Raw genomic sequence first — 576,716 nt, 5'->3', positions numbered from 1 at the left:
CCGGCCTCGGACGTTCAGCGGCAGCCATTACTACATAAACAGGCTGGTTTCCCTACCACAAAACCGAAACCGAAAGCTGCTCAGGTTCCACCGAAACCGAAACTGAAAGTAGCGCTGGTCGGATCGAGGCCTTCGACGCCAGCGCACCGCGTCGGCACCGACCGCACCAAGAGGGACTTCGGTGCCGAACTTGAAGCGGGCGACGTTGGAGTCGACAAACGGAAAAAAGCCATCGGCACCGACAAACCTGCTCGGCTACCGGCACCGACGACACCAAGGGCCGTACCGCCTGCTGTGTCTCACATCGCTCCCTCGACGACACCTAAGCCTCAGGTATCGAAGACTTCGACGGTGATCTCTTCACCCCGACTCGATGACCCGCCGGCACCGAAAAAATCTACGGCCGCCTCTACGAGCCTGGCCGGTGCCAAAGCCTCGAAGGCGCCCCAAGTACGACCTGGTGTGACGCAAGGCAGCAAAACCACACCTGTCCTCCAGGACACGTCGGGCTCCGGTTCGGTCGGAGCTCCCGCAGCCTCTTCGGTGCCGACCAACATTACCTTCGGCTTGCCTCCGTCAACAATCCCAAAAATGTTCCAACTCAGGACACGGGTCACCCAACCTACGGTCACACCTGCTGAGACGTCTCCGGCACGTATCATCGACGCCGGCACTGGCAGGATGATTCTCCAGGACCGAAGGATAACTTCGGAGCCGCCATTGGACCCTTTCAGGATCCCACTAAAAAGGAAGTTGCCTGCAGAATCGGAACCTCTCCTTTATGAACCCTTCCATTCATCCTACCAGGATCCACACCGGTTCTCCCCCACACGCTCCGATACAGACGCATTGGAGGACTACATGGCTGACCAAGTCCCCTACCATGTAGACACGGACCCTGATGACCAGCAGGACCCTGATCAAACTTGGGGCGACCCTGCAGACCCCAGTGCACCTCTCGATGCACAGGATCCACAACTCTATGGGGCAAAGACATCTCCTACGGAGGATACTGCGGCGTTCAATGCTCTTATCGAACGTGCTGCCAATAACCATGGGGTGCAGCTTCACTCTGATACCATCGAAGATGACTTTCTAATGGACACCTTTGCATCCTCAGAAAGACATGTAAAGACTCTGCCAATGTTGAAGGGGGTCCTCAAACCAGCCAAGGACATTTTCAAAGAGCCCACCAGGGCACGAGTGATAAACCCCAGGATTGATAAAAAATACAGATCAGCACCTGGGGATCCTACTTACATCAGAGGACAATTACCACTCGACTCCATCGTCGTAGCGAATGCACGCAAGAGGGCACACTCGCAAACAACAGGTGACGCTCCTCCCCCGGACAAAGAGTCCAAGGTGTTAGAAACCTCTGGCAAGCGAGTTGCCGCCCAAGCTGCCAACATATGGCGCATAGCCAACACTCAGGCGCTCCTTGCTCGCTATGATAGAGCGCACTATGACACACTTGAGCAAATATTCCAACATCTCCCTGACCAGTTCAAGGAAGGCGCAGAAATGCTCATCAGAGAAGGACAGCTACTAACGAACGCTTTCATCAAATGCGCACTAGATGCTGCAGACACGGCTGCCAGAGCCATAAACACAAGCGTCATGTTGCGACGACATGCCTGGCTACGGATCTCAGGATTCAAGCCTGAGGTACAAAACAATATACTGAACCAGCCCGTCAACCCCGACTATTTATTCGGGCCAGAGGTTGACACCACCCTCGAAAAGATAAAAAAGGATACGGACACTGCAAAGTCCATGGGCGCACTACAAACTCAGTCCTTTCGGAGCGGCTCCTTTCGTCGCCCCGGAAACAAGGGAGCAGGTAGAGGACAGGGGTCACAACAAACATATAGCAAAGGCAATACACAGACCACCTATGATAAAAACACCCGAGGTGGATATCGTGGCTCCAGCACAAAGGGCAGAGGACGCGGCTACGGCAACACCAGGTCCTCCCCCAAGAACAAGCAGTGACGCCCTCTCCCTTCCTCCCGACCACATAACACCTGTCGGGGGAAGGCTACAAAGGTTCCTGTCCACGTGGAATTCCATCACCACGGACAGGTGGGTCAAAGATATTATAAAATACGGTTACTGTCTGGAGTTAACCTCCACTCCACCCACAATACCACCAAGAAGCCGTCCTATGTCCTCAGAGCACTTAACGCTCTTACAGCAAGAAGTGCAAAGTATGCTTCTAAAAGGCGCTATAGAGGTCGTACCCATCCACGAGCAGGGTGCGGGAGTGTACTCCCTCTACTTCTTAATTCCAAAAAAGGACGGGTCGCTCAGACCTATATTGGACCTGAGACCCCTGAACCAGTACATTCTTTCAGAGCACTTTCATATGCTCACTCTACAGCAAGTCCTTCCGCTTCTCAAGCAGGGAGACTTCCTAGCCACACTGGACCTCAAGGATGCGTACTTTCACATACCCATCCACCCCTCACACAAAAAATACCTCAGGTTCACTGTTCAGGGGCAGCACTATCAGTTCAAAGTCCTTCCCTTCGGCGTGACAACAGCGCCCAGGGTTTTCACGAAGTGCCTAGCTACGGTGGCAGCACATCTACGGAGGCAGCATATACACGTCTACCCCTACCTAGACGACTGGCTCGTTCAAGCGAAGTCAGCCCAGCAATGTGCAAGCCACATGTCCCGCACCATTCACCTTCTTCACAGTCTGGGATTCTCACTGAATTATCCAAAGTCCCATCTCCAGCCCGCACACGTACAACAGTACCTAGGTGCGACTATAGACACTCTGGCGGCCACAGCTCAGCCAAATTTAGTGAGGATCAACAGCATACAACTGCTGATCTCCAAATTCAAACCCAATCACTCACTTCCAGCGCGAGTGTTTATGCAGTTGATAGGCATGATGGCCTCCTGCATCTTCATAGTCCCGCACGCGAGATTACATATGCGCCCACTTCAGGAGTGCCTAGCACGTCAGTGGAATCAGGCTCAAGGACAGTTAAAGGACCTAGTGTTGGTGAGCGGTCGGGCATACAACTCTCTGCATTGGTGGAATCCACAAAACCTTTGCAAGGGCCGACCGTTCCAAGAGCCTGTCCCACAAATAGTACTGAATAGTACTGACAGCGGACGCGTCTCTCCAGGGATGGGGAGCTCATGTACTCCACTACACAGTGCAAGGACTATGGACAACACAACAAAAGAAGTTGCACATCAACCTTCTGGAATTGATGGCAATCTTCCTAGCCATGAAGGCATTCAAAGTACATCTATGCAACAAGGTCGTGTTGATCCGGACGGACAACATGACCGCAATGTACTACATACAGAAACAGGGAGGCACACACTCTCCACAGTTGTCTCATCTGGCTCAGAGCATGTGGAAGTGGGCCATTCAAAGGAACATGTTCCTCATGGCGGAACACCTCCCTGGCAAGGACAACCAGATGGCGGATCTGCTCAGCAGACACAGCCACCAAATGCACGAGTGGGAGTTACACCCATCAGTACTCCAACCGTACTTTCAGCAGTGGGGTCATCCGGAGATAGACCTATTTGCGACAAGCGAAAACGCAAAATGCCCAAGCTTCGCCGCCAGATTCCCACATCCGCAGTCGCAGGGCAATGCGATATGGATGAACTGGTCCGGCAGATTTGCGTACGCTTTTCCCCCAGCGCCATTGATACCGCTAGTGGCCCGCAAACTCCGACAACACTCCCTGACACTCGTCCTAGTTGCTCCCACGTGGGCACGCCAGCCGTGGTACACCACCTTCCTCGAACTTTCCGTGGTGCCGCATCAAAGGCTGCGGATCAAACCCGCGCATTTGACGCAGAACCATGGAGAGGTTCAGCACCCAGATCCGCAACAGCTGAATCTGGCGATCTGGCTCCTGAAGTCCTAGAGTTTGGCTATCTCAACCTGCCACCTGACTGTATGGACATCATCAAGGAGGCCAGGAGACCCACTACCAGAGCTTGCTATGCAGCCAAATGGAAAAGGTTCGTCATTTATTGCGGTAATAATGACATCAACCCGCTGGACGCATCCATCCAAAACATCATCTGTTATCTCTTACACCTATATCGATGCAATCTGGCGTACACCTCTATACGTGTCCATTTGACCGCAATATCAGCCTATCTGCAAACCAGGCAGCACCTCTCTCTATTCAGAGTGCCTGCCATCAAAGCATTCTTGGAAGGGCTCAAACGAGTCATTCCACCTAGTCACCCACCGGCTCCAATGTGGAACCTCAACTTGGTCCTCACACGCCTGATGGGTCCACCCTTTGAACCTCTACACTCATGCGAGATTCAATTCCTTACCTGGAAAGTGGCCTTCCTAGTAGCGATCACTTCCCTCAGAAGAGTTAGTGAACTCCAGGCACTAACCGTTCAAGAGCCATTTATTCAGGTTCACGCCAACAGGGTCGTACTACGTACCAACCCCAAGTTCATGCCCAAGGTAATATCGCAGTTCCACATGAACCAGACTATTGAACTGCCCGTTTTCTTCCAAAACCCACAAACTGTTGCAGAAAGGGCACTACATACACTAGATGTACAGAGGGCCCTCATGTACTACATCGACAGGACTAAACCATTCAGGAAGACAAAACAACTGTTCGTTGCCTTTGCCCCACACCACAAAGGTAACGCCATCTCCAAAGCAGGGATAGCCAGATGGATAGTTAAGTGTATTCAAATCTGTTATCAAAAGGCAAAACGCACATTAACTATTCCACCACGAGCCCACTCAACACGTAAGTTGGGGGCTTCCATGGCCTTCCTAGGAAATATTCCCCTGCATGATATATGCAGAGCAGCCACATGGTCCACTACACACACATTTACAAAACACTATTGCGTAGATGTGCAGTCAAAACAGCAGGCAGCTGTAGGACAGGCTGTTCTCAAAACACTTTTTCAGACCGCTGCAGCTGGCACGGGTAGCCGCCGCTAATAGAGGGCACTGCTATGTATTCTATGCACAGATATGAATTCAGCAGCCCACATGCCTCGAACTGAATATGCTACTTACCAGTATGCATCTGTTCTTGGCATGTAGGGCTGCTGACATTCATATCGCCCTCCCTCCTCCCCGGCGCCTGTCGCAGCTGCAGCTCTCAGAATTACTGCAAGCATGGTCATCACTTTCTGTATCTACTCCATCACTGCCACAATGGCGAAAAACAATCTGAGGATGGAGAGGATGCCCATGCGCACTGTAGTCCAGGGGAGGAGTCACCTATCCAAGGATACTTCGAAGACTCTTCCAGGACAACAACGTGCAAACATCCGGACCCAACACTAGGCGGCGATCTATGCACAGATATGAATGTCAGCAGCCCTACATGCCAAGAACAGATGCATACTGGTAAGTAGCATATTCAATTGTGCCCAAAGCAGAACCCTGCTGGGCCAGAGAAATCTCAAATAGGAGAATTTGGGTTAAGGGTTCAGGAAGTCAATGTTTCTGGTTACACACCATGCCACAAATTTTTCTCAACAGCAGGTGTATACCGTCTCGGTCGACGGACGCTTGGTTGCCGAAATAACATTAAAGACGTTGGGGAGAAGATCAGAAGTTGTAGACGTTGGGGAGAAGGTCAGAAGTTGTTGAATGTCGCCGCTCAATCTCCATGCATGAAGGTGGGGGGGATGCGCAGATTCGGGTGCACAACCCTCTCCTATTGCTGCAATAGAAGATCCTCTCAAAGGGGCAGCCTGGTTGGAAGACCAATGCTCATACTCAGAAGCTAGGGATACAAAACTCTCCTTGCCTACTCCGGCGCCACAAGAATAACTTGGGCCTCCTCATTCCAGATATTCTTGAGTACTCTGGGCAGGAGTGATATTGATGGAAAGGCTTACAGGAGGACGGAGTTCCACTCAAGCGCCTCTGAGTAAAAAACACCTTGGAAAATCCATCATGCAACATTGCTGACATTGTTCATTCTCAGCGGTGGTGAACAGATCTAACCAAAGCTCTCCCCACTCAAGAAAGAGACCTTGCACCACCTGCGGATGGAGGCGCCATTCATGATGCACTGAGTTTGTCTTCCCTGGCGTTCAAATAGCCTGCCAGGTGTTGAACCTCTAGGGAAATGCCCTGAAGTTCCTGCCATGTCCAGAGATGCGCAGGGTCTCTTGAAAAAGGGTGCAAGTCCCCACCCGCCCTGTTTGTTGCAGTACCAACTGCACTAGTCTTCCCTTGATTGAAGGAAGAAAGGCTTCCAATGCCAATCGGATCGCCCGGAACTCCAGCAGATTTTTGTGGAACGCGGACTCTGCCGGAGACCAGAGTCCTCTGATCTGCACCTCTTCCAGATGGCCGCCTCAGCCCAGGAGTGACACATCTGTCATTATGGTATACTCTAGTTGGGGTAGGGAGAGAGGTCTGCCACTGACCCAATCACGGTTCGTAAACGACCACTGCAGTTCTTTTGCAGTTCCCTCTGAGACCTGGAGCAGGTCGGAGAGATTTCCCTGATGCTGTGCCCACTGGAACTTCAGGTCCCACTGCAGAGCCATCATATGCATGTGTCACAAGGAGGATACAGGAGGCCATGAGGCCTGATAGCCTCAGAGTCCGTTTCACCTAAATCCAAGATAGAGGCTGAAAAATCGGAATCATAGCCTGAATATCCTTGACTCACCGTTCCGGAGGATAGACCCGAAACTGCCTGTGTCCAGAATGGCCCGACAAAAGGGAGCGTCTGAGAGGTGGGTGAGGTGCGACTTCGGCATGTTGATAGTGAACCACAGTGAATGCAAGAGGTCTACCATGGTCTTGAGGTAGGAGATGACTGCTTGTGGCGAGCCCGCTTTCAACAGCCAATCATTATGGGAAGGGAAGACTAGAACCCCTGAGCTCTGCAGATGTGCTGCAACCAACGCCATCACTTTCATAAATACCTGAGGGGCACTGGTGACGGCAAAAGAGAGCAAGGCAAACTGAAAGTGCTCTTGGCCTCCCGTGAACAGATAGCGCATGTGGCTGGTAGTCTCAACTGATCTGTGGGAGCCGCACCCACGGCCACGAAAGGGCTGAGAACTTTGGTGGCTGGCAGGGAAAGGATGTGGTTGGTAGCCCCTACTGTAGCCACAGCAGGGGCGCAAGACAGATCTGATAGAGACATCTAGCCACAGATTCCTTAACTTAGAATATCCCCAGGCGTCAGACTGGCTCTGGAAAACTTTCCGCAGCAGCACCTCTGCGCGCCGGTGGGCGGTGCCGCACGGCTCCGCCCTGACGTCGTCCACAGACGTGACGTCAGCGGAGTCATATAAGCCCCTCCCGGCATGCTGACGTCCGTTTTCTTATTTTCCGCGTCCCAACGCTGGTCCAGGAAAACCAGCAGTTCCTTGGCCTGTTTTTCGGGCCTTCTCGACGCCTTCGGCATCACAGAACAGTGTGTGATGCCTTTGGGCTTTAAGGCGTGTGAGATCTGTACGCGGCAAAAGTCTGTCACGGACCCGCACGCCATATGTATGTGGTGCCTGGGAGTGCACCACGACTCCGAAGAGTGCGACGCCTGTCTGCAGATGAAACCAAAGTTCCTAAGGGAGCGTCGTATGAAGCTGCTGGCCACCCGGATGTCCGGTCCTGCTCCTTCATGCCGCCGATCTCCCTCTCGGGATTGGGCCTGCTCATTGGGTCATTCCCGCGAACGTCGTTCGGAGACAGGAAAGCACAAGCATAAGTCTCAGATGTCGTCCTCCCGTAAACGTGATGCTGGGGCCCGCTGCTCTCCGGTCTTTGCCAGGCACAGACGCCCAGCAGTCGTCTCCCCCATACCCACCCTTCGTCTCCCCCATACCCACCCATCTCGGTGTCAGAGCGACAATGACCCAAATGGAAGCCTATTCAAAAGCTCTCCAGTTTTTCTTTGGGTCACCCCCTCTCCCTGGTGCGCCTTCGGGTCCCACAGAGGAGGAAGGCACTCATGTCGGGTCTTCGCCGGCGGATTCGTCCTCGCGCCGGCTGCGTGCATTGACTCCGGTTCTGAAGTCGATACGACGTCGACGGGACACTGCCCGGAGGGAGGGGCATCCCAGTCATCCGTCCAGCCCACCCGTCCAGTCGCTGCATAGCCCTGTGCGGCTTCCTGCTCTGTCGTCGGCTGCGGCATCGAGTTTGACGCCCTGTTGACCTCTCTCCTCCTTGCAGGTGGAGGTCGAGTCGCCGTCGGCCTGCGCCCAGACCGAGTCCCCTCTGGATGTTCTCGACGTTGATACGACGCCGTCTCGGCATTGGTCGATGCCGGCGCCTACGGCTCCTCTGTGACAGGAGGATGACATCCCTCTGGTCTGGGCTCCCCATGCCTAGGGTCGTTGGTGCAGGTGCCTAGCGTTCAATGGCCTTTGGATCAATCTCAGGCTGCTCCACCTTTACTTTCTAGTGGACGAGTAAGCCTCCAACCGTCTCCCACAGATGGTTTGTTGTCGCCTCCCAGAATGGCGACCGAGGCTAGTGCGGCTTACGCGAGGGCTGCAGATATTCTTCACTGCCCCCTGCCCTCTGATCCTTTACTGGATCTCCTCCACATGAAATCTGTGGACGTGGAGCCTTTGCTGCTCCTTGGTGGGTCTTTGTTTGACATCCTCCTTGGTACCTGGGCACGGCCCTCCTCTGGTGACCCTGCTGATTGGGCCATTGCTCGCCAGCATTGCCCGGCCCCAAATTATCCTGTCTGCTTGTCCCTTCACCCTAGAGCTCAGGGTCTGGTTGTCCAGGCGGCTTTTGACTTGCAGCCTTCTTTCGCTCTGCCGTTGCTACCTCCCACTAGGGAGTCTCAGTGGCTGGAGACACGTGGTCACCACATTTTTGCCTCCGCCAGTGCGGGCATCCGTGCCTTGAACACGTCTTGCATGTTAGCACGTGCTTCCTTTGCCCTTTGGGACTTGGTTGAGCTCCTTCTTTCTTCTCTCCCAGAAGGGCCCCGGGCTGACTTGCATCACCTTCTTCTTGATGGCCGGGGAAGGGCTCAATTTTCCCTTCGATCGGCCTTGGACGCTACTGACTATGGGTAGGGCAATGGCCCGGTCGGTTGCTTTGCGCCGACATGCATGGCTGCACAATAGTCGTTTTGCCGATTCAATGGCGGGGACCTTTTTGACTGTCACGCTGATTCAGCAGTCTCCCGCCTCATGTCTGGTCTCCCGTGATTTTCTGACCCTTGCGGCCTGGCTTTCTCCTCCTTGTGACCTATCTTTTTCATACGCTGTATGACTTTGTGTTGCTTTTTCTTGTGCATAGGCAGTGTTGCCTTGTGTGATTTGGACCCTAGGTTCAAGACGTAATACCCAGATGGTTTAGGCTGCTACTCCGCCAGGTTTGCCTTTGTTCAGTACAGCTGGTCAGCTGGTTCTGCCTTCCTTTCAGTCCTCTGTCTGTGAGCTTGTCTCCAGATGTTCCCCTTGCCGGGGTTAAGAATTACCCTATGTGGGGTATTTGCTGACTATTGTGTAGCTGCCTTTCTACAAGAAAGGCTTGGTACGCTCCTGTGGAGTCTTCCTCACAGAGATTCTTCTGTGGTTCAGCCTGTTCTCTCTTTCTGCTGTTATGCGAACCACAGGTTGGGGTCGCTCTATTGCACTTTCAGTTAGGGTTGGGGTCTACGGTTGTCCGTAGTACTTTGAAGCATCGGTAGAGGTTCCCTACCGTGAGGTTTCTGCTTCGCCTGCCTTTCCCAAGGGGCGTTTTTCAGCTTTGCTGTGCTCCTCTTTGTCCATGTTGGCTGCTCTTCTTTTCGCCAGCCACTGTCCCTTGGGACCCCTTGTTCTGTTCCGGCACAGTTCTTCCGCGGCTGACGCCCTACCATCATATGGCGCCAGGGCGGAACCACTGCGCGGCACTCTTTTTTAGTGTTTGCACATATCGTGGGTGCACCCTGGTATGTTCGCTTTCATGAGGTGCCTGCGTTTTTCCACTTCTGCGGTCACTGGTTCTGCCACTCAACTCTCCGGGATTGGTAATGCTTTCTCGTACTTCAGCCCTGTCTGGCCTTGTCTATAGGCGGTGGCATCTTCGCCACGTACGTCTATGCTGTACACTGCCTGGTGCCCTCATTTTCTGGGCACTTCCCAAACCGGAGTTTTTACTATTTCCCTGCTGCATTCCGCGCAGGTGTTTTCCACGCTTCTGCTTTGGGTTCCTGCTGTAACACTCTCAGGGGAAGTGTTCTCTTCAGGATACTCGCTTTCTTGGGTGGTCTTGTCTGTACATCCCTAGGCCATTATGTTGGTCCTGACTGTTTCCAGCTCCATCTCCTCATCTGTCTAGCAGGGGACATTGGCTCCTCCTGGACAGGTGGCTGATGTCGCCTACAGATCTGGACATTGTCCGGTCCATCTCTGCTTCAACATGACTGTTGGTACTTATGGCGTAGATGTGTATCTTTCTTCCTATATTTCTGCTCTGTGCTCTTCCCACAGTGGGGTCGCGCAGGCCACGTTCCTCGCTGAGGAGTCCATGGTCCTCGCCCCAGTCTGATCAAGGTGCAAGCTCTGGTGTGTGTGTCCAGCTTGCCGGAGCTCACTTTTTGCCGGTTGCCTATCCGGTGATGCGTCCTTCACATCTGGGCGGCTCGCGCTACCCTACAGGGGGATTTCCCTATACTTGGTGTGGTTCTGCTGTCCTCACTGTATGCTTATGTGTATTCCTGTCTTCCACATCAATACCAGTCTTACTGTGGTCCTGTTCTGGGTGCTTCTGCTTGTTGCCGTATGCCCTCTCACATGTCTTCGTGAAGGAGCAAATGCGTACTGGAGTATCTTGTGTTCCTGGTAATGCCACACTTTGTGGCCATGGGTTGGCATCCTGCCAATACTGCCCCAAGTATCTTAGCTGGTGCAGGTTCAACAGTACTTTTATTCACTGTTGTGCATACTTCACCGGCATGCGCTGACTCTGTCATACCATCTTGTCCTCTCTCTGGGTCTTGCTTCCTGTCGACACATCGGATCCTGCGGATCCATCGGACCCTAGGCTCAGTTCATCTTCTTTCACGAAGCCATATACTCTCACTTCCGCACCGGCCTTGCTGACTCTGTGCTTTCTTTCTTTCAACCCGGTATACACACGGGGGTTTTCGTGCTGTTCTTTGATGGCTTGTGGTGCCTTTGCCTCCCATTGTTTTCCACTCTTTTCAGAGCTTTGTAGTCCGTTGTTGGCTGCGCTGGCATTGCTGTCCCAACTGTGTTTCATCACTTTGTTGACGGCTAAGTTCTCTCTGGAACTTGGTGGGGTTCGGTCGCAGACCCACCTCCTCTATGGGTATGGCTTTGGTATCTATTCTAAGTTAAGGAATCTGCGGCTGGTAGAGACACAGTCTAGCTGCAGATTCCTTAACGCCCGCCCATCCTCCCCGTTCTGCGAGGACCTTTTCAAGATGGGTTTCTGCATTCGCCTCCCTCCGGGTGGCTTTGTCTTTCTGTGGGGTGACATCTTCACTTCACTCCTCCATGGGGTGCTTCATTCTGTTTTGCTTGCTCTACTCCACCCATTCTCGTGATTGGGCGGTATGCTAATGTTGCATGTGTCCCTTTACTCCCCTACGCCCTGGGTCATCCAGTGTGGAATCTACTTATGTTTCACCCCCCTCCCCCCACCACCTTTCTCAATTGCCTTGGGGTCGCTTTCCTCCCCTGCAGTTCATTACTTTGAAGTCTATTGGCTCTGCCTCAGTCTATAGGTCTCTTACAGGGGATACGCCGTCCCTTCTGGTGCCGACTTGTGGTGGATTATCATTGCTCGGGTGTTCAGGACTTGTTGCCCTTCACACTTATATATTATGATTGCAGACTTTCTGTCGTCTGCCATGATGTTTTTTCACATCATCTTCTGCATCCGGGGAGGGTTTAGCCTTCGCTTTTAAGGGGTTGTTTCTCAGAGCAGTGTTCTGCTTTTTCCCTTCACTATTTTTCAGTATACAGTGCCTGTTCGGTTGGCATAGTACAGGCCAGCGCCGGATACACCCATCATGTTCCGTATCAGATTCAGGTTTAACTATGGGGCAGCGCCACAACTGCACTAGAGCTTGCACAGCGGAATGTCGCTATCTCGTGAGCAGTGCCGCTCCTGATTCGGCAGCAGATCCAAGGAGCCCGACTGGCGCCAAGGGCAGACCTGCTGACAGAGAACCAGTAGGGGTCCCTACCGTACTCGTGGAACTCTAGAGGTAGGCCCACCCAAATACAAGGTGCATAGCCTCATAAAACTCATTGAGTCGTGTGGAGTTCGCTCCAGCTCTGGAAAACTCTGACAGGCCCGGAGCCGACCCTGGGACAAGGTCCACTGCAGAGCGAGGCCTTGCGTGGCAACGCTTCCGTGTCAGGTCGATGAGCTGGACTTTCACGGAGAAGTTGAAGAACAGTTCGACTTCTTTTTCTTGTGAGACTTACCCAATGACTTGGATCGAGATGACAATCATCAGAAGCAGTTCCGCGAGCATTCCCAGGAACCTCTGTGAGACCAGGATCAAGAACGTTGCGGGGTCGTCTGCCGTTGGGCGGCAAGGAGCTTGAGAGACGGTAAGTAGAAAGAAACCTACAAACATCAGTGCGCTGGAGTGGTGCCTATATAGGCACTGCGTATTTCTCAACCGGCGCAGACGATGCCAACACAAAGCCAAACAGTGGCACCCACTGGCACACAGGGTTGTACTGCTTGAGAATGTCCAGTTTCAGGCTTACGCCTGGGGAATATTTAATTCAAGGAATCTGTGTCTAAAAATCTCAATTAAATTGCTGTCTTCATTCCTGTCATTTGACCCTTAAACCACATACCAACTAAACACTTGTCTTGTCCATTTCTTGTCCACATCAAGTCTCTATCAAGTTGGTGTATATTGTGTTCATGATGTGTAGATACCTGTGTCACACGAACTTCAACATTACACCCATGTGAAACACATAATATGTTCAACAGGTTGTTGAAAGTTACAATAACCTTCTCTCTTCTAAACTATGAAAATGCAATCTTGAAAATAATGTGCAGACAGCAACATTCGGCCGTGTCAATTAACTCTTAATCCACCAGACGTGTATTACTTTCTTGTCATTTGTATCTTAAACCACATACCAACTAAACACTTGTCTTGTCCACATCTTGTCCGCATCTTACTTGGCTCTTATTCTTTCACCAAATGAAAGTTTCCCTGCCAGCGATAGTCCTTCCATTTAAGTGACCCAAAACAACTCCTTTTGTTACTGCTTGCCTGCTAAAACCCCTTACAAAAGTCCTTGCAGGTCACGGACCAGATGTACTATGCTTTTCGGCATTATCAAAGGGTCTGATTCGCATACTTGGGCAATTTGTGACCTAAAAATGACTTTTTGGTATGTAGAAAACACTAACTGTGATTCAGTAACACTTTACCAAATTGCAATTTTGATTTGTGGCTACATACCAAATGCGTATCTGGAAACAGGCATGTTTAGGGCTCCCCTTCCCAATACTGATTCTGAATGGGTTATATTAAAGTTACCGACTACACAAAGGTTCCTATGTCAAAAATATTTTTAACAGTGGGTAGTGTTCTCAAGGATCACTGCCTTGGTTTGTTAAACTTTTTTTTAATTGTTTTTTTTTAAGAGCCTCCTGGTTTTCCTATAAGGACTACCATCCCTATGATGGCAGTGTAGTGTTGTAGGTCATCTCTGCTGTGAAACTAGTATACCAGTCTCCAGCAAGCTCCAAAAGACAGCATTTACACAACTGCTGCAGCAGTACCTATTGCTGAACATCCCTTTCCTGTTAGTCAACTTAATTTTCTCTCATTATAAGGTGATGAAACCTTGTGCTTCAATATCTTTAGTGAAATTCTACAGATTCTCAGCTCAGATGGCTTAATTGATCATAGTCCTCAACGCCTCTGCCACATTTATTAACATTGATCATGTTGTTCTGCTCCGGGCCCTAAATAACCCAAAGAGGATGGCAGAAGTGCCAAGCCTGTTCATACTTTCCTGCCATAAATAAACTTCAAAATGATATCGCCTTCATCCCAAAAATTCCCTAGGGCCTGTAGACTGTCCTGTGGTCCCCTCCTCTCTCTCCTTCTCTTCAGTGCTCTTGTGTCTCACCGGAAGCTGCTATTAGGGCGAATGACCTCCCAGTCACCATGTACGCAAACAACAATCAATTATGTTTTTGAAGGTATGGGTAATGCAGGAGATGGACATCTGTCTAAATGCCACACACAATTTCGATGTCAGCGTGCTGGTCCTTTCTAAACTATCCAAGCCAAAATCTCTTACTAATCAACTCCAAACATAAACTGCTGAAGGCCAAGACCCTTTTTCAATACCTGCACCCTTTCCACACGCACCGGAAGCTCACAAGCCAAATCACTCTAAGGTCTCTTAACTTTACTCCTTTTACATGACTTCACTGCTTTAGGTTGCTGTAGTTACTGAGCAAACGTCTATGTCCAAGAAATCTCGTCCCCAATGACGTTCTCATTGTTAGCCAGCTCATCTCTTTTCCTGTGCCTATGAGAAGTAGAGAGTCACTCTGGATTAATTCAGAGCACAGCCACAAACCTGTAGTCATCCTTAACCCTCTTCCAACCTCGTTTCTGTGACTGGATTAGCTGTCTGTTGTGTATAAAGATCTTTAGTTACCTGAGAGGTACACCAAGCATAACTTTCTGGGGTTCAGATCTATGTTCTCAAGGCAAAGGCAGTAAATATGTAGGGTATCCCAATACAAATTACTCTCATGTCCTTGATGCACGTTCGTCCCTTACATCTTGAAATTTGTTGATCTAAATGAACATCAAGTCAATGTATCTTTTATTGAAGCAATAAAGAAAGATTATGTACTCATCAAAGCAGTCTTGCCAGCTTGTGTGGACATATTCAGTTCTGTTTTTATGAGATATATTCAGGAATGAATTTTGTCATGTAGGAGTGTCAGGGAGTGAGGGGCTCAATGCAAAACAGTTGCTATTTTATATCTATAACAATATTTAATGTCTGAACTTTGAAAGAATTTCAAGAGACAGTTTTTTAATCATAAGTTCGAATGATTTGCAGGCCTTCAGGAATTCTGAATTGAACATTGTCATGCCACTTTTGAAAGTTCAATCCCATCATATTTGAGTGCTGTGGAATATTTGTGTTGAATGTTATTTTATACAACTAAGATGCTACAGGAAGTGATATATTATCTATATATTTTTCTTCTAGTGTTAAATAGCTTTCATTATACTACTTAGTGTTAATAACTTGTTGCCACCATTTTGAAATATTTTGATGTGATGGAATTATTTTATTATTCCTCAATTTGTGATTCCTAATAGTTTGTGGCAGTTTCATCTACTGTTTAGACGGTGCACCACACTCCAGGATTCCTCCTCAGGAATTACAGCCTGTGATTCAGATAATCTTTCTTGTTGTTGCTGGCAATTCCCAGTTGTAATAATTGATGAACTTATGAAAGGTATTATGGGTGCCCGGGATGAGAATGAAATTATTTCCGCGCAATGCAATATAAAGTTCAGGTATTTAGAAACCAACACTCTATGTTAACCATGCTTGCTCTGCTCTTATTCACTAAAGGTCCTCTTGTTCCCTGAACCTGAATTTCAAGGCATTGCTCAAGTATTTGAGGACAATGTCAATGAAATAGAGGAGTCCTTCGTCGCCAGGTCGTGTAGAGTTTTGGCCGGCAGGTAAGCATTAATTGTTAATTTAAATATAAATGGAACAGAATAATATGAAAATGAGTACTGTCTGAATGCACAATGCTGAGCTTACCCTGCTTCCTAAAGAACAGGCGATAACTGTTCAACTGTTTATTATGCCATGTGACATCAAATTGTTGAATTGTACAAAGTTCCACACAGACCCACGTCTTATTTAGGCTAATTTTCAAATCCGGACAAATGCGACAATTGAGAAAGCAGTCCACGGTATGCAGATTCTAATTTAAGTGTACCTATAAATTGATAGCAAATCTGCAGTAGATATAATGAGGAGCAGGCAATCCGAATTATCCTCTTCCCTGTGGTATTTCAAGTCCCTGCAGTATAGGTTACATTGGCAGAGCAGAGCACGTGAAATTGTTCTGGCATTTCTTCAAAAGACATAGCTTTGTAGATCTTCATAATTGGGCGAAAAGTTGGCTTCTTTGCAGATATTAGGAGAGATACAAATTTTCTGATGCAGCACTTATCCATCACTTGAACAAAGTAAATATGACTTATATTTGTTGTATTCATTTATCCATGTGTCTAGAATTTTTTGGAACGATATTGCCAAAGTCTCACCATATTAAGAAATAAACAAAAAACATAATTTCTCCAGTATTGAGGAATCTTTCATAGATTCACATGCTTGAATTATTCCCCGTCGTCGGAGTGGGAGTCCCACGGTACATAAAAATAGCAATAAATATGCATAGAATAACCATATCATAGGTAAATAGAACCAGGAAGTAAAATATCTAGAAGTTAATAGGAAAAAATCTTCCACTTTCATGATTCGTCCAAGTCCTTATATATAGTCCAAACTACAGCCAATCAGGCGACAGCAACTCCAGAAGGTTCTCCCCAGAGGCTCAGGCTCTCAGATTTTCTACCGCATGTCGTGTGAAGGGAGTCTCCCTGAGCTCTGCTCAGTAGTTCTCAGGTTTTCTTCAGAATTCTTCTTTTTGTGATGTCTTCTTCTAAGAAATCTCTTTTTAGACCTTGTGGGAAGCTCTGCCTGTTTTCTGAAGACCCCCACAAGAAGTGCATTTACTGCCTGTACCCGGACCACCAGGTGAGAGATTGCAAAATTTGCAGAACTTTCCCTCAAAAGACCTTGAGGGACAGAGAGGGACGTTTACTTCTGTGGCTACAGAAGATTAAGGATCAAGACAACCCCTTGTCTGAAGTTGGAAGTGTTTCCTCTGTCAGGACTGCTTCCTCTAGGAAGAGGGCCAAAGACACAGATTTGACTTCTCCTGGGGCTAAGGTGTTGAAAAAACAGCTCTAAAAGTGCTGAGTTGCCTCCCACTTCAAAAAAGGCTCCTCCACCTAGTAAGGGTAAAACTCTGCCCTCTACACCCCCGAGAAAGACTGTGAAATCTCAGACTTCTAAACCCAATTCTGACAGAGATTTACCTCAGAAACGGGGTCCCTCGTCGACGAGCTCGACGACGATGTCTTCGTCGACGAAGCCTGCCACCGCCGCGACGACATCAACTGCAACTTTTCTCGTCTCCAAAGCCTCAAATGTTTCTGTCGTCGGCTTCCTCACCGTCAACGTTGGTGTCCGTCTCCGTGAGACCAACTGCTTTAGTCACATCCTTCTCCTTGTCGTCGACGAAGAAGTTGAAGTCTGTAGTCGACGTCCCTTCGTCTACGAACAATAAATCAGCCTTGTCGACGATTGCCTCATCGACGGCCGCCTCGTCGACGGCTGCCTCGTCGACGCTGCTATCTTCATGCACTGATCTTCAGGTTTGGTCTTCGTCTACGGCCACAGCATCCTCAAGGTCATCTATGGTACCGTCTACACAATTGCCACCATCGACAGCAGCACCTTCTTTGCTTCAAAGACGCAAATCTTCCTTGGAGGTCCTCTCTCCAGTTCACACCTCCCCTAGTAGAGTTCCTCTTGCGTTGCCCGAGCAGTTAATTGGATTATGGGGCCGATGAGGACGAATCTGATGAGGACGATAGATTTCGTACTGCCAGGAACCCTTCAGAGCTCTTTATTAAATATCATGATGGAGAGCAAGACGATGACTACTACCCTGAGACTGCGCCATCAGCTCCAGAGTCAAACCCTTCTGCACAAATGCCTCTATCTCTTCTAAACAATTTGCAGAACATGTTGGACGACTACTATCGCCGATTTCCTCCATCTGAATCGGTTTCTTCTGTCCCACCAACACCAGTTCCTCAGTCTTCATCAGTGCTGAGGTCGCCCAGACCAGTTTCTCTGGTGGCTTTGGTGTCCCATCACCCTCAGGAAGCTCACACCACGGACGATGACAAGGAAGAAGGAGAATTGGATGACAGATCACTGCTTACGGAATGGGATGACTATCAAATACAAACGCCATCTCCTTCTACTCCTGCTCCTGTGTACTCACCTCCAGTTGACATCGGAGGCTTTCATGTTCTGATGGAGAGGGCGGCACAACGATTCCTCCTTCCTATGGAAACCAAGAAGGATGATTGTTTCCTTTATGATTTTAAAGACCAGCCGAGGAAACAAGTACGAACAATTCCTATTACTGACTTTATTTGGCAGGAAGGTCTGAAGGTTATGAAGACTCCTGCTTCCATTCCTGCAGTCCTGCCTCGTCTCGAAAAGAAATACAAGGCACCGGATAATTCACCGGCATGTCTAATAGGTCAGCCTAAGGCAGATTCCGTTATCTCTCAAGCAGCACAACGCCGAGCACGGAATCCCTCCTCTCCATTGTCTGCTCCCCCTGATCGGGATGGGAGACATCTAGACTTCATTGGGAAAAAAAATTCGACCATGGCGGCCAGTACTGTCTGTGCAGCTAACTCGCTGGCCATCTTAGGCCGCTATGATAGACCGATGTGGTCGGACATCTCTCCCTACATCGAGATGTTACCTGAGCCCTCCAAGTCAGAAGCGCTCAAAATCCTCCAGGAGGGAGAACGAATCTCGGCTGAGATTATCGATTCTGCTGTGGATGTTGCGTCTACAGGTTTTCGGCAACTGGCAGGTGCTGCATTCCTGCAGCGGCAGGGCTGGTTGAAATCCACCTCATTTCGTCAGGAAGTTCAGACGAAAATAATTGACATGCCTTTTGACGGCGAGTCTCTTTTTGGCCAGCATGTTGATGATGCCCTCCAAGCCATTTAAAAAAGATACTGAGACAGCAAGATCTCTTGGTACTCTTCAGTTTCGGAAACCGCCTTTTTGAGGCGCTAGAGGTCGTGGATCCTTCTCCGGTCGAGGAGGCTATAACCAGTCGAGACAATACCAGTCCTATCAAGGTAACCAACGTTACTCTTCTCAAAGACAACAATCCTCCAGGCAACAACCAACTACATCATATCCACAGAACAGGAGGAAGTCCTCCTACCATTGACGTGACACGTCTAAGAAGCAGTGACAATTGCCACCTGCTCTACCGCTCATTCTTACCAAAGTTGGAGGAAGGATCTCCCGTTTTTACTCAAATTGGTCTGCTATAACCACAGACAAATGGGTCTAGGACATTGTGGCCAGAGGCCACGTTCTAGAGTTTGTCAAACTTCCTCCGACTTCTCCTCCCAAAGGCCCGCCTCCAGCTCATCTCACAGAGCTTTTCTCCCAAATAAATTTGATGTTAAGGAAGGGAGCGATCGAAGCGGTTCCAAGATTACAAAGAGGCACCAGGTTCTATTCCAGATTTTTTCTAATAAAAAAGAAATCGGGAGAATGGCGCCCCATTCTGGATCTTCGTTCCCTAAACAAATATCTCAAAAAGCAATCCTTCCGGATGTTGACTCTCCAAGAAGTCCTTCAACTCCTCACTGCGGAAGATCACATGACCACCCTCGACCTCCAAGATGCTTATTTTCATGTCCCGATTTTACCCAGACACAGAAAGTTCTTGAGGTTCAGAGTGGCTGGCAGGGACTTCCAGTTCAACGTCCTTCCTTTCGGACTACGTTCCGCTCCCCGGATCTTCACCAAGGTCTTGGCACTGGTGGCTGTACCCCTTCGACTAGAAGGGATTCAAATGTTTCCTTATTTAGACGACTGCCTTATCAAAGCGAATTCTTTCACAGTCGCAAACGCCCATACTAGAGATGTCTGTCACTTTTCCAATCTCTGGGTCTCTCTATCAATCTAGACAAGTCTCAACTCATCCCCTCGCAAACAAGAACGTTCTTAGGAGCCACCGTAGACACTCTAAGGACACAAGCCTTTGTCTCCAACGAAAGACAACAAAAGCTGTGCAAGCTTGCCCAACTACTGTGATCAAGAAGTTGCGTTTCTGTCCGACAGTTCAAATCACTTCTGGGGATGCTCTCATCCTGCATTCCCCTAGTCCCCAACTGTCGTCTCAAGATGAGACCCTTGCAAGATGAGCTCAACAAACAATGGCTACAAGTTTCAGGGTCCTTCGACGATCTCTTCCGCATCACTCCTCAGATCCGGAATGCATTGCTCTGGTGGACTTGCAAAAGGAACGTTGCAGCAGGCCTCTCATTCTTAGTGGATGTTCCAAGTTTCGTCATCACCACGGACGCCTCCCTCGAAGGGTGGGGAGCGCACCTTCAAGGGCTCAGTCAACGGCAAATGGAATGCTTTACAAAGGACTTGGCATATCAACCTTTTGGAGTTGCTAACGATCTTCCTGGCTCTAAAATCTTTTCGCACAATCATTCTCGGAGCATCAGTGTTGATCCGGACGGACAACACAACAAGTATGCACTACCTAAACAAACAAGGAGGTACAAGATCCACTTTGCTGTCCCAGCAAATCTGGGATTGGGCGATCCGACATCGAATATCTCTGGCAGCGGTCCATGTCCCGGGAGTATCCAACATCCTTGCAGACTCCCTCAGCAGGTCGACAGCGTCCAACCACGAGTGGGAACTCCATCAACCAACGTTGGATCGTATATTTCAGAAGTGGGGTCGACCCGATTTGGACTTGTTCGTGACCAGTCTGAACCACAAATGCGCGTTCTCTGCAAGTTGGCTTCCCCATCAAGACTCGTGCGGGAATGCGTTTTTGATGAACTGGTCGCAGATCTATGCCTATGCTTTTCCACCGATACCGTAGGTTCCCAGGGTTCTCCGGAAAATGAGGAAAGAGCCTTGTCGCCTAATTCTCTTAGCTCCCAGGTGGCCTCGCCTGTTCTGGTTTACCGAACTCCTTCTATCCGAATGCGATCCCATTCAGTTGCAACCAATACCGAATCTCCTATCCATCCACAACGGGCAGATCTGCCATCCGGATCCTGCATCTCTACGCTTAGCGGCCTGGCACCTGAACACCTTGAACTTGCTCACTTAGACATTCCTTCAGAATGTAGGGAGGTCTTCGCTAACATTAGAGCGCCCTCCACAATCAAAACCTACATGCTCAAATGGAAGCGATTTTGCCTGTGGTGTCAAGCCGCCAACATTCACCCAATCCATGCAAAACCAGAACAACTTTTGCCTTTCTTTTTACATCTGGCAAGGTCAGGCCTTTCCCATGCTACTCTTAAGGTATTCTTAGCGGCTATCTCAAGATTCCGACAGGATGGTTCACACTCTCTGTACTCCTCTAGGATCATTCAACAATTCTTCAAAGGATTGTTTCGTATGTTTCCTCCCATCTGCCGCCCACCTCCACCCTGGCATCTTAACATTGTTCTGTCACAACTCATGCGACACCCCTTTGAACCTATTCATAGGGCTGATTTGAAGTTTGTTTCGTGGAAGATGTCTCTGCTGTTGGCTCTCACATCAGCCAGGCGTGTCAGTGACATTCAAGCCTTCACTATTAAACCACTGTTCCTTCAATTCACCAGAGACTCGGTAGTGCTCCGCACTAACCCCATTTTTATGCCTAAAGTACCTTCTGATTTCCATTTCAATGAACCGGTCATTTTATAGACTTTCTTTCCTAATCCTCAATCACCTGCGGAAAGGACTTTACATACTTTTGATATCAAATGATGTCTAAAATTTTATTTACAAAGGACATCCTCAATACGAAAATCTTTTCATAGCCTATGGAAAAAAGCGTAAAGGTCACCCAATATCCAAACAGTCCATTGCTAGTTGGATTTCTGCTGCAATCTCTTTCTGTCATCAGCAAGCGGGTAGACCTCTACAGACCACTCCGAGGGCACATTCTACTAGAGTAATCTCTTCTTCTACTGCTCTCTTTGCTGGTGTGCCTCTTCATCAAATCTGCAGAGCTGCAACATGGTCCAGCAGGCACACCTTTACCAAGCACTACTGTCTGGAGGCTGCCAGCAATGCAGACACGTCTGTGGGACAAGCGGTTCTCCGTAATCTTTTTACATAAGGTGAGCCTCTGTTCTTCCCTCCTCCTCTTTGATGTATTCTTATGTACATATCTTTTATATATATATTTATATATTATTGCAGATATGTATATATATATGTGTATTTTATATTTATATATATATATATTCACTGAAAAAACCATAGGTTTCACACATGTTATAGTTAGCTGTACATTTCACTCGTAAAAAAACCAATGAAATTCCACGTTATAGTTAGATCAGGTACCTATAACTTGCGCTCCCACAATAAACTGCTGATGACGTCACATATTACATCACTCATGACATGGTCAGTGACATCACTCATGACATCAATGATGACCTCTGAAATTACACATTGTGCATTGCGGTCGCGCAAGTTATAGTTACCTGATTTAACTATAACGTGGAATTTCATTGTTTTTTTTACGAGTGAAATGTACAGCTAACTATAACATGTGTGAAACCTATGGTTTTTTAAGTGAATTTGCAAGGTTTTGTAAATGATAATTCCTAACTATAACGTGTGTGAAACCTATGGTTTTTTCAGTGAATTTGTACGGTTTTTTAAATGCTAAGTTATGTATTTATTTTTTTTATTTTTTTTCTGGTTTTTCACTGTGCGCACACCCTGCGCGCACGGTGCGCTTCACGCACCGTGCGCGCGCTGTGGGCGCTCGGTGCGCTTCGCGCACCGAGCACCCACGTTGCGCAGTCCATGCCGTGCGCGTCTCGACTTTTTTTACACAGTAACATTTATTTTTTCTCCCTTGTGGGTCCTTTAATTTATTTAATAAATGTGATTGTTACTTCTTTTTTTTTTTTTCCCGTAAGCTTACCGTACGCGCACTCCGCGTTTTTTTTTTTTTTAAATTATTAAATGTATTTTTCGTACTTTTGGGTCCTTCTTGGACCCCCTGACAAACACTAGGGGGTCTGCAACTCTCTTCGTTGCCCCCTTTTCACGTTCCCCACCTTTGTTTCTCAGTGCGAGAGACAGAAAATGGCGGCCGACACTTCCTGATTTCGACCGATTCGAATGTTTACAGTCATGTAACCACCAATCAGAATTGAGCTCGCGCACGGCACCGTACGCGTACGGTAAGCTTACGGTAAGCGCACGGAGCGCGCTTACAGATATATATATTGATTTAAATGCTATTTTCTCAGGACTTACTGAACAGATTTACACCAGACCTACAAAAGGCACATCCTTGACCTGAGGACTACCTCTCTGCCAAATTTCAAGTAGTTCTGTTCAGCCGTTCGGGCTGTAGCTCGGACTAAAGGTCCTATGGGAAAATGCATGGGGAAAACGCGTTTTGGGACCCCCCTTTTTTCTCCGCCCCCGCTTGACGAATCCCCCCGAGACTTTCAGGGTAGGAGCGGAGCGTAGCGCCCCATTAGTTTTGACATTTTCGCGAGGATTCGTCGACCGGCGCCAAAGTTATTCCAAATAGAATGTTGCGGATTTCCTATGGAAACACGGTCCTAACTATAACTATCTACTGGCGACCGCCAGTAGATAAAATATATATATATATATATATATATATATATATATATCAGAAAGCAAGCTTTGTTGAAAACAAAGACGCCGCACTCTTCCTGAGTATTTGAAGTTTTAGTTTTATTTACTCTTCACCTACGCGTTTCGAACTATTGCAGTCCTTGGTCACGGTAGTATACAAGAGTCCCTTCTCACTTTCCTTATTTATACCAATTCACCACTGTTGCCCGCAATGAGGCATTGTGGGTATGGTAGTTCTTTTAACACAAAATGTATAAATACATTGAGGATTATACGTCGAGTCTGAGTGACTGCGTGGGCATTTTATGTCAAAGGTTAAATGTAGTGCCTGAGTGGCAAAGATGTCTATTAGGCAAAATGACAACTAAAGATACTTCTAGTAAATATCTGAATTTATCCACATTCGGTATGTGTCAAAGTTGCTAAAGAATATGAATTAGACATGGTGGCTAAGTGCCTTTGCTGAGCTTCTATTTCCTTATTATGACAGAGGATGACCACACGGTACATCTGACATCGACAGTAATCCTCTAATATATACAAAAATTATAATCTTAGTGAACTAATTTGCATTTAAATTACACTCTATCAATACAAAAATGTTACCAAGGGTGCTCTTTTTGTCTGAAATGTGATCTCAAATGTTCATAAAGTTTTTTACAGTTTTTACAGATGTACATAAAGTTCATCATCTCCGTTCAATCCTCCAGGGATTCTTGTTTTAAAACGGATGATTAGTTTTGATTCTAATCGTCTCAATTTTTGAGTTCTGTTACCACCTATTTCATGTTCTTTGATACATGCAATGCCAGAGTATTTGATATCTTGCCAGGTCTTTCCACTGTGACTCTGTAGATGTTTGGTCATTGCATATGTCATGTCATTGTTTTGGATTGCACGTATATGTTCAAGGATATGCTTCTTCAGCGGACATATGGTTGATCCAATGTATCTTTTTCCACAAAAGCATTCAATCAAATAGACCACAAATTGAGTGTCACAGGTGATCTTGTCTTGAATTGTGAATGTTCGATCTCGAGGGTCTTTAATAGATTTTAGATCTCTGCCTATTTTGCATGCTTTGCATGTCATGCATTTTGTAAATCCTTGTTGTCTTACTTCAAGCCAAGATTTCGTAGTTCTGTTTTCAAAATGGCTGTTCACCAGTGTGTCTTGAAGTGACGGTGCCTTCCTGTACGATATTAATGGATGACTTCCGATTGTTGGTCCAATGTCAGGATTCTTTTTGATGACGTTCCAATATTTTAGCAAGATTTTTCTAATGTTGTAGCTCTCTTTTGAGTATGTTAGAATCAGTCGAGGTCTTTCTTCAGTTGTTTCTTTTACTTTCTTTTTTACTGTGAGAGTTTGTGCTCTCGTTTTTTGTCTGGCTTTGTTTTCTCCACGTGTGATGTCACTGTGTTTATATCCTCGTGAGGCAAATCTTTGTGTGGTATCCAGAAATTTTCTCTCCATCTCCTCTGGCTCAGAACAGTTCCTCTTCATCCGTAGGAACTCACCATACGGGATACTTTGCTTTAAGGATTGTGGATGGAAACTAGATCCATGAAGGACACTGTTTGTAGATGTTGCTTTTCAAAAGACTGTTGACTGAATCTTGTTCGATTTGATGTAGATTTTTGTGTCCAAAAATTCTATCTCTGTTGATTGTATATTGAAAGTAAATTGCAGGCCTACCTCATTGTGATTTAATATTGTGATGAATTCCACCAATTTTTCTTTCTTCCCCTTCCATATTAGGAAGAGGTCATCAACGAAGCGTAGCCATAATACTACGTCCGTAGTATATGGTTCATTCTCCTCCCTCCAAGCTATGTGTTTCTCCCACCAACCCATGGTGAGATTCGCATAGCTTGGAGAAAAAGAAACTCCCATGGCTGTACCGCACTTTTGAGAGTACATCTTTTTGTCGAACAGGAAGACATTGTTTCGTAGGCAAAGTTGGATCATTTCCATTAACATGTTGCTGTGTTGCAGTTCCCCGATGGGTCTTTGTTTCAAGAAATAGGCTGTAGCTGTCAATCCTATCTCATGATTAATGGAGGTATATAATGAGACAACATCAATTGTCACCAGTAGGTACTCAGGTTGCCATTCTGTTTCCATTAAAATTCTCAAGAAGTCACCGGTATCTCTGATGTACGAGTTTAAGGTTGGAACAATTGGCAATAAGAAATGGTCGACATAATCAGCTATCTTTTCGTATAGTGACCCACAGCTAGATATTATGGGTCGGCCTGGAGGTTTGTGCAGGGTCTTATGGACTTTCGGTAAAAAGTATATCGTAGGTGTTACTGGATTGGTTACCGTCAGAAAGTTTTTTTCTTCTGCACTTAATAGGCCATCTTCATACCACTCATTTAATCGAGTGTGTATGTGTGTAGTCATCGTTGGAATAGGATTGGAGGATAAAGGTGTGTAGTTATTTTCATTGTTTAGTTGACGATTGGCTTCCTCTATGTATGCTTTTTTGTCTAGGATAACAATGTTCCCACCTTTATCCGCAGGCTTTATTTCTATAGCATTGTTGGTTTTTAATGCCTGTAATGCTTGACGTTCTTCTCGGGATAGATTCTCTTTTTTAGAGTTAGTTGTGTTTTCCAAGGCTTCTAGCTCTGCCACAACTAGATCTTGGAATATGTCAATTCGGTTCCCCGGATGTAGCGATGGACAGAATTTTGATTTATTCTTAAAATCAGTCCGTGGATGATCGTCTGTACTTATGCCAATTTCTTGTAATGCTTGGATATCTGTTGTTTCTAATTGAGTAGTTTCATGGGCAAGGTCATAGGCAGTTCTTAAGGCTGATGCTTCAGCAATAATGTATCCCTCTTGTGGTTCAATTAAAGTTGGATTTGTTTCCAATTCACAAGTTTTGAGTTGTTTAGGCATTTTTGCAAAGAATTTCTTTAATTTTAATTTTCGAATATACTTGTACATATCGATTCGGGTTTCAATCGCATCTTGGTGTTTCTCAGGACAGAATGTTAGGCCTTTGTTCAATAATGTACGTTCTGCTTGCGTCAAATTGTAATTTGAAAGGTTGATTATTAAGTTGGGATCTGTTGGTTTGTTTATTTTCTTATCACTGTTCGGTTTCGTAGGTGATATTTTTGTTTTTCTGCCTCTTCTTGTTTTTCGCCGTTGTTTGGTTTTCCGTATTGGCTCCTTCCTCGTCCCCTTGTACGTCCTCTGCCTTGTCCTCTTCCTCTGGTTCTCGGATTTTGCTGTTCCTGATATAGTAATTTCATTTCTTCTAAAAAAGAAAACTTTCTGGTGACTGTTGATTGCTGTTCTCCTTCACTTAGGTCTGATTCTGTTTCACTAGGTGTAGTGCATGGTGATTCCGACACATTAGCTTTTTTGCTTTCTGTTTGTTGTTTTAAGATTTCAAATCGTTTAGCAAATGTGAAAATGGTGCCATTTTCATAATCGCACTCATCTCTCCTAAATTTTCTTTGTTTTCTTTCTTGGATTTCATTCTCATGTTTGTCCAAGATTTTATCCATTTGCATTCTTAGTTTTTTTATGATTTCTTCATCTTGCCCTTGTATTTTAATCTGTTGCTCGATTTCCTCTATTTTGATGTGCAATTCGTCAACATTCTTTTTGGCGTATTTAATGATGATGAGCATCATTGTACGGGAACAATCCATGTTGTTTTTCCCCCATTCATCAAGCATTTCAGGGCTTGTGTCCGGATGATTTGGAAGTGTGAATATACGTAATCCACGGGGCACTCTTCCAACTTCCACATACTTTTCGAGTGTGATTATTTCCCAACTGCGTGAAATCTCTTTCCTAAGTAGTTTTTCCATTTGTAAGAATAGTTGTTTCAATGACATTGTAGCGGTGTTTGGCTCTGTTGTTTTGGTGTTTGAAGTTGAGGCGGTAGGTGTTTGTTTGGTAAACATGCTTTCAGCTTTCTCCATTCGTTTAGCCGCCCTTTGTTCCATTGTTGCATCGATTCTGAGTTGAATTGTTGTTTTAAATGCTGTTGGTTCAGTGAAAATTTCTTTTTATCCAATTCACTGTAGCTTGTTAGTGAGGGTTTCTTATGCTACTGTTTGTGAAGAGATAAGGATAAATTCTGACGTTTTTATCCCAGATCGCTGCTTCTATCAGGAAAGTGTGTCTGTTAACACGTTTGTTATCTGCTCCGTAATTTCAGTAATTATGGCAAGCAAACACACTCGCTACAGCACGAAGCACTACATTTAACCTTTGACATAAAATGCCCACGCAGTCACTCAGACTCGACGTATAATCCTCAATGTATTTATACATTTTGTGTTAAAAGAACTACCATACCCACAATGCCTCATTGCGGGCAACAGTGGTGAATTGGTATAAATAAGGAAAGTGAGAAGGGACTCTTGTATACTACCGTGACCAAGGACTGCAATAGTTCGAAACGCGTAGGTGAAGAGTAAATAAAACTAAAACTTCAAATACTCAGGAAGAGTGCGGCGTCTTTGTTTTCAACAAAGCTTGCTTTCTGATACTTATGCGAGGCTGTCCTTACCTCGCCGCCGGCACCAGCTATACAGTGCTCCTCCCGCAGGGACAATTTGTTGGCTTTATATATATATATAACGGAGAAACCAGGAGAGGTGGCCAGACCCAAAAGAGGAAGAGGAAGAACAAAACAAAATTAAAACCACAAGATCTCAATTTAATTGTCAATCTTTCCAACAAAATCCTCACTAAAGCACAAACCTCACTGCTAAACAAAGGTTTATCCTTCTGTCCTAACAAAGAGATGGACTTAGCTAACATACGGATTGATTTGTACAAATTTTGCCGTAAAATCAAACTTAACAAATATTTTGAAGAGAAACCTTCAGAATTATCTTCTGCATCTTTACCAAGCTCTACTATTCAAACCTTGAGCATCAAAGATATTCCAGCATTAAGAACAGCCACCTTATTACAAACCGAATCATCCACACAAGCTGGTACCAGCGATCACTCTTCTATGTCTGATTTAGAATATTGTCAGGACATAGGCATTGAGACTAACAGAGGAGGTGACAGTGGTTCAAAAAATCGATCGACGTTTTGTCCACAATTCCCTCTTGGTAATAAAATTGATCTCTTCCAAGAAATCATGGTTGAGGAGATCAATAAAATGTCCACCAATTGTCCCATGTCATCCATCAAACAGGGTAAAGTTATTACCAAACACAAGAAGAAGAGCAAAATATGGAACCTCACTTTTGAAGAACACAATGCTTTAAAAGAATTACGTAATGATCACAACATCATTATCAAAGCCTCTGACAAAGGCGGTAACATAGTAATTCAGAACTGTGAGGATTACATTACAGAAGCTGCCAGACAACTTGATAACAAGGATCACTATGAAAGGCTCAATAAGAATCCAACTAAAGACTGGACAGATGAATATCATTTGAAACTCAAGACTTGGAAAGAGAGAGAACTCATTGATTTGGAAGAATACTTATATCTTAAAACTAATCATCCCATCACGGCAACAATTTATTTCTTACCAAAGATTCACAAATCTATAATCAACCCACCAGGAAGACCCATTGTCAGCTCCATCGGCTCTTTGTTGGAATCCACATCTCGTTTCATTGATATCTTTTTAATGAATTATGTTACAGCTCTCCCATCATACTTAAGGGATACAATGGATTTTCTGCAAACAATTGATCAATTACAGTGGAAAGAAAATTACATCATGGCCACTATTGATGTTTCTTCACTTTACACTTCCATTCGTCATATTGATGGAATCACAGCAGTAAAAGAATTCCTCAATACCAGAGCAATTTGCTTTTTGGAACACTCTGCAATGTTGATTGAAATGTTGACTTATTGTTTGACACATAATGTCTTCTTGTTCAGAGGCGAAGTGGTCTTACAAAAACAAGGGACCGCGATGGGTACATCTTTTGCCCCAACATATGCCAATCTTCTGATGGCAACATGGGAAACTGAGGTCCTAAAAGACGATCACGCAAAGAACATCAAATTTTGGTCAAGATATATTGATGACCTGTTCATCATCTGGGAAGGTGACTCTGAGCTCCTTAGGAATTTTCTGGATTCTCTCAACACCAACAGATATCAATTGACTTTTACTTTTACCATCAGCACTTCCAACATCATATTCTTGGATGTCGAAGTATATATACTTAACGGCAGATTTTGCACCAAAATGCATAGAAAACCTACGGCCAGTAATAGCATACTTCATGCTAACAGTGGGCATCCAGCAAATCTGAAATGGAGTATCCCCTATGGGGAAATGTTGAGAGCCAGAAGAAATTGCTCAGAGATGTCAGACTTCAATCTACAAATTGAGGAGATGAGTCAACGTTTCTTACAACGTGGTTACCCCCTGGAAGTGATTCAAACAGCAGTAAATAGAGTCCAGAACAAAAATAGAGCAGAATTACTCCAAGTGGGTCGGCACAAAGATGATACTGCTAATATCACGAGACTCATTATTGATTTTAACAATCAAAGCAATGCACTACAAAAAATGATCTCTAAACATTGGGGAGTATTACTGCTTGATGAAACCTTAAAGAAAATCTTGCCTCCCACACCCAGAATTACCTATCGGAAGACAGCCTCTTTGGGAGATATACTAACACAAAGCCACTTTGAAGTTAAATTACCAATCACCAAGTCCTGGTTAACCACACCTGGATTTTGGAAATGCCCAAAATGCAAGGCATGTGAACATGGCAAGAACATCACTTCTTATCAACTACAGAATGGCCATTATGAAATGATCAAAGACCATATCACTTGTGAATCAAAATACGTAGTCTACAGACTGGAATGCCCTTGCCAGAAATATTATATAGGTAGCACGATCAATAAACTCAAACTTCGCATCCTACAGCATCTGCGTGCGATCAAGAATAAGGACTTTACATACCCTATGGCAAAACATTTCTATGACTTCCACTCGGGTGATAACAGTCAGCTTAAATATTCTGGCATCAAAATTGTCAAGTTGAAGGAAAGGGGTGGAAATCGCATGCTTGCCTTGAGAAGAGCAGAGTCAAGAATGATACTACTAATGGGTACTGAAAACCCATTGGGACATAACTTGGATGCTGAGTTATATGTGCACCTTTAATGGCTCTCAAACTGATAATTCATGTGGGGCATTTTTCAGTCTCTCCTTGGTCTCTTTTTTGCCTTTTTGCACTTGTACATATTTCCACGCTTGATCAATAATTGTCAGTTGTCCATTATTCTCATTGCATCTCTTCCAAAACCATCTACTTTTTGTTGGCATATGAAACTTACCTTAAATTAATTCAGTATAATCTCTTCTTGATTCAAGATTGGGAACGTAATGAACTTTGACAACAATGCGTACTTTATTCATGAATTTACATACTTGATGTAAATGTCTACCTCCAATGGTACTTTACCTTGATTGTCATTCATCAATTTACAACTCCCTGAGATTAATTGTAATGAATTTTGTAAAACTTTATTCATTTCAACAAATAACCACCATGGTGGCTTGAACTACTGTGATTCTAAATTGATTTATAATTTTATTTACTTGTAATTTAGATATTTCGATTGACTTTGCGATGCATGTCTAGTATGTCTTCAGTTTTTACTACTTAATTTGAAAATGTTGCTTTAAAAGAGACATTCTGGACATTAGGACTCTATGGTCCAGTTGAAGGCTGAGTGCCGAAACGCGTCGACCGTCCTTTTTTGCGTGTCCTTGAAGATTTTGATTGAATAAATACTTAAGGTGAACTCTCTGTGGTGCCGTGCTTTCCTTTGCTGCGACGAACCCTGGGACTCGGGGTGAAGCCTGAGAGAAGTTTCTGTTCCATATATATATATATATATATATATATATATATATATATATATATATATATATATATATATATATATATATATATTTTCTTTGATGATCTCACAAGCATTATTATGGAATTACTGCTTTCTACTCTGATTCAAGCATGTGAATCTATGAAAGATATCCCAATACTGGAGAACCACAGTTTACTTACAGTAACTTTTGTTCATATCGGATGGCTTGAAAAAGACTGAGAGGAAATATTTTTGCTGCACAGGTTTACCCTAAGAAATGCTTACTTCGACCAATATTATACATGCTTTTTGTAACAAGTATAACAAGATACCAACAAGCTATATAACAAAATTCTGCCAAGATGACACCAGTGTATACACAGTTTTTGTGTCCCAGCTTCCACTGGAGTGCTCTTGCCCTCCCCATCCTCTCGTGGCTTTGCAGCACCCCAAAGCATTTTCACTGATGGCTGTTCTTCTGCAACTTCACACACTTCTGCACACACTGCTTCTGTTGGAAATACTGTTCTGTGAATTTAGGCTATGTTTTAACCTGGGATCTGGATTTGGTCATGTGAACCCAGATCTTAAGATGCAGGAGTCCAGTCAATTCCCAGTTCCCCAGCAGGCACTCCCGCAGATCTGGCCATAGCCACTTATGTTTAGATGGCACTTAAAAATTGATATGGTATCAAACAATGGTGCAATTAGTGTTTTTATAAGAATTGTAAACATGCACTATCAATTTTGTGTTCATTATGGAAAATTAAAAAGTCTAGTGACACAGCCAATCAAAATTCAAGTTGAAAAAAGTAGCTTCCCTACCCTGTTACAAATTGGATAGCGCAGTTTAAAACAATATACTTTTATAGTTAGATCCTTTTTAATAAGTAAGTTGCAACCCTATCTTGGTTTTTCGCTTCAACATTAGCTCAGAAGAACTATATTCTTACTAGGAACACACTGTTTACCGACACAAACAGTGACTGGATCCAGGAAAGGTCAAACCGTTGACCAGTGGAAATGCCTTCTTTGAATGTAGGCATGCAGAATTTGGACAATATTCTCTTTGTCTGCCAAGGCTTAGAACTACACAGCAATGCACGTTCCTACTTCCTAGCTTCATGAAATGGGCAGTAAATTATCTGAGTGAAATCTGGGCACTTTCACCTTCTCCCCCAACAAACAGGTCTTTTATGAATTTGTAAGTATTCAAGTTTCTTAATTTGTATTTATTACATAATATCTTTTTAGGTCTCGCCTGGCGTTAGCAGCGAGTAGGCGCTGCTCTCGCCATGCGAGGGCTTCTTGGAAACAATACGGTTCCAGAAATCGTGTCTCTGCTCCGCCTGCGCTTTTTATTTGTGCGCGTCGTTTTGCGTCATTTATTATGCACAACACAGTGTAATGATTGCACCGGAGGCCTTTTAATCCCTCCTAGTTGTCACTGTGTCCGCTTTTGGCCCCGCCCACCGGGATTGGATCATTTACTTGCGAAGGGAGACAGTAATTAGCCGCTAAGCACTTTTCTTTTGCTATTACCACGTTTATCTGCCACTATGGCTGACGTGCCTTTCATTTCTCTGGCGCGTCTTGTTTATTGTTTTTATCGGATTGTAATTCCTATCGAAATTTGAGGCATGCGGCGACGGTATTTCGAGGACGAACGTGACATTCTCGTTATCGTGCATAATTTAAAACATCGCAAACGTGTCTAGTGTGAAATATATTCTTAAGAACAATAACCTAGAACAAATTGATCATCTTTGCTTATCTTTTTTTTAATCTGCTGCTGTTTAATGTTATTAAGACGTTAGCCTCCGTCGCACCATTTAACCGTATTGTTTAAATTCACTTGTTCCTCCTTGAGGCAACACCCAGCAAGTGCTCTCTGCCCCTTCCGCGAGGCTGGGTGTGCCTTGTGTTCGCAGGCTCCCATCGGGGTCCGGCTCTCTTAGGCAGGCAGTTATGGGCTTCTCTGTGCAATTTTTTAAACTAACAGTGGGCACAGCCGATCCTACAGTTTGGTACTTTTGTCGTTTTCCATTTGACATACTGTGTTGCTGTTCCACAGCGCTTGATTCTTTTCGTTCGGGCTGATTAAAATATGCTTTTATCGCACCCACCTTGCCAAAAATATGTTAAAGACAACTGCCCAGAAATGCTTAGACATCTTTCAAAAAGGGGTTCCCCACCCCCACCTCGATCTTTAAAGGGCTGCATGGCCAGAAAGTCATCGTTCTGCCCCTACAGACCGCTCCTTCCTATTCTGCTCACGGATGCCCTTTGTGTGTTTTTATTGTAGATTCCCGTGAGATTTCTGGGGTGTTCCTTTGGAAAGGGGGTGGTGGCAGGGTTTATTCTATCCCTAGGTGAATGTCTTTCTGAAAAGGGGGCTGTGGTGCTCAGCTCGATGGAATGTGGGGGTGCCCGAAGTACTGCCTTCCGTGGCTGCTATTAGGGCTGCAGCGAATTCTTTGTGTGATTGGTGAATCTTGGAAGGGTGGGTGAAAAGTTAGATGTGGGGTGCTAATATTTGGGGGGGGGCTGTTGAGAGACTGTTTCAGAGGTGAGGAGGCATCTGTTTAAGGGGGCAGCACAGAATGTTGGAATCATTGTGGGGTGCTGATTATAGGGTCATTCGCCATTGGAGGAGCAGACGGCTGTCGTGCTGTGGTGCCGTGTCAGGCAGCGGTCATCCCCAGCCATATGGGGGTTGTAGTAACCGCTCTCGTACTGTGCTAACAATTGCGATGTCATAGTACCAGTGCATTGGCAGCACTCGACGGGTCCCGCCAGTGGTAAAGACCAGATCAATAGCAACGAACCCTCCACCCCATCCTTGATTTCTGGGCTGACAACCCACTACCCCGCCTGCTCTAAGTACTGGGCAGTAACAATCCTGCATTCCTGGTGATGCCTTGTGTCATGCCACTCCTCCGATTCCCAGTGCTTCGATGTTGCAACCCTAAAGCGCAGGACTGTACCAACCACAACTACGCCAATGCCCGAAGTGAAAAGGTAACAGCCCTGACTGTGTAGTGCGGGGCTGGCTGTAATAACACTCCACCCTTGGGTATGAAATGCTCTGATCCCCACCCCCAACCTTCAGCAAAACGGTTCCACCCGGCACTCTTCCCATCTTGAAAGGCTGGCACGAGTACCCCTCCCCCACCGTCAAGCATTGAAAATGCAATAGGTCTCGCCTTTGATTAAGTTAAAGCCATTTGCTTTGCTAATGGTATTGTATAGCAAAGCAAATGGCTTTAACTTAATGAAAGGCGAGACCTATTGCATTTTTAATGCTTGTTTCTTTGTGCTCTGTATTTAAGTTTTATGAAATGTTTCCTATTTTCATGTTAATGTATAAAAATGTAATTCTGTTTTGTTGACCTCTGTCAAGGTCTATACAAGGGGTCCTTAACTTGTTGTCCATGGTCCCCCAGGGGTCTATGACGCCTACTGATGGGGTTTGCAGTTATTTACAAAATTTGATAACATTAGTAGATTAATAAAGTGTATATGCATAAAATACAGAAATGAAAATTTGCAATTTTAAAACTCTATGTAAATATGAAGGAATTTGACATTCCTGGGGTTAAAAATGTAGTTGGTACCCTTACCTGGATTTTTGGGAGCAGCTCAAGTATTGCAACTAGAGGTATGGACAATCCATGGGTTCAAAGAAGCACTTTTATGTGCTGACAAAAAGAATGCTTTCAGAACGAAAAAGTCAGTGATATGCTCAGCATATCGCTTTGTCCTTTAGAAATAAAACTACATTTTGAAAAGCTGATACCGTCCCATTTTATTTTTGTGTGTGTGAATTAAGGAAAATATTTCATGATTTGTGTATTTATGTATTCTGTAGTTTTCCTTATATTTTGAGGTTCAAATCATAGAAATTGGTTAGCCTGGGGTCCTTGCCTTCCCATAGTGATTCGCTTTGTACCCACATAAGTCAAAAAGTCAACAACCACTGGCCAATGCAAATAGCATTTGTCTTGTCTCTGCACATTTTCACGAAGTTTCAAAGTACCCTTCCACGGTGACTGGCCCTTTTACTTCAGTTGTTACACGGGACCTGGTCTTTAGTCTGTAGGCACTATTTACTTTGAGTTTCACTTACTGCAGGCCGGACATCCGCTGCCTCAGCTGAAACCGCGTACGTTTTTTTAAGCAGCATGGCCGCACCCTAACACGGGCGCCTGCTTTCAATCACTTTAACCTGGCATTATCTCGTATCTGTTTCAACCCCCCGCAGTAAAATGGATTTAGAAATGATTAGCGAATTACGTCATGTGAATTCCAGATAGCACATAATCATGTGCTAATGGGCTAAAGCTGACAACAGCACATCTTTGTTACATGTCATCTGTACTAAAGCCACCTGATGGGTTGTTTTCAAAAGCCTGTTTTATTAACAACACCACCACCATCAATACCACCACCACCAATACCACCATCACCACCGCCAATACCACCATCACCACCATCAATACCACCACTTCCACCAAACCACCACCGCCACCACCTGTACCACCACCACCAATACCACCAACACCACCACCATCAACACCACCAATACCACTATCACCACAACCAATACCACTACCACCACCAATATCACCACCTCCACCAATACCAATATCACCACCACCAATACCAGTACCACCAATACCAGTACCACCACCACCAATGCTACCAATACCAGTACCACCACCACCAATACCACTACCACCACCACCAATACCACCACCGTCACATCCAATAACACCACCACCAATGCCAACACCAATACCACCACCTCCAATACCACCACCTCAGCGCCTCTCGCTCACTAGTAATAGCAGGGGCACTGTACGAGGCTGGAGCTGCAGCCAAGACCATCCCTCCCTACATGCCTGCCTTACAGCACAGCCCGCCCTGCACCAGGAGGTGAAGCCAGGGCCCTACTACAGCTGGAGTGTTTTTTACTTGGCCAAAGATAGCAATGCCACACTGCACACTCAAATCACAGGAAATAAACGCTACCCCCCCCCCCCCCCGCTCTTCCTCCTGAGCGTCGACCGTGTAATCACAAAGCGAAAGGTGCTGGAGCACTTTGTTAGTGTTTATAGATCGGATCATATGTAACTCTAACTTCTCACCTTTTGTCTGTGTAATTTACAACACTTACACATCTTCTTCACAGCACTATTTATCACTACTTTGAAGACGTCGCAGGCCGGTCTCTTCCTCTGATATTTACAATCTAACGAGCGGTCGAGAAGCCCCTATATTGCAATGCAATAGGTCTCGCATTTGTGAGAGTTTAAGCTATTTGTATTGAAAATGACAATGCCTTTTATTTATGTTTTAAAACCCAAAACATAAATAAAAGGCTTTGTCACTTACAATACCAATAGCTCAAATTTGTGTGAATGCAAGACCTATTGCTTTGCAAATGTTTGTTTTAGAATAGCTGTTACTCTGTTGTACCCTGCACTGAATGCTGAAGCCAGGTTGAAACGCATCCTTGAGGTCATTCCTAGTTATGTAAAGTTTAAGTGCAGCCTCTACACTGCTTTCAGGGATGTTTAAAAGGATCGTTTAGTTGGAAACCGTAAGAATATTGTTGAGATCACCAGGTCCCACTCCTGTGGTGGGGTGTGGGGGTCGTTTTGTTGTTTTTTTTAACTGGAAGGCTTGCTTTATTTTTAGGCAGCCAAATCATCTAAATCTACCTTTTATCTGCCTGCCAGGAGTTCGCAATGGGATTTCTGGCAGACATGAACTCATTTAAAAGAGTGAATTTCTCCATCACAGGCATGGACAAAATGGCACTCAAAAATCACACTTCACCCAGGGGTGGGAAGTGGGCTTTCTAAGGGATACCCTTGCCCTGGATGTTTGGGAACGTCCTTAAATAGGCCGTCAGCATTTCCAAACTCTTTTCTGACCCCTTTCCACCCTGGAAAGGGTCAGAGATTTACCCCAGCAAAGGTCTGCAGTAACTTCCCTTGCAGCACTGTCCAAACGTGGAGAACTCTGCACAGCGGAAATAGAAGCATGCCGTAAATGCCAATAGACCTCTGCTTCCAGACACAGGCTTACTACAGGGAATATTGGTGAATAACACAAGTCGGAAGTGTATGTTCTGTTGGTGGCAGAGATCTCAGGTTGTACTTTTTTCAACTTTTTTTTTATTGAATACGAACCTGCCTCCTTTCTAGAGAGAAAAACGTGAAGCAGTAGTTTTTCTTCCAAGAAGCTAGTTTACCATTGAGGTTTAATTAGTTTTGTGTCCACAAAGGGATACGTAAATCCAGATAATATTCCAAGATACCTGCATCTCCACTCCCTGTTTTTAACGAGAAAAAAGAAAAGCAGAAAGTACCTAGTTTGATAAGGAATTCGGAACAGCATTTCCGGAAGCGCAGCGTCTCAGCCTCTGTGTTTTGCTAACCCTGTAGTGATATACCACAAACGTATATGTCACAGGGAACCTCGAGGTATCGGTCCATGTTAGGAACCTCGCAAACAATATCAAAGCTGCTGACGTGGACCAGTTTCTAGCTAAATCCGGGTTGCACAGGTGTCAGTGGGAGTCAGACCTTTTGCTGAGTTCAGGAGAGCCCCACAATAACTTCAGTGTGAGCAAAAGGTCATTTATTCACATATCCCTGGTCAGTTGTCATTAGGCCAGGGTGGATGAGTGTATGCATGAATTCCCTAGATATGTGTGTTCACAGGGCCCATATTTTCCTCTGGTCACTTTTTTCAAGTGACAAGGACCTTTTCTCCACCTACAAAGGGCTCCTATTATCTAGCAGATGTTGTTTATATCTGCATACCTTGTAACAAACTGTACTATCTTCCAAAGAATGGATTCAGTATTTGGTTATGAGTCCTTTTTTTCTGCACATACTATTTGAAAGCACTGTTATGTAAGCTAGACCCACAAAGTTATAAGGTACTTTTCTTTAGCTGTGTTGTGAGGGCATAGAGGCACTCACATTCTGATCCCCACATTCAGGTATATAGAGTTGGAGTCTCTTTGCCTATCCTTAAATTTGTATCCTATTGTGTCTTCTGGTGGGGAAGTGAACTCCGCCCATCCTTGTGGCTAGCATTGGTATTGAGGGCTACCCATACAGCTCTATTGCTGTTGGACATTTCTAACCAAGAGTTGGAATGTGAATGCAGACCGGATAAGAAATTCTGTGTTTTGTGGATTCAGTTTTGGGTAGTTCTAATCCGTTATAAATGGGAATTACAGATGGGTATTCTGAATGTATTGGTGATGGCTTATGCCCAGACTATCCTTCATGGCACCTAGAAGCATGGGTGGGACTCATCAAAGTATTGGAGCGGATGACGAGTTATACGTTTTAGCTTGCTGTGTACTAAAAAAAAAAAAATGGTGAACTGATAAAGCAAGTGCAACCTATGCTTTGTTAGATTGTTGAGGGGGTGGGGGGTTTTCAGTAAATTTGTGTCAAAGGGTGTTGATATCTTGAGTACGACTTTGAGGCATGCACCAGGATTGTCCATAACGCGGTATGTGTTGTCAACTACCAATGGTGTGGCTGTTTCTGTACTACAAACTGGCTGTGGCCTGGACAGGCATTCCACAAACTGGAGGGTTGTTTTCACTAACAATGCTTCTTAATTGGGGTGCAGAAACCAAAGTTTTTGTTGCTTAGTTCATCATGACTGCTCGCTCTAAGACTTAAGCTAGCAAATAACGCCCATATTTATGTTGAAAGCATGACCCCTTAGATTTAAGAAGACTAAAAACAAAGCAGGTTCTTGCCAAGTTTAATGTTTGCTAAGGTCTACAACAGACAGCATTTCGTGTTGACTTAGAATTTGGAATATAGCTGATTTTCAGAACCTACACCGTAGAATATATTTGCTGTGTGTGTATGTGGTTTGCTCTTCAGGGAAGAGTGCTTGTCTCGGAAAGCAGCAATGCAAAGGTTCCAACTTCGATTCATTGTGTTATTTCATGGTCTCTACAAATAGTTTGATCTGTCTGAAATGGATTTTTGCAATTCATTGTTGCCTTCTTCTAAAACAAAATTTGTAACATTGATTTGAAGCCTGATGTAAAAGAAACACCTTTTAAGTGTGTTTTTAAAGTACTCCGAAGTGGTGCACTTACACAGTAAACCATGTTCTACGTTTTCTAGTAGGAGTTCTACGCTGTTTCAAAAAGCATAAATTACAGCCGTGGACAGTGGTTTAACTCCAAAGTTATTGCGATCATTCTGGGTTTCATGGTTGATATATTTTTTGGGTGAAACAAATCAAAATGTTAAAAGAAGATTTGATTTGAGCAATAGTTTGAGTTAATCTTTACAGTGTTGCTGATAGTATGCTTTCATTTATGTTCTACCATTCATGCAGGTGGGTAGCATTTGATGGCGTGGATTTCAATGGACACCAGTATGTTTTAGAAGAAGGAACATATCCAGATTTATGTTCAATGGGATGCCAAGAAAACACAAGCTTTAGATCACTGCACATCATCGACTACGTGAGTATAGTATTTGAAATACTAAAAATGTTCAAAACAGTACTACAAATGTAATCCGCTTCCTGACTTTGGGACATTGTTCAGTAGGATGTTGGGAGAGATCTCTATAATTGGCATTTTTGGGCACTGTCAGTGCTGCAGGTTTGTTTTTTTATTTTGTTTTTCAATTGAGGATAATGTTATAATATCTTTGTGGAAGTACGCTTAAAGTTATTTTTTGTTGTGCTTTTTTTATTAGTATTTTCAGGTGCAATACGAACATTCATACAAAAATGACAGCTTTTTGGTACCACATACAGCATACACATCATGCGAGAGCGACGGTTACAGAGAGCTCATTAATACAATCTCATTAGAACTGCCGAGCCCTCGAGAAAGCCTGGAGAAGGGAGCCAACACCGGACAACATGACCACCCTCAAGCTCGCCACCCGGAAGCACCATCAACTAATCCACGCCACCAAGAAAACTGCATTCAAGGACCGGCTGGACAACAACGCACACAACTGCAAGGAACTCTTCAACATCGTGAAAGAGCTCTCCAACCCCAACGCCGGAAACAACGACATCACCCCATCGCAAGACCTCTGCAACTCCCTCGCCTCCTACTTCCACAACAAGATCGCTGACATACACAACAGCTTCACCCCACAAACAACGCCCCCCACGACCGCACCAACGCCCCCCACCACCACCCTCAGCGCCTGGACCCCGATCAACACAGAAGACACCATCCACACGATGAACTCTATCCACTCCGGATCTCCGACCGACCCCTGCCCTCACCACGTATTCAACAAGGCCGACGCTGTCATCGCACCCCACCTGCGAGACATCATCAACACCTCCTTCGACACGGCCACCTTCCCTGAGAGCTGGAAGCACGCCGAACTCAGCGCTCTACTAAAGAAACCAACAGCGGACCCCACCGAACTCAAGAATTACCGCCCCATCTCGCTCCTCCCGTTTCCAGCCAAAGTCATCGAGAAGACCGTCAACAAGCAGCTGGCCGCCTTCCTCGAGACGAATGGATCCCTCGACCCTTCACAGTCTGGCTTCCGAGCCAACCACAGCACCGAGACCGCCCTCATCGCTGCCACCGATGACATCCGAGCCCTGCTGGACAACGGAGAAACAGCGGCCCTCATCCTCCTAGACCTCTCCGCGGCATTCGACACTGTCTGCCACCGCACCCTAGTGCAGCGCCTCAGCAACGTCGGAATCCAGGAGAAGGCACTGGAATGGATCATCTCCTTCCTCGACGGAAGGACACAGAGAGTCCGCCTACCACCGTACAAGTCAGAGGCCACCGAAGTCATCTGCGGCGTCCCCCAAGGATCCTCACTCAGCCCCACCCTCTTCAACGTCTACATGAGCCCCCTTGCGGCCATCGCACGCCAACACAACCTCAACATCATCTCCTACGCCGACGACACACAGCTGATCCTCTCCCTGACCAACGACCCCGCCACCGCCAAAGCCAACCTCCACGAAGGGATGAAAGACGTAGCCGAGTGGATGATGACCAGCCGCCTGAAACTGAACTCAGACAAGACGGAAGTCCTCATCCTGGGCTCCTCGCCCTCCGCCTGGGACGACTCCTGGTGGCCCCCCGCCCTGGGCACCGCACCCAAACCGACAGACCACGCACGAAACCTGGGCTTCATCCTGGACTCCTCCCTCTCCATGACCAGACAAGTCAACGCCGTCTCCTCGTCCTGTTTCAACATCCTGCGCATGCTACGGAAGATCTTCCGGTGGATCCCCACAGAGACCAGGAAGACGGTCACCCAGGCCCTTGTCACCAGCCGACTGGACTACGGCAACGCCCTCTACGCCGGAACCACCGCCAAGCTCCAGAAGAGACTCCAGCGGATACAGAACGCCTCAGCCAGACTCATCCTCGACATCCCCCGAAGCAGCCACATCTCCGGACATCTGAGAGACCTGCACTGGCTCCCCGTCAACAAGAGAATCACCTTCCGCCTCCTCACCCACGCACACAAAGCCCTACACGACCAAGGCCCGAGCTACCTCAACAACCGCCTCAACTTCTACGCTCCCAAACGCCATCTCCGATCAGCCAGCCACGCCCTCGCCGCCGTCCCCCGCATCCGAAGAGCGACAACAGGAGGAAGGTCCTTCTCCTACCTGGCCGCCAAGTCCTGGAACTCCCTCCCTCCCGACCTGCGCCTGACCCAAGACCACCTCTCCTTCAGGAAGAAGCTCAAGACCTGGCTGTTCGAGCAGTAGCGGCACCCTCCCCCCCCCCCCCCCAGCGCCTTGAGACCCTCCGGGTGAGTAGTGCGCTTTATAAATGGCTTGATTGATTGATTGATTAGAAGTCTATCTGGTCACATCAGGTCTTGGTCAGTATACACACCAATTACCTCCCCCTCCCTTCTGCTTCCCCCAACTGCAGAAGGCTAAACCCTTCCCCCCGCTAAACCCATTAAGAGGAGCAGGAAAAGAAAAAAAGAACACGCTCTGGAACATATTTGGTGACAATAACAACAGAGTTATCAGTAAGTACAAGCAAATAATATTCAGCCATCATTTTCAATCAAAGGACCAGGACCCTTACTCAGCTGGATGTACAGTGGTTTCCATTTCACTTCAAAACGTAGCTGTGTTCCGTGCATGTTACTCATCAGTTGCTCCATGGCAAGGAGATTCTGCAATCTGTGATACCATTGTGAGTGCGCCGGCAGTCCTGTTTCCAATTGTGGGCTGTTGTCAGTTTCACGTCTCCAAGGTTCACGTCTCCAAGGTATTGGAGGCACATCTGCCACTCATCATATCATTCGTAAGAGCTGGGGTTTGAGGCCCAGAAGCATCACCTTTGGAGTAGCTGGGAGTGTATAGTTCAATGCTTTTTGTAATAACTTAGAGATTTCCTCCCAGAAGTGTCAGATCACTGGGAACCCCCGCCATATATGCAGTGTTGCCTCTTGTGCCCCACACCATCTCCAACATCTTGGGGATGCATTGTGGTACAAGAGATGGTTTGTGGGTGGTGTAAGGCCATCCATACCAAGCCTTGTAGTGTATTCCCATCCTTTGATGGAGGTGGTTGAGGAATGTATGTCCCTGTATCTGTCTCACCATTTGGCCTCTACTCTACAGCGTGTTCCCATTCCTTGTTGTGACACCAATTCTGTGGAGTGTCATAATATCTGTGCAGTGCCATATGTTGGTAGGAGTGTGTAGAAGCTCAATATTGTGCCTTGGATACCTTTCAGTTTAGGGAACAGAGTTTCAAAAGACGTCTTGGCCTTGCAGACTCCAGCTTGGATTGTAGGGTGCGTTACCAAGTGCTGAATCTGGGCATAGCAGAGTCTCAGGGCTCCTGTAGGCTAAATGATCCTTTGCATTGCAGAAACGTCTTGAAGGTTGCGGCCTCATACATGTCAGAGATCATCTTACAGCCTTCCTACCTCTATGCGTGTAAGCCCTCCCCCCCCACCCCCTCCGGGCTGGAGTAAACGCTGGGTTTCTGTGGATGGGTGTATAAGGCATGAACAGATACTCGGATAAGAGTTAGAGGGTCAATGGCACCTGTTAAGCCATACCAGATCCCAGAGAGGTCTCTGCACTACGACATGGTCCATTCCACGTCTTTCGTATTCCGAACCCAATGTGGACGGTTCCATTACTTGCAGTTGTGATGCTGCATCAGAATGAAGGATTTTGAGAACTGCCAAGCCTCTTTTTTCCCCACTAGTTTCTGAGAGATCTTTGGGGCACCTCCTCTCCAAACTCAAGACATAAGCCAATGTTGGATGTGCCATAGATAGGAGGGGTCAAGCCATAGCGGGGGGCTTGAAAAAGATAAAGAAGTTGTGGTAGGATGTTCATTTTTATAGCATTAATACTGCCCAGCCTGGAGAGCATCAAATTGCCCCAGGAGTGAAGATTGCCGTTAACAGGGAAGGGTAGTTGGCGTCAAAGTGTTCTCTCACAGTCTCTGCGAGCCAAACTCCCAAGTATTTAATGGAAGATTTATTCCACCTGAAAGGGAACAGTCTAGTGCCCTCATATGTTTCTAATGTCAGATTGAATACCTCGGATTTGACGAAGTTGATTTTATAGCCCAAGGCTGATTGTTCAGCTCGGAGTAAGTTTACAATAGCTAGAAGAGATGTGCAAAGAGATCCTCTTGTATTAGTACATAGGTCGATTTGCAAAATACTGTTCGATTTGCTAAAAGTCAGTGCACAGATTGAAATCACTTTGAATGAATCCAATGTACGTAAATCTAGATCCAAGTCTTTTAGTCACCTATACACAACCACCTGATTTTGTTTTTCTACCTAGTAGTTCCATGATGAACTGATCTGCTTTCTCGCCCCTCTCTGTTTTATTGATTGCTCTTCAAATGTTTTCTTTTTCATTAATACTTTAATGAAAAAACAAGGGGCCAGATGTACTAAGATTGGGAATAGTGATTTCCAAATTGTAATTTTCACACAATTAGGAAATCGCTATTCCGGATGTATGAAAGTTTTAATTTTAAATTAGCGATTCCTAGAGGTCGTAAATCAACCTACCTCAATGAATATTAATGCAGTAGGTTGCAATTTGTGACCCACTAGGAATTGCACCCTCACCGGGATGGTAGCCTGCTTAGGTCAATAGACCACCGTTCTGTAATTGCTTTTTAATAATGCAGACTTTGTTTTTTTACTTGACGCAGTCTGTTTCCCTTTCTTTATTTGTTTTTTGTTTGTTTTGTTTTTGTTGTTTGTTTAACCCCTTCGACGCTCATGACGGAACCGTTCCGTCATGACCACGCCCGCGCAGGTAACGGTCAGCACAGCCGGGGAATCCGCCCCGCATGGAAGGGGTTAAGAAGACAGTAGACTACTGCTTCCTCTTTAATAACCTTTTTTTTTTCCATTCAGTAAGGGTCCTCGGGGGACTCCTTCCCATTTGCGAATAGGTTACCTCTACATGCTTGTAATTGGTAATGTTTTGCAATCAGAATTAGGTCGCAAAACATGAATGCATACTATTCCGTTTTGGTGTTTAGAAGGGACACAGGAACATATTTCAGAATCACAATTTAATGTTTGTTCACGTGATAAGGTATTTTTGCAAGCAGAATCAGGCCATTTACGATTGCAAAAATACTTAGTATATTTGACCCAAGTTACTTTATTGTTCGTTAGTTATGGAAATTGTCCTTTTTTTCTCGCAAGTCCCTCCTTCTGCATTAGATAAAATTTCACATTTAAATTTGTTTTTATTTTTATTTATTCTCCTCTGTTTCTTGTCTGCTATTAGTATTCCATGCGATTGTCAAACAGTTTAGTCCTTGCATCATGAAGGTGCGGAATATTTCTGCTGGTGGCCTTGACTGACCATGCATGGCTTTATTTAGAAACTTGCAGTTCGATGTCATGCGTGGCTGTAGATACACATGCTCTGCATACTCCTGCCATCTAGTGTTGGGTTTGGAGTTGTATATGTTGTTTTTCTTCAAAGAAATTTTTTGAGTCAAGAGGCAGAGTGATAATGTGCATGGGCCTCGACTCCTTTGTTAAATTGTTTTCTCTCTGCTGTCTGGTTCAGAGGTGTGTGCCTCTGCTCTGTTTCGACTCCATTCGGTACGATTCTTCAGTTCTTAACTGTCTTTAACAGTATTGTTTTGGATTGTGCTTTTTCACTTCTGCACTGCTCTTGAATTTCGTTGGTTCGGCCTTCAACTGACCACCCTTTGGGGCGATGCCCATCTTGGGCCTACTCCCGCGTACACTCGCTTCCATCGAAAATGCCTTTCTGATTGAACGAATACCCTTCAGATTTTGCCCACGTTGCCACTCAAAATACCCGCAAACCGATCAACACCTTGTGTGCAATTGTGCCTTTTGCCTGACCATCATGAAGCCGAATGCAACACGTGCAAGTCATTTCGGTCCAAGAAAACTCTATGGGATCGAAGGGCTCGTCGGTTGGAAATGTCTCACAGAAGCGGAGATGACACTCCCCACATTTTCGTCAAGGAGCATTCCCGGGAGGAGCCAGCTGCAGAAAATGAAGGGGGGGAGGGGGGGTTTCTCCCCTGAGGAAAGCTCCAACATGGAGGTGGATATGAAGATGCGTAGCCTTCCACCCGGCAAGCGCATGAGCACTGTGGCCCCACACCACGCTCCAATACTCAAGCAGACCTTAAAACATTCGACCTTCCCGCTCTTAGAGGTTGCCAGATCACCACTGCCTTCTGGCCATGGTTGGAACCAAAAGATGCCCCGCCCTATGGGCCGCGACCAAAAATTGATGGCAAGCCTTCAACATCAATTTCTTTGGACCAAGAGAATGCAGCCTGATCTTCTGGATAGTGCTGGCAGCCGACCCAATCAACCTTGGTGTCGAACAAAAAAACCTATTTCCTCACCAAAAGCTTCGGTACTGAAAATTAGAGTCGAAAGCCTCTAAACCTTTATCGTCTTCCATGTCTCCGGTCGAGCCCATTCGCGAAAAAATGGGCATTCACCAAAGAATTAAAATCCAAGAAGGTACAGGGTGGATACTTGCTTCTCCACCACCAAAGAGGAGGCTAACCTTCCAAGAGGCACTGGTGGACAGTCCTGTTCCTAAAAAGGGAAGAGGAAAGGTAATGCCACCAGTCCTACACACCGGTCTGCACCTCCATCACCACCACCCCGCCTACATCTTCACCTCCTAACCCACTTGATGCTTCACCTCCAGGGTCACCAGGTACAGATGATGGGGAGATACAATGGCCAGTAGGGTCTCCTGACCTATGGGATGCATGCAACACTGATCTCATTACCCCCAATAATCCGGATCTCTATCCCGCTCGCCCCTCCTAACCAGAAGATGCCACTTCTTTTCAGCAAGTTATTGCTAGAGCATCAGCTTTCCATAGGGCCGAGCTGCACAGAGTCCCTAGAATAGTGCTTTTTGTTTGACACCCTCTCTTCCACACGCAGGGACACCCAGTATTAGCCTATGCTTCCCGGCATGAGGAGACACGTTGAGGATATTTTTAGAGAGCCAGTCCGTGCCCAAATCATCCCATGGATGGACAAAAAATATAAGGCAGCTCCTTCTGACCCACTCTTTATCAGGAGTCAAGTTCCACCTTACTCCATCGTTGCAACTACTGCTCGTAAGAGGGCTAACAGCCCGGCTACTGGGGATACTCCATCTCCTCAGAAGGAAAGTAAGCGCATAGATGCAGCTGGGAAAAGGGTCAAAGCACAGTCAGCTAATCATTGGCATATTGCCTATTCACAAGCCCTTTGGGCCTGCTATGATAGATAGAGCCCATTGAGATTAGATGGAGGAACTCTTACGGTGGGTCAGTCTATTAACAACAAATCCATCTGATGCACACCAGACACAGCGGATACGGCTGCTAAGGGTGTTAATACCAGCCTGCTTCTTATACCCTGACCACTGCAAATACCTCAGATTTGTCATAGCAGCAAACACTACCAATTCAAGGTTCTTCCATTCAAGTTGATTACAGCACCTCGAGTTTTCACAAAATGTTGGGCAGTGATCGCAGCACATCTGCGAAGACCAAACGTTCACATATTCCCATACCTGGCCGACTGGCTTATCAAAGCCAGTACCCACCTACAGTGTCAACAGGACACTCAATTGACAGTGGATCTACTTCACAGACTAGGTTTAACTATAAGTATCCCCAAGTCTCACCTTCAACCTCTTCAAATTAAACCTTACTTAGGAGCAGTCCTCAACACACAGTTAGGATTAGCTTGTCCCAATCCTGCTTGAGTTCAGAACTTTCAGGTAACTCTACCACAGTTTCAACCAAGCAAAACTCTCACAGTAGGGACTGTAATGTGTCTGCTAGGAATGATGGCCTTTTGCATTGTCATAGTTTCCGAAGTAAGGCTACACATGTGTCCCCTACAGCAATGTCTAGCTCACCAGTGGTCTCAATCACAGGGTCACCTCAAAGATCTAGTGTTGATAGACTGCCCCACTCCCCATCTCTGCAATGGTGGAACACAAACAACCTGTTCTAGTGGCATCCTTTTCTGGACCCTGTTCCTCACCTTGCTCTCACCACAGACACATCAGAGACTTGTTGGGATGTCCATCTACAAAAATTCACAGTACAAGGTCGGTGGGATGCCAGACATTAGTCCCTACACATCAAGTACGTGGAGCTTCAGGCAGTCATCCTAACACTAAAAGCTTTCCTTCCAACCCTATAAGACAAGGTTGTCCTAGTTTGCATGGACAATATAACAGCCATGTAATATCTACAGAAACGGGGGGAAAGACAGTCTTCTCAACTTTCACGCCTGTCTCAGACCAAATTGAACTGGGCTCTTCAACATCACGTTCATCTGTTGGCAGAATATCTTCCGGGCTAAACAGTTTTGCAGACCAACTCAGTAGGATGCAGCAACATACCCATGAGTGGGAACTCAACCCACAAGTGCTTTTTCCCTACTTTCAAAAATGGGGGGTTTCCTCAAATTGACCTGATCTCCACAGCCGAAAGCACAAAATGCTAAGACTTCGCCTCCAGGTATCCACACCCACTATTCAGGGGCAACACACTATGGATGAGTTGGTCAGGGATATTTGCCTACACTTTTCCACTTCTCCCTCTCATTTCATTTCCGGTTAGGCAAACTTCTCTCACCATGATCTTGTAGCTCCCACTTGGGTGCGTCAGCCCTGGTTCACAACACTACTAGATCTCTCAGTGATTCGACACAAGGATTTCCCTAACAGGTCGGATCTTCTCACTCAGAATCAAGGACAAACCTAGCAGTTTGATTCCTGAGGTCATAGAGTTTGGCTATCTTAACTTACTTCAAGAATGTATGAACATTCTCAAGCAAGCACGCAGACCCAGTAAGAGCCTGTTATGCTGCAAAATGGAAGCGTTTTGTTTGCTACTTCTAACTCCAACAAAATGATCCTATGAAAGCCACGATGTTAGACTTATCTGCTACCTACTTCGTTTACAAAAGGCTAATTTAGCCTACACTTCCATTAGGTTACACCTTGGTGCAATGGCTGCCTATCTCCTAAATAGAAAACATCTCTTCACTATTTCGAAATCCCAGTCATGAAGGCATTCATGGAAGGTCTTATGAGTCATTCCTCCTTGGGTTCCTCCAGCACCTCAACATTGTTCTTACTAGACTCATGGGTCTCCCTTTTGAGCCTCTTCACTCATGCCCATTTCAATTTCTTTAATGGGAATCGTCATTCTTAGCTGCCATTACCTCACTTAGGCGTGTTAGTGAGCTCCAGGCTTTAACCTTAGAAGAACCCTTTTTCCAAAATTAATAGAAACAAACTGGTTCTTCATAGCAATCCTAAATTCCCACCGAAGGTAATCTCACAGTTTCACCTCAATCAGGCCATTGAGCTCCCAGTTTTGTCCCCACACCCAGATTCTGTTTGCGGAAAGGACTCTTCACACCCTAGACATTAAAAGAGCACTCATGTTATACATAGAACTAAAGTTTTCAGAAAAACAAAGCAACCTTTGTAGCTTTCTCTCCATCTCATAAATGCAACCCCATATCCAAATCAGGCATAGCCAGATGGATAGCCAAATGAATTCAAATTTGCTGCATTAAGCCAAAAGACATTGACCTATTACTCACAGAGCACACTGTACTCATAAAAAGGGAGCCACTATGGCTTTTCTCTGAAATATTCCTATAGCTGACATCTGTAAGGCAGCTACATGGTCTATACCACATACATTCACCAAGCAGTATTGTGTGGATGTTTTAGCTCGCCAAACAAAGTCAGGCAGTGCTATGTACCCTTTTTCAAACTACTGCAACTCACACAGGCTAGCCACTGCTTCTCAGGAGGGACTGCTTACAGTCTATGCAGAGCATGTGTATCTACAGCCACACATGCCATCAAACTGATTATGTTACTTACCCTGTAAGCATCTGTTTGTGGCATGTAGTGCTGTAGATGCACATGCGCCCACCCTCCTCACTGGACGCCTGTGGCCATTGTAGTTACATTATATTTGCATTTATCATGGATATCACATTTCTGACGCATTCCTTACTCTTTTCTCACCTGCCCGCGGGAAAACAATCTAACAAAGGTGTTGATGCCCACGCACATTATCACCAAGAGGAGGAGGCCCTGTTCCTTGTGACTCAAAAAACTTCTTCGAAGAAAAACAACTTGTACAACTCCGAACCCAACACTAGATGGCAGGAGTATGCAGAGCATGTGAATCTACAGCACTACATGCCATGAACAGATGCTTACAGGGAAAATAACATAATCCTTCTGCTGCCATCTGTTGAGTCCTTAATTCATTTGCACAATCATCCTGCGTCATAAGAGTGAATCTGCAAGTGACAGTCTGTTTCGTAGTCAATTGAGGCAGATCAGGCATAGACAAATCCAGTTTGCAGATTACTGCCGTAGTCATGAACTCCCAAACATGAAGCGCTACTGCTCAGCTTATACACATGTCAATATTTTCTCACACATGAATTTTAATTCTGAGGTTATGAATTTGACAAACCTAATGCTATGCTGGCTCCAGGCAGTCTCCCAGACCTTAGTTATGTTTGCCATGAGTCGTTACATGGTCATTCAGGTTTGAGCTAAATCCTGTGAAAGGGCTGAGAATAACAAGAAGTGCACAAGATCAAAAGGAAGAAAGGTAAAACAAACAAAAAAAATGGTAGCAAGCTCAGTAGTGGATTCTTGCCTATCCAGCTGTTACAGGTTTCAAAGAAGAAAATGTTCTTAGGAACCTGAAGCATTCTCATTTGGTGCACTATATAATCCCCACCCCGAGCAATTTTGCCTGCCAAAGTACTTTAAAGTTGATTTTAAGTAGGCTGTACTTGGTTTAGCTGTATTATATCTTTTTCCCTTTGTGCTTTAATTTTTTGGTGCCAGAGTAAGCAAAAATGTGTAGCATTCTTTTTTGCTTAGATTTGCATGCGATTGATGTTGCAACGTTTTACTTTTACACTGGCTGGTTGGATTTGCTTCTGTTTCTTTTTTCCTTCTCTCTTGTCTTTTCTTGTTTTTCTGTTTTCTGAGACCCATGCAGTTTATGTACAGGTCTATTTTCTTGGGTCTGGGCTTACTGGTTGTGAACAAACAAGTTGATTGCGTTATACCATCAAAAATATATTTGACTTTTTGCCCATTTGGACTACCACAGAGGAATGTTAACCTGCAAGTCTGCACAAGCTAAAAAAAATGTAAGAAGTGTTAGATGATAGGATAAGCTACACCATTATTAGCATAGAAGGAAGGGAAGGACTATTAGACTGATTTAGAGGTTTCTCTCCTCGGCAAAGGCGTTTGTCCCAAATCTCTCATGTTGTAATCTCTCTGCCAGCTCAGCAAATGTTTTTGCCACCAAAGCCACTGCCTGTGGCATTGGGGGAGGTTTTTGAGGTTAAAAGTGCCTGGCAGAATATCTGCCATTACCCATCACGGTTGGCAGAATAGTTGTCCTCATGTGTGGTCGCTGTAAAGGTACCGCCAAAGTGGGGTTACATTGTTGAGTGCCCACATACATAGTCTTTCTATAGTGTTGTATGTTGGCTGCCTGGCTTACACTTAACAGGGCTGTTATACTGTTCTAGATGCAGAAGGGGATTCCTTTCTTTTTTTTTTTTATGGCTACCCTCTTTCAAATGAGGCTGTGTGTTTCCAGGTATAGTTCAATATAACGAAGATGAAAACTCAGCACCAGTGGTGCATGCTGGCTAGAAAAAAATAATTACTTAAGTCACTGGATGGTACAGACCTGGGCCTGTGTTATACATAGGGTGCACTGTGCCAGTTTGCACCACCGATGCAGACCAGGATAGAGCACCTTAAATTCATAAATGTGCTGCCCCGCGCAGCGATGAACTCGCGCCTGCCCTAGGGGTAAACAAAGCAAACACAAGGAGATGATGGACGGAGCGCTGAAACATTTCAGACACTCACCCCCCAGTCACAGATCTGGGTTTAATCCATCATCATTATTTAGCTCCCTTCGCCACCCCAGTTCAGACCCAGCCATATGCAAATCTGTCTTGACCCTGTGCCTCATGGCAACAGTCCAGCCTGAACTGCCAAGCCTGGTCTTCTCTGGACCGGAAATAAGCATCCTGGGACCATGACTGGGGGTGAATGTTTTGATTTGTTCTTTATTCCGTCCATCAATTGTGTTTTGCCCTAGGAGCAGGGCATTCAGTGAAAGATGAAGCTGCTACTTACAAGCCACACCATATTTCACAGTGCAGCCGCTGGCTTTTGAAAGGAAGGCAAGAGATCCCCCTACAGACAGGTACAGTGAGTGACTGCACTCGTCTGCAGGGTAATATCTGGTGGGGATCCATGTGACTCAATTTCCCTCCTTCAGAGGGCTGCCCTCAGAGGGCGCACTGATTGTGGCCCACTTCTTTGTTACGTACTCTCAGTGCGCCTCCTAAGGGCATGTTTACCTCTGCATTCGCATCCATAATAGTGTGTGGGCGCAGAGGCAAAGTGATTCCCTCATTTGCATTAGCTGCGTTCGTTGCGGAGTGGCGAACATAGGAATCGCCAACAGCCCCCGCCCCACCCCCCTTACCGATGCCCGCCGCTGTCAGGCAGCAAAAGCAGTTACCTCCACAGGTGGCAAAAGGTGTAGCTATGCCACTGAACCCAACCTACCATACTCAGTCTTTTTTGATGCCCTCGTAACAGTACCCATAGGGCATCTTGCAGCCCTACCCAGCTAGTACAGCATACAGATCATAGAATCCATGTATGTGGAACCTGTGACATTACATAAGAGTATTGTGTGAGGACACCTACCCCTGTTAACCACTGATGGAGACAGGGTATATGTTTCTGGAAGGCCCTCTGTCCTCTGTCTATCAGACCACTGCTAGCTGCGCAAATCTAGCTGCCATCTCCAGCAAGCATTTGCTTGACTTTCGAACATGATGAATTGTCAGAACATGCATTCTTGTGATTGTACATGTATCCACACACTGTGCCCAATACTTCATTCAATGTACTGACAGGCAAAGAAAATGGCCCCTGTACTCTGAACCCTTTGAGAATGATCTACAGCTATGCCCAGTAGTCACATAGGGCAGGGCATTCATCCATGTGCTAATTCCCATACCACAGTTCAATAACCTTCTTGTCAGAGGATGTGGCTTCTGACCACACCCTTTGCCTAGTCCCCATTCCCTCAGATTCCCTGTCCTTTGCCCAGTAGTCATGCTTATAGGCTAAGACTCTCTCCTTTTTTTAAATTATTTTTTTTACTCTTCTATTGCTCCCTAGTTGGAAGTGATCTGACCTGAGTGAGTTAAAAACTGTACTTTTATTCCGACTTTTAAGAGTCAGCAAATGGTTTCTTATTCACCACTATTAAAAAGGGATGACAACAAATCGGCAGATGAACCCACAAGTCTCCAACATATTATATATATTTTTTTTTAATGGTTTTCCAATAGGGGGCCTATTTAACTTTCCCTTTACATTGTGGCGGTTAGTGTGCCCACTGTGCTCCACGTGGCTGTACATTTATTTGATCTTCTAGACCTGTTGAATTGATGATTCTACATTTAAAATCTGACTCTGACTCATGAGCCAAACAATCTGATGTCAATTCTTGTTTGTTTTTTCTTTATGATAGCAGGTCCTTTAGTTTTTGTCATAAACTTATGGATAAGTTACCTCCACGTTAAAGAGAGATTATTACTTGCATACTTTTATTGGAGAGTTTTGTGCAGAAATATCCGTCACAGAGTTCAATCAAAAGACACTTTTCCTGAAGGAACCAACAATTTAAAAATCATTGCAGAAGCCTAAAGCTGATTTTTTTGACATACAGATCAGAGTCAGAAATAGTTATGTTCCTTCCTTTGTTTTTTTCACTAATACCCTACACATCAGAAAGTCTGTGAATTTCCAATTAGCATCTGGGGATTAGTATAAAAAGTGCACTGACTTCGATCTAATGTTGCTACTCTATCTTCTAGATCTGGTATGATCTTTAAGTAAGTTGTCACAGCTTTCAGGTCTGCTGCAGGGGCAAAATGAAATCTGTGAAGGAATGTAATAAAATACCTATTCAATTCTCAGGCAGGATGATGTCAATTTTTTTTGTTTTTAGACATATTTTATTGGTCAATTTGCATATATTGCGCAGGGCTCTGCACTCCAGAGTCATCTGCCAAAGCAAACCAAAGACAAGCATTACAGCAAACGACCCCCCCCCCCCCTCCATGAACAACAATACAAAACATAGTAGCATTTGATGATTTTGCACTACACCCCCAACTCCCTCCACCCACTCCCCCCAAAGTTTGCAATGGTCAATACCCCCCCAACTGCAGCATCAAAGAAACAATCCACAGGTCCTAACCCAGGCTCGCCAAACCTCCCTGCTCCTACCCTCTCCTCCCCCTATGCTGGATCCCGGACTTAAACCGATATCGAAGGCTCCTCCATTACTGGAGGTTCCAGCCAGAGGCCCCGGTACTCCGCCCATCTCTTCCATATTTTATAGTGTTTGCGCGAGCACCCCCTGGCCACAAAGTTGGGCTGCTTCAGACCCATGCAGAAGTCTAGGCCATTTTTCCAGGTTGCCACGGAGGGAGCCCTCGTCACCTTCCAGGCCTTGGCAATATCTCGTTTCGCCAAAGTTAGGTCCAGGAGCAGGAGGTGTCGTTTATATACATGTACCCCCACCATAACATGTAGCAGCGCCAGCTTTGGTGTTCGGATAAGCTCCCATCCCAGAACCTCTGAAAGACAGGCGAAGACCCCCCTCCAGAAGCGGTCTAACGCCGTGCATTGCCAAACTGTGTGTATAAATGTACCCTCCGCCCGTCCACAGCGAAGACAGTCCGGGGATGCGATCATCCCCGCCCGCCACAATCGTGTCCTGGTGAAATAAACTCTGTGTAGGTATTTGAATTGGACTAGACGTAAGCATATTGCTATGGCCGCCACCCGCGGGGCTGCCAGGGCCTCCGTCCAATCCTCCTCCTCCAGCCCATCCACATCTGCCTCCCAGTCCCCCCGGAGTTACTGTAGTGTAGGGGAGCAGTGTATGACCAGGGACCGATAGATACGCGAAATCTTTTTGTCTAGTAAGACCCCCATAAAAACCTTCGCTTTAACAGGGCTAAATTCGGGTATGGACTCCAGGCCCTGCAGACTAGGGGACAACGCATGGCGCAGCTGCAGATAACGATAAAATTGAGCCTGAGGCATATCGAACTCCTCCTGAAGATCACAAAAGGATTTCAGAGTCGTGCCCCTCAGGACATCACCCAGGGTGGAAATACCGATGGCATCCCATCCCCGAAACACCGGAAGAGCCGCCAATTGGGGCAAACGCCCATTATCCCACAAAGGAGTCTCACGGGTCAGGACTTTCCACCAGCCCATGCGCCGCAGCGCCTGCCTCCAAACCATGAACACCACTCGAGTGGCTGATGGCAGCGCACTCTGCAGCCGTGCCGAGTATAAAATTGTATGCGGGTGTGGTTCCCCATGAGATAACGTTCCAGGGCGTACGCCGGGTCCCCCCTCTCCCCATACCACCACTCGTTAAGGACCAGCAGGTGCGAGGCCTGATAATACGAGAAGAGGTCCGGGAATGCCAGTCCCCCACTATAGGTAGATAAGAAGCATATTCGTATGGCCACTAGCACTGCCTCCCCTTCCCATAGAAACTGTTCCAATAAAGAATTCACCTCCCGGAACCATCGAGGCGGAATCGGCTATGGGTGATTCTGTATCTGATAGAGAAGTCGGGGGAGCGCCACCATCTTGAAGATTGCAGATCGACCAAACAGTGTCAGGGGCATGCGGGACCAGGACTTAAGGTCCGCCAGAACGCGATCCCACACAGGTGTCAAATTACGCTCCCATGCCACCGCTGGTACATCCGACAGTACCACCCCCAAATATTTCAAGCCACTTGCAGCCGACTGGACCTTGGTCGCCCACGGGCCCACCCCTGTCTGGCCTCCCAACACCCACAGTGTGGATTTGCTGGGATTCATATATAGACCCGACGTTTCCCCAAAGATCCGCGTTATCTGCAGAAGCCGTGGCCCCATCCTGTCAAGTGCCGTCAAGAGGACGTCGTCTGAGTATAACGCTATTCTATCAGATTGGTCCGTGCCCATTCAAATCCACGTACCTGGGCGTCTACCCGCACCCAGACCGCCAAGGGCTCCATGGCGAGAGCAAACAGATAAGGCGAAAGGGGGCATCCCTGCCGCGTTTCCCTCTGAATAGCAAAGATGGAGGAGGTGGCACCCGCTACCCGCACCAACGCCGTCAACCCCGTGTACAGTAGGAAAGAAACCGTGGACCCAGATTAAGTCTAGGAAGCAGAGCAAACAGGTAAACGCAACTCAAAGAATCAAACCCCCTGTCCATGTCTGCCAAAAGTATTGCCGCCAGTTCCCCCAACCGCTGGATCACCGCAATCGCCACCTGCGCCCTTCTAATATTGTGCCGGGTGGCCCGCTGAGGCATGAACCCCGCCTGATCAGGGTGCAAGACTGATGTGATATGAGGCAATAGTCAATTGGCCAGCGCCTTCGCCAGAACTTTGGGCTCCACATTTAAAAGAGATATGGGGCGGTAAGAGGCAAGAGGTTCCGGGGGACGCCCGGGCTTAGGGAACACCACCACTTCTGCGTGTCTCCAGTCTGGAGGAAGCAAGCCCCTGCCCCGGGCCTCCTCCACTACCGCACCGTAATGTTGAGCCAACTGCACGTGGTACCGACGGAAAAACTCACTCGGAAACCCGTTAGGTCCGGGAGCCTTCCCAGGGTTAAGTTCCCCCAGGGCCGCTCCCAGTTCTTCGTCTGACAAGGGGGCCTCCAGCCTATCCCGCAGCTCGTCCGATAGCGCCCTGGGAGGCAAATCTGTAATACATTTCTCAACCATATCAGCCGACAGACACTCCCTGAGGGCATAAAGGTCCGCAAAATATGTAGCAAAACTCTCTGCAATGGATGGAGGATCGGTAATCGGGTTCCCCGCAGTGTCTAAAATGCCTGGCAGGGCTTGAGCATGAAAGGTGCCCTGGCAAAGGCGATGCAACATCTTGCTCGATTTGTCCCCCCATTGGTACACTCTGATGCGTGTTGCCAGCCATACCTGCCGTGCCTCATCCATCAGCAGAGCTGCACACTCCCGTTGAGCCCACAGCAACCGTCGCACTCCCAGATCACTCCCCGACTCTCGGTTTTGTCGCTCAAGTATCTCTATGTTCGCCTCAGCGCGGGTCAGATTCTCCCTATGCTTCCTGTGAGCCGCTGTGCACCAAGAGATGTCCACCCCTTGCAGTGTGGGCTTCAACGCCTCCCACAAAGTGGCCGCACTAGAAACGGATCCCACATTTGCCGTCAGATACTGAGCTATGGCTTCGCCCATATGTGCTGCATATTCCGCTTCCTGGAGATTCCATACCATCAGGCGCCAAGGAAACGGCTGCCTTCCCCTGCCTGCTTCTAGTTTTAGGAGCACTGGGGAGTGATCCGAGAGCCCCCGGGGGAGAATCGTCGCCGCCGCCACCCTCCCAGCCATCGCCCGGGGAACAAAGATGTAGTCCATTCTAGAGATGGAATGGTGGACTGCCGATAAGTACGTATACTCCCGAACCGCGCCATGAGCCCGCCGCCATGTGTCCACCCAGTCCAGTCCCGTCACCAGAGAATGTAGTTTGGTTGGGAGATCTCTCCCACGACCCTCCACACCCCCTGTCCTGTCCACGCTTGTGTTCATAACATCATTCCAGTCCCCACCCACCACAAACATTCCATCCGGCATGTCGGCCCACAAAGATTGTAGCTGCTCAATTAAATTCCACTGCAACGGGGGAGGGGCATACACACTACCTAAGATCAAAGGATCCTCCCCGACCCTTCCCCGGATAAACAGGTAGCAACCCTGCCCATCAATCCACTGCTGCTCGTGCGTGTAGGGGATCCTACGATGTGTCAGAATAGCCACGCCACGAGACCCTCTCATAAAGCCTGCATGAAAGACCTGTTGGAACCCATAACGCTGCAAGCAAAGGGCCTTTGTGCCCATGAGGTGGGTCTCCTGCAACAGCAGAATATCTGCCTTCGCCCGCTTCGCGTGATAGAGTATGGCCCCCCGCTTAACCTTGTCTAGGACCCCTCGTACGTTCCAACTCAGGATACAGAGACCACCCTGCGTCCCCTGCCCACCATCAGACATTTCAACCATGGGGGGTTGCATCACTATCCCATACTATCATGGAGCCTCGGAGGCATGTGTACAACCTGCATTGGACCTGTAATGGACGTGCGACCTGAAACCAACAACAACCCTTCCCCAACAAACCCCCCACCCCATACCTCAAAAAAACCCTTGAAGTATCTGTCGCGGCTAGACTGGCCCCCACCCCCTAACGGGGGGATGTGAACCACCCCAACCAATGGATCCCCAAGTCACAGCCCATAACCTCCGTGCAGGGCTCCCGCCAGCTCCCATCCGACGATAGGTCAAGCCCAGTTCAGGACATCCCGGTTATCAGTAGTTGAAGTTTCACAGCGCAGCACCTACGTCCTCCGTTAAGGATTCAATGTCTGTCCCCAAGGGCTGGTCCCCCTCGGCCGACGGCACTACCAGACCACGAGCGCCGCCGGGACCTCGATCGTCTGTCCCCTTTCTGCATCAGGCCACAGGCCCCCCCCGCTGCATCCCCCGAAGACGAGTCTGATTCCCTACCCGGCGGCATGTGAGGCCTCACCCGCACCGTTTCGTCCGTCCATCGGAAGACCTCTTCTGGAATATCAAAGAAGTATGTACGGGAACAAAAGACCACTCGGAGACGGGCTGGAAAAAGCAGAGCGCAGGGAAGTTTAAGCTCTCTCAGCCGGGCCTTGGCGGCCATAAAGGACTGACGTTGCTGCAGGACCTGTCGCGTATAATCAGGGAATATCAGAATTCGTGAATTATTGAAAAGTAGGGGTTCTTTGGCCCTAGCCTGCTTCAGGATGGCATCTCTGTCCAAATAATTCAAGAATTTGGCGATGACAGGCCGCAGGCGGGCCCCCACCGGGGGCTTCTGCAGGAGAGCCCGATGAGCCAGCTCCGCCACAAAGCATCTGGACATCGCATCGGGGGGAGCCAGCCCTCCAGCCAAGTCGTGAGAAAGCGTTCCATGCTTCCCTCTTCACAGCCCTCCGGAAATCCACCGAATCGGAGATTGTTGCGTCGGGCCCGTCCTTCCGCATCTTCTGCTCGGAGCGTGAGGCCCTTTTGGACGGTCTCCATCGCTGCCACCTTTCGTTTCAGCTCCGCAACGTCATCCTCCACGCCAGAGATGCGCGTCTCAGCCTCCGTAATTCGGGACACTGCATTGCGTAGATCTTGCCGCAGCAGCGTAACGTCCACGCCGACTGCCCCTATTTTCGCATCCAGCATGTCTCTGGATTGGGTAATGGCGGCCATCAGGGCCGCGTTGTCCGGCACTGCTCCTGGTTGGCTGCCAGATGCTCCCGCCACAGCCCCTGGGCTGGTAAATTTATCGATAGGCCCCTGCCTGGTCAAGCCACCACTACCCTTGTCTCTGGTCATGTTGAATCCGTGTGCGTCTAGGGCTGGCCCGCCCCCGCCCGAGCGATGTACAAACCCAGGGAATAGCGGATCCCGCGGCCCGATCCAGCCGCCGATTGTGCTCTGGTCGACCTCGAATTCCACTCCTCCGACCCTCCGAGCACCCCATATGTGGGGGACAGCGGACCCCGCCTCACTAGCTCCCGCAGCGACCAGTCACCGGGCGGAGCTCACCCACTCGCACCGCCTAGTATTTTTGCGTAGGCGGCGACTGGCTCCCCCAGCAGCCCGTCCCTCACCCCTGCGGCTCAATCCAGACAGATGCCCTTTGTAAGACCTGAAGCGGGTGGCGGGGTGCCGACAAGCGACCCGATCCTCCCTCCCAGCCCCGCGACACAATAGTGCCGCCGAGTCCCGCTACTTATTCCCCTCCATGGGGTAACTTCGTGGGGTGCAGGATCCTCCCTCTGGCTTCCACACCAACGACCCAACAGGCCCAGGCAAACTCAACCATTTGCAATGGCAATTCTGTGGGACCATTGACCCCCGAAGCCGACCAGCTGCCCCTCCGCTCTCCCGCTGTGGCTAGCTATGCGGAGGAACGAGGGGTGCGCCACCGCACTGCATACAAGACCCCAAAGCGTCCAAGAGAGGGGCCCGAGATTACAGTTACAGAAGATCCTGCCACGCGGCCCAATCCAGCTGCCGATCCTCGTCTGTACCGCTGACAGTGGTGGGGGGGGGGGGTAAGAACCGGGGCTCAGCCACCGCTACCACCCCGGAGGAGGTGAGGCAGCCAACCAGACCCCCTGTAGCCCCCACGCGGCCCGACCGTGCCACCGGTCCCCCCGCTACACCAGAGTTATGGGGCACTGCAACACGTAGGCCCGCCGCCCTTGTCGCCAGACGCCTCCGCCCTCGAGCGCCTCAGACCCCACAAAGGCCCAGGATCGTCAGCCTCTCCCGCCGCAAACGCTCCTCCTCACTGCCGCGGCCCGGCCCGGCCGCCGGAACACTCCTACTCCCTCTCTCAGGGCTCCACTACTCAATCGGAGGTTGAGCTATCCACCGCAGGACCAGTCCGCTCTCCGCCGCCGGGTATTCCCGCCAGCCAGGCTGAGCTCCCCTGTCCGCCCTCCACCTTCAGCAGGGATGCAGCACGCCGCTCCCCGGGCCGCCTTCGCTCGGCTAGGCCTCTCCCTTGCTGCGGCGAAATTACAACTCTACCGCGGCTCCCTGTTCCCAGACTTCACCAATCAGGAGGGAACCTCAGCCACGTCTATGGCTGCCTTAAAGTGTTCCGGGATGCCAGGATTATCGTCGGATGTATGGCGGGCTGGACGGAGCCGGCCTAGAACACGTCCACCAAGTTGGCTTCCCAAGCCACGCCCCCGATGTCTATTTTTGATACTGAAAGTTGCTTGTTGCTCTAACGACTCTCGCAGAATTTTTGAACTTTTAATACATCTGTGTTCTTTGCCTGTTGTTGTGCTTACTTTGTACATGCTAATTTATTTCATATATGAATATTGCCATACATTTTGAACTTAATTGAAGGGTAGTTAAGTATTGACACATAATGCACACATTCCTGTTTTATGCCTCCGATGTTCTGTATCTGCAAAGAAAGGCAAAATATGTTATATTTATGGAGTTGTTTAAATTGAATTACACTCAAGGTTTTTCTTATAATAGAGTATATATGTGTTGCAGCATCAGGATAGGAAAATGTGGCACCCTATTAAATAAGAAGGCTCAGTTTCAAGGTCACTGTACTTTGAATTGGTATATCCCAATTCAACTAGAGTAAACCATGCAGAGGGTGCAAAGGGGAGATCGTGTCTACTCGTGGGCCTGTCTTTGTATAGCTCAGACCAATAGTACAGATGTTAGATTGATTGTAAAGGATTGTTGAATTTATTTATTTCAGTATTTGACCAGGTACGCTTCCCAGCCTGCTCACAATAAAGTAACAGTTTTAAAAACCTATAGTCCTTTTTCAGTTAATATCTATGTTCACCATGAATTGAAATCTATAGATGTTTGTAAGCCTGTCATTTTCAAAACCGTATTAGTCACTGCTGTATGTCCCAAGTGTTCCATTATAATCAAGAATTGTATTTCCTTTCACACAGGAATTTTCTGAACCAAACATAATGCTTTATGGGAAGCAACACTTTGAGGGGAAGAAAATGGAGTTTGCTTCAGAAACTGTAAATCTGCAGTGTTTGGGATATTCAGCTCGAGTAGCTTCAGTTGAAGTTCTTGGTGGAATGTAAGTAACATAACAAATATTTTTCTCTTTCTCATTCCTGTGACCTTGTTAGTAACAGAAATGTTGTTTGACAGACATTTGTTTAATGGGTCAATACTTGTGTTAATGAGCAAACCTGATCAAGAATATGGATTGTGTAGTTAACAAGCAACGTGCATTATAGAAGGTTAATGTTAGCTCAATTCCTCTTTTAGCTGCCTGTTGTTGAGGACCTAATGTGAACGATACCAGTACTTAAAAGTGGGCTTGGGGTCAGCCCCTTGCTGAGCATTGGTTGGCTTTCTTGTCTTTCTCATTTGCCTGCCTAGTATTTCATGGCATTCCTCTATTTCTTGTGTTGGTCACTCTCCTGGAGCATAGCTTCTTTACCATCTTTTTGATTGGATGGTTTGTATCCTTCCACAGCTCCACATCAAGGAACTACCCCACTCAGCTCCACCACTGCTCTCCCCAAACCACAATGCAGCTTCTGCCACTGGTCTGCGTGTTGTTTTCTCGCCTAGCCTGCTCCACTACTGTGACCATCTCACTGAGATTATTGTAGACAGTCTCAAGTGCTGCCTGCATACCTACAAATCATGTATTTCATGTGTGTTAGTCCAATTAGTTCAATGGAAGCAAAGCATGACTACAATACCCAGATTGCATTAAGCGATCACACAAAAGTTAAGGAATGGAAATGGGGTCCATAAAGACCTCAAAGAAGGAAGTCCCCCTACGATCCACTGATGCTCTATCTGTCTCACCTCCGGTTTCCATATTTTATTATTATTTTCAGTGAGTTTTTGGAAGGGCCTGGCAGCTCCAATTTGGTGTCAGACTGCTCCTTTCCTAAAAAAAAGAAATCTGTGCTTAAGCACACTCTTGGTTATTTTTTTAAATTTAAGACTCCAAGATGGTGGCCTGCCACCTTCGAAAAGTAAGTTACAACAACAAAATGACCATCAAATCATGACGCATATGCACACATACGTGATGATGTCATCACGCAGAAGCCGCCCTGTTGTCATGAAGCATACACACACATTTACCATTGTACTTCTTTGCTCTTCCTCATCTGCAAATAAACTTTTTTTTTCATTTTGCCAATGTAGAACAGCATGAGCACATAGCGTTGGCAAACCCAGAAGGTTTGGTAATGTCATTGATAGTCAAGAACTTGTGACTTTGCTAATTCTTGTTGAAAATGTCTGCATAATAAATAAAATGGTGTAGAAAAATGATTAGTTGTACCTTGGTTGTCAACATAGACTGAAAAAATTCTTCCATGACTTTTTCAAATTTCACATTCTGTTTTCTCTTGGGCCTTCTCTGTGGATCTGATTCCTAATCATATGTCAACACTTCATGGACTGGGCAACCGATTTCATTAGCTCTCAAATCTCACAATGATTGTTTGGCCAATTTTTCAGACCCGTTACCACTAGAGGACAGTCGGTTACTGCTGTCCCTGTAAATGCAGAACCCACACACAACTGCAAGTGTTTGATTGTTACAGATAGGCATTTTCTGATTCCAGTCGAAAGTATAGGATACTTGTTGGGCATCAGGCCATTCTGTATTATGGGTGGTGTGGCAGGACCTACTGAACCGGTATGACGTTTTAGCCAGGTCACTAAAGGTCCTTCCTGTGAATGCATATTGAAAGCCACTTGATTTTACATTGTTTTTAAAAAAGGAGGGGGGACGCAAAGGGATCAGAAACATGCTAGAAAAAGGAGAAAGGAACTTCTGCTTAATCCTAACCTTCCCTAGACCGTACAACCTTAGGGACCTCATGCATACAGAGATTTGGGTCTCACACCTCACATCTAACTATATGCGCAACAGGCAGCATTCTCTCTGGCGGATTGGGAGTTGTAGCTATGATTGGCTATACGTATTTACCATAAAGAGCCAGCATACATTCATCAAACTGGGGTGCAGGTAAAAGGCCTGCTCCCAGCTACTACGTTTAGCTGCCACCATCCATTAGTAGTGTCATAGCCTCTTTATGGGTATGATAGTCACACGTGCTAATAGCAATACTACTCTTGGTGGTTCCCAAAAACCCCAGCAGATTCTAGAACTCTGTCAGCAGTGAGGATCATCCTTCTATAATCAAGTAGACCTCTGCTCAGGAGACTTATGACATGGGTTGCCTGGACCAGAATACATCCTGTGTCTGCCAGAATGAGGAGCAGGATGCTATGGGAGCACTGCACCAAGAACCTATTAACCATGGTGGGCATGAGTGAAGTGAAGAACTTGATATCGTTTTTTATAAAGAGTATACAATGTTTAGACTTGCGCTGATTTGGAGCAGTGCGAAAAACACATGAATGATTTTTGCCCTCTTAGTTATATCTCATCTCCTGCTATGAACTGTGTTTCATTAGTAAAGGAAAAAGAACCAGGTTCTCTGTTCGACAGGACGTATACCCTTAGGATATTTGGCTGTCCCAAGAAATTATTGCTGCAGTGTTTTTCAGGTACTCCGTGTTTCTATCAGCAAAGATGAAAGTACTAACCATTGACGAGATTTCGTGGAATAATATGGCTAGTAACTTCCCCACTGGAGCCAGATCAAGTATTATCTTTTGCATTTGTTGTAACTACAGTTGAAGTCCTGCTGCCTGGATCTCAATATTCAAAAAGGAATGACTTTACCATACTTCGGCTAAAGAAAATTGCCTGTTTTTCTGGACAGAGACTCTTTACTCTGCTTTGACTCTGTCCCTACACACTATCTTCTCCAAGAATCATCTTAAAGGGCCTACTGCACTAGAAGGTGTTCATGTTTTTCCTGTTGCTGAGGTGTGCAACTCTCATTTGTTGCATTTTGCCCCATGATTCATTGCAGGTTTGGGCAAACACCAGAGGGAGGTTGTAATTGCACACAAGTTCAAATTCCAATTTAGGCACAAGTGTGAGTTTGTGAGCTGCTAGGAAATAGGGCCTCAATCAAACTTGTGTGCACATTTTTATTCAACATGAATGTTTGCATTCTGGTAACATGCCCAATTCCAGGGTTATCGAGTCAAAGCTCCACAAATATTTTAATATTTTCAAATTCAGGAATGATTATATTTTACTTCTAAAGTAAAAAGAGGAGCCACTATGAAATCGGGGGAAAAAGTAATGTATTTAAAATATTACTATATTATTTAACCTACGATCTTCATAGATGAACTGTACAATCATTATTTCTTTTAGATGGGTGATCTATGAATACAGCAATTACAGAGGGCGCCAGATACTTCTGTCACCAGATAAAATACCAGACTGGTACACAATAAGCGGGTGGCGTACAGTAGGATCGCTGAGACCTCTCATTCAGGTAAGGTAACAGTGTTTGTTCCTTTATGTTTAGTAAAAGCAAATAACTCTTCACTAGTTAAAAATAACAAAAGAAAAAAATATACTTCGGTGTACTGCATTGTTAAAGGGCTCCATATATTGATTTTAGTACTCTCCTGGCATCCAAGATCCGCACCAAGGTGTGAAAAGATCCACGTATGTTTTTTGATAAGGCGATCTTTAGAAATCAATGAGGAATTCACCCGAAATGAGCACAGGGCATAAAAATAGAAAATAGCAGTGTTAATATTCCTGGTTGGTGTCTGATTATGTGCGACAAACGTTAATGGGCAGATGTGTATGTTAGCACAGACTTTAATTATAACTCCGTTCTGGAGATGTCTCCAAATAGAAGGCCCATTCTATTATGGTACTCATTATATTCACCTACCAATTATCAAAAGTTAATTGAGCCTCGACGAGTTTTTGGACCTGTAACCTGCTGGTGGCCATAGAGTGTGCTCGCAGCCTACAAACCTAACATGCCAGCTGACTATACTTGTAGTAAAAGACTATTCTAGCCAATAGGTTTAACTATGGAACGAGGAAAACTTAAGTGGGCGTATGAAGATAACCCTTTTAGAGCTGGACTGCACTAAACATACCTAGGGCACTGGATGCAAGGGAAAGCCTTATGCACTGCCCTGCAAATTCTGACAGAAAGGTGTGAGCCCAAGCTCAGTAAAGGAAAAAAAAATATCCCAAATCCAGGATAGCATTCCTGAAAAGATTTAGAACTGGTATGTCATGACTATCTGTCATATGCCCAAAGCGCAGAAAAAGGTGTTTGATCATAGAAATCTGCGTACGATTTGTCTTCTGAAATTCTGGGTTGATTACTCTCCAGTAGTTTCTTTTATAAACAATAGTAGGGAATGACCACATATTAGAGATAATATCATGTAGGCTTGTCAAGGAAAGGTTAAGCTTAATTAAAGGTTAACTTTATTACAACACACCCCAGAAGAAACTGTGACACCCAGTTTTGCCTGAACTTACCTGTATCTGGTGTACAGACCTTCTACACACATCACACCCACCACACACCCATCCCGTCACTGCCAATGGTAGTCGTATGTCCACGTGATAAACGCTTCAGTCAAGTGCTGCAATTATAGGGTGTGATGTTGACTATAAGTGTGAGCAATTTATTATTTTTCATTCTACCTCAGTTGCATCAATAATGAATTGTTAGCAATTAGAAACTGGTTTTGTCAGCGAGAAGCATTTAGCGAAAATATCATTAACTGGACATACACAAGATATAGTTTGGTGGCTTATTTCGAAAATCTGATGGTGAAGGCCAAACAGTTACATTTGTTCACAGAAGTGTAGTCAAACAACATTTTCTAAAATCACTAACCTGTTTTTTCATTTTCTTTAGTCTTTCTGTTTAGTTTCTAGTTTTGAAGTATTTACATTCACATTTATGGTTGCTTAACTAGCATGCCATGGTTTAAAGAGCAAGAGTGTTACAGCAGTGATCTCAGGGTGAATGATGAACAAAACATTTTCCTCAAACAACTAGCAGTAGGATCCTGACTCAAACATAGGAGAAGAATCTCATCCTAGCACCCACAGTGATACTAAATTAACTACTAACTAGTGCATTCAGGAATGAAACGGATGTCGAAAACATGCTGAAACCGCAAGCTCTACTCAAGGTTTGAAACAATTGTCCCATTAAAAACTGTTATGCTCAACCTTAAGTTTTACTGCTTTCAGTGATTTACACCAGAACTCAAACATCAGAACTGTCAAAGGAAAAGGTTTGATGCAATCAAGCAGAGAACTAAGATCAGGCAGATAAAAGATAAATAGAGGTGCATGATTAAAGCGACTAAGACGACCATCTGCTCACAAACTAATTACATGCTTTAAATGCTTCATAGGATGGTTTTAACATTATTGAGAGATTGCCATGCAGAGGACCCAATTCATAATCTGTCTCCATCCAAAGACCTGGTAGATAATTGGTAAATTTGTTTGTAGAAAATTCTTAAGATATGAGTGCTCACCTATTTCTGTAGCAGCATATGAAACCCTGATAGACCACTGCACGCCTTCAAAGTCTATTAGAGAGCTTCCCACAGCTAAATTCCCAGGCCCAAAATGTAATGTTTAATGCTCCCTCTTGGTACAAAAGAAGAATGATGGTAATAGGTGTTGATGATTTGAGTAATTTGTTAGTGTGTGTTTTTCTCCATTCCTTTCCCTATTCTCAATAATATTGTGGGGGCTTGTTGGGGAACCAGTCTATACTTTAAATATTTCTACGTCTTGTATAGATATCATCGTAACAACGATGAGGTACTCTTCATGGGCATAATACAAATGCAAATGTGTAGATTTTTGTCGCTTGATGCTAGATAATTAAATAAATTGTCAAATTCCCTCTCAGTAAGTGGTTCACTAGACACATTTGTATACATAGAGGTATACTGTTATAGGCTAATGCCAGTTTGGTTTTGCCCCATCTTGTATACAATCACTTGCAACTTACTGTTAGTTTTAAGAAAAATGGCAACCATTTGTTCTAGCTATGTGTTCCTCTGACCCACATTTGTCCATAAACAGTCTGCCACCACAATTTGTGTACTTGCGTCTTGAATAGCCTACGGCAGTCCAGATGCAGGCACGTGTCCGTCAGACGCAAATTCTCCAAGTTGAATCTCTGTATACACATTGCTGCAGGCTTCATGATTATACTTCTCAGAATAGGACATTTGCTTATTTTTTCGACACTAAGATGGCAGCTGTAGCCTAAGCCTATATGTGTTTAAGGACATTTGTTGGACAGGTCTGTGGGTTATGGCACAAACCTTCTGCCGATATTAACTTTTAAATGAATAATCACATCGTGATGCTCGGATTAGCAAAGACTTTGTCAGGAATGTGTTTGCTTTAAGCCTGACTGTCTAGTGCTGCCCTTTCCGGTTCTCAATATTTCTTCACCATTTGATAATTTAATGGAAGTGAATGCAGGTAAAAAATGTGGGGGTTTCTGCACTCCTAGCTTATGCTCTTTCCTATTACCAGCAGCCGCGATCATGCTTGTTAGTCCAACTGATTGGCACATGTGCTGGTGTTGTGTGCATATACCAGGGTAAGCAGGGGTAGTACCAGCTACGTAGCCCTATGGTAAAAGCATAGGAAGTTGGTCTGTGCCATCAGTCTCTGACTTGGAGCAAGAGAGGTAGCCAGAATAGGGAGAATTAAAGGATAAAGAAGAAACCTGCAAGAGCAAAATAAAGAGATAGGAAGTTTACAGTGGTGGAAGAAAGCAGCATAAGATGTAAATAATTAATGAATTGTATTATTTATATAGAACACATACACCCTGGGGTTATCTCGGCACTGGGGGAACAGCTTGCATATCTGGAGAAAAGCGGGAAGTAACCTTAATAGAAAAGGTACATTTTGAGATTTTTTAAAAACAAATGTAGGTGATTGGAAAGGTTACAGAATGATAGGTACAGAGTTCCCAATTTTGGGTCCTAAGTAGTGAGGAGCACAGCCACTCATCCAGGATCGCTTCTACTGAGGCATAGGCATGTGGAAGAAACAGAGTGGTGGAGTGTAGTGATCATGTAGGTATATATTTCTGAAACTTTTCTTTCAGATGAGATTTGTCATTATTCTCATACATTTTGATCATGATTCCCAAGATTTTGAAATGCACCATGTGTTTCACAGGGAGCCAGTGCAACGTATTTTCTTCTATCAGAGACCGGTTGCAATTTCATAAGACCAGTAAGAAGTGTGAGCCACGTTTTGAATACGTTGAAGCTTGTTAAGGGCCAGATCATAGACTCCATGGTAAAGGCCACTACAGTAGCCCAGCATGACTACAATGGAATATAGTTATTTGCAAAGGAACAGGGAACAGTTTCTCAGCATACAAAGAGTTGGGCAGCAGTTGGAGGAAATAGTGCTGATCTGATGTCCAAAGAAGAGATTCTTGTAGATCCAAAAAATGTAGGATTAGTCAGCGTAGGTTTTCAGCAGCTTTGATTTTTGGCAGCTCTGGTGGTGAGCTTTTGAGAATATCTTTGGGCCTCAGAAGTTATTGTTAAGCATTAACCCCGCCATCCTAGTCATTATCTATCCACCAATGCTTTCATTGTCGCTCAAAAGTTAAGGACATGCACCAGATAGGCAAAGATTAGTGAGAATGTTGAAATTGAAGGGCTCTGTTAGTTTTATGGCAACAGCTAATGAAATTAGTCCTCGAGTCCCATAACAAGGTGGTGATGTTGCTCAATACGTACTGAGAAAGAGACTGCGAATTGTAAGAGGCGGTCTGCCTCCCTGTCGTTGTTCATGTCCCAATTGAACAAAATTGTATCTAAACCAAAAAATATGTAATAGAAACCGTTTTGTTTTCCAGAAACGAGTGTATTTTAAAATCCGAAACAAATCTACAGGATTGTTTGTCGCAACAAATGGAAATCTAGAAGATCTGAAGCTGCTACGATTGCAAGTTACAGAGGACGCAGGAGCAGAAGATCAAATATGGGCGTACCATGAAGGATTCCTGAAGTGCAGGGTGAGAGTATAATTTGTCTTTTGTAAAAGAGTAATGGCACTGATGCCTCTGTGGATCTTAATTAGATATGTTTTGATTTGTTCTCATCCAAAATCCTCTCCCTTAAAATTGTCTATTGATTCCCAGTATCTGAATTAGTCTTTTGTTTAGAATAGACAAATAGAATAGATGGTACAGTGCAAGAGCTTCTTTTCCCGGAATGTATAATAGAACTTATGGTTAGGCAATCCTATGAATACAGCCATGAGATGAGTCTTTGTAGAACTGTGTGAAACTGTTGGGATGGTCTAGGTAGTCTCATAACATCCTCGGATAATCCTACATTTATTTTCTTGGTAACGTTTTGCCAGCATTGAAGCTGTTGCTGGACGATATACATGAAATAGGTACCCCCTGTTTGCTTTTAGGTCTAAGAGGTGGGGGAAATAACAATAATTGTGAAACACCCTCTTATCTGACCTATTTCATTTTGACATTGGCAATTGCTCAAAACAACATTTCCCCATAGACACAGTCTTATCACATAGAATTTTTCTTATGATTTTATTATTTATCAAAACACTTATGTTTTTTCTTTTTTATATATATATAGTCTTTATATTTTTTGATGCTCATATAGTCATGAAAACATTTACAAATATTCACAAATTCATATACTTTTTTGTAGCGTTATATATTAAAAGATCAAATCTCTAAATTGTGGTAACCCCCACACTGAACCATCATACCTCTATTCTTACCTATCATTCTCTTCAATCATACTAGCAAGATAAGAGGTTGTTTCACAATTGCTGTTGCTGGACGAACCAGTACGGATTGTCCTGCATCTGACAGGTCCCAACTGGGACGAAGCTGGAATTATAAACTGTTCGGCCTGCTATAGAAATGATAGTACATGATGCAGCTACCCCTAGTAGCCTAGAAAATGTCTAGGCTGCTAGAAGTTTGCTTGAATTACAGCTTTTGTTCGCAATATTAACACAAGTATGGTATATAAGTGAACTTCTGAAAGAAATCTTTTAAGCATACCAGGTTTATTGTGGCACTTCTGGCCAACTTTTTCTGTGATTTATTTTCACTTGTAAAATGCCTTGTGACTGCTGGGAAGTATTGCATACTCTTTCCTAGAATAGGGCAGGGTTGGCATTCAATTTCCTAAATGTTATGTGCTTCCTTTTATATAGGAACACTAGATTCCTCCCCATGCCAGGGGCACCATCACTGTGTTTTAACATGCATCCAATTAGAGGTGATAAATTACTAGAAACTTCCAACAGTAACATAAAAAACCTTTCAAGAACGATGCAGTGCATGACAACTTTTTGACAGCCATGTTCTCGTTTATAGCATGTCATTCAGTATTCCGATTAAAGTGTAATCTGCGCAATAATGTGTTGTCAGTAAAAACACTAGCTTTTTATGGAAGGTCCCTCTGTTCTGTGGATTGGTTGATTAAATGTTAAAATTAAAAAATGATTTTCAGAGGAAAAAATAATTTTATTTCAGAGAAAATATCCTTTACAGGTAGTTGTTTTGGGGTCAAGTCTAAGCATTAGCCTTAAGTGTTTTACCTGTCAGGTTTCTTATTATCCGCTGAAGGGTAACCTAGTAGGACTTTTCTGTTAGTGGCACCTAATTTACCTAATTCATTGTTTAAGACTGAGGTAGAAAAATAAGTGTGTGGTCTATTTAACGACCACTAATCTGGGTTAAGCTAGCTGTGACTAACAGTAGAGTACGTACTTTCTTACATTTACGAGGATTACCAGCAGCTTTTTTGTAAGTGGACCTTATGAGCAGTGGCGTAGACCATTTCAGCAAATTGCATCATCTCTGCAAATGGGCATGAATGCCACGCATGACCGACAAGAGGATTAATTATCTCTCAATGTTTACATTTATGGATGGGTTTGTGTCCTCAAAGAAGGTAATTGGGGTTCTTGCAGTGCCTTTGTGTCATCTGGAAAGGGTGTGGGCATCTAGCCAATCAAGAAAATATTTCAGAATCAGTTCAATCAATTTTTCCACTGGATAAAGGACAACGGTCCATAACCGAATGGATCTCTAAAGGACAGGTAAAGACTCCAGGCTGGATAAAGACGTGAACACTATCCCCCCCCCCCCAACACACACACACCTACGTGAAGGTCATATTTTGCATTCCTCACCAAACAAAGTTTCACTGTGAATCCCAAAAACCTCTACTACATACCATTTAACTCCATTTGCACATCACAAGCACCTCAACTTCCTTTATAAACTATGCTCAGGCTGCAGTATTACATGCTGTTTGTATTTCACAACTGTCCCCAATCTCATATTTTAAGGAGAGCATATTGCATGAACAGGCCTCACACCTCAGCAACATGAAACAACCTCTAGTTATTGAAACCCACAGGTCACACTACTCACTGACCAGGCAGACAGAATAAGAGGAGGCCCCATAATCACCCAAAGGTTTTTGTGACACTGCAACTTCCAAGAATTCAAAACTCTTCAGCCACCTAGATATCCACCTTTTACTTAATATACAGACCCCCTAGAATTTTCTTAAAGAAAACGCCATCCTCTCAGCAGTACAAATGACTGTCCAACAAAGACAGTGAAAGAAACTTTCCCTGCCTCATCTCCCTTTTATTCAAACAACGTATCAATGAACTCACCTTTATCATGAGAAACATGCCATATCTAGCCATTTCAGACACTTCATTATTCAATTGCTATTCTCCAGTTATTGTAGGACTTGGCAGGTCATGTCATCATACCGTTCACACTAGGCATACATACACATTGCTACAAACCCAAACCTGTCAAGCAAATTTTCTGTGTCTTCAGGATCTTTCCCCGGGACTTCTTCCAGCTGCTACAGGCTATTCCACAGCTATTGTTAATAGGCTCCTGTGCTCTCTGGAAAAAAATAATGTTGAAAGTAGCACCACATGAAAACACAATCCTCCAAACTAAAGCCTTCTGCACCTTGGTTCTCCCAAAAAGATGCAACACTAACAATCCATCTTTCAAAGCAATCAAAATCAGTTGAAAATGCTGCTTTCAAAGGTATCTCACTACTTAAGCCAAAGCATGCTACTATGGATCAGCCATCATGGAAGCATCCAGCATCCGCAGAGCCCTCTGCAAGCAATCATGAAGCCTTCATTTCTACCAACCCATAAGCCCCTTAATCAACAAATGCAACATTATCACTCATTTCTCCACAACAGATTTACTGGATCAGGCATTACATTGTAGCACCCCACAGAATACCACACTGCCTCCCACCCCACCTTGCAGCTGCCCGAACTAAACCTTGTTAAACTACACCACAAATGACATTAAACATGCTCAGACCTAATACTGCCAATCCAATTGAAGCTGGATGGAATTTCGCTTTCCCTGAGGGAATGCATCGACTTTCTCACACTCACTATTGATACCAACATTTCCTTCAAGACATACATTGCAGAGAAAACACTATTTCCAGGAAATTAAGTCTTCCATCGCTGAGGGGAATTTCAGAATGATATTCCAAATCTAGGTTCTCGCCCACTTGAAACCTGGTAATGCCCTACTGAACTCTGCCCCAGCCTCTATCCTGCCACCAGTGAAAGATGTTCTATGTACAAAAGAGTCATCCTTTTAAGACAAAAGGGAGCAGGGTAAGAAAGTTTTTTAGGCATAGCCAGAAAGGGAAATTGTTTGACCAGTGAAAGATGCGCTGTTCACCACACCACTCTCCATTAAGGGACTGAAAAATGCAACCAACCTGGAGGGTATGCATTGGCTTTGACTCCAAGCCTACATCTCAAATCTGCTGCATTATATTCAGTGTGCAGAAATGAGCACACAAGCATACTTGTCAGAAAATGAATCTTTTCCAACGATCAATGCAACACAAGGAGCCAATAATTCACCAGGCTTGAAAGCAAAAAATACTTTCTTGGTATAAGCCATATATGCACAATATTTTGGGACTGGGGTGATGAGCCACCTGAGGCTTCGCCTCCCATACGTCATGGCCCCTCCCTACACTAAACAATGGTAATAAATGTCATATTGCACAACACATCTGCATTTATACATATACTTATATTTTTTAATGCTGATTTTTCTTTTCATGACACAGATAGCAGAAGACTGTTGTGTGGCTGTATCTGGAAGTATAGTGACTTCTGGCTCAAAGCTGAGTCTCACCTTGGACGAAGAGAAGACCGACAGCCAATATTGGAGTATTAGTCCCGAAGGCAAGATCCACAGCAGGCTGAAACCGAACCTTGTTTTAGATATTAAAGGTATGAGCGGCCATTTTATCTTCACAGATGTTAAATATGCTTACTGATTTTCTGGTTGCAATAAAAAGTAACATATATATATATATATATATATATATATATATATATATATATATATATATATATATATATATATATATATATATATATTACCTACTGGCGGTCGCCAGTAGGTAGTTATAGTTAGGACCCCTTTTCCATAGGAAAACCTCAACATTCTATTTTGAATAACTTTGGCGCCGGTCGATGAATCCTCGCGAATTTCTCAAAATAGGTGGGGCGCTACGCTCCGCTCCTACCCTGAAAGTCTCGGGGGGATTCGTCAAGCGGGGGCTGAGATAAAAGGGGGGTCCCAAAACGCGTTTTTCCCATGCATTTTTCCATAGGACCTTTAGAACGAGCTACAGCCCGAACGGCTGAACAGAATTACTAGAAATTTGGCAGAGAGGTAGTCCCTAGGTCAAGGAAGTGCCTTTTGTAGGTTTGGTGTAAATCTGTTCAGTAGATTCTGAGAAAATAGCCTTTAAATCAATATATATATCTGAGCCCGCTTACGGTACGCTTACCGTACGCTTACCGTAAGCGTACGGTGGCGTGCGCGAGCGCGATTCTGATTGGCTCTTAGATCTTAGTAAATATTCGAATCGGCCGAAACCAGGAAGCGGCGGCCGCCATTTTGTCTCTCGCACTGAGTGTTGTTTATCAAACAAGATGGCCAAAAACATGTTACGGGGCTGTTTTGACAACTCCCTCCCACATAGTCATGTTGAGGGAGTCCCCAAACATCCCCCAAGAGCAAAAACGGTTTTATTTTTTTTTCGGCAATTTCGCCGAGTACGCTTACCGTACGCTTACCGTAAGCGTACGGTAAAAAAAAAAACCAAAAAAAAACACTATCCACACTTACCCCACCCCCTGTGCTTTTGGTGGCCGTAGGCCACCAAATGTACAGGGCTTATTTAAAGGTAAAAAAAACTAAATTTTGGCAACATGAAATTATAAAATCGAAATAAAAAAAACACTATCCACATTGACCCCACCCCCTGTGCTTTTGGTGGCCGAAGGCCACCAAATGTACAGGGCTTATTAAAGTTGATAAAAACCGTGCACGGAAGGAACTGCGTTAAGTGGGCGCGCACGCCTCGAATGGCGTAAAGTAACTTAGCATATAAAAAACCGTACAAATTCACTGAAAAAACCATAGGTTTCACACACGTTATAGTTAGGAATTAGCATTTAAAAAACCTTGCAAATTCACTGAAAAAACCATAGGTTTCACACATGTTATAGTTAGCGGAAATTTTACTGATAAAAAACCAGTGAAATTGCCCCGTTATAGTTAGTGCTGGCAACTATAACTCACGCGACCGCAATCTTCTGCTGATGACATAGGTGTCTTTATGAAAAAAAAATATTTGTAATATATGTATAGCTAAAAATGTATGGAAGAAGACATGGGCAAATAAGTGTCTAAATACAGTATTAGCATCAGCAGAGGATTGCGGTCGCGTGAGTTATAGTTGCCAGCACTAACTATAACGGGGCAATTTCACTGGTTTTTTATCAGTAAAATTTCCGCTAACTATAACATGTGTGAAACCTATGGTTTTTTCAGTGAATTTGCAAGGTTTTTTAAATGCTAATTCCTAACTATAACGTGTGTGAAACCTATGGTTTTTTCAGTGAATATATATATATGTATGTATATGTGTGTGTATATATTATCTACTGGCGGTCGCCAGTAGATAGTTATAGTTAGGACCGTGTTACCATAGGAAATCTGAAAATTCTATTTTGAATAACTTTGGCGCCGGTTGACGAATCCTCGCGAAAGTTTCAAAACTAATGGGGCGCTCCGCTCAGCACCTACCCTGAAAGTCTCGGGGTGATTCGTCAAGCGGGAGCTGAGAAAACAGGGGGGTCCCAAAACACGTTTTCCCCATGCATTTTCCCATAGGACCTTTAGTCGAAGATACAGCCCGAACGGCTGAACCGAATTACTTGAAATTTGGCAAAGAGGTAGTCCTCAGGTCAGGCATGTGGCTTTTGCATATATGGTGTCAATCTGTTCAGTAGTTCCTGAGAAAATTGCAGTTAAAAGCACATAAATATCTATAGCCGCGCACGGTGCCGTGCGCGACCGTAATTCTGATTGGTGGATTCATGTCAGTCAACATTCGAATCGGTCGAAATCAGGAAGTGTCGACCGCCATTTTGTGTGTGACAGTGAAAAAGAAAGGTGGATAACGTGAAAAGGGGGCAGGGTACAGAGTTCCTGACCCCCTAGCTTTTGTCAGGGGGTCCCTGAAGGACCATGAAGGGTGAAAAAAACATATTTTTTTTTTTTTAAATCGCGGGGTGCGCGTACGGTGCGCGCACGGTACGCGCACCGTCGCACGGTGCGCGCACAGCGGAATCATAAAAAAAATAGAATTAAAAATCAAATTTAAGTTTTTAGATGTTAGGTGGCTCTAAAAAGAGCCGTTGTGTTAATTGAGGGACAGAGGAAAAAAAAGACATGGCAAAAATTATAGGGTGCCGCACGTGTGCTGCTGTATCTTGCTCTCTATTAGCGGAATGCTGGTGTCCGCATAAGAGAGAAGAGCATTGCACCGTATATGCACCCTCTTAAACAGAGGGTGTATATCCAGGGGAACCGAAGAAGGTGAAGCTGCCGCCGCAGATGATGTGCTCGGCTGAGCTGCCGATGATGTGCTCGGCTGAGCTGCTGCGGATGTGCTCGGCTGAGCTGCTGGAGGGTTTTCTCTAGCAGCTCGAGCATAAGCCACAGGATGTACATCTCTAACGTGCCTGATCATAGTGAAGATACTAAAAGAGTATTTCTTTTTAGGATCTCCTCTTGATAAGACACGATCACAAAGAGTGAATGTGACTTTTGGAGCATTCACCTTCTTCTGCCCCTGTGGAAATGTAAAAAATTGCCATATAAAAGAGTCTTTCTGTTTCCTCTGTCTCTGTCTCATAAGGGTCTCCTGCTCACTCCCAGAAGATGACTGCTGCTCTGCCATTCTCAAGTACTGGAGTACTGGAAAAGCTGCTCAGCTCCTTCTCCCAGGGAATCAGAAGTAATAATGAGGGGAGTGGGTGTGGTGTTGGAAGTATCTGGAACTGAAACTACTATAAACCAATGAAACGTGTTGTTTCTAAATCACATGACTTGCCGTGCGCGCACGGTGTGCGCATGGAGCACGCACGCGCGTACGGAGCACATGCGCATGCGCGCACGGAGCACGCACGCATGCGCGTACGGAGCACGCGCGCATGCGCATGCGCGCACGGAGCACGCACGCATGCGCGTACGGAGCACGCGCGCATGCGCACGTGGAGCACGTACGCATGCGCACACTGAGTACGTACGCATGCGTGCACCATGCGCGCGGACAAAGACCCTTAAAAAAAAAACTGAGCCATTCCATATCACAGGATAAAGTTAATCTATAACTATATATATAGGTAGCTTATTGTAAAATAAATATTTAAAAAATATAAAAATACATTCATAAATTAGCATTTAAAAAACCTTGCAAATTCACTTAAAAAACCATAGGTTTCACACACGTTGGAGTTAGGAATTAGCATTTAAAAAACCTTGCAAATTCACTGAAAAAACCATAGGTTTCACACATGTTATAGTTAGCTGGACATTTCACTCGTAAAAAAACAATGAAATTCCCCCGTTATAGTTAGTTCAGCTAACTATAACTCGCGCGCCCGCATTCCACTGCTGATGACGTCACATATTACATCACTCATGACATGGTCAGTGACATCACTCATGACATCTCAAATGACATCACTGATGACGTCATCCATGTGATAAATTACCACATCTTCTCACTCCCTAATATAACCTTTGATACACCGACTCAAAATTTAAGAGTTCCATTCTCAAAACCATACATACTGCAATACCAATAACTACATAGCCACTTATTAACTCTTAGGCCTACATACACCTCCACTCATTCACCTGTACAGTCACTCATACTTACAGTCACAACATACAAAACTATCATATGCATTTATACACCTATATAGACACTCACACACTACCAATCATCCATAGAGGTACTCTCACACCTACTCAGTCATGCAAATAATCACACTCCCATTTACTCACCTATGTGGTTATACACACTCAAGTTCACTTACTCATAAAAATAGTATCACATTCTTACGCTCTTATAGAATCATTGATGCAAGCACACACTCATCCATACAGTCACTCTCAAACACTCACATCTACCCACTTATATACTCTTACACGCACATATACTGCCTTTCACATATGTAGTTAGTCACAAATGTACCACTGAGATATACATTCAATCCCTAACACACCCATACATACACTCACTCAACCATACAGTCCATCACAGATGCACTCTTAAAACCATGCACCCATAGAATCACCCACTCACACATCTATGCATAGTCACACACACCCTACCCACACAAACACTCAGGAACCCATACAGATACTCAGACAAGCAATCAATAACTCATATAGACACTCATATAGGTATTCACAAAACCATGCAGCCACTTATACACTAACATACAGAAACATACAGACATTTACACAGTTTAGTCACTAGTCTGCAGTAAGATACATTTAATGACTCACTTATAGAGTTAGTTACGCACCACAGAAAATCATGCATTTACACACTTGTACACCCACTCATTCTTCAACAGGCCTTTGCCTATACATATTAAACATATTAAAATTGTTAAGAAACACATACTCAATGGATGATGTCATCAGTGATGTCATTTGAGATGTCACTGACCATGTCATGAGTGATGTAATATGTGACGTCATCAGCAGTGGATTGCGGGCGCGCGAGTTATAGTTAGCTGAACTAACTATAACGGGGGAATTTCATTGGTTTTTTACGAGTGAAATGTCCAGCTAACTATAACATGTGTGAAACCCATGTTTTTTCAGTGAATATATATATATATATATATATATATATATACATACATACATGTACATACATACACATTAGGTGCAGCATACCAGACAGCACAAGCTGGCTGGTTGCAAAAGACGTAGTGTGGGTCTACCAGGGCTGGCTGCTCACCCACTGCTTACCTTTGTTTGGCTTTATTTTCCCTCTCATTTTCTTGTTAACTGGTTTTCCTTGCCACAGCTTCTCTAACTTGTGTTTGGCCCTCACGTAAAGTATAGCCTCTTTACCATCTCTCTGATTGACTGGCTTCTATCCTACCACTACTCACTTTTAGGGACGTACTTTTCCTTATCTGCGTAAGGAGTCCATGAATGTGCATATATTTTCCAGCTCTCTTCTTTATGTACTTCACCTCCCCACCAAATAGCTGCCTCTTCGACCCCGTGCTGATATCTGCTACATGTTACAAGCTAGCTCCATTGCTCTTCCCCCACCCTAACTCCCTTCCTCCACCATTCTCTGTTAATTGTGTGCTTGTGTTCTTCTCCCCTCCACCCCAGTGTTGCTTCTCTAGTGTGCTGCTTTTCACCTGTCCTACCTGCTCCCTGTTGCTTCCCTCTCCCACTCCTCTATTGCCCACCACGCCCATCTTTTTTCTTATTTCCTTTAGCAGCAAATTGCTTCCAGACAATCTGCCTAAAAGAAAAAAGCGCTTTGATGCAACTTCTTTTTCCTTTTGTTTAGTGATTTATCTTGGATGTGTAAATATAATAACCTGCCAGTGTCATTTTGTAGCCACGCATATGTAATGACACATGCATGCATATGCCTTCATGCATTTGCGTGCCGAAATGATGTGGTTTAATAAGATCACCTTAAAAAAAAAAAATTTGACCATGCCACACAGCATCTTGCCGATGCTGTACACCATCACCAAAAGGCATTGGAAAGAAAAATAATTCCCAATAGAGAGAGCTGTTGTCTTTGCCAATGCTTGTTTTTTTTATATAGCATCTACAACTGTTTCGTCTTGCATCTGAATTTGGCTAACCAAGGAATTAAATCACAGGGAAATTAAATTCTGTTATATAATGGTATCAAGTAAAAAAGTTACAAGTATAACTTACCATGGCACAAGTGTGAACGGGCCACGACATCTCCCCACAGTTTGCCATTGAACGGGGCACCAGGCAGGGATGCCCCTTGTCAGCAATCCTATTTGCGTTCACTATGGAACCCTTGGCGTGCAGGCTGCGACAGAGGGTGTTGGACTGGGATATCCACGCAGACCGGCAGTGGCATATCATCTCGCTGTATGCAGATGACACCCTGGTTTACCTTCAAGGGGAAGTCACGGTGCTGCAGGATCTGATGGCACTCTTGGATATCCATGCGCAGGCCTCTGGCTTAAGGGTTAACTGGCCTAAGTCAGTGTTTTTTCCTATGAGAGCGATCCCGCCGGATCGGTGACAGGACATGCCTGTGACGCCGCTGGACTGGACATTTGATACCTTAAAGTATCGCTGTGTGCAGATCTACCACTGTCGCGTAGATGTCATAGATAAGAATCTGGGTAGGGCGCATGCGATGCTGCCGTTTTGGCGCGGTCTCCCCCTGTCTCCTATGGGAAGAGTGGCCATCGCTAAAATGCTACTTCTATCGAGGCTACTCTATTTCTTCACTGCCCTCCCTCACCGGCTGCCTCGAAGCATATTTAAGGACCTGGAAGTAATATTGGTGGCACTTATATAGGGTAGTTCTAGGGCTCGAGTGGCCCTTCGTACGTTATATCTGCCAATCACAGAGGGGGGACTGGGGTCACCAAATTATGAGAACTATTTGGCTGTAGCGCAGCTCCAGTGGCCAATGAGATGGTTGGCGAGTGGTCAGGTGACGGAGATGTCAAGCTGGGCATTGCCCTTAAGGTGCACAGCCATACTAGAATGGCTATCGGGTGCCACTACCCCGCGACAGAAAAAGCAAGGCAATTTACTAATGACGTGATGCCTAAAAAACGGGCACCTCCAAACGCACCCATGCTTCCCATGCTCGAACTTCTGCCAGGGACATTCACACGTCAGGACCGTTTGGGGTTGGAGGCCTGGGCGGAGGTGGGATTGGATACATGGGGCAATTTATTTGCGGATGCTCAATTGCAGAGCTTAGAGGGGCTGGTGGAAGACTTCGGTATAGCACCGGGTAATTTTATGCTTTATACACTACTAGCGAGGCCATGGAGGATCATGGCGGCCGCCAGCTAAACGGCCGCGGTCACGCTCCCTTGGGCGCCTTACCTGAGAGTCTGAAGCAGGGAACCGGATTAATTTTTTCTTCTATGTGAACCCCTTCTCGCACGTACTTTCGGAGGGGGTGATGTGCGGTGATTTTTACAGCCCGAGTATTAGCAAGATCCAAAGTAAGATTGGGAGTTTCATTTGGGGTGATAAAGGAGTAAGGTTATCGTGGAAGAAATTGAGGCATGGACTCACTAAAAGGGGGGGTTGGCCCTTCCAGACATCAGTTGGTATTCAGTCTGTATTCAGTCGTATTTCAATTTGAAGCTATACGGATGCTACTTTCTAAACCTGCAAAAACATCATGGGGATGATTGTTGGGCGAGATGGCGATGATCGAGGGCGTCGATGGCGGAGAAGGTTTCCTATATAAGTTTGGGGCCCCGAGTGCGTCTGAAGGTCCTTAAGGCTGCCTTGGAAACCTGGTACAAAATGAGAACTAGATGGGGAATTGGTTATTATTCAGATCTCGCCCCCATATGAGACTCCCCCGGGACACCACTTTGTCTTCAAGACTGTTTGGCTGGACCCATAAAGAGGGCAGGCATATCCATCTGGTCTGACTTGGTCGATGCAAACGGAATCCAACCATGGGAGTTATTAAGAGCTAATATAGGTCTTGGTTTTTTTAAGTTTAAGTATTTACAACTGAAATCTTGGTTTGATGCAGAAAAAGGGGGTATAAAAGGAGATTGGGATACAGAGATTCTTTTTCAATCAGTCCAGCCAATGAAGAAAGACATTTCTATCTGGTATAAGAAGCTTTTAAACGCAGAAGACATAGAAATTTCACCACAATCTTCGGTTTGGAACCAATCCCCCTTTGAGTCTACCATAGCAGTTTTCTTAGAACCATCAATAAAACTACTTTATAAATTCATCAAACCAGCTACCTTAAAGAAAAATCACTTTTTTTTACCAACCGCCTTTATTATACGCCTGCCGGGATCGCCAAGTTCGCCCCACTGCCTACTACAAAATGCCCTAGGTGTAAGACATTTAACGCCAATGATATTTATATCTTCTATGAGTGCCCTGAATTAAGAACTTTTTGGAAGGGGGTGGGTGACTCTGTGTGGCATTTTAAAAATAAACATCGAGGTTGACATATCATTGGTGTTCTTTGGGAACAATGGCTTATCCTTTTTTGACCTATCACAGATTCATTGTGGGTTGTTGTTATACTTGGTTTTGCTCGTACAAAGAGAAATTTGTATGAAGTGGAAAGATACCCTACCCACAAAATCTGAAGAATGGCTCAAATCCTCATTTGCTGTGGCCCGCCTAGACCAGGATGGAACTGGAGACAGACTTATAAACATCTGGCAGCCCCTTATGAGTTGGGGCCGTGATTTGAGATTAATAGAACTGCTGTTGGTCTAACTTACGGTCCTATGATTACACCAAGCCTTTATAAAAAGGGGCCGGTCGGATTGACCTAAGCAAGTGCAGCAAGCCAAGGGCAACTAGTTTGAGAACGACAGCTTTTTAAGATCTGCAGTAGCTTATTGGTGAGATGAGGGCAAAAAAAAAAAAAAAAACTACTACGAGGCAATTTCATCAAATATGGGGGAACGTCGAAACAGAACCAGAAACATCGCAAATATTTCAGACTTGGCTGACGCACGGAAAGGGCAGACATGCAGTGACAGCCTTATATATCTCCCTGAGGCCTGGTCCGGCCCCCTCATTGTTGAAACTTCACGAGTACTGGGACTCCGAGCTGTCGACCACAATGCGCGATAAACAGTGGGCGCAATATATAGAGTATCCTAAAAGCATTTCAACGAATGCCCATCTGAAATATGCGCAGTTTAATTACCTGCACTACACATACTTAACGCCACACAGACTGGCACGCATGAATCCTACATCGGTCGACGGGTGCCTTCGATGGGCCGGAGCAGATGCAAAGTGCCTTCATATGGTCTGGGCGTGCCCTTGCCTTTGGGCCTATTGGAGTGAAATGGCAGCAATGCTGGGGGAAGCCACTGGTACCACGATCCCGGCGCAAGCCCTTCACTTCCTGCTGGGGGGTCACCAAGCGATCCGCAGGGCGAAAAAAACCTTAATACATTCTTAGATTTGGCTCTGGTATTGGCAGAGCGCAGAATTGCCATGTCCTGGAAGTTAAGCACAGTCCCCAGCATATGAGTCTGGTTAATGGACCTCCGTAAGGCACTAGTTGCGGAACACATGTTCCAATCACTGAGGGCACCCCAAGACCCTCCACAGACTAACCCCATGCAGAGGCAGGAATACTTCACGTTTGTGGAGGACAAATTGAACGCAGCTAGCTCCTCACAGCGATGAATGAGTTCTTCAAGGGATGCAGTGCTAGTATTGGCAGCACACGCATTTGTGCAGGTGGCCCTTCTCTATCTCCTCCTTCTTGTTCTTTTTCTCACTTTTCCTTTTCCTCTGTCTCCCCCTCCTCCTCCCCCCTCCACTTTTCTCTCCCTCCCTGCCTCCCCTCCCTCCGCTGTCCCCGCTGCCCTCGCTGCCCTCTGTAGGGAGTATATGTAAGTGGTTACCCTGGCGCACGTAAACCCAAACACACATGGTATAATTAGGTTAGTTGTGATCACATGGTTTGTGTTTAATATAAATTGTCTGGTGTGACAGCAGGGCCATACAATGAACAGAAACGTCAGTTGTTGTTTTTCTTTAAATCGCTGAATAGAGAATGGACAATATAAGTGGACATGTATATGAAATTAGATATGGTTTTCTTCCATTGAATGACACCACATCTAGATAGACTGGTTCCCCACCAAGCATCAAATATGTAAATGTCACTGTACTGTTATATAATAAAGCTGGCAGATTGTATTATGTATGAGCCTATAAAAACACCAATTAAGACTATTAAAAAAAATAGTATAACTGTTACCATAGCCCTTTTTTTCTTTTCTGGATTTACTGAGCACTATTTCTTAACCGGCGTTGCACACAGCTGAAAATCCTTCTATTTATACATGGTCACCATTTTTAAGTTCATCTGCTGACATCTGACTAGCTCTTATGGCCTTTTTGTTCTGAAAGAAACACACAAAAGGTGTTGAGAGGTTCCTAGCAATAAGTCTAACGACTGGCAATTGCTCCTCTGTATATCAGTGGGGTGTTGATTGGTTCCAGTGTCACAGTGAGTATGGAACCCATGTCTGGGCATACTCTTGGCCACTTAGGGCATTGCATGAAACACATGAAAGGTGATGGTAGGATGCTTGAAATAAGTCTAACCACTGACAATTCGCTTGGGGTAGCATTCCAGCCCATCATTCTTTTTCCCACCATGCGCCACAGTTTGGACCCAGCAATATGCAAATCATGTGTGACCCTGCTTCACTAGGAACAGTCAAGCCTGAACTGCCAGGACAGGTCCTACCAGAACACAAGCAAACCAAGACAAGTTTCACACTGGTTGGGGCTCTTCAGTCAAGTGCAGCTTTTGTTGCTGCTCCCGTAGCTCAGTGATAAATTTAATTTTGGAAATGGACTTGACTCTAAAAATCTATACATTCTCAATTTCAGAGGTACAGGAAGGTAAAGGGATTTGCCCAGGATCATAGTGAAGGAAGTCATTATTGAAATCAGCTAAGGCGTGTCAAATGTTTTAATTGCGCTTGCTGAATTACTGTGGGCCCACAGGCTGATGTCACCAGCCCCTCTTTTATATCCTAGCAGAAGGAGGGATGGCTCACATTGAAACATAGTCAGTCCTGCCAAAGATTCTGCAGATTAGTGGTGGTATCTTCTCCACCTCCCTTAACGCAAGCAAGACTCCTGGACGAGTATATTTTATTATATATTAAGAACAGATTATATGTATCAAAATTGTAGCAAAAATAACAATATTTGTAGGTATAGCAAACATAACAATACAAAAAGTAATTATATGGGGGTGGCGTGTGTGTGTATATATATGTGTTTATATATATATATTCACTGAAAAAAACCCAAAGGTTGCAGAGACCTTATAGTTGGGCTCAGATTATACATGCACAAAACCATAGAAATTCAGCCGTTATAGTTACCTTAGCTAAGTATAACTTGCACCCCCGCAATGCGCTGCTTATGATCTCACATATTACATCACTCATAACCTGGTCAGTGACATCACTCATGACATCATCCACAGAACCACTAACACACCCATACAACCACTCACACACCCACCCACTCACCTGTACACCTACTCACACAGCAACTCACCCATACAGTTACTTTTCAGAGCCACTCTCACCTACTCACACACCCACTTATTCTCCCAAACTGCCATTCACACACCCACTCACCCATACAGCCTCTCAACACAGCCACTAACTCACCCAACCATTTTCTTACCTATTCACACATCCATATAAGCACTACTTACTTACCCATTCGCATATCCATACAGGCACTCTCATGTCCACTCACTAACCCATACAGCCGCTCACTCTCCAATACAGCTACTCACACTCACTCCGTTAACCAAGCACCCACTGACGTAGCCACTCAGTCACCCATACAGCCACTGACACACCCACCCATATAGTCACTCACACAGCCACTCATTCACCCACCCACTCACCAGAACAGCCACTCACTTGCCCATACAGCTTCTCACACACCCACTTATTCACCCATATAGCTACTCACATACCCACTTATTTATCTATACAGCCACTGATGCACCCACTCACACATGGATACAAACTTAGACACTCACACATCGACTTACAGACCCACTCAGAGACTTACACACCAGCTGAGAAACTCGCTCAGAGACTCACACATCCACTCACAGACCCACTCAGACATTTGTGCACCTAGTCACAGACCCACTCATGCACAGACTCGGGCATCCACTCACAGACCCACTCAGACACTCATGCACCCACTCACAGACTTACTCAGAGACTAGCACAACCACAGACAGACCCACTAAGACACTCATGCATCCCTCATATATCCACTCATACACTCACAGACCCACTCACATTCATGCTCCCCACTCACAGGCCTATTCAGAGACTCAAGCACCCACTCAGAGACCCAGTCAGACACTCACGTACCCACTTTCAGACCCTCTCACACTGAAGCATGCACTCTCAGACCCACTTACACACTCATGCACCCACTCACAGACCCATACAGCAACTCACACACCCACTCATAGAGCGACTTACACACCCACTTATAACCCATACCGCCACTCACACACCCACTTTCAAAGGTTACAGGTTACAGTTAGGAAATAAAATGTAAAAAAATATTTGAAGTTCACTGAAAAAAAACAAAGGGTCCAGGGACGTTATAGTTTGGAAATAGAATTTAAAAAACCTTAGAAATTCACTGAAAAAATCAAAGGTTGAGGGGAGTTCTAATTAGGCTCATATTTCACTTGTCAAATCATAGAAATTTCAGCAGTTCTAGTTCCCTGAGGTACCTATAACTTACGCCCCCGCAATGCACTGCTTTTGGCCTCACATATTACATCAATCATGACATGTTAATGACATCAGTAATGACATCTCAGAAAACATCACTGATTACATCATCTACAGAACCACTAATGCATCCATTCACACAACCACTCATACGCCCACTCACTCACCCATACAACCACTCACTCACCCATACAGTCACTCATACAGCCACTCGCTTACCCATACAGCTACTCACACAACCACTTATTCACCCATACAACCACTCACACACCCACTCACCCATACAGCCTCTCAACAGAGCCGCTCACTCACCCATTCACACACATAAAAGCACTCACACATGCACTCACTCACATAGACACTCACTCTCCAGTACAGCAACTCACAATGCCAACCAGTTAACCAAACACCCACTCACATAGCCACTAAGTCACCCATACAGTTGCCACTTACACACAGTCATTCACCCATACAGCCACTTAGTCTCTGATACAACCACTCACATATCCACTCACAGACACATACAGCCACTCATTCACCAATAAAGACACCCACTCACTCATCCATAGAGCCACTCACTCACCCATACAGCCTCTCACCATACAGTTACTCACATTTCCACGTATTCACCCATATAGGTACTCACACACTCACTTATTCATCCATACAGCCACTCACACACTCACTCACCAATACAGCTAGTCACACAGCCAATCCCACACCCATACAGGTACTCACGCACCTTATTCACCCGTACACCCACTCACACATTTATACAGATACACACAGTCACACAGCCACATACATAATATATGTTAGAAATAGTGGCACTCATTAGAAGTAAACAAAGTATAGTAATTTCACTTTTGTAGTACCTTGGTATATATGTTTAACACTCCTAACATTTTAGAAAACACTCACAATCACTGGATGATGTCATCAGTGATGTCATCAGTGATGTCATCAGTGATGTCATTTGAGATGTGATCAGCGATGTCATCAGTGATGTCACTGACCATGTCATGAGTGATGTAATATTTGAGGTCATAAGCAGTGCATTGCGAGGGCGTAATTTATAGTTAGCCAGAGCCGGCCTGGTAACCAAAACTGGCCCTGGCAAAGTGCTCGGCCCTCCCCGAGGGGGTTGGGGGTGCGGCAGAGCTGTTTGCCAGGGCCGATTGCAGCCGATTTTGTTACAGGGGGCAATATTGCATCTATGCTGCAAAAAACGGCTCTGCAACAAAAACAGCCCCCACCCTGGCAGACGACCGGGGAAATGCCCGGTGCCCGCAACGGTAAGTCCAGCTCTGTAGTTAGCTCAGGCAGCTATAACTGCTGAATTTCTATGGTGTTGTAGGAGTCACATGTAAGCCCATCTATAACATCCCTTTAACCTTTTGGGTTTTTTCAGGTTATATATATATATACATATATAGTTAGCTTTAGATCACATTACTAGAATCTTTGACAGCTCTTTTCATGATCAATTGGTAGAAGCTTTCTTTTGTCCCTGCTCAGGAGTCCTTGCTCATCACAGCTCTAAAAGACATATTTATATAGGCCTTCACTACACAGCTCTTCTGGAATCAGCTATACACTTCAGAGCTGAAAGCCTGCAAAAAGCTCTTTAGTTTCCTTTTAAAATCAGGTATGAATAAAATACTTGCATCTACTTTGATCCACTGTTCCCAGTGTAATCACGAGAGGTACTTACAAGCCCACCGAGCCCACAAACGCACTTCAAGGTTAGACAGGACCTTCTCTGACGGTTGATAGAAGCCAGGTTTCCTGGACCTGAAGCCAAATCCAGGTGTCCTTGACATGAGAGGTCTCGAAATAGGGATGATTTGCAACTATGGCACAACTTCATTTCCACAGTTTTTGGTCTTCAGAGGGGAGTGAGTTCCATACACAATAAAATGTAGTCTTTTTTTCTTTGACAGGTCGAGTAATGGGAAAAAAAAGTTCAAATTCCGCGTGTATACCTGGTTTGCAAAATGTTTGCACCAACAACGTCTGGCAGTTCTAGATTCAAATGAGATAAAACATATACAGTAGAAAACACACTATTATCATTTGTAGGAAGTCGTGCAAAAAAGCTGATCAGACATCTGAAAGTGTTCCTTTAATAGACTTGCTAATTAAATTGTTGGTTTGTCACTTCCCCTTACTATGTGTGCCTTTTAAAGTACTGTGATTATTTCTATGATAATCAACACTCTGCAACGTTTGCTCACTTATCTTGTTGCACTTTTGTGTTCAAACATATTTAAATGTTTTCTTTTGTTTCTAACATTACAGGAGGTACGCAGTATGACCAGAAACATATTATCCTCAACACCATATCCGCAGACAAAGAAACACAGTGTTGGGAATTGTTAGTCTTGTGAGCCCAAAAGTGGAGACATTTTGGTGAACAAATTAACTGCCCCTTCAGTGGTGCTTACTGAAGAATGCAACAGAGCTACAGTGTAAGGCATCTCCCAGAATCCTCCATTGTGTGGGCATGACTTTGCACCCGGAGCAATCAGGATTGGTCTGATGCGTGGATTTACGTTTGCAGCGCCGCCCAGCATCCTCTCCATGTTCTGTGACATCAAGTGGCCTCTTCTCTGTACTGGAGATCCAGCAAGCACTTTACCAGCCCAAATACATCAAAGTTGAGACGTACTTTAAATTATTTGTCAGAAACGTTATCTACCGTTTTTCATTCAGAGCACATATGTAAAAAAGAAATATTTTTAAATGAGTGGGGCTTCTACAAATGCTTAAAACATCCAGAAGCACATAGTTTTTTAGGAAATGAACAAGGTGGACATTTTGCCTTAAGTCTTGGAAGGTTGTGATGTGTATGATGGAAAATATGTTCCAAAAGCCTGCTAGTTTTCTTTGCAGCTGCTTTACATTTTTTATTATAAGTTGTCTACGGATATGTGTTTACTCCAAGAATTGTCGTTGATGTTAATGTTTTTGTCCATGGGGAGAAATGCAATATCTATGTGTATATATATATATATATAAATGGTACTTCGCTTTATCAACCATGGTAGCATGTTAAACATGTTATTGATTCTATGAGTCTTTTTTTGGACCGCAGCGTGCATCAGTAAAAAAGTTTGATGTATCCGGTGAGGATTTCCAAACTCCTAAGGAACTGCAGCACACATGTGTTATGCAATGGTGCAAATGACGCGTGGATGTTGAACATCTGTGGTGCTCTGGTGCCCATGCAAAGGGAGAGCATACAGCGTTAAGTAAGGGCAGCTCATCAGGAATGCTTTTACAGCATCATAGCCAGAAGTAAAATGGTTCATTTGTGGTGGTGTTTCGTCATCACAGCTCCAGAAAGGCACATTCACAACAGAGAAGAAAGCTTTGGGATGTATTATCTCAAAGCATCCTAAGCATTCGCCAAAGAATTCTGTCGGAAAACGGTGGAACGGTGTGACATTTTTTCAATTTTTTTAATGCAATTGGTACATGTGCTTTAAGACTGTGCCTAATGTTTTAAAATAATTTAACCATGGATATACCAATATACTTATGTGGTTAAGTATGACGCATCCCCTGCTTTTGACTGAGCAGTATTTGCGCCCAAAGGTCATACATTGAGTGTCAATTTGTGAATTATGCAACACAATAGAAACATTATGTTTGCCAGGGCTACAAAGGAGCTGGATGTCTCCTGCTCCCAAAGTTACCGACCTATGCCAAGGCTATACATTATTGTATATATTGGGCAGTACAAGGACTGGCGGCTCTGTGTTGTGTGCTGCCGGTCATCTTCGGATAGTACACAAATCATAAACAGGAGTAGGACTAGGGTTTGTTACACAGTTAAGTACCACCACTTTCTAACAGTTATTTCATTTCATAGTCTTATTGAGGAAGTACCATTCACAGGTCTTAGGTGGCGATGAATTCATCTGAGGTTTGTCTAGGAACCTGGCTCTGTTGATGCTAATATGTGTTATTTCATAGGAAATACAGCCCATGTTATTAAAACACTGTCAGTAACAGGCAAACTTGCACTGGCATAGCTTGACAGTGTTTGTCTTTTGTTAAATGAACACCCCCTCCCCCCATTAAAAAGTTAAGATAATCGAAAAGCATTTTGCTGTGTATTTTGCACAATTATGTGGCAGTCCTGCTAAATTTCTGATGTCTGGCAGCTGATGGGCTACATGTGTCACTGTTCCTCTTCCCGCCACGGTTAGCGACTATGCATCCTTTTCGCCTTCCAAACATTTGTGTGCCGGGGATGGCAGCACTTTATCCAACCTATTGGGTTTGTGTTTGTGTTTAGATTCAGCATGTTTGCGGTAAACAAAGAGTTGCTGGCTTGCTGTTTATTTACGAATACAAAGGAATGAAATACGTCATATGTCTATCGATGAAACCAAATGTTTCATCACTGGACTAGACACTAACACTGTTGACCGGTGGACAATATAATAACTAGGATGAGCTGGCAATAATAGCTTCAGGAAACTCACACCTTACTACATAGACCTAGAAGTGCCCAGAATATCTATATTGCTGTTTTTATTGCTTACAAAATAAGTCAAAGTTTTATATCATTAATATGGAAATAGAAGTTTGTCCCCTTTAAATGTTTTACTCCTCTGTAAACTGCACTGCAAAATAGAGTAACCAAAGTTTCTATCTTTCTCTTATATTTGTCTAGACTGTTTAAAAAAAACTTTTGTACAGAAACATGCTGCTCTTTTTTGTTTACGGAATGTGTTTTCCACGTACCCTGGTGTTTATAAATATTTTGTTGCTATTTTTCTAAGCCTCAACACTTTTTACCTACAGTTTCAGATTAAATCCTCTTTAACAATAAAATTTTGTTCTGGTAAACCTGTTGTGACTGCTTCTTTCTTTAACCCATCTTTTGTCTATCACTGCTTTACCTTAAATTCAGTCAGTTCTTGTTAGACACACCTGTCTAGATGATCTTTACTAGGTAGTGCACTGTGCCCACGATTATATGCTCACATTTCCTGGGGTTGTCATATTGCCAGCGTGCAGGTGCTAGTTTCTTCCTCTACGACAGCTTCAAATAAGCTTTGAGAAAATGAAGTCCCTGAAATAAGACCTTTCCACTTGGTGGCAAGATCCATTTTTTTATCTGCAGGCTTTATTCATTAAGTATGACGATATAGAAAATAATCAATTTATCTCACTGCAGAAATGAAAATAATATAAACTCAGCTTGCCACATTACAACTCTCCACTGCATTATTATGCCATCAATTCTCCCCACTCACTCGTAAGCTGGGAGAAAGAGGACCCACATTTCTGACTTTCTGTGGATCGAATGTTGCCCATGCACATGGCTCAATAAACCACTTCACAATATTGACTCCACCAACACACCTGCCGTCTCCAACACCAATAATTTTGCATCCTTGTTACATAACTCAGTTCCCCACTCACAGTGCTCTCGTACTTTGTCAGGCTCCGTCACCTTTTCCTGCGGTACCAGGACCAGTGTCCGAAAATGTGAAATCCATCTCTTACTAAGGTTCACTTATTTTTCCTTGGAGTAGTAGGTCAGCTAGCACCACTCCACCCAAAACTACCACTCAATGATTCTGGGTGACCTGCGCACAGTGTAAGTTATAGGAAAATCCTCAACAGCAATGCAAAGTGCATTTTTTAGGCATTCTTTAAGCTAAGCATAGTTGCACAAACCAATTTCTGACATGCATGTCCCTCATATCTAGTTGCAATGTTCCACATTCTGATTTAGAATAATTGAGAATGACATGGAGTGTCGGTCCATCAGTGCAACTTGTACTAGGCACAGTTTAAACTGTGCCTGCTGTTTTATACAACCTGGGTGGAAGATGCCCTCATGGAGCGCAAGTCTCATTTCAGTTGATAGTCTAGCACTCTACTGGATGATATAGTGTGGACAGCTCTCAATGAAGAGTATGACTCCCTTTCTAAGACTGGTGTTTTGTGCCTGGCTCTCCCATCAAAATCTTCTATCTCATCTTTACCCATCTAGTGTGATGTGATTGAGGTTGCCATGTATATCTAGCAAACCCTCCTCCATCCTTTGTCACCATTTTTTTGCATTTGTAAAGTGCTATTCTTGCTAAAGAGTTCCTCAGTGGCGGCTCCTCCGCTATGGCAGAGGAGCGTCGCCCCACTGCTTTCAAGCACTGCTAGAAGCAACAACATAAAATGATAACTTTCAGTTACTATCATTTTATGTTTCCTTTGTGGGTGGGCAGGGCTGCTCTGCTAACGGAGCAGGGCAGGGGAGGAGTGATTTGCCCACTCCTAAGTGCGCAATGACTGTTAGGTCGGCCCTCTCGGGCCGCCCAAACCAGTCATGCACACTTTCCCACTTCTCCATGCAGGCTGCATTACAGCCTGCATGGAGAACATGCCCACCCCTCCTGCCCTTGGCTGAGCACCGTGTCACGGTGCTCAGACCAATCACAACGCTGCATTGCAGCGTTGTAATTGGCTTAGTTGAGGGAGCCAGGCTTCCTGTTCCTGAAGTCGGAGCAGAGATGCGGGACCCGGTGGCAGCAAGGTAAGTGATTTTTATATATGTATTTTTTAATTGTGTTCCCTCCCGCAATCGCGATCCCCCCGCAACTTCCCAGTGCCCCCCCCCCCCTCAAGCCATGCAGGCCACAACTGGAGTTTCTTTGCACTTATTATTATATTAAAATTGTCAGGGCACGCACTAAGATACTATTTAGGTCATCAGTTGAGAGGGATTGACTAAAAACAAGTTATTAAACCTTTTGCAGAGGAAATTATAGTTTTTAAGACGTTTAAGCTTAGCCAGGTAGTTCCAATATACAGCTTTAAAAAAACTCTTGACGAGGGGGCCCAAAGAATGTGCAACAGCCTCCAGCATTTTCTTCAGCTGTGCGAAAGGCGAAGATTGTGATAGTGAATATGGCACAAGCAACCACCAGAATCTGAGTAAAACTTAAGTTCATAAATGAATAACCCATTTCAGCTACGAAAAACAAAGCAAACAAAGTGAGGACCTTTCTGTGCTGGCTGCAGAATAAGGAACATCCTTAACAATGCTGAAATCTGTACCCTTTTTCTCTGCACAATAAAATTTAAAAAAAAAAAAAAAAAACAATGCTGAAATCCATCAGGACCAGCATAACGCTGCTGCATTTTAGGAAAGTGTTGAAGACTCGCCTCTTTGAAGAGCACCACATCACAAGCAATAACCATCCACAACCGAGCTAACACGCCTATCTCTCATTGACTTTATGCTTATCTTTGATCCTGTACAGCGCTCGCTGCCTTTTGGGTAAGTCTGAGCCATAGAACTAGTATCTACATACATGAAAAAGGGGCTTATTTACAAGCCCCTTGCATTGCCGTTATATCATTTTTCCTATATTAAAAGTGACACACCAGCTGCGAAAAGGGCTTGTAAATAAGCCCCAAAGTGCCTTACAGATGTTGGGGTAGATTTACTAAAGTTTGACGCAATGGAGCGATGGAAGTTGCTGCATTGCATTAAAGGGAGAGAGGAGAAATGTGCCATATCTACTAAGATATGGTGCAGTTCTGCTCTCTCGTAGCACTGGTGCACTTCTGGCTGCCTAAATGAGGCAACCTTGTTAAGTGACTGAAAGGTGCTTGCGTTATGGCAAGAACAGTCTTTGTGTTGGAAGGTATCCTTCTATGCACTGCCTTGCATTACTTTTGGGATCCAACACAAAACCACACATCTTCATTTACGTGGCTTGGTAAATCAGAACACATATTTTGTGTTGGGCTGTGTGCCAAAAGTGGCGCAACCCAGACGCAAAATCTTAATAAATCTGGGCCTTTGTCATTGCTGTTTCTGTACTGAAGGTTTGGAGTGTAAAGTTTCCAATGAATACTCTTGTATATCTTGTCCTTTATCGAATAGAATTATTTCTATTCAGCAATGTCACATTGACTCCACTTGAATTCCTCTCTTGGGTTCTGCTTTGGCATCAGCCAGTGCTTTGGAGAACTACAGCACAGAGCGGGAGTGTCGTCTGATTATCCTGTTAGTAGGAGAAGCAATCGAATCCAATGCAGAAGTAATGAAAGAGGCAAACATGTCCTCTTTTCTGTCAGGTTAATAACTAAAATGGAGAGGAGGTATCTTAAGATTGTTTGCAAGAGATTTCTCTCTAAACTTGGTCCACAAATAACCTCAAGTGATGGGCTTAGCGCGGTAATTGGAGATGGACATTTGCAAAATGTAAGCGGTAATGCAACATGGTGAGACCAAATTAATGAGAACCAGCGTTGACCTCTTCAGGAGTACATTTTTCGTTCTCCCATATTGACCATTTTATCATTCCTATGACACATGCGCATAAGATGATACAACTAAAATACATGCTTGTGGGCTGTTAGACCACATCCCAATAAGTCTATACAAAGACGCTGAAAAGATTGGTAATGTGGAGACTAAATACCAGATGGCTTCTAAACCCCAATTTAAGGGGAAAATTGTAGTTGAAAACAGAATATTTAACCCCTTCGCTGCTAGAACTTTCCCCCCTGTGCTAAGCCTTTTTTTGGCTATTTGGGGTAGTTTGCGCTTAGGCCTTTGTAACTTTTTGACCACATAAGGTATCCACACCAAATTTGCGTCCTTTTATCCGCAACATCATGTGGATTCTAAAGGTACCCAGGGTTTGTGGATTCCCCTGGAGGGGACCCAGAAATTAGCTAAAATACAGCTAAATATTTTTCTTGGTGGAAAAATGGGGAAAAAAGGGCTACAGATAAAAGCGTCTGGTTTTTCCCCTGTAAATGGTATCAAAAAAGAGGTTGTGGTGCTGAAATCACCATCTTCCCAGCTTTCAGGGACGAGCAGACTTTTGTCAGAAAAACATTTTTTACACAGTGTTGGCATTTTTCTGGAACATAGCCTATTTTTGCTATTTTTTGTGCTTTCAACCTCCTTCCAGTTAATGGTAGCAATGGGTATGAAAGCAATAATGGATCCTGGAAAGCTATACATTTGAGTAAAGTAGACCACATTCTGAATCCAGCAAGGGGTCATTTGTGTAGATCCTTCAAGGATTCTTTATAGAAACTAACCGTTAAATATAGGAAAAATTGAAAATTAGTTGAAAAAAACAGCCATTTGTGCCAACGTTTTCACCTGTAACTTCTTTTAATTGTGACAGCTGTTTGATAGCAATATACCGTCACATCCGCTGGACCTTTCTGGTTGTGGGGATATATAGGACTTGTAGGTTCACCAAGAACCAGACGAACACAGAGCCAATAACTGAGCAGCGTCTTGGAATGGTTTTTCATTATGTACCGGGTATATAGTAATTCATTTGGGAAAATATATACATGGAAAAATCTGTATGAAAGACACCTATGTATTTCTGAAATTGGAACAAAATATAGAGTTTAGAAACAGTAGATATTTGCACATTTCCGAAATTGGGAGTACCCATACTAGCATGAGAATTAGAGGTCATTTTTCAAAATGACTTCTTTTTAACACATTGTCTTTCATTTGGAAGGCAGAAATGCATCAATAGGTAATAACAGTTGCTTTACAATTCTGTGTTACCCTAAGTCTCCCGACAAAAATGGTACCTCACTTGAGTGGGTGGGCCTAGTGCCCGCGACAGGAAACGGCCCAAAACACAACGTGGACACACTTTATTTTTACAGTGAAAACTGACCCTTTTTTTTTCAATATGCCTAGCTGCAGATTTTGAACCCTAGCTCTGCCGGCACCTAGAGAAACCTAGCAAACCTATACATTTTTGAAAACTAGACACCCAGGGGAATCCAGGATGGGGTCACTTGACTGGCTCTAACCAGGTTCTGTTACCCAGAATCCCTTGCAAACCTAAAACTTTGTCCAAAAAAACAAATTTTCCTCACATTTCTGTGGTGGAAAGTTCTGGAATCTGCGTGGATCCACAAAATTCCACCCACCTCACGTCCCCCAAAGTCTTCCAAGAAAAATGGTACCTCACTTGTGTGAGTAGGCCTAGTGCCCGCAACAGGAAATGGTCCAAAACGCAACATGGACACACCACATTTTCACAGTGAAAACGGACCCTTTTTTTGCAAAGTGCCAAGCTGTTGATTTTGAACCCTAGCTCTGCCGGCACCTAGGGAAACCTAGCAAACCTATACATTTTTGAAAACTAGACATCCAGGATGGGGTGACTTGACTGGCTCCCACCAGGTTCTGTTACCCAGAATCCTTTGCAAACCTAAAAACTTGTAAAACAAAAACTAAAAACCATATTTTCCTCAAATTTCTGTGGTGAAAAGTTCTGGAATTTGCGTGGATCCACAAAATTCCACCCACCCCGCGTCCCCAAAGTCTTCCGAGAAAAATGGTACCTCACTTGTGTGGGTAGGTCACGTACCCGCGAAAGGCAAGGGCCCAACACCTGTTGAGGCAACATCAAAATTACCTATCACAAAACAACCTGGTTTTGCAAGGGGGGGTCCCATGAGTTTTTGGTCCCGGGTTCGGGTCCATCTAGGGAAACCTACCAAACCCACACATTTCTGAAAACTAGACACCCTAATGAGTCCAGCGAGGTATGGCTTGCGTGGGTCCCCCAACATTTTCCTACCCAGAATCCCCTGCAAATTTCAAGTTTAGCTGAAAAATTCACTTTTTTCTCAAATTTCTGTGTGGGAAAGTTCTGGCATCTGCGTGGATCCACAAATTTCGTCCTACCCAGCGGTCCCCCAGGTCTCCAGATACAAATGGTACCTCACTCTGGTAGGTGGGTCAAGGACCCGTGACAGGCAAGGACCCAAAACCTATTGAAAACTAGACACCCGGGGTAGTCCAGCGAGGTATGGTTGGAGTGGGTCCCCCAACGTTTTCCTACCCGGAATCCCCTGCAAACCTCAAATTGCCTGCACCAGAGGGATTTCTTCTGCAATGGCGTCAGACTTGCGGGATCCGTCCGACGCATATGAGAACTTGGACGTCGGACGGCTTCTGTGCGTCCGATGCATGGAAGGGGTTAAGACTTAGTCAAGGGTCAGTGAGCTCTCCAAAGGTTTTCGGGAATGCCTTAATGCCTGTAGCCAGAGACAAAGTAGTATCCATGATTGCTGACCTCAAGAAGAATAAAGCTAGGAAACTTTGAAGTCAGAACAACCACTTTTGTGCCTCAAGAACAAATTAAAGAAAACAGTCACAGATGCAATATGATATGAACTTATCACAGCTAAAATAGAATATACGGTGTACTGTCCCAGCCCCTTTCTGCTGGGGTACTCAGCAGAGATGTCATCTATCGCTGCTACTGTTCGCACTTGCCATGGAACCTCTGGTGGATTGGGTGACGAGGCATGATTGTATCAGGGGCCTTGAGTGGGATGGTGACAAGATTGACAAAATCTCGTTATATGCTGATGTCCTTTTAGTATTCTTACAAGAGCTACATAAAGCTGCCCCAATGGGTTGAAGCCTCTCAATGTTTTTATTTACTTTTCAGGCCTACAGATTAATTGAGAGTAATCAAACCTTTACACTGATGCGGTGAAGCCTAAGATAAAAGTTGGCTGACACAATATTCCATACATGTTGCAGCAGGCCTCAAATACCTTGGCATATGCATATAAATAAATAAGGAATATGTTTGGAATAACAACATGGTCATACAGGTGGAGAGGAGAAGGAAGGACATTCAGTGTGGGATGTGATTCCTTATATCCATCCTGGGCAGAATAACTCTAATAAAATGGTCTACTTACCTAGCATGTTATATTTCTTGCAACAGATCCCTTGCATAATTCCAACATCCTGTTTAGGTCGAGCCTAGACAGTGCTTGCTTGGTCTCTTCAAGACACAATTTGTGGGCTTAGCTCGTCCATTGCTTTTCATTAGTTTCTTTCAGTGTCCTTTAAAAATTCTTGTTTACAAGTGGTTAATTATTCCTCTTTGTCCCTCCTTTTCATCGGTTGTTCACTCCCATGGAGCAGCACCCTATTACTTGTAGCCTTCCACTTGCCTTATTTTAGTTACTGCATCAGGAACTTTTTTTTATTCTGAAAGAGCACTTCACAAAAGTGTTCACGTTTTGAGTAGCTACTAGCATTTCTGTTAACAGGGCTGTTAATCGTGGTCTTAATCTCGTCACATTTGCTGTTCATTTAAAGACCGAGATCAAACATCAGAGACTGTTTCCACAAGTGCACCTGTTTCCTTTTGACTATCTTTTGACCATCTGCCCCGGTGTAATTACAGCATGTGATGCCATGGATTTTCATTGCACCAAACTGCGTACTATTAACAGGTTATATATAGGTTGTATGGATGGCTTCTGAAATGATTTTAACATCAGCAGTGTTTTGCTAATTTGCTTGTTAATTAATGACAGCTCCATCTCCTATTTTTGTAATCAAAAATATGGAATCCTTGAGGTTTTTTTTGTTTGTAGTAGTATTATTGATAAATTATTTCAAGCAATGGCGATCTAAAGATTTGCATCCAAATCAACATCGCACAGCGCCATTCAAAGGAACGTGAAAACACTAGTGCACACACATCAGTTGGAAAGCCTATCATGCAAATCTTAGGATGTGCAACTGTAAAAGGCTTCAGACACCAGGCCCTTAAAACCAGATGTAAGAGGCATGTTTCTGTTTGCAAATGGCCAGATTCACAGAATTTTCTGATGTACCAAACCCTTTTTGCGATTTGGTAACCTATTACTGAATCCCAAATAGGGTTTGCAAGTCGCTATAAGGAAGGGGCGTATTAAGGGCATTCCTTCCTAATAGCGAGTTGCACTGGTATGTAGGAATGCTTTACAACCAGAAATTCGGTCGCAAAACATTTACAGTTACCACCAACTTGAGGTTGCTGGTAACCCTTAGCAAATGTGAGAGGGTCCCCGAGGGACCCCTTCCATTTTGTGAATGGTAGTGCTAACATTTTTTCAGAGCAGGCAGTGGTCCCATGGACCACTGCCTACTCTTGAAAAATTATAAGAAAACTTCTAATGTTTATTTTTGTAACACAGCCCATTTTCCTTTAACCCCTCCCCTGCTCATGACGGAACCACTCCGTCATGAGCCAAGGTCGCCGTGTGCTCATGACGGAGTGGTTCCGTCATGCCGCGGCCGTTGGCGGCCGCACCGCCCACGCGGCGCTAATTCCCCGCCTGTGCGGGCGATTAGCGCAGTGGGCGGAGTCATGACGGAACCACTCCGTCATGAGCACAGCTCAACCGTGGCTCATGACGGAGTGGCTCCATCATGAGCACAGCGCCACCGCGCTGCCCCCAAACCCCCCCCAGCGCTGCGGCGGAATTCCCGCCGCAGCGAAGGGGTTAAGGAAACTGGGTTGCAGAAAAAAAATATTGCTTTATTTAAAAAGCAATAACCGACATGGTGGTCTGCTGACCCTAGCAGGCCACCATCCCTGTGATTGTAGCCATTCCCAATGGGTCGCAAATTGTGAGCTGCCCCATGAATATTGATGAGGCAGGTCCATTTGCGACCCATTGGGAATCGCAAATAGTGTCTGAGATACTGTTGTACATAGCTGATTGTGATTTCCTAATTGTGCATCACCAAAAATTTCAATTGGGAAATCGCAAACTGACTTTTTGGTACATCTGGCCCGAGTCGCTTATTTAGAAAGAAATATGTCACATTTTACGCAAGTAGCAGGTTTTCAACTCATAACCACTGATGGGGTACGGTGTCCCATTACCTGATGGCACTTTTCATGAAATATATTACTGTGTCATACAAGTGGATAGAAAAATAAAATAAAAAATTCTCCTGCGAAAAATACAGCTCTTTTCAAAAGAACATTTCTCTCATGCTGGCCAAACAAACTGTTAGCCAGCTGTATCGAGGGAGGCTCCCACCACCAGCATCTGCCAAAGCAAAGAGTGGTTCCCATCGTGCCCTTAAAGAAACAGAAAAAAGGAATTATTTCAACTCATAAGAGATTTTAATGAAATCCAATAGAACTGAAAATGAAAAATACTGCGCAATTAAAGGGACAGTTGTTGATTGCCCAAAAATGGAGTAAAAATGTCAGACCTTCATAAACACTACTTTGGATGCTCTATAATATATTGAGATTCAGTACTGCACCCGTAAGACTCTTGCGCAGATTTAGTAACATTTGACACAGTGCAACACAATAAGACAACTTGCTGCACTGCATCAAATGGAGAGGATAGGAATGCACCATATCTACTATGGTGCCTGCATTGCAGGCTGGATTGTTTTTGTGCAGGAATGAAACGAAGAGAAACACATTCTCCTTGTTGTGCCTCCCCTGGGAAGGCGTAACATTTTTACACATTCCCAGGTTTATTTTTTTTAGTGAATCTAGGAATGCGCCAAAAAAGGGATGGATGCCTTCCCAGAGAAGAGTAAACACAAGGCAGTAACTTGCGTTGCCTTGCACCAGATTTACTATGCCACGCTGAGCCACTTAAGGTGGCTCTGCGTGGCATAGTAAATCTCATTTAAGGGCTTGTGTTGCCCTTGCGTCACTTTGTGTGAAGCAAGGGCAAAGCAAGCCATTAGTAAACCTGGGCCTACATTCTTACTAGGTAATATTGTAATGTATCAGTGGTATCTGTTCATGTGTCTGAACAGGAAAAGTTAGGAATTCTCGTGAACCCACCCCGTTGTGCTTAATCACATAAAATTCCTGAGAAAATGTTGTGTTGTAAGTAACAATGGTTTGCTAATTCACAGATGTTTGCTTAAACAACTAATTTACACGTGGCATAGCATCCATATGAAATATTTCCTATTCAAATAAAACGGTCACTTTCATGTTTCCTAAGCCCTACAAATGCACAATTTGTATTGTGCATTTAAAGCATGCATAGCATTTTGAAATATTTTTTTTTTTCCTATTCCCTTCAAGAAAAGCAGCGTCCCATATAAGCCACACCTTCTACAGATATAGTGTGAATTTAAAATTGGTTGATGCACCTCATTCCCACTTTTAAACCAGCTTGCACCAGGACTAGTGGCTGTGAATGAGGTGTTCCCAAAACTTTTGGAAGTGCATTCCAATACCTTTGTTATTTTCTCAAGTCTTATACTACTTTCTTTTTATGATTTCATTGATACCTTATGTTTACATTACTTTCATCTATCACCCTTTAGTACATACATCCTAATAATGCATGTCATGCAACACTTACATAAATTATCCTCTGTACCTTCGATATTTGTAAGATTCTTCATGTACAACGCAGAGGTTTCTTTTTGAAGAAGGAGCAAGTAAACATGTGTAAAACTACTGTTTCCAGGTGTAAGAAATACATAGGGGCTGATTACGATGTCGGTCGGAAAGCCTCCGACCCTAGTCGGACAAGATTTCCGACCACGCTTTTCGACCAACACAGTCGGTTTGCAGTCGGACAGCCGAATTACGATGGTGGTTGGAGCGTAAATCCGCAGGTCATTCCGACGCGGTTCCGACCGGCTCTCGAAGTCTTCCGACCGGATGGAGCAGCATCGCAATCCCCTATGGAAGGCTTTTCCGCCGTCGGGATTACAATGTCGGTTTCCCACAGCCTTTCCGTGCCGGCCTTTCCAACACAGAAAGGCTGCTGGAAAGAGACTCATTTTGGGGGCCCCTAGCAGGGCCCACTTGCCTCAGTGGCCAACGGTTGTTGGCCATGGGGGTACCAAGGGTGTGCCCCCCTGTAAATCACTGCACTGTGTGGCAGGCACCATGGGCTGCCTGACACAGGGTGCAGGATTTTGCACACACTCATTTCTCAATGGTAGCCTGCATTACGGTCGGTTTATGGCCGTAACACCAAAAACAGCGTTCGGTCGCATCGTAATCAGGTAGTCGGAACCGCTGACCGGAGGTCGGTCCCGAGACGTGTCGGTCGGAGGTAACTCCGACCTACATCGTACGCTCCTTAGTCTGAGAAATCCTTCTTTGACTCTCTGCATAGTTTTTATCATGCAATTGATGTTTAGCATAGTTGAATACACCAGAATATATAATAAATAGCAGTCATTCCAATTGACAAAATTATGAAAAAAGAAATAATGGGACAATTATTGTTTGACTTCTTAGGTCTCTGAAGCTCAATGAATATAAATCCTCATAAATTATTGCCAGTCTCGGGTGTACTTCTCAGTTGTCAATATCAAAGGAGCAATATTAAATCTGCAATGCAATTCTTAGAAAGAACAAATGCTTATGAAATTAAACAGCAATGCTCCTAGACTTACACATTCTGTCATTACTTCATCATCAAGATGGAAGAGAACATCAACATCAGTATATACTCAAACATTTGGCTTTGAGAACTACTAAAAGCCACTATGCTTCCATTTTAAAGAGAAGGCAACGTAGTTGTAGGTGTTCTCAGCAAGATGCATGTAACTGAAGAATAGGTACAAAGGCACAGAGACATTGATATAGCAATAAACAAATCTAAGTGATTTTCAAAATATTTGTACCACATTTAATACCAAAGCGAGGACAGTGAAGAAAGACTGTACATAGTAATTTAAGTACATATTCTGAGCAACACAGAACTTCGCAATCTGTGAAGACCACTGTCAAGAAAAAACCAACAGAGATCTATTTTGGTTTTGCGAATGAAGTTCGATAAAACCAAACATCAGAAGCATCAAGCTAAATAGGTGATTTATAGTTGCATAGCTGTACTTAAACCAGTGAATTATCCTTTTATAAAAGTAACTGGATTAAAATATGCAAAACCTGTATGATAAATCAGGTTAAAAATGTACCACCTCTTGCAATCAGTGGAATTCCTAAGGTTTGGCTGAAGTAAATACATTGATTTTCACAGAGGGGAAAGCTATTTTGCTCCTAATGTGGATAAGTAGGCAACAGAAATGTCACTTTTATCTAGATACATGAAAGTTATGTATAGACGTCTATGTCAAAATATTTTTTATAAATGGACGTGGAATCATTTAATGGATAGTATCAATAGAATACGTGCAGTTACTACTATTTTTACCTTGGGTATGTTTCCCAATTTCCACTGAGATTTGGCCATATATAATTTTGAGTCAAAACAGCTTTGGTGTCATTTCAAAAGTAGTGATATTTCACTTATTTGTTGTCGTAATGTGAGTATGTTACTCTTACGTTAAACTGAATAATAGTTTGTTGACGGAACAAATACAGCAACCATCGAGAAATACACTCTGTTAGATATTGAGTTTCTGGTTTGCAGCAGTATGCACCCTGTCCAAGCAGAAGTCGCAACGCTAGTCAGAGTAAACTAAAAACACACTATCAGATAACCTGTGCCCACCCACTGCTAGTTTGGCACACAGCAGTCCAGCTTATCTAAAGAGGCAATGTGTAAAGTATTTGTGCAACACCCACATAGTAACACAATGAATACACCACAAAAAGACTCCACACAGGTTTATAAAAATAGGTTATTATATTATAAACAAAACAAGAAAAAAAATCAATGTATAGAAGTTGAGATATTGAATTTTAAAAGAATAAATGCAGTAAAACGCTCAGAAGCAAGTAGCGCTAAATGGTTACTTTGGGTTGCGCTGGACCCGGGCAATGTCAAAGTACAGGTCGACCTCCTGGAAGTGAAGGCTGGCTATAGGACCCACTCAGGGCCTGGTGATCAAAGTACCTTTCCCAGTCCCAAACAGTGAGATGCGTAGATTTTCTCCACACAGTGAAGGTGATGCGTCATTTCCAAAGACTGGTGTCGGAGTCGAGAGTTGTTGAGTGATGCCCCAGATTCTGTCACGCAGTCGAGGGGATGCGTCGATCTCACCAAGCTACAGTGGTGGCGATACTCTGTCTGAAGCGTCGATCTCTGGAGGCAAAGCACTGGTTCAGAAGCGATGCACCTATTTTACTCCTGCAACCAGGTCGATGCTCCTGTTCTGTTACAAACAGATGGGAGATGAGTCGAAATCCATGTTGCAAGAATCTGGGCAGTTTCCAGTGAGCCAGGCACCGGAGCAAATATAAAGACTTTGATATCCCTCAGTCTCAAGCAACAGGAGACAAGCCAACAAACCCTTGAAGATCACTTGGAGGGAAGGCAGAGTCCAGCTCTCCTTCAGCAGAGTCAGAGAATAGCAGTCAGCAGGGCAACAAACAGAAAAGCAAGCCTTCCAGATAAGCAGTCCAGTTGAGCCCTTTAAGCAACACAGCAGTCCTTCTGACAGATGTTCAGTTCACGATCCAGTGGTGTTTGATTTTAGGGGATCAGAGACCCAGTACCTATACCCAAAAGAGCCTTTGATGTGGGTGGTGACTTCAAAGCAGCTCTCTGAAGTGTATAGGTTCCCCTTTCAGTTCTATGTCACATGTAAATAAAGCAGAGAGAAGGCTCATCTTTACTGAAACAGTTTGCATAGAACTGCTTGACTCAAATTGGAGTCCGCTGCTGCTACTGACCTCCAGACAGTAGTGCTTGGTGAAAGTGTGCCTGTTTTTTCTACATAGCTTCACAACAGATATTCAAGAGAGTTACTCAGTTGTTGCTGCCATGCTTTTTATGGAATAGGCCTGTATTATTCTCTGAAGCAGACACTTAGCTTTACTGTGGCAAAAAATAATGCAGGTTGACAGCTGTGGGACAATGCTTGAGTAGCCAAACATGGCAAATAGCTACTCTCAAGTATGTATGTCTTTAGTTTTGTACATATAAAATCTTAAGCACCTGCATATATCGATCAAATGTAAGTTTCTTTCCCTTGACGTGGATGTCTTTCAAATTAAGGAGTGGGGATTTACAGGTTTCTTAAAATGAAAGGCAGAGGGCAACTTGTGCATGAACCTAGGGTTGGTACACAGGGTTACTTTATCTCTTGTATGGGCTATGGGTCAAAGGACAGCAACATCAGTTGACCAAGCATGGCATTGCAGAGTGTCTTATGGGCAGGAAAGCCAGAAAAAGGCCATTTATGAATTGCCTAATGATTCTCTGCAAAAACAGCGTCGCTGTCCTAAATCTCGATGATGTGGCCAAATTAATCTGACTGATACCAATAAGTGTTTAAGACTTTCTTGAGCAAGGTATAAGCCTGACGGCAACACCTGATGGGACTGAATCATTAAGGGATTGAGGGGCAGATTTACAAGCCCTCTTGCACCTGTCACGATTCACTCCCTGTTCTCTCGTGCCCACCACCAGGGGGATGAATTGTGGGGCTTTCCAGTGTTCTAATATGCTTCCAGACACTCCCCTGAATGCATATCCTGACTTCCAGGCATTTGGACACCATTTAGGAATTGAGATCCATTCCCAATCCATGTCGGGTTTTGTGGGAGCCAGTCTGCTCATGCTGGAAACTCCATTACCTATAATCCCCTGCTCACTGCTTTGTCTCCACCCCTGCAGGCCAAGTATGGGTGGAGGAATTCAGCTCACCTGTGGCTGGCTGCTGCTAGCCTGCTCACACCTGATGCATGTGATTACTGTGAACTTTTTTAAACCCCAGCTAGCTTCAGGCCAAGGTTGGTCATAATAGCTGTATACTGGTGAGACCGAGCCTTGTTTCCAGTGTTTCCTGAGCTTTTGATATCCTTGTTTCCAGTGTTTCCTGAGATTTAGCTATTCCTTGTGCCTGAATTAGCACTGCCTGCAGTGTTACCTTGTTTCCCGAGTTCCTGAGCTATAGCTATTCCTTGTACCTGGATTAGCACTGCCTGCAGTGCTACCTTGTTTCCTGAGTTCCTGAGCTATAGTTATTCTTCGTTCCTGTTCCTAGGCTTCAGCTATTTCTTGTTCCTGATTTGCACTGCTTGCAGTGCTCTCTTGACTCCTTGTTTCCTGAGCTGTAGCTATTTCCTGTTTCCTTCAACCAGCACTGCCTGCAGTTCTACCTTGACTCGTGAGTCTTAGCTCAATTCTTGTTCCTGCCCCAGCACTGCCTTTAATGGTACTTTCTTGATTCCTGTACCTGTACTATTCTAGTATACCTTTGTAGCTTCCCCTTCTGTATATCATCATCATCAAATAGCATTATTTTGATATAAATATCATAAAAGCATCAGACAATTCATCAATATAAGAAGGATAAAGATAGTCTATTAAAATTAATAAAATATAGCAATAAAATATTTTAAAACAATCGAAATTTGAAGCTATTTCCTCCTGATTTGAAGATTTTATTTCTAATTAGTGTGATAAAAACAATAAAACATAATTAAAAATGGAGTGTTTGATATTCCATATCGGGGACAGAGTATAGTGTTTCAAAATACATTTGTCCTCCCCATTGGTTCCACTGTACATGCTCACAGGGATTCTAGATCAAGATCAGCTCACCCTTTGTATAGCCCTGTGTCTGATTATACAGGCACGACCCAGGAACATGGCGACTCCGCAAACAAAGAGGGTTCTCGGATCAGATTTTAATATGTGTAAGGCAACTCGATGATCGAGAGTGCCTAGTTGTTTGCAGACTGGCACAAGCCACCTAGACCTAGTGCTAGCGTACACTGGGAAAGCAAACATAAGATGTGCAACACTCTCTTTAGAAGTCCCACAGGAAGGTCATTCTTCAGTAGTCTGATGAGGGGGGCGCCACTTCACGGAGAATTCATGGACTGGAAGTGAGTCAAATCTGAATTGGGTATATAATGCCCTATCCCTTGGGATCTGAATTATGTCGAAGTAAGGTTTGAGGCCTCTAGATTGTTTGTGCTGGAAGAATTCTTCCGTAAGCCTTCCCATGTTTGGGTTATTGAGGTCTCTGGCGTCTATCCAGTCCCATTAGATGCGTTTGAGTTCTACCTTACTTGGTGGATTTTTAGTGTCCCAGGATTCCTTAAGGCCAAGGGTAATCATTAGTGTCTTAACATTGGAAATCCATGTAATCCCCTTGTTGGTGTCCATGCTCATTACTTCTGTGAATGCCTCTGCATAGTTAGCGAGTTCCGGGGTACTCCTAAGGCGAGCCCAATAAAGCAGTGGGCGAAGTTTGGCCAGATCTTGTAAATGGCACCTGCCCAGGTCCTATATCAAAGGGGTTAGAGGGATGCCCTGAGGTAACATGATCAGGTCCCTAAAGAACTTGTATTCTGACCTACTAATCTCATCGAGATTATCAAAACCCCATAGCTCGGCTCCATACAAAGCCGAGCTAACTGCCTTGGCTCCATACACAGTGAGTGCCGAGGCAAAAGGTCTGCTAAATGATGAGCGATGTTCTTTGCTCTGTGCCCCGGTAGCTCGGTTACGATTCAGGAGCATTTTATCGAGATGGGGTCTCCACTGCACTTTTCTGAGATGCGTTTCCCAAGGTAATCAAAGGTGGTGACTCTCTAGGTGTGTCCCATCTAAAGTGATGTTATTCTGGACAGGGTGACCTTCGACCCTGCTCAAGGGCCGGGCCGCTCCCCCGCCGCCACAGCACCACCTGAGCGTGCTGTCCCCCGCTGCTGCCGCTCTGACTGGGGTTCGAGCCTCCTGTGCCCTGTTTAGCCTGCGGTTTGTGTTTATTTCGTAATTGTTCTTGACTGCTGTATTCCGCTTGTATTCCTTTTTTGCCTCGGTTTCCTTCGTGGTTCTCCTCAGCCCTCCATCCTCCCCCCCCACTCTTGCTTTCTGTGGCCAACTATTCCCGCCGCTTCTCCCGCGGCCACGCCCCCTCGCTCCCGCCTCCCAGCTGCTCCTCCCTCCTTCCTCGCCTCTTATGGCGACCACTGCCCGGACGCTCACAGCGGGCGCGCCAAAGGCAAACCCGTCTGTTCCCATCCGTGCCTGGACCGCGCCCAGCACCAGAACCCCTGGACCCCAGAGCCGCCACAACACCGGACTGCACTACGACGCCAGCACCCGTTACCGGGCCACCCCGAAGCGCACCCAAGGACCCTTCACCTGCCGGAACTGCAGCTTCACCAGCATCCGGCCCACCAAACCATCATCCCGAGAACCCAATCACCTCCGTTGCATACTCCTCAACACCCGCTCCGCTCGCAAGCATGCCATCGAACTCTGGGACCTCCTCGACTCAACCGCCCCCGACGTCGCCTTTCTGACGGAGACCTGGCTAAACACCACCTCGGCACCAGACATCGCCATAGCCATCCCAGAAGGCTACAAGATCTCCCGCAGAGACCGCACTAACGGAGTGGGAGGGGGAATCGCCATCATCCACAAGGACACCCTTAGAGTCTCGACCAACACCGACGACACCTTCACCGCTGCCGAGCACATGCACTTCCAGATCCACACCGACCCCAACACCACCCTCAGAGGAACACTCATCTACAGACCACCCGGACCCCGACCACAGTTCAGCGACACTATCGCCAACCTCATCAGCACCCACGCCCTCGCCTCCACGGACTACATCCTCCTCGGGGACCTGAACTTCTACCTCGAGAATAACAACGACGCCAACTCCACCGCCCTGATCGATAACCTCGCCAACCTCGGACTCAAACAGCTCGTGACTACTCCCACCCACGCCGCTGGACACACGCTGGACCCCATCTTCTCCGCAAGTCCCCACGTCTCCTTCAACCACACCACCGAACCCCACTGGACCGACCACAGATGCGTCCACTTCACCTTTAGGAAACCCACCACTCACCACCGCACCCAACAGATGCCACGCCGCTGCTGGGGCAAGGTCACCGAGGACCAACTGACCACCACCCTCGCCTTGAGACCACCCGCCGGCCCCACCGAACCCAACACCGCCGCCATCAACCTCAAACAGTGGATCAACAACTGCGCCGACACCCTCACCCCACTCAGGACACCCGCCACCAACCACACCAACAAGAAAGCCACATGGTTCACCGAAGACCTCCGGACCTCCAAGCGCGCCTGCCGGAAGCTGGAGAAGAGCTGGCTCCGCGACCAAACACCAGACAGCTACACAGCCCACAAGAGCGCCACCCGCAGACACCACTGACTCATCAGGACCGCCAAGAGGACTGCCTTCAAGGACCGCCTAGACAGCAACACACACAACAGCATAGAGCTCTTCAGCATTGTGGAAGAACTCTCCAACCCCAGCTCCAACACCAACGACATTCCCCCATCGCAAGACCTGTGCGACTCACTGGCCACCTTCTTTCACTGCAAGATCACCAACATCCACGACAGCTTCAACAATGCCACCTCCGCCGCCGAGACCACCACTCCTGCGACCACCAGCCGCCTGACCGCCTGGTCCAACGTCAGCGAGGAAAACACCGTCAAGTCCATGAACTCCATCCACTCCGGATCCCCATCTGACCCATGCCCACACCACGTTTTCAACAAAGCCAGCACAGCCATCGCACCTCATCTCCGGAAAACAATCAACATCTCCTTCGAGACAGCAACCTTCCCAGAGAGCTGGAAGCATGCAGAGATCAACGCCCTACTGAAGAAACCCAAGGCGGACCCTAAGGACCTCAAGATCTTCCGGCCCATCTCCCTGCTCCCTTTCCCGGCGAAAGTCACGGAGAAGATCGTCAACAGACAGCTGACCCGCTACCTCGAAGACAACAACATCCTGGACCCTTCCCAGTCCGGCTTCCGCAACAACCACAGCACCGAGACCGCCCTCATCGCAGCCACCGACGACATCAGGATCCTTATGGACAAAGGAGAAACAGCCGCCCTCATCCTTCTGGACCTATCCGCCGCCTTCGACACAGTCTGCCACCGCACCCTAACAGCACGCCTCCATGACGCCGGAATCCAAGAGAAGGCCCTGGCCTGGACCACATCCTTCCTCTCCGGCAGATCCCAGAGCGTTCACCTCCCACCCTTCCGCTCCAAGACCACCGAGATCATCTGCGGCGTTCCACAGAGATCATCCCTCAGCCCGACGCTGTTCAATATCTACATGGGACCACTCGCCCACGTCGCCCGACAGCACAGCCTCAACATCATCTCCTACGCCGACGACACCCAGCTGATCATCTCCCTCACCGAAGACCCCCGCACCGCCAAAACCAACCTCCACAGAGGAATGAAGGCCGTTGCCGAATGGATGAAGGACAGCAGACTGAAGCTGAACTCAGACAAGACGGAGGTCCTCATCCTCGGCTCCACCCCCTCAGCCTGGGACGACTCCTGGTGGCCAACATCGCTAGGAACAGCCCCAGAACCCACCGGCCACGCACGCAACCTGGGGATCATCCTCGACTCTGCCCTCACCATGACCAAGCAGGTCAACGCCGTCTCCGCTTCCTGCTTCAACACCCTCCGAATGCTCCGCAGGATCTTCAAGTGGATCCCCTCCGACACGAGAAAAACCGTCACCCAGGCCCTCGTCACCAGCAGACTGGACTACGGGAACACCCTCTACGCAGGAACAACAACCAAGCTCCTGAGACTGCTCCAACGCATCCAGAACGCCTTGGCACAACTGGTCCTCGACATCCCCCGACGCAACCACATCACACCCCTCCTGAGAGACCTGCATTGGCTCCCCGTCAACAAGAGGATCACCTTCAAACTCCTCATCCACGCACACAAAGCCCTACACAACGCCGGACCAGCATACCTCAACGGTCGACTGACTCAGCTTCTACACCCCCACCCGCAGCCTCCGCTCAGCCAACCTCGCCCTCGCCACAGTTCCACGCATCCGGAAAGCCACCGCCGGCGGCAGATCCTTCTCCTACCTCGCCGCCAAGACCTGGAACACTCTCCCCACCCACCTACGACAGACCCAGGACCTGCTGGCCTTCAGACGACTTCTCAAGACCTGGCTTTTTGGGTAGCAGCAGCACCTCCCCCCCCCCCCCCCAGCGCCTTGAGACCCTCACGGGTATGTAGCGCGCTCTACAAATGATTGATTGATTGATTGATTCCTGAACGATTTGTGGGGATTGAATGTCATAAGTTTTGTTTTAGATGTATTTAAAAAGTTAGAACCTGTTTAGGAGTTTTTACAGGCCTGCTGGGGTCTTAGAGATCAGTAATGTGTCATTAGCAAACACGAGAGTCAGGACCTTCTTACCTGACAGGGCCGGGGCATCAGCTGGTATTTCTTGCAAAAAGCTGACCACCCCGTTCACGTATAAGGAGAACAGGGTGGGGGGTGCCATCACACAGCCCTGCTGAACTCCCCTGTTTACTGGAATCTTTTCGGTAAGCTGTCCTTGGGACCCTCATCTTATCTGAGCATATTTACCCTTGTGAAGCCTTACGAAGAGGTTAAGGATTAATGGAGGGATGCCCATGTCTCGCTGTGTTTCCCATAACCTGTTCCCCGGGACCAGGTCAAAGGCAAAGACTGCCTCGATAAAAGCGAGATAAAGACTAACTTTGCCAATCACTACCACTTTCCAATAAATCAAGAGGAGCCTGAATACCTGGTCCACCGTTCCCATGTTGGTCCTGATTCCCACCTGTAATTGAGAGAGGATATCCTCCTCCTCAGCCCACAATTGAATTCTCTGCAATATGACCCTGCCAACTAACTTCTGCATTGCATCTATGAGACTGATTGGCCTATAGTTGGAAGGGTCCTCTCTAGCTCCCTTCTTATAGATTGGGACTACCTCCGCACCCTTCTACGATTCTGGAACTGGACATCCTCTAGAGTTGGAATTAATAAGAAGGAGGACATACTCTGCCCATTTTTTTTCCAGTCTGCACGGAACAGGTCTCCAGGGAGGCCATCTGGTCCCGGGCCCTTAGCAGGCACTATCCTACTTACAGCAGACTCGACTTCATTCAGTGTGAATGGGTCACTATCGCCATTCCCAAGATTAGTTGGGAGATGGCCGTATTGCCCATCCGCACTTGCGTCGTTAGACCCCCGAGTAGAGTTCACCAAAATGGTCATGCCAGACCTGAGATGGGATGTGGTTGGATATTTGATCTGCTTCCCCCTTATTTGTCCGTCTAACCAGTGTCCAGAAGAGGTTGGTGTCCCTTGCTAAACTGGTGTTTTTAAGATCTTGCCAACGGGTTTCATCCCAATCTAACTTTGCTTGGTGCTGGGCCTTTCTATATTCTTTCCTTATGGCTTTAATGGCTGGACCATTCTTAGCTCTGATAGCTACTACCAAGGCCTTCCTCTTGAGTCTGCACTCTTTGCCCTCTCCTTGGGTGTACTACAGACTTGATAGGCCTGTTAGGCACTTGAAAATTAGTGCTAATCTGTTCGATAGTACGTGTATGTATAATGAGAGCATTAGTAGGCCCAGCTATTATTCCTTCTCGTAGCTCGTTGGTGTTTTTGTGCAGTACTTGTCTAATCGCCTCTAGTTTTGCGTCCTGCAAGGCAACCTTGTGCCATTTCAGGGTTCTTCTAGAGCTTGAGGGGATCACCTCTTTAGTCACAGAGTGCATGTGGATGGTCGATGTAGGGCAAGGAAGTGCCCATGGAGACCTCATGGACATACAGAGAGGATTATGGTCACTATCAGTTGTGTTCCCCACCACCATATCTAAAGTATGCCCCCCAAACCCAACGTCTACTAAGATGTAATCAATACGAGATGGGCAAGTTGCTCTATTATAAGTGAAGGCTCCCTGGGCTTCTGACTTGGTCCTGCCATTCACTGCCCTCAAACCATATTCCACGGTGAGTGCATTTAGTTGGATAGCCATTTGTGACCATCTTTTTACCGGGGGTATAGTTAGTGGGGGAACACCCCATTTTCTATCTTCTTCCTCTATCTCTATTATGTCCTCTGTACTAAGAGGCTAAAAAGTGCTGTTAAAATCACCTGCAACTACTACTCTAGAATGGGACAAACAATTTGACAAGCCTTGTTCAAGTAGTGTAATGTAGGTGAGGCTTTGCCCCCAGCTGTTCCCCTTATATAGACATTGAACAAATCCATCATTTCCCCCCCTCTTGGGCCCCTAATTGTAAGCCTCGTAATGTCTGGGCTCAGAGTATGATGATTGGAAATTCTACAATTAAGGGCAATATTAACCCATACAATCAGCCCTCCCGAGGGGCGACCCTTCCCTATAGTGGTAGCTGGTATATGATAGAAGCTGTAGCCCGATTTATATAAAGGAGCCAGGCTCCACGTTTCCTGGAAAGTGCAGATGTCATAGCCCTCTACTAGATCGTTCCAATAGGGTACTGGTAGTTTGCTACTAAGGCCAACGACATTCCAGGAGATGATTTTTAGCTGATGGGGAAGGGTTAGATATTGGGTTGTAACTGTAGTGGGTTCATGAGTAGGGATTCGGTCATTTATAGGGATGTGGTCAATGACTGAGGGAAGAACCTGTGACGGTTGCACTACCCGGGTCTCATTTTGTAGTCAATCGTTAGATTCTAATGAAGACGAGCCTCTTATGGTCCCTGTCAAGTGCTCATCGCTTGAACTTTCTGAAGGTGGTGCTACTGGAACTCACCTAAGGTGTTTTGCTGAAGAATCAGGGGAGCAGGTGCGAAACTCAAGTAAGAGAAGGTTTTCTGTCAGGTCTGCGTTAGTCAGGGTAAGCTCAATGTGGTCCAATGATTGTGTGTGTGATGTACATCTCCTGGCCCTGACAATGTCCTCCCGTATGAGTGAACGACATCCCCTGACGTGACGAATCCAGTGTATTGACTTGTTAATTAGTGAATCCTCGCTTTCATAGCCAGCCACAGCGTCTAATTTGGGGACATTGACCATGAAAACTTTTTTTGCTTCTGGATAAGAGGTTTGCGGTGGATGATACCTCTTTAGAGGATTAGCAATCATTGGGCACGTTATTATTGGTGCACTTGGAGGGGTGGTACAGTGTGCAGGGACTTGCAAGGAAACTGGATTCCGGGGATGAGATTTTAAGGTCACAGGCTGTCCTGTGATAGGAAATGAAGATACTTTATTATGCGTTATTGGGGGGAGTGCAAGTGATCTACCACCTGTTTGGTTTCTTTAGTCCTGAGCGGAGGGATGGGTTCGCTGGGCCTGTGGGCGCTGTTTGACTGCAAGACATGAGGGCTGCTTGTGCTTGTGTGAGGTGTTATTCGGGGTTAGGATTTTAACCGTGTTAACAAGCTCATCGATCTTGGCTCTCATGACTCCAATATCCTGCCTGAGAGAAGCAACAAGCTGGTAGAGATCTTGCAATGATAGAACCACCTCCTCGCTGCTCTCGATTTGGGCTGGAGGCGATGGGAGTGTGATCTGAGCCACCAGTAATGTTTGCCAAGACTGCAACGCTATTCATGCAGAGAATGGAAAGGCCAGGTTGACTAGTTTTAGGTGGCGAAGTTGGAGGTTGGGAAAGTGTATCATGAGTGGAGAGATCTATCGTCTGTAACTCAGTGGGTTCCTGTGGTGTCTCATTACTGTGCTTCAATGCTTCCTTCCTAGGCTGCTTGCAGAACATTGAGGGGATGGTGGGTGTGTGTAATATGCTGGAACTTTGGAGTAATGATTGTATGTTAAGGTTAGGCGTTAGTGTTTCTGTGCCTTGAATGTGTTCGCACTCATGGATAAGGATGTCTATCCTATTCATCGCACAGTTATTAGCGGCACGTTTGTGTGACCTTTTTGCTTATTTCCGCTTCCCTACCCCCCCATGCAGGCCATTACTCGGCCCCACTACCTCCATTCATTTCCTTTTGCCCATTTTGTTGCCCCAGTTGAATTGGTGCGTCACACAGAAGACAATGCCTTACGGTGGGCCCCTAGAATGTTTTGCCCACAATACACAGGGTTAAATGTTCGACTGAGGTCAATTTTTCACGAGAAGTACCAGAGCCCTATACGAAGATTACGGAGTGATGTAAAAATGGACCCAGGTAGAGACAATGTCATGTAACACAGTACCTTTTGGTTTGTAAGTGGTGTGTGGCCCAGTCCGGCAGTTGGGTGAAAGGGTGGGTGGCCCTGCCTCTTCCTGGCAATGATGGGCAAGGACAGGCCCGGGCGCGGCCCACGCGCGTCCCGCTCCGCACGAGGGATGCTGCTCTTTATAAAGCGATGGGAACTCCTCCCCCTCACCTGTGGCAGCTGTGGCAATGGGGGTGGAGATGGTGTTGCCTTCCGTTGCACCCTGGGACTTGCAGTCCCACCAGGGTGGATAACGGCTCCAGTAGCTGCTGCAAGGTGAGTTTTTAGCTAAGAGTGGGTTGTAGCCATGGGCTTATGCTCCTGCCAGGGTGTCTGTGCCGGGGAACAAGAGACAGTGGGCAGCGAGTCCCCTTTTCTTTCCGTGCGTCCTTCTGTATATCCGTTTCCAATCCCTGGCTTTCTTCCTATTTCCTTGGTTCCAGTTCCTAGTTTGCCGTATTTCTATTCTGCTTACTTGCTTCTGTTGCCTTGTATGTTTGTTACCTGCTTTCTGCCAAGTGTGCACTGTGATTTCCTTCCTTTCCTGTTAAGCACTTCTCCTTGCTAGCTCCTTGTCTATTGTGCTTGTGTTTAGTTCTACCCCTTTGCTGTTACTGCCTTGCGTGTTCCTGTTTGAGCGCCAGGGTCCGTGGGCACAGCTGACTACCTAGGTGGTGTTTCTTGTTCACTGTGAGTATTGTCTTTGAGTTACGTTATGTTATTTTGTTTGCTTTTGTAAGGCGCACAGCTATCCAAGGGTTTCCCGGCGCCGCCTGAATGTACCCAAGAAGGGTAAATAAGACCTATTGATTGAATAACCAGGTTTTTAAAGTTCTGCGAAAATGAGCAAGACTGGTCTCATTTCAGTATTGGAGGAAGAGAATTCCACAAGGTGGGGCCCAAGTATGAAAAAGAGCGACCACCCACCCTGGCCAGTCTATGCCCCGGGACCGAAAATGTTGCTTGATTTGCTGACCGGAGAGAACGAGAAGGGACGTAAAGTTTGGCAATAGAATTCAAATATTGAACGCCTTGCCGGTTTTGATCTTAAACATATACGTTAGAGTTTTAAATTTAATGCGATTTTCCACTTTCTACCAGTGGAGTTCACGCAGGGAACTTGAGACCAGGGTTGTTTTAGGGATCCGGCAAAGCAGACGTGCAGCAGCGTTTTGCACAACCTGCAGTTTGCGAATAACATCCTTATTTGCTCCTAAAAAAAGGATGTTTCCGTAATCCAGGCGGGAGGTGACCAAGGCTTGGAATCACTCTTGTTTAAAAGAACCCTCACTCACCAACCTAGTTGGTGACATGCTTCATCATTGGGTTCCCACCAGAGAGGCCGAATGCCTCTCTGGTGAGCTACAATGCCTGAATTACAGCGGAGCAGGTATTCGTGGTGTGGTGTAAGTGTAGCAGTGAAGTAGTGCAAGTTAAAAGGTGCCTTGGTTTATTCCCAGAAGAATTTTAATGGTGTAAAACCAGGTATCATTAAAAGCAAGTGATGCAGATGTTTGTTAGCCTGCTAAATTGACCAGGCACATCTAATTTAGACTAAGTGTCAATGGTGGTCAACATGTTTCTGCTTCAGATGTGCAATTTAGCGAAGCATTCGTCAGGACCGATCCTCCACGGCAGTATGCGCACGCTAAGGCGCACCCTAACCTGTGGGAGATGTAGTGGATAAACTCACGGTTTTACCGTCGGGGCCTTCTGGAGTTCCAAAAAGCCGATAAATTGTGAAGTATAGACTGACTTCACGTCATGGGTCCAGGTGGGGGCTAGAGCCACTGTTAGGATTTCTAAAGTGTGCTCTCCTGCAAGCCACCTATCAGATCTGATCCATGGACCCGAATTCAGGGCCATGGATCAGACCCATGGATGATACCGGTCCCGAATTCGGGTCCATGGATGATACCTGGTTTTCCACCATTAAAATTCTTCTGGGAATAAACAAAGGCATATTTTAACTTGCACTACTTCACTGTTGCACTTACACCACACCACGAATACCTGCTCAGCTGTAATTCAAGCGTTGTAGCACACCAGAGAGGCATTTGGCCTCTCTGGTGGGAACCCAATGATGAAGCATGTCACCAACTAGGTTGGTGAGCGAGGGTTCTTTTAAACAAGAGTGATTCCTCTCGCTGACACCTCTCTGTCTTCTCACACTTTCGTTGTTGTTGATATTAAATAGGGGGGATAGGAGTGACTACCCCTCACTCTCTTGTTGTTATTACACTGTTGGTAGATGTTCCATGAAAATATTCACCGTGTTCACTATGTCCCAGCCTCATAGAATCTGCAACTCCTCTGACAGAAAACAATACCTCATGCCTCCTTATTTGGCAATGTAGTACATCAAGGACATGTTGCCTGTCCTGATTAAGAGGGCATAGCCTATCAATCTTGGCAGGAATGTTTAAAGACCTAGGGGGAGATTTCCAAAACTTTTGCGCTGGTTTTGCATCACAAAAGTGATGCTAACCAGCGCAATTTTTTTTTTGTTGCTATTTTCTTTCCAGCGCAAAACATGTTTTGTGCTGGAAAGAACTCTTTAAGTAGCGCAAAGCAGCGCGAAGCACTGCCTTGCATTACTTTTCACCGAGGGGGCGTTACATGGGTGGTACTTGGGCGTTCTCATGCAACCACCCATGCCTTTTGATGCAAAACCATATTTACAAATATTTGTGAACATAGTTTTGCGCCAAACATTAACACTCCTTCAAAGGAGGCGCTAACAGGAAAAATGCTTTCATTTCTCCATGCTTTTCCGACTTTCCATGCGTGCTGCACTGTGCAGCACGTATGCAAAGTGGGAAAAGTTTTGCATCGTGCCTTGCATAGTATTTTGTACAGGAAGGATATCCTTCCTGTACAAAACCTATGCTACACTAATGAACACACACTAGCGCTGCGGTGCTAAGGTGTGTGCATGGCACACGGCAGCTGAAATCAGTGCCGGCGCAAGGGAAAGGGGAGGAGAGAGCCATATCTCTGAAGATATGGCACTCTCCAGCGCCCTCCCTGTCGCGCAGCGCAGCTTCACGGGGGCTGGCCGCGTTGCGTGACTTTTGGGAAAATATCCCCTTTAGTTTGATGGTTTGTAGCTTTAAAATATTCTTCATGTGGCAAGACTATTCCTTGTCCAAACAGAGTCCTCTTGTGGATCGCTCCAACGGGTGAGTCCCCCGGCCTTCTAAGGAAGTATCTGTTGTCATAATCTTGTCTGTAGTAGGTAGGAGACTTGCACTGAGGTTATGAGCGAACCTCCACAAAAGCAGAGCAAGCTTGAAGTGTGAGGACACCACCACCGTAATCTTCCAAAATCCTGTTTACTGATGAAAACAGGCCAACAGCACCACCAAGTGGTAGACTCACAGAAAAAAGTGCAATTATTAAGATTCAAGTGCCGTTGATGTACACCAGCCAACAGAACCACAAATTAAGTACTGTATGTATCCATTCATCCACCCTCTGCATATTTCTTGCAGACACCCAAATGCACAACCATAGCAAAATGCACACAAACTCAACAAAATGTGGAAGACAAATTAAAAGCATAGAAATAGAAAAAATAAAACATTTTGACATTAAAGATGATGGGAATATGCCTGCAAAACATAGCTGTGCAACTTCCTGCACATAAACAATCAATTGCAATTTGCTGTTTCCATGTGTGCTGCATAACGCAGCCCACATTGAAACAGCAAAAATTAAACATTTCTCCTTGTTACGCCAGGGTAAGACCATATTTACGCCACCCTTGTAAATATAGGGCAGCTTCAAAATCAATGGGTGTTGCAGTGGAACGCGGTGAGCAGTCAAAATATCGAAAATTAAATATCGACCTACACTAATATCGAGTTGACAATATCGAAGGGACAGAATATCGATGTTAATAATATCTATGGACAGAATATCGACCCTAAGGTAAGTAATATCGATTTTTTTATATCGATGTTCGTAATATCGAAGTTAGTAATATCGAAATCAAATATATCGATGTTACTAATAGATATTTATATTATTGTTATGTATTTTAATATGTATTTAATATGTATGCGTTATATGTTTTTTGTTAAGTGTTCTACAGGTTTTAAAATAAATGTATACAATTTGTATATGTTAATAATGTTTTTTTAAGTCAATTTTGTGTTTTAGTACCGTAGCGGGTTGTGGGTTTATAGGGGAATAGGGTGGGAAGTAATTTAATTATATAAAATTAATTATACATTTTTAGGAATTATTAATTAATTTTAATTAATTTTTACGTTTAAGTTCTGTAGCGGGTTGTGGGTTTATAGGGGAATAGGGTGGGAAGTAATTTAATTGTAATTAAGTAATAATTTATGTTCATTTATTGGTATTGATAATTATGTTATTGTTAATTATTAATTGGTAATTAATTTGTATTATTTGGTAATTAGTTATTATTAATTGATAATTATGTAAAGTGTATTATTTTATTATTGGAGTGTGTCGTGTGTTTATAGGGGAATAGTGTTGGAAGTAATTGAAATCTAATTAAGTAATTATTAAATTTGTTGTTGGGTATTGATAATTAATTTATTGGACATTAATTATTAATTGGTAAATATTTTAAATTATAATATGTTGGTTATGAAAAATAATGTATTGCTTATTAATCATTAATTGGTAATTAAATATGATTAAATATTTCTAATTGATAAGTAATTATGAATTGGTAATTAATGTTTAATAATTAATCTTTTTTGGTATAAAAATATTTATTTATTTATTTGTTCAATATTTTTTAATTGGTAATTAATGTTTAATAATAATTATTTTTGGGTATAACAAATATTTAATTCAATATATTCTAATTGGTAATTATTTTTTAATAATTAATATGTTTTTTGTTATGAAAAATATTGTATTCAATATTTATTATTAATGTTTATTCATTATTATTTATTGGTATTTATTATTAATGTATTGCTAATTAATTATTCATTGGTAGTTGTGTTTGTAATAATTATTTATTGGTATTTGTAAATAATTTAGAGTTATTTAATAATTAAATCAATAATTATTTTATTTATAAGTATGTTATTTTTAACTTCTACGCTATCCTACACTTTCCCTACTGTTGCACTCTGGAGTTGGAATAGTAATTTTTACTCCTACGCTATCCAACACTTTCCCTACTGTTGCACTCTCTGGAGTTGGAATAGTAATTTTGACGCTTACGCTATCCAACACTTTCTCTACTGTTGCACTCTCTGGAGTTGGAATAGTAATTTTTACCCCTACGCTATCCAACACTTTCCCTACTGTTGCACTCTTTGGAATTGGAATAGTAATGTTTACCCCTACGCTATCCAACACTTTCCCTACTGTTGCACTCTCTGGAGTTGGAATAGTAATTTTTACCCCTACGCTATCCAACACTTTCCCTACTGTTGCACTGTCTGGAGTGGGAATAGTTATTTTTACCCCTACGCTATCCAACACTTTCCCTACTGTTGCACTCTCTGGAGTGAGAATAGTAATTTTTACCCTTACGCTATCCAACAATTTCCCTACTGTTGCACTCTCTAGAGTTGGAATAGTAATTTTTACCCCTACGCTATCCAACACTTTCCCTACTGTTGCACTCTTTGGAGTTGGAATAGTAATTTGTACCCCTACGCTATCCAACACTTTCTCTACTGTTGCACTCTCTGGAGTTGGAATAGTCATTTTTACCCCTACACTATCCAACACTTTCCCTACTGTTAAACTCCCTGGCGTGGAAATAGTAATTTTTAGCCCTACGCTATCCAACATTTTCCTTACTGTTGTTTTTGTTGGAGTTGGAGTAGTAGTTTTATTCTCTTTGATATTTATTATTTTTTGTATTATTTTAGCTAATGTAATATATAATTAATAATTAAAAATATTCAAATTAAATGTAATTTTTTTAATTTGTTATACGTAATTATTTTATTTATGTTATTGTTTTATGTGTATAGATGTATTGGTAATTTATAATATTTTGAATGATTTATAAGTTATTAAAATAATTATTAAAACTAATTATTAAGTAAGTATATATATTATATGTATATGTTTAATTAATGTTTTATTAAATTATATATATTAATTCTTAATTTTAAACATAAAATATATGTAATTGTTTTTTGTTTATAAGTATTATGTGGTTTATTTTACATATTTTTTTAAACTAAAGAAAAAACAATATTTGTTAATAACGATATTTTTGACATCGATATTTTATTTTCGATATTTTTTTACTCACCATGTTGTAGATAGGATGTCAATATTCTTGACATCGATATTTTTGCTCCGATATTTTTGTAGGTCGATTTTTTGACCTTCGATATTTTGTCAGTGATCCGTGGAACGCCCACCTTAACACCCATTGCCTTCCCCTATCGCCACCACAACATTGTGAAAAGTGACGTTGTGGTGGCGATAGGGGCTTGTAAATATCCCCCTGATTGTCTTGATGCTCCTCAAATTTAGTAGGGGTGGTGCAAATTTATGGCCGTCTGGGCAAAACCTGGGAATTTTCTTCCAGACAGGTTACGCTTTGAAAAATCCTTAACCATATTCCGGTGTCTTCCAAGACATGGCTTTATGGTCAGGCTATCCCCCTGTCTTTCCTGTGTTGGCCTGGCCGTGTTTCTTATTCTGTATTGGATTTTTTCTTTCAATAAGCTCCTAGATACCTTTGGTGGCTGTATGCTCAATAAATTGACTATATTATAAAATAAAAGGTCATATCAAACACAATAAACAATTACAGATCATATTTTTTAAACAATGTTCAGTGCTCTTATGAGTAAATGCTGCCACCTAGTGATGCTGTGTGAATATCACACCCAAAAAACAACATTAGAATGGCTTTTCGACGGTAGTATGGGGCATATTATCAAGAAGGGCGTTAAAAATTATCGCCGCTTTAGCGGCTGAAAACTGCTGCTAAAGCGGCGATAATGGGCTTGATAATATGCCCTTGTGAATTCCCAATATGGGTTTCTATTGGAATTCTCTGCGGCATATTATCAAGCCCATTATCGTCGCTTTAGCGGCAGTTTCCTGCCGGTAAAGCGGCGATAATTCTAACGCCGTCCTTGATAATATGCCCCTTAGTTCTTTAGAGACAAAGTAGAGAGAGATACTCATTGAATGTAATATTACCTGAGATGAGAAACCTAAAAAGTAAAACGTAAACTTGAAACCATTCAATATCTTTAACTTGCAGTCTCATGCCAAATTCCGTATCTGCTACAGGGACACAGACAGCTGGGAGTCAGCATTTCATGCTTCTTCGTTGCCTTAATCTCAAGAAAGATTTTGATCGAATCACTCCTCATGGACAAAAAGCCTCAAAATATACTGTGAATAGCTTTGATATTACAACATATGCTTTATCACCCACACGCGTTTGGCATTACAGAGCTGGAATAGGTTATACAGATTTAAAGATTGGTAAGTACCAAACACAGTTTATTTTTATTTTTACCTTAGATGTTCCAAGTTAAATCGGGAAGACCACAAGAAAGACGCTTAACTTGTGTATGATGTCACTTCGAACCGGAGGAGGAAGCTACCAGAGTACCAATGTGCACATTTTATGCTGTGATGCTCTCCCCCAAAACTGCAATAGCATCCCCTGTAGGATGATCCCATGGAGCAGCTGTGCAGAGAGATGTGAGCCATGAGGGGACCACACACAAAACCTCTCCCCAACCCACTTTAATCACCCTCAGGTTCTTTCCCATTTGCCCCCTTCCCACCAGCCCCAGCAGTTCCTCCAAAATAATAATAAAAGGACTGGATTGTTGATGCAGCTCTCCCTTGAATCTTGCTTAGCATTGTGGACCTTGTAATTAAGTATAAGAGAAAGGGAAGGGACTTTAAATCCATGATCTACACCAATAGGCGACTACTCCCACTTGATGTAATTTGTGTATTTTTTTTTCATTATGGTCGCTGCATTTCGTTACTCTGTTTGGGGGGCGTTCCATGGGTGGAATGTGGTTGTTCCCAGGCATCAACCCGTGGAGTTTGGTGCAATCCCAGATTTACTAGGAATAGTAAACCTGGTAATATGTCAAAATGGTACACAATCCCAATAGAGGCATAAGAAAGGGAAATATGTTTATTTCTCCTCATTATTTCCTCTGTCTACATGTGCTGCATTCTGCAGCACACTTGGAAAGAGGAAAAGGCCTCTGAGGATTGTTTTTGTACAGGAAGGTACAAACACAATACTGCTTGTAACGCAGGCACCCTTGCACCATAGCATAAGGGTGCCTGCGTTTGCGCTTGGCAGCACTCAGTGCGCCAGCACAGAGAAAGAAAGCAGGAATGTGCCATATCTTATTGACTGTGGACCATTCCTGCTCTCTCCATTTGGTGCAGCGCAGTGTAGCAAGTTGTCCTGCTGCGTTGAACAAAATATTAGTAAATCTGGGCCTCAGTGTTAGTTTACCATTTTGTAGAGCCCCATTCCAAGACCAGTGAGGGGCCTGTAAAGATGCTGGAAACCTCCTGAATCACTATGCAAGCTCAGCACCAACAACAAGAAGCTCCCATTCCCTGGTCCCATGAGGAAGAGCAGAAACCACCAGCATGGTAAGTCTGGACTCCATGCTGGCATTGTCACGGAATGGTTCATTTAAGGAATGCATGGGTGTGTGTGACTGTGTGCATGTCTCACACACATATAGTAGCACATATGTGTAGGTTAATGTGTGCATATCATCTAATATGATGGGCACCGCAAGCACAAAGTGCCCTTAATGTCATATAGCAAGTGTATCTGAAGCACATCATGGCACTGGCTGGCATTTGGAGAATACTCAGAGAACATCATAGTATAGCCTAGAATATTAGAAGAATGTCATTGTGTTTAGCTGGGATACCCCTACGATATCATACCATTGACAGGTGTATGGAGGAATGTCTGGGGTACAAAATGTCATTGTAAGAGAGGCTACCCGAGGTACATCACAGCATTGACTACTGCACAGAGTATCACACACATTCATCTGTGGTACAGTGATACCTGATACCATGCAGGAAAAGAAGGGCGGCCAGCTCCTGACTTAGAGGGAAGCGAATTACCACTCGACATAGAGAAACATGGAAGCAGACTGTACAACAGCACACCACACCATAAACTTACCGTTAGAAAATCTGAACGTAAATGGCGACACACAAAAAACGAAATAGACAGATAGCATTACAAAACAATGCATCGGCTCTATATGGAGCATATAGCCACGGCCAAAAATGTTTACCTGGGAAACAGAATAAATCAGGCCTCCAATTCCCATAAAGAACTGTACAAAATAGTAAAGGAATTCACCAATCCCTCCTCATGCCAACAACCGCTTGTTGCTTCCCAGGAGTGGGTTGATTCCCTTTCATCCTTTTTTGTAAACAAGATAAACGACATTTACAAACTGTTTCCCCCACCAGCCAACACACCACTCAATCTGGCTGGCAATAAAGTTCCTCCCTTGCACACAACCTCCCTCAAAGAATTTCACACTGTTACAGAGGAAGAAGTAGCCCTCACCCTAAATAAACTTAAATCCGGATCTCCAGCCGACATGGCCTCCGCCCAGATCCTATCCAAAATCACACCGGCTCTTATCCCTAATCTGACTAAAATTTTCAACCTCTCACTATCGCAACCCACCGTACCCACACACTGGAAGGAGGCCATAATCCGACCATTCCTAAAAAAAACGACAGCCGACCCAAAACAGCTTGCTAACTACTGACCAATCTTCCTTCTGCCCCTATTTGGCAAAGTCATGGAATCATTGGTCAACGGTCAGCTATATAAACATCTGGAAAGTAACAATCTGCTGGACCCATCGCAATCAGGGTTCCGGGCCTTTCACAGCACCAAAACGGCCCTACTCGAGATAGTTGACAACATCAGCCTTTTTCTTGACGCAATCAATCCACCATCCTGATTTTACTTGATCTGTCGGCTGCCTTCGACACCATCTCACATGACGGCCTCCTGGAGCGCCTATTGGAGTTTGGTGTCGAGGGCCCAGCATTAAGCTGGATCAAGAGCTACCTGACAGATCGGTCCTCCAAGGTTCAAATAGGAGATTTTTCATCTAAGAGCCAGATAATTGACAAGGGAGTCCCTCAGGGATCCATATTAAGCCCAACACTCTTTAACTTATATGTGTCCCCACTGGCAAAAATAATCCGAGCACATGGGTTAGAAACAGTCATACGCCGATGACACGCAGCTACTAATTACCCTTGGACCAGATCCCACCTATACCAAATTTAGATTTAAACAGTGCATGATGTCAATTAATGACTGGATGTCAAGCAACCACTTATTACTCAACGCAAGCAAAACTGAAATCATGCTCTTCAGTGACGCACAGAAATTGTGGACAGATGACTGGTGGCCGCCTTCTCTGGGATACTGCCCCTCACCAAAGTCCAGAGCCCGAAATCTGGGTGTAATAATAGACAATAAACTCTCCATGGCGAACCATATTAATAATGTGGTACGTACCAGCTACGGTCTAATGCGTATCCTCAGGAAAATCTTTAAGTGGATTCCCCTATTGCCCGCATGCCCCTAGTACAGGGACTAATCATTAGCCGTCTAGACTATGGAAATGCACTGCTGGCCTCCATAAATGAAGAGCAGTTGTCAAAACGTCAGATCCTACAGAACACTGCGGCCAGACTAGTCCTAAACCTCCCTCCCCGCTCCCCCTCGGCACCCAGTCTGAAAACCCTCCACTGGCTCCCCAATCAATTTTAAACTATGCTGTTTGGTCCACAAAACCCTTAATGGCAAAGGGCCAAAATATCTAGCCAAAAAATTGATAAAATGCCAACCAATCAGAACCTTGCGCTCCACCAGTAAACAGTGCCAAAAGTACATACAGTAAGGAATGGAGGCCGATCTTTCTCCAAAATTGGCCCTGAAATCTGGAACACCATGCCTCTACATATCCGACTGGAGCCCGATCATAAGAGGTTCCGCAAAACTCTTAAAACCTGGCTTTTCTAGCTCTGACGAGACATCTCTCCTGGATCTCTGAGTATCTGCTGGCGCTGTGAGACCTATGGGTGATACACGCGCTTAACAAATAGCAAAATACATACATACATACATACCAGGAGCATGTCCACATGAGGCCACGTGTGTTCCCGGTGGTAACTAGCAGCTGGTGTGGTTTCCTGTCTGGAGTTCGTGGCTGGGAGACCTTTGCCTTGTGGTCCTGCTTCTGGTGGTGTTGCAGCCACCGACGACATCCGAACCCTCCTCAACTTAGGATAAACAGCAGCTTTGATCCTCCTAGAACTCTCGGCAGCCTTCAACACTGTATTCCACCACACACTGATGGAAAGACTCCACCACATTGGCATCCATTTGGACGCACTCAGATGGATCACCTCCTTCCTCACTGGAACAACCCAGAGGAGCCACTTCCCACTTTTCACCTCTGAACCCAAAGAGATCACCTGCAGTGTTCCCCAGGGCTCATCCCCAATCCCCATGCTCTGCAATGCATATATGACCCGGCTGGCCAACATCGTCAGATCCCACGGCCTCAACATAATTTCCTACGCCGACAACACTCAACTCATCCACTCATTCACCTACAACCCCACCATCACCAGTACTAACTTCCACAGATGCATGACAAATGTCGCTGACTGGATGAAGAACAAATGCCTGCAGCTGAACACAGACAAGACGGATGTACTGATGTTTGGCAACAGCTGCAACACATGGAACAACTGCTGGTGGCCAACAGACCCAGGACCCGCATCCACTCTCTCCAACCACGTCAGAAACCTCAGAATCATCATGGAGAACAAGCCCACCATGAAACCACAGATAAACACCATCTCCGCCTGCTTCCTCACTTTGCGCATGCTACATAAGATTGTTAAGTGGCTACTCATACACACAAGACGCACCGTGACACAAGCCTTCATCACTAGACAACTGGATTACGACAATGCCCTCTACGTAGGAATTGCCGCACACATTCTACAGAGACTTCGGACCATACAGAAATCTGTAGTGAGACTCAAACTCGGCCTTCTCAGATCAACCTATATCACACCCCACCTCATGACACTATACTGGCTCCCCATACAGAAGAGATGCCAATTCCAGATGCTGACCCATGCACACAAGGCTCTACACAAACAAGGACCCGCCTACATTAACCATCACCTGAACTTCCACCAACCATTGAGAAGACTACGTTCTGCCTCCCTATCACTTGCTCATACTTACCGCATCTACCGAAGCAGAAATGGAGGACGCTCCTTCTCCCACATCACAGCAAAGACGTGGACCAGCCTCCCACGCACCTCTGGACCATCACCTCAATTTTGGTATTCCGAATGGCCCTGAAGACCTGGCTGTTTGAATAAGCCTCCGGGCCTGCAAGCGCCTGGATACCCTATTGGGTGATTAGCCACGCTTTATAAATCCTGATTGATTGATTTTGACCAGCATCCCTTTCCACACTTCACGCAGGGTGCCAAGATGGCCTCTTAGCCACAGTGAGTGCCTGAAGTTGATGAAGCAAGGGAAAATAGGTCTTGAAGCTGCCGAAGAGGTGTTTGGCTCACTCCTAGCTTGCAAAGCTATTCAACACCCAATGGAGCTTCTGTGAGCTGCTTCTGTCTTTAAGTGTGGTGGCTCTGATATAGGCTAATGCTGGACAAACTATCCACAATTATTTAGTCTGTCAAAAGAAAAAGATTTAAGGTGGCGATTTAACACCATACACTGCTCATATTGCTTCCCTGTAATAACAAAAATCCTCGGTTGTTGGTCATCTGTGAAATGTGAGTGACTGTGGTGAGGGGAAAAAAGGAGAGAGAGACCTCTCCAGCTGCTTGATAGTCCTATTCAATGACAGTGCTCCTCCAATAATCTACCCCGGAGACTCTTACTCCCCCATATAGAGTGCAGAGAAGGGGGTCTCCAAGAAGTGACAATGAGTGGGCCACAAATTGGGCTACTAAATGGGGAGAATTATGGATGACAGAGGGGGCTACACCCACAGCTTGGTATCAAACCATGCAGACAATCCACCATGCAGACATTCCAACTGGGGGCCTCATTTACAAAAAAGACGCAGCGCGGCACCGCAAGCCATTTTGCTGAGCTGAGTCATGTTAAAAGCACAGGAATGTGTCATATTTACAACAATATTATGCATCCCTGTGCACAATTGGCTGCAATGAGCCAATGCAGGCACGCTTGCACCATGTTGCAAGGGTGCCCGTGATGCAGGGTTGAGTGTTTTCGTGCAGGAAGGGACACATTCTTAAGCACAAAAATAATCATTGATGGTGTTTTCTCTTTCTATGTGTGCTGCAGAAAGCAGCTTGTATAGAAAGAGGTACATGAGGAGAAATAAAAGTATTTCTCCTGCTTGTGCATCCTCATGCCTCTCCTGGAGAGGCGTACGATTCTGTCACATTCCCGGGTTTACGAAATGTTGTAAATCTGATAATACAGCAGAATCCATGGGTGGTGCATGGGAACACCCACAACACCACCCATGGCACGCCCCTTTCACGCAAAGTTATGCATGAAAGAGGGGCATATTTACAAGGCCATGAAAAGCCACGCAGGGTGGCTTTGCGTGGTCTTGTAAATATGGGCCATCACACTGTGCTGCCGGTGCATCAAGTGCAACAGGTTTGTAAATAAGCCCCTGGCTTCTCCACAATAACCATCTTTCAAGAACCTTCACATTATAGATGAAGCCCTTATTTTAATCTCAAGTGACACGAGTACTTAAACTGGTGCAAACGATGCCCAATTAAAGTCCTCGGGTACTAACCCAGATGACTCGGTTACCCACAGGGATATGTCCCCAGGGGTACATGTGAAAGAGGAACTCTTTCAATTGGGGTTTGGGGAGTCTGGTGAGAAAGTTGTGTGCAAGCTGCACATGGGTAATGCACTTTTCATTTTAGTGGTAAATATGTTGGGTTTGCTGTGCTGGGGGGGCTTTGTGTAAGGTGGGAGTGGTCTAGTGTGGGGTTGGTGCTCTGTGCAGAACCGGGAGGTCGCCATCTTGTAGTGTGGCACCGTTTCAACATCTATTGCTATGGATGTAGCAGGAAGCTGGTGCAAGTGGTCAACCTTTATCTGCTATGTGATGAAAGGTCATGTGAGGGAACAGCGAGGGTGGAATAGGCACTAAAATTCGGGGAGGTTGTGTGGCAGGGCTTGCTCACACAGAAGGAACTGTAAAAGAGTTAGGGGAGTGATGGGAAGGTCATCATACCTCTTGATGAATGTAGGAGTGTTGCATGCTTTAGGCCATGACTCAAAAACTTGTACTGGATTGGGGCTAAGAAATACGTAGGGGTGGCAGGGGAGGATTGGGTGGGAGAGTACTGTTTGAGATGGTGTTGGGTGGGTAGATGTATGTCTGAGATAGAATTTGCCGCAACTCATACTCACATCTCCTGGAGCACCATTCGATCCAATGGTGCATGGACACAAAGCTCTTGTTGGGTCTCAAAGGGTGGCAGCTCTCTCATGGCCTTTACGGGTGGAAGAGAGGTAACAATAACTCTGCGAGGTGTTGTGGATGTCGGGGTAATACTCTGAGTTGATAGTATCAGAAACTTGGGCACTGTGGCGTTGGTGGATTGGCAGGAGGTGCCATTTGTGAAATGCAGCAATTCCCGAGAACTAAAGCGTGGAGTCAAGCACATCTTCAAATACCGCAGTAACCCTTATTGCTTATTTTGCAACAGAGTGCTTTAGGGCATTTTTTGTTGTGTTCGATTAGTCCACCCACAGAAGTGAGGTACCGCTTTGAACGGTGGCATGTGGAAGGTAGGAAATATGTGGTTTCCCACATATTCCAGAATATTCTTTCACAGAAATGTTAGAAAAATGTGTGTTTTAATTATTTTTTTTACCAAAGTTTGATGTTTGAAATGGCTTCTGAGTAAAATTACCTAGTGAGAGCCAAGCAAGCCACACACCCCGGAACTTGTATAGTTTAAAGAAATTAGCAGGTTTGTTGGGTTTCTCTGGGTGGTGGCACAGACAAGCCCCAAAATCCACAGCTACACGTACAGGGTGGTTTTCAGTGGAAAAATTACAGTTTGAGGGAGGAGGCTGCCTGCTTCGTTCTGTATGGCTTTGAGTCATTTGCTGAGTTCATTGTGGGAGTTATTCAGTATCCGGTGAGTGCAGCACTGATGTGGTGGAGTACGTTGGTGAAATTGAAGTGATGGCTTGTGTGTGTACTACCTTGACTAGCTGCCTTCTGAATATGCGATATCCCTGTGAAAGCACAACTAGCCTAAGATTTTCCTACCTTTTCATGTCTCTGTCCCCTTTCAAGTCCTGTATATTTGCCAAGTGAGAAAACAACTAGAAAAAGGTACTAAGTCCAACAACACAGAACAAGAAGCCACTCAGAAGCTATAAACAAAGTGAGAACCTCACCGAATAGTTAATACAGCACTGTGTCAGAAGTTAAGAGTCCATCAGCCCACCCTCATTGGCGGAGCTTCGTCATCTGAGACTCTAAGGGGTTAAGGTCTGGGCCCATACTATCGAACCAGCCGGCTCTACTGAGTGCCCGACCTATTGATCCCAAAATACAGAGACTCCTGACACAGTGTGTAATCTAACTTGTTAAGACTCAAAAATGAAGCTGAAATATGTGTGCAGTGCTATAACGTGAAAGTGTATTAAAAATGACTACGTGGGCAAAAAGTATGTTTATTAAGGATTGACCAGGTGTCATATCTAAAAAAAACAAATAGTCTTGAAAGGATAGACTATTTCCTGATTTGGTCTCATAAGGTCGACATGTTTCAGCCGGAACGGTCAACTCAGGACCTAAATAGATGGAAAATAAGGCTACTGCAGGAATAACATATCTAGTGAGTAATTGGTGACAAACGAAAAATTCGTAAAATCTTATGTGGCAACAGCCACCCTACCAGACGAGCAACCTTTTTGCTTGGGTATAAGAACTTGATCTTCTTTCCTAAAAGATAGGGAAAATCCAACCATAAGAGAGGTATATCATCGACTTGCGTACAGCCTCAGTGACCATCATTCTACAGTGACTTTTAGACACTGTGTTACTCATCAGAAAAAACCCAAAACGTGGTAACAAATAAAGGAAAACATCTATGATAATAAGTTCAACTCACCCAGCTTTCTGTGGGAGGACAGCCTCACCTCACCCGGCTGACTGCTCGGAGAAGGAGGCACCGCTCTGTTAACAAGTAGGGAAAATAAGACAAGTTGTGCATGGATACTTGTCTATCTACACCCCTTACTCTCCATTTAACACCACCACACCAGTAAAAACCATGACTCTAAGAAAACCGCTCTAAAAGCGAAACTGGCCAGATATACGGGAGAGTCGCTGTATTCCACATCTAGACCAACCAGATGTTCTCATCCCGGTATGCCAATGAACAGAGGAATGAACCACTGTGAAGACTATAAACGGTGCAGTCAAACAATGGACCACCCTTCATAAGGTTCTAAAATCACAACCTCTCTCTGCATACTTACTACTATCAAGTCCAGAGAGGGTTACTACACCTCTATTAGTTGTTCAACATCAGGTGGTTCCATTGTACTGACTACTACCCAAATACACACATCAAACAACAGACATAGACCAAATGCCTATGTCTACTCTGTGTAGAGTCTCAAATTCCTCTCTCCTTACCTGTCCGTCGATACCTCGGTCCGGACTCCGCGCAGTCTGGGAGGTGACGGCAGGAAGGGGAGGGCTCTTTAAATACCCGCTCTGATTGGAGCAATCATTAACTCGAGAGACAGGTGCAGGTAATCATCGTCTATATAGGACCGCATATCTGTAACGAACATGAGCCGGTCTCGAGACACATGTCTCTAGCGCATGCGCAGTCCTAAATATAGCGCGAGAATGTATACAGCGTCTCTCTACTGCTCATGGCTGTGCACTTAAACAAGGAAACCAACAATCACCAAATGGGAGCGTGAGCCGGTGTCGGGACACTGGTCTCTATTCCCGGATACTGCAAGAGAATCAGTCACGTTCCACGTAGACAGATTCGGGTCTGTATATAAAAAAACATAAGCACATGAATAGTGCACAATACACTCCATACAAAAAGAGCTAGAACAAACGTCAAGCATCCTGTTTGCAAGAATGCCGATGGAGTTGGGCGGGGCTAAGGCTCAGGACAGATCATTCATGCTCTGCAAAAAGAAAATTAAAGCATGAAGAGGGGGTTAACACTGGAAATGTACGGACTCGTACGATCGCCACACGTCAAACATGTAGACTGCGGTATCGATAAAGTGAGCCAAACGCTTATGATGAAACCCCGGTGGTCTGCCATAAGGCGAGCAACTAAGCATGATAGAAGACTGGGGAGCTCAATCCGGGCTAGACCCAAGAGAACAAACGTGCTGTGAATACTGTCACAATATCAGCAAGGGGTAATTAGGTGAACCAACCCCTGTTTGTAGATAGAAAAGATTGCATAAATGCCCAGTGGATACATATCCCATGCACAACTCGTGAACAGGCAACAACAATCAGACGTCCTTATTAATGATATAACTCGCTCTATCTAAAGAACGTTAGTGGAATTAGTAGACAATAAATATGTTGGGGAAGGATACCGGGGGACCACAACCCCTGTCTACTCGATGACCAAAGAACAAACACTACAGAGGTCTCCAACCAGAGTAGGATAGACCACGAGACACTTTTATTATCTTATCAATATCTCGAGGGAAACATATGTAGCATGCTCCTACAATTAAATCCTTTATAGATGTGACTTCATAAGGGTACATGCTGATCAGCAAAACAGGAAATCGTGAGCTGTCGGAGACCCAGAAGAGTAGCTCATGATAGAGTCCCCAAGTGCTACAAGAGTATCAGGGAGTATCAGGGAGTAGTTGGAAATATTAAGGACCGACAAGTTAGATGGAGGTCCATGGAATGTTGTCATTAAGACCATGCATGTCTGTTTTCATTTTGAAAATCCAACGTTGCTCTCGCAGAAACAGAAACCGAGTGATGTCTGTTACATGTTGAGGAATCAAAGGTCGTTCCAAAACGACCCACCTCAAATCATCGGCTCTGTGTTGTTTAACCAGAAAGTGATCTGTGAGGCAAGTGGACTGTTTCCTGCATCGAATCGTGCTCTTATGCTCACTTATGCGGAGCTTGACTTTGCGTGTAGTATGCCCAATGTAGTGTAAGGAGCACGGGCATGTGATCATATATATCACACACTCGGAATTGCAGTTTGTGTGGCTGTTGAGTATCCAAGGACGACTAGTGCCTATGTCGACTGATGTAGCCTTGGTTGTCTGGGGACAAGCACTGCACGAGCCACAGGGGTAGTGACCTCGTACTGGGGGTAATGACCACAGAGTGTTGTCAGTGCGTGCAGGTCGTGTTGGTGGTCGTGTGTGTACCAGGCTATTTCGTAGACTTGGACCCTTTTTGAATGCAAACAAAGGAGGTGGAATGTTATCTGAGGCTACATTAAGGATGTGCCAGTGTTTGCGTACGGTTTTCTGTAACCTATTAGATAGAGTAGAAAAAGTGGTTACAAAAGTCATCCTGTCGTTAGAAGTCCTAGAAACGCTGTTGTCCAATAGCGCATCTCGATTGTTGTTGGAAGCCCTCTTCCACGCCTGACGCACTAATCGCTTGGGATACCGGCGCGATTGAAGTTGAAGTGCCAATTCTCTGGCATGTTTGTCAAAGAGATCCCTAGTGGAACAGTTCCTCCTAATCCGTAGGAACTGTCCCACAGGGAGATTCTCTCTGAGAGCCCTGGGATGATAGCTGTCAAATGAAAGCAACGAGTTTCTTGACATAGGTTTCTTGAAGAGTTCACAGTGTAAAGTATCTCCAACAGGAAAGATGGAGATATCCAGAAAAGATAATCTCTGTTTGCTATGCTCAATAGTGAACTTTAAGAAGGCGTTTTGTTCATTGAGCCAAATGTGAATTGCCTGGATCTCTTGGATAGTGCCCCGCCAAACCACCAGTACATCGTCGATGTACCTCTTCCACAGCACCAGATGTTTAAGAAATGGGTTGCTGTGGTTCAGTACATGATGTTGCTCGAACAGATGAACATAGAGGTTGGCGAGGCTAGGCGCAAAAACGCTCCCCATGGAAGTGCCAGAGATTTGTAAAAAGATCTGATCTTCGAATCTGAAAAAATTCTCAGTCATGGCTATCCTGGCACACTCCATGATGAAAACAACGGGGGTCATACTATTCAAGTTACGTGCTTCTAGAAGTCCTTTGATGGAATCCAGAGTTTCAACTTGTGGAATGCAAGTGTAGAGTGACTCTACATCAAAACTTACCAAAATATCGGTACTGGTATCGTACTCGATATCTGGTAGCATCCGCAGGACATCAGCAGTATCCTTGAGGCAGGTAGACATTTCTGAGACCATTGGTCGTAGAAAGACATCTACAAACTTGGATAAGGGCTCCAGCAGTGAACCTATCCCAGAAATGATGGGACGTCCTGGAGGGGGCCGTTGGCTTTTATGAATCTTAGGGAGGCAGTAAAAATAGGGCATCACCGGACTGTTGATCACCAGGAAACGAACTTCCTGCGGCGTTATCCACCCTTCTGCCTCTCCTTCCTCAACCAGATGTTTTATCTCCAGGGTTAGTCTTGGAGTGGGATCTGTTTCTAAGATCCGATAGGATTTGGTGTCCATAAGTTGCCGAAGGCACTCAGTTCGATATACGACAGTGTCTTGTAGGACCGTGGCGCCCCCCCTTATCCGCTGGCTTGATAGTAACGGACGTGTCTTTGGTTAAATTCTGGAGGGCCAGTTTGTTCTTTCTAGAAAAATTACAAAAACTCGTAGGTCGTGTATCGCATAGCGCCATCACATCAGAGATCACCGCCTTTTCAAAGGTGCACACCTGAGAGGGAACCTGGTGTGCCAAAGGTGGGAAATTACTTTTAGGGCGTAATCCCGTGTTGACAAGGCTTGGATCTTGAGTAGATGCGATGTCGTCATCTGGCTCCCTATTCTTGAAGAAAAAATGGAGTCGGGCTTTCCGAAAGAAATTTTCCAACTCACATCGCAGAGTGAATGGGTCACCCAAATGAGTGGGCACAAAACCCAACCCTCTATTAAGGACAATGAGTTCATCATCCGTGAGAGTCCTGGAGCTTAGGTTTACTACAAGATCGTTCATTCGTTGGTTGAGCTGGGGGTTTGTTGAAGATTGCCCCTCCTGCTCCGGGTGTTCGGGAATGTCGGATCTGGTTGCCAGTGGACAGATGGAGTGCCTCTCCGTTTGCCCCTCATGCGGCCTTGGCCCTGATCTAAAAAAGACTGATTGGGATAAAATTGCTGCGATGGTGGCGGAAACGATGGCAAGTGTGGTGGAAAGGGAGAAGGTGGGTAACCCCAAGGAGCCGGTGGCCACCATTGTCCTTGACTGGGGTAGAAACCTTGTGTTCCACGTCTCTTACTATATCTCCGGGATTGACCTCTCCCTCGTCCTCGAGGGAACCCATTGTTGGAAGAGTCAGAATCTGTAGATCCGAACTCGGACCCAGAAGATGAATAGTTTGATCCGTAGCGCCTCCCTTTGTTGTTGAAGAGTGGGGCCACATACGTATCACTGGTATAGGGGTAAATTTTCTCCCACGAAAAACGAGCCAGATCTTTTTTAAACTTGTCAATCTTATTGATCAGGATATTGTCCCTATATTCTTTGTTGGTTTTGTTCGCCTTGTCCAGATGTTTTTTGTACAAAGCCGAAGTGATAGTGGTTTTGATCTGCCCCTCTAGTGTCTGGATTTCAATAAGGATAGCATCTGCTTGGCGTTTAGCCGTGCTGATAATTAAAATTAACCAGTCACGGGTACATCGCCAAGTGAACCTTTACTAACGCCTTCCATTTCTAGCTATTTGAAGCTTAAGAAAACGCATCTTTCATGCACCTTCAGTGCACTTACTGTGTTAAATCTAACTGCTTCCAGTTTGTGGATGCAAGTTGGGGGTGTCCGAGACTACCAGGCACGGCACACAGTCCTCTAACTGAGTGAGCATATTTAGCTTTGAAACCAAGGAATACGTGCTAAAGAAGATTGCTTAAGTTCCCTAAAGAGCACTTCAAAACCTAGTCAAAGTTTATGTTTTTGTACAACAAGGTACTCCGTGACAAAGTTGCTTATGTTCCATCCACCATTATATAAAGTATGGGGACTATAATGAACTTGTGATTTGGCAAATAGAACACCTATCAAATTCTGACGCCAGATAAAGGTGCCAAGCAGGCCATAAGCAGGTCCATGATTTCCTCAAGTAAAAGAAATTGAGTACTGAGGCATTGAAAGGTTTATGTTGCGGCAGCTCCACCTAAGTCAATTTCCCAACACTTCACTTTTGTTTGGTACAATATAAAGCAAGTAAGGAAACACAGGGCTGGCTGAGATGGGCACTGGGGTCAGTAAACACAACTCTTCTGCCTCTTTCCCTGCTTAGAACAGACTCTGCAACGAGAACATGGTTGAGTCTTTTTAGCCATTTCAGGAATGCTGTGGTCAAAGTGTCGATCTTGCAGCCTTGCCACATCCTCCAGAGCATATGATGTGGAGGATGCTGCTTTTGTAGCAATATGACTTTCAATGACAGTCAACAGAAAGTCAAGGAAAGGCATGAGTCTTTGCATGGTGATCTTACGATAAATAACATGCCTTCTGGATTAGGTGGGTAAACAGCTTCTTATACCAAGTGCGAGTTTTATGACTTGCATTGTATGGCTGAACAACCTGGTCATTCTTCTCCACTCCACCCATCGACTTGCTGTTATCAAGTATGCAGATAAGCTAGTGAACTTCAGCCATCTGCCCCAAACTGTGACGGGGGAAGTGCTCTCATCACGAATAGTAGTGAGCACGTACACATCACGCCTATCTGAGAACTTGGCTGAAAGCAGTTCATTGGAATGCGATGCAGTGCTCTGGGATTTTTGGAGCTTCTTGCCAACAAGCTCCTGAGGTAATACTTTGTACAGATAACAAACTGTACTGCATGCCACAGTGCCAGCTTTGTACAGCTCATTGAACAGCTCTACTCCCGTATAGAAGTTGTCCATATAAAGGTTCCAACCTTTGTGAATGAGTAGCTGGACAAGCTCCCATACAATCTTCCCTATGACTCCTAGCATGGGAGGGCAACCTATAGTGTTTAGAGTGGAGTCCTACCCTGCATACATTTTGAGTCTGTATACATAGCCAGTAGAGCTCTCACACAACACAACTTGATCATATAGCAAGCTCTTTTGCTCACAATGTAATGCCTGCACAGAAGCCTCCCTTTGTACAGATCAAGGACTCATCAATAGTTATATTCTTTCCAAGAGTATAAATCTCTGGAAACCTGCAGACAAATGTTCCATGACAGCCTTCATTTTAAACAACCTGTAATGATCTGGATGATCTCAGGGCAGTGCAGTAGCATTGTCATTGAAATGCAGTATACGCTGCAGTAGCAACAAGCATTGGCATAGCCAATAGGTCTCGCTTTTGGAACCTTATCAGTGTTTAGCCATGCAACAGTTGCATAACTAAATACTTATAAGGTCCCAAAAGCGAGACCTATTGGCTATGCCAATGCTTGTTTCTGTTTATTACTGCTCTGTAGTAATGGCGGCACCCGTGCTTTAGCTTAAACCTCTTAAACTAAAGTTGGGTGCCGAGATTGCTTCAAAAGTAAAGAATTGTCTATTTCTTTACTTTTGAAGCAATCTCAGCACCTGCCTTTAGCCTAAGATGTTTAAGCTAAAGCACGGGTGCCACCATTACTACATAGAAGTAATAAATAGACCTGCAGCCGCGAAAGTGATCGCGATCAAGTGCGGCGCGCGCGCCCGCGCACATGCACTGTAGCCCTAGGCTTGCCATGGTAGCACTTTTTTGAGCCTTCACAAAAAGTCTCGCCAGACCAGCGCATGCGCTGGGTCAGGCGAGACCTAAAAACCGATCTCTACTCATGTATGATGCAAAGATGGGTGTTACCCAAACCGTGCAAATAGACCAGTAGTACTGCAAGCTTGGTTTGTGCACTAGCTTCATTTTCAGCGCAAGGCTAAAAAATATCTTCAACTTCTCAAGTGAGCCTTATTTTGCCAGGTCAAAATGGCAGTTCAAACTGCACACCCAGGCTGCAATGGCAGGTCTGAGACATGTTTAAAAGGCTACTTAACCGGGTGGTACAATCAGTGTTGCAGGCCCATTAGTAGTATTTAATTTACAGGCCATGGCTACATGTAGTACCATTTTACTGGGGGCTTACAAGTAAATTAAATGCGCCAATTGGGTGTAAGTTAATTTCACCACGTTTTAGGGAGTGAGCACATGCACTTTAGCACTGGTCAGCAGTGGTAAAGTGCTCATAGTATAAACAATGAGAGAGCGAGGAGCAAGAGGGGGTACGTTCTTTTCCCCAAAGAAATGTACAAAGCAAAAATAGGGAAGGACCCTGCGAGGGAATCCGAATTCACTGGATCAAAGGACCAGGAATATTGAAAACCATTAAGTTTTAAAAGAACCTTCCCCCACCCACCTAGTTGGTGGCATGCTCCATCACCGGGTTCCCAACTGGAGTGCCGAGTGCATCCCAGGTGTGCTTCGACGCTTGAGTTACACTGGAGCGGGTGTTTTTTGTGTGTGTTGGGTGTGAGTTAAATGTGAAGGTTTTCAAAATTGCCTCAAGGATCCTCCTTCATAAATGAAGTGCTTTAATAATGAGGTCCTGGGACAAGGTTAAAAAGAAGAAAGGGAGTGGATATTAATCGATCTAAATTGGTCTAGAATATCCTAGTGATGGTCTACATGTTTCAGCCTGTGTTCTAAGATTTTCTAGGCTTTCTTCAGGACCAGGAAGTGGTGTGAGGACAAATAAAAAGGCCTGGTGAAAATATCAGTGCACACGCTAAGGTGCACTGTGAGTGCAGGGATGATTCCGTACTTACAGTTTTCACGTATGCGCTATATCTGTAACACAAAGCAAAAACATCACTGTGCAATGTTAGTGTAACTTAGGTAGGTGCTAAGGGATTCTCATGTCCCATCCGTATTACAGACAGTCAGCAAATAGCAACCCACCTCAACATCACCGTGACTTCTGGCATACGTTGGTGCAAAATGTGCTGAGAGAACTATACACGTGGATTCCCTGTGACATACCCAGAAGACCGTTATCTAAAAGGCATGCTATTGCTTGGTTAAACACAGAAACCTATAGTGCGTTGTGGTTGCTATGTAATCTAAATAAAACCATGATTGCAAATATGGGCGGGAAAAGCACTGATGTCGCCCACTAGGTCAGTGAAGACAGCGGGAAACCCCGTCTTAAATGGGTATAGGACATCCTCACCAAGGGTCCCTACCCTTCGAAAAGTTCACACTAAAGTGAGATAGAACAAAATGATGGCAGAGAAAAGGGTACACATTCACTTATTTGAAAAAAGGGATTAAAGTTTCTGAAGAATCTTACTTCAGCACAACTGCTTATTAGCTTATGGAGCTGTAGATGTAGTACAAATGCGACCCAGTTCAAGGGTGCATGTTCACGGCCCACAGCATAGCTGTAAGGCATGACACAAAAGGGGATACTTGGCAACAGATGCATCTTCCACAACTTTATCACTTCCCTGAAGTCATTTTTCAAAATAACAGGTTTAGACTAGATGATCTCTTATTTAGATGGTTTCCTATTTGTGTGCAGGAGGGAAGTGAGCAGAGAATGTAGGACATTGTTGCCATACGAATACTGGATGACATTGGCACCATATAAAACAAGCATTAGCAAAGCCAATAGATCTTGCCGTTTGCGATCTATTGACTTTGCCAATCGGGTGGGGGTGGAGAACGGGAGCTCAGGTGGAAAGAGGGAATGGGGCGGTTTTAAAAAGTGCTATGTCTATGGCCGTGTTATAGCATTTTTTTCCCCTTATGGCTTTTGGGTTAGGGGAAAAAGCAAGAGGGACAATGAGAGTTGGCAAGGGAATAAGCAAGATGGCGGGGGTTGGGCAGAGGGACTAAGTAACACCCCCAGGGGCTTAGATTGGAATAAGTAACATGGCCAGGGGTGGGGTCTGGGGTGAGTGGAAAGGGAATAAGCAACATGGATGGGGGTGGGAGAGGACAAAAGCAACATGGTCGGGGGTTGGCAGGGTTGGTAAGGGAACAACTAACATGGACAGGGCATGGGAAGGGAATAAGCAACACGGACAGGGGTGGGAGGGGAAGAAGCTACAGTGCAGGGTGGGAGGAAAAGAAGCAACACGGAAGGGGGTGGTTGGACGGGAAGAAGCTACACAGATGGATAACAGGGACAAAAGTACCTCAATCGCAACGCCAGCAGTGGAAGGACTGTAATCCAGCTGAAGCTATCAGTACTTGGCCAATGCTCCAGTCGAAAGAAGAGGAAGTGAAGGTGGTTGTGCTGCCCGATTAGAAGGCAGCAAATGAGAGTGACAAAGAAGTTCATGAATAGAAAGCAGTGGTGGACTCAAAACTCCTTGATGAACACAATATCTCTCACAAGCGAAAGTGCATGCTCAGAAGCAGGCTAGACCTAAAGAGGAAGACGCACAGTCGGGATTACAGTTCTTGGGGCTGAGCTAGATGATACCAAGATACAGTGGAGTTTGCCAGGTGAGAAAGAGATATGTAGCTATCCGAGGACAGAGTAAGAGCAGAAAATTGTTCTCAGAAAGGTTTGGGGCATATTATCAAGAACAGCGTTAAAATTATCCTGCCGCTAAAGGGGCGATAATTTTAACGCCGTTCTTGATAATATGCCCCATAGAGTTTACGTGGGAACCTAATCTTTTCCCTTAAAGCAGTGAAGGTAAGGAGCATTTTTGTAGACATATCAGTGACTATGTCAGGAGCATGAAAACCATACTGCAGAGTGATATACTAAGCAATAAAAAGTGCAGGTATTTTTATAAGGTGATTTTGAGAGCACTGTGTAGTGAAAATGCGTGAAGAGAGTACCCTGCTAGTTGGGAAAAGAAGGTTTGCTTTATAGTTTTCCACTGGTGGTTGGAAGATGTATGATGTGGAACATTCTTTTTGCTTTGGCCATCCTTGTGAATATGAAATGTTTGAAAAAGATTAAAAACTTTCTCTGGTAATGGAGGATAATACTAAAAAAATATAGAGTGGTTATCTTGTTCCATCTATAGTGGCTATGGATCCATGGGTTGGCTGTTTTAATTGTAAGAGTGTTGCCAAACCTCCTTTTCTGCTACAAACGTTTGTTACTTTAGCAGTATCAAGACCAGAAACATTTCTTGAGAGAGGTCATGATGTGGCGTGTTCAGGGGGTATAGCGATTATTTTTGTATTCACGTGTTCAGTGATTTTTACTTTCATATAACACATTTATTTATTAAGCACGTGGCGAGTGCTATATGTAAGTCTCAATCATCACTGATTAAACTTTTGCTATAAAAAAATACAACCGTTTCTGCTGATAAATCTATTTTTCTTTAGGCAGTCAATGCAAAACTTTGATTTGACTCTCCTAAGTGCTGTATAAGTTATTCCTGGTGTTTCTTACTGGTCTCACCTAGGAATTGGCAAAACTTTGATTTGACTCTCCTAAGTGCTGTATAAGTTATTCCTGGTGTTTCTTACTGGTCTCACCTAGGAATTGGGAAACTGATCGTTGGATTCTATCTTGTAATGTGCCTGTTTGAGCCTGATTTCTGTTTTGAGGTTAATAACCTGTCCCTATCAGGACTTTAACTATGACAAGGAATTATAGTAGAACTTTTCCTCTCAGTTAATACTCCCTTTGACCTTAGTGAAAGCCCCGTTGTCAATTTATTACACCTAACTCATAACACTTTGTAAAATGTGGAAAGGGCGACATTCTTATTGAAGAAGAAATGTGAAGAGCAGGTGTACCATTGAACTTAATATAATGTTATAAACATTTTTTGAACTTAATGCTTTTTTTTATACAACGTAAGGAAAGATATAACTTGTAATTACCATTCAGAGTATACAAAGTACAGATTTCTGTTGTGGTAATGAAGTAGTAACATGAACCATGGTCATACTATGGACATTCTTCCAAACTGTGTAGAGCCTTATTTACAAGAAAGTAACGCAGTGGTGTTACAAGCCATTTTGCTGCGTTACTTTCAAAGCACAGGGATGAGTCATATTTACAACAATATGATGGATCCCTGAGCTCTCCCCTGCACTGGGACACAATTGGATACCATGTACCAATGCAGGCACTCTTGCACTATAGTGCAAGGGTGCCAGCATTACGGGGATGATTGTTTTTGGCAAGAAGGCACAAAAACAATCATGAGAGGTATTTTCCTCTTTTCAGGGGTGTGCTGCAGCTTGCAGAGAAAGAGGAAACAATGAGGAGAAATGAAAGTATTTCTCCCCATTGCGCCTCCTTACGCCTCCCCTGGGAAGGTGTAGGATTCTGACACATTCCCAGGTTTACAAAACCTTGTAAATCTTGGAATGCAGCAGAATTCATGGGTGTTGCATGAGAACACCCACAGCAGCACCCATGGCATGCCCATTTCACACAAAGTGCACCGTGAAAAGGGGCCGTATTTGCAAGGCCACGAAAAGCCATGCAGGGCAGCTTTACGGGCCTTGTAAATATGGAACACCAAATTGCGTCACTGGTGCATCAAGAAAAGTGACACTCCGGTGGCGCAAGGGGCTTGCAAATATGCTAAAGTGTTTATTGAACGTATAATGAAAGCGGCATTTGTGAACTACACTTACAGACATAGGTTCGCTCTTATATAGTAAAGCTCTTGAGATTGATATATAAGATACAAACACATGGTCACTTTAGCAAATGTCTTTAACTGCTTGAGTGCAGTGGACGAGATACTCATGTCCATTGCACTATGTCCGCAGTACGCAGGACATGAACATTTTGTCCTCCGCACACAGGTAGGAAATGTGAACACCAGAAGGATATTCGTTTTACAAAACCACACAGGGATGCGAGGGAATACCTTCCCTTGCATCTTGTAGTTTTTTTTTCTTTTCATTTCTGTGACTATCAACACGCACAGCACGTTGACGTCACATGAATGAAACTGCAAGCCAATGCACTTAGCCACCAACTGCTTGCAGTTTGATTGGTTCTCTGGGGGGCATATCTCAGCACTAATCAAAGCTGGAAAGGAACCGCTGGAAAGGGTACAATCTGTTTCACACATAAATGGAGAGGAGAGGGATAAGCTTACGTACATCCTCTCTATCTAACACACTTTTCCACAAAAAGGTGCTTGGGCACCTTACCAGGGATTAATCTATTGGTTAGTCTCCTAGTAAATCACAGATATCGAACTATGGGGCATATCAGCAAGGGCCGGCGATAATTATCGCTCAGCGCTCTTAGCGTGAGGATAATTATCACCAGCCAACTTTTTATCGCGGAGATAGCGTGCTATCAGCAACGCTTATCTCCAAAGCGATAAAATTCAGAGTGCAAGCTGCCAATTGTGAGATTATCGCTGGAAATACAGCGATAATCCCACAAGGTTTGGCGATAGCTTGCTGATAGGGTTAGACATACTTAGCCATGATATCGACCTTACATAGAATATCATGGCTAAGTCAGAAAAATACCAGACGTAAAAAAGCAGCGTTAACCGTGGTTAGCGCTGCTTTTTCTTCTCTCTAACAGGGTTAGCGATATCCTCGATAATAGGAGAAATGTCGCTTTGCGACATTTCTCCTATTATTTTACTCTGGAACGCCCCCTTTGCATCTCATTAGACATGCAAGGGGAAGCATAGAGTAAAAGGGTGCTAACATGCAAATTTGCCTGTTAGCACCCTGTTGCTGATAGGGCGCTAGTTTTATCTCTGCTTTTTTGGCTTTAAAACCCAAAAAAGCAGAGATAAAGCCCTTGTTGATATGCCCCTATAGTAGGAGAAGATACCTCACCCACAGTTTGTAGTGGCATGCTTCATCATTGGTGTCTTCTTATCCGAGAAGATAAATATCACTCGGATGGAGTCAACCAGGTTTGGGAGCTTGTGATAAATTTCTTATTTCGATAAAAGCAGTCATTGACGTCACACAAACGAAACTGAAAGCACTTGGTGCAATCAGCCACCAACTGCTTTCATTTTGATCAGCACTCCAGGGGGCAAATCTCGCACACCCGAGCACCAATCATAATTAAACAGGGACCTCTGGAGAGGGTACAGTTTGTTTCATGCATAAAGGGAGTGAGAGAGGCATAGGCCTATGCACGCAATCCCTAACTTATGCATTTTTACATAAAAAGGTGTGCGGGCTCCTTACTAGGGATTGGCCAATTGGTTAGTCTCCTAATACATCACAGATATTCAAATATATTTGAAGAAGACACCTCAACCACAGTTTGTAGTGGAATGCTTCGTCATTGGTATCTTGTCTTGATCCAAGAAGGTAAATACCACTCAGATGGAGTCAGCCAGCTTTGGGAGCTCGCAATAAATGTTTTACTTGAATAGAAGCAGGGATGCAGTTGTTGTTATAAAAATGTCTCAGGGTATACCCAAAATATTTTAGCATGGTTAAAAAGGGTATTTGTTCTGGATGTTTCCTGAAAGCAATATTTTGTAAATCCATTAGAAAATTTGCCTACATATTCCAGCCATCTGATCTGTCCAGATGGCTCATCGTCCTTCTTCAGGATTGGAAGAGCCCTACCTAGACTGTTTAGAATATCATGCAATCATAGGAGAGGCACAAGGCTCTCATACCAGTTTTTGAGCAGACGTAATTACCCGCGATGCAAGCCCTTGATAAATATGGCCCTCGGTGACATGCCCAAATGTATTTAGTGTACACTGTACATATATTTGAGGGCAATGATTATGGTAAAAACAGCATGGACACCAGAGAAGCGTCCTAACTTACCCTCTTTTTGAGTGTGTTCCTACTTCCTCTGCATGGGAGAGAGGCCCTCCCCTGTAGTCACACGCTTAGACAAGTAGAATAATATGACATTATTAATAATTTCAATCTTTTGCAGTGTTTTTTCCAGAGCCCCATCAGGAGCTTTCATGAGGACTAACAACATGGAGGAATGCAAGGCAAAACAAACATTCAAGGTCATCGGTTGTCAATTGCCATTTAAGTCATGCAACCCTTCTCTCTTTTCATGCACAGTAGGAGGATGGTTATTTTCTTAATGGTAGCATATGTTAGAATGTCTCTCACTTTCATATTGGTTACGTTGGGTCGTGGTGGAGCAATAGTTCACAATTACAGTGAGCATTAATCCGTCTTGAGGGCCATCAGTGTACACTTGTTTGGCGATCACAGCAATAAAGCATTGGGTACATCTATGGAATTCATTCAACGCAACTGAGACGCGGCCAGATAGGCGCAGTGGCAGCACATTGATGAAGTAAGTTATGATGGACATTGAAATAACATTACCAGCTGATAAGACTTAATTTTGCCTTTTAAGGTTAAAGTGACATTATAGTTAGGTGAAAGGTCAGTTCAAAATAAAAAATGTAAACACAAAAACTCACTTAAATGTACCAGTTATAGTTAACTGAAGTAACTATCAGCTGATGTCTATATTATAGCACCCCACCAGTATGCTGGGCATATTACTTGAGACAAGAACAGACTAACCCAGGGACCATGTGAAGGAAAAAATGATAGGACATTCCTTCATATGGTAACAATTAAATGATAGCATGGGTAACCCTAAACTAAGACTGTTGTACAAATTAGAACTATTCCTAAACTCAGTATATAGGGCATATGTCATAAATACATAGGGTTCCTTCGAACCCATTTTTCATTTATGAAATTTATCATAGGAATCGATGCATTTGGGACACAAAAGCAATCCTTATAGGTTGCAGCTCGTTTGTTGGCTCTGGGAATTCCATGTTCTTAGACAACTAACAAATACTATATATCCCTGTGACCACAAGGATCTGACAGACGTAACAGTATATTACGTTTGTAAATCACCCATCCAGGCAAAATGTTACAGATGAACATTTTTTATTTGTTCCAATTTTGTTGTTTCCATTATTTTTTTTTCAGCAATTAGTTTATTTGGGAAAACCACAAGCAAGCTACATAAATAACCCCTTGCCAAATTCTGAATGTTGTCTTCTTTACAGAAGTGGATAGCTTTCCCTCAGTGATTTCACACCTATTTTTACCACAAAGTGCAAGTCTTTAGAAACCTCACTAAAATAGGAAAAATCGACTACCACTATGGAAAATGCAAATACTGTGGTTAATTTTTTTTTAATGTCTGTACAACTCTGCCTGTTCCTGAAAGCAGGGAAGAGGGTGATCTTAGCACCCCTTTCTATCAATGCCACTTGTAGGCAAAACAATATACACTTCATTGACAACACATTTGTCTTAAAAACCCTCAAAATATTGTACATTTTGGCTATTTTCTCAGTTTCCACCAGGGGAATGCAGAAATCCTGGATATATTAGAATCCCCAACTAGTGGGGGAAGGGATGCAAATTCGGCCTGTATATCTTTTGTGGGGAAAAAACGTTATAAAGGTTTAAGCACAAGTTTCCCAAACATTATACAAAAGGTTCAGCACTGGGGGTGGAATGATTCTGCAGTTAAGGGATTAAGTACTGATTGATCGGAGTTGTTTCCTATGCATGTTATGTCCTCTATGTTTTATTGGAGAGGTGTTTACAGCGCTCTTTATACTCAAACCTGTTGTGCCCTGATGAAGCAAGCTATTATTGTGAAACACATGTGAACATATGTTATAACCAGATTATATTATTATCTTAAAACAAAAAGAGGTGGTGTATTATAACATTGGATGATATTGGGATTCTTCTTTGAAATACAAAGAAACATTATTTATTGGGATGTTATAATTAAAGAATATTAACAATCTAAACAAAAGGCCAACGCAGGGGGAGTTGTCTTGATGAAAATCACCATGAAACATAAGAATATTTACCAAAAAAACATTTTGTAATAAATGCCCAAATCAATCTGAATTTGATAGAACATTTTCTAGATTGATTGTGGTGACAATCTACCCCACTTTATGGGCATCTATTATAGGTCTATAGTTTGTTGCCAGCAGATTTGAAGAGAGGTAAAGAAGTGTTTGCCGACAGTTTGGGTGATGCCAGTTCTTACATTTCTTAACTCAGGTTTTTGGGTTCATGCCAGTCTTCAGCAGAAAGTAGCAAATAGGTTTGGGGGTGCTTGTAGAATATCAAATAAAATAGCCCCTTCAAAGCATGCAGGTGCATTGCATGGGTCCTCAACAGGCGCGCAACACCCATTGGACTGACAGGGCTTCAGCCCCCCCCCGTCGTGTTTAGCAGCCCGGGATGAGACACCTTCCCGGGCAGAAAAGCAGCCGCACCCGAGCACTTCACAGGTCTTTAGAAAGACCATTTGCATGTTAATGAGGCCGTGCTGTTGTTTCACCCCTTCTAAGAGCCCCTGCAGCTCCACTCTGCCTATTGCTTAAAGTTCAGCCACCCCCGAAATTTTTGCTCAGCCCCCCCCGAAATTTGGCTCTAGTTGCGCCTCTGGTCCTCAACCAAATGATTCCAGAACACCAATGAACCAGGAAACACTTGCAGTCTCATAGATTAGTGGTAGCTCCCTAAATGTGAGCAGTGGAAAGATAAAAGTAAGACAAAAGGTTGGTAAAGAGGCTATTCTCCCTTGGGAGTGGAGGGGGCAGGGACAACCCAAGAAGAGGAAGGCAATACATCAAATAAAAAGCAAACAAATGAGAGTGAATAATGCCAACCAGAGGTGAGCTAAAAGCCCACTGTATTGTCCACAAGATATCTTTCACAAACAGACAGCTAAAAGCTGCCTGTAGGTGAGACCTAAAAAGCAGTATGTAACAATCTAAGGGTATGATAGTAGTCCACAAAAGTACGATTTGGCCATGCTTAGCAAACTAAAAACAGTCAGGGAAAGACTCAAGGAGCAAATAGGGTTCTAGAGAGAGATAGAAGATCTGTAAAGTTGTAGAGGAGTTCCAGAGAGATGGAGGGAGAAGATGTGGCCTCTTGGCTGGAGCCTCCAACCATGGGACATGGGGAACCAGGCTTTAATCCCAGCCCTGGCTCAAACTCCTATAAATCTTGGGAAATCACTTGGAGCCTGATATAGAGTTCGGTGGGCGGGTTACTTCATCACAAATGGGACCGTTATCTTGTCTGCCATACTACAAGTGCATTATAGCCAATGGTAATATGGTGGATGGGATATCCGCCATGTTTGTGACGGAGTAAACCATCTGCCGAACTCTAAATGAGACCCTTAATGTCTACGTGCCTAAAAAGAAATAAACAATGTGTATTGTATGCTGGTTCTCTTAAAAAGCACTCCAATACCATTGGGCCTGGACAGTTCTATAAAGAAAGAACTAAAAAAAATAGAGCCTAGAGGCAATAATGGCAAAAGATGTGACACAGGGCTGCACACGTGGTGGAGTGGGAGAAACCAACCCAAAACGCAAGGTGGCGTATGGGCCGAAAGAGAATATGAAGCTGCAAAGAGTGGATGAGGGGGAAGACGGAAAGTTGAGAAGGACTAAGACAACACTTGGAGATTTTTGGTGGGTGGGAAATAAAAAGGAAAAAGAATTGGCAAAGTCAATAGGTCTTGCATTTGACTATTGACTTTCCCTATGGTTTTAGCTGTGCCAAAATGCTGTCCCAGATTGATATAGAATTTAAAAAAAGCTTTTGATGCAGAAGGCCATGTCATTTTATACATGCATGTGTCAACAAAATGATGCTTTCTTTTCTTTCTAGTTATTGATTTGAATTGGATCAGTAACTAAAAAGAAAGAAAAAAAAAACATAAGGGAATTTTTTTCAGGAGCAACTCATGCGAATGCTGGGGAAATACACAACACAGGGGGGCAAACAACCTGGGTGATGAGGGGCAGAAGCAAAAAACAGGGGGCGGAGTGAGGGAAACAATACGAGAGGAATCACATGAAAGACAGCAAGGTGGAGCTGGTCGAAAAGAAAAAAGTATGCCTGAAATGCGAGCAGTGGAGGGACACAGCAATGCGTCCATACTCCTGGGGAGAGACAAACATAAGAGGAGGAATACGAAGCAAACAAATGACGGTGAAGATGAATGACTGAATCAAGGGTAAACAAAGGATAGGATCTAAGCCCACTTAAACTACCAACAGGTTTTGCAAAAATACTAGTAACACATTAGCATTAGGACGACGTTACCTAAATATTCCCCACACGGTGGCGGTGTTGGGTAAAGATCCGAACTGTGACATTTCTCAAGAAGACACCCTGTTTGGTGCTTGAGGTTTTTAACAACTAAACCACTTGAAAATGTGCAGACTGTCTGAATTTTACCTTTTTCTTAACAAGCAATTAGGATGAAGAAAGATTTAAAAGTATTCAAGCAACAAATGCAGTTTAAACAAGCATTTGCAATGCAAAAGGTCTCGCATTTGCCAGAGTTTAAGCTATTGGCATTGTAAATGACAATGCCTTTTATTTATGTTTTAAAAAACAACACAAAAATAAAAGGCATTGTCATTTACAATGCCAATAGCTTAAACTCTAGCAAATGCTTGTGAAAGGCACTTTAATGGCGGCCGCACCCCTTTCTTTAGACGCAGCTTGTCTAAAGAAAGGGGTGCAGCCGCCATTAAAGTGAAAGCACGGTATGGGGCGCTTTTACCAAAAAAAAGCATTTGTTTAAGCTGACAAACAAATGCTTTTTTTGGGTAAAAGCGTCCCATACTGCACTTTCCCTTTAATGGCAGCCATGCCCCTTTATTTTGACGAGGCTCATCTAAAGAAATGTGCGCTGCAGCCATTAAAGTTAAAGTGCGGTAAGGGGCGCTTTTACAAAAAGAAAGTATTTGTGAAGTTGGCCCAATAAAAACGTAAAAGCGGGTGCTGTGCTGAAACCGTAGCGCGGCACCCAGAGGAAAAGCGGCCACCCTTGCAGGAAACCACTTCGTGCATGCAATAGGGTAACGTCATTAAAGAAAATAGTGCTCACAGACTGTAGATAAAATAGACCGTGTAACAACACAAATAAAAAGTCTAGTCCTTATGGGAGGTTACAAATGCAGACAAAGCAGTACTAAGGAGGGACCACTAAGCCTATTCATGAATCAAAAGCAACCATTTAGAAACAACAGTAACAGGAGCCAATTGAAAAGATGGGCGTAAAATGGGCAGAGCTTCAAATACATAACTGAATACAGCATGCGCTGCCGAGGCTCGACCTAAAAAATAAATGTTTTATCAAACAGCTATAACTCAATTATAACCCAAAAATCTAAGAAAAATGCTGGACTGGTCAATGGGATCTGGAGAGACAGTAATGAATGCATCAAACGTATTATGGACTAGAGGAAAAAGGAATGCTGGGTCTTAGTTACTATCCTATTCTGCCTCAAAACGTTGTCTGGTACAGCAGCCCATCAATGTTCTAATATTGTTTACATTCAAATATGCCATAGAGCGGTCGACCTCGGAGCTGGGGAACCGGGTTCGAGTCTCGACAGGGATGCTCAACATCCGTGATTCTGGGCAAATCACAATCTCCCCGTGCCTAAAAATAAAATGAATGTGTCCATCTGTAATGCAACTGGTGCTCACGTAAAGCACTCCGATACCTTCGGGTCTAGTTTGCGCTATATGAAACTCCAAAAAAGAAAGAAAAAAAAATACATCACAAGCAGAATGGCTGTAGGAGCAAAACGTGAGTATGTACTGTAATGGAGAGCAAAACACAAGTATGTACTATAATGATGACACTCCAACAAAGTACAATCCTTTTATTATAAAAGCCCCAGTGATCCTAGACGGCAGCTGTTACAACCGACATCTCACACTGCTACCCACTCCTGCTCTCCATCCCCGGTACGTCATGGAACTCCATGAGGACACAAGCATACACAATCCAATACCACACGTCCCTTTTTCTTCCAAAACAAAATAGAAAAATAAACATCTTCTAGAAAGGTAAGAGTTTCGGGAAATAACATGCTGTGCATCACTGGACAAAACAACCTATTCATCCCAGAGAGAATGTAGCTTTACACTAAAATACACACTATGGATATAATGGGAATTATCCAACCTATTACTGTACAGAACACTCTTCTTTGACTCTTCTACTCAACTTTTATGCTAGAAAAATAAAAAAATAAAATAAACTTTGACCATAAAAATGCAGAATTAGAGAATGATAAGCCAAAGGAACATACACTTCCAACAACAAAGTCGTTATATTTATCTGGCAGTACGACTTGCCTCCCAAACCTGGTCACTCTATCCTTTGGTCCAGCACTCTCAACTCCTTTTTCTGCTTCCTCTGATGCTGACCCTCTTGAAGAGCTTGGCACAAATAGTTTACTGCGAGAGTCTTGCTCTCCACAGTTCTAGTTTTCCCTTATCCTTACAAGAACACTCCTGAAGTCCATTTTCTCAGCTTGAACACTATCCACACAAGCCAATTCTGCTTCCTACTACCAGGACTACTCATATTGTCCACATCACTGTTATTCCTACACCTTGCCCATTTTGTAAAATGCCGTACCTCACCATTACTCAACTTAGCAGAGTTAGCATACAAATGTACCACTCTGAAAGGCCCCTTGAACATTGCACTACCTTTAGCCTTCCTCCTTTATTGCTTCACTTTGACCCAGTCTCCCACTTTAAGTATAACTTCCTACACACAATGCATCACATAATATTCCTTCTTATACCTTATTTGTGCCACCTTTACGTTTCCCTTCAGCTTGTCTAAGGACCAATTATTTATTAATTATTAAATATTTTATTTTTCACCCAAGCTTGATTATCTCTGGTACAGAGATCTCTCACCCTCAACAATTTGAATGGACTATATCAGATTACTGTAGGCGAAGTATGCTATGCCCACAAGAATCTCTTTACTTCAATTTCCCAATCCTTGCAAGTCTTGATAGCCATGTGAATATTGCTCATCAGAACATGATTGAATCACTCCACAGTGCCATTTCCAGCAGAATAATAAAAAGATGTATGTCTCCATGTGATGTTATTTATGCACAAATAGCACTCACAAATTTTGGAAGTAAATTGCCTCCCATTGTCACTTAACAATGACTTGGGGATACCTTCACGTAGAAATACCTCATCAAGAAACATTACAATAGCTGCTGAATCAACACCCTTAAAAATGCCTAATTCTGGTCGTTATGTAAATAACTCAAGTAACACCACTACATAACATGCACTGCCATGCATATTCATAAAAAGTTCTAAAACATCTATTGCCAGGGCCTCCCAAGGTTGGTAGGGACACTTGTTAAAGAGACAGGGGTGGTCTCAACATGACTAAAGTTGGGTCTGAAGTTGCACATTCAAGACAATTCCTTACAAATCTTTCTGTGCCAATGTCAAATCTCGGCCACCAGAATGGAGCTTTAATCCTTGTCTTATTCTTTATAATGCCTAAATGTCCTTCATAGTTTATGTATAAGATTTTCTCTCTAAGACACCTGGGAGGAATCACTCTGTCATTCCTTATTAGAAATGTATCATCTTCCCAAGAGAGTTCACTCCGAATCTCCCAAAAATGTCCAACTTCACTTCTAATCCTAGGTTTAGTGGGCCAGCAATTTAATTTTTTTTGTCCCAACTCCAATAATACAGGATCCAATGTGTAACCTTCTGACTAGTCATTTCTGAACATACCTTCAGAATTCAAAATATCCACCACAGCAACTGAATGCTCCTCCCATATGCCCCTAAGGGTTTACGATTGAAGCTAAAGGGGTACTTGCTTAAAAGGTCAGCCACCCTATTATTCACCCCAGGCAGATATTCCGCCTTGCAATTATAATCCAAGATTTATAGTCATAATCTCGCTAACCTGAGTGCTATCTTGTTCATGCCTGCAGTGGTCAGAACTTTGGTTAGGTGCTTGTGATCAGTGTGAACGACAAAACTCGATCTACACACTGAACTTGCCTATGCCCCCCACACAAGCCAGCATTTCTATTTCAATTGTAGAAAATGTTTCTTCAGCAGGAGTGAGGAAGTGTGATGCAAATGATATGGTGCGTTATACAGTACCCTTGCCTTTCTGAGATACTACTGCTCCAAGACCCTTCCCACTTGCATTAGTGGTGATGACTGTTCGATCATTAGATTCAAAGCCTTGGAGCAGAATGGCAGTACAAATATTGTTTTTAATACTGTCAAAACAAGATTGATGTACATCATTCCATACAAATGTGTTACACTACTTCAACAATTGTCTAATGTCAAACATTTTAGGTGTGAAATCTTTAACAAACTTCCAGTAGAATTCGGCAAGGCCCAAAAAAGATCTGACATCATATTTCGAAATAGGAGAAGAAGCATCATAAATGGCTTCTACTAATTCCTTCTTAGGAAGAATACCCTTCTCACTAATTTTGTGTCCCAAATAGGTTACAGAGTTCATTGTAAACTTGCACTTTTTAAACTCAGCAGTGAGTCCCCTGAATTTAAGTGTACTTAGAAGTCTTTTTCAGTTTATTGTCGTGTTCTTCCCTATTCCTGCCCAGAAACAAAATGTCATCCTGAAAAAAACCCACACCTTCTTGATCTTTGAATAGTTGGTACATTAACTGCTGAAATACCGCCACAGAGGACGCAAGACCAAGAAGCATGCCATTAAATTGGAAACAACCATAAAGTATAATAAATGCAATCAAATGTTTACTGTCAAGATGTAGGAAAACCTGATGATAAGCTGCTGTAAGATCCAGTGTAGTGATCTATTTGATCCCCTTTGTCATTGCAAAACATCTCATAGATCTTGGGTAGCCGAAATTAATCAATTACAATACTAGAATTTAGCTCATGCAGGTCAATGCACAGAAACAAAATGTCATCCTGAAAAAAACCCACACCTTCTTGATCTTTGAATAGTTGGTACATTAACTGCTGAAATACCGCCACAGAGGACGCAAGACCAAGAAGCATGCCATTAAATTGGAAACAACCATAAAGTATAATAAATGCAATCAAATGTTTACTGTCAAGATGTAGGAAAACCTGATGATAAGCTGCTGTAAGATCCAGTGTAGTGATCTATTTGATCCCCTTTGTCATTGCAAAACATCTCATAGAACTTGGGTAGCCGAAATTAATCAATTACAATACTAGAATTTAGCTCATGCAGGTCAATGCAAAACCTAACCTTCCACTGGCTTTACGTGCTAGCACCAAAGGGGATTACCAATTCCTCCCTTCAATCTTCTCTATTATACCCATTACAGTTAATTTATCCAATTCCTGCTTAACGTCATCTCGGACACTGAAAGATGTTGCTCACTTTATGTGAGACAAGTACGCTATCATCTTTTTAAATTCTTCTATGCTGGAAACCTTGTAACATATCCACATTACCAGCAAAGATTTCAGGAAATTGTGAAGATATGGATTGATAAAAATTCAAAGTAGCATCAAATGTATTTGCAAGTAAGACTTGTCCCGACTTTTTGGGATTCAAGATAATACCAAGTTTTCCTTGATCAATCTATCCAAGTACCGATGGGCCCCTCTCAGCTATATATAATTTACCTTTTGCTATCCTTTGTACTACACTAGCCAGCCATAGGGACCTGTTCAAAGGTGAAACTCACTGGGTGAATGTCTCTGGACAATAATTCCTTGTCTAAATTATATCGAAATTTCTTAACTCACACCTCAGTTTTGGCAATAGTACATGATGAACCAGAGTCTGCCACAATATCAAGTTGAATACCTCCCAGAATTAATTAGCACATTTCACTCCTTCATCTTCTGCAGAGTCAGTTATCCACTACACTTAACAGACGTAGACATTTGTTTCTTGCGACAAACTCTGGCATAATGATTAAAGTTCCAAAATTAGAGCAAGATTGCTAGATAGCGGGACAATGTTTATCATGAGCAAGATGATCCTGGCTTCTACATCTGTAACACACTCTACAATTGTTCTTCTCGTTTGTACTGTCTTAAGGATTGACAGGCACATGCATCAAAGCTTTTTGCAATCGCAAACTGTGCGATTCGCAAAAATCAGCCGTTGGCGATCGCAACAATAGCTTCTGCGATGCATGAAACAACTTGCCACTCGCAATGTAATTAATCGCACATTTTTGCAATTTCTTAAATTGAGATTGCATTTAAGGAATCGCAAATTGCGATACCTTAAATGCAATGCAAGATGCCTTTAAAAATAGCGATTTCGCTAATTGGGCCCACTATTTACTGTGGAATCATACCACATAGTAAATAGCGAAAACTTTGAAAAACGCACTAAAGTGCATTTTTAAAGTTGTAGGTTACACACACACGTCCTTGGTACATGTGTGTGCGCAACATATGTGCACGGATCAATTTCAGGAGTGCAACAGGGTGTCCTTTTGACACAATTGCATGCGTAATTTGCGAGTACCTATTGGTACTCGCAAATTGTGCTTGCAATTTCCCATTCATTCCTATGGGCCTATAGGCCCATAGCAATGAATGGGAAGCCATTCCTTATTTGCGACTCGCAATGTGCGAGTCGCAAATAAGGAATGTGTAGGAATCGCCATTATTATAGCGATTCCTACATGCATCGGATTTTGCAAGTCCTTAATTGCGAATCCTTAATATTCACAATTAAGGACTCGCAAAATCCTAGCTTGATGCATGTGCCTATGAGATTTAGTAACGAATACCCCTGATTTTTTGACCCTCAGATGAAGAACTTGCAGCAGTAATCTTGAAGACGGTATCCATGTCAGAGTTGCTTAATGCCGCTTTGGCACGTTTTGGTAATTCTGATTTTTTCACAATGGCTATAGCATCTTTTAAAGTATTATCTCCATTAGCCCAGAACATTGCAATCATTGGTGTATGTGACAATTTGGTCCCAAGTAAGTTTTCCTGTATCACTCAAAACTTGCAAGGTATAGACACTTCCCTTAAACTAGCTACAAAGTAATCGACGGATTCTTCCTTACCTTGCTGTCTTTGAAGGAAATTGTATCCCTCTACGGATATACAAATGGAGGGCATGAAATAACAATCCAGATCCTCAAAAGCATGAGAAAAAGCATTTATTATCTACTGCCGTTGACTTTTTTCCATCTGTGGATAGTATGTTAGTCTTTCTGGCCTTATAGCGGTCAGTAAAATGTTCCTTTTCCATTTTGTTGAAAATTATTCCTTTGTGTCCTCCTCAATAGTTGAAATTCAGAAAAGATTATTTCCATTGTGGCCATTTCATTACCAGTTCCCCAGGTACTGATAAGAACGGTTGTGCAAGAGGTAATGTGAAGGTTTCTGCACACATGGTTTAGATCAGCAGATAATGACACCAATAGAAACACCCTCAAGTAAATATAAAAGCACACAATGCTGATAATTTACAATGCATCCATAACTGCGTAAGGAGTGCACAGGATTGTGGGGCGAACCAGCAGATGTCAGCAATAATAGCCATGAGGGGCTCTGGGTTTTCAAGTTGATCATGCACTGCCATGAACAATATCTACCAATTGAGGATGTGCCAATAAAATACCGAAAAAGTGACAAATGCTCCAAATGCTGATACCAGTTACTTACTTAGGTAGTGTCTGATTACTCCTATTAACGTCTTGTAGGTCGGTGAGTAGAAATGCCGATGTACAAAAGCAATATCACCCGTGATATGTGGTAGCTAGGGTCAGTACTCGTCGCCAAGTTTGTAATGAACAAACTCCAATGAAGTCTAAGTGCAATGCTTTTATTGTATAGACCCCAGCGATCCTAGACAACAGCTCAGTTACAACCGCCTTCTCACACTGCTTCCCAGTCCTGCTCTCATCCTTGATACATCATGGAAACCTATGATGACAAAATCATACACATTCCAATAGCACAAATCACAGTAGGTTTCTGTAAAACCTTGCTTTCATAAATACGGCTTACAACTTCCTTCCAGAACAGCAGCAATTATCATCTATAGGCTCTAGTTCTTACATCCCAGCGAACCCCGATTCATGCACAAACAGGAGTTATACGACGTACTGTGAGGAGCGATATTTCACTCCCATCCCAGTTGTACGGCAAAAAAATGAATTAGCAACGTAGCTCTATTTTATATCATGGGGCCCGATTCACTGAACTAACTTAAGACAAAATCCTAAACTTACTACCATTTTGGTATTCACAGAAGGCACTTACTCATTTTGGTATTCACAGAAGGCACTTACTCATTTCAGTATTCACAGAAATTAGGAGTCCTAACTTTAGGACTCCTAAATGCCTTCTGTGAATACCGAAAGTCTTAAAGTTAGGATTTTTCTCAGTTTAGGAGTAGTAAAGTTAGGACTCCTAACTTAAGGCTCCTAAATGCCTTCTATGAATACCGAAAGTCTTAAAGTTAGGATTTTTCTCAGTTTAGGAGTAGTAAAGTTAGGACTCCTAACTTTAGGACTCCTAAATGCCTTCTGTGAATACCAAAAGTCTTAAAGTTAGGATTTTTTTCAGTTTAGGAGTAGTAAAGTTAGGACTCCTAACTTTAGGACTCCTAAATGACTGCTGTGAATACCGAAATGAGTAAGTGCCTTCTGTGAATACCAAAATGGTAGTAAGTTTAGGATTTTGTCTTAAGTTAGTTCTGTGAATCGGGCCCCTTGTCTTTTTTCCATTTAATCAATGTTTTGTTCACGTTTGTTTGAAAATCTGCTTAAGTATCTTATCTCCACATGCAGGGTATCATACTGTTTCAACAGCTTCTAATGCTCAGAATGTGCCCATCCAAGCCTCTATACACGATAGAAACGTATGCATCATCCAACGCAGTGTTTTTATTGTAACTCAATGCATTTCGGGCTTGAACAAGCCCTTCTTCAGGGGTAACTGCAAACAACAATTCAAAAATCACCATTACTCCACTGTACTTAGTTAGTTATGCGTTTACAAAAATCCATACTGTCCTCTTTATGTGCATTTTAACCCTCACCACTCCAATTAATGTGTAAATCTTTGTTCCCTAATAACCTCTACTATTACTCGTGCTTCTCTTATTCATCCCATCTTAACACTTACACTCTGCACTTTCAGCTCAAACCTCACGTATTAAACCCCTCTTCCAAATAAACTTTGTATTGTTTTCTCGCTTTGCGAAGCTTAGTCATACTCAGGTGAGATGGCGCTTGTCTTCATTCTTTTTCAAATTTTTTGATAAGCTTTTTCTTTGTAAATTTCTTTTGAGAACCAGGGCCTAGAGGGTTTAGGTCTGGATAATTTGCACTTCAGGGGTGCACACTTGTTGATAAGTGATTCCATACAGGAGTTGTACTTGTCAGTGGCCTTGTTAATATCAAGATGAGATGGAATCGAAATTAAGGTGGGAAAGGCCATGATGGCCATGGCTTCTGTGTCATGGGTGGAAGTGTCCCTGAATCAATTTTATTTCTTTCTTGAGTTGCCCATATCTTTTGGTATAAGAGCCAGATAGGGAGAATGGGATTTGTCGACTGAGATAGGATCATATGTTTTTAGGTTGAGGGAATTGGAGATTATCAGGTCCAGAATGGCGCCTTTACAGTGTGTGGGTTCATGGCAGTGTTGTTGGAGATCATTGGCATTGAGAAAGAAGGTAAAAGTGTCCATATTACTGTTGCCCACGCCTCCCTAGTGGATGTTGAAGTCACCAAGGAAGATATTGTTGTCTGAGCTGATAAGTTGAGAGGTGAAGAACTCCATGCATTCGCCGATGAAGGTGTAGTTTTAATATGGAGGATGGTAAATCACATTCAATGTGAGATTGGAGGTAGTGGATGTGGACAGTCCCACCAACATGCAATCGAATGACTGCAAATGAGTCGCTTGAGATTTGTCTAATAAACGACGTTTTTTTCCTTTCACCTTTTGTCTGAATCTTTTTAACCCCTTCAATGCCACGCCCTTTCCCCGCCCTGTGCCGGCCGTTACATTAGCGGGTGGGGTTTATGACGAGCTGGACTCGTCATGGGCACAGCGCAACCGCGGCCCATGATGAGGCCAGCTCGTCATGGGCACTAAAGAGGTTAACAAAGTCTTTCCCAAACTCCTCTTAAATTTCAACAGGATATGCCAGCAGTATTCAACATTTAGTTTTAAACAATTGAGACGTTTTTATTGCTGGGGGGGGGGCTTGGCCATTATTTTTTGTCCTCACAGGGAAACTCAGCACAAAAAAGTTTGAAGGCTACTGCACTAGAATCATATATTTTCTGATTAGAAGTTCTGAAAATGTTTAATGAAAACATTACTGTCCTGCAGGAAAAGTTGGAACTGTCCCATTAAAGGTGTGTTATCCCTGCTATAAAGCACAGAACCTCCTCCTTCAAATGAGTAGCATCACTGCTAAGAAACGCTCAGACTGTCACAATTAAAATAGAAGTGCTCATCTGATGCCACAGCAGAGCACTGAGAAGTGCTTTTTCTTTACATTTCAAAGATTCGCAGCACTGCTCTTCTATTAGAAGTCCAGAAGGGACTAACGGATCGCACTGCTCTATTAGCAGATATCAGAAGCAGGAGTGAGAAGTGATCATTCTGTCCAATTAGGCAGCCTTGTGAGCAGTGTTGTCACTGTCCCATTAAAGGTACAACAACTCTCCCCAGAAGAGCACCCTTCACCTGCACCTTTTGCTGCTGAGGAGGGTTAACTTTGCCCTGGATACGGTATCTCTGCCGCAACTGCCAGCAAGTGAGGCTACCCTCTGCAGATAGAATTGGCAACAAATATTTATGTTTATAAAAACTCATTGAATGCAGATTTTGAACAACACAGGTGTGATTCAGAAGAGCAGGTTATGTACATTTGGTAATACAATTTCAAATGAAAGTGACCGCGTGCAGATCCTGACATGAACCTCTTCTCAGCGCCAGAAAACGTTTGCCACAGAGACAAGTCACTGGCCCCAGCTGGCTTTGTTCAGCATCACCCAAGCAGCTGCGCCCCAGAGATAAAGTTGAAGCTGGCTATATGGAGTCATGTGAGCCAGAGATGTCAGTTTCGCACACATGCTAAGGATGCAGAGGGCAGAACAAAAGAAAAACAAGCCACAAGAATACCAAGAGACTTCGCAGGAGGTGAAACAGGAGGTCCAGAATGGAATATATGGGAAGCTCCACATCTGGTAGAAATAATGGTACAGGACGTTAAGTAGATTGTTCTTCAAAATGATATTAGCTCCCAGATTCCTCATATAAACTAGTACCCAAACACTGTGAAGGAGGACGGCTGAGGGCTTGTCATTAAACTATTAGAAAAGTCCGAACAGCTCACCGAAATTGGGAGTACAGTAGTGAGGAGAGCTCAGTAAAGGAATGCACAGAAGTCCAGGTCACATCTTGACAGACAGACATGCCCCACCACAGGATGGAAGCAGTACACAGACTGTCAAAGAATGAGACTGGAATCCCTCTGGGAGACCCCTTACCTCCAGCTCTTGGCAATGGTTTCTGTGCAAAGAATTCCTTCTGGAAAGAGTCTGCTTCATAACCCTCTTGCCCACCAGCGGCACACTGAAGGTGATAAAAGGATGCTGTCTGACCTGATCCCAGCAGATCTTGGATGCAGTGATGCAGTATATGTCATGGGTCCAGTCTATACAGGATCAGGTATTCCTTGGAATGAAAGGGTGCGGGGGGGGGGGGGGGGGGTTGAATGAGAAGAATGCAATTGTCTAAAGGGATGAAACTCTGATGCTATTTTGGGTAAAAAGAAAGATGATGAATTGCATGGAGAGGGTTTCTTTCTTGAAAATTGCAGTGGGAGGAGAGGCAGATAGGCCCACCCATCTGACCGAAGTAACTGCTATCAAGAAAACCGTTTTCCATGTCAAGAATTTCAGTGGGCATGAGGCATTCGTTTGGAAGCACAGCCCTAAGGAAAAATGCAAAAACCAGTTTGGATGTAGCCAATGAACTACAAATGGAATCCGTGAGTATTTGTTCATAAGATCCTTCAGAAATATACACTCTTATCAGAGTTTTAAACAGGAACCCTGCCAAGCCAAAATGGCTGCCAAATATCTTTTCACAGTCCAATACTGAAACCAGGATGTAAGGGGTTACATTTGTGCAGTATGGTAAAATCACATTGTAGAGACTTCATGACTATTAGGAGAGTTGTTTCAAATAATTATTGCATACAATCTGTGAGACAGAAATAAGTGTTTTCCTTATGTCAATGTTGCTGTACTGTGGTAATAAACTTGATTTTTGTCTTCACCTGTAGTAATAAATGTGTGAAAGTGGATTTAATATCACAATTGATGTTATTTGGCCACATCTATCTATCTATCTATCTATCTATCTATCTATCTATCTATCTATCTATATATATGTGTGTGTGTGTATATGTATATATATATATATAATTCACTTAAAAAACCATAGGTTTCACACATGTTATAGTTAGCTGGGCATTTCCCTCGTAAAAAAACAATGAAATTCCCCCGTTATGGTTAGTGCAGGCAACTATAACTCACGCGACCGCAATCCGCTGCTGATGACGTCAGATATTACATCACTGTATTTAGACAGTTATTTACCCATGTCTTCTTCCATTCATCTTTAGCTATACATATATTTCATTTTTTTTTTCAGAAAGACACATATGTCATCCATGATGTAATATCTGACGTCATCAGCAGCGGATTGCCGTCGCGTGAGTTATAGTTGCCTGCACTAACTATAACGGGGGAATTTCATTGGTTTTTTACGAGGGAAATGCCCAGCTAACTATAACATGTGTGAAACCTATGATTTTTTAAGTGAATTTGCAAGGTTTTTTAAATGCTAATTCCTAACTATAACGTGTGTGAAACCTATGGTTTTTTCAGTGAATTTGTACGTTTTTTTAAATGCTAAGTTATGTATGTATTAATATATTTTTTTAAACAAAACTTTTTCACGGCGCGCGCAGGGTGCGCTTCGCGCACCGTGCGCGTGCGGTGGGCACGCGGTGCGCTTTGCGCACCGCGCACCCACTTTACGCAGCTCGTGCCGTGCGCGCACCGTGCGCGCACGGTGGGCACGGAGCACTTCGCCCCCAAGGGCCAAATACATTTTTTTTTTCCGAAAAATCGCGGAGTGCGCGCACGCTGCGCGAACTTCGCAGAATTTTTTCCTTTTGGGTGGTGCGCGCACTCGGCGATTTTTCGAAAAAAAATAAACATTTTATTTGCCCTTGGGGGTCCTTCTGGGACCCCCTGACCATGGCTAGGGGTCAGGAATTGTCCTCCCTGCCCCCTTTTCACGTTCTCCACATTTGTTTTTCACCCCCTCAGAGTGCGAGAGACAAAATGGCGGCCGACACTTCCTGGTTTTGACCGATTCGAATGTTTACTAAGATCTAACGACCAATCAGAATTGCGCTCGCGCACGGCAAGGTGCGCGCACCCAGCGCGCACGCTGCGCGCATACAGATATATATATTGATTTAAATGCTATTTTCTCTGGAAATACTGAGCAGATTTACACCAAACCGGCAAAAGGCACTTCATGGACCTTATGGCTACCTCTCTGCCAAATTTCACGTAATTCTGTTCAGCCGTTCGGGCTGTAGCTGCGACTAAAGTCCCTATGGAAAAATCCATGGGGAAAATGCGTTTTGGGACCCCCCCTTTTTCTCGGCCCCCGCTTGACGAATCACCCCGAGACTTTCAGGGTAGGAGCGGAGCGGAGCGCCCCATTAGTTTTGAACATTTCGCGAGGATTCGTCAATCGGCGCCAAAGTTATTCAAAATAGAATTTTGAGATTTCCTATGGAAACTCGGTCCTAACTATAACTATCTACTGGCGACCGCCAGTAGATAATATATATATATATATATATATATATATATACACACACAAATAAACATCAGCGAGACACAAGCGAAAACAGTAATCAACCTCGCAGAATTCACCCTCACAAGAGCTGAACAACAAATTTTGTCATTAGGACTCTCCTTTTGCCTTGAATCAAATTTTAACTACGTCAATACTAAAATGGATATTTACCGCTTCATAAGAAAATTAAAGCTTATAAAATATCATGCCTTATTAAAAGAAAAACATAGGGACAAAGAAAAAGAAACGCTAGGAGCAAATGGCTCTATTGATGAATCAAAAGCGATATCAAACAGTGGAGAATCAACCCTGTTAAACATGCTAATGGAATTACAGATGGAATCCTCTTTAACTATGGCTGAGAGTACCAACATGGAACCTTGTTCTCAAAACAGTACTGAGTCAATACAGGTTGCAACTTCACCTATAAAGAAATTAATGCCCGCAAGAAAAGCTACACATTTCAAAAGGAAATCAACATTCAATCCAATAATGCCTAGAAACAGTATTGACATCTTTAATAAACAGGTGACCAATGAAATCAAGAAATTAAATTACAAACTTCAACAAACAAAACAAATGGAATCCAAAAGATAGGCAATACAAACAGCTAATCTCCAAACTACAAAGCAACAAAAACATAATTGTGAGAAACTCTGATAAAGGAGGCAACATTGTTTTGTGGGACAGAAAGAAATACATGGATGAAGCATCATTGCAGCTAAACGACAGATCATGCTACAAAATTAGCAACGTGTGTGCACTAAAAGCAATACAAGACGACTTTTACGGGAAGCTCTTAGCATGGAAGAGCGCAGGAATTCTGACATTGGAGGAGTATAAATTCATACGTAAGGAAAATCCCACCATACCGAACATATACTTTATCCCTAAGATACACAAGGACGAAAAAAATCCACCTGGCCGTCCGATTATTTCGGCACAAAACAGTCTGTTAGAAAATGCAAGCCAATAAATAAGATTATTTTCTACAGGAATTGGTTCACTCCCTGCCAACGTATATCAGAGACACAAGCGATTTTTTAGCCAAAATACCAAATTTTGAATGGAAAGAGGGATACCAACTAATGTCTTTGGACGTAGTTTCCCTTTATACCAGCATTAGGCACAGAGATGGTATAAGGGCACTAGAAGATTTCTTAGGAAGAGGAAAAACAAGACTTTCTGCACACTGTATAATGCTAAGTAACCTGACCCAATTTTGTCTGAACAACAATGTATTTTTGTTTGATAAAACGGTTTATCAACAGGTACGCGGCGTCGCGATGAGGGCCAGCTTCTCCCCCAGCTACGTCTGCTTACATATGGGGTGGTGGGAGGAGCTGGTCCTCAACGCGGCGCACAAACATTTTATGGATAAAAATGTCAAACTTTTTCTTAGATATATTAATGACATCTTTATTGTTTGGGATGGCCCGACAACGGAAGCTGATGAATTTGTAAAAAATATAAACAGCAATGACATTAACTTAAGTTTTACGTCATCCATCAGCAGTCACACAATCAATTTCCTTGATGTAGAAGTCTTTGTCAAACACAACAAACTGGAAACCCGACTATTTAGAAAGGCAACAGCGGGAAACTCGGTCCTACATTCAACGAGTTCCCACCCACGTCACCTTATAAATAGCATCCCCTATGGGGAAATGCTGAGAATATGCAGCAACCCTATGTTTTCTGTTTTCTTGCATTATTTTTTCATAGAGGTTATGAAAGGTGCTCCAGAAGCTAAAATGAGATCATATTTTATGTAACTTCATACTATCTTTCTCAGCCATATGAGAATAAAGTCTGACATTCTAAGTGAAAACATATATTTCCAGAAGCAGCAGCAGCATGTCAGTTGATTCACCTGTGTTCTACTGCAGCCTCCCATAGTGTTCTAAAGAACAACTAGAACGCTAAAAGTATTGGTTATGGCAAAAGTGAGACAATTCTGAAGTCCTCTTGATTGATACAATCTGGCATAACTTAAAACATTTCTTTTAGGAAGGAACAAAATGAGGGGATTTGTTTTGTCATTGAAATTGTGCTTTGTGCTGTAGAAAACAAAATTAGGGCACATTTTAGATGCGTTCTCATATAGCTTCCTCATTTCTTCCATTAAAACATTCTGGCATGCAAAGTGAAACAAACATATACTTTCAACACCAGCAGCAGACTGCCAGTTAAAACCTGGTGACCAACTGCAGCTTTACACAGTGCTTTAATGAGCAACTAGAGTGCTAACATTCAGAATTTATGACAAAAGTGTGGCACATCTGAACTCGCATATGAATATGAGTCACTACCGGTTCATGTTTGCGTGACAGAGCAATTTACATAGTGCTTGCAGTATTTGACAGCAACTTTGGAGACATATTTGACTTACCGTAGAATTTTAGAAGGGTTCCCTCTAATCCTCTGTTTTTTTATTCACTCGCCTTTACTTTGTGTAAGCTTGATGTTATATCTTCACATCATCATTCCTGCCGCAATTGCTTTAGTGTCTCCTATGCAAACATCTTGTCCTGATGATGACCCATTTCTAATTAATGTTGCAATATGGGCCGAAACGTCTACAGAATTAAATGTGGACTGTGTTTTTAAGTTGATTGTGGATATCGAACACTTGTATTATTGTATAGTTTAGCTCATAAAATCACATGATCCCTATCAGTCACATATGTATATAAAACAAAGAACAAAGAACCACAGTTACACCCAGGGTCTGGCCCGGGGAGGGAACTAGAGGCGTTAGGGCACTAGAGAACGGTCAGCCTCCAACCAAAGCTATGAACCACAGAAAGGACCGTCCCTAGTTATGTCTAAGAGATGCCCAATTTAGTGGGGGCAAATCACAAAAATTGACGGACTGGCATCACACACCACCAGGTGTCATGCTTCATCATCTGCCAGTCCTCGCCCTCTAAAAACCGCGTTTAATAGAGGGCGGGCATACACCTGAAGACAGGTGTATGCCCGCCCTCTATCAAACGCGGTTTTTAGAGGGCGAGGACTGGCAGATGATGAAGCATGACACCTGGTGGTATGTCATGCCAGTCCGTCAATTTTTGTGATTTGCCCCCACTAAATTGGGCATCTCTTAGACATAACTAGGGACGGTCCTTTCTGTGGTTCACAGTGCAACATAACACTCAGAGTAGACAGGAGGGGCAGTGGCAGCTCAATGGAACATAGTGGGCAAAAGAGAGGGGGCAGGGGCATGCACACAAACAAAGAAGGGTGAAGCAGGGTAGGGGCAGCAAACTAACCATGGAGTCTAAGCAGGAGGGCAGTGACAGGGTCATAGTCTTGGGTAGGGAGAACAGGACAAGTGGCAGGGACAGCAAGTTAACCATGGATGGCAGTGGCAGCACATCGGACCTGCTATCATCTAGCTCCAAGGCAGAGCAGCTGCCAGACACACTTCTTCAGTGTTTGCGCATACTGTGGGCGCACCCTGGTACGTTCGCTCTCATGGGGCGCCTCCGTTCTTCTTTCTCTTCTGCGGTGACTGGTTTACCCTCCATTCTCTGGGATGGGTGATGCTTCTGTCTGGCCTTGTCTGTAGACGATGGCGTCTTCGCCATGTACGTCTATGCTGTATCGAAGAACTGCCGGAGCGGAACAAAACAAGGAAGAGGACAGCGAAGCTGAATTACGCCCCTGGGAAAGGCAGGTGAGGCAGAGACCTCATGGTAGGGAACCACTACCGACGCTTGGAAGTAATACGGACAACCGTAGACCCCAACCCTACCGGAAAGAGCAATATAGCGACACAAACCTGTAAGTCGCATTCACTGAGCCACAGAAGAATCTCTATGAGAAAGACTCCACAGGAGCGTACGAAGACTTCCCTGCATAAAGGCAGCTACATAATAGCCAACAAATACCCCACATAGGGTAAGTCTTAACCCCTGTAAGGGGGCTCCTCTTGAGATAAGGTCATAGTCAGAGGACTGAAAAGAAGGCAGAACCAGCCGACTGGCTGTACTGAACAAAGTCAAGGAGGGCGGAACAACCGCCTAGACCATCTGGGTACTACGTTATGAACCCAGGGCTCAAAATAAACAAGGCAATGTCGTCTATGCACAAGAAAAAGGCAGAAAACCAGGCCACATGGGCCAGAAAGTCACAGGAGACCAGACATGAGGTGGGAGACCGCTGAATTAGCGTGGCTGTCAAAAAGGTCCACGCCATTGAATGGCAGATCACGAAGAGCGTCCCTAACATTGTCTGGGAAATGACTGTCGCACAGCCATGCATGGCGGCGCAAAGCAACTGCCCTACCCACAGAGTCAGTTGTGTCAAGGGCTGATCGAAGGGAAAATTGTGCCATTCCCCTGCCATCGAGAAGGTGGTGATGTAAGTCAGCCCGGGGCCCTTCTGGGAGAGAAGGAAGAAGGAGCTCAACTAAGTCCCAAAGGGCAAAGGAAGCACGTGCGAACACGCAAGACGTGTTTAAGGCACGGATGTCCGCACTGGCAGAGGCAAAAATGTGGTGACCACATGTCTCCAGCCACCGAGATTTCCTAGAGGGAGGCAACAACGTTAGAGTGGAATAAGGCTGCAAGTCAAAAGCCGCCTGGACAACCAGACCCTGAGCTCTAGGGTGAAGGGACAGGCAGAGAGGATCGTCCGGGGCCAGACGATGCCGGCGAGCAATGGCCCGATCAACACGGTCACCTGAGGAGGGCCATGCCCAGGTACCAAGCAGGATGTCAAACAAAGACCCACCAAGGGGCAGCAAAGGCTTCACCTCAACAGGCTCCATGTGGAGGAGATCCAGTAAAGGATCAGAGGGCAGGAAAACCACAGGGGGCTGAAGGCGAAGAATATCTGCAGCTCTGCGAATAGCCCTCGCGAAAGTGGCACTAGCCTCTGTCGCCATTCTGAGGGGCGACAACAAACCGTCGGTAGGAGACGGTTGGAGACTAACTCGTTCACTAGAGAGCAAAAGTGGAGGGGCCTGAGGTTGATCTGAAGGCCACGGAATGCTAGGTACCTGCACCAAGGGGCATCGAAACGACCTCGGGCACGAGGAGTCCAGAGGGGCTTCAATCTCCTGTAACAGAGGAGCCGTAGGCACCGGCACCAGCGTCGACTGACGCCGAGACGGCGTTGTATCGATGTCGAGAATCTCCAGAGGGGCCTGGGCGCGGTCCGACGGCGACCCAACCTCTACCTGCGGGGAGGGAAGAGGTCGACAGGGTGTCGAACTCGGTGCCGCATCCGATGTCAGCGCAGGAAGCCGCGCAGGGCTATGCGGTGACTGGACGGGTGAGCCGGACAGACGACTGGGAGGGCCCTCTGGGCCGTGTCCCGACGACATCGTGTCAACTCCGGAACCGGAGTCGATGCACGTAGCCAGCGCCGAGGACGAATCCGCCGGCGAAGATCCGACATGAGTGCCTTCCTCCTCTGTGGGACCCGACGGCACACCAGGGAGAGGGGGTGACCCAAAGAAAGAGTGGAGAGCCTTTGAATAGGCCTCCGTTTGGGTCCTTGTCACTCCGACACCCGGAAAGGGTGGGTATGGGGGAGACGACTGCTGGGCGCTGGTGCCTGGCAAAGACCGAGCGCAACGGACCCCAGCATCACGTTTACAGGAGGACGACCGCCTCAACTTATGTTTGTGCTTACCTGTCTCCGAACGACGGCCACTGGAATGACCTCGTGAGCGGGCCCGATCCCGAGAGGGAGATTGGCGGCGCGAAGGTGCAGGACCAGACAGCCGTACGGCCAGCAACTTCATACAACGCTCCCTTAAGGACTTAGGTTTCATCTGTTGACAGGCGTCGCACTCTTCGGAGTCATGGTGCACTCCCAGGCAGCACATACAAATGGGGTGCAGGTCCGTGACAGACATGTGGCGTGCACAGGTCTCATACGCTTTAAAGGCCGATGGCATCGCACACTGTTCCGTGACGCCGAAGGCGTCGTGAAGGCCTGAAAAATAGGCCAAGGAACCGCTGGTTTTCCAGGATCCTCGTTGGGACGCGGAAAAGAAGAAAAACTGACGTCAGCGCGCTGGGAGGGGCATATATGGCTCCGCTGACGTCACGTCCGTGGACAACATCAGGGCGGAGCCGTGCGGTGCCGCCCCCGGCGCACAGAGGTGCTGCTGCGGAAAGTTTTCCGGATCCAGTCTGACGCCTGGGGATATTCTAAGTAAAGGAATCTGCGGCTAGATGTCTCTATCAGATATGTCTAACTTGGATCCTGAGCCGTGCACGTTCGAAGCTGATGGCGGAAAAAAACGCAATCTAACATAGAGTCAGTGCTTATGCGCATTTCCAGACAAGGAAGTAGTCACTATTTACCTGGTGACTCAAAAGACATCTTCAAAGAAAAGCAACTTGCAAATGTCCAAGCCCTACATTAGAGGAATATGCAGAGCATGTGTATCAATGGCAACACATGCACACTTCATACTTTGTGAAACAGATGCAATTACAAATACTGTGAATCATCTTAAGGATGAGATAACATTTCACATTATTCTTACCACACTGACAGAGGCAGCCATCAATATGGTATCATTGATTGGTGTGATTACGTGTTGTTGTTCAATTACATTTCATATTTAGCTGTTGGTAATTATTGGTATAACTATTGTGAAGTCATAAGCAGTGCATTTGATATGTGAGTTATGGTTTTCATGGCTGTTGTGCAAGTTATGGATTGTGTTCCTAACAATAAGTTGCGTGTTTCAGTGGTTTTAATTTGGAACCATAACTGCACAGTCTTTTTTACGTGAATTTCTCGCCAATCTAGCCAGCCCCGACACCCTACTCACTGTGGGCGGCTAAAACTCGCAGCACACTGCCTTAGGCATTGCTCTGTGCAGATGGATATAGGGCCTGCAGTGCATGGCATTTTGCATATTCAATGGGGTTAGCAGAAGGGCCTTGCCACTGGCCAGCCATGTGCCAAACTCTCCATGGGCGAATAAGTTGGCCAAAACTCCTCGACCTTTCTAAAGCGCAACTAAAAATTATCAGTATTATAGGAAGCTGACAAGGCGTAACTAAAAATGCTGGTATATCTCACAATGTCCTTGCACTAATGTGTCGGGATGTACTGCGGACAACTGACATAAGTTGACACCCATCTACTTCAAACAGATTATAGAAGGACTGTTGTTTTCATGAAATAGGAATCTATATGTGATGGATTTAATGTATATCATGCACAAATAAATATGTTAGATTTGCAATAGCTATATGTTCAAGAGTATCCCTCGATGTTTTTAACTGTATTCTTAAACTATATGTGTATGTTCTGAAGTCTAGGAGACAACTATTTAGGGGATTGTTATATAAATTAATGGAAGAATGACACAGGAGCAAATTAAGTTGCATTTGCAATAATGAGTTACTCTATTATTGTTGATTGAGTTCTAAAGGGTTAATCTTCCCCTTGCCAGAATCCATTATTTATTATTACAACTCTCCACGGGTAGCCAGCTTCCACTATGCAGAGCTGGTGGAATATAATTATATTCTGATCTAGAACTACAATTCTAGTTAAGAAAAATACTTTTTGGAAGAAAGTCTAGAAGAAATATTTATTGATACAAACTGTACAGGTTGTATAGCTTCCATTAATAGTACAAGTACAAACGTTCATTTATTTTGAGTCCTCAACAACTCTGATCACTGTTTTTCCACGTGCATGCCCATTTTGCACCTTCGAGAATGCCTTCGGGACCTCAGAGAAAGGGAAAACTTCATCGATGACAGGTCGGATCTGTGGGTTAAAGAAGAAATACATCAAGTACCTCAGTTGGAGAGACGTTTTCCTCTGTTATCTTAACTGACATCGGCCCAGATATAGATGAATAACAGAGATATCATGTGGTTATAAATACACCTTCATAAATAAAAAAAATAAATAAAAAAAAGAACATTGGAGGAAAAAAAAAATCAGTAGAGAATAAAGGTAAAAGCAACATTGAAATAGCGCATTTTCTTGTTATTGCTATTTTAATGAATGGTTTGGTGTTTTAAAAATAATTAAGGTACTGGTTACTACTAGGCTGATGGTTAGGGTGAGGTTTAGACTTGGGGCTAGATGAAAATTTTGATTCAGGGTGAAGCAGAGGGGTTGGGTCAGTGGTGAGGTAACGGATCGGGCTAGGCTAAGGGTTGGTAATGGTAAGAGAACAAGTTAGGATCTGGTTAAGGAAGAGTCTACGTTTTGAGTAACAGGATAAGTGTGCGATTAAGCGTAAGATTGTGCTGGCACTTGTTACTATAAACTACTACTCAACATAGGAGGGCCCCTGAAAAAGCAAAAGAAGGAGTGGCAGGAACTGGGGACAAGAACTGCAAAGACAAATCTGCCAACTCCACATCTTAATATTGGTATAACTCATCAACAGTAGTATAATCATGTACTCTTGTGTCAAAGACATACAGGTCTATGCAATTTTTTAGAAATAGTATTCATATTTATAACACATATAGGCGCATTTCCATGCCAGATCATATAAAGATTCAACGTGAATATAGACTTCACAAACCAACAGAGACAAAGTACATAGAGAAAATATATAATATTTCACAGGCCACCCAACATCCACTCATACTAAAATGTTACATTCACATTCATACTCATGCCATTCATACTTCAATCATTCTCACCCAGTCACATTACAGACCATTAAAACAGTATAACTACTCACATACCAGATCACACTGGGGAAAATGCCTTTTATAATTGGATTGCTGTACGCTCCTAACGATGGCCAGGAATCTTTTTAGCATAAGGCTCTAACAGAGGCACTTTCCACAGCAGACACTGAGGTGTTACATGGGGGAGACCTTAATCTAGTTTTCAACACAGATCTTGATAGATCGACACAGAGACATGGACAGTCTGGGACATTCTCGAAGAGCGAACACAAGTGCGTTAGAGATTTCTGGCTTTGTGATATATGGAGGGATTTTAACCCGGAAGAACGTGAATACACCTTTTACTCTCATGCTCATAAGACATATGCACGATTTGATTATTTCCTGGGCACGAGGACCATCCATAGCTTAACCTCAGAGATAGACATTCTCTCAAAAGTGCTCTCAGACCACTCAGCGGTCACACTCTCATTATCTGTAACCCCATCACAGACCCCCGCCGGGCATGGCGCCTGCGCGAAACAATGCTACAGCGTGCCGCAGTGATAACCCAAATCCAACAAGCTATCTTTAATTATCTAGCACTTAACGACACCCCTGAGGTATCTAAAGCAACGCTGTGAGAAGCTCCAACGGCATTCATAAGGGGGGAGTTCATCTCTATCTCAGCAGCTGACAACACGCTACGAAGAGAAAAGAGAGACAATCTCTCCACCCAGATTAAGGAACTAGAAAGCATTCATCTCCGAACCGGTGCATCAAGAGTATGGGGTCAGCTAACTGCACTGCGCGCTCAAATAGCCGGCCTAGATCTTGACCGGGCCGAACAAGCGGCACTCTGCCTACAACATTCCTATTCTGTGGGAGGGGGGATAAATGTGGCCGACTACTAGCTAATAAATTATGCATGTAACGCAAGGCCACAGGAATCTCCTTGTTACAATCCAGAAAGAACGGGCTTATTACAGACGATAGAGACATAGCAAACTCCTTCAAGGCGTTCTACGCACAACTATACATGAGACAAGATCTGGACCCCTTAAATAGCACTACCTACCTTCAAGGAGCGAATACCTCTCACCTCACCTAGGAGCACGCGGAGGCGCTTAGAGTATGATATAGGACCTGAAGAGGTAATCTCAGCCATTTCTCCTTTAAAACTTTCCAAATCTCTGGGGCGGATGGATACCCCTCCATCTTCTATAAAACATTTTGTAACGCCTTAGCCCCCACATTGACAAGACTCTTTAACTCCTTCACACAACCTGGTGCAATAACCGCATCAATGTTGGCCGCTTCGACTGCGGTAATTCTCAAACCAGGAGAGGATAAACAGCAGTGCAGCTCCTAACAAACTATCTCTTTACTCAACATTGACTTTAAATTGTTTACTGGCATTTTAGCACATAGGTTAGGCTCACTCTTGCCTGCAATCATAGACCCAGACCAAGCCGGGTTATCCCACACAGACAAACAGGAGATAATACCAAGCACATTCTACACATTATTGAAAAAAACACATGGACCGCAAGAGAAATTATTTTATTAACCATAGATGCTGAAAAGGCCTTTGATAGGGTACATTGGCCTTTCCTAGACCAGGTTATTGCACACTTTGGTCTAGGTGAAAAATGTAAGACACAAATTATGAACTAATATCACCTCCCCATGCCATCAGTGCGGGTGAATGGCCACATCACAGACTCCTTTGAGATCGGTAGAGGTACAAGACAAGGTTGCCCGCTGTCCTCCCTCTTATTTGCTCTATGCATGAACCCCTAGCCCAGCGAGTAAGAAACAACCCTCTGATCACTGGTGCAGTCTTTGGGGGGGGGGGGGGGGGGGGGGGGGGGAGGGGGGAGCATCACAAATTAAGCCTCTATGCAGATTATATACTGCTCCCCTTGGATAATCCTGCCCTCACCTTACCAGTACTTTTAGAGGAACTGGAGGCACACGGCCGGGCCTCAGGTTTTCAAATTAAAGTGGAAAAATCACAGGCGCTAAGTCTCAAAATACCCCAAGATCTGGTGACAATTCTACAAACAAAATACCCTATACAATGGCACTCCTCTACGCTTCCCTATTTGGCAATTAAACTGGCACCAACACTTCAACAAACTTCAACAATAAACTACCAATCCCTATTACAGTAGGTCAGAAACGAGATGACTAAATGAAAACACCATCAGATCTCTTGGTTGGGCCAAATTGCCGCAGTGAAAATTCCTATACTCCCAAAGATACTCTATCTATTCCAAACTCTACCTCTCACCCCTCCTAAAATATTGCTTGCCAAGTTACAGGCAGAAATCTTTCAATTCGTATGGTTTGAAAAGAAGCCCCGCATGTGAAAAGAGCTGCGTTACGCCTCACCCAAATATGGAGGTCTGGGTATCCCTAATCTCCATATGTACTACCAAACAGCACAGTTACGGTACTTAGTAGAATGGAACCAGCCCAAATCAGAGAAACACTGCCTTTTCCAAGACAAACAGTGTCTGGTCCCTTTCCTTAATAAACCGAATAGACCAAGGAACCGCTACCTCTCCCCAATTACGTGAGTGAGTATGGAGGCGTGGGACCAAACACACATCAAATGTGGTCTCACCTCTTTCCCTTCGCCACTGACCCCTCTATTCGATAATCCTGACTTCACCCCAGTACTTGACCCCAAGGCATTTAAGAAATGGAGACGATCGGAGTGTAGGCCTATGGAGTATATGATAGATGAGGCAGGGGTGATTTCCTTCCAGCAACTGAGCAAAAATGTCAACCTCCCTGAATCAGAAAGACTACATTATCTACAGCTTGCCAGTGGCTATCGCACCCTAGTAACAAACTCTACACTCAGAGACCCCTTATCGCATACGAGTATTGGCTGGTCTCTCACAACACAGATAAACGTCTAATTTCTGAGATCTATGCGTTCTCAATTCAGAGTCACAAGCACACATATAAAGCCGGCCAACACAGGTGGGAGCAGGAACTGAGGAGGCAGTTAGGTGAGAAAGAATGGAGCGATATACACTACAGGGCAAGACACACCGCCAGCAAAACCTCCCTAACCGAAAGCTATGTCAAAGTCACTACATATTGATACCTTACGCCATCTCAGTTGAATAAAATGTAACCAAAGCGTAGTGATAGGTGCTGGAGGAATTGCGGAAATCAGAGGACTCTAGTACAATTATTATGGGATTGCCCCCGACTCCAGCCATATTGGACCCAAATACTTGATGAGATAGACACTCACCTCGAGACACAAATTCCCAGATTCTCTGCATATGTCCTGTTAGGTCTACCAACGCCTTAACATATCCCTTGAAATCTAGGAAAGGGAAGACAAATAGGCCTTGTGCTGGGTTCAGTGATGCAGAACATTTTAACACACTGGGGCACACCACAATTACCTAGCCACACAGTATGGCTACATAGGCTATGGACCATTTTGGGCATGGAGAGAATATTCCTGACACTCACAAATCATGGTAGGGACTTCGGGAAGCTGTGGCGCCCCTATCTATCCCTTCCAACACAAGATTTTAGAGAACTAACCTGCCCGAAATACCTACGACTTCTACGCTTACCAGAAATGTACTCTAACACGTGAGTGACTATGAATACATATGATGTAAGCCAATTATTCTTCAACCTGACAGCATTGGTGAACAGATTTTTGGGGATGAGGGAGGGGGAATGTGGGTGGGAATGCTTTCTTCTTTTCTATTTTAGTTGAGATGTTTTTCTCACTCTCCCTTCTTTTTAACTCTTGAATAATGCCAAATATCCAAGCTTAAGTGTCTAACTTGACGCATATGATAATATATGTTCCTTGCTTCTGGCGTTCTTTTCAATAAAAAGATTTAAACTATAAAAACAGTATAACCGTGAAACTAGGCTAAAATTTTGTTTACAAGATCAGTTACCCAATGTATCATTACATACGCTTCACTCATTTTGCTTCTAACAATTCACAATTTTTCTGGTAGATTAAACAAGGAGATTTTATCCATTTCAAGATTATTTCTCAATGACAAATATAGTGTGCTCTTCTGGTTCACATTCAGGCTGTAGTGGTGCCGACGCTCGTTTCGGTGGAAACCAAAATACGGTACCACCTTCTTCAGGGTGCTGCAAAACAGACTGAATGTATGAGGTGCAAAGAGAAGAGGGAAAGAAGGAGACCATCCACACGTAATTCATCAACGAAAGATATTCTGGTGTAACAGCAGGGGTAACATACTATCCATATATTGAGCCAAGAGCGCCAGGCAAGATTCAAAATGGGGGAACTTCACAGATCCTATTCACTCGCGAATTCGGAGCCAGGTACCACTCCTCACCTCACATAATATAGGGCAGTTCCCCTGTTTTGCAAATTAGTGAACCACAACGTGGAAACATTCCATTAAATTGCGAACCCTGAGAGATCAGTAGAATATACACCCTCATACCGGTAAAACTACAGTTCACATGCTCACATGTACAGTCCCAGATACTAGAGAATCAACACAATCAATCACAGTTTTGGGTCAATAGTGGCAAGCCAGGTATTCAGACCTCATCTGTATAGAGTTTCCTAGTCTGGCACTAGCAGTTATTGTTACTCTTCACTACAGTTTCCAATCGGATTGTTCAGTCCCTTCACCTTTGTTGTTTATCTCCTCTGTTCAGTTCCCTTCAGTTCTCTAGTTCCATTACCTGCTATGTGTTATTTTTTACATTTTTTTAATTTATGAAAGTTTTATTAAGTACAGGTGGTGGAGCTCAGACAACAGAAAACATAGCACAAAACAGAATACAACAAGGGAAAAACGTATTCAAGCAGTGAGCTATGGTTAAGGTACAGCTGACATTCAGGTGAATGTCAGTATAATTAAGAGACACTTCACGCAGTCACAAAGCAAACAATTACCTGACAGTCTCCAAGGACGCAGTGTAACCACCCCTTTTCAATAGAAAAGCATGGCAGCGGAAGCCAGGGGCTTCCACACCATCCTGGGTATGGCCTACTAACATAGAAAAGAAGAAGGGGATTAGAGGTCATCATCTTGAGAATCAGCAGGATCACTCTGCGTTGTGGTATCACGCTGCGCGGCTAGGTAGGCATCCAGCAGAGATCAGATGTCCTTCGGTCTAGAGCGCACAGGCATCAATTCCCAGTAGGCGTCCAATTGTTCTTGACAATAGGCAGCTTTGTGAAGCCAGCAGGTCAGTTGAGGCGCATGGCACCTGCCCCAGTGCATAGCCACAATTAGCCTGGCCAACAAGAGCAAAATAGCCATGAGTTTTCATGCGTCTGAGGGGATCTCCTTCATATATCCTATCAGTGCTACCAATGGGGTGCACTGGGGTGCATTATTTATGATCTGTACAATGGCATCAAGAACTCAGACCAAAAGATTGCGACAGCGGGTCATTTCCAAGCCAAGTGTAGAAAGTTGGCAGCAGGCACTGCGCATCGCAGACAGTGCATGTCATCGACCAGTCCCATCGCATGCAATTGCTCAGGGTATGGTATACCCGATGCAAATATTTAAAGTGAATCAAGCAAAGTCTATAATTTGGGGCCAGGGCCAGAGATTAAGTGCAATAGGGCCACTGCACCTCACTGACTAGAATGTTCATGTCCGTGGAAAGTAGAGGGTAGTGGCATGTGTGAGTGGTGGGGCGAAGAGCAGCAGGTCTCGGGGCTCCGACAAGTTCGGCAACAACTTAATAGCCCCCTGCACCCACCCAGTCAAATAATGTAATCTGTACAAAAACAAACATAAAAACTGTAAAAAAAAAAAAAAAGTTCTTACATTTCAAGCGCAAGGAAGACCCTAGAGAGGAGGAACCACCAGTTGCTGTCTTCACAGAAGGCACTCCACTGCTGAAACCACGGATCCTGAATCGGAAGTAAAGGACCAATGAACCCTAAACAATCATGGAGCAACTCTCAAGGCATATGCAGCATGAGAGTAGTGCCATGTCAGAGCAGGCTGACACAATGCTCCTTTTTTAGGTCTCGCCTGAGCCAGCGCATGCACTGCTCTGGCGAGACATTTAGTGTGTGGGCTTTAAAAAGCCGACCACAGCTTTTTGGCTGGCATAGAGCGTGCGGTTATGCGCACAATGGCGAGCAGAGGCGCCCTTTGCCTTCCCTCTCTAGTCATGGTGTGCACACATCGCACACCACTCGCCAGCCTGCTTTCACTTTTGCCATCGCACGCGCGCACACGGCTCGCGTGCTTTTGTTTCGCGCACCAGTTGTAGTCAAAGTGTCATTCCATTAATATGCAAAGCTGCTAGCCAGATAATCTCGACAAATCGTTTGTTTCCGGCAAAATTGAAGAAAAACGGGAGAATAGCAATTTTACTGAAATGGGGAGGCAACTTTTGAAACAACCAAGAACCTTTGGCTCTTACAAGGGCAGCATGCAAATAAGCAATGATGCGACACGCCAGCGCTCCAGACCTCGCGCCCCCAAACAATCTCCTTCGAGTTAGCTCGCTTTCAAAATGACATCTCATATTGGTTGGTGTTTCAAAACTGAATTGGATAATTCACCACCCTTAAAAGACACCATATACCCTCCACATCGACCAATGTCAATTTGGGGGCACACACACTTGTACAACAACGTGACAGTTTCTGATTGCATTTTCTTTTCAAAGATCAACATGATTTCACGATGTTCTCCTTTTTGTGTTCTTTTTTAGTTTTTATACTTCATACTTTGGTATTTTATCTAATGACTGATATGGAACCGCGGTCTCAACAGAATCGTTTGTACATACTTTGCATACATATGTCAACCCTTGCATGAATCGAATTGGCCAGGCTCTTTTCGACATATAACGCAAGAAATATTCAATACCAGCCCTACAAGAGCATCCTTCTAGTCCAGCCGCAGTAAATCCTCGCAGGGGGCACCGCCGCCTGCCAGCGGACGCCATCCTTCAGTGCACCACAAACAGCAACCTCCGAGCGCCGCGTATCCAAAATGTTATCATTTCTCCTTCGTCTGCAGCCTGCCTTTCAAACCGATTGCTCTTGCATCATTACTGGTGCCGCGGGAATCCATTTAATTACACTTTGTAATGATGCACATGTTCCTAAGTGCCGAGCTGCCAGCCCTGCACTTGATTGGCCTTTGGTTCAAAATAAACACGGCCTCCCTCGTTTCTCCCCGGTGGAGCCGGCTCCAAACCATTTATAATACGGCTTCGACACGCAGTGGCCCTTTCAGCGCAGCCGAAAAGGGGAGTTCCAGAACGAAAATTACGTCGTCACCAGAAACAAGGCAAGATAAACAACAGTGGTGCATTTCTGAAACGCAACCGAACGAAAATCTCGATCCCTATAAGAACAAAGGGAAACGTATGCTCAGCTGCAACCCTTTTCATTGTTTCACAGTAAAGATAATACATGCGAAAAGCAGACGTGTATTTGTTAACTTGCTGGTTCAAATCCACCGGGACCGCCAGAGTTGTTCGTCATCATTTCGCGACTGATAACGTTAGTATGTTTTTGGTCTGTAGTTATACATCACGTGTAGCCAAAGAAACAATCCAGTCTCTGCTTAGCGCCATGTGATTGGCCGAAACGATTTTGATAGACGGACTGTTGTGGATTGCAAGGGTTAGCCTGCCGTAGCACTATTTACAACAGTAATACGGTTATATGCATAATTCAGAAAGTAAATATTTCTAAGGAAACACAAATGGTGCACTTGTAGCGTCTAACTGGTCTGTGTATGCCTTAGTGCCTCGTGAATACAGGGGTGAGGTCAAGTGTGCACTGCACGGCTTTCAGGGGCTGTGGAGACTCGGAAGGGAAACGGGGCACTTGAAATTATTAGAAATATGCGGCTGCCCTAGGCCCCCGCAGGGGGCCACCTCAGAGGGCGGCCACCCTCAGTTGCATTTGGGCTCTTCCCCCACCCCCCCTACTCTCCTGCGGGACTCCAGGAGGAGTCCCCTCACAGGGCGCGCCAGACACGTCATGTCCGGCGCACCTGGGGTTGGGGAGGGGTATTTAGGCCTCCCCCCTCCATTTTGGACCCTCTTTGCTGGCCTTCACGCCGTTCTTCACATCGTTGGTCGTGTGTCGCCCCATCACCTCGTGGTTTCGGTGAGTGCCTAAAATCCTCCCCCCCATGCCTGAGCACCCCATCTGGTGCAACACGGCGGGGCGGCCCAGCATAGGCTGGTTGGCTGCCGGGGGGGTTGCAGTCGTTCGGAGGCCGCGCCGTGACCAGGTCACTCGATAACCCACTCCCATCAGAAAAATGGTTAACATAGCGGGGGGATCGAGCATAGATTATGGCATGGCACCCCTTTTTCTTTCAGGCGGGCAGCATTTGGGGTCGGCGGCGAGAGCCGCTTTCGCAGGCACAAAGAGAGAATAGGGGCGGGGAGAGGAGAGGAGGTTTTCCGTCGGTCTAACTGCCGACTTCGGGGGGGAGTCCAGGGTCCGAGCCTTCGGGGTCACATGCAGCCGGTGAGCCTGGGCAAATCACGTAATCTCCTTCCCGGTCGCGGCGGCCCCGGCTCCCCTTGTGAAACCACCCCCCCCTTGCAATGCAGATTCGGGGCACGGCATCCCAGTCTGGGCCCGCGGGCGCGGAGGTTCGACCCGGAGCGGGGGGGTGGGGTCAGGGGGGGGAGGCCGGGCCGCTGTCTCGACGCTGTTGGCCCGGGCTGGACTCGCCCCCACCGCACCACCTGTGCAGGCGCTCACGTGGCTCTCCCAGGGAGAGGGTATGCGAGTAGCGGTCGGAGCTGTTGATGGGGCTAATGAGGAGCCTGGCTCTAATTTCAGCCTCGTCTCAATGCCCGGTGTTTCTTGTTCGAAGTATGCTCAATGGGTCCCGGATAGCTCAGTCTGTAGAAGCTCGGGCTTTTAATATGAGGGGCCGGGGTTCAAGCCCCTGTTTCAGACAACACATTTTTTAGGAGTCTAAACAACTGGCACGTCTGGGGGGCCCGGGGGGCGGCTGGGGACGGCCTCCGCACCGACTGCCTGCCCCCCCGCCTCCCCCCCTTTTTCTGAGCATCCTAGCGCTCTGCAGGCCATCTCCGGGCCAATCTCTGGGGGAAATTATGTCAGGTTGGTGGGGGCGGATTCCGCCGCGGTAGCCGCTGCTTTTGCACTGCGGGCTGAGGCTCAATGGTTGAGCGCATGCGGTGCATGCCTGAGGCCCCAGGTTCGATTCCCCGGTGCTCCGCTGCGTGCACAGTGCTGCCGACCTCGGAGTGGGGGACCTGGGTGCGAAAGGCGGTTTTGTTTCGCCTGCTGCGGCGGATTCTGGGCAAATCGCTTAATCTCCCTCTGCCTAACAAAAATAATTGTGTATCCTCATGAAGTAATCGGCGCTATGTAAAAGCTCTCGGTTACCTGATTCGGGTCAAGTTCACGCATTTTATTGTCCACTTTCGTGGGGGCCCGTGTGGGGCCTCTCCGCACGTGGTCCACTCCCTGCATCAGGTAACAGGGACCTAGCGCTCTTTGGACTATGGGGAAGGTTGCTTAATCACTGAGTATGTGTCGGTGAGCTCACTCGTTGAGGCCACGCTACCTCCGGTCCACGCCCGGGGGCATAATGTGTATTTTAACTATGCTGGTCTTCTTTTACAGGAGGTATGCAAGCCACGTGGGGGCGGGAGTCTGTTCGACAACGGAGTCAGCGGGTGCCCGCATAGACCGCATCCCCAACCCGAGCTACCGACCATCCCCCCCCCCCCCCCCCCCCCGGTAAACGATTGTTGTGCATATCGCTAAGCCAGCAGTGCTTAGGAACTCTCTTAATTTATGTCTTGTCTCCCGGGGCAGGTCAACTCCAGACGTTCAGCGCCGTTATTGCAGGATTAACTTCGCACAAGTACACAGCAGGTATTGGGGCGCGGGCGATCGCCGTAGGCACAAGCCGTAATGTATTTCAAAGCCTTGTGGCAGGGGGGATGGTACAGCCATGTAAGGGGGAAAATGTAAAAGGGTTTCAGCTTAGGATAAGACAGGGCCTGGCATTGATCTCCCGGTTAGTAAGGAACGCGGCACAGGTGCATATTGTGGCGTCGGACCTGGGAGCAGTTGGCCTGATTGTTGGCTGCTTCCCAGTGGGCACCTTGTATCAGTCCAACCTGACCCTTATGGTGATAAGCTACAGACAACCTTTATTGGTAGCTACCAGTGGGGTACTATGGAGAGCAGTCTTCTGGGCTAAGTCTTGAAGGAATGTTGAGCAGCTGGTTGTAACAGTCGATAATCTCTCAATGAGCAATTGGGGGTGGCGGGTTGGAACCGCCGCTATTTACATGTTCTATTTCATCCATACAGTAAGTAGCCCCCACCCCCGCCTAGTAAGCCCTGATGGTATCGCCTCAGGGAGATTACCGAGGGTGATTTAATGATTGTAAATTTTTATCACAAAGGTTCATCGTCAGTTCGCACACTACAACCAGGAGGACTATCAGGAGGCCTCACTAACGTCTAAATCAGTAAGTTTTAAGCAGGACTCGGCAGTAGCGGGGGAGGCAGGGCAGGTGTGATACCAAGCAGCTTCGAGGGTTTATTGCACTAATCGTTGTTTTTTCGCTCCAGCCAGGAGAAAGTCGCAGCAGAATTGTTTGAGGTAAAACAAGTGTACACCCCTCGCTTACAACCCCCCCCTCCACCGTTTTCTCCATGATCACCAAGACCCTCCATGTTCACATCGCCTCCAGGTAATGACGACAAACCGGATAAGCACTTACCCGTTGTTTTATTTACAGCATAGAGAAGCCACCCCCCCCACTCGCCTGCAAACACGGACATCGCACCCCCCCCCCAACAAGGGCAACCGTTAACGGACGTACGGAAGCGACAGTGGACGTGTCGACAGGCTAGGGTGAGCCAGGTGACAAAGATCGAAGTAAGTAAGGGCAAGTGTGAGGGGGGGGACTCTGATTACCAGAGCCGTGATGGGGGAAGTTTTCAACCCGCAGGTCGACACGAAGGCCCTGGGGGGTCAGATATTCATGATCCTTTATCTCTGCAGGACCCGAATAGAGTTCGTCACTACGAAGCAGAGGCATGGATAGCCAGGGATCCCCTCCCCTCCTGTTTTCCCAAACAACCACAGTGGAAGAGTCGCAGCCCAGCACGTCGCAGGAAGCTATCTGGGCAGACTTTTGGGAAGTGGCAAAGACCAGAGGAGTCTCCTGGGCTAAAGAGATGCTTGACGCCCGAAAACAAGTAGATTCTGGTATAGTTGAGGATGTACCAGCTGCGAGTTCAGCAGGGCCAGCTGAGGCAGCTCCCGGGAGGTCGAAGCGTGCACGCCGGCCGACAAACAAGGATTTTCCGGCAGAGCCGCCATCCCAGAGAGTCAGGGTGATTGCCCCCACACGGGCAGTAGTGCCAGCAGTCATCCCGGCCGGCCCGCCACCTCTGATCACAGTCAACGACACGAACTCTGATAAATTTGGTAAGATGAAGGACTCTATGTTGAGCATCTTGGACGACTTTAAATCACATTTGGTGAATACAGTACAGACACCCACGCCAGTGGCCGAGGGCACACGGGGGGAAAGTACATCATCTATTGTGCGAGTGTGGGGTCAAGTTGCTGGACACGCAGGTGTTCAGGAAGGACCAGGCTCAGCAGCCGCCGTAGCGACAGCAGGGTCACAGCAAGGTTACACTGCGCAAACAGCAATAGAGCGCGACAATAGGGAGACCCCAGCAGCGAGCGGCAATGCTACCATGAGCACGCCAACAACAGCTACACCCATATCACCGCTACCAGCAGTCCCTCCCTCCCCCTACCCCAGCCTGACAGACAAAGCTGCCCCGCCAGCGGGTAAACCCTTAGACGCTCCCAAGCCCGCAGTGCCGTCAGTATCAGACAAGGTAGACACAGGGACAGCGGTGCCGTTAGTCACAGTAGCACCACTGAAATCGGGACGCTGCTCCCTGGCTTGGGAAGTACTGCAGGCAGCTAAGGAAGGGATATGGAGAAGGGACTTTGTGGACATCTTAACCCTTATTATGCACAGGGCAGAGCATCAAGATACTAGGAAAATGGGGGGGAAAGACGAGGATAAAAAGGTGAAATTTCAGTCTTGGCCACAAAAGACAATTAAGAACTGGGGTGATGCCTTCGCTATTTTGGCAGCAGTGGTTTCTGAGAAATTCCCAGAACAGGCGCCCGCAATGTGGCAGTATTCTCGCATAATACATGATAAGGCGGAAAAAACAGGGGGGATCGGGTGGTATAACTACGATCGCGAATTCCGCAAGAGGATGGCGATGTGTCCAGACCTGAGCTGGGACTAGAAAGAAATTCAGCTCTGGGTGGAACACATAGGGAAATTTACGGCAGACATCAAGGGGGCATCAAAAAATCAGAAGGGGCAGGTAAATTACAAGGGCCAGAAGCAAGTGGCGAAGCGTCCCTTCAAACAGTCCTTTTGTGGAGGCCGGGGGGGAAACAATCAGGGAAGGGGGGGCAAGCGATTTAACTCAAACTCTTGCAGGTTGTACAACGCAGGGTCTTGCTCATGGGGACAGGCCTGCAAGTTTGGCCACATTTGCAGCAAGTGTGGCGCCCGTCATACGGCATTGTCCTGCAACAACCAGCCAGCTGCCAGTATGCCAGCCAAGTAGCAAGTCAGACAGAGCGGCAACCTCCCTTCCCACCCTTCTGCCTCCTATCCCTCTCAAAGCCGATGGCCCAGGCACCCCCACAGCGCCTGACTTCTAAGGTTTCCGCAGTAAAGGGACCCTCACCAATTTGCATTGACACCCACATCCCCTTGCTCAGGGCGTACCCCAACGCAAAGGACAGCAAGATTTTGACTGAGGGTTTCATAGATGGATTCAGGATTCCATACCAGGGGCCCCTAGTTTTCAGGGATGCAGATAACCTGAAGTCAGCCAAGGAACTTCCGCATGTGGTGCATGAAAAAATCATGAAGGAGAGGGCTTTGGGGAGGGTGGCAGGGCCATTTCTTCCCCCCCCTAGATAATTTCCTGGTGTCTCCCCTGGGGTTGGTCCCCAAAAAACAAACCGGGTCTTTCCGCCTCATACATCACTTGTCTTACCCAGAAGGCAACTCAGTGAATCACTGGCTTGAGGAAGGAACATGTTCCGTGTCGTACTGTTCTTTTGACATGGCGGTAGACATGGTCAGAAGAGCAGGGAGGGGTGCATGGCTGGCCAAGGCTGACACAGAGTCAGCCTTCCGCCTGCTCCCAGTGCACCCAGAGAGTCACCATCTGCTGGGCTTTAAGTGGCAGAGCAAATTTTACTTTGACAAATGCATGCTGATGGGTTGCGCGGTCTCCTGCACTTACTTCGAGGCGTTTAGCAGTTTCCTACAGTGGGCACTCATTTGGTCATACAACACAAGTGGAGTCACACATTATCTGGATGATTTCCTCTTCATAGGGAAAGCAGGGACCCAGGACTGCAGCTTAGCACTTCATCATTTTCAGGAACTGTCAGGGCGCTTGGGGGTTCCTCTGGCTCCGGGAAAAACCGAGGGTCCGGCTCAGGTCCTCAATTTCCTGGGCATCGAGTTGGACACGGTCAAGGGCGTGTCCAGGCTCCCTGCTGAGAAGGTGCAGGCATTGCAGTCGGATATTCAGGCTCTCCTGGGCAAGGACAAAGCCCCCCTGGGTGTCATTCAGAGTCTGTTGGGAAGCTAAACTTTGCATCCAGGGTAGTCCCAGCGGGCAGAGTCTTCGCAAGGAGACTAGCGAGGGCCACAGCCAATGTGCGGAAAAGACATCACATGGTTAGACTAACAAAGGGTCTAAAGGAGGACCTCCTCTTGTGGCATGAGTTTCTGCTGAGTTTTAATGGCACCGTCATCTGGAGATCCCCCTGGTCTGGTAGCCCAGACATTTGCCTGTTCACGGATGCGTCAGGCAGGGAGGGGTTCGGCGTCATAATGGACTGCGAATGGTGCGCTCAAAAATGGCCCAATGCTTGGCGCAGAAAGAACAGAACAGCAAAAATAACGGTACTAGAACTCTTTCCCATTGTCATCGCACTACATCTGTGGCAAGAGGCGTTGTCAGCCAGGAGGGTGGTATTCTGGTCTGATAACATGGCGGTGGTACAAGTCATCAATGGGCAGACAGCCAAATGCCCTCTGGTTCTGTGCCTGTTAAGGGAGCTGATCAGGGCCTGCATGCGCTGCAATGTAGAGTTTAGGGCACGTCACATTGAGGGGGTAAAGAATGTAGCGGCTGACGCTCTCTCTCGATTTTAGTGGCTCCGTTTCCGGGAGGCCTGGCCACGAGCGAGAGCGACGAAGACCCCTTTCCCTGCGCAGCTATGGAGACTTCTGCGCTGGAACAGCAGCTAAGAGGGATGGGCGAATGTTCTCTCGCACCAGGGACCAGGAAAACATACAGAAATCAGCTATCAACTTTTCATAACATTTCACTGACACTGGGCCATGCTGCGCATCCCCTAGAGCAACGCGTGCAGGGTTTCGTACTCTGGGCGAAAAGGCAGGGGAAGAATCACTCGTGGGTGCGGGGTCATTTGTCAGCTGTAACCCATGACGCAAAATTGAGAGGAGAACAAGATCCAACTAAGTCCTTCCTGATGTCTGCAGCTTTAAAAGGGTGGGCAAGAGAAGAAGTCAGAGTACCCGATACCAGGGCCCCCATCGAGTTCCACACACTCCAGGCTATGCTGGACGTGGTAGAACAGGTCACCATTTCACATTTTGAGGCTCGTCTCTTCGCAGCAGCATTTTGCCTCGCGTTCTTTGGGGCATTACGAATGAGCGAATTGGTGGCTAGGGCAAAAAACGACCAGTCAGGTGACGCATTAGGCAACCACGATGTATGTGTGTCAGATAGGCTGGTGATCCACCTCAGGAGGTCTAAAACTGACCAAGCTGGGAAGGGGAGCGACATAGTGCTAATGCCACTGGGTGACCACAGATACTGCCCTGTGGCGAGAGTCAAAGATTACTTGGCTATCCGCCCCAAGGTCCCGGGTTACTTTCTCATACATGTGGATCAAGTGCCTCTCTCTAAATTTCAAATGGATAAGGTCATAGGAGCTTGCCTCGGGCGTGCAGGGCTTTCCCACCCTGGCAAGAGGTTTTCGAGTCACTCATTTAGGATTGGGGCAGCTACTGCAGCATTTAAGGCGGGCATGGGGCAGGAAAGCAAAGCATAAAGACAGTGGGACGCTGGGAATCCCGTTGCTTCAAGCGCTACATTCGTCCTTAAGTGAGATAGCTAATGGCAGCGTGTCATGCGCCTTCCCCCCCTCCCCCAAGCGACAAGGGACTGTTGTAATTTGTGTGCAGTGAATTACAGTGACGGATTTGGCGTTCTGTATTTATATGTGTGCAGTGAAGATGAACAGCATAACATGTAATGCTTTTGCAAATACGGAAAAGTATTAAAATAATTGTGTGAAAATTGCATCCATTTATTTTGCCAGGATTCCAAGTGTGGGTGATCGGCCACTCATTCGTCGCCAGACTGGCCCAGTGAGCGGCGCGCAGGAAGTGGATGCAGGGTTTCCCACACACTAACTTGGCCTGGTGGGGTTTCCCCGGCATGAGATGGTCCAGCCTACTGAACAGGCTAGAACAGGGCCTGGCAGGGCGGGAAGGCTTTCCCAACATCTTGATAATACACCTGGGAGGCAATGATCTCACTACCATGGGCAGGGGTGCTCTCTTACAGGCGATGAAGACTGACCTGGGGGAGATTAGCAAGCGCACGGGACAATGTGAGCTTTTTTGGTCTGAAATAGTGCCACGCTTGGCCTGGCACGGGGCCAAGTCCAACGAAGCTGTTGAACATTCCCGCAAATGGGTGAACAGTGCAATGCGCAAGTTCGCAGACCAAAGAGGTCTTGGGTTCATCAGACATGAGCTGATCCAAATGAAGGTGAGAGGCTATTTTGATGCCGATATGGTTCACTTGTCACAGGTTGGAATGGACCTGTTTCTCTTGGACATGCAAGAGACACTGGAGGGAGCCGGGTGCAAGTGAATAAAGTGCTGTTGGTTGGTGGGGGGCTCGGTAGGCGACATGGGCCGCCTCCAGAGCTGTGGAGGAGTTACAGGGCGATCTGGAAGCAAGCTGGGTACAGAAAATACCTCTGCAAGAGCACAATAGGGGTGCCAGAGCCAAACCACAGGAGCCTCAGGTGAGGGTCCTGGAACAATGACATCGGCGCCCCGTTTGCTCTGTACAACCCAATCCCATGGAACGATATGCATTGGTTATGTTTTCATGTATTCTATGTCAACATAATATTATTCGCATTGAGTATAGTATCTGTCAATTTTATTATTTTTCATGTACTTTTTAGGCACCATTTACTTGTTTGATCCTCTCATGTTTCTTCTTTTATCCTCACACTCCTGATCATCAATTTGTCTATGATTTGTGTTTTTTCTGTCTTATTTTGTATAACTTTATTCACTTGTTTTCTTCATTCGTTTACATTATCAGCAAACTCTCGTTTTTACTCCCCCCTTTTTTCCGTCTTTACATTTTTTAAATTCCTGTATTTTCACTTTTCATACCTTACTTTTTATGTTTTCAGGACCCCTTTAACCTTTTTCTTCCTTTCGTTACCCATTGTAATAATTTTGCATCAATATTGCTATGTTATGACTCCATTTCAATATGGCTGCCGTTAGGATTATTTATCCTTTAACCCTTCTTCTCTTTCTATCCTTCACGTCACGTACATTAGCGTGTTCGTTTCTCACTCTTTACTATCCACCACAGCTGTTGGTGTTAGACTACACGAGTATATGCCGTTCGTCCTTTGGACGTTTGAGACCTTGATTTCTTATCTTTCAGGTATGCTTTTTTCTAAAATGTAAGTTATTGGGCCTTTCATAATGCTTCACGTAAATTCTTTTCTTTGCACAAGCGGTTTTTATAATGGGTTGACTAGTAGTTTCCTATCGTTGTCAAACATCGTTTTTTTTTTTTTTCACATACTCTTGTCACGAGATCAACTAATCACTTTATGTTTGTTTTTCGAAAACCCTTTACTCTTTGGGATTCTTCGAAGGGTCTCCCCTCTTCCTATGACCAATCACGTTTTCTTTAATATCACTGTTTTTTTTTTTTTAAACCGGTGGATTTTTGTTTACTTTACCGATATCTTTAGATTCGAGTAGGTCGTTAAAACTCTCCTTTTGAATTCTTTTAGGACTTCTCCTGATGAAGGGTCGTGCGTGACCCGAAATGCATTGAGCGCTTTAAAAAAAGTCCTGCGTTGAATTATAGTGCTTATTTTACAATCCCGTGAATACAACGTGGAATTGAACATTGATTAAGCTTTTGACAATAAAATTGTATATTGGAACTTTCCTTGAAACTTTGCAACTTTGTTGCCCTTTGGCTGTGCGTAGAGGGACACTACCCATTTGGATTAGTGCACATTCTAGTTTATAATTGCGCCCTGGTTTAGGAGGCGTTTTCCTCTAAAGCACGCCCTAACTGGAGTAAATTCAATTCAGAATTGGAGTGCGTGGTCTTCCCACATTGATTATTCATAGTTCGCTAAACCACCACCACAGCACCCAACTCAACATGGCCTACCAAGACATCACAAACCTCACTGATAAAAGAGCTGACACGTTCGCCTTCGGCGATGAAGAAGCACAAAGAATATATTCACTAATCGGAGAGCTTGAACCGACCACTTCCGGGACTGGCACTGCACAGAGCAATATCAAACAACTTTTATACTTAACCAAACGTGAAATCAACCAGAGACTCCATGCGAGCACCCTTATACAGTACCACCGTGCACAACGCATCCCGAGGGGATTAAGAATTTCACTAAAGCCATCACTGTGTAAGAATGATTCAAAATTCATAGAAAGATGGTACGGCATTTTGAATAAATGCTCGCTAGATCTCATCCTCCTAATCATTGAGGAACTTTCCAACATTCTCGAGGAGCTCAACAGAGAAATCAGTCAACTCAAACAAGAATTATCGACTAAAATGACTTCAGAGGAACTGGCACAAACACTAGAAGATATAAATGAACAACTTAAAAAACACACACAGGAGATTAATGAAAGAAAACTCCGAAAGTTCCGAAGGGACACTATAGATTATAAACTGGGTGAGGTTTATAATTGGGCGGAAATTTATGCTCGCAGACGACAGAATAAACCATTTAGAAAAACTTCTGACACAGATACATCTCCAGCTTCTAGTGATTCTGACAATATGAGGAATAGACCAAAACCGAGCAGTCGAGTAGACAAATCTTCAACAGGCATACAATCTACAACTGAACTGCCACCTACAACTGCTTCCACATCTTCATCTACTGCGGTTCCTTTTTTAGGGACAGGTTTACCAGACAACGCAGACCCAGGCGGGGCAAGAAACGGAAGACCGACAGTTTTATCCTTAGACAAGAGAGTCACAAGGAGCCAACGATAAATGAGCGAGATAATCTGGTGATTAATATTTCGTCAATGTCTTTAGATCAATCTCAGATACAACTGCTTCAAAAAGGCTCATCTTTTGTCCCTACTTATTGTTCCAACCAAGTTGAGACTGAGGTCAGTTTTCATCGTTTCATGCGTTCATTGAGACTTAGGAACTTCTTTGATAACGTCGTGATGGATTCTCAACCACAACCCACCGACACTTTGGTCGGTTTAAAAACTAAGAGTACATACACGCCACCTGTTAGCCACAAGGTACTTGATACTTTCGAAACCCTTGTTAAACGCGATCTATCCAGGTTGTATAAACCACACAAAACAATTCATCGCAATCTCACAGTAAAAGACAGAGCTCTTCTTCAAAAATTGGCAGACAATCCAGATCTTACATTCCTCAATGCAGATAAAGGGGGTGCTCTAGTCATAATGGATTCCTCTCACTATAGACTCAAATTGGATGAGCATGTACGAGATTTCACTATCTATCTTGAATTGGATAAGGATCCAACAACTGACATACAACTTACTTTACACGACATCGTGGACAAAGCGGTCCATAGTGGAACCATTGGCGAAAAAGAACGCAGATTCTTTACCCAGAATTTTCCGACACGTCCATCCTTGAGAATGTTACCCAAGATTCACAAAAGCCTCATCGATCCACCAATGAGACCGATCGTCTCCACATGTGGTTCATTGCATGAACCTATAGGTAAATACCTTGATCGTCATCTTCAACCCTTTGTGCAACAAATGTCAACCTATGTACGAGATACCACCCATTTTTTAAATATCATCCAACAAAGTGACATTAAGTGGGACACGAATACACTTTTTTGTACCATAGATGTAACTTCTTTGTACACTTCCATCCCTCATAATCTCGGTATGGAAGCTATTGAATTTTTTCTTTTGCAATCTTTTATTTCTGAAGATCTTAAAGTATTTCTACTTGAGTTACTTCATTTCACACTTTACCACAGCTATTTTTGTTACAATAACAAATTTTACCTGCAGTTGAACGGTACATCCATGGGCAATTGTGCAGCTCCTTGCTATGCACAACTGTTCATGCACAAGTTTGAACTTGATCATATTCTAAACAACCCACATTGGAAACAACATATGTCACTTTTTTTACGTTACATTGATGATATTTTTTTGATTTGGAGAGGTCCCGAGCAACTTTTGAGAGAAGCCATCAATGCGCTCAATGGGATAAATGATCGCTTGAAATTCACCTATGATATCCGCAATGATACCATCAACTACTTGGATGTACTATTATACATCAAAGATGATCGAATTGAGACTACTCTTTACAGAAAGAGTACTGACAGGAACAATTTATTACACTTTTCCAGCTTCCATCAACCCTCACTAAAAAATCATCTACCATACTCTCAGTTTCTCAGGGTAAAAAGAATTATTTCTGAACCGACACTCTTGACACATGAAAACCTGAACATGGAAAAACGCTTCTCTGATCGTGGGTACCCCAAAGAAATTGTATCAACCTCTCTGGAAAGGGCGAAATACAAATCTAGAGAACAACTGCTGAAAATCAGCAACACAAAAAAATCCAGGACAAGATCAGTTATGGTCACTAAATTTTCGACCATGAGCTTCAACATCAAAAAAACCATTTTGAAACATTGGCCAATGTTACAAATCGAACCTGACTTCAAAGATACATTTTTGGAAAGACCAATTTTCGCATATGAAAGGGGCAAGAACCTGATGGAACTTTTGCAATTTCAATCGTCTAATCTATCAGTTGGTTCTCATAAGGGTACAAGGGTACAATCCCTTGTCATAACTGTGGCCACTGTAACAACATCATCCAAGGTAACTCAACCCAGCACCCTACACAGGGTCACAACATCAAGTTACATGTTACGGCAACATGCGATTCTAAAAATCTTGTCTACATGCTCAAGTGCCCATGCGGCTTAGTATATATTGGCAAGACAGAGAGAAAAATTAAGGTACGATTAACGGAACACAAAAGTAACATCCGCAACAAGAACACCAAATCTGCAATAGCGATGCACTTTCTTGCTAAGAGTCACAACATTAGCCAATTAAGGTTTTTGGTATGCGAGGTGGTACCGATTAAAGATCACAGAGACAATCGCAAGTATCTTCTCCAGAGAGAAACGGTCTGGATCTACAGAATGAATGCCCTGGTCCCACATGGACTTAATGACCGCGTCGAACTCAGTTGTTTTTTATAGACTTTGCTCTGTACAACCCAATCCCATGGAACGATATGCATTGGTTATGTTTTCATGTATTCTATGTCAACATAATATTATTCGCATTGAGTATAGTATCTGTCAATTTTATTATTTTTCATGTACTTTTTAGGCACCATTTACTTGTTTGATCCTCTCATGTTTCTTCTTTTATCCTCACACTCCTGATCATCAATTTGTCTATGATTTGTGTTTTTTCTGTCTTATTTTGTATAACTTTATTCACTTGTTTTCTTCATTCGTTTACATTATCAGCAAACTCTCGTTTTTACTCCCCCCTTTTTTCCGTCTTTACATTTTTTAAATTCCTGTATTTTCACTTTTCATACCTTACTTTTTATGTTTTCAGGACCCCTTTAACCTTTTTCTTCCTTTCGTTACCCATTGTAATAATTTTGCATCAATATTGCTATGTTATGACTCCATTTCAATATGGCTGCCGTTAGGATTATTTATCCTTTAACCCTTCTTCTCTTTCTATCCTTCACGTCACGTACATTAGCGTGTTCCTTTCTCACTCTTTACTATCCACCACAGCTGTTGGTGTTAGACTACACGAGTATATGCCGTTCGTCCTTTGGACGTTTGAGACCTTGATTTCTTATCTTTCAGGTATGCTTTTTTCTAAAATGTAAGTTATTGGGCCTTTCATAATGCTTCACGTAAATTCTTTTCTTTGCACAAGCGGTTTTTATAACGGGTTGACTAGTAGTTTCCTATCGTTGTCAAACATCGTTTTTTTTTTTTTTTTTCACATACTCTTGTCACGAGATCAACTAATCACTTTATGTTTGTTTTTCGAAAACCCTTTACTCTTTGGGATTCTTCGAAGGGTCTCCCCTCTTCCTATGACCAATCACGTTTTCTTTAATATCACTGTTTTTTTTTTTTTAAACCGGTGGATTTTTGTTTACTTTACCGATATCTTTAGATTCGAGTAGGTCGTTAAAACTCTCCTTTTGAATTCTTTTAGGACTTCTCCTGATGAAGGGTCGTGCGTGACCCGAAATGCATTGAGCGCTTTAAAAAAAGTCCTGCGTTGAATTATAGTGCTTATTTTACAATCCCGTGAATACAACGTGGAATTGAACATTGATTAAGCTTTTGACAATAAAATTGTATATTGGAACTTTCCTTGAAACTTTGCAACTTTGTTGCCCTTTGGCTGTGCGTAGAGGGACACTACCCATTTGGATTAGTGCACATTCTGGTCCTGGAACAATGACATCGGCGCCCCGTTAGTCCGTAGGGCGGTTGTGGGCCTGAACAACCGGGGGCTTGCCTTGCTACGCTCCGCCCTGAAAGGGGCGTGAGTAATAAGGGACCAATGTGTCCCGTGATCCAGTAAGAGGATCACCCCGATAAGGGTAGTGCTGGTTGGGGGTTTTTCCACAGTGCTTGGCTCATCAGGCGGGCAGGGCAGCATAGGTTAGTACGGCTGCCTGCCCTTGGATCGCCCATAAGATAACCCACCGTATGTTGCATACTTTGTATGTAATAAACCTGCAGCAACAACTTTCTCCCAAACTAAAAATTGTGAAGGTGCATTTATTCATGCATGCTTATTCTGCCGTGGTGTGGGTGGGGGTCTTGTGCCCATAATGGAACTATGATACAATACAAATATGTGAAATACAATGCAGGAGAGATGTATAGTTCCTCAAGTGATGTACACGATCTTGACTCTGTTTCAGTACCGCCCTCCCCGCCTCCACTTCAGCCCTTAAAGGGCTGCGCTGGGTTCCTGCCTTGCCAGTTTCACGTATACGCGGAAAGGCGTCTTTATAAATGGAGCAGGTATTGGAATATTAAAAGGAACAGACGGGCGCCCATCACTCGTAGGTAAAATGTAGCCGGCCCTCCTATTACTTCAGGAATGGCTCTCCATTTCACAGGGGGTGCAGGGCATGCCCAAACTCACCGCAGCCGTTCAGACTCCGCCACTGGCACACCCTTTCTTTCAGAACATCAACAGTCCCCCAAATGGCTAATGATAGCTCGTGATAGCGGAACACAAAAATCCGAATCGCTGGTTTAAATCATTCATGACAGCCGCTGATGTCCGATCATACCATATTTTAATGAAATAACCTTTGTTTCCTGCTGGTAGGCAGTTTCTAAGCTTTCCCTACACTAAATGATATTAAGTGGTCTATATTATAAAAATCGTAAAATTGACTTTATTTGCACTCCGATGATAACAATGTAGGTCAGCTTTCTAGGTTGGTTGTGTGTGAGGCACATGTGATACCATATATGTGCGTTTGGGTGTGTCTGTGGGCGCGTGTACTCCTATCTGAATGTGTGGGGCTGTATACTTACGAATGTATCCATTAATGAATTTGTGTACGTGTAGGTATGTCTTCACGTGTATATATAGACTTATTCATATGCCACTACATGTGTGTATTTGTGTGAGTATACATATTTTAATCCATGGGTATGTAGTACAAATAACGTTCGGTTACATAAATATAATCAGAAAAGTGCATTTAAAAACACAAATAAAACATAATTACAATTGAACCATAATAATATTACAGCACCGTGATAATTATATGCAAAGCACGCAGCTTTCATTAGGTATTAAGTACACTAAACATTACCTGATTGAAAAGATCCGAACTTTCCATGAACAGGATGAACATTTAATAATTTAAATCCCACACAAATCATCCAATATTGAGGGGAAAAATCTCGTTTGAGATGACAAAATATATATATATACATTAAAGTGTCTAGAGCTTTACCCTAAAATGAAAAGTTCATCAATGTGTGTGTCTAGCAAACCCTCTTAATTGAGAGTGTCTATATGAAAGTGACGAGTCACCAACCTATAAATATCTAGACAATAGGATGTCAATTCAAACAAAATCACGGGCATCACCTTGAAAACACCTCAGACCCCAAGGGTAAGTTTGAGCAGATAATAAGTGTTGTAATTGAGGCTTCCGTCCTTAAATACCATGACCAATATCAGAATCTTGATAGCACGAAGACTTTCACTTTGTCTGTGTCATATCTGAGAATATACAATACCTCAGCATATGGTCGGCCATAAACTAAACATGGAAAACAAAGGAACAACAGCTCATCTATATAGTGTCCTGTAGGCGATTGTATGTGTGTATAAGAGAGAGCTTTCAGGGGAGTCTTCTTTCACAACAAGAACCCCCACTTACCCAAAGGTGGCATGCTTTATCAAGGTATTTCCCCCTCACATCTGGACTGTAAAGTCCTAGGTGTGGGCTACAACTCCCCTGCGGGGAGGAGCTGAGGTGTTTTCAAGATGAGCGATGTTTTAGGGTGCCTGAGGGGAAGAGTGAAAAAGGAGTGTTAGGTAAAACTATCTCCAGGGGGCCCAAATCAATTTTATTCAGTGGTCCACTGGGGTAGGATTAAAAAGGAGGGGACTCAGGTTTTTAATCAAATAGATCCCTGTAGATGGTCAGCATGTTTCTGCCCATAATTGACCACAGTGGGGTTCAAGGGCATTAATCAGGACCTGGTAAATTAGTCACTCTGCTCGAAGTTGTGCTAGTAAATTAAAAGTATACTGGTAACCAAGATACCAGAATGGCCAGACTGGCGATGGCCCATTTATATTAAGGGTCCACCATCTTTCTAATTTCGAGGAGAAAAAAAAGTGTCCTCTCTCAAACCACTGGGTACGTCGTTACCGCCAAACTCTGTTGTCTATGCAACAGCTTCCGAAGTCCCGGCGAGAGTCAAGAGTATGTAGAACAAATTACTTTACTTCGGTTACATAAATATAACCAGAGAAGTGCATTTAAAAACACAAATAAAACATAATCACAAATAAACAACAATAATATCATGGTGCCTTGATAATTCTATAGAAAAACAAGCAGCTTTCAATAGGTATTAGGTATACTGGACATAACCTGATTGAAAAGATCAGACATTTCCATGGACAGGATGAACATTTAATAATTTAAATACCACAATAATAATCCAATATTGAGGGAAAAACTTGTATGTGACAAGAAATATGAGATATATATTCAAGGGGCTCATGTTAATGCGAGTGTCTAGGAAACCCTCTTAATTGAGACTGTCAATATGAAAGTGACGAGTGACCAACCTATAAATATCTAGACAATAGGTCGTCAATTCAGTCAAAATCAGGGGCATCACATTGAAAACACCTCAGACCCCTAGGGCAAGTTTGAGCAGATAATAAGCATTCTAATTGAGGCTTCCATCCCTTACATACCATGCTCAATTTAAGAATCTTGATAGCATGAATACTTTCAGTTTGTCTGTATCATATCTGAGAACATGCAACACCGCCATGCAATGGCCAACACCCAACTGGTAACAGATTAAAAAAATCCACTTGGTATGCAGTAATGTGCACATTGGGCAGAGAAAAAAACAAGCATTGGCATAGCCAATAGATTTCGCCTTTGGGACCTTATAAGTGTTTAGTTATCCAGCACAATATCCTTGGTGCAACAACATCAAGTGTTGCATGGCTAAACACTTATAAGGTCCCTAAGGCGAGACCTATTGGCTATGCCAATGCTTGTTGGAGTAGGAGCCTTTGCCTGCAGTCCACCTGGCTGTTTTACAGCTGGTACTGGTGCAGGTTGAAGTGCGCATGTCGGGTTGGCCTCCGCAAGACGGCTAGCAATTCCAAAACGTGCACTTTAGGTTTTAAGCAAGTCATTCCTGCTGCCAATCAGAGGCAGGAATGACCCCGTCCCCAACACATGGCACACACTTCATGAAAACGGTCATGTCCATTTAGACCATTTTATTTAAATTATGTTTTACTTCTACGCTCGCAGCAGGTGGAGCGACGCTCCCCTACCCTCAAGGAGGAACCACCGCTGTCCGTGGACTACGTCAGGCAGGCCAAGGGCGTGCTAATCAGGGTGCGCTCCTGCATCAAAGCATAGAGTTGGGTAACTAGTTTGAGTGGGGATGGGTTGGTAAGCAGCATTTCTAATGCACTGCAATTCGGGGCAGCCACAGAAAATGTGGCATGCATAGCTCACAGGGCCGCGCATACTTGAAGATATGTATGAGTTTCTAAGGGGGTTGAGGTAGGGTCATCACGTAAACACCAAGAGGAGAGGAAATGCCCCTCCGGGTACATATCTCGCATAGTCAAGAGACGTAACCTATGCAGACGACTACAGGTGCCAGTGTCCGCTGCTGCGGGTATAAAGGGGTGGCCCACAAGTGGCACAGCTGGGGCATACATGTGGTCCATTCTTGCAGGCTGTTGCAGCCTGCCCCAGGCCCATACTGTGCTACTCATGGTGTTAATCTCTGTCTGAGGTAATCTAGCAGAGAGGTATAAAGCGGTCCTCAGTTGATCATGTACAGGAGCTGTGTGGGGTTGAAACTGTATGGGATGTGACCAGTAGTGAGCAAATTGTGCCTATGCACAGTGATAATAAAGGTCTATGTCCGGAGTGCAAAGGCCCCCCCTGTTCAAATGGGAGCATCAAGACCTCCCAGGACAGATGGGGTTGCTTGCCTACCCATTTCAAACTGAGCAGTTGACACCTGAGACGCCTGCTGAAGTGTGCTGTCAGAGAGAGCAGGAGGTTAGAGAAGAGGTACAGGAATTTTGGGAGCACAACCATTTTAGCCACAGCCAGTCTCCCTGTGAGAGACAATGGGTGTCCCTTCCATGCCGGCACTAGGTACTCAAGCCACGTCATGAGCTTGCCATAATGTGTATGCCAGAGGTTGTCCACGTCTCTACTGAGCCAGACACCCAAGAATCTAACCGGTCCTTCCGCCCATCAGAAAGGATACTCTGTCTCAAAGGGCTGATTGGCAGCAGTAAGTGGAACTATAATCGACTTGGACCAATTACTAGTGATGCCAGTGAGCCCACCGAAGAGAGCGAGTTTGTGTACAACATGCATAGTGATATAGTCAGTGTACAAGGAAACAAGAATCCCAGAGGGGTAAAGGCAAGCCCTCAATGCAAGTGATTCTGTGACAGCTGTGCTGCCAGGTGCTCCATTGCTATAGCAAACAGGATGGCTGACAGAGGGCAGACCTGGCGCGTCCCTGGATTATCTCGAATGGGGGGTGGAGAGGACCCTGCCATTTATACGCTGGTGGGTCACAGGTTGAGTGTAGAGCAGTTTGAGGAGACAGCCGAAGGGTCCACCGAAAACAATATGTGACAGGAGGAGGAAAAGATAGAGGCAACTCTAGGAAGTCAAATGCCTTAGTGGTGTCAAGCAGCACCGCCGCAGCACTAAGCGTGAGATTAACTGAGTGTTGGCGTGCAAAGAAGGTTCGCAAGTTATGCGCTGCGGAACGACCTGGGATGAAGCCTGATTGGTCCGGGCAAACAATGTTTGGTAACAATGGAAGGAGATTGGAGGTGATCAATTTGACCATAATTTTGTTGTCTACATTAATCATTGAAAGTGGCCTGTTGGTGTTACAGTGCTGGGGAGGTTTCTCAGGTTTCAATATAGTAGGTATCAGTGCCTCTCGTAGGGAAGGGGAAGCTCCACGAGCCAGGGAGATGGTATACATGGCCAGGAGATAGAGGGCTAGGATTGATGCATATTATTTATAAAAGGATGTGGTTAAACCATCTAAGCCCAGTGCCTTGTAATCGGGCTGGCTATAATTACTTGCACAATAACCTCCATCATGAAGGGAACATCTAGGAATCAGCAGTGAACATCTTCCAGCCACAGCAATTGTAAAATGTCCAGGTAAGAAGTCGGGAGGTTTGTCAGGCAGGGAAGAGGTATACAGGTCAGAGAAGAATGTGGTTATGGTGCACCATATAGCTCACATATACAAACTACTGGTCATCCTCCAGGTTCAGTATGTCCTTCCCAGCCTATGGTTTGCACAATAGTCTGGTGAGCGTCTTACCTGCCCTGTCATCCTCACCATATCACTGAACAACCCTGAGTGCTGCCTCACTATACTCTGTGAGCTTACCCATTAGGGAAAAAAGCATGGCCGAACAATGAATTGTTGTAGCAGCCAAGAGTGTCCAGGTGATAGCGCTCCAAGGTATGGGCGAATCAGTTGGCAACCTTGAGATCTGTGAGATAGTAAGACCTGTCTTTAAGAAGGATGTGGAGCTTGGTCAGGTAGATCAGCGAATAAGTGGCTTCTACTTTTTCTAACAAATGTCTGACAGGCAGGTATTCCCACTGAGCAGCCTGCCCGCCAGGGTGAAGTCTAGGAAAAGGAGATGGTGATCCCCAGGTACTGAAGAGGCTTTCGTTCTCTGAAGAGTTGCAGCACGGGTCTTTGTCTCTGTAGTTTAAGAATGGTGCGACTATTGGGAGTGCCAGAGACAGGCAAGGATTAAAAGACCAGTGCACTCGTTTCACAGTGAACACCATGGAGAGATCGTCCCAAAAAGCGCTCATAGTCTCAAAATATGTTTTCATCCTATTCATCGCCGTGGATTCAGAGACACCAAGTACGCATAAGTTATTCCGTTGGAAGTGTGCTTCGCGGTCCTCATTCTTGCTCTTGATAATATCCAGGACCATTTCCATGTGAAGAAGTCGTTTCCCGTCCGTTGAGTGTGCATCTTCTGTGTCCGATGTATGGCGCTCCGACTGGTCAATGTGCTACTCGTGTCTATCCACCTTTCCCTTTAGGCAGTCAAACCTGTCCGCAAGGAAGTCAATGTTTGAATCAATGACATTCAGGCTGTATTTGAGGTCTAGAAACATGTATTTAGTATCCAGCGTCTCCAAAGCCGCATTGCTATCTGAGTGGCCCTGACTGTGAGCCCTAAACTCCAAGTCTGCAGTGCGTGTGAGGCACCAAGACTCGAAAATCAGCTTAGTTTGTCTGTTGTCGCTCTTCCCCATTGTGTGGACTAGGTTACACAAAGCCAAGTCAATGTCCTATCGCCAGCAATGAGTGGACTAAGGTCAAGGACAATCAGAAGGTAGCAGGCTGGGTCCCACCTCACCCCTGTAAGTAATTATAGGGGGCATGAACAAATCTGACTATCTTTTTTAGTGCTGAGCAGAAAGCAGCAGGTCCAGATTGTCTGAAATAGCTCGCCTAGAGGTGGGCGAGTAATCTTGGGAACAAGGGGCTGGGGACTCCCACCCACAATGGATCCCTGATGGAGCACGCTATCTTTCGGTAGGCCCTGCCACACTCCAGCAGGTCACAGTAACAGGGAACGAGCAGGCCCAACTCCACCCTGGAGTCAGGACTGGTGAGTTTTGGGCCACTCGAGGTAGAGAATCTAGTTGGGCACGGCTCCAGGTAGCGCCAATCTCGGGCTCTGCGATGCACTCCGGCAGGCCCCACTGGTGTCACGGCGTAATCCAGTCCCTCACCGCCACAGCCCCAGGCCAGAGGGCTCAACTGTGTCCATGGGGCATCGGTGAATGTGAAACCCATGAAAAAGGATAGGATTCCTCCGATTTGGGAGGATAATTAACTGATTTTGTCTCTCGACCGGCAGAGCCTCACTATGCGGAGCCTATTATGCAATCAGGCTCTCGAGCGCCCCGTCTCCCCCATCTGCTTTGTGTGTTCATCTGCTTAGTTACCCTCTTGTCAATTTGTTCACTTCTCTAGGGCTCTTCTCTTCAGGTGCAGCATTGACATCTCATCTTCAGCTCTTGAGCGGGATTGCGGTATGCCATGATCTAGTTTCAGAAACCCCTCTTCTTGTACAAAGTAAGACCCGAGCCTTGTTACTTTAAAGTCTTATTCCTATCTTATTGTGTTAAATCTTTTAGTAGCTTGTGTTCTATCACCGGTAGGTATAGAACTGGGTGGTCATAGTTTGGCATTGAGCCATTGTTCTCCAGTAATTCATTTAGGGTTTTCCTAACACCAGGGTGCATGAGTGTGTGCGTCTCTCTCCCACTTTACTTCCTGGATCTTCCTTAACATCCTTGATTCAGTGGAAGGGGGAGACTGAGGAATTGGCCTTGACATCCCAGACAGTTTGATTCAGATTTGACTTAAGACATAACAACCATATCTCACAAGCCAGTGGTGTAAGCCAAATCATGTGATCACCATGCATAATGTGGTAAGAGGTCAGTACAATGTCATTTAGCAGGGCATTCACTAAGCAGTGGTGTACTGAGAGATGGTCCCACACCTGTTCCACACAGGCAGCAGGGACCTTCATTACACTTGTGACAACGGTCCACAATTTATTGACTTTAGATCACTGAAAAATCACAATTGAAGACTCACTCCATAGTCCACAAGTCTCTTCCTGGCTAGAGCTGAGCTACAGTCTTCTTGCCCTTCCAACTAACAAGATTAATGAAATCTACCACTCTTGGTAAACTACTGACAATCTGCCTATCAAGGCTCCAAAGATTAATTCACGGCTCCGTTCGTGTACATGGAACTTATTTCTGGAACTCTGTTTCGCTCCCCTTGAGTCTTGAGGAGAAATACCTCATCCACTATGCCTATGAACTGCAGTCTTCAGGCTAGGAAATAAATACTCACCATTGGCCTCCAAAACAGTCCATCCCTCCTCACTCTTCACTTCCTGGCTGGTCAAACATGGCCTTTGCCTCTCCGAATCTGACATTAAAGTTTTTCACCTAAAAAGACGGTCAAGGTTGCAAGTGTCACATAATGAGGCAAGCTGTGGCATGGGTGTCTTCAAATTGAAAAATCCACCTCTTGTTGTCTGTCTCCCTTCCCATAAGCACTGTGAGGTGTCAGTATGAGCTTCACACGAATCCATAAATTAAAAATTAAACATCTCCTCCCACTATGAGGTTGGAAACATATATCCACCATCACAACCCTGGAAGGAAGAATGGAGGGACAGTGCCAGACTGGGAGTGATCATTCACCAACTGTCAAAGAGCTCTACCAGGTGAAGAAGTGGCAGGCACGGGTGGACCTGGGCATGAGGAAACCACCTATATATAGGCTGCATATAGTGTCAGATGGGCAGAGGTCTGGAAACAGCCTCCAGGGCAGGGTCAGCATTGCCAGTATTAACATGCAGCAACAGAGAGTGGGGTTGACCAGCAGTACCATCAGCTTCACCAGGGTCAACAGAGTAGCACCATGGAAACAAGAAAGTAGGGAGTCAAGTCTGGAGAGGTTGCTATTTTCGTATTGAGAGCATCCAAAAAGAGTCCAATCTGTGGATGGACAGAATATAGACAAAACCACCAGTGGGGATGAAAAGCAGCTGGGAGGATTCAGATTGCTCCTCATTAAGCTGCTGTGTGTCCATCTGCTGAATCTGATCTGGCTGCCACAAGTCCATTTTCTCTGAGAGAGGGGACAGCACGGGAAGATTTCAGAAGAGGCACAGCCATGAAAAGACAGGAAACCAAAACATATTCTTGAAAAAACTGAGGCTGAAGTAGCTCAAGGAAGACAGGTACTGACTTCTGATTCTCTAAAATCTGAAACGGCAGAGAGGTGTTTGGGGTGACATACTTCTGGGTCCAATCCACTTACAGCGTTGGTCCAACATCTAACAATGCTACAGCCTACTGGCTGATCTGCTGATCTCAGGTGTTTGGTAGAGGCAAATGTTTTTGGGTGCTTTACTTTTTTCTTGAGCTTCATTGGGAGGAGGATGTGGGAAGGACAACTGGTATACCCAAACTCTGGGGGAGGACAATCTATTTTGCTTCTTTTTGTAACTAGGCTCTATCCTTACTTGATGACTGAACCCATCATTCCCAAAAAACACCAGCACCCCACAAGACTAGTGAACAACAACTTGACATGCTCTCCCGCAATGCTTTATTATTATTTTTTCTCATAGCACGGCACAATGATGCAGTGGCAGCCGGGCCTTTGGTTTATTTGATGAAACCGGTCCCAGGAAGCTTGTTTCCGGTCCAGGGAAGACCTGGCTTGGCAGGTCTGGCTGGACTGTTGCCATGAGGCACAGAGTCAAGACTGATTTGCATATAGCTGGGTCTGAACTGGGGTGGTGAAGTGAGCTAAAGAACGATGATGGATTCAACCCAGATCTGTGATTGTAGGTGAATAAAAAGTTTTAGCGCTCCGTCCATCATTTCCTTGTGTTTGCTTTGTTCACCCTAAGTTGGCAGTGTATGCCCAGACGTGGTTCCCTTGCTCACTTTGCCACTAGATTCAAGCTAGCCTGACTGATGAGGGGTGTTACCCCAAAACCGGTCCCAGGATGCTTGTTTCCGGTCCAGGGAAGAGCTGACTTGGCAGTTCGGGCTGGACTGTTCCCATGAGGCACAGGGTCAAGATTGATTTGCATATAGCTGGGTCTGAACTGGGGTGGTGAAGTGAGGTAAAGAACGATGATGGATTCAACCCAGATCTGTGACTGGGGGTGAGTGTCTGAAAAAGTTTCATTGCTCCTTCCATCATCTCCTTGTGTTTGGTTTGGTTTAATTATGTCACCAAATGCGGCTGCATGTTTTTTTTTCTATTTCTTCACTTTTTTGTTCTGTTTACAATGGGCCCCATGCCGCGCTTTCACGTTAATGGCGGCTGTGCCCCTTTCGTTAGACGAGCTGCGTCTAAAGAAAGGTGCACAGCTGCTATCCATTTACACAAAAAAACATTTGTTTGTCAATTTGACAAACATGCTTTTGTTTTGTAAAAGTGCCCCCTACTACGCTTTTACTTTAATGGCGGCCACACCCCTTTCTTTAGACACGGCTCATCTAAAGAAAGGGGCACGACCGCCATTAAAGTGACTGTGTGGTATGGGGCGCTTTCACCCAAAAAAGCATTTGCAATGCAATAGGTCTCGCATTTGTGAGAGCTTAAGCTATTGGCATTGTAAATGACACTGCCTTTTATTTATCTGTTTTAAAAACAACACATCAATAAAAGGCATTGTCATTTACAATGCCAATAGTTCAAACACTCGTAAATGCGAGACCTATAACATTGCAAATGTTTGTTTAACAGGTCTAGGGAGACAATTATATATTATAGAGAGAAGCACCACTGGTGACTTCTATCCAGTGATCAACAAGTTATAGAGGAAGCACCTTTCTGACTTTTGGCTATGCGGTTAATCTGGGGAGAGGCGAGAGGGGAGGGGCAGATAGGCCCGATTCGAATATGACTCCAAGGCTGGTGGAGTCAGGCCCTCCACCCAAGGAGGGAGACTTTATTCTTGGAACTACTTAAGAACTGGAAGCTGCTTTCATGAAGTGAAATATATGGTTAAGACATCCACTTATGTTGTGATGGTGGTTGCCTTGGCACTCCAGACTATTTACCAGTCTGATGCAGATGTGGGTGTCATCCGCATGCGTTGAGATCAGCAGGCAGCGTTATTTATTTAAGCTAGCCAATTGGCGTAGGTGGAGAGTGAACACGAGTTGTGAAATAAACAAGCCCTGTCTGATGCCACACGTTATTGCACTTCAGGTTGAGAAAACATAAACCGTCTGTGTTTGCTGCATTTGATTGGTCAGAAACAGAGAGGGCCAACTCGGGTCCGTGACAAAAAAAGTTTCCTTGATGACTCGGTCTCATCAAACGTGGAGGCACGGCCGAAATCATTCTGATCCACAAATGTAACATCGGAATATTGGGTTATATAATTCAGTGTGATTTGCCCTGGGATATTCCTAAAACTAGCTGCCCATTAAACGGAGAAGCGAAGACACTCAGAGGTCCTTGTTACAGCTTGAACAAGGAAGAATTGTAACATGAGAGGGAAAAACACAATTTGCAAAGCGGCAGTGTTGATGGAAAAAACATGGATGAGAAAAACGGGTGATCGTCCCTCCGCGCGTTTGCCGCATAATCCCTCTTTCCGGAACAAGTGTCGGGGCCTGGGCTCGCGACTGTAAATACGCAGTGTTTTCATGATCCCGTTAATACCATGTATTCAACCAGCAGCGCTGCTGCTCGGCCGGTCCCCGCCTCTGGACAGGAAGGATGTCTCACGTCAGACGGTCGATTGAGGCTCAGGGTGAATGAGTCACCGAGCTGGGATAGGGTCAGTCATTTCACGGCTCCGCAGACAATAGGGCTGGCCAGCCTGACAGATGCCGCGTTTAACGCGCCACTGTGCCCGTATCATCACAATCGGATTATTGTCTGAGCGACACTGCCTGCCCTCAGGCCGGTGACGACCAACGCTTCACAATACCGAGGCAGGTGAGGCGCAGGAAGGGAACCATTTATTTAGGAGAGCAGATGGACAGTGTTAGAGGGAGAAACATTGATAATGTAATGACGCCGAATATCCGGCTATCGCTATTCACAACTTCAAAGTGCAGAATAACAAGAATAATAAACACAAAATAAGGATTTAGGGCTCGACTCCTAGAACCATTTACTATCCAGAACGGTTCCTGGCTATCCACAGAAGGATAACAAGGTATAAATAGTTGGAACAGTAAACCCATGGGAAGCGTGGTGAGTGAGGGGTAACATGAGGGGTGGGCCTTGGAAGTTAGTGGATGGCCACATGTGAGTTTGTTGGTGTTCCCCAACGCCTTTTCCAACCTGGAGACACAGACTTGCCAACTTAAAATATATTTTTATTGTGTATGTGTAAGAAGGGGCGAGGCCTCGTGCTTAGAACTACCTAAGAGGTACATCTGCCCCCCACTAACTAACCCCCTCATTATCTAGTGGGGGAAAAAGCTTGCTGAAGCTGGGGTTTTCACAACCCTTAGTGGGCATCGGCCGTTCAAAGCTAAGCATCCAGAAGCTGGAAATGCACTCCAGCTTACAGCTCGTTTCCCCTGCCACCCTGTAATATTGGCTCCCCACCAGCGGCCATATTACACAGTCCCTCGTGGTCACAGTGGGCGTTTGAGCCCGCTTTGCCTGCTGCCAGGGCACTTTGGCATTACAGAAGGGGCTGCAAATGATTGCTCAGCCCCTGGCACCAGCGCTATCATCAGAGGGTGTTCTCTCATTCGCATGGGGGTGAGGCCCCATACAAATGAGGGAATCACTTTACCTCTGTGCCCGCACCATAGTATGGATGTGGGCACAGAGGCAAACATGTCCTTAGGAGGCGCAGTGAAAATGTACAGCACAAAAAGCTGGCGCACTGTCAGTGGGCCTCCTGAGGGTAGCACTCTTAAGGGATGAATGGGGGTCCCATGGACCTCCCTACAGGCGAGTGCAGTCACTCACTGCACTGCCTGCACAGAGAAACATGGAGCAGCTTTTAAACAGCTGCTCTGTATATCTTTTAAATGCACTGCCCAGGGGGCAATGCGAATTTGCAGCTGTGCTGAGGGCATAGGGCGCACTTTCCTTCTTTGCACCTGGCGCACCTGCTTTAAGGTGCGCCGTGGCGCAAATAAGAAAAGCGTGCCAGGCCCCAGGTGACCGTGTGAAGGGAGCTGAAATTCTGTGACGCACAATGGCACCGTGTGAGTTGTCAGGTCTGTAAATGTTGGAGATTTACTTCATTCAGTAAAGGGGTTGAGTAACTCTGTCCATGATGGGAAGAGGAACGGGTCTCTTCCTAAAAATTGAGTGTGTTAGAAAAACACTTTTTCCATGGGGAAAATGTTTTTCACTGGAAGACAAAACATATACATTTGCACACTGAGCTTCTTTTCTAGAACACGATATACCCTCGTATACCTTCGCGTCGGGGAAACAGCAAAATCACTGGCAATACTACTCTAGTCCCCGCTTATAGCTCACCCTTCCCCATCCAGCCTCACTCCTGTCAAATCATGCTGCACATTGTCTGGGCAAGTTATGAATAGGAAAAGTATTGATAAATATAAAATTGATGATTTAATATTCAATATTTGTGGTCTAAATACTAAGAGAATCTCACTTTGCGGGGTAATATTCACTGCTGGAGTTAACACAATATAAGATACAACAACCAATTCAGCAACTAGAATGCTTCAACCCATATATCAGCCTGTGCTACCAAGAAACCTACAAACATTAGGATGACATGTTTAAAGGCTGCAAAGAAATGCAGATTTCACGAACTTTGTTTACATTTTCAAATGTTAAATTATTTGCCATAATATGGAAGCATTATTCAGCATCCCTGCTCTTAATAATTTGAATTGGTTCTACTCATGTCACCGTCTGGACTACTGGACTTACTGTGCCTGCAGTCTTTTGGTGTTAAAACACAGAGCTCTGCTGCCCCTCAGACTGCGCTACCACTACATTGATGCCTATAAGCACACAAGAGAGCCACAAACTCGCAGTGATAAATGTTATCACACAGGGGGAAATAAATGCTTCTACAAAGCAAAAATGTCAACAGTACCTCTTGGGCTACAAGCACGTCACACCCTCACACTCCAGTCTACGACAGTCAATGACGCTCCGCAACATTCTAGACCACTCCATAATCTCTCTATGCCACAAACATTTATCCATGCTGAACAGCAGCCATGCTGGTGTACAACATAACTAAAACACATTGCCAAAGCCAATAGCTCTCCCATAGGCAAGGCCTATTGGCTTTGCCAATGCTTGTTCCTTTAATAGCCTAACACCTAGATACACTCTATTATCCCTTTCCACTGGTGCAATAGCCAGGTCCAGAATGTGCACTTTTTGGGATAACAGTGATGATAAATGATTTAATCGATCTATCTGCAGCCCTATAACTCCTAGAATGTTTTATAGTTTTCACATCTGAAGCTACTTGCAGACCATGACGTACAAAAATCATGCACAATGACAGGTAGCTACATCTCATCAATCGTTAAGTGTTGGAACGAAATGAAAGTGTAGAAGAAAAAAACAACACTCAGTATATCCTTTAAGTCTAACATGCATTTAATTTTTTAAAAAGTGATATATGACAATCACCGTTTCAAAGGACCAAAGCTCCCGCCTTCAAGGCGCTGGAGCATGTAATGCTAAAATCCATACATCCAGTGATTCTTTTTACATACTTTTTCTCAATGTGAGTGAATGGAAGCGAAAACCTGATTGAGACGGAAATTTGCTGATACCAACTAGCGAGCAGGTGCCAGGATCTTCTCACAGGAAAGCATTAGGGAGGATCTCGAAGAACCCCTACTTGAAGGCAAACGTTATTCATTGTTTTCTAAAAGGCTCGCTTTGCGGTGCAGATATTCACAACTAGACTATGCTTACCATACAGTCCAGTAAATGTGTAAAGGTACAACACAAAATAAAATGGCTGCAATGCGCTAGAAATACATGCACCTTGGCAGGCATACGAGGGTATTAGCGGTCTGCAAGTTGTTACAAAGACACCATAGTAATTCAGTAATAAAATGTAACGGTTCTTGTTAAGGCATGCATGAACATTAGCATTATTGTCATACTTGGAATGGTGTTAAGGTGCGAAATAAATAAATCTACTCTCTCAAAAGGGATCACTGTCTCTCATAGACCCTCAATGCTTTCTTGACCCTCTTCACCATAATCACCATTATAAATGGCTCCAGGGGGAAAAAACTGAGTCCCGTCCTTCATTAATTCGCTATTTGTTTTCTCCCCAAGACTACTGATATGTGAGTGGTAAAGTGGTGTCTTGGAAGGGGATCACAATGCTTTAATAAACAAAGCCAGGATTTTAGAGTTATTCTTTGCTTTAGGATGTTCTGTCGCTAGTATAGTCTGACCGTACTGATTTCCTCCGATAGACACATTTGCAGACTTGACTTAGGTAATACCTGTCTTGGTAATCAGTGATTAAGAGCGCACCTGTGCCTGTTATCATTCACTTCCAGATGCTGCCAAAACAACTCCTGCACACAAGTACCATCCGCGTCCAGTAGGATGTTCTTCCACCGCTCAAGGTAGCAGATGACTCTGCAGCTGGTCGGCTTCAGACTGCCTGCTGCCCTTGAACTCATTTCTGCTTGCCTTTGAGTCCATTTCACTGGTGCAGTTCAGGTAATCCCTACCTCTTTCTCTGTCTCTGTAGTACTGGCAACTCTCATACTCCACACTTGGTGGTGGCATCCAGGGTCACCACACAAGCGTTAGGCACTTCACCGTGACCACTGCTGGCTCGACAACCCCATATAGAGTGGGGCTTGTTTCTTCACAACACAACTGGCCTCTCTTCCCCTGTTTAATATAATTTTAGTTTTTATGAACTTACAGCTGTAAGCACCCAAATAACATTCTACGCACTATAATACTTTAAAGATAATTTAATATTTGTACACGTTACTTTACTTTTCTCACTCTCCATTGTTCAGCTAGCTGGAAGGGCTCTGCCATTTTACCATCTACACCACACAAATGAACTGATTATCAGACGTAGATCACAGTAACATGCTCATTGCGACAAATAAAGGAATGTAAAGTGAACGAAAGCTTGCAAAGCAACTATTGAAGTGTGCACCAGAGCCCTTATATAATGGGCGAACTGTCCCTGTCTGTACCATGGTGCGCATGTAAACAGGTGCACCTTGCATAAACAGGAACAGAGCGCATATTACAAAGCAAAACCAAAGGGGATGATGGACGGAGTGTTGAACATTGCAAGCACTCACCCTCAGTCAACTGATCTGGGTTTAATCCATCATCATTCTTTAGCTCACTCCGCCACCCCAGTTCAGACATGGCCATATGCAAATCAGTCTGACCCTGTGCCTCATGGGAACAGTCCAGGCCAAACTGCCAAGCCATGTCTTCCCTGGACCGGAAACAAGCATCCTGGGACCGGTTTCTGGCTAATCAGCCGTCATCAGCCAGGCTAGCTTGAATCCAGTGGCAAAGTGAGCAAGGGACCTACGTCTGGGTATACCCTGCCAACTTAGGGCGAACAAAGCAAAACCAAAGGGGATGATGTGTCTTCCCTGGACCGGTAACAAGGCACTGTCCCCTGTGCAGCTGCATATTTGTGCCAGCCCTGGGGGGGCAGCGTACTAGTGAAATGTGGAGAAGTTGCTTCAAGCAGCAACTCCGTCTTTCACTGAAGGCGGATCCAAACTGCACTTTAAAAGGGCACAGAGATCTCTCTGCTGGTGGTTTCAGTGGGTGACTACACAGCCTGAAGAGGGATGTCTGGAGGGGTCCATGGGACTTCCTTTACCTCCTGAAGAGGGATGCCTTCAGGGGATGCACAGATAGTACTCCACCTTTTAGTGGCGCACAGTTAAGGCACCTTCTGAAGGACTCGGTGCCCAAGTCCATAATGCAACACTGATACAGAGGCAAATTTAGAAATATCGTCATGATAAAGAGCTGTTGTTATAATGCACTGGTGCCATCTGAAAAAAGAAGGGGCACACAAGCAACTGAGACCGTTTTCTGTAATACAACAGTTCACCAGGGATGCAGAAAGTAGGTGCCCATGCCCATTTGCCCCAGGGTACTGTTTGCACCACAGCCCCATGGGCTATATTACAAATGGGACGCATTTTTACTATTTGTACTGCAGTACACTTTCAGACTGTATGCCAGCCGCAAACACGGCCAGTGCACTCTATTACTGACTGTGCACAACCCCCATTGCCGTGCATTAGGTAAATACAGAGCAGCTACTTGAAGCGGCCGCTCTGCCTTTTGCTGTGCCACAGCTCCTGCAAATGAGGGAACGCCCACTTTAGATAGTGGTGGCGCTATGTGTGCGCCGCAAGTACCCGTATTACAGAAGTGGCCACACAAGTGTCTGCGGTTCCTTCTTAACACTACACTGGCCCAGGAATGCACAAATCAGGCGCACCGTCCCGTGTGCACCCCCAGTGCACTGGCTGTAACACAGTCCCACGCAGGCTGCAGTGAAGCTGAAAGGGAGTGGAAATAGAAGTAAAGAGGAGTTGTTTGAAAAGGTATGCAGACATGGCCAGATAATACACTCCAATCTGAACTGCAACAATGCCATTACAATCCACAGCACAATGCAATATCAGCATATTAATGTTAGACCATTTTCAGAGTTTTATCACTGCTTAATCATAGTATGAGTTACAATTTAGCATTGGAGCTAGACTGTAGATGTCAAAGATGGTAACTTGGTGCATACAGTATGAATCTGTAGTGAGATCCAGATATTTTGGAAGAAGGTGAATGAAAAACTCGCTGCTGTACTCGAGAGTTGCTGTCCATATACCACCGCAGTTTGCAAATCTCAGAATATGGGCATTGACCTTCCTTGGTTTCAATCTGCCATTTTCCCCTTGTCCTTGAAAAAGGACACAACACTGGATATGGGGCACTTGTCGGGACCCACTGGGGTGCAGTGGTGCAGAGGAACTGATTACTGCATGGAGCTGAAAGAGCGATATATGAAAGGAGGGATGCCCTTGTAAGTTCACAAGGACCTGGAGCCCTTGGCAGGCACAATATGGAATGGTGAGCCTGCAGGGAGCGTGGGTGCTGGGGAGGCCTGCTGAGTGAGAATATTCTCTGAACCAGGAGGATGATGGTACTATGCGGGGATCTGATTTGTGGGTGTACGTTTGTTTAATCAACATACGGGGCTAATGGATCCCAGAAAGAGATTGGTCGTGCTGAACAGGCAATTGCCAAATAATAACATATTTATGTAATGTTCTGCTACAAAAAAAAATTCAATAAAATAATTTAAAAAACACCCCTGGTGTAATTTTTGTCTATTGCTTCACATTGTTGCAAAGTTAGGTGAATGTGCTATATGTGGCCTCCTTACATAGGTGAAAAAGGGGCAGAGCTATAGAACAAAGAAATTACCTCGGAGACAGAGAGAAACATTTCCTGTTTTTCAAAGAATAACACAAAGCCAGCCAGGAAAGATTAAGATGCAGCTTAAGTAGAAGGTATCAAGTCTGACCTTTTGCTGAGCAGAAAAACGTCATGTGCTCTGCAACACGGCACAAAAACCCACTTACAGGTTATTGCCAGCAGAAGCTAGCTGTCATGGCTGTTTCCAAAATAAAGAAGTCTTATAAAGTCAGGTCTCTGTAAACTGATCAATGATGCAAGAAGGAAATCTCTAAAGCCAAAACAAACACTAAATATAACTACACAGGTTCAGTATGTACAATATGTTGAATTACCCTTGCTACAAAGCAACGCCGCGCTGGGCACAGTGGAGGTTGCGAGAAACAACGCAATGTACTACCAACCCAAGCATCACATTTGTAGAGGTCGGCCATCCTTCTGAGAGCTGAGGCTTGCACCTTTTATGTATGGTGTGCCAGTAATCCAGCATTCAAATAGTCTAAGCGGGAGTTCACCAGAGGTTCTGTCGAGTGCTTGATTTGTAAAAAGAGTAGATGCAGATATTTTAGATAAAAAGATGACTCATTATACAAGATCCAGAGTTATCTATTGTATATCATAATTAAAGCCTTCTCATGAGACTTTGGGCTGATTGGTGTGAAGAGGTGGAGCAGGGGTATACTGCCACATTATTTATTTAAATATCTCCTCAATGAAAGGAAATATTAATTATTGTGCCTGTTTTAACTCTGGGTGGAGGTATATTGTTGAACAAGGAAATCCAGGGAAGTACCACTCTGCTGAACCCCATGATGCGGAGCACCATGAACATCATCTTTATCACAATTTTTATTGTTTTATCTTAGCAGTTGTATAACATGTATAATGTTGAAACATGTTCACTTTGGTGTGTCTTATCAAGTTGCACCATTATTACAAGGCAACATTTTCAACAATCATGGAATCAGGAATGATACGCCTGCTAGGAAATCTGGTTCCTGAAATATAAACACGGGATTCAGTACTTGGCGCTATCCATCCTATTTCAAAATGTAACTGTTTCAACTACAAACCACTAAACTATGGGAGCTTATACAACATAGTGATCAATTAGAGCTAATAAATACTATCCAGAAGCATGTGGATTAAACCAGATACCCCAGCATTAGTCTGGGTATGCTTCCAGGGCTCGCCAATCGTCGCAAGGTGGGAGTATATGCCATACAACGTTAATGTGTAGCTGGCATCAACCTTCATCTTCCTCTGTAGGTACCACATGGCTATCACCATCCAGCATGGGGCAAGCTGCTATAATCGCATTCCACACTTCTAAGAAGCTAGATGGGTGCACAACCCTTTTTACCTCCGTCCGAAGTGCCTGACCTTCACACTTCACCCACATGTTAAGTGCTGTTGCAATTTTCTAACATCAGGTGCTGTGGAATTGTTCCAATCAACAGATACCTGCATTCGAGCTAGGACTAAAGTCAAATCAATAACTATGTTGGTTACCATCATAGCCTTATACCTATGTGGTAGGCCTAGCAGGCACACCACTGGGTTGGCAGGAATTTTTCTATCAGTGGCCAAGTGAATAAATTGTATTATTCCCTCCCAATAATGTAGTTGTAGAGAATCACAAATCATGTGAAAGCCCTCCCCTCCCCCTTCTTTACTTGATGACATTTGGCACGTGCCGTGGGAAACATATGGTTAATGCGTTTGGGGGTTATATAGACCCAATGCAGAAAGTGATATTGTATATGACAAAATCAGGAGTTTCTAAGTAAGTAAGTAAAAGACGTATACTGACCACAAATGCCCGAGGGCGTCTTGGCACTAGTGTCAAACAACAAGCCCAGAAAGGAGGCCTAATGAACTTAGGAGCATGCAAAGAGCCAAGTTTTTAGCTGTTTCCTAAATTGTTGCAATTCAGGTTGTGTCGAAGCTTAAAGGACAAAAAATTCCACAGTTTGTAAGTGGCAAATAAGAAACTCCTGCCACCCCAGCGGGCTTTGTTGAATTTGGAGATGATCATCATTTTGGCTGTAGTGGATCGAAGAGCGCCCTTGGGGCCATACCATTAGAATGTTTTTTTTTTAAAGAAATCAGGGCCAGCGTTATGAAGAGCCTTGTGTGCCATGCACAGAGCCTTAAAATTCACCCGCTCCAGAACTGGAAGCCAGAGAAGGCCAATGATGGTTTCAGAGACCAAATTACATTTAGGGATTTTCACAATTAACCGAGCCGGGCATTCTGAAGCACATGGAGCTTGTTCAGCAGATATTTTCAAATCCCTTCATACAGAAAGTTGCAATAGTCAATCCTAGAGATGACCAAGGTAATAATGACCGTTTTTGAAGCTCTGGAGGAATGAAAGGAAAAATGTTACTCAAGATTCTTAGCAGGATGAGGTGACCCGATTTATTGGATACGAAAAAGATAGTTTTCCATCAAAGACGGCACCTAGGTTTATAGCCTTGTTTACTAGAGAGGGGAGTGGGCCCTGATTTTGAGGCCACCAAGAAAAAGTTCAGAAAGATGTGTCTTTTCCGATATAGAATACCTCGGTCTTATCTGAGTTTAATTTGAGGCAATCATCCTTTATCCAGGTAACAATTTGTGCCATCCAAATGTTGAACTGCTTGGTCACCTCTTTGACCTCACACAAGACTGAGTCTACAGTCTGTGTTTCATCAGCATAGGAGATCCCAGAGAAACAACAAGATTGAATCAGGTTCGCCAAAGGGTGACACAAATATTGAAAAGAGTGGGGCTGAATTATGATTCCATTGTGGCTTCATGTAGTGTATTATACCTCTCTAATGATGTGGCATATTCTTCCCTGGCTGTTGTCAACCAATTTCTGCAATCAGGGTTTTGGACCACCTGCAGTTGCATGTTGCGTAGTGCTTTATCCAATTTCTGCTCCATGGTTTTTCTAGGACCCACTTGTCTATGAATTGGGTACCCTCACACGGTCACCCTGCAGCTACAATCACTCACACTGATTATGTATGGACATACCCTGTCCTGTTGTAAAACACTTGCAACCCTCATTTCCAAGACCGAGCAGCAATGGCCTCCCACCTCAACTAATACTAGAAATCACATATCTCCCTGGTAAATCTGAGGGGGAAAGAATCAGGGGGTAAGTTATTATACAAAAGTTTCTCCCTCTTCTTGGCCATTCTCAAAATAATTACGTGTCAAAGAGCCAGCCTGGATGGGAACCCCTAATCCCGTCAGTGAAGGCAGTGGTGTTTTAGGCACATGCCTAACATAAATCATATGCAGGTCTTGGGTTTAGTTCTGGTATTGTCTCCCTCTTGCATAGGGTGATTGGAATCTGATCTGGTGTCACCATCATACACAACTTCGGAGCAAGTCTTCTCCAAACAGGGGTAAGCATGTTGAACAACTAGTGATGCTCAGCGGGCAGCTTTGGGAACTCGTTTGAGCCCCACCACCTAATAGTTTCTGTCTCCTTATATCATTGACATGAATCGCAGCACTTCGGCCGTAAAATATAAGGGAAGAAAAATGAACCACCTTACTTACCATCAAGGACATGTTGAAGCTGGAATCAAAAATGTTTTGTGATCCTGCTCCCACTAGCTAAACTGCTCTGTCCAGCCACGAGAAGGCACAAACACAATCTAAAGCTAATCTGAATGCCCAGGGATGGCTTCGACCTAATGCACAATTTCTTCTCATGTACGCTTTATAAGGCAAATTCGTGTCCAGTAGAGGATGTCCGAGTGAAATCGGGGTGACCTATGGGAAATTATGGGTTATTTGCTGATCACAGCAAGCACATTGAGGTATAGCATCAGGTGGTTGGATAAATCATTGAAGGGCAGAACCTGTCCTGCTCGTATGAAAGATAATCTGATTTCCCAGATCCTGTGTGAGTTTATGGTAAAGTGAACACCGCAGTAAAAAAAATGTTTTAAAATTTTCATGTCACGTTACTAAGTGGAATAGACAATATACATAGTTTAAGCCTATAGTAAAAACTAAGGCAGATAGTGTTTTTCCAACTATTGAAATACAATGTCATTGTAAATAGATTGACCAAATACAATCAATATGTCATGGCACAGTCTTGACAAAGCCTAAAAATCAGAATGATATCTTGTGAAAATAAATTTGGTCTCTCAGTTCATATGTGCATTCCCATTCTCAGGTAGTCTAGAGGGAAAAAAGTGAAGCCGTCAGTGCAAGAAAGAAACGTGTTACTCCTGACACAAACTTTTCTGTTTACATGACGTCAATAGTTTTAGCAAATCAGATATGAGAATAACCAAGGCCAGATTCATCAGGATTTCTTTAATCAATTTTGGGAATAAGGGCGATTTCCTCAAAAGCACATAGTTCAGGAGGAACTCAGCAGTCTGCATGAGAACATTCCAGAAATCGATATATTTCAACCATGTCAGTTCCATCGGGGGGCGGGGTGGCTGAGCAAAGAAGACTATTCAAATATATCTCTAAAAGTTGTGTGCAGGGAGCGTGGTCAAGATGGGGGGAGTTAAGACGTGCCTTCTCTCCTCTCCTCCGCCCGCCGGCAAATAAGCATAAATTCCGGCACCGGAGCCCACCAAATGGCACTGACCTGAGGCTGGGGGTATCCTAAGTCTCCCGGCGACCCGACTGCTGAATTGCCGGGACCCCAATGGCACTGAGACTGGCCACAGACGGGGGTCCAGCGGACGGGGAGAAGCTAACAAGCCGCGGTCGGCGGCGCCGCTGCAGCTGAGGGGATCGCTCTGCCGGCGGCTGCCTGCAAGGTTCTGAGACGCTCGTGGGCGCTGTGGCTGCCTTCCGGGGCCTCTCCTCTCCGCCCGGGCCCTGAGCGAGGCAGATGCGAGTGCCTGGAGACACAGCGCCCGCCATTTTCGGACTGGGAGCGGAGGATTCGGCGATTGCTGCCCGAGCTGAGGTGGGCCAAGAGCAACTTGGAACTGACGGCGGTCCGCCTGGAGTGCCCTGACCCATAGTACCCCCAGGGGCACCCCGCTTTCCCCCCTCCCCCAAATTAGGTTACCCAATGAAAACACAAGAAACAGTTGTAAGTGGGTAACAAATGCTGCAGGTTTATTACATAATTCCAGTATCTGTAATAGGTGGGTTATCTTACGGGCGATCCAAGGGCAGGCGGCCAACTACTTCACCTGCCCGCCTGATGAGCCGGGCAGCACGGGAACGACCCGCAAGTGCTGCCCCCCAAGTGATTCTTTTTTACGATCACGTGCCGTTGAAATTCTACTCACACCCCCCCTCTCGGGGCGGAGCGTCGCATAGCAAGCCCCCGGTTGTTCAGGCCCACAACCGCCCGCAGGCCTAGCGGGGCGCCGACCGGCTTCCGGGACCTCTCTGGAGGCTCCTCGTTTTGGCTCAGGCACCACGTGGTGCCGCGCAGAGGTACCCTTTGTACCGGCCTGCTTCCAGATCGCCCTGTAACTCCGCCTGCAACGAAAAGGAAAACATTACAACGCTCAGAACCCCCCCCCAACCACGCCTACGCCGGGTAAGCGGTAGGGAGGGAAAAGGCGAGGTGGGCGACAAAGAGGTCGCCAGTGAGGGTGGGGGAAGGCTAAATAGCCTCCCCCTCACACCTGGGCCCGGAAGTGACGCGCATTGCGCGTCACTTCCGGCCCTGACACGGAGGGGGGCACCAGTCTGTGTCCCTGCCCCCCCCCCCGAAGGAGGGAGTGGGGAGGGGTGACCGGGGCCCCGGGGCCACTAAGGCGCTGACCGCCGAGTGGCCCCCTGTGGGGGCCGCGGTCAGCGGCATAGTACCCCCAGGGGCACCCCGCTTTCCCCCCTCCCCCAAATTAGGTTACCCAATGAAAACACAAGAAACAGTTGTAAGTGGGTAACAAATGCTGCAGGTTTATTACATAATTCCAGTATATGTAATAGGTGGGTTATCTTACGGGCGATCCAAGGGCAGGCGGCCAACTACTTCACCTGCCCGCCTGATGAGCCGGGCGGCACGGGAACGACCCGCAAGTGCTGCCCCCCAAGTGATTCTTTTTTACGATCTCGTGCCGTTGAAATTCTACTCACACCCCCCCTCTCGGGGCGGAGCGTCGCATAGCAAGCCCCCGGTTGTTCAGGCCCACAACCGCCCGCAGGCCTAGCGGGGCGCCGACCGGCTTCCGGGACCTCTCTGGAGGCTCCTCGTTTTGGCTCAGGCACCACGTGGTGCCGCGCAGAGGTACCCTTTGTACCGGCCTGCTTCCAGATCGCCCTGTAACTCCGCCACAGCCCTGGAGGCGGCTAACTGTCGCAGCCAGGGCCCCCCACCAACCCGCTATAGTCTTACCTGCACCTCTCCTATCTAGGGCTTCCTGCAACTAGCTGGAAGGGAACCATCCCTGCAGACAGAAGAGTTTGACATTCTGCCACCTCATGACAGTTTGACAGTGCTCGCGGGACTCGAACCCTGTCCTGTGAGACCATTACAACCGTAGGCACAAGATTTTTTTTTTTTTTTTTTTTTTGCTTCCTGCAACTAGCTGGAAGGGAACCATCCTAGCAGAAAGAAGAGTTTGAAATTCTGCCACCTCATAGACAGAGTGACAGCGCTAGCGGGACTCAAACCCTGTGGGATCCCTTATGTCCACAGGCCCAAGACTTACCAGTGAGCTATAGCTCCTGGTGTTGTAGATGGCCCCATCTAGGTCCCCAAGGCCCCAGTCGCTATCCTAACCGGATAGGGTCCGCTGCAAGAGGGACCCGGTGGGCCTGGGGAGATGCGCCAAGAACTATACGCGCCCCATGCGGGCAGGTTACCCTCTTCACAATTCTGGGCCTGCCCTCTTTGGCTATGAAGGCGGGGAGGGTTTTACTTAACCTTTGGCCAGTCCCCTCTGATTGCTCAACCTGGAGCACAGGAGTGCTCCTGGCTGCCAGCGCGTGACCATGGGCAAGGGGCGACTCTTGCCCTTGCCCACCATCCCTTATTCCTTATGGGAATTCTGCCTCTACAGATCCCTCAGTGATGAAACCCCCTAGGTATACCAGCTACGGGAATCTGTCTGGCTTTAAGCATTGCGCGCTGTCGGTAAAGTTCAAGCCTTGAGGATTGAGTAAGTCCTACTACGCCCCTCCCAACATGCTTCCCAGTAGGAGGGTGGCGGGGGGGTGCCCCCCCCACCAACCCAGAGCATCCCCAGCGGAACCAAATTCCTGCTCCATTGAAGTAGAGATTTAGTGCACCCTGGGCGCGACAAATGTACTATTGACATAATGTCCCCTTGTGTTTGCCCCGCTGACACCCCAGTTATTGGGACAGCAGCACCCTATGTATGGCTGCTGCAGCGCCCCTAACGCAGTAAACGTGGCCGTAACCCCCGATCCCAGTCTCCCACAGCTGCAGTACGCGACCAGTGAGTCCGGTGGGGGATACCCTCCAACCGCAATGGTCCTCTAGACATCCAGAAAAGGCCCTAATTTTACCTGGGCCTATCTCCAAATGATGGTGGTTTCACCCAGCTGTAAGGCCAGAGGCCCGCCTAAGGAGCCTATTTACTTGTTTTGCTACTCGGCCCCTTTATGGGTAGGCCTCAGAATTTGGGGCAACGCGCGGGCTCCCAGGGCACGGAGCTGCTGGAGAGCAGAAGCCTGTTACCCACACGCTGATACTTTCTCTGTTGCTGACAACAACGACACCCGAACCAAGCCCCCCTTCAGCAAAAGGTTGGAGACGAGGGACACGTGGTCACGTGTGGTCAGGATTGGACAGCGCGACCCTAGCTGTGAATAGCACTTTATATGCGCAAACTCGACCCGAAGGTATTGGATGACTTTAACTGAGCACCGTAATTGCATTACACCTTCAAGCAGGGGGTGCTTAAGAGAATCGTACCATATTACACGCTCCCCGTACTGGATCACGCGAGCACCGCACCAGATTATCCATTGAGGTGCGGGGGTTTAGTAATGCCCGCAATCGCGTAATGTGAACAATGCATGCACTTCTATCATGTATCCGCCTTATAGGAAGCCAGCAATACATGTTGCATAAATATATGGCGCGAACTCGACCCGAAGGTATTGGAGCGCTTTACATGAGCACCTTATTTACATTACACATTTAAGCACGGGGAGCTTACAAGATTCGTACCAATTATCCACTGATGTGCGGGGTTCAGTAATGCCCGCAAACGCATAATGCGGACGCGACCTCAAGGGGCGGAACCTCACTTCCCTAAACCAGTGTCCAGCTCGCAGTCGTCGGACCACCCCACATCTTCGCGACCCTCGGGGGTCCAGGTGGACCAGGCCCAGCAGCACGTATGCATATCTGGGCATGGGGTGATCAGTGATTTGCCCGGAGTCACAACCACCGCGCGAACTCGATCCGAAGGTAATGCTGCGCCGTTCATGAGCACCGATATACATACATCGTCAGGCACGTGGATAGTAATTATCTGTCCAGAGTCACAGCGTGACCCGCCCGAAGGTGTTGGGAGTGCAGTACATGAGCCCCGTATTTACATACCTATTAGGGCACGGTCGATTAGTGATTAGCTCAAACCGTAATGCGCGCAAAATTATTAGAGCGCTAGACACAAGCACCGACCAAATACCATTCATGTGCAGGAGTCGTCATAATGCCCGGAATCACCTAATGCGCGCGAATGTGGGCACGAGCAAATTCTTGTGAGTAATACATGCACTTGAAACATGTGTCTGCATTATAGGAAGCCAGCCACTACATGTTGCATATTTATCTAGCGTGAACTCGACCGGAAGGTATTGGAGCAAAATCTTGTGAACAATGCCTGCACTTGTATCAAGTATCTGCCTTATAGGAAGCCAGCACATACATGTTGCATATTTGTATAGCGCGAAATCGACGCCAAAGGTATTGGAGCGCTTTATATGAGCACCGTATCTACATTACACAAACCGGCACGGGGAGCGAAGGAGATTAGTACCCATAGCACGACCCCCGTGGCAGGTCACGCGAGCACCGCACCAGATTAACCCTTGAGGTGGGGGGGGGGGGATTCGTAATACCCGCAATCGCGTGATGTGGACAGTGCATGTACTGGTATCATGTATCTGCCTTATAGGAAGCCTGCAATTACATGATGAATATTTATATAGCGCGAACTCGACCGGAAGGCATTGGAGCACTTAACATGAACACCGTATTTACATCACATCTTCACGCAGGGGGCGCTTAAGACATTCATACCATATTACCAGCTCCCCGAACCAGATCATGCGAGTACCGCACCAGATAATCCATTGAAGTGCGGGGGGTTTAATAATGCCCGAAATCGCGTATGTGAACAATGCATGCACTTGTATCATTTATCTGCCTCATAGGAAGCCAGCAATACATGTTGCATAATTATATAGCGCGAACGCGGCCTGAAGGTGTTGGAGCGCTTAACCTGAGAACCTTATTACATTACACATTCAAGGACGGGGAGCTTACAAGATTCGTACCATACTAAACGACTCCCGTGCTAGGTCAATTGCACCTGCCGCAGCCCACTGCATGCCCCCCCCACCCCCAACTGCAGCGGGAGGGGGGGGGGGAGATAACTTTAACCAGGGAGCGCCACAGGTGTTGCACCGCCCGCGATCAGCGGGGACCCAGGCAGCTCCCAGCCTTGCAGTGCTGGTGTATTAGGGCCGTGAACCGACGCTAATCTCGTAAAAGGCTCCCCCGGCGCAGGGTGTGCGGCTTCTTTGCCGCCAAACCCCCATTCATTCACTGGTAACTCAGTACCTCAATCGCGTTCGAACGCGAAATCGACACGAGGTATTGTGGCACCTTACTTAAGTCTCGCAGTACAATATTAACATGCTTTAATGCCCCAGATCACGCGAGCTCCACACGAACGCATCGAAGCACTTGCAAGAGCGCCGGCTGCATAGCACAAAGTGTATTGGAGCGCTTACATGACAAGACCAAAACTCCGTGATTATGCACTCTAGGCCGCCCCCAATTCCTGTTGGACCACCGGCCGCCCCGTCACCAATCTCGATGCGCGCGCTCGACCGAAGGTGGTGCTGCGCTTCACATGAGTGCCGTATTTAAACTTCTAAATCTAAGCACTGGGCGCTTCGCTCCCAAGTACCATCTTGCGTGAGCGAGTGTCAGGAGCAAACTGTTGCATATTTATGCAGCGCGCCATCGCCCCGAAGGTATTTGAGCGCTTTACCTGAGTGCCCTAATTACATTACACAACCAGGCACTAGGCGCGTAATTCAAACCAAATGATATGCCTTTGATCACAGGGCCACACAGGTGCTCGAATGTCATAATCACCGTCTAAATTTACACATCTACCATGCTGCCCCCGCCGTAGAGGCGCCTCCCTAAGTAGCGTTGGGCTAACCCAAAAGTAATGGGAGCGCTTGCCGCGAGCGCTGCTCTAAGCGTTGCTATGATTTTATTAATTTATGGCGGCGCTTTACACGCACGTCGGGTGCCTTATCCCTTCATTGCAGATTTGTGACGTGCGCAGGGACACAGCGCGAACTTGGGGTTAACTTGTATGCCCTTAGACACCGCGCTCTTCGACTACATTGCACCGTCTTGACGTAACTGTCCAGGCACGGGGCGTGAGTGCTTCTCGGCGTCGCTGCGTGGTGCGACCCGAAACTAATCGGCCGCTATGCGTGCCCCTGTTTTAATACACCTCAAGCCGCAGTTAGATGCAACTCTTCAACCCCAGGATCCCAGCGCGATCTCGCCCGAAAAGTACTTTGGCCCGGGCCTGGGCACAGTATCTACGTATATGGTCCGGCCTCGGCCCGCAGCCCGTTACCGTTAAAACCTTAATTCCGGGCGCGGGGAAGCAAAGTGCTTTGCCCGAAACACCGCACGAACTCACCCGAAGGTATTAGGGCACTGTGCATGAGCCCCGATTGTACCTATATGCTCAGGCGCTTGGAGGAACATCGGGTATCATAGCGAGGCGGAGCCCAGTTGCGGACACCATTCCTTTTATATCCGGCACAGGGAGATTAAGTGATTTGCCCAGGATCACTGGGTTGTACAGCGCCATTGCCGAGGCTTGCAACCGGGTCCCCCCATTCTATAATGACCGCCTGAGCCCGTAGGCCAACTACACGATTCACCCCGTCACATGATTAACCCCGCCGAGGGGGCCGCGGTCAGCGGCATAGCTGCCGGTTGCCGTCGCTATGCACCATGCGCGTCATTCTTTTTAAGCCGCTAACACCTTGCATCCTGTGACATGTTGTTTTATGTCGCAGGAAAGTGTTTGCACGGCTGAAAGTTAGTTCTAAAACCCCTTTCAGGGCACAGAAAGATTAATTGGCTTGCTCCGGGTACTATATCGCGCAACCGACCTCGGGCGCGCTACATGAGCCCGTATTAGTATTACGCCCGGCACGGGGAGCTCAGTAGCCACTTACCCTCTTGAATGTCCCACATCTTGAGCACCATGCTCCCCCCCCCACATCGAGGCATTGGAGCGCTTTACATAGGCACCGCGTGTACATTGCGATTGAAAACCAAGGCCGACAATACTCCCCGACGTTAGCTTCACAATTAATTGATTCCAGGGCACTTGGGGCAAATGTTAAGACAGTGGCCTTGTACCGTGGTCGCAGTGCGTCTACGCGCTGTGTCCGATATGACGCTGCAAAAAGATGCTTTTGTGAAAGAGGCAGAGCGGATAACCTCAAACGCATCGCAACCGCCCACTTTCGCTACTGGTCGTGGTTAGGTTGACCGGGGGGGGGGGGGGAGGGGGGGGGGGGGGAGTACCATCTACGACAAACCCGGCAACTGAGTCCGCACACTTGCGACCTCGCCCCGACACAGTTAATAAGAATGCGCCATGTGGAGCGCTGGACCACAGCGTTCTACTCGCCCGCAAAATACCGCACAACCATTATGCAAAATGAACATTGATAAATATGTATTTTGTTTTTCAAGTTGGTCCGAAACCGGGGATCGAACAAGGGACTTAAGTTCGTTAGGCCAACGCTCTCCCTATTGACCTACTTCAGCCAATTCAATTTAATATTTGTTTTTTCCCGCCTGCGCCGATGTTCGAAACCTGGTCTCCCAGGCCGAACGCGAGTGCACAGATAATTAGCCACATCCACCGACGGCGAAAACCAACCGCGCGCCCTTAGGCCCAAAGAAACCCCACCTCCCCAAAACCCCCAAGCCCCCATCTTGCCTCCCCTCCGCCCGTGGCGATCCTCGCCACAGGGCCCCGTCGACCTGGTACTGCCCAGGGACAGGGCCGGGGCGGAGTGGGTGCTGCAAGACTTACCAGAACAAAGCGTGCTAAAGACGAAGTTCAGGTGCCGTGGGAGCCGGAGGAGCACGTGGACGGCGCGGAACGACGGACCGATACGAGGTAAGGAAAAGGCGAGGTGGGCGACAAAGAGGTCGCCAGTGAGGGTGGGGGAAGGCTAAATAGCCTCCCCCTCACACCTGGGCCCGGAAGTGACGCGCATTGCGCGTCACTTCCGGCCCTGACACGGAGGGGGGCACCAGTCTGTGTCCCTGCCCCCCCCCGAAGGAGGGAGTGGGGAGGGGTGACCGGGGCCCCGGGGCCACTAAGGCGCCGACCGCCGAGTGGCCCCCTGCGGGGGCCGCGGTCAGCGGCATTCACGCTTCAGTGGCTGGGTGACCCGCGGGACCCGGTGTGCCGTGCCCCATCACTGCGGCCGCCGCTTGCTGCGTAAGTGCGGCCAGAGGAGGCGAAGTCACCTGCACATCTCTAGAGCTGGCGGTAGAGGAGGCGGCCATCCGGGGGTAGTCCGGCCCTCAGCCCACAGTGCAAGACAGCAACCCAGCGCTCTGCGGCGGGGGCCCCGGCCGCATCGGCCTTTCCTGCTGCGGCCTACGGGCCTGTCCCTGAGGCCTACGCGACAACGGCGGGAGCCCTCTGGAGGCGGAGGCGGTCGAGGATCGTGGTGAGCCCCGAGAGCACAGGAGCCTGCCGCGGGTGGACCGGGCACTCCTGGGGTGTCCTGGGCCTCAGTGCGGAGAAGCACTTCAGCGACGCCCGCCGGCGAGTCCTGCTGCACGCCTACCCACGTGGCGATCCATGTTGCTGGCCCGACTGGGGGCACCTAGATGGCTCTCCACGACCGACGGGCCTACTGGACAGACCTCTGGGGCCCCTTCACCCTGACCGACCAGACTCCCTGGGGTGCCTTGGACGGTTCCTGGCGGTGGATCCACGTGGTTTAGCGAGGCAACGGGGCCCTGAGAGTAGCGCATTGCAGACCTCCGCGCTGGGCCCATCGCCCCTTGCCTCACGCACTGACACTTCGACTCGGAGGGATGCCGCTGTCCGTCGCCCTTGCCCCCAAACACATCCTGCCTGTGCCTTCTCGGACCCGAAAGGAGGAAGTAGAGCTTTACGCCAGAGGAGGTGGTGCTGACCGCCGGTGGACAATTCGCTCCGTTGCCTCTCGTGAACGGCGGAGTGAGCACACCTGCATCTGGCCTCGACACCAATGACTGCGGATTGACGTGGTGGGGACCGCCGGTTGGCAGAGGCGGCTCGTGGACTCTAACCTGTGGCCGTAAGGGACAGCGCCGCAAACTCGGCCGAATATGACCTCCACCCGGGGCAGGAAGGACAAGCAAGTTCCGAAGGAGAACTCACTTAAGTATCTCTTCGCCCGGGCGAGGAACGCGGGGCTGGCGGAGCCTGATTGAGAGGGAGCAGCGGCAGGGGTGGCTATTCTGGTCTCCAGGGTTTTCCAGGGGAAGGCAACCCAGAAGGGAGTTGAGATCAAGGGCAGACTTCTTACCTATCACTTTACTGTAGGGGAGCACACTGTGGTTGTGGGTTCAGTTTACGCCCCTAATGAGGGACAGGAACGCTTTCTGCAAGACGCTCTAACGGCTGCCACTGCAACTCAGGAGTGCCACATATTACTAGGGGGGACCTCAACATAGTATTTGACAATGAACTTGACAGATCGACAAAGCGAACAAGCCAGGTGGGTGCTCTTTCCTCCACAGGGCTCACCAGACTACAGGACTTGGACCTCACAGATCTCTGGTGACACCAACGCCCTCACTCGCGGGCATTCTCGTACTATTCCAACGCCCATAAAACCTACGCGAGACTCGATTATTTTCTTGGTACTAAAACTCTCCGCGAGGCCACACTCTCAATCGACATACTAACGGCTTCCTGTCTGATCACAACCGGGTGGAAATCATTCTGGCACTCCCACAGATCCGACGACTGGCCAGACACTGGCGCTTTCGTGATGCTCTTTTGCAAAGGCCAGACACAGTCACACAGATAAAACGCTCAATAGAGGATTACCTCTCGAACAATGACACACCAGACCATGCTCTCTCCACGCGCTGGGAGGCCCTTAAAGCGGTCATCAGCGGGGAGGTTATTGCTATCGCGTCCGCGGATAACACGGATCGCAAGGTAAAACAGGAAGAGCTGACTCAGAAGGTGCGGGAACTGGAGCAGATGCACCAACAAACCGGAGCCCCCGTATATGGCGGCAACTCACGGCCGCTCGGAAACAACTAACGGCTTTAGACAGGGATAAGGCAGAATATGTGGAAATGTGGATTTTCCTGGTCAGTTATGTCCCCTATCTTGGACCCCAACGGTTCTATGTGCATGTCACAAGTACATGTATGTTCCCTCCAGTTCCAGTTTTGATGACGCAAACACATGTGCGTCCACCGTCAACATGTCCTCTGTCAGATCCGCCATGAATGGGCTGGATATTCGCTTCCTAAGTATGAAAGGCCACCGACTTTATATGGCTCAGTTACTCCATTTTTACAGTTCAGGCGAGTAGGCCCGATTCTGTCCTCAAAGCCTTTCCCTGCTCTCTGTCTCTGACAAGCTTCAGCTTGAGCTCGCATCTGTATCCATGAACTTTGTCCTATTTCCTGTGCAGCTAACGGTGCCTGCCTCGGCCAGTTTTGCCTGCCTGCCAAGAAACTGTATTTCACCTTCGAATTATCTGCTTCCCCCTCAGCCGATGCATTCCTGCCTAGTAGTTTAAGTAAACATTCTTCCAGTTACGAAGCAAAAGGCCCGGCTTCTCTGTCTTCATGCAAGTAATTCATAGCCCCGTTACCATGGAATATTCCTACCCCCTCGCATTTAGTGTAGACACTTAGACGTTTGTACACGCACACACAGTCAGTATAGAATAGATTTTGTCCGAGAGCCCTTCCCTTGTGGATAACACAGTTCTTTAAACATAGGATATTAGATATGATTTGGGATTAGGTTGACATAACCCCAGACTTTTGTCTCCACATGTAGAGCTAAATGTCAAGTCCCTTTCTCCCTCTAGTTGCACGTCTATCACACGTCATGCTGCTGCGCGCGCATCTCTGCCAAGTATTTCTGCTGACATTGCGAAATCATCTCCAGGTATCCACCCACACATGACAAATTACACATTATCATCAAGTGGACGCCCACATGGACGCCCACCTTCACGCCTACTTACACGCCCACATGCTCTTATCTCATTCTCTCTTGCTCTCTTGCTTACGTACAATTGAGAAATGTATATATACTGTACTCTGTGAATAATGTTTTGAGAATATTGAGAATACTTTTCAGCCCCGTCCAGATCCTTTTTGGTGATGGAAATATTCTCCCTTTGACTCGAGTTATTGGAATAAAGCCCTTTATGAATCTGATACCACAGACTCAGCCTCTTGCTTTATGCATGATCTTATTGATAATATAAAAGTCTGAGAGCGTAATATTTTATTTACCACAGAATGGCGCCCGAACAGTTTAATCTCTTTCCCCACACGCCGGAGATGAAGGTCCAGTTTTGCCCCCTTCCATAGCCGTGATGGACTTCAAGCGTGCACGTCGCGGGTTTTCCCGCCAACTCCCTCAGGCCAACGAAGGGGACAGACTGCGACCAGGCATCCATACGAGGCGGTGAGGAACGCAGATTGTCTACCCAGAGCCCACCTGCGAGAGAGCTGTGTCCGAGGTATACAGAGGCCCACCAGGTTTTCGAAGTCCCGATGTCCAGAGGGTCCGATGTCCGCAGTCGTCGAGTCCAGTCCATTCTCCGAGGCCTTCCGTTTCAAGGAGCTACCCGGTGAGTACCATCGCCGGGGAGGCGTGTTGACGCGCACATAGGTTGTGCCGGTCAAGACGGATTTGGGTACACAAATCCGGTCTGCACTGTTTAGCAGTGTATATGTACTGTTTAGCAGTATATCAAGTATTCCGAAGTATCTAGTTATTGTCAAGAATTCTGCTTGGTGATTAGTTATGCAGACTGTCATCATTGTTGGTCATTTTTAAAGGTTAAAATGTTTTATGTTTAATGTTTAATGTGTTAAAATGTCCTGCATATTGTGGTATGAATGATTGTTCATTGTTGTGCTTTTTGTATTAAGTGTGTTCAAGATTAAGTATCAGATCAGTTGTCAATAGGCTGCTCTTTTCGAAGTTAAGACAGATTACTACGAGAAAAGGGGTGCTTGAAGCAGCAGTTCCTATTCCTCCTAGGGACACTCCAGGGCACTTTATGTATCACAAGCATGGCTTAGACGCCATATTATTCCTTGATCTATGGGTGGACTACACCAAAGAGTTACCAGAAAGTCAGAGATGGCCCGTAGCTGGGACCTGGGATGCCGAATGTATCATGAAAGTCGAAGAAGAGTTGTGGAAGAGGAAAGCTAGACAGTCACAGAAAGACGCTGTTGAATTATGGCGTAAAGAATAGCATAGACGCACAGAGTAAGCGCTCAGAAAAGAAGAGAAAAGTAGGGAGGATTCAGACAAAGCCCGAGAAAACGTGTTAGTTGAGGAAGGTATACGAGTAAAAGCAGGACAAGTAGATGGACAACGAAACACTCTTATGAAAGAGAAAATGTAGACCAGCTTGGAAGGATGCCATTGAGTTTTTGGCGCAAGGCGTCACATAGAAGGTCAGAGTAAGTGTTTCACGAAGCAGAGAGAAGTGGAGAGAAGTGGACTGGTGTCTGGAAAAGCCAAGGATGAGATGTTACAGGAGGAATTAGAGCTGGTAAAATGAGCGTAGGCTGACAGAAAAAGAAATACTGACGTTGCTGGTATTTATCCCGTCCTTTCAGAGGACCTAGCAAGAGTGGCCCCAGCAGAAAGACCAGTTATAATACATATATTAATTACATAGTAGCCCAAAGGTTCTTGAGCCACCCACCAGATGAACAGCGCATAGCTGGTGTTTACATGGTCCAACATTTGACTACGTTGTCAAAAGGAAATTGAGAGGGGTGCAGCTAGAGAAGGAGCAACTCCTGTGATTTGATGACACCCCTAATGTACAAAGTGTTAACGGAAAAATAATTAGTGAAAAGTTTAGCTTGAAAAAAGAATTGTGGGTATTTCGAATTTGCAAATTGTTCATGAATACAGGTTTGTGTTCTTGGTGGTCCAGTGAGCCAATGTGCTGGGTCAAGTCGGTAAGATTATGACCCCCTGAGTGCAAATTGTATGTAAAAATAATTTTTCAATTGAGCGAATTATTGCAGTTTTTATGGAATTGAGTAGTCTTTTTGTCTTTGACAGCTTCAGAGTGAGGAGAAGGTGGGGGCTGTGTAGAGCAGAATGTGATACAGAAATCGGAGACAGATTCTGACCTTGTAGCCAGTGTAGGTGGGGGCCGATGAGAGGAGCAGAACAGGGCACTGCTTAGAAGGCTTCTCTGACATCGCATCTGTGTAATGCCTGCAGCTGGAGAGCCTTGGGGCCAGGAGTAGGAAAAACAAAAAAAAAGATGGCTGGCAGCCCAGGCTCAGGCCGCGCTGAGGGGCTATTTTTAACTTCTCTGATAAGACAGGGCAGCTGAGAAATGTAAGTCGAGAAAGATTCCCTTGTTCTATTCTGTGCAAAACAAGTGCCCCGAGGAAATGTCTATGGAGAAGATTTGTTTTATTTTTTAGCAATTGTTATATTGCTTCTGGCCAGAAAGTAAAATGTTGCTCTTGTTTGGAATTTTAAGGGCTATGTGCCTATATAAAAACGATTTTCAAATTCAGACATTTTTGAATTGTGGCCACAAGCTGCCACCAGTTGCATTGGATAAATGATCCAGTGGTTACGGGTCTGTGAGGAAAGATGTGAGATGCATCTTCGACTAGGACATGAGGGTACATTGTGTACAAAGAAGCATAGCACATTTTTATAAAAAAAAAAAAAAAAAAAAAAAAAAAAAGAGACAGGTTCGTGTGTTCGTCATTTTTTGATTATTGTTGCTGATCCTGTGTGTCAGACTTGACGCGGTCATCATTGGGATGACCCACTGCCAGATGGGGTTGTATAGGGCAGGTAAATAAGTTATTGATTATAAGCCTGACAAATTAAGCAGGCCAGAATGTTCGCATCTGAGCTGTAGGTACTGTAATTGCGCATCGCTGCTCATTTATATATGTTAGTGTAATTGTCTATGCTTTCTGTGCCTGGTATACTGATGGCTTGGCATATGTATTTTATATATGTTTTGTTTTTGTGTTGTATTGACCAGTCTGTTTAGCGTTACTAAATTACTAAATTTCACAGACGTGATATTACCTTTATCATGCTGTCAAAATAGCAGACAACACGTTATCAGTGTATGTCTAATTGGTATTGGAGATGAATAAAAGAAGGAAAAGTTATGCAAGACTAAAATATGTATCACATGACTGCCTTTCTCTTATAGACAGGCAGCCTCGGTCATATGTTTCCAGATTGGACATTAAGGAACAATTATGATCTGTGCACTTGCATCTTAACTCTTGAAGGCCTGTTTTAAATAAGGACTGCCACCACAGAGTGACATATGAGGCCCGGTATTTAGGGTAATGAGAAAATATCTGACAGGATTTCCTTTTTAAAGTTTGCTTTAGTAAGCTCATTCTTGTGAGTGGTGGCCCCAAAAGTTGACTTGTTTTTGAATTAGGCTATTTATTGTATAGGTGGAAATTATTGCACAATGACTGATTTCTTTAGCAGATAAATTATTAATTATCAACATTAACAACTGTTCTTAAACTTGGTTTTCCGAATATTTAGGTAATTTAGCATTCCTATTAGGGCCTCCTAGCATTAATATTGACTTCAGGTTGGTGTAGGTTCATGTAATAGGGACATTTGCATATGAGATGTCATTTGGCCAGCTTATGAGCTAACACAATGAGGTTTGTACATTAATTTGAAGGATTTCTCGCCGTTTCACATACGCTGTGTATCTCCTATAATTTTGCTTACGCCCAGTAGCCACACACAGGGATTAATAGTGTTGACAAGACACAGGGTTTGATAGTGTTTGACAGCAGTGAAATCTGTTCCAGATTTCCTCCTGTCAAAAAGGGGGGGAAGGAGGAGAATATTGGTTTTCTGCTGGCCCCTGAGGAGGTTCGCTTCCCGCTAGCCCCTTAAGAAATTAAGCCCCTTAGAAATTAGCCCCCTTAGAAATTAAGCCAAGGAAATAGGTATGGTGTTTTCCCCTTTTTCTCATGTTTTATTGTGATCTTTCAGGGGAATTAGTTGTGGGCACCGGAACGTATTCAATTGATTTCTGGTTTTTCACAGCCCAAGACACAAAAAGACTAAAGTCCTCAAGAACACACTGTGGCATTTGAAGAATTAAAGAGAGTTTTATGCCAAGCACCAGTTTTAGCAAACCCTGATTACAACAAATCGTTTATGTTTTTTGTGACAGAGCGGGATGGAACAGCACTATCTGTCCTAACACAAGATCATGCAGGAAAACACGAGCCCTGTGCTTATCTTTCTAGTACATTAGACCCAGTAGCACAGGCTTTGCCTGCGTGCCTAAAATCAGTTGCAGCAACGGCCTTAGCCATAAGACAAAGTGACTCGATAGTGCTGGGCCACCCTCTGACAGTACAAGTACCACACGCAGTAGAGGTTCTCTTGAACCGGACACAAACACAACACCTGACTGTAGCTAGACTGACGGATTATGAGCCAACGTTATTTCAACCACACATAGAGATCAGACGATGCAACATACTGAATCCTGCTACCCTTTTGCCCTCCAGTACAGAAAGCGTTTCACCACACAACTGTGTTGAAGTAATACATACCGTGACTAAACCAAGACAAGACTTGACAGATGTTGCACTCCCAGACCCCGAGCTAACACTATATGTTGACGGCTCATGCATGAGGACAGGGGCGGGAGAATTAGTGGCAGCATATGCAGTGACTGCTGATACTGTAATAATAGAGACTAAAAGAATAGACATATTGTCAGCACAAGCAGCAGAGCTCATCGCCCTGACACAAGCGTGCATAAGAGCTAAGCACCTGAGAGTAAACATTTACACCGATTTTGTGGAGAGAAAGAGGTTTCTTGACCTCTCATGGGGCCAAGATACAGCATGGCCCCCTTATTCAAGCCCTACTGGAAGCAATACATTTACCAACAGCCATAGCTATCCTAAAATGTAAAGCACATACTAGAGCCACAGATACCATTTCCCAAGGCAATGATCTGGCAGACCGAACTGCTAAACAGACAGCTCAGACCCCACTAGACATGACAAAATCACAGATACTATCACTGTCCAAAGCCATGACAGTTAGGGATCCTTCCAGGGATGTACAAGACATTCAGACACATGCTACTGTAGACGAATTAAAGAAATGATCGGAACAAGGAGGGGTACTGACTGATCAAGGTTGGATGACAAAGGGCAAATCCACATGGTTTCTTCCTGATACCATGGTACAAGTGATTATAAATACCGCACATAGTCCTGCACACTTAGGAGAGAAAGCAATGATAGATAGCTTACAGAATATATGGTTCAACAAGCACCTGCGTGCAGCAGCGAAACAAAAGGTCAGAACATGTATGATCTGTTGCCAATTCAATGCAGGTAAAGGCATTCCGATGGAACAAGGTGGATTCCATCCACCTGACCACCCTTTTGAAGTGCTCCAAATGGATTATATCCAAATAAACAGATGTAGAGGTTACAAATATGTCCTGGTACTAATGAAGCAGGTGTCCCTTCTGTTAGGGTATACCTGGAAATTCCATTGTGTGCGACATCCTGAAGCAGCAGGCCTTGTAGAAAGACATAATCAGACATTAAAAATTTGCGCAGACAAAGGTATAGACTGGATGGTAGCCCTGCCGGTTGCCCTCTTTTACATGCGAATTGTAGCTCATTCTAGAACAGGCTTATCTCCCTATGAAGTGGTCTTTGGTAGACCACCAAAATATGTGGGCACTACAATGCCTAAAAGATTACTTATGTTGACAGTAACATGCTGACAGATTACCTGGCTTCCTTGATGTCTGCACTACTCTCTTGTTGTTCGCAGGTTGCTGCCGCCTTGCCTGACAACACCCAGGTCAAAGAATACTCCATCGCTCCTGGATGGAAGGCGCCAAAGTCAGTGCTCTGGACCACGGGGACGGCCGTTAAAGTCAAAAGGCGGAAAGGATGATTGCACCTTCACCACTCTTTTACAAAGGAAAAAAAACTTTGAACTTGGATTTTGGATTTTGAACAACATTTTCTAGAGGAGAATGCCCAGAAGTTTCCACAAAGCTAAATTGTGATCCAAGAAGTCAGAACCCGTTTGATCAATTAAGTCCACTAGGTGGTGAAGCGGTTGAACATGTATTCTGGCTCGCATAAAATCTTGGACAATAACATAAAGCAAAAATAAGAGAGCTAGATAAGAAGCAAATAGATGTATAGTGACTGTAATTTTTCAATCTCTTATGTACATCACGATAATATGTATCAGCTTAATACTACATGCTATTTTTCCTCCTATTGCCTCACTTTTACTCTCCTCCACTAATGATACCATAAAGCACACATTTAGTGATCTGCCATCCTATGAGCTATCATATCGACTTGCCTTACGCAACAATACCTTTATTCAGATGCTGCACCATTCATATCAGACTAGCAATGCTACAGACTGCTGGGTCTGTGGCCGACTCCCCCCCTATCAGAACTATAAGGGAGTTTTTGCCCCTTTTTCTCTATCCGTTCACACACAATGGCTCCTGTGGAGCATGGTTTAGTTTGATTAATTCCCTAGATTCGAATTCCGCAGTTTATCAAGACAACTGGGTATGGGGAAACCTGAACTTAGTTTTGCTTAAAGTCTGCTACCCTAACAAGGAGGGACTTCCCAAAAGAACAGGACCTGATCTAGAACATGAAGTATATGGATTAGGTAATTTTACACTTAACCTCATGATCCTGAACGTTGAATCTGAAGCTACACCAATCTTGCCCGCCATGTCCGTATTCCCAGTAAAAGGGGAATTATGTATAAGAAAGAATGGCTCCATACACATGGGCCATAGTAAATGCACCACTGTAATAAAATTCAGTGATCAAGGCAAGTCTACATTTAGAGCTTCTCGTCATTCCTACTTTATATGTGGCCAGACCGCATATATACGCCTACCTCTAGATTGGGATGGTACCTGTTACATAGCATTCCTCCTACCACCTGTTTTCCTAGCTCCTCCTGATTCTCATAGAAATACTCATTTAGTACACAATAGACAGAAGAGAGATCTCCCAATTGTCGATTACACTGAAACAGCATGGGAAAAATACACAGATTTCAATAAAGGTTTCTTTCCCTATATAGGTACAGTTACCAATAGTAAGCTGATACATAGATTAACCAGAACCCTTGAAGCAGTAGTGAACGAAACTATTTCCGCCTTAGGCAATTTAACAGAAGAGCAGTCTGCTATGCGGATTGTTGTGCTTCAAAATAGTCTTGTCCTTGACGTTATCCTGGCCGATAGGGGCGGAGCTTGTAGGGTCATCAAATCAAGCTGTTGCATTTTTCATACCAGAAAATTCGCCATCTGTATATAAAGCCATAACTCGCCTTCATAAGATTGTAAACCAGATACACCAGAACCCAGGCACTTGGACTTGGTCCAGTTGGTTTTGGAGTGTGATATCAGCCTGGGGATGGAGAGTTTTATCCTTCCTAGGTATTGGCCTTCTCATACTATTCAGTTGCTGTCTATGTCTACAATGTGGACCAGCGATCTGTGGTCTGTGTGCCACATCGTGTATTCCACCACCAAGATTTCATTCAAGATCACGGAAGAAGAAGAAAGAACAAATGATGCTATATGAACAGATCAATGGATTGATGAAGATTGATATCTCTTGAAGGGCAAGTAGGGGACAAGGAGGGAATGTGGAAATGTGGATTTTCCTGGTCAGTTATGTCCCCTATCTTGGACCCCAACGGTTCTATGTGCATGTCACAAGTACATGTATGTTCCCTCCAGTTCCAGTTTTGATGACGCAAACACATGTGCGTCCACCGTCAACATGTCCTCTGTCAGATCCGCCATGAATGGGCTGGATATTCGCTTCCTAAGTATGAAAGGCCACCGACTTTATATGGCTCAGTTACTCCATTTTTACAGTTCAGGCGAGTAGGCCCGATTCTGTCCTCAAAGCCTTTCCCTGCTCTCTGTCTCTGACAAGCTTCAGCTTGAGCTCGCATCTGTATCCATGAACTTTGTCCTATTTCCTGTGCAGCTAACGGTGCCTGCCTCGGCCAGTTTTGCCTGCCTGCCAAGAAACTGTATTTCACCTTCGAATTATCTGCTTCCCCCTCAGCCGATGCATTCCTGCCTAGTAGTTTAAGTAAACATTCTTCCAGTTACCAAGCAAAAGGCCCGGCTTCTCTGTCTTCATGCAAGTAATTCATAGCCCCGTTACCATGGAATATTCCTACCCCCTCGCATTTAGTGTAGACACTTAGACGTTTGTACACGCACACACAGTCAGTATAGAATAGATTTTGTCCGAGAGCCCTTCCCTTGTGGATAACACAGTTCTTTAAACATAGGATATTAGATATGATTTGGGATTAGGTTGACATAACCCCAGACTTTTGTCTCCACATGTAGAGCTAAATGTCAAGTCCCTTTCTCCCTCTAGTTGCACGTCTATCACACGTCATGCTGCTGCGCGCGCATCTCTGCCAAGTATTTCTGCTGACATTGCGAAATCATCTCCAGGTATCCACCCACACATGACAAATTACACATTATCATCAAGTGGACGCCCACATGGACGCCCACCTTCACGCCTACTTACACGCCCACATGCTCTTATCTCATTCTCTCTTGCTCTCTTGCTTACGTACAATTGAGAAATGTATATATACTGTACTCTGTGAATAATGTTTTGAGAATATTGAGAATACTTTTCAGCCCCGTCCAGATCCTTTTTGGTGATGGAAATATTCTCCCTTTGACTCGAGTTATTGGAATAAAGCCCTTTATGAATCTGATACCACAGACTCAGCCTCTTGCTTTATGCATGATCTTATTGATAATATAAAAGTCTGAGAGCGTAATATTTTATTTACCACAGCGGCTACGATACTCCTTCTACACAGGCGGAGATAAATGCGGCCGCCTCCTTGCGCACAGGCTCCGTGAGGTACGCTTACGTGAGGGCATCCAAGAAATCATAAACGGTACGGGCAACACATGCTCCGATGACGCGGCTATTGTCGACACCTTCCGCAAGTTTTATGCACGACTCTACGATGACCAGCCTCTGGACGAGGCGGACATCGATTCCTACCTCACTGAGGTCCACCTCCCTACCTTGACATCGGACCAGGCAGCCCATATTGAAAGAGAGATCAGGCCGGAGGAGGTTATTTCAGCCATTGTCCACCTGAAACTGGGTAAATCTCCCGGCCCAGATGGCTACACAGCAACCTTCTATAAACAATTTTGTGCGATACTTGCTCCCTTGCTCCCCCGGCTTTTTAATTCCTTCGCTGCATCGGGGGCCATCCCTCCCTCCATGCTGGAGGCGGCGATAGTCGTCCTCCCCAAGCCTGGGAAGGATAAGGCAGAATGCGGCTCATATCGGCCTATCTCACTCCTAAACACAGACTTGAAGCTTTATACCAGCATTCTGGCGAGCCGGCTCACCCCTTACATGCAAGGGGCTAGTGGACCCCGACAAAGCCGGGTTTATATCGCAACGGCAGACAAGCGACAACACGAAACGGGTCACTCACCTCATTGAAAAGGGCCTCCCGCATACTGGGGAAGTACAAGCTTCTCACGATCGACGCAGAAAAGGCCTTTGATCGGGTCCATTGGCCATATCTCGAGCAGGTACTGGCCCGCATAGGCTTTAGGGAGAAAATGCGGACCCATATCTTTAATTGCTACCGGTCACCAACGGCGACGGTAAGAATTAACTGGCACACCTCCACTCCTTTCCCAATTCATAGGGGAACGAGCCCTCTGTCAGCCCCCTTCTTCGCTCTCAATATGGAACCCATGGCGCAGAGGGTTAGAGATCACACTCAGATCACAGGCATCCGCTTTGGGGGGGATACTCATACCATCAGCTTGTATGCGGATGATGTGCTTGTCACTCTAGCGAATACTGAGAGAGCACTGGGCACTTTCCTGGAGGAACTAGATACCTTCGCTGGAGCCTCTGGGTTCAAGGTCAATCTGACTAAATCTATAGAGATGAATCTCTCACTACTACCGCAGGAGAGGGCTGACTTGCAGGCCTGTTTTCCTCTACGGTGGTCTGATGACACCGTCATATATCTGGGTATACATCTGGCCCCATCCCTACAGGACATGAGACTAGCTAATTTTTCGCTCCTCCATACTCAAACCCGCACCGAGCTCTGGTGGTGGAGACACCACCAGATCTCCTGGCTGGGGCGCGTAGCTGCGATAAAGATGACAGTGCTTCCTAAAATCCTCTATCTATTTCAAACACTTCCCCTGCCACCTCCCACTGGCTGGCTCCAGAAGGTACAATCGGACCTCTCACTTTTCATTTGGCAGGGACGTAAACCACATCTTAAATGAGTAGTTAGCCTACTTCCACCCCACGAAGGGGGACTCGGGATCCCAGACCTTGCGCTCTATTACAAGGCTACACAGCTTGGATATCTGGTCGAATGGAGCTGGGCCGAATCTGAGAAAAATTGGCTTTTCCAAGACCATGCAGTTGCAGGCACCTCTCTAATGAAGGTTACCTTTCTCTTGAAGGCCAACCGCCCCCCCAATCTCTAAGCCTCGCAGGTGACCCGCACAACCCTAACGGTCTGGGACCAGACGAACATACCTTCCCCTCGCCGCTTACGCCGATTTTGGATAACCCCGATTTTGGCCCCGGGACGGTCTCCCAGTCCTTTCACTCGTGGCAAGAGGCCGGATGCTGTGCGTTAGGTCTCTTATTTGCCAAGAGGGACGTCATCTCCTTTCCGCAGCTCCAGACCGACTATGGTCTCCCAGAGACGGAGCGTTTACGCTACCTCCAGGTCCGTCATTGGGCCATGCACCCCGACAATCGTACACAGGCGGCGAGATTCCTTACGCTATATGAGCATTGGCTCATAATACGGTCCTCGGACAAGAAACTGATCTCGGATCTCTATAAGATGCTACTATCCAGATACACCCACACTTACCACGCGGGGTGGGCCCATTGGGAACGGGAATTAGGGCGCAACCTCACTCCCGAGGAATGGGAAGGGGCATGCTATAGGGCACGCCACACAGCAACACACGTAGGTCTCACTGAAACATTCACCAAATTAGTCTATCACTGGTACTACACCCCAGAGAGACTCCACCAAGCTGATGCGTCACAGAGTCCTGACTGCTTGAGGGGATGTGGTGAGAGGGGCACATTAGTACACCTGCTTTGGGATTGTGTACACCTCCGGTCCTACTGGACACATATACTGGATGAAGTGGACAAACACTTTGATACAGAACTCCCTAGACTCCCCGCATATGTCCTTCTAGGGGTGCCCAACCCCCTTACCTATCCCCTAAAATCTAGACGGGGAAACAGATAGCTATAGCTCTAGGCACAGCCGTCCAAAATATTTTGATTCACTGGAAAAACCACACTCCTGCACACACGGGATGGTATCAACGACTATGGCATGTCTTGGGTATGGAAAAGATCTGTCTTACCCTGGCCGGGAAAGGCTCCTCCTTCAGCGACCTGTGGCAGCCATTTCTTACTCTGCTCGCACAAGAATTCCGGGAGCTGACATGCCCGAGATATTTTAGTCTCTTGCGCCTAACAGCACCCGAATCTGCCTCCTAAGATTCACGAACACCAGGCCTGACATATTACCTGGCCTCGTGCGCTATAACCACCTTGGACCGGGGGGGGTGGGTGGTGGCTTACGTCTTTTCCCTTCCTGCTTTATCTTCTTCGGGTAGAGGGTGGGGGGCGGACGTTAATTGTTTACTTCAAGATACTGTTATGTTGCTTTTCACCTCAGCCGGGTCCTGCTTGACCCTCATAATGTGCACTTATCCTTTGCAGTTCTTAATAAAAAGAATTAAACCATAAAAGTTGTGTGCATAGAATATAGCCCGGGCCCAAATATTTACCCGGTCAATAGCCAGCCACCAAGATACTGATGCCTGAGGAAGGCTCTTATTCATAGCGTTAGCGGTAAAAAAAAACACTAAAAAAACGATGAACAAGCATAAAGATTATTATGAAGATTAGAAAGCAAAGATGAACGGCTGGTGTTAAGACCAAGCACAGAATAGAAGAAAAAAGGAATCAAAATTAGAGTCCTTCATCAAAAATGACAAAATAGGGGGGTACATGGTTAAGTACAAAGATACACATAACACCCATCCTTTCCATTAGAAATAGGCCTGAGAGGTGGCTCTAACCCCTTACCCTCATCATTTACATCCTTCCTGATGCCTCACACACAAAGGGCCTCTTAGCCCCGTGCAAAGGTGGCACCCAAGAACTCCTTACTAATAAGGCTCTACCATCAACCATCCACGCCAGGGTGGTTCACACTGAATTTGCCACATCTAACTGCATGGAACCCACTGTGCACTTGCAAACTAAACAAATTACCTCTTTACTTCTCCTCTCTAAGTAGTCATATATAGTGCAACCATGGCACTCCATAAACCTCTACAATAAAATACAAAATTACAATGTAAATATATTGGTGGCGTCTTATCTGACATGAACATCAACATGTAAGCAACCCAAGCAGGGATAAGCATGGGAGAGATGGATTCTGTTCAAATGAAGACAAGAATAAAAGACATTCCAGCAGAAAAGAGTTATGACAAATGCAGTATTGTAAAGGATGTTGCATATAATGATAAGGAAAAGGAGAACGACCAGTTGTTAGGCTCAATACAGATGTTTGCAGGACACAAAAACCATTCCTAAGAGAGCAATATATGCTGCTGCTCCTGCGGCTACTGAGAAACCTATTACTCACAACATTGAAAAGTCAATTTGTGCTGCAGTCATTCATCAAAGACACCGTGTGCTGGTCTGAGACAAGGCATGAGAGCCTTGAAGCTATTGGCTAAGGACTTCACCATTTCACCATACCAAACATAACTTTCAATCATGAGGCCCCTACCTCCAGCTATCATCTGAAATAAGTACGGCTCTTGAAAGGTAATATTTTGCCCTTTGGAAAAATGCCCGGGTAGGTAAAGCTCCTTCATCCAGGACTTGAGTAAATCCTGAGTTATTACATATCATGTCTCGTTTGGGATGTCTGCAACATATACTATTTAGAGCTGGCAAGCAGCGCACTCACAAACAAGGATAACAAATCCTCATATTTATCTTTACAAGAGTTTGGATCAGTCCTAGGGACTGGAATCAGTGGAAGTCAGGATAAGAAGCGCCATGTTCCAATAGGCTTACAAGGTAGGAGAAAGGGAGGGATTTCATAATATAGGCTGTGCTGGATGCAGGTGTAAAGATGGCGGAGTCGGTTGGAGCAAGGGAGATGATGTGGGTATGTAGCAGTTAAATGGTAAACTGAAATACTATAATATTGTGCATTAGTGATACTTCATTGTTTGACTACAATGTTTGATATTTCTGATTATTCACTTTAAGGCCAAAAACAACTTAAGTAATTCAATTTCTTCCTGTTCTCTACTATAGAGATAAAATGGCGTCTTGAGGTCCTGAGAATCTTAGTAGGTTATAAAATACAACCTGAATGCAAAAGTTAATGTGAATCACTGCAGCAGCAATGCTTTGGGAAGAAAAAATAAGGCATTACAAAGGTTTTTTTTAAAAAAGGTACAGCCGCAGAAATAGATCTCTAATTATAGAACAGGTCAACTTTTGCCTACTATTTTCCACCAGAGTTCATATGTCCATGCGTAATGCTGGTGTACCGGTATCGTTTGTTGTAAGAGTGAATTTAAAATTCCTATAGTAATCTGGCGCATTTGTAGAGCTGAAACTTATTCCATTAGATTATTATGTTCTTTTGAATAACACCTTGCTTCATGTAAACGAGAGAGCAATTTATTACACTGCAGAACCTTAGCGCGCCTTTACGTGAAAAAACGTTTCCCCTTCTAAGCAATTCCACCCTAAAAGCCCTACTGGGCAACATATGGTAGACTCTATAAAGAAAAGGGCCTCACCAGTATGCTGATTTACGAGGATACAATTCTGCGGTTAGTCCCTGGTTTTGGCCCATTATTCCAATCAGGAACACTGCTTGATTATGTTATGTTCTGTTGATTTGTAAGGCGCACTAATCACCGAGAGGCATCCAGGCACTTGGGCAGGTGTGTAAGTGTGTTCTCCCCAAGGTTCTTATACACAGAGCCAGGTCTTCAGCTTCTTGCGGAACTGAAGAAGTGAGGAGGAGGCTCTGATGTGTTGAGGTAGGTCATTCCATGTCTTGAGTGTGATGTAGAAGAATGAGCGATCACAAGTTTTGATTTGCGGATGCGGGGAATGAGTGCGAGTCAGAGGCAGAGCGTAGGTGTCTGGTGTGTTGGTGAAAATGTATGCAGCTGTTCAGGTATTCTAGTGTTGTACAGGGCTTTGTATGTGTGCATGAGAAGTTTGAATTGACTGCACTTGTGAATAGGAAGCAAGTGAAGCTTCCTACCGTGCAGTGTGATGTGGGTGCAGCGTGAGAGGTCGAGTATGAGTCTTGCGGCGGTGTTCTGGATGGTCTGGAGTCTGTGTAGGAGTTGTTTGAAGATTCCGGAGTAGAGAGTGTTGCCGTACTCCAGCCTGCTGGTGATGAGTGCTTTCGTGACAATCCGTCTGGTGTTCTGAGGCAACCATTTGAAGATCTCTCACAGCATGCGTAGGATGTGGAAGAAAAAGGGGCACCCCACGCTGGCTTGAGCCATCATATTGAGTTTGTTCTCTAGGATGGTCCCTAGATTTCTTGCATGGTCTGTGGGTGTAGTGTTAGTCCTACCTCTGATGGCCACCAGGTGAGGAGATCTTGTTGCCGAAGACCAGTACTTCCGTCTTGTTGGAGCTGAGCTCCAGACAGTTGGTATCACAAACGCCAGTGTCTAGAAGCTTATTTACATATCCTAGTCCTAGGCATGGTTATCATTCCTTGCAGACAAATTACAAACAGTTTTATTCTCTATATGGAACTATATCTGTGAGGCTCTTTTAGTCTTAGGCTAAAAGGTTTAATAAATGTTGCTTATTAAGTAGGAGTTTGCAGAAGATAAGTGCTTGGTCCAAGCATACAGTTTAGAGGCCTCTCGGTCCTTTGTCATCTTACAGCAAATTCATGCTAAGCTGAGGCACTTGCCAAATATCTTCTAGTGGTTCCTTCTTAAGACAATCCTGCACAGTTATGGAGATCAGCAGCGTCTGTTGACAGGGTAAACACCACTGTCACCACAACAGGGGTTTCCGACAAAACCACACAGTTCTTGTCTCAAGCTTTGTAACTGCAGTTAAAAGATTAACTTCTAACACCAGGTGAGTAAGAATTCTGAGTTTTATAACCACCTTCCTCTGAATCACAGAAGTCCTTCCTACAAAGAAAATGAGCAGGAACATTTGAGAGTGCATTAGTTCGGAACACAGTGAGCATTGAGCATATCTGCAGGCTGGTCTGCACACAGGGCCTATCATGAAAATGTCTCAAATGTTCCTTTCCTTTCTTGGTCTGCCCAGATGAGACATTTATAGCCTTGAGTATGGAGACGAATGATGAATTTTGAAAGAGGGCTGGAAAAAAAGCAGATTAAATGCAACTACAGTAACTTGTGCTTACTCTTGTATCTGCAGCGCCTACATTCTCTGTATCCCTGGATGGGAAGCTTACACAACACAGTATATCATGGAGGCAGCTCAACATACACTGAAGGTTCCAACAACTATGTTCATCAATGCGCTGACCAAAGCAGGGATCTGCTGTCTACCTGACGACCATGCGGCACATTTAGTTTGTATGACTCAACTAATTTTGACCCACCCGGCATAAGCATGCAACACTTGGAAGGTCAACATTCTCCCATTAAACAACATTCAAGAATACATTAAATTATCAAGTGGGAGAAGAAAACCATGGAAGTTTGCCACCCCAATACTGTTACAAAATAACACTTGACAAAGGAGACTACGTCGGGTATCCAGTGAAACGAGAGAGCCCTTTAAACACGGATTAGGGATGGGTCATTTGTAATTCAATTAGGCATAAATCAGAAGCAATATCATTTGACTGACGCTGAACTACAATGAGACCTTCAACAGGAGGGTATGCTTATTTGAAAAACAAAACCTTTTTCTCTGTGAATATCCATATAGGGTTCTTCTGCAGAAAGGGTATGAACTGAAGTCAAAACAAAACAGAAACAAATGCTTCCATGACGCAAGTTTATTGTCATTGATTTTCATCGATCAAGTGTCTTGTGTAGGAGAAAAGACAAAAAAATATTCTCTCAAACAGTATGTGGTCCTAAACTGGAGAAGATTTCCAGTGGACAGTTCTACATACCTCAATGTGACATTTGTATAGGAGAGGTAGGACACTATTTTCAACATGCGGCAAATAACATTCTCTAAAGTCCCAGGGGAAATCTGAGATGCTTGCTACTTGGTTGGAGCTTGGCAAATACTTTCCTTGATGCTTGTAAGTCTACTTTGTCTTGATATAGGCCTACTGCAGATGACCATAGGTCATGACCACGGAGGACTGGCAGTCAAATGCATTGATTGAAAGGACAGCTGAAGCATCATCCTTCTTTGCTGCAGAATCCAAGTCCACTTAGACACCAACTGACAGACTGATACAAACATTCACACAACCAGTCACTCACCCATACATTTACTGAGACACCTAATTACTCACTTATACAGTCAGTCACGCGCCCACTGAATCATCCACACAGGCACCCATACACCCACTGATTCACCAACACACCTTGGTATATACAACACTCATAAACATTTTTAAAACACTCACAGTCACTAGATGATGTCATCAGTGATGAAATCAGTGATGTCATTTGAAATGTCATCAGTGATGTCATCAATGATGTCACTGACCAGGTCATGAGTGATGTAATATGTGAGGTCATAAGCAGTGCATTGCGGGGGCACGAGTTATAGTTAGCTCCGCTAATTATAACTGCTGAATTTCACTAGTTTTGTACGAGTGAAACCTGAGCCTAACTATAACGTCCCTATAACCTTTGTTTTTTTCAGTGAATATATAAAGGGTTTACACTTACCTGTAAAATACTTATATTTACTTATAATACCTTTACCACGCACATGTCTTTACCGTTCATGCTTTTACAACAAAATTCGTGGTAAAGCCATAATTGTTGTAAAACATGCGTGGCAAAGGTTATGCTTGGCAGCGGCACTCACGTTGTAACAGCCGTGTTGTAACACCATGAGTGACAATGGAATGTGTGGTTCTGTCATACATCCTTTATAAAGTGGTGAGGTTGTTTTTTAGGGTTTAGGTGTGCGGAGGAGTAAAGGGAGGTAAGGGTGTTTTAGGGATAGGTTGGGGTATAGGTTGGTAAGAGTATTTTCTAGCGTTTAGCTGTGGGTAGGCGTATAGGGTGGTAAGGGTACGTTTGGCGTTTAGGGTGGGTTGGGATATAGAGGGGCAAGGGTATTTTTAGGATTATGGAGTGAGAAGTGATACAGGGTGGTAAGTGCATTTTTAGGGTTTGGGGTGGGTAGGGGTATAGGGTGGCAAGGGTGTTTTTAGGGCTTAGAAGAAGTAGGGGTATTGGGTGGTAAGGGTCTTTTGAGGGTCTTAGGGGTCGATAGGGGTATAGATATATGAGTCTAGGGTGCAAAGTGTATTTTTTATGGTTTAGTGGTGGGTAGAGGTATTGGGTGGTAAGGGTGTTTTTAGGGTAGTAAGGGCATTTTTAGGGTTTAAGGGTGGGTAGGGGTATAGGGCAGTAAGGGCATTTTTAGTGTTTAGGGGTGGCTAGTAAGGGCATTTTTTAAAATACGGTTTAGGAGAGGGAATGTGGCTTCCACGCCGATGAAGATGGAGGTGACCCCATCAGTTCATTTGTACACTGAGTTTACTTCAATTTAAACAAGCTTCCCACCGCAGCATGTTTGTTTACCCTTTAGACACCCTCCTGTGATCCCAGCTTTCATTTTCCCGATGTACCGGTGAGGAACCTTCAACGTGCTGCACAAAATGGCGCTGCTTGTATTCTCTTCACGAAGGGCAGACAACTCACTGCTAATGTACTTATTTCTTCATTGAGGACCTACATATTTCCTTCAATTTCTCTCTGCCATTTATCATACTGTCCATATGCTATTTTGCCCACCATTTTAGGATGATTGAATACTATTTGTCTCTACTGTGACTGACTCTTCTGTCCATCTTATTCAACAGCGTTTCCTATTGTTTAAAAATATTTTAATTACATGCCTCCAGCACCAACTTGGTCTCCTGCTGTGATTACTATCTTATATTGTTGTCTATCTTTTATGGGCAGGATAAAATCTTTACAGAACTTTTCTCGCTACTACTCGCTCCACATCAAAATAGCTAGTCATTAACTAAGGGCTGAGGCTACCTCTTCTGGGCAATGTCCAAGAGGGTTAAAATTAATCCTCCATTACCCATTGCTTCGTCTAGTAACCCTGTTTTGGACACCATTCTTGATATGGACAGGGGTCTCCAGTCCTTTATATGTGCCACTAATGAGAAACTTGTACAGATTGAAAGCAGGTGGATTATTATGGAGAACAAGATAGCGGAGATGGAGCAGCATGTTAGCTCTTTTTATCATATGTCTACCAAAGTTCCCCTACTTGAGCAAGAGATCCAGAAACTCAAACTTCACACAGAAGACTTGGAGAACAGGAATTGTAGTAACAATTTACATTTATATGGTCTGCCAGAGGCCCATGAGGGAATTAATCTTATTGACTTTCTAACAAAATTCCTCCCAGACCTGCTTGGTCTTCCCACTATTGCTTCCCCTAACCTACAACGGGTTCATCGTCTGGGTTGACTTAATCCTCTGCTCCAGGCCTCGGGGTATCATTATGCTTTTTTATTTTTTTTATTTACTGACCTTCTATGTGTTTTGAAAGTGGCCAAAATTAAAAGACGTATTGTTTGGTTATGATATCTTCATATCCCAAGATATTTCCAATGTAACTAACACCAGTCGTATGGAATTTCTCGCCCTGAGACCTCAAATGAGACCCTTGAATATACGTTATGGCATTCTGCATCTCTGCCTATTCAAGACAACTTACGAGGGTGCCACTAAATCCTGTTAAATTGAAATTTTATCTCCAGTGCATTACACCGCATGCAATTGATACTATTGCTCAGAAGCTTTAAAATACTGTGTATTTTTGTTATTACTCATATGGCTTTCTTCTTTTTTATTTATCTTTGCTCTGCTGCATATCCTGCTGTGGTGTTACTAGTTGGTTATTCAGAGCTGAATGTTTAACTTTGAACTACTCTTTCTTCTGTTTTCTTCTATGTTTCCTTCTCTCATTGTCACTCTTCCATTATATTACCTGTTCCCCATGAGTGCTTGTATGATGTTTACCATCTATTTTTCCCCAAGATTGGCCCCTGTCAGTATAATCAAGGTTGTTTTGCCTCCTCTCTCTCTTTTGCAGCTTGTCACCCTTGTTCCTGTATTCTGCCCCCCCGCTCCTTCCCAATGTGCCCATTATGTTTAACATTGTCTCGTGGAATGTCCGTGGTCTTGGACATCCAATTAAACAACAAAAGGTACTTTCTCATTTATCTTGCCTTTTTACAGGAAACACACTGTAATGTCTCTGGGTCTTTTAAATTGAAGAGACAATGGGTTGGTCAGAATTTTTTCTCTCCAACAGTTGATCATAAGGGGGGTGTTGTTGGTCTTTAACTGAATGCAATACTGAGGGGCGATGGGTGTAGGTTAATGTTATTCTGAACAACAAGCATCTTACTTTGCTTAGCATTAATGGTCCTGAAAACTATGACCCTGAGTTTTGGCATTCAATAAAGCTAAAACTTGCTAATATCTCTAACTGTAATATCACTATGGCAGGTGACTTTAACCAATTAGCAGATCCTCTTACAGATAGAAAAACCTGATAAATAGCATAAAGCATTTCAGTGAGCAATTACATTTAGACCGTTATTTGGTGCTTGGAGGGCTTGCAGTCCACATGAGTTGGAAAGCTCTTTTTTTCAATTGTTCATAATACAACGTCCAGAATGGATTATATTTTAGTTACAAAAGCATTGCTCCCTACTCTACAATCTCCTGAAATTGGCTTCATCGTTATATCTGATCACGGCCCATATTTACTTCCATAGATATATACAATGTTTATTCTAAAACTGGAAGATGGAGATTTAATAATTGTTTATTATATGACAATCAATTTATCACTGAAGGTACTGCTTTTATACAAGAATATTTTCATTTTAATATTTCTAATGATACCTCTGTAGCCAACAATTGGGATGCAGTTATAGCTTTATTTCGGGCCTTCCCAATTGCTTACTTCGCCAGGAGAAAAAAAGTTTTGAACGCACAATATATCCTCCTATTGAACCAAATTAATACACTTGAATATGCTTACTTTACGTCCAAATCTTCCATCAGCTGCATGATTTTATTAAAGCTAAAGCAGACCTTAACAATCTTGCTACTGTTGCTGCTTTTAACATTCTGCTCAAAATCAAATCTAAATTTCATGGTGGTCAGAATAAAGCTGGTAAAATGCTCAAAAGTTATTTAAAAATAAAACGGAGCGTAGGGCTATTGGTCCATTATTAAAGAATTTGATAAGTCTATATCAATTTCCAATGCCAGTATCTGTAACTCAGTTCAAGCATTTTTAAAAACAGCCATTTGATGAAGACACTACCCATTCTACAACTCATATTTAGGAATTCTTTGCTATCTCTCTCGAGCTTCCCCCCTTACAAATACTGGAGGACGTTATCACCCTACAAGAGATTTTGGATGTAATTACATCTCTGAAGAGAGCATAGGCACCTTGCCCAGATGGGTTTTCTATTGAACTTATTTTGTCCTTGTCTACATTTTTTGTTCCCAAATTATTAGAACTTTTTAATTCCTTTATTTCTGACTACAAAGCTAGTGGCTCCTTTTCGGAAGCTTTGATAACAGATAACAGATATCCCCAAGCCAGCTAAAGATCCCAAATTCTGTACAAGGTCCATCTCCCTTAATAATTATGATTGTAAGATTTTCGCCAAGATGCTTGCTTGCCATTTAGGAATCTGTTAAACCAGACCAGTCTGGTTTTATCAGGGAAGGCTTGTTGCTGATAAAGCTAGAATGTTCTCTAATACTGTCAGCCTAGCTGGAAAGTTTAACTCCCCAGTTGCAGCCCTGTCACGTGATGCTGAAAAACATCTTTTAACCATATTATCAGGCAATTTATGTTCACCATCCTTTGCTGGATTGGATTTTTCCCAAAATTCATTTATTTTATACAAATACTATACTCTAAACCCAGGGCTAGTGTTTTTGTTAATGGTTGCTTCTCTCCCTATTTTGAATTACGTAGCTGTACCAGACAAGGTTGTCCTCTCTCCCCTTTGTTGTTTGCCCTATGTTTGGAACCTTTCTTGGAAGATATCTGCTGTAATACACTTATATCTGCCTCCAAACATGGCTCTCTGGAAATCAAGCTATCTGTTTATGCAGATGATATCCTAACATATATGTTCAGTCCTCTAGCCTCTCTTGATCCATTTTAAAAGAATTGTCCCTGTACCGTAGTACCTTGGGTGATAAACTTCATTTTAATAAAACTGAGATTTTACCCTTGAATTCTCTCCGTTACCAACATGTTTGCCAAGGCTAATTGTACATGGTGTCCTTAAAAATTTTAATATCTGATGTTTGGTTTTCTTCCACTCTACGAGAGAAACTTTGTGTTAATTTTCTTATGTTGAAATCTAGAATACAAGCATTACTTTCAACTTAGTTCTGTTATATTAATCCTGGTGGGGAAGACTAGACACTATTAAAATGATGACCGTACCACACATTTTATACACTATTTCTATGTTACCATTCAAAATCCCTAATTGCTATTTTAAACAACTTTATTCAATTTGTATGACATTTTTTATGGCATAACAATACTCCTTGTATTGTTCTCTCCATGCTCAGAAGTACAAAACTTGAAGGAAGTATTTGATTCCTCGATTTCAAATTATACCACTCCTTTTTATGCCATGATCCATGATTTTCTGCATCAACCCATACCAATGTGGATTAATTTTGAGTGTTTATTACTGAAAGACTTTTCTTTCGGAGAGGTTACACATATGTGAAACTGCACCTTTATCACCAAAAATCACGTTTTAAAATATTCACATTATCTATTAAAAAACATTTTTTTGATAAATTTAAGGGGCTGTGGAGGTACATTGCAAACCAAATACTCCTCCGTTCTATCTGTGGGGAGGCTTAACATTACAGGCAAAACACCAATCAACCATCTTGTTAAAATATTCCTTTCACAAGGACTGGGGACCCAATTTCGCTACTGCTCTAAACCAGAAGATGTTTTAAGCAGAAACTGGGTTCCCACCGAGAGTTTGGCTAATTCCACTAAATCCCATACAGATGTAGCTACCTGAATAAATAAGACAGCAACGTTTCTCTCACAGGAAGGCTGTGTCATGTCATGGTGACTGTGTAACCCACAACAGCCAATGTCTTTCAACCCGACATCAATGTAACATAGCTAAGGAACGGCAGAAGTGGAATCCACAGGTGGCTCATTCCAGATCTGAAAACTGATTCAATCAATCCAACACACATAATTAGGGAGACTGGAGTAGGCCAAGTACTTGGTGCAGAAACCTGTTTTCATCTAATTGAGGTTAGGTTACTAGCAGAGTCACAGAAGAGACCAGCCACATATATCGCAGTCACCACAATTTTAGCTTCATAAATATGCAGAATAGATGGGAAGCACAGCAACAACCTCTACATAACTCAAAATGCCAATATTGACTTTTCTCAAAATGACTTCAGAAACCCCCATTCTGATTATGATTAAGAGCCCACTAAATTTCCAACTGGGGATTGTTTTAAAGGACATAACATATGTTTATTTAGGTCAAAAAATCAATAATACACTTGAAATTTTCCTACTGACAAACAGAAAAATAAGTTACAGAAAAACAATCAATACGCCACGCCTCAAAACTGCAAAAGCAGTGCATATGTTCCAACCATATTCCTTCAGCCAGTATCTTACCCCTTCTGGGTCCCAGACTAGAGTAAGACAGAAGAGGAATTGCATACATTTATTACTGTTTTTAGCCAAGGGGCTCTAGTAGATACTTCTGAATGCTTGTACAGCAAAGCTATTTGGTAAAACATGATGCCAGGTCTGGTGGCTCAGTGGACTAATGCGTCCACTGCGGGGGCCTGTGTTCGACCTCATGGTCACAGGTTCCAATCCCAGAGGGTCCACTCAGCCTTTCATCCATCTGAAGTTGATAAAATGAGTACCGCTGAGTTGGGTAACAATAAACATTTGTTATTCAGCACCAAGGGGCCAACGGGTGAACATGCGCTTTACAAATACACGTTATGTAATGTTCTAATGTTGGGGGCGTGGCTAGCAGCCAGGCATGGCGGCTGCCTTTTAGAGGGGCTCCGGACCCAGGCCGCACTGATCCTGAAATAAATGAGCTAATCTGTGCTGGACAGCCTCCGGAGCGCGAAGGTATACAGCGGAACCGGCAGTGAAGACTTGGTGCCGCCGGGAGGACGGGGGGGGGGGGGCAACCGTAACAAAAGATATGCCCCCAGCTGCCTAATGACGCAGCAATCTGCCGAGCGTGTAACGTCAGGATGGAGTGGAGCGCACCGATCCTTTGTGCTCCCGAGGCGGTGTCACCGCATCTGAACCGGAGAGACGAAGTCGAGGGTCTGGCAATCAACTGTATTCCCGCAGGACGAAGCAGAGAGGAGCGGTGGTGCCGACTGCGGTGAGGGGGATGCGACAGGTGAGGTGTGGCAGCGCGGAGGGCGCAGCGCCTACGCGAGGACGGGGATGTGAAGCGGCCTGCTCCCGGGCACCGCGAAGAGACGTGTGGCAGACGGCGCTTCTCATGCGCACTGCGCTGTGGAAAAGCGAGGAAAAACAAAGATAAGTGCAGGAGGAAGGAGGGTGCCTGACTGAGATCCCCCAAATAAGAGGTATGGGCAGTGATATGATAAGCCCGATGGGGAGCATGGACACCATGTGCGCCTGAAGACGTCAGCAGCTGAGTCTGTACCGTGTGCAGGAGTGCGTAGGGTAGACTGCCCCAGGGGACATTAACTAGCAACGCGTGTGCCCTTAACGGGGGAGGCTCCATTGAGGACTATTTCCGAGGATCTGATGGCACAGTGGTGATTCTGGCGTACTAATGAGACCGGGCAGCCAGGGAGAGGCCGATGAGGGACCCTGGTGAGGCCGTGTGACAGTCAACCCCGGACTATAGCGGCTCTATAACTAAACATTAGCGAAATCTGAACCTACCGTGAAAGCCAATAGACGTGTGATGGTTGTGGCAGTTCCACCCCAAGGCTGACCTGTATGTTTCGCGTGCAATCTGCTGCCATTTGTAGTCTGGAGGTGCAAGTCGCTGCACCTCGTTGATAGTCACCGTATTTGTGCCAGCTGACGGTGCGTGCTGTTGCGGACGGTAAAACTGGGTCACCAGCACGAAGACCGCAGTCACTGAGTGGAGCAGGTGGGAACACTAAGGCATCCCACGGCGGCGCGTGGCGGAGCGACCACATTGCCAATCATATCACGCAGTACATGACAGAGGACTAGTCGGTGGGACTAGGGACACAGTGTGGCGTACGAGAGAGGCAACACGCGACGCAGAGCCGCGAGAGGCAAGAAGAGTGCTGAGGGGGCACACTGGTGACCTCACGGAGCACCGCGCTGTAAACTGGGGACCGGCCCAACTGTGCTACCAGCGGCTGGAGTGCACTGCAAGATGGGACGCAAGGGAGCGAAGCACCAAGACCAGGGGGAGTACGACCCGGTCCCGGAGACGGCGGCTCCAGCGACTCACAGTTCCGGGGTTGAAGATACCATGAAGCTGGTCGCACCAGCACACACGGACAAGCTGGATCTCATCCTGCAGGAAGTTCGGGAATCCCGGAAAGCGATATAACTTCAAATTGGAACCCTCACTACTGGCCTTAACTTACTAAGGGCGGACCACGCAAAACTTGCGGATAAGGTGAAAGACAACACTGCAACGCTGGCAGAGGTGACTCCGCGACAATCGCAGGCCGACACTAAGATTACGCAGCTGCAGGAACAAGTGGCCACATTGATAGACAGGGTGGAAGATGCAGAAGGACGAGCCCGACGGAATAACATCCGCGTCATCGGACTTCCGGAGCAGAGTAAAGGGAGTGACGTGACTAGGTATATGGAGGAGTGGTTCCGGGAACACGTCACTAGTGAAGGTCTCTCCTCGCAGTACTGCATAGAGAGAGCACACAGGATACCTACCGGCCGTCCAAAACCAGGTGCTCCGCCTAGACCTCTAATTGTGAAACTACTGAACTTTCGTGATAGAGACACCCTCCTGCAAAAAGCTCAGGAGTCGACCCCTATAAAGTTTAAGAACACAAAAATCTCCTTATACCCAGACTATACAATGATGGTCCAAAAACAGCGCTCCTCCTTCTTAGCAGTCAAGAAGAAACTCCGAGACCTAAATCTGAAATATGCATTGCTTTTCCCGGCACGCCTAAAAATTATACATGACCAAAAATCCTATTTCTTCGAAAGCCCCGGAGATGTGGAAAATTGGACAGAGGTGATGGACCTAACAGACACCGCGCTGCTTACCTCCCACCTCAATGCGAAGAACAAGACAGGACTGAGGTAGTCTGCTGGGAGTAATAAACAAAGAACACGCCGGACCCCTGCACGGCAATACCTCACAACCCAAGAGATGAAGCAGAACAAATCGCAAGCGCTTATAGCTGCAGCCACGTTCACACAAAATTCAGGAGTGGCAGCTAAGACCTCTTCGGAGGAAGAAGCAACACACGAGTCGGACTCTGAGGGCAGTGCGGCTCTGTTTCCATCTGCGCCCCCGCAAGTCATTAAAGACTTATACGGATGACTGTACCTTCAAGTATAAGAATTAAATCTGTGTTCTGTACCTAAACAAAGGGCTGGGTACAATGGTATGCTGCAATAATGGTTCACGTACGATGCTTACTAATGATTCGGCCTAAGTTCCGTAGAAGCTCAATAGAATTGTTAATTGGTAGAATGCACCACATGGAGGGGGCTAGCGATGTCCCCCACATGGCAAAGGCGCTATACACGACCATTGAGTTTTTATTGTTTCAGTTAAGTTGTATGGTCCGGTATAGTTGGAAGACCAGACCGAGTATTGGGGTGCTTGGGGTGGCGGAAAGTCTCACAGTCTGGCGCTGGCGACCTAGGCTACCTTACTTATTCATCGCATGCATCTCCCACAGGTTACAAGATAGCAGACATGACAGCACAGGGTAAATACACTATAATAACATGGAATATATACGGGGTATGGGAACAGTGCAGAAACGACATAGGATACAAGCATAGCTACAACGGCGCAAGCCACATATAGTATATTTGCAAGAGTCTATCATGATAGACAGTGAGGTGGCGAAATTATGAAAGAAATGGAGAGGACACATTTTTTCCACCTCTTACTCTAGCTATGCACGGGGTACCACTATCTGGATTAGACATGGAGTACCATTCACAGCACTGGAACAGAGGCCGGACAAATTAGGGAGATACATATTTGTAAAAGGGACGCTAGATGGGCAACCAGTAATCCTGGGCACGGTGTATGCTCCGAATTTCGAGCAAGATAAATACTGGGATATAGTGAGCGGGGCACTGGCGGGATGGGAGTCACAGCCAAGGATACTGGGGGGAGACTGCAACGCGGTAATGGATGTAGCGCTAAACAGATCGCATCCGCCACTGCATGGGGCAGGTGTGTATAAGCAAGCAGAGGCATTGGACAGGTGCGCAAAAGGATGGGATTTATGCGATGTCTGGAGGATGAGACACCCCACACACAGGGAATACTCCTATTATTCTGCAGTGCACGACCTGCATACCAGAATAGACAGAATATACTGCTCCAACAGGATAGCAATGCAAACACTACAGACCACATATTTACCAAAAACCTTTTCGGATCATAACCCGATGGAGTTGACCTTGGCATGGGGAGGGTCCCCGCGCCGGTGCCCACATGGCGGTTATGGCCACAGTTGCTGGAGGACTCGGTATTCCGCAGCGACATTGCAGTGACCATTGGTCAGTACTTTGCAGAGAACAGCGGCACGGCAACGAACAGACTCGTAGAGTGGGACGCTTTCAAAGCGGTGATCCGGGGGAAAGTGATAAGTACAATAGTGAGCACCAGACAGGAACTCCACAGGGCGCTGATAGAGGTGGAAGACAGGATGGGTAAACTGGAACAGGAAGTTATAACAAATGGTGACTGCAGGGGCCAGCTACAAGAAGTGAGAATAAGGCATGCAGAACTTTTAGAGGCTCTGCGGGTCATAGACTACCAAACATACACAAAGAGAGCACACGCTGAAGCAGATAGGTCTGGGTGTAACTTGCCAGATTAATCCGCCAGTGCAATTTCATGTATAACCACCGCCGGTGGTTATACATGAAATTGCACTGGCGGATGGGACCACAGTCAATACGCAGGCAGATATCAACACAGCCTTTAGGCACTATTACACTATACTGTACAGTACAACGGGCCAAAACCCGGAAGCCAACACAGAAGCCTCCCTCTATAACCTGACGTACCCAAGACTTACAGCGGCAGCCCAGAAAGACCTCACGGGTCCCATTACCCAATCCGAGATTAGGGTAGCCATGAAGGGAGTACCGCGAAATAAAAACCCCGGAATAGACGGACTACCCGTAGAATTCTATAGTACATACGCAGAATCCTTAGTACCGCATCTGGAAATGTTATATAAAGCAGCATGGGAGAAGGGATCTTTGCCAAATACTATGGCACAAAGGTTAGTAATCTCCCTTCCAAAGCCCGGAAGAGACCCCACAGATATGGCCAATTATTGACCGCTGTCCCTGCTCAGCACGGAATATAAAATATTAAGCAAGGTGCTGGCTAATAGGTTGTTACCCTCTCTGCCCGGATTAATTCACATTGACCAAACAGGGTTCCTTTCGTCACGTAGTACCTCATTAAACATTAGGAAGTTGCACCACTTAATGACGGAAGCCCCGTGCCTTCACCCACACGTGGGCTGTCTCTCTTTTGATCTAAGACAAGCCTTTGATTCCATTAGCTGGGAGTATATGTTCAAGGCTCTGGTGAAATTTGGAATCCCGGAGGGGTATATCGCCTGGCTACGGCGCGAGCACGAACTGGTGGTTATATCTCGGAGGAATACTCCTTACACAAAGGGATCAGACAGGGTTGTCCCCTCTACCCACTAATCTTCATACTAGCATTGGAACCATTAGCGATAACACTGCGGAAAGACTTTGCGGATCGGGGCATAGTGATAGGGAACATGACACACCTGTTCTTGGCATATGCAGATGACATCATTTTGTACTTACAGAACCTTACTATGCCATTAGCCTCAATATACAACATATTCCGCCGCTTTGAACTAATGTCTGGGTTGGCTATTAATATGGGGAAATCGCATGCTTTTTTCTTCACGGACCATACGAGTATTGACAGTATGGCCTTTGGAGATGCACAGTTGGAGGTGGCCCAGACTACTTTTAAGTACCTTGGCATACAAATTTACAGGGCACACGAAGATATGTTAGATGGAAACTTACACAAAGCAATCCGGGCCCTGCGGTCCAGTATAGTGTTCTGGAAGGCATTACCACTCTTTGTCATGGGGAGGGTAGCCATAGCAAAAATGGTGGTGCTGCCAAGACTCTTGTATTATTTTACGAACTTGCCGCTAAATGTGCCGCAGGCCACGTTTAAACTACTGAACACGATGCTCACTATACTTATTTGGGGGAACGGCAGACGACGTATAAGCCTAAAGAAGCTACAAGTAGGCACACGAATGGGAGGCCTGGGTGTCCCGGATTTGAGAGCATACTACTATGCAAGCCAACTACAATGGTTATCTTACTGGACGGCACGGCGCAACTTGCAAGAAATAGGATTCGCGATGGCAGACATTAACAATGGCGCATTACACAAGCTATTATTACCTGGTAGTAGACCGCCAGGCGACCTTCCCCCATTGTTGGCCACGGCGCTCCGCTGCTGGAAAGCGGCGCTGCAATACACACAGGCGTCCCCGTCATATGCAGGTAACATTCCTTTGCTGGGGATCCCACTACCAGGAGGCACAATTACGATACGCACGCTGAAGCCATGGATAGAAGCAGGGGTTAGCACGGTGTCAGATCTTTTCGGCGATGGAATACTTCTAGATCATGATACCTTTGTAAACGAAACAGGGGTCCCGGTACACTTATACATATTACATGCGGCACTGCTGAGATACGTTAGAACGCACTGGGCCCGCAAAGACAAGAACCCCTCACGAACGACCTGGTAAAGATGATGTATTACATGGGAAGAGGTAGACATCTTATCAGATGGATCTATACAGGTATCAGTACGCACACGAAAGCCGCTCTTGATACATTGAGGACTGCATGGGCGGGAGACATATATAGAGACATAACGGATAAAGAATAGGCAAAGATATAAGAGCATCCAAGGAAGGCTTCGAGGAACGCAAAGTTCAAATTCATACAAACAAAGGTATTGCATTGTGCTTCTCTTACTCCACATGAATTAGACCGAATGTTCCCCCCATACCCAGCACTGTTGCCCGAGATGCTTGCTCGAAGTAGCACGCCTAAAGCACATGCTATGGTCCTGTCCAAAAGTGCGGGGATACTGGGACACTGTCAGGCATAGAATAGGGGAGGCGGCGAATCGGGAAATACAGAATACACTGGAGGAATGCATCTTAGGGCTCCATAAACAAGTCTCAAAACATAAAGTACAATACCGCTTTATAGATTTAGCGCTCATCCTAGCTATAGGCAACATAACTATGCGTTGGAAGTCGCGGAGACCCCCAGATGTGCAGACATGGCACACGGAAATGATTCGATGGGGCGCTGCGGAGAGTGCGGCACTACGTAAAGAAGAACTCAAAGGACTGCGAAAAACACCAATAGCGTTGGAATGGGATGTAATGCTGGAAGCCATAAAATCGGTAGACGAAGTCTAAGACCCTAAATAGAGTGTAAAATTGTCAGTGTGGAAAGGTACCTAATTTTTGTCAGCAGTGCATAGACTGGGAGATGTAGAATATGCACACACAGGCTTGCCAGGAGATTATATAAGGAGATGCACAAGGAATAGAACACAGACACACATGTGAGACGGGGGAGGGGAGGGTGCAGGGAGTTGGGGATTGTTTGTTGTATCAATGTGACAAAGGTATTAATAATAATGGGGATTGCTGTCCCAAACGGGATATGACTTGTTCAACTTATTCTATAGAATAATTCAGCACAATTATTCTGCAGCGAAACTGTATTGTGTATGTGTAAATGCGATATAAGAAAGGAATAAGGTTGCTGCAAATGTGTAACATGTTGATATATGCTATAAAAGATTTCGAAAACCAATAAAATATGTTTAAAGAAAAAAAATGTAATGTTCTAATGTTAATTGCACCTTTTTTCAAGTATGACTCAAACCATCCAAAAGGAGAGCTATCAGTTAGAAGTCGGTGCATTGTCTGCTCAGTCTGTCCATATAGACACCAGATGACTAGCGGAGAAGGAATATCCATGCTCAGGACCCATCCACAGACCCCCTGAACCTGCAGGAAGGCAAGGAGAATTCCCATGTTTATTGACATACAACATAAACGGGGTGTTAATATAGATGAAAACTGTCTTTCTGTAAGAAGGGTTAAGAAAGCCCTCAATGCTAGACAGAGTCCTCAATTTCAGCTAAGCATCATCTTCAATCTTGGGTATTCCCAAAATGTTCCCCAACTGTAGTCAAAGGATAACCTCCTAGCATCTAGAACCTGAAGGATGTATTGGGTTAAGAAACAATACATATTTTGCGGTCCTTTCATTATCAGTGGGATGCAAAGAGTCACACCGAGGCAAGAAGAAGTGTCTACTATGAATCTCACTAGTCTGTGAAACAATCAGGCCATAGTTGCCTTGCCTATCTGAAAGTGGATGGCCACCTTCTTCAATTCCTTCCTCAGTGTCATGTCCAGCAAAGTCCCTATAAAGAGCAAGCCCTGAGATGGAATTAACAAGCATTTTGATCTATTCCGCAAAACTGTTGTAGATATATACAGAGAGACTGCAGATCTAAGAGTAAATGGTTTACTGTAGTCCATAAGGAAAAATACAAAGATAGGGAATGCAACCTAGGTCAGTGGACTTGCAAAATTCTGTATAACAAAGGAAAGGTGGACTCGGAAATCTTTTTTAAGCAAATTTAACAGCTACAACTTAGACTGGACAAGCCCACAACACTGCTCCTTGTCAATAATTTTAAAACAGCATCACCTCATATGCCCTTCTATAACTTTCACAATATTCAAATGTTTTGTGAAGATATATGCAACTTTCTTTAAGAAAATAGACCTTTTTTATCAAAAGGCTATAATTAGACTTGATTCTGATAACTCGAAGAAATACTAATGAAGTTTAATGCACCCATCTCTCACCTGTTCACTCAGTTGCTCATGTGTTTAAACGATGAACCATATCCATGCGAGAAAGTGCACGAGCATGCTGTATGCTTAAAACCTTTATTTTCACCACCAGACTATAGTGCTACTATGTTTATAATAACTGCTATGGCTTTTACCTGCCTGCAACTGATGTCCTGTCTTTGTGCAATGGCACATGTACAAGCGATTTCCACCATGTTGAATCTTTGTTTTTCCAATTATGTGAGGGTTTATAAGCGCACCCATTGGATAGTTACGTCACCAGGCACAACATCATTTTTCTGATATGCACAGACAGTGCCCAGTTTGTGATGCATATGACTGGAGGTGATAAACTTGACAAAGAGTCAAACTAATATCACCCCAATAATCAAACTAGAGTGTTGGGTTACAGGTCCTCATAAACAGATCTTGGTTCAAGTATCTAAGTGCCTGAAACCACAGCCCCCAGAACTCATCACTTGCCTGACCGAAGCAAGGGGGGGATATACCTTTGAATGTTCTCATAGTCATAACCCGGAGTCACCCCCGATCAAAACCTTTGAACCCCTGGTGACACTGATGATGAAGAGAGACAATTTCAGACGATTTTGTAAAGCAATATAATTCAAATGTAATACAAACCAGTTCCCTGTTCAGAGCCCTCAATGTTTTATGGATTATCAATTGTAATTCTATTGCAACTTGTAGTGAAGATGATTGGCAACTGATAAAGAAGAAAGCCACAAGGTTAGTAACAAGTGTCAAACCTACCAATCCCGTGAAACCCATTCATAATCAAGGTCAGTGGCTGCCTTTGAAAGGCAGGTTCAAGATCCTGTAAGGCCCACTAAGCACTGCAGACAAAGAACCCTCTTTGTCATCACAATTGTCAACTTACACACTGACCAGTAATAAACCTCCCATTTGAACAATTAAACTCTCTGATCTTTAGCAGATATTGAAAAAAGATGCACTGCAAGATTACTGTTGATTGTAGGGCCTAGCCACTGGATCTCCTCCAGCACATTAAATCTCTTCCAATTTAGAAAAAAATACGTGTCTGTAATCTTCCTGTTCACGTTCAGAAATGCAGACTTGGGGCTAGTTTTCGAAAGCAAAGAACACACTAGAAACACCACATAATTTAAAGAATCTTTGGACCAGATTCGAAAAGAATCATGGGATAGTAAGAACATATTGAAAGGAGCTTTACCTCCCACAATATGCAGGGATTTCTGCATTTGAGGAAATTCACACAAATACAAAGGGTAACGTAAGAAAACCTACGGGAATGGTAGAATGGCCTACATTCTTCTACTGGCTTATGTACTCATGTGGTTTGTCCGCAGGACTGAGCATGGCAGAAATATTCACTGCAGGCAGATTTCACTACAAGACCGGAGGCTACCATTATGCATAAACCTTTAATTACTGCCCCTAATATGCAGCCATTTAAAGAACATTAAACACATCATAAACCGACATTCAAGTTAGGAATTTTCAGAGCTGTCTATAACTCCATGTCACATAAGCATATTCCTCTTTTATTGGCTGCTCCGGACAAAATAAGTACTATGGCTTTACCTTTACATTTATTTTCTACTGTCTTTATCACCTTTTACTTACTTGGTAGGTAGGTTTTCTTTATGTGGCCTCTCCGATGTATGGTTGGGTTTCTTTTAATTATTTCCAACTTAATCTGTTTGTTTTTTCCTTTCCAAATAACCCTTAAAGGTATTTTCCCCCAAGCCTTGGCCTCTAAACGGCTAAAAAAGCATCTCTTACAGGGGCATTTTATTGCCCTGTGTCAGGTGCTGAAATGCCACTTGCGGACTGGGAGTATGCTTTGCTCTAGCTGTGTTTAAAGCAGTGCTTTAAATGGGCCGGTACTGTCCGGTACGGAGTACCAGCACTTTTTTATTTTGGGAGGGAGAGTACCGGCACTTCTCAAGAGAAATGCTATACTTTTAATTGGAGAGTACCAGCACTTCCCAGAAACAAGCAGGTACTCTGCTACAGAGTACCGGCACTTCTATTTTTCCATTTCAAGCACTGGTTTAAAGGACACATGGGCAGAGCGCTCACAATCCGCTTCCAAGGACTGAAGGAGCACACTTCTCCTGCTAACCGAAGCTGTGAGGGAGAGCACATCTTAGCTAAAAATTGTTCTGCTTTTTAGGTCTCGCCTGAGACAGCGCTTTAGCGCTGCTCTGGCAAGACTTATAGTAAGCGAGTTTTGGAAGTGCAAACAGTGGCTTTTCAGGCCTCCAAATACAGTGCATGTGCGTCGGCCGGGCGCGCGCACCATTTGGAGGCCTGAAAGCACTCGTTTGCTTTCACTTTCGCGGGCCGCACGGCCGCTTTGATGTGATCGCGATCGCTTGTTAAACATTCACTTCCCCTTCTGTGAAGAGCTCCATGGTCCGGCTGTCTCAGCCCTCATTCACGCCTCATTACATTCTGCTGTGTCGCTTGTTGTCCATGGAATAAGTGTTTCTCCTTTCACCTGTAAAAACGTTTGTGGAGGATCAAGTTCTCCATATTTTCCTGGCTCTCTCAACATAAAGTGTATTTACATGCAATGAACCCAAAATGTAAATCCTTGACAAAGTCAGTGGTTATTCTGATAATCTGGCATTGATCCAACCCTCCTGCACCAATTTTGGACACCCCAACACCAAAGGTTTATTTTAAAGGCAATTGATGGAACACCTGAATTTTTGTCCATACTGTGTTTTTCTGTATTATTAGGTACCTGTTTGTCAATAAGGGGCAGTCTTGGTAATAATTACGGCTTGTCTTTTAATACCCGTGCCAGTGTCTTTGCCATCCCTTGTCTTGGGGGAGCTCATGAACAGACAGCCAAAAAGGAATTACTTTCGCGGGCCGCACGGCCGCTTTGATGTGATCGCGATCGCTTGTTAAACATTCACTTCCCCTTCTGTGAAGAGCTCCATGGTCCGGCTGTCCGGCTGTCTCAGCCCTCATTCACGCCTCACTACATTCTGCTGTGTCGCTTGTTGTCCACGGAATAAGTGTTTCTCCTTTCACCTGTAAAAACGTTTGTGGAGGATCAAGTTCTCCATATTTTCCTGGCTCTCTCGACATAAAGTGTATTTACATGCAATGAACCCAAAATGTAAATCCTTGACAAAGTCAGTGGTTATTCTGATAATCTGGCATTGATCCAACCCTACTGCACCAATTTTGGACACCCCAACACCAAAGGTTTATTTTAAAGGCAATTGATGGAACACCTGATTTTTTGTCAATACTGTGTTTTTCTGTATTATTAGGTACCTGTTTGTCAATAAGGGGCAGTCTTGGTAATAACTACGGCTTGTCTTTTAATACCCGTGCCAGTGTCTTTGCCATCCCTTGTCTTGGGGGAGCTCATGAACAGACAGCCAAAAAGGAATTACGGGTGGCATTGGGGCCATCCTTATAATGTCATCATTGGTCGAAGGGTGTTTAGTTTCACTTTCACTACATCTGGCATTTCTTTAAATTGAGGTCCACGTGCGTACAGTGCTCCGATGCCCGAGGGCTCAGCGCTATAAATACCCTTACTAAATAAAGCATAGAAAACCCAGTCGAGGCGTGGTTGTTACAGTAGCAAGCAGACGCGCTGCCTGGCAGTGCCAAGGCCCTACTGATTAAAGGCGAGCCTTGAAAAGCGAAAAAATACTTTCATTAGAGTTAATCCGCTGTAATCCACTTTGGTATTAAGAGATTAAAACCAGGCTGGCGAAATGGAGCGCGGCCTCGTGCCAGGCTCCTGGGCAGCGTGTGCCAGCCTCCTCCAGTCAGATACCAGGGGCATGGGTGTCAATTAGTGGTAGCTGTTACCCTTGGCTTGCTCTTGGGTACCCCTGGCTGGCACTGCCCTTGCGCCCTTTGTTCTCAGCAGTCATGGCGACAGCAGCAGGAACAGAAAGGGCAGACGGCTGCCGATCGGAGAGGCAGACATCCCGCCCACCCCCTCTCTGCACTTTGGTGAACTGACGCCATATATTAGGAAGATAGTTCACCCCAGGGTCAAGCCAGCCAGAAACTATAAAGTGCTTTTCCGGAAAGGTGACATTTTTTGCATGTATTTGAAATTAATATGACCGCCATCTGAAGCAAAACACGTTTATTCCATGTTACAATGCCTCGGCAGCGTGTGCTCACCCCAAAGCAATACCGTAATTGTGGGGGTATTTACAAGCCCTTATTTGTGGCATCTGATCAGTGTTTAGTTGATATGGGGAGGCATGTGTGAAAGTAAAACGAATTACATCTTGTGAGATCTTTGCAGTGTCATAGGTGTATGGATGGGTGACGTCTCTGTTTTTTTGTGAATTATAAAATGTTTATTTCTTTAGTTTTTACCGAGTGCCTCCGTCTTTGGGGTTCCAAGTGCTGCGGGGTATCACTTTAAGATCTTGCTACAATACATTTCTTAGAGTTTGGAGTGGTACTGGAAGTGCATTTTTGGATTCTATGTAGGACAGTAGTTTGCCACCCAATAAATGTGTTTATTGAGGGAAAGCGTTTATTCCTACTACAAAGACGTGTTTATTCCCGCAATAAGGCTTGTATCTACTACCAGAATAAGGACATACATTTATTCCTACAATAAAGACATGTATTTATTCCTGCGATAAGGCTAGTGTATAATCCCAGAATAAGGATATATATACACTTATTCCAACGATAAAGCGGTGTATTTGTTCCCACAATAAATGAGTGTTTTTATCCCCACCATAAAGAGTTGCATATACTCCCACAATAAGGATAAACATTTACTCCCACAATAAGAAGTGAATATGCTACTTACCAGTATGCATCTGTTCTTGGCATGTAGGGCTGCTGACATTCATATCTGTGCATAGATCGCCGCCTAGTGTTGGGTCCGGATGTTTGCACGTTGTTGTCCTGGAAGAGTCTTCGAAGTATCCTGGGATAGGTGACTCCTCCCCTGGACTACAGTGCGCATGGGCATCCTCTCCATCCTCAGATTGTTTTTCGCCATTGTGGCAGTGATGGAGTAGATACAGAAAGTGATGACCATGCTTACAGTAATTCTGAGAGCTGCAGCTGCGACAGGCGCCGGGGAGGAGGGAGGGCGATATGAATGTCAGCAGCCCTACATGCCAAGAACAGATGCATACTGGTAAGTAGCATATTCAGTTCGAGGCATGTGGGCTGCTGAATTCATATCTGTGCATAGAATACATAGCAGTGCCCTCTATTAGCGGCGGCTACCAGTGCCAGCTGCAGCGGTCTGAAAAAGAGTCTTGAGAACAGCCTGTCCTACAGCTGCCTGCTGTTTTGATTGCACATCTACACAATAGTGTTTGGTAAATGTGTGTGTAGTGGACCAGGTGGCTGCTCTACATATGTCATGCAGGGGAATGTTTCCTAGAAAAGCCATGGAGGCCCCTAACTTACGTGTTGAGTGGGCTCGTGGGGGAATCGTTAATGTGCGTTTAGCCTTTTGATAGCAAATTTGAATACATTTAACGATCCATCTGGCTATACCTGCTTTGGAGATAGCGTTACCTTTGTGGTGTGGGGCAAAGGCAACGAAAAGTTGTTTTGTTTTCCTAAAGTGTTTGGTCCTGTCGATATAATACATGAGGGCCCTTTTTACATCTAGTGTATGGAGTGCCCTCTCTGCGACAGTTTGTGGGTTTTGGAAGAAAACAGGCAGTTCAATAGTTTGATTCATGTGGAACTGCGATACCACCTTGGGCATGAATTTGGGGTTGGTACGTAGTACGACCCTGTTGGCGTGAACCTGTATAAATGGCTCTTGGACGGTTAGTGCCTGGAGTTCACTAACTCTTCGTAAAGAAGTGATCGCTACTAGGAAAGCTACTTTCCAGGTAAGGAATTGAATCTCGCATGAGTGCAGAGGTTCAAAGGGTGGACCCATCAGGCGTGTGAGGACCAAGTTGAGGTTCCACATTGGGGCTGGTGGGTGGCTAGGTGGAATGACTCGTTTGAGTCCTTCCAAGAATGCTTTGATGGCAGGCACTCTGAATAGAGAAAGGCGCTGCCTGGTTTGCAGATAGGCTGATATTGCGGTCAAATGGACACGTATAGAGGTGTACGCCAGATTGCATCGGTATAGGTGTAATAGGTAACAAATAATGTTTTGGATGGATGCGTCTAGCGGGTTAATGTCATTATTATTGCAATAAATGACAAACCTCTTCCATTTTGCTGCATAGCAAGCTCTGGTAGTGGGTCTCCTGGCCTCCTTAATGATGTCCATACAGTCAGGTGGCAGGTTTAGGTAGCCAAACTCTAGGACTTCAGGAGCCAGATTGCCAGGTTCAGCTGTTGCGGATCTGGGTGCTGAATCTCTCCATGGTTCTGCGTCAAATGCTCGGGTTTGACCCGCAGCCTTTGATGCGGCACCACGGAAAGTTCGAGAAAGGTGGTGTACCACGGCTGGCGTGCCCACGTTGGAGCAACCAGGACGAGTGTCAGTGAGTGTTGTCTGAGCTTGCGTGCCACCAGCGGTATCAGTGGTGCTGGGGGAAAAGCGTACGCAAATCTGCCGGACCAGTTCATCCATATCGCATTGCCCTGCGACTGCGGATGTGGGAACCTGGCGGCAAAGCTTTGGCATTTTGCGTTTTCGCTTGTGGCGAATAGGTCTATCTCTGGATGACCCCACTGCTGGAAGTACGGCTGGAGTACTGATGGGTGTAACTCCCACTCGTGCATCTGGTGGCTGTGTCTGCTGAGCAGATCCGCCATCTGGTTGTCCTTGCCGGGGAGGTGTTCCGCCATGAGGAACATGTTCCTCTGAATGGCCCACTTCCACATGCTCTGAGCCAGATGAGACAACTGTGGAGAGTGTGTTCCTCCCTGCTTCTGTATGTAGTACATGGCAGTCATGTTGTCCGTCCGGATCAACACGACTTTGTTGCACAAGTGTACTTTGAATGCTTTCATAGCGAGGAAGATTGCCATCAGCTCTAGAAGGTTGATGTGCATCTTCTTTTGTTGTTGTGTCCATAGTCCCTGCACTGTGTAATGGAGTACATGAGCTCCCCATCCCTGGAGAGACGCGTCCGCCGTCAGTATTATCTGTGGGACAGGCTCTTGGAACGGTCGGCCCTTGCAAAGGTTTTGTGGATTCCACCAATGCAGAGAGTTGTATGCCCGACCGCTCACCAACACTAGGTCTTTCAACTGTCCTTGAGCCTGATTCCACTGACATGCTAAGCACTCCTGAAGCGGGCGCATATGTAGTCTTGCGTGTGGGACTATGAAGATGCAGGAGGCCATCATGCCTATCAACTGCATGAACACTCGCGCGGGAAGGGAGTGTTGTGGTTTGAACTTGGAAATCAGCATTTGCATGCTGTTGATTCTCACTAAATTTGGCTGAGCTGTGGCCGCCAGAGTGTCTATAGTCGCGCCTAGGTACTGTTGTACGTGTGCGGGCTGTAGATGGGATTTTGGGTAATTTAGTGAGAACCCCAGACTGTGAAGGAGGTGAATGGTGCGGGACATGTGGCTGGCACATTGCTGGGCTGACTTCGCTTGAACGAGCCAGTCGTCCAGGTAAGGGTAGACGTGTATGTGCTGCCTCCGTAGATGTGCCGCCACAGTAGCTAGGCACTTTGTAAACACCCTGGGTGCTGTTGTCACGCCGAAGGGAAGGACTCTGAATTGGTAGTGCTGCCCTTGAACAGTGAACCTGAGGTATTTCTTGTGTGAGGGGTGAATGGGTATGTGGAAATACGCTTCCTTGAGGTCCAGTGTGGCCAGAAAGTCTCCCTGCTTGAGCAGCGGGAGGACTTGCTGTAGAGTGAGCATGTGAAAATGCTCGGAAAGAATGTATCTGTTTAGGGGTCTCAGGTCTAATATAGGTCTGAGTGACCCGTCCTTTTTGGGTATTAAAAAGTACAGGGAGTACACCCCCGTACCTTGCTCGTGGACGGGTACGACCTCTATTGCGCCTTTTAGAAGCATACTTTGCACTTCCTGCTGTAAGAGCGTTAAGTGCTCTGAGGACATAGGACGGTTTTTTGGAGGTATTGTGGGTGGAGTGGAGGTTAGTTCTAGACAGTAACCGTATTTGACAATATCTTTGACCCACCTGTCCGTGGTGATGGAGTTCCACGTGGACAGGAACCTTTGTAGCCTTCCCCCGACAGGTGTTATGTGGTCGGGAGGAAGGGAGAGGGCGTCACTGCTTGTTCTTGGGGGAGGACCTGGTGTTGCCGTAGCCGCGTCCTCTGCCCTTTGTACTGGAGCCACGATATCCACCCCGAGTGTTTTTATCGTAGGTGGTCTGTGTATTGCCCTTGTTGTAGGTTTGCTGTGACCCCTGTCCTCTACCTGCTCCTCTATTTCTGGTGCGACGAAAGGAGCCGCTCCGAAAGGACTGAGTCTGGAGAGCCCCCATGGACTTTGCAGTGTCCGTGTCCTTTTTTATTTTCTCTAGGGTGGTGTCAACCTCCGGCCCGAATAAATAGTCGGGGTTGACAGGCTGGTTGAGTATGTTATTTTGCACCTCAGGTTTGAATCCGGAGATTCGCAACCAGGCATGTCGCCGCAGCATGACGCTAGTGTTTATGGCCCTGGCAGCTGTGTCTGCGGCATCCAGCGCACACTTGATGGATGCGTTTGTGAGGAGCTGTCCCTCCCTGATGAGGATCTCTGCACCTTCTTTGTATTGGTCAGGGAGATGTTGGAGTAGTTGCTCTAATGTGTCGTAGTGCGCTCTATCGTAGCGAGCGAGGAGCGCTTGAGTATTGGCAATGCGCCATATGTTAGCTGCCTGGGCGGCAACCCGTTTGCCAGAGGTCTCTAACACCTTGGACTCTTTGTCCGGGGGAGGAGCGTCACCTGTTGTTTGCGAGTGTGCCCTCTTGCGAGCATTCGCAACGACAATGGAATCTAGAGGTAATTGGCCTCTAATGTAAGTAGGGTCCCCAGGCGCTGATCTGTATTTCTTGTCGATCCTGGGGTTTATCACTCTTGCCCTGGTGGGTTCCTTGAAGATGTCCTTGGCTGGTTTGAGGACCCCCTCCAACATGGGCAGAGTCTTTACATTCCTTTCTGAGGATGCAAAAGTATCCATAAGAAAGTCGTCCTCGACGGTGTCAGAGTGAAGTCGCACCCCATGATTGGCCGCAGCACGTTCAATTAGGGCGTTGAACGCTGCAGTGTCCTCTGTGGGAGATGTTTTTGCTCCATAGAGTTGCGGGTCCTGTGCATCCATAGGTGCACCTGGGTCTACAGGGTCATCCCATGCTTGATCAGGGTCCTGTTGGCCTTCAGGGTCCATGTCTCCGGGGTAGGGGACTTGGTCACCCATGTAGTCCTCCAACGCATCCGTGTCGGAGTGTGTGGGAGAGAAGGATTGTGGATCCTGGTAGGGTGAGTGGAAAGGTTCATAAAGAACTGGTTCCGAAGCCACAGGCAGCTTTCTCTTAAGTGGGATCCGGAAGGAGTCCAAAGCTGGCTCCGAAGTTATTCTCCTTTTGTGGATAATCATCCTGCCGGTGTCGGCGTCGATGAGGTGCGATGGAGACGTCTCCGCAGGGCGTTCGGCAGGCGTGATCGTGGTGTGGGTGACCCGTGTCCTGATTTGGAACATTTTCGGGGCCGTGGATGGTGGCAGGCCAAAAGTAATGTTGGCTGGTGCCGAGGAGGCTGCTGGAGCTTTTATGGGCTCGGAGCCCGACGTGTCCTGGAGGACCGTTTTGGTTTTGTTGCGTTGCGCAGCAATGGGTAGCACCTGGAGCGCCCTCGATTCTTTTGCGCCGACCGGTTCCGCAGAGGCGGCCGTGGACTTTTTCGCCGCCGGTGTGTCATCGAGTCGAGGGGCGGAAATGGCCGTCGACGTCTTCGATGAATGCGGCTTTGGTGGTGCCGTCGAAGCGGTGGGAGACGCAGCAGGCAGTTTGACCTTCGGGGTCGGAGTCGATTGCGTCGGTGCCGGGAGCCGAGCAGGTTTTGTGGCACCGAAGGTCTTCTTCCGTATGCAGACTCCGACGTCGGCCGCTTCAAGTTCGGCACCGAAATCTCGTTTGGTGCGCTCGGTGCCGACGTGTTTTGCTGGCGTCGAAGGTGTGGAGGGCCTCGATCCGACCAGCGCCACTTTCGGTTTTGGTTTCAATTGAACCAATACAGCTTTTGGTTTCGGTTTCGAAGAAGGGAAACCAGCCGGTTTGGGCATTAATGGATGCCGCTGAATGTCCGAGGCCGGGCCCGAGGGCGGGGCCGAAGAACTGCGGGATAGGTCTTGGGTAAGGCCCGAGGGCGATCCATCAACCGGAGCCATAGACTGTTGCACTGGGCTGTCCTCAGTCTGAACGGGTAGGCCTTGCTCGTCACCGGAGCTACTCTCTTCGGCCCCTAAGGCCTCATTGTAGTCTCCTACCTCGGTGTCGTCTTCATCTCTGCGAAAGAGTGTTTCGTCGACGTCTTCCGATCCGGAGTCATGTTCGGAAGCTGGACTGGAGGGTAGGTTCTGCACTTCTTCGACATCTTCGGTCTCGGCGCTGAAGATGTCGGCCGGGGCCGGTGCTGCTTGCTGCGCCTCGAGTCTCGCCGCTCGCCGATTCCGGAGAGTCTTCTTGGATCGAAATCGGGCACAGGCCATGCATGTAGATTCGTCGTGGTCCGGTGAAAGGCATTTGTTGCACACCGGATGGACGTCGATGTGGGGATATTTCGCATTGCATACCGGACACCGCTTGAATGGTGTCCTCGATTCCATCGTCGATGTTGAATCGATGGACGGTCAAAATGCGAAAAAGCTGGTTCTGAAAGTTAGTAAACTAACAAAGATACTATCGATACCGATCGAGAACAGTACCGACGCGAACTAAAGGCCTTTTGGCCTGGAAAAAGTTTTTCCTAACTTGAGTCAAGATAAGCACATCCGAACCCAATGGCGGAAAAAAACAATCTGAGGATGGAGAGGATGCCCATGCGCACTGTAGTCCAGGGGAGGAGTCACCTATCCCAGGATACTTCGAAGACTCTTCCAGGACAACAACGTGCAAACATCCGGACCCAACACTAGGCGGCGATCTATGCACAGATATGAATTCAGCAGCCCACATGCCTCGAACTGTATTATACTCTCTCCATATTTTCCTGGCTCTACCACTATGTGTTTCTCCCAGGTCCCTACAAACAACTGACATCCAAATCCCCACACGTTTCGGTCGACAGTACTTAAAGCTTAGCTGTCAAGTCACGTGTCACACCTTCGCCAATCCAATCCTGGCTATTTAGCTTCCGCCGCCCAGCATCCTGGGACATGTCGTTTCCATTCTTCTACTCCGGTATGGTCTTAAAACCGAAGTGCTGTAGGATGAAAACCAGGACTGACTGAAGGCGTCGCATATGACCTGAGACCACTCCGTTTCCGTAGGTCTTTCTCTTAATGATAGTAACGCGATGTCAAAAAAACAAGAAATCTTGAGGTAGAAACTTGAAGAAAGTGCTGTAAGCAGGGTAGAAATGTTCATATACCCCAAAATAGTTTGCCAAATTTCCAATATCACTTTGTTCATCTCTACCTCATAAACAACTGTAAACTTGACTCAAACATTTGGTATGTTTGTTGCAAACATATATCATCAACATGCAGCAGCAGGTGTGGTGCAGGTGACAATAATAGCTAGGACCCCATCAGCAGAACAAGCATTGGCATAGCCAATAGGTCTCGCTTTTGGGACCTTTAAGTATTTAGTTATGCAGCACAATATCCTTGGTGCAACAACATCAACTGTTGCGTGGCTAAACACTTATAAGGTCCCAAAAGCGAGACCTATTGGCTTTGCCAATGCTTGTTTAAAGGAGCGACGATTGTGTATGCACTGCCTGTGTATGCACTGCCGAGTCCTCAGTAGCAATGGAAAGAGGACTCGACATTTGGATGCCATGCTTATTTGGGCAATACTTGTCCCCCTAATGCGTTAGTCAGGAGCAGAGCGTTACTATGGCAATGCGAAGTTGAAACAGTTGACGTTTGGACACAGTGCGTTGCGAAGAGAGGCCTGTAGTAGCTAGGGGAGTAATAGAGTAAAAAACTGCTTTGTCACATTTGAGGAGTTTTCTTACTCCAAAGAAAGGGAATTTACATTGGGAACTATGGCAGATGATTCAGTATCACAGCGCCCCCCCCCCACCCCCGGCCCTCAGTGAGGATATATTCAAAAGATACTTTGATAGAGAGCTCAGGTCTTCACTTAAAGAGTTAGTAGAGGCCGTTTTTGCCAAAATTCTCCCACTGATGGGGACTTTTTCTCATTATCATAATTAAAAGAACCTGATAAGAGACTTGAGACAGTATAGCCTGAGCACTGCAACTGACCGTGGTGTCCAGAGCAGCACATCAAGCATGAGCAACCATGTTGGGACATTGGAGATGGGTGTCCGTCGCTGGACAATCAGAATGGATGGCAATCATGGCACTAAAGATGGTAAATATTCCAGCGGTACACATACTGTTGCCAACATTTTTCAGGAGAATCAAGATTAGATGGATGAATATTTTTTCGATCCACAAGAGACCCTGGAGACTGTTTCTCGATGAAGACATGAGGTAACCTTCAGCCCTGAAGGTTATTAAAGACGTACCGGGTGTGGATATGTATAATCCCAACCTCATTACACACCCCAGAGGCTCAGACTGGTGTCCAATGGACCACGTGACTGCCTTTATTAAGTACTGGATACCGAAGTCTCTGGACAAGGAGACTAGTAACCTTATGAGGGCTAAATGTTCAAGACCAATGAAAGATAATAAAGCAGGAATTACACCTAATCTGGATCCCGAATTAATGTAATCCCTCTTTAGATCAGGAAAGGCCTGGAGCAGTGCCAGGATAAGTTATTGGGTGTGCTGGGTCCGTTAGCCAGGATTTTAGACATGGCTGAAGAGGCAAGCTATAAGGACATGCCCATAGAGGTGGAATTGCTGAAAGGTTAGAGCCAGCAGGCTTTATGCTCACTTGGAAACGCCAATGCCAGGCTAATAGCAGAGAGGAGAAGGGCCATCATCATGAGGATGAAGCCTAAGTTGGGTGATCTAGCTATCAAAGATGCACCAGGTGACCCGGATGGGTTACTTTTTGGCGAGAATTTTATTAAATCTTTGGGCAAGTATGTGTCAACGTTCACTGCTTTTAGCAGAGACCAATCCAGTATGTGACACGTCTTTAATGCAAGAGTTTTTCAAAGGGCTGACAGGAAGGGACTGGCTGTCAGCCGAGAGTCACAAAGGTCCCAGTACTACTCTCAAGAGGTCCGGGGCTACGGCAGTAACTACTGTTCCGACAAGGGTTTCTTCCTGCATAGAGGATGAACCCCTCTCTCCACGGGAACAAGGGTAGATCTTAAGGAGCAGGAGATCAAGGTAAGCTTCAATTTTTTGCTTGGTTCTTCACATACAAAGGTAGGGTGAAGGTTTGATGTTTAACCTTCAGAATTGGTTAGTCATAACAAAAGACTCCGGAGTTTTACAAACTGTAAAACGTTTCAAGATAGAGTTTTGGGAAACTCCTTACCAGAGGGTTTGATCAAGGGAGTTATCTTTAGACCAAGATCAGGTGGTTCTGGTAGATATGGAAGTTACCCAAATGAGACACAAAGGGGCAATAGTAATGACTAAAGATCAGGGGGAGTTATTGAAACATATGAGGTGGACAAGGGATCTTTTAGAGGCCTTAGGGTTCACCTTAAATGTAGAAAAATCTATCATGACTCCTACACAAAATTTGGAATTTTGGGGGTTTTGGGTAGATATGAACCTGGCCCAGTTGTGTCTCCCTTAGAAGAAATTGACAAAAATAAAAAAAGAAGTAGGTCATGTCCTAACAAAAGAAGTGGTGACTTTGCAGGATCTGGCAAGGATGGTTGGAGTCTTGTTGTCCTCCATTCAGGCCGTTTCCCTGGGTTCACTCCATTACAGGGCACTTCAGAGACTGAAATCCCTGGGTTTGAGAAAAGGTCTATGGTATGCAGATGTCCCAGGAAGCTCGAGAGGACCTAGAGGGATGGTTGAACAACCTTAAGAGCTGGAACGGCAAGGCAATATTCAGAAATGTTCCAGAACTTACTGTAGAATCAGATTCCAGCAACCTTGGTTGGGGAGCACGATTGGGGGATGAAGAAACTGGAGGGAAATGGTCAAGGAGGGAACAAACTTTACACATAAACTGTTTGAAGACAATAGCAGGTCTGAATGCTTTGATGAGTTTCAAGACTTTTTTTTAGCAAACAGCGTAGTATTGATTCGGTTGGACAACTTCACAGCCATATCATTTATCAATCGTTTATTGGGAGCAAGATCAAAACAGCTAGCAGTGCCAGCCAAGGAAATTTGTTATTTTTGTTGAGAACACAAAATACTTTTTAGAAAGAAGAATTCACCCCAGGTCATCAGAACTAGAGGGCAGATTGGAATTCAAGGAATTTGAGGGATAACAGTGACTGGAAGCTGAGTCCAGAGTGTTTCGAAAAGATTCAGGACTTATGGGGTCCACTCCTCTAGGGGTGCAATGGATAGTAAAGTCTTTTGGGCAGGTGGTACACTTTCAGACATTCTAAAGGCGGCAGACTGGTCAAGTCCTAGACTTTTTCAAAATTGTATCTAAAACCGGTGGAGCATGTGAGTAGTCTGGCACTGGAGAGGGTTAAACATACATAATGGTAGCTTCCGGTCTTGTAATGAAATGGCAATTCTCCAATTAGCATATAGAGAGAATCTTGATTTAATTAAAGACAACAGAGGCTAACATTATCCCACCCACCACACCCAATTCATTTATCATCAAATTGTATAATCTAACTATATCATTGACTTGATATCACTTTACAGAGTGAAATGGTCGTTTACTTCACTGAGATATTCGCATCACTTGTTTTTTTCTTTCTTTCAGATTATTATTTGCAGTAAGGACTTTTTCCAATCAGGCCAAATGAGCATCTTACATTTCATTGTATCCTAAAAAGAGGAATATGCTTATGTGATATGGAGTTATATACTGTTTTGAAAATTACAAACTGGAATGTTTGTTCATGATGTGTTTAATGTTCTTTCAAAGGCTGTCTGTTAGGGGAAGTGTTTGATCTGGGGGTCTCTAGTTGGCAGGGGTAGGTACCACTGTCCAAATAGGGACCCTTGCTTCTAGTCAGGGTAAGGGAGATACACTCTTTAGATAACCCTTGCTCACCCCCTTGGTAGCTTGGCACGAGCAGACAGGCTTATCAAAGGCAATGTGTAAAGTATTTGTACCAACACTCACAGTAACACAGTGAAAACACCACAAATGGACTCCACACCAGTGTAGATAAATAAAAGTACTTTTATATAAACAACACAAGACCAAAATGTCAAAAATCCAACATACACAGTTCAAGAATATGGTTTCCAAAGAGTTCTTAGCTTAGCGACAAAATAATCCACATTAGCGTCGATTTTAGCCAACAGTACCTGGTGATGCGATATAAGTTCCTTGCGGCGCTCAGGCGTCGAAAAACAAGCAACAGCGTCAGTCCTGAGACCCTGGGGAGGCGATGCGACAACCCCGCTGCACGCAGCGGGCGTGTGCGATGAATCCAGTCTGTATGGGGAGTGAAGCGATACTTGTATGGATTCCAAGGCATAGCTTCTCCGGTAGAAATTTACTCACAAAGGCACGATGCGACGAAATACGGCCCGCTAACGAGCGGTGCGCTGATCTTCGATGGCTCTGCGACGATGTTCGCAGTGACGAAATGCGACCCGCCAACGAGCGGTGCGACGATCTCACTCAGCGGCGGCAGGCTCTGCGACGATACTCGCAGCAACGGGAATCTTCCCGCTCCGGGGACAATGCACTCCGAAGATGAACGTGGTGTTGACGTTGCAGCGGCGACAGGCGCTGCGACGATCTTTGCGGCAATGGAAATTTTCTCGGTAAGCCGGCGGTGCTTGAAAAAGTTGCAGATCTTTTACTTCTTTTCTCTTGGTCAGCTTCCCAACAGCAGGCACAACTTCCAGAGGCCCCACAATTGGATCAAGCACTCTAGGAAGGGCAGAACTCACACAGCAGAGTTCAGGGGGAAGTTGGGGGTGAAGTCCTTTTGTTCATGGGACTTCTTAACAGGAGGCCAGCTCTACTAAGGCCCTTGGAGATTCCTTCAAGCCAGGGGACACAGCACACAGCAAAGTCCTTCCCCTCTCCTTGGCAGCAAAGCAGCTGCAGCTCAGCCCACAAACACACAGCAGGACAGTCCTTCCTCTTCAGTCTTCCAGCTTTCTCCTTGGCAGAGGTTCCTTCTTGATTCCAGGATGATCTAATTTCTTGGGGTCAGGGTCCCAATATTTATACCCCAAACTCCTTTGTCCTCTGAGGGCAGAGTGGCCTTTGCCCAGTCCAAACCAGTTCTGGAGCCCTTTGTTTACATGGCTCCTTCTTTCCGTTCACAGTGCAGGGCAGAAACATCAGACGCCCCACAGGAGGTGGAGCCAGCATTGTGAAGGGAAAGCACAGCCCTGGAGCACTTTGTTGACATGATTCCTTCTCTCCTTTCACAGTGCAGGGCAGAGACATCAGACGCACCACAGGGGGTGGAGCCAGCATTGTGGGGGGCAGGCACTGTCCTATTCAGGTCTCAGGTGCAACTCCTCCCTCCAATCTAGATGCAGATCTCTCTATTCAGCCCTGTGCTGACTCACCCTGTCTCCGGGAATTCTCCAGCCCCCTGGAATTCCTCAGCCCCTGTCACTCAAAACTCCAGACAAGGAATACACAGCTTAGCAAAGGCAGGTTTGGATGGTTAGACAAGAAAATACCTACTTTCTAAAAGTGATATTTACAAACACAGAATGGTAAAACCAACTTCACTAAAAGATGTATTTTATCATTCTCAGTTCAGGCATACTAAACCTGAATTTCTACCATGTTCCCTGAGTCAGTTTAGGATTATAAGATGTAATAATCAAACTGCCCATTCTGGCCTATGGAGAACAGGTAGCCTTGCAATAGTGAAAAACGAAAATGGCTGTAATTCACTATTAGGACATGCCACACACATCAGGGCTTGTCCGACCTTATACTTAAAATGCACCCTGCCCTTGGGCCAACAATAGGGGTGACTAATATGCAGAAAAGGGAAGGTTTAGGGACTGGCAAGTGGGTGCACTTGCCCAGTCAGCATGGCAGTTAGCAACTGCACACAGGCACTGTGGTGGCAGGCCTGAGACACCATTTTAGGGCTACTCATGTGGGTGGCACAATCAGTGCTGCAGGCCCACTAGTAGCATTTGAATCACCAGCCCTGGCACACTCAGTGCACTTTACTAGGGACCTACTGATGAACCAAATCTGCCAATCATGGATAACCAATCATAGTAACAATTTATACAGAGAGCATATGCACTTTAGCACTGATCAGCAGTGGTAAAGTGCCCAGAGTTCTATAGCCAACAACCACGGGTCAGGAAAAACAAAGGAGGAAGAAGCAAAAAGTTTGGGGATAACCCTGCAATAAGGGCCATTTCCAACACGAAGCAATAACAGGTCTATGCATGTCAGGCTCCGTTGTATTTAATAAAATCAAGATGCTTTCTGTATGATAATTGGAGAAACACCATTCCCGTCTACAATCTATACAATATGAAGGTGTTGGGAGCTATTTTACAACAAATACTCCGGAGCTTCTTAGCGTTCATTGTAATGTGTACAAATTGAGTATGTAAATACCCTTACAGGTTTTTGGTGGTTGCACACTTTATCTGCAGGGATAAATGACTGCTGAGCATGAACTAGGAATTTAAAAACCCTCGCAAATGTTGACTAAGTACAGAAAGTGAGGGTGACCACTACTTTGCCCACACTCTCCGATAACCCTAAGCTTAAGTCCCACTTGCAGGTTTTTTTGTGGATGCACACTCTATCTGCAGGGATAAATGTCTCTGATAACACTAAGCTTCAGACCCACTTGCAGTTTTTTCGTGGATGCACACTCTATTTGTGGATGCACACTCTATCTGCAGGGGTAAATGTCTCTGATAACACTAAGCTTCAGACCCACTTGCAGTTGTTTTGTGGTTGCACACTTTGCCTGCAGAGATAAATGACTGCAGGGCACGAATTGGGTATTTAAATACCCTTGAAAAGGTTGACTACGTACAGAAAGTGAGGGTGACCACAACCTTGCCCACACTCTCCGATAACCCTAAGCTTAAGACCCATTTGCAGGTTTTTTTGTGGATGCACACTCTATCTGCAGGGGTAAATGTAATCAATAACCCTAAGCTTAAGATTATCTTGCAGGTTTTTTGTGGATGCACACTCTATCTGCAGGGGTTGACTGCAGGGCATGATTTTACACACCAGGATCTGCTGCTCGTGCCTACAGATGACACTTGTGCAATTGAGCGAAATGTACGTGCAGAACATATATTATGAATCTATGAAAAGAGAATGACTGGGGTCTTGGTTCACTCCTTCAGTAGGGCCAAAGTCCATATTCCAGGGTGCTTTCGGTAATGTTCTGGGTACACTCCTGGAGCGAACAGAGTGTAGGGTAATCAGAAGGTATGGTGTTGTTCAATCCCCCTGTTTTGTAGCCGACGATGAAACGGCTTGGTGTGACGTCAGAAATGCAATAAGAAGGCTAAGTCACGTTGGCTCGGTAGTAGTGACAAAGTGTCACAGATCAATAAGAAAACCAAAACTGCGACTAAAAAATTCAAAATGAATGTGGAGTAATGGACTACCGCCTCGGTGTCCAAAACACACCACTGTCAGAAGGAATCTGACAGCCAGAGAAGACGACGTAGGCTCAGTAGTGCGTCGACCTTAGAATAAGGAAAAGAACAGCCAAACTCCAGGGGAAGAACACCTAAGTCGCGTCTAACTGACCCCGAGAACGGAAATAGAACCCTTAGCGGAAACAAGACACCAAGTTAGTCGAGAGCACGATCCGGACTTATACACCACAGCTCGGCGGGCAGAAAACGAACGGTAACTGTGGTACTTCAGGAAAGGAAACATTTTGCACCTCCCTTGCACGTTCTCTCAGCACTAAAGACGCACCATAATGTACCTGCTTGCAATATCTCGCAGACTCAGTTTTGTAATTTTATCTTTTTACAATCTTTGTTTTTTTCTATATGGCGACGTATTCTTTTTAAACACAAAAATGTATATATACACTCACGTGACCACTTGTTGCTAAACAACTGTCGCTAATTTGCACTTATGGGTAACCGCCTAAACCCGGTCACCCACATGTAATGATTCTAATTAATCGAACATGAAATAAATAAACTGAGATTGAAATAGTGCGTTTGTGAGCATTGTGGCGCGTGTCTATTTGTCCTGCCCTCTACATTCCCCAGCTCATACTGGTTCCTAGGTTCCCATCACTTCAAACAGTTCAGGTTCAATCAGTTCTATGGCCTTTGCCTTCTACAACCCATGCCCAACATATTTTCAGTATTTTTCGGCAAAGAAATAGGAGTGCTGTATCCGTAATCTCTGTGCATTCATAAATGGGCTAGTCAAGATCTCTTAACCCGAGAAAAATAGCTGGAGGCAGTAAACGCGCCAGCAGAGTCGCCAGGAATATATATATGTGCGGGACAAAGAGGTACAAACATGTGTAATGCAGCCCTTGAAAAGCTGACAAAAACCCATGTTTCAAATTCTCTAAGAAGCCATTAACATAAACGAGCAGCGAAAGGGGGGAGTGGGAGATGGACTATTTGACAGGCCACTCTGCACTTACTTTCACGCTCAAAAGAAATTAAAACAGAGGCAACTAACTATGCGTCGCTTTAGAGTTGTGCTTCCCTGTTTTGACCATTAGGTGGCAATAACTCCCTTGTATAAAGCGTGCAAGCGGTTGAATTGTCAAGGAAAGAAAGTGATGTTTTGCTCTGCAGGCATTCTTTAGGAACACCCTAGGAGAAAGTCCAGAAACACAACCCTTCTCGTATGTCTATTACTATTTATTAGGCATCGTGCGCGGTGAATAATTCAGTCGCTGGTCCTGGCAAAGCATGTTGGATTTCAGTTCATGCCCCAGGCTCGCCGCTGGCCACCAGCGCCGTGGGTTCTGGCTCACTAAAGTGTTGCATAAAAGTTAAGGTGTTTCTGCAGCCTACAATCGTGCCACCCGCCTCATATGAGTTTTGCGTTAAATATAAGTTCGTGATTTAAACTGTCGCCAAGGAAAGCTCAAAAGAAAGCATCATGTCCCAGCTGGAGCATGTATACCACATAAACAGAATGCTGCTTCTGCGGTGTGTTCCGTGGAATAAATATTATTCAGGTAGGAGAAGACCCAGACCCATGGGGAGAGTGCACAGTGTTGCACTACCAAGCCACACAGAGCTTTAAAGCCTCAGATGTACAATACCAGTGATGGACACAGAGTTGGTCCTTGCTCCAATAGCTCCCTGGGCGGAAAGAAATGCGCCACCCTCGCTACTGCTGGTAATTACAATGAGACAGCGGCCGCTTTTCACAGGCCAGGCCCTGGCTGGCTAAACAACACAAATCTACACATGAGCATGATCTGGCAGACTGGTTCCAAGTTGTTTCTCTGGGAGCGGAGGGGTGTTGAAATGGGCCAGTGGGAGCTGAGAGGTAGATGGGACGGCAAGGTAGGGGCTGATAGCCAGGGCCGGCTTTAGCGCTGCTGGCGCCCTGTGCGACTAGCCCCCTTTAACAGTGACCAAGTCTCCATAACCACTATCTCTCATATGCATTGAATTAGTTATATAGCGCCACCCATACCAGTGTAGGGTGTCCGAGCACTTTGCATCACACACACATTACACACAGACAATCAATCATACGTGTGTAAATCAGTGTGTAGGAAATACTACATAAGCCAAAGGACTAAAAGTGTAGGAGTCACATGCCAACCATACTAGTAGGCAGTAAAGTTTAAGAGTGCTTGGTGTGGAGAAGCACAAACTCAGAGTTGAAAAAGAAACAACATAGTTGGGAGTTTTCTTTAATAATAAGAATGGATTGCTAGCCAAATTAACCCTTTATGCAACATTAATCAATGTTCTAATGTATACTTTGCCGTGTGTATGCAGTTCGATGATGAAAGTTAATAGTTCACTCTTGAATATTAGGAATTTAAGTTATAAATTGCAAGTAACAAAAGGATGTCTCTTTTAAAAGCAGTAACCTGCTGATCTGTTTACATTATATGCACTCTGTAATCTACTTGGTACACGTTCTTTGCAGCAGGCATATTAACCCTCTGCACTAACTTCATCTAAGTCAAAACCTCAACTATACAAAACGCTGATCTCTCTCCAGGAAGATAATTAATCACACAAGTTATCTTAACATTTTTGTGAGGCCTGGTAATTGCCGGAGGGGGGGGGGGGGGGGGGGGGGGGGGAAGAAACGCTGCAGCAGGTGCTTCAAAAACATAAACTTGCAAACACGGCGCCCCCAGGAAGCCAGCACCTGGCGAGGTGGCACCGGTCGCGCAGCCCTAGAGCCGGCCCTGCTGATAACATACTAAAACAAGCATTGGCACAGCCAATAGGTCTATAAGTGTTTAGCCATGCAACAGTTGCATAACTAAATACTTCTAAGGTCCCAAAAGAGAGACCTATTGGCTATGCCAAGTGGCTGCGAAAGTGGAAGTGATCACGATCAAACATCAAAGCGGCAGCGAAAGTGAAAGTAATCGCGGTAAAGCGCAGCGCGCGCGCCCGCGCTCATGCACTGTAGCTCTAGGCTGGCCTGGCAGCACTTTTTGGAGCCCTCTCAATAAGTCACGCCAGACCAGCGCATGCGCTGGGTCAGGCGAGACCTAAACAGCGACTGGAGCTACTTAAAACACCATTGAAAGCACTTTAAACTTAATGACTGGATTCAAGGTAGAGGGGCATTGCTGTTTGCAGGACCTTTACCCTGACAGGTTTTATTGTCCCTCTGACGATTGCCGCCCTGGGCCTGCCCATCCCAAAAGCCGGCCCTTAATGGACAAAACTGTTAAGCATAAAGAGTTGCTGCAACCTGCGTCATTCATATTCATGAAAAACAGGGTAGCCATACTACTCGGCGATCGTAGTTGTGAATCCCTAGATGTGAACCTGCCTGGGAGAGTAACCTACATCTGTGAATTTGCACTCAGGTTAGCCATCATTGCAGCCGCTTCGCTTTAAATGGTCTGGGGTTGTCGTACTTTAATATTCGGGACCGCGTAGGGGACAGGGCCCTACCCCTGTCTATCTTGGTATTAGCGAACCGCAAATGGTAAATGCGGCATGTACGAGTGCTTTATATACCGTTCTAGCTATGAATGCACTGTGTACACGTTATTCTGCTCCACTACGCGGGTTCCATTTTGGAAGCAGTGGCCATCTTGTCATTGCCCTCACATAGGCTATAATGGAGTAAATACGGGCCTCACAGTACATGGGCTTTCCCTCTGACTTCTCTGTGACCTGGGCAGCTGGCTCTGCTGCCCTGGGTCAAACCGGTCTCACGAGCTCCCCTTCCTCCGTCCACCTGTGATTAGCATCAGGGCTTGACCCGTCATAAAACCCTTTCATTCTACACAATCCCCCGGCTAATCTCTTCCACACCTGCTTGTTCCTACTTTATGACTTGTTTCCCAAAACAGGAGATGCTCATGTTTATTGGGGGGTCTCTTTACATCAAACGTGGGATCTGAACCTTACTGTGTAAATCATTGTGGGCTGGCCGAACTGGAATGTGGGATGGTCATCATGACTCTGCTTTTTCGTTTGTAATGTATACTTATAATGGCCATATCGTAAACCAAGGAATGTGTGCCTGGAGCATGATATTTTGTACTTAAGGAGAAGTCCGTTCCTATGATTTTCAGCAGTCTCCTGAGAACATACACGCTGTTGTACTTCTAGGATACCTGTCATTGGTCTGCAGCCAATAAACGATTCTTTGACTTCACCCAGAAGACTCTGTGTTTCTGTAGGTCCGGAACAGGGTGAAACCCAGAAGTCATAGGGTGTGTGCCCCTGCACCGCTGGGTCTAAAATACCCAGTACTTCAGTTTGGCGCCCAACATGGGGCGATTTCAGCGGTACCAGTCCAAGCCAGAGGTTCGTGAGGAGCTTCGTGTGGAAATTCTGGAGGAAGGCCGCCACTTTATCGACCCCTGTATGTCGACGTGGTCCGAAAGTCTTTTCTGCGAGGTTCTCCGCGTCCCGACGGCTACGAAGGACTGCTGCCCTGATTAATCGACCTGTTTTGGACCCTTGACGAGTTTTGAGAGAGCGAAACAATCGAGAGAGTCTTCTGGTGACGCCATCGATCAGCAATATTCAGTTAAGTATAAGTGGAGCGTCTCCCATTTGTTTTGGTATCCTTCGGGATCATTTGAATTGGTACTTTGGAGTTTGCAAACGCCAAAACCAGAGGACTCGTGTATTCACGAGGCTATCGTAATCGATAATCCTTTGACGTTTGGATCTAGACTAGTGAGCGAAGATGCCTGGTTCTGGACTATTTGGTAGATTATTCTGTTTGGGTTGTGGAAAAGATTTCCAGCTAGAGGAATCATGTCCGGTTCCTCCGGTTGGAACTCCAACTTATGAGCTCTATGTGAAACATGGCGTAGGCCCCATTGCATATAACTAAGTGTGGATCCACTACACCAGGAAAGATGGTGTTTTAAAATGGCCCCAAAATGGTAGTTTTGATACCGATATTTTAGATAATCTGGAAATTAAATTGTTTAAGAAGAAAGCCCGGCCGGCGATGTTTGACTCTTTCCGCTTATGGCGAAAAGAAGCCAAACAAAAGGAAATTAAGTTAGCGAAAAAGAATAAGAGAGAGAAAGGTATGACAGTGATGCAAGCAGCTGTACAATTTAAAGACAATGAAGAGGAGCAAATGAATGAGCAATTGCACAGGCAGCGTAAGTTAGGGATTGACAAATGTTACCCAGCTTTGCCATATTCTAAGCAGAATAAGTTAGAAGTAAAGGAGAAAGATCCCTTGATGTCACATTTGTTGAGTTCGCCACCCCCGTATGCTCAAACTGCCACGGCGCCTCCCCAGCTTGTAAATATGTCGCCTCCAGTGCATATACTGCAAGCCTTGCCGCAACCGCCAGTTGCTTTGCAGCCAGTTCCTATTCCTGTAGCGCAGCCCTCTCAAGCGCCGCCAGTTGTGCTTCCAACTGCCCCCGCACTTCCTGCGACTTTGCCTAATCCAGTAACTGCCTCCCCTAACACTCTTCCTTCCACCACTCCAGTACCTGTCTCTACATCCTCTTTTCTTCCCTCTGTTTTTCCCCCTGTTCTCGCCTCAGCTTCTCCTTCAGCGCGACAGCGCTTAGCTAATGTGGTTACTACATTAATGTCTCCTCTCTTTGGGTCATCTGGTGCAACTCCTGGTGTACAGCGTAAGCAGTTGCGCAGCCAATTGCCTAACCCCGATGAGAAAAAGGTAATAGATCACATGGCGCGTAGATGGATCGTTTTTCCTTCACTTTATGATGTGGAATCAGTTGTCAACACTTTCCATCAATGGGATGCCCCTAAACAGAGATATGTGTTCGAGAAAATGTGCGAAATTCTCTGTGAAGAATTGGAGGATAGTGGTAAAAATCCGAACCCGCAGGAGTTGTGTAGAGTGAGGTTCGATTTTGGAACTGGTATAATTGTGGACCGCGAAGTAGATAAAGCAGTTGCGGTTGTATTGTCACTTAGGAATGACGATTGCCAACAGTCATTGTTTGAACAAGAGGTCCTTGTGGGGAAAAAGGCAAAAGCGCGACAATACCCCATGAGAGAAGTTCCCCCGGTATGGAAGGAAGCGGTTGCAGCTGTCGGTGGTAACCCCGCTGTGGCAGCGCATTTCCAGCGTGTTTGGGTGCATGTTCCATGGAAGCGCTCTGAAGTGTTAGCGCTTAAGCAGTCTTTACCTGATCCCCGTAAGAACCCAGCAGGTTATTATAAAGAGTTGTCACAGACGGCAGGGTCATGCATTATGAATTTGGCCGATATAGACATGTTGTTTGGCAATGTTGTTCCACAGCCTCTATGGGGATCAATTCGTAATGTAGATCATAATGCAGAACTAGGGGATACATGGGCCAACATTGTTGCTGCTGATGCTAGACAAACTGGTGGTGCGAAACCAGAACCTTTAGTAGCTGAACTGCCTGGTAGAATCATCACGTATATGAAGACAATAATGCCTGCGATGCGCGTAAATTGGGACAAGTTATCTGCATGCAAGCAGAAGAAAGATGAGACAGTGTCAGACTTCTTTACTAGGTTTGAAGAAACGTTTATTGACCACAGTGGGCAGGATATGAGTACTGAGGGTGGCCAACGGTTATTTGTGGATAAGTTTGTGCAGAATCTACTTCCTGACCTGTGTAAAAAGTTAAAAGATTCAGAGAGTTCCTGGGCTGTTTCTTCTTCAGCGCAAATACTGGCTACTGCACAGTATTATGAAAATAGAGATAAGGACGAGAAAGATAGAACAGAAAAGAAAACGAAGGAATTAAAGACAAAGGTCCTTTTACAGCAGGCCTATCCGCCACGTGGAGGTCAGAATAATTATAGACAACCACAAGGTGTCTATCACCAACCCCAACAGTTTCAGAACAACCAGCAAATGAATGGGTATTATCAACCACGTGTCCCTGTAGGTCCCAACCAATGTTCATACTGCAAAGAGGAAGGTCATTTTAAATATAGTTGCCCTAAATTAATGCAGCGGAACGGTAATATGTATGGCGCAAGAGGTAGGGGTGGTCAGCAAGCTCCTAGAGGCAGAGGGCGTGGAAATGCTCCCCAGAACGCGCGTCCTCTGCCGCCTCAAAGTGCCATCAATAGCTTTGATCAGCAAGTTAACGCGATTAGTAATACGGCCCAGTGTTATAATAATGATTATTATGCAGAGGACGGTGATGCAGAAAGTAATGATTACTAGGACAGCCATAGACAGAGAGAGGGAGTTGTTTCAGTGCCAGTGGATCAGAGTGGACCGTATGTTGAGGTGACTACAGCAAATGTAACGGAGCCTTTTCTGCTAGACACTGGTGCTGCAAAGAGTTCAATCATGCATTCAAAACTCCCTGGCGCACCTTTGTCTGGCGATATAAATGTTTCAGTAGGTTTTTCTGGCGCCCCAGTTAGGAACCCGATTTCCTGTCCCATGTCACTTTCTGTTGGACCTTGCAAGCTGAAAGCACCCCTGATCCTGACAACAGGTTGTGGTGAGAATTTGCTGGGATTAGATTTGTTGAAAAGATTACACGCTACACTGTATTGTTCTCCTTCAGGAGTACAACTTACATTAGGCAAGAAAGTGATTTCCCCAATGTATTTGTCTAAAAACACGATGCCGCCTGAATTGTCATCCCTTCCGGATGCCCTTTGGGCTATTGGTCCCAATGACGTGGGCCTCTTAGAGATACCGCCATATGTGGTGACTTTAAAGGCTAATGTCAGACTGCCACGTATTCCCCAGTACAAGATCTCTAATGAAGGGCAGAAAGCATTGTTAGACATTGTCAGCGACTTGATTCATAAGGGTGTGATTGAAGAGACAAGAGGCAACGTTTGCAATAGTCCGATCTTACCTGTCTTAAAACGAACGGATCCTTCACAGCCACCTGTTTACAGGTTTGTGATTGATCTTAGAGAGGTTAATAAGATTGTTGTGCCACAGTTTCCGGTTGTCCCCGATATAACTGCCTTGTTAACGATGATTCCAGCCTCTGCTGCATGGTTTTCGGTGATCGATTTAAAGAATGCTTTTTTGTTTAGTATCCCAATTGCAGAAGAGAGTAGAGATATTTTTGGGTTTAGTCTGGGAGGCCGAAGCTTCCGCTTCAAACGCGCTCCCCAGGGCTACTGTGAGAGTCCATCCATATACAGTCAGGCTTTGAAAGCGCAGCTTGATGCACTTGTTTTACCTAGTGGCGCTATCCTGATTCAGTACGTGGACGATTTACTGATCGCCGCGGATACTGAGAAGATCTGTAAAGAAGCCACATTGTCACTGTTGCGCCATTTATCCGCTTTCCATCACAAAGTGTCTCTCTCTAAGCTGCAATATTGTCGACAAGAAGTGACCTACTTAGGTCATCTCTTATCGAAGGAGGGAAGGAAACTGACCCCAGAAAGAATTCAAGCCATTGCACAGTTGAGTGTGCCAAAAACACAGAGAGAAGTACGTGCTTTCTTGGGCATCACTTCATACTGTAGGCATTGGATCCCTAGTTTTTCTTTATTGGCAAAACCTTTGTTAGCCTTAACATGCAAAGACACACCGAATCCTATCCCATGGTCTGAAGAGTGCCAGAAAAGTTTTGTGGAATTGCGTAATGCATTATGTTCAGCACCTGTGTTGGGTACCCCCGACTACAGTAAGCCTTTTACATTGTATGTTCACGAGAAAGATGGATGTGCGTTGTCAGTGTTAACACAGCCTTTTGGTGACAGACCGCGCCCATGCGCATATTTTTCATCTACCTTGGACCCTGTAGCGAGGGCATTGCCAAGCTGTCTGAGAGCGACAGCTGCTGCAGCGATGTCTATCCGACAATCTGCTGGTTTGGTAATGGACAACACATTGATTGTCATGGTTCCACACGCTGTAGACACATTATTAAATAGAACTAAGACACAACACTTGACTAGTGCACGATTATCGGGCTACGAACTTACACTGTTAGCTAATCACATACACATAAAGAGATGCAATACGCTGAATCCAGCCACATTGTTGCCAATTCCGGCAGACTCAGATGAGATTGAGCAACATGACTGTCTGTTCAGGACAGAAGAAGAGACGAAAGGGAGAGTAGATCTAAAAGATACTCCCCTGACTGAGTGTGATGGCACTTTATGGGTAGATGGGTCCTGTTTCAAGCTCCCTAATGGTGACACGACTGCTGCCTATGCTATCACGACTTTGTACACGGTCGTGGAAACTGCACGAGTGCCACATAATTCGGCCCAAGCAGCAGAATTAATCGCCCTCACGAGAGCATGTGTGTTGTCTGAAGGAATGAGAGTGAACATATATACAGATAGCCAGTACGCCTTTGGCGTGGCTCATAATTTTGGGCGTTTGTGGAAAGAGCGTGGGTTCCTGACGTCACATGGAGCTAAAATTCAGAATGGCAAGTTGGTAAATGATCTCCTTGAGTCACTGACCCTACCGTTGCAAGTTGCGATCATGAAATGCAGTGCGCACAGGAAAGTCACAGATGATGTTGGACGTGGGAATGCGTTTGCTGATGAGACCGCGAGAGAAACAGCACAGAATGTGAAGACAGGAATGTATGTTGCAGGTCCCGCAAGATGGGTTAATGATGTTGGAATGTGTGAGAACACAATAGAGAGTGTGAAGTTGCTTCAAGCTGAAGCCACAGAAGAAGAGTTAAGCAAGTGGAGAGAAAGTATGGGTAAGTTGGATGAGAATGGTTGTTGGATTGATCTGACAGAACATAGGCGATGGTTGTTGCCTGATGCATATGTGCTTCCAGTGGTTACTATGGCACATGGAATGGCACATATCAGTACGAAAGGTATATGCAAGTTGTTGGCTCCAGTATGGCAGAATGCTGGGATTCCCAAGTGTGCAGAGAATGTGGTCAAGAATTGCATAGTATGCTTGAAGTACAACCCTGGTAGGGGAACCCCAACTCCGGCTGGTCACTTTGCACCCCCATCATGTCCATTTGAAGTTTTGCAGCTGGACTTTGTTCACATGGAAAGATGCAACAACCTGAAATATGTACTGGTGGTTGTTTGTGCTTTCTCAAAATGGATTGAGGCTTATCCTCTGAAAGATAACACTGCCCTATCCACAGCCAAAGCCCTTGTGAAAGAGTTTTTCCCTAGGTTTGGGATGCCAAGAATGGTGTGGTGTGATAACGGAAGTGAGTTTGTGGGTAAAGTGATGAAGAATGTATGTGAAGGGCTAGGGATAAAGCAGAAGTTCCACGCTGCAAATCACCCCCAATCAGCTGGATTAGTAGAACGCTACAATGGAGCCTTAAAGCTCAAGCTGGCTAAAATCCAGGCGAGCACCGGTCTTAAATGGCCTGACGCTCTACCTCTAGCACTCCTGTCCACCAGAATGACCATACACTCACGAGTGGGACTTAGTCCCTATGAGGTCGTCTTTGGCCGCCCGGCTAATGTATGGGGCGTGCCAAGACCGGCGAAATTTAGTGAAATAGAGCATCCAGTACTGCTCGATTACCTGTATGATTTGACGGTTAAACTGCGTGTTTTGCACCAACAGGTACATGATACTCTTCCCCAAGCCTCTGAACCTCCTGGACACCCTATCAACCCTGGCTCGTGGGTCCTGGTCCGGAATTTCCAGCGCAAGAGCAACGACGAGCCTCGCTGGATCGGCCCTCATCTTGTTCTTCTTTCAACAAGATCAGCAGTGCGAGTGAAAGGGAAGAAGCACTGGATTCATGGTACCCACTGCAAAGTAGTCCCCTTGCCTCTGCCATATGACCAGTGGGTCAAGGAGGGTATCGCCGACTCAGAGACAAACATTGTACCTCGTTTTGCACCATTCAGTGACGCACGCTTAAAAGGCACAGTTTCAGACCAAGAGAGTGACAATATTCTGCAGGAAGCTGTGCCACCATCAAATCGATTGGACACCACTGAGCCTGAACTTTTGTTTCAAGACCAAACAGCACCTGGCCGTCTCCGCTATAATTTGAGACCTAGGCCCATGGACAAATAAAGATTTCCTCATTATTTCCCTTTTGACATTTTTGCTCTCCCATCTGAAGGACTTTCTTGATTTTTGTTTTTCGAACCACCATCCGGGTTCTGCCGCAGGGTCGCGGTGCCAAGACTTTGGGGTACAGGCCGAAGACGCTAGGTCGACGGTTCTGGTTGGTCTAGGGCGTTTCCCTGGACTGACAGGCGTACTCTTTAGCAGAAGAAACTCATCCGCCGCGAGCGGCCCGAGTAGAGGATGGAGTTTTTTAAGATGGAGAGACCGATTGAGGAAATGAGCTTTAACGCAAGGATGTGTAGAATTGTAAAAAGTAAATGTTTTGTCTTTTTGTGCCTTTTTACACTGTGTAGTATCATAATGTTTACTGTAGGATTTGTGTTTTTCTCCGCTCAAAAGCCCATTGCACCCACTCAACAGCCTATATCTCTTTCTACTGCCTCCTCTCACTCTTTTCACCCTTTGCCTGAGCACGAACAGACCAGACGATCAGAGTTTGTAAATAACTCGTTTATCCAACTCTTGCACCAGCACCAACTAGTAATGAATACGACCAATTGCTGGGTGTGTGGGTTAATGCCACATACCATTAACAAGGGTATTCCCTACCTGGTGCTACCGTACAGTTACAATGGATCGTCATGGGCATTCCAAACCATGTTTCTCTATGCCCTAGATACATACTCCCCTCGCCAACCGCGTTCCATCAGACCTATCACCAATAATAAGGCTTTGATGAAAGGAGTTGCCGATATGAGTAGAGATATTGATGCATACTCATCCATTCCCAAAGAAGAGCTGAGACCTTATGTAGGATGGAACGCGACGGGGTATAGTATTAGTCTGGGTGAAAGACAGCGAAAAATCTCATCTCCAATCTGGGTCGTACCCCACATGGGTCGGTTCTGCTTACAGGGTAATGGTCAGAATCCTAGAGCTCAACTGGGAAGAAGTGACTGTACTGAAACGTACACTTTCCCGTCACAGTTTTCCCCTGCGTTTCTAGCTGCCAAGGGCACATATTTCATCTGTAATGACCGAGCATATACATGGCTGCCCCCTGATTTCTCGGGCACATGTTATATTGCGAACTTGCTACCGCCGACATTTACTGCTGCCTCTGACTATCACAAGACCAGAGTTGTGAGAGGTGTGATTAGTAAGGAGGACACTGCCGGTCAGGAAGCAGGAGACTTCTTCTTGGGTTTCCTGCCGTTTTGGGGACCTATGGTCAATAGTAGGAACCTGAGACAGCTGACACGTGTGGTTGAATCCACTGTCAATGTAACGGCTGGTGCCCTTAGTAATCTGACAGCTGAGCTCCAAGCGGATCGCCTTATGACTCTGCAGAACCGCATGGTTCTAGACGTTATTCTTGCAGACCGCGGTGGGGTATGCAAGGTCATCCAATCCAGTTGCTGCATTTTCATACCAGATAATGCTCCAACAGTGTATCAAGCCATCTCCAAACTCCATAAAATATCTGAAGCCATACACGTGGATAAGGGAGATTGGTCACTGGTGGGGTGGTTCTGGGAATTGATATCTGCCTGGGGTTGGAAAGTTCTGATGGTCATTGGAATGATCTTAGCCATTCTTTTCCTGTTCTGTCTGTGCATACAGTGTGCTCCTGCGATATGTGGCCTCTGTGCTACCTTATGTGTAAGGAAACCTGTATCGAGGGACGAGCTAAGTAATAGGATGATGCTACAGCAACATCTCCATGACTTTGCGGACATTGACCTAGACTCGGATTAAGATGAGTATAGTAATTGCCTATGTAAGGGCAAAAGGAGGGTCTGTCGTACTTTAATATTCGGGACCGCGTAGGGGACAGGGCCCTACCCCTGTCTATCTTGGTATTAGCGAACCGCAAATGGTAAATGCGGCATGTACGAGTGCTTTATATACCGTTCTAGCTATGAATGCACTGTGTACACGTTATTCTGCTCCACTACGCGGGTTCCATTTTGGAAGCAGTGGCCATCTTGTCATTGCCCTCACATAGGCTATAATGGAGTAAATACGGGCCTCACAGTACATGGGCTTTCCCTCTGACTTCTCTGTGACCTGGGCAGCTGGCTCTGCTGCCCTGGGTCAAACCGGTCTCACGAGCTCCCCTTCCTCCGTCCACCTGTGATTAGCATCAGGGCTTGACCCGTCATAAAACCCTTTCATTCTACACAATCCCCCGGCTAATCTCTTCCACACCTGCTTGTTCCTACTTTATGACTTGTTTCCCAAAACAGGAGATGCTCATGTTTATTGGGGGGTCTCTTTACATCAAACGTGGGATCTGAACCTTACTGTGTAAATCATTGTGGGCTGGCCGAACTGGAATGTGGGATGGTCATCATGACTCTGCTTTTTCGTTTGTAATGTATACTTATAATGGCCATATCGTAAACCAAGGAATGTGTGCCTGGAGCATGATATTTTGTACTTAAGGAGAAGTCCGTTCCTATGATTTTCAGCAGTCTCCTGAGAACATACACGCTGTTGTACTTCTAGGATACCTGTCATTGGTCTGCAGCCAATAAACGATTCTTTGACTTCACCCAGAAGACTCTGTGTTTCTGTAGGTCCGGAACAGGGTGAAACCCAGAAGTCATAGGGTGTGTGCCCCTGCACCGCTGGGTCTAAAATACCCAGTACTTCAGGGTCACAATGGCCAAACTGTGCTGCACAGCAATGTGGGGAGCCAAGAAGCACTAATGGCGCCTACGCGACTGCATGGAATTCTTAGAAACAAGAAATGGCGGGAATCTTGAAAAAGGCTCTGCCAGTGGCAATCACTCAGCAAGTATTCCAGTCCATAAGTTTTTGGGTGGAGCGCAACTCCAGAAGAAGCTCAAACATAGTTAAATCAATCTCTTGGTACTGAGCGACAGCTCAGCCGAAGTGTTTCCATTGGAGCAAAAACAAGACTGATTTGTATGTGGTTGCCTCCCGACTGAAGTGGCACAGTGAGCAAAAAACAATGCATCAGAATGTGGAATGTGAGACGAAGAGTCATTTTGTGGGGACAACTAGTAATGTTTTGTGGATGTGCCTGTGGTTAAGACTGGTGAGTGTGCTACTACTGAGTGTATAGTCAGTGTTTTTGAGTGTGCACATATGGTGGCACTGATGAAAGTGTTAGTGTTGGCTATGGATCATGGTTTGAAGTGTGTGTGTCTAAAATACTGATTGAAGTGTTACGGCTAGAGTTTGGCTATCTACATGCTCGCATTTGTTTTTGTAAAACTAATAGGTTTTTATGCATGTGTATGTGTGTTTGTTGTGATGAAATGTCAGGTTTGCAGGAGCTAGGTACTGTTTGTGTAGCTCCGTTGATCAACCCATGTGTGTGTCTGTTTATTATGTGTGCAGTTACAATTTGTGGTAGGGCAGAGTGTAGTTAGGAGGGGAGAGGGGTCAGCAGGTCTTTGTGTAGAGCCCTTGTGTTTATGTTTCTGTGTGTGTGTGTGTGTGTGTGCATGTGTGTGTGCGTGGTTGAGTGTGTGCATGTGCGCGCATCTATATGTGCACAGAAAAAGCACATTTGTGAGTAGCTTCCTCTCTTCATGTAGTCAGAATGATTCCAGTTCTGGGCTTTTAACCTTTACATCATTGCTAACAGGTGGGTTAGTCGAACCCTGGTCAAGCGGCAACCACAATCTTTGTCAGGGTGAAGAACAAGCCAGCCCTATATTAACCTGTGCTCAACCTTCTGGTAGCTTGGCACAGAACAGTCAGGCTTAACTTAGAAGTAATGTGTAAAGAATTTGTGAAATACTTCAAATACTAATAAAGTGAAAAATAGCACACAAAAAGACCCCATACCAAGATAGACACGTAGAGCTTTCCTTAATAAATAAAACAAGACCAAAGTGACAAAAATCCAATCAGTAGAAGCGAAGATATGCAATTTTAAATATTTTAGAAAAGCTGCGTTTGCAGAGTGGTGGAGAAAGGGGGCATGGCCTCTGATGACTCCTCAGCAATCCCGCTTTGTGGAACTTATTGGAGATAACAGGAGGGGTTGTTGGCTCCCAAGAACATCCTTGGGGGCCAACTACCCCTCCTATTACCTCCAGTAAGTCTCACACAGCAGGATTGCTGAAACCTGGTAGGAGGTCACGCCCCTTTCCCCCACCACTCTGCAAACGCGCCTCCTGGTACACTACTAATAGGGCGATGAAAACTATTGAGTGGCTGTTTTTTCAGTAAATTTTTGTTTCGCAGTGGCGGCCTCAACATTTTTTCTGCAAGTTGTGGTCAGCCTCGGCCAATCAGCAGGTCCTATTTTTTTATTTTATTATTATATTACCACAGGACTCCTGCATGACTAACCGTCCAGATATACCTAACTTCTTAAGCCCTTCATGACCACCTTGATCCTCTTAAAATAGCAAATTTCTCAAAAACAGATGAATGGATTTACACCAAATAACAAACACACGCTTTCTGAGTGTAGTTCTGGCTTTTTCACAAATTTGATGTAATTCCATCTAGCTGTTTTTCCTGTAGGTGCTTTAAAATGTTCATATGGAAATTAACATGGGAAATCAAGGTTTATGGACCCACTTGCCGGATCACGCCAAAACTTTCCACGCGGGAGCTGAGGTGGATGAACTTTTTTGGGGGAAAGTTTTATGAAGATTCGTCAAACAACATCAAACTTATTAGCGAAACATAAAAAGCCATTCATATGGAAACTGTAACCTATCACCTCACAGCGGCATTTTGAAACACCAATAGTTAACTGAAGATGGCTATTCACTCCATGAAAGGCTTCTTGAATGTCTCAAATTGATTCTCTTTTCTGTGGCACTAGACACAACAGGGAATATCAAAATCAGGTCAACCCTGATGTAGGACCCTCCTTTTCTTCCTTATGTTACGCAGGACTCCATCTCAGACCGACTCATCTTTCAGGCAGAGACAATCGTAGGTCCAGCTTATCCCTCTCAAGGCTAGTCCAGATAGTTCTAGTGAGGTGACAATTCATGGTTGCACATGGATGAACCATCTAATGCCAAACTATTCTGCTTCTCCGACCATGGATTTAAGAAGCCTTTTAAGTTCAAATCCTTCACACACCCCGCAGGCTACCCTCATGGAATCTCCAGGCTTTCCATATGCCTGATCAACTCTGTTTTCCTTATTGTGTCCTTTGTTCAACACACAGATCCCTTCAACTCCAGAGGACAAGCTAAAGATATAATTTGTTGCTGCTTGACATTTCTCTCAATTTCTTTTACCATGGACTTTAATTTCAAAGGCAGTGAGCCCCATTGTAAAGAGTGATATTATAGGAATAATATTTATTAAAAAAAATTTCATTCAGCACTACATAACTTTAATTCTTTTTAACAACTTTATGTAGGTTTTGTTGGATACAGAGGAACAGTGTCTCCAAAGTTTCCACAGTAAAAAATAATCATAGGTGACAGAAGTTCCAAACCAATACAACAACGCCTTATCTCCATTCGGGAAAAGAAATGGAAAGTAATAGAAACATCGGACAGCCCTGATAAAAAGTAGGTCAAATAGAATTACCCATCATTTACATCTACTTCATTGAGGCTTTCTAAGGATATCCACAATCTTACCAGGCTAGATACATAAAATGGAACACACAGGTATGGAAAGCATTGCACATACGCAAAGTCTCTTTTGACACATTTTAAATGGCAAACAAATGTGTTCCAACTTAAGTAATTTGTTGTTTACTATAGCCAATAATTTCTCCAAGGAATATATTCCACATTTTGATTCACTATAAAGGTATCGGTGGTTTGCCTCATTCCTCTCGGACAGATCCCAAATAATCAAGATTGCGAACAGTCTCTCGTCTCCACTGGTGGGTGATCAAGGTGTCCCTCAAGGTTCTATCCTTGCACCCACTCTGTTTAATCTCTATGTGGAACCATTAGGGAACCTCCTAAGCAAATCTGGAATCCTTTACCATCTCTATGCGGATGACACCCAAATCTACCTCAAGGTGTCTTCCTCACAAGATTTCTCACTACTCAACTCTACTCTCGACTATTCACAACTGGATGTTAGTTCATCAACTCATTCTCAATCCCTCCAAAACTGAATTCCTCCTCCTATCTACCTCTCTCTCCCCGCCTCCTGTTCAATCCTGGATGGACCAGCTGAATTTATTCAACAGTAAACCCATCATTGTCGACTGCGCTAAATCCCTAGGTATCATACTTGACAAAAGACTCAACCTAATCTCACACATCAACTCCATTGCCAAGGACGCACGTTATCAGCTGCACCTTCTGTGAGGGAGTCGTCGGTTCTTCCCGGAGAAAGACCTAAAAACCTTGGTCCAATCGCTAGTTCTCTCTAGACTGGATTAATGCAACTCTCTTCTGACTGGCCTACTCAAATCTCACCTCTCCCCCCTCAAATCCGTCCTCCATTCAGCAGCTCGCTTCATTTCAGGGTCCAAACGAAGTGACCACGTCACTCCTATCCTGTATTCTCTCCGATGGCTTCCCATCGAGGCAGGAGCTATTTACAAAACGGCCTGCATCACCCACAAAGCCTTGCACACTTCCTCCCCTCGCTATCTGGCGAACAAACTGAAATTTTCTGGAGGCTTGAGACCTTCTCTAAATGCGGAAAAGCTTCTGCTTGAGCCCCCCCCCCTTCAAAAGGGAAAAATCGATGGCTCAATCGTTCTCAGGTAATGCGGTGAGAATCTGGAACTTGCTTCCTCCATTGCTCCGTGCCACCACCTCCATCCGGATCTTCAAAGCTGACCTCAAATCTCTTCTATTCCAAAGACACTTTCAGAACTAATTCCTTCATTCTCAGACCCCGCCGGGAAGTTCGTAAGTCATTGTAAATTGCTGTGTTTGATATTGTGTTCTTGCCTTCTATGTTTTTCCCTACCTCCCCTTGCCTGCTGTGTTTGATACTGTGTCCTGCTATTTTTGTAACGTTCTATTTTGTAACATTTCTCTCATGTAACGTAACTGGTTCTATTGTACAGCGCTCTGACACCTTTGGGTAAAGTCTGCGCTTTATAAAAATGCATTAAATAAAATAAAAATAAATAAATGGTCGGAACCTTCCTGGTGAGCAATATGGTAAACCTAGCTCCTATAAGTAAATGTGTAAGTAGTTTCCCTGTGAGAGTCCTACGTGGGTAATCGCCATTTTCCCTGAATCACGTGAAGCAGAACCTGTACGATAGGTAGGTAAAACTATGTTATTGAGTTGACGTGGGACAACTGACTGTATGACTACCACAATTTAACAAAGAAGCCCGATATTCCACATCCTTTCCAGCAAAGGTTTAGCAATCTAAGACCGCTTTCATTCTAAAAGAAGCAAAGTACCATCTTCTGATTATTTTATAGGCGTTTTATTTATGTTTGGTACATATAGATGATTTAGGGGTATTGGACTATACATTGGATCATATTTTGTCTGTCAATTTAATCTTTAAATCTTTTTCCCAGTGGAACATACAGTTATGTTTCCCATTGGGCTGTAAAATGCTCACCAAGATGTAAAGATTAGAAATCTCTCTTTTTGTCTAGTGTTGCAAGAAAGCATTTTTCTAACATGGTCTTTCTAGACCACCCTGTTTTCTAATACCTATACATTTCCCCACAGAAATGCCAGTGTGATGGGTTGGGCTCACCGGGTTTGAATCTAGAACAAAAGGGGGACTGGTGGTCTACTGTACCTCTCTCTCCACCTCTTGTCCCCTTTCGGCAGAAAGAATGGATGCCACATTCTGAAGCTTTATTGAACAACACAGACGACGATCAAGAAGCCGGCTCCTTTAATTGGGGATTCCTACCTGACGAGACTCCTCCCCCGAATGACGTCAAGACACTCCAGATGTTAAGATCAGAGAATCCCAGGAAGCGGACGTGTATCGACACCGGAGCGGAGGAAGAGCCGGGAGACAGAGCGTTCATGATAACCAGAGGAGCAGAAGCAGACGAGGGAGGAGACCGAAGATCGGGTCCCGCTGCAGCGCCGACGGAGCCAGGAGGCCAACGACCCCACGAGCCGCCGGGCCACGCTCCAGGAGGAGCGTGGCTGGAACAGGTACGGGGCAAGCTCTTGGGGTGGGTTGGAAGGAGAGAACGTACCTCTAGCTAAACGAGAAGCCTCCGACCCCCACACTCCTTAAAATAATCATTCACCTGCACGAACACTAGTTCACGAACACCCCCACCTCAGTTGTGTGTCACTACGTGCACCCGTGTGTGGTGTCTCCCTCACTCCCCGGGCCCTGGTACATTGGATAGCAGTCGGACAAGAGTCCTGATACCTTTCTTTCTTTATTTGTTTTACGCCAAAACCCTCCTCTACCTGTCAGGACGTCCGGACCACAGAGACCAGGCGCCAAGAGCCCCGAGACCGAGCTTCCTCCTGACCAGAGAGGACCTGAATCACTCGCCAACACGGATCCTGCAGCATTTGCCAACCAGTAGACAGAAATGAGTTTTTGGAAAAATAAAGCCCTACCTAAATAGACCTGGCCTATGTTCTGTTACTGTTACCACACCACTACTGGTGTCAGAAGTGGGATCAACACTCCAGTCCGTCAGCCAACCAATGATGGACGCCCTTATTCAACACCTCATTAAAGGCCAGGAAAAATTGGAATGGGCCATTGAAAGACAGATGACCTCAGCGCAGGCGGACCGCGAAGTGTTCAAGAGCACCATCACTGCCCACATAGAAGGCCGGCAGAAAGTAGTACACGACCCTGGTACCCCTATACTCGTGGAAAGGCGAGCCCCCATTCCTAATCCCTCTGGAATTTCACTCGAGAAGTACATAACCGGGGAGGATCCAGACGCCTTTTTACTGAACTTTGAGAGGGCCGCCAGAGCGTGTGGCTGGCCCGAAGAAAAGTGGCCCTTGTTTTTGGCACCCCTCCTAACGGGCGAATCCCAATTCGCATACCAAGTTGCCAATCCTAGGGGGGACACTCCATACCAGGAAATCAAAGAGGTGATCCTAAATCATCTTGGTCGAGATGCGGAAGCCTACAGAGTGAGGTTTCGGAAAGAACGGGGCATACCAGGAGAGAACCCGAAGACACTGTTTTTTTGCCCTAAGATGGCTGCAGACAAGTGGCTGAAACCAGCCACTAGTACTAAGGATGAGATAATGACTAGGGTACACCTAGAACAATTCATGGAGGCTCTCCCTTATGGTACACAGAGGTGGCTCAAACAACACTCCAACCTCTCGGCCGAACAAGCCATCGAGATGGCCGCAAACTATTCTAGAGCTCAACCCCAGACTATGGTATGGGACAACGAAAAAAACACACAAGGCTGGCCTGCCCCCTAAGTCCGAAAAGAAACCAAAACCATTGATGGACCTTCCCAGAATCAAGCCTGCCCGAATGGAGACACCCACCTTCAGAGGGCCCCAGTGTTTTGAGTGTGGCGATTGGGGCCACATCGCCCGTCTATGCCCTAGAAAGAAACCAGCAGAGGAGCCTATGTAGGTTGGGTACATCCCGAAGGCAGAGCTATACTCGGCAGAGATGGGGACATCCTTCTATGTACGTGTGCAGGTGAATGGGAAACTGGTAAAAGCCCTGTTAGACTCAGGATGTAAGCAGTCAGTGGTCCAGAAAAGCCTTATTCTCCCTACCCAATATATACCCGACATGCTAGTACACATCCGGTGCATGCACGGGATGTAAAACCCTATCCGTTGGCACTGGTAACCATGGTACCCATAAATAGAAACCCTTGCACGGTAAGGGTGGGGGTAGTTGATTCACTACCAGAAGACATCATCCTGGGGGTTGACAATCCTGATTTTCTCTCCCTATTCCAAGATAAAGTGGGAAAACAAACAGGAGTGCAAGGGATTCCCCTTCCGGCTTTCACCTCCCCAGACCCTTGGTTGTTGGACCAAAGCTTCCGCTTTGCCCAAGCCAATGATTCCACTTTGTTTAATGCTTGGGAGTCCGCCCTGTTAGTCAGAGCAACACCAACCCTACTTACCCCCGTTTTTTGATCAGGAATGACCTCCTGTATCGTGAAGGTGGTCTAGGGGAACCAACACAGATATTAGTCCCTGTACCTTTCCGAGAACAGATCCTCTTCTTCTCCCACGCGCACCTCACTGCAGGACACTCTGGGGCGGAGAAAACCACGGAGAGCGTATTGCATCATTTCTTCTGTCCAGGCATATACAAAGACATACAGAAGTACTGTCAAACGTGTGAAATATGCCAGAAAAAGAATATGCAACGACCTCCGGCAGTCCCACTGCAGCCCATGCCGATTATCGGAACCCCATTAGAGAGAGTTGGTATGGAATTGATAGGTCCTCTGCCCAAAACATCTAAAGGGAACCTTTACGCATTGGTGATCGTGGATTACGCCACCAGATTCCCAGAGGCGTTCCCCCTCAGAGCCCCCACCACCAAAAACATTGCGGAGAAGTTTTGGGAATTATTCTCCAGGGTGGGCTTCCCCCAAATAAATATTGACGGACCAGGGGACCCCATTCGTGTCCCGCCTAATGAGAGAAGTATGTCGTTCCTTGAATCTATACCACCTCTGTACGTCAGTATACCATCCTCAGACGGACAATCTCGTCGAGAGGTATAACCGATCCCTAAAGACAACTTTGATAAAGATATTCACCGTCGAGGGACGGGATTGGGACCGCCTTCTACCACTGGCCCTATATGTACTACGTGCACAGGTACAAAGTAGCCTAGGTTGTGCAGCATTTGAAATGCTGTATGGACGACAGCCCAGGTCCCTCCTCGAGATGACCAAAGACGTTTGGGAGACAGAAGAAGAGAACGACCAGCGATCATTGTTGGAGTATACACAACAGCTACAGTCCAAACTGGGTAAATTGAGAGACCTGGCCTACTCCAACCTAGAAAAAAGCAGAACCAGACAAAAGAAGTACTATGACAGGGGAAAAAGGTGGAGAAAACTGTCTGCTGGGGACTGGGTATTGGTCCTACTCCCGTCCTCTACCCGCAAATTCCAAAGCGAGTGGTTAGGCCCTTACCGGGTGGTAGAGACCTTAGGAAATACAACGTATCGGATACAGATAAGTCCTACCAGGGCCCAATTTTACCACATAAATATGCTAAAAAAAATGGCTCAGACCCACACCCAAGGCAGCACACCTTTCATTGCCAACATCAACATCCCATGACTCAACGCTGGAGAAACTCGTGGTCAATGAAGACATCACAGAGGACATGATAGAAGAGCTACGCCACACCTTGCTCCCTTTTTCAGCCATTTTTTCAGACACACCAGGAAAGACCTCCCTGGCAGAACACAAAATTGAAACACAGACCGGGAAGAAACAGAGGCCATATCGGACACCCGCGGCCAGGAGAGACGCTGTAAGAAGAGAGGTACAGGAGATGCTGAGACTGGGTGTGATTCGTCCATCAAAAAGTGATTGGTCGTCTCCAATCGGAATGGTTCCGAAGCCAGATGGGACAATGCGCTTCTGCATGGATTTTCAAGCCCTAAACTCGATATCAATGTTTGAGGCTTACCCTATCCCCAGGGTTGATGAGCTCATAGAAAAACTGGGCGACTCAAAGTACATTACAACATTTGATTTGACAAAGGGGTACTGGAAGGTGCCCCTCCGTGAGGAAGACCGAAAGAAAACCGCGTTTATAACTGATGAAGGATTGTTTGAATTTAATGTTCTTCCTTTCGGCCTCCACGGGGCACCTGCCACATTTCAAAGGCTGATGAACACCATCCTACAGTCATACCCCTCATTCTGTTCAGCATACCTGAACGATATTGTTGTATTCAGTACGAATTGGGCAGAACACTTGAAACACTTGGAAACCATCTCACAGGCGCTCAAATGCGCCGGTCTACACATCAACGCAAAAAAAATCCCGCGCAGCGTATCAAAGAGTAAAATACCTCGGGTACGTGTTAGGAGATGGAGTAATTGCCCCACAGGCAGAAAAAGTAAAAGCCATAGTAGAAACGCCGTTTCCCACCACCAAGAGAGAACTATAGGAGATTCGTCCCACAATTTTCGGAACTAGCGGCCCCTTTAACCAACTCCCTTCGGAAAGAAGTACGACCACAGCAGCTCCTGCACCCAGCCCCAGAAATGTTAAGCGCCTTTGAGGAGTTGAAAAAGATCATCACCACAAGCCCTGAACTCATATCCCCAGATTATGACAAGGCATTTTTTCTCTCCACTGACGCTTCTAACTCTGGGCTAGGGGCGGTGTTATCACAGGTAGAGGGAGACGGTCTAGAACACCCTGTCTTATATGTCAGTAGGAAATTGTTTCCCCGGGAATGTAAGTACCCCACGATAGAGAGGGAGTGCCTAGCAATTAAATGGGCCATTGACAAACTACGCTATTACCTAGAAGAAAAACCATTCATCCTGTACAGGGATCATGCCCCATTGCAATGGATGTGTCAGAACAAGGCCCAGAACCCCAGAGTACTCCGCTGGTGTTTATCCCTACAACCATTTACCTTCGAGGTACGACATCGGAAGGGCAGGGAAAATGGGAACGCAGATTACCTATCTAGGGTCTTTCCTCTCCCCAATCGGGAGAATCCAGGGGGGAAGGAATGTGACGGGTTGGGCTCACCGGGCTTGAATCTAGAACAAAAGGGGGACTGGTGGTCTACTATACCTCTCTCTCCACCTCTTGTCCCCTTTCAGCAGAAAGAATGGATGCCACATTCCGAAGCTTTATTGAAAAACACAGACGACGATCAAGAAGCCGGCTCCTTTAATTGGAGATTCCTACTTGACGAGACTCCTCCCCCGAATGACATCAAGACGCTCCAGACGTTAAGATCAGAGAATCCCAGGAAGTGGACGTGCATCGACACCGGATTGGGGGAAGAGCCGGGAAAGAGAGCGTTCGTGATAACCAGAGGAGCAGATTCAGAAGAGGGAGGAGACCGAAGATCGGGTCCCGCTGCAGCTCCGACTGAGCCAGGAGGCCAACGACCCCACGAGCCACGCTCCGGGAGGAGCGTGGCTGGAACAGGTACGGGGGCAAGCTCTCGGGGTGGGTTGGAAGGAGAGAACGTACCTCTAGCTAAACGAGAAGCCTCCGACCCCCACACTCCTTAAAATAATCATCCACCTGCACGAACACTAGTTCACGAACACCCCCACCTGAGTTGTGTGTCACTATGTACACCCCTGTGTGGTGTCTCCCTCACTCCCTGGGCCATGGTACATTGGATAGCAGTCGGACAAGAGTCCTGATACCTTTCTTTATTTTTTTGTTTTAAGCCAAAACCCTCCTCTACCTATCGGGACGTCCGGACCATGGAGACCAGGCGCCAAGAGCCCCGAGACCGAGCTTCCTCCTGACCAGAGAGGACCTGAACCACTCGCCAACACGGATCCTGCAGCATTTGCCAACTAAAAAAGACTAACCAGTAGACAGAAACTAGTTTTTGGAAAAATAAAGCCCTACCTAAATAGACCTGGCCTACGTTTTGTTACTGTTACCACGCCACAGCCAGCAAGAGTGATAATATTCATAACAATAGGTTCAACTATCACTCAATTTAATGACACTCAATTAACCAACCTCAGAAGGATGGAATGCTGAGTCGCCCTTGCAAAGATTCACATTTGTGACCTGCATATTTCTACACGTTTCAGCAGGAGTGCATTCAACTCACTGGGCTATACTGCGGCATCATCAAGTGTCAGTTTTGTGGAAGTCAAGATCTGAAGGGTAAAATTCTACAACTGAAGTCAGAACCTCATTTTGGGCTGCGACATCCTTTTTTCAGAGTCAGTGCAAATGGTCAGTTTTACCTGGGCTCTGAATTTCTGCCTGATAATGAAAATAGCCCGCAATAAGAGAAAGTGATATTCCCAGAATGACCGTTTGGTCCAATGGGAAAACGGAAATGAAATCCTAGGTTTATGGTGCAAAACATAGTTGTGACATTACAATTAGTCTCACAAATACCACTTAATAATCATCACTTGAGTGGTATACTTATTCGGAAGGCACTGCATAGTGCAAAAGAGACTGCTCTATGGCATGACTGCATGATCAACAAATACCTGTGACTTATTATAAGAATAACATCGAAAAGACCGAGTGGGTAGTAGACGGCTGAAATGCCAGAAACCGGTCCTAGGAAGCTTGTTTCCGGTCCAGGGAAGACATGGCTTGGCAGTTCGGGCTGGACTGTTCCCATGAGGCACAGGGTCAGACTGATTTGCATATGGCCATGTCTGAACTGGGGTGGCAGAGTGGGCTAAAGAACGGTGATGGATTAAACCCAGATCAGTTGACTGGGGGTGAGTGCTTGCAATGTTCAACACTCCGTTCATCATTTCCTTTGGTTTTTGCTTAGTAAATTACTTCAACATCTTTTTAATGTGGACCATGCCTTGCAAGCAACGCATGCATTTTTTGGCAAAATTTCCCTGCATGATTCTGGCATACGAAAGCCTGAGCTTTCATAGTAATTGTTCAAAGGCTTGTTAAATCAGCACAAAACGTATCTTCAATGGGTGACTGTCAACAGAAATGTATGAACCATGTGAGGTTTCTTGCAGTGAGCTTGGGCATGCAAGATTCCAATGCTGTAAATCAGCCTTCTTCTGCATTTTGATTTGAGACGATGACAATCGTGCATGTATTTGTAAACAAATAGGGGGATCTGGCAAAGGTCCTGTTAACAGGGGCGGCTCCTCCACTAGGGTTGGGGAGCGTCGTCCCACTGCTTTCTCGCAGAGCGAGAAGCAGAAACCTAAAATGGTAAATCTACCATTTTATGTTTCTGCTTCTCGCACTGTGAGAAAGCAGAAGTGTTTGGTTGGGGGCAGGTCGGGGAGGATTGGCTTGCTCACTGCTGAGGAAGCGGACTGTTTGGTCGGCCCCAGAAAATGGCCTCCCTGTAGGTGCCTGGATAGTCGGCGTCCTGACCAATCTCAACGCTGCCATTGCAGTGTTGTGATTGGCTTAGGGGAGGGAGGCTGCCTGCTTCCTGCTCCTGCCGGAGGCAGGAGAGGAGGAGAGGAGCAGAGACAGCACGGGAACGAGCAACGAGATAAGTTAACTTTTTGTAAAATGTGTTATTTTAAATGAACCCCCCCCCCCCGCGTGACCCCTCCCCCTCACCTCACCCCACTGGCGAGTCATGCCAGCCGTGACTGCCTGTTAAGTCTGCTACTAAGGTTTGCATGAACAAAATGAGTCATGAACCTGAGAACTGGAGCCTCTCCCTCTAGTCCCAGAGATTTCTATGAAATAAAAAGTATAATGGAGAGGTGGGAAGCAATACACCATGATATACCGCTTGCCACTTCCACTGATGTAAGCATTGTTGTTTGTTGCATATACTCTTGACACCTCATCCTTCCCTATGAAGAATGAGGGTGGGGAAATCATTAAGGTCAGTTGTGAATTCATCCCAGGAGCTCCAGTAAAACATCACAGTAGTCGCACTGAATTTCTGGCACTTCTACCAGGACAGGAACTACCTTGATGTGGCCCATGGCCAATAAGGCAGAATTATTGTAATAAAATAGAAATGCCTGCAAAAATAAACTAATGCAACAAAGTTTAAAATGAGCTAAAGGACAGATCAACACATGGTGTGGCTGCAAGGGTACCTGTCCATACAAGACAATAGAAAATGAGGGAGACCCACATGAAGTACTAGCCTGCATAGCTTAAAATCTGGTTAGGAGGCAATGAAAAATTAATTTTAAGACAAGAGACGTTGCCTTTCTCTTAGCTGTACATGCATCCACCTTCAAGAACCAAGGTCTGTATTGTATTTGGGATTTACATGTCACATAGTGAGGTAGTTCTGCTGCGTACTGGGGAGCTCGTGGGGATTCCTTTTGGGAATGTGGAATGCGTGGTTGGTCGAAGGGCAGTTGCAGCAGGGAGCGGACAGAGAGAAGGTATAAACCGATGGGGCGCTTGATGTATCTTAACCTGTGAATTAAAACATGGAACTACGGAACTCTCCTGCCTCGTTGTTCATCTGTGTGCTGAACCTCATGTAAAAGTGGCGATGATCGAACCTGCCGTGTAGTGTGATTTCACTTCACTGCCTGATTTGCATCTAAAGGAGGTACGTGGTATTTGGCTTGTTAATCGGGGGCACACATCGAGCCTCTTCACCCGGACCTATTTAGTTATTCATATGTGCCCCATCGGAGATCTCGTAATAGACTGAGTAAAAATAACCCGTGTGTGTCGAGTATCGACAATTCGCAAGAATTACGGGTGTTATCTTCATTCACCAAGGCTTTTGAACTTCTATTTAAGTTAAAATTGGATTTTACCTTGGAAAAATTGTTCGCGTTTCACGCTCTGAATTTAAAAATAATCACCGAAGACGAGAGCGTCACCGTCACGCAGCCACCATTCCAAGTCTTGGATTCTGTGATGAGTGCTTCGTTGCGCAGCTGTGCATGAAACGTCTCACGGCATCGGTTGTAGCGTAATTGTAGCGTAGCAACAGTGCCGATCAGCGAGGGATCCTGCAATCCAAGGCTGACAAGCATTTTCACGAGCAAGTCATCACGTTTTGAATGTTTGCTGTGTTTTGAATGTTCGAGACCTTTTATTAAGTTTTCCTAAGAAGCCCACATAACATTAGACAACGTGACAACTTTATTTATTTATTTATTTTGGTTGAGAAATTAATAACTTTATTCTACCATCTGCACAGTGACACTTCAAGATCAAGACATTAATGACTACGGTGACTACTTTATTTATTTTAATTTGTTTTGTTGAACCATCCACTGACTTTATTCAAACAATTTTTTTTTCTGTCCAAAGCAGTAGTCAATCTAGTATGAACGGATTTCAAATTTGTAAATAGTTGTTATACTAGGGGCGTAATGATATATATATATTTTTTTAATATTCACAGTTCGCACCATGGAAACTAATGCTGTTCTTGCTCCACCTAAATTTTTACAAAACCCCGGTCTTCCTCCCATGGCTTGGGAAGATTGGCGAGAGTCTTTTGAGACTTACCTTGAAGCTATCGGGGGTGAGACGTTTTTAGCTTCACGTAAGTTAGCTCTCCTAAAACACAACCTTGGTGTGGAGGGTAGGAAAGTTTTAAAAACTTTACCTAAACCAGTAGTTGTTAATGCATCTATAAATAATGCAGTACTTAGAGATGATGGAGGAAATTCCACAGATGAAGAAACTGTATTTGATAGTTCCAAAACGGCTATATATGTAGCTGATGAGTATGTTGAGGCTTTAAGTGCTTTAGAAGAGAATTACGGAAAAAAAACAAGCATTGTTGTCGAAAGACATAAATTCTTTTCGAGAGCACAATTAACAGGTGAAACGGTAGAACAGTATGTTGCTGTTTTAAGAACACTAGCTGCAACTTGTAAGTTCAAAGATTTACATGAAGAGATTATCAGGGATCAATTTATAAATAGAACAAACATTCCAAAAATTCAAGAAAGACTTCTCGATCTCAATGACCCAACCTTACAGAAAACTATAAGTGTAGCTAGAAGAATCGAAAACACTTCACGATATGTAAAAGAATTAAATGGAGAAAATCCTAAGAACCAAAGCGAAGTAAATCTCTTAGATAACCGCACAACTAAAACCACAGTGGTAGTGCCTAAAGACCATAATAACACTTACAAACAGAAATTGAACTCAGAATAAGTAAAACACAATAATTCTTTCACTCAACCCAATAAAGGCAAAATACAATCATCCAATCCTAAACGTTTTTGTTTCAGGTGTGGAAGTTACATTCGCACCGCCAAATACCCACGATGTCCAGCCATTAATGTCACTTGCTTTAAGTGCAATAAAACAGGGCATTTCTCTAAAATGTGTAAAACGGGAGATCGTGAATTTTGGAAACACTGAGTAAACACAGTTAATTATAATTACGATTCACCTTTGAGTGATAGTGATATTGAAGTAATGGTTATTTGGGATCTGGAAGTAGATGAAGTATCAGGCACATATCAACCACCTAAATGTGTTTTATCAATAAATCAAGTGGAGATTTCTATGTGGGCGGATTCGTGTTCATCCTTCACTATTATTGATAAAAAGATGTGGTTTTCAATTAATAAGACCAGTCTTTTACTGTCAGATGTAGAACCGGTTGGGTATGGGGGAAACAAACTCCCAATCTTAGGATATTTTGTAGGTGACATATCATACAAAGGCAGAAGCACGCATGCTAAAATTTATGTTGTTGACAAAGGTAGAGCCATGTTGGGGTGGAAAGAACAAAAAAGTTTGGGTATAATTCTTGATCCAAATCATCCCAACCAAGTTTTACTAACTGGTGACTCCCACATAGAGTGGAGTGTGAAATTTCCTGATTTATTTAAAACTGAACTGGGTTGTTTGAAGAAATTTTAACATCGTATCATTTTAAAATCTGATGCCATCCCAATAGTTCACAAAGTTCGGAATGTTCCTTTGATTTTAAGACCACAATTGAAGCTAGAACTAGACAGATTATGCAGGGAGAACATAATTGAGCCTATAGAAGCATCTGAATGGCTTAGTCCAGTGGTTTTGGCACGCAAACCCAACGGAAAATTGCGTATGTGTGTAGATCTAAGAGATCTGAATAAAAATATTTGGATTGACCGACATCCTCTTCCGCGAATAAACGAAATGATAGCTAGTGTCAAGAATGCCAAATATTTTTCAACTATTGATTTGTCTAATGCATACCATCAGCTAAAATTGCACCCCACCTCACGACATCTCACATCATTTATTACTCCTGAGGGCGCATTTCAGTTTCTCAGAATGCCTTTTGGGTTAGCTTCTGCGGCAGCAGTTTTTCAAAGAATCATGTGTAGCATCCTAAGGGATATAGACAACATGCTAGTTTTTCAGGATGATGTGTTAGTGTGGGGAAAAGATCTTGTAACTCATGATGCAATTGTGGAGGACGTCCTAAGTAAGCTTCAACAAGCTGGGTTAACACTTTCAGCTGACAAATGTAAATTTGCGGTAACACAGATTGGCAATCTAGGTCACACTTTGTCAGCTGATGGTGTCATACCTAAAAAAAATCTTTTGGATGCAATTAATAATGCTCCGTCTCCCATTGATAAAGATCAACTTCGTTCATTTTTGGGGTTAGCGGAATATTATTCCAAATTTGTAGATCACTTCGCGTCTAAAGTTCATTGTTTGAGACTTCTGATGAAAAAAGGGGCAAACTTTGCTTGGAGTCCCGAATGTCAAACTGCATTCGACAACCTTAAAGGGGACATCAGTCATGCGGTTGCTCTTAAACCATATGACCCTCACAACAAGTCTATCATTGTAGTGGATGCAAGTTCTTATGGTTTAGGTGCTGTTTTAATGCAAAGTAGTGGCAATTGTGAGTGGGTAGTAGCATTTGCTTCCCGTACCTTAAAAGGAGCTGAAGCTACTTATTCAGTTATTGAAAAAGAAGCTCTGGCGTGTTTTTGGGGCATTGACTATTTCAGAACGTACATTTGGGGCACACATTTTGAATTAAGGACTGATCACAAACCCTTGATAGACATTTGTACAACTAAAGGAGCTGGGAAGGCCACCCCCAGAATTGCAAAGTGGTTGTACAGATTACAAGAATATGATTTCCAAGTTGTGTATGTACCTGGCCTCAAAAACATTAATGCCGATTGTTTATCACGTTTACCCCTCCCAGAAGCATCCAAGGAGGATGTTTCTCTTGAGGATCTTGATGGAGATTACTTGATAGCTTCAGTAGAGGAAGCTTGCAATGGGGCAATTAGTTTGGAGGAATGGAAACAGGCTACCGTTAATGACCCCACATTACAACGGATAGTTTCATGCTTTGGCAATCGAAGTAATCATCAAGTCGGGGACGACATGGAGTTAACTGATTACAAAATGATTTGGTCTGAATTGTTTGTTGAACCTTCGTCAGGCATAATTAGAAGAACAGACAGATTAGTAGTGCTTCTGGGACTACGCCCAAGGTTATTGGAACTTCTTCATGAGGGACATCCTGGAATGTCCAGCATGAAAAGAAAGGCTAGGTGTGATTTTTGGTGGCCTGGAATAGATAAAGACATCGATAGATTTGTGAGAAACTGTGTAGCTTGCATGTGTAGTGACAAATCGCATATATCACAAGACACGACCATTGCACTTACTCCTTTCCCAGAAAAACCATGGCAAAAACTTGCTATGGACATTTGCGGTCCGTTCAATACCAATTATATAACTGGTAAATTTGCCTTTGTATTGATGGATTATTACACCAAATGGCCTGAAGTTGCTTTTATAAAAGAAATCAAGGCATCTAACGTTATCTGTTTTTGTGAGGAGATTTTCCATAGAGAGGGTTATCCTGAAAGCATCATTACTGACAATGGTCCGCAGTTTTTAGCCAAGGAATTTCAAGATTACATGAAGATCCATGGGATTAAACATATTACTACTGCAGTGTATAATCCTAGGGGAAATGGAATGGTAGAGAGGTTCAATCGGGTGTTGAAGGAGAGTATACAGTTGGCGGAAACGGAGGGAGTGGATTACAGGTTATCGGTTAAGAAGATGTTATGGAATTATCGTAACACTCCTCATTCGGCTACACGTGAAACTCCTTTTAGTCTCCTCAAGGGCAGAAGAGCATGTAGTAAAATCACTCCCGCTTGGATGCATAAGGAAAGTGTAAAGGAAATTCCAAGAGTAACCATTGAACAAAGAGTCAGTGATTACCAACAAAAATATGTTTTGAGACACAATAGTAGGATAAAGGGGCGAACACGACTGATCAAAACTGGGGATTGGGTTAGAACGTCACTTGAGGGGTTACCTAAAACAGGAATGTCCAAGTGGTCGAAACCCAAGGTAGTTTGGAAAACTAGTGGGAATTGTGCAAAGTTAAGTGATGGAAGATGGTGGAATTTCAGGAAAGTTACTTTATGCAATGAGCTTGAATGTAGGAAGGGAGTCAAGGATGCGAACAGTGTTCGTTTTCCAAAACCTGGTGACCTTAATGGTGTTCCCTCCAACAATAAAAGATGTGACGATTCATCTGTTACACGCAATGTTAGCTCCAGAAGATTATCAGGGCGAATTATTCATAGGCCTTCCTGGCAGAAGGATTATGTGTGTTCCTAATTAGGTTAGTGTTATGTATTCTTTTTATTTTATTTTTTTTTGCTTTCTTTTATTTTCCTCATTAGACTTTGCAATTCATTCGTATTGCTGGTTCTTTTCATATGTCTGGTATTCATTTGTATAGTGTAAATAGATCTTTATGTTATGTTCTTGAAGAGGGGGGATGTGTTGTATTTGGGATTTACATGTCACGTAGTGAGGTAGTTCTGCTGCGTACTGGAGAGCTCGTGGGGATTCCTTTTGGGAATGTGGAATGCGTGGTTGGTCGAAGGGCAGTTGCAGCAGGAAGCGGACAGAGAGAAGGTATAAACCGATGGGGCGCTTGATGTATCTTAACCTGTGAATTAAAACATGGAACTACGGAACTCTCCTGCCTCGTTGTTCATCTGTGTGCTGAACCTCATGTAAAAGTCTGTGTAGACTATGAGAAGGCAATTGACCAATCTCCAATGTACACCAATTTTCAGGCGCCATTTATTTTAAAAGATAACGAAAATTCATTTCATTTTCAAGCTTAATTTCTTTTTCAAGGTCACATAATTTATTTATTTATTTTATTCAACCAATAACATGATCATAGACTGTACAAGAAAGAATCACAAAACATATACAATTCTGTCAATGGTCACATAACATAATGTTTTGTTTCTGCTATCATCGTGGAACACATCATCCGACCACACTGGAATTAGGACAAGAAAGTGTGAACGCTTTTTTTATTATGGGTTTTCTGATTGGGATGTTGAGTGCTTGCCAACCAAAGGGGGAAGAGAGATGTGCTTTAGAGTTTCACGTACCTTTCCTGCATCAACAAGTTCTGAAATGATATCCAGCGTTGGCCCACTTGGTGAAAAGAACCCCCAGCGATAGTGAACCCCTTTACACAGGTGCTGCAAGAAAAGGCAGTGAATAAGAGGGACAGAAAGGGGATCTGGTATAAATTAAACGGTCCGCTACTTGGAACAATAAAACAAGATCAACAACTGCCATCTGCGAAGACTTTCTGCCTAGAAAAACAAACACTATTTCCCATAAAGAGCAGAGAACAACAATCGGGGCAAACAAAGACGATGCAAGTAGCCTTAATTTCTAGCATCTGAGGGCTCGCTTTTATTTCTGCTTTAGAGACGGCTACAAGGACCGGCCATTTCCTAATCTTTTTATTTTTCTCAAAAGCCACCTAGTGCTCTTCAGGCTGTTTTCTTCTTTACTGAAACAGCAACACTTCATTTAAAATCAAAAGCATCTTGCTGGCCTCGATATATCTGTGACAGCAGCGGTTGTCAGCAAGTGGTGCCACTTGGACGCGCTGCCATGGGAACAGCCATGGCAACAGCCGAGAATCATGCCAGACGCCGTTTACTGATGCAAGCAGCAAGAGTGTCCTAGGCTGAAGCACGCAAACCCTTCAGTTGATTTGGCTCCATCCCCATTCAAGGGTCAAGGGTCTCGCTTGGATCGTGATGCGCATAGGGGTTTTCGGAAGAAGTTGTTAAGTTTATAAGTGTTACACCTTTTTCTCCCTACAGAATTTCTGGTGTTCAATTAACACTGCATTTTCAAAAACACCAATTCAAGACACACTATCGCAGTTATTTTAAATAATTTTACAAAAAGTACATGATTACAAAGGAAAAGCAGACCTTATATTTAAACTCTGATCAAATGTAGAATAAACCATCCAGGGGGAAGGAAACCCAAAGAACATTGCAACGGAGGAAGAAACAGCATGAGGAGGTGGTGTTCCAGGGCAGCATCTCCCCTTTAGGGAAGATGCTGAAATGGAGAGAGGTGATGAATGTGTCACCCTTCAGTACCTGTGCAATTACTCTACGAATGCCACTTTGAAGGAACTGCTTGCATGAGTGTCCTTTGTTTAACTATACTACGTTCCCACCTTTACCAATTTCATTCACTGCCCCATATCTGTTTTTTTCTGTTTTATCCAACTTGTGCTGTACTCGTCAACCTGGATCAAAATATATCTGCCCATACATAAATCAATCAATACCTTGATTCACAGTGATCTTTTAACTTTTCAACCATCCAGTCAGGGTTGGAGCTATTCCTATATTTGGTTGCAATTTTAATCCTAACTGAGTCTGTTTTTGTATATCAATAACGTGATTACTTTGTCCTTGCTGTTCACTACTGATGTGTTAAGAAAATGAATACACACCTTCGGGCAAAATAAAAAAAAAGTTTTTTAAAAAGTAACAATTGTGCCATCTTGCCAGGGCTAGACCTATCAGCTTTGCCAATTCTTGTTTCTTGAAGTAGCTATCATATCAATAAAGAGATTATCTGTCCTTGATGTATTAAGGAAGCAAATACACACCTTCTGGCAAGTAAAAAAAAAATATTTTTTTAAATGTAACCATTGTGCCATCTTGCCAGGGACCGACTATCGGCTTTACCAAGGCTTGTTTCTTGAAGTAGCTATCATATCAATGACGAGATTAATCTGTCATTGATGTTCACTATTGATGTATTAAAGAAGTGAATGCACACCTTCTGGCAAGAAAAAGCAACAACAAAAAAAGTTACAAAAATGTAACCATTTGTGCCATCTTGCCATGGCCAGACCAGTCTGCTTTACCAATGCTTGTTTCTTGAAGTATCCACCGCCAAGCACGTCATGATTTCTTAGTAAATGTTGTTTATGATGGTTTACTAGTGGGATCATCATGCTTGATTGACATGCGTTAACTCCCTCACTTAAGTCATCAGGGCTGTTCTATGAAAAATGTCAGGACTATGTAGAACTAACCCTCAGGAAATCCCGAGGCAGGAATTGCAGAGTCGGGGATGGGGCTCCCTTAGGATGATGTAGACAACGGAGAAAGGCATTCGAACAGAAAGGGGTGGAAACTTCTAAAGGACACCTTAAGTGTTTACTAGATGTTTAGGAGTGGCACAGTGCTGCCTTTCATATGATTTCTTCTGGAGCATGAGTGATCACTGATTTCAATTGGATAGTTACCTTCATGACTTTGCTTCCAACTGTGATCCCTGTCCGCAGCATCCCATCTGCTATTCCAAGCTGGTCCGTGTTGAACAAAAACGGGGTGACCAAGGTGACGTATTTAGCCCCAGACCATGGCTTCAGGTAATTCAGAATCCAATTTTCAGTAGATCCGCCGACATTATCGAGAATAAGGTCAAACCTGTAAACGGAAAGAGATAGATGCTGTCTGCTTGTCTAGCGCTAAAAATCTTTCAAAATGTATATAATGTAAAGCAAGTGATGGTGGAAACAATCCCATTTTACTGTCCATTTTATTTACTTTCACGGCATAGTAATTGTCTGTGATCAAGCACAGTCATCATTTGAGCAGCCCCAATGTGAACATATCCTTCATTTCTTTCAATCTGATACACCTCACTCTCCTGGGGGAAGTAGGTGCAGATGTGATGTTCTTTTAAAGGAGAAGCAAGGGAATCTGACTCTCCTCTACTTGCAAGGGAGAGTAGGGATTTCAAATAGGCTGCCAAGGGTCTACCAAAATGCAAAGCAACTCAGGTCCATTCTGCACGGAAGGTCACTCAGTTGTTACCACTTTTTCTTATCGGCCTGTGAATGATCAGATCCTCGCTACAGTGTATTTCCACATCCTGAGATGTCTGTAGTCCATACCCTGCACACAAAAGCCCATAAAAGTAACTATTACTTATTTACAGAAACACGTTTTTACCCCTAAATTAGGTTTGGAATGTATTTCTCTTCATTTGCCTTTGTACGAAATTTAAGTTTGTCCTGAGAAATATCTTGACGTAACCAACACCAGTTTTTTTGAGATGACAGCCTGCAGACATCAGGATGCACTTGTGCCTCAATCTATGTGGCTTGTGGAAGGTAAAACATTAGAGCATCAGGGTGCGCACCTGAGCCTTTATTACAGAAAGTCCCCCCTGGGGTACAGCATGCTTGTGTACCCAATTTGTGCAACTGCTGGCCAACTTGGTATTAAAGAAAGGGGGCTTATGCTAGCCTTTTCTTAATATATATATTTTGCTGGAGCACATTTTCAAGGGGGCTTTCTCTCCTTACCGTTGAGGCATGGCAACCTGCAAATTAGAGAATCCGTTGCCCCGCACTATATTACAGATGTGGGTGCAGAGGCAAAGAAGCTGTTCGGAGGGGCACTGACTGTGCCACATAGATGTGGCACACAGTGAGTGTGCCCATGAGGACACTGCACGTGAGAGTGGTGCAGTTATGTGCTGAACCTGCCTTTGGGGACCCATGCCCCATTCCCCCCTTTAAAGTGAGGCCGGGTCGCAGTGAAAAGTGGAATGCCGGCTTCAAACTGCTGTGCCTTTCATTAATGCGCTGTTGTGGGTGCCTAACGCAGGTACAAGTTCATGCCTGCACTGTGCTTCTTCTGTGATAGGGTACACTGTCCCGGTCTGTGCCTGACGCACACATTTACGAATGTGCTGTGGTGCAGTGTGCCCTAACTGAGTGGTGCCCAAACTGTGGGTAATGAGCTGATTTTTGCAGGTCGCGAAAGTCCATGCAATAAACAATGAGGCATTAAAATGATGTACTTATCTTGCGACATTTGCTGTGCTTCAAGACAGAGGTCAAATGTCAAGCTATGTCTTCGGACAAATTGCGGCTTATGTTTTGTAACATGAGGACTGGTGTTTAAAACTCCTCTGACTTCGCGGTCAGGAAAGGAAAAGTAAAGTGCATTCCATGTCAAGACCGGAGGCATGGATTATGCTCAACTCTCTCCACTTTATTTAACTCCAGCAGCTTTAACACTTAATACAACCACCTTTCTCACAAACCACCGGGAAAGGAAATAGAAAAACCCTCAACCAATCAGAGACCACAATGTCCAATAAGAGTCTGTGTCCTCCTTCAACCCTCCTCTTTCTTTTGTGCTCCAGGACTGATGAGTGTCTTTGTGCCTATGTAATTTTTATGGTATTGTGGCTTGTTAAATGCAGTATTTTTGCTTCATTACTACTTGGAACGTGTCCTTAACATTCTTTCTTCCCCTAAAGGTGTGAGCCCGTGGGAACGCGTGTCAGCCCTCCTTTCGCAGTGCAGTTGGGATTACAGATGGGGTCGCATGAGCGTAGTGGACCTCTTGCCTGCTAGAAGATGCTCATGGGCTGCTCTGCTGATGAAGTCGCGCGTCACGTTGCTCTGCGGTCGGCACACTGGCACAGGGTTTAAACAATCCATTGTATTTGCCAAGTTCTGCCTGGCACCTCAGGGACAGTGTCCATGCCAGAGACCCCATAGAAATAAGGGGCTGTATTTGTCAAGGGGGTGACTCACCTTGCATCCTGAGGACGCAAAAAAAATCAGTTGGTTTCGCTCCAGCGCCATATCATGAGCCTGCCTAGAGTTGTAAGGCGCTTGATAATAGATCCTCCCATAACATGATGCAGGAGGTGGAAGAGGATTATATGGAAGAAGAGTCAGTCTCCATTCATCCCTTGGAAGATGAATTCTGTGAGGTGGTCGATGCAGTGGTTTCGGCCATAGAACCTCTTGAGAGGCGGCTTATGCAACTGGTGTATGTTTTTCCAGGCCCCCTCAAACAAGGCCTAGAAGAGCACCACCTCTGACACGCCCTCCCATTAACTAGTAGGGATGGATCTACTCATGCAAAGTGCAAGCAAGACTTGGGAGTTGACCTAAGTGCCTTTGAGGTGAAAAAAGGCTTTTCTGTCATGCTCCTGAACCAATATGGGGGAAGGGGAGTCGGCAGAGACCTCAGGGGACAATACTTGTCCTTCATATAGCAAGTAAGGGGAAGTTGACTCTCACATAGACCCAATGACTAAGTGGGCCCTTCTAGGCCTTGGCACCCTTCCCCGACTGTACCTCCCCAGGTCCCTCAGTCTACCTCTCAGGCAGCGGGAACTCCTGCCTCTGATATGTTGGACCCTGAGGATCTTTTGCACCCATGTTCTGCCAAGTGGTCGCTGACGGAGAAGGGGGCCACCTACTTCGTAAGCCCCTAGAAAAGGAAGTAAGAGCTTACCTTTGAGCAGAATGCCCGCACCCATCTCTGGCGATAAAAGTCTCCCTCCCTGCAGAGATTGACACTAGAATGGTTATCTTCTTAGGAAAATATGTTTGGGACCTAAAGAAGGGCAGTGACCACTCCTGGCGGTCATAGTCAAGATAAATTACTCGATGGCACTTGTCCCCTCATTAAAATCCTAGACATGGCAGAGTCGGCTAAGCAGTTCAGCTCCCTCATACCTGCGGAAGTCATCTATGGGTTGGCCCAGAGGGCCATCAAATGCCTGGGACATGCAACTGCGCCTTATCGACTGAATAACACTGTTCCCTCCTTATAAAGGTGGACCCCAAATCGGGAGATCTGGCCGCATCCAAAGCGGGGGCAGTAGCACAAGGGGGCTCTTTGGCGACCCGTTCATTAAAGAACCTAGGAAGTTCATATCCATTTTCACCTCCCTTGATAAGGTGCACGCATCCATGATGAGGATATTCCAATCTAAGGCTTTTGCTAGGGCCGGTCATGGCAGAGGGCATTCAATAGGCTGCTTCCTCTCCCAAGGCCCTCCCAGAGGTCAAGGCTCCCAACTCGGCCACTGGCAGGATCAATTAAGGTTCAGGGATTTCTTCACCTCCAAAGGAGTCCATAAGACTCAGGGAGCAAAAGGCAGCTCATGGACATTTCCAAAGATGTAACTAAGGTGTGAATTCTTCCTTCTTCCCAACCAGGGATGGGGGAATCGCCTGGCGCTCTTCCCTCACAACTGGAGGTTTCTGACCACCGATGATTGGGACCTTCAAACGGGTCAGGATGTCCACATCTAATTTGATGGCTCTCCGATTCAGAGTTCTGGCCCATAAAACCTCTTCTTTTCAGAGAGGAACTCTAGCCTCATAGACCAAGAGGTTTCAGAGCTGTTAGTGAAAGGCGCTATTTCTCAAACATATCTCCACCCTTCTGAGCAACATCTTCCTAGTGGTAAAGCGAGACGGGAAGTAGCCTTAGGTCATAAACCTCTGGGAATTCAACGAGTGGCTGATCTGCTGCCACTTTAAAATGAAGGGCATCTATCTTCTAAGGGACCTTCTATGACAAGACGATTGGCTGGTATGGCTGGACCCCCAGGATGCATACCTCAGGTCCCCATTTACGCACCTAACTGCAGATTTCTACAATTTCTGTGGAAGAACCATGTATTCAAATTCAAGACTTTCCCATTTGGCCTCTCATCAGCGCCATGGTGTTTCACAAAGGTGTTGAAACCAGTAGTGGAATCTCTATGCGCTCAAGGTTTCTGCCTAATAGTATACCGGGACAACATCTTGCTGATGGATCAATGCCCCAAGAGACTGTTTGAGCACCTTCAAGTTACAATGCAGTTGCTAGACAGCCTGGGATTTGTCATTAACAAAAATAATTATCTTCTGACTCCGGCCAGGTAGACTACCTTCCTGGGGGTTGTGACCAACTCATTGGTGAAGGTGCTCATCCTTCCCTCCCGGAGGGTAGCGAAGATTCGGCAAGATCCAAGCAAAACTCTTTTGAAACAATCAACATCTCTGAGACAGAGCGCCCACATAGTCAGACTTCTGTCATCCTCAATCTAGGTGATATCCCTGTGTCCACTTCACTACAGGGCCCTTCAAAGACTAACAGTGTATCATCTTTGCAGAGGGCTGAAATTCTTTGAGGTGGTCCCTTGGACAGATGAGGTATAGGAGGAGATGGAATGGTGGCTCACATATATGGAGGCTGGAACGGGAGAGCAATCTTCAGTTCAGATCCACACACTGTAATAGAATCAGATGCCAGCAAGTCAGGCTGGGGAGCACAATTCAGGGAATCTTGTACAGGATGAAAATGGTCAGTACAAGAACAACTACATATAAATTGCCTAAAGTTGATGGCCAGCTCTTTTGACATCAAATGTTGGACCAAGGAGAAGATACAGTGTTGCATCCTCCTGAAGATGGACAACAGATCAGTGGTGCAGTATATATGAACCATTTGCGAGCCTCGAGGTAGAAGCTCCTTGCGGATCTAGCCCTTTTGGCATTTTGTCTGGACAACAATGTGTCGATCTTTGTGGAATATCCCCCAGGCAAGGCAAACAAGGTATCGGACTGGTACTCCAGGGAATGGCGGAAAATGAGCCTGTGGAAGCTGGATCCAACTGCCTTCTCAGCACTAGAGAACAGATGGGGACCGTTCAAGGCAGACTCCCTTCGTCAAGGCTGAACCATCAAGTGGCATGGTACATCAACTGGAAACTGGATCCTATAGCAACCGTGACAAATGCGTTCCTGCCAGATTGGACTCTGGAGCCGGGTTATGCATTCCTGCCATTCGCGATGATCATGAGGGTGTCACCACAGTTGAGGAAGCAACTGTCAACCATAGTATTGATCATGCCAATTTAGAAATCACAAGTTTGGTTCCCAGTTCTTCTGGAGCTTTCCTAGAATTTTCTAATCTGGCCACCCCCGTTGCAAATACTTCTCTGAGATAATCTTTACAATCCTCACCAAAATGGTGCTGCGAGGAACAATGTCCCTACTGGTGTGGTGGCTTACAGGGAAAGGTGGAGAATCCCAGGACTTTCGCAGGAGGGCGAACGATTACTGGCTAGGGCATGGGCAGATTGTCACGATTCACTCCCTGTGCTCTCGTGCCCACCACCAGGGGGCCGAATTGTGGGGCTTTCCAGTATTCTAATATGCTTCCAGATACTCCCCTGTATGCATATCCTGACTTCCAGGCATTTAGACATCATTTAGGAATTGACATCCATTCCCAATCCAAACCGGGTTTTGTGGAAGCCAGTCTGCTCATGCTGGAAACTCCATTATCTATAATCCCCTACTGCTTTGTCTCCACAACTGCAGGCCAAGGATGGGTGGAGGAATTCAGCTCACCTGTGGCTGGCTGCTGCTAGCCTGCTCACACCTGATGTGCAGGAGTACTGTGAGTTCTTTTAAGCCCCAGCTCCCTTCAGCCCATTGTTGGTCATTGTAGCTGTTTACCGGTGAGACCGATCCTTGTTTCCGGTGCTCCCTGAGCTTTTGCTATCCTTGTTTCCAGTGCTCCCTGAGCTTTTGCTATCCTTGTTTCCAGTGTTTCCTGAGCCTTAGTAATCCTTGTTCCTGAGCTGCAGCAGTTTCCCTTGTCCCTGAGTTAGCACTGCCTGCAGTGCTACCTTGACTACTGAACTTTATCTCAATTCTAGTTCCTGCTCCTGAGCCTTAGCATTCCTTGTTCCTGAGCTACAGCTGGTCCCCTTGTTCCTGAACTAGCGCTGCCTGCAGTGCTATCTTGGCTTTTGAGCTTTTGCTAAATTCTTGTCTTGCTTAAGCACTGCCTTCTATGCTACTTTGTTTTCTTGATTCCTGGACCTTCACTATTCTAGTATACCCTTGTAGCCTCCCCTTCTGTATATCCTTTTCCAGTCCCTGCATTTCTTCCCATTTCCTTGGTTCCAGTTCCTAGTTTGCTGTCTTTCTATTCTGCTGCCTTGCTTCTGTTGCCTTGTATGTTTGTCACTTGTTTTCTGCCAAGTGTGCCCTGTGATTTCCTTCCTTTCCTGTTAAACAATTCTCCTTGCTAGCTCCTTGTCTATTGTGCTTGTGCTTGTGTTTAGTTCTACCCCCTTGCTGTTACTGCCTTGTGTGTTCCTGTTTGATCGCCAGGATCCGTGGGCACAGCTGACTACCTAGGTGGTGTTTCTTGTTCACTGTGAGTATTGTCTTTGTGTTATATTTATAACATCACCATGGGTATAAGCTCCACAGACCCTGCCTTTGCATGCATATCCTATATGTGGGTATTTGCAGTCACTATCTGTAACAGCAATTGTGGGTGTGAAACTTACTGAGCTTCAGTTTTACCGTGTGGAGCTCTTGCGTGCTTTACCCCACACTCCCCTTTATTGTTACTGTTGTTTCATATATATGTCTTGCACATTTGTCCTGGGTGTAGTTATTCTAAATGCTAAATTGCCTCACGAGTGCCCTTCCTTTCTGAGTCTTACCCATCTTGTTCACTTGTACAGGCTTCCCCTTTGGATCCCTTTTTCTCCTCTGACTCCCTGTGTGATCCTGGGTAGCGCTGTACTATTCTTTCTGTGCACTGTACGTCTTCTACCCAGTTCCCAGTCCTTGCCCAAGTCCTTGACTTTGTTCCTGACATAGTCCCGGACAGTCCCTGACACAGATGGCATTGTCAAGCGGTATAGATCAGCATGGTCGAGATATGCAAGAAGGTGTAGATCCTGTGTGGCCCGATGGTGTCTATGTCATGAACCTTTTATCCTCTTTAGCAACAGAAAGCTTGGCATATAGGTCGGATAACACCTTCAGGTTAGCCATTATCAGTGGGCCACATTCTGCTAGACAGATCCTCATTGGGGGAACATTCTTTGGTGAGTAAATTAATAAAGGACATTCCGGTCTCCCTGTCGCCGGAGCCGAAATACTTCACCTTATGGGATGGTAATAGAGTCCTGAACCTGTTCCTGTCGTGGCAGAATAATTAATATTTATCTAGAAAGGAATTGTCAGGTGAGATGGCTATGCTACTGTGTTTGTGTCATGCTGAGGATTCTCGGACGTTCAAGCTTTAGAATCTCAGGTACAGTGTTTACCCAGGAAGAGGTTACCTTTGACATTTCCAGAAGGACGAAGTACAATTCTATGGTGGTTTCTTATCCAGTTATTGACATAACTCCAAAATTGCGCATGGTATGCTGTCTTTATGAAAATATGACTGGTGAATTAAGACCTACAGGAGAACGTCTAATCCTTATAGCCCTTAAAAAGCCCTTCATGGCAGTATCCACTCAGCTATAGCTAGATGGGTGTGCTGGACTATGCAGGAAGCAGGCATTGATATTTCAAAGTTTGGTGCTCACTCCGTAAGGGGAGCTATGGCTTCTAAAGCTTTCTCCCGGGAAGCACGTCTGAACTACATAATTAATGCAGCGGACTGGTCTTCAGATTCTGTGTTAAAGAGATTTTACTTCAAGCAAGCCAGTCCTAAATATCTCTTCGTTGGTGGTAGATGAGCTTTGTATGAGCATAGTCCTTGCCTCAAATCCTGACGTAGAATGTAAAATTTCCTAGCTTTCATAATGGAAAGTTTCAATTCAATTAAGGGCACGGAGGCGAAAATTGTTCCCACGTAGGGTCCAAGAGACCAATTCCCACCCAGGAATTCTAGGGAATTATCTGCATATTATGTACCACACATATAGATAACCATCCATAAAACATATGTTTTTGCATTTCGTCTTGGTTATGTGGCATGTTAAATACTAGGCTATGACATTAGAAAAATAATGCTGATTAAAGTTTCAATCCTAATGATGATTTTAATTAAATACGATAAGTTGTTCTGGTTTTAGGAATTGTTGTTGAATAATCCTCAATGTGCATGATGAATATTTTTTGGATGACATGGGTTTTTGACATAGGATTTATTGTTTTACGTCTGGAGAGTTTCAAACAGGAGCAAAGATGTTGGATACTTGGGCCACTGTCACACAAAGAAAGAGGGTCCTTAATGGAGGACACAGACTCTTTTTGGACATAGTGCTCTCTGATTGGTTGAAGTTTTGAAAGTTGAGCATAATCCCTTGCATCCATGTCCTTAACAGAACTGAAACTTTCCGTTACGAAAACTAGGACATTTAAACATTATGTGACAATCTTGCTGGGGTAAATGAAGAATGAAAAGAAAGGCTGTAGGAAATCACACAACAAAAGGTAAATACGGGTAAATCACTGATACGCAAGTATGGCCTGGGGGCCACATGCGGCCCTCCTGACCTTTACATGCTACTGGGTTAATGTTTACGTGAATCAGCACTAACATAAAAAATATGTAACATAAACAGGCAAGCATTCATTTAAAGGTTAATTGAAATTAGAGAAAGGAAGTAACTAGGGCGTCCTAAGCCACTTAACTTTAGGAGCACCATCATTTATAAAAACATCTTGCAGTAAAATTATGATAAAGTCTGTTAAGAATTCGGCAACAAGTAGAACCGTTTCACCTTAGTACATCAGATTATCAGTGCACTGAGAAGGTTTTTTTTCTCAAAGTGACGGTTTTCAAACATGAATTGAGAAACATTCATTCTTTCCTACACTCTGATAACAATGCCAATAGTGACAAAGAGGCAAATCAGTTGTCATGTGCACCATTTGGGGGCTGGGGCTTCTATTATACATGAACAACAAATAGTTTTATAAATAAAACACTGGAGAAGGCTTTGTACAGCACACATCCCAAAGTCATGTATCTTGAGGTCCTTATGTGCTAATGTAGAAAAAGGAGGAAACGTGAAATACAATAACTACTTAGGATCACAGAGTTTGGTTAAGCGGAGCGGCTGGGATTAATCCCACGTTTTTGGTTTCACATTGTGCAATTCAGACACTAGATGTATACGCCTAGCTTCCCTTACACCCACCTTACCGCAACCCCCTCCCCAAACACCGACTGGCACCTTGCTGGTATCAATGCGGCCCTCAGTCTCATCGCAGATCAAAGTTGTGGCCCCTTGGAAAATATTTGTGAGTACCCATGCTGTAAATGAGCTGTACACATTCAGTAGTGAGGAAAGCAAAAGTGAAGCACATATTTTGTAATTCTAAAGATTTATGGAAACAAACATATTAAGGTCAGAACTCAAGAGTTCACTAACAAAATGCACCAGATTTATAGGGTGCTGAGAAACTGGTGAGCAGCGCCAGTCATCCCCTGCACCTCCTCTGCTCTGAAAGCTGGTTTGTTCCTGCTGAAGTCACAGCTGGGAAAGGCATGTAAGAGGTTTATGGAGAAGAATATGGTTTCACAGAAACCAAAGCCCAATGCGCTTATGTCTAGTTTCTGGACGGTCAGGAGAGACAAGTACTTCATAGAACTAGAGAGCTCCCGATTACTCTCCTTGCATTCTGGAATTCCTAGCGGGGCCCCCTTTAACAAAACGGGACTCCAAGTACCAAAATGCAAAGCTAAAACACAGAACTGGCAACTCCTTTCACTGGGCAGGCAACTCTGCAATACGACGATTCAAAATGCAATGGGTCTTACTAACCCACCTTGAAGTCGAATTCCAATCTGCAGTAAACTTTTAATGCCCACATGCTTTATGAATCCAAGTATTTGACTTACCGTTTAACATCCCAATAAATGCCACGCTTTACATCCAGTGGTGTAGCAAGTGGGGCTGGGGGTTGGGGAGGTGGACCACCCTAGGCGGCACAAGCAATGGGAGATGGCGGCCTCCCCTCCCTTACTTGTGGAATCACCAGCATCCCCCCTCTTACATTTTGCTGCGGCAAACGCAGGGCCCGCCACGGGTGGCATAAGGCCTCGCTACTCCAGTGTTTAAATAATGCTGCTTGATCATTCACTGGGACTAGTGTTCCACTCAATGAAACTTTGAAAACTGTAAAATATTAGCTAAAAGACGTTATTTCACCCCATCAGAGTGATTTCCGACCTAAATATGGGAGAGACATTATTGCCCCTTTCATGAGGGCAAGTTTGGGAACCGAGCGATGAACGTTGTTGTCCACCAGATCAGCGCACTGGCAGCAGCAGCAGCAGCGACAGCGTCTCATTCCAGCGCCAGGAGGAGTTTAAAAATATATTTTCCTGCTGGTGAGTGAGATCACACTGCAGCTTTCTTCTGTGGTGTCCAACAAAACTGAGTACACAAGGATACAGCCCTGGTGCGGGCCACCAAGCAACTGCTGTAGCAAAGTCCACTGCTGAGTGTGACCTTGTCTTTTGCAATAGAAACACACAAACAAGTGAATGCATTGTTTTTATTGGAAAGCGCTGACACGTTAGAGAAACATAAGTTAAAGCACTAAGGGTCCCCAGAATACATGCCAACATTTTGAGCAGGCAAGTGGAAGGTTTAAAAAAGAAAAAAAAAAAGAAAAAAATTGTCGGGAGAATATATTTTACCCATTGACTTAGACTGAAGCAGAGGCAATCTGCCTGAATCGGGTCTATTGCCATGTATGGTGACAGACAATCAGCATTTCATTTTTTTTTAACAAACTTTATTGAGCATTGGTTCATTAAAACATACTGACAGTAAAATGTGCCATGAAACATATAATCATACCTATGTCTTATCTAGCAAGTTTGTTTGTGCCAGCCGTCATTCCACCCATCTCTCCCCTTTCTGACTGAGGGTACTACCCTTGATTTCACAGTCCGATACATTATAGGACCAGTCTTTGTGTCCATGCCGACATTCTTTCAACTTTTTCGGCGAATCAGCATTTCATTTTTGGCTGTTTAATAACATAGCACAAACAAAAAACAGAGGTCTAAACTTCGTTTTGTATGCGTTATGTAAAACTGCCAAAATTAAAATGTCGAGGCCTTAAATGCTCACATTTCTCCCTCCAAGAATTAATTACAAAGTGTTAACCTTTGATGTCAGGGGTAATTCTTGGATGGAGAGATGGGAGCATTCGTGGCTGGCATCAGCATTTCACTTTCGCCTTGTTTACAGCAGATCATGATTCGCCAATCCGAATCTGGTTTCTGCATGAGGGAATCAGGAGGTGGGAGACTAGCTGTGAAATCAGTAGTCTCCCGCCTAAATCGGGAGTTATGACCCACCCCATACCTGCACTCAAGATCAGCTGTGGGAGCACTGGGGTGGAGGTGGGAGGTGGAGAAGCACTGCCATTGCCTGTCATGGAGGGAGGGAAACCAATTACAAAAAGCAAGGAGCGCGGTGGTGCAACATCCTTTGATTCTGGGCAATGCGGCTGCCCGAGGCCCCAGCAGAGGGCCACTAAAGAGGGCGGCCCTCTAGTGCCATCTGGGGACCATCCCACCCCCTTAGTGGTGCAGGGACTCAGGGAGGAGTCCCCCCAGCCTGGTCTGCGGCGCGCATCACTTCCGGTGCACGAGGATCGGGGGAGGGGTATATAGGCCTCCCCTGCCATCTGGACTTCCTCTTTTGCGCGCCGGACATGTCGTCTCCCACCCTACAGCTTACCCAGTGTGGTGGTGGCAGGCAGGAAGCATAGTTGTAATGTTGTCTTTTTTCGTTGCTGGCGGAGTTACAAGGCGATTTGGAAGCAAATGGGTACAGAAGGGTACCTCTGCGCGGCACAATAGGGGTGCCAGAGCCAAATCCCAGGAGCCTCATGGGAGGTTCCTGGAAAACAGTGTCAGCACCCCGTTAGTCCTGCGGGCGGTTGTGGGCCTGAACAACCGGCGGCTTGCCTTGCTACGCTCCGCCCTGAAGGGGCGTGAGTAATAAGGGACCAAATGTGTCACGTGATCCGGGAAGAGGATCACCAGAAGGGGCAGCACAGATGGGGTTCGCTCCAGTGCTGCTTGGCTCATCAAGTGGGCAGGCGGGCCAGATGGCCGCCTGCCCTTGGATCGCCCATAAGATAACCCACCATATTGCATACCGTTGTATGTAATAAACCTGCAGCAATATTTACCCAAACAAAAAACTGCGTGGTGTAGTTATTTATTTATTTTGCATGCTATGTGTGGTGGGGTGGAGAGTGTTGCCCATGGTGGTGCTAATCACTTATCTCTCAGTGCCTGAAAAAAATCAAAATGTGACCTTCTGTAATGTAACTGGTGCTCATGTAAAGCGCTGCAATACCTTCGGGTCGAGTTTGCGCTATTGAAAATGTTAAGAGATAGTAACTAAATCACAGATCGAGCAGCAGGGCAGACACTAATTAAGACAAATCAATCTGTACTTGGTCCATGAGCCGCACAAAGGAAAGGAAGTGACAGCAACGCACAAGCTGCTGAACGAGACAGCAGCAAGGAAGAGTGATAGCGATGCCAACGAATGATGAGTAATGGGCACTTTTAGATATTTTTTTTATATTAAATACAATAGGTCGCCAGGCGACAGCAGCACATGCGCGCTGCCTGCAGCCGCCACTTAAAAATCAAAGAGTACCATAATGGAAGAGGGAAGCTTTATACGCATTAAAAGTTGCTGTGCTACTGTCTCAATTCACACAGCATTCACAAAATACCCATCAGTGTCCAAGGATTGACTATTTAATGCACTACTGCCTAGCAGAGACCACGTCAGGACGTCTGACATGTCTCTCATGGAATACACATCCACTCGACTATTCTTCCATACCTCACTTCAGCGTGGAAACGTCAGGGAGAGTTCTTGAGTTTATGCTTGGCACACCGGTAAGATAAGGTTGTACCCAGATGGCAATTTTGTTTTGTCGGTTGTAGTGCTCGAACTTAGAAGCACTATTTGGGGTCCTTTCACAGGCCCAGAAGATACCAAGATCTTTTGCTTTTTTGTGTTACGCCCAATTATAACTGTTCGACTTTATCTAACTTTGAACAAAGGCCTATGCTTTTTGGAAGGGCACTTAGTCTTACTGAGTCTTAGTCCAGTGATACTCAAAGTACGGCCCGGCGGCTGCAGGCGGCCCTCCTAACCTTTACATGCTTCCCCCCCTCCTCCCCCCGGTAAACAGCAGCAATGGGCTGCTAGACTCAGCACAAGCATTACAAAGATGCTGAATAAGCAGACAAGCATGTATTAAAGGTTAACTTGAAGTTAAAGAAAAGAAATAGCTAGGGTATCCTGCACCCCTTAAAAACACCTTTATTTCATTAACATGCACAACTGTTTCACCTTATTACATCAGATTATATTAGTGCATTGAGAAGTTGTTTTTTTAGTGCTAGTTTTCAAACATGAATTTGGTAAGTTTCATCCACTCCAACCCTGAAAACAATGCCACTAGTGAACTAAGAGTCTTGGCAGTTGTTGTGTGCACTCTTTGGGTGGCCTGGGTTCTTATTATAATGACCAACATTATAGTTTATTAATTTAAATACACAAGAAGGTTTTGGACAGCACACATCCTGAAGTCATGCATATCAAGATCCTCATATATGATAATGAAGAAAAAGTGAAATAAAACAAATGCCTAGGATCACACAATTCAGTTAAGTGGGAAGCCGGGATTAATCCTAAATTTTTGGTTTCATGTTATGCAATTCTGACACTAGCTGTATATGCTTTGCGTCCCCTACACCCACCTTACCGTCAATACCCCCCAATAACCCCTGATCGCCACTCTGCTTGCTTCAATGTTGCTCTCGGCCATATCACAGACCAAACTTTGTGGCCCCTGGGAGAATGTGTGTCTCTTAGGGGAGAGATGATGTGGCGTAACAGCCAGAGCTGCTGACTTTGGAACTAGGGAGCCCGGTTTGAGTCTTGGCATGGGCTCTACATGCTGCGATTCTGGACAAACCACTTAATCTCCCTGTGTCTAAAAAAGAAATAAAAAAAAATATTGTGTCCTTGTGTAATGTAACCGATGTTCATGTACAGCGCTCTGAAAATCTTCAGGTCGAGTTTGTGCTATATAAAACTACACAAAAAATAATCCTTTTCCTTAATTGTCACCTTATCCCAGAGGTCTTCAAAATATGCCCCCCGCCAACGGCTCGTGGCAGTGTTTCCAAGGGGCGCAAATGTTATTAATGAAGATGGCCTAGAAGCGCGACTTTCTTTAGCGGTCCCAGGCTGTCTACATTTACATCAAGCAGTTAAAGTGCCTAAAAATGTATGGCAACTGTGATTCTTGGTTCCTTGGTGGCGGGGTCAAAGACATGGCCAAGGGCCCGATTCACAGAACTAACTTAAGACAAAATCCTAAACTTACTACCATTTTGGTATTCACAGAAGGCACTTACTCATTTTGGTATTCACAGAAGGCACTTACTCATTTCGGTATTCACAGAAGTTAGGAGTCCTAACTTTAGGACTCCTAAATGCCTTCTGTGAATACCGAAAGCCTTAAAATTAGGATTTTTCTCAGTTTAGTAGTAGTAAAGTTAGGAGTCCTAACTTTAAGACTCCTTAATGCCTTCTGTGAATACCGAAAGCCTTAAAATTAGGATTTTTCTCAGTTTAGTAGTAGTATAGTTAGGACTCCTAACTTTAGGACTCCTAAATGCCTTCTGTGAATACCGAAAGCCTTAAAATTAGGATTTTTCTCAGTTTAGTAGTAGTATAGTTAGGACTCCTAACTTTAGGACTCCTAAATGCCTTCTGTGAATACCGAAAGTTTTAAAACTAGGATTCTTCTCAATTTAGTAGTAGTAAAGTTAGGACTCCTAACTTTAGGACTCCTAAATGCCTTCTGTGAATACCGAAAGCCTTAAAATTAGGATTTTTCTCAGTTTAGTAGTAGTAAAGTTAGGAGTCCTAACTTTAAGACTCCTAAACTGAGAAAAATCCTAATTTTAAGACTTTCGGTATTCACAGAAGGCATTTAGGAGTCCTAAATTTAGGACTCCTAACTTCTGTGAATACCGAAGTGAGTAAGTGTCTTCTGTGAATACCAAAATGAGTAAGTGCCTTCTGTGAATACGAAAATGGTAGTAGGTTTAGGATTTTGTCTTAAGTTAGTTCTGTGAATCGGGCCCAACGTGGCTAAAAAGAGCAACGCCTTCTGCATTTTCTTTATTCACCTTGAGCCAACTGCAGATGAAATAATGCACATACCGTAAAGCTCAGTTGGTTAATGTGATCACTGCAGATGCCGGTTTGTGAGATCAGAGATGCACACAATTGAATCCTGGTTGGCGCAGAGCGTAATAGTGGCTTGTGCATTTATAACACTATGAAGTCTCAGCCTGTAACACAAAGCACTGTGAATATGCAAGTCATTATTTAAAAACTGTACTGCACACAGTACAAGCAGGGCCACTGGAATTATGCATCATGATAGTACTAAATTATGCGGCAGGGCTGACTAAATTATTTGGCATAAAAAGACACAATATGTGGCTTAATGTTACCCTTATATAGTATTACTTCATTATTTTATCATTTTAAACATGCTAACTATGTGTGGGCAACGGTTTCTCCTCTTAACTACAAGTTTAACCCCCAAAAACAGCAATAAGCACCAGAAAGGTGACCAGTCAACCTTGGTGATGGGCCTTCCACTGTGCGGCAACTGCGTTTTCAGTGACTTTTGATCCGTTTGAACTAGAAACACTTTTTTGTTGTTGAAATCGGCAGATTATGCAGCAGATGGTGGATTATGCAGCAAATCCGTAACTATGTGGAAAATTCTGCGGCTGCAAAATTGCATATTGCCAGTGGTTCTGAGTATAAGGTAGTCTGCCACAAAATGTGCTATCAAAGAATACCTTTGTGCTATCAAAGAATACCTTTTAGTGATAGGTAATTGCACTGTGCCTAGTGTGTTAGACCGGTCATCCTTAGGGCGGTCTTTCCCCCAATTCTTTTGCCTTTTGCCACTACTGTTTGCTGATTCTTTTTGTTAGCCTTAGGACTCTAAGCACTTTACCACTGCTAACCTTAAACATGATGACATTGGTGTATACCTGATTGGCATATATGTTGCACAGGTATGTCCCTTGTAAAGTGGTACATCATATACCGAGAGCCTGTACTTCAAATACTACTAGTGGCTGCAGCACTGTCTCAGGCCTGCTACTGCAGTGCGTGTGTGTGCAGTTTACTGCTACTTCGAATTGGCATTTAAAACTACTTGCCAAGCCTTAAACTCCCCTTTTATTACCTATCAGTCACCCCTAAGGCAGGCACTCAGTAACCCCAAGCTCAGGATGCCATACCATGTAATTAAAAGGGAGGACATGTACTTGTATGTTTTGCAGGTCCTGGTAGTGACAAACAGACTATTTAATTTTTTAGCTAGTGTGAGGCCTACCCCTTTCATAGGCCAGCATTGGAAATTCCTTAATACACTTTTAAGCTGTAATTTCTGATCAGAGAGGAGTGGCTTTTTCATGTTTCATATGTTTGGAATGGTAATAATACATCCTCCTTACTGGTGAAGCTGGATTTAACATTATTGTTTTAGAAATGTCACTTTTAGAAAGTGGACATTTCTCTGCACTTACTGCTCTGTGTGCCTGACAGCCTGCCTCCAATACACGGGTTGGGTGACAGCTACACTTTGTGCATTCCATCTAGAGAGCCACAAACACAGGAAGGTGAGGCTCATCTTCATTCTGATGGGTCTTCCTGGGCAGGGAGGAATTTGAGGGGCTGACACTTACACTTCAATTCAATAGGCAGTGTCCTGTCCGAACACAAAGCACTGATCTAGCCCCCAAGGTTAGCCTGGCAGACAGAACTGGGTAGTGCACTTCAGAGAGTTCCTTTGAAGTCACCCCCTACATCAGAGGCACTTTTGGGTATAAGAACTGGGTCTCTCACCCCCTAAAATCAGACACTTGGGATCTTGAACTGAACCTCTGTCAGAAGGACTGCTGTGCTGCTTAAAGGACTGCTTTTCTGGAAGGACTGCTTTTCTGCTTGTTCCCCTGCTGCCTGCTTTTCCCTAACCCTGCAGGAAGGACTTTGCCTTCCTACCAAGTGATCCCCAAGGGCTTGCTTCCTGTTTTCAGAAGTCTCAGCGACACAAAAGACTTCCTACAATTCTTCAGGTGCTTGTTGGACACTGACCATCTGCGAGTTCTACCCTTGCCTGAGGCGCCCCCACCACGCTCTAGGTTTCAGAAGTGGATTCTGCAGTTGTTGTCATCAAAACCTGTTGCATTGCTTCGACCGAGTGAGAATTTGGAGGTTGCGCACGACAACGGTTCCACAGCCAGTGTGGCTCGACGATGACGCATTGCATTTAATTCAACAGAGCTCGACGACAATGTGGGACCCCCTTTGCGCAGCTCGACCATGACGCAGTAGACTCTCGACGTCAACCAAAGCTCCATCCAAGCTATTTCTTCAGCGAGACCTGATGGGTCCTGTAGTCGGCCCGCCGTTGATTGCAGTCAGCCTGAACTTTGGATTTGCACCGGTCCTTCGCGACCTCAAGTGACTTCTGAGCACTATTTCTGATGTAATCTTTAAAAATGTATATCTCGACTTCTACGGATTGGATTTTTGTCGTCTAGGTCTTATTTTGCCAAGATAAATATTCTCTATGTTATTAAACCTATGTGGAGTCTTTTTGTGGTGTATTCATTGTGTTACTGTGTGTGTTTGTGTTGCACAAATACTTTAGACATTACCCTTGTAGATAAGCCCGACTGCTCTGTGCCAAGCTACCAGGGGGCGGGAAAGGGTTATCTTATTGTGTATCTAGCTTTCCCTGATTAGAGTGGTGGTTCCTGTATGGCCTGCATGCATACAACAGCCAACCAGGAATCCCAGTTCTAACATAGTGCAAATGTTTTTATAAGCCCAATAAAAGGACACTTTCTAAAACTTAACATCCCTAGATCACCTCTCAAAAAGAATGCATCTTTGTCACCATGAAGCTTCATGTGACTCCATAAATTAAAGCCTATACTCAGTTCCAACCAACCTTTACTTCTTGTGATTAACCAGTTGCACACATTTACCTTTCTTTCAGATAGCAGGTACCCTGGTGAAAAGGGCTTAATTCTTCTGTAGTCCATGGATAGCATCAAATAAATGGCAGAGAGGCAAGGCTAATTTCTTTAGGTTACAAATGGACAGACTCCGCTTCCTCAGGGATATCCCCTGAGAAAGGTCGAGATTTTTTTTAAATGTGCATCACTCCCATCAGTGCAGCGTCACTGGGGCAATGCTACGAGGGACCACTGCACCCAAATTATAGCTGTGCTACAAGCAAAATGATGGATGGGAACCCTTTTTCAATGTTGGCATTATGGCCCAGGTGAACGTTGCTGCTCAGGGAAGACGTCTAAAGCAACTGGGGGGCGAGATGTGGGTTTTTTCCCCTCCTTTTTTTATGCAATGAGGCAGACAGCCGGTTTTGGGATTCAGACATATAAGTGATGACCTGTAGAGTGGGTAGAGGAGTATATATCATTTGTGCAGCAGATGCAGTGTCACAGGAGCCCAGGGATGTGCCGCGTCATCTAAACCCCAATAAGTGTCGTTTTAATATCCTTCCTTGCTTGTTTACGTTAGGACCCAGTGCACCACTGCTGGGCCAACGGTCCAAGAGAATGGAAAATTGAAGCAGGGGAGACACCTTAGCTTAGGCCTCTCAGAGATGGTGGAGCCAAGAATGGGGCAAGATGGAGACCAATGTCTTCAATAAGGTGTCAAAGTTAATGCCCTCTTCACCAAGCAGTTACTCTCACTACTGAAGCAGCTGCAAAGGGACCAGGGCCAGGAGTTGCCCACTACATAACAACTACGACTGCCTTAATTTATAAAAGAGGTTTTGGAGGCTCATTTTCCTTGTTAGCATTTGGGCTGAGGGCACCCGGTGGGCACAACGTGGAAGCTCATTTTATTTTGAAAGAAACAGAGAAACTGTTTCAAGATTGGAGTGCTGGCCAGGCATGGTGGGGAAAGGGTGAAAGTGGCAGAGAACACAATCTGCTACATAGGGCCGCGGCTATGATTAGTGCAACAGGTGCAGTTGCATTGGGTACTAGGAGTGTGAAGGGCTCACAACACCCCAAATATTGGGAGTGGTGCTTTTGCTTGATATATTTTCTTTTTTAGAAGTCTCACATTTAGCGTGGATTATGAGCTAAAGCAAAAGTATGCAGGGGACAGCTGCCTACGGTGCTGAGCTTTGGGGGTACCTGGGTGCAACCTTAGTGGTGGAACTATGCTTTATGAGTCAGTTGGTGGGTGTACCTGTAAGCACTCCTCTCCTTCCACTTAGTCTGGGTTCGGGGTTAGAGACCTCCCCGACAGACTTGTTTCGCGTCCCATACTTTACTGGAGGCGGATCTGGGCTACCCCAAAGTTATAAGCCTATCAACAAGGATTAGAGCAAATGTTGTTGTTTGTGGGCTCTTGTAGAATCCCATGGCTAAAGCATGTGAGGGTATATTGTCAGAGATTGGTCTTCGAGGCCTTTGAAGTTCCCCGGGACAGACGAGGGCCACTTCCAAATCACTCAAGACCACATATTGGCAACACAGAGATAATCGCCTATACTCACAGCCCAGCCATGCCTTTATTACAGTTAAGTATTCCTTCAAGCAGGAGGACTTTCTGGATGAAATAGAACCTCCTTTAGCTAGGCGACTGTACTTGCAATTCCGCTATGGAGCCTTGTCTTTCCAGACATTTACTGCCAAGTGGAAGCGCACGTCACAGGCAATTGAGACGCAGTGCCCACCATGTGGGGACCAAAAAGAAACTATTGAGCACATTATCTTTTTCTGTCAAACCTATGTGAGTTACAGGAGGTGCTGGATATTCCCGCTCTGTCTAAATTTGGGAACCAGGGAACACAAAGTAGCATTCAGGATTTTGAGACACGATACAAGCAGATTGATAGTTTTTGCTCTCTCTTGTTATCTGTTGTGTGTGGAAAGCAAGGCACAAGAAGGAAATTAGGATGTGCAATACTTATCTGCAGAATACAGGAACCCTTTTAGAATATTTATATATTTTAACCATTACTGGTCAATCAATCTATATTATTGTGTACAACCTATGTATAGTTTGTCATGCAGATTTAGGATTAGCTGGCCACGCGACAATGGGAATACTTCTGAAAGGGAAGATATTGGTTATTTCTTGATGTTTGCACAAAGCCACCCTGTTGCTGGAGCCCCCCACCCCAATATTAAGGAGTCGTGGGCCATCCCAATGTCAATAACATTGCATATTTATATCATATATTTAAAAATGTTTTTACTGTATGCCTTTATCTTTTGTGCTTTTATGGCTTACAGACGAAATAAAGTTTAATTGAATGATTAATTGAAAATGTATACCTGAAATTATAAGCCTGTTCACTGCATGTCACACTGACCCTTCCACTCCCTCAAGTACTGCCATAAAGTTTTGGAGGGGGGGCCAGACTTGAAAACATTTTGCTTAGGGGGGCTCACAGCAAAACGGTGTGAAGACCTCTGCCTCATCCCTTAGTGACAGTCTCCTCCTGCATCACTTGACTGTCTCCTCACTCCCTTCCCGACTGTCACTTCCTCTCTTCTTTAATTGTTTCCTCATCCTTGTTTCCTCACTCCTTTCTTGATTGTAACCTCACCTTTCTAAATGTTACCTCGTTCCTTCCTTGCCTCTTCATCTATCCCTTCGCTGTCATCTTGCCCACTCCTTGCTTGTGTCTTCATCCTTTCCTTTGCTGTCTCTTCATCTCTTCTTCATCTGTGTTCTCATCCCTTTCTTCACTGTCTCCTCAGTCAGACCTTTCTTGACGGTCTCCTTTCATAATTGTCACTTTACCTCTTCCTTGTGTCCTTTTCTCTCTCCTCACTACTTTCTTGATTGCCATCTCATTTCATCCTTTCCTTAACTGTCTCCTCATCCCTTCCTTGATTCCCACATCAATGTCCCTTCCTAGGTATAACATCCTGAGGTCGCCCTGCAAATGAGTGACAGCATACAATAATTGAATTTCTTGGTAGTAGGTCATATGGTGATGTAAGGTTTTGGTCTCCGCCCGCTCGGCCCTGGGCAAGGATGGACAAGCGTTCTGTGTCTAATAATTCTGAGGGTAATAGTGGGGGAGGGGTACTCCATTCAAACCGGTCCACCCCTAATATGCGCTCTGCTTTGCCCTCCTGACATGACGGGTATGCTTCACCTCCCAGTTAGGCCGTATGGTCACTGATATTTTGTCCTGAATAAAAAACAGAATCATCATACAGTTGTGTAAGCACCACAAATGGAAGGCAGGCGACAAACAGTGTCGGTGCCTAAGTGCAATAATCTCACAACGAGATTAAGCACAGGGACACTATACAAAAACATTAGAAAGAAAGATAACTTCAGTCATGTGCAGTCAATGTGCATGCATCCTATTGCTACTTGACAAGGGGCAGTTGTTCTTTCCTACTGGCTGCTGGAGGGACAGATTGCAGTAGCATCTCTCCAGCCATCTCCACCCAGCACTTTATACACACCACTGAGAAGCAAAGCCACCCATACAAGTTGCTATACATCACTAAGGAAGATCTTCACAAGATAATTCCCGTAAATATGCAGAACATCTTCCACAAGCAATGCTTGCAAAAAAAAAAAAAAATTAAATCCCAAAGTGAAAGTTAGGTTTTTGTCTCTCACCACCGAAATTTACATAAAAAATACTCCAGGAGAGGAAGGTCACCAGCAGTCTAGGGAACTTACTGCCAAACATGCTTCGACAAAGCCTTTCCTAGGCACAGCCCATTCAAAATGTTTGCAGGCCAAAAACCACCAAGCTCTTCTGCCAATCTTCTGCGCTCACTCTTTTTGTTGCTTCTATAGGATTCACCCCAAGGTTGGGTGGCAAAGGAGCCTGCACCCTGGCGTAGACATGAGCAAGGGTTTCTTAAACACTTATACTGATCAGAAACAACCGATGTCATACATTATTTTTCAGTAGTAAACAAAAACCATAAAACCAACAGGGACTTCTATTTTCAATTACTTCTCTTTCTCAGTATGAGCAAGACTTGAGCTCTGGTTTCAGAAGTGAAGCTGCTCTCCTCGACTTCCCCGCTCTCCAGTGAAGGTGTGGGTAAGGGACTGCAATAACTCGCCGACGGTCTTGGCTTGAAGTGCTCTAACACCTCCAAGGGAAGGGTCTCCAGTTTAAGAGATCGATGTTGTGAGCCTCAGACAGAGAGTCCTCAATAGTGAATCATTCTGTGCAGCTCAGTCTCTACCATGGGCAGAAGGGAAACATAATAATTTCGGGGTTAGTATAAAAGTGATCCCATTTTTGTTAGACATGTCCGGGTTCATGTAGGACTATCATTTCATCCATTCCTCGCACCTTTCTTAATTCGGTCTGTTCTTGCCCATTGTAGGATTCCCCTGAAGTCTTCCTCATCTCATGAACCTCTCTTCTCACCCCCTCTGAATTGTCTTCCCTTCTCCTCCTTACTTCAACTCTTTCCTCTCTATTATTAGCTCTCGCCTGTGAGAGGACTGCACTAGCACATGCTCTCTGACTTGCAAGAAGTATGGTGTTCTATAAGGGGCTTGGAGAACCCGCCCATTGCTTGGCATTCATCGCCTTCAGTGTCACTCTTCTTTGAGGGTTCTTAATTGGCTAGTGCTTGCATGCCACTTCCTCTTCTTTCAAGAGTGAGCAATGACAAACTACTGATTAATTTAGCCTAATTAGGGTCCTTCTGCTGTCCTTCACTGCTCATACTGTGCTTCAGGTACTATTTTCGTCTTCCAAAGTGCACTTGCACTCTACCTTTGAGGGCAATTTCCCCCTCGCCTTGGTCAATGGTTGCTGCATCTGCTCCTTCATGTCTGTGTTCAGTGCTCATTTTTACAGTTTTATACAGCACAGACTGGACCCGGAGGTACTGGAGTGATTTGCTTTAAATGAATGCCGGTTACATTTCACAGGGACATTTTTTTAGGCACGGGGAGCTTAAGTGATTTGCCCAGAATCACAGGATGTTGAGCCGAACCCGGGATCAAACCTACTTCCCAAGTTTGACAGGCGCTAGCTCTGGCCGCAACGCCAAATCCTCTCCCCTTTTTTCTCGTTTATTAATGCAGCAACAGAACCTGGCTTCCTCTCTAACAAACTCAATTTGCCACTCTCGCCCCATTATGCTAATGCTTGTTAAATCGGTCTCTGCCCAGCTCTCTTTCCTGTCTGAGACACAATCACTTAATTTTTTTAATTAATTGCAATACGTCGGGCGCTTAGCTTGTTGTGAAGGTCACAGGAGTAAACAGGCCATTATTATTTGCAATTTAATTTGTACATGGACTATCAGAATGGGAGAGTGCACTGTTAACAAGCATTGGCAAAGCCAGTAGCTCTCTCCTACGAGAACTATTGGCTTTGTCAATGTTTTAGCAATGTTGCACAGCAGCGCAGCTACTGTGCTGCACAACTAAGTTATGGAAAAAAGGGTTATGACTTGCGTTATCATAGCACTTTTTTCCCTACATAGCCATGCTGCGGAGCAGCGGCGCTGCTGTGCAACATGGCTAAAAACATTGACAAAGCCAATAGCTCTCGTAGGTGAGAGCTACTGGCTTTGCTAATGCTTGTTCTCACCTCTCCCTTTTCTCTATCTACTATCATGTCCTCTTCCAGGCAGTATCTATACACTTGCATCTACTCCATCCCCTGTCCCGCTCCCTCCTCTTTCCTCCTTCACAACTCTACCCTTCCCTCATCCCGCCTCATGCCTCCACCTTCACTTTCCTCTTCTCTCCTCAATCCAAGCTCTCCTCCCACATTGCTTGTTCCCCAGTCATAGCCATTACTTCTCTTCCCTCCTCATCCGCAAGTTATGATCAACATCCAAATCCAGCACTCTCCCTTCACGCCCATCACCTCACCGTGCACCCTCCATGCTGTTTCATCACATTCCACATGCCTCTTCATATCAAACTGTCAGTTTATAATGCATTCTCCAATCAAATGCTATATATAATGCTCTCCCTCACCTTTTACCACTACCTTCACCTATGCGTTTCTGCCACACCCTTTTCTTGCCCACCATGCAATATATTGCCCCTCCACACACTCTCCTTGAGGGATGCCCTTTCTACAATTCCCCTGGTTCCCAGAGGCTCTCTACATCTTTCCTTCTCTTCCACACCCCACAATCTCCTTCTTTCTATATCCCACTACCTTATGCCCCCTGTCCCAAGCTCTGCACGACACACCCACCCTATTCCCCAAATTGAAGACTTTAAGACAAGTCTAGCCTAGGCCGGCTTGACACTAAATGCACAGCTCAATGACCATGATTACAAGAAAGACAGAGGGCCTGGTTACGAGTTTGGCGGTCCCACCTCCGCTGTTGCCTCGGCTTCATTTCCGCTGACTAGGCAGTCCACCCTCTGTATCACGATGTTGTCGGATTGCGGTTCGAAAGACCACTGGAGCACTGCCGACACTGACAGCCATTTGACGATCGCCTCAACGTCAGTTGGTATAAAGCAGCTGTCACATGGCCGATGGTCACAAACTGTGTGGTGTTTTGTTTTATATTAATTCTTTGTAACTTGTCCGTCTGGGCGCAAATGATGTTTTGATATGTAATTACAGGTACTGTTCATTCATTTAAAAGTGGCTTTCCTGAAGAAGGCGCTTCTGAGCCAAAATGCGCGTAGATGACTGAAGACTATCATTAACAAGCCACATTACGATTTAACTCATGGAAACCTATTTGCATATAGTGTTCAGTAGTTTGAGATCCTGAGAGGTATTTTATTGGTTGTGTAATCATTTTTTGTACCATGGTTTGTTTGTGTGGGTGTGCACTGTGTGATTGTAGATATGAAAGAAGGATGAAAGTGTGGGTGTTAATTTATGAAATAATAAACTTTCAATGTCAATAGGAAGTTACTTTCTTTCCTGTATACAGTGGGAATGTAACATGAGATATTAATCTAAATACAGATAAAATATGTTTATGTGACACCCTCTCCTTGCTAAATTCTTTGTGCCCTTTTTAAATCGAATTATTAATGTAGTTTTGGAACTTTCTTCCATATAAATTAAAAAGAGTTGCCATGGGTTTCTGCACGCTCACATATGGTCCAGACTCTGCAATGGGAAAGTACTCATAGTAGGTATTTTTTCACGTCATGCATATGTATACACTGCAGATTAAAAATACACACAACAAAAAATATACACCGTAGCCGAAAAAAACGCCGCGGGCCAGTGCTCGCATAGTAATACGGCAGGGAGGGGGACCGCTGCCATAGCGGTCTTCCAGAGGCAGCTGCCACGGCAGTATGGCAGTAAGACCGCCAAACTAGTAATCAGGCCTAGAGTCACAAAGACAGCACACATAGCAGGAGGATATTTATGATTATATAGATGGAACGTTTCAGTTTATCTTTAGCATGTGCAGTGTATCCCATTAAAGCATGTGACTCAGCACCACTGATTAGGCCAGGCCACATGCATTGGTCAGCCCTCTGCTGCCCCCTCTACTCCAGAAGGAAGGAGCATTGAAGCTTTGTGGCAGTGGCTGCCTCACATTAACCCTAGCCTTTTCACAACTCTTAAAATGGTGTGTTGAAGTGAGTGAAATTTGCTGATTGCACCCCACCCTATGATGGGTTGTCAAAGGGTGGATGGGGTGCATGGTGCACTGGCATCTGCATTGCTTGGCACACAGTCTTGGTCAGCAACGGGCTGAAACCTAAAGCACCTGGGATGTGTTTTCTTAGTGAAGCTGCTCTGTGTCACAATTGTGTGACCATACAGTGTAGCACGCGTCAGAAGACAAAGCCGAAAGTAGGAAAGCAAAGAGAGGGGTAGTGACTATGATAGTACAGTGACTACAGTAAAATTACAACAGCAAAAGACACACAGATGACGGAATGCTGAGCAAATCAAACATTCTCCACCAGTCAATAGATCTGGGTTAAATCCATTGTTCATTCTTGACCCTGTGCCTCATGGGAACAGTCCAGACCGAACTGCCAAGCCAGGTCCTCCCTGGACCGGAAACAGGCATCCTGGGACTCGTTTCAGGGCATCACCCCTCATCAGCTAGTCTAGCTTGAATCCTGTGGCAGAGTGAGCCCGGGACCCACGCCTGGGCATATCCGGCACACTTAGGGCGAAAAAACAAAAGACACACAGATGATGGACGGAATGCAGAGCAAATCAAACATTCTCCCCCAGTCAATAGATCTGGGTTAAATCCATTGTCCTTTTGCTCACCATACCACACCAGTTTAGACCCAGGCATATGCAAATCAGTCTAGACCCTGTGCCTCAAGGGAACTATCTGTCCATTCATTGTTCTTTTTGCACTTGTCACCCCGAGTGGGACGGGTATGCCCAGACGTGGGTCCCATGCTCTCTATGCCACTGGAGTCAAGCTATCCTGGATGATGAGGGGTGAAACCCTGAAAACTGTCCTAGGATGCTTGTTTCCAGTCCAGGGAGGACCTGGCCTGGCAGTTCGGGCTGGACTGTTCCCATTGGGCACAGGGTCAAGCCTTATTTGCATATGGCTGGTTTCAATCTGGAATGGCATGGGGAGCAAAAAACGATAGATTTAGGCGCAGATCTCTATACTGGGGTGAATGTATGGCATTGTTCTGCATTCTGTCCATCAATAGTTATTTTTGTAAAATTAGAACAAGCATGGGGAAAGCCAATAGGTATTTCCTATCCGAGATCATTTGGCTATGTCAATGATTTTTTACCCATGTTGTATAGCAGCGCGGGCTGCTATACATGGTTAAACATTCTTATGTAAAAAAAAAGTGCTATGACGCTTTCAACACTGGCAGAGCACATTTTTCTTTTTACTTTCACCCATACTTCACAGGAGCCTTGCTGCTGTACAACATGGCTAGAAAAAAACCTTAACAAAGTCAATAGATCTCGTGTAGGCGAGATCTATTGGCTTTTCTAATACTGGTTATTCTGATGTGTCCTTCCCCGCACAAGGCCCTGGAGTCTTATTTAATTGTAGGCTTGGAAACTGTCTGCAAAGGCACCAGAGCTGCTCTTAGATGGACATTTTGGCAATCGCACAGGGGCATGGCTACCAAGAGTGCAGAACGAGCTGTAGCATTTGTGGTCCAGGAGCTTGAGAGGTGCTCAGCGCCCCAAAAGTGGTTTCATTTTTACTGCTCAACTTAGGGTGGGATGCCGTTTTCCTTGCAAAACTGGTCCCCCGGTGGAATTAGTAAATGCACCCATTGGTTTTTAAGTTGTAATCATGTCTTTGTCTGCACTTACCAATGCAAAAACAGAAACGTAAAGAGAAGCTCCGGGGCGAGTGCTCACAGTGACTGAGCCTTGAATGAGAAGCTGGGAAGAGTGGCTGTGCAGCTCCAGTGGAGGGGATGCACCTCTCACCCATGCTACAGCTGCTCAGCCATTGCTCCTCTGCAGCTGTGCGAACAGCTCTTCATGTACCTTGTCTCTAGGAATTATACAGTAGTTTTATATGTACATGTCATACCGTATATCTGGGTGTTTTGGGGTAAATATGTGTGCACAAAGTGTATGTCTGTCTTTTATGTCTATGTATGCGTGTATTTACAATATATGAAGATGTAAAACATGGTGTGCTTTTTTGTGTATATGCAAGTATGTACGAGTATCTGTGAGTGGCTGTTGCTATTTCCGTGTGTGAATTATTGTGTTTGCATGTTACAGTATGTCAGAGATGGTTTTAATTCTGTATTTCTGTGTTTGGGAACATGCACATATTGCATTTGGGTCTGTTCGATCTTGTTTTGTTTATCAGAAATGGCATGTCCACTTGTTGCCTGATCACAGAACGGAACTGTAGGCTCATGTTATGCTGCAGGAGGTTGTGTGTGTGTGTGTGTGTGGGGGGGGGGGGGGGGGAGGGACTTCAGGTCCATGCTGGACTAATAATATTGGGGGGTAAGGTGGTTGGGGAGAAGGGTGCACAAATACCGGCCTCCGTGACTCAACTGAGACATGCTTTTAAATAATCTTACAAACAACACTTTTGCAGTTTCTAAGAGCTATACAATTTTGAAATACGGAAACCAATATGCCTCGTGTCGGCTAATGATATTTTATTACCCAAGTAGTAATGCTATAATCATCCCTGGTAACACGCAAAGTGACAAGAGGAAAAGAGTGTGGTCTTTATTTACTTTTTTCGCTTCCCTTTTAAATTATCAAAGATTTGGTTCCTGGCTTCCTTTCCACTTCATTTACATGTTATCCTTTGTAATACTAGCTTTATTTACATGTGCTCATATTTGCTAAATGTTATAATTTTATAACCCAGGAAACTTGGCATTTTAAAAATTTTAAAACACAATAAAAGATGCTTCTGGGTAGTTTAATTTGAATTATTTTAACCATCTGAAACTCTCCAGTAAAGTATATTTCCCACTAAAAAACAAACAAAAATATGAGCTGAAATACTCATTACCGAATTATGCTGGATGATTGACTGCAAATGTGAGCCGTATGAGCTAAGGAAACTAAATAGATGCTTTTGACAATTTTTTTAGCACTCCTTCCCTTGAAGTATGGCAAATATGACCTTCACCGCCCTTTTTTCATTGTAGGCTGTAGTACTCTATTCACTCACACCACAGCTGCTCTCAGCTGTACATTATAGCATTTGTTAATGAACACAATGGTCTTTTGTTATTAATATCGACATTCCCTGTAGATACCAATGTGAAAACAGAACGCAGAGATCAGCTCCATTGTGAGGTCGCGCAGTGTCTGAGCTGATAATAAAAAGCAGCGAAGAGAGACGTTGCAGCTCCAGGGCAGCACTTAGCATTCAAGGTGCAGCAGCTGGACCCATTCTACCTGCAGCTAACTTCATGTCCTTCGAAAGAAAGACAAATGTTTTGTGCAGCTGGAGAACGAGATCGCCATCTCAAAATCCGTGTGGCACAAGTAGGTTCCATGGATAATAAGCTGCATTCCTCTTTCATATAAACGCTGTCACTTTGAAGTCAGGGGAAAGCAAAATAAATACCAGGAACCCTCCAAGACACAGCTTGACATTCGACCTCAGTCTTGGAATGCGCAGAAAACGTGATGAGATAAGAACAAGATTTAAAGGCCTGTTTACAGAAAACTAGTCTGTAGAAGTATACAGTAAACACGGTTTTGGCAATGGGAGGGACGGGCGAAACTTGGACAGCCTAAAGCAAATGAAGCCAGAAAATGGAAAGCAAGAAAACGTGAGTTGCAAATCACAAAGCCAATAGAAAGCAAGGGGCGGAATGGATTCCTACAACAACTTTTGGAAAGTCCCCAAGATTTCTTTAACAAACCAGACAGCTATGCTGTCTGGTAGGCTGCAACCTAAAGAGTAAGAGGCAGGAAATGGGTTGGGGAGAGGGGGTTGAGGAGTCTTGACGGCCAAATTAATGAGAAACAGCTTTCTCGTACCACCTTCCTTAGGCAGATGCCATGAAGGAAAAACTCTGCAAACTACACAAAGTTGCAGAGTTTTGCATAGAACTATGAAGGTAGCAGAAAAAAAAAGTTTGTAACTTTTCATAATGTAGTATACTTATGCTTCTCACAAGGCCACTTGTGGTCATTAGTCCTTACTTTGTTTTCCCTTTTCCCCAGCCTCCTAGAATACCTGTGTGCATTCTATCTGGTACTGTTTGAGTATTCCACTCTTGTCAGTTGATGGTCTAGTCAGCTGGCGAAGTGAGCGCTCTGCTGTGTTCCTAATAAACCTATCTTGTAACCTAGAGGAAGCGTCCTGCTGCCTACATTATCATTTACAACCCATAACTTTAGTTTAAATAAAAGTAACACACTACTAATAGACATTCAAATAATGTTATGCTGGTAGGTCTGTTGTACCATACACCAGTGCATTTCTGGTTCAAAAGGAAATGGGTCCTTAACAAGGCACTTGACTGACTTATTTAGAAAAGAAAATACTGCCCATTTTTAGGCTTTGTATTAGCCAAGACCTTTTCATTTTACTAACTATATATATATATATATATATATATATTACCTACTGGCGGTCGCCAATAGGTAGTTATAGTTAGGACCCCTTTTCCATAGGAAAACCGCAACATTCTATTTGGAATAACTTTGGCGCCGGTCGACGAATCCTCGCAAATTTCTCAAAATAGGTGGGGCGCTACGCTCCGCTCCTACCCTGAAAGTCTCGGGGGGATTCGTCAAGCGGGGGCTGAGATAAAAGGGGGGTCCCAAAACGCGTTTTTCCCATGCATTTTTCCATAGGACCTTTAGACAGGGCTACAGCCCGAACGGCTGAACAGAATTACTATAAATTTGGCAGAGAGGTAGTCCTCAGGTCAAGGAAGTGCCTTTTGTAGGTTTGGTGTAAATCTGTTCAGTAGATTTTGAGAAAATAGCCTTTAAATCAATATATATATCTGAGCCAGCTTACGGTACGCTTACCGTAAGCTTACCGTACGCGTACGGTGGCGTGCGCGATTCTGATTGGCTCTTAGATCTTAGTAAACATTCGAATCGGCCGAAACCAGGAAGCGGCGTCCGCCATTTTCTCTCTCGCACTGAGAGTTAGGTTGTTAAATAAAACCAATAAACATGTAAAGGGGCTGTTTAGACAGCTCCCACACACATAGCCATGTTGAGGGAGTCCCCAAAGACCCCCCAAGGCCAAAAATTGAATTTTTATTTTTTCGCTAATTTCGCCGATTACGCTTACCGTACGCGTACGGTAAAAAATGTACTAAAAAAAACACTATCCACACTCTCCCCACCCCCTGTGCTTTTGGTGGCCGCAGGCCACCAAATGTGCAGAGTTTATTAGAGGTGTGAAAAACCCCAATATTTTAAACAAAAATAATAAAAGAAAAAATTGTCCACACTCTCTCCACCCCGTGTGCAAATGGTGCCCGAAGGGCACCATTTGTGCATGGCTTATACAAATTACGAAAAATTAAATATTACCTTTCAAAACGAAGTGCATCATATGTCCTCCATGTGCGCACGGTGCGCGAAGCGCATCGTGCGTACATGGCCCATCTAGCGTAACGTGGGCACGCGGTGCGCGTAGCGCACCGCGTGCCCACCGTGCGTGCACGGCACTAACTGCGTAAAGTGGGCGCGCGGTGCGCGAAGCGCACCGCGTGCTTACTGTGCGCGCACGGTGCGCGAAGCGCACCGTGCGCGCACAGAACGAACTGCGTTAAGTGGGCGCGCACGCCACGAATGGCGTAAAGTAACTTAGCATTTAAAAAACCGTACAAATTCACTGAAAAAACCATAGGTTTCACACACGTTATAGTTAGGAATTAGCATTTAAAAAACCTTGCAAATTCACTGAAAAAACCATAGGTTTCACACATGTTATAGTTAGCGGAAATTTTACTGATAAAAAACCAGTGAAATTCCCCCGTTATAGTTAGTGCAGGCAACTATAACTCACGCGACCGCAATCTTCTGCTGATGACATATGTGTCTTTATGAAAAAAAAATATTTGTAATATATGTATAGCTAAAAATGTATGGAAGAAGACATGGGCAAATAAGTGTCTAAATACAGTATTAGCATCAGCAGAGGATTGCGGTCGCGTGAGTTATAGTTGCCTGCACTAACTATAACGGGGGAATTTCACTGGTTTTTTATCAGTAAAATTTCCGCTAACTATAACATGTGTGAAACCTATGGTTTTTTCAGTGAATATATATATATATATATATATATATATATATATATATATATATATATATATATATACATACACGCACAATACTTAAAGGGGCTTCCAGCCAGTCCTCTTTGCTCATTGGTCTGTTATTGTGCCAGCCCCATTTTTCATCAGCCCATGCAGCATGCGTAATGGGTCAGCCCACTTTGAGCATAGGCTAACTTTATTGTGAGTGATGGCATTCTGCTGTTTCATAAGAATAACTTCTGCACACAAAGTAGTTCCTTCCAATGCCAGGGACTGCTATGGAAATGTGTGCTCTTCAAGACCAAACACTATTTGTACTTTTATCCATTTAAAAAAATATATATATTAACAAGGGTACAACAGCTCCCCACAATAACGTTTTGCGAAAACCATGACAAAACGAAACAAGCATTGACAAAGCCAAAATGCTGGCAGACAACGCAGACCTATTGGCTTTGGTAATATATGGTTTCTCTGGAACCACCAAAGGTCTGTTTTTCAAGGGTTATAAGTAATTATAAAATGCACCTAATTCATTTAGGGAAAAAACACAAGCGCATACAACTTAAAATTGAGAAGGGACACATTTAATAGGTGTATTTCGATAATTCGTGACAGTTGTGCAGCTTTCATTAGGAAGTAACAGTAAAAATATGCAAATAGTCTCATACCAACGACAGAGAAAGGACCAAAAAAATTCTCAAGTAACAAATATACGTCAGGGATCATCTGGTGATTCAACGGATATTAATTATGGAAACTCATCGAGAAACTCTGATGATAAAAATGTTATTCTGTTGTGCGGTTCTCACAGTTTCCCGCGCGCCGCTATCAGCGAGCCCATAAAAAAGGCAACATTGCGACTGTACTCCTCCGGCGCACTGTGGGAAACTGAGAGCCCGTTGTTAATTTCCCTGACAAAAGGCTCACGGACACAAAGCTGGCAAGTGTGTACAGTAACCTTTGCTTGGATTCCGGTTAAACAAAGGAAAGATAATTGTCAATGGATTCCGGAGGGGATGCGTCATGTGGAGCACAAAGAAGGGTAAAAGACTACGGTCAGCACCGGCCAAAAATCACACTGGGCAGCAACTACCGGCTGGAAAAATAGAATTTGTCCCACGTGACACTCAAAACATTGGGCTCTCGGTCTCGAACACACATAAACAACTGAGGGGTTCTGTGAAGTAGCTTTTAGGTGTGTGCCTGTAAGTCTCAAAGGGCCATTAATTGTAATAAAAAACAAAAACAAAGCACTGGTACTGCCTAGCATGGATAAAATACTGCACATAATAAGGAAATAAGCAATGACTTTCTGAAAGAAGTGAATGCTGTGCACGTTCTACGTCTGCCATATAATACATATAATTGTGCACATGTGCAAAAAATTGTACACATTCTTTCACTGAAACCTTTCTGTTCCTCTTTTGGCGCCATGACCTCAGTCAGTCGCCGCATCCTGCTCCAATAAATGCTGCTGCAGTAAGAATTGGGAAGTCGTTTCTAAAGAGGTGAGTAGTGTTTCGAAGGTAAGTGGGATCTGTGCATTTTTGTGAGACAATTTACAATTTGTTTATGTCAAAAGTGCATCTATGCTAGCTGGATAGCGTACTATGACAACTGAACGGCTGCTTTAGCTGAGCTTGACATGGTGTCCTCTTTGCTATGACACCCCTGCCCTTTCGGTAGGTCTTATTCTCCTCGTGTCATGTTTGTAAGTTTGATTCACCCCTCTGAGTGTATTTGGTGCGCTATATTTTATTAGGCGGTAGGGGCCATTCCTATACCTATGCGCGTGTGCTCTGTCGGGGTCTAATGACACCACTATTTACATGTTGCTTCAGTCTTATATCTCATTCCTAAGCATGGATCTTTAAGTGAGGGTATACTTGCATGTGCTCCACTCATCTATAAATCTGTTAAGATTCCCTTGTGGTTACCGTGGTCAACCGTGGGACTGTTATTCACGTTATCAGTAGTAAAACACACACTGATATATCCACAGTGCCACATATGCGTTGTGTATGGAGGTGATATCAAAGTGCACTGCGTGTTACGTATTTACTCTACTGCATCCCATTTCAGGGGTGTTCTTATGCACCGCAGCGGAAGGTAGACCATTTTAAAGGGCATGTTATGAGATGTGTACTCTGGCTGGGTTCCTCAATCAGGGAAAGTATTTCCTCTTTTTCTATCAGCACGAAAAATTGTAAATGTGCATTACAAAGGTCACATAAGTAATAGATGACCCTAGAGGAGTCCCTCCATCGAATCTTGGTGACCAGTTATGCACTTAAGGTCAGTAGAGGTTCTACCTTTTGTCTGCGCATACTACACAGAAAGGTTGCCTCTACACTACAGGGTCTCTGTATGTGGATTGGTATGTGGATAACTATGTGTTCCTACTAATTGATTATTTAAATAACTGACCTAAGTTAGGTGTTTTGGAGTAGTCAACATGACCAATATAGTTTGTACAGAAGAAGTTGCTGGATTCATTTTTAGTGATGTGTGCAAATCTGTTAAGTAAATAAATATGTTCAAAGGGCTGACAATGATCCATTTACAACTTTCTCTATACCATTTGTAAATAAATGTCTAAGTTTAGAGTTTGAATAGAATAGTAAAAAGATTCCAAAAATAGCACTAGGTAATGCACTGAAGGGTAAAAAAAAGTTGAAAATATTGTAGTCATACAAGGTCCACCACTTTAAAGGTCGTACTGGGTTGAATGTACAAGCTTAAACTCGCAACAGGAAAACCAAAGTAGTGTGAGATACAGAGGTTCATTCATAGAAAGTTACAAAAAGTATCAGAACCAGTAAAAAAAAAAATCAAAGGCTGTAAAGAGTAACAATGGCAAATGGATAACGGTAAGAATGGGAGCGTGGTGGGAAAAGCTTCATCCGGGATTTCAGAAAAGTTACAAAAGTTCACAGAAGATTATTTATACATGGCTTGTTTAATTTGAGGATATTGGTTCAAGAAAAAAAATAAAAGTGGTTCATTAGAAGAGGTGTTATCCTTCCTGTGATAGATTAAAAGGATGATGTTGTGAGTTTCTACCGAAATGTGAGGCCCAAATGTATTAGTGAAGAAGGGAGATGAAACCCAAACAGTTTGTACAGAAATAAACATTGAGAATGTTGAGAGGGCCAGATGCCCCACAAAGACTGGATTGTCCAAAAATACTAAAGGCCTGATTTTGATGGCGGGGAGAGTGCCTCCGACAGGCTGTCGGTGGCGGTCTCCCCGCCATCGGAGACATGTTTCCCGCCCGTCATATTACCATTGCGGACGGGGTGATGGCCACACATCCGACGGGCTCCTTGAGCCTGCCGGTGCAGTGGAGGGGGTTGTAGTCCCTACAAGTGCCGTGGGGATTACAATGTCCCTTTCCACTGGTCTTTTCATGGCAGTTAACCCGCCATGAAAAGGCTGGCGGAAAGGGACTTTGGGGGCCCATAGCGGGCCCATCTTCTCCCCTGGCCCTTGACTTTGGGTGTTGGGGGGCAAAATATCCCTGCATCATATGGCAGGCACCACATGGGGCCTGCCACGTACTGCAGGGATATGTGTGGGGTGTTTGTTTTGTACTGCGGAAGGTGCTGCAGAGCCCTGCACCCGCCGCAATACAAAACATGGGAAATGCAACGGCCACGGCGGCAGCCGCATCCTAATTTGCCCTGTGGGGCCACCACCCTGCAGGCGGGCGGTCCCAAAAACGAAATGATGGCGGACGGACTGAGGTCCGACCGCCATCATAATCGGGCCCCATGTCTAGAACAGTAACTACGAATGCATATATATATCAAGACGTCTGAAACACCATAACTTAAGAGAAACAAAGTTTGCCAAAAATATTCTCCAATGTATTTATCAAAAAGTGGAATGCTCCTCAGGATATTCTGCTTTTAAATAAGGTACTGTATGTGTGTATGGTTTCCTATTTTATTTGGTATGAGGTTCGTGATATAGGATATGCCAGTGAACAGATAGGGTCTGTTTGTTTTGTAATTGAGTTTAGAATACTTTCATGTTGTGAAGTCTTTTATGCTGTCTGGAATGTGTAGTTTGTCATTTGAATGGTTGCTCTGGCTGTCGGGACTGGCTTGGTGGGGGTTTGTTCTGAATAAGCTACATCCTGACTAGTTGATGCTTCAGCATTCTATGCCACAACCATAAACTGCCCTTTATCTCCTCAGCAACAACTCATTAGTCATTAATTACAGTTCCGTGAGAGATTGACATCCCTAACCCTACTCTCAAATTGAATCCTTATCAAAGGGTCAAATATACCAGCTTACTTATAAAATGGCTTTTATTTCATTTAAGCAGCTCAGAATGCCCCAAAAGCCAAGAAGGCAAAATATCATTTATGCAGAGTCCAATAATCAAAATATCTAATGGAAATACTGCAAGAAGACAAAGTTAATTCCCATTCCCATTGCCTGACAGCAGTAACCTGAAAACCTATACCAGCAGGAAGGATCCATGCTACTAATGTGAGGGCTTCTCATCAGATAGATGACACGATGAAGTGTGTGTGGAGAGGAAGCTACAAGAAGCACTTCCTTAGCTCTAGGTGCATCATATGTAAAGAGGCAGTCAGCTTGTAAACTGTGTTTTTACAATTTGTTTGAGGACTCTTAGGGGTTTTATGTTTGTTTGCTCCGGATAGAGTAAAAACAGAAGCCAAACTTCTACTTTTCACTAATGAAGAAATCCAGTTTGGTTAAAAGTGCTGGTGCAGTGAATAGGGTTTCATCAGGAACAGGTATAGTGTGAAAAATGAAGAAACAAGAAGTATTTTAAAGAATAATTAGTTTCTTCATTTTTCACACTATACTTGGTCCTGATGAAACGCCGAGGATCCCTGGACTGATAGGGCGTGAAACATGTCGACCCCATTCACTGCACCATCACTTTTAACCAAATTGGATTTCCTCATTAGTGGAAAGTAGAGGTTTGACTTCTGTTTTTACTCTATCCGGTGGACTCACAATTAAAAACCTTCTCTTATTGGGCACCACAACGATATTGTTAACTCACTATCACACTAGCGCCACGCACTATCACAGGCTATTACGGCGTTTTTTTACTTAAAAAGATCTCTGACAAAGAGCCCTCTCGTGGGGCCAGGGGGCTATTGCAGCGACGCTTCCACGAGGAGCAAAAATGCCCAGTGAAGAAGCATGACACCTTCACGTGTGAGGGCAACTTTTCCAAATTTAGGAATTCCCCCATCCCAGACATCCATCCTGAGACACCTTCCCACCCCTTCTGTATTCCGACGCCTATTTGGCTGGATCCTTTTTCAGGAACAGCTACCCCTGAGTCTTTTAAATACACAATTTTAGCCTGCAGATCACAGGTTGTAATCCCAGTCAGGAATATGTGGGTAAAAATACAGACTTCACAGATTATAATCCCGGTGATAAAGGATTGAAGATTAATTCACTGACTTTAGAGGCAGAAAAGATAAGTCAATTATTGGTCACATATTCCAATCAAAAATTTCACAGATTCCTATCCTAATTGAAAAAAGAATCTTACAACCAGTATTGGACTGACAGTACAGGCTCTGTTGTAGCCTGTGCTAGTTAACAAGAGCATTTTTTGTTTTTAATTTTTTTAACATTTCCTACTGAAATGCAGAAATGTCCTCTCAAGAACGCCTCAGGGCCCTTCTACCCTGCATTTGGTTTAAGTAAAAAAAATACATTTACTTTAGAACTGTTTCAAAAGATTAATTTTGTTGACCAAGCTTAATTAAACAACATAAAAAAACCCTAGTAATGTGTCGGTGCCAGCCCATTCAAAAGATTTAGTGGGTAGGTCGGACAAATTAATTCTGTATAAAACAAGTAATTCCATGAGCATTTTGACCCTTGGACAAGTAGATTATAAAATTGCCCACTACTGTTTGAAAAGAATCGTAACCGAAACTGTTCAAACCTATATACCTTAATTTGTGTTGGAGTAATTGGTACCTTTGCACCTCCAGCCTTAATGATGTCTCGAGGGCAGAATAGACGAGCTGTTACTACAAAGTTGGTGAAGTAGACTCTGAAGGTAGACCAAATACCACCTGGCCCAGACAGGTGTTACATAGTTGGCATGGGCGCCCGTCAGTCTGTTTCCATTCAAGGGCTATGCTCTGGAGTTTTCTTCTCATGCAACTCACAAAAATATGACCCCTGGTCAACAGGGTAGCTAGTGCATCACAATATTTATTAACATGGGAAATGGACTCGGCCATCTGCTCTCATTTCCTGTAAACAACCGATTAGAGACAGCAGTATGTTCTCAACTGGGATCTTGCCCCATGTTTCAGTACCTTGCATGCCTAATGTATACGGTGATGGGCAAAACCTTGACAGGTAACAAATGGCCACTTCTGCAGCACATCACAGGCGCTCATTTGTGACACTGAGTCTCAAACATCTCATGCAACTTCCTAAGGGTGTGGTAATCTTTATTAAAAGCGGGGAGAGTTGAGAGCCTTATAGATGGTGTTGTAGAGGGTGAACAATGGTGAACAGGCCCTTGGACCAAAATTCAAATATTTCTGTCTGTTTCTCCTAGTTTCAGGTCGAACATAATGCCTATATGGGGGCAACATTCTAATAGCATTAACGTTCTTCTGCCAAAGACCATGCTGGTCATCCTCTCTGCCTTGTCATAGCCCCTCACCAGTCCCTCTGCCTTATAATCAGGGAGAAGTAAACTTGAGCAGGAGCATTTTCATTATGCTCCAAACTGTCGCACTGCGGATATGGGGCAGTCCCTCCAGTGTATCATTTCATTGAAGTAATCAATATTTCACACATTATACCAAATGTTTTTATACTTCTTGCTTCAAGACTTGTGAACTTTACTTTGAATCACTGCGAAGACAGCATGATTGTATCCAAACGCTTTATTCAATAACTTCTCATGCGTTGTGTGCCCATCCAGGCCTCGTACAACAACACGCTTCGGTTGAAGCCAATCATTACGTGGAAAAGACATGTGTATTTTTTATCCAATGCATTTCGAGCCTGTGAGGCTCTTCGTCAGGGATCTACACAATAAAAGTAAAGAAAAAACCACTAAGCCAACATATCATGAGACAGCCATTCTATCATAAACAATGTAATTAAGCGCCCAAGTTGTCCACCCTCACCCCAAACTCCACCAAAAAATTCTAAGCGGGTACACACTCATTTCCCCCTTAATTCCTCCCAGCAATATTTTAAAAGCTTCCCTCCACCCGTATCCTTGAACTATAATGCTCGGTTAACGTTACCTAAACCAACCGCCTCATGCTTTCCGTTGTGTTCGTGTCAACCCTTCAGAAACGTGCGCGATACTGCACTTTGAGTATATTAAGGGGTTTGAGAGTATATTATGCACTTTGGTTATACTTGTAGCTCTGATAAATTTGGTGTAGGATTATGTTCATTCACATTTTTTACTGTGGGGGAAATGAGTGTGTACCCGCTTAGAATTTTTTGGTGGAGTTTGGGGTGAGGGTGGACAACTTGGGCGCTTAATTACATTGTTTATGATAGAATGGCTGTCTCATGATATGTTGGCTTAGTGGTTTTTTCTTTACTTTTATTGTGTAGATCCCTGACGAAGAGCCTCACAGGCTCGAAATGCATTGGATAAAAAATACACATGTCTTTTCCACGTAATGATTGGCTTCAACCGAAGCGTGTTGTTGTACGAGGCCTGGATGGGCACACAACGCATGAGAAGTTATTGAATAAAGCGTTTGGATACAATCATGCTGTCTTCGCAGTGATTCAAAGTAAAGTTCACAAGTCTTGAAGCAAGAAGTATAAAAAAATTTGGTATAATGTGTGAAATATTGATTACTTCAATGAAATGATACACTGGAGGGACTGCCCCATATCCGCAGTGCGACAGTTTGGAGCATAATGAAAATGCTCCTGCTCAAGTTTACTTCAGTATTCACTGTGACTGGAGGCGTTTCACAGTTACTGATCGCACGCACTTTTGATTCTAATAATTTAAACCAGCATTTTCTAAGTAAAGGGAAGGAGTGCATCCTCTTTGACATTTTCTGCTTATAATCAGGGAGAGGCATACAACTGATAAAGTGCTCAGCAGCTTGCTATGCTAAAATGTGTAAACATTTGAAAAACTATTTTTTCCTCAATCCATTATTAACTCATGTATCTAGAAATTCAGATTATACCTTCCGAATGTCAAGCTTTGTGGTACGATTGGGAGACACAATTCCTATATTCTCTTGTATTAACTCTAATTTCCCAAATCCGGATCCGGAAGATGATCTTGGAAATACAGTTGACTGCACTGTCACAGTATGGTTCATTCTCTGATACTGCAGGAATTCTGTGCCTCCCCAGTCCAGTTTCTTTAGCTTTGTATTAAATCAGATAAGTGAATGTACTGTGTGCAAACAGGTCATGAAAACCATGTAAACCTTTTTCATGCCTTTATATCATAATCCCAAGTAATGGCAAGTCAAATGGTCTGCTGTTGGCTGCCAACCTTTTGGCTTTGCCAATGCTGCTTTTGTTTTGCCATGGTTTTGTAAAACTTTATTAAAAACCCTGGTACAAAAATGACCATCCATGCACGCACACACAATGCACATGCATGGGTGGCCATCTGCAAATGGTTCTCTAATAAAGTTATAAAAAATGCCTCAAAGATGGATGTCAATGGGGGGGCACTGAAATGAAATGTGCTAAATGTGACCTTCCTAATGTAAACTATCTCCATATGGCCTGGAGCTGTCTCAAACACGCCTTGTACTGGCACTGGCGGGGTGTTTTCATGGTGATTTCAGAGATTATGGAGACCCCAGTTGACCCATTTTTCCAGACGGCAGTACTGGCAGACACCTCCGACCTCCCCTCTTCATACGGTCATCTTGTCACCATTCGCCTTCTTCTAGCTAAACGATGTGTGGCGGTAAGGTGCATGCAGTGAAATATGCCGTCTTTGAGGGGGTGGCTATGCAATGCTTTTTACAGTCAGGACATGTCGGAATAGTATTTTGAGACACTCCAGCCAACCTCCCGCCCCAAAGACATATGGGCACCGTTTCATCTTTATCTGCAGCGTGTCACTGGGTCACCGCCACATGCCTCGCCCATTGTGGAGCCCCCTTCTAGTGGAACCTCAACGCCGAGATGAAATGCTTCAAAGTGTGTCATGTTTTTTCCATGCTATGCGTTGCTTGCTTTTCTTATAACCAGGGCTTTAAGTGGGCCGGATCCAGCCGGTGCTCAGCACCGGCAGTTTTGTAAAGCAGGTGCTGAGACTGGTTCCTATCGGGCTCTCCGTTTTTACTCTCGTGCACTTTGAAAACAACAATCTTAACTCAGCGGCAGTAGCACTCATCACTGGCCTTAGATGTAACTGTGAAGAGACTCCCGTGTTAAACATGCTGCCACAATCCGGAGCTATGACAGTGATCTGTGGAATCTGCAGTGGGGCAGGAGGGGTGAAGGGCAGACCTTAGGCTCCACAAGTAGCAGGTCTCAAACATCAAAGCCGCTGCATGGGCTCCTGCTGCTCAGTATCAGCAGCTTCCAGACATTTTTCAAGCCCACAATAAATAGGAGTAAATATTTTACAGAGTTTGATGTAACATTCTTAATTGAGCGTTATAGTTATTTCATAGGCTCATTATTGCAATATTGAAGCATTTTCAATATAATTTACAACAAAGTAATTGTTGTTACTCATTTATCTTATGCAGCTGACAACCATTGACTAAGCCAATAGTCCTAGCTTGTTTCAGGGGTAATGTCAGTTGTTGTATTGTATCTGAGTGCAATAATGGAAAGAGGGAGAAAAATATCAGTTGGACATCACACTATGGTGAAAAACACAGATTTTTAGCTTATGTGTTTAAGCCACGGCCTGATTACATAGACCGCGCCCCTCTGAGACCCCCACCCCCCAGTTTATTCATCCCACCTAAAGCCCTGCATAGAACTGTCATAAATGCAGCTCATATGCATGTACTGTGTCGTGATTGCCCACCCCTGTGAAAAAGTTAATAAAGTTGAAAACAAGGCTGTTAATGTGTGCAACTTAGAATGGTTTTCATTCATGTAAGAAACCCCGAAAGATAGCCACCTATTTGTTCACATGTGCACAAGCATGCGCACAATTATAAATAATTTATTATAAATAATTATTATTGAGCTGAAACCATTACCAGACGAGATCCTATGCAGGTGGACGCATGCACATTCATTTGTACGTATGAACCGCCATTTGAGATATTTTGTTTTTAAAATAATGATGTTTGCGATGCACACATCTGATGAGAAAAGAGCAGCCCAGTAGCTGTGGTGGGGTCCTGCCAAGCCCTCCCAATAGAAGAAAAAGCATTTGCTAAATATTGTTTTGGTCTCAAAAGTACACATTGTTGTAGCAGTTCTTGTCGTTCGAGGGAATAACTGTGCAGAAGTGCTCCTTGTAGAAGAGCAGAATGCCATCACTCACAGTGAAGATAGGCAATGATGAAGTGGGCTGACCCACAGCCCCATGTTGTATGCCGAAGGGGGGCGAAGGAAAATGTAAATGGCACAAAATAACAGACCATTGGATGAAAAGGGCTGTCTGATAACTCCAGCAAGTAAGTACACTATAAATGAATATCAATCATTTTAGGAAAATCAAAAGGTCTTGTGTTATGCCAGTCTGAAGAATGCCTTCCACATGACATATTCGCCAGAATATTAATTTAGGGGGGTAAAGAATTCATGATTTTAGTTTTTCTTAATTGTTTACTCCTGGCTGCTACTATATATGTTTTCAGATTTGCTTCTTTTACCTTTAATGCTTTTCAATTATGTAAAAAACCGACATTGCCTGCTTTACTAGCAACCAGGTTCTGTTCTTCCTGAGAGAAATATATTTCCTAAATGTATTCATTGGAATTAAACAATTGCCTTCTCTCCTTACTGGATCCTGCATGCTGCTACTCTTTTCCATCTTACTTTGTATGTGGTGTAAACAAAATGCAAGAATACTATACGTTGGACCAGATTCATTCAACTCATCCCAGCAGCAGAGGGAAGGGCAGATTCAAACATTTACCGGTTCACAAAGGAATCTGCGCATGCCCACAATTCACAATTCACCACGACTTTGCAAGTTGCATTGCACGCATGCATTCGCCCCAATAGAAAATCTGAGAGCAGGGGGCGGGGACAGGGTTGTGGCAGGATAAGATACCACTGGACCCTTCAATCCCTCTGGGATGCATTGAGGTTTGCCCCAGTTGCACCTCCTGTTCTCTTATGGCAGGTCTGACACAAAGGAAAGTGAAGGTCTTACATGACAAACAATTGTCCCCAGCCAAGAAAGCAGGCCCCGCTTATTACCTTTCTATCCATAACCTGACCCCCATACAACTGAATGATGCTCCTGAGACTGACAAGAGGCTGCAGAGGATGTGGTGCAAGTTATGCAGGGGTGTGCATGTGTGACAAACCTGTGAACACCAGAAGGAGTGTTTCTCCATCTACGTTGCATTTTAGAGCAGCGGGCCATGCACGGTTGTCCACTATGTAAGAAAGGCCATGACACTGGTTGTCTCCCTACCGCACCAACTTTCTGACCACAAAATCCATGGTCATTTTCTCCTTTCGGTAATACAGCCCCCCCGTTCATTTTTATCCCTTTTAACTTGTTTTTTTTTATTGTCAAATGGTAGTTGTTTTTGTTTTGCTGGTTATTTCACATTACAGGCCCGCTCATACAAATTTGCGGACTCTGCTGAAAGACAGAAAAAGCTTATTACAAATGTAAAAGTTAAATTTTGGACCTGCCCTCCTTTAATATAGGATTTGTCATTCAAAACAAAAAAGAAACAATTCGTCTTGTGGAGTTCTCCTGATCGTTTTGTCAAGGAAAACTGAAGTGGGGCTGTGGAGAGAGGGATCCCCTCAGAGCTAAACTAACAAACTCTATCATTGAAACGGTGTTTGCATTACACGGATATTTCAGTACAGGTAGTTACAAGAGCAGTGTTCAGTGTGCACATCATTCACTCATACTTACAGCTCTGAAGATTTCAGCTGCTGCTCCACATTTCCCGATTTATAATCGATGACATGATCTGCTCCAAGGTCCGTCACTAAGGCGCTGGCATCTTGAGAACACACAGCCGTCACATGCGCACCCCATGCCTTTGTCAACTACAAAGAGAGCCCAAATGGAGGGAATCACAATAAAGTACAGCAGGACAGAGAAAGATCAAGTGAAAAGAAACAAGCAAGTAAGACAGTGAAACAGCTGAAAAAGAATCAAAAAGGAAAGAGTGCTTGTAGCCTGTCAAACCACACCCAGCAACATATGGGATGTGGCATTGTTCCACATGTCAGAACCCGCGTTTCTATTCAGGCCCAGGATATATCACACTCTTTTTCTGACCTGATGGATGGAATATCATAAAATTGTACCTAACCAAAATAATTCTACAATAACTTAGGGGGTTATGAATCTACTACCATGCCTTTCTTCGTGGCTGTAAAACTGACCCTTGGCCTTCAGAAACTCGTTATCCTAAAATGTTCCATAGGTGGTGGCTTCTGATGACTCCATTAGAAAGATTTGTACAAACCATACATACATTCTGCAATTGTATAATGCGTATGATATGAAATTCCAATTAGCTGAACATCAATGTAGTGAAACGCAATGGAAGAAAGCAAGTTATATTGAAATTACAATTAGAAGATTGTCGATATCACCCAAAAAAATTAACATTGACCTACTATCGAATCCCACCTCCAGGTAACAATAAGAATATTATCAATGCTGCAACAACAATAAAACCATTACAAAAAATAAATCACATAATCCCCCCAAAACCCCATAAATATTAAAAGTTGGTGCAGTTTAATATAAAACGGAAGAGTAAGGTAAGTAAGGACTGCAGCAGTTTTTTTTCTATTTCTATGACATACCTAATTAGAAAGCAGAGTCACAGAAAAGAGAGAAGAAAAGCAAAATAAAGAAAAACTGAGTTAAGAGAAAACCCTTGCATGCTGGAGAGAAGCCACAGTTGGAAGGAAATTGGAGCAAAGGAAATAAAATGCACAGAACAGGAATGGTAAGGTGGTGGAAGAATGGGAAATGAAAGCATAGAGGGGCAAAACTAAAGGAAAGTGGAGGATGGAACGAGGGCACTCCCATTCCACCTATAGGAATGGAACATGATGAATGAATGCTAGAAGGCAGAGGGGAATGAGGATCAATATGACAGAATGACTCATTGAAAGGGAGAAGACCATGAAGAAGGAGTAAGAATGATTGACTACCGAGGGATGATGAAAGGGTTTCAGAAGTCTCTTTCCTACTCAAGCATGCTGCAGAAAAAAAGAGTAGAAATAGAAAAGGGAGAAGGATGAGGGCCATTCTGAGGGCAGACCAAGAAATCCAAAAAGCAAATGTCATGAGGCCTCAGGGAAACCAGGCACACCGCAGAAAAGGAGGGCATCTCGATCTAGGGGAGTAGACGTGAACACACTTACAGTAGGCACCACCGGGAGACAAAAAATCTTCTTCAAAGACACATGCAGTGGATGTACAAGGAAACATGAAAGGGGGAGAAACAGTGGTGGTGGGAAACCTCAAACAAACATTTGCAATGCAATCAGTCTCGCCTTTGGGGCCTTATATGTATTTAGCTATGCAGCACATTAGCCTGGGTGCTGAAACATCTACTGTTCTTTAACATGGAGGGAAAGTAAGCACCAAACTGCATGACACACCAGGTATGGGAACACATGGGAGAGAAATATTGCCTTTCAGCGGGAAATAGTATAGTCCAAAGCTCCGTTTTTAATGTAAAATCAGGGACTTCTGTGGTCATATCACTGAAAATACAAGATTGTCTATGGGTGCTCGTGGAAGACAATTTCCAAGGACTGGAATCATGCTAACATGATTCTGGTATTTTTACTGACCTCTGCTGGTCGTTTTGTATCAAGAAAGTTAAATAGAGGCAGTTGCCAGAAAAGTTAAAAAACAGAAAGTCCCTCAGCAGAAAGCAATTCTGATATTTTACTGATTTCTGCTGGTCGTTTTCTATCAACACAGTTAAATAGAGGCAGTTGAAACAGACAAAAAAGTCCCAAAGTGGAAGCAGACAAGTCCGAGGGACGATCTCCAGAGCCCACAAAGAACATACACATAAGTATATACTAAAGTATATACAAGAGGTCTTGAATGCTCGACCTAAAGAGGGGAAACAGGTAGGGACGCAGAGGCAGAGATAGCCCACAATTGGCATGCCCAGCTAAGTGCTAAAAACCCTTATGGATGGGAAACTTGCAGGGACCTTGGACAGGAGGGAGAACAGCACACATGACGAAGAATCAATTATAGATGGAAACCTCACTCAGGGACACAGTAGAGAACCTGCAACACATAAGCACCACAGAAGCCAGAAAATCCCAGCGGATGAGAAACATGCAGAGCTCAGGGAGTTGCAATGATTCCTTTCTGCTTCAGAAGAGTCCGAGAACCCCTAAAGCAGGTGAAACAAGCAGAGTGACGAAGGGCAGGCACTGCAGGAGGGTAGAGAAAACGTAAATAAGTGTCAACTAGGTGGGTAATGCAGAGGGAGGGCAGGGACTCTAGAAGGCAGAAAATAATTAACAGAGAACCAAGAGACTGTACTGTGTCAGTGTCCAAAAGGTGTAGGCACCAGTACAGTCTAAGAAACACAAATGGATGGCAAAAAGGGCGGCTTTAGGGGAGCCGGCATAGGGCAGCAATCTTCATGGATCAACAGCTCGGGTTATGGAGCACAGGAGCAAAAAATGTCATGGAGAGGAGGGCCAAAGGGCAATTTGGGATCCATTTTCGGCCACAGCCATGTCAACCCAACAGCAAATGCCCATGCAGCCTAGGAGGAAGCAGTAAGAAGTAGAGAATTTAATCTGGCACCAAGAGAAGACAGGTAATATTCTAGAACCAAGTGAATCCAGAAACCCCTCATGAAGTGAATACATGCTGGGAGGAACAGGGCAGGAGAGGGAGCCTGAAAAGAGTCCCGAAATCTCTCATGAAGAAACACAAAGGGACACAGGCTGAGGCACAGATGGGGCACATAATCCCTCATGAAAGGAAAGAGTAGGGTACCCAGAAGGGTCAAGCCCCACAAGTGGGCCAGACAAACCTGAGCGCAGGGAAACAAGTAAGCTATATGGAGTCAAAGACGCAGAGGCAGTGAATGGAATGCTGGTCTCAGGGCCAGAGAGCACATGAGCAAACAAAATACAAACTTTACCAACTTGAATTTAGTAGAACTGGTAGAATAAGTCATAGTTGGTGTAGTAGAGTTCAGATGGCTTCCTACAGTAGTGTGCAGATAGCTTCTCACAGTAGTGTACAGCTATAGTCGGTGCAGCTGTTCACAGAAGTACTTACAAGTATGTAATATTAATGAGTTCTTCATAAGCAGATCACTTTTTTTCTAGAGAGCACTGTTTTTTGATTTCACGTTTTTGGCTTTAAATAGTTGGCCACCGGCATGGTATTACAATTTGATGTTAAGCCACTACAATTTTAAATGAAATATTTCTCTTAAAGCAGAGTCATATTGTCTCATTTAATGTATTATCGACATTCTTAATTCTGATAGGTTTTTTTGCCATGCTTTTGGAGATTCCCTTGGTTCTAATTGAGAAGTTGAGTATGTTATCTCTGCGGGTGACCTCTGAGGTGTCTGATGATGCTTTAAAGTGGGAAATCAGGTCTGATGTTTTTACAGAAGAATTCTTTTTTTTTTTTTTTAAACATGATTTGGATTCTAGGTTTCTGTTCAAGTAGAAGTGATCGATTTGGAATCCACCTACCGGCTTTCAGTTTAGCATGTTCAGCATTTAGGTTTTGGCTAACTTAGCTGCAGCACTAAAGAGCTGTGGCCAAAATTGTTTGAACCAAAGATATTATATGTAATGGCCATTCCATCTGACCCAGAGGGAAGGCTTTAGAGAATCAACGATTACCTAACGGGTGCTTATAGTACTCTCATCTCGCCACAATTGTGCATTGCATTTTGAGTGCAAAAAACTCAAGTGAACATACAATAAAACGTGGCCATTATTCCATGGTGAAAAAAGAATTACTAAATTACCGAAAATAATCAAATCCGCTGCTTTTTTAAAGCAGCTTACTCCCGTGCATCAACATTTTTCTAGAAATTCACTACATTTTTCGAAAAAAAATAAAAAAAATTGAAGTTTTCTTTATCCCCAATAAAGTCTTTTACTCCCGAAAAGTTCAAAGAAAGCAATTTCCATCGTGGTTGTTTCCAGTGTAAATCAATTAATGTAAACATAAGATAACAAGGATTGTATTCAGACTTCGATTTATCTGCAGTTTGTTATCTATTGAACACCTTCGCTATATTATAACACAAATATAAACTAATATCTGGCTTTCACTCACTACCTGCTGCCACTCTCTTGGGCCCATGAGAATCTGTGTAAACCGAGCAGGATTCAAACTAGTTGACTGCAGATTGCACACAGGCCTATTTAGTAGCTTAGTTAACCACCAAGCAATCTTACGAGCCACGCTGTTTGGTATTGGACTGGAAGTTTGTCGACAAATCCTGCTAAAATAATTTGTTGATGAAACAAAAAGTAAATGACAGGATTCCTTTGGCAGGGTTTGATATGTAAACAGTCACCTCCATTAAAATAAAACCGGTCTCTTGTTACTGGTGATCAAGGTATTTTATCTGAACTTATCTCTGACCTTTCCATTTCTGCGACGTCACCAAGAAACATGACTTCCGTAATCTTAGAGAACACTGAATGAAGGGGAATTTCTTGATTTTATAGCCCAAAACTTTAGTCAAATAAACTAATATCCGAGCCATCTTCAATTTGTGTCTAAAACATCTTAGCTGTATTACTCCATTCCACTTCACCTTGCAGAGTCAGTCAGCTATCTAAAGCATTTCTTCTTTTTTGTTTGAGCATCTTTTTGGAAGAGTCTAATCATTAATGAAGCTCAGTTTGACAAACACAAACTTGTATGTATCCAGCAAAAGAGAGTGAGAGGATGGAAAAAACAAGCACAGCCTCCCTAACCAAATATATATGACACCAAATGTGCTTGGGGCAAAGGAGGAGTGAACTCGTTTTTGCCCAAATCATTTGCAGGTGGCCAAAAAGATATGGATAGATCACCTCATCCACTTGTGGCATGCTTCATCATTGGTGGCCTAATCACACCAAGGTACGTGAATACCACCTTGGCGTACTCAACAACTGAGAGTGAGTTCACATAAAATAAACTGATTAATAGCTGGGATTCAGAAATTGTGTAAAAATATCTTAGTGTGTTGGATTTGGCCCCCAGCAGGGTCATCCCAAAACGTTTTGCCTTTGAGCCTCTCCTTTTTTCTGAATTTCATTTTTGATGGCATTAGGACTCTGAGCACTTGCTAATCAGGGCTAAAGGACATGTGCTTTCTCCTTTAACCATGTTACAATTGTCTTACACCCAATTAGCATATTTTATGTACTTGTAAGTTTCTAGTAAAGTGGTACTACATGTACACAGGGCCTGCAAATTAAATGCTACTCGTGGGCCTGCAGCAGTTAATGTGTCATCCACTTAAGTAGCCCTTTAAAACATGAATCAGGTCTACTACTGCAGCCTGTCTGCAGTTTTAAACTGCCAATTCAACTTGGCAAAATCAACTTTAGCCAAGCTTAAACCTTCCTTCTTAATACATATGTCACCCCTAAGGTATGCCCTAAACAGCCCATAGGGCATTGTATTTAAAAGCTGGACAAGTACTTTTAAGTTTTATATGTCCTGGTAATGGAAACACTCCCAAATTCGTTTTCCACTACTGAGGCCTACCTCTTCCATAGGATAACATTGGGTTACCTTACTTAGATTTAATAAGTGCCAACTTTTGATTGGAAATAGGTAGAAAATCATGTTTCGTCTCAAAATAATTATAATTAAAAATCCTCTTTAATAGCAAAGTCTGATTTTTAAGTTACAATTCTGAAAATTCCACTTTTAGAAAGTTGACATTTTCTTGTCCTAACTTTTTGGTGGCAGCAGCCTGTATCGTGGGTCACATGACTGGGTGTAGTTAACCTTTGTGTATTCCTCCCAGACAGTGAGACAATAGGGGACTAAGTAATGGCATGATGGAAGGGGCGGAGCTGTTCCCTGCCCCACTTACATTTCAAAGGGGCTGCCTCCAGCACACTCACAAAAAACTTGACACAAGCCTTTTGTCACCCCGGACGTCTTGGAGCCTGGGGAGGGGGGTAATTTCCAGAACCAGAAGTAGCAAGGCCTAGAAGTTTCTCCCACTTCAAAGGCTGACACCAGGTATAAATATTGGACCCTCTGACCAGCTCTTCTGTTCACACTTTGACCCGCCCCCCCCAGTAGGACTGTCTTGTGTTTCAGAAGATTATCCTGCTGTTTGAGGACTTCTTTGTACTTCAGAGGACTACCGTGCTGTTACCAGAGGATTGCCCTGTAGCTTGAAGCCTGCATTGTACACTCAGAGGACTGCCCTGGTGCTTGAGGCCTGCCTTGCGGCTTGATGAACAAGTTACTTACCTTCGGTAATGCCTTATCTAGTGGAAATGCGGTCTACCCGCAGATTCCTTACCAGAGAATAATACCTAGGCATCAGACTGAATCTGGGTGTTTTTGAGTAGTACCCCTGTAAGTGGCATCGTTCGGCCCCATGTCGGCCATGCCAGAAGTGACATGCACAGTACCTATATAGGCGCCACTCTGGTGTGCTAATATCAGCTACTTTTGCAACTTTGAGAGCTGACCATTGATGTGAAAAGCTAAGGCCCTGAGTAGGGTGTCCCTTACACTTCAATCAGCTCGCAGAGCGGGGAGGATAGAGGCGGGGGCTAGATAGAGTCCCTACCAGATATTGTGTTACCAAAGGTAAGCAACTCGTTCATCTGAGAGACTTCTAGCTACAGATTCCTTACCTAAGAATAGATATCTAAGCAATGCCTTCTGGTGGTGGGTCTGTGAAGCCAATTTTAAATCAAAAAAGCCCTGCAGGACCGAAAGGTGCAAAGTACCCATCATGATGGACCTGAATGTCCAGACAGTAGTGTTTGGTAAACATGTTCAAAGATGCCCCCGTTGTTGCCTAAGAGATATATAGGACAGGGACTCAGTGGGATAATGTAGTGGTCTCAGCCTTAGGTGTTTTGGAATGAGCACACAAACCCTTAGGAGGTTGCTTCTAGGCCAATGCGTAGAAGATTTTTATGCAGAGCACTATCCATCTTGAGTTTCTGCACAGTCTCCCTTTTCTTAGCTCCTATGTACCCCATGAAGAGTTGATCATCTACCTGGAAGTGTTCTGAGTGATCAAGGTAGAACGACAAAGCTCATTTTGGGTTCAGACATTCAAGTCTCTCCTTCTCTTTGAAGGGATGAGGTGGAACAAGGAAGGCAGGCAGGGTGATATTCTGGCCTACATGGAAGGAAGGAGACATGTCCGGAGGACCAGCTTGTCCAGGTAGAAAGTAGTGCAGGGAGGGTGCACCCGAAGCGTCTGCCATTCGCTGACCCTCCTGGTGGATGTTATGGCCACTAGAAAGGCAGTTTTGATGGTCAACAGCCTGAGAGGGCAATTGTGCAGAGGCTCAAAGTGTGCACACATCAAAAAGGTGAGAACAAGAATTAGATCACACTGGGGCATTTTGAATGGGCTGGAGGAAACGTGCTGTAAGCCTTTTAGAAACCTAGTCACAACAGGTAACTTAAATAAGGAAGCTTGGTCTGGCAACCACAAAAAATACCAAAATGGCTGATAGAAAACCTTTAACTGTGCATCTATATAGGTATATTACATGTTTGGGTGCTTTTTGGGTATAAACACCCATATTTCACATGGAATCATGAAATATGAAAAATATTTCACAGTCCATGTGAGATATGAAAATTCATAATCATAATCATAGCCCTCAAACTACTCTGCAGAGGTTTATCATTGTCACATCTGCCACAATTATGCAGCATAAAAGACTGAAATATTGCTGCAAGGTTATCTAACCTATGCGCAAAACAAAAAATTATGCAGCACATTTTTAGCATTATTATTTTCTTCCATCTGAGCTATAAGAACATTTTGTGAAACCCAAAAATTATGTTGTAAATCATGTGACACATGTGGCAAACCCTTAAATATGTGGTAAACACGGTGGCCTTACAATCTTATAAATCTTACAGTGATAATATCAATGATGCTATAGAAGAGCAATGATGTAATTGGTGGGGTAGTTATCTGTGCATGGCGAGGGCGCAAGTAATGGTTACCTTAGGGCACAAGGTATAGTTACTTGAAATAACTAACTATAAGAGCTGAATTTCTATGGTTTTGTGCATGTAAATTCAGAACCTAACTATAACATTTTCTGTGTGAATTTCTAAGGTATTTTAAATGCTAATTCCGAACTATAACAACCCGGTAACCTTTGCTTTTTTCCAGTGAATTTGTACTTTTTTTAAAATGCAACGGGGGTTGCCCGCAGGGCCTGGCTGCACATGCTGCCAATTCCACACTGTGCACGCCCAAAGTCCGTGCGAAGCAGGGAGTTGGACGCAGGGCCTCTCCCCCCATTTTTCTGAGTGTTTTTGCCTACTTTTGCATAATTTGTTATTGCTTACTAATTTCTTTTCCTCCATTTTCTGCTCCAGGGACCACCAACCCCGGGTCTTTATGAAATGATTATAGGAGGGCCCTATAGAACCCCCCCCCATGAGCATATTGAGAGGGACAACAATCTCCCCGGGGCTTCTTTTTTACAATGGAGTGGGGCCATGGGGACCCCCTCCTGGGAGTCTTTAAAGCCAACGGGACCATCACCTCCCTGGGGCTAAGTCTGTAATATGAAAAAGTGTAAAGGGAGCGCCGCGTGGACCCCAGAGAACACCACCTCCCCGGGGCCAAATCTTTAATTGAAAATGAGAGGGGAGTCCGCGTGGTCCCCCTCCTGGTAAGAATTTAGCCCCTGGGACCCCATCCCCAGAGGCCTGTCCATACTTCAATAGGAGAGAGGGCTACATGGGCCCCCTCCCCAGGACGGTTTCGGCCCCGGGAACCTCATCCCTGGGGCTAGACCTTAATTGAATGGAGGAAGGGGACCACAATGCCCCCCTCCCAGAGCCGATTTCAGCTGCAGGGACCCCATCCCCGGGGCCCGGCCCTTATACTATGGGGAGGACAGCCATGCGGCCTCCCTCCCCAGGCCGATTTCAGTCCTGGGGAACCCCACTCCAGGGGCCCAGCCATGAACAAATGGGGTAGTGGTGCGCGCAGCCCCCCTTCCAGGGCCAATTACACCCTGGGGGCCTGGCCATTATACTATGGGGAGAGAGCCGTGGGGTCCCCGGGGCCTGGCCATGTCATCGGGGTGCCCCCTGGGCACCATTGTGCAATGAGACTGCGGGGTGAACTTCAAGGCCTGCGTAGTCCCAGCCGGTTCGCTGCCTCCTGTGAGAGCTGGCATTCCTGTCACAAACAGGGAGTTGCTTTAAATAGCAGCTCCCTGCTTGCGGAAGCAATGGTTCATCTGTTTCCCTGCACGCATATTTGCATGCAGGAAAGCAGACAAAAACGTTGCTTTCTGCTAGCCGGAGCTGTCTGAAAGCTTCAGTTTGCAGAAAGCGGAGTTATGTTTGCCTTTGCTTGGCAGAAGCTGTCGGCTCTCACCAACCAAAAGCGAACAGGTATCTCCCGAAGGTGGGCACCGCAGAAGGTAGCAGAAGCCAGCCCTGGAGGGTGGCGGTCCTCAGGGCCATAAATGGCTCCACGAGGGGGCTGCATGGCCCCCTCCATCGTAGAACTTAGCGTCGGTGATTTGGTGGTCCCCGTGGCAGCAGGCGGGGGGGGCACGCGTGTTATATGTTTAGCCCCGGGGAGATAGCGGTCCCCGTGGCATGAGCGGTTAAAGTGTTGGCAGCCAATCACATTTCAGCACAGGGACTGAAGAACTGACACCTCCCAGGGGCATTTTAAAATATGTATGTGGGCAGGCGTGCCACGGGGACCACCATCTCCCTGGGGCAAAATCCGCGAAAGGAGGGGGGCCATGCGGCCCCCCTCCTGGAGCCATAAATGGCCCTGGGGACAACTACCCCCCCTGGGCTGGCTCCAGCTATGTCCTGGGGTGCCCACCCTCGGGACATAGCTGTTTGCTGTGGTTTGGTAGTAGCTTTACCACTCCCGCAAAGCCACAGCAAACACTCGGCTTCCAGCAAGAGAGGGCATTACAAAAGCTCTCGCTTGCTGGAAGCAGAGCAGAATTGCTTTCACACACAGGGAGCTGCCTTAAATACATTTGCAAAAATTAAAAACGTCCGGGCTCGGGGAGGGAGGCCACACGGCCCCTCCTTCCCCATTCCAAAGAGGCCTGGCCCTGGGGGAAAAAAGCCCTCACGGCTAATTGCCGGATGCCCTGCCCCCTTTCAACACCACTCTGCAAACACGCCTTCTGGCACACTACTAGTAGAGGGATGAATTCCCCTTGGCTCCTGAAGGTACTAGGGGGCCAAGAATCCATCCTCTTACCTCCAGTATGTCCCACGCAGCACGATTACTGAGATCTGGTCAGAGGCCCCGCCCCCTTTCTCCACCACTCTGCAAACGCGAGTACTAGTTAAAAAAACGTGGAAATTCACTGAAAAAACCTACGATTACAGGGACGTTATAGTTCGGCTCAGATTTTACTAATTCAAACCAAAGAAATTCAGCAGTTACAGTTATCTGAGCTAACTATAACTCGTGCCCCCGCAATGCACTGCTTAGGACCTCACATATATAATATCACTTATGACGTGGTCAGTGACATCACTGGTGACATAATTCCAGTGAGAGTATATATATATATATATATATATTAACCAGGATATGATTCGCGAATTCTCCGAAATAAATCCAGCGGCACACCAAGGACAAACACAATAAGACTTTATTGTGTCAAACAAACAGAACTACGCGTTTCGGCGAAGCCTTTGTCAAGTTACTGACCTATGCCCAAATTCCCCTAGAAATACGGGTCACGGTTAATAGACATGAAAGAAAAACTTTTCAAGCGCCCTGTAAGGTTCAAAAGAAATTCATACATCGTAATAATAAATTGTTAACATTGACATTTAACATGTGCGATTGGAATTCATGATCCTGAGAATGCGATAGAAATCAGACATATAAATTTAAATATTTAAATGCTTGAATATTTGAATATTTGAATATTTAAATATTTCAAATGGGGTAATGTACCCAATGTATCAGCCAATTAATTCAGGCAATACCTCTATCGCATAAGCAACACAAAAAATATATATAGCACATAAAGTCATGTAACGGATGGACAACATAAGTATCATAATATAATGAATTGCATGATCCCGACATCAGGCATTTCTGTTTAGTGCGTGGCAAAAAGACATATATAAATTTATTGTTTCACAGAGTAATGTACCCATGATGTGGAAAATCTAATAGGCCAATGCCTGTTTAAGACAAGAGCACATCTTGTTATGTATCAAATTGCCAGACAAGTCTATTTGAAATTTTTTTTTAGCCTACTGAAAGGGGGACCTATGAGAGGGCATAAAGGTAAGCTGCTGTTTGTTATGTGTGTGCGACACCCTAATAAAGATGAGATGAAAATATGTCATAATAATAGTGAAACCATCAAACGAAAAAAACCCCGGTGAGAATAGACAAATGGAAAATAACAAACGAGATAGGTATAGATAATCTCAGTCACTACACTAAGCCTAGATAGTAACATGAACTGTCAAGGCCATACTCAATCAAGATGAGTATACTGGGATAATGTTCACAGTCAATCATGATGTATATCTATCCTATACTCTCGTAATAAAAACAGAGGGGGGGGGTGATATTAAAAGTTTGATACCGAAAGGTAAGACAGAGAAGGACAAGGATAAGTGGCTCAACAGTAAGTCAATTAGCCTAGATGGGTGGCCAATTCTTCCCCATAATTCATCCCGTTGGGAATCTTTGTGTTGAGTTCAATAATATATTTGGACTCAGTGATTCTCAGAAGTTTCTCACGGTCACCTCTGAAGAGGTAGAATTCTGTCAATACCAAAGAATTTAATTAAATTGGCGTTACTCTGGTGTTTGTCCTGATAATGCCTCGCTACCGGGTAATTGAGATCATTATTAGTTACTGCCCTCATATGTTGTAGTATACGGGTTTTCAACTGCAGTTTGGTACTGCCCACGTAGTTTAATCCACACGGGCATTCCAGGACATAAATCGTGTAGTCACTGGTGCAGGTAATGAATTTTCTAATGGGCTTTCTCAATTTCGTGTTTTGGCCAGGGATGTAACTGTCACGATTATTACTGTGTTTACATGCCTTACAGGAACCGCATTTCCTGAAGCCTTTTGCTGTTCCTAGCCAGGTAGTGTTTTCTGATGTGGTTTGATAACTGTGTACGAGTTGATCTCTTAGAGACTTAGATTTTCTGTATGTTATGGCTGGTGTAATGCCTATGTCTGGGCCAATTATGGGGTCAGATTCAAGCAATCCCCAATGTTTCTTCATCAGATACTTCAGGGTGTTTGATCTACGATTAAAAGTGGTAATTAATCTGGGTGTCACTATGTTTCTCCCATCCTTTTGACGTGATGAGAAAAGAACTTCATTTTGTGACATATTCTCAACTTTCTTGCTTGCAGTAGCGATAACCTTGGGTGCATAGCCTCTTTGTCTGAATCTACTCTCCATGACACGTTTCTCGTTAAGGAATCCACCTTCAGTATTGCAGTTCCTTCGAGCCCGAAGGAACTCCCCATAGGGAATACTGTTTAGTAATGGTACGGGGTGGTTGCTATTTGCATGAAGCAAAGTGTTCCCCGAGGTCTCTTTACGAAAAAGGGAGGTCACTATTTGGTTATTCTCTATGTTGACGGAAATGTCAAGAAATGTCAAGAAATTCACAGTGTGAGGTGCTGATGGAATGAGTAAACGTCAAATTGAGATTGTTCCTCCCTAATTTGTTAATGAACTCTTTTGCTAGATCCACCACTCTGCAAACGCGAGTACTAGTTAAAAAAACGTGGAAATTCACTGAAAAAACCTACGGTTACAGGGACGTTATAGTTCGGCTCAGATTTTACTAACTCAAACCAAAGAAATTCAGCAGTTACAGTTATCTGAGCTAACTATAACTCGTGCCCCCGCAATGCACTGCTTAGGACCTCACATATATAACATCACTTATGACGTGGTCAGTGACATCACTGGTGGCATAATTCCAGTGAGAGTGTATATATATATATATATATATATATATATATATTACCTACTGGCGGTCGCCAGTAGGTAGTTATAGTTAGGACCACGTTTCCATAGGAAAACCTCAACATTCTATTTTGAATAACTTTGGCGCCGGTCGACGAATCCTCGCGAATTTCTCAAAATAGGTGGGGCGCTACGCTCCGCTCCTACCCTGAAAGTCTCGGGGGGATTCGTCAAGCGGGGGCTGAGATAAAAGGGGGGTCCCAAAACGCGTTTTTCCCATGCATTTTTCCATAGGACCTTTAGAACGAGCTACAGCCCGAACGGCTGAACAGAATTACTAGAAATTTGGCAGAGAGGTAGTCCCTAGGTCAAGGAAGTGCCTTTTGTAGGTTTGGTGTAAATCTGTTCAGTAGATTCTGAGAAAATAGCCTTTAAATCAATATATATATCTGAGCCCGCTTACGGTACGCTTACCGTACGCTTACGGTAAGCGTACGGCGGCGTGCGCGAGCGCGATTCTGATTGGCTCTTAGATCTTAGTAAACATTCGAATCGGCAGAAACCAGGAAGCGGCGTCCGCCATTTTGTCTACCGCACTGAGTGTTATGTATCAAACATGATGGCCAAAAACATGTTACGGGGATGTTTTGACAACTCCCTCTCACATAGTCATGTTGAGGGAGTCCCCAAACATCCCCCAAGAGCAAAAACGGCATTATTTTTTTTTCGGCAATTTCGCGGGGTACGCTTACCGTACGCTTACCGTAAGCGTACGGTAAAAAAATAAAAATAAAAAAAACACTATCCACACTTTCTCCACCCCTTGTGCAAATGGTGGCCGAAGGCCACCATTTGTGCATGGCTTATCAGACCACAGAAAATTTTCCCAAAAAATTTCAACCGATTACCTATCACAAGGAAGCGCATAATATGTCCTCCATGTGCGCACGGTGCGCGAAGCGCATCGTGCGTACATGGCCCATCTAGCGTAACGTGGGCACGGCACTAACTGCGTAAAGTGGGTGCGCGGTGCGCGAAGCGCACCGCGTGCTCACTGTGCGCGCACGGTGCGCGAAGCGCACCGTGCGCGCACGGAACGAACTGCGTTAAGTGGGCGCGCACGCCACGAATGGCGTAAAGTCACTTAGCATTTAAAAAAACGTACAAATTCACTGAAAAAACCATAGGTTTCACACACGTTATAGTTAGGAATTAGCATTTAAAAAACCTTGCAAATTCACTGAAAAAACCATAGGTTTCACACATGTTATAGTTAGCGGAAATTTTACTGATAAAAAACCAATGAAATTGCCCCGTTATAGTTAGTTCTGGCAACTATAACTCACGCGACCGCAATCTTCTGCTGATGACATATGTGTCTTTATGAAAAAAAAATATTTGTAATATATGTATAGCTAAAAATGTATGGAAGAAGACATGGGCAAATAAGTGTCTAAATACAGTATTAGCATCAGCAGAGGATTGCGGTCGCGTGAGTTATAGTTGCCAGCACTAACTATAACGGGGCAATTTCATTGGTTTTTTATCAGTAAAATTTCCGCTAACTATAACATGTGTGAAACCTATGGTTTTTTCAGTGAATATATATATATATATATATATATATATATATATATATATATATATATATATATATTCAATGAAAAAAACAAAGGTTTCACACATGTTATAGTTAGCTGGACATTTCACTCGTAAAAAACCAATGAAATTCCCCCGTTATAGTTAGTTCAGCTAACTATAACTCGCGCGCCCGCAATGCACTGCTGATGACGTCACATATTACATCACTCATGACATGGTCAGTGACATCACTCATGACATCACTGATGACATCTCAAATGACATCACTGATGACATCACTGATGACATCATCCAGTGAATGTGTGTTTTTCTGAAAATTAAATATGTTGTATATATGAATATCTAAAGGTCGATGGAAGAATAAATGGGTATATAAGTATCTAAATGGATGATTTGTTTTTGAAAAATTGATTGTGTAACTGACTGATTAAGTGTATCATAGTGAATACATGGCTGAGTAAGTAATGTTAAATATGTAAATATCTGTATCAGTCTCTCACTTTGTGTATAAGTGGCTGCATGGGTTGGTGAGTAGCTACATGGGTGTCCATAAAGGCTATTAGTTGGTTTTTTGAGTATCAGTCTGAGTGTCTGCATGGTTCGGTGGGGGGTATTACGTAGTGCATAGTTGCATGAATGAGTGACTCACTGTTTGTATGTGTTGAAGACAGCATGTGTGCAGGACTGTATGGGTGGATGAGTGTGTGTATGGGTGTGTTAGTGAGTGAATGACTGTCTCAATAGTGTCTTTATGAGTAACTACATATGTTTTAAACTAGTATATGTGACTATTGGTGTATATAAGTGAGTATATGTGAGAGTGAAAGATTGAAAGAGTTCCTATATGAATAAATATGTGTTTCTATAAGTGATTGTTTAAAAGACTAAGTATGTGTACGTTTCCGTAGAAGTAAGTGTGGTGGTGTGTGTATAACTGTATATGCAAGTAAATGGATGTTTGATTCTTTATTAGCATGAGTGACTATGTGTGTGAGTAACTCTATGGATGAGTGGCATTGTGTAACAGGATGTATAGGTGTATGAGTACATATGATGAGTGAGTACATGTATGAGTGACTGTATAGGACTGTTGGTGAATGAGTGGATGTGTATGTGGATCTTAGAATTACTGAAGAGGTTGTTGTAACTGGTATTGGTATGTCCATTGTTTTGAAAATTGTAGTCTCTATTTTTGAATGTGTGTATCAAAGGTTATATTAGGGTGAGAGGAGGTCTGCCACTCTATCACAAGGATGATGTCATCAGTGATGTCATCAGTGATGTCATTTGAGATGTCATCAGTGATGTCATGAGTGATGTCACTGACCATGTCATGAGTGATGTAATATGTGACGTCATCAGCAGTGCATTGCGGGCGCGCGAGTTATAGTTAGCTGAACTAACTATAACGGGGGAATTTCATTGGTTTTTTACGAGTGAAATGTCCAGCTAACTATAACATGTGTGAAACCTTTGGTTTTTTCATTGAATTTCTAAGGTTTTTTAAATGCTAATTCCTAACTATAACGTGTGTGAAACCCATGGTTTTTTCAGTGAATTTGCAAGGTTTTTTAAATGCTAATTCTTATATTTACCTTTTTTTTTTTTTGCAATGTTTTTTACATATTTTTATTTTAATTTTATATCCTTTTTTAAAGACTATGGTTAAATTTTAAAAATTCTACAATATATTTTTTATTTTTACCTTTTTTTAAAACTAAACAGGTAAGATTTAGTAGTATAACATAGTGATTCTTTTTTTCCCTTTTCTTTTTTTTTTTTAGTATTTTTTTAACGTGCGCGTACGGTAAGCGCACGTCATGCTTTTAGTGCGTTAGATTTCTACGCTGTTTGCGTTCAGTTACGCAATTTGCGTAGACGTGCGTCACGCGCACGCGGCGCGTAACGCGTACGCTGCACGCGCATGTTACGCGGAAGTGAAGGGGCATGCCTGTTTTGCGCATGTGCGCGTGTCTTTTTTACGCGCATGCGTACTTTTACCGTAAGCGCTCCGTAAGCGCACCGTAAGCGTAACGTACGCGCACGTTGGGTCATGTGATCAAGAAACAACACTTTTGATTGGTTTTTACTACTTTCAGTTCTAGAACTCTCCTACACCACACCCATTCCCCTCATTTCTGCTTGTGATCCCTTAGGAGAAGGAGCTGAGTTGTCTTTGTGATACGATGGCAGAACAGCAGACCTCTTCTGAGAGTGAGTCTAGCAGCACTACCATGAGGCAGAGAAGGAGGAAACAAAAGACCTCTTTCATATGGGAGTATTTTTCTTTTCCAGAGGGCCAGAAAAAGGTAAATGCACCTTTAGTGACTTGTAAGCTTTGTGACCGTGTACTTTCAAGAGGGAATCCTAACAAGAAGTATTCCTTCGGGAATCACACTATGTTGAGACACCTTCATGATGTACACGGTAGGACATATGCTCGACATACTGGAGGAAACCCTTCAGTAAGTCAACCAAGCACATCCACAGCAGCTCAGCCTGGTCCATCATCTGCAGGGCCGAGTCCATCTTCGGCAGGTCAGCTGAGCCCTTCATCTGTGGGGGGAGCATCTCCTTTTTCTGGTCCTCTGGAAACTAACCATCGGTTTGCGAGGGTTACAATGCGGTGCGCCACTTGTTATGGTCTAATTTGTCATAGGGAGACCAGTGTTGCCCTAGTTAACAATAAAATAGACCAGCACATTTGTCCTACCGACTAATATTCCCATTCTTTCTTTCCTCTGTCCCTGTACGAACACAACGGTTCTTTTAAGAGCCAACCTTACCTTTCAACTTTTTTTAAAATATTTTTGTAAACTTTTTTTTGATTTTTTTTTTTACCGTACGCGTACGGTACGCATAATTATTATTTTTTTTTTTAAAAAACACTAAAAATCAATTATCACATTACAAGGTGCTTGAGAGACTACAATGAAAAACTGAAAATGTGATTGTGGAGAAGTGGAAAAAAGGGACCATGAAATTTCTGACTTACCATACCCACTCAAAAAATTATTTATTAATTAAAATATAATTTTAATTGCTATAAAAATGGTTCAAGTTTTTGAAAATTTTCTTTCTCAATCTGAAAAAAAAGAAAAAAGTATTAATATTTAATAAAACATTTTATAATACAGTACACATATTTACATATTTTCCAAAAACAATTTTTTGCCTTTTTTTTGCTGTTTTCAGAATATATTGCATTTCACTATAAATCGTGAAAGCAATTGCATTCATCACTTAACAGCGGGCAAAAAAAAAATAACAATCTCAAAGATTGTTTAAAAAAAGCCCAGAATCTCTTCTCAGTTAAACATAACATTATCAAAATGCGAAATATTATTCATTAAAAATATCATCTAATAACAAAAACTATTTCTAAAAAATACCGTCTGACAATTTTCTTACAGAAGCATAATCTCAAAAATAATATATCTCAAATAAATCCACTATACATCTAGTTTCCTTTCTTTTAGGCCAAATGTTAATTTTTGAAATTATTTTTTGATTAAATTTCCAACGATAATCCAATAAAATTCCAAAATTTAAAAATTGTACAGATGTTACCGATTCTCTCTAAAATTTTGGTTTCCGAAAGATTAATTAGGATTTAATTAAGTCCACAATACAATTGGATACCTTTCCTTTAGGCCAAATGGTAATTTTAAAAATCTTTTTTGATTAAATTTCCAACGGTAATCCAATAAAATACAAAAATTTAAATTGTACAGATGTTACCGATTCTCTCTAAAATGTTGTTTTCCGAAACATTAATTAAGAATTATATAAGTCCACAATACAATTGGTTACCTTTCCTTTAGGCCAAATGATAATTTTAAAAATCTTTAAATTTGAAAATTCCAATGGTAATCCAATAAAATGGTAAAATTGTTTTGTACAGATGTTGCCAATTCTCTCTAAAATTTAGGTTTCAGGAAGATTAGATAGGAATTTGCTAAATCAAACGGCAAACATTGCTTAAAAACCAATTGACAATCATTACACATTGTCCAGCCTTTTTTACATTTTAGATAAACTGTGTAATGACCAGAAGTTACAGTAGGTCCATCATGGAAAATTATTGCAACTGTTACAAAAGTTTTTCCTGAAATTGATAATTGCTGTCCTGTAAACTTCTTTATTAAAGTATCCAATTTTGAACCATCAGCTCTACATCGTTGCATCATTAAAATTACATACTGTCCGTATTCCTTTAAAATTAACGTTGAAAACATGTCAGATTTACACTCACCGCGTTCCATGCTATGATTAGCATCTTTAACTAATTTAGCAAAAGTGACTGTTTTACTCTCTGGCAATGTTAAATAAATAAACCTTTCAGAATCAACATTAGAGCCACATGTATTGAAACAGTTTTCACAACTATGTTCCCATTTATAGAGAGACCAAACAAATTTTCAATGTGTACACCTTCTTCTTCCAGTACCTGAAGAAAATACAACAAGAATTCCTGTGTGTCTTGCTGTACATTTTGAGAAAACTGTGTACATCCCGAACATACATCTAAAAGTTTTCTAATTTCAGTAGCACTTTCGATTTGAGTTTTATCATTACTCAGCTTTTGAAAAAGGAGACTCAACTCAGAACAGAATCTTTTTCTCTGATTTACTATTATCTGCTCTTGCAAACTTTCCAGATAAAATGCAACATTCAGCACTACATTAGCATATCAGTTGACACCAGAGCTATTTTCAAAATGACATCCTACAACCTCTTCTTCATTTTCCTTTTTCTTTTTGCTTGCAATTACATCACTCCTCTTTTTTTTCCTCCTCTCTACATCCTCATTACAGATATTCTCATTTCTCCTTTTACGAGAAACTACACGTTTCTCTAACACAGGATACTGACCTAAATGAGGAGCATAGGTACTTCTTAATCTATTGTACTCCTTTACACAATTTGCATCAGCACCAACTTTTGAATCATCAAAGTCTATCATGAATAAACCAGATAATGTTTTCACTCGTGACAAAGCTACATAAGCCATACCTTCTTTGAACACAGTTGAACCAATGTTTACAAATGCACAATCTACAGTCAATCCTTGAGACTTGTGAATAGTTACAGCATATGCTAGAGAAAACGGAAACTGTTTCCTTTGTACATACAAGTCTTTTACAAGCATGAAACGAACTTAACAACGACAAATGTCTATAACTTCTTCTATCTGATCAAATTTTATTTTTAAACATTCAATTCCATCTTTTTTCTGATAATTAATAAAACCCACAACTCTTCCCATAGCTCCATTAACTAAACCTTTTTCAACATCCAAATTTCTCCTTAAAAATACTCTACAGTTCATGCAAACATATAGATTTTTTTCTAATCCAGCAGTTTTGGAAATGTTCTTCTCTAGTGAATCCAATTTATTTTTCAGTTTGCCTGTTAATGTGATAGTAATTCTTCCATCCTGAATTTTGTCCACTGCTTCCAATTTCCTGATATCTTCCTTTTCCAATTTCAAAAGCTCCTCGTTGAATATTGAGCATTCACGTAGAGTTGGCATTAAGCAGATGACACTTTTCTTTTCTGCAATGTTCTTGTATATCTTCTCTGCAACTATTTCTTCCTTTGGAAATAAATTATGTAGCAACCGACTCTGTAATGCTTTTGTGCCAGCTTCAGTGAGTAGTCCAATTCTGATATCTTTCAGAATACTTCCATATTCTTCATCGTTTGCTTGTCTCATATTAGTAGTAAGTTCCTTGTACTCAAAGAAGGACCAAATATTTGCATTACCGATGCTTCCCAATGACTTCTTTGTGTCTTCATGTGTCACAGTATTAAACACTGGTTGTACTTTAACTGGAGTAAGCTGTAGAAGATCCCCGAAAACTATGACATGTTTTCCACCAAATAACACGTCATAGTCTGTCCTCAGAGTTTGCTGCATTCTTAAATGCACAAAGGCAAGCATTAAGTTTGATACCATGCTCACCTCATCAATAATGAGAACTTGCATCTTCTTCAATACTCTTGAACCTTCCAAGCATGCTTCTCCAGTTAGCTTGTGGTATTGTATTTTGTTCTCATGCTCCACTGGTAACATTAGCAAATGATGTAAGGTGATTCCTTTTATGTTATATGCTGCTAACCCAGTTGGAGCAGTAACCACACAAGACAAAGTAGAATCCGTTTTTTGCTGTAGGTAGCTTCTGATGACTTTTATTAGGAAACTTTTTCCAGTTCCAGCTTGTCCGCTTACATACATCCTGATTGGATGAAATGATGTGCATGAGCACTCTTTTTTTTCATGTAGTAATCCGTGATCAATTTTGTTTCTGATTTCTTCATAAATTTGTTGCTGCTCTTCATTCAGTTGTCTTTCCAAATTTGGTAAGTCTATAAATTCTTCTTGAGCTTGATTCATAGCCGTTTCCACTTCATTCATGGCTATTGCAGCTTCATTTTCAACGATTGGTTGTCCTAGGGGATCTTGACTGAGTGTTCCTGAACTTTGGCTGTCTTGAGAACTGTCTCTAGCTACTTCAGCTGCAATTGTAGTTTCCTGTTCAATTTCATCATTTAACATTTCCACATAAGTTGTGAATGTACTGCATTGTATGCTGTCTTTGCAAGCATTAAATGAATCTTCATAGCTTTGAAATTCTCCCAGTAGTTCGTCCTCTGTACGCCATGGTTTAAACAGCTGTAAAAGAGCCAAGTAGTAAAATTCCTTTTTGTCAGTAGTGTCGCAACTCAGCTTCCTGTGATTAATCAAACTTCCTTTTGTTTGCTTCACCAAACACCCTTCCTCACCAATGACTTTATATTTTCCATTGTAGATGTCTTCTGCGGCTTTCCGTGAATAAATGTAGTTCTGCAGCACTTTATAGAGACACATGTTCTCCAGATGATGACTTCTCTTGGGATAATATGTGTCCAACATGTTTGATTTCAAAATATCTGTACTTTCTGGGTCATTCTCGGCCAAATATTCAATTTCTCCAACAGATTTCAGTACCCGATTTCTCATTGCTGCAAGGCCTAAACTTGCCCAAATTATTCTTCTTGATTTCGAGTAGAGACTTGCAGAAGATAACCTATCTGAACATTCGTAGGATCCAATTTCTCGATGCGATAACATCTTTAAACTGAAACTGTACAGCTTCTTACTGACAGTCTTCTCGTGAGAAATCTCTTCCCACATTTCCTTCAATTCACTTTTTTCTGATTTAGTAATGTAAGACGTTACATATCGAGCAACAGCAATGGAATTGTCAGCTACATACTGTATATCCATGTTAGCATTCCACATGGATAAAATGACTGGGTTGTAGTCATTTATATTTTTTGATTCTTCTTTTCTTTTAAGGTTGTAGGTATTCTTAGGTGATTTTCTTGTAATAGTATGTCTCACAGATGACATAAAACTGTTTACTCTTCCATTTGAAAGAACAGGTCTAGGAAATCCAAATCGACATTTAGTGTAGTATTTATCTTTGCTCTTGTATTTCCGTCGACAGTATTTTCCACACCGATGACTTTGGAAACGTAAAACTTGCTCCTTTAACTTTTTCTCTTCTGTGCTTTTTGGTATAGCACATGTTGCATATTCTTCAATGAAAGCTAACACTGCTTCATCAGTATCTGTTCCAAACTTTGGGGCATCCTTGATCCACAACAGCATATGAATATGAGGAGCACCTCTTGCCTGGTACTCTTTTCTCCAAAAGAAATCTTCTACTTCTCCAAGAGGTGGATTTTTTTTATTGCAGATGAAGGACATCATAGCCTCAAATCTATGATTGAAATATCTGCAAACATTAACCGGATCCAATGAGCACAGTTCTCCAGCTGTCTTGTATTCGATGTTTTTAATGTTTGAATTTGCCTCTCGTAGAAAATCCAGTAAATCATCCCAAGCGTACTCAGCACAGCTTAGAGTAAGGAACCATGTTGGTGTTCCTAAATTTCGTAACATGCATTTTAATTCACCATGGCGTCGGTACCAATATTCATTTGTCCCACGCTGACAAGCCATCAGATTGATCAGTTGTGTTTCCAAATGATCATCTCGGTGCTGCACTTTCTCCATAAAATCCTTAGCAGACACATTTTGTAAATGTACTCCACATTTTAAAATGTGATTTACTGCATATGATAATGCAGACAAGTCGCTTTCAAATAAAAGATGGAATAAATAAGGAATACTTTGTCGAAATCTTGGATCTTCTGCATATAGTCTTGTAGTCTGATACTCAGAAGCTGGAATCTGTTCTGGACGTTCATCGTATCGTCCTCCTTTTCCTGTGGGAAACAGCTGGGGAAAACATCGAGCTTCCAAGCCCTCCTCCCATACACTCACAGGAGTTCCTTTTGCTTTCTTCATCTGAAACAGATCAATATTGTCTCCCATAACTTCTTTTGAATGAAGAGGATGTATGCTAAAATGTTCATAAACTTCTTCTTCCTTTGACTTGTCCACTTTTTCAATTTGTCCAGTTGGTGTTTCTGTGTCTTCTTGTAAATCTTCTTCTTCTTCTTCTATATAAATTGATTCATACCATTTGTTATTCCTTTTCAAATACAAATTTGCTCTTTGTACTTTCCGTACGTCTACCAGCTCCTGCCAAATCTTCTTATTCTTTGTAGGTACACCATTAACCAGAATAACTGATGGTTCAGTTTCCAAAGTATCTGCATTAATAGTTTCCATATTTTTTTTCAAATCCAAGGGCAAATACACCACTCTTCCTTTTAAACCTCTTACTAAATCTGAAGGAGGTAATTTACCAGTTTTTGGCTCCATACGCACTATGGTCTGGAACGGATGAACACATTGAATAAGTATAGACTCATATGTATTTCATTCAGAAAGTTTGGCAGGAATAGCATCCAATTCTAAATTATTATGTACTGCTCTGGTCGGCATTCTATTTTCTTCTAATTTGTTGTAACAGTATTTACAAATACGCTGATCTTCACCCAATTCAAAATAATTTTCAAGAAATATATATGTGGCAAAATCCTTCCACTTATAATTATCTTCATTTTCACTTTTTCTGTAGAGATCAACATACCTGGTTTGTTTTCTATAATGAGTTCTGCGGCAACAAATACAAGTAATATTTGGTCTTTCATTAGAGATTATTGCAAATTTTGTTATGTGATCATTAAATGTCTTACTTACGGAGGGTTCTACATTCTCTTCCACTTCTTCCTCATTTACTGTGTCCTTTTCTGCATTGTCTTGTTCAGGACCAAAGTAACAAAACTGAATTTCATCAATAACCTTCTCTACATCTGATACCGATCCACGGAACAGAGCCCTATTCAATTCATCTAACTTTATTGCTGGACTTTTAGCAAAATACAACCGTCTCACAAACTTTCTCATTTCAGCATGATGAACAGCCAGCATCCTAAAATGATGAAAAACACTTTTACACACTTTTCTAGATAGACAAGCCAGAGAATGACCCTGCAAACCAGTATTCTCTCTCACTCTGCATGGATCTAGACTTTGAAGCACCTTAATCTTCTGTTTTACACTTTTTTTTACTATATTCTCTTAGAAACTCACGAAATTTATCAATAGATTCCTGACGCACAGTGCAAATACTACTACAATTCCAAGTGTACACTGGGGCTTTAGGACGTCTCCCCATAGCCTCATCCGCCATCACTTGTACCTCATCTCTTGGAACCATTTTCTCCTTCTCCATTATACAACCATTTTTCACTTCGTAAGCACGACCTCTGGTGTCAACTGCATGCAGCAAACTATTACTTTGAAAATAACTCTCTTCATTAAAAAAAGGTTCACTACTTGAACTATGCATCCATTCTCCTAAAAACACTTTACAAAAGTTTGTTCTTTTCACTTCTCTTTTCCTTTTGGTTTGTGATTTCAGTACATTAACCATTTTATCTAATGTACGCATCCTATTCAAAATTAAAATGAATAGTTTCCTTTTTAATTCTAATGCCTTAGCTGCAATGGCTTCAATTTCTTTTTTTCTCTTATAAAATTTAGCCTTTTGCTTATATTTCTTCACATCCTTTATCAAATTGGACATAACTCTTCTCTGAAACATTTTTCTACGTATCTCTTTAAACGCTGTTTTTCTGTTTAAATTAATCTTTATTGTTTCTGAAGGTATATTTGCATTAACTAAATGCTCAATTTTTTCCTGTTCTTTTCTATTTAAAACATTCTTTCCAGTACAGACATTTTGTACATTTTTCCTTTTTTTGAAGATGTTCTTTAAAAAATCTTTTGTCTGCTTACCAGAAGACTTTCTCTTTTTCCCAACATGAGCATCTCCAGCTAACTTAGGTCCTCCAGTTGTCTTCAAATATAGTTTTTGTTTGTGGTTTTTCCTTAGTGTGGATTTTGTAGGCATCTTAAATTTTGTTCACTGCTCTTCAGCAATACCTGAAAAAAACTAAAAAAAAAATTCTTTATTTTATTTAAATATATTACTACATTTTTTATGATCTTTTCAAATCTTAAAATACTAAGTACCCCTTTCCTACAAGTGAAAATCACAATAACACCTTCACAAATTAAATATCTAAAAACAATTCCTGTGTGCACACAGAGTCATGGTTTGAAATTAGGCAAAAAACGAAATTTCTTTGCCAATTGGAAAGCACACTTCCTACTGCTTTTTTGGCAAGTGATAAGTACTTTTACAATCTGACACATTTCTAATCCACTTTTCAGATTCTCAAAAAAGCACATGTCCAAACAGCTTTTTCAGATCAGAAAAATCTGTAACCTGGGTGACTGACTACACTCCAGCAAGGGCAACCAGCCTTAGTGATGCTGAATGTATTTGCATTACTGACTGCCTTCTCAAACCCCACTCGGTTGTGAATACTGTGCATGATTCCACAGGATAAGCAGCTGGCTGTGTGCTAAGAGTCTGCTTCTGCACAAAAAAAATAGTTCCCCCTTTACTACTAATGCAACTGTAAAATTACCAGAGCAATACGCAATAAATCTCTGCCTGTAATTCCTCTTTGCACACGGAGTCATGTTTTCATATTAGTCAGAAAACGAAATTTCTTTGCCAATTTGAAAGCACACTTACTACTCTTTTTTTTGGCAAGTGATAAGTACTTTTACAATCTGACACATTTCTAATCCACTTTTCAGATTCTCAAAAAAGCACATGTCCAAACACCTTTTTGAGACCAGCAACATGTGTAACCTGGGTGACTGACTACACTCCAGCAAGGGCAACCAGCCTTAGTGATGCTGAATGTATTTGCATTACTGACTGCAACCTCAAACCCCACTCGGTTGTGAATACTGTGCATGATTCCACAGGATAAGCAGCTGGCTGTGTGCTAAGAGTCTGCTTCTGCACAAAAAAAATAGTTCCCCCTTTCCTACTAATGCAACTGTAAAATTACCAGAGCAATACGCAATAAATCTCTGCCTGCAATTCCTCTTTGCACACAGAGTCATGTTTTCATATTAGTCAGAAAACGAAATTTCTTTGCCAATTTGAAAGCACACTTACTACTCTTTTTTTTGGCAAGTGATAAGTACTTTTACAGTCTGACACATTTCTAATCCACTTTTCAGATTCTCAAAAAAGCACATGTCCAAACACCTTTTTGAGACCAGCAACATGTGTAACCTGGGTGACTGACTACACTCCAGCAAGGGCAACCAGCCTTAGTAATGCTGAATGTATTTGCATTACTGACTGCAACCTCAAACCCCAATCGGTTGTGAATACTGTGCATGATTCCACAGGATAAGCAGCTGGCTGTGTGCTAAGAGTCTGCTTCTGCACAAAAAAAATAGTTCCCCCTTTCCTACTACTGCAACTGTAAAATTACCAGAGCAATACGCAATAAATCTCTGCCTGTAATTCCTCTTTGCACACAGAGTCATGTTTTCATATTAGTCAGAAAACGAAATTTCTTTGCCAATTTGAAAGCACACTTACTACTCTTTTTTTTGGCAAGTGATAAGTACTTTTACATTCTGACACATTTCTAATCCACTTTTCAGATTCTCAAAAAAGCACATGTCCAAACAGCTTTTTGAGACCAGCAACATGTGTAACCTGGGTGACTGACTACACTCCAGCAAGGGCAACCAGCCTTAATAATGCTGAATGTATTTGCATTACTGACTGCAACCTCAAACCCCACTCGGTTGTGAATACTGTGCATGATTCCACAGGATAAGGAGCTGGCTGTGTGCTAAGAGTCTGCTTCTGCACAAAAAAAATAGCTCCCCCTTTCCTACTAATGCAACTGTAAAATTACCAGAGCAATACACAATAAATCTCTGCCTGTAATTCCTCTTTGCACACAGAGTCATGTTTTCATATTAGTCAGAAAACGAAATTTCTTTGCCAATTTGAAAGCACACTTACTACTCTTTTTTTTGGCAAGTGATAAGTACTTTTACAGTCTGACACATTTTGAATCCACTTTTCAGATTCTTAAAAAAGCACATGTCCAAACAGCTTTTTCAGACCAGAAAAATCTGTAACCTGGGTGACTGACTACACTCCAGCAAGGGCAACCAGCCTTAGTGATGCTGAATGTATTTGCATTACTGACTGCCTTCTCAAACCCCACTCGGTTGTGAATACTGTGCATGATTCCACAGGATAAGCAGCTGGCTGTGTGCTAAGAGTCTGCTTCTGCACAAAAAAAATAGTTCCCCCTTTCCTACTAATGCAACTGTAAAATTACCAGAGCAATACGCAATAAATCTCTGCCTGTAATTCCTCTTTGCACACAGAGTCATGTTTTCATATTAGTCAGAAAACGAAATTTCTTTGCCAATTTGAAAGCACACTTACTACTCTTTTTTTTGGCAAGTGATAAGTACTTTTACAATCTGACACATTTCTAATCCACTTTTCAGATTCTCAAAAAAGCACATGTCCAAACAGCTTTTTGAGACCAGCAACATGTGTAACCTGGGTGACTGACTACACTCCAGCAAGGGCAACCAGCCTTAGTGATGCTGAATGTATTTGCATTACTGACTGCAACCTCAAACCCCACTCGGTTGTGAATACTGTGCATGATTCCACAGGATAAGCAGCTGGCTGTGTGCTAAGAGTCTGCTTCTGCACAAAAAAAATAGTTCCCCCTTTCCTACTAATGCAACTGTAAAATTACCAGAGCAATACGCAATAAATCTCTGCCTGTAATTCCTCTTTGCACACAGAGTCATGTTTTCATATTAGTCAGAAAACGAAATTTCTTTGCCAATTTGAAAGCACACTTACTACTCTTTTTTTTGGCAAGTGATAAGTACTTTTACAGTCTGACACATTTCTAATCCACTTTTCAGATTCTCAAAAAAGCACATGTCCAAACACCTTTTTGAGACCAGCAACATGTGTAACCTGGGTGACTGACTACACTCCAGCAAGGGCAACCAGCCTTAGTGATGCTGAATGTATTTGCATTACTGACTGCAACCTCAAACCCCACTCGGTTGTGAATACTGTGCATGATTCCACAGGATAAGCAGCTGGCTGTGTGCTAAGAGTCTGCTTCTGCATAAAAAAAATAGCTCCCCCTTTCCATCTAATGCAACTGTAAAATTACCAGAGCAATACGCAATAAATCTCTGCCTGTAATTCCTCTTTGCACACAGAGTCATGTTTTCATATTAGTCAGAAAACGAAATTTCTTTGCCAATTTGAAAGCACACTTACTACTCTTTTTTTTTGGCAAGTGATAAGTACTTTTACAATCTGACACATTTCTAATCCACTTTTCAGATTCTCAAAAAAGCACATGTCCAAACAGCTTTTTGAGACCAGCAACATGTGTAACCTGGGTGACTGACTACACTCCAGCAAGGGCAACCAGCCTTAGTGATGCTGAATGTATTTGCATTACTGACTGCAACCTCAAACCCCACTCGGTTGTGAATACTGTGCATGATTCCACAGGATAAGCAGCTGGCTGTGTGCTAAGAGTCTGCTTCTGCACAAAAAAAATAGTTCCCCCTTTCCTACTAATGCAACTGTAAAATTACCAGAGCAATACGCAATAAATCTCTGCCTGTAATTCCTCTTTGCACACAGAGTCATGTTTTCATATTAGTCAGAAAACGAAATTTCTTTGCCAATTTGAAAGCACACTTACTACTCTTTTTTTTGGCAAGTGATAAGTACTTTTACAGTCTGACACATTTCTAATCCACTTTTCAGATTCTCAAAAAAGCACATGTCCAAACACCTTTTTGAGACCAGCAACATGTGTAACCTGGGTGACTGACTACACTCCAGCAAGGGCAACCAGCCTTAGTAATGCTGAATGTATTTGCATTACTGACTGCAACCTCAAACCCCACTCGGTTGTGAATACTGTGCATGATTCCACAGGATAAGCAGCTGGCTGTGTGCTAAGAGTCTGCTTCTGCACAAAAAAAATAGTTCCCCCTTTACTACTAATGCAACTGTAAAATTACCAGAGCAATACGCAATAAATCTCTGCCTGTAATTCCTCTTTGCACACGGAGTCATGTTTTCATATTAGTCAGAAAACGAAATTTCTTTGCCAATTTGAAAGCACACTTACTACTCTTTTTTTTGGCAAGTGATAAGTACTTTTACAGTCTGACACATTTTGAATCCACTTTTCATATTCTCAAAAAAGCACATGTCCAAACAGCTTTTTGAGACCAGCAACATGTGTAACCTGGGTGACTGACTACACTTCAGCAAGGGCAACCAGCCTTAGTGATGCTGAATGTATTTGCATTACTGACTGCAACCTCAAACCCCACTCGGTTGTGAATACTGTGCATGATTCCACAGGATAAGCAGCTGGCTGTGTGCTAAGAGTCTGCTTCTGCACAAAAAAAATAGTTCCCCCTTTCCATCTAATGCAACTGTAAAATTACCAGAGCAATACGCAATAAATCTCTGCCTGTAATTCCTCTTTGCACACAGAGTCATGTTTTCATATTAGTCAGAAAACGAAATTTCTTTGCCAATTTGAAAGCACACTTACTACTCTTTTTTTTGGCAAGTGATAAGTACTTTTACAGTCTGACACATTTCTAATCCACTTTTCAGATTCTCAAAAAAGCACATGTCCAAACACCTTTTTGAGACCAGCAACATGTGTAACCTGGGTGACTGACTACACTCCAGCAAGGGCAACCAGCCTTAATAATGCTGAATGTATTTGCATTACTGACTGCAACCTCAAACCCCACTCGGTTGTGAATACTGTGCATGATTCCACAGGATAAGGAGCTGGCTGTGTGCTAAGAGTCTGCTTCTGCACAAAAAAAATAGCTCCCCCTTTCCTACTAATGCAACTGTAAAATTACCAGAGCAATACACAATAAATCTCTGCCTGTAATTCCTCTTTGCACACAGAGTCATGTTTTCATATTAGTCAGAAAACGAAATTTCTTTGCCAATTTGAAAGCACACTTACTACTCTTTTTTTTGGCAAGTGATAAGTACTTTTACAGTCTGACACATTTTGAATCCACTTTTCATATTCTCAAAAAAGCACATGTCCAAACAGCTTTTTGAGACCAGCAACATGTGTAACCTGGGTGACTGACTACACTTCAGCAAGGGCAACCAGCCTTAGTGATGCTGAATGTATTTGCATTACTGACTGCAACCTCAAACCCCACTCGGTTGTGAATACTGTGCATGATTCCACAGGATAAGCAGCTGGCTGTGTGCTAAGAGTCTGCTTCTGCATAAAAAAATAGCTCCCCCTTTCCATCTAATGCAAATGTAAAATCACCAGAGCAATACCAAACAGCTTTCTGAGACCAGCAACATGTGTAACCTGGGTGACTGACTACACTCCAGCAAGGGCAACCAGCCTTAGTGATGCTGAATGTATTTGCATTACTGACTGCAACCTCAAACCCTAAAAGTATTCCTTATTTATACCAGTACACCTTAATGTATGGTGAAAACATAGTCCATATTATTTTACATGTTCCTCACATTTAAATTTCTCCCAAAACACAAAATGATAAACACAACTTCAACAAAAGGAATTCCAATGCTATTATTCATTTCTTAATTTACCATATACATCCCCTCTCAAACTCTTAACTCACCTTTAAAATTAGTTAGTTGTGAAAGAAATGTGGCACTCAAACAGCAGATTATCAGAGCCAGGATCTCTGTTCTGTACACCTCTCTCCTCTCAGCAGAACCAGATAATGGCAATGTTTCCCTCTCTTTTTCCACACATATACATGTTAGTTTCAAATCTCAGTGCTTCCCCGTTTTTTTCAAATGTAATCACACATTTCTATTGGTTGAAAACCAACCCTTTTCAAAAAGTACCCTTCCCCCAACTTGACTTCTGCCTAGTACCCTTCCCCCAACTTGACTTCTGCCTGCTACCATAGCAACAGCTCATGGAACACTGCTGTGTGGAGTCAGGTCAGAAGTTCAGCAGACAATGTTTCATTTTCAAAGTGCAAGAGTGCTTGACTTTTCAAACCTAACAGCAAATCCATAGTACTGTTCTTTGGTAACACATTTTTCTTTACCAATACAAATCATGCTTCTATAAATTGACACACACAGCCTAGTATTTAGTGTAGAATGGTATGAAACAGCCAATGAGTTCATTTTATTTAAAAAAAATATGTATGCCTCCATTTCCAAACTTTCTTTCATTTCTTTTTACCATTCTACTGAATTACACCTCCTGAGTGCATCCAGATCTCCTTGGAAGATGTTCACAGTGTGGATTGTAGGGCACAGCTATGTCTTCTGGAGTGAAAAGTATGCAGAGAAAACAGGTATGGTGAGAGACCTTGCTTTGCCAAATGTAGACATTAAATGGATTGGTCAGAGAGGGTTAAAGTGGCACCAATTGATGCCATTGGTGAAATCCTTCATGCAAATCCAACACCCTGACCTCATAATAGTGCACTGTGGTGGCAATGACCTAGGCACTTTGACTGGGGTAGGTCTGGAAATGCTTATGAAGGAGACCTTTGCACAACTGTTTTCACTTTTCCCTAAAACTGCCTTTGTGTTTTCTAACATATGCCAAAGGCAAAAATGGAACTGGTCCAATCATTTTTGTCCACAGATTGACAAAGCAAGAAAGCACGTCAACAAATCTGTTTCTGCTTTCCTCCGTGACTATGGTATGGGTTCCATTTACCACAACAACTTGCGTTACGACATGCAAGACATTTATAGAGGAGATGGTGTACACTTCACTGATGAAGGGAACAGAGACTTCCTCTTGAACCTTAGACTCTGCATCGGTACTTACTTGTAGGTACCACTAAAAAATCACTTAATAAACACAACGGCTCTTTTTAGAGCCCCCTAATATCTAAACACTTAAATCTGCATTTCATTTCATTTTTTTTTTTTTTTTTACCGTACGCGTACGGTGAGCTTACCGTACGCGTACCCCGCGATTTTTTTTAAAATTAATAAATGTTTTTTTTGTACTTTTCTGTCCTTCTTTGACCCCCTTTCAAATGTTAGGGGGTCTGTAACTCTCTTCCTTGCCCCCTTTTCAAGTTATCACCCTTTTTTTTCTGAGTGAAACACACAAAATGGCGGCCGCCGCTTCCTGGTTTCGACCGATTCGAATGTTTACTAAGATCTAACAGCCAATCAGAATCGCGCTCGCGCACGTCACCGTACGCGTACGGTAAGCGCACCGTAAGCGCACCGTAAGCTGGCTCAGATATATATATTGATTTAAAGGCTATTTTCTCAGAATCTACTGAACAGATTTACACCAAACCTACAAAAGGCACTTCCTTGACCTGTAGACTACCTCTCTGCCAAATTTCAAGGAACTCTGTTCAGCCGTTCGGGCTGTAGCTGTGTCTAAAGGTCCTATGGAAAAATGCATGGGAAAAACGCGTTTTGGGACCCCCCTTTTATCTCAGCCCCCGCTTGACGACTCCCCCCGAGACTTTCAGGGTAGGAGCGGAGCGTAGCGCCCCATTAGTTTTGAAAATTTCACGAGGATTCGTCGACCGGCGCCAAAGGTATTCCAAATAGAATGTTGCGGTTTTCCTATGGAAACAGGGTCCTAACTATAACTACCTACTGGCGACCGCCAGTAGGTAAAATATATATATATGTGTGTGTTATGTATATACAGGTACATTACATATCATGTGCATGTTTGGATGCTTTGATTTTTTTATTGCACAAAATGCAATGCATAGAAACACACATTTAATTTTTGCAGCGACCCAGAAATATTTTTCCATGTTTTACAGAAAAGACATCATAATGACAGCCTCTACAGAGCTTCACTGCTTTGTTAAATTAGGAAGAAAAAGCTTCAGACATATCTGAGTTTAACCATACATAGTTCACTGTATGAATAGTAGTCTATTTGTGAAAGTCTATTTGTGAAAGCCAAGCAAACCAAAATATTTTAAATGAATTGATAGCAACACTGTGCTGGCAGTAGTTTTAACATTCTCAGAGCATAACCTGGGTCTATTAAAACGGAATATTTTAATTTCATTCAGTGCCCTGTGTTAGCTTTAGCTTGCCAGTAAAACTCTGATTTCTAAAGCTAGAGTGTGTGTTTAAGCAAAGCATGTTCTTTCTGAATCTTAACCACATAATTAAATACCTTTCCCTTCTTTTGCTACAATCAACAATACAGATAAGTATTTCACATATCCTTTTTAATAAACCTTTCCCATTTACAAAAATATTGATTTCATGCTAATTACATCTAAATAAACATGTAATATAAAAGATACACAACAGGTAACTCGTGTAATATGTCTCTATATTGCCAGCTTGTGGTTTTGGTGACATTTACTATCCACTCAATCTTTGGTCTTGTGATTCATTACATCATCAGAACCCACCTATGGCAGTATAGAACCATGGTACAGTTACCTGTTTAGGATATTTTATATATTAGACATAGATAGAGCTATACCCAGCGTCTAATGTCATGCCATCCTGTATATCCATATAAATATTGTACCCCATATGTAGGCTAAAACACAGCACAGGGCATCATATGGCTAAAGCTGCTGCCATGTTCACTGAATTTCAGACGCGGTTTGAACGTAAATTTGCAGAGTGAAATGTCTATTATTGTATGGGGCAGTCGTGTAGCCAGGGAACCCTATCAACACTTTAAATATATTTAATGAAAACACCCTTTTGGTATTCAACGTGGAGACTTGATTTAATTCTGCAGTAATTCATTGCCCATAATTGCAAATAATTCACAATTGCCCATAACTGATTCTCAAGTCCCTAGACGCTAAAACGAGTATTTCGTCACATTAACACATCAAAACAAATTGAAATCCGCCACCTATTTTGAAGAGAAAACTACCACCCAATCCCACCCACCTAAAGATAAAAACGGAGATGCCTCTGGCAATAAATGATAATCTTAAATGTACTTTATATTTCTGCCAGAAATGATAAAGAGAGTTGCACACACTGTCGAGAGGGATATCCAGAGTTTGAAGTATACACTGGAGCAAAAATGGAACAATATACAAAAACGCAGGTCTTGAGAACGATTTTTGTTCTGGAATATGGCAAATTAAAAATGTACATTTTCTAGAATTGCACCTTTTAAAGTTTTGTGTGCATTTGTAAACCACCAATGCGTTTAGAGACCAGTTACAGTACAGGTAGTAATTATAGCTGCAAAGCAATACACCCACATCCCTAACTCTTGGGACACCATCTACTGAGCGGGTAGATTACCTTCTGCTCAGATTGGCAAATGGAGTCAACAGAGAGGATCATTTCAGTAAACTGGATACCTGGCAAACTTCCACTGGTATAATGGGGTCATATCACAGCGTACATATTCTTCTCCTCTAAATGACACTTGTCTGATATAATAGTGCTTCATAGGAATACAGTTGTTTCTACAACTAATTTGTTTCTAAGCCTGATTGAAATGATTGAATTCCTGATGAACATCAAAGGGTATTAGAAACCAAAAAATAAACATTTATATACCTGAATAGCAGCAGTGCCAACTCCTCCTGAAGCCCCATATATCAGAATACTGCAAAATAAGATTGTTAATTAATGAAATAGTAGTAACCTAAAAGAGAAACTGCATTTTCTCGCTGAAAAATGTAACACATTTTAATTTTACTGCAATATATAACGTATATTGATGATCAATAACCAAATTCAGTTGGGTTCAATAAAACCCTGGCTCAGTGATGGAATTTAAAAATCACACGATGCAAGTAACATACTTTAATTCATGAAACAAATTGTTAAATACGACCAAAACATAAAGTGCAACCCCCATGCTCATTTGAGGGAGATTTGAAGATGAGAGAGACATTCCATATTTTTACAAGGGTGAGTAAAGTATTATTTTAAAAAAAGGTAGCAAGAAAAATGGACCTAATGCTGGCTAGTCCTACTAAAGCCAACAAAGGTTTCTGATACCCAGCTCTAAGAACATTCCCAAGTCCAGTGCATAAACATTTGCCATTGGCAGGATGAATAAAGTCACAATGAACCACTGGGGCTGTCACCTTACTTCTTTTTGGGGGGTGGTGGCTTTAGATGGTAAATCCTTTTAAAAACCCCAGACTTTCAAAAATATTCCCCTTTAATCATTTCTTATCGATCACACCATGCCATTAACCATCCAAGAAACAAACATTTGGACATAGAAAAGAATAACAATAGCTCATGCAATCATCCTAGTTGGAATAAATAGGGGTCTTTATAGTGTGGATTTAATGCAATAGAAATGGAGAGGACAAGGCCTGGCTTTAATCAAGAAATCAAACATCTGAGTGCTAACGATCTTCTGAAAATATGCTTTCAATCTGTGACTATCATAAAAGCCAAGTGACCCCACAGGGAAATAATTTCAGACCATCTCACAGGAATTTTAGTTACACAAGAATGCCTCTGTGTCATAATAGCAGAGATCTGCAGAAAGTTTGAAAGCCTCACCACAATTGCTCTTTAGCGGCATAAAGGATAGATTAGACTACATTATTCTTTAAACCAAGCAATGGCCTGGTGAAACAACATGCAGAGACTTGGTTTTGACCATGGATTGTGGTCAATACTAAGTTTTTGGGGTGTCTCTTTTGGGTTACTTACAATAATATGATATCTCAATGAGCTATCTCAATGAAATTGCAAGCTGGTCCTAGCTGGTAAACAAGTACATATCATTATGCCATACAGGGGGTGAACACAGGGGTATACTCTTGAAACGTTTTGTTTAATATGTGGATTTCTTATCTTACAGGGGCTTTCGCTTTAACTAAAGCAAGAACAACTCCTAAATTTGGGGTCTGTCTAAAATCGTTCTTATCCTCAGTAGATGACAATCTTATTGGACAGCAATATCAACCAACAGCCGATTTCCCAGCCTTGTCTAAGGTATTGGAAAAGGTTGTGATTGGTTACTTTCAAGCACACCTGGATAAATATTCTCTTCTCCGCCTCATTTCATTGAGGCTTTTCCCAGCTGATGGGACCAAGTCAGCCTGCAGTGAAATAGCAGATAACATGGTGGCCTCCTCTAATCAGTAAAAAAACAATAGCTTATTGGTTCTTTTGGACCAGATGGGACATACCATTCTGTAAATTTAATTAGGATAATTAAGTTTAACATGAGTGTAATTTTCTGCAAGGAAAAGCACTGGCCATAGTGCCCACAAATACATCTACAAAAGTCAGTGGTGGTGCACACAGTATAAAGGTTCAACACACCAGGAGAAGTAGTGAAGAATATTTCACGTTTTTATTAAATATAAAGAAATTGCAAAGGCAAGCCTCAAACTGATGGTAACGCATTTCAATCAAAAAGAACTTTATGAACCAAACAAACTAATTTCTGTTCCTATAATATAGACAAAAGACTCAATGTTCAATCATAGACATAGAAAACAGACATTTAACCTATGGTATGCTAGGAGTCCATAATTTTTTAAAGAGACATGTTAAGCGATGTCACTAACATTGAGATTCAAACAAAAAGAGAAAATTAAAATGATCAAATACATGGAAATTAAATTAAATTATATTTGTAACTTGAAAGTAAACTCAATTATCGTAATTGTTGTAGCATGAGTGTGATATATTCCGCTAGGTATGCTATTGCTTACCACTTATGCAACCTCTAATTAATTGATACACAACATATAATGTTCTAATAATGCAACACTCATATTTCATGTGCCAATTAGCCTGTTGGTTAATAATCATGACTCTGTGGGCAAAAGGAAGAAGGTGATTTCATTTCATTTCAGTGTGTTTTGAAATGCTGAAATTGTGTGCACTGCCCTTCAAGTTATGAAGTGAGGAAAGGATTTAGAAAGACATAATCTCATATTTATTTATGTGTGAGCATTGAGTAAGAACTGTATTAATTTGGGAAATTGATATCCTCCCACTCTAAAGTAACCCTACCACACACATTTCCGCATTGTATAAAAAGACAATAAAAATAAATCAGGATTGCCATAATTTAAAGCCCCTTTTTATATGCAAAGTTTAGGTTGTGTTTGTTTATCGGGGTGGAAATCATTAAAATCATTGATGTTGAAATCCTCATTGGGCTTTCATTTTAAATTACACAGGAAATGAATTCCAGTATCTTCATGAGATTATCTCAAAAGTGTCACACCTGGTCAGTCTAATTCCCCCCGAGTGGGCACATACTGTAAATCCAATTTGCCTAACAAAAGTTTATCAAAAATATGGCGCATAATTAAACCTGTTACTCTTCACGTAGGTACTTGAAAAGACCTCAAGTATAGAAACATTCTACAAACAATACAGAATATAAATTCTAATTAAATAAGGAATCAGTCTTTGCATTGTCACCAGAAGGACATAGAGAATCCTATCCCATGAATGCATCATTAGTACTGCTAGAAATAGGTTTTCCAAAGGAATCAGTTTTTTTAAGTTGAGAAATTAATAATTCCATATTATGCTCAAATACAGTCTGAGTGAGTTAAAAAGAAAAATTTACAGCTGAAAGAGAAACTTGGAAATAGGCAACCAATGGGATAAATGAGTGACAATAATTAAATTATCTTCATAAGTGTAAGAAATGCTCCTCCTCAATATTCAAGCTATCCAGCTCTTTAGCATTAAGTTCAAGGATACATTTTGATTCTAGGCATCTCAAATTGGTTTCTCTGTCTCCCTCTTTGACGTTCCAAGTTGCCATGTCTATAATATATTATTGAACATCCTCGGTTCTGCCATCAAATACTTGGTGAAAATGTCTAGATACAAGATACGTTTCATCTTTATTCTTACTGGCTCCAAGGTGCTGGAGCACTGGTTTGTGCATTGGGAGGATGGTACCCCCAGCATACAATTTCAGGCATGGACAACACAGTACACAGACTGCATAATCAGTTTTGCAATTGAGGCTTTACCTTACCCTAATGAGTTTACGAGTAAAGGAATATCAATATGTGATGGTATTAACTCCATGTTTACATATTTTACTCTTTTTGCAGCAATAAACACCTGTTTTCCATTTTAGCCATGACACCCAAGTATTCTAGTACCATAATTCACTTTTCACTAAACTGCCCCTTAGTGATTTCACCTTTCTAAAAGTGATAGATGGTCTACTGGGTAATCTCTCAACAATCACTGGTTCAGATTTTAATATCATACAGCCCAGTTTCATGATTATTTGAATAGTGAAATGTTCTGTGCTATATTTGTCCTTTTTCTATTCCACCCTGTTTTAAACAGTTCATCTTTTAAAAATATATATGTACATTCAACCAGTTGTGCTATTTAGCACTTTGCTAAACAAATTCCAGCTTACAAACATCTACAATGCTAAAATGAATCTAAAAGGTCCCAGAATACAATTCGGAGGTTGCTACAAGTCAAGACTGGCTGAAGGTGTCACCAATTATATGGAGGCACTTGAAAATTATGCTGGCAAAAGCTCCAATGGGGTAGAGGTAGATATTGGTTACAGCAGTAAAAAAAAAGTACACTATGAGATCAAAGTATTAAAGTGTTCATTACATCACAAATTACCTACCGCTTCCCACGACACTTGCTTTCGTTCAGGCCACATGTATTGACCAGCGCTGCCCAGGCAGTGAGAATAACATACGGCAGGGCGGCAGCCTCAGTATGACTAAGGGATTTGGGCTTGAAAGATACCTACATTGAAGAGAAATGTCACTGTAAAAACAAGTAAAGAGCTTAATGCAAGATATACAGAATACTACAGAGGTTCAGATTGAAACAACGGAACAGCAAGGTTTATACATTTTTATTTACAAGTGATAAAATACACAGTAGGGTACTTTATAGACAAATAATGCAGCAGATTTACAAAGCTTTCTTCCATAAAACGTACTTGTGTAAATTCAGTAAATGTCCACAGTACCGAACACCCGCTCAAAGACCAGTGCTTAATTTGTAATAAAATAAGTGCCAGGGCTATTGTCAGGAAGCTACTATAGTTTGCACCACACATTGCCCCTGCCATGCTAACAATGATAGTAACAACACAACTACTAACCATCACACTCCTACGAGTGTGACAATTTGGTCTATTTCAGGCCCTCAAAGCTATATGAAGGGCTTGGGAGGCAGGTAATAGTAATTTTTAATGCATATTGAATAAATAATTTACTATTGTTGTGGTCATCTTTAAATTAGCCACACAGCGCCACCTTGTGGCAGAATGTCACAAGCGCCGGTGTTGACAATTAAGTGCAGGTGCCAAGCACAAGAAAGCATCGGCTCAAATTAAGCACTGTTAAAGACAGATCTTTGTCTCTGGTAACTAATATCCATCTGTTGAGACTGAGTTTCAATGGTTCCCGAAGACAGCAACATATAAAAAGAAATAATTCATCAGGTTTACCTCATTTCCACTGGCTAAAACAAACTCTGATAAAGTGCCTTGTTTCCATGGAGGAAGTGCTGCCCACACCTGAAGATAAACAAACAGAAGTGTAAAATATGATGATACTCGTCTGTTACTTTCCCTGAAACCACATCGGTGTATTATTCTCTACTACTAGATACATTGAGGTTTTCAAATAAATAGATATTTTAAATCTTAGAATATACAGAAGTAAGTCTCATTAAATATTCTAAACCAGGGGTGTTCTACTCTGGAGTTGCAATGCTGGATGCATGACATATTTACAGGATAATCACCCACTACATAGTGAGATAAGGCAGTGAGATAAAGCAAGAAAACTTTCAAAATCAGAAAAATGTATATATAAAATATAAACAAAATCTTAATGTGTAAACCAGGGTTGTCCAACTTTGATCGCCCATAGAGGCCTGACATATGCTAGATTTTCAGTATATTAAATTACCCCATTCATAGTCATTGAAATGAATTAATTTCGTGTAGAGATCCTAAATAGCTGATAGCAGTAAGCTAAAAGACAGAGCATATGCATTCTTCTAGCATATTTTGTATTTCCTGTCCAAAATGTTTTGCATTTAATTTCGTGCAACGGAATGGCATTTTAGTACTGTGCCTCAGACCATTCTCCAGATGCCAAAACTTGATTTTGAAATGTAGACACCCTTTGATGTGTACAAAACAAATGACCTGGTATACAATGGATTCAACTCAGATCTGTGACTGGGGGTGAATGATTGATTTGCTCAGCATTCCGTCCATCATCAGTTCTTTTTGCATTTGTCGCCCTTGGTGGGAAGGGTAGGCCCAGACGAGGGTCCCATGCTCACTATGCCACCAGATTTAAGCTGGCCTGGCTGATGAGGGGTGATATCCTGAAAACGGTCCCAGGATGCTTGTTTCTGACCCCGGGGAGGACCTGCCCTGACAGTTTGGGCTGGACTGTTCCTATGGAGAGCAGGGTCAATACTGATTTGCATATGGCTAAGTCTAAACAGGAATGGCGTGTCTTAGCCCCAGGGAGGAGGTGGTGAGGGGGTCTCTTTGGGTCCCAACCCTATGGGGGTATCCCTACTCTGCCGCCTTATATTATATTCCTTTTCCTTATATCATGTTGCATGGTAGCCAATCAAAGTGAGATGGGCTAAGGGGAAAAAAATTCCCTGGGCCAATAAGAACTCAGTTTTTAAATTGACGATCCCGTGAGACTCTTGCGGAACCATCCAGTAATATAAATATTTTTAAACCTTAATTTATCATAAGCTCCAGAACAAGTTTACACCAAATCACAAAAAGCACAATCTGCGAACCAGGATCTAGCTTCGTACCATCTGTTGTGTGATTCAGTTTTTCAACCCTGCTTTTTTCTCAGCCCCCGCTTGACGGATCGCCCCAAAACTTATCAGGGAGGAGCTGAAATGAACGTGCTTTTTTTGGGAGGGAAAGTTTTGTGAAGATTCATCAAACGGCACCAAAGTTATTAGGAAACCAAAAACGCCATGCCTAAGGAAAACCAATTCTAACTATAACTACCCACTGGCAACCTGTTAGGGTTGCTATTTTATTTCACTGAAAAAAACATAGGTTAAAGTAACAATATAGTTAGGTGAAGTGTTCAGTAACAACCTAACGTTTCAAACACTAAAAATAACAGAAATTCACTTGTTATTGGTATTGTTATCTCAGGTAACTATAACACATGCCCTAAGGTAAAAATATCTTGCGCCCTCGCCACGCTCAGTTTTCTCATCAATAATTTCACTGTAAATGTTGCAGTGATATTATCAATGATGTCATAAAAGATGTCATGAGTTATGTAATATGTGGGGTAACTAGCAGTGCATGGTGAGGAAGCAAGCTGTTGTTACCTTAGGGCATGAGTTATTGTTGCTTGCGATAACTATAACTGGGGAATTTCAGTGGTTTTTAGAGATTATAACCTTACGTTTGTCAGGGCTCAGACAAACTGTGTGGTGGTTAGTGACTACAAGACCCAGGATGCTTAGCCTCTACTTGGCTTCTACTTCGAATCCTGCCCGGTGCCGTCTGTTGCACTTTTTCGTTGCCGCTTGTATTTCGGAACAAATTTCTTTTGTCTTGGATTGGTACTTCGTCTGGATTTCCAAAAGCTCACGTAATCGTCTTTCCACACTGCCTGCAAATCCCTGTGTGTGAATTCAGTACTGCCGCACCTGTGTTTAATTTTGGCAATCAACGGACGCTCTGCTGTGAACGCCCGCAGTTTCGAAAATCAGTGGCGGTATCTCCTTTACTAAACGCTTGTGAGCCTGTCACTGCTTTGCAAAACACGGACGTGTTGATCTCCTCCCAGCGGTGGCTCCTTTCTCTTTTTGCCGAATTCCCTACAGGAACAAAGGACAACTCTAGGAACAACGGATCGTTTTTGGTTTTCTCTGAGCCCGTATTATTACATCTTGTTCCTATTTTGGAATACTACTAAAACGTGAAAGAGTACACGTGAACATTTCTCCTGCTCCTGGGACTTCCCACGTTACTGGTGTTTCCTGTTAACTGACTTTGAGCTTCTAAATATACGAAAGACTTTCTCACACCCCTCCCTTCAGATAACTATACAGCAGCCACAGAATCCTTGTCTGCTTTATTTTTTTTCCTTATCCTTTTGTTCTTGGAAGACTATTCACCGCATTGGGGGTGTTGCAAGCAGGATTGAATAATCCCCCGCTGGTGATTTTGGCCTGTGGTTCTGCTCCTTGGTTAAGTAACCTTCGTTTTTGAACTTTCTGTTGTGAAGAGACCTGTATATACTCCATGACTATCTGAGGGAATGACTGCCGAGGGGACAAAGGTAAGGTATGGGATAGTACAGAACTCAGTGAAGCAGTAATACCACTAGTCAGTTAGTACATGCATCTCAAACCTCATTTATATGCATAAAGTCCTGTCTTTCTTTTGTCTTTGTATCTAGATATCGTCCTTGGGAGTGCGACAAGTCAGCGCTTTGTGGAGACACGGGATACTGTTAACAAGTGTCCTGTTGGGTCTTTTTTGGGGGTAGTAGTATTCCTCTAGTGTATTTGGATGTAGCACTGAGGAGATTGTATCCTTAAAGAGAGGAGGGATAAATTCTTCGCTCCTGGGGAACTGGATTCTGTAATTGGGAACGTCAGTTGCACGCCCGACAACGTTGTTATTGAACATTTCACCTAAAACGTTACTTTAACCTTTAGTTTTTTTCAGAGAATTTCTAGTTTTTTTTAAATGTAAAGTAATATTTAATGATCATATGTAAATCAAATCCCCCGCCAGGCCCTGCGGACAACCACCCACATGCAACCAACCCTACAATGCACACAGCCTTCTGCCGTGCACAGTGGGTGATTGGCCACAAGATCTGGCCTGCAGCCAGGCCCTGTAGCCAACCCAGTAAAGGCAGCAAACACCATACTGTGCAAAACCTTAGGTTGTGCACAGTAAGGGGTTGGCCACAAGGCCAGGCCCTGGTGACCCCATCCTCCGGGGCCTCTTTTTTTATTATAAAGAGGAGGGGGGTGCGTGGCCCCCCTCCACAAACCTATTAATGTCCTGGGGACCCCATTCCCCAGGGCCATATATATTTTAAAGGAGAGGGGGCGTGTGTCTCACTCTCCGAGCCTCATTAGGCTCTGGGATTCTCATTCCCCATGGCCCTCATCACTTATTGGTGGGTGGCCTGGTACCCACCCACGGCACTCACCATATACTCGCTGGGGGCCGCAGGGGCAGCCCCAAGGCCCCAGCCATCTCCCCGCAAGCAGCGGGAGCCGGCATTGCTCCCGCCCAGAGGGAGCAGCTACTAATGCTGCTCCCTCCAGTTGGGGGCAATATTTTGATCTGTTTCCCTGCCCGCATATGTGTGGGCAGAGAAACAGATCAAAAGTATGCTCCCAGCAGGTGGGAGCGTTTTTAAAGCTCCCATCCGCTTGGAGCAGACTTGGTGTTTGCTCCCCCTTGGCAGGAGATTAAAAAAATGCTACTGCCAAGCGCGCGCAAACAGGAATTCCTGCCAGTGCCGGCAGGGAAACCACTATGTTCCAGGGATGGGCTCCCCAGGAAATAACTACAAAGGTAAAAGTAACCATATAGTTGGATGAGAATTTCAGCAACAATGTAATGTTTTAAACAAACAAAAACACTGAAATTCACCAGGCACGGTTAGCTCAAGTAAATATAATTCATGCCCTAAGGTAACTATAACTCGCCTCCACATTGCACAGTTTTCTCATCAATAATGTTATTGCAAATGTTGCAGTGATATGATTAATGATGTTATAGAAGAAGTCATGAGTTATGTAATCTGTGCATTTGCAGCAACATTTTAAAAGAAAACGTTTTTGGCCTCACCACCAGGCCTTGGGGACCACGGTGTGCCTATTTTTCCCCCTTATGTTTCGTTTTTAATTTTTTTTTTAGAACTCGGGACTCACTCCGCATCTTAAGATGGCTGCCACCACGTCGTTATTGATGTGGTGGCAGCCAATCAGATCTCAGCATGGGATCTGTGGGCTCCATGGATCATCTGCGGCGTGAAATATACAAGTTTTTTTTGCATTAAAACTACTCAACGGATTTACACCAAATCACAAAAAGCACTTTTTCTGGACCAAGATCTAGTTTCTGACAAATTTGGTGTAGCTGTGTCTGACATTCCTACGGAAAAATGAATCGGGTGAATGCATTTTGTCACCCCTCCTTTTTCTCAGCCCCTGCTTGATGGATCATTCCGAAACATTCCATGCACAAACCCATTATAAGATTTCACTTTTTTGGATAGTTTTGTGGAGATTGATGAAATGGCGTCAGAGTTATTAGCAACACAACAAAGGCATTTCTTATGGAGACACGATCCTAACTATAACTACCCAGTGGGAGACTGCCATTGGGTAAAAATATATATTTTTGTTATTATTTATTTATTACAGAGTGGCAGTAGCCACTCTGTAGTTAGTTAGGGTGAGCAGAGATAGTGAGTTCTCAGATTTTTGTCCCTTAATAACTTTGCACCCGTTAGACGAATCTCAGCAAAACTTTGCAGACTTGTTGCACAGGATTGAACGTTTTGTGGCATTTGGCCAAAAGGGGTGCCAAGAAAAAAGTGGGGTTCCCAAAACACAGTTGAAATCCAATGCATTTTACATTCAGTTTTGAATTTACGTAGCGCTAAAATAGTAAGTCGGATTTGGATGAAGTTCGCCCGGATTGAAGAATTTGGTGTGCAGATGATTCTATTTGTGGTTGCATCTAAAAAGGGTAAGCATTTTTGAGTTACTACCATTGTAAACTTAGTGATACCTGTTAGCGCAGTAGTACCGCGGTACATAATGATGACAAGTCATTGTCTGATTGAATAATGACTGTCTTTACAAAAAGTGCAGGCAGCCATGTTGTTTTAAAGCCACCTTGCTGTTGTATTCTAGTTTAGGGCCTTAAATATAAGTATTAGATTTGATGTGTTTTTCCTAACTATTACCGCTTGATTTAAGTGGTAAATAGAATTATAATTATAATCTATATATTTAAAAAGAATAGTATGGCATACTGAGGTACTATCAAGGTACTACCTGGACTCTGACAGCAAGCAGGACTATTGTGTTGCTGAAAGGACTGCCACTCTGCTGGACTGCTGGTCTGAAGAACTGCTGCCCTGCTGTGCTGACCTGCTGACCTGCAGTTCTCTGCCTGAGTGAGAAGGACTGGATCTGCATTTCTGAAGCCAGGAACCGAGTGTGACTCCAAGGGTAGATGGCTGGCTTCCTGATCAGAAGCCTCAGGAACATAACAGGCTTCCAACAACCTTGAACTCAGCACCTGGACGCTCCCACCAGTGAGCCCTTCCCTCCCAAGTGTTTCCACCCCAATCCTAGACCCTTGGAATTGGGCCTGAACAGAGGCATCTCCTGAACAGCACGGCGCATCACCCGCAGAACCAGTGCATCGCCTCTGTTGCTCGAAGCATCACCCTAAGAATGGACACAAAGACTCTGCTGCGCAGACATCCCCGACGCAAGGACTTCGCATCACCATCACAGCCCATCAGAACCGTCGCTGTGGGACGCATCTCCAAATGAGGATGCGGTCTCGCCCAATGCAGCCCATTGGGACCATCGGTGCGTGACGCATCGCCAAGCAAAAACATTGCCATGAACTTCATAGCTTGCCCTGGAACCGCTGCTGAGTGACACATCTCCTTGCAAGACCTTTCATCGCCTCTGCCGCACAATGCATCCTCAACACGTTACACCACATCTCTTCGCATCCAGGATTTAAGGTACTCTTGTTCAACGGGCCTAAGTGGGTCCCTGTAGCTAACCCGCGCTCCATCGTGGTTGACCTGAAATTGTGACTTTATCCTGGTCCGGCGTGACCAGAATAACCACAGTTGGCGCTTTGTACTTTTTGGCACTATTTTCACTTAAACCATTAAATCTGCATATCTCTGGTTTTACTGATTAGATTTTTGTAGTTTTGTTCTTAATTTATTAATTAAAATCCATTCTATTTTTCTAAATTGGTAAGGGATTTTTCTTGCGTAGTATTTTTACTTTATTACTGTTTGAAGTGATACATAAATACTTTACACATTGCCTCTAAATTAGGCCTGACTGCTCTTTGCCAAGCTACCAGAGGGTTGACCAAAGGTTATTTTTGGGTTTGCTTATGGCTTCACTCTGACAAAGATTGTGGTTTCAGCTTGAATAGGGTTTCAACCCCTTCAACCGGTAATCAATTTCTTATACACAGTCATTAGCCCCAGCTCATATAACTCCTGTAAAGAATATGGAAAATCTGGAGTAATTTTGCATGAATATGCCCACTGGTCCAGTGTTGCAGCAAAACATGAAAAACAAAATGCTTTATAGTCGAGGGCATCAGCAGAATCCACTGATTCTGAGTAAAGATTTTCTTCGGGTTTCTCCAGAAAATAATTCCCAATGACAGTGCCTGAGATGGGAGGAGGACTGCTTACTTGGAGCAGTCTTGGAGGTAGGCAAAGTGGCCCAAACATTGATGGTAAAGTAAATGGACACCCTGTTTCTTTCTTGCTAGATATGGGGCTTACCCGCTCTACAGTTCGATCAGTGGAGGTTCCAAACCTACCCTTCTCAGGTATAGAAGTCCAGGTTGAAGGCATCAGTACTAAACAGGTTATACATTAGGTTACAACAGAAGTTCCTGTTAAAATAGGATCAATAGAAAATAATCAACATCTCATATGTGTGATTTATTGTACACCGGATGGTGTCGCAATTGAAACCCAAGATGAGGATTCTGTTTAAAATGAAATCAAAGGACTAGAGAGTTCAGCTGTTGCCAGTTAGAACTATAGATGATTTATCTCTGGATTTAAGACATACTGTCAAAGACGTTGTATGGGATTTCTCTGGTAAAGGGATAGGATTGATTAAAAGTGCAAAGACTGTGAGGCTGAATGTGAAACCAAATGTACCTTTCCGTAAAACTAAACAGTAAAAACTTTCAAGGGAGGCAGAAAAAGGAATGAAACCTGTCTTTGAAAGAATGTTTAAACAGGGAAATCTTCAGAAGTGCTTGGTAGTCCTTGCATCTCCACTGTGCTGAGAATTAAAAATAATAAGTGGTAAATTGAGAAGTGTGCAGGATTTATGAAAAATAAAGAAAATGGTGGCCCAATGTTGTACAGTGGTACCAAATCCAGCAGCAGTAGTTTTTTTCCAGACTCCCACAGATGCAAAATGGTATAGAGTCATTGACTTATGCCAACCTTTCTTCTCCGTATACCTTACTTGAAGATGGCAGCATTTATTCGCATGTCAGTTTCAAAATAAAATTCTTGCTTGGAGTCGAATCCCCCAGGGGTAAACTGAAAGCCCTTACATTTTCTGTCAGGTTCTAAAGAAAGATTTAGAAAATTTGCAGTTGCCTTGTAACTCTGTTTTGGTGCAGTATATGATGACCAATTGGTGGCATCAAAGACAAAAAAAGATTGTAAACTTGACACATTGCACTGTCGAATCATTTAGCGGAAAATGGTCATAAGGGTTCCCCCACAAAAATACAATACAGATAACACAGTGATTCCTCTTGGCTATCACATTTTTTAAAAAGCAAGGAAAAGTCTCAAAAGAATGCATTTCTGCAGTTCTGAATATGAATTAACCCAGAGGAAGGTGAGGACGTTGTTACTGTTGTCAGTAGATTCCCAACCTTTTCCCCGATTTCAAAGCCTTTAGTAAGGTTGACCCACAATGATATCAAAGACCCAATACCATTTGGTGACAAATGTCTAGAGGCTTTCTGGGATATGAGGGAGAAATTATGAGAAGCACAGGCCCTATGAATTCCTGATTATAACAATGAGTTTTACCTCTTTTGTAACAAGAAAAGCGGGTGTGCATTATCAGTATTAACCCAAAAACATGGTGGGACTATGAAATCTATAGCCTAATGTTCAGCTGTGTTGGATCCAGTAGCTGTAAGTCTTCCAGGTGGTTCGAAAGTGTTTGCAGGTGGTTTCATTGCAAATGAGCAAAGCTAGGGAATCGTGATGAGACATACATTAATTGACCCGTACCTGGACTCAGCGTACGACAAACTCTCCATCATCTTACCAGATATGAACTAGTCATACTGAGAGCTGAAAATTTCAGTTAAAAAACATAATTTTCTTAATCCTCCAAAACTGCTTCCTGTTCCAAACAACAATAAAGACAAAAACGGGAGTGATGATGATGAGCCAGAACATGACTACATTACAGTTATGAGACACATTAAAGAAATTCCCCAAAAAAAGGCTGATCTGATTTTTTGGGTTGGTGGTTCTTGTTTGAGACAATTGAGCAGTTCTTGTTTGAGACAATTGAGCAGCACTGAAGACTGCCTATGCAGTACATTTCTTTTATGAACTTCTTGAAGCATCATACTTACTGAATATAACTTCAGTACAAGAGGAAAAGTTAGTTGCATTAACAAGATCTTATTGTCTAGCAGAAGACTCAAATGTAATGATTTATACAGCCAGCCAAAATGGGCTTGGTGTGGTCCACTACTCTGGACAACGGTGGCCACAAAGGGGTGAGATGACATCATCTGGAACTCCCATCAAAAACAGTTCTTACATACTTGATTTACTGGAAGCAATACCACAGCCAAAGAAATTGCTGTAGTCAAGTGTGTTGCCAACAAGGGTGGAAAAGATATGTTCATGATTGCAAATAAGTATGCAGACCAAGTGGCCAGATACTGTGCACTTGAAAATTAAACTTTGATTCAAGGACTAGAACAAACTTAATCAAATGAAACGTATGTGGTAAATGCAGAAGATGGGAGTTGTTTCTTAGTAAATCCGATTAAGACTTCTTTAAGTGAATTGAGGGGCCTCCAGGAGGAAGCTCTAGAGGATGAGAAATAGATGGGAAATGTTGGGTTACAAAAATAATTATCAGGATGTTTATATTACTCCTGAGTATAAATACGTAATGCCTGACACAATGTTGAATTGCATGGTAAGGTATTTTCCTAATCAGTCACATGCAGGGAAAGATGCTATGACCCGTACATTTAACAAATATTGGTCAAACTCCAAATTCAGAAGAGTTGTGTCCTTATGAATCAAATTGTCAAATATGAGGGCCCATTTATGAGATTTCAACCTGATTTTATTAAAATGCCAGTGTTTGACCAGTCATTCTTAGAGTTGTCTTCCCCCACCTTTTTGCCTGCTTACCTCCACTTTTTGCTGTGTCTTTTTGTTGGCTTTAGGACTCTGAGCACTTTACCACTGCTAACCATGGTAACATTGATGTATACCTTTTCAGCATATTTAATTTACCAGTAAGTCCCTTGTAAAGTTGTATATCATATATCCAGGGCCTGTAATCTAAATGCCACTAGTGGGCTTGCAGCACTGATTGTGTCACCCACACAATAACCTTTCAAACCTATCTCAGGCCTGCCATCGCAAGGACTGGTTGTGCAGTGTACTGCCACTTCGACTTGGCATTTAAAACTACTTGCCAAGCCTTAAAATCCACTTTTACTACGCATATGTCATCCCTGAGTTAGGCCCTAGGTAGTCCTATGGGCAACTAAAAGGTAGGACATGTATTTTTAGTTTTATACATGTGCTGGTAGCGACAACCAGCTAAATTTGTTTTTCACTACTGGAAGGCCTACTCCTCTCATAGGCCAGCATTTGGAATTCCTTAAAGCACTTATAAGCTGTTATTCCTGATTAGAAAGGAGCAGTTAAATCATGTTTGATATCTTTGGAATGGGCACGATAATTCCTCTTTAGTGGGAAAGTTGGGTTTCACATTACTATTTTAGAAATGCCACTTTTACAAAGTGGACATTTCTCTGCTCTTAACTTTGTTCTGGGTGTCTGCAGACAGTCTCCAATACACGTCTGAGCTGGGTGATAGCTACACTTTGTGCATTCCCTTTAGACAGCTACAAACACAGGAAGATGAGGCTCCTTTGCATTCTGAGCACTCATCTGCATTCTAATGGGTCTTCCTGGGCAGCGAGGAATGGGAGGGGCTGACACTTAAACTTGAATAGATCGTCCACACACAACGCTCTGATTGACCCCAACACATAGTATGGCAGGCATGACTAAGTTGAAAGCATCCTTGTGCACTTCAGATAGGTCCTTCGAAAACACCCCCTACATCAAAGGCACTTTTGAGGATAAGTATTGGGGATCTGACCCTACCAAATCAGTACACTACTAGACCTGGGAAGACATCTGCTGGAGTAAAGACTGCTGTGCTGTAAGAATTGCGACATTACCTTGACTGACTGTTCTGAGGAACTGCTTCTCTGCTTTGCTGAGCTGCCCTGCTGCCTGCTGACCTCTGCCCTGCTGAGGACAAGGACTGGACCTATCTCACTTGAACCCAGAGTGACTCCAAGGATTTCTTACTGGTTTGCCTCCTGTTTTCTTAAGTCTCTGGGACACAAAAGACGTCCTGCAATCCTGCTGGTGCTGCTGGATGCCATCTGTGAGTAGGTTTCCCCTTGCCTGAGGTACCCCCTCTAGTCCTGGGCCACAGAAGTGGGTTCTGTAGATGATTTCTGCAAAAACCAACGTATCGCCGACTGAGTGAGAAATTCCGCTGCATCGTCTTTGACGCAGAGGCTGCACGCCGATAGCGGGTCCACAGCCTGCGTGGCTCGACGACAATACATTGCATTCAGTTCAATGGAGCTCGCTGAAGACGCGGGAACCCCTATGTGCGGTTTTGCAGTAGGTCTCGACGTCGACGCTTGCTCCAGCCAAGGTATTTCTTCAGCGGGACCTCTCGCAGTCGGCCTGAACAGTGGATTTGTACTGGAACTTTGCAAACTAAAGTAGCATTGTACTCTAGTGACTTCTAAGCACTATTTTTGCATTTATTCATTCAATTTTGTATCTCAACTTCAACTGATTGGATGTTTGTCTATTTGGTTTTGTTTTACACAGATAAATGTTGTCTATTTTTCTAAACCTGTGTGGAGTCTTTTTGTGGTGTTTTCATTGTGTACTGTGTGTGTGTTGCACAAATACTTTACACATTGTCTCTTAAGTGAAGCCTGTCTGCTCTGTGCCAAGCTACCAGAGAGTGAGCACAGTTTAATTTAAAGTGTTTATCTAGCTTACACTGACTAGGATTGTGGTCCCTACTTGAACAGGGTGCAAAACTCTGCCAACTAGAGATCCCATTTCTAACAGCCAGTTTACAATGGTCTTAAATACATTAGTGTGATTGTCTGCTTATTCTACCAATGGGCCGAGTTATATCCCACTCGGAGATTGGACAGCTTTACAGTTAGCAAACTCTAGTTAAGGGAATTAAAGTAGAGCATTTTTCTTAGAGACTTCTATTGAGACAGATTTTGGCTCCCATTCCAAAAATGAGATTTTGCAATTTATTTGTACAGCTTTTCAAACTGATCAAATGTTCAATTGTAGTTATAATCCCTAATCTTTGGAGTAGTTGAGAGCATGAATGGGACTGCAAAATAAAGATGGCCTGAGCATGTGTATCCACTATAATGAAGAGGTCTGACACCCTTCCTCTTGTCCTAATGAGTACCAGAAGTACCCCAGACAGAAAGACTAGTCTCTCGCCCCATGAAGTGTTAATGGTCAGAGAAATACTTACACTGCTTCTGCTAAAATTATTGAAATAACTGATGATATTGTTCTAGATTACTGTAAAGGTCTCGCAGATATGATGAAATCTGTTTCTTATCAGGAGAATTTGGCAACAAATTCAACCAAAGAAATCCAGTGTGAATTGCTGAATCCTGGTAATTTGATGGTCATCAAGAGCATGTTTAAAGGAACTGCTTGAAAGAATGGAATGATGGCATTGTCAGTTTCAAGTTATACTTGTGACTAACACTGCTGTGAAGTATGCTGGAGTTCCATAGTGGATCCATGCTGCTCACACGAAGAGAGTGAAGGCGGTAGATGAAGAAATGTTAACAGCAACCACTAATTCTCAGAGTCAAGCTCAACTTTGCAGCATGGTTCCAGAAGGATTTGGAAAATGTGGAAATGGAACTGATGAAACTGGTTAAGGCAGTAAAGTTACAGACATTATTTCTGATGAGACTGAGGATCCTGGGAAAGGTACCAGCAGCAGTGGCCAGTTACAGGTTCAGGACCAGAGTAAAGAGCTGTTATAAAGTAAAAGTCATGAGTGGCAGCACAAGGACGTAGTCTCAAATGAGACCAGTGAACCCCCAGAGGAAGAAAACAGTTCATAGTGAATCATGTTACTGAAGATGACTAAAGTTCAAGGTCATCAATGAAGGGAGACTATTCAGCAGTAGTCACAAGTGAAAATGCAAGAGTTAAAACCATAAAGACACTAAAGAAAACCTGTAAAAAAGCAGTAGCAGATAGAAAGATGTAAGCCAATCAAGAAATGCCTGAGGTGATTGAAAATGATCCAAAGAATAGTGAAAGCAAATCAGAAGCGGCTAAAAGACAAGCAAGAAAAGGAATCCAAACAGAAAGTATGCTTCACCTGAATGGGTATATCTAGCATCTATACATGATGAAGAATAGGAATCAGATCCTGAGATCTACCGTCCAATAATTTTGTTGCCAATACATCTTTGAAAGCAGACCAGGAGAACAAAACAGCTCATAAAAGACTGTTGTAAATTAGTTTGAACTGTGAAAGAATATCAAGAAAATCCAGACAAAGAAGAGAAAGATCTTTTTGAGAATATAGACTTAATGAACTGAACTAGAGAACCTAAAAAATAACTTTTGAAGCTTTTTTTGATTATTACTTTCAAAGAAAAAGAAGAAGAAAAATGCTATTAATGTTTCACAGAAATTTTTTGTTAACTTTTGGAGTTCTATGTTCCTTTTTGTTTTTGATTTGAATAGAAAATAGCATGTAGCAAATGTTGCAAAATTCTCAGTCTAATCATTTTGATAATAATAATCTTAGTTGGCTTGTTGTTGCAGGTCTTTTCTCCGGTGGGATAGGAGTCTACAGAAGTTTAATTAACCGAAGTACATCATGATGCTAAATCTAATACATTTACAGAAATGGGAAGCTTAGTTAGTGGATTTCATGTTGATATCTATATTAAACTGGTAGGTGAAAATGTGGATATTATGCGGTGTAAAGGATTGTTTTGTGTGTAACTTTCTTATCTCCTCAGTAGATGAAGGAACAATTTACTCACAACTCCCAAGGTATTATGGTCTTTCTTGGAAAGTGTTTGTTAGTATTTTTCACAAAATATCTCCTTATTTGTTGGATTTCAATATCTCGCTGGAGGATCTACCCATCTCCTTATATGTCAAAAACAGGTTGAAATATGTATCATTTCTGAATATAGATTTACAAATTAAGCAGGAAACTGATAAAACTAACCAGGAGTATGTGTGAAGTTTAAGTAATGAAGAATGGGAGTTTGTTAGACAATACAAGAAGAGAAGAGGGAAAATTGTGAGATTGGAAAGATGAGAATATGATAAAAGAGCAGATTAAGGCTGAAGAAGAATTTTGATTGTCAAATTTGCATTCAAGATTGAGAATGGAGCATAAGAGAAAGGGTGAATTACGTATGGAGTCATGAACCTATAGGAGTTAGGTCAATTGAATATGTAGGTGAGAATGAATGTGAAAGAAGTTATGTTGTTAGTGTGGATTTCTTGGCTGAAGAAGAATCAATTCTGAGGGGGATTCATCAAGTGTGTGGACGACCTGCCATGAAACTGGGTGGGTTCATGTTATCTTGCTTTGGTGTTTCCTATAGTTCCTCACGAGTGGAGTGAACAATGCTGTTGGCTCGAAGAGGGTGAAACTTGGTGTTGGACAGATAATATTAGATATATTAGAAGCTATCAATTGTCATAGAGGAAAAGAAAAGAGTGTGAGATAGGGAATGCCAAGGATTGTGGTTACAACTAGTTAAAGTTGATGGAAGAATCAACTTGAAAGAAACACCAATTGATTTAGACTGTATTATAATTGCTGATTAGCTTAATTCTATTAATTGTGTGTTTTAGTGAATATAGAAGAATCAGAGGGGGATTTTGTTTGTGTTTATATTTTCGTGCATCACTAACAATGTGCAGGATGTATTTTGACACTTGATTACTAATGTACACACATGGTACAATTGTTTAAAAAATATATCTTTGAGGTATAGAAGTGCGTTTTCCTGACCTCTGTTAACTAGGCCTCAATTTGTACCCGAACATAATTTTGTCCAAAATGAAAGTCACCCATGTCACTCATGTATTTCTACTCCCTCCAGATCTCACAGCCTGTAGTTTCTGCAGCCCAAAGACAAGTAGATTGTTATTTGTTTATTTCCTTTGCTATTGTTCATGCCTTTCCATGGACGTTACCCTGCTCAGTCATAAAACGGCAACTATTTCTTCAGGGTCTTTCTACTAGATCACTGTGCCTATTCATTCATATAATACACTTTTGTTAGTGTATCTAGTTTGTTCAAGCATCTATGGATGACATTAATATAGAAGGGACTGGATCACTTTTCATATAGTGGGATAGTGCTTAGGTGTTAAGGCAATATGATGTTTGTTTGTATAGTGCTCCATTTGCTGATGAAATAAAACACCACACCGATTCTACAGTTTTGTTATTTCATATGCATAAATAATGTTTAAAAATGTTTAAAGACCTCCAATGAATCTTTCCTTTTCCACTAGGAATGCTGTCCATTTCTTTCCCAAATTTGCTTCCCACTTGGGACCTGGACTAATTTCAGGTTTTGCATTTCTCTGTATAGCTCTATTCAGCTAAAGTCTTTGGCACTGATTTGGTGTCACCTTTTAAAAGAAAATTTTATACAACTCTTTAACTATTTCACTGATCTAGAACTTAGTTATTGAGTGGACCCATTTAATCAATTGTCTGTATTTCTGATATTTTGATAAAGTGGGAGGTGCCTTAACGCAGTCACACATTGCCCCATAAATTGAGGTTTAACACTGTTTACGATCCAGAGACTTGAGGACATTCGGATTGAGGTGAATTTTGGAGTGTCTACAATTTTGGGGTTCCCTATGTCCACATTTACAAAGTCTCATAACCGCTAAGCTCACAGGCCATCTCAAGATACCCTATATCAGACTATGCTCTGCAGACCCCTCACAAGCCATTCACTCTGCTCTTTGCAGTCTCAGCCTTTTGTCCCTCAAGATTACTAACTGTGGTTCTAGGGGCTTCTAAGATCCGTTCCCTATCAGTCCCATGGTTCTGAACGCCCTCCCCCACAGCCTTCTTAGGCTTATCGTGTGTGGTAAACCTTCTAGTCTTGTACTCTCTATTACCCTGAGAGGCACATTTGTATGTTTCTTGTGCCCATCGATCTACCTGTGCTTATCAGTCACAGCTCAACCCATGCTCGACATCTTCATATCTTCAAGTTCCTCATTTCCATTAACTCTTTGTATTTCTGAGATAACCCTTTTGTATCTGACATCCCTCGGCTATTTGTGTACACTGCCCGCAACTCCTTCACTAACCTTATCAGCCTCTAATTGCCCACAACTCTCCAATCCCCTCAAATCTTGATTTCCTCTGGTGGAATCAGCCCTTTGGGGTCTTTATCTCTTCGTCAGACCACCCTCTCTTTCCTGCCACTCACAAAATTAGCAGGTTCATCCCCGGGTCCAATGACTGGCAGACTGCCTACTCAGGGTCCCGACTGCATTGTTTCACCATTCCTCTACCTGCCCCTAAACTCACACTCACTCATTCTCTAAATGTCAATCTTTTACTTACTCTTACTAACACACTCACTTTCACTCAGAGTCAGACAAAAACTCTGTCTTGAGCATGCACGCATGTGCACAACATTTCACAAATGGGGGCCACTGCTGGTTGAAGTTTCATCAATGGGAAATCTGGAGTCACGCTTACAGTATGATTGAGAAGGCAGGACCAGATTTGGCACGTAGTTGTCAATCACACTATGTGCAACCTTTGGCAGGAGCACTGACAGACAACGAGTCATAAGAGAACTGAGCCTGAAGAATTGGAGACGTGCTTAAATGTCCATCTCAATTTAAAAAGAGCACTGACTGTCATTGCTCTAAATACAATAACTATGCATGAGAGTCTGGGCGAGTCTGCCAAGACATGCTCAGTTTTGTGCATGCTTTTCTCCTGTCAGTCTAGAATGAAGGGTCACTGCTTCAGACTATCAGACTGATAGGACAAAACAATGCAGGAGCATGCCTAAAATCCCTAATCAGTGAGGATATTAGCCGGGTTTCCTTGCATGTGTTCTCCATGTAATAAAAACAGTTAACTGAAAAGGCTACCAAACCTGGCTCTTTTTCAAGATTTGGGGGTGCTTAGGAAGAGGTGCATATCTTTCAATTTTGATAGACAAATCATAGTGACTACCTGCCAAATTACCTGTTTTAGCATTTTCTTAGAGGCTTATCTAGAGGCACATCACTGGTGCCTCCCCACCCCATCCTCCTCCCACAGTATGCATGCAACACGTGGTTACAGATGGTGTGGAGAGCACATACAAGGCAAGTTTCTGCTGCTTATGAAAAAGCTCCAATCAGCCAGGCTGTAATGTTTAATATGTGACAAGAAACTGCTGTGGCATCGCTGATGGAGCAAGAAGGAAGGCCAAAGGCAGACATAATGGCGACTTTTATCTGTGGTTCACCAAAAACTGTACATATTCTGTTTCCAGTAGAAAAAGACATGGAAAGGGTGTGGGAGGGTCAGAAAGGCACAGATGTTTGATAGTTTTTGTGAGAGTGTTCCTTTAAAATTGTCCACTGCGGAGATACAATCGGATTTAGAATTAAATAATGACTGTATTAAATCTTTAGACTCACCTCATCACCTGGTTTGAAATAGCCAACATCTAATCCACATTCCATGATCACACCAGAGAGATCACGTCCCAGAACAAGAGGAAATTCACCACCCTTGCTGGACATGTTAAGTGGATCGCGTGTCATCTTCAAAGAAGCTGCTCCATAGCCACCTAAAATCGTAGAAGTCATTGAACTTGTCAGACAAGAAAAAGGCTTCAACATGTATTATATTTACTTCAGAAAAACTCTAAATAAGAATAGATTATGATCATCTGAATAACTTTTCAAAAACAAACGGTAAGCTCATGAAAAAAAAGTTTCCACTTTCCACTCCAGACAAACCTAATGAGAGTCACTCTGAATGCACATACATCAATGGGTCCTTCGGCCCAGTATGCGTGAGCTTCAGCAGCCTAAGGACTGAAGACAGTGTTTTTTCCATATTGAACCTTGTCATTTATGGTCGAATAGCATAGGTCAGGTACTTGTGTGCTTCAATGCTTCAAAGCTTTAACTAGCTTTGCGGAAAGAAAGCAAGTAGGACACAAAGATTGGCACAGGGCTTTGGTAAATATCATCGAATACTTTGCATGTTGATACGAAATACTATTTTGATGTAACCAGACAATAACAAACAGCTGTAGATTCATAAATCTATAAAAGTAATTTAAGAAATCAATAGAGCTGTTTGTGGGAGGCTTTACAATTAACTCTAGAGTGTTTATTAAGAAGGCAAGAAAACTCAATATCTCTGCACATAGCCTGCTCTACCTTTTAAATCCATTGTTATCTTTGCTACTTACCGCACACTGGCATGTTATGTTACCAAAGAATAACTCAAGAAACAACACAGTCACACAAATCAATACTCACAAACAAATCCATTAAGGCACAAGATTGATCTTTTTCATGCTCAACATCAAATTCAAAAGTTTTGATATGATGCAGGTAATATTTTGCAGACAGCTGCATATCATGTTCCATCAATAAGAACCTGGAACTTAGAGTACTGTACATAGGATTTGATCAATTTGGCATTTTTGCAGTTGCATAGTTTACAATTCACAAAATCACAGGATTTGTGGGTACAAAAATAAAAGCTGTAATTTATGTGTACTTTGTGTACATAGCATACAGACTAAAAAGGAAAGGGGATTTTATCCAATGTATCAAGGGTTTGTGACAGCAATTGAAGTTGCAAAATATTCATCCGTAAGTGTGACCTGACAGCGCTGGTAACGCATTCACCAAATGTCTAAGGGGGTCAGCTTTCACCTTGTCAATGGTGGTTGCGGTCTTCTCAGGGAGCAAATAGTGGTCCATGGAACAACTGCACCTCATCCCTCCCCCAAAGTCATTCACTACATATGAACTCTTTCTTTTAAAGCAGCCCCTGTCTTTTTTGTCTTTGATCTTAGAGTGTGACCAAGTGGACCTCACGATTTCGGAGATCTTGGGTGACACTTCAATCCTCTACTGACATGGAGATAGCTTTCTTGCAAGTGACCTATTAAAATGATGTAAAAACATTGGTGCTTAATTTATGCTGATGGATGAAGGTGGTGGGCACCATTACTCATTTTTGTAGAAAAGAACTGATTTATCTTCATTAGACTTTGACCAGAAGCAAAACAGGGAAAGAAAGAGGAAGAAAACTATACGACAACAATTATGAAAGTAAGAAAACTGTACTGAGAAAGAAATCGCAATAGCTAAAGAAACAAAACGTTTAGGTTGCTGGAGGAAAGAAACACAAGGTGGAATCAAGATAAAAACAGTCTTGTTACTCAACATCTGCAATGGGCTTCTAACAAAACACTTAAGGATCCAGCACTTATTGTTTTCAGCACAAATAATCCACTAAAAGCAGAAATATGTTAGTGGGGGAAACATTACAGTTTACTACTAGAATATGAAGTCTTATATATATATTATTCACCTAATGTGAAAACACAGATAGTCGAAGCCACTGCTGCCAAATTAATGATAACCCAACTTTTGCATTAATCATTAAAACCCTAGGCTCTTAAATGTCTATAATCAGTTTAACTCTTCCATGCCAATTTGAATGTCGTGCAGCAGAGACAGAATCATTTTAGTGGATGTATACTGTATTTCCTACTATACAAATTGCTATCAAGTCAAGATGGATAGGGATGAAACTAAAACCTGATGGATTTGGTGGGCTTGAAAGATACTATGAGGTTGGTAAATCCAGCAGAGCGTGAAGAGTGGCTCGCTGCAGCAAGATGACGGATACCTTCTAGGGAAGCTCTTGCAGGGTCCCGGGGATCTGATTTCATCCGGCCCGACTCAGCGGGGTCCGACGCCTCAAGACTAGTTAGTGGAGTGGCAGAGTGCGTCTGCAATTCTGGCGATATTTGACCGCTGAGATGTGAAGTGAGAGGGAAGTAACAGACCTCGTGGATGATGCAGCCTCAGCGTTGCATCGCGGAACAAAGGAGACCAACACATACAGCTTGGGTGCGGGCAAAAGACCCAGTGCGGTCCTTGCCCCTTTATTATATAGCCTCTGGCCACGCCTGGCAGAGAATGTTACAAGGTGTCACTTCCGTGTCACATCAGCACAGCGAGGGCAGTGCTGAGATCATTACAACCCTCCCCAACTTGGCACTGGCCTTCGTCCTGGTGTTCAACAGACAAAGCCTTCGAGTCTTTGGCCTGGAGGTGGATTTGGCCTCAAGTCGTAACGCAGAGGGTGGGAGCGGTTACTCCCCTCTCCAGACCTTGGCTAACGTTGGAGTTCTGTTTCAGTGCTTTCAGTGGTACTCTGTGGTTCAGTTATGGGGTGGGTCGAGGGGCCTCTTGGGTCAAGCTGTGGCCCCTAGTCTTCCCAAGCGGCATCTTCGTCTTCTGACTGGGTAGCTTCTTGGCTGGGGCGATCCACCCTTTGGAACCATGATACATTCCTTGTGACGACCTCATGCCCTCTTTTGGAGTTGATCATGGTGCCACTCGAGTGGGAGACTGTCCATGTAACCGGTTCAAAAGGCGTCCGGAACTTCCATCCCGGCCGTCGATCTTTCACTAACACAAGGTCCCCTGGCAGGAGAAGTCGAGGTTTAGCACGCCTCTTCGGGTTGGCACATTCATTGATTCGAGTGCGCCTGGCTTAGGCGTCAGCTGGGTCGTATGTGGTTGGTGTCCACTGGCTGGAGACAGGGTTAGTGTCTCGCCGATGTCCATTCAGCATCAGGGACCAAGGGGACCACTAGGTGGTGCAGTGGGGTGGTCCCCAGTACTCGCGCAGGAAGTGGTGCAAGCTATGTTCAGGGTTATTGCCTTTGGCTACTGCGATCTGAAGAGCTTTGTTTAATGTAAGCATAAAGCGTTCTGCCTCGCCATTAGCTTGCAGCCACTGTGGTGTGACATGGCAGTGCTTGATGCTGAAAGTTGTGAGCAGATCTTTGAAGTCAGCTCCTTGAAATGGTGGCCCATTGTCCGTTTTTACCTCTTGGGGGAGCCCCAGTAGGGAGAAGGTCTTCTCAAGCATCGGGGCAACATTGGAGAAGGCTGTGACTATTACCTCGACTATGGGGTATTTTAAGTTGCTATCGTTTATCACCGAGGTGATCTGTCTGCTTGGAATACTCCCGAAATCGAGGCTTATTTCAGACTGTGCACGGTTCCTCCGTGATGATTGGGCTGTGGCCTCTTAAGTGTTTGTGAATTGGCATGATGGACACAGTCGTACAAAGTTATCTACTGCAGCTTCCAGCCCTGGGAACCAGACTTTCTCCCTCATCCGAGATTTCATTCCGAGAGTACCTGGGTGGCCTCAGTGGGCTACGGTTGTCACATGGAACTGGAAACTCTTAGAAATTATGGTGTACACTCTGCGCAATATTAGTGCATCTGCTGTGGCACCCAAGTCATCACGCACCCTCCATATCTTACCGAGGCATTCTTTGTCCGGGTCATACCAATTATTGGCATCTCTTAGAAAATTCTGCCACGAGCCTTGCTGAAGGGCCTCCATGAATTTTGTCATGACCGGATCAGCCGTTGTGGCCTCGCTGATTTCTTCGACAGTGAGCGCCTGGGGTCATTCTCCATGAGACACCAGCCTTAAATACTCCTTCGTGGTGTTTGTGTCATCCTGGTTTTTGTCCACTGGGACTGACAGGTGACGGGAGAGAAAATCAGCAGGGTTTTTAGATTCTTGCTGGTAAACTACCTCCATCTGGCAATGTTGTGGTTGGATCGCCCATCTTTCAATCTGTGGCGGAGGGTGTGGCGCTGTGGCTCGAAAAAAGGGGACGAGTGGTTGGTGGTCGGTAACCACTAGGATTGGTTGTCTGCTGATGTAGAGGTGGAAGTGACCGCATGCCCACTTGATGGCTAGCGCCTCTCAATCTATGTGGGAGTGTCAGACCTCCATTGGCGTGAGGGATTAACTGGCAAATGAAAGGCGTGCCACTTGCCCGGTTCTACTTCTTGGGTGATCACTGCACCCACGCCCACCATGCAGCTCAGCGTCGAAATAGGACATTGTGATTTTGCTGAGCAGAGCTTCCTTAATGCTCTGGAAGGCTTCCTCTCCGCTGTGGCCCCACTTCCTGGGCGACATTTTCTTAGTCAAGGATCATAGAGGCTCGGCCATGGTTGCCAGGTTCGGGATGAACCGGCGACAGTACGTGAACATTCCTAGGAAGCTGGGCACTTCTGACCCATGTTAGGTGTCTGTGCCTACTTGATGGCGTGGAACTTGCGAGGGTCTACTTAAACACCGTCTTGGTTAAATACATAACCAAATAAATCGATTGAGTTCTGGAAGAAAGAGCACTTCTCTTTATGGAGTGTAACTCCATGGTCGGATAGCCGCTCGGAGGTGCCGGTGATGTTCTTCAGCAGTGGTTGAATAAATTAAGATATAATCGCTTACATTCATCACACCTTGTTAGCCAGACAGAGTTTCTTGAATGGCGTCCTGGAACACCTCTGCTGCTGAGAAGATTCCAAAGTTTAGTCGTTTGTACCTGCGTAGTCCCAGGTGCGTCAAGAAGTTGGTTATGTAGCAGCTCTCCTCTGCCAACATCAGTTGGTGGTACCCCGCGTTGAGATCTAACTTGGAGAACCACTTTGAGCCATTAAGGAGAGCAATGAATCATCCACTGTGGGCGAAATAATCCTCTCCCACTTGATGGCTTGGTTGGGGAGGCGCATGTCTGGTTGCTTCGGCTTTTCGGGGATCACCATGGGGTACACCCATGGCGTTGTCCCCAAGACTCTTTCAATCACACCCTGTGATTCTAGCTAGCAGAGTTCTTGCTCAACCAAGGTTCTTAAGTGGAAAGGTACGCACCAGTGCCAAAGGGCCAGCAGCTTTATGGACTTCTTGATGTGCACTTTGATGGGAGAAGATTTTAAGACACCCGAGGCCCGTGAAGAGGTGAGGGAACTGGCTTAAAATCTCATCTGTTTGGAGAGACTTTTCTGTGAGTGTGAAAACCAATATGCCCAAGTACTTTCTGGTGTGGCTTCCGACAAGGGTATCAGCTTCCCTGTCGACGATGGCAAAGGTGGTTATGACTTCCTGGCCTTCCACTTTTATTTAAATGGTCACCTTCCCTTTGAACGACAATGGTGTCTTGCTTCCGTAAGTGAAGATCCTAGTATTAGATGGGGACAGAGGTGGACGTGGTTGGAGACGTTGACACTGTTGGACCCTCATTACATTTACTGAGGCTCCGGTGTCGATAAGGGCTTTGATGCTGGAGCACGCGACCTCGACTATGCATGTAGGTTGTGGTTGTCTACTGTTTTTGAGATTGCCTGTTAATGAGATGAGTACTACTTCCTCCTCATCATCTGGGGAGGAGACTCGATGACAGAGCGGTATCTTGGGGCTATGGATCTTCCAGGGACAGTTGTCTTACTGATCTCGACGGTGGACGTCTACCACGAGCACCTCTGCAGGCACTAGCGAAGTGGTTTAGAGTGCCACACTTGGAGCATGTTTGACCTTGTGCCAGTCATTCTTGAAGGGGATGTTCTTCTCGGCCGCAATACCCACAGGTGGACCCAGATGATGGAGGGGCCGGTGGTCGCGATCTATTCCCTCTTCCCCGGGCACGAACTGCGTCAGCACGCTCTATGTTCACTGTTGGATTCCTCTCCGGCTGCTGCGTAATGGTTAGGTCCAATTCCGTGGCCCTGGCGGAGGATAGGTTGTGAGAGCGGGCCCGAGTGAGGATATCATTTTCTCATTTTATTTCTGAAGCCCTGGATGATCTGCGCCCTCACCTCCTTCGGTTGATGGTCCGCCGTACATGTAGTAGCTAGCTCTCCCAGGCGCACATAGAAGGTATCAATGGACTCCCCTTCCTGTTGGTGGGCTTGTCGGAGCTTAAAGCGCTAATTTTTTTTTTTTTTTTTTTTTAAATTATTTTTATTGCAGGAATCAGTAAATCGTTACATAATCGGTCAGCATTATATGTCAAGCCAGATCAATGAGACATACCCCTCCGTCCCCCCACCATGAGTCGCTTACACAGCCAGTTAGCCCACAACCCTGGGGTCGGGCGGCGGAATTCAGTGGGGGCTCAGAAGGATGTCGAAGCTGGCCTGGATGACCCACTGTCCATCATCTCCCGATTTTTCCAAACAAGCCTATAAACCCAAAAAGAACACCCCACCCTGAACACACTACAAACCCAGGAAAACCCACCCACCCCCGCCATCAGCGCACGGCAACAACCGCAACAGGATCTACTAAAGGACCCATGGGGAGAGCAACAAAGCTGAAAAGTGCAATTGTCTATCGGGACTCGGGGCGAGCCGCTTCCTCACGCTCAGAGTCGCTGGGGGCGCAATAGTCCCTAAGGGCCTGCACTAACATCTCCCATTCCAGCGCTGCCTCCTGTGCCTTCTCATTACCCTGCCTCCAAGCTAGCTGGTATCTTAGCGTGCTCTCCCCCGCCGCCCACTTCAAAAGTTCGCTGTGCCACCGGCCTCCCGTCGGACCAGCTCGTGCCTTCCAGTTCCTGGTCACCTCCCGTTTAGCAAGGAGCAACTCCAGATCGATAAACTTGCTAGATATTTTATTCTTTGGGGTATGAGGGAACCAGTGCAGGAGACCCACCACCGCGTCAAACGATAAGGATCTCCCCGTCGTCTCCTCCAGGGTCTTCCCCACTTCTACCCAATAGGATGTCAATCCCGGGCAGGCCCATAGCATGTGGAGAAGGTCCGCCTCCTGGGCCGGGCACCTGGGGCATGCCGCCGAAGTTGTAGCAAAATATCGCCTGATTTTCACCGGGGTCAAATATGCTCTGTGGAGCACGTAGTAGTGGACCAATTGAAAGCGGGCGTGGCGTGTGCCCTTCCAGGCTCGCCGCACCAGCTGGGACCAGGTCGTCTCCGGGATCTCCTTGCCAATGTCCTCTTCCCAGCGGTTTCTCAAGGTGGTGAGGGGAGCCAGCCCCTCATTGATCAGCCTGCCGTAAAGGCAAGTGACCGCTTTTACCGTGCCCGCAGACATCATCACGTATTGGCATACCGGGGATAAGGGGGGTTCCTCCTGCCCGCATCCCCAGTGCGCCTGGATCGCTCGAACAAGGGCCGAGTGCAGCAGAAAGTCGCCGCGGGGAATCCCGAAGCGATCAATGAGCTCCTGGAAGGGCAAGAGCGTCCCGTCCTCGTATAGATCACCGACTATCTGTAGACCGGCGTCCTCCCAGGTCGCCAACCGTGACCAATCGCCCCCATGGGGCAAAGCCGTTAGCATCCCCAGAGGTATTTCAGGCGCATACGGTGTCCTCAGGTGGCCCCGGGCATGAGCTTGGTTCCAGCACAGGCGAACGGTCCGCTCCTCCTGTGACAAGTCCTGCAAGGTCAACCGTTGTCTCATCGCTATGAAGGAGAGAACATGCCTGGCCATGCCCGTTCCCCTCCTGTCTTCTGGGCCCCGGAACTCCCGGGCGATCTCCTGGGTGAAGGCCTGGAGCTGCGCCGCTAAATAATACTTTTCAAAGTCCGGCACCGCAAGCCCACCCTCCTCCTTCGGCCTCATCAGGGTCTTGAGGGCCACCCGCCGGCGGCCCGAGCCCCAGAGGAATCCGACTATCATTGATCGTAATAGGCGAAACGTGGCCGGTGGGACCCAGAGCGGTAGTGTCCGAAAATAATATAACAACCGGGGAAGCGCCACCATTTTAAGCAAGGCGATCCGCCCTGCCACCGAGAGCGGTAGCGTGGCCCAAAAGCTCATACTGCCTCGAAGTGCTCGAATGCCCCGGGTAATGTTCCCATCCAGGAGGTCAGAAGGTTCATGGTAGACATACACCCCTAGATACTTAAAGCATTCGGGTTCCCATCTAATCTCCCTACCTAGAGCAGGGGTGGGGGTGCCCCTGCGGACCGGGAAAAGACAGGTCTTAGCCCAATTCACTCGGAGGCCCGAGACCTCCCCAAACTCCGTGAGCGCCGTCGCAGCCCCATGTAGGGCAGCGAGCGGGTCTTCTAGGAAGAGCAACAGGTCGTCTGCATACAATGAAATGTAGTGCGGGCCCGAAGGAGTCCACAGGCCCGTGTAATGGGCTCCCGACCGGAGATGCAGCGCAAGAGGTTCCACCGCCAGCGCAAAGAGCAGTGGGGATAGCGAACACCCCTGCCTCGTGCCTCGCTCCACCGGATATTGCGAGGAAATCAGCGGCCCCGCCCGAACCCTGGCTGACGCCGAGGCGTACAGAACCCTGGTCCACCTGATGAAGCCCTCCCCGAGGCCGAACCTCCGTAGCACAGTACAAAGGTAGTCCCATTCCAGGCTATCAAAAGCCTTCTCTAAATCCACTGATAGGACAACCGGGCACGGGGCGTCCACCAGCGGGTCCCCTAGCAATCGAAACAACCTGCGAATGTTCATGGTCGTGTTACGCCTGGGGATAAAGCCACTTAAAGCGCTCATAGTCTGGGTTTAGTTGCGGGTCGAAATGTGCGTTCAGTGCCATAACCGCTGCGTTATAGTAGTTTGCAGATCCTGTATTGGGTAGGTGAGCAAAGAGCTTGTAGATCTCCTCACCTGCCTAGTGGAGCAGAAGGGACCTCTTCACGGCACCATCAGTCGCCCAAATCGCAACAAAGTCGTTGTCCAGCCTTCCAATCCAGGTCTTCCAGCGGGGCAAAGCAGTGGCAGGATCTGCAAGTTCGCTGAAGGGAGGCAGCGTGCTGACTTGAGCATGTTGAGGAGTGTCCTGGGCAGGTGGAGGTCTCAGTAGGGGAGCCACATTACCAGCATTGTTGCCCATCGTCGTCGGCTTACCAGCAGGAGAATAGATGGGTCTTGTAGCAGCCATTGCTTTGTGGTATGCGCTGTGATATTGGGTCCACGGAGTCTTGTGGTGGCGTGAACCAGCAGATCTCACTCAGGGTTATAGTCACGCCAAAGTCAGTGATTTCCAAAATGTATTTTTTTCCCTTTCGTTACCTGTGGTATATTTTAGTCATGAACAATTTTCTGTTTCTGTGGTTTTTTTTCCCCCCCAGTTAAGGAGAGCAGAGCAAAAGTGGAGCGGCAGGCAGTCGGGGCCCAGGATGAGGGCCGGCTTAGGCGCTTAGCCAAGCGCGAGAACACAAGGTGGGTGGAGGACAGGGCTGCTCCAGAGCGCTGTTTTTCTTCCGTGCCGGCTGCAGGCAGGACTTCCGACGCCCGCAGCAGGGTCTGACTCAGCCTAGTGGCGGTGGAGCACCTCATGCGTGGGGGGGCTGCAGCCGCACAGGAACCAGGATCGGCACACCACGCAGCGAAGACTACGCCGAGGCTCAAAGCGGGCTGCCACCCAGCAAGAAGGCTGAAGGTGAGGTCAGCGTAGACTGCGGGACAATTGGGGCCTTTCTTGCCTGAAGTCCCTGGTAGAGGCGGTGGGGTTATGGGAGGCTCAACCTGCATTGCCAGTGTAACAGGCCTCATGGATGAGGCAGCCTCAGCGTCGCAGCATGGAAGAAAGGAGACACAGATTGGTGCAGGCAAAAGATCCCATGCGGTCCTCACGGCCCTGATCAACTCCTCTCTCTCGGAGGGCATGGCACGGACATCGCCCTCCTGGCAGCGGTGGAGAAGGCCAGAAGCATTCTGGACACAGGAGGATCGGTGGCAGTAATCCTCCTGGATCTCAGTGCGGCCTTCGACACTGTAGACCATCCCACCCTAATCCACCGACTGGGGGAGATCGGACTAAAGGGTACGGCCTTGAAATGGCTAGAATCCTTCTTATCAGGACGCTCCTTCCAGGTGCGGGAAAACGACAGTTGTTCATCCACCATCCCCCTCCGGTGTGGAGTACCACAGGGCTCTTCCCTCAGCCCTACGTTATTCAACGTGTACATGGTCCCACTGGAGAAGAGGGTCAGCACGTTCGGCGTGTCAGTTATCAACTACGCCGACGACACTCAGTTGGTCGTAACCCTTTCACACCCCCACCACGCCCCATCCGATCTCCACAGCTGCCTCTCTGAAGTCCACAGATGGATGAATCTCTCCTCACTGAAACTGAATGGGTCCAAGACTGAGATCCTCTTGATGGGCCACAAGGAGCCCTCGCTACCTTCTCACCTCTGGCCCAGCTGTCTCGGTGACCCTCCCGCACCCAAGGAAGAGATCAAGAGCCTTGGTGTGTGGATTGAGAAGGACATGAGCTTTAATACTCAGGCTAAAAGAACGGCAGGGACATGTTTTGGGCTACTCAGAGCCTGCAGGAAGATCTTTCCCCTGCTCCCCGATACCGCAAGGAGGCTCCTCATTCAGGGTCTAATCCTGGCAAGATTAGACTACTGTAATGCCATCTACCTAGGAGCCCCTGAAGCCACCCTGAACTCGCTGCAAAAAGTCCAAAACGCCGCCGCCCGCCTACTCACGGGCACTCCTGGAAGATCTTCCGCCAGGCCGGCTCTTAAATCCCTCCACTGGCTCCCAGTCAGAGAAAGGGTCGTCTTCAAGGACCTCTGTCTGGCCCATAAAACCCTCAACAATAACGGCCCCCCCCTTCTCAAAGAACTCCTAATCCCATACAAAGCTGAGAGAGACCTCCGGTCTAGCGTAGAAAATCTTATCATAGTTCCCAGAGTCAGAAAAGCCAAGACCGGTGGCCGTCGCTTCTCGGTTCACACGGCCAAACATTGGAACCATCTTCCACGAAAAATCAGGACAGAACCGAATTACCTCCAGTTCAGAAAAACTCTAAAGACCCTCCTTTTCCCGCAGACATAATTTCATCAGACGGCTGAAACCCTTGGAGAATCAGGTCAGCGCTGGGATGCTCTTTTGAGTTACTACGCGCTTTATAAAACCATTAAATAAATAAAATAAATAAATTTGTTATACAGCCTCTGGCCACGCCTGGCCATAGGATGTTACAGGTTGTCACTTCCGAATCACACCAGCACCGCGAGGGCGGTGCTGGGATCATTACAAGGGGGAAAAACTGCAAGCAGCAGCCTCTGATCCTAGCGGCTACGAGGCCATAGGAGCAATCTGCGTTGGGACTAGGGAGCGCTAGGACACAGCCAAAACCTGAGGGAAAGACAGGTCTCCAGAGGCGCTACCACTCGACCGCTTTTCTAAGACTGTCTGGCACCTGGGATTCCTGTGCCCTATTACCCATTTGGCCTCAGTCACTGCTCCTGGGGACTGCAGGTGCCTTCCCAGGCCGGTCACAGATATGCGTCAGCTTAGTGGGACCGTGGGTCCCCCTTTTAGAACCATAACGGAGATGGTCATAGCCCAACCTGCTGGGAACATCCTATCGACCACCTACAGTCCTCTACGGAACACCACAGATGGCAAGTAGTGGGGATGGACAGGCCTCTGCCGCAGCGCCCATGCCCAGAGGGTGTGCCAGGGACCTGGGATTGCCCACCCACCCCCAGCTTACGGGCTCAGGCGGACTCGCAGTTGGCATGCTCGGCCCTACGGAGGTGAAGTTGCACATGATCTTAGCAGCCATCGCAGCCACCCGACAAGACCTGGGAGAAAAGATGGACACGGTAGCAACCGAACTAGAGCTGCTACGAGATGATCAGTGCAAGCTCTCCGACAGAATAGCACAGATGCAACCAGCCATACACACCCTACAGCCCCAGGCCGCGGACCTCACTAACAGAGTTGCTGAACTCACTGAAAAAAAATCTGCTTTCTGGAGGGCAGGGAGGAAGATGCCAGGGCCGTTCGCGCAGCAGCAACTTGAGGATAGTCAGCTTCCCCAAGGGTGCGAAGGAAGAAGACCCTACAGAATTCTTTGAGGTTTGCTGTCGGCTCACATTGCGCCCATATGTCTCTCCCCACTATTCACGGTGGAGAGGGTGCACATAGTGCCTGCTCTGCATCCACCGCCAGGCACCCCCCCCATGTCCAGTGGTGGCCATACTCCTAAACTATAGGGACGAGGACGCAATCCTCTAGCCAACAAGACACCAGGGCTCCCTCACGTATGTGAATGTACGGATTTACACCTTCCCAGACTACTCATTGCCAGTCAACGTAAGCAGGTATCCTTTGCAGGGTTAAGAAAAAGCTACACAATGCCAGCCTGGCGTACGCCGTGCTGTTTCTGGCAAAGCTCAATGTTTTCGCCCACCAAAACTCTTAAGTCTCCATGGAGCATATCAACACCTGAGACTGGGTAGAGAAATGCCGCTACAAGTCATCGGATTACTGGTGATGTGCTCAACTCGAGGAACCCCGTATGGAGATCTAGTGCAATAGTAAAAGTACAATCGCCTGCATTCTGGCCCCCTGGTCTCTGGGGGACCGGTGCCAAGTTAGGACATGATAACAAGTGTTTTTATGGAATAGCATAGGTTCAGGCCCCTTCACATGTAGAAGGCGTCCTCAGCACGAGCTCCAAGTTACAATGCTATGCTAGGGGTGATTCCATCAAACTCTTGCTCAAGTTACCGTGCAGCTTGCTCCATACGGAAATCTGGGGCCTCATATGATGTCTTCTGCTGTTTGTGGCGTGACGATAGGTAGCAGATTCGATGCCCCACTTGCTCGATAGGTCTGTGAACCTTGGTTGGAAGAGGCCGCCTTCAAGTCTTCACTAGGCTGGGAGTCTCCTAGGTCACAGATACTGGTCGCTGCCGCCAAGGCCATGATTCTGTCGTGTCTCATCTGTGCTGACATGGGCACAGCGGCAGTAGGCTTCTTTCCTCCCCCGGTGCATTTACCAGTGCGGCCCCTCCTGGGAATACCGTGGGCTCTGCTGCAGGCCTGGTGTTTCAGAATCACCAGCTATTCCCCACGGTACACTCTCTGCTCTCACCCGCTGAGGTTCCGGAGGCCCACACTCATCATGACTCAGCACCCGCAACTCTTGCGATACATGTTAACTGTTTGAAAAGTCAGATGTTGCTCTACCAACCTGGGGATGGGAGTTGGATTGTTCGTGTTGTTTTTCTTATTGATCCTGAAACCTACTATATGATGCAACTTACCTAAAGGCGAACTATTAGTCTGGTGTCTCTTGGGGCACTAGACCGTTCTCCGCCACAATTCCTTTTTCTATGCACTGCACCACAGATAAAATGGTCTATCATAACATGGAATTTTCACGGCATAGACATGGCCAAGAAACGCCACTTAATGCACCAATATCCTAAATGCAGGGGCACCCACGTGGCACTCTTACAGGAGACACACTTAGCCAGGGGAGAACTCAGACTCAAGAAACGCTGGAGTGACCAGTGCTGTGGGACTACCTACTCAGGGTTCACGAGGGACACACACACTTATTTGGATTCACCAGACGGTACCCTTCCACTGCCTAGCTTTGGAAATTGATCAGGAAAGGCCTTATGTGTTTGTGGAGGGTATTTAGGTGGCAAGGCGGTGCTGTGGGACACTGTCTTTTCCCCCAGAGCGTCTCAGAAGCCATTTTTGGCACACCTATCTACACTCCTATTGCGCTGGTCTCACATACCTTGGGTCATGGGAGAGGTTTCAATTGTGTGCTGGACCCCACACTAGTCAGATTGCACCCCACGCTGCATCACTCCCCCATAGTGCACCTTGCAGCATATTTTTCACAATGGCACACCCAATGGTCTCTGGCAGACAGTGGCGTGTCTTGCACCCAACAAGCCGAGAATACTCATTTTACTCGCCAACACATGACTTACAGGTAAGACTGGACTGAATCCTCTGCCCCACTACTGCACACTTCCTAGTAACGTGAAATGACTGGGAAAGACACCGTCTGACCATACCCTTACTGATGTGATTCGTGTGGGGCCAGCCCGTGCGACTAGTCCCTACGTGGCACTTGCAGCAGACAGCCCTGCAAGACCCGTGTTTCGCAACCCGCAAAACCTTCAGTAATTACTTCAATGAAAATAGCAATACCGACACGTCACGCTTAATGGAATAAGATGCGTTGAAATCGGTAGTACGAGGCTACTGCATTTATGCTATTAATGGGGCACGGTTAATGTTTAGTCCCAAGCTGGATCAGGTTGAGAATTCTCTACGCAGCCTTGAGACTAAGGCTGTCTGCAAAGCTCTGGCAACTGCTCGACTCTGCGCTGTGTTGATTACATGGCATACCAAGCCAAGACCCATGCAGAAGGGTACAAGCCGGGCCACTTATTAGTATGGCTACTGCACCAAGACACTAACCCAGTGCCAATAACAGCCATCAATAACCGTCAGCTGATTCCATTGTTTATACCCAATCGGAAATTCACAATGCATTTTGTGCTCATTACTACACCTTGTACTGTGTTGCTGAGTCGAAGGGCCTGCCAGTGGGGCAATGTTTAGTACATAGTCAATTGCTAGTGCCAGTGGAGCAACTATGGGGTGCAACTGACTGAGAGACAGCAACCCACCCCATGATGCAAACCCTTTACACAATGGGCAGCTGGCGACGACTGATCTTGCACACAAATCAGGACCCCATATAATCGCTTAAGCAGGCATGAGAACACGACTTAGGTCATCCACTATCTCAGAAAGAATGGAGTAGTGCAGTTGCCTACCCCTGCAAGGTCACAAGCAACACAAGCTTTAAGTGTATACAGTTTAATGTGTTACAGCTTAATGAGCATATCTTTCACCTGCCAATATATCCAACTGTGTCACCTGCATTCCCCAGTAGCTCTGCTTCTATGGCTTACGTGATTCATATGTTTTGGGACTGCTCACTGGCCTGTACATTCTGGTCAGGGATCTGCTTGGCTATTGCGGACGCTACTGGCTGTCAAGACTTGGACCGCTTGGCTGGTTGCACACTGGACTGACCAGACAATGCTGGGGAGGGGGAGGCATTGAACATTTCATCGATCTAGCCTTGCTAATAGCCTGAAGGGTAATGTGTTGGAAATTTTCAGCACTGCCTAGCGTTGAGTGTTGGTGGAGCATGTTCCTATGATAGGCACGGTGGAATCTGTTGTGTTCCACTGTGAGGAAGCGCGAGGCCTGAGGAAATGCCAGATTGCGGCAGAGTGGGATGAATTGTCCGCCACACTCCTTAGAGATCCCGAAGGTAATGCTGGGTCCGCCTGAATGAGACAATGTGCATGCACCAGACCCACGCCATAGGCCACTGACATGCTACCCAATCCATGGACATGACGCTCCCCCCATTGTGCAATTACTTGCGGATACATAGTGTGCAGTGCCGAACCACCACCTCTTATTGTTGATACACAAGTATAGTCGTACTGTAACGCATTAATCCAAAATAGCTGCACAAGGACAGGCTCACAGTTTTCTTATTGTTCCAATAGTTCATTCTTCTCCTTTCTCACTTGCCTGAAGAGTCAGTGAGTTTTAGCGACTCTCTACACCAGTAGGTGAGGAAAAAGATACACTGTACTGTCTGTCATATGATATGTGTAATGTGCCTATTACCTCCTCGCCCATCTTCCTGTCCCATTCCTTACGAAGAAGCTACTCCTCAGGAATGGAATGGGAAGACCGGGACTTGGAGTAATGAAGATTACCGGTGAGTAACTGGGCATTAGGTACAAAAAGAAATAAAAAAGATTCTTAATAATACAGCGGAGCAGGACTAAACCTTTTATTCAGGAGACCATGAATGTTATTAACAATAGAATTCGCTTTGTTCTGTAAGAAAAGATCTTCCAAGAACTATTTAACAAGGGCAATGGCTCTCTATTAATAGCTGCAAATGCTGGCTAAGACAGAGGGCTTTGGCTTACTAAATAAGAGAACTTAGTATAAATACATTGAATCGGGCAGGCAGGCAGATTGCTTAACAGTAACTACACAATGATATCCTCAATTGGATCAAAAAAGAAAAAGATATATTAGGTAATGTCCCTCTGGAATAGTTCTTATTCAGAGAACTCACTGTAGTAAATGGATTGCCTTCTCAGTGTTGTATGCCCTTCAGAAAAATCTTCTACAATATTATAAAGAGGGGGCCCTTACCTAGTATAGAAAAATCCAGAGATTAATTTAAGCAGCAGAAAAGTGACTTGTCAATACTGGATAAGTGAGAGTGGGGTAATTCAAATTGGACAATTACATATGAGAGGGCAGATAATATTTTTCTCAGATCACTGCAACATCTTTAACTTATATGTTCAGAAGAATAGGAGAATAATGGGAAGTTGAAATTGGTCCTGGAAGAATTCCCGAGGCAAAAATGAATCAACTGGTATCGCAAAAGGGTTGAAAAAGTTATGTATAAAATATTTTACAGTGCCATGATAATATAAAATACAATCTGCAGCCACTCATGCCATCTCATGGGGAGTCAGAAATCACCATTACTATTGTTAGGGGTACATTGTGTGTACAATCACTATTAGCAGAGCTAGACTGTTGAAATCTCTGATTTAGATTGGGAGCACCTTCAGTGGTCTTAGAGACTGTCACGTACAATGAGAGAGTACCACGCTTTTGTCATAAAAACAGAAATGGCTGTTCATTACTTTCCCAAGTCACGCTTGTTCAAACACAGCTATTACTCACAGCATTCATATATATTGGACTATTGGAACTGTGATCATATAAAGACATACTCTACATATATACTCAAAGCTATGGTCCAAAATAATGGAGAAGGCAACAGTCAAATAGTAAGCAGAAATACCAGTACAAGGTGCTTAGTAACCAATGTGCCACTGATAGACAAATAAATAGAATTAACTGGAGTAAAAGGAGGATATCTAGCAATTTAAAAAAATTAACATGCTTAACAGAAAAGATCTTTCTATAGAACGTAAATGTGTGTGACCAAGAAATTATGTGAGGGGCGGGCAGCAATGACCGCACGCAATTAATTTTATTGTCAAATCGATTTAAAATAAACAACAAAAAGCTATGTTGTAGCAGATGTCAATCTGGAAATGAGAAAGAATGAGCCTCCATCACTTTTAAAACACTTTTAGATGCTATAGTGGATATCAATGGGAAGAGAAGGGGCACGAAGATCATTTATGACTAGCTAAGCCTCAGTCAACTACTGAACAACATTAAATAGGCTAAATAAAGTATCAACACCGAGCATGGAACTATTCTGAAAACAGATACTGGAAAATTGGAGGTCTACCTTAAAAAAGCCCAATGGAGAACTAGAGAATGGCTATTTTAGGAATAACATTGGAAAACCCAGACAATCATAGAACATAGAGGGAAAGATTGCAATTAAATACCTCATCTGTCGTTTTTCCCAAACTCCTGTCTAAACTAATAAATGGAGGCTCTTTTCATATTGTTTGAGATATAGAAATACAATAGAGGCCCTCTCATTAGTTAATTCAAGGAAACAATTGATTCGAAGAGGGCAAAGGTACATGTACCTCAAAACCTTCCCGAAGCAACTGAACCTAAAAGAAATCCAATTCATCTTAATACGCAAGACAATTCTGGCAACAAAAAGACAGAGTTATATATGTACTCCTTGGGCCACGCCAAGTCAAATGGGTTGTTCCAGCTCAATTCAGGTTGTTGCTGGAAAGCTTTAAAATACAACTTGTTGTCAAGAAAGTTTTTACATTTATAATTAATTTTTTGGTGTTTTTGAGTACACTATTAGCTCTATTTATATGACTGCTTGATTGAGAGAGACAAATACAAGCACATCTTTCAAGTCCAACGTGTTTTACTATTTTCATATTTGAAGACAGAATTAAGGAGAGCAACAATACATTGAAACTAAAATATAGAGTACGTACAAACATTAACAAATTCAGCAATGCAAAAGGAGGAAGTATGAAAATAGTCAAGTGCTTGTAGTTTCCCAGGAAAGATTATAAGAATAAGGCTTTAATTCACGATTAACACTGCTCACTGAAAATGAAGCTAATGTAGCTTTGCCTACACACTGACAAATAGCTTTTTGCAACTGTTCAACATGTGACATACATTTTCTTTCTATCTACCATGCCCCACTTTTATATTTTAAATAACCAGCCCTGACATATGCAAGGCAAACTTAGGGGTGACTTAGATAATATGTAAAAGTATTTTGTCCAACATGGCTAAGCACTTTATCATGTGAAATTTAATTGCTTTTAACTGTAGTCTAGTCACAGCAAAATGGTGTTTTCAGGTGCATTACATTCTAGACATATATGTTGCTGGTCTGAGTACCCATGCAACAGTTGAAATTTCTACTGCAATGTACCATGGCCGTACTTCAAAGTTAAACCAATAAACCAAGTTGGTGTAGCCAATCTTACAGTATAGTTTTGTGGACGCAGCACACATACTGTGACTCTGAATGGCAGGATCACAGGGCACACGGAAAAAACAGGGTCTATAAAAAGTTGAAAAATCAGTGGGGGTCACGCACAAAAGGTGCACTTGCTACAAGAATGCTATTAACGATGTGTCAAAGAGATATGACTGTCTCTAAAGAAATGCTGTTCTAACAGTCATATACACAGAGGAGAAAGGTATCGGGTGGGCAGATATGACCCTGGGACAACAAGAAGCCTGAAGAAGGTTGGAGGAGGATATACGGATGGCGAGCAGGACGGAGCCGATGATGGCATGGATCAGAGCGGGAGAACGGTGAGACTAGGGGACTACCTGAGAGCAGCATCTCAGGAACTCGTTGAGGTCCAGCAGCCTTGTGGGGAGGTGGGTGCTGTGACTCCACTTGCCACGACCTTGGAGGGCCATGGCTACAGGCATGGATTCTAAAATTGCTCACACATACCTATGCAGTTAATGTGTGTTAACCTCGACCAAATTGCTGAATTAAGCTGCCAAGAAGCTTTCCTGCTTCCAAGCTTTGAAGAAATAAGATGCACACAAGCGTTCACCAGCCCGCAGCCCTGAAGAGAACCCTCAGTCAATTGCGGTTCAAAACGCGTTGGCGGGAACCTTCTAAGAATTCATTAATAGTGTTCACCAATATGGAATGTTTGAAGAAATTATATGAACGATAATCCTTTCCATATTAGATGATGTTTTTACCCAGATGTTGAACACTGAAAGGGTTTCAACCTCTTTTGAGCTGTTATGAACTAATCCCTTGAATGAAATCATTGCGACTGGTTTACAATACAATTTATTTCCTTTTGCGTGTCTATCAATGCACCACTTATTGTCATGTTAGTCATTTTTGTTTTCTTTTTTGTAAACTTGTCTAATGTTGCATGATTATTATATGCTCTAGCTATGGAAATGGTTTTCATTTATGTAAAAGAAGAGTTGTTATCCTAGTTCTAGTCGGAGTATAATGTAAACATTGTAACTGAAGAAGTGTGTAATGTAAACACTGGTCAAGTTTATTAAATAACTTGCCCTTTAGTAAAAAAGTATATAATTCATTTAACCACCCCTTTCATTGTTTATAGTTCTAACAGTCATAGCATAAACAATATTGTTAACAAAGAACCCTGGTGTTCATTGCTGAAAACAAATACCAATAGGGAAAACAAATATCAAGGGTAGAGGTGATTACTGCACCCATTATACTTTTTCACACCTATGTTTTTTCCTTTGACAATTAATTACGCTAGAATGCATTTCTCTTCCTTCTGCTGCCTGAAATATTCATCAGCTAATTCCTTCTCAAAATCTCCATCAAGCAAATGGTAAATACATGGCGCATGCAGAAAAGCCTAGTCATGTTTTCCCTTTACCTTCACAGGCCTTGAAAAATCGATACGGCAAGTCAGATTTTATCAGGTCAAGCTATATCTAGGGCCTACTCACCTGTTATGGTGAATTGACGTAGAATAGGTGTTCTGTTCAGTCAGAAAATGAAGGAGCAATAAAGATGCCTTTAAATCTTGTTTCTATCTTGTGACATTTGCTCTATGTTCAGAGACAGAGGTCAGAAGTCAGTGTACAATTACTTTTTCTTTTCTGACTCCAGAGTTCCAGGATTTTTTAAGGTGAGCTGCCTGAACTGCTACATGAAGTGTGAAATGAAAGGCTGTAGGATATCAGTATTTTCTAAACACACATTTCAATAGCTAATAAGTCAAATGTACAAACATTTCAAAATATATTTCAGTAGCTGTGAAAGACCATTTTTTGTACTTCTATGTTATGAACAATATATTTTAATAGGACGAAAAACAAATCAGAACACTTTACTTGGTGGTGTGCAAATGATAGATATGTTTTCTGAAACCCAATTTTCTCTGATTATTGTTAATACACTATATAGTGTTATCAGTAAAGCTGTACGGTAGTGGAAAGGTTTTTAGCGATTTCTTGGAAATTTACTGTCTGTAAATAACACTGCGTTACCACATCATGCTTTAGTAATATATTTATTGAAAGTACGTGTTTAAACATGAACTTAGAAACACTCCTGCCCCTGCCCTCATGGCAATGCTATTAGTAAACTGAGAGGCAAATCAGGGATCATGTGTACCCTATATATGGGAAAGAGTCTTATGACACATGGAGCAAATGTTTAGTCTGTTTAATCAAACACAAGAGTTTTGTTTTTTAAAGCAGAAATGCTGAACTCAAATATTTGATGGCACACTCATATGTGAGAATGAAGAAAAAGGTGGCTCTGTGAAATAAAATATTTACCAATGATCACACAATTTGAGACCAGTGAACGGGTCGAGTACATTACAGTTAAGTCTAGTAGATTATTCAAGTTACTCGACCTGCAGGTCTAGTAAAATTTTAATGATTTTTTGAGGCCAGCCTTCACCACAGTTTTTTTCCTATGAATTTTCAATTTACAAAGTGCAGGCTACAAGTTATACTGTGCATTATTGTCAATATTACAGGTATTCATAAAGGCAAAAACTTACTTCTCATGTTGACATCTAGAGGGTTTAAACTTGCAGCATGGACTTTTACGACCACTTCATTTGGATACTTAATAATTGGGAACATTGTATTTTTATTGAATCGGAGAACGTCATTACCGCCATACTGGTCTATTACCCACGCAGGCATGACTGTGTTTTTCCTTGATGAAGTGCTGATTTCTTTTTTTTGGTTGATCCTTCTACATTCTTTGTTTCCTCTGAAAAGCCTTGACCTCAAAGATCCTTTAAGTGTATTCAACATGTCCGAAGAATGTCTTGACACCAGCACGGGGAACCCTAAACAAAACACATGCAAAAAAAAAATTAACTTCTTGTACCACTTGAAATTACTACGTGACTTAGAAGCATAAGATCCTTCGATTTGGAAAGCAATAGGCATCACATGGCAATTTATTTTCTGACCAGTAAATTGAACCAAGTATCGAACTTCTTCCATAAACCCTTTAAGTATTACTCTATGTTCACCAAAGAGACAAGGAATGTTTGTATGACACTATTCACCTACTAATTTTTGAACACCAACTCCATTCTATACCTTTATGATCAACTTTGTTTTAAATCAATAGAACAAACAGAACACGAGAGAGAGAAATAACGAGAGAGTCCTTCAACACCATTGGGAATCCACGTTCTGTTATGTCCTGTTTATGCTACACCCACTGCATAGCCTGTTGCTACGCGTTGTGCCCTGAATGCAGCATGTGATGCAACACCTGTGCACTTGCTTGTCCGTAGCATTCATCTGCATATTACACACAAGGTATGGCCATCCTTGGTACACAGGGCACGGCAACCTATGCACAATATATCTATACATGTTGGCACACATGAATCCATGTTTTGAATGTGAGGTACACCTGTACTAAGCACCCTGTGAACTGCAGTGTAATACTAATGACATCATAGGATCAAACGCATTACCCTTTATGCATCACCTATACAGTAATGTAAAAACAACTGTATATTTGTATGTAGTTTGTATTTTGGAAATGGATGCCACAGATCTCCTGCCAAAATCCATTCAAAATTCTAAGCCAAAAAGTAAACCACCCAAAATGGGTGTTGCAGGCATGTTTTGAATTTGCCGGCGCCACCTATTACAAATTTTCACACCTTCAAAGTGATCAAAAGTGAAATGCGGCTTACAAGCATTCTCCCACAGGACTCCAAGGCAGGCTGCACATGGAAGATTGCTCACTGAAAGCAACGCTTTTCCCCACAGAAACCTTGCAGATTGGACTGGAGACCTCAATTAATTGCCCATTCCATCAACGTCTCTAAATACTCCTGTTTCTTTCCGATTTTAGGCCCAAACATTAAGGACAAACCACTAAACACAGCAAAAAGTGACCAGTTTTTCCCTATTTTGCCCAATTAGGTGCCTGTTACAGTTGTGTACAATTTTCTCATGAACGTTCCTGGCTGAAAATGTATACCGCCCACTTACTAACCCTGTGTGCTGCCCGTTGCTTTCCGAGGCTCCATATCAATAGTAACCTCATTACTCTGCCAAAATCGGGAGCCAATAATGCATTTAAACCCATAACAAACAGGAATATAGATACTGCTCGATTTGAATCCTTTGGTAACAAAAGTTGAAAACTAAGCCTCAAGTCCTTGGGATCTGCCTTTCCCATGGCACAGTGACCTTCTTTTATGCAGATTCTGCAGTTCAGAGAGCTGAAACACCATGATCGCAAGCCTTTTGTGATCAAATACCCATGGAATAGATACCCAAAATTAAAAAGATTGAAATGTATCTTACACGCACATACACAGAACACAGCTAACACCCCCAACAAATGCCTCAACCATCACAATGATGGACAAAATCAATTCTGCCTGACTGCAAAGACCTGTGGATCCTGTGAGGAGGAGGAGAGTTTCTGGAGAGAGCAAGACACAGTAGGTATCCTCCTGAGTGGACCCTAGTGAGCGCAGTGTGGGACACCCAGTCCATTCTGAACCATTGCTGTTTACCCGCTCTTCAAGAGGTTAGGGCCATCACCCTTCTGAGAAATGAAATTGATGACCCAGTGTGTCAGAAATGGGATTCAGGGCAAGAGATCTTGACTCCAGAGTGATGGCCCCTCACCCAGCAGGAAGACTAGCAGACCTTGGCCCCTTGTTCTGGTTCCAGTAGATCCAGCGGATAGCCTGCTGAGTGGACCCCATTGAGCAAAGTGTGAGACAGTGATTTGTGCGTAAAAATCAAAAACACTTTTGCAAACATTTACCAAAATATACCAATTTGAGTCTGCTTATGATGCTGCAAGAATGATCCCATATTATGTGCAAATATTTGAATAAGTGAGATTGTAAAATTTCAAAGATTGGAACGTTTGAGAAAACAGAAACCTGAGATTTTAAGGGATGAGATAACATTACAGAAATATCAAGGTTGGGGATTGCTTGCTTTCAAAATAAAATGCAAAAGACACACAATTGATGGACGGAATGCAGAACAAATCAAAACATTCACCCCATGTCAAGAGATCTGGTTTAAATCCATCATTCTTTTGCTCACCATGCCACCCCGGTTTAGACCTGGCCATATGCAAATCAGTCTTGACCCTGTGCCTCATGGGAACAGTCAAGCCGGAACTGCCAAGCCAGGTCCTCCCTGGACCGGAAACAAGTATCCTTGGACCCTGTTTCGGGGTTTCACCCCTCTTCAGCCAGGATAGATTGATTCCAGTGGCACAATGAGCCCAGGACCCACGTCTGGGCATACCTGGCGCACTTAGGGCGAGAAAGCAAAAGCCATCATTCTTCTGCTCACCATGCCACCCCAGTTTAGACCTGGCCATATGCAAATCAGTCTCGACCCTGTTTCACCCCTCTTCAGCCAGGATGCTTGTTTCCGGTCCAGGGAGGACCTGGCTTGGCAGTTCGGGCTGGAATGTTCCCATGAGGCCCAGGGTCAAGACTGATTTGCATATGGCCAGGTCTAAACTGGGGTGGCATGGTGAGCAAAAGAATGATGGATTTAACCCAGATCTCTTGACTGGGGGTAAATGTTTTGATTTGTTCTGCATTCTGTCCATCAATTGTGTGTCTTTTGCTTTCAAAATAAAATGTGCACAAAAAATGCAAAATATGTTTTGCTAAACTATTATGCAACTTTAAAATGCAATTTTTCAAAGATATTGTTTAATAAAGCATGCTTGATACATGTTAGTATTTTAAAATTATATATGTTTAGAATGGAGAATCAGTGGAAATCAATTATGGGCAACACTGTGGGCATATGAACATTAGTTGGGGCTTGTAAAGTGCTCCTGAAGGTATGTGTCCTTGTACTGGTGCAGATTTATGACTTTCAGGAACTCACAAGAGTTTATAGAAGTAGGCTGGAAACCGTACTCCTAACAAACCTTTGTGCATTCGATTTTTGCACAAAGATACACATGTATACATGTTCATGCAAAAATATGCTGATTGACGGCAAATTTACTTCCACCCCTTTTTTCTCCACCTTGGAAAGGGTTTTACTCCAGCTTTCCTAAGTGCAAAGAGATTGGATAGGGTGAGTAGCTTTAAAAAAAAAAAGGGAGAGTTTAATACTACTTTTATGTCTTGTTCTTTGCAAATGCTGATAGTGACCATGACCAATGATGATTGGCATCAGCAACTCAGGGCTGGTATTGTGACATTTGCTCGTTCCGTGATTCACTGTGCAATGGCTCAGTTATACTGCATTGATATAAAAACCTAATAAAAAGATTTGCAATAAAAAATTGTATTTTGTGTGTGAGTGCATAAAATCACAGGGCATTCCAACCGTGGAACCACCATTTCCTGTCTTTTACCACCACCATGTAGATTCACAGAAAGCTGACAAAATCAGAGCATTGCTAGAATACAAAAGTTAAAGTAATATAAGCCACAACATAATCAGCGCTAATATCAGAACTCTGATATAAAGAAAACTCTGTCATAATGTGTCCCCTCACTACATGGCACCAAAAGGGACAGCAGGTTTATTTTTAGGACAAACAGAATTCGGAAAAATCCAGTCCCTTCGACACATTGGTATTATTCAAAATTCCACAACCCTGACAATTCTTTGCAGTAACCAACTCTGTGTACTTAGAACTGATTAAAGTTGCCAGATTAACAAAAACAATAAACAGCACACCCATTTCTCACATTTCTTCACCCATCACACTGCTAAGTGCTGCGTCCCAAAACACAGTAAAGTCACCTTGTTCGTCATCACAAACGACAGGGAAACCCATCAACGACTTGATTAAAACAAAGATTACAACACCCTTCCAACCACACACCCTACTCTGTGAAGCATGCTACCTATGTAGAAAAGCTCTTCATGCTGCGGAACTAACTTCTCCTGAACTGTCCCAAGTTGCCTAGCTCTCTTGCACGAGGCTATTGTATGTAACGTTGATCTAATGCTGCGATGGTTGGGGAACAATCAATAAAAATTCTTTAAAAAAAAAAAAAAAAAAAAAGAAAAGAAGAAGGTAGAAAAGCTCTTCAGCACCCGACATATGGGCAATAAGTGCTATGTAAATGCTCCAGTGCAATAACATTTGCCAATATGCAACATCTCAGTGGTACTTATCAACATCAGAAAGATGAGTTCTGAGTTGAAAGAAGAAGAAATCTAACTTGTCAATTCAGATTTCAGCTGCACATACGTTAAATGTTAAACCGTGTCAGTTGATTTCCCACTACAACAATTTTTTCTAAACAAAGTAGGGTCCTAGCAGTCCAGTAGCCAGTAGTGTAATTATGTAAGTTTATTCAGTTTCTGGTAAGATGGTACAGCCCCACCAAGAACGGCATCCTGCTGCTTAGCCTCACTCATTCCAACTGACCATTCATCCATGCACTCATGAACATTCTATTGCATCACACTCACACAGGCTGAGCAGCAAGCAACTAGGAGACACAGGATATAACACAAATCACCAATGCTAAATGAAACGGATAACAAAGCAGCTTGAGCGTTTTTTTTTTTAAATCAGACACTCTTCAAGTGTTAGGCTAAGAAGTATATGATATGGTGGAAAATGAAGTTGAAATATCCATAATCATTCAGAGCAGGAAACTCGTATCCTAGTCATTAACTGACAGTCACAGCCAACAAGAATGATTTCGGCCACCCCAATGCACACCTTTATCGGCTTGTAAATAATTAGTACACGTTAACAGTCAACGCCCGAAAACGTCAGGTGTAATAAAAGCAATTCCGGCAGGACCAAATCACATTGGCTTGTAAATGATTAGTAAACGTTAGCTACCTGATATCATGTTTTTTCAGGCGTTCTTCTTCGTACAGTGTTTTATATTTACCAGACCACGCTTTTCCCTGGCAGTGTCAGGATGAATTACAGTAGGCACAGACTAGACGCATGGTACAGCCCACGCCTCTTTTCTCCAGACCGTTTGTCTAGTCCTTGCAGTTTAGGACAGTTCTACCTCTGCCCAGCACTAATTGTCCTAGAACAGCAACACACTTCCGAACCTTCACCTCGAAACGTCAGTCGGCCAACCAATAGGGAAGCGCAATCCTTCTAGCGAGGCTTAACTTTACCAATAGTCGCCGCCGTCTCTGCAGCCCAAACTTTGGCTGTCAAGATGGCGGCGCCCGTGTAAGGTGCCCGTGCCCGGTTTTTTGCTAATTGCTTGTTGCACAGTGCCTGTTACCGCTCACCCCGAGTTTAATGTTGTCTGCAGAAATCGGCGAGAGAAGAGCTGAGAGACAGACATGTTGGGCTTGTCGTTGAAGGAGGTGAGATAAAAAGAATGCAAGGTGCACCAATTCTTGCGGTGTCTTCGAGGGGTTTCTACGTTTGTGGTGGGTTTAAGAGTACTGCTGGTAGTTTAACGTCCCAGTTACACAGAGCGTATGTCCCGATTCTTGTTTTTTTTCAAATACACCTTTACCAAATTGATAATTGAAAACCTTCGCGTGATCAGTGGATTTCTGGACCCCAAACCGACATGGTATTTTGAGGTAGCGATTACTTGTAGAGCTGCACTTGAACGTGAGTGGCAGTTTGGCAAGTAATTCATCAATTCGAAGCATTTTTTTCGTGACTGCAAGCGAAAGGCTCCACCTTCAATTAGTTTCGCTTTTTTTAGCCGCAGTGAGTTGCACGTTTGTGACAGCTCGGAGATGGTGCAAAATGTAAATAATATGTTTCAACCTCTTGCTTGCTATTACTTACAGAGTTCCGCGCTGGGATTGGACTATACTCTCTCTAGGCCACTGACCTTTGCCTCTGTGTTTTGAGGTAGGAGATGTGTATCATAATAAGTTAACTCATAAATTAATTTTCTAAAGTCAGTCTATATTGAGAGTTTGAATTAGTTTTCAAAAGTATTAGTTCTCTAAAGAGATTAGTAAAATTAGTTTTATTCAAATTAGTTGTTCAGGTAAAGTAAGTTTAGAGAAATATCATAAACAAATATGGTTAGAACAAGTTATCAAATAATGCATCAATTGCGTTCCATAAAGGAAACATACCCTATTTTAAAGAAAGTGACCAGAATTGAAGTTAGCAAAACTCATGAAGAGTTTAAAGAAAAAGAGTGAGATAAACAGAGCATGACGCTTTACAATGAATTAATGCAGAAAAACTTCCCATAAAGAGTGGTTCATGAAACTCAATAGTCTCAAGAATTAGGCAAATAACCATAGAGTTGCATTAGCAAGCTGTAATTTAAAATCAAGTATCAATAGTAATATATTGGGACGAGCAGCAGTAGCCACACCCAGGTTTGGATTGGGATAAAAAAATGGCCCACATTTGCATATTGCCTTTCCTCAAAACACTGCTTCGGCTAAATTTTATAAAAAAGGAAGGGTGGGGGGGGTTTAAAAAAATGCACGGATTAGTTTACACTGGTGAAACACACCTGAAAACAAGTAAGCCAATTCTGCTCAGGCCCCCTCCCCCGCTCAATATGCATACGTTAATGAGCCGGCCGAGCAAGAGAAAGGGACTGACACCGCTGCCTGTTGCTTACCGGGAGGTAATGAGCGCCCATCTGCCTCCAGAAAGGCCAGTCAGACTCCCACTGGGCCGCTGGCTGTATCCGAACAACAGAGACACCGCCCAAATCGGCTCCCCAGACTGCTCAAAAGAGCTGCCCCCAGCAGGAACTCAGACACTGGCCCCTCGGGCATTGACCGAGTGCCCGCATTACCAATCCGACGCTGGCCACAGCCGTCAGTCGAGGGCAAGGGAAAATGGAATGGGGAAAAAGGCGGAAGAAATATGTGGTGGAGTGGAAAGTTTGTTCTACACTAGGAACATGCACTAATATAAAAAAGGCAAAAAGAAAGTTGCAAATGTGTTGCAGGCTTCAGATCCAATCAGTCAGAAGCATTAGTTTGGGAAGTCTGCTTCTATCTTGCACACGAAAAAACATGAAGCTTGCACAGTTTTATCATGAAGGTTGCTACAGATATTCATAATTCAGCATATGAGATCTTTTAGATTCATAAACCTCCTTTCCCACATGCAACAACCACATTCTAACCTTCTAATGTATTAGATTTAACTGCGTTAACAACAAACTATCTAAAAGCAGTAACATCAGCTGCAATATATTGTTTACCCATTCATTTAATTAATATGAAGAAGAAATAATCTTTTAAGATGAACAACCATTTAAAACATTACACATGGTGCATGAGAAATAGGAAGTCTTGTTATCACAATAAAGTGTTTCTTTGGCAAAGTGCTAAACATTTGTTTAATAAGAACATTATACAGATTTGGCAATTTCTAAAGATGCCAGACTAAGGTCAAGCTTTTAAATTGTGCACATTTCAGCATGTCAAGTTTGTTTCTAATTGTAAAGAAACCTTGCTTTAACATTACTAAACTTAGTTCTAATGAGTTTGTCTGCTTAGTGCATTTTGTACTTTTGAACAGCATGTCATTTCATTTTAAATTACTCTTCAATCATTACACATATAGCTGTTTTTCATTAAATCCGAGTTTTAATAAATTATCTCCCTCACATGCATCCTGTGGCTTGCATATTCGCTTTTAACTTAGCAAATACTGGCTACAAAGCATCCTCATGCAAAGTAATAAAAATACCCTCTAGTATGTGACCACCAATATGGTGGAATCCCATGATTCACAGAGACCGCGTTGCAGTGGGGGTCAGATTAGATATACCCCTGAAAAGGCTGTGAAAGTGGTGTATGCAACTTCAAACTTGAATACCTGTTACGAAAACACAGAATACACACAACATACATTTTGTAGGCATCCCACTCGAGCATATTTTAATCCTGGTATACCCGTCGTCAATTTATGAACATTAATTCTATTAATTCCATGATGCCCTAAGCATGGAATAACTGCTTCGATAATCATGCTAATGGGCTGCAGTAATGAATTTTAAGTTTCCCCTTATATGTTTTTGATCCCCTAAATTTCAGGTTTATCTCGTACCACAGAGTGATATATTCAATATCACTACAGCTCCCCGTCCAATTATTCAGTTTTCAGTTTTATTTTACTTTGCTAGTCTGTCATGACAAAGTCACTAGACATGCAGTCTTAAACCACTCTCCACTCCTTCCTCACTAGACCCATCTAAGGTCCTCAGCGTTAGCATTCAGTGCCTCCCCCTCAACCATGCCTAGACTCTACCTCAGTGTTTCTTAGAGCTCTAGCTCCTAGTTTCAGTTTTACTCTCTCCTGTCCTCCTCTCAATCCTGTCTTCCCCAATCTGCATCTGAGAATCATATGTCCCTATGTGTCTGTGGCGTATGCTCATCTGAAACTCTTCCAGTTTTTCACCACAATGCCTTCCTACCTCATTCTTTGAGCTACGTTCCCTTGGTTTCTCTTTTACCTCCTGTTGTGACCTCCATAACTAAACAAAAAATGTTAGAAGTTGTCTTTAGAATAAGACATATTAATCCACACGAGGCCCCCAGAACTGGATGCACAGCTCCAGAAGTTGACACAATAATCCAGATTTAACATCCAGAAAGGGACACAAAATTCCATGTCACCTCCTGAAATGAACACAATATGAATTCCTGAAATCAACTCAGCACCCCAAGTGTGCTCTACAGAACTAGCTACTATACTCAAAATGAAACCACTCGAACAAAACAGAACACAAGTCTTCCACGTCCGAACAAATACTCCCTATGAGGCCTCCAGAAGAAAGGCAATAGATCCGTAAAGTCAAAAATGGCTTTATTTGAGCTGTCCCCGTCTGAAATTGACTCTACTTCATTGTAGGTCAATGGGGAAAATACATTCCCCACTATTATTTATTTTGTTTTTTCCAAAATGTCCCACTTTCCAGTTGTAAAATGTTGGCATGTGTAGTAGCATTTTCCTGGGTTTGTATTTTCTTTGAAAAATGATAATAATGAATAATGATTTTTGTGATGAATCTAATACGCAGATAATTAATTAACATGATTGCAGTTGAAGCATGTTTAATATGATGAATAGAAGTGTGCTTAATAACACAATCTAGTTGTGTCACATTATACATGAAAACACCATATTGGATAAAATAGATGTTGTTCTTTCATTCGTTACTGTAATAGCCCCTCCCATCTCGGCCCTCTGTGCATCTTCTCTCCTCATGGTCTCTGCAAAAGTGAAGACAACCGATGTAATGTTTTTTTCCTGATGTGTTCCTAATTTGAGCAGTTTCAAAGGCCCTTCCGCTGTAGTTCTTTTGCTGAGCCTAGTGTTATTTATTTGTGTAAAGCATTATTGTTGACATGTTACATATTAGATGAACATCCCGAATGGAGGTAGCATGAAAGATGCTTACATAAAAATGGGATAGTGCTTTTGTACTTAAAGTATAACATGTTCCATTATTATTTGCCAATAGAGTTGTTACTTGTGATCATGCCAAAATGATTTAGCTGTTTCTCTCATTTGTTATGCAACAAATTGTATAAGAAACCCTTGTTTTGGGGGATGAGCCAGAGATAGATATGTAAGATTTTTCTTAGTGCTAAAGATGTTGCCTGTTTCCTTTCTGATTTTGATGCTCACTAGGGACTTAGAATTATTTCTGATTTTGACTTCTCCATAGAAATCTGCATTTAAGCCTTCATGGCATTTATTCTGTAATGTTTGATTTTTAGATTTTTGTAATAAAACCTATTACCTTTTCCTGATCTAGAACCTAGTTATTGAGTGGTCTTAATTACTTATGCTACTCTGATAATTGAATGTTGGGTAGAGTGCCTTTTCGTGCAAGATCAACACATGGCAGAACTGCCTGAGGTAAAATTTTGGGTGATTGGACATTTTGAGGTGTCCTGAATTCTGGGTACAATTCTGCTTCCACACATATGAAGTATATACATAGTATACAAGGTGGACTATTTAACAGGACACAATATTCCAGGTGACGCTTCCACCCTGGACCCATACTCCTGAAAAAGCTTCCCGAACGGAACACAGTTTGACAGAGGTGGCCTTAGGAACTGAACACTGCACAGAAGATCAGGTTTTCAGAACTGAATACAAAATTCCATATATGGGTTTAAGAGGTTTCACTCGAATATGAAAATCAGTTTTCCTTAAAATGAGCCACAGGACACTGGTCAATAGTTGGTAGGGTCAAGGTTCTTCTTGAAGAGTGGCTTGATGTCAGATGTCTTGAAGACAGAGCGGTAGGTGCTTAACGTTAGAGAGCTGTTAAAAAGGATTCTTGTTGGGGTGGTGGCAATTGTTGAGTGTACAATGCACTTGAAGGTTTGAGTAGGACAAGGGTCTGACAGCAACCATTTTGAGTCTCTTTATTTGACTAGACCAAGAGTTGATTGAAAGAGACCAGGATCCAAGTCAACTGGTGGTCTGAATGGCCTGGATGTTGGCCGTGGTGCTCTTGATGTTTCTTGGTAGTATCTCTACTTATGCTACAGCACTACAGTTTGAGAATTGGGAGAGTTTGCGGAATTCCATGAGGGTCCTCTGAAGTTAGTTGGTATGGTATTTGCTGTTGGAGAAAACCTTTGGGAGTAACAGAGTGCTTTTACCTTCTTGAAAGAAGATTTTTAGATCGTGTTGAGTTTTTGCAGGTGTGTTTTTCATATTTATTGCTTTATTTAATCCACTGGAGTTGATGTGCAGTGATTTCTGTCTTCATCTTCTTTATCTCTTTGTTGAGTCACAGGGTCTTAGGTTGATCATGAGCACGTGTAGACATCTTGAAGTGCATGATTCAGTTGAAGCCTCAAACAAGCCAGCAATAGAGCGGTTTAAATTCGATTTTGTTCAGGAGGTCAGATGGCAAAGACTTGTGTATCCAGTGCTGTGTGGTTGAGAGTCCAATTGTCTGTTGGTGGTATTGTTAGTTACTATTGAAAAGCAGTTCTTTTTATGCAGAGGTGGACTAGGAAGGAGGTGATGTGGTGTTTGCTTGGTAATCATGTTGGGAGATTTCTGGTTACTCTGTCTCGAATCAAAAAGAAGAATGAGTCCATGATGTGGCCAAAGTTTAGCCAGATGTGTGCTTAGGGTTAGCTATAATTTGAGAAAAGTTGAGGGTCTCTATTATGAGCGATCTTGACTAGCAGAGGGTTCTTTCTTTGAATTCGGAGTTCACTTAACCGAATATGAAGAGGTTGGTTGGTTTACGAATTTATAACTTTATTCGACAATAAGTCATAAAAGTGTCACAAGAATACATAAAACATTATACAAGTCATAAAAACAATTTGATAAATAATTAAAATTGATAAAGAACAATTAAACTCACATATTTAGTGTCGAATAGATTTCTTAAAAAGGGGATGTACATAAGGTGACCGTAGTTCAATAATTAGTAACTAGAGCGAACCTCCATCTTAAAATTTATTGGATTTCATATACCTAGCAATCTTCGTTGGCTCTTATTACCCATGCCCATTTCAAGAATTTTGCCATAGCCAATGCAATTGGGAGGCTGGGATCAGAACGTAATATTCGTAATGCCTCATCATGTTTCCGAACCCCAATAAGACGACATATTGGTTTGAGCCATTTATTTCTTGGGGCTGCATACAATGGACAGAAAAACAAGAAATGGCTCATCGTCTCTACCTTATCCTTACATTTACGACATTTATCACCATCTATCCCCGCCCAGCTAGACGTAAATGCCCTGATAGGGAGGGATCCAATCCTAAATTGGAAGTAAAGCTTCCGATCTAATGGTTTCTCTATTGAGTCCCAATAGGGTTCCAGTAATGGGTGGGATTTGAATTCAAAAAGCGTACTGTGAGATGGGCAGAAGCATTTACATAACACTTTTCAGTAAAAATCATTTCCCAATAGATTTTCTTCATTTCTGCCTTAGAGGGAAAAACAGTATTAGTAGGATCATCCCACAGTTCCCTCAACCCCATTCTCCCTAAAAGAGAACCAATTGATTTCAGCCACTTAATTTTATGGAAGCTATCCTTCTCAATTACATCCTTAAGACCCCTAGCATAATGATACAATTCCTCCGTGGTCCACAACCTACGCCAGTATAATACTGGTCGCAACATGGCAAGATCGGTCACAGACTTCTTGCCAAGGTCATAATACAGGGGAATTAGGGGGGTACTTTGGGGGACAGAGGTAACTTTCCTAAGGAACTCATTTTCTAGGGTGGCCAAGTGCTTCAAGTTGGAAAACCCCCACAACTCGGCGCCATAAAGAACTGAACCCAAAACTTTCATCCCATAGATCTCTAAAACAGACCTAATTGGTTTAGTGAAAGAAGTCTTAAATCTTTTGAGTAAAGCGCCTGCTTGTTGCTTAAACCTCAGTGCACTTGTGTCTAACTGCCTATTCCAGCTCATGTCGCACTGAAGGTTAACACCTAAATAGGTGAAGGCGTTGACCCGCTGTAGCCGGCAATTGCCCATATATATATGCTTCCTTTGAACCGTTTGATTTGTTTTAGACGACTCGGTTCAGTAAGTACCATACATTTTGTTTTAGCGCTATTGATTTCGAGCCCTCGCATATCGCAAAAGTCCATAAAGCGCTGGAGTGCCTTCTGAAGACCACTTGGAGTTTTGGAAAGTATTAGGGTGTCGTCCGCAAACATAAGGACCGGGACACACTCACCTGCCAACACAGGGGCATCAGTTGGAACCAGGAAGAGGTATTTAGCCACTCCATTTATAAAGAGCGAGAACAGGGTAGGCGCCATAACGCATCCCTGTCTCACTCCCCTCTCTACCGGAAAAGCATCTGTGGTCTCCCCTTGCCTACCCTATCTAACTTTTGCATAGGTATCCTCATGAAGGCGAACAATCAAAGATAACAATTCCTGTGGCATTTCCAAATCCTCCAATACCTGCCAAAGCTTCCCTCGTGGGACAAGATCGAATGCTGCCTTCAGGTCCACAAAAACAGCATATAATGTACCTTTGCCCAATACCACAACACGCCAGTACAAAAGAATAAATCTAAAGTCCTGATCAATCGTACTAGTCCTTGAGCGAAACCCGGCTTGCAACGGGCTGAGGATATTCCCCTCTTCCATCCAGTCCTGTATCTTACCCAGGACCAGACGACCCATTAGTTTTTGTAAGGAGTCAATCAAGCTAATAGGCCTATAGTTACTCGCTAAAGACTTGTCACCTTTTTTGTAGATGGGCACAATTTCTGCTCCTTTCCAGGTATGAGGAACGGCCATCCCCTGGGCAATGGCGTTAGCTAAATAACTAATATAAACTCTCCATCTCACTTTGTCACTGAGGAATAAGTCCACAGGTATGCGATCCATCCCTGGAGCTCGCCCTGCAATAACAACATTCAATGCCTTGTCAACATCCTCTAGACTAAAAACATTGCCTTCATAAAATTTAAGGGCAAGAGTCATCCCGCAACAATTGCCTTCAGCATTAGCATACTGCGGCTTAAAATATTCAACCCAGGAATTTTGGGGTACGTTGTTTTGTTGGCTGGCCACAAGTCCACCACCTTCCCATTTATAAATCCAAAAAAGTGCCTGGTTCTTTGTTAAGCATGCATCTTTAAGATTCAGCCACACTTGGTCGTCCCACTCTCTTTTTGCCCTACTGGTAATCTCACTATAATTACAACGGGCTGCTCTAATTGCCTCTAAATTCCTGGTTTTTAATGCTAGACTCAGACCAGCCCGAGCGTCCCTACAGGATTTATTGTACCACCTATCAGGCTTTTTGCTCACCATGGGCTTGGTAGCACCAATTTTAGAGAACTTAGCTTTGAGGTTAGTAAATAATTCATTATGATCATACTCAAAACGGCAGAACTTCAACCCAGAATACGCACCATCACTCATCTTATCTAATACCTTATTAAGCTGGGCGTTCATAGCAATTAGTGTATCAGCTTGTTTGCTCACTATGGACCATTTAAGGTGCCGCTCATCATTTGATAAAATAGTCTGGGGGATAGGTAAATCTTCACTAAGGGAAGCACTACCCTCCAACCCCAGCCTAAATAATGCGGCAAGAGGGTTATGGTCACTTTCATCACGAGACTTGACTTCCATGTCCACCAGAGTGTGCCACAGCTTCAGATGGACGAGTAGGTAGTCAATGTTACTAGACCTTAACCCGTTACAATAGGTTTTTGCTCGCTTCTTGTCAGACAAAGTCCGACCATTTGCGGCTCTTAGTTGGTTGCCTAAACAGAATCCATTCAAAAACAGCGCCGCCTCAGTCCATTTGACTGATGGCCCTGCCTCCAATTGGTTGGTTTACAACAATGTCTTCTATTCAAAAGTAGGCATCTGAAAAGTCTGTTGTTTGTTAAGGGTCTGAATATCAGCCCGAAAGAGCAAGACAAAGTAAGTGAGGGTGGGCAGTGAACTAGGAGTGAATTACGTGGTCATGACAGTCTTGAAAGCTTGGGGTTTGTAAGGAGTCCTTGAAAGTGACTGATCATACTCATCCAATCTTTCTGGAGTGGTTTCGATTGAAGATTTAATTCCTGTGGGGTTGCCTCATGGAAGATTAAGTGAAATGTCGTCTCCTAGCCATTGTTTGGTGATGAATAATAGGTTCCAGTAATAGATCCTACATTGAGTTGAGCATTAAATCATAGTTTGTAGACTGTTCTTTTTCATTGATTGTATATGGTTAAGGAAGCAGCTTAACTGATAAGAGGATAGGGGCACGGTTGGTCTTCTTTGTGGCATGAGGACCTTTGGAGGGAAGTGGTTGAAAGGGTAGCAACGTGAAACCAGGAAAGCTGGAAAGGAGAGGAAGTCGACCATGTAGAGAAGGTAGTAGTAATTTAGTCCTCTAAGAGGTGGATTAGGGACTTAACTGGTTTAGGTGGTGCACGAGGGACTGAGATATTGATACATGAGGGAGGAAACACAAGCAGTATTGGATGACATGGAAGGGCCAGGATCTTTAGAGTCAGAAAAGAAGTAGGGAAGAAAGGATTGCTGAGGGGAAGAAGTAGAGCGAGAGCCCACATCTTCTTTGTTTATTAGATCAGGTATAGAGTAGGATGTATTTTAGGGGACAGCAGTAGGGTGGAAGTGGACTCATGTGCTCAGAATGAGTAAATATATGTGGTCCATGGAGAGTGTGCTGGAGAGAGATTGGAGTTGGGAGAAGCGAGAGGGCAGAAAGACAATAAGTAGTATGGATGCAGAAGTTGCATGGAGAAGCGTCAGGAAGGAGATGAATAAAGAGTGTGTGAGGAACGTGCGGGGGAAGAGTTGTATACTGAAGGAAGTAGTTTAGAGTGGTGGTAAGTAAGGAGCAGGCATGGAGAGAAACGGGTTATGGTTGGGAAGAATTTTACCGGAGCATGTGTGTTGGAAATGGCCCTTTTTGCGGGGTTACCCAAAACATTTTACCTTCGTCCACCTCTGTTTTTCTCTTAGTTTTTGCTGGCTTTAGGAGTCTGTGCACTTTTTCAAGCTGACCAGTGCTAAAGTGCATGTGCTCTGTGTCTAAAATGTAATGGCATTTGGTTTCTCCATGATTGGCATATTTGATTTACTACAAGTCCCTAGTGAAGTGCACTACATTTGCCCATGGTCTGTAAATCAAATTCTACTAGTGGGCCTCCAGCACTGATTCTGCCACCCACATGAGTAGCCCTTCAAATCTGTCTCAGGCCTGCCACTGCAGAGCCTGTGTGTGCTGTTTTAAACTGCCATTTCAACATGGGAATTTCACCTACTTGCGAGGTCCAAACCTTCCCTTTTATTTTACATAAATCACCCCATCGGCAGGGTGCAGTGTATTTTAAAGGTAAGACATGTACATTTAAGTTTTTCTGTGTCCTGGTAGTAGAAAAACTGCTAAATTTGTTTTGCACTACGGCAAAGCCTTTCTCATAGGTTAGCATTGGAGCTGCATTGTAACTTCCAATTGGGAGAAGATAGGAAGAGTGAGTTTGGTGTCTCAGGACTCCCAATGTAAAAGCACATCTTTTAATGAAGTTGGTTTTTAAATTGCAGGTCTGAAAATGCAACTTTTAGAAAGTTTGCATATTCTTACTTTAAGCATTCTGTGCCTCTGCCTGTCCGTAGAATACACATTTGAGTTGAATGACCGTAGGGCTTTTGGCATTCCCTTTAGACACTCGCACACAAAGGGAGCTGAGGTGTGCCCTGCATATACTGATGATCCATCACCAGGCGGATGGGTCTTCCTGAGCTAGAGTGAACAGGAGCAGCTGACACTTGCACTGGAATAGGGGTGTGCCTGTCCCACACAAATACCTATACAGCCCCTGTAGTGTGTCTGGGCCCAACACGAGGAAAGGTAGGGCCTTGTTTACTGCAAAGACCTTTCTTTGTAGTCTCTCTACTTCAAAGGCTAAAATGGGTTTAAGTATTGGTCCTCTGCCACCACATACTCGGAACACTTCTGTACACGGACGTTTCGCCAGGAAGAAGAGAAACCGCCACTTTGCTGCTTGCTTTGCTGTTTTGGCCTGCTGATTCTTGACGTGGAGTGAGAGGACTGGATCTTACTCTCTCTACATCCTGTAACTCTAAAGGTTCTTAAACGGCTTGTTTAGGCTTGCCTCCTGTTACGGAAGTCTCGGGTATTTCAAAGACTTCACCTGCATCTTGCTACCAGCACCTGGGCTCCTCTGCTGTGATTCCTGCTCTGCCAAGTGGGGCCAAATTCAGTCCTGGGCCCTTGAAAGTGAATATTTGGTGCTGCAACCCAGAATAGAAGGCATTAGCACCGCAGCATCATTCGGAACCTGTGCATTACCTGCAAAACGGACACACTGCTGCTGCCTGCACCGAACCCGTGGACACTGCTCGTCAAGGGCGCTACACAACAACCTCAACTTAAATCACAGCCTTGACTTTGCCGACATAGCGCCTCCGAATCACCAGTGCTGCGTTAGTCTCAGACAATTCCTCCCCGACGTCTGTGATGCCCCGTCGCCAACTTCGACGCATTGTCAGCCATTCTTGGCTTCTAACAGACGCATCGCCTTCTGCCCACCAGCAAGAATCGGCGCACAGCGCTCTTGATTATCGACGCATCAATTACTTTGTCCGCCTTCAGAGCCGAAGCATCGCCTGTGACAGCGATGCATTACCTCCGGATTTCAATGCATCGATCCTGAGCATCGACGCATTCGAGGTGCGGTCAGTGACTATGCACGACTCCTGCATCCGGCTAACGCTCCATTGCGGTCGAAATTAACTTTGTATTTGTCCCGGTCAAGCGCGACAAGACAGTCCCAGTTGGAACTATTGATTTCTCAGCGCTGCATTTTGATTTAATCTTGCAGAATTCATATCTTGACTTGTGTATGTTGGACTTTTGATGTTTTGGTCCTGTTTTGCTCAGACAATTATAGGTTATTTTTCTAAACTGGTGTGGAGTACTTTTGTATTGTTTTCACCGTAATACCGTGTGTATGTGTTTGTGCCCAGAAACTTTATACCTTGCCTCTTTAGTTAAGCCTGACTGTTCTGTGCCAAGCTACCAGACCGTGAGCATACGTAAATCTTTAGTGTGTACTACAGTTACCCAGGCCAGGATTGTGGTTCCTGCTTGGACAAGGTGTTTAGCTCTGCCAACCAGAAACCAACTTCTTAACAATGTGCATCTCAGAAGAGGTACAGTATAAGGTGGTGAGGAGGGCAAGAGCATTTGGGGCACAGAACATGCAATTCAATATTACATACAAAAGTAAAAACAGCATTATTAAGAGTAGTGTGGGAACTCTGGGTGTTATTTTACAAGAGAAACTGATGAAAACTGTGACCATATGAATTCTGCATGGTTTGAGTTTGTTCCATTAATTTCTCACATAGTTAGCCTATCCAGTCAAATCAGATATCATTAGTATCGGGAGAGGTGTGGGGACACTGGGTGGTAGTAATTTTGCGGATCCCCTCCGATTCGAGAACCTTCCTTTACAAAAAATAAGAGGAACATATGTAATGTTAGTCAGACCTTGAGGTTTGAAAGCATTCTGAGTAAGAAAACTTTTTGAGATCCACCTGGACTCTGCAGGTTGTCTCGTTTTCCTGAATGTCTAGGTTTGGTATGATACCCTGGGTGGCGGCTGAGCCCGAGACCAAATACCGCAGATACCCTCATCACCAAAATAGGGCAATTTTCAAGACAAACATTTTGATGTGTTCATAGTGCATTTCTCAGCTTTTCCTGTTGCAGACAATGAGCCCAGTTGGGCGAAGTGTGGGAATACAAAATAGTAGAACTTTTTAATATCATTTGAATTTCTCTCCATTTTTGACTTCTAAATGTAAGCCAATGTGCAAGAAAGAACACATTTTGCAAAATGCCTTCTCAATCACACAGTAGTATGGGTTATCCCAAATTAATATTTGTACCTATAACCATTGTTTCTAAATGTAGTATACAGGGCACATTTAAAAAATGCATACGCTCCCTTCATACCAATTTTTCAGTCATTAGATTGTACCCTGACCAGTAGGATCTAATGGGCGTAAATCCACGGGAACCCAAAATTATAGATGAAAATGTCAATTATTGATGTCTGAGCAGCTAAGTGATTAATTTTGGGGTCATAGTCCATGTGTCATAATCCCTAATTGTAAAACCATTCTTCAACAAATATTTGTTTAAAAGATAGTTTTATTTCTACTTTACAGGTAAATCATTTAATCAGTCTTTTTTTTCAAAACAAAGTCAACAACACAATATATATACATGGTGTTCCATTTTATATTAAAAACATTCACTAAGGGGCGTGGCTTACACGGCTAAGATGGCGGTCACACCTTGAGGGTGCTCCTGGACCCCTCGGCCATCCGACTGGAATCCGCTGGTCCCCGAAGTAATGCGGCCTCTCCTCCCCTCGCGAACGCCTTGCTGCATTTCGGGCTGGAGTCCTGGTCCTCGGGAGCCGGTGATCCGGTGTCTTCCTGCTCTTTGACCTGCCTGCCGGGCACCCTGATCCAAGATGGCGGCCTCATTGCCGCGCTGCTGAGGCCCGGTCGGCCCCTGGACGGAGCTGTGTTGCCGCGCTGCTGGCCTCACGGTGAGTGGGGGCAACTTGTCCGGGCTGCGGTGGCAGGTGGAGGCGTCTGAGCTCCTCCGGTGTGGTGCCCGCTGCGATACCGGTCCCCGCCCGGCTGGGTACCATCTCCTACGGCCGTTGCCGACGATCTGCTCTGCCGTGCCCTGGGGCTGAGCTGTAGCTTGTGGTGGCCGCGGTGCCTGCACCTGCGCCCCGGTCTCCCCCGCGGTGTCTCTGTGGTGCCGGCTGCCGTCCTCAGGCAGCGGGAGTCCTGGGGTTGCGGTGAGTGCGGGCCACCTGTCATTGTGGACGTGGTTGGCGCTTGGAGGCCTGGCGGGCATGGAGGCCTGGTGAGTGGAGGCGGCAGTTGAGGGACGGAGGCTGTGACTGGGGTGGACGGCCCCCCTCTCCACCGCATGTGCAGATCGCCTGCTTCTGGTCTAGAATTGGTGGGGACGACCCGCTTGGAGTGCGGGGCCTGACGGAGACAGCTGGGCTCTCCGGGTGTGATACTCGCTGTGCCACGTGTGGTTGAACTTAACACAGTTCAACTGAAAAAGAAATGTTGAGAAAATGGTTTACAAAGATTAAGCGAGGAAAAAGTACTGTGAACAAAACTGCCATGATGGCGTACTTAGCAGTGCAACTGGCAGGGGCGTAGATGACGCCCCATCTCTACAATTGTATTTACCTGGTGTCGTTTGGGCAAAGACACTCATGCCGGTTTGCACGCACTCTTGGATTCAAGGACAATGTTTGGATAAATACACAAAAACGGTGTGCATCCCAACTCTCGTAATTGACGTCCGCTGTTGGACACACAGTCAGCTGCGTGTCCCGTTGGCTTATGCCGGGATCCGGCCCCCCCTCGGCTGCCTTGATCTCTGACCCCTGCTGTAGGGCCTAGTCGGGAGCGTGACTGGCCCCCTGTCCTACTGACTGTGGCCATGGGTCGTACCCAAGCCGCCAAAACCTCCGCCACCCAAACCAAAATGGACAGCTTCACAACTGTGTACTTGGGGGCGTCTGGTGGTGGTGTGTATAAGGATGCCTCACCTGCAGCGGACCTATCTACTATCCTTCAAGCTATCCATGCCTCCCAGTCCTCTGTAGAGGGCAAGATCGCTGAGGTCCGGGTGGACGTCACTCTCCTTCGGCAGGACCTTCGGAACGCCACAGATCAAAGAAACTGAATCCCGAATCTCTACCGTGGAAGATGAAGTTCAGCAACTCAAGGGTCAGCTCGTTCGCCTCCAATCCCACACTCAAGAGTTGCACCGGCGGGCGGAAGATGCTGAAAATAGGTCCCGTCGCAATAATCTCCGCCTGGTGGGCTTTCCGGAGGGAGCGGAGCAGGGCCAGATGGCGAACTTTGTGGAGAGGTGGCTGCGCACCTGAATCCCGGAGGGCTCCCGCTCTCCGTGGTTTGCGATAGAGCGTGCACACCGTTCTCTCGCTCCCAGGCCGCCCCCGGGGGCACCTCCCAGACCGATTATTATGAGGATTCTCAACTTCAAGGATCGCGACTCTGTTCTGGCCGAGGCCCATAAGCAGCAATGCCTCAAATACGACAATCACACCATCATGGTTTTACCTGTTTACACTCGTGAAGTCCAGGGTCAGCGCCGTTCATTTGGGGAGGTCAAACAGAAGCTCCGCGCTCCTAACGTCCAGTACAGACTTCTCTTTCTGGCGCGACTGCGAGTGGTGCACTTCCACGAGACCCTATTTTTTGACACCCCCGAAGAGGCCTGGACTTGGGCCACAGAGGAATACCCCCGACGAGTCCGGGCCCATAATCCGTTATCTGGGAGTGCTGCCGAGGGAGGCGTCCAACAAGGGACACCCGGTTCCTGACCACAACAGAACCGCTCGCATAGATGCCGTGGTCATGGCTGTGCCCACTCGGATTCCCCGCTGAGTCCTTCTCAACAGCCGACACCACTCCCTGAGAATGACCTGGTCCTGCGGCGGTCTGGCTCCTCTGACCACCTGCACTCTGGGGGTGCTTCGCCTCGCCCGTCGCTGCCAGACCTGCCTGACACAGATCTCTCACGTAGCCCGACGCTCCTCTCGGGCCCTGCCTGCCGGGCCCGGCTCCGCAGCCGGGGGCGGCATGCTGGCTCGCTCGTTCTTCCATTCCTGATGGACTTGACTATGCACATCCTGAGATGAGGAGGGGTCCTCCATGCTTCCCCATTTCCAAGCGTTCTAGTTTGGCCTTTTGTTAATAACTCATTGTTTGGGCGACAGATGCTTCCGTTCTGAAGTATAGGGTGGGGGGTAGGGACTGGGTTGGGGGGGGGGAACCGTTGTCCCGTGTTTTTATTGTTTGTTCTTTTGTTTTTGTTTTGCACCAACCTGCCTGCGGACCTGGGACACGACCGGGCAATGCTCAGAATCACAACACCATTTGTTACCCCTTGCATTTGCACTCCTCTAGGCACGCGAGCGCCACCTTGCACCAGGACACCATACTCACCGGCTCTAGCTGCAGTCCCGCTTCCATGATCCTTGTCATGCTTGCCCCAGCCCGGCCCCCTGCACGCCTTTCCCCTCCACGGTGACTCTGACGGCAGTACGCGACTCCAGATATTGTCCTGGAATGTTAATGGCCTGTTAGACAACGACAAGCGCACAGCTGTCCTGCGATATGCCCAGCGTCAATCCGCAGACATACTTATGCTTCAAGAGACCCACTTGTTGGGCAATCATTTGCCCCTTCCTGGCGTGGCATGGCTATGGCGGAGTTTGGCACTCTGGATTTAGTAGGGGGTCGCGGGGAGTGGCTACCTTGGCGCGTCGTTCACTTCCCCTGGTGGTACGCAAAGTGACGCACGATCCTCAGGGCTGCTTTATTCTCCTGGAGGGGGCTCTCGGAGATCGCCCTCTTAATTTACTGGCTGTCTATTCCCCTCCCACTCTGCTGGCCTGCACACTCCAGAGACTTACCTCAGAGGTCGCTGCTTTACCCTTAGGAGTGACTGTCGTTGGGGGCGATTTAAATGAGGTAATGGACCCCAGCCGAGACACCGCTTCACCTCCCTCCGCCTACAGAACTGCCCAGTCTGGCCTCCTCTCGACGTGGGCCTCCAGCCTGGGTCTCGGGGATGCCTGGAGACATTGGTACCCGGAGCGACACTACACCCACACTTCAGCCTCTCACAACACGCATGCAAGCATAGACTAAGTTTTCCTGCCGGCCCAAGACTGCCGAGCAATCCAAAAGATTGTTATCCTTCCCAGGGGCTTGTCGGATCTCTCCCCGGTACTGCTACAAATCGGCTCCCCATCCCAGTCCTCGCGGCCGATCTGGCGACTTAATGCCTGGTTCCTCCAAGACGAGCAGTTTAAAGACCAAGTGGGTGCTGAACTTCGCCTCTACTTTGCCACTAACCAGGGGTTGGTGTCTTCATCTCGTACTCTTTGGGAGGCCGGAAAAGCAACCATTCGGGCTTTGCCAAAGGCCAACTTAAGCTCACCCATATGAAGCGTGATTCCCACCTCACATATTTGGAGGCGCAGGCCGCACAGCTTGAGGCGCTACCTGTGGCAGATAGATCTGCTGCCCAGGACCGGAGGCTTGCGTTCTTACGGGATGAAATCAGACAAGCCTCTTTGGAAGCTGCCAAATTGCTGTGGCGATCTTCTGTAGCCCGAGTATACGGCTGGGGAGATAAGAATGGGAAGCTCCTCCACCGTCTCGCTACTTACCCTATGTCCAATCGTATAATTCCAGAGGTAGGTGATGCGAGTGGTGAGCTCCACCGCGCCCCGACTGCGATGGCGAATGTTCTGCTGCCTACTATGCCTGCCTTTATTCAGCATGGACGCCTTGTCTTCCACTTCATGAGCTCCTCCGGCGGGAACTGTTCCCCCTCCCACATCTTTGTGAATCTGAGGCGGAGGCGCTAGACCTCCCGATCACCCCTGGTAAGACGCCGGGACCGGATGGGCTCCCCCAGGAATTTTATGCGTCATACCGAGACACCCTGGTCTCACCTCTGGTGGCGATGTATCGCGAGGCGGTGGAGTGTGGCTCTTTTCGCCCAGAGACGGACCTGGCCACCATTGTAGTGATCCCGAAGTCCCAACCCCCTTCGAGATGCTGCTCGGACTACCGGCCCATTTCTCTTATAAACACTGAGCTTAAGATCTTCGCCTCTGTTCTGGCCAACCGCATAAGACCGCACCTGGCCACCCTGGTTCACCCAGATCAATGCGGCTTCATGCCTCTCCGAGGGACTAGGCGCTGTCTTCGATGCCTATATCTTGCCCTGGCGAACCGGCACCTGCTGTCCCCCCATTTGTCGCTCCTTCTGGTGGACTTTGAGAAGGCGTTTGACTCGGTTGACTGGGGCTATTTAGAGGCAGTGTTTGAGCAGATGGGCTTCGGCATTCCTTTCCGCAACTTGGTGAAGACGCTGTATTATCGGCCCCGGGCACAGGTCCTTGTCAATGGGACTCTATCTCGTCCCTTCGCTATCAGGCGAGGTACGCGGCAGGGATGCCCCCTCTCGCCGATCCTGTTTGCCTTAGCGATGGAGCCCCTGGCCTGCCTCATTCGATCTGATTACTCACTCACTGGCTGGCAGTGGCCGGGCTTTGTGGAGGATAAGATCGCGCTCTATGCCGACGATGTACTGCTGTTCCTAGCGGACCCGGCCAAATCAGGGCCCGATGCCTTCGGGCTCTGGGTCTCTTTGAGCGCACCTCTGGCCTCCGGTTAAACCCGGCCAAATCTGTCTTGGTCCCCCTTCATTTGTCTCGTGAGTGTTTTGATTGGCAGTCGACGATCCCCCTTCGACGGCACTCCTTCAAATATTTGGGGATCTGGGTGGCCCTTCTCCCTGATCTTGCGTGGTCCCTCAACGTCACCCCTCTGGTCAAGCGGGTTCGTGCTGACCTCCTTAAGTGGCGTACTTTACCCCTAAACCCTCTGGGCAGGATAGCTCTATTTAAAATGATGATTTTGCCTCGCTTTTTATATATACTTCAAAACACACACCTTTTGTTCACTCGGTCCTGGTTCCGAGAGATGGACGGGCTGGCTACTAAGTTCCTATGGGGGGGTCGGAAGCTCAGGCTGGCCCTGGCCCAATGCCACGTCCCGCCCTTTGACGGTGGTCTTGGGATGACGAACCTCTACCTCTATTACTTGGCGACCCAGCTTCTGGTGGTACACGATTGGTTCAACGGCGGATGGTCTGATCCGGCGTACCGCCCTGAACTACACACCCTTGGCCTTGCACCTATCCAGGGGATGCTATACGGGGACGTTGTCCCCCAAGCTCTCCCTGATGTCACGCGTGGAGTGCTCCTGGCCTGGCGGGCCTCCCTGCGTCATACCCGCTGGTCGGGTAAGCTGACTCGATATACTCCCTTGTGGTGCGGCACCTGGCTCCGGGAGGTCGCCTCTCTTTCTGGATTTCAACCCTGGGACCTTATCAGGATTTCCCTGCTAGGCGATGTCTGGAGTGGTACCCACTTGCGCTCCTTCCAGGATTTGCAGGCCAGACACTCCCTCCATTCGTCGCAGTTTTTCCTATACTTGCAGCTGCGCCATGCCCTCCGCTCCTATATCTCCGAAGGCACTGCACTCTCCGAATATAGTCCCCCTGAGGCTCAAGTCATGATAGGCAACATGGGTCAGGTAGGGATATCCCGTATTTACCGCTCACTCACTAGCAACACTCCCAACTCCCTCCCCCAGCTCCGAGACAAATGGGAGGGGTGGCTGGGCACTCTGGATGACGCTGACTGGAGGGACGCCCTGATGGCCCCTAAAATAATTGCGGTCTCTGCGAGGCTGTGGCTAGTCCAAGTGTACTTCTTACATGCTGCCTATCTCACACCGCTGCGTCTCCACCGCGCGGGCTTCGACCTGATGCCCTCTGCCCCCGCTGTTCCCACTCCCAGGCTGATTTCTATCATATGGTGTGGCTTTGTCCTGCGATACAGGGGTATTGGGAGTCAGTAGCGGGAGAGCTCTCGGAGGTTTTGGGCTTGGAGGTTCCCATTGACCCCACACATGTTCTCCTGGGTATCACAGAGGGGCTGGTCGGCACCAGGGCTGAGAAGCTCTTCCTTAATACAGCGCTAGCAGTAGCTAAGAGGGACATTGCAGCTCACTGGCTGAAGAATACTGCACCTACGTTGGCATGCTGGCGCAGGGGAGTGGACTGGTGTGCTGCACAGGAACGGCCTCTGTATGTGGCCAGGGGCTGTCCTAGGAAGTTTAGTCGTATCTGGGGCAAGTGGGTCGGAATCATAGAAGACTGATTTGGACTGATATGATCTCTAGATGGAAGTGGACTTATTGATATTGTCTGTTGGTGCATCACATTTTCTGTATCAATGTGATGGGCTTGTATCCTGGTCTTGTTTTCTAAAGTGTATTTCTACATGGTGCTGTGTTCTTGGTTGCAATCAAAAGGCAATAAAATTGGTTATAAAAAAATACCATTCAATAATTTCATTGCCATTTGAATAATGATTTCTTGCAATTCATCAATGTGCTGATACAGCTTCCTCTCTAGTCTTGACTAGTCAATTTGGGATTAATTTTGAAACCAATATCATCTTTAAAAAAGTTTGTTTACCTGGCATTCCTTTTTTCCGCATTAAATAAGGGATCAAAATCATATTTGACATGTTTGAGTAGTTCAAATGAATTGTTAAAGATGGATCTTTGGTTTTCATCACATCATTTTCATTCAGAAGGGCAGACTGAAAGAACTAACACAATGTATGGTACAGTATAAAAGTTGTTTTATTAATGTGCATCAAAGCAGAGATGACATCAAAACAGAAATGCCTTCGAGCTAGCTGTGTCTGCGTTTTCTAAAATCGTGTAAAACAGTATTTTTCATGAGTTTTTCCATCGTATTGTTTACAAGTATGTAATTCTATTGCACGAATGAAATTAGGAGTTTTGCTGGTTTTGCCTTTCTTTACTAATTAACAAGAGCCGTAATTAAACATCATTTGTACAGGGAAAACCCATTCACTATATAAAAAAAAAAATCGTAATTTGCCAAGAACCACTGGCAATAACAGGCCACAAAACACGTGACCAATGACAATCCATCCAACATCTTCCTAAAGCATTATCTAGTCCCCTTTTTCTTTGTTACTCAACAGTCTCAAATGAATGCCTTTTTTTATTATTATGTTTCTGGTGGTTTGCCCATTTTGAGTTACATTTAGCATCAGTTCTTAGTATTTGTGCATATGTTGGCTTTTAATATTGCTTAACTTCTACTTCATCACCTTATTTGTTTTCCATTGTTGTGATTGTGTATGGCGCCACACAATGTCAGGGCGACACGGCTCTCGGTCTTTCTCACAGGTGTCGGCATGGGAGCACTTTCAGCATGGTAGCACAATTTGGCACCTTTTTGTCACCCACCCCAAGGTAACCCGCCTCAAGCATTTGTTCAAACACTCATTTGAAGCTCTTTATGATGCCCATACTTGGCGCCTGCCAGACAGCCATTACTGTGTACTATTTCTAGTTCAGTGCTCACATGCCATTTTTTGATCTCGCTCCTTGGCTTCGGAGGGATCCACTGTTATTGTGGCAGCCCTTGTTCTTTCACCACTGCTGGTGGCTGCATGGCCTGACCTATTACTATAGGAGTATCATTTAACAGCCTGGGCAGAAAACCCATAAAATGTCACCTGGAAGCTTAACTTCTCTCTCTCTCTCACAAAGAGAGGATCTCTGTCTTTTGTTACTAGAGGCTGTTCCCAGATTGACCTTTCTTTCTCCGGTGTTCATCTGACCATGGCTTCCAAGAGTGAGACCAATCTCAGGCAAAGGACTTCCGTTGAGGGGGCAGTGACCTCACCCTATTGAAGGCCTTCCTGAGGTGGTAGGGAAGTCTGTGCAGCCCTCAAAACAGACTGCAGTGTCACCTGTTTGAGAGGGCCCCGTAGTCAAGCACATAAAGGTATTAAAAAAAAAAAAAAACCTAAAGGAGAATCTACTAGACTGGTTTATCCCAATACTAATTCACAAGCTACTCAGTACAGAGTGACTGCCAATTTAAAACAGGACTCGCACATGAATGCATTAAAAACATTCGAAAGAGGGCTTCCTGGCCAAGTCCAGTGATCATTTGAAGAACCAGATAGATGAAAGAGCAAGCCCCGTCAGATTGCCTGGTGAAAACACTTGGGCATTCTTCCCTGCTGCTCTTATGCTGAAGATGGCCTGCTGGAGTGATTTGACTGCATGCACAAACTCTTGATGTACTTGACGCTGTCTAACAAATTAGAAAAAGAGAATGAGACACCGTGATTGGGATATTGAGGAGACCCTTTTGATCCGCAGGATGCTGTGCTGAAGCAGGACTGGAAATGTTAAACCGTGATGACATAAAAAGTCCATATCCAAGCACGGCAGTGAGGTTGTGCAAAACACCCTACTAAGAAGTGAAGATTTACTTTGGGAAGACTGCCTCAAATCATCCTTGTAAGGGAATGTGGCAAATGCTCCAGAACTGGATCAAAAAATATGTACTTTTCTGAGAAAGCTCTCCTGGGATCCAAGGAAATAGACTGATAGGCTGCCAGGATAAACTTCTGGGCCTATCTGAACCCATTAGAAAAAGCTTTAGCCATCACATCAGAGGACAAGTGTCAGCCTATCTACATGCCTGGCCCGCTTTGCTCTAAAAGCAGTTTGCCCACTCTGCAACACAGATTGGGATACATTCAAGTAAGGATTTAACAAAGTTGACCACCTGGCCTCTTAGGATTCAGCCACTTGCGGATGTTTGCTGAGGATCCATTTATCAAGGGAATAGGGAAATTTAGTAACACCATCATGGCTTTAGTCAAGGCTCATCCGTCAATGAAAAAAGTTATTTTTTTCTTGCTGATACTGGACAGCAGTTTTGGAAGGGGGCCCACTGCAGTATCCTTATTCTGTGAGTTCCTCAAGGTAAAACAATTGACCAGAATGTTTGGAACATTTTCCTTAATCAGAGCCAAATAAGGATGCAGACACATCCATAAATGTGAACATCAGCAGAGCTAATTCCAGTGCCTCTCATCAGTCACTTGTTGCTTTACCTAATGAAAGAGGTCACTGATGAAGTTCTTTCAAACACAAGACATTTAGATGATTGTTTATTTTAAAGATATGTTCCTCATGTCTCAAAAGCTTCAGCTACTTTGACAACACCCGAGAATGGCCATTTCTGTACTGCAAGAGTTAGTCTTTATTCTCGATTAACTAAATTAAGATTTGAAGTCCAAGATGAAGGTAGACTTTCTGAGTTTCGAAATCAAATCTTACAGCAACTCTGCAGTTTCCAACAACCCAGATAAAATCCATCAAGAGAAAGTACTGCAAGATGTTAAGAAAGTACACACTATTTCTTCACCACTTTGCAAGGATTGTATGTCTCTTATTGTTTTTGATCCAGGCAAGCTTTCCTCGACCCTCATTACAGGACTTTACAAAGGGTGAAAAGCAAGAAATGGGCAGGGATAGTTTTGGTAACGCTGTTGTTGAGTTCTTAAGTATTGTTTCTGGCACTTCTGGAACTTTCATAGATTATTTGATTATCCCACATTTTTTGTCTTTGAATGTGTTCGTATGGGCCTCAGCTCACTGATCAGTTGAGTCTGTTAGCAAGGAAGATTTATGGAGCCCAAGAACTTTTAGAACAAACTTTCTCCTATATCTGACATTGAGAGTTTCATGGAGCCGGCATTTGGAACTGGGTTTAAATCGATTTCTTGCTGATGTTTTAGAGATCCTGAATTCCCTTTCAAATATCTTTGAGAAAGGGTTAGGTAACAGGACAGTAATTTGCAATAGGACTGTCGTGTAAGGCCACTTGCTAGGTGAACTTGTTAGTTTGTGAACAGCCTTTAGTGTGTAGATTGTTGAAACAAATTTGGGTTACAGTTTCCACTGAACATCAGTTTTTTGTTTTTTTTACCCCAGAATCCCACACTGTTTGTGGTTCAGTGTCTAAAGGCCAAAAGCAGTGGTGGCTCCTCCTCACTGGCGGAGGAGCGTCGCTCCACTGCCTGGCTCAGAGCCAGTAAAGGAAAAATAAAACCATGTCATTGTTTTATTTTTCATTTTCTGTCTCTGAGCCAGCTTGCTAAGGGAAGGGGGGAGGCATTGGGAGGAGGAGTGCTATGTGCACTACTTAAGTGCGCATATGTGTTTGGCCGGCCGTCTCAAACTGACCAAAACACACATGCGCACTTAGGTTTCTTCATCCCGGCTGCATTGAGCAGCCGGGCTGGAGAAACTCCACTGACTCCCTTGTCTGAGCAGGGCTTCTTTCCTACCTGCTCAGACCAATCTCTGGGCTGCTCTCACCTCTGCTCCGCCTTTGAATGTGAAAATGTCCTTGCTTTTATGTCTGAAAGTTTTAGTTTTATTAAGCGCTCGGAGAATATGATGAGTCCACCTTCGAACAAAGTAATGAGAATTTTAAATGGTGTCATTTGTGTTATTTGCACAAAGACATAATTATTACTGTTGCTTTGTATGCCCTCTCTTTTTTTTTCCTTGAAATTGTTTTCACTTTATAATATGTTAGGATTGGAGTTTGTTTCCACTGGAATTGGGCCTTGTTCTGTTTTGATTAAAAATAGTATTAATTCTAGGTTCTAACTGCATAGAAAAATGATAATTAGAGGATGCTAGGGAACATAATACAGTCCTGGACTGGCATTGATCACTTTGGTCATGCGTTTTGTGGTGTGGTCTTTGTACTGATTCTTGGTAAGTGATTTTTTTCTACTACTGTGTTTTTTCCTACTACTGTGTTTTTTCCTATTTATATGGCATTTTCATGATTGGTGCTGTGTTTTGAAATAGAAAGCTAAAACCATAATCCTCACCTCTATGTCCTTAATGTAACGGGAACTTTTCAGACAGAACAGCTAAGGCATTTTTACATTCTTGCTGGGTTCTTTATTATTATCTTCAAATATTGTACCTGGAGAAAGGACAGCAGAATGCATCTTCTATTTAGGTTTCATTAAATACATGAATACGAGTCATAATCAAATGATTAATTAATTACACAATACAGTCATAACCCCTATCCTTAGTTCACTGCACCTTTATTAATTTTACTTGGTAACAACCACAAATAGGCATATGTTTTTGGCTCATTTTGGGTGACTCTTAGTTTTTGTAAATGTCCAAGTGAAGGCTCATAAAAGTCAGACATATGCTGAAAATTTGGTATAGCCAGAACTGTTTTTTTGACTTCCAAAAGCGCATTGTTTTTACTGTTGGAGGCAATAAGTGCATTCTGATGAGATGGCTAACAGTTCAAGAAGGTCATTTTGCCTACTAAACCAATGGCATTTATGCATCAAAATGCATGCATCATAACCATATATTTTACACCTCAGCACAATATGTTCCTGCAGAAGAATTTTTTCTGGCCCGCAAGATTTGTTTGTGTTGTACCTAGATTCCCTGCGGCTCAGCCAGTATGCATGAGTGTGTGTGTGGAATGTTGGAATGCCTGATGATTGAGTAGAATGTTGGTGTGCTTGGTGGACTGGGGTGAATGACAGAGAGAGTGGTCTAAGCGGCAAGAATGCTGCTCCTGGTGGGGCCATCATCTGAACTAATCTACTTGTAACTACCATCCTGTAACTTACCTAATAAACCTCTACCTTAGTTTACCTCACGGCTACCTCTGGTCTTCCTTGGATTCTACAATCCATCATTACATCATTGGCAACGAGGATATCCTGATTTTCTATTATGCACCCTTTTCCTTGTTGTCCATCTTCACTCATTCTTCCATCCTCTGTTCTTCTGGAATCTGCACTTACTTTTCTGCTTCTCCCTTGTTCTCATTCACGTTGTACCTTTCTTCACCAAAGTTATATTTACCTGTATGCAATGTTGTAATAATCTTTCTGCATAGTTGTGTTTACCTTCATACAAGGTTGTAACTGTTTTTCGTTAATCTTTTTGCATAGTTGTGTTTACCTTCACGCAATGTTGTCTATTTTTCGTTCACTGTTTTCTCAAGGGAAGATGATGTGTTGTACCTAGATTCCCTGCTGCTCAGCCAGTATGCATGAGTGTGTGTGTGGAATGTTGGAATGCCTGATGATTGAGTAGAATGTTGGTGTGCCTGGTGGGCTGGGGTGAATGATGGAGAGAGTGGGCTGAGCGGCAAGGATGCTGCTCCTGGTGGGGCCATCATCTGAACTTATCTACTTGTAACTACCATCCTGTAACTTACCTAATAAACCTCTACCTTAGTTTACCTCATGGCTACCTCTGGTCTTCCTTGGATTCTACAATCCATCATTACATCAGTTTATTTTGTGGAACTAGTTGATGATCGATGGACAGGCAGGTGGCATGATATGCACTTTCTGTGCAAGTTTGTTAAAAGGATCACCTACTGTGCCTTTGCTCCATTAAGACTAGTGCCTGCTTCTGCTCTGCCAACAGAAGCTATCTGCTTACCCTCCTCTTTATCTTTTTCTCTCTTTCTCTCTTCTTGTGCTTTTTTCCCCTCGCATGGTGCCTAACAAAAGCAACACTTGTCTCTCAAAATTTCCATCAAACCTCCTTTACCTAGTATTTTTCTCTTTCTCGGGACATGCAGAGGAAACAAGCATTGGCAGAGACAGTAAGTCAGGCTTTAATGTGCTGCACTGTGCACCTCCACAGGCACACCACTCATCCTGCACTTACATGGGTGGAGTTTTTACCTCAGTGTACTGGAAATATGATCCATAACCAACTGTGTATGCCTGCTGTGCAGCAAGAAACATGAACACAACAATGAGTGCATGAGAAGAGGAACAATGCACATGAGAGGGCGTGTAGGACTAAAGCTGAGATATTCAGGACAAGTGCCTTGTGCAACATGCAAACTATCTTAAACAAGATTTGTTTATTCACTGGTGGAGGTAGTCCAACTGGGATATATTAGAGGTGGGCTGGGGTAAATTAGGCAACATAAGTGGCAGCTGCATTTTACACATTCTTACGGCAAAAGGTAAGATATTTAGGTAAGCTAAGAGTGCATTCCTATAATCCAAATGGGATAAGATGGCTACCTGCATCACCAACCCCCTCACTTCAACTCCGAGGCAAAGAAGACTTTTTCTTAAGCTCTTGAAAAAGGAGTAACGTACTAGCAGTCTAGGTGACTTGTGGGCGGAAGTTAAGATAGTGCTGATTGTAACACCAACATTACATCCAGGAAGTGTTGCAGCCATCTTCAGACTTGGCCTCAACTGAGTCCCCAACCAACAGTAAAAACAAATCAAAGGGTGCGGATCCCTGAGGGACCAAGCCAGAGCAAAAAAAAAGCTTTAAAGAAATTGCTGCTAAATCAAAGGTTTTGCTGCAAAAAGAAAAAAAGCAAGTGCAGTCTCCCGCACTAAATTAAACATGGGCCCCCATGTGGGCCAGGTCCTGCACGCTTTTTTTATAGTTTGAATTAGGGGAAGGAGCGCATGAGGCATCCCTCGCCATGGCCAATCTTGGCCTCTGGGACTGCCACCTGGCCGGTTTTTTTTTATATGCCTTTGTGTGTACCTATTTTTCTGTGCACATTTTGTGTTTCTGTAAGCGCAGGTGTGTCTGGATCTGTAAAATGGACACCGCATGCTCAACCCAATACCTGACAGATCGATCTGTGTTTTAATATTTTAAGGGGCTCACGTTTTCTGTAGCCATCAGCTCCTAGTCAAGGAGTTGCAGATTAAAAAGCGATCGGAGCACACCTGCAGTGCGCCAGTCAGTGTTAGATGAAAGCCCGGTAACAGCGCGACTCCAGCATACAGTTCAAGGGTCAACAGGCTGCACTTTCTCCTCTAACTTCGCATTACTCCAGGTCCGTTTTAGCTGTCTAAGTACAATAGTTGCAACCCAACCTCCCCGCTTCAGATGATTGTCCAGCTTTGACAGATCAATCAATCAATCAAAGACATTTGTACCGCACACGGCTGCCTCAACCAAGGCGTCCCGGCGCTCAAAAGCAAGTCTGAAGAACCGAATCGGCCACTCATATGTACACTTGATCAAAGAGCCTGGTTTTTAGATCCTTCCTGAAACGGTGTTCGTATTTGGCCATACAAAGATGGAAAGGCAAGGTGTTCCAAAGCTTGGCTATCAGTACTGAGAACGACCTCCCACTTTGGCGAACCTTGCAAAACTCGGGATATGTAGAAGTTGCAGGTGATTACATCTCAAGGCTCTCACCTGCTGGTACAGACTAATCCTATTTCTCGGGTATCTTGGCCCTTTGCCCATAATGGCTCAAAATACCAATGTCAGGGCTTTAAACTCTGGCACTGCAGGAGATATGGCGTGAGCATTCTTTTCTGGACGGGCGGAGGGGCGTCTTTGTGTGGTAGTTGGGTGCCTTTGGTGGTGATGCGGACAGCTGACATAATACGTAGAGGAACTGGAAATGGACTCTGCATAATGAGATCACTGGCGAGGAACCTTAACGTTGTAAATGTCTGCCTGGCGTAACAAGCACATGTTGGGGCGGATGTTTTCTCATGATGGAAGTGTTTGCGGGGGTGGGGGATGGTGTTCAGGAAGAAAAAGCCTTCCAGGGTGCAGTGCAGAAGGGGAGCCCAGCATAAAGTTTGAGATGGAGAGCTCTTTGGGAGGGTTGGAATAGAGAGAAGGAAGGACTGGCAGTTGTTAGCAAGTGTGTCATGGGCCCTAGTGCAAGGAAGACCCCCCATGCTGTTTGAACTGTATGATACAGCAAAAATCAGGGTTTAGTGTGCCTGTCGGGCATCTGTGCCCCGGTGCAACTCTACCTCCTGCACCAAGTGAAGCCACGTCCCAGAGGATGGAATGGGATTGAAGCGAAGGCAACTCTGCTTTAGTTGGTTCCTGTGGGGGAGGCAATGAAAATGTCTGTAATAAGTGAGATATGGTTTGAGGTTGTGGGAGGAAAACCGGCAATCAAAGTTTGAAGTCATCTAATAGGTGGCTTAGATGGCAGAAAGGCGATGGTCTCATAAAATGGGTATTGCAGCGAGGTACTCTTGTCACCCAACTAACAGGCAGCTCCATCTCTCCATAATATCCGAGAATTTAAGTGCTTTCCCTTCAAACAGTTTTTATGTTACATTAAGTCTGTGGTGGGGCCCCTATTTGTGTGCGTTTTTATCGGCGAGGTTGGTTTCCTTCTGTCTTAGTTCTTCCTGCCCCTTTGTCGGGCTCTGCAATCCCCACTTTACTCCCAGCTGGGGTGGTCTTGCATGGCTGGTTGCGGTGCCCCCCACCCTCTTTGCTGCACTCTTCAGGGGGGGAAAGTGTCACTCACATTCTACACAGGTTAGTGCTCCTCCTAGTAACCCTTTGTTAGGAGAGGGGGTGGTGCGCGGCCTTTCTTCTCGCCAAGATAGGAGGAATGGGGCTTGGCTGCTGTTCCGGTCCTAGCCATGCCAGGGCTTTGAGCAGGTGGGAGGGGATCAGTGGTCTAAGTGCATTAAAAAAAGTATGGCATTGATACTCAAAGTACGGCCCGGGGGCCACATGCGGCCCTCTTGACCTTCACATGCGGTTCCACCTGATCAACAGCAGCACGAGCTGCTGTTTAGTTACTGAGCACTAACATTCAGAAAAAAATGTTAAATAAACGGGCAAGCATTTATTAATATGCAAAAAAATGTTTGCCCGTTTATTTAACATTTTTAGACCTCCTTACACAATCCCTGACCCACCCATGCCCCCCAGCCGCCACCCTGCTGGCATCAGTGCGGCCCTCGGTCACACCACAGACCGTACTTTGTGGCTCCTAGGCAAATGTTTGCAAGTACCCATGAAGTATGGGAACTGTGATGCTCCATGCAATGGGGCGGGGTCAGTGAGCATGGGGTGTGGTCAAAGGCGTGGCTAGAAAACTAAATGTTCTGTAACTACATACAAAAATACCTTCAGGTAGCTACATATAAAATAGCGCACGTCTTAAATGGGAAACGTAAGTTAATCAGTGGCGAGTGCACTATAGTACGTTATGAAACCTCTATTAGTTAATGCACTGCAAAGGTCTGGGGGTAACCAGAGAGCCACAGAATGAAGTCGTAGTCGGTCCAGTGGAAAATAGTGACTTGTGTATATTTAGTGCTACGAGGTCCCAGCCACCCCACCTCCAGACCTCTGCGAGGTTTAATTCACTTTTCACTTTCCCATCTTTGAAACATTTTCATTTCTAATTACAATTCAGAGCTGACCAACATTGGCAAAGCCTAGAGCCTGGTCGTGTGCGTTCTTTGTTGTAAGGTATATCTTGAAGGGCTAAAAAAAAACACACAGAAACACACCCACAAACTCGTCAGGTGTGTCATGCACAGGACTCTAGTGCAAATGTTTTAGACCGCGCCTTTAATTGTGCAGACCACTCCTCTTTGAAAGGATTCCTAGTTACACCTTGTTTCACCAATTCCATTTTTAACAGTCTCTTTCCCTTCTTTTTCATTTTTTGTTGCTGTTTTATACAGTGCAAACTCGGCCCATAGGGATTGGAGCACTTTTCATGAGCACCAGATTACGTTACACAAGGCGGGATTTTTATTGTTGTGTTTTTTTAGGCACAGCGAGATTGATTAGCCCAGAATCACAAACTGGTGAGCGACGCCGGGACTCGAACCTGGTTCCCCAGTTCCAAAGTTGACCGCTCTGCCTTTCTCCTCCATACTTTACACTCCACTTAAAGCACTGATCCCTCCAGGGAGGAGCGAGCGTGGGAGTACTGTGGGGGTGGGGGCAGCAGAGCCAAGGGGGGAGGAGGGCGTGTAGGTGAGTTCACCTGTGCTTTACAGCCCCAGACAGGATCTGCGTGCCAGGCTGTGCATGAGGAGACCGTATCAGCAGGGCCTGTAAACCTGTTCCCACTCGCGTCTGCTCTCAGCCCGCCGGTGCCCGCTGCCTTCCCCTCTGAACAGCCGGCGTGGTCAGGATGAGGCCGCAGCTCACGCTGGTCTGAGCTCCAGGCCCTGCGCCGTCCAACTGTGACAGGAACTGGAGCTGAGACTGGCATCCTGTCAACGTGTCTCGACTCGCGAGGCTGCAACAGTGCCCACCTGTTCCCGCTAAAGCGATGGCAACCCTTTCGTTGTCATGGGGCAGCGCACACTGCACATGGAGGAAATAGCCTATTATATGTCATGGGCGGCAGCTCTAGTAGTTTTTAAAGATGGTTGTAGGGAGCGAGAATAAGTTGTTAAATGACGCACATTCTCCGTTGTTTATTTATGTTGGGAATCATCCATCCATCCGCTTTCCTGTCCGTCTGTCTGTCCACCCATCTCTTACTACCTCTGTCTGTAACCTGCAACCCCCAAGACCAGGCCAATACCCACACGTTATACCCACGGATAAAAAAGCAGGTTGTTCATTTAAAGACAAAATGTATATCCCTTCAACAAATTGTTTTGCTACCCACAATTTAAGGACCAGACAACTTTGATCTCTTTGGTTGTTCCCTGTGGAGGTTTCTATCAGTAATTAAAATCATGGAAAGTTATCCGTTTCTACAGCAGTACACCAGCCTTCCAGTGTCGAAGCACACATCTACTCGCATACAGCGTAGCTGCCAAGATCCACAGGTGATGCAACTTGTTTCTGAGTTCAGGCCCTTGATGTTCGCAGGTGTTTTTGGTACATGGGTATTTCGAAGTGTTCGTTTGTGTGAGGTTGTGTCTGGACTATTATCGGTGCAAAGTGCTCTTGTTGCTTTTTCTTTACGTGATGTGAGACCCTCATCTGTGTACTGACAGTGGTGTGAGGTACTCTTGTGTGTGGATGTGTTTATTGTTTATAGTTATTTCTGGCTCCTCTTTTGAGTGGAGGAGGTTGTACTTAGGCGAAGAGAGGTGTGTTTTTTTTGTGTTTAGGTCCATATGTTCTATAAGTAATACGAAGTGGTCTTCTATGTGCGGGTGCCTGCGCCTCATTGGTGATGTGAGGGCATCTTCTGTGTGCTGAGGATTGTGGCCTATTGGTGATGTCAGATGCTCTTCTGTGTGTTGATGATTGTGACTTGAGGTGGTGCAGAGTGCTCTTGTATGTGGCTCTGTTCGGTGTTCCAGTCTGCTCGGCTGTGTATGCCATAGCTGACGCGATGTACTCTTCTGGGTGGAGATGGTGTGGTGTTTTAATGGTGTCGGTGATTTTATATGTGCAGGTAGTTGATAGGTGATGGGATGTGCTCTTCTGTATGCAAGGTTCTGTGGTGGAAAGTGACATGAGTTGCTCATCTGTGTACATGTGGTGATGGTCTCATATATGGGTTCCCTTACCTTATGTGCGAAGACTGTTGTGGTTCAAAGTGATGATGCTTTATGTTTGTGATTGGCTGTGGGCAACAGTTGGTATGAAGTGTTCTTGTGTGTGCAGGTGTCTGAAGTCTTTACATGAGTCTGTCCGTTCTCTGTTTCCAGGTAGGTGGGGGCCATAGGTGATGTGACCTGTGTGTGCATGTTTAAAAAAAAAAAAAAAAAAAAAAAGCGTATTCAAAGATCCTGCCAAACAGCGAAGCATTTTAGTTTTTCTGAAGAGAGTTTAGCAAAAATTATCACAGTGTAAATGTTCTGCCCCTAGAGCTTGTCAAAGTGGCTAATCAGCACCAAAATCCTTGCCCACAAAGGTCATCTACGAGATTTCATGTAACAAAAAGCATCTGCAGGCTTCAACATGGTGCGATAACAATCCACTCTTAAAGGCCTATTGGTTTTAACATATACTTTTCTTAATAAATGCATCAAGCCTGCTGCCTGTTGGAACGTTCATACTAAATGGATCAGACCTATGGCATCTAATTTTTCCCAGTGAACCAAAGCGGTCTATGGCTTGTATCATTGGCAAGGCAGCCACCAGGCATACTGTAATAAAAGTGCAAAATTACAATTGTTAAAAATAAAACTCAACACGTGAGGAAGCCTAATGTCCATCTAGCGTTTAATGCAAAATAACAAGCAGCAGAGCAAAAGATCAAGGACAAATGTCATTTCAACTCATCAGTGCTCTCGCTAAAAATGGTCAGTTGGAGCAAAGTGCTAAAACTCATAAAAATGAAAACAGTCTATCTATCTATCTATCTATCTATCTATCTATCTATCTATCTATCTATCTATCTATGTTTTTTCTCAATGCAAGTCAATGTAGCTTAATCACGTGACCAAAAAATGTTACTGTCAGCAAAAGCTTATGTAACAAGCAGGTGGCAGGACCTTCTCTCTGAGGAAGTGCTGAATGATGTCCTTGAAGAGAAGATATTGTGTATATATCTATACAATACTAGATTCAGTATTCTCCATAGAGCCCGCTTCCACTTGCCAAGTTTAAAAGTGAGTTTGTCCTGCTAGGAAATGTGCAAAGGTACAACCGTGTGGTTTAAGGGCCCAGTAGAGCCGCGTAAATCCACAAACCTCTTCAATGCCATAGGAAGCTTTAAACAACTACGAGAGGACATTTGTATTTGACTAAAATTGTTAATGCATTCTGGGTTATGTGAATGATTGCTAACACTGCATTGCATAGGAGTATATGAACATGATACAAGATACAGGTGGGACTTATGTTTTCACACAGTTGTTAAAACAATATAAAATCCCTCCTTTGAAGGCCTACCAAGGATTATCATGGTGCATATCTTCTATGCCCAAGGAATGTTCATTTGGACCTCCAACACCAAAAGCCTTGACTACACCAGTAATCTGTGAGATTCCATGTAACAAAATGCCTTCCTACAGGTTTAGGCACAGTTATAATTTACCATTAAAATCCTTTTACCTTTAAAACATATTTTTACACTAAATAAGCCAGGCCTACTTGCATTGGCATACATTTTCATAACACATAGACCAAATTGATGGAATTTTACATAACTTTTTCCAATTGCCCAATATTACAATAACCAGGGTGGTGTATATATTACATAAATGTCAAATAAGTACAAAATGACTATTGGCAAAATAATATTAAACCTCTTTCAAAAGGCCTAACAAGGATGATCACAGTGAACATTTTCTACCCTATAGGTTTGTCAGAGTGTGACTAGCACCAACATCCTTGACTACTATGGTAATCTGTGCAATTTCACGTAACAAATGCCTGTGTGATGTCAATCCTCTGTTAAATGCTTATTGGCAAGAACTTTACACAATAAATAAGGCAGGCCTGCTGCCTTTGTCATAACATTCCATAATATACAAATTTGGCCCTTAACATTGAACAGAACGTTTCCCGATGAAGTAATCCTCTATTAACATTGGATTGTTACCGTACCAAACTCAGGCCTACTGTTTTAAGCGTAAACTTTTATACAAGGCAACCATTTGGCATACAGACATAAAATTACAAATCAACACAAAATTATTGCTGACAAAGCAAAATATCGTCTTTCTTAAGAAGGTCTGTCAAGGATGATCACAGTGTAAATCTTCCATCCTTCCAGTTTGTCAGAGGGGTAACCAATGTCAAAACATTTACTTACTATTGTAAGCAGTGAGATTCCATGTAACAAAATACCTCCCTGCAGCCTTGAAAACCAAATAATATCAAACTACGCTTGAATGCATATTGATTTTGTTTGTATGGCTTTCACAATATATATGTCAGGCATGCTGCCTTTGTGGTAACTTTCCTTATAAGCAGGATAAGCCTATTACATTGATTATTGGCTTGTCACCATAACCAACTCAGACCTGCTGTTTTGAGCATAAGCTTTCCCACAAGCGAAAAAATTCCAAAACAAGCAGTTTTTTTTCCAGTGGAAGCACTCTACTTTTGCCCAATCAACTGCTGTACTCAGGAAAACCAACAGGTGGGCAGAGCCTGAGCCCCTTTCTCAGTAGATCTTTGAAAGTTTTTTTTCTTTTAATCACAAATGTTCATGCCAGCCCTAAAAACGGAAACCAATGAAAGAATTCTTACTGGCGTCTGCACCAAAATATCAAGAAATATTGGCAAAGCAAAAAAATCATCGTTGAATCCAAAATAATGTGTATATATTATATTTAAGGAGTAAGGTGAAGAAATCTTGGCGTGAAGTGTGTGTGTGTACTGGGACCCAGTAGAAGGCAATCCGCCGAAACGCGTCAGTTCATTCTTTCCAGCTGGAATAAGGATTGTGTAAATGCCTTGAATAAGAAAAAATAAATCGAATAAATAAAAACTGAAAATCTGACCAGGAGAAGTGTTGCACATTTTTGACCGTGTGCCGCTGGGTTTGGTGCTCGTGAGAAGAACGCCCAAGGAGAGGTGTGTGATCAAGGGGTTTTTCCCCAAATTGCGTTGTTTGTCTAAGCCTAATAAACTACCACTTCGCAACAACTTGAGTCCACGGTATACTGATTTTTGGATAGCGAGATCAGCATTGGAACTGGTACATTGGGACTCGCCATCCCGCAGAAGAACGCCGCCGCCGCAAGGGGCAAGAGTGAGGCGACTGCGTTGCTCTGCACGCTAGGCTGTGGGATATATATATATATATATATATATATATATATATATATATATATATATATATATATATATATATTCATCCAAAACGCCCCAAAGGAGAGAAGCCACGACACTCCAATAGTTCCAAGCACAATTTAATTGGCAGCTTGCAGACAGGATTCAGAAGAACATGCACAGCACGATATCAGCCATACGCGTTTCAGGATTAACATACCCTTCTTCAGTGGCTTTGTGATGCAAATGAAACAAACAGATTGCCTGCACCCTCTTTAACTGGGAACCTGCCTCAGTGGGTGTGGCTAATCACCTGGCCTTCTGGGTCCTGTAGTGCTCGGCATGTTTAACTACATTGAGTCCGTTCTTTCAAAAACATTAAAACACGTCTATTCCCAAATGGGTCTGGGCACATATCTGCCGAATTACCAGACTCTGCTTTGCAGCTGCCAACCGGATCAGTGTTCCCCAAAGCGCAAAACATTTAAGAAGCACAGTGCACTTAGCTGCCATGTAGCAAGTAATTTCCTGACAGAAAGACACGAAGACTGCTGGATAGAGGTAAAAACCGTGCGTGGTTGAAGAGAAAGGGAGGAAGGAGGTTTTTACCTCTATCCAGCAGTCTTCGTGTCTTTCTGTCAGGAAATTACTTGCTACATGGCAGCTAAGTGCACTGTGCTTCTTAAATATTTTTACCGGAATGCAGCATAAGAAATTACGATAATGATTGGACTTTGACAAAAATATAAGGATACTAATGCCAAATAAGAAACTATGTCGAGCCAAGGTTGAAATTTGCATACTAGTGCATTCTGGGAATAGTGGTCTAAAGGAAAGGCCACGTGACCACTGGGATTTAAAATCAACTCACCTGTGATCAAGGCGCGAGGCGCTGAAACGCGTAAATGAGTTGTTAAGCTGCCATGTATTTCAGACACAATAAAGCTGTTGCCCTGAAAGGACGCCGAAGCTGTGGGTTCTTCTTCTTTTTTCTTGTTATATATATATATATATATATATATATATATATATATATATATATATATATATATATATATATATATATATATATATATATATATATATAATTATCTACTGGCGGTCGCCAGTAGATAGTTATAGTTACAACCTAGTTTCCATAGGAAATCTCAAAATTCTATTTTGAATAACTTTGGCGCCGGTTGACGAATCCTCACAAAATTTTCAAAACTAATGGGGCGCTCCGTTCAGCTCCTACCCTGAAAGTCTCGGGGTGATTCGTCGAGCAGGGGCCGAGAAAAAAGGGGGGTCCCAAAACGCGTTTTCCCCATGCATTTTTCCATAGGACCGTTAGACACAGCTACAGCCCGAACGGCTGAACAGAATTACTTGAAATTTGGCAGAGAGGTAGCCATAAGGTCAAGGAAGTGCCTTTGCAGGTCTGGTGTAAATCTGTTCAGTATTTCCTGAGAAAATATCATTTAAAAGCATATATATATATATGTGTGCGGAGCCTAACCACACATCTCATCCTGAGATCTGATTGGCTGTCAGCACTTCATCCAAGAAGTGTTGGCAGCCATCCTGGGACCAATATACATGATAGCACCTCATTAAAAAGCATTGCAGTTAATAGAAGGTTTTAAGACTTTAGTTACATTATAAATCATTTGTTGATGGTACCATACTCATTTTAGGAATTGTGGTATGTTCTAAGGTGATTTCACCATGTGAAAAAGCCTTCTGCTGGGATATCATGATTGAGAGAAAAATATTTTCTCATGCTTTTACCACAGAGGTTTGGAAGGTGATCTATAAGCTAAACTGAGAGCTTATTTTCTGTAAATTCACATTATCTTTCTCAGTCATGTGAGAATGAAGTCTGACATTCTCAGTAAAACATGTACATCCAACAAGGGCAGAGACTGTCAGTTGATTCCTTTGTGTTCTACTGCAGCTTCCCAGAGTGTTCCAAAGAACTACTAGAGCGCTAACAGGCCTACTTATGATAAACGTATGGCACACCTGAAGCCATCTTGCTTGGATTAAAGTGGTAACTCTTAAAAAATTTAATTTAAAAAGGAACAAAATGAGGGGGTTCATTTTTCCATAAAAAGTATGATTAGTGCTGCAGAAAGAAAAATTAGGGCACATTTTGAGTGACTTCTCAAATCCTCTTCTATTTCATTAAAAAATTCTGACATGCAGACTGAAACATGCACTTTCAATACCAGCAGCAGTTTTCCCTGGTGAGCAGTAGCTTTACTACAGTGATCTAATGAGCAAAAAGAGTGCTAACATTCTGAATTTATGGCAAATGTGTGACACATCTGAATGCCTTCTAGATGGAATCAAAGTAAAAAACTGAAAGTATTTCCTACTGAGGAGACTGCAGTAAATGAGGAAATTAGGAAACTTCATAACAAATAAGTCTCCCAAGATGGCCACCAGAGACAAAAGAGCCCAAATGTAGCCCAAATATCACCCAGATGTAGCCCAAGTATAGCCCAATGACAGAATGTCCCAGAATGTTCTTAAAAACAACTAGAGCGCTTACTGTCTTCATTATGACAAAAGTATGGCACACCTGAAGCCATCTTGATTGGAATAAACTGGTTACACTTAAAACATTTAATTTAAAAAGGAACACAATGAGGGTGTTCATTTTGCCATTAAATTATGATTAATGCTGAAGAAAGAAAATGAGGGCACATTTTGAGTGACTTCTCAAATCCTCTTCTATTTCATTAAAAAATTCTGACATGCAGACTGAAACATGCACTTTTAATACTAGGAGCAGACTTCCATGGTGAACAGTAGTTTTACTACAGTGATCTAATGAGCAACTAGAGTGCTAACATTCAGAATTTATGGCAAATGTGTGACATATCTGAATACCTTCATGATGGAATCAAAGTAAAAAACTGAAAGCATTTCCTACTGAGGAGACTGCAGTACATGAGGAAATTAGGAAACTTCATAACAAATAAATCTCCCAAGATGGCCACCGGAGACAAAAGAGCCCAAATGTAGCCCAAAATCACCCAGATGTAGCCCAAATATAGCCCAATGACAGAAGTGTGCAAAACACTTATTATTTTGTGTTTTTGCAGTGTTATATAGTGCAGACTTGTCAGGTATTGGAGTGCTTTACATGAGCATTGGTTACATCACACAAGAACAAATTCATTTTGGTTGTAGACATGGGGAGACTAAGTGATTTTACCAGAATCACAGAATGTCGAGCTGAAGCAGAAACTTCAACCTGGTTCCCAAGTTGCAAAGTCTGCAGTTCTGGAAGTAACACCCCATCCTCTCCCCTAAGTGCAACATTTAATCAAGTGGTCAACTGGATAAAAAAACATAAAGATAACAAATAATTTAAAAGTGCTTTGTCGCTATTTGAAAACTCAGAAAATATGTCCTTATTTTAGTCTTTTAGAGCACTAACCATAATTTTGATGCCAATAAGACCCTCTCATATATGTAATTTCTAAAGGAAATGCTCTAGGTATTACAGTTTTGATTACATCAAGATGATGTCAGGCGTTCCACACTTTTGTAATAAATATAGAATGTTAGAAATCTAGTTGTTCATTAGGATACTGTTGAGAGGCAGAGGCCAGGGGCACGGACTCTGAAAATTGAAGGCAGGTAGGAGGGTGCAAAGGCAACAATTTAACCACACTGAGCAGGCAGGAAGGGCCGTGGAAGCACAACAGACTATGGAGGGCAGTGGAAAGGGGGGCAGGGGCAACAAACCAACAATACAGGACTTGCAAGAGAGGCTGTTGCAATGTAATAGACCATTGTGGGCAGAAGGAAGAGGCAATGGTAGTACAACCATACATGCCAACAGACCCGATTCAGCCAGGAAACGTCCAATGTTTTTAAGCTCAAATGGGCTTTATTTGATCTGTCTCCTGTCTACAATCTCCTCTTTTTCAATGTAACTCAAAGGGGAAAATCAAAACCCCAGTTTTTTTTCAAAATCTCCCTCTTACCAAGTTCAAAATGTTCGCAAGTATGGTACATTGGATCATGGAAGGAAATGGGATAGGGACATGGACTTGGATAACAGAGGACAGGAGGGACATGGAGAGGTGCACCAAACTGACCCTGCAGGGCAGGCATCAGGGTTTGCAGCAGCACAATACACCACACAGGGCATGCAGGACGGGAGTGCAGCACAACAATCCATAGAAAGCAAGAGGGAGGGGACAGGACCATGCACATGGACAACAGAGAACAGAGGGGCAAGAGGCAATGGTAGCTAGCTGACCATAATGGACAGACAGGAGAGAAAGCTGCAGCATAACAGACCATAAAGGGCAGGAGGGACGGATCAGGGGCATTACATTGGAACAGACAAGCCAGGAGGGAGGGAGTAGGGGTCTGCACATGTAAACAGAGGGCTGGGGCAAGGGGGCAGGGCAGGAGCAGCAAGATAGCCATGGAGGTCAGGCAGGATGGGCACTAGAAGCAAGACACACCATGAAGAGCAACAGTGAGACTGTGATGGCATACACACAGACCATGGAGGGAAGGTGGGAGGGGGTCAGGGGCAGCTAACTGACCACACAGGGAAGGTGGGAGGGGCCATGGCAGCATAGAAGACCATGCATGGCAAGTGGGAGGGTTAGTGGCAGCACAATGGCTATGATGGGCAAGAAGGAGGGTGCAGGGGCATGCACAAAGGACGATGGAGGATAGAAGGGAGGGTCAGGACCTGTGCACAGACAAGAAAGTTCAGGGGAAGGGGCCTCACAACAGACCACACGGGGCAGGCAGGAGGAGCAGTTGCAGCACAACAGACCAGGGAGGGCAGAAGGGTGTGGCAGTACAATGGACCATGTAGGACAGGAGGAAGAGGATAGGGGCATGGCATGTGGACAGGCAGGGTGGAGGTGGCAGGGACAGGTTACAGTAATCTGACAATGCTAGGTAGGTGGGAGGGGAGTGGCAGCTCAACAGAACACTCGGAGTAGATAGGAGTGGCAGGTCCATGGGACATGGTGGGCAAAAAGGATGGAACAGGGGCATGCACAAAGACATCGGAGGGCAGTGGGAAGGAGAATAGGGGCAGCAAGCTAAGCACAGAGTTTAAGCAGGAGATCAATGATGGAGCATAGAATTGGGCAATGGAGGGCAGGAGGAGTGGACTGGTACATCATACTAAATTGAGGGCAGTGGCAGCACATCAGACCATGCATGGCAGGAGGGAGGAGGATAGTCCATGGATTCACACAACCGAGGATAGGGAGGAGGGGGATGGGGCAGCAAGCTAACTGTTCAGAGAAGGCGGGTATTAGGAACTTTATTGTTTTTAAAACATTGTGTCTGTGCAAACTACTTAAAACATGAACAAGTATGCAGCATAATCTCACTTTTATTCAGGAAGAAGAGGACGTTTGTGACTGTGACTCCGGGCTCACTTGGCAGAAACACCCCCTGACCCTCTACCCCCTATCGCAAAATGTAATGCCCGTGAAAAGGGTAGGTGAACACAGTGTTATATAGAACATAGTCCTGAGAGCACGATTGAAAATGAAAACTAGATATAGTGTATGGTATAAACTATGCACCAAAAAGTGTGATATGAGATGAACCGGGCGTGAAATATAAATTGCAATACATTGTGCGCAATGACAGATTCATTGGAGAGCGCGAGATAGCACAGGCACTAGCGCGTGCTATGCGATATGCGCCTTGGAGTGTAATATGCACAGGGCAGTGTTGTGTAACCTAACTAGTCTCTAAAGTTGTAATATAAAATATGTGCTGGGGAGTGTAACGTTGCATATGCACTGTGACAAAGATATGGATCCCAGATTGTAATATGTATGGCATAGCACTGTGCGTTATAACATAGGCATCGAGGAAGGCACGTTAGATGGGGCAATATAACCCGTGCGAAGACAAGTGTGGCATGACATATTCACGGGGTGGTGTTACAGTGCACATGGGCTAGAGAGTGTCATAGCATATGCACTAGCTAGTGGAATACAACACAGAGGTGTGTGGCACTCAGCAGGCAATGGTGGGTGTAACACAGCATTGGGCTCTGTCAGGAGCGCGCTGTGACTCTCAAGTGATGTTCGTACCCTTTCCAGAGAGTAAAATAAAAAGTATTACACATCCGGCAGTGGATGTGTGTTTTATTAACCGTGAGGGGGGTTTCTTGCATAGTTTTGGTCGAATTTTTGTCGAATCCCCTTTGAATGGCTTGGTGTGCATGTGTATTAAATGTGCCCGTCAATAGCTACCCATGTTTGTATAAATAAACGACAAGGGTGTCTACCGTGATTAGGCACGGTAGGGCATCAGACATGTCAGAGCTTCACTAGTGGTGTAAATACATTCCACGTGGATTCATTGCATGCACAGTCGCCTTTTAATGAATATCACGCAAATCGTCATGGTGATGGGTACGTACGGTTTGTCCAGCATGTCCTAGGTATGTCTATAAATATATATTTTTTAAAAATAATAAAAAACAGTGGCCGGCCCTGGGGATTGGGGTCAAAAAAATATAATTAGGAGACAGGCCCTGGGGGATGGGGTCATCAGGGCCAATAAATAAGAAGAAGGGGTACCACACAGCCCCCCTTCTTAAAAAATTAAAATAAATAAAAGACTGGCATCGTGCCGGAGGCCATGCCCCCTCCGTGCAGCACTCTGCAAACGCGCCCCCAACAGGCATCTCCACTATGCGCCAGGGAGCTGCGCTGCAGACAGGTGTTCTGAGGCCAAGCCCCTTTTTACACCTCTCTGCAACGCAGCTCTGTGGCGCTTACTGGAGGTACCTAGTGGTCTAGTTTGACCCTAGGGACCCTTAGGATTCAAGGGGACTTAATCTCTCAACTTAGAACAGCCACAGGGCACGTTTACACAGTGGTGAAGGGAGGGGACGGGGCCTGAGGTGACGTGTGCAAACACGCACTATGGCACGTTTTAAATTGGGGATATAATTTCCCTTCAATACTGAGGGCCCCTAGGGGCTAACTAGCCCACCAAGTGCTTCCAGTAAGCGCCACTGAGCTGCATTGCAGAGAGGTGGTCCAGGCCGTGCCACTTTTTACACCTCTCTGCAACGCAGCTCTGTGGCACTTACTGGAGGTACCTAGTGGGCTAGGTGGACCCTAGGGACCCTCAGGATTCAAATGAACTTAATCTCCCAACTAAAAACGGACACAGGGCGTGTTTACACAGTGGTGAAGGGAGGGGACGGGGCCTGAGTTAACGTGTGCAAAAACGCCCTGTGGCCTGTTTTAAGAGGTAGTTTTAATCCCCATGCCCTATTATATACTAGGGGCTTACAGAGGAGGTTATGCTAATCGCAGGGGGACCCCAACGCATAATGTTCCCTAGTGTATGTATGTGTTTTCACTGTATTCTAAATGTCTTTTAACATAGCACTGGCTCTAGGACTGGTTAGTCAGACTCAGTTACCACGAGTATCCGTCTGAAAAAGTTGAGGGTACAGGATGATTTTGCAACAAGGCTTCTTTCTGCTCTTCTTTTTGTTCTTTCTGCACGTTATCCTTCTTCCTGCACTTATCTTCGTATTTGAGGACTTCTGTTGCTTCTTTCTGCACTTCTTTTGTTTCTTTCTGTGCATTTTTTCTTCTTTCTTCACATGTCCTATCTCTGTAGGCATAGTTAGAAATTAGCATTTAAAAAACCTTTGAAATTCACAGAAAAAACCATAGGTTTCAGGCACGTTATAGTTAGGAATTAGCATTTAAAAAACCTCAGAAATTCACTGAAAAAAACATAGGTTTCAGGGGTGTTATAGTTAGCTGGACTTTTCACTTGTACAAAATCATTGAAATTCCCCCGTTATAGTTAGTTCAGCGAACTATAACTCGCGCGCCCGCAATGCACTGCTGATGACGTCACATATTACATCACTCATGACATGGTCAGTGACATCACTCATGACATCACTGATGACATCTCAAATGACATCACTGATGACATCACTGATGACATCATCCTTGTGATAGAGTGGCAGACCTCCTCTCACCCTAATATAACCTTTGATACACACATTCAAAAATAGAGACTAACATTTTCAAAACAATGGACATACCAATACCAGTTACAACAACCTCTTCAGTAATTCTAAGATCCACATACACATCCACTCATTCACCAACAGTCCTATACAGTCACTCATACATGTACTCACTCATCATATGTACTCATACACCTATACATCCTGTTACACAATGCCACTCATCCATAGAGTTACTCACACACATAGTCACTCATGCTAATAAAGAATAAAACATACATTTACTTGCATATACAGTTATACACACACCACCACACTTACTTCTACGGAAACTTACACATACTTAGTCTTTTAAACAATCACTTATAGAAACACATACTTATTCATACAGGAACTCTTTCAATCTCTCACTCTCACATATACTCACATATATACACCAATAGTCACATATACTAGTTTAAAACATATGTAGTTACTCATAAAGACACTATTGAGACAGTCATTCACTCACTAACACACCCATACACACACTCATCCACCCATACAGTCCTGCACACATGCTGTGTTCAACACATACAAACAATGAGTCACTCATTCATGCACCTATGCACTACGTAATACCCCCCACCGAACCATGCAGACACTCAGACTGATACTCAAAAAAACAACTAATAACCTATATAGACACCCATGTAGCTACTCACCAACCCATGCAGCCACTTATACACAAAGTGAGAGACTGATACAGATATTTACATATTTAAACATTACTCACTAAGCCATGTATTCACTATGATACACTTAATCAGTCAGTTACACAATCAATTTTTGAAAAACAAATCATCCATTTAGACACTTATATACCCATTTATTCTTCCATCGACCTTGAGATATACATATATAAAACATATTTAATTTTCAGAAAAACACACATTCACTGGATGATGTCATCATTGATGTCATCAGTGATGTCATTTGAGATGTCATCAGTGATATCACTGACCATGTCATGAGTGATGTAATATGTGACGTCATCAGCAGTGCATTGCGGGCGCGTGAGTTATAGTTAGCTGAACTAACTATAACGTGGGAATTTCAATGATTTTGTACAAGTGAAAAGTCCAGCTAACTATAACACCCCTGAAACCTATGGTTTTTTCAGTGAATATATATATATATATATATATATAATATATATATATATATATACATTCAAAGGGAATATGCCGTAATTCGCAGTAAGTGGACCCAATAGCTCACGATTGGTTGGAGTCATTGCTCCGTGCTGTATGGATGAAGTCACCCTTCCAAAAGCCCCTCTTTGTGATATGTATACACACACACTCTCGCTCAAAATGGTCTCGGCGAATAAGGGTGTTTGTAGACCAGACCTAAGTACCTGTCCATCATGCATGTATTGATATTGCCTACTGGCCCATTCAGGCAGCCATCTATTACTATCTATACAAATGCGTGTTATAAGGATGATGGGCAGGAGGCCAAGTGTACACCTTTCGCTTTCTTTGTTCTAGATTTCCACTTCTCTAAAGAAAGGGCAAGTCAGTCCAACCGAGGTGTGCCAGAGGTGCCTCGCCTTCATTAAAACAGCCAAGTGTCTTAATGCCTACATCACAGTGACGGAAGAGACTGCTTTGAAGCAGGCGAAGGAGGCAGACAAGAGGTATAGGAGAGGTACATTTCCGTAGATTACTCTAGTTATCTTCCTCGTGAAATGTTGTTCTGCCCAAGTTTATATTTTAAGCTTATGTACTTTTTTGGAAAGGATCAACTACTTGTCTTGCTTACGAAAAGTATGAAGGTGTTGCCAAATGGTGAACAAAGAAATGTTCTCTGCCCACAAATCACCCTGTCAGGCAAGGTAAAACCAAATCTGAAAAGGGTTTTTGTTTGCACTTGAGTTAATATTTATATATATATAATATTATACTAATATTATATAAAACCATTTGTCTATTCTCCTTTGTGGAGTTGGGCTGTCTTTAAGTGCTTTTTCTTCCTTTATAGGTCAGCCTCTGGGACACTTAGACGGAGTTCCCATTGCAGTGAAAGACAACTTCAGCAGTGCTGGAATTGAGACAACATGCGCCTCAAAGATGCTGAAAGGTACAGCTGAGTTTATTTTGAAATGTATATATCCATAGCTGCCATTAACTTTTTATCACGACTTCCTTTCTGAATGTATATTTCCAGAGGTCTGCAGTGACGGTCTGTATCACAAAGTCCGAGTCAAATTTTTTTTGTTGCAAATTTACATCTAGGGAGTTACTTCTGTGTTTGAAATTGGTATTCAAACTTTTATGGGATTTGCAAGCAAATATCAGAAGTACTTAAGAAAGATTTACGCTTATGGAATTTCCACCTGGTGTAAAATTTCCATGCGTAAAGTATGCAGAAAACTATTTTTGCACATTTCCTCCATAAAAAAAACCTCTTCCCCTTAGCATGAGATGATGGGGGTCTTCACAACACGTAAAGTCTCTTAATCCTGCTGCATAATGCAGCATATTTTTGTGTGTGCTTCGCTTTGGTAAACTAGATGCAACGGCTACTTGAATACACCAAGCCTACAAGCTTGTCTAGCCTGCATGTGTTGATATTCCCGAACTTTCGCCTGAATTGTTAAATACTGAAAGGAGACCACACTTGTGGGTTTTCCCATGTTCATAAATGTACTCTATGAGAGAGAAGTTCCAAGCACGTGGTGGAATTTGCCTTCAGAATTTGTGAATTGGCCCCAACTGTAGCAGAAAGTCAAATTCCCTATGCTTAAATGATGATAGTATGAGTCTTGTAAAAATACAACTCTAGTTTGTGGCATTACATATTGTGTACGTTTGCAATAGAATAGGGAAATGCTTCTGGATTTTATAAGTAAATAAGAGTACATAGCAATTTTGTGATCTGAATGCTTTCATTAATGCACATCTGTAAATTAATTTGGGTAAATGGGTTACTGAGGCCTGAATAGCTTCATAGCCTAAGCAGGCTGAGTTGGGTGTGAAAAAACGTATGAGCATTAGGAACAGTTTGAGTTTATGTTTTTTTCCCCAATGCATGTCTCTAGTTATCTTTTTTTTTGCGTTTCCCATCCTTGAATCACATGAAAAATATTTGAACGGGGTTGCTAGCGTAAGGTTTCACTTCAGGGACATGTATTGTTGCTGTGGGTAAAAAAACCTGTGTTAAGAAAAATCCCAAATCCGCTGGACACCATTCCCAAGATCATTTGGTCCTAAGTGAGTTGGAGTCGGAAGGCTAGATGTTTAAGTCCAGAAATGTAAGAATGTTTTGGATTTCTAAGTGTGACCATCTGCAGTCTGTGAATTCCCCAGAAAAGAATAAATCTAGGAACGTTTTAGATTCAAGTCTTCTCATTTAGGTCTAGATTGTGAATGAGCCAATAGCCCTGACCTTCAAATAAAATTGTTGTGAAGTACACAAATTAAAACAGAATTTTTATTGCGGTTTTGGGAGTGGGTAGTTGTATGGACTCTTCTTTGGGACTGCGCCAATTGTGTGACACAGTGCAAAAGAAGGCACAATTTGAGAATTGGACTTTTGAGCTGTGACCTAAACCTCAAACCTGTTAAGTCACCCAATTCCTGTGCTTAAGTACATGGGAAAAGAAGACTGTTTTCCATTATTTTATTCCCTCAACATTGCCTCAGTTTGATTGAAGTTGCCCATCAGAAAAAATGGAGTCTCCACAAATGAAAGTGTTGTGCCCAGTTTTCATGTCAGTTGTCCGGTTCCTCTTCCATGGGGCATCCCAGTGAAGAATAGGTCAACTGTGTATAGCAAAGGCCTTGAACACATGTAGTTGTGCCTTTGATGTCCGATCATCCTTCACCAGTATCTCAGTTATCTAAGTTTATGCATTATTGTTCGCTTTTGAAATCACCAGCATAAAAAATCAATGAGCACTATTGCTCAATAAACTAGCATGAAAATATTTCCTTTTCAGGTTACATCCCCCCATACAATGCAACAGTGGTTCAGAAATTATTGGATCATGGAGCAGTGCTTGTGGGAAAAACAAACCTGGATGAGTTTGCGATGGGGTAAAGTAAAGGTTTTGTTCTTAAATGTGTTGCTGTTATCATTAACTTATTTTTAATATGGAAAATGTTATAAATAAATCCAAAGCTGAATAGTCTGCTTTAGTTTTGATGTTAATTGGTGTGGTCTGCCTCTCTTATGTTAGGTCAGGGAGTACAGACAGTATATTTGGACCAGTCCGAAACCCGTGGAGTTATTCAAGGCATTACAGGAAGAAATTGGTGCCCAGCCATGATCCAGAGACCGAAGACTCAAACTGGCTGGTAACAGGAGGAAGCTCGGGTGGAAGTGCTGCTGCAGTGTCTTCTGGCACATGCTATGCGTGAGAAATGTTTTTCTTGTCTGGGTTGGCATCCGCTACCAACTGGGTTTTTTGAGCTATGCTCAGTGATTTCTGCTTGATTTTAAAATGTTATAACATACATTGTCAAGTAGGGTGGTGTGATATGAGGCCTCAGTCAATGTAGTGCAGTACCAGGACTTTCTAGAAAAATGTTGGAAGTTCAGTCCTCTTTCCTTGGCATAACACTGACCATTCATAATGCTGGTAGAAATCTGACATTTATGAATGTGCCTCTTCCAGCTGAGACATTAAGTCTGTCATTCAGTGTTGTTGGATTTGCCAGAAAATGCTGGCAGAGCAGCCCTTTGATTTAGGGTTAGTCTCCCACTGTTTTGGTTGGTGTTGACACTTAAGAAGACTGCCACTTGTATGGTGGTTGGTCTTTCTCAGAACATCCTCCAAGTGCTGCATCAATATGAGGATGTGGGCAAGAAGATAACCTTTTTGGGGCCCTCTCCCAGTAATTAACAATGTTTGTGGCAAGTCCACCATGCTTCACAGGTGTGGTGGAACTGATGTCTCAGAGATTTTGCCCAGAGGTGACTCTTGCCATAGCAGCAGATGCCTATGCTGGGGTTGGAGGGATGTGGGAGTGCCCCATGGCACACGGTGACATGTATCTCAAAATGCGGCAGCTGGCCCTAAGTAATTTGATGACTGGAAACCTCTCCAAAATATCTTCAAACAGGAGGGTAAGACTTTTCTTAAAGCTGTAAAACGGATATAACTGTACAGTTATTCTTTCTTACATTTTAAGTTGTTGCTACCTTGAAAGGTAATTCGCTGTAATTTTCAGTAGGTGTTCTTTATAGGTGGCAGTTTGAAGGATGGATATATCATAGACACTGTGCTCTAATGCTATTACCTTGCGATTTATAAGATTGTACTTGAACATAAATGTAATAGAAAGCCCATATATTCTAGTCATTTTAGAATGCTTTTATGCTTACCACCTGGTCTGCCCTTTACAGCCCCAATAACATCCTTACCACTATGGCAGTCCCCACGAAAGTATAACATACCGCAAGATTCAGCATTATTTTTAGTTTGCTATCTATTTCATTCGAAAATTAAATTCAGCGTAGTATACCCTGTTAACTCAGTTGAGCATTGGTACAGAATTGAAAAATACGAAATTGGTCTGGTTCATCCTAGTAAATAGAATATATTCCATGATTCAAACTGCAGAATTTGCTATAGACAGAAACTGTGAGTCCTATTCGGCCTTGTATGCAACACACTTGCTCCTTACTGTTCGCTTACACATAAGATCTGATTGTGACCAACTTGGCCTAGACTAAAACTTTCAAATAATAATTTGGTATGTAGATGTGTAATTTAATGTAGATGTGTAGATGTAATTTAGGTTTGGTTGACGCAGATCATATTCCCTCTGGTGATCAGTGTTTCACTTCTTGCAGATGGTGGTAAATCTGCTAGATTTAGAGTTCTCTGCCACTGCGGCATAGCAAAGTTAATCTGACGTATAAAACTGCAGTTTCTCACTTTGCAATGCAGCTTCACAACAAGCCTATGCTTACTTCAACTCTCCAGCTGAATAGGCAGTGAACAACACTGGAAAACAACATGGCAGTGCACAACACTGGAAAACAACATGGCGGTGCATTTAAAATATGTATCAATGTGCAATAACACTAAGGCTCTAGGAGTGCCTTAACCGTGTGTATAAAAACAATAATTCACACGTTTTACTACAAACAGCTGAGTATACGTAAATTGGCTCCCTCAGCCTCCCCTTTGCACCATAAGGTGAAATGAACAATTCAGTAGCATAGACCCTATTCACCTTGGTGTTAAATTCTTCATTGCTACATTTTTTATCAATATTAGTATCATCAATCCTATCAAGTGAACAAGCAAGAGCAATGCCTTTATTTTTGTAAACTTGTTGGATGATACATAAGCTTAGTTTATTCAAAATATAGAAATTTGGCCTAACCAGGCTTATTGCTAATCCTGTTTCTTAAATGACCATATAGTGTCTTCTAAATTGTTCTAAATATTTATGTTATGAAAAGATGGAGTAAAGGTGATTTCAGTTGAGGAAGACTGCTTGTTGTGAGCCTTGTATCAGTTGGGGCAGATACAGAACCATCATATTACAGACTCCAAAGCGTTCTACATTGATGCATGTTAGGCAGTTTATGTTTGGATTGCAGAGGAGTAACCCAGTCTAGATTAAATGGTGGGTGACGCATACAAAAATGTGTGCACAAGTATAGTCCAGTACTAAGATTAAAAGGTCAAGAATTGTGCAGTATTTTGGGTACTGCCTACCTGCACACCCCGTTGTGCATGAGGGCGAGGTATACTCCTGGTCTAAATGGTAAATAGAAATGTGGCAATAGCTGTATAACCAGAATTCCTTATTCCTTATTATTAAATGGGCCCAAACAGTCACTTGATGTGTAGATGTGTTCACTTCTTTATTCATGTGATTACTAGGTCTGGGCAGTGAACTCCACTCCGTATGTGGAGTTTTTCACACTCTGCGCTCCACAGAGTTCGCAGAGTTGCGAGAAACTCCACAGAGCAGAGTTTTTTCCCTGCTCGTGCTCAGCAACAATAAGTTGGGGACCGTGAGCGAGGAAAATCCAATGCTAGACTGCTTCCCGGTGAGATTTATCAACGCGGGTGGTCGTGGATGGTTGCTACCCCTCTCATAGAGAAACCTTCTGTTCGCATTGAGGAAGCTGCCGCTCGAGTAGAACTGCTACTCGAGCGGCTGAAAGAAGCTGCGCCCTCTTGCGCTCTTCGTGATGCTGTTCATGCTCATTTTACAGCGTGGGACAAACACCCGGCAGTAAAAATCAGCACGAATGGCACAAGGTAACGCACTCCGCCACTCGCGGAACTCCGCATAGCTTGGTGGAGTTTTTTTCCCCACTTTTTTTTCACTCTGCGAAGTCTGCCCAGGCCTGGTGAATATCTGATTGTGCTATAGTCTGGGCTTGGCAAACCTCTGTCCTTTCAATCAGATTTTTTTTATTTGTCCCAGAATGTGCTGGAATAACCAGCCAACCTCTCAGTCGTTGCTTGGGCTGTATTTTTCTCAATAAATGAGAGATGAAGATTGTGGTGTCATCTGGGTTCGTCTCATAAAAAGGAACTCTGGTACGGGAACTTGATTGTGAGCTATGAGTTTTTCATACGTATCCCATACTGGCAAAATGCAAACTTAGAAAATGTCCTTGTTTTCTAGTTTTGCTGATGGCGCTATATACTCCTAAGCCGGGGGGAAAAATACAAGTTAGAGTGGACTCAGTTAGCTGAGGGAGGTGAAAAGGTAAATTGGGCTTAATTGTTCTGAAACTAAATGTATGTTGGTACATGCCAACTAAGTGCCGGAATGTTTAACTGGTGAGAGCAGCCTAGAGTCTTTGTAAGTTTCTAGATTACCTGTCCAGTCTGTTTTGATGCTAAGATTAGTTTCCAATACTCCTGCCAGCTGAAATACTTGCTCCGTTAGACTGACCTTATCGGGTTTAGGTTAATGTCTAAAGCACATTCGGCTACTGCATTAATGTATTGGCTGGCCTACTTGACAATCACTGCACTATGCAGCCCTCGCTTCTCTTTTTTTTAGCCCCAGAATCCTCATTCTAAGGTCTGTCATGCAAAGGTTAGAGCTGAATCGTCTGCTGGTAGTTTTAGTTCAGAAACCTTTGTCAACACCTAAAGAATTACTGCCCCAAAATGTCTGTGACCCAGTTTGCAATAAAAAAATTGGTGTCCTCTCCTTCAGTTATGGTTGAGCGGCCGAAAACCCTGATGTGGTTTAGCCTGATATAATTTCTATGGAATTATTTTAAGTCTATCAGAATATGACGATCATCCCATATGCCATATTTTGTGTGCCCTAGGCTAAGATGTACTTGTAATATGGTAGATGGAACACCTGTCAACTTTTTGACAGAGTATCCCTCTCTCAAACTCTAAATAAGACTCTGTGCTCTTTCAGTCGGTGTCTTTCTTTCCTTCATGATTACAGTTATCATTTTGTCTATCTTTAGCATCTTTAAATGGGCCATATGTAAACAAAAATATGGATTGTGATATCCTAATTGAGATTCTTACTGAATCGCAGTTAGGCAATCACAATTCCTAATGTATGAAAATGTTCTAGTCTGAAATATCGATTACTAGTGAGTCGCATACCGACCTACCTCATGAATACTAACATCCCTTCTAATATGCTCCCAGAGTGCCCACTCTTCCTCCTTACTCAGCCTCTGCTTCAGTTTATTTGTCACCTTGTTCCCTTTAGAATCGAAGTGACTCCTGTATGTCTGGCTTCATTTTTTACTTAATACATTACATGGGCCTTCTTCATAAATGGGGCCTTCCTTCTTTGGTTCTGATCGACCCGAATGGGGCATATGCAGATCCCTCAGTCAGGGTACCGCAGCTGTACTTCAGTGATGCCTACTCTCTACTTCGGCTTATCCGCTGCCTACCATGCTGATTTTCGCCCGCTGGCTATACTTCTAGCAGTGGGACAAGAAGACGTGTAACACTTGAGACCCTCACAGAGACCCTCCCACACTTTTGGAGGTCCTCTTTCGATCCTGTCCAAATAAACTTCTTTAGTTTTTATTGACAAAAAAATTGACTTTTAGTGGATCCTCGTTGTATGCATTTGCCAGAGTATCTCAGACACAGGTGCCCTCTGCATCTGCCCGTAGATATACTGTCACTGCTGTACGAAATACTGGAGTTTGGACCTCAAGCGACAATCTTTGCTGGTGGCTGGTCACACCCCCATAAGTCTGTGTTTTTGTAGTGATAATAGTGTGTTACAACGAGAGGGACCATCCGATACGACAATAACGGGAAAAAACAAGATTTGGAACCTTTGGTCATTCCCTTGTGGGATGCCTGTCCATTTAACGTGCATTTGACAGGCACACATATAGGAATGTTTTCAAACTGCATTGAAACATTCTGTTGCAAGGAATATCCTACTCTACTGATAATGGTGCAATATAACAGCAATGTGCCAAACATTGTTTTTAATATCACATGTTTATTCAAGGCTGTAGAAACCCTGATGTTTTTAAGAAGTTTTAAATTAGATTTTGTCCCTGGATGATGCAGAATTCTATACTTATAGATGGTCTGATGAATCCTCTTTAAGATTGGTAAGTGGGTACTGGGATACAATCTCTCATAATAACCAGCTTACCTCTTCAAACACTATTTTTCAAGCTCATATGGGAAAATAATACAGTGTAGACCAGTAACTGAGCAGCATTTAAATGCAAAATGAATTGGAATTATAAATCTTCTTTAGAGCACGGAAGTGGTCCTTTCGTGAATCTAATACCCTTACCCAGATGGGGTTTGTTTGTTCTTCTATTTGCCTATATATAAATGGAGCTGAGGCCTACAAGAGTCTATTGTTATTGCGTACACCTAGCTGACATCTGAGCATTTCAAATAAATCAGTAAGTAGTCCTGTGGAAAGTCAGTGTTACATCTGCTCTTTCAGCTCAATGAAATGTTCCTTTCGAAGTATTAACATATTTTCACATTTCTTTTAATGTTTAGATATATGCTTATTTTCCAGGCTTTTAATTACCTTTTTTGGAGGATCTCCTGTCGCAGCAGCAAGGGAAGCTTCTGAACCTGTCAACACTCTGCCTTCATGCGTGGAGATTGAGCGGCGACAGTTGACAGCTTTCAACCTTTTGCCTGAAATCTGCAATGTTATCTCGGCATCCAGGTGTCCCTACACCAAGACAGTATACACCTGCCACTGGGGCAAGTTTGTAGCATGGTGTACAGAAAAGCACGTTGACCCCCTTTCTACTCCCCTTTCTCAGGGCCTCCTTTTTATTATTTCTCTTGCCTGGCAGGGCTCTGCTTTGAGTCACCTTAAAAGTTTATCTTTCTGCCATCTCAGCCTTTCTGTGGTTGCCAGATCAGCCATTCTTCTTCAAATCCTCTATTGTAAATAGATTTTTGAAAGGTCTTCAACATATGTTTCCACCTTCACCCTTCATCATGCCTCAGTGGGACACCAATCTAGTACTCCCATTTCTGATGTGCATGTGCACTCCTTTTGAGCCGCTACACAGCTGTCCTTACCATCCAGATGGCCTTTCTAGCGGCCATAACATGTGCCTGGAGGGTCGGTGAGCTCCAAGCTTTGTCATATAAGTCTCCGTCTCTCAACTTCTTCCCAGACAAGCTGGTTCTTTGCTCTAAAGCTTCCTTTCTGCAAAAATTGTCACTCCCTTTCATGTAGCCAGTCCATCACTCTGCCTACTTTTTATGCCCTGCCGCATCCCACTAAGGAAGAGGAGCGACTCCACCGACTTGACCCAAATAGAGTGCTGTCGTTCTACCTTGGCCTGGATGGACGACCAACTCTTCATGGGGTATGCCAGAGCCAAGAAAGGAAAGTCTGTTCAGAAACGGACCATCTCCCAATGGATCGTCCTCTGCATTAAAATCTGCTACGCACTGGCCTGGAGTTTTTGTGATTATCAGTTCTAGCCAGGATAAGCCTCTGGTCCACTCTGGATCTGTGGAATTGCTATAAATGAGTACCTGGGTATACTCAGCTAACGGAACAGAAGGCTTGAATTCCAGTGTACTCAGGCAGAATGTAGCCTTCTGGCCCATAGTCAGCACGGAATTTTAATTCATATTACAAACCTATTTACTTGATGCTGAAAGCGTTAAAAAAGGAAGAGTCAGATTTCAGTCATTTATTCAGGATGGTATAAATCCAAAATATGGATTCAGTTTTGATAGAAAACCGATTGGATCAATTCTGGCACTGATTGGTGACCACCACTTTCAGCTGCAATAAACTAAGCTGGTGGCCAATTGATACTCAAGCATGTTCAGCAGTGATGAGCCCTGTGGTGGTGTTTTAGGTGCATGAATGCATGGATCTTTTTTAAGCCTTTTTGCCCATTATTGTCCCTGGAGGCCATCTGAAGCTTCAGCGTCGTTCGATAGTTAGCTTATGCTTAAGATGGTGGGAGGTGCACATTGGGAGGTGGGGAGAGATTTGCCCACAAGGATCAGATTTCTTGTTAGGTGAGTAAGTGCATTTGCACTTCCTCAAAAGATTTTGCACGTATATTTTTGCTCACATGAAAAAGGCTTTCATTCAAGATTTCTGGTGGTACGCCTGGAAACATTCGATTGTCGTAGAGTCCAGATATACTAATGCAAATATTTGTGATTCATGAAAGTCATAAATCTGGTCTAGGGACTGTGATCTTTTTGTATATATGTAACTTGGGGGGTCTGGACAATTAGAAATTAATGTCCTCGTGCAAATCTATGGGAGGTTATTAAACACTGTTAGTTGAGTTAATATCACTACATGCACGGGTATCAAGAGCAAAGGACACTTAAAACATTTTTGGAATGATTTCCTTAAATTACATGTTGACCATGAATCGAAGATTTTATTATTATTGTAAAGATGGTGATAGTCCTTCAGCGTGTGTAATTTGAAGTATCAGTGCCCCCCTGCCTGACATTTATGCCTCATGGACCCCCGCACAATTTTGTGTTATATTGTAAACCATCACTGCAGTGCACCAGTGAGTAGTAATGCACACCAGCATGTGTCATTTTACCCCGTGGGTGAAGCGCATGTTAATGCGTGACGCCCCACCCCGTGGGTGAAGCGCATGTTAATGCGTGACGCCCCAAAAATGCGTGAACTGCATCAGGTTGTGTACTGAACACACTGCAGTGTATATATAGGCTTTGCAAATTGTTTGATGAAAGGAACATTTGTGTTTCAAAAACAAAGAAAACAATTCACTTGTTGATGTTACACTGTAACATCATCAAGCTTTGTGGAAGCTGCCTTCCAACTGTGTCTCAAAAAGATCAGACTTCAGCCGAACATTTGCTACATTGTCACGCGGTTTTGGACGAGTAACTTTCCTAGGCCTATAAAAGTATCCAGAGAAACACATTTTTAACCAAGGACTCTGTTGTTACTGGAAGACTCGATGAAAATGTGCTTGCAAGATGTCTTTTTTTGTTCACTTTCTCAGTATGCCACATTGGTTTGAATCTTTAATGATGGAGAAGCCCAGTAACCTTTCTCAATTTCTCTAATTCTCCCCAACGTTTGACCCTCCTGTATTAATGTTATTATGTTATTAATAAATGGTTAGTGATTCCTGTATTTCACCTGCAGGGCTCTGGGATCAGATACCGGAGGCTCCACCAGGAATCCAGCTGCTCACTGTGGAGTGGTTGGATTGAAACCTACCTACGGACTACTCTCCCGCCATGGCCTTATTCCATTGGTGAACTCCATGGACGTGCCAGGCATTTTAACCAGGAGCGTGGATGATGCAGCCATTGTATTGAGTATGCCTTTATCACTGATTTCTCCTATTGTGCTAGGAAAATACATGTACAATTTTAGTTTTGGTTTTCTGTTGGTTACGGGTGACTATTTTTTTATCTTTTAGGTGTGCTTGCGGGCCATGATCCGAAGGATTCAACGACTGTGCAAGACCAATTTCAGTCATTCGAACTACCCGAGGAAATAGATGTCAGCAAACTTTGTATTGGAATACCCAGGGTAACATCTACACGTTTGACTTTACCAAAAATATGAATTTCATTTTTTTAGTATTATATATTAGCCCACATTAGGTTCCAAGGTACGAGTACCGATATGTAGGCATTCGGCTTGATTTTTAACATTGCAAAGCATAAATCATCAACTTTTTCCTGAAAGGAACATTCAATCATCAAACCTCCTATAACGTCACTGAAGCGCCAGAAGCTAGTTTATGTATCACTTAACATACGTTCATTGGGACATATATTAAGTTCGGGTTACCGTTTAGGAAATGAACATGACCTAACTTGAGTTGTACATGGCAGTTTATGTACCATGATATTTACGGCTTTGAGAAGTGGTGAAAAAAGAGCCTTTGATAAAAGATCGTTAATTTTCTTAAACTGTGTATGGAAAAGCCAAGGCAGTTTTGGACCAAGTAACCAACATATTAGAACACATAAGTAACAGTAATAACATTGCCTCCAAAAACAACACCAATAGAGAAATATGGTCTGTTTACGCTGAAAAAGATTGTGATTTTATTTATTAATATATCTCTCATTCTCCTGTATTAAACTGGTTGTTTATTTTTAGGTTAGGCGCAAGTGGTGTTTGCTCCATTCAAGTTGAGCATGTTTTATTATATACTTCAAGGGACTTTGGGGAAACCTTTGTGAGCCATAGCTGTTAGCTTCTTTTGCACTGCAACTTTCCATCACATCTTAAATCCATCTATAGGAGTATTTTAGTCTCACCATTTTCTATTGACTATTTGGCTTGTCCCTGTGCGTCCACTGGAATTTACATCTGAAATCAGCCAATGGGTGGACCAGTAGCAATGCGGAGCAAGCACTGTCAAAAGCACCTGAAAAATGAAAGCTACAGAAACAAATTGTTGCTTTATTTTTTCAATCATCCATTTTTCAGGTGCTGCACCATTTGCTCGCGGATTATAAACATGGTGGCCATCTTGGAACATTAGTCTAAATACATTGTGGTTGTTTTATTGTTCCAAGATGGCCGCAACTTAAACTTCACAGTATCTATATTTGCTGGTTGGTTGCTCATTCCTGATTTTCATGGTTGTTGCCAATGGTAACATTTCCAGTCTGAATTTGAAATATGATATTATATTTAACAAACTTAGTTCCTGAAGATAAAGAAGATGTACTTAGCCGTCCAAAATCTTGATCTTGAAGTAGCAGTGAGTCATTGAGCTATGCCTTCTTTAATAAAATGTATGGTAGTAGTGAAACTCTTATGATTTTTAGCAGCCTATGACTCCTGCATGAAGTCATCAGTTGGAATCAGTAAATGAAGTAACTTTTATTCACTGTAGTTACATCAAACATTGAAAAAATACATTATTTTCCATTGATATGACATCAATACTGGAAAACCAATGAGTCCATTGCCTTCCCGCTCTTATCCTTAGTCTCCTATAGAAAGGAATGAAATGGTGAATGGCGAGTCACTGTCTCTCCTGTCTACCTAGGGTCCTTTGGAGTCCTGCAGGAGTCAATAGTGTGCATGGTAATTGCTCCTTCTCTCAATGAGTTTTTGCAGGAGTGGCATTATCATTAACGGAGTGGGAGTGAAGCACACATGGAATTAAGCGAGGGCAGCAGGAAGGCAGGAAATATTTTTTTAAATAAACGAGTGGAGAAAAGAGCTGCTCTGGAAATTGTGTTAGTGGCATGATACCAGATTTATTCAAACACATTGGGAAATGGCAAATGGAAGCAAGAGCGTAGTGAGGACTGTGGCAGGGCAGCAGTCATGTCTTGTATATATGCGATGTGGCGAAGTGTAGGGTAAGGAGGGAGATAGAAAGGCTTACTTCATTTAATAGTGCATGGCTTCTGTACACCTCCATTGATGGCACTTGGGATCGAATTTTGGGGGAGCTTGTGGTTGACCTGGGTGGCATAAATTCTAGATATGTAGATATCAAGAAGAGAATTTTCCACCTCTTTGGGGTGCTTGACATCAGAGAACTCTTTAGCTTCACTTATCTTGCCTAGTATTTCACGCAGAACTCCTCAGTGAAAAATATCCCCATACTGATATCTAATCTACCAGCTTATGTTTCTGTATATTCTGCCAACGCCTGGGTATCTAATCGTATGTGGGCCCGCTGTAGGTTTTTATATAGGAGAATCAGAAGTAAATTAATGGCATCAGATCCATTTTTAAATCTTTAATTGTCTCAGTAGAGGGATATATTTTAGTTGGTGTGTCGTTGTTCCATCCAGAATACTAACTGGTTTAAGCTGTTTTCTTGAGTACCTGCTTGCTCCAACTTCACACCCTTGGCCCTTAATGTTATAGGTTTAACAGGCACCTAAAAATGGTTCTTCCCACCAAATATATAAATTCAATTGTGAACCACCATGGGTAACAACCTCTCCCAACCCAGCTGATCGAGCCTGGGCTCATCTCATGCCTGAGGCTTTGCTTCTTGAAATCATTGTTGACCATACTCAATCACACTTAATGAGTTATTCATGCTAAGGTTAATGGTTGCCTTGTTTTCATCTTATCAGGAATACCATGCATCAGGATTGTCCAGAGAAACAGTGGCTCTTTGGTCTAGAGCTGCTGACCTGTTTGAAGCTGCAGGTGCAAAGGTCATTGAAGTGTCACTACCTCACACTGGTTATTCAATAGTGTGCTATCACGTGCTATGCAATTCAGAAGTGGCATCAAACATGGCACGGTTTGATGGACTTGAATACGGTAGGTGTTCTTAAGTTTCCTCGAAAGCATTCAACAGCGTGATGTGGTTCCTCGATGTGACATTAAGTGAATTTGAACTTGAAGTTTGAAAAATGTTTCCACGAGGACTGAATTCATAGATGAGAAGATATGAGCTAAGGTTGCAGATTTCTCTTCATTTATTTAAGTACCAGACTTTTCAGTTTTTTCCATATATACATTCTTAAATAGAGTCTTAAAATGCTAAGTTGAGAGCTAATACTATCAGCCAGTTTACTTTTAGGCATTTACAGTACCATCCGCAAATAAAATACTGATTGCTGTGAATAGGTCTGCAAATGTTATTGTACGACCACCAGGTTGGTTTTTTTGGCGTGTTTTTTTGTGCTTACTTATGGTACTCTGTGCAAATAATTGAGATTATATTAAAATAGGAATTCATTCTTGTATTAGAGGTAATTTAAAATAGCAGTAAAGATGGGTAGATTGTCCATGTGCAAAAAATATGCAAACTATGTTGGTCCAGAAATGTTTGAATAAGTTAAGGATGGACAGTCCCGACGACTAACAAAACTGTTGCTAGGGTTTGTTCCTCTAATGGGCAATTTCTGCTATGCAAACGTCCCTTAATAAGGGCTCAACATAAATCCCTTGGGAGCAGCCCAGTTAACCCGGCTGTAGAGAAGGACCCTACGCCGGTCACCAAGAAGCCAAATGGCAGGCTGGAGCCAAAGCAGGTGTGCCATGGGAATGAAGGAGGTGTTGTGCATGTGCGTGTCTGTGTGTGATCTACCTTCTTGAAACCTAAATTCTAGCTAGATATCATAGCCATCCTTGACATGATGGTGCTTGCCTCTGACAATCCCAGACATAACTGCAGTTATTGAAGGCATTTTATTGGCAGCAGTGGCGCGATAAAGCCCACATCTCAGCTAATACTGGTCCTGACAAAATGCTGGTCATTTCTGGCATATTGTGTCTATTCTTGCCATGATGGTTACTACCCTTGGTATAGTGCAGTACATTTGTGATACATTGCATCTATCCTTGGCATTCCGAAGCACATCGCTAACATAACTATGCCATGGCATAATGATGCCAGTAATACAATGAATTGTATGTGAGAGGTTGCTGTCATGATGTCCGCTGTGAACTGGCTCCTACAAGACCCAGACAATTTAATGCACAGTCATGTCATATTGTCGGTCTTGACAGAATTATGGTCATCACTGGCATAATGGTAGAATTCTCTTGCACATGATGGCCATTCATTGCATATGAGGGGTAAAATAGGCATGTAAGACTAAACAGTCTATGTGCAGTATTAATTTTGAGTATGTGGCAAGAATACAAAGGTGTTGTTTGTGAACCAAATCTATAATTACTAAAATTAAAAAGCTAGTATTGTAGGACAAAACAGTGTTTCATGGGGGAAAAAGTTTTGTTTGGGAAGAATCGAGTTGATTTTTCGAAAATGAAAAGTTTGCTTATATGTGTTGTTTAGAAACTAGCATGCTAATCTTTGCACACAAAAAAAATTGTGTTTCAAAATATGTTTAAATCTGCTATAAGAGTGATATTCATGGTATGTTTGTGGGTGGATTGAACTGCTCATATTGTTTAGTTGGTGCTTGCTGCTGCTAATTCACAAGCTATGTGCAGGCATCTTATCATCAGTTCTGATAACATATGTTATGCCATTATCAGTGCTGCTATCTGAAATGTGAGCAAAATAAGATTGGTGTCTTTGTTCGGCATCATGCTGTGAAAGTTTAGCTGTACTTCTGTGTGGACTATAGCAGCGGAGAGTGATAGCTAACTGTGATTGGAGTCATGTCTACCATCCTAGGGGAAGCTTTAGTTATGATTATGATCCAGAGCAGGGGTATTAAACCTTCCCTACATGGAGAGGTACTTCTGAACAATAAAAAAATGCATCCTAAGCTACTGCCTGTTATAGGATGCATAAAGACCAATTAACGTAAACTGTGCCCCTGGAGCACATCATTCCTACTCCAATGAGCATAGAACATTAAGCGCTCAACAAGGTACCTCAAAATGTTTCCTGTTTGGTCCCCAAAGATCTGTTTTACCTCTTTGCTCTTGTTTATTGATCACCTCTTAGATGTGAGTGTCTCATTGATGCTTGTGATCTCGTTATCCAATACACAGAATGGTACTGCTGTCGTTTTGTGAGCTATGGTGTGATGTCCACGGACATGCAAATCAGAAAGCTCGCAAATCAATGGATGAAGAGATTACTTTCAGAAGTTAGAAAGACAGACAAAGAAAGAAATGAAGGAATGAGATGAACGAGTAGAAATGAGAGGGGAAAAAGATAAAGTAATTAGATGAAGACGGAAAAGGAAGGAGAAAGTAAAAAAGAAACTAAGAGAAGAAACGATAATTGGAGAAAAGACAAAGAGAAGAAACCAGAATAAAAAAAAAGATAGCCAAAAAGAGAAAGCAAAACAGAAAGATCGAGGACCAAAAAAGAAATAAAGATAGAAGCAGAGAAAGAAATAGTAGAAAAGAAAAAATGAAGAGAAAGAAGAAGAGAAAGCAAATAAGATGGGAGACAAAAATATTGAACAATCAAAGATCAGGAGATCGAAAAACTAGAAAGAGAAAAAAAGCAAAAGAAAGAAAATGATGGAGCAAAGATAGGCTAGGCAAGGAGAAAAAAGTAGAGAAAGCAAGAAAGAGAAAAATAATAAAATATTTTTTTAAAGAGGTTGGGCTGCATGGCCCTGCACTGCCAGCTTTCTGTCTGTCACAGAACAGGGTGCACAAGTGCTACCTTATCATGTGGGCAGCTGCATATAATTAAACCATCTCTCTGGCAGTTCGTGTGCAAGCTACTCAAAAGCAGTATAAGAGCTACTGATAGCTCCCATGTGATTCATAGTTATAAGCTGTCCATACCTGCCTTGTGATAGAAGGTGGTTCTGTTTGATGATAACGTGATCCTTCTTCATCAGCCGAGGAAGAGCTAGGCCTTTACTACCTTCATGAGTTCCATTTGGGTCTTGAATATTTCTTTTCTTTGCTGGGAGAGTTCCATATGCTCCCTATTGTAGGGCGGGACATCTATCCAGAGATCTGTCTGTCCTTGCTGTCTTACGACAGGGTACTTAACCTGCAGCATTTACAACCACATTGTTTTTTGTAGAACCACCCAGTCTGTTTATTTCCCTGTATAGCAATGATATATTTTCCTAATGCACAGCATTTATGTTCGAAATGTTAAATACAAATGGTGAATAAATAATGCCTGCATGAATGCTGCATACTTTAACTTCTGTTTTCAGATAGTCTAAATACAAATGTGTTCTAAAAATATATTTATTTCACAGATATTTTCCTTTTTTTAAAACACGAAACATAATCAAAAATACTTGATGGTAAGCACAATAATAAAAACAGTTTGCTGTGACTAAAAACAACACAGTGGTGTTGGGCAGGAATAGTAAGAATATAATGTGCATTGCATTCCTGTGCAGTCCACATGATTCCCAGAACCTGAGCCAGGTCAGCATGAACCAGTGGTTGGAGTATTGGCATATTCCAATCCTCGACATATTCAGAACTATGGGCCTGATTACGAGTACAGCAGTCCATACGACTGCCACACTCGCGGTGGAGGTGCGTTGGCAGTCTGGGACTGCCTCACCTGCCGTCTGACCATTGATCTACGAGTTTGGCGGTCGGACTGCCATCGGACTGCTGCAACCGCCAGAGATCCATGATCCCTGGCGGCTGCATCGCGGTCAGGGTAAGCAATATGCATGGCGGTGCCGCTGCAGCACCGCCAAGCATATTTTGAATGTCCCTACCGCCAGCCTTTTCATGGCGGTGAGCCCGCCATAAAAAGTGTGGTGTTGGGGGGGGGGGGTGGGGGGGGGGGGAAAGGGGGGCCCTGCTAACCCTGTGCATAGGGATGCATGTAGGAGGGCACATGTGTGTTCCCCTGTATGCATGCGCCCCCCCGTACCTGCATGGCATGGACTGCACAGTCCATGCTGTGCCGGTACGGGCTGTGGTGCTCTCATTAAGGTGCCTTTTAAAAGGCATCGCCATGGGACCACCACTCCGACTGCAAAACAATTCGTAATCTGGGGGGTGGTCGGCGGTTTACTTTGGCGGTCTTGGAGCGGGGCACTGGCATGGCGGCCCGTTCCCAGACTGCCAAAGTCATTATCCGACCCTATGTAATAAAAAGAGACCAGGCATATTCAGAGTTCCGGCCGAGCACTATAAACACTGACAGACACCCACATACATAGCACTGCCATATACTAACTATACCATAAACAGCTACACTATGGCCTAATTATTAGGGGTGGTCGGAATTTGCAAAATCCACTTTCGCAAATTATCGCGAAAATCGCAAACACGCGGAAATATCGCGAAGATGCGGAAGTTTTTTTCCCGCATGTTCGCGAGATTTTCTGCATGGTTGTGGCTCGCCAACTTACCCATGTGGTTGCTCGCGGGCGCGGCCATCTTGTTTTCAGTTGTCTCGCGGTGCATGATCGCGAGAAGAAAGACGTGATCGCACGACGCATGACGTCACTGTGGGTGCGAACTGTCGCGAGACAGCGCAAATGGCTAAAAACAATACAACATCTCATGGAGAACGCGACCGGATCAAGAAAACTTGTCGGCGAACGCAGGGATTCAGGTAAGGCGATCGCGTGAGAATGTATTAACCAAATTATCGCGAAGCTGCGGAATGCGGAAATTATGACATTTTCGCGCTTTCCGCGGAGCGCGAAAATGTAAAATTATCGCAATTTCCGCGAACGGAACGAAATTTTCGCCCAGGCCTATTAATTATTAGGGATGGACGGAATTTGCGAAATTCACTTTTGCAAATTATCGCGAAAATGTTAAAAATCTCCGCAAACACGCGGAAATATCGCGAAGATGCAGAAGTTTTTTTCCCGCCCGTTCGCGATATTTTCTGCGTGGTCGCGGCTCGCCAACTTACCCATGCGGTTGCTCGCGGGCGCGGCCATCTTGTTTTCACTTGTCTCGGGGTGGATGATCGCGAGAAGAAAGACGTGATCGCGCGACGAATGACGTTACTGTGGGCGCGAACTGTCGTGAGACAGCGCAAATGGCTACCAACAATCCAACATATCGTGGAGAACGCGACCGGATCGGGAAAACTTGTCGGCGAACGCGGGGATTCAGGTAAGTCGATCGCGCGCACGCCAGAATGTATTATTTTACAGCGCGAGCAAGCAAAAAATTTCCGGTAAAATGCGGATTGCGGAAATGTTGACATTTTCACGCTCTCCACGGAACGCGAAAATGCTAAATTATTGCAATTTCCGCGAGCGGAACGGAATTTTAGCCCAGGCCTACTAATTATACAGCCACACAGCAGTCACATTTTCTTGTTTCGTAGGATTGGCGGAATAGCTCAATAACTTCCTGGCATATTTGTTTAGAAAAAAAACACAAGGAAAAGCACAGAGGCATATAATAAAGATTAGTTCTTGGCTAACTGGGTACCTCACCACTTCTCCTTGTACAAGGTGCTATAGTTCTCGTTGGATGGTAGAATTATGCAAACAAGCCAAACACTTTTCTACTTCTGATGTTCTCCTAAAACTAATATTCCTAATTTTGGTTTCCTGCAGTGCTATTTTACAGATGAGCAACTGTTAACGAGCTGTGCGTTTCTAGGTTTTTATCCTTAGATTTGATATTGAAGAAAAGCCACGTTGCTGACTGGTTCTCATCCTGCTCCGGCCCATACCTTACTTCCCCGTTTTTCCCCCTCACCTCACTTCATGGTGGGCGGCAGCCTGCATCCTCCGCCGTCTGACGCAATGTTCTGTATTTTTCCAGTGTTCCGCCATGCTCTACCTGCCAATCACATGGGCAGCAGGATTGCGTCTGACAACCACTAACCGGATGTGTCAATTAGTAGAAGTTTTCTGCACACGGCAGCCATTTCAGATGCTCATCTCACCATCCAAGTTGAAGGTCTTGTGTGTACATGAGACGACTGCAGGGAGGATTGTAAGGGGGTGCAGCTGTGCCAATTTAAAAGAGGAACCTTAAGAAGCGTGCTCAGAGGGAGCTGTGAGTCACACATCTGGAGTGAAACCTGGATAGGGAAAAATAAGAGGTTGGAAGACCTAGTGAAAAAAAAGTACCATGAATACCAACAGTGAAGATGGTGTTCCCATGTATCTCTTTCTGGTAGAGCAGCATCACTACATATAGAGTAGCTTGCTAAGCACTTTTAAGGCAAAAAATATTAATTTAACCTACTTTAGAATTTTTATTTTATTTATTTCCATTAGCAGTGGCGCACAGATGTGTTGTCAAATCTGATAATGGGTTTCACCATCATGGGATCTTTATTTATAGTCATGAACACTGAACTGACCCGCCCACGTGCAGAATATCAGAGCACTTTTAATAAGAAATAATGATTTTCAAAAATGTTAGTTTATGTATCTTTTTGTCTAATTCCTTTATATGTACATATCTGCATGCAACATTACTTGACGTACGTTTTTGTTTTCTTTTAAAAAGAAATCCATAACAATTAAAAATGTATTTAGATTAGAATTGGCTCGCCGTTTACTCAAATAGATACCCACCTAAGGAGGGGAACCTAGTAGGAATAAGGATACATGGAGAGCGATAAAGAATATTTGTATTGTGTTGAAAATGTAACCCTGATTTTTTTAACCTTTTTATGTGTTTATTCTTTTTGATTGCAATGCTACATAAGCTAAACAATAAAATGTTTAATTAGTTTCTTTTAGCTGAAGCAGCACCTCCTGTGTCCCACAATGCTCTATCCTGGAAGCTGCACTTCTGTTTTTATAGCTCCTGTGAGCCGGATCTTGGACTACTGAGCATTGTTCCTTTTCTTTTCGTTATTTTTTATATTGATGTTTTTCACAGCAGTGTTACTTTGCTCGGAAAAGTAACTGGCTTTCATCCCAGATGTTTTCTTCACAGCTGTGAGGGATGCCCTCATTATTTGTGAGGAACTCTTCCTGTTAGCGTACAGCTAGAAGTCCTTGCAGTATCCTCCTGTGATGTGTGTGCTGTGTATAACAGATTCCCACACAACAAAGGAATGCCCAGTTAGCCAGAAAAAGTTGAGAAGCTTCTTCAAGGAACATGAAGGACTTCACCTCAGAGAACAGAAGCATTAGAACAGTGAGTTAAGAAGGATATCTAGAAAAGGTTCTTTCTCTTCATCATCAAAGTTTAATAACCCAGCTAGTTCCCTGAGGGCGAGGTCTGAAAAACAGAATGTGCACTCCTGATTCCATCATTCAACTTCAGCATTAAAGCACTCGGTGTCCTGCCGTGCTCCCTCGACTACAGTCCATCCATAGAGAACAACAACGTCAAGACTTTGTTGACATCAAGCTCCAGGATATTAGAGAACCCTATCCTATACATTTGTAGCTTCTCTAAATTTTGATTCCGCCGTTAATGGTAGAGCCAGCATCACATTTAAACACTGAACATTAAGGCCTCACCTCTCACCAGATAACTCTTCAGATTCATAATATTTCAGCTACATTTTCCCCTGAGAAGAAACCAAAAACTTGTGAAACATCTTGACCAGAGATGCCCCACCAGGCATACTGCCTATTAGAACATTGGAATGTTGGGAGCTTCATTGAAAACGATAGAGTGCTCCGGGCTTATAATGGCTGGTATAAGCCCGGAGCTCCAACATTCCAATGTTTCTTTGTTCACAGCTCTGGCTGTGAACAATTTCAATCCCCTCACGCTCCCTGAAGGCTTTATTTGTTAGAACATTCCGCCCTCTAGTGGCAGAATGTTCTAATAGCCTTATAGCCCTTCGTAGCAGGGCTATACTGGCAATTAAAGTCCCGCTGCTTTTGTTAAAGTCCCTCGCCTTCGGCTCGGGCATTTAACGCTGCAGCGGGCCTTTAATACTCGGTATAGCCCGCTACGGCGGGCTATAAGGCTATATTAAAGACGCTAGTTCAATAAGCAAATGCCACTGTCGTAGCATGAATGTGAGTCATAATGCCACTGGGGCCTAGACCACCTCTGTTCCCTCGTAGTCATAGGAGTTCAGAACCCCTCCGAGATTGCAACCACTTACTAATGAAAGATCTTACACTTTGCATTATCATTTCTGCAATCGGCCTCATACAATGGTGAAAAGAGGCTGCACTGGATAACGATTGGGACATCTTTTCACCCACATCTCATCCTGCATTACAGTCAAGTGTGTCGCCTACTAAGAACATAGAGACTTTTCAGGAAGTTTTGGCTTGGGAACAGCCAAATCAAATATATCAGTCCATTCTGCAGACCAAGTCATCAGTCAGTTTTTAGACTATACAACACTGCACTTTCTCAAACTAAAATCTGCCACTGGTTCAAGTGCCTCTTCAACCCGTGATAGATATTTGTATAGCCAAATCTTCTGATCTTCTCTTTTCAGAATGGTTCTATGATATATATATAAAGTGATTGATGAAGACCATGTCTTTTTGTGAAAGGACACTGCACATTATCCGTTCATCCAGATAGAGAGCAAAGGAAACCACCTTTACAACGCGTCTGTTGCCACGCAATATCATTACCACGCGTCCTTAACAATGCATATGTCTTTACCACGCATATCCCTTTACAATGCAAATGTATGTATTTCACAGGTAAGTATAAAGCCTTTATATCTATCTATCTATCTATCCTATCCTATCAGTCAATCTAGCTATATATTTATAGATAGATATATTAGGGCAAGGGTGTTTTTAGGGTTTCGGGTGGGTACGGGTGTTTGTGTGACAAGGTATTTTTACGGTTTAGAGTGACTTAGGGTATTTTGGTGACAAATGTATTTTTTGGGATTAGGGTGGGTAAGGGTGTTTGTGTGACAAGGGTATTTGTAGGGTTTAGGGTGCATATGGGTATTTGAGTGGCAAGGGTACTCTAGGTGGTTCGGCATATTTGGGTGGCAAGGGCATTTGTAGGGATTAGGGTGGGCAAGGGTAGTTGGGTGGCAAGGGTATTTTTAGTGTTTAGGGTGGGTAGGGTTATTTGGGTGGTAATATTAGAGTCTAGGGTGGGTAGGGTGTGTGGGTGGTAAGGGTATTTTTAAGGTTTAGGGAGGGTTAAAGGTATTTGGGTGGCAAGGGTTCCTTTAGGATTTAGGGTTGGTAAGTCTATTTGAGTGGCAAGGGTATTTCTTAGGGTTTAGGGTGGGTAAGGGTATGTGGGTAGCAAGTGTATTTTTAGGGTTTAGGGTGGGTAGGGTTTGGGGTCGATAAGGTAAAAAATATATGTATATATAACTATGTGTATATATATCTATATGTATAAACACACATATATGTATTCGTGTGTATATAAATATATATACATATACAATGGCTTTATACTTATCTGCGAAATACTTACATTTGCGTTGTAAAAGCATGCGTAATAAAGGTATATGCTTAGTAAAAATGTTCGTAGTAAAGACATACGTTGTAAAGATTTATGCGTTGTTAAGACTGTGTTGTAAAGGCGTGTGTGGTAATGTCATGCGTGGTTGTCATACAACCAACTCACTTTAATAAATTAACCTGGATAGTTTGTGCCACATCTGCAGTCTCCATGAAGGTTGCTAGAGTCTCTCTCTGTCCTGTTGGGCCGATATGATAACTTCATCAAATAATAGGTATTCTTTGATAAAACTATCTGGCAGTCTTCTAAGTAAAAAAATGAGGTTTATAGGATGATCTCAAGAAGGGACGTCTTAATAAGAACCAGGTTATAAGTGGCCTTTAGAACTCGTAGCCTACGCCTAAATATAGGGTCTCTCCGGAGAGCATCCTGATTAAGTTTTGCCAGCCATACGCAAGATTTACAACGTAAAATGCTTACCATGTCCTTCTCTTGTTCAATGCTCTTTGGTGATTGTGTAGAAGGTCAGCTTCATAACAAGTGAAAGCTAAGACTTTCAAAGCAATTGGGCTAGAAACATTCAATTTAAATCAAGTTGTTTTTATATAGCACATAGCTACGCGACCGGGCCTCCCAGAGGTAATTGCAAAACCTCTCTGGAAACCTACATGTCCCTTATGACAAAAACCCTGCTTCAGAAAAGGTGAGTTTTAAGAAGTCTTCTGAAGAAGATTTCTGACTGCTCACTTCTGAGGGGAGCGGAGAGGGTGTTCCAGAGCTTGGCAACAAGCTGCGCAAAGGAGCAGCCACCACTTCTCGGCTCATTTGACCTTGGGCACTGACATGAGCCCTTGTCTGCTCGACCGAAGGTACCTCCCTGGACTTTAGGATACAAGTAAATTCCGGATGATAATAGGGCCTTTTCCATGGAAAGCCTGAATTACAATGCAGAGGGCCTTAAAAAGAATTCTCTTTTGAACTGGAAGCCAGTGAAGGGCTGTAGGCATAACAAAAATGGCCTGTTCAGAATGATTTTCCGTTAAGGATTTTCACGTATCTGACCAGACGACCCTGTATCTCCTGACCACGTTACCTCATTAGAAGGACATATCAAAGCCCTTGGCAGCATAGCTCACTGACTCTCAAGACTTCTTTTACATGCTTATCCGCGACCCATTCGCATACGGATGAATTTAATTTTGCATGAATTGATTTAGAATTTGATGAAGGAGTGAAGTCCATACGACTTGGAATACGTGACACCAGACTACACTTTGAAAATTACTTTCTCGAGATAGATGGAACATTTTATATTCGAAACGTACTAAGGACTATTTCATTGTCACCATACGTGTGGGAAATTTGAACTTAAAAATCCCCCTCTTCTTCTTTTTCAATGCGACACCTATTGAAAGCCTTGATAAAGTTACATAAAGTAACGAAACGCGTGTCGGCTGTTCTCGGCAAATTCCGACTGCTCTTGGCTACTTCCAACTGGATTGTTTCTGACTGTTTATAACCGCCAACATTTGGAAGGTCCTAGGATTAGGATTGCCTTCCTGGACTATACACTGTTTCACATTGCTCTCAGTGAGAGAGGGAGAATAAAAATGTGTTAATGTAACATTGAAATTCTGTACCACTTAAGACATCACACAGATTGTACTTTGTTGTCTTTCAGAAACCTTATTTAATGTATTTTATTGTGTTGAAATTCATCAGCATTCTATTGTGAATGGCACAAATACCTCCAATTGATGTTCTCTTTTTTTTTTTTTAAATGGAGTGTATTTCTTCCATGTGTTTTTGCTTATAAGACAAAACAAAGAAATCCTTAACGTAAAATCATTCTGAACAGGCCATTTTCGTTATACTTACTCACCTTCTTTTAAAAAAAAAACTACAATACACTAACTGTTGGAGTGCCGAGGGACAACTATTTTTGAAACGTATTGTAATAACAGGTTTCTTAGGAAATCATGTTTAATCTTACATCCTTGGTAGTGGGATGTTCATGTCACCTCGAAGGGCGCCACATTTGAAACATATAATGTAGTGAAAAACAACAAAAATTATACGGACTATAGAATGTGATGTGCGACTGTTCTAAACCATCACTACCTTTGCGTTACATTGCCAGTGAAGGGCTACTAAGGCTGGTCTGGCAGATTGATGCTTAGGTATTTTGTGAAGGACTCTGGCTGCTGTGTTATAGACTTCTTGGAGTCTTTTTATCATGTAGTTTGGACTCCATCAAGAATCCTAGACTTTTTACAGCTTGCGCAGAGTTAAGTAATTCTCCAAGTTGTTCTGGCCAAACCAGTTCCCTCCATCTTGCCATATGGTTTCTTATCAGAAGAACCTCTGTTTTATCGCCATTGAGTTTCAGACTGCTTGCAGATATCCAGTGTATAATCTCCTTGAGGCATAAATTGAGTTGGGTGGAGGTTCGGTTAACATCGGGCGTGAGGGCCATGATGATTTGAGTGTCATCAGCATATGACACTTGGGCCAGTCCATTTGACCATACGGTTTCCGCTAGGGGGCGTACTTGCATATTAAAAGGTTTAGGGCTTATAGATGAGCCCTGTGGCATTCTGCATTGTTAAAGATGGGCGGTTGAAAAGAATGGACCTTCGTACACCTGGAAACTCCTTTTTTCCATGAAGGATTCAAGCCACTTGCTGGCGTCCCCTGATATTCCAGCTTCCATCAACCTCCGGATGAGGGTAGTGTGTGACGCAGTGTTGAAGGCCGTGCTGAGGTCCAACATTATCATTGCCGCAAACCCACCTTGATCTAAAATTTTGTGGATTTCTTCGGTTGCTACCGGTAGCGTCGTCTCTGTGCTAGTTAGGTAGAAAACAGAGAGCAACAGCAACTATTCCATTCTCTATGATTATCTTCTTGAATAGTGGGTGATTTCATTGGAAACAAGGAATATACTTATTTCAATTAATGTTCATGGAGAGCATTTTTGTTGTCATAGAAGCATAAAGGTAAACAGTCACAGTCCTTTCTGTCTATTTAACTAGTATGTTTGTAGGCAGGTTCTCTACATTTAGAGTAATATCTCTTGCAGTAATGTATTTCCAAGTGAACAATTTTCCTAATAACAAAGAAAGATTTTCAAATGCACTTGGGCATACCCAGAAATGTTGACTTCCTAGTTTTCATATGCAACTATGTTTGCACGTGATAATGTTCTAGGACATTTGCAACATTCACAGCTTCCCAGAAGTGCTCCAAGTATTCTTTGGAATTCCAGGACACACTGAAATGTTTGGCAAATTGCAGGAGTAAGCTGAGGAATGTAAATTTTCGTCTTTGTAGACGTGACATTTGTAAATCAGGCACAACATTGGTCAAGACTTCTGCTTTAAACGCTGCTGTCCCAAATAGAATAAGTACACAGAGTCTTCAGAGTGCCATTCAGTGGTAAATAATCTGACTGTGTCCTTGAAAGGAAGCCTGCTGTAGATCTGAACCTGTTTTCCAGCTGCTGTCCATATCAGACAATCTCAGTTTGAGGGGGAAGAATGAAAGAAGCATTCCCTTAAATCTCCATGCTTTACATGATATGTTTCTTCCAATTGGAAAAATAGTTGCATAAAATGCAGAACTCTAGCTTCACCAGAGTGATCCAAAGTTGTGTCAAGAATAAGACAAAAGTCGCCAGCCCAAATAATTATAGCGTCTAAGGATTCCTGGAGCTTCCCACAAATCTCAAAATACTACTATACATCTTGACAAGTGACAGTTTGTGCCCTTAGAATATCCAATTAGGATAGAAGATTCCTTATCATCTATTGTTACAGATCAGAGTAAGCTCCACGCTACAGTAGAGCCACCCTTGACCCCAGGGTAGGTCGCTCCCCTGTCCTCACAGCGCCACCAGATCCCCTGTTCTGCCTTCTCCTTTTGCCTGCATCGCTGCCTGTGCCCCGAGTGCCTGTGTTGCCGCTTGTCTGCGTTCGCGCTCCCCTTTTTTTCCTTCTGTATCCCCGAGTGCCTGTGCTGTGTGATCGCGCTCCCCTGGTTTCCTTCTGTATCCCCGAGTGCCTGTGTTGTGTGATCGCGTTCCCCTGGTTTCCTTCTGTATCCCCGAGTGCCTGCATCTCCTGAGTGCCGTCCCCCTTGCCCTCCCGCCGTCTCCCCCTCGTTTTTCCTGTTTTTCTGCGCCTTTTCATTTTTCTAGGCCTCCTTGCCTTCGGAGCCTTTTTCCCGCCGCCGCTTTTTTCCCCTACCCGCCCTCCTCCCGCCTCCCAGCTGACCCCGCCTCCCCGGCTACCCCTTAAATGGCGGCCGCTGCGAGGCAGTGGTAGCGACCCCTGACCCCAGGGTAGGTCGCTCCCCTGTCCTCACAGCGCCACCAGATCCCCTGTTCTGCCTTCTCCTTTTGCCTGCATCGCTGCCTGTGCCCCGAGTGCCTGTGTTGCCGCTTGTCTGCGTTCGCGCTCCCCTTTTTTTCCTTCTGTATCCCCGAGTGCCTGTGCTGTGTGATCGCGCTCCCCTGGTTTCCTTCTGTATCCCCGAGTGCCTGTGTTGTGTGATCGCGCTCCCCTGGTTTCCTTCTGTATCCCCAAGTGCCTGCATCTCCTGAGTGCCGTCCCCCTTGCCCTCCCGCCGTCTTCTCCTCGTTTTTCCTGTTTTTCTGCGCCTTTTCATTTTTCTAGGCCTCCTCGCCTTCGGAGCCTTTTTCCCGCCGCCGCTTTTTTGCCGCTTTTTTCCCCTACCCGCCCTCCTCCCGCCTCCCAGCTGACCCCGCCTCCCCAGCTACCCCTTAAATGGCGGCCGCTGCGAGGCAGTGGTAGCGACCCTTGACCCCAGGGTAGGTCGCTCCCCTGTCCTCACAGCGCCACCAGATCCCCTGTTCTGCCTTCTCCTTTTGCCTGCATCGCTGCCTGTGCCCCGAGTGCCTGTGTGGCCGCTTGTCTGCGTTCGCGCTCCCCTTTTTTTCCTTCTGTATCCCCGAGTGCCCGTGCTGTGTGATCGCGCTCCCCTGGTTTCCTTCTGTATCCCCAAGTGCCTGTGTTGTGTGATCGCGCTCCCCTGGTTTCCTTCTGTATCCCCGAGTGCCTGCATCTCCTGAGCGCCGTCCCCCTTGCCCTCCCGCCGTCTCCCCCTCGTTTTTCCTGTTTTTCTGCGCCTTTTCATTTTTCTAGGCCTCCTCGCCTTCGGAGCCTTTTTCCCGCCGCCGCTTTTTTGCCGCTTTTTCCCCTACCCGCCCTCCTCCCGCCTCCCAGCTGACCCCGCCTCCCCGGCTACCCCTTAAATGGCGGCCGCTGCGAGGCCGCGCAGCGGGCGCGCCGCTGGCGCGCCAAAGGCGCGCCTAAGGCAAGCCCGTCCGCGCCTGTCCCGCGCTCAGCGCCCGAACCCCTGGCCCCCGCGCCTGACCTACGACTCCGCCACCATAGTCAACCTCAACCCCGGCCGCACTCCGGGCTGCTACCGCACCCACCCTAAACGGACCCACGGACCCTTCACCTGCAACAACTGTCACTTCACCTGCCCACGGACCAACACCGCTCCCGTCAAGAACAACTCCCCCGGAAGCAATCTCCACTGCATCCTGGTCAACACCCGATCCATCCACAGGCACGCCATCGAACTGTGGAACCTCATCAACTCTACGAACCCGGACATCGCCTTCCTCACCGAGACCTGGATGAATCCCTCCTCGGCACCCGACATCGCCATAGCCATCCCCGACGGCTACAAAATCATCCGGAAAGACCGCACCAACCGCATCGGAGGAGGCATCGCCATCGCACACAAAAACTCCATCCGCATCTCAACCAACACCGACAACTCACTCCCCGACGCCGAACATCTCCACTTCACGATCCACAGCGACCCCCAAGACCACCCTCAGAGGCACCCTCATGTACAGACCACCAGGACCCCGCACCAAGTTCAGCGAAGACATCGCAGACTTAGTCAACCCTCACGCACTCTCGTCCACCGACTACATCCTCCTAGGAGAGCTCAACTTTCACCTGGAGAACCTCACCGACAACAACACCACCGCCTTACTGGACAACCTCACCAACCTGGGACTGAATCAGCTAGTCAACACACCCACCCACTACGCCGGACACACGCTCGACCCCATCTTCTCCTCCAGCAAACACATCACCTTCAGCCACACCACCGAACTCACCTGGTCGGACCACAGCTGCGTCCACTTCATCTTCAAGAAGACCACTGTGCACCACCACACCCAGCAACCACCAAGAAGACACTGGACTCGTATCACCACGGATCAGCTCGCATCAACCCTCTCCCAGAACCGACCCACCAGCACCACCGACCCAAACGAAGCCGCCAACAACCTCACCAACTGGATCTCTGACTGCGCCGACCTCCTGGCCCCCCTGAAAACTCAAGCCAGCACCAACAACCACAAGAAAAACTCCTGGTTCACCCCCGACCTCAAGGACTCGAAGAAAGAATGCCGCGCCCGCGAGAAGACGTGGCGCCTCAACCAGACCGAAGAGAACATGTCAGCTCTCAAGGACGCCACCCGCAAACACCACCAACACCTCCGCGCCGCACGAAAAACAGCCTACCGAAACAGACTTGACGACAACGCCCACAACAGCAAGGAACTATTTGGCATCGTCAAAGAGCTCTCCAACCCGGACGCAGAAAACAACTCCATCCCCCCATCACAGGACCTCTGCGACTCCCTCGCGACCTTCTTCCACCACAAGATCACCGACATATACAACAGCTTCCCGACCACCGACACGAACGCCCCCCCCCCCCCCCCCCGGAACCCGCTACCGACATCACCACCATCCTCACCTGGAGCCCAACCACCACCGAGGAGACCACCCGCGTCATGAACTCGATCCACTCCAGATCCCCATCGGACCCCTGCCCGCACCACATCTACAACAAAGCCGACGACATCATCGCACCGCACCTCCGAGATGTCATCAACGCCTCCCTCACCACCGCCACCTTCCCGGAGAGCTGGAAACACGCAGAGCTCAACGCCCTCTTAAAGAAACCCACAGCAGACCCCACCGAACTCAAAAACTTCCGGCCCATCTCTCTCCTGCCGTTCCCCGCCAAAGTGATTGAGAAAATTGTCAACACTCAACTCTCCAACACCCTGGAAACCAACGACTCCCTCGACCCCACACAGTTCGGTTTCAGGACCAACCACAGCACCGAAACCGCCCTCATCGCAGCCACGGACGACATCAGAGCCCTGACCGACAAGGGTGAGACCGTGGCCCTCATACTCCTGGACCTCTCCGCAGCCTTCGACACGGTCTGCCACCGCACCCTGATACGACGCCTCAGCAACGCCGGCATCAGAGGCAAGGCCCTCGAATGAATCATCTCCTTCCTCTCCGGAAGGACTCAGAGAGTCCGCCTGCCCCCCTTCAGATCCACAGCCACGGAGATCATCTGCGGCGTACCTCAAGGATCCTCCCTCAGCCCCACTCTCTTCAACATCTACATGACCCCCCTGGCGAACATCGCACGCAAACACGGACTGGACCTTATATCATACGCCGACGACACCCAGCTCATCTTATCACTCACAAACAACCCCACCTCAGCTAGGACCAGACTTCATGGAGGAATGAAGGAAGTGGCGAACTGGATGACAGACAGCCGCCTGAAACTGAACGCCGACAAGACGGAGGTCCTCATCCTCGGCCCCACCCCCACCGCATGGGACGACTCCTGGTGGCCCCCCGCCCTAGGCAGCACTCCCCAACCCACCGACCACGCACGCAACCTTGGCTTCATCCTGGACTCATCCCTCACCATGACCAGACAGGTGAACTCGGTGACCTCAGCATGCTTCAACACCCTCCGCATGCTCCGCAAGATCTTCCGCTGGATCCCCACCGACACCAGAAAGACCGTCACCCACGCCCTCGTCACCAGTCGCTTGGACTACGGGAACACCTTGTACGCGGGCATCACCACCAAGCTGCTGAGGAAACTCCAACGGATCCAGAACGCTGCCGCAAGACTCATCCTGGACATCCCTCGCCACCACCACATCTCAGGACACCTGAAAAAACTCCATTGGCTCCCCGTCAACAAGAGGATCACCTTCCGACTCCTCACCCACGCACACAAAGCCCTTCACAACCTCGGACCCAAACTCATCAACAACCGCGTCTCCTTCTACACTCCTCCGCGCACTCTACGATCCGCCGGACAGGCCCTGGCAGCCGTACCCCGCATCCGCAAAGCCACCGCCGGAGGAAGATCCTTCTCTTTCCTGGCAGCGAAGACCTGGAACTCTCTGCCCAGCCACCTTCGCGCCATACCTGAACACCTCTCCTTCAGAAGGCAGCTCAAGACCTGGCTCTTCGAGCACTGACCCTCCCCTCCCTCCCCAGCGCCTTGAGACCCTTTATGGGTGAGTAGCGCGCTTTATAAATGCGAATGATTGATTGATTGATTGAGGTTTCAAAAACCATGTAGCATCCCCATTGGTGCATGTTCTGCCAATTAATATCTCCTGTCTGTCATCACCTCATTTTTTGAGACAAAGTGCCTGATTTAGATCTTGGCGAATGGGTTACTCCGTCACAACTTTGGATATCCCATCCACCGAAATATAAATCCCATAGGATATAATGGGGTTTATTCAGCCAACGGGATATCCATCACCGTTGTGACAGAATAACCCATCTGCCAAGATTTAAATCAGGCCCAACGTGTTGGACTTGACCCTCTCTGCAGGATCACCCCAAACCTTTTGCCTTCCCCCCTCATGTTTTCTGGACCTGTTTGTTGACTTTTAGGGCTCTGTGCACTTTACCACTATAAACCAGTGCTAAAGTGCCTGTACTCTCGCCTTTAAATGTGGTAGAATTGGTTTACAACCCAATTGGCATATATAATTTACTTATAAGTCCCTAGTTAAGTGGTATACAATGTACCTAGGGCTAGTAATTTCAATGCTACTAGTAAGCCTACAGCAATCCACTTAAGTAGCCCCTTAATTCATGCCTCAGCCATCCCATTGCAACCCGTTTAAACTGCCAATTGGACTTGGCAAAATAAACCTTTTCCAAAGCCTAGAACCCCCCTTTTTAGATCGAGCCTGAGTCTCGCGCATGCGCTGGTCAGCAAGACTGCTTGAGTGGAGTATGGAGGAGAAGCTCCGCCCACTCTCCGTCCATGATTGTCATTGGCTTGTCAGTGTCCTTCCTAAGTGCTGGCTTCTAATTCCTAAAGAGACTTGTTAGTCCCTCCTTACTACTGCTTGGTCTTCATCTGTAACCTCCCATGGCGACTGGCTCCTTTACTTCGGTCGGTACTAGATACGTGCTGTTAAGTGTGTAAGCACTATTTTCTTTATTGAGTTTCTCTTGCTGCAGGCATGACGTGCTTTACTTACGTTCAGCACGCCATGCCCGCTTTCTCTTTTGAAGCAGCCGGGAATGCAATAGGTCTCGCATATTTTGCACAGAGATCCCTGTGTGTAATCTCTTTTTACTGCCGCACCTGTACTACGGTGTATGCCTTTTATATGGTTTACAAGATCTCCATGACTACCGGTCAAGCAGACATTTTCTATAAACACCTCCTCTGATTTTGCTCCACTTGGTCAGCTATTTTTGAACTGTATATCTGTAATCTCAGTAATAAAGTCCAAACTGTCAAACATAGACCTAGCAGCTAAAAAGAAAAGTATGTTTTAAATTGATATAGAAATCACAAGGTGAGTAAACCAACTTAAATTAATTTTACTTCAGCCACCCACTACATTATCGCAGTATTTTGAAATAGGAACCAATTATAATGTACAGTTTACCTCTGGAGTTAAATCTTTTATATTGTTACTTTCTACGGAATTCCTACAGACGAGAAGTAAATATTCCTACTGAGATGGCCGTTGTCACTGTCGGTTGATATCCGCCCTCCAGTCCACGCAGCTTCTTTCCCAACGACTTCCGCCCTGAACTACGTAAAGATGTAATGCCCGCAAACGTCAAAGCTGAGTCAGGAGATGGGAATATTTCCTGTTTCTATTTTTATGTTGTAAAGTGGCGTGTCAAAGCAAGGGCGGTGCTAGTGATGGTTCTGCCCACTACAACCTTCGCTTCCTGGTTTATCCAAATATATTATCACAACACCGGCGCACTAGTCGAAGTTTAACCCTGGGCACTGTTGACCCACTGAACCTTCTCGCTAGCCACACAACAGATAGCGGGCTGCCAATGGCAGAGAATGAGGACCACCCTAGCGAGTGGAGCCGACTGGAGTCCTCTCTCCTCAGCAGCATTCGACACTTCAGGGATCTCTATCTGCCGAGTGTGAGAAGACGCAGTGAGAATGCATCAGTCATGCAGGGGCACAATGCCAATGGCGAGAACACCTGCGCCCTGCAGTGCCTACCGGTTTGTTGCCTTGCCTCGTAATTTCAGAGCTCTCAAGTTTTTATAACTCCCAGGGGAGTGAGATATAATTACCTTATTTAATTACGTCAGAGAAGTAATTATAAATAATTTGAAAAACGTGTGACTTGCAAAGTAGTAAGCCAGCTCTCTAATGTGTCCAAAGTGATCCCTTTTTCTGTCAACTGAAGCTGTCTTTGTGAGAACTGGTGTAGAGGAAGAGCTTCATGATTTCTTGCAGAAGCTGCTATTCAGACACCAGAGATTTCAATAGTCCAATTTAGATTTTAGGTTCTAGCCCTTCTCACCAGGTGTGACATTTTGCTTGTTAATAGATATGTCACCCCTAGGTTAGGCCCTAAACAGCCCATAGGGAATGGTGCATTGCATTTAAAAAGTTGGACTTGTACTTTTAAGTTTTACATGTTCTGGTAGTGAAAACTCCTACTTTCGTTTTTCACTACCGCAAGGCCTGCCTCTCCCATGGGACAACATTGGGTTACGTTACTACATTTGATAAGTGATTACTATTGTTTGGGAACAGGTAGAAATGTCATGTTTGGTGTCTAAGTAGTTGAAATTTAAAACCTACTTTAATGGTAAAGTCGAACTTTAAGTTACAGTCCTGAAAATGCCACTTTTAGAAAGTGGGCATGTTCTTGTCATAACCATTTGGTCCCTGAAGCATGTTTCCAGTTAGCCGTTGTGTATTCCTCTCAGACAGTATCACAAAAAAGGGGACTAGTTGTTAGCAGGATGGGTTATCCTGACCTAATGGGAGGGGCAGAGCTGTCACCTGCCACACTTGCATGTCAAAGGAGCTGCCTCAGCACACACACTAAGAACTTCCAAATAGCTTTTTGTGACTCCAGACATCCTGGGACCAGGGCAGGGAGGGAAGAAATTCCAGAACCAGATGTGGAGGGAAGTCTAGAAGTTTCTCCCACTTCAAAACTGGCACCAAGTATAAATAGTGGACCCTCAGATCTGCTCTTTTGGACCTGTGGATATTACAGAAGGACTGCCCTGCTGTATGAAAAGGAAGACTGGGCCTGCTCCCTTCTTCCCAGGCTACCTGAAGTGTCTCCAAGGGTCAGCTGACGCTGACCTCCTGTTCAGAGCTAGAGAGACATAACAAGATTGAGAGGCCTCCTTGTAACTGCTCAGCTGACCTGCTGCAACTTGACCTGCCTGGGCCTGTCTGAGCTCTGCTGGCCTCTGAAAAGTGAGTCCCTAGTCCCCAAGAGGTTCCTCCTCAGGCCCTATGCCCTTAGCTTGCATCAGAACGCACTCCTCTAAAGAATAAGAAAAAATCCTGAAGTTTTGGGCTTATCGCAACTGCGAATGGGGCTTTTCGCTCCGAGATCTTGCCCCACAACGCGCAGCTCAGGTTGACTCAACCCTTTGCGCTATAGTAACCGCAAGAAACGCAGGATCTGAACTTCGTGCTGCAGCATCGACAGCCCATAGTGACTGCCAATTCGAAACTCCAGCAACGACCGTCTACGATGCCGAACAGGATCTTTGTGCCACAGAAACGTCCCTCTATGATGCCCGTCCTGCTCTTCACACAGCAGTGACGACCTCCCGCAGTGCTCTCCCTGCTCCTTGCTGACTCCTCCGCGTGAACTAGAGCCTCCATGCTGGACTTTGAGAAGGTAACATTTTCAGTGGGACTAACATGGTTCCTGTATCTGGCACGTGCTCCATTCCTGTTAACCTGAACTTGTGACTTTCACCTGGTCTTACATGCCAGATAACCGCGAGTGGTGCTTTGTGCTTTTAGGTACAGTACTTACCTTAAATGTTGGAAATTGAATATCTCCGGTTGTACTGATTGGATTTTTGTCATTTAGGTGTCAAATAATTTGTTAAATGCTACTCTGTTTTCTGAATAAGTATGGGATTTTTCTTGTGTTGTGCGTTCCCTTTGCTTTTTAAATGCTGTATAACCACTTTACACATTGCCTCTAAGTTAAACTTGACTACTTTTGTGCCGGGCTACCACAGGGAAAAGCACGGATTAATTTACTTACTTTTTGTGTTTTACCCTGACAAGGACTGTGGTTGTTGCTTGAGTAGGGTTTCACCCTGCCTCAACCAAACATAATTTCTCTCACAAAGAATTTTCCTTGAGGTGGCAGAGTGGTTTGTTCTTATTTCTCGAAAGATTTGTATCAGTGTGACTTCATCTTGAGTATGGTTGGCCTGCTGGGCCACTGAGCCAGAATTAAAGAGGCTGGACTTTCCATTGTGCCATTACTTGCCACACCCAAATTCTCATGGCTGGCCTGGGCTCCCTTGGTCTACCTCTTTTATTGTATTATGTTCTGTTGCGGCTGTCGACCAAGCCCAGTCATTCATGATCTGCCGTCACAGCCTTGGGCCTGTGAACAACCACACTGTGCGTGGAATCCTCTTTGCAGGGGCAGCTCCTCCATGTGGGTGGAGGAGCGTTGCCCCACTGCTTTCTCGCAGTGCGAGAAGCAGAAACCTAAAATGTCATTATAAATACCATTTTATGTTTCTGCTTCTCACACTGTGAGAAAGCAGAAGGCTTTGGTTGGGGGCGGTTGGGTAGGCGGTCCTGCTCCTGGGCAGGGGAGGAGTGGCTTGCCCACTGTTGTGGGAGCTGACTGCTTGGTCAGCCCCAGGGCCCACCAAACCAGTCATACACACTCTGCCCTTTTCTCCATGTAGGCTGCATGCAGCCTACATGGAGAAAATGGCCTCCCCACAGACGCCTGTGCGGTCGGCATCCCACCCAACCACAACAGTGCTGTTGCAGCATTGTGATTGGCTTAGGGGAGGAGAGGGAGGCTGCCTGCTTCCTGTGTGGTGAGGACGCGGGACGACGCGGGACAGGACCGGGCCGCGAAGGTAAGTTACATTTTCTTAAATGTATTTAAAATTAGCCCCCCTTGCCTCCCCCCGTCAGACCGATTTTGCTGGACTGTTCCCATGAGGAGCAGGGTCAAGACTGATTTGCATATGGCTGGGTCCAAACTGGGGTGGCATAGTGAGCAGAAGAATGATAGATTAAACCCAGATCTCATGACTGAGTGTGAGTGGTTGAAAAGTTTCAGCGCTCCGTCCATCATCTTGTTGTGTTTGCTATGTTCGCCCGAAGTGGCCAAGGGTATGCCCCGTCGTGGGTCCCTCGCTTGCTGTGCCACTGGATTCATGCTAACCTGGCTGATGAGGGGTGATACCCCGAAACCGGTCCCAGGATGCTTGTTTCCGGTCCAGGCATCACCTGGCTTGGCAGTTCGGGCTGGACTGTTGCTATGAGGAGCAGGGTCAAGACTGATTTGTATATGGCTGGGTCCAAACTGGGGTGGCATAGTGAGTTAAAGAACAATGGATTAAACCCAGATCTATTGACCGGGGGTGAGTAGTTGAAAGGTTTCAGTACTCCGTCCATCTTCTTGTTGTGTTTGATATGTTGCCCTAAGTGGCCTTGTTGTGTTTGCTACGATGCCCTAAGTGGCCAAGGGTATGCCAGACGTGGGTTCCTTGCCCGCTGTTCAACTGGATTCAAGCTAGCCTAGCTGATGATGGATTTAGGCCCAGATCTCTGTACTGGGGCTTAATGTGTGGCATTGTTTCAACATTCCGTCCATCAATTGTTCTTTTTGGATTTGCAGGCCTAAGTCGGAAGGGTATCTACAGACATGGATCCTGTGCTCACCATCCCACTGGAGCCAAGCTAGCCTGGCTGATGAGGGGTGATACCCTGAAACCAAGCCGGTCCCAGGATGCTTGTTTCTGGTCCAGGGAGACCCTGGCATGGCAGTTCGGGCTGAAGTGTTCCCATGGGGAGCAGGGCCAAGACTGAATTGCATATTGCTGGATCTAAACAGGAATGACATGGTGTGCAAAAAAAGAAGGATTTAGGCCCAGATCTCTTTAGTGGGATTGAATATTCGACATTTTAGGCATTCCGTCCATTAATTGTTCTTTTTGTGTTGGTTGCTCTAAGTGGAAAGGGTATGCCCAGACGTTGGTCCCGTGCTCATGATGCTACTAGAGTCAAGCTAGCCTGGCTGATGAGGGGGCGATACCCTGAAAATGCTCCCAGGATGCTTGTTTCCAATCCAGAGTGGACCTGGCCTGGCAGTTTGGGCTGGACTGTTTCCATGGGGAGCAGGGCAAAGACTGATTTGCATATAGCTGGGTCTAAACTGGAATGGCATGGTGTTCAAATGAACGATGGATTTAGGCCCAGATCTCGATACTGGGGCTGAATGTTTGACAATGTTGCAGCATTCCGTCCATCGTTTGTTCTTTTTGCCGTTATATCCATGAAAGCAGCATCGGGATTGGGCGGAGCGGGCTGGTTGTGCACTCCATCGGAGACAGGCAGCCTGTGCCTGCTGTTGTTCTCCACCCAGCAAAGCAGCCGATTGAAGAGATGCCAGTGTGAATGTAGGTTTGGCCGGCTTAAGACTGCCGGCCAAACTGACATGCGCACTGACAGCGGGACCCACCACTCCTCTTCCATTTTTTGTATGGCTCCGCCTCCCAAGACTCGCTCCTGACAATAAATAAACTTATAATAAAACTGGTGTTATCATTTTATTTTTCGTTTGCCTCTGCAGGCAGGGGGGAGACGTTCCTCTGCCATACGGAGGAGTCGCAGCTTGCGAGTCCACCCCCAGTGAAAGAAACTGTAACTGTGGATTCAAATCGGGGCTTCCTCTTTCGCTAATGCGCTGTCGTCAATACAGGGGGCAACTGGCAGAGCTAATGCGCTGTCCTCAATACAGGGGGCAACTGGCAGAGTTGGTACATGCACTGGAGACGACACATTTTTACTGTAGTCAGATATACTGTCTCGGCCTGCACCAGGGGTACACCAGGACTAGGTGCCTTCTGTATGTAACATATGTATACATATCGGTGGGAATTTGCCAGCACTTGTGTTAGATAATTTGTTCCTTCTTCCTTAGCACGAGGTTCAAGGCCCCTCACGCACCTTTCCTGTGTTTTTTAGGACATCGCTGTGAAATAGATTATTCCACGGAAGCCCTCTACGCAGCGTCCAGGCGAGAAGGATTTAACGATGTTGTCAGAGGAAGGATTCTGTCCGGAAATTATTTCTTATTAAAAGAGTAAGAGATTATTTTTCAGCGCGCTGTACATTTAATGAGCATGTTAACAATGGACGCATCTAGCGAGGCATCAGGTTGGGACGTGTACCTTGTCTTCTGCTGGATGGAGTGGGTGGCGTAAGCCTGTTTGTGGAGCTCGCCATCTCATTACGCCGAAAGCTCCGGAGCAAAACAGTTTTGAGGAAGAGAAAGAAATTCAGAGTTCTGCAGGCCAGAGCCGTGAATATTTTTGGCGTTTGGTAACAGAGGTACAGGATCACAACAGTGCATGAGTGACGTCCAGTGGCGTGCTGCACACTGAATGAAGTGCCCATTCCTGTTCCTTTTTAAACTTGTGAATTGTTTTTCTTGTTTCTGTCTTCAGGGGTTGTCTTGTAACATCGGTCTCCGCCAACAGCAAATGTAGCTGGCATGCTAGAATGTAAAATGAGGAGCAGGTTGTCAGATGGAATATGCGCACTACTATGTCACAGGCATGGGTAACATAAGGAGATGAAGTGCCTGTATGCCCCACAGTCTCCTGTAGGTGGCAGTGCAGCACTGGGCCTAGTGGGAAGATAATTTCGTTTTCTCTCCCGACAGAATGGTGGCATGCGCATGGTCTAGCTGCCAGATTGAACAGAGCAAGAATCTGACTGATAGACGGACAGCTGGACGTCCCAGAAATCTGCACTTGAAGAGCACCCACAGAATAGATGAAGCCTCCATGGAGGCCTTGGCGCACCCAGGATATATTCACAGAGTCTGAGAATGAAGGGTCCCCATAGAACTGGATAACCCAGGAAGTAGGCCAAGAAGTAGACCAGTTGACACGGTGTCCATGATGAGCCCCGGGGCAGGTTCCCCTGGAATGGAATGACACCCCACACTCAGGTGGCTGGGAGTGGTCATATGGTGGGATGGAGGCCAGGGGGGACCTGTAAATAGGCTGGCATTGAGGGGCAGCTCATTGATGCAACGAGTTCTGTGGATGCATTGGGGTGGGTGGTGACCTCTGAACTGAAATTATGCCAACGGAAGAACTAAAGAGGATCCTTGCGGCAGCCATTTTCGGCTGCCTTGTCACTTGCTTTAGCCTATGCTCATGCAGCATACTGCTCGCGATGCTGGCCCTTTTCCACAATTTTTGGGAAGGTTCTGCAAATGCAGGGCATGAGGCTCTGTTGAAGATAGCCTGCAATGACTGGTGTTAGAAGAATATAAGGATGATTGGGTGCCAAATGTCTGCTATTTAAAAAACACAGAAGTAAAAGTGTTGCAGGGGAAAGTTTTGGAACAATTGTTTTTTCACTACAGCTCTTCTTTGGCCATGTCTACCATTTCTAAACACTTTAAATAAAATATGTTACTTTTACATATCTTATTTTACTGACCATAACCGAATTTTTCAGGGCTGGAACTTGTAACTTCCAGATGACCATATTTCCTGGTATACAACTCACTGAGCCACCCTGCTGGATATGTCTGAGAGGGCCTTCTTCCCAAAATGTGTCCCCATTGGAGCGCAAATATGTGCCCCTTTAAGTGAATCCTCAAGAAGGCTTTCTGACCTTGTGGTCATTTGCAGAACTTGAGAGCAGCTCCTGCACTGCCAAAATCCAAGACGCGGCGCTAAGAGGTTTTGCCATGTTTTGGGGACATCACACATAAAGCATTGTCTGCTGCTCTCCTCCACACTGAATCCAGGGAGCCTTTACTGTCGTAGATCACAGGTCTTGCCACCTATAGACGAAAGAGCACTGCGTCCTGTGACCCACAATGCACATTAGAGAAGCGCAGGTCAGCAGGGGACTACCACAGAGATCACTTCCTACACCTCACCTGCTTTCTTTCTTTTAACCACATCACCAGAATAACCTTCAATTTAGGTAAAGGGGCGAGGAGGAGGTGGGGAAAAAGCTTCTGGTACGTGTCTCAAAGATCGAAAATCTAAAGATACCAGAAACAAACCTTATTTTAAGTGTCACATGTTATGGAGGAGGGGGTGAATTCAGTGTGCCTTAGTCTGTTGACAATGGTCCTGTCAGCTTTGTATGGTGGATCATTGCCTTTTAGTACAGTACTATGTCTCAATACAAAAAGCTGAAAGTCTCTGACTACAGCCTCATTTTAATAAAATTACATAGGGTCCTTCTTGCTGCTTGTCAGACTTCTCTCGAGCAGTCCTGACACATTCGGGCGTTCTGGGGAAGTTTGTGTGTTGGGGGTCATGGGTTTTACAGGGGTGAAGTTATGTTATGTTAATAAGATTTATAAAAGCGCACAAATATCCAAGGGTGTCTTGGCGCTAGTGGCCTGTCGGATGCAATGGGCTCCTGCTTTTCTTGTGTAGGCCTTCGAGGTTGGGTCGGTTGGCTAATCTGCTCAATCAGACAACTAAATGGCAGGAGATGGGCCAGTAGCCCTGCCGCAGAGCCCAGTGAGCCCTGGGGTTTTAAGGCCTGGATGTCCAAATCCCTGGGAGTAGTGGTCTTTTGTGGCACTGGTCTTCACAGCCTCCTCAAGCCATGCCAACTGTACTCATTGTGCTCTTTAGTAGTACTAGAATTGTAATGGAATTTCAGGGGAGATACTTAACCCCTTGAGTGCCCATGACGAGATGGTCTCGTCATGGGCCGTGGTTGCGCTCTGCCTATGACGAGACTATCTCGTCATGAACCCCGCCCGCTAATTCAACGCCCGGCACAGGGCGGGGAAAGGGCGGGTCACACAAGGGGTTAAAGCATTGAAAACCAATCGTATAATCCAAATATGGCGCTGGCAGGAAAGGAAAACATTGTTACGTAGGGGTTGCAATTCTGTCTTTACAAAACGTGATGCACTTTCTTACATCAAGTGAGTCTCAATAATTCGGTGTTTTTAATATTATCAACACCAGTTTATTTGTGATAAGCAATGCTTTTATTGTCTGAAAGAAGCCAGTGGTTTGAAATAACTCCCACCCAATGTGAATCCTTTTTACCAAGAGACAGCAGCAAAGGAGAGATACAGCATTTAAACACCATCTGAAAAAAGTCCGTATAGAAAACATCTGACCCTGAAAAGACAATGATGTGTAGGAACATTTGAATGTATGTTCTTTTGTATGTGACTGTGATTTACTGGAGTTTTATTTTCGGGCGGAGTTTCGTACTTCCGGTAATGGAATGCCACACACCTTCACCTTGTTTGTTGTATTATTCTGCAACTCTCTCGTCCCACATGACACTATATTTCATACTTCCCTTGAGATGTGTGTCTTTGTAAGAGATGAAAGAGTTGAAAGGAGATGTGGGTGTTCTGGGTGGAGGCACAGTAGTGAGGTGAGGCAGTTGTTTCAGTGAGGTTTTTGCACACTAATGGTGAGCTGAACATTCGAGAGTAGGTTTACTTTCACGTGAAGAAAACTAATTATTAGGAGGCCCGAAAAAGAAGTGATTGTCATCACCACTCTTGATTGAAGGAGGGGTGCGGGGGGACTGGAGTGGGGGGGGGGGGGTTAAAAGCGATGCAGATGACACTGGTAAGATTAGAAGAGGGTTTTGGCATGGTGGAGAAGGATAGTTGGTAACCACCAGTTTGGTTAACTATGGAATTATGCATTTTAGCAACCAGGACTAATGTGAGGCTAATTCCAAGATAGCTAATTAAGTGAGCCATTCATGGATGATGAAGACCGTGTCATCATGAGACAGGCATACATCTAAACACGATTTCGGTAGGAATGAATCCAGGGACTGATGTATCATTGGGTAGGCCATTCACAGTGGCTGCAAATTGCGAGCCGACATTTTGTAATCTTTCCAGCATATTTTAATGAAACCGATATGCTAATTAGTCACAATTCAAAATGTATATTTGTAGATAGTTGCAAAATCTCCTGCCTCATGATTATTAATTAGACAAGATGCATTATAGGATCCTCTACAAATAAATGAGAACACAGAGTTGGATGCCTACCAGGATCCACAGACCTCCATACCTGTGTTTGTATACCCAGCATGCAAATATTTTTTTGTAAAGGAAGTGCAGATGCGCTTTAGATGAAAATAGGAATGCATCGTTGAAAGCCTGCAGTGGTTCTCTGGACTAAAGTTTGCTGTCCCTGAGCCAGCCTAACATCACTCCCAAACAGGAAAATGTGGTCACAAACCATTAATACGTTCCGTTGCGACTCGCAAGTATGAGGGAAGACCCCATAGCTTCCTATACTTGTTATTCAGAAAGGGCCGCATTAGCCATTTTATTGGAAGGACTTAGGTTTTTTGCATATTCTAAAAAGGTATTTTGTTGTTGAAAACTCAGATTTTCCGAATCACAGGCTTAGCAACTGCAAAATGCCTTTCCACATCAGGCCCCAGTTCAAGCTAGAAAACGTTTTTTAGGAGGAAGTTCCAAGATTGCATTGGGTGGAATTTGTTTCTGGTAGGTGATAATGCCAATCTTTAAAGTCGGGTATATCATTATTTTTATAAAGTTTGAGCATATAGGGCGATAGGACCTTGGGGCGTGCCACATGACATGGAAGAGTGGGTACCGGGGAAGCAGGACAAATTCATAACCTCCCTTAGAAATGAGGGAAGGCTGTGGAAGAAAATCCCTCTGATTTACATTTGAATGGATAGTGTAGAGTAGTGTATCCTTTGGTTGTCCATTTCAAAGGCTGCCCAAGAGGAGTATTGGTTAGCATGTATCGCTTTCATCCTCAAACCCATCATACACAACTGCATGTTATACTCCTTGTGTAAGCTGGCTCAGAAACTAGAATTGAGTAGAGGAGATTCTATTTCTTTGTGTGTTTTTATAGTTGGCAGACCATAGATCTTCTGTTTTTTAATTTAGAATGGGAGCCTTTGCCTGATCTGAGGTTGTAGAACTCTGCAGGGTGCACGTGAGTAGTTCTGCGCCCCGAAAAGAGTTTTGCAAACTTTAGGGTTGAGTGGAATGTAATTCGAGAGAGATGTTTTTACAATCCTGTGGAGAGCAGAGCTGAATTCAGTAGGAGCTTCGTAAATTAACCACAGTGATGGTGTTCACAAAGGGAGTTTAATGGCGCAAAGTTAACAACATGCTAGTGAGGTCCTCCAGATGTTATCAAAAAAGAATAAAGAGGCCTTGGGGAATATGTATAAGGAAACGACACGGTGCTGTGGTAAATACAGTTCGAGGCATGTGGGCTGCTGAATTCATATCTGTGCATAGATCGCCGCCTAGTGTTGGGTCCGGATGTTTGCACGTTGTTGTCCTGGAAGAGTCTTCGAAGTATCCTGAGATAGGTGACTCCTCCCCTGGACCACAGTGTGCATGGGCATCATCTCCATCCTCAGATTGTTTTTTTCCGCCATTGGGTTCGGATGTGCTTATCTTGACTCAAGTTAGGAAGGAAAAACTTTTTTTTTTTCAGGCCAAAAGGCCTTTAGTTTGCGTCGGTACTGTTCCCGATCGGTATCGACAGTTACTGGTTAGTTTACTGACTTCAACAACAACTTTTTCGCATCGTATCCGACCATCGACCCTACATCGACGATGGAATCGAGGACACCATTCAAGCGGTGTCCTGTTTGCAATGCGAAATATCCCCATGTCGACGTCCACCCGGTGTGCAACAAATGCCTTTCACCGGATCACGACGAATCCACATGTATGGCCTGTGCCCGATTCCGATCCAAGAAGACTCTCCGGAATCGACGAGCGGCGAGACTTGAAGCGCAGCAAGCGGCACCGGCCCCGACCAACATCTTCAGCGCCGAGGACAAAGATGTGGAAGGCGTGGAGAACCTACCCTCCAGCCCCGCTTCCGAACACGATTCCGGATCGGAAGACATCGAAGAACAACTCTTTCACAGGGAAGAAGCCGACACAGAGGTAGGAGACTACGATGAGGCCTTAGGGGCCGAAGAAAGTAGCTCCGGTGACGAGCAAGGCCTACCCGTACAGACGGAGGATATCCCAGTGCGTCAGTCAATGGCTCCGGTCGAGGGATCGCCTTCGGGCCTTACCCAAGACCTATCCCGCAGTTCTTCGGCCCCGCCATCTGGCCCGGCCTCGGACATTCAGCGACAGCCATTAGTGCCCAAAATGACTGGTTTCCCTTCCTCGAAACCGAAACCAAAAGTCGTATCGGTTCCACAGAAACCGAAAGTGAAACTACCAGTGGCCGGATCGAAGCCCTCTACACCTTCGACGCCAGCCAAACCCGTCGGCACCGACCGCACCAAACGGGACTTCGGTGCCGAACTCGCAGCAGCCGACGTCGGCGCCGACACACGGAAAAAGGCCATCGGTACCGCCAAGCCGCCTCGGCCCCCGGCACCGAAACAATCGGCTCCGGCCACAAAGGTCAAAATGGCCGCTGCGTCGCACATCGCTTCGAAAGCAGCACCGAAGGCCCAATCATCGACGTCGTCGACAGCTACTACCTCTCCTCGACTCGATGACCCCGTGGCCCCAAAGAAGTCCACACCTGCCTCTGCAGAACCGCTCGGCGCCAAAGAACCGTCTGCATTACAAGTTCGACAAGTTGCAGCGTCCTTGCAACGCATCAAAGAAAAGGCAGCCCTCCAGGACACGTCGGGCTCCGAGCCGAAAAAAGCTGAAAAAGCTTCTCCAGCAATACCCAACATCACTTTTGGACTGCCACCATCCACGGCACCCAAACTGTTTGAAATCAGGACACGTGTCACCCAAACTAGGATCACACCTGCCGAACGCTCTCCTACGGATGAGTCCCACATCATCGATGCCGACACCGGCAGACTTATGCTCCACAAGCGGAGAATATCTTCCGAGCAGCCTTTGGACTCCTACCGGATCCCGCTAAAGAAAAAGCTGCCAGCGGATTCGGAACCAGTTCTTTACGAACGTATCCATACCTCTTACCTAGATCCACAGCCCTTCTCTCCGACACCCTCCGAAACCGATGCTTTGGAGGACTACATGGGTGACGATGTCCCCTACCCCAGAGAGATGGATCCTGAAGGCTAACAGGACCCTGACCAGGCTTGGGATGACCCTGTAGACCCGGGTGCGCCTATGGATACACAGGACACGCAGCTATATGGCGCGAAAACGTCTCCCACAGAGGACACTGCCGCATTCAACGCCCTCATTGAACGTGCTGCGGCCAATCATGGTGTGCAACTCCACTCTGACACAATCGAGGACGATTTTCTAATGGATACTTTCGCATCCTCAGAAAGGAATATCAAAACTCTACCCATGCTGAAAGGTGTCCTTAAACCAGCAAAGGACATTTTCAAAGAACCCACTAGGGCAAGAGTAATAAACCCCAGGATCGACAAAAAATATAGGTCGGCGCCTGGGGACCCTATGTACATTAGAGGCCAGTTGCCTCTAGATTCCATCGTAGTCGCTAATGCTCGCAAAAGGGCGCACTCACAGACTACTGGCGAAGCTCCTCCCCCGGACAAGGAGTCCAAGGTGCTAGAGACCTCCGGCAAACGGATTGCAGCCCAGGCAGCTAATATATGGCGTATTGCCAATACCCAGGCGCTCCTAGCTCGCTACGATCGCGCCCACTATGACACATTAGAAACCCTACTCCAACATCTCCCTGACCAATACAAAGAGGGAGCAGAGATCCTCATCAGGGAGGGACAACTCCTCACGAACGCATCCATTAAGTGTGCACTGGATGCCGCAGATACAGCTGCTAGAGCAATAAATACCAGCGTCATGTTACGACGACACGCCTGGTTACGAATCTCCGGATTCAAACCTGAGGTTCAAAATAACATCCTCAATCAGCCGGTCAACCCCGACTACTTGTTCGGACCAGAGGTTGACACCACCCTAGAAAAAATAAAAAAGGACACAGACACTGCAAAGTCCATGGGGGCTCTCCAAACACAGTCCTTTCGGAGTGGCTCCTTTCGTCGCCCCGGAAATAGAGGAGCAGGTAGAGGACAGGGGTCACAGCAAACCTTCAACAAGGGCAACACACAAAGTACTTACGATAAAAACACCCGGGGTGGATATCGTGGCTCCAGCACAAAGGGTAGAGGACGCGGATACGGCAATACCAGGTCCTCCCCCAAGAACAAACAGTGACGCCCTCTCCCTTCCTCCCGACCACATAACACCTGTCGGGGGAAGGCTACAAAGGTTCCTGTCCACGTGGAACTCCATCACCACGGACAGGTGGGTCAAAGATATTATCAAACACGGTTACTGCCTAGAATTAACCTCCACTCCACCCACCATACCACCAAAACACCGTCCTATGTCCTCAGAGCACTTAGCGCTATTACAGCAGGAAGTGCTAAGTATGCTGGAAAAAGGCGCAATAGAGGTCGTGCCCGTCCACGAGCAAGGTACGGGGGTGTACTGCCTGTACTTCTTAATACCAAAAAAGGACGGGTCACTCAGACCTATACTAGACCTGAGACCCCTCAACCGCTACATTCTCTCAGAGCATTTCCACATGCTCACCCTACAACAAGTCCTCCCGCTGCTCAAACAGGGAGACTTCCTGGCCACGCTAGACCTCAAAGATGCGTATTTCCACATACCCATTCACCCCTCACACAGAAAATATCTCAGGTTCACTATTCAAGGGCAGCACTACCAGTTCAAGGTTCTTCCCTTCGGCGTGACAACAGCACCCAGAGTTTTCACAAAGTGCCTAGCTACTGTGGCTGCACATCTACGGAGGCAACAAATTCACGTCTACCCTTACCTGGACGACTGGCTTGTTCAGGCAAAGTCAGCCCAGCAATGTGCCAGCCACATGTCCCGCACCATTCACCTTCTTCACAGTCTGGGGTTCTCACTAAATTACCCGAAATCACATCTCCAACCCGCACACGTACAACAGTACCTAGGTGCGACCATAGACACTCTGGCAGCCACAGCTCAGCCAAATTTAGTGAGGATCAACAGCATGCAAATGCTGATTTCCAAGTTCAAACCCCAACACTCCCTTCCCGCGCGAGTGTTCATGCAGCTGATAGGCATGATGGCCTCCTGCATTTTCATAGTCCCACACGCGAGACTACATATGCGCCCGCTTCAGGAGTGCTTAGCACGTCAATGGAATCAGGCTCAAGGGCAACTAAAAGACCTAGTGTTGGTGAGCGGTCGGGCATACAACTCTCTGCATTGGTGGAATCCACAAAACCTTTGCAAGGGCCGACCGTTCCAAGAGCCTGTTCCACAAATAATACTGACAGCGGACGCGTCTCTCCAGGGATGGGGAGCTCATGTACTCAATTACACAGTGCAGGGACTATGGACAATACAGCAAAAGAAGATGCACATCAACCTTCTAGAACTGATGGCAATCTTCCTGGCAATGAAAGCATTCAAAGTACACTTGTGCAACAAAGCCGTGTTGATCCGGACGGACAACATGACTGCCATGTACTATATACAGAAGCAGGGAGGAACACACTCTCCACAGTTGTCTCATCTGGCTCAGAGCATGTGGAAGTGGGCCATTCAGAGGAACATATTCCTCATGGCGGAACACCTCCCCGGCAAGGACAACCAGATGGCGGATCTGCTCAGCAGACACAGCCACCAGATGCACGAGTGGGAGCTACACCCGTCAGTACTCCAACCATACTTCCAACAGTGGGGTCATCCAGAGATAGACCTATTCGCCACAAGCGAAAACGCAAAATGCCAAAGCTTTGCCGCCAGGTTCCCACATCCGCAGTCGCAGGGCAATGCGATATGGATGAACTGGTCCGGCAGATTTGCGTACGCTTTTCCCCCAGCACCATTGATACCGCTGGTAGCACGCAAACTCAGACAACACTTACTGACACTCGTCCTGGTTGCTCCAACATAGGCACGCCAACCATGGTACACCACCTTTCTCGAACTTTCCGTGGTGCCGCATCAAAGGCTGCGGATCAAACCCGCGCATTTGACGCAGAACCATGGAGAGATTCAGCACCCAGATCCGCAACAGCTGAACCTGGCAATCTGGCTCCTGAAGTCCTAGAGTTTGGCTACCTAAACCTGCCACCTGACTGTATGGACATCATTAAGGAAGCTAGAAGACCCACTACCAGAGCTTGATATGCAGCCAAATGGAAAAGGTTCGTCATTTATTGCAATAATAATGACATTAACCCGCTAGACGCATCCATCCAAAACATAATTTGTTACCTCTTACACCTATACCGATGCAATCTGGCGTACACCTCAATACGTGTCCATTTGACCGCAATATCAGCCTATCTCCAGAACAGGCAGCACCTCTCTTTATTCAGAGTGCCTGCCATCAAAGCATTCTTGGAAGGACTCAAACGAGTAATTCCTCCAAGCCACCCATCAGCTCCAATGTGGAACCTCAACTTGGTCCTCACACGCCTGATGGGTCCACCCTTTGAAGCTCTACACTCATGCGAGATTCAATTCCTCACCTGGAAAGTAGCTTTCCTAGTAGCAATCACTTCTTTGAGGAGAGTTAGTGAACTCCAGGCACTAACCGTTCAAGAGCCATTCATACAGGTTCACGCCAACAGGGTCGTACTACGTACCAACCCCAAATTCATGCCCAAGGTGATATCGCAGTTCCACATGAATCAAACCATTGAACTGCCTGTTATCTTTCAAAACCCACAAACTGTCTCAGAAAGAGCACTCCATACACTGGATGTAAAGAGAGCCCTCATGTACTATATAGACAGGACTAAAGTCTTTAGGAAAACAAAACAACTTTTCGTTGCCTTTGCCCCACACCACAAAGGTAACGCCATCTCCAAAGCAGGTATAGCCAGATGGATTGTTAAATGTATTCAAATTTGCTATCAAAAAGCTAAACGCACATTAACGATTCCCCCACGAGCCCACTCAACACGTAAGTTAGGGGCCTCCATGGCTTTCCTGGGAAACATTCCTTTGCATGATATATGTAGAGCAGCCACCTGGTCCACTACACATACATTTACCAAACACTATTGTGTAGATGTGCAATCAAAACAGCAGGCAGCTGTAGGACAGGCTGTTCTCAAAACTCTTTTTCAGACCGCTGCAGCTGGCACTGGTAGCAGCCGCTAATGGGAGGTACTGCTATGTATTCTATGCACAGATATGAATTCAGCAGCCCACATGCCTCGAACTGAATATGCTACTTACCAGTATGCATCTGTTCTTGGCATGTAGGGCTGCTGACATTCATATCGCCCACCCTCCTCCCCGGCGCCTGTAGCAGCTGCAGCTCTCAGAATTCCTGTATAGCATGGTCATCACTTTCTGTATCTACTCCATCACTGCCACAATGGCGAAAAACAATCTGAGGATGGAGAGGATGCCCATGCGCACTGTGGTCCAGGGGAGGAGTCACCTATCTCAGGATACTTCGAAGACTCTTCCAGGACAACAACGTGCAAACATCCGGACCCAACACTAGGCGGCGATCTATGCACAGATATGAATGTCAGCAGCCCTACATGCCAAGAACAGATGCATCTGGTAAGTAGCATATTCATTTTACATCTCCATGCTGCATCCTTTCCAAAATGTACGGTTGAGCCTTCTTTACAAGAATATGGCACACCCCTGTGTTTTCCTTAGCGCTAGTGCTAAAAATAGCTACCTAGTGCCAACACAGACACCCTTGCACCATAGTGCAAGGGTGTCTGCTTTGCACGGATGATTGTTTTTGTGCAGGAAGGTGTCCCTTCCTGCACATAAACAATCATTAATGACAATTTGCTCTTTCTATGTGTGCTGCAGATGCAAAACACGAGGAGAAATAAAAGTATTTCTCCTCGTTGCACCAATCTAGCGCCTGCTTTTGCATCGTGTTCGTTTTTGGCGCTGCCTCAGATTTACAGATCCTTGTAAATCTAGGTCAGCATTAAAAATCAATGGGTGTTGTGGTGGAACGCCCACAGCATCACTCATTGCACACTCCTATCACGCAGAAACCTGCATGGAAGGGTCCCATATTTACAAAGCGGTGTTAAGCCATGCAAAGTGGCTTAGTGCCGCTTTCTAAATATGGTGTAGGAAATTGCCCACTGGAACGTCGAGAAAAGTGATGTTCCAGTGGTTCAATCCTCATGTACATATCCCCCTTGATGGCTAGTTTTATGGACCAAAGATTCAGGTGAGACAGTACTTGGTGATAGTCGGGTTCTAGGAATGTAGATAAATTTGTTTTTATACATCTGCCAATTTGGTGGTCCCAGAGCAAATGAAATAGACTTACTTAACATTTTCGCTCGTTGCCATTTATTTTGTAGTGGTCAGACAAATTTTCCAGTGTACCATGTGACAAGAGTGTGTGCCACTCACCCATTCAGTAGTGATATGGGCTTAGCTGCTATATTCTGATAACAGTATGAACTACGGTATATTTTGTGCCACTTAATATAATCTGACACATCTAAATTGAATGTATGATTTTTTTCCCCGTGTTTATTGTTTATTTATAGGAACTACGAGAAGTATTTTATCAAGGCTCAGAAAGTGCGGCGCCTTATTGCCAATGACTTTCTTCAGGTTTTCAGTTCGGGTGTAGACATGCTACTTACTCCTACCACCCTTAGTGACGCAGCACCTTACCTGGAATTTATCAAGGAAGATAACCGAACGCGCAGTGCGCAAGAGGATATATTTACACAGTCTGTGAACATGGCAGGTAAGACGCACCCATTTTCCATTTCTTATATGTATTTAGTGTGTTACCTTGTGTGCTTTAGTTGGTGGTTACTACTTACTCCCTTTACCTCTGCTTAGTCAGCACCTTAAATTCAATTCAATAATGAAGGTAATAGAAAGTGCAGTTCTCAAGAAGGGTTAGTTACTACAAGGCAGATAAGGGTAAACTACCTTCTATTTACTCCCCACTTTTTCTGCCTTTCTTTATAGTGCTTCTAGGTGCATAGCTGCCAGTGCTTGCTTTGCAACAGAATGAGTGCTGGTGCCCAGTGCTCTGCTCAGAAACCCACGGAGGGCGCTATTAGATGTCAGCCAAGGCTGCTTGATCTTGCATCCACCTCATGCCTCTTTAATTCACTTCCAGACATTCTCTGCCCCTTTATCTCACTCTTACAGGTTCCTACTTTCTCCCTTTGTGTCTTTGTCTTCCACCGTCATTCCCTTCTATGTATTTTTCTCGCTCTTGCTCTCAGAAAAATCTGATAAGGAAAAATAAGTGCCGGTCCCCAAAAATGAGTGCCAGTGGCATCCCACCAAAAACCACCGCCTGAAATCAAGTACCTGCTTTTCGTCTTAGCAGAGATTGATTTAATTAATCATTTTCATCCTACCTGTTATGTGCTTTAAGAGGTGTGCGTCAACATGGGAGTTGCCAAAGGGCAAAATCAAAGGATGAACACGGTCTTTAAACATATACTTTATTTTACCTCTGTTTGTGTTCTATCAAGCCTGGCAAGCAGTAGCGGCTGCTACCAGGCGGGTGGTGGGGCGGGGGAGGGGAATTAAAAAAATAAAAAGCGTTTTGATTGGCCTGAGTGCCGTGGATCAGCGCTCAGACTGGGAGAGTTTACATGTTCCTCACCAGGCTGTGTAATGCAGCCTGGAGAGGAAGATGCAGAGTGAGCATGACTGTTTAGCCATCCCGATAGGGCCGGTCAAGCAGACATGCCAACTTAAGGAGTAAAAACCACTCCTTCCCTGCTCTGCCCAGCCCTGCCCGTCCACCCTAAGATCCACTGAAGTCAATAGGAAAAATACAATTATAATAACGGTACTTTATTATCATTGTATTTTTTCTTCGGAGAAGTGGAGAGATGCTCCTCCGCCATAGCGGAGGAGCCGCCACTGCTGGCAAGAATGCTGAGTGCACTTCTGAGACTAAGAGGAGGATTGTGAAACAGTTTTGTCAAGATCAATCCCACCATGAATTCATAGCCTGTGATGCACCAGGGACCTGTTCTGTTCCTGACCCTCGAGTGCCTTTGGAGGCCAAGTCACTGCCTCTCATAGAGTATCTCCGTCAATAGTTATGGGCTTCTCAGTGTGGGTTGTAAACATGAAGTACCTTATATATTGACTATTTTGATATGAAGCATCTATAGGATACAACATGTCCAAAGTATTGAAATGCACTTCATAACAGAGCACTGCAAAATTTCAATAAGGCAAGGAATGTACCTGGCTACACCTAAGAGGATGGAAACTGGGGTGATTTTGTTGCAAGGAATCCATCTCAGAGATGCTTAGCACCAATGTTTGAAAATGGAGTCTGCGATTGCTAACTAATTATTATGCCAGTGGTGGCACTTTGGTTTATTTTGCATTCTTAGCATCTGGAAAATTATTAAATTAACATGGCCAGTTTAAATACCCAAGGAGAAAGCGCATGTTTCATAGGTTTCATATACTAAAACATGCTCTTCTTTTTTTTATAACTGGAATTCTTCTAAGTCTTTATTAAGTACCCAAATGCACTGTGTGGTTTCAAGAAGTGGACTCTAAGAATTCGGAAGTCCTTCTGCTACCCTTTGTGCTCAACGCGGGTCACTGTGAGCTCAAAAGCACCAGACCGACACGGTATTAATAGACCTCTTTTTACTGTTGGTGGCTCACCTGGTTTCAGATGGTGTGCTATAATGTGAATTGTTTTAGATTAGTTCCCACAAAAAATATATTTGAGGTAACCAGTGAGTATGGTGCGGTTTCTCCTACGTTCTCAGTTGATTGTTGCTTTTGGATTGACGATTAGAGATGAGATCTTGGAACTCCTCAATCATAATTAGGATTGTTCCAACAGTCGGGGATTAATCTGGTTAGTAGGGAACATTTATTTGCAACTGGGATATTCATATTATTTAGAGTAGTATTCAGTTGACTAAGAGAAGTCAGCTTCAAACTGAAAACAAATATTAGGTGTACCCTTACTGTACCTCCTCCTTGACATGTCCCTCACTACATCGAATACATACATCGAATACATGTATCGAATACATATGTGTGTGTGTGTGTGTGTGTACATATATACACACACACATGTATATATATCTATATACACTCCACTACGGAAGTTCCATCCAGAAATTATTGAATTCGGAGCTCCTGCTCCTTATTCATAGACTTCACTTTTCGTTCACTGCCACGCCTATTTTCTCCTATGCCTCCTAATGAATAATCGCCCTCAGGTGGGCCTCCAAGTAAGTCGTGCATTATGAGAGTTGTAGTGCCTGTTTAATAAGTTTCACTCCTTTAGTAGTTTTAATTTCTATCCTTAAGTAGGTTCTGTGTCCTTCTCGAATTGTTCACTAAAATAATGTTTTTGCCCTTCAGTAGGCTTCAGATTGCCAGCCTGATGTCTTGATTATTCCTTCCAGTGTGCTGCTCGTAGGCTCAGCAGAGTTCTAAGTCTGCAGCCCCACTTACTGTTCAAGGGTGGTGCATCTCCACATTACTAATTTAGAAAATTCCACTTCTAAAAAGTGGACATTTCTCTGCTCTTAACTTATATCTGTGTACCTGCAGCTTGCCTCCAAAACATGTCTGGGGTGGGTGACAGCTACCCTTTGTGCATTTCCTCTACACCGCCACAAACACAGGAAGAATGGGTGTGATAGAGAACTCATCTGCATTCTGATCGATCTTCCTGGGCAGGAAGAGAGAGGAGAGCTGACACTTACACCTAAATAGGTAGGGTCATGTTTCCCATAGAAAGGGCTCATTACCCTCTACAGATAGCCTGGCAGGCAGGCAGGGCTGGGATGAAAGGGGACTTGTGCACTTCAAGGGCCTGCTTTGAAGTCATTCTCAGTTCAAAGGCACATTTGAGGATAAGTACTATCTGGAATTTTGGGGGCATTGGCATGCCCATTTTGGACAGCCCCCACCCCGATATACATAAAATAAATAAATCCTGGGGGTGGGGGGGGATCAGGGGCTACTGCCCCCACCTGCCTCCCAGGGCGGCAGAAAGACTGTTTTCATTAAGATTAGGGTGGGGGCAGCCCACACCGCCCTTTTATATTAAAAAAAAAAAGTAAATGCCTGGTGTCTAGTGGACTTTCTGCCCCCCCGGGGGGTAGATCGGGGGTAATATCCCCCATCTACCTCTCCTGTCTAACTCGGTGCTCAGTGGGCTGAGATAGCCCCCTGAGCGCTGAAACAATGAAACTAAAAAGAGTCGATAAGCTCATTTCAGTTTCGGTTTCACTGAAAAGACGTCAGCGCGATGCGCGCGCTGATCGTCATTTCAGTGAAAGAATCAGAACAGCCTCAGGAGCTGGGTAAGCTCTTGACCAGCTCCAGAGGCTGTTTGATAGAAAAAAAATCCCTCTGGTGTCCTCACCAGAGGGATTTCCTGTGCCATGTGCGCCCAATGGCTGGGAAGCTTCCGACGCACATGAGCACTGTATAGTGCACAAGCAATGTTTGGAAACAGAGTTTCTGCAAATATGTGTCATTTGCATATCACCAAGTCAAGTTTTTCTGGTTTGTTTTGATCCTATTTAACTCTCTGTTTGCATCACACTTCTTAATTACAAAAAAATATGCTTTCATAATTCCTGATATATTTTGAAATATTAACAGGCTATTTATTTAAATGATATGTGTTAGATAAAAATAACTGACATCTTTAGACCGCTCACTTGACAAAAAACCTCTAACTCTAGTAAGATATAAAAATAAACTCAATTTTCCAAGCAGCAGTTAGTAAAAAGCCCAACTGACATTTGATATCTTACCTTGAACAGACAGCAAATGTATCAAGATAAAAACAAGATTTAATGGCATTTTCATTGCTCATTCACTTTCTGAATGAACAGAACACCTGTTCCTTTCCAGCCTAAATGCACTCGCCAGATGGGTCGACCTGATAAAATTGTACTTGCATTGTGAGTGGGCCAGTAGATTTTTCGAAGCCTGGTGTGGGTGGCACAAACAGTGCTGGAGGCATAGTAGCATTTAGATTGCAGGTCCTGGGTATCTGGTATACCACTTTACAAGGGACTTGTAAGTAAACTAAATATGCCAATCATGTATACAACAATGTCACCATGTTTAAGGGAGAAGCACATGCACTTTAGCGCTGGTTAGCAGTGGTAAAGAGCTCAGAGTCCTAGGGCCAACAAAAAGATACAGCAAAGGAGGAGGTAAGCAGGCGAAACATTTGGGGGAAGACCACCCTAAGGATGACAGGTATAACATGCACCATGGTCTGCACCTCATGATACCCAAAGCACTTTTGTCGTGTTCCTTACCAAATGTGGTCATCCTAATCGGTGTACAATAAACTTATTTATTTGGGTTTTGTTAGGCACTGGCTAGTGATCGGCGGCAGTATGTGATGCTGCTAAAGATAGGCAAGTGTTTCTTGGGTAGCCTCGCCCCCTGCCTCAGCGGCAGCGGCGGTCCCTTCATTAAGACGTTGGGGCGTTGCCCCACTCATATTTTGCCTCCACCACCCACCAGTTAATGTGAGCAACAAACAACAAATGATTCATTATAAACAATCAACATTCTGCCTGCTGCAGTAAGCCTTCGCCATGGGCCTGTTAGAGCGCCTGAGGCGGGTCTAAACAGTTGAGGCCTGAGGAGGTGGGGCTTCAATAGCTTTTCTATATACAACCTACACAGTCAGCACAGCTGAGCCCAAGTGCGCATGTCGGGTTTGACATGTTCACTAGAAGCCTACTCTTAGTCTCTCCACCTGCTCATCAGTGAGCCGGGGTGACTTGAGTGCGGCAGCCCCCAGTCTCAGTAGAGCGAGGAGGTTGCCTTCCCCAGCCAATCCAGTTGCTGCTGTAACAGCAGGAGCAACGTCTGGATTGGCTTAGAAGTGCAGTGTTTTAGTTACTAGGCAGGGCCCCCGCTAAACTGTTGAGCACATGTGATGTGGGAGGAGGCTGACTGTCTCTCTCCTCTTTTCGTGGAGCACAAGAAACCCTTGAGGAAACTTGGCACCAAACCAAAAGTGGTAGAACTGGCACCCGCACCTAAACCCAAAGTTTCAGTACCGACCCCGCCCGACGCAAAAAAAAAACCCAAAGGAATTCAAGATGGTGGTAAGTGAGACCATTCCATGAGTCACTGGGCAGGAGTAGCGTAAGGGCACTGTCGGAGAATGGGTAACTTCAAAAAGTTAAGTCAAAAAAGGAGCACTTTGGAGTTTGGACGTGACGTACAACTGCAATCAGCCCTTTTATTCTTTCATGTCTGCGATGTTACCGAAATAAAAAGTGGTAAATCATTCATCTTTCCTTTCGTCCTGAAAAAAAATTCCCCATGGCCCAAACACGCTCGCAGATTGAAACTGCTGAGTCCTTTGTCTGGTACGGCCTCAAATAAAAAACACTCCTGACCTGCCAGGGACCGTCATTATAGGCACACTGAAAAAAGTACTTCTCACTGCCTGAGGGATCCCTGCCAGTGCCAACACCAGGGAAGCATGCAGAAAAGTACAATATGTCCCTTTCAAATTGGCCATTCATTTTACAGCACGCGTCTTCAATTGGTGTTTTTCAGCGCTGTGCTTCCCATATTTCATTTTTTTATGTTATGTTACACCTACCCTTCTTTAAAACCTATTTTGTTGTGGTGTCTTAATGTTCCAAAATGTCTTGAACATTCTGAAATTCGAGGATATTGAGAAATTGTTTGTTCGGACAAGGTATGTTATCTAATTTGCGGTCTGGAGAAACGACCCATACAGAGACAGATATCATCGACATAAACTCACTCTCTGTAGCGTCAAATCAGACTGGTTTAACACGAAAGTGACTCTTGAAGTGCATTATATTAGAAGGAGAAAGGGTTAGGATAAAAATTATTTTTTTACAGCATGGCTTAGAATGGGCGACCTTGGAAACTGACAGACATGACATTAGAATGGGACACCATAAAATAACAATCTTAAGGTGTATCATAGCACCAGATTGCAGAGTCAATAAAATAGGCTGCCCCTGGGCCTTCAAATGGGCAGTCTTTGAAATAAATTGGCTTTCATTAGGATGATATATTGTTGCCACAGCACTGATGTACTAAAGACTTGGCCTTGACAAAGACAGCTCGGCGGTCTTTGCAAATGTGAAGTCCTGCACAAATATACACTTTACACTGTTGCAGGGTCGGGAGGTGGAGAACAGCAGGGCCATTGGAAATGCAAATGGTAGGCTGGAGGACTGCTATACCTTGCAGGCTTCCATCACAGCAGTTGCAAATATTTGCAGTGAGGCACAAGCTGATTTCCAATCCATTATTATTAATGAGCCGATCGGGTTGTGTACTTTTGGAAACAGTTGCATTATGCTGCTGTGTTTCATTTGGAAAATCATTTGAAGTTGGAGGGGAAAATGGAGGTCTCATGTCTAGTTGCTTTTATTTCTCATTCAAAAGAAAAAGGTGGTTAAGAAACGTAAAATTAATGAGTTAAAGTCAAATGGTGAATACTAAGTAACTATGATTTATTTACAGAGGCAGTCTCAGTGCAGGGTTGAATGCAGTGTGTCTGCACACTTCACAGGTTGCAGTAAGAGACAGAAGCTACTTAACTATGCATAACATTTCTCTGGCCTCTACACCGAGACTCAGATGGCTATAACCGCCTCAAAAGTCTCAAACATATGTGTCCTATTCGTACCAGCACTGTGCACAAGCATAATGCACTGCCTGTTAGCAACGTTAAGGGCAAACATTATGTTTCGTCCCAACTTCCTCATTGCATGTCAGCACATGCATATAGTAAGGTTGTGTTTAGCCGATTGAAAAACATGGTGTTTGTGTCCAGAAATTGTCAGTTGCAGACCTTGGCTTGCCATGCAACCTGTGCAGTGTTTTGGTAGAGAAGCCTAGATTGTCAATTGCCAGCAACTCTTAAAATCGCAAAGTGCAATATGAGAATGTCATTGTTTTAACATCCAATCAGTTTTACTATTATTATTATATGCTACACGTTTTCATAATTTCTGTCCTCTGCTGTTAGCACTGTGCATTGTGCTAAAGAAGTGCTTTATGCACCTATCCTACCATACACATATCCATCCATCCAACCTTCCACCCAGAATCTATCCACCCTTCCAGTAGGGATCCATCCATGAATCCACCTCTTCCATCATTCTGTCCACCAATTCATTCATCAATTCATGTCATCTTTCCATTCACCAAGTTATCCATCCTTCCACAACACCATCTGTTCTTCTATCCTATTCATCCACCCCTTCTTTCCTGCATCTGTCTATTCACCCCACAACCATCCACCCATCCTGCCAAAATCCATACACCCATTCATTCATCCATCAGCACATTTGACCATTCATCCATACATCCTCCTCAAACACATCCATCCAATCACCCACCCATCCATCCACATCAGTCTTCCAAACATACATACCTGCATGCATCCACCCATCCACAACTGGCAAATAACTGATCGATTTCTGAACAATGAATTTATAAAACGTTAAAGTATTCCATGTCCGCGATTTAGTTCCTGTTTATATTTTACATTTTACTTAATCTTGCATGCCTTAGGCTGGCTCACTATTTCCAGGATGTTGTATTTCTTGCGTAGCATATTTCTTTTGTACAGTGCATACTTTGAACTTAGTCGCCTTCAGGCATTTTTAATGGGCTACCATTGAAAGCTGTGGAGCAAAGGCTGAAGGCAGTGCACATTTTGCTCAATGCCTGTCAGTGGCTCAAAAAGGTGTTCAGAATACTTGGTCATCCAATCCTTGGCCTCTCTGCTGAACAAACAGAGCAATGGTCACTTATTCCAGTTGCAATTGTGATTCTGTGCAACTGTGTTTGAAGGAGGTACACAGTTGTCAAAATATTGACAAAGGCAAAACTAAATCAAAATACAGTGCTTACGGGTAAATCGGTATGTTTAGGGGTTGTGAATTGAATTTCTCTGATTATACTGTATAAGCAGCTACCCATGTCATTATCATATGAAATCTCTTTATTGGTGTAACAAGTATACTTTCACAACTGCTTTACTAACCTTTTTTACTTTCTCAAATTTGCTTGAAAATGCACCTTTTGTCCATTCGTTTTCAAAAATGTCCCTGGGGTCCCACCCTCCCAACCCCTCAAACCGAACCCACCTTATGACGGTCGGGCTCGCCATCTGCGCTTACTTGCCACAGGGCATTTATCCTGCACGTTTACACTTACCACTTTCAAATATCACCAGCCGCCACTGCTCAGCGGAGGATGAGCAGTAGTGGGTCGGTGTTGTGGTGTTCATCAAAGCTCATGATGTGTTTTTCAGGTTCTGTCCCTTGAAAAGGAGGATGGTTTACTTTAGGAGCTTAGCGGAGGGATGTAAGATAAAACAATTTAAAAAAAAAAAAGTATGATTTCAACAGGCTCGAGGCCACGATACAGCTAACCATACTAAGCAATGAATTATGTCATTCTGCTGCACCTTCTTTTCCTCAAGGCCTAAAGTTTATTGCTATTTCCCTGTGATCGTGAGTGTTGCTTTCCTTACCACCACCACCATGTGTTAGTGAGGGGCACGTTTACCTCTCATGGAATTTGCTATGAGTTAACCTGAACGAAATTCTAGTTTTGGAGTTTCACAGATTTTAATACTGCGATCATTGATGGTTGAAACATTTTACAATTCTTGTATGATCAATGCCTTCCCTAAAATGTCTGGGATTTTGTTTTGCAGCTCTTGCTGAGGCAATCTCTTTTGCAGCAAAACAGTGGTCATACACATAATCCAAGATTTTCACAGGCCAGGTAATTTGGAAATGGTGGCTCCCGGGACGTTTTTTGGTCTGGCTTTTTAGCGCAATTGATAAGTTAACAATTTTTAAAAAAACACATATAATCGGTTTTGATTCCACCCAGAGGACTAATTCTCTATCCAGTGGTGGCTCCTCCGCTAAGGCGGAGGAGCGTCACCCCACTGCTTTTAAGCAGTGTCACCAAAGAAAAAATAAAATGATAATCACTCTAAGTTATTATCATTTTATTCTTTGCGTGTTGCGTCAGCTTTGCGGGCGGGGTTGCTCTGCTGACAGAGCAGGGTAAGGGAGGAGTGGTTTGTACTCCCTAAAGTGCGCATGAATCTTTGGCCTGCCCTTAAACATTCATGCGCACTTTGCATGTTCTCCACCCAGGCTACATTACAGCCTGGGTGGAGAACATGCTCAGGCCCCCATTCCCTGGCTGAGTGCCGAACTACGGTACTCAGACCAATCACAATGCTGCAATGTGATTGGTAAGCACCCAGGCTCCCCAGAGCCAATCACAACGCTGCATTGCAGCATTGTGATTGGCTGAGGGGAGCCTTGGTGCTTCTGGGGTGCTCTGTTCCAGAGACGACGATGGAGAGAGCGGTGAAACACATGGAGAAGGTACGTTTTTTTTATTCTTTACCTCCTCTCCCGGCTCCCCCTCTACCTCCCTCCTCCGCCTCACCCCCTCTCACCCACCATCTGTGCCAGCCACCACTGTCTCTCATCTTATGCTTTTGACTGTATGGCATATCGTTCCACCTCCAATGGCATGCTTTCGTTAGAGTGCATAACTGACTATTTTACCTTTCAAAAGCACATTTAATGAACTCACGGTATATTATTTAACTCATAAGTGCATCATATGTAGAAAACATGCATTTATTTAGGGGTTTTCCACACCTGCCTTTTCTATGTTTTTGCCAGTATTCAGAATGAAAACCCGACCGATTGACTTTGCCTATTCTTGTCCTGAGAGTTGGAAGCCTGGAACTTAAATGACGTCTGAATGCATTCGCTATAAAATTAGACCAGGAATGCCCAATTTAGGTCCCGAAAGGCCGGAATCATGGGATATCCAGATAAGAAAGATTAACATAAAATGGAATGTAATTAAATGTAGAGAGTTTATCCTGAAGATCCCGGATCCGGCTCTCTTCGACCCTGTGTTGACCACGTCTCATCTCGAAAAGTAGAAAAGATTGCGAATACTAAAGTTTAATAAAAAGACGGGAGCGTGTTCCATTTACAGTGGGACCAGGCAACAACAAACTGTGCATGTCCCAAAGGAAGGGAAGTCACAACAATAATTTGCCAGAGCTTCATAAGGGACTGTACATATGCATTAAATAAAGATAACTTCGTTTCTGAGGTTTGTTGTCAACAGGGCCGGACTGGGAACAGAAACCAGTCCTGGCAAACTGCTCAGCTGGTCCCCCTGGGGTGAGGGGAGTGCAGCCAAGCAGTTTGCGAGGGCCGGTTTCGGCCGATTTTGTTACAGGGGGCCGATTTTGCCAACCCCCAGCAACAGAAACGGCACCCAGGGGGCCAAAACCGGCCCTCACCCTAGCGGCCTACGGGGGAAACGCCCGGTGCCCGCTATGGCCAGTCCGGCCCTGGTTGTCAATGGAACAGTCGAGCCTCTCCACAAACGGAGTGGTTTATGTGTGCTTCTGCTTTTCATCGACCCTGTTAGGCTATTGATTAAAATGTCCACTCTAGTCCGCCCGGAGACAGGCTCTTTGCTGCATCCACTTCGTGACATTGGTTTTGTTTTTGATTTCCAGGATTACCAGCCGTGACTGTACCAGCTGCTCTTTCAGACAGAGGCTTACCGCTGGGGCTTCAATTTATTGGCCGCGCGTTCTGCGAACAGCAGCTTCTGATGGCAGCCAAGTGGCTCGAGCAGCAAGTGCAGTTTCCAGAAATCCTGCTGGAAGGCGAGTTAGACAGTCTCCTCACAGATTACACACCAAAGCAACAACTTTATAAAACGCACCCAGTATCTTGAATATCTACATTGCATTCCAAAATTAGTACCATAAATTAGCCTTATACAAAGCAATATAAAATAGTTTTTATTTTTTAAAAATGCGTTGTTTAGATTTTGCTGCAATAAAAGCTAAACCTTGTGTAGCAGTGTGTTCTATAATACAATTTGTATGTGTGTACGCTTGTTTGTTAATCGCGGAAGTTGTGCATTTGTTATTGAAAGTGTTGGGCCCGATTCATGAAAATGAATGCAGATTTTGGAGGTGGGTGTTTTAAGCCACACCATTAATTTAAATGCCACACCTCTCAGAAAGGATTCCTAGTTATGCTTCATAGGCCACGCCCCTTTTAGAGACCCCGCCACTTTTTAAATCCCACTTAAAGCCCCAGGGAAATGTTCTTCAGAAATATTTGAGCGCCTTTCTTTGTTCGCAAGTCCTGAATTATGTTCACCACCGTATAGAGGGGAGGACGGGACGGCAGGACTAATCATGGTCAGCCTTTCTTGGCCCAGACTTTCTTATGTTGAAACTACCCCTCTTGCTATGCCCTACCTCTGCTACTGAGCATTAGAATGAATAACACAGAGAGGCACTGACATACATACATACATACATACATACATATGTGGGCTTTGCACTAGCGTCGTCTCACCTCACACTCCCCATATAAACCACCTTTGACTGTGTACCCGGGGAGGTTGTTAATTATCCCTGGCAATAAACGTAACAACAATTTTTAAATTTTATACCACACAATTTTATGGCACAGCTTATGCATCTTTTAGCTTTTATATCTATGGTGCTTTTATGCTATTGTTTTGTATAAGATTTTAAGTAATCATACAATAAAGATTCATTCAATGCGATGCAATGCTTACATACATATGTGTTCTTTTTTGCTCTCTCTGTTGCCAAGACTATGTTAAGACACTTAAAAATATACTTTTCTCAGAAATTCAAGGACTAGCTTTCGAAATGTAAATCATTCTGTCCTCGGATATTTGGACTTATTTGTATACATCTCCTTTGATTTTCAGGAGAAGCAGGGTAAAATATGATTACTACCAGGAGATTTTGACATGCAAAGGATCTTTAACAGTTAGTACGTAGTACCTCAAGAATAGTAAATTGGTTTGTAGATACCCGCTCCTTCATTTTTCATTGGCTCTCATTAGCCCAATGGGTGGAGGAACATGGTTCTTCAACCCAATAGATAAGGGAGAATAATCGTGTCCGCGACCTGCAGTGCACCTTCTAAAGACTCCTGTAAATGGTCATAGCTCATGTAGAGGAAGGAGAGCAGCAGCTTTGTTGAAAATCATATATGAGTGAGGGATGCACATACCTATAACCTGCCACAGTCATGTCCCGCACTCCTAAACAATTCAATTAAGAATGCCCAAAGAACTGCGTTCTGTGGTAAAGCAGTAGACTCAGGAATATCCAAATTTTTAAGACCCAAAGGCAGAGAACATTTCTGTCTCCTACTTATATTAGCATTTTTTCATATGTGCTGTCAGTCCACCTGGCAGTCACAACCCGACTGCCACGAAATCAACAGTGGCATAGTGCGGACAAGTCATATTTTCATAGCAAGGCATCACCTTTAGTGTGATCGATTGTCCTCTTACCCTCAACTAGGCAAAAGCCAAATAATGCTATGCTTTTCAAACATTAAGTGGAGTCTGGATTGCCACCCTACATTCTAATAATTTTTACAAACACAGTGTTCTTTCTTCTTCTCTCTAATCAAGCATGCTCGTTTTGCAAGTCTCCCCAGTGGCGGTTCCTCTATAAGGGCCGAGGTGGGTCACCTCTCCCTGCTGCGAGTACGGAAAGAGTAAAAAATAAAATGGTAATTGATTGATTTTATTACCATTTTATTTTTTACTTTGCAGCCGAGCCGAGTGTGAGGGCGTGGTGGGGCCAATGGGCCATTGCTGATGATTGGCAGGAAGGAGTGGTGGCAACTTCAGTTTGAATTGTGCATGCTGGTTAGGACGACTGTCTTGCGACGGCAAGCCCGACGTGCACAATTCAAACCTCTCCAACCCGAGTTAGACCCTCGCCCTCTCTAAACTATCCTGATGCTTCTCTGATGCTGCTTCACATTATTAGCAGCATGAGAGCAGCATCTGGATTGGTTAAGGAAGTTGACTGTGGGAGTGGACCTCGCTCAGAGCCATGGACTGGAGAACATCAAGACATGCTGCAAATAATAGGTAAGTACACATTTTTTTATTTTTTATTTTAATAAAACATCCATGTAATGCATGCCATGTTAGCGATTTAGTTACTATATTTCATGCTTTTACTTCTTCTTGACTGTTAGGCGCTTCCCACATGTTGTTCCATCTAGGGCTATTATTTCCCTTATCGGGAAGAGGGTGTTGCGTAACAACCAGAGTTTCCGACTTTGGAGCTGGGGAAGCAGGTGGTTTGAGTCTCGGCGCCAACTCAACATCCTATGATACAGGGCACATCACTTAATCTCCCTGTGCCTTTAAAAAATGAAGGCTGGATCTGTTAATGTAACTGGTGCTCTTCTTAAGCACTCTAATACCTTTGGGTTGAGTTTGCTCACTATATTAAGAATAATCTGCTTGTATAATGCATACTTTGAATGCACAATGTTTTTATTTATGACTCATGCACTGTGAGAAACTCGCATTGCCTCCAGCCTCAATTCCAGAGCTCAGAGTTGAGGTCCGTTATAAACAGAACACTTAAAATTACATTTGTAAAGCGCGACTTATCACCCCTAAGGGTGTCCAGGCGCTGTGGGACGTTGGAGAGATTAAGTGAGCTAGTGCCCAAAGTCACATGATTCTGAGCTGCCGCCGGGGATCGAATTGTGAGCCCTGCACTCCGGAGTCACCCCCTCTGGGCGCTGCGCCACACCTCTCTCATCGATTGAGAGCTTTGGTGTTAAACCTAAAGACGTTTCTGGTTTCTTACGGTGAGTGTCAAAATATTCACTGTGCACGCCTCACCATTTTCATATGTCACCAATCGCCACTGAGTTCCCCCATAGAAAATTATCTTTTAAAAAATGTAAAAGCCCAAAACCCATTAAAAGTATTACTACTGTTATGAAGCAGCCTTCAATTTCTACCATGCTACCATCTTGTACTGCATTAAACTCCAGATTTCTAGTATGCATATTTACTAAATTGTCATAATTTCAGTCTCTTTAATAACATTTTACACTTTAACCGATTAGATTTGGCACCGCGGCCCGTTAAGTTTTGCAACCTCTGTCATGGTTCCACAGAATTAGCCCTAAAATATGCATGTTTACTGCTCCTTCTACGTTATCACACAGATTCGTTTCATTGTGTGTCAGTGTATTTGTGTGTCATAGGATTAGTATCACTGCTGGCTTCGTCCCCACATTTCAAAGCAACATACTGTGTGTGTCCTTCACCGTCATGAGAAAATGATATAATGAGGTTACAAGTTGGCTTAAAGGGGAAGTCCTGTTTGTTTTTTCATTGTAATCAACATCAATGAGTGACTTCCCTCTTCTTTCTCCCCAGAAGGTCAATATTTTTGAGGATGTGCACTTCAAATTTCATTTACTTTGAGTTTTGTATTTGCTTTGGTAGCTCTAATATTGGGTATTGCAATAAGAACCTTATCAATGCTTAAAATGATGTACAGATGGTCTTGTTGTTTCTGATTGATACGTCTGCCTGCAGATAATTCACGTTTAGAATATCACCGTGGGCCAAACTGGATTGGGGAGATTTAAACAGCATTTCTTCCACGTGTCTGTACATCGCACCATTCAACTCCACTTTGACTTCATTCGGCCCTGGAAGTGACGATGGATCCCCAAATAAACACCACCTCTGCGTGTTGACATCAGTTCCTTTCTTTCTGCGCCTTCATATGGGATCCAGAACTCACCCCCAAGTTTTTCTTGTCAGTTGATGAGCTTTTTCTGAAAATTCAACTTTTTCCCCAGTGTGCAAACTATGTCCCATCTTGAAAGTACAGTGTTTAAGCCTTGAAGGGACTGTCACAAACAATTGTCTGATACTGGCCCCTACGAGGTGTGCTTATCGTATTTGGGTTCGGGGCACGACTCCATGTCCTCCAAGAGAATGCCATTATAAATGCGAAGGCGATCCAGGAATGTGAAGTGGAGCTGTATGTCGCAGAACGCCAAAACACGCCATGGAAGTCCCACTCCCACCCAGTCGAGGGTGTGTACCCATTGCCACAACAGGTCTTCGGCATGGTCCAAGTTTTCCAGTAAGTCGAAGCGGCAGCACAAGAAGGCCAAGCAGGACACTTCACAGTTCTGCCACGCTCAGCACGAGAAGTCGTGAGGACATTAGGGTGCCTCTCGGTCTCACTTGAGCTCCCCTGCTGAGGGGCCAATTTTGAAACTAATCCATATGCACTCTAAGTTTCCATGGCCATCAGCGACATTGCAATAAATGGAGGCCTTTAAACAGAGGCCATGCTGCAAATATTTGGAACTCCTCTGGCTCCCTCAGGCGTCCCTTTCAGGCCCCAAGGATCCACAGACCCTGCCGGTGGATCCACCCTCTGCGTTACTGTACTTTCTGAACCCGTCCCTGGTTCTGCTCCAATACCAGAGCCGACCTCTAAACCGTTACCAAAATCCAAGCCCCTTTGACATCACTGCCGGCTTGACGTGGCCCAGCAGCGGAGGAGGACTCTGTCCCCCATAGTCCTGACTCCGAGATAAATTTATCTTAGTCCGACAAAAGTTGTGTCCCAAAACCATACATTCGCACCTGGTCCCAGTCCAATTCAAACTCAGACAGAACCATGCCGTTTCCTCCGAGCCATGCCCCATCCCTCCAGCAACTTTTCAGTTTTGAGTCGGATCGGAGTCAACCAGCCTTTGTAGATGACAATGGGGATTATTTCCCCCCACACTATGATGATGACAATTTGTATTTGGACTGGCAGGAGGTTCGTAGATAGGATATTATCCCAGACACTGAGTTGTATCCTCACACACACGGAGTCATCAACCAAAACTAGTGCCTCCTTTATAGTGGTAATGAGATGCAGGGCCGGCTCTAGGGCGGTGCGACCAGTGCCACCGCGCTGGGTGCTGACTCTTCCAGGGGGCGCCTGTTTGGAAGTATTTTATGGTTTTAAAAGCACCTCCTACTGCATTGCTGGCCTCTGCAATTTTCATACAAAAATAAAAATGTCAAGATAACTCGGTAATTAATGTTCTTCCTGGAAAGAGAAGGAGTTTTGTCAAGTGGAAGTTTTAACTCATTTTATGGTTGCACAGAGGATTAATGTGCCTGCTGCAAAGAATGTGTACCATGCAGATCACAAAGTGCATATAGTTTAAATAGGTCAGTTCTTTTGTCAGAGAGATCCTTTTGTTACTAGCAGTGTAGATGTTAGAATCCTAACATGGAACAGTGAGCTAATAACTGTCGTCAAAGAGCTGCATGCAAACTGCAAGGTAGATTAGAGCAGTATGATTATTTCCCTCCATCTTTCATAATTCTAATGTTTCAAAAAGGGTTCATTTCAGTAAAAAAAAGCACCATCATTAAATGTAGCCCGCAACCATGGGGTTATGTTTTAAATTCTGAGTCTGTGCTTCTCCAGACCAAGCCCTCTTAAACTATACTGTCTAGCACATGGGTACTCACAAACTTTCTCTCGGGGGCCAAATTTACAGTGTGGTTTGTGGCCGAGGGCCGCTCCGGTGGGGGCGGGGTCAGAGGGGGAGGGGCGGGGCTAAAGCAAAAAAAATTGTGACCATGAGGTTGAACACAGGTCCCTGCAGCAGACGCCTTTGTCCACTGAGCCACCAGACCCGACATACACACATCTCTCTGTCTCTGTCTCTGTCTCTCTCTCTCTGTCTCTCTCTCTCTCTCTCTCTCGCGCTATTAAATACATCTGAGAGAGAGTGGTGATGGAGACTTGAGGGGGTACTGTTAAAGGGTAGTAGTATGGGAGTCTCTGGGGGGCGCCAACAAACATTGTCGCACAAGGCGCCACCAGCGCTAAAGCCGGCCTTGATGAGATGGGCAGCAGAGGTGGTAGATGTACAGCTGCCAACTATGGAAATCAAAGCTAATGTAATAATAGAAGTTTTGCCACCTGTACAGACTGCCCTGAGCCTTATCTTCCATTCAATGAAGCCCTAACACCCTAATGGGAACCTGGTCTATGCCTTGTTCCAGTTTGCCGGTGAATGGGCAGGTTGCCAGGCAATACAGACACGCACCAGGTGACTTGCACTTCTTGACACTGCACCCTATACCAAAATGTTTGGTGGTTAGGCTTCCACCAGTAGGGCGTACCCCAATTATTTCCCCATAACTCCCCCAAGGCAGATTGTCAAAACAACTAGAAACATTTGGCGAACTTCATGGTCAACCTAGCCCTCTGGTCAGTCTATGCCATCTGATTGCTGGAGAGATATTCCCATGCTTTATGGCACATGGTTAGGAAGATCTTGCCGGCAGTCCCAGGGGAATTTTGAGCCAACCTGACTCAAACCATCAAGTATGGTTAGGATGTGACCAAATACATAATACATTCCGGACTAGATACCACCAACTCAGAATGAATGAATACTCAGATTTGTAGAGCGCAACTTATCACCCCTGAGAGTATCCAGGCGCTGTCCATAGGCACAGGGAGATTAAATGATTGCCCAGAGTCAGAGGATGTTAAGTCAATGCCAAGACTAGAACCTGGATCTCCAGTTCTAAAGTGGACAACTCTGGCCATCACGGCGCATCCTTTCCCACTGTCAGAGCAGCCAGCACTATTGTGGTGCTTCTGCGTCATGCTTGGTTGAGATCCACAGGCTTCTTTTGTGATGGGCAGGCCTCTTTGATGGATATGCCATTTAATGAATCTTGCGTGCTTAGCAAGAAAGTCAAATCAAAGTTGGAAAACTTGAAGTCAAGTCGGACCATGGATCGTTACTTAGGCGTTTCTTCCCCTGAGAGACAGCACCCTCAACTATTTTGCACTTTTTGAGTCTATCTCAGATGGTTGGTGTACCAGCAACACCAAGACCCGTTGCCCAAGCTAAAGGCAACCCAGTCCTTTTAGGGTCGGATACTAGGCAGACAACATCCAGGCCATCAGGGGAAGCAAACATCCCAGTCACTGCCCCTGCTGCATCAGCATCCAACCACTTTAGTTTGCCATTAGTGGCACACTACCACCCTGCTAGGGTCAGAAATTTCCTCTACAGGAGGCAAAATATGACATCCGACAATTGAATCCTTCAGATCGTTCAGCAAAGCTACCTCCTATCATTCCTTTCCAACCCACTGCATCTTCCACCTGCATCAGAGCATCTTTCAGAGGAGCACCTGTCCAACTTGCTCTAAGATGCGCAGGTTCTTTTGGCCAAAGGAACGGTCGAAAGGATCTAGGCCCTAGAAGCAGTTGACTGTTGAAGGCAGGCTCACTGCAGTTATTAATAGACCATATCCAGACAACAGCGAACTTCCAGATATCATTAGGGTCCACTGTACAGAAGTCACACCTGCTTCCTTTCATTGGAGCTATCCTGGAAATGGTGCTGTTTCTGGCCTTCCCTCCAACACAATGAGTCGGGAACATTTGGGGTATGATCCCCATGTTTCAGCCTAAGTCCTGGGTCTCGGTGAGATTGGCACTGATGCTTCTGTGCTTTTGGCCTCCTGCATCCTCCTCGTCGAATATGCCAAGTGGCCTATCCAGACTCTGCAGAGGAACCTTAAGTCTTTGTATGCCCAGCACCAGGGGATCCTGTCAGGTTCCATTTGGGGGAGGCTACACAAGACCTGCAGTGGTGGCTCAATCACAATTGGACTGGCAACTGATCCCTCTCCCTGCCCCACCCAGAGCTGACAGTGGTAACAGTTGTTTCACTGCTTGGATGGAAAGGTCATCAGCACCCCTACTCCTTGTGTCCGTGTCTGGTGGGAGTAGGGTGGCCACTGCGCAACTACATCCTGCCCACATGGAGCGGGTTGAGAGAATCGAGATACCGGCTCCCGCTCCATCAGGGAAAGATGCTGGGCAGGCAGGAAGTCGGCAGAGGCAGCCAAGGGTGGACTCCCAGTGCTGCCTCAAATAGGGCATCCCCAGGGAAAAAAACACAAGGACGGGGACTCCCTAACGCAGCAGGAGACCCACAGTTAAAATATTCACTGCTTCTACAGAGGGAGCATACCGAAATGCCTCAGGAGAGGCTTATTTGCATATTTAGCTTGCCTTGTGGTTGACCCAAAACAGGCAGGGGCATTACCACCATGTTTAGAAGTACTCTGAGTATTACAGGAGGTGCCACAGTCCCCTATTTCCAAATTTGTTACTAACCCCATGTTTCTGGGGTTGGGGAATCCATGAAGCACAGAATTTTCACTATCATTTTAAAGTACTGCTAATGATGGAGCTTTTGCTCTTCAGCTAGTAGTGTACAATCTCTAGGGCTTGGTTTTATGGCTGCGGTTTATGTGGCCTCAGTGTGTAAAATAAAGAGTACTGACACATGTGATGATTATTTCAAATGCTCTATTGATAATGTAATGTTAACAATGATTTATCAATGTTGATTTGCTTTCTTGTTTATTGACAGTGGTGACAGTTGTTTCACTGCTTGGATGGAAAGGTCATCAGCACCCTACTCCTTGTGTCCGTGTCTAGTGGGAGTAGGGTGGCCACTGCGCAACAACATCCTGCCCACATGGAGCGGGTTGAGAGAATCGAGATGCCGGTTCCCGCTGCATCAGGGAAAGATGCTGGGCAGGCAGGAAGTCGGCAGAGGCAGCCAAGGGTGGACTCCCAGTGCTGCCTCAAAGAGGGTTGGACGATGGGCTGCTCAAGTGGGACTGGGCATCCCCAGGGGAAAAAGACAAACGCTGCAGGAGAACCACAGTTAAAATATTCACTGCTTCTACAGAGGGAGCACCCCATAATGCCTCAGGAGAGGCTTATTTGCATATTTAGCTTGCCTTGTGGTTGACCTAAAACAGGCAGGGGCACCACCACCATGTTTAGAAGTACTCTGAGTATTACTGGAGGTGCCACAGTCCCCTACTTCCAAATTTGTAACTAACCCCATGTTTCTGGGGTTGGGGAATCCATGAAGCACAGAACTTTCACTATCATTTTAAAGTACTGCTAATGATGGAGCTTTTGCTCTTCAGCTAGTAGTGTAGCAATCTCTAGGGCTTGGTTTTATGGCTGCGGTTTATGTGGCCTCAGTGTGTAAAATAAAGAGTACTGACACATGTGATGATTATTTCAAATGCTCTATTGATAATATAATGTTAACAATGATTTATCAATGTTGTTTTGCTTTCTTGTTTATTGTGATTGTCAGAGTCCCTTTCAGAGGGCCATGGCAAGCAGTGGTTACTGTGGTCAACTGTTTCAGTTGGGGCTTTTTACTTCTGATGTTCCAGGGCCCAGCCTACTATGGATTCTGTGTTACAACAAACAAATGATGGACGGAATGCTGACAATACAGACATTCTCCCCCAGTCAAGAGATCTGGGTTAAATCCATCGTTCTTTTGCCCACTACGCCACCCCAGTTCAGACATGGCCATATGCAAATCAGTCTTGACCCTGTGCCTCATGGGAACAGTCCAGCCCGAACTGCCAAGCCATGTCTTCCCTGGACTGGAATCAAGCATCCTAGGACCGGTTTCTGGCTATCAGCCGTCATCAGCCAGGATAGCTTGACTCCAGTGGCGTAGTGAGCACGGGTCCCACGTCTGGGAATACCCATCCCACTTAGGGCGAAAAGCGTTACAACAAACAAATGATGGACGGAATGCTGACAATGCAGAAATTCTCCCCCAGTCAAGAGATCTGGGTTAAATCCATCGTTTTTTTGCCCACTACGCCACCCCAGTTCAGACATGGCCATATGCAAATCAGTCTTGACCCTGTGCCTCATGGGAACAGTCCAGCCCGAACTGCCAAGCCATGTCTTCCCTGGACCGGAATCAAGCATCCTAGGACCGGTTTCTGGCTATCAGCCGTCATCAGCCAGGATAGCTTGACTCCAGTGGCGTAGTGAGTACGGGTCCCACGTCTGGGAATACCCATCCCACTTGGGGCGAAAAGCGTTACAACAAACAAATGATGGACGGAATGCTGACAATGCAGACATTCTCCCCCAGTCAAGAGATCTGGGTTAAATCCATCGTTTTTTTGTCCACTACGCCACCCCAGTTCAGACATGGCCATATGCAAATCAGTCTTGACCCTGTGCTTCATGGGAACAGTCCAGCCCGAACTGCCAAGCCATGTCTTCCCTGGACCGGAATCAAGCATCCTAGGACCGGTTTCTGGCTATCAGCCGTCATCAGCCAGGATAGCTTGACTCCAGTGGCGTAGTGAGCACGGGTCCCACGTCTGGGAATACCCATCCCACTTAGGGCGAAAAGCGTTACAACAAACAAATGATGGACGGAATGCTGACAATGCAGACATTCTCCCCCAGTCAAGAGATCTGGGTTAAATCCATCGTTTTTTTGCCCACTACGCCACCCCAGTTCAGACATGGCCATATGCAAATCAGTCTTGACCCTGTGCCTCATGGGAACAGTCCAGCCCGAACTGCCAAGCCATGTCTTCCCTGGACCGGAATCAAGCATCCTAGGACCGGTTTCTGGCTATCAGCCGTCATCAGCCAGGATAGCTTGACTCCAGTGGCGTAGTGAGCACGGGTCCCACGTCTGGGAATACCCATCCCACTATGGATTCTGAGCAGCTTGGCCAAGTACCCTTTCTGCACTTGACTCTCAGGCATAGCGTGATCCGAACAGTCCAAGGCTCCCTCACGGGTGGGGGATATGGATACAGGGGAGTGAACACAGGCTTTCAACTCAAAATGCATGTAGCAGGGGCAATAAATCATTGTCCAGCCAAATACTCACTTTTATGGAAAAAAGAGAAGTATTTTATTTCTACTGCTAACAACACAATGGAAAAATAAGACATTCACAAACAACTACACAGTCCCCCTGAAGTTAGGGCTCTAGGGTTTCATTAGACAGTTCCCCAGGTCCTGCTCCCTCCTTGCTTCTAGCGGTAGTGGTTATTCCCCATTCACTATAAGCAACATCCATGTAAGCCCCACGTACCAAGCCTCAAAAGTCCACTATGACTCTATTTTGAAGTGAACAGTGTTCCAGCACTATGGCGCTAACTAGCAGCAAGTTACTCCGGGCCGACCCTTACCCGCACCTCGCAGGATGGGAACCAGCAGCTCATTCAGGTGAGTACGCTGCACGCAGCCCAAGCGTGTTGCACTCAACTGCTGTACAGTCCTCACAGTTAGTCGTGCCTCCGCAGCGACTGGAAGTTCTCGGCAGCTCCTCCTTGGAGGGTAAGTCTGTGGTTAATCTTGCAATGGGGTGGTGGTGTGAAGATCCTGGTGCAAATCCTACATCTCAGACAGGTGTGCAGGATCCCAGAGCAGCCTTGCTCATCTGGCAACGGCTCCAACCAAGTCACATGACTGGCTGGTCTCTGTGACCCCTCTCTAGTTCACCCTATCCTCACAATACATGGGCTCTGGCCGGATCCATAGAGAGAGGTTCATGGTGGTGGCTGCTCCTGGCATACGGGGTCCCCTCTCCCCACTACGCACGGGCTCTAGCCCGATCAACACAGCCATTACACAGCTCAGTTCATGGTAACCAGCCCTCCACTGGCATAAGAGGGTTGCGACTTCGTCCTGCACACGGGTAGTGACCCAATTGGGTGCAGGTGCTGTCTCCTCACTCCACTCAACAGGGCTCCCCACTGGTCCTCACTCCTTCCAACACTCTCCTGTTCCATACAGGGCACACTAGTCTTGACAAGCAGACAGGTGCTGGTGCTCCAGGATCCAGGGCAGGTGGTTTTGGGTTCCCTCAGTGATGTCCCCTAACTCAGCAGAGAGACTAGCAGTCCCTGGCCCCAGTCCTGGTCACAGGCAGAAGTCTTGCAGATTTCCCCTCCTCACACAGTCCGCCTGACTGCTTGGCAGATGACAATTTTTGAGGTCTCAAGCTTCCCATCTTATAGCTCATGTCCAAACACCAAATGTGATTTAGAGTCCGAGGGCCTGATTGAGATCTTGGCTGTACTACCCTTGTCCCGCCGCATCGCTGGTTCCAAGTACTCCGTCGAGGTGACGGTGGTCCGCCCGCCATATTTAGATGTTGTGGCAATAGACAGGATCCGGCCATGGTGAGAGGTCTTCTCAGCTGGCTAGCAGTACTTTGTCGCTGTCAGGCCAGTGGGTTTGCACCGAGCCAAATTAGATGTTCCCCTTGTGCTGGAGAAGTCCTTGCGGCGAGTTCTGGTTAAGTGAGGCCATGGTGGTGTGGAGATAGGCAAGTACTACTTCTCCTTATTTTACTACACATATATGTTGTGGATCTGCCAATATGTATGTATGTAGGTAATGTGTAAGGTCATTTTTCATACATATTATATTGCACACCAACAACATACACACACTATTGTATGTACACCCACAGTCCCCACAAGCACAGTGCCCACACCCCCACCACCAAAAAGATATTTTTATGTGTCAATACAGGTGTGTTCATTTTACCACAATAAGTTGTAAGATGAACACTTATGCATGACACATGAAAAAGTTGCATGTGAGAGCAATGTAAAAATACACACGGTGACAGAAAATGTTAACACACGATAGATAGTGAGACAAGTAACACAGAAGCCTACCTTAGATTCTGGCAACAATGGGGTGGCTGATCGTCGTAGTGAGGTAGCAGCAGCACAGGATGGACCCGACAATGAGGTTCAAGACAGGATCTGAAGTGGAAACCCCAAAAAAGGTATGTTTTCACCTCTTTTTCTTCGTTTCCGCCATACTGAGTTTGGAGGTTTTCCCACCACAGTTGCCTCGATGGAAAGGCACATCATAATCGGCTCGGTGGTATTCTTGGCAGGTCTTCCTCAGACAGCCGCTTATGCCTCTGATGCTGCCGACGCTGGAGCAAGATCCTGGTGGAGGCGGTGGGACTCAGACAGTCTTCCCGCCATAGACCCACCAACATCTAAATACAGCTGGCAGACCGCGAAGTCGGTGGGCGGGAAGACCGTAAAAAAAGCAACGGCAAGACCAGTTCCATTCACATCTGAATCAGGCCCTGCGTCTTAGAAGTTTTTTGTTGGGGTTCTGTTTCTTTTGAAGTGCCCACTCCTCTGTCCTCTTCTTCCTCTTGTAAGCAGTCTGTCACAGCAGGAGTGACTCCAAAGCTGATAGCCCCACAATACAAGCCATGGGAGAGACCAGAGTTCACACCTGGATGTCAGCCACCATGATATGGGGAAAGGAGTTGGCCTAATGGCTAGGGCGGTCGATGTGATAATAGGGTAGGTGACTGCCCGAGTACAGTGAAGGATGTCATTCTAGGACTGTTTTACCTGAGGTGGCGACTCTGGCATTGCCGGGCTGGATGTTCAATCAGGTTGGTCCTGTAGGGTCAGACCCCAAAACTGAGGGCGGATGCTATGCAGATGGAGGGTTTGCAGGAGGCCCCATCTTAAGCAAACTCCTACCTAGTGCACTTCTGGTGTACCAGCCTTGGGTTGTGGCCCTGAAGCACCTTGACTTCCTGGATAGCCAGGCATTGGTTTGGCTTATGGGTAGAGCCCTCCAGCATGGAGTGATGGTGCAGAAGGTGGGTGCGCTCTCATTGGCCATACCAAGTGGCGAGGTGGGGCCTATCTTGAGTGATGGTTCCATGTGCCTCAGTCTAGGATAGTGTTAGTCACTTGTGTCTGCGAGGTTTGCTTTGGGCTGCCAAATGGGTAGCTGTTCAGAACTGGGCCAGATGCCCGTGTTGAGGGTGTGCAGCAGGTGGGAGCACCTGCAGTGGCCATAGCAGGTAGCTAGGTGGGGTCTATCTATGTGTATCAGTCTGGGACAGGGTTAGCCCCTATTGCCCAGGAAGATTGCCTTGGGCTGCGAAACAGGTGGCTGACGAGGACTGAATGAATGACTGAATGAGGGATTTATGCAGTGCACAGATACTCAGAGTAGGGTCCCAGGGATAGAAGGGAGAAGTCCTAGGTACACACCTCATAACACAAGCCTTACTGCCTCACAGAAAAGAGCCAGGATTTAAGTTTCCTGCGTAATACAGTCTCAAAGGGAATCAGGCGCAATTCACATGGAAGGATGACGCCCAGAAGTCGAAAGCTTTACCGCACCTTTGGACATGCTTGGAGTAGGGAATCGACAAGATCAAGGTCGAGGCAGAACACATCACTCTTGTAGGGAGATACTGTACAAATCTCTTTGCCAGATATCCCGTTGGACTGATACACTGCCCTATGAACTGGAAAAAGTGCTTTGAATAGGATCGGTTCCCTGATGGGCAGCCAGTGGAGAGCTTTCAGGGCCGACGAGATGGAAGAACTCTGGAAGACTCAAAACAAGCCTAGCTACCACATTTTGGACCACCTGCAGGCGGTTCACCAGCTCTTCTGCAGTTCCTCAATAAAGGGTGTTCGTGTAAGCAAGACGTGAAGTGATCAATGCATGAATAATCACTCTCCTAGCTTCCAAAGGAAGGAGGGGAAGGAATTTCTACTGGGTGCGGAGCATGGCGAAACATTGGCCCACCACCACTGAGATCTGCAGCTCTATAGAGAGGGTCTGAGTCCAACTTCACCAGTAAGTTTTTCACCACATCAGATGAAAGGGGAGGACCGGCAGCGCATGGGGCCAAAGATACTCCCACCAGTTAGACAGACCCAAATGGGGTCATTTCCATCTTCTCCGAGTTGCATTTAAGTTGGTTGCCCTGCATCCAGTCAAAGACAGCATTCATGCAGTCAGTGAAAGATGTAGCAATAAATGCATGGGAACCATCGAAAGCAAAGAGCAACTGGGTGTCGTTGGCATATTAGATGATTTGGCACCTGAACAGCTGCCCCACTGCGGCCAAAGGGGACATAAAGGTATTAAAGAGGGTAGGTCTTATCGAGGAGCCCTGTAGCACCCCTTTGACTGCCTTAACTTAAAAAAAAAAGTGAGAGCCAAACCGATTGGCCATTAGAGTCCAAAAAAGACTTACACCAATCCCACACAATACTCCCCACACCTACGGCAGACAAACCACACAGAAGGATAGAGTGTGAGACGGTGTTAAAGGAGGCCAATAAGTCAAGAAAGATCAAAAACGCACTTTTCCCTGAATCCAATGACCATTGAAAATCATCTGAGATCTCCAGTACTGCTGATACCGTACTATGGAAAAATCCATTGTATGGAAAAAGCCCAATTGGCTGGGCTGTAGCCTTGCTCGAAATACTCAGAGAGCTGCACATTAGCTAGTTTTTCTAGCATTTTAGTAAAGGCCGGGAGAAGTGATATCGGCCTAAAATTCCTGATGTTGGGGGTCTAAAGCCAGCTTTGTGAGCAGAGTGACCACTATAGCCAGTTTCCAAGTAGCAGGCAGTACACCTGAAGCAAGAGACTGGTTGAAAAAGGGGGGGGGGGAGCCGAGTGTTGATGACATCAACTACTGCAGCTAGCAGCAAAAGAGGGCAAGCATCCAGAGGAGAGTTTGATATACATTTCAAAATTACTTCTCTAGATTGTTCTAGAGGTATAAGACTAAACTGGATAAACCTGTTGCTATGGCTGTCCGGGGTCAACTCGCCAATAGGAGGGGGGTTCTCCTGGAGAGCAGGCATTGATCTCTGAATTTCAGAACTGTTTTGTCTCAAAGAATGTTGCTAATCCATTGCACAGCTCTTGAGACTGGGCAATTGCCCTATGGCAGCACTGCGGAGAGAAACGTTTTCACTATCTGATCTGTGCTCAGCTGAATTAATTTTGTCTGCAAACAACGTACTATGAACCTGTTTAAGAGAGAAGTGGTAATCGCTAAATGCAGATTTATAATTTGCTTTGCTGTCGGGTGAGTAGCTCTTACACCAAGTGCATTCAAACTTTTTACAGGGTTTACGTTCCACAACCAGAGAACCATGGGGTAGAGGATCTTCCCTGTCTCTCCTTCAGCTCTTGTAGAGGGGCCTACGCATCCACTGTCCCAGCTAACCAAGAGTTGACAAACCCCACATTGTGATCGACATCATTGGCCAGGCAGGGACACGTATTGGCGAGAAGGTCTAACCATTCAGAACTTTTCACCATCTTCTGTGCCTTAAAGACAATGAGGGACGCCCTCCTGCCTTGCTGGCAGAGTATGACTACTTTCCAGTTGAAAAAGATCAGAAAATGGTCAGACCATATAACCGGCTCAGGAGGACAGGTCGATGACGGGGAGAAAAAAACAAATATGCTCAATAAGTGTAGATGCCGACTGGTCATGTGGATCATCGGCAGGTAAGGTAAAATCACCTAACACAGTAAAGTTGGACTATTGCAAAAATGAGGAGCCAGCGCTGTTTCTAGGGATCCAATGAAGTCCCCAGTCGGACCCGTGGGATGGTAGATTACAGTCCCTGAAAAGGAGGTTGGGCAGATAACACAAAGTAGAAAACCAAACTCCCTGTTCCTTTTAGATCAGCAAGCTCAAAAGTAGAGCAAGCCAAAGAATGTAGAAAAACCATTTTGAAGCCCGCCGCCTTACCTCCTCCCTCCCCCCCACCCCCCTGTTTGTGACTTCTGTCGCAGTGGGCCAATGAGTAGCCCTTGGGAATAGCAAGTGTGATGTCTGGAACAGAGGACTCATTCACCCAAGTTTCTGTCATAAATAATACGTCTCACCTATCACCACTAATTAGTGCTTGGTATGTTTACGTAGCTATCGGACATTGATGAGGAGGGCAGAGAATTCACTAAAGTAATTGTACCCTCATGAGGAGATGGTCTGTTGACAATCCATGGCCTTGAGGAGGGTAACAGGGACTGGGCAGTCTAAGGAGAATACAAAAAAGGCATGCTAGACAAGACACATGTCTAGGAAAATGTTCTAGATCCAGCGTGTTGGGGAGTGTTGTAAAACATGGACGTAGAGCCCTCAGCTCCTCACTAGAATAGCAGATGTGCCTAAGATTGTCTGGCGCACTTCGAACAGCATGGCTGTCTGTGGTCGTAACGTGGATGGGTGCAGCTAGGCTTTCCTTCGGTCTGCCAGTGATGCCCGCTGCACTTCTGCAGACTCCTACCTAGTGCACTTCGACAGAGTCCTACCTGGTGCACTTCAGGTGTACCAGTCTTGGGTTGCTTCACTGAGACTCCTTGGGACTTCTGGTTCTCCAGGCAAGGAGTCAACAGGTGGGGGCAGGTCCTCAGGTGAATGAGATTAAAGGCGGCAGTGTGTGCCTCAAAGTGACCTGTTGAACCTTTCACTGAGGAATCTCTAGAGTCCCTGATTGGTCTTCATGTTCACAACATGGAGACTGTGCAGTGGCCTAAATTTGGGCCTTGGTGAGACATGTCCTGCAGAGTTCCCAGTGGCTCTTGTGTAGACCTGATGGGGCTTTAGAGAGTCCACAGGTGAGAGGTTCCTGTGGTGAGAACTGCCTGGGGTGACTCTTGTCAAGGGACCACTTCATGATTGGGCTTGCATCCTCTAAGGGGACACAGTCATCCCAAGAGGATGTGGTGGCAGCACAGGCCCAGAGTAACTACTGTGGCTGGGGGGCAGAGGTCCTGAAACGGGACTGTCAGCATCTTTAAGGGGACCTGGTTGAGTGAGTGTAGTGACCTTGGTTGTGTATTCTGCAAAGTGGTAACAGACCTTGACCCATGGGACAGGTTCCAGACCTGTCAGTTGTGTTGGTGTCAGTGCTGAGGAACTGAACCCTTGCCACGAGCAATGTGGTGGGCGCAGCATTGTGTGACCCAGGCCAATGGGGGGCCTAGACCGGCTCAGTTCATGTAGGTGGTTACTGTCCTGGAACTATACTCGATCTAGAACCAGAAGGGTACTTAGTGCAGTCTGGGTTTCCTATGTTGTGAGGTGGTGACATGGTTGAGTTAGGTGGGTGGTATTAGTGTAGGAAGGCCAGCAGCGGAAGGCCTCATGATGGCGAATGTTGTGTCTGGTCAGAACCCAATACCACTTGTTACCGCTGATTACGTAAGTGTACACATTAGGGATGGCTATTTCTTCCCTAGTTTCAGCTGGTGGCGGCATATGTTGCAATTGGGTTCCATCCATTTAGTACGCCGAGATGTTTTGCTTTTTTGATCATCTGGATTTGGACTTTTTACTGTGGTCGAGTCTCACGACTGTTGTCCCACCCACGGTGATCACATGGTAAATGGTTTGCAAGTGTTTACTGCCAGTGCCTAACTTTTAAGGCAAAGCCGTTGAGACACAGCTAGGGTAAGGAGCACTAGGCTGGTTACACGTGAACACATGCGCATACATGCACACGTGTGGGCTGCACGTGTGAGACTACCATTGTACGCAGCCCAGTAACTGTCTGCAGGTAGCCTGCTGCAGAGGGGACTCTGCAAGGTTAGATGTTGACCTGGGATAGGCCTTATAATATTGGTGGGCAGTCCTACATAAAGTCAGTGTGGTTTACTGTTTTGTCTGCAGTGATACTGTATTATACTTATATGGAAAAATCTGCCTTAGAGTGCAGTTTCACTTCCTTTAGGCCTTCAGAGTCTCATAAGGTATGAATCTGGGGAGAAACATGTGCACCCAGTTTGAATTTGAGGGTCCCATGATACCACATGTTCTCTTTATGAGTCATCCAGAGTTTTCATATTTCTCTGGCTCAGCTCAGCATCAGAGTACAAGCCTTTTGTCACCCTGCTGGGCCAAGGTTATTACTCTGCTCCCCAGTGTGCCAGTGAGCCCACACCACCTGCCCTGAGTAGCTCTTGGATTACTCCACTTCGCCATCCTGTGAGAGTCAAGCGCTACAATGGGGTTCTTGGTTCCTGGGAAGGAGAGGTTGTTTACCTATTACTTGTGCAGGTTTCAAATCCTGATCAACTAATAACCCAATTTCTTACAGTGCGATTTACAATTGTCTGTGGATAAGACATTACTTAGAGGTGTAAAAGATTCCTTGTATTTACTAACACAGCAATACCTCACTTGGACCATGCCCTGTCTGGTAGCTGCTGATTGGTATCTTTTTGCACCAAGGGGAGTAGCCTGGAGGCATTCTCATAGAAAATGAAGTCCAGAGGCTCAGGGCCGGTGGGTCCCGCTTATTATTGTTTATTAATTTAATGTTTGCAAACATTATGTGCTGTCACTTTCTAAGTAACTCTTCGTGAACCTTAGTGTGTACAGTATGAGTGAAGATAAGTGGGTTTGCCATCATTACTGATGCAGCTATTTTTATGGCTACCTTTATGTAATTGTGAACATTAATCATATAGTACAAAAGGCATTTGCTAGGCACAGGACGAATGCTGCGTGAAGTGGACATCCCCATTCCGCACTACTTTCTCCTGCTCTTCCTTTGTTTCACGTGGTTTAAAGAATACAGTCTTGGACTTCAGAAGCCCCTAAAGTGTTTTCCTTTGTAAATATACGGTAAAGATGCTAATGATCTCACTGACCTGTTCTTCCTTGGTCCTGTTGTACCACATTTTCGCTGCAGTCCTGAATACAGACTGCTGAGCAGGCCTTCGGCCTATTTCCTCCAAGCTGGGACTAGGCCAAGGGCCTGCTGAAGCTCATCTTGCCACTCTGCTGCTCACCATGGAAGTCCACAGCCAGCCCAATGAGGTCTGCATTGCAGCAGACAGCCTGGAGATAGCTTGAACCCACTGTACCTTCAGCAAGAGCCCAATGCAGGCTGTGGAGGATACAACCTTATCACACATCAATGTTTGCTAACATCTGAACCATTTACATCCCACACCGTGGTAGACAGATTGTCTGAGTGATCTGCTCCTGCAAACACCTGTCACATACCCACATCAGAAAAGAAAGAGACTAGGCTACTGTGAGTAGTAACATATGTGCAGGCAAACCAGAATGACACCATACAATTACAGTGCATCAAGATATCATGCGTAACTATTTTGTTGTTTATCACAAAAAATATGTTTTATTATTTAAATGATCACAAATCAGACAGTAATAAATAGTTTGCAGCATAAAACCAGCAATGTCATTTTATACACTGTCCTATATTGCTGTGTGTATGTAGAATAGTACACTTTAGATTATACACTTATTTATATTCTTTTCCTTTTAATTTTCCCTTATGAATTTAAATACACACTATAATCATTCATTAGACCATGACATAATTGAAGAAAGGGTCCACAAAGTGAATGGCTGAGATGAGCAAGAAGGCTGGCGGTATGTCAGGCCAGGGGAAAAATAATTTTCTGGAGTCCTCAGACCCAGGTTGCACTCGATATATCGGTCCCTTAATTAAGTTTTTTATCCTTCAGCTATTACCTTCCCTGACCAAACGCCCCATGTACACCCTATTTCCAGTGTCCTCCTTCTCTCCTTCCTTCTCCGCAGCACCTTCTCTTTTCCACTTGAGCTTGCTCTTTTTTTCTGAACTTCTTACAATAAGTTCTTTTTTCTGCACTCCTCTTTGTCCATACACATCTCCTCTCATCCTTGCCCTTTCTACCTCCCTCTGTTATTCTCTACCTTCTATGCCGCTATACTACAAAGGGAGGGTGATCTCCAGCTCTGCTGAAAGGATTTGTAGAGCTTCAGGCAACATTATGTTTTGCTTTTTGGCCCTTCCTTCCCACCAACCTTCAAAAGCATTTCTTTGGCCATTTGTAGAAATTTGCCGCGCTCTTGTAGCCATTTGTGGTGGCGCTAAAATAAAATGATCTAGGGTGGCCTTAACACATTGTCAGCTCTTGCCCTCATGCTTCCATCTGGCCCCAGTCAGTGCTCCTCAGTCCTAACTTGTTGCATCCTTGCCGTATCACAGCAGGGCACAGCTTTGCCTCTGTCCCTAAATCTGGACCTGTAGCATCCCATTGTGTTCCAGAATTGGGACATACAAATAGCTTTGCAGATGCCCCTCATTTCTGAAGTGTGTCACTTGTGGCGATGACATTTCTTTACTTTTACCCATATGAAACCCAGAAAATACAACGCATCCTGACTCCCATCACTCCTCTTATGGTCGTACCTGAAACCACACAATGTCAGTACACCACAATCCTTACTCGTAGAATTCCTTTTGATTCCGATATTAAGACCTATACAGATCTAATGTGCCACAGTCCCCACTGCCGGTTGACTCGGACTCCCCATTGTGGCTGCGAGACTCGGACGAGCTCCAACAAGGAACGCAGACAGCCCTTGCCGCTGCCGCTTGAATACTGCACTAGACGCGCTTCGCCATCCAATTTTCGAAGCACGCGTGTCGCTACAACCTCCTATTGCGATTCAATACCGATGTTGAACTATCCACGGTCAGCTATTTAGCCCTCGATGTACCACAGACAGTCTATCTAGCTGCCGCCCAGACATCGCACCAGACGCGCTCCCACATTCAAGCGTGGTTCTTCCTTTTCCCCCCCCCCTAACTAACAAATTGATCCAACACCCAGGCTGAACTATCCCGCCGCCTCGTTAGACGTCCGCTTTCCCACCAGAGCGGAACTCACTCCCGTGAAGTCGTAAATACTTGCAACCATCAATTGTTAACATACCTTGACACAATTCACACTCCACTACCCCCTTTAGGCTTTACAAATCAAACCAGGCATTTTTTTGAAATATCCTATAGTCCTGATGATGATCCCATTAAACTAGGAGCAAGGGATCGAAACGTCACATCGACTTGTTATAATAGTTCCACACTGTACCGAATATGTAAATGTATTGTGGATACTACTTGGTAGAGCTTTCCTTAAAGTTGATTAATGTATTGTAAGCCCCCATGATCGCTCCAAAGCCTTTTTGCCTGTTATTACTTTGTATTTTCTTCTTGATCTTCCTTTTTCCTCTCTGTTGAAAACTCGGTACAGGATTGTGCCCTTGTTTCATCAGTCTTCACTATTCTAATTTTTTGATATTCAAGATTAAATGCTCCTCTGTCCGGCTGGACACAGGAGGAACTCACATAGATCTCATTGAAGTCTATGTAGAATTATTTTTCCTAACCAAGATTACGCTAGGGACTATTGTTAACAAAAATACGAATTCACCCGTGGTCCTTAGCTACCTTTACCGGGTTCCCTTGTTACTTACACAGCCAATATCAACAGCACATGTACATTTCCAGACCACAGACCCCCACAAAGGCACATCGCACGTTAACTTGTTCCTGAAGTACCATTACTGAATCGTTGCAGGGTCTCACTCGAGAGCAAGCTTAGTAGTGTGCTTTCGGAACTTCACCGGGCTGTCGGTGCGTGGTAGAATGAGGGATGCATCACGGAATGGGAAGGTAACATAGTGTCCATGGTTTGATGGGAGATGGCGGTTGGGGACCATGCATGCAAGCACTAGTGTCTTAACCACTCCAAGCAGGTGGAGGTTGACAGTGTTGGAAATATGGATCGTACCTATCCAAGATGGCGACTGGTTTCCTCTTCCAAGTCAAGGTACGCAGAGCACTATAAGTGGCTGCACTTGCAGTTGGACTTCGCCTAGCAACTGTGAATGTTGGTGGGCTCCCTTGCTCTTCGTTCTAGTTCGCATTTGGCTTCCCATCCTATTCACCACTTTTATTGCGTTTCTGCAGGTTGTTTCTTTTACGCGGATATTTGTTATCTTCGGTTGCTACTTATCTCGCATTTTTTCCTTAATCTAATCCATTCAGCCTGGTATGCTTAGATCCAACGTGTTTGGCGTGCTGACCCAGCCTCCAGGTGGTGAGTTCCAACAGGAATGCTGTGTGTCTCGCATTCATCGCTAGATTGCTCATACCTGTTGATCCTGTGGAAATATGACTGGGTAATGCCTTTCAATTACAAGTTGTAAATGATGCTCAGAACATCACATTTTCCAGTGTTTCTTTCTTCCTGTTCCATTCTCCCTTCTGTCCAAGCAGGTCAATTCAGATTTGATTTACAACATTTAAATGTGTAATAGTTCCAGAATGTAACAAAAACAGTTTACATGAACATATAATATTGTACCATATCTTTCAGCAGAACAGTTGCCTTATTTTCACTCTGTTAATAACCTCTGCTCACCTTCGCTTGACGCCCTGCAGAGCAAATCATAAGCAATGTGCACATTGGGTGGCTCGAGCAACACACTTCCCTTTCTCATGGCTGAAACCATAGGGCCACTTTCATGCATTGTCACCTAAGTTTTATTGTGAGCCATTAAACTCATTTGTTTTGATCTGAAGTCAGTGCTTAATTTGTGCCGGGGTTTGCCAGTGCTTGCACTGCCACTTATTTGTAAACACCGGCACTATTTGTGAGAATCCATGTGTGTGTATTTTGAAGCAAAGTTCGTCGGTGGATTATTTAACTATTTAATATATCTTTAACAAAATGATAAACCTCGGACAGCTGCAGTGGACCCTTGTGAAATACCTTGGGTCCCAGCACTTACAAATTAAGCAGTAGCTGAAGTGCGGGTCCCTGTCAAGAGTTGAGCTGAGGGCAAATGCCCTGGCCGCACCCTCCGCCTGCCAGTGTTGGAGACAGTGAATACTCAGCATACCCCTCTTTAAATCTCAACATTGTCGTCCCTCTCATATGTGGGGGCCAAGACCCGATTCGCTAGGCAGATCTAGGGACCTTCTTGGTTCACTCTGAGCCCTGTGTGCTCATCGGATGTTGCCCCTGTGGGCCCGTGTCACCCCTGAGGCTGGTGTCGCCCCACAAGCGTGCACGAATGAACACTAAGACACTGGTTTGATTTTCGTGTTCGCTTGATGCGGTTGTGTTTTCTTTCTGTTTTTCTAGTTAAGAGTTGGCAATCACTTTGATCGCACACATTTTGTAATTCTTGTTTGTTTTCCTCTCCTACCTTCTGTCCTGTTATTTCAATAATTTTCTTTATGTCTATTGGAACCTCCAATAGAAGGTATAGATCTATGTCCCCATTATTTGCGAATTATTTGATTTAGTTGGTAAAATATTTAGCTCTTTAATCCAATATCGGCTTCAACCTCAAAGTTATCAGGAAAAGCCCTTTCCTTTGGGGGAAGGAGAGACCTTCTTTTACTTTAAGGTTTAGCCTCCCTACTTCCCATACATATTATGTTTCTTTTCAATCTTACTATGGACTGGACACAGTAATATTATGATTTAAACTTCTGTATTTTTAATGTATTAGTATTTCGTTTTTTCAGGGTCTTTAAGTTTAATTTAAGTTATTTAAAATATTGGCATCATCTAGGGACGTAGCTCTCATTAGTTCGACGGATGACATCTACGTCCATCAGATGTGAAAGATCCACAGCATCACAATTATGGCTGTTTTATTCCCCAAGCTGTGGTTGAAGGGGTCATTTTGCTTTCATACATTAGGTTTCATCATGTCCTTACTCTGCTACTGACATTATCCGGCATATTTTCCATTGGAGGTAGGAGAGAGAAAACCGACAACTATACTGCTTTCACTATCAAGCAATAGACATATACCGTGTGCATAAAGCTATCCCCTGAACGTCATTAAGGAGTTCCATGTTTTCTTCCACAGTGCTTTTCTTGGTGATTGGTGAGAATAAAATTCTGAGCCCCAAGCAGACTTTTGAGAAACTGCAGAATGGACCACCTTACTGTTTTAAGTTTTAACTACAGACCACTTTAGATGTCTAGAAAACCTCATGTGATAATCAGTAGCGGCTAGTGTTGGGAAAAACTAATGAGGCAGCCCAGGAAGGGAGGGGATTGGCAGTAATAAAACAAAACAAGACGTAACTGCCGTTCTTCATCTCGCCGCTCTACTGCTTCTCTGGTTGCAGGCAGAGGCAGAGGCTCCCAGGCTCCTCTACGGCGAATCAAGATGCTGCTCGCATGGTGTAATACCCATGACAGCAGCGTTGGGATTGGGCGAAGTGGGCTGGTTTTGTGCTCCATATGGGGCTGGGAGCCTGTGCCTGCTGTTGTTCTCTACAGCACAGCTGGGTTGGAGAGATGTCAGTGCACATGTTGGTTTGGCAGCCATAACATGGTCGGCCAAACTGACATGCGTACTGACAGCAGTGCCCACCACTCCTCCACCTCCTCCTCCTTGCTGCTGTCGTCATGATGGCCCCACCTCCAAGACTCGGCGCCTGCCGCAAAGATAATAAAACTGTTCTATTATCATTTTCGTTTTCGTTTTCCACTGCAGGCGGGGCGGGGGGGGGGGGCGACGCTTCTCCAAAATATCAGGGGAGCCACCGCTGGTCATAAATTCTTCAGAGAAATACAAGAAGGGTACAGCGTAACTTTTCTAATGCAGTCTCTTGAACACTGAACAAAGTAGCCCATTGGCAGTATTTTTGTAGACAGCTCGAGCTGTCTATGGAAGTCAGCATTGTAATCAATAGCTTAAGATGTACTCAGAGTGGGCTTTGCATCTGCCACCTGCTCATGATTGGATGGCTTTCTTGTCTAATTTAGATTCCTGCTTATGATTGGATGTCTTTCCTCTTCATTCAAGCGTTTTTTCTGCCCAGAGCAGTATTTTGGTCTCACTGTATCTTGATTGGATGAGTGCAACCCGCAGATGTTGGGGAGCTATTTTTAAATTTTTTGTGCACATCTGTGATTTACAACTCCATGGGGAGTGCATGTACTGCTCTTCTCCCTCTCTCTTTCTGACTGCACACATTTTTGTTATTCTTGTTTGGTTTCCTCTCCTTCCCCCTATCCTGTTATTTCAATAATTTCCACTATGTCTATTGGAAACAACAATGGAAGGTATAGATCAATTCCCCCATTATTTGCGGATTGTTTGATATAGTTAGATGGTGAAATAATTAACTCTTTAATCCAATATCAGCTTTGGAAAGAAGTGTGTTGCTTGAGTCATCGGGAAGAGCTTGTTTTCTCTCTCGTTTACCATTTCATTTTCTATTTTCATTGCACACTGGGCCGGACTGGGAACCCAAACTGGCCCTGGCAAAGTGCTCGACCGCCCCCGGGGGTTGGGGGAGAGGCCGAGCTGTTTGGCAGGACCGGTTACAACCGATTTTATTACAGGGGCCGATATTGCAGCTATGCTGAAAAACGGCCCTGTAACAAAAACGGTCCCCCATCCTAGCGGGCCACTGGGGAAACGCCCAGTGCCCGCTACGGCCAGTCCAGTCCGGTCCGGCTTGCACGTTCATGCTTTTTTCCTCACCTCTCATCCCTCTTGCTCTCCACTGCCCCCAGTAACTCTTTATTCCCCCACAGCCTCCGTATTTCCTCTCCCCGTCCCTCAACTCTGAGCACTGCTGCAGGCCTGGTGTCTCTCCCTCCCATTTGACCCTTTTGCTCTCTTCAAAAGGTGAGACAATTAGTTCTGTCTAGTATACATTTGAATGCACATCCTTTTCTGGTGGCTCACTAAACCAAATGTTTGTGGTACACAATTTAAAGGAAAACCAATCAGTTTTATTATTTTTTTGTCCTAAAAAGAATTCAAATTTCCAATATCATTTGTGATAGATTTGTTTTATGCTGTAAACTTACTCAACACGTTTCAGGACTGATGATATGAATTATTTCGAAAAAGTTGACTTCCCTACAAAAATGTTCAATAAAATGGGTTCACAATAATCACCGCTCCCAGGATCAGGTTTCAGTTCCCTCTGATCCTCAGAATACATACAGAGCCCAAGGAACACCAGAGGTATTTATGACACAATCACAAACTTGTGTACCAGGAACTAAGGGTCATTTTCAGACACAGGCCATTTCATCAGTGTTGCCATATCCCCTTTGCTAAGGCATGCCTTATCTAACTTTGCAGGGAGAAAACATTTCCAAGACTGTTTTGAGTACCCTGACAGATCATTTTCTTTCATTTAATTGTGGCTTCGAGTTTGACATGTATTTAGCTAGGGTTACCAAACCCTTTACACGAGCCCTTTTATCAAGTTTAGAATCGGCACACTGCTGATAGCTTCCTTCACCTGTCTTTGGAAGAAATGGTTAAGCATATCAAACATGTGTCCCATGGGATGTGAGGTTCCAGAGTCCAGTGAACACGTCTTATTCTTCTGCATGCCATACAAAAAGCAACGCACAAGCTAGATCAGGCCTCTGTGCAAATTGATGGGCTTTAATCACCGTATAACAGCATTGAGAGCATGCAGAATGAACGTGTGGTCCAGTTGTTGTTTCAATTGGTAAATTTTCGACAGCTATATGGTATCTGAGGTACATGAAAATTCTTGTTCAAGAAAGGGCCTTAGGGATATTTTAAATTCCTCACATCTCGGTCAAGAGAACTGTAACTTTTTGTTTTAGCATTTTTTAATTTATAGTGTTTTATATGTACATATATATATATATTTGGTTTTAGTCTGTTTAAATCATTAATGATTGTATATTGCTGCCTTTTATGTTTGGTATGAACCGAAATAAAGGAAATACATGAATGACTTTACAGCCTCAGCTTAATTTAAAGAAACAACTTACAGTGGTTCAAAGATGCAAACTGCCTATGTTATTACTTGGTGCACAGTCTAAATGACAAACGCCATATTTATAAAGAAAGCTGCCAAAAATTCTAGGAAAAAAATCATAAAAAAGTGAAGTCAAACTGTTTATAATTTACGGTCTTAGGCAGAACTTCAATTAATTACTCAGGACTTCTAAGAACCAACACCCCAATAATTCACCAAATGAGCACTTCATCAGCAGTTGTCCAAGACTAAAGTTGTAGACCAGTAAATTACTCAGAAACTAAAGGCGCTCTCCTTTAGAGCCTTCATATGTTCCTTCATCTGTTCTTTAGAGCAGAAATATAGCCTTGGAGAGCTGTCAAATAGTTGGCAGTTAGGGCTTGACTGTTCCCATTGGAGCAGGGTCAAGACTGATATGCACATAGCTGGATCCCAACTGAGGTGACATGGTGTGCAAAATAACGATGGATCGGGATGCAGCCTGAGTAATTTCCAGTTGCCGAGATTAATTCAAGCATTCCATCCATCACTTT

General features: G+C 44.6%; 3 protein-coding genes across 9 annotated transcripts in view; 2 read left to right on the top strand and 1 right to left on the bottom strand.

The window, feature by feature from the left end:
• CRYBG1 (crystallin beta-gamma domain containing 1) overlaps nt 1–91,447 on the top strand; it is a 901,344-nt gene extending 809,897 nt beyond the window's left edge. For all 5 annotated transcript variants that reach the window (XM_085611232.1, XM_085611231.1, XM_085611233.1 and 2 more), the window contains 7 exons: nt 15,574–15,686; nt 39,760–39,889; nt 61,599–61,738; nt 64,934–65,057; nt 69,468–69,626; nt 73,750–73,915; nt 88,886–91,447. In XM_085611232.1, the coding sequence (XP_085467358.1) occupies nt 15,574–15,686; nt 39,760–39,889; nt 61,599–61,738; nt 64,934–65,057; nt 69,468–69,626; nt 73,750–73,915; nt 88,886–88,974 (921 nt within the window). In that variant the 3' untranslated portion in view covers nt 88,975–91,447. The remainder of the gene's footprint in view (nt 1–15,573; nt 15,687–39,759; nt 39,890–61,598; nt 61,739–64,933; nt 65,058–69,467; nt 69,627–73,749; nt 73,916–88,885) is intronic.
• Nucleotides 91,448–170,789: 79,342 nt separating this feature from the next.
• RTN4IP1 (reticulon 4 interacting protein 1) lies at nt 170,790–441,074 on the bottom strand. Its single transcript, XM_085611230.1, has 10 exons — nt 440,822–441,074; nt 435,534–435,830; nt 414,330–414,481; nt 396,965–397,033; nt 396,128–396,252; nt 392,080–392,128; nt 357,260–357,396; nt 313,095–313,278; nt 310,909–311,001; nt 170,790–170,985 (listed from the first exon to the last, which is right to left on the bottom strand). Exons 1-10 carry the CDS (start codon nt 440,829–440,831, stop codon nt 170,866–170,868), a joined length of 1,236 nt encoding a protein of 411 aa, XP_085467356.1. The 5' UTR covers nt 440,832–441,074; the 3' UTR covers nt 170,790–170,865.
• Nucleotides 441,075–441,134: 60 nt separating this feature from the next.
• On the top strand, nt 441,135–549,595 carry QRSL1 (glutaminyl-tRNA amidotransferase subunit QRSL1). Of its 3 annotated transcripts, none has more exons than XM_085611227.1 (11): nt 441,135–441,312; nt 485,994–486,153; nt 486,487–486,585; nt 488,447–488,543; nt 488,687–488,863; nt 497,085–497,260; nt 497,365–497,477; nt 500,009–500,201; nt 524,979–525,096; nt 537,489–537,694; nt 548,525–549,595. In XM_085611227.1, exons 1-11 carry the CDS (start codon nt 441,289–441,291, stop codon nt 548,746–548,748), a joined length of 1,587 nt encoding a protein of 528 aa, XP_085467353.1. In that variant the 5' UTR covers nt 441,135–441,288; the 3' UTR covers nt 548,749–549,595. The 3 variants fall into 3 exon arrangements, with proteins under 3 accessions (XP_085467353.1, XP_085467354.1, XP_085467355.1); XM_085611228.1 differs by having other exon boundaries at nt 441,137–441,312; nt 485,994–486,142; XM_085611229.1 differs by lacking the exon at nt 485,994–486,153 and having other exon boundaries at nt 441,137–441,312.
• The last annotated feature ends 27,121 nt before the right edge of the window (nt 549,596–576,716 follow it).

The sequence above is a fragment of the Triturus cristatus genome, chromosome 6 (genome assembly GCF_964204655.1).
Source record: "Triturus cristatus chromosome 6, aTriCri1.1, whole genome shotgun sequence".
NCBI lineage: Eukaryota > Metazoa > Chordata > Amphibia > Caudata > Salamandridae > Triturus > Triturus cristatus.
This window is presented reverse-complemented; position numbering and strand designations above follow the sequence as displayed.

Bases quoted from the DNA above. Each gene is read 5' to 3' on its own strand.
- QRSL1 (XM_085611227.1), top strand. From the start codon at position 441,289: ATGTTGGGCTTGTCGTTGAAGGAG. The intron at 441,313-485,993 runs GTGAGATAAAAA...TCTTTGTTCTAG, and splicing joins TGGGCTTGTCGTTGAAGGAG to ATTTCCACTTCTCTAAAGAA. The intron at 525,097-537,488 runs GTAAGAGATTAT...GTTTATTTATAG, and splicing joins AATTATTTCTTATTAAAAGA to GAACTACGAGAAGTATTTTA.
- RTN4IP1 (XM_085611230.1), bottom strand. The intron at 396,253-396,964 runs GTAAACCTGATG...TCTTCAATGTAG, and splicing joins TTTTAGCCAGTGGAAATGAG to GTATCTTTCAAGCCCAAATC. The intron at 311,002-313,094 runs GTAACTATCCAA...CTTTTCTTGCAG, and splicing joins TTGGAAGCAAAGTCATGAAG to CACCTGTGTAAAGGGGTTCA.